This window comes from Sciurus vulgaris, assembly GCF_902686455.1.
Source record: "Sciurus vulgaris genome assembly, chromosome: 6".
Taxonomy (NCBI): Eukaryota; Metazoa; Chordata; class Mammalia; order Rodentia; family Sciuridae; genus Sciurus; species Sciurus vulgaris.
In genome coordinates, this window is record NC_136466.1 from 103,529,223 (window position 1) to 104,105,938 (window position 576,716).

The window sequence follows — 576,716 nt, forward strand, 5'->3', positions numbered from 1 at the left end:
AATTGCAACAAATAAGCTATAGGAAAATTAGACTTTAAACACTACATGCCTCAGTTTCCACATTTATCAAAAGTGAAATAAGAAGTTGGACATGGTGGTGCACACCTATAATTCCAGCAACTCAAGAGGCTGAGGCAGAAGAATTGCAAGTTCAAGGTCAGTCTGGACAAACTAGCAATTATTATCTTAAAATAAAAAGGGCTAGGGATGTTTTTCAGTGGTAGAGCACCACTAAGTTTACCCCAGTATCACCAAAAAAAAAAAAAAAAAAAAAAAGTGAAATAATATATTCAGTATAAAACAGTACTGTATTTGTCACAGAAGAACCACAGAGTTATTTTATAGAATAATGATTATGATGCTGATGATAATAATGATAAATTGATGAATCTCAGCCTCAATAACATAGCCCTTTCCAGCTACTCAGGTCTGAGTGGAATTCTTTAGTCCTTCCCTAGCTGGGAACCAAGCCTTCTGTCTACACTGTCCTTCTATATCTCCCAAGCTAAGTGCTTTAGATCAAGTCAGTTCCTCCTGGTACTCTCGCGACCTTTGTTTTCCACTGAGCTCTCTGCCACTGACTGATGACAAAATTGTCACATTATGATCCATGAATGTACTGTGTTGCTGCACCATGGCTTATGCTACTGTGCTGCCCCATTGCCAACAGCAGTACCTGAAACTCCACCTGCCTCCACCACCACATTTAGGCCATCCAGAAGGAAGGAGAAAATGTTCTTCTTTCCTTTTGCAGGAAGAACTAGAGAGAATCAACTATCTTCAGGACATGCTCCTGGCTCTGACCAGCTTTCCCTGTTTCTGTCTCTTGTCAGCAGAGCAAAAAGAGGCATCTGGAGTCACAACTGCATGGTCATCAACTCTCACTCTGTCTGTCATTAACCCAGACAATGGGCTGATGTTTTGCAGAGACTCTTTGAGATCTAAATGCCTTGCCACTCCCAGTTCTTACTCCAACAAGAATCTTCCAGTAAAGATGGAGGGAAACAGTTTCTCCATAAAATCTCAGTGCCTACTCTCCATGATCTGCAGCTAACAGACCAAGTCTTCCCCAAGCCTGCATAGCCTCCAACTCGAATGCCCTCTGAAGAGGTTTGCAGATCAGGGAAGTGAAGGGAAAAGACAAGGACTAACTTTTCCTTAAAGAGCAAAGAACTCATAAATTTCTTGTACAGAATTTCATTCAAATGGATTGAAAAGGAATACTCATGATATAAGGAAAATTAAATCTGTCTAGTGTATCCTTGTCCCTTTCTGGGTTTGCAATAAGCCTGTGAATTTTCAGTGCCTGGTTCCAGCCTTTCTTTTCCATCATTTTTAGTTTGTTTGGTGTTTTGTTTTGTTTTGCTTTCAACATTTATTATTCAAGGTATTTACATGGTTGACTAGAAAGGAAATCATACTAGAAACAAAATGAACCACAGGCAATTGATTGTTCTCCTGTAAACACTACTCATTCTGGCTGTACCTCTTGAAAGCACAGAAGCCAATTCAATCTCAATCCCTCTGTTATTTTTTATTCCCATCTTCAGCAATATATGAAAATAAGAGAACCTGATTTCATTTCTCTCCTGCTTGAAACCACATAAATATATTCAATATCTATCTATCTTTGGGAAGTGCCTACTTCTGTTCATATATATCTGATTTCTCATATTGGAATATGGCCCATGAATTTATTAACAAGGTCATTATTTATTAACAGTTATTTTGAGGCCCTGCAATGAAAATATCTTTCCTGAAATGCTGGTGTTTCTCATATTTTAACATGTAGACAGTGGTGGTTTGATTATTTTGCCCCACTGTCTGCAGTTCCCCTCTGTAGGACTGTGGGGCTAAACAGACAGATAGATGGAACAGTCAAATTTCTTATAGAAATTTGCCTCCTGAATCAGAAATCAGGGTCATCCATTCACAACTCTAACAATCTGAAACTGAACTTCACAATTTAAAACCCAAGGCAGCAAAGCCAAATGAAAAAGGATACCGCAGGAACAGCCATCCCAAGCACTGGGGATACCAACAGAGGGGCCTCTGAAGAGCCACAGCAGAAAAGGCAAGGACGGAGGAAGCAGGGACAACCTGAGTGCTGAGCCTCACCCAGCGGTGCCTGTCCCAGGCACCCATAGAAATCCAAAGTCCTCCCACGAGGTGGAAGGAAAGTATGACTCTTTCTCACCTAGAAGCAACCTGAGATTTGTCCAGACATTTTTTTAAACTTTTTCCCTGTTTTGTGTCCAGCCAGACAGCAAGCAAGTCCCAGAAGGCTGTGGTTGATTTCTCTGGAAGAAGCTCCTCAACTCAGGTCATCGACACCAAACATCACCCCTTCTGAGTGTACCTACGTCCTCCTCTCAGAGTTCACCTCAAACTCCAGGTGCACAAGCTGCTGAGGGAGGCAGTGTCGGGAAGCTGCCAACGTCTCCAGGGAGCAGCCCAGGGGCTCGGCAGGCAGAGAGGGCTTCTAGGAACACCTATCCTTTCTCCTCTTACCAGAGTGGATGGGAAAATGCTAATGTCAAGTCTTATGAATCTAATGCCTAATAAAACTGAGATTTATGGGGACAATAGCAACCAAAACTTTTAATTAAAAAAAACAAAGCCAAAATACCAGCTTAAGGATAGCAAGGCACCTAATTCATTGCTATATTTATTAACTAACATTTGTGTTACACAGCATAGATGAGAAGGTCCTTCTCACATACAGTATCTCATTTAACCTTTGCAACACTTCTGAAGTGTAATTAGTATGCATACTTGAGGCCTGAGCGCCCCAGTTAGATTCAAATGGCAGGACTGGGGTTGTGGCTCAGTGGTAGCACCCTTGCCTAGCACGTGTGAGGCACTGGGTTGGATCCTCAGCACCACATAAAAATAAGTAAAAGATTCATACCATTCGTGTAATCATACATGTACATAGGGTAATGATGTCTGTCTCCTCAGACAGATGTATGAATCCTCATTGGGTACAACATAGAAATGAAATGATGTACCCCATTTGTGTACAATGAATCAAAATGCAGTCTGTAAAAAATTAAGTTAAATAAAAAAATTTTAAAAAGAAGTAAATGACATAAATGTATTATGTCCATCTACAACTAAAAAAAATTAATTAAATGGCAAAGCTCAAATTAGAATCCTAGATTTTAAGCTCTTCACTCATTATTTTTCCACTGGATCCCAGTTCCTTCAAGTAGCAAGTGGCTGTTTTCAAAGTTCCTGATGCATATCATCACATTTTATTTCCACACTACTCTATAAGAGACACAGCATATTAATGTGCTCACTTTTATAGATGAGAAATTTATACATAGACATATCAAGGGATTTGCCCAAAGTCTTTCAACTAACTAATGGCCATAGTCCAGGTCTCCTGAAATCCCAATCCAATGTTCTCTGGGCATTATGACAACATCCATCAAACTGTGACCTTCTAACAGGGATAGGCAATAAAATCAGGCCCTGTCCAGAGCAAAGCCATCCAGAGGGATCACAATACATCTTTGGCATCACATGCTGGACTGGGAGTGATGATGTTGACACAGTTCCAGACAAATTTTTTCATTTGTAATGGTTCTTGTGCTTCAGATTAAGCTTATTTGCCTCCAGACTCCCTTGCTAGAAACTGCCATCCTCCAGGCCTGGCCTGTGGATCCTATTTCACACCTTGCATCCACCAGCCTGAGGATTCAACTCTCCAAAGCACTTGAGAGTTACAGTGGTAGGAAGAAGGGACCTTGAGCATCTACTTCCTCAGTAAGGGAACTGTTTAGAAAAATGTTCATTAGGCCCTGATTTACATGCTCTGTACATCTAACAACATCAGCCATAGACCTAAAGAATGGTAGAAAAATTTATTATTTCTCTTTGGAAAACTTCTCCAGTGACACATTTAGAATGAACCCCTCCATGATCAAAAGGGAAAATGCCTTACTGGCTTCAGGCAAAGTCCAACCCACTGAAAGGAAACCAAGCAAAAGAGCAATCAGTTGCTCCAAATCCTAGACAACTCTGGCAGTCTGACTCTGGGTGGACTCTGGGTGGACAGGAGACACAGGAGCAGGCTGGAAAAGGAGTCTACTCACTGGGAACTGGCTCAGAAATCATCTCACTTTTCTCTCTAGCCTGAGTTACTTCCCTTTGAACAGAACACCTGCCTTACCCCAGACCAGATAGAAAGTGCTCCAAGTCAACATTGTCCCGTAGTAAGTACGAGTGGTCTAAGCACCAGAGATTTTGGCCTTGGAAAGGAAAAGCATTTCCTTCTCATTGGCCTTTAGTGTGTGTGTGTGTGTGTGTGTGTGTGTGTGTGTGTGTGTGTGTAGTTATGTATGTGTATATATGTGTATAGTATGTACACATATATATACATACACACATATATAGACACATATTTTTTTCTCCCTGGTGAATGATATACCAGCTCTTAACTGAAGTTGGACAAAACTGACTGCTGGAGAGTGACAGGATAATACAAAAGAGATTTCAGAGAGGAGCGTTTAGAGTAGGCACAGGGAGTTAGGTTTTATTTTAAGACCTTCATGGAGCCCAAAAACTCTCAGTGTTGGAAGCCACATCTACTTCACATAACAATAAATGTTTCAGATTGCAGCCACCATGAAATAGGAATGAAAGAAGACTTATGGACTTCCAATTCAAAGTTTTTGTTTTGTTTTCTCTTTGAAGGTTTGAAGTTTGGTTCATTCTTTGTGTTTTATATTTTGGAGGCAATGATTTTTTTCATGATTTCACCCTAATCATAAATTTATGAAAATCCATCATGTTTAGCCCTATGTCCTTTGTGCCCCCTGGTGTAGAGCCCTAACTGAGAGAAGATTGAATGAGGGAAGCCATACACACAGAAGTAGGTGAGGGGCCTGAGGGGCAGACAGCAGCAAAGAGAATTGGGTGGCCATGATCACAAAGTCTGACAATAGCCACCTTATGCCATTCATGGAGAAACAGCTATGAAGTGGATCTAAGACTCAACTGAGTCCTCAATCTATCACAGCTGAGGAGGGTGAGAAACGGAAGTCTTCATTTGGGAGGAAAATCAGGCCTTAAAAATGTTCTCCTTTCATACACTGTGTATTGCCTCCCTTTTAAAATCTCTTTCCTTTCCTCCTTTCTGTGCAGATGGAACAAGCAGAAGAGCCTGGATCTTCTCCCAGAGGAGAGCCCCTCACCTTGGGAAGAACTAAGACATTCGGGAGGGGACTCCAAACCGAGAGGTAAATGTAACCTTTTTGGTCCTTTGCCAGCCTGTGACTAGGAAATGAGGTTGCACTTGCTTCTTATTCCCAAATCACTATGACATAAGTTCCCATTATCCCAATTCCAGGAATCCAGACCTAGGTCTGCTTAATGGTTTCCAGGAATGCTCATTAATTTCCTCCCTAGCAAAAGTCCCCAGTTTCTCCACTAGAGCCTCCTTGCCATCTTGACATGCTGCTGCCCTTCTTACCACACCTAACATTAATAAGCTCCTCTGTGAACTCAGCTGTCTTCACAGGAACCCCCTGCCAGTTGTTCCATTCCCTTCAGAGAGCGATGCTGTCCCTTTTGTTAGTCCTTCTGAAACATAGACCAGACTCCCCCAGTCCCCAGAGATTAGCTGGTGACTTCCTATAAGACCTTATTGATGGTTTGGGATGACAGAAGTATGAGAAGGCAATTTAACAATTCATGCTAGAATTAACTATCCAAGTCCATATTCCCAAATAGGAGCTCAGAGTTCACTGGGCCAACTTGCTGTCTGGCTTCTGCCCTGTACCATGGTCACCAATCTCCACATGTCAGAGCTAGGGCCCAACTCTTCACTGACCCTAGAAGGCAAAGAGCACCCTTTATCACCACCTCCCAAACTAAGGCTGTCTTATTTTTATTTAGAAATAACCTCTTCCTGTGGTGTTCAACTTCAGAAGTAGGCATTCCCTTGGGGTTATATATCAACTCAAGCATTTGATCTGACACCAAAGTCTGTACCACAAACTCTACAGGAATCCTTAAGATTGGAGAACACATTTTTAATGCCTTAGTCAGACTGAAATAACACCATGTGTGAGACACCATGTCATGTCCTTAGCCAAGATCTTGATCTTACCTTCAACGTTAGGTAAGAAGATCAAGCAATGCTATAATCAGGCTTCTTCTTCTTACTTCCTGCAATAAGTGATTGAATAACACACATGTAGGATGAAACACACACACACACACACACACACACATACACACCCTAAGACAAATTATAATTTCAAGAATATTGTAGTCCAATCACAACCTTAGGGAGAAAACTTATCCAATTTTACAGAGGCAAAATTTTGCTAGTTACTAAATGAAACACTTAACAGTTGAAGCATCTACTTTAGGACTACATAAAAGCATTAATGATTTTTCCCTCGAAATCAGAAAAAAATAGTATTTGCCTTACATATGCCTAAGTATAAAGGCTAGTTGAAGTAATTTACTACCCAAATCATAAAGATCAGCCTTCCTTAACAGTAAAATATAATATCTACTCTAAAAGGAATGCACGGTAAATATATAGATGGGATTTTTCTCTTTATAAGGGAAGAAAAAATCTTGATGTCAACATTCCACTGAAAACTTTATTATTAAAGAGAAGGTCTCTGAATCCAGCTCCATTTTAGGCCTTAATGGGAAATTCTCTTATGAACTTGTTTTTCTACATCTTCTATTTAGTGAGAATGGCAGTATCCAGAGGGCTAAGATAAGGACGTGATCCAGAAGAGAAGGATCAAGCAGACACTTCAGTCAAGAAGAACAGAAGGAATCCACTCGACCCACAATGGTCCTGCCTAGGACCCGAATAAGCAGATCATAGGGTTTTCTTAGGACAAATCTCTAACTCTAGATAGAAGCTGCATCTGGTGCTGGTGTGCATGCCTACTGGAAACATGAAGCAGTTACTGGTGAATGGGTTGGCAATTGATGATCCTAGCCAAATGTCTTCCTTCAGAGACTCAGCTAGTGGGCAGGTGACTTTAAAATAGACAAGAATTAGACATTCAGTAGTCAATCCTTTTATGGAGGTAAAGACTGCATCCAACTTTAAATCAGTTTTGGCACACACTGCAGAAGTTCACACGACGTGATTTTTTTTTTCATTGCAAACAGATGGGATACATGTTGTTTCTCTGTACATGGTGTAAAGGTATACCATTTGTGTAATCATAAATTTACTATAGGGTTAATGTTGTTTGATTCATTCTGTTATTTTTCCCTTCCCCCACCCCTCCCACCCCTCTTTTTCCCTCTAAACAGTCCTTCCTTCCTCCATTCTTGCCACCCTCCCTAACCATAACTCTAACCCTAACACTAACCCCTCCCACCCCCCATTATGTGTCATCATCCACTTATTAGCAATATCATTCATCCTTTGGTTTTTGAGATTGGCTTATCTCACTTAGCATTGATATCTCCAATTCATCCATTTGCCGCAAATGCCCATAATTTTATCATTCTTTATGGCTGAATAATATTCCATTGTGTGTGTGTGTATATATATATATATATATATATATATATAGTGTGGTATATATATATATATATATATATATATATATATATACCACAGTTTCGTTATCCATTCATCAATTGAAGGACATCTAGGTTGGTTCCACAATCTGGCTATGGTGGATTGAGCAGCAATGAACATTGATGTGGCTGTATCTCTGTAGTATGCTGATTTTAAGTCCTTTGGGTATAGGCCAAGGAGTGGGATAGCTGGGTCAAATGGTGGTTCCATTCCAAGTTTTCAAGGAATCTCCACACTACTTTCCAGAGTGGCTGCACTGATTTGCAGCCCCACCAGCAATGTATGAGTGTACCTTTCTCCCCACATCCTTGCCAACACCTGTTGTTGCTTGTATTCTTGATAATCGCCATTCTAATTGGGGTGAGATGGAATCTTGGGTGCTTTGATTGCATTTCTCTTATTACTAGAGATGTTGAACATTTTTCCATATGTTTGTTGATTGCTTGTAGATCTTCTTCTGTGAAGTGTCTATTCATTTCTTAGCCCATTGTCAATTGGCTTATTTGCATTCTTGGTGTAGAGTTTTTTGAGTTCTTTATACATTCTGGAAATTAGTGCTCTATCTGAAGTATGATAGGCAAAGATTTTCTCCCACTCTGTAGGCTCTTTCTTCGCATGCTGATAGTTTCCTTTGCTGAGAGAAAGCTTTTTAGTTTGAATATATCCCAGTTATTGATTCTTGCTTTTATTTCTTGTACTATGGGAGTCCTGTTGAGGAAGTCTGGTCCTAAGTCGACATGTTGAAGATCTGGACCTACTTTTTCTTCTGTAATCTGCAGGGTCTCTGGTCTGATTCCGAGGTCCCTAATCCATTTTGAATTTAGTTTCGTGCATGGTGATAGAAATGTTTAGTTTCATTCTGTGCATATGGATTTCCAATTCTCCCAGCACCATTTGTTGAAGAGGCTATCTTTTCTCCATTGCTATTTTTGACCCCTTTGTCTAGTATGAGAAAATTGTATTTATTTGGCTTGTGTCCATGTCCTCTATTCTGTACCATTGATCTACCTGTCTATTTTGGGTACCAATACCATGTTGTTTCTTGTTACTATTGCTTTGTAGTAGAGTTGAAATCTGGTAATGCGATACCCTGCTTTCCTCTTTCTGCTAAGGATTGCTTTAGCTATTCTGGGTTTCTTATTCTTCCAGATAAATTTCATGATTGCTTGCTCTATTTCTGTGAGGTATGTCATTGGGATTTTAATTGGAATTGCATTGAATCTGTATAGCACTTTAGGTAGTATGGCCATTTTGACAATATTAATTCTGCCTATCCAAGAACATGGAAGCTCTTTCCATCTTCTAAGGTGTTCTTTAATTTCTTTCTTTAGTGTTGTATACTTTCATTGTAGAGGTCTCTTCACCTCTTTTGTGAGATTGATTCCCAAGTATTTTATTTTTTTCGAGGGCTATTGTGAATGGGGTAGTTTTCCTAATTATTCTTTCCAAAGATTCATCACTTATGTATAAAAATGCATTAGATTTATGTGCATTGATCTTATATCCTGCTACATTGCTGAATTCACTTATGAGTTCTAAAAGTTTTTCTGGTTGGAATTTCCAGGTTCCTTTAAGTATATAATCTATCATCAGCAAATAGGGATAGTTTGAGTCTTTTTTTCCTATTCATATCCCTTTAATTTCTTTGGTCTGTCTAATTGCTCTGGCTAGAGTTTCAAGGACAATATTGAATAGAAGTGGTGAAAGAGGGCATCCCTGCCTTGTTCCAGTTTTTAGGGGAATGCTTTCAGTTTTTCACCATTAGAATGGTATTGGCCTGGGCTTAGCGTAGATGGCCTTTCCAATGTAAGGAATGTTCCAACTATCCCTATTTTTTTCTAGGTGTTTTGAGCATGAAGGGGTGCTGTATTTATCGAATACTTTTCTGCATCTATTGAAATAATCATGTGGATTCTTAAATTTTAGTCTGTGATATGGTGAATGACATTTATGATTCTGTATGTTTTAACAACCTTGCATCCCCGGGATGAAACCCACTTGATCGTGGTTGCCACTATCTTTTAAATATATTTTTTTATGCAATTGCTAAAATTTTGTTGAGAATTTATGCGTCGATGTTCATTAAGGATATTGGTCTGAAATTTCTTTCCTGCATGTGTCTCTGTCTGGTGTAGGTATCAGGGTTAATATGGCTTCATAGAATGAGTTTGGGAGGGTTCCCTCCTCTTCTATTTTATGGAATACTTTGAGAAGTATTGGAATGAGCTCTTCTTTAAGGTTTTGTAGAACTTGGATGAGAACCATCTGGTCCCGGACTTTTCTTTGTGGTAGGCTTTTGATGACTTCTTCTATTTCAGTACTTGAAATTGGTCTATTTAAATTGTTTATGTCCTCCCGTTCAGTTTAGGCAATTCATATATCTCTAGAAACCTGTTGATGTCTTCGAAATTTTTCTATTTTGTTGGAGTATAGATTTTCAAAATAGCTTCTAATTATGTTTTGTATTTCACTCGTGTCTGTTGTGATATTTCCTTGTTCATTCCGAATTAGTGATTTTGATTTTTCTCTCCTCTTTGTTAGTGTGGCTAAAGGTTTATCAATTTTGTTTATTTTTCGAAGAACCAACTATTTATTTTGGTCAATTTGCTGTATTGTTTCTTTGTTTCAATTTCGTTGATTTCAGCTCTGAGTTTAACTATTTCCTGTCTTCTACTACTTTTGGTGTTGGTCTGTTCTTCTTTTTCTAGGGCTTTGAGCTGTAGTGGTAGGTCGTTTACTTGTTGAGTTTTACTTCTTTTATTAAATGTGCTCCATAAAATAAATTTCCCTGTAAGTACTGCTTTCATAGTGTCCCAGAGATTTTGATATGATGTTTCTTTGTTCTCATTTACCTCTAGGAATTTTTTAATTTCCTTCCAATATCTTCTGTTATCCATTCATCATATAACAGCATATTGTTTAATCTCCAGGTGTTGGAGTAGTTTCTGTTTTTTACTCTTTCATTTATTTCTACCTTCAATCCATTATGATCTGATAGAATACAAGGCAGTGTCTCTATCTTCTTGTGTTTGCTAACATTAGCTTTGTGGCATAATATATGATCTATTTTAGAGAAGGATCCGTGTGCTGCTGAGAAGAAAGTGTATTCACTCTTGGTTGGATGGTATATTCCATAAATTTCTGTTAAGTAAATTATTGATTGTGTTATTGAGATCTATGGCTTCTTTGTTAAATTTTTGTTTGGAAGATCTATCCAGTGGTGAGAGAGCCGTATTAAAATCACCTAGTATTATTGTGTTATGGTCTATTTGGTTTCTGAAATTGAAAAGGATTTGTTTGACATACATGGATGTGCCACTGTTTGGGGCATAGATGTTTATGTTTGTTATATCTTGCTGATTTATGTTCCCTTAAGCAGTATGAAATGTCCTTCTTTATTCCTTCTGACTAACTTTGGCTTGAAGTCCACATTATCTGAAATGAGAATGGATACTCCAGGTTTTTTGCTGAGTCCATGTGCATGGTATGTTTTTTCCCATCCTTTCACCTTTAGTCTATGGGTATCTTTTTCTATGAAGTGAGTCTCTTGTAGCCAACATATTGTTGGATCTTTCTTTTTAATCCAATCTGCCAGTCTATGTCTTTTGATTGATGAATTCAGGCCATTAACATTCAGGGTTATTATTGAATATGATTTGTATTCCCAGTCATTTGGTTTATTTTATTTATTTTATTTATTTATTTTTTTTTTGACATGACTTGGTTCCTTTTTTATTTGACAATTCCTTTAGGATAATTCCTCCCTTTGCTGATTTGCTTCTTTCTTTTTCATCTCTTCCTCATGGAATATTTTGCTGAGAATGTTCCGTAATGCTGGCTTTCTTTTTGTAACTTCTTTTAGCTTTTGTTTATCATGGAAGGATTTATTTCACTGTCAAATTTGAAGGTAAGTTTTACTGGGTATAAGATTCTTGGTTGGCATCCGTTTTCTTTCAGGGCTTGAAAAATGTTGTTCTATCCCTTCTAGCTTTTAGGGTCTGGATTGAAAAATCTGCTGATATCCGTATTGTTTTCCCCCTGAATGTAATTTGATTCTTTTCTCTCACAGCCTTTAAAATTCTGTCTTATTTTGTATGTTAGGTATTTTCATTATAATGTGCCTTCTTGTGGGTCTGTTGTATTTTTGTGTATTTGGAGTCCTATAAGCCTCTTGAACTTGATTTCATTCTTCAGATTTGGGAAAAATTTTCTGACATTATTTCATTGAATAGATTGTTTATTCCTTTGCTTTGTTTCTCTAAGCCTTCCTCAATCCCAATAATTCTTAAATTTGGCCTTTTCATGATATCCACAGTTCTTGTCGATTCTGTTCATGATTTCTTACCATCTTCTCTGTTTGGTCAACTTTGTTTTTCAAGGTTAAATATTTTGTCTTCAATATCTGAGGTTCTGTCTTCCAGGTGTTCTATCCTATTGGTTTTGCTTTCTACGGAGTTCTTAATTTGGTTTATTGTTTCCTTCATTTCAAGGATTTCTGTTTGTATTTTTTTCAATATCTGTAACTCTTTATTGAAATGATCTTTTCCTTCCTGTATTTGCTTCTTTTAACTGTCAATTGGTGTGATCATTCAATGCCTGCATTTGCTCTTTCATCTCATCTTTTGCTTCCCTGATCATTTTAATATGTACATTCTGAACTCCTTTCTGTCATTTCTTCTGCCATGCTGTCATTGATTTTATTGATGTAACATCTAGATTTGTTTGGGGCATTTTCTTCCCTTGTTTTCTCATATTGTTTAGGTATTAGTAGGACCGCTAAGATATTGCAGATTTCCTCTATTGACTTATAATGTCCCTGAAGATTTCTAGTACATCCCCTCTTAGCTTCAGTATCCTGAAGTCTTGGAGGAAGTTGATAATGCGTTGTTCCACAAGGAAGCTGCCTCTCTAGGGGTGGTGGCTTCAGGTGGGGTATATTCCCTGCTAGTGGGCAGAGGTGCCTCCACTTGTTGGTCAATGGTCATCCAAATGCGAACTAGGCTGCGGGCTGAGGCAAGGCCTGTTTGGGCCTGTGTCTCTGGTTTTACCGTCCTTGTGGGAAAACCTCACCCAGCAGGGAAGACTCTCCCTGGTGGGAGGTCCTCGCTGGTCAGTTCCCCCTCCTAGAGGTTCCCCTCAATCTACAACTACTGCCTGGGCTGGGTTGCCTTCCTCTGCAACATTCCCAGGGGCCCGGACCTACCTCTTGGGCCTGGGAGCCTCACCCTTCGCAGATGAGTCTCCTTAGGCTGCCTCTCCTCAGAGAATCTGCCCTCAGTCCTGGAACCTTCGCTCCACCCTAAGCGTGTCTCTGTGCAGCTCCTCCACAAGAAGCCTCCGGGTCTGGGACCCTGCTCTGCACCTAATTGCCTGGCTATGTGGCCCCTCCTCTGAGCAGCCATCTGGAGCCCCGTACAATCACTCCGAGTCCCAGCGACCTGCTGCACGCCTCTTCCTCCGAACAGCCGCCCAGTGTTCCAGTGCGGTCACTAGGAGTCCAAGCAACTCACTGCGTGCCTCCTCTCCCACCAACCACCCGTAGCCCTGAGCAAGTCACTCCGAGTCCAAGGACCGCCTCGTTCCTCCCTCTCCTCCAGGCAGCCCCCCGGGTGTTCAGGATGTGGTCGCTCTGGTCCAAGCGACCTGCCACACACCTCCTCTGGGGCAGCTGCCTGGAGCTCTGGTGCGGCCACTCCGAGACCAAGCGACCCACCGCGTCCTCCTCCCAGGCAGCCCTGGTGTCAGGAGTTGGTTGCTTTGAGTCCAAAACAACTCACAACTCGCCTCCTCCTTGAGCAGCCACCGGAGCTCTGATGCAGTCACTCTGAGTCCACACGACCCACCCACTCTCCTCCTCCTCCTCCTCCGGGCAGCCCCCCTGGTGTTCGGAAGCAGTCACTCTGAGTCTAAACAGCTTGCTGCGCAGGCTCCTCCTCTGGCAACCGCCTGTAGCTCTGGTGCAGTCACTCCGAGTCCAAGTGACCCGCCACTTTCCTCCTCTCCTCCTCCGGGCAGACCCTGGTGTTCAGGAGTGGTTGCTCTGAGTCCAAACAGCTCTCCACGCAGCCTCTGGGCCTCCTGCCCAGAGCCCCAGTGGTTGCTTCAAGTCTGTGCTGAGCAGCCTCCTCTACGATGCTCCCAGTTGTCCGAGTTCACTGCTCCAGCGCGGGGGGGGGTGTCTCTCCGGGCAGCTCTACTTCACAAAGTTCCCTGCGTTCCGGGACTACCGCCCCATCCGGGATGCCTCCCCCACAGGAGAGACTCACGCGGCTGCTTTGAGTTGGTCCCAAGTCTCTCAATATCTCCTCTTTTGAATCCTGAGTACTGGAGCAACATGAAGTCAGGCCACCCTCAAGTCCGACCACGTGGAAACCCCCAAGACGTGATTTTTGAATCCAGTAGCATCTGGACCACTCCTGCGGACCACCACCTTTAACCCAACCAATACATAGGAGCCATAAGAGGCCATGTGGTTTTCCCTACACCACTTGGTCAGGAGGAAACTTTTCTACACAGTTACAGCATTTCCAGTCATGCGGTGAGGTGTATTTCTATAATCTCATACATTCGATTACCACTCACAGGCAAATATGAACCAACAAAACAAAATCAATGTTAGAAGATTTCTCTTGTCAAGTCTCACATGCACGGATATGACTCTTGGGTGTCAACCCTCTAACATGTGAAATCTTGCTACTAGGAGTCGTTTTAATAAGGTCCTTTGCTGAATACTGCTGTCCTCTGCAAGGAAAGGGCAAGTCGCTGGCTTATGGAGATGCTGTAAGCAGCCTCCTTCAGATCGCACCTTTCCATCTGACTACCAAGCTGAGAATGTTAATGGAAGACTGTCGTGCAAGAATCCCACCATGAGGAAGTAAAGCACCTAAGAGATTCCTTTCTAAGACTTGCATAGATCAGCAGCTCAGGGGTTAGTTTCCTTTTCATGCTCTGAAATTTCAGTTGGCAGATACCTGAGTGAGTGGTTCTCTGTTCTCTGACTCCCTCCCTCCCTTGCACTGTACAGCACTTCCATAGTTGCCTCCACCTGATTCCTCAAACCTCCTACACCAGGCCTAGGAGACCTGGGGACTTGAGTCTTTGATTCTTGTCCTTTGATGACATTGGAGTTATCACAGATCTAATTAGAGCTTGTTGGTTCACGAGCTAATCACAAGGCAGGTCTGTGTCCTTCCATCTCCATTCACTAGATGCACTGGAGTAGCATAACATAGCACTGTGGCTGGTCACAGCTTTTGTCAACAGCTTCTATTCACAGGCAGGTGAATCACTTAGCCCCTGACCTTAGGCAGTGAGCTTGGCTCTGCTCCCTCTGGACAAGTTGGAAAGGGCATTTTTATCCCCAGTTACTCTCTCTACAGTCAGATTCACGATCATCCTCTTTGCTTACTATCTGACACCCAGCAGACACATGGCTTTAGCCACTTGGACGACTTGAAAATCTCATTGGTGGCTATTTATTTTCAGTTTGCTCCTGCTCTATTTATCATTTTATGTGTTTGCAGCAATTACGGGGAGTGGTATTTTAGTTTGCTAGGCATGCCACAAAAACCTACCACAGACTTGACAGCATAATCTATTTTCTCAAAGTTCTGGAAGCTAGAAGTCTAGGATCAAGATGTCAACAGGATTGATTTCTTTTGAGCCCTCTTTCCTTGGCTTAAAGATGGGCATCTTCTCCCTCTGTCTTTCACATGGTCTTCCCTCTGCACTACTGTCAGTGTCTTCTTCTGAGGATTAAGAACCATCCTAATAGCCCCACTTAAACTTAATAACCTCTTTAAAGACCTATCTCCAGTCACAATCCCCATTTCAGTCACACTCTGAGGTACTAGGGGTTAGGACTTCAACATATGAATTTTGCAGGGACACAATTCAGCTTAGAGCAAGAGTTTGGGGGAAGGATTAAGTTGGGAAATAAGAATACCTTCTCTACCAGCCTTCCTGGAAGGAGGTGTTATACCACCTACCAGCTCTGGAGACCTCTCAGTGAAGCAGCATCCCTCTGCCTTGTAGCCCAGCTACCCTACTTCAGTAGTCACATATGTCCTTGGAGATGCACAGTTGCTTCAGTGACACCAGCATAATACTTATGAGAAAAACATAGCTGACAGTCTCTCTGCTTGTTCAGGTTCCATCACAACCTTCGACCTGGAGGTGCTACACAGCTTGGACTGAGATGGCTACAGATGCTGTGCTCACCCAACACTCAAAAGAAAGCACCTTGACTGGGTGCTGCTACTACTCACATACCACAGAATGAGACCTACCATGACAGCTTCTGAGTTTTAGTCTTATTGTTTTTAAAACACATTTTCTAAAATGATTCAGAATCTGATCTCCACATCTTTGAATCTAAGCTAAGGCTTCTATTTCTAAGTAATCTGTAAATATTCTGGAGCAAGCATTTCTTGTGATGAACTGACCTTGTCTAAAGTATTCTGCCTGAGTGATAGGAATAGCATTTACATTAGCAACTACTGTTTTCATTTCTGCATGATATGGGGATGTCAGAGTTATACAGCAGATCAGCCCTTGAGATATTAGTTGTCCTTGTGCACGTCCCTCCTCTTCTTCCACAGATTCTCAGAAGACTATGTTCCTCCTTCCCAGACAACAACAACAAAAAAAAATTTTTTAATTCAAAGAAACTGCTGACCTAAGTTCAATGTGAAACCAATCTTCCTGTCCCCAAAATTAGATAAAACTGGAGAAGGGTGGAGGTGAGGCAGAGTGCTGACGTGAAAGAGAGACAAGCGGACAGGAGGGGCGAGGTCTCCTGAAAGTCAAGAGGGAGGTGAGAGGCTCCAATAGCAGGGAATGAAGTAGAGTAGAAGCTGTTCTCCCATGAACCCCATCACAACATGTGTGACCCCTGAAGATAAAAAGAAAGCCCTTATAGTGAAAAACACCTTGTATAGGGATGGGGGAGTGAGGGACACATTTCACCCCAACAAGAAGGAAATTCTATACCCCAAGGTTCATGGGGGTGACCTTGAAGGTAGTGAGTTATACTTAGAAAGGAGTGTTATTAGGGACTAAATTGTTTCCCCTCCCAAATTAATATGCTGAAGTCCTAATAATCCCCAGACCTCATAATTTGATTATATTTGGAGAGAGGGTATTTGAAGTGGTGATTAATTTAAAATGAGATCAGTAGAGTGAGCACTAATCCAGTTTGACTGATGTCCTTATAAGAAGAGGATATTTGGACACAGACAGGTACAAAAGAAGACTAGATAAAGACACAGGGAGAAGATGGCCATCTACAAGCCCAAGGAGGAGGCATCAGAAGAAACCAGTCCTGCTGGCATCTAGCTCTTGGACTTCAAGCCTCGCGGTCTTTTCTGTTGTTTAATCTTTGGGGTACCTTTATATGGCATCCCTAGTAAACTAATACCAACACCAAACTTAGGGAATCTGTTCCTTTTCTAGCAGCCTGCTCTATCTCCAAAAAAGGTGGCATTACCCCAATTCTGAAGGTTGCTGTCTGAAAACACAATGGCCCAGAAAACATGGCCCAGAGAGAGTATAATCAGGGTCTTGTCCTCTTGGCATACCCAGTCAGGTAGGAGTGTAGAGGCCCATAAATGGCTGACTCTCCTACAAGGTGCTCAGCCTGTGCATCCCATCTAAGAAATCTCCAACACTGAATTGTTGAGATGAAAGATTCAATCAGATAAATTCCTCATCAACCTGTGGAAATCCATGGCAAAATTTAAATTTCTCAATTTGAAAGGAGGGGCCCAGGTGAGTACTAGTATGCCTTCAGGCTTGGCCCAGGGGCAACGTGGTCAGGAGACACTCAAGGCAATGCTATAATGCAGTATGTGTCTCTGTCTGACAGACCATCAGAAAATAAGCAGTCTGTGTCCATACCCCTCTCCTTAGTGGTTTTCATACATAATGATAGTCCTTTGGAAATAAAGTGCCCCAAGTAGGTAAGGTGATGTGTAACACCTTTGTGATACATCAGCTTAGCTAGGCTGGACTGCCTTTCTCAGAGTTCCCTTCCCATATGCCAGGTTGGCTTTATGGGCATGAAAACATGAAACTACAGAGGGACCTGTTCTCACATAGAGACCTTATGCTTGGGGTTTAATGCTCAATGTCAAAATGCTTTTTGTTTTATCTTCAAATTCGTGTTTTGTAAGTGAAGATGTCCAGTAAGGAGCATGTTCTGGAGGCTTGAGTCTTGGCGCATGTGTAATTCCACCTCTTGCTGACTCCTGCACTTCCCTAGGACCAGTTCTCAGCCACCCCCTGTCCTTCAACCCATACTGACAATGATTACCCTCTCTCCTGTGAGGTTCTGAGCACAGGGCAGTGAGAGTTAGAAACAGGCACATGCGCTCTACATGTTGAGTGAAGGAACAAGACCCAGGGTGCCTTTGAGAGTTCTGTGAGGGTCCACCTTTACCCTAGGAGTATCCCATGCATTAGAAAGTGTGGCATTAAATGGCAAATAGTAAGCACCATGAGAGGACCAGAGAGAGATCACAGAAGAGCAGTTCTGCTTTCTAAATAAAGGGATCCACATGTTCATTTTGTATGGCCTCACAAATGATGTAGACACCCTGCCTGTATGCTTCATGTGTCAGGGCATACAATTTTCAGCATAGAGGTGACACAGCAGCCACTACTTTTTGGCTTAACACATTGGAACAGGGCGACCAGGGCTGCAGATGTTCCTTGATGTCCACCTTCTGCTAGATGCTCCACCTTCCCCTGGGTCATCAAAGAGCTTGTCCAGTTTCTGGGCAAGCTATGCACTTAGCTCCATGGTGAGGGGTACCAGCTTTTCACCTATCTCACACACACACACCTTGCTGGGAGACAGCAAGGTTCATGTGTGTTCCAGTATGTACGTAAGGCTTGTTCCTGCCCTCTATGCTTTACATTCACCCTTCTAGACTATCTACTATCTGGATTTCATGCTCCAGGTTCAAATACAAAGAATACAACACCCTAACCACTTCTGTAATTGTGTAAGTGTAATGCCTGGGACAGCGAATTTCCTATTTTATATCTCCTCAGTGGTTCTACCTCTCTTAATTGAACCATGACTAATACATATGACCAACTTTTTGAATGACTGAATGATTATTACTTGCTTGAGGAAATAGGACCATGTATATAAAAATAAAACAGAAATTTACATGATGTGGTGAAATAATGTATTTGCACAAGCCTTTGTAGTTTTCTTGCTTTGCCTTATTTGGTCATCACCACAAATCCCATGAGGTAGATTGGAACAGCTATAACAATTTCCATTTTGCAGATGGAAGTTAAGATGTCTCAGCCAAGGTCACATAATTAGAAAGTGGTAGAGTTGGAACTGTTCTTCTAGTATCTTTCCCAGTGTACTCCCACTGACCTAGAGAGCTCTCATATATGAAATGGTAGAATAGACTATGAATCTCAATTCTTTAGTGAAACGAGATGCATTTAAACCAGTAGCTAAGGTCTCCGCTCCTCAGTTATGTAATTATATTTTTGCTCCTTGAATGCTAAGTCTGCATACCATGAATTATTCAGCTGATATCCATCTTGACTTCTTATACCCTCACTCTAAAGCACAAAGAGCTGTAAACTCTTGATTAGCACTCAACATTCACACTGTCAGAAAAGAAAAGGACACCCCAAATACTACAATGTCTCCACAACTCAAGTTTCTCACTGGTACATTTTAATGCCCATAGACACTAGGTAATAGACATGTAAGCAGTTTTCATCATTGCAACTCATGTGTCTGGTACATTGAAGTGAAGTTTAGCAGTTGTTTCACAGTTGTAAAAAAAAATCAGCTCCATTTAAAACAAATCATCAAAATTCCACAATAGATTATAAAAGTAAGTGAGACTTTGCTCTTCTATTTCTACTAACCACAGGAATGAGAAATAAAACACTCTATTAAAACCTTTGAGTTATATCCATATAAAGTCATGAGTACACTAGCACTGTGCAAAATTCAGAGAAAACACAAACTTGCATCATTTGTCCACAATGGTAAAATCAGCCCAAATAAGGCTTTCAGTTATTGTAGTCTTTCCTTATGGGAGAAAGCAACAGCTGAAACCAAAAAGGAAATGAGAAAAGTGGCTTCCAATGAATTTTTGCTCCTCTGAACAGGTCTTATAAACACATAAATCACAATTGTGCTCTCCAGAACCATCAGAGAGCATGTCCCATGGAGAACCAAGCCCACTGTTTCTTGCCTCCTGCGGTCCATCCATTCATATTGAATGCTCCCAAAATTCTTGCAGACAGAAGTCACCCAGGCCACTCAGAAACCACCTGGTTTGCTCCTCTTGATTACCCTTGTTCACACTCACATGCCCACCTCCTTAAAAGATAAGGTTAACCTCATTCTCAAACACAGCATGCTTAGAGAAATCCTCATTTATTCTTCAGAACAAAGATTTGTGAAGAATTTACTTCGCCATAGACATTGTGCTTGGCCTGGAGACCCAATGGTGAAAAAGAAAGATGTGTCCTCCCCTATGGAGTTTATGGTCTAGGGTAGAAAATAGATAGATGTTAACCACCAATTGATAAGTAAATGTGTCATTGCCAAATGAGCTAGGTACTAGGAAGTTCAGGATTATGCTGCTAGGAGACATATGACAGAGGAACCCAACTTCATTCAGGAGGCCCAGACAAGGCATCCTTCAGGAAGTACCATTTGTTCACATCCCAAAGGGGGATGGGCCCAGTACACACAGAGGAGGGAACACAAGTCTGCATGTGGCAACCCAGGGAGCGCTGATCCTGGCCAAACAGGTTGACCAGTGGGTTCTGGGTGAAAGAGAATAGGCCAAGCTACAGTAAGTTGAGGGCCTGAAAGAGACATGGGAAAGGCAGGTTAAAATGGAGAAAGAAGAAAGAAAGGAAGTTGAAAGGGTAAGTTTCATCTATAACAGCATTTTACCTCAGGAAAGCCCTGTCCTCATAAATAAATTATGGAGGAGGGTGTATTGAAACCCTGTCTCCTGTTAAGGAACAACCAAGCTCCACAGGATTCTAAACAACTTGCAGTATTTTCCTTTCCTGTAGCCCATGTGCTCTTTGACAGTCTCCTGTTCCACAGCCTGCCCTTCTTGCCTCATTGCCTTCAAGCATATCAAGTCTCCCCCAACCAGGTATCTGGGGGAACAATGTGATCATCTGATTTAAGTAATGAACTCTGAGGTGCAAATGGCTAATAGGCATGCTCCCCAGAAATTGTGTACTCCTCAAAGAGCCTATCAACTCTAAGGGACTCCCTGAAGGAAGGCTACATTTCTCAGCCAAAGCAGCTTCCACATGTGTCTGAAGAACTGGGTTGAGTAAATTTTTACTAACCTTTGGAAAAATGACCTCCCTTGATTTCCCATTAATAATCTGGAGACCTCAGGAAACAAAGGTCAGCAGGGAGAGACAGAGGATCAAAAGCCAGTCCCCAGGAGTGTTCTCCTGTCTCTTCCTTCAGTGATGGAGTCCAGATGTAGAGGCTGCAGGTCTCTATGAAGAGTTGGAAGCTCTCTGCTGAAGGTAAGCAACTCAAGAGTGCTAAAAAGGAACAGGAAATGTCCCACTGCTTCTCAGAGTACATACTCCAATCTTGAAAGCTTTTCCCTGTTCTGGGATTAAATCTACACAGAGTATAGTTTTTAAAAATTGTGTGCATGTGCAGATTTATTCCTGAGCTGCTAAATCTTTAGAAAATCAATGATTCCAAAGCATTTACTCTAATAAATATCATGTGCAATTCTAAGTAAAAATCTTATTTGCACATACGAAAATTCCACAAGGCGGGCATTATTTTTATACTGTATTTAAGAGGGGAAATTGAGGCCAAAAAGAATTGTTAAGTAAATTTTTTTTAAAAAATATTTTTGCTTCTTTCTCTAACAGTTCAAAAATATATCTGATAATTCTTACATGACTACCTACTTTGTAGAAAATCAGGAAGAACTCAAGTGACACAAATCCAAACTTGAATGGCATTTTAAAACTATCAATGAAGCTATGATTATGGAAATTTAAAAAAAAAAAAAAAAAAAAAAAACACTACCTGGACTTTTTTCTTGAATCAAACATGGGCTGCCATTTAATTCATTGCCAGCATTAAGGTAGGAGAGTTCGTGACACAGCGATGGAGTCTTTTCCAATAGTCTTTTCCTAGGCTGCATGAATTTGTTAGGGCTACCACAGAAAAGTACCTTAGAAAGGTGTTTAAACATCAACAACTTATTTTCTCACAGCCCTAGAAGCTGGAAGTCCCAGATCAAACCAAGAAGGGCTGGTTTCTACCGAAGGTCCCTCTCCTTGGCTTGCAGATGGCCATATTCTTCCTGTGCCTTATGTGGTTTTCTGTCTATACATGAACATACCTGTGTGCAGAAGACCTCTAATAAGACCAGTCATTGAATCCACCCTAATGACTTCATTTTAACTCAGTTACCCCTTTAAAAACCCTATTTCCAAATATAGTGATATTCTGAGTAATGGGGAAAAGGATTTCAACATACAAATTTGGAGGGAGACAATTTACCCCATAACAGAGGCAAAGGCCCATGAATTAAGAAAAAGTTACTCATCTGAATAGGGTACACATCAAAGAAACTAGGAAAGCAACCTGGGCTGGAAAGCTGCCACTTATTATGACCTGTCCCCGAAAGAAATGAGCCAGATGGTCAAAGAGGATTCTCAGAATGGTCTCCCTACTTCACTACTCCAAATAGGAAAAACACTTACTAGCTACAGCTAGTATGTGCTTACGAGGATAAGGTTTGACTGGAATTCATGCTTCCTAAGGACACTATTAAGTATCCTTAGATCATTATTTGATCCTCCTGAGTTAGGTGAGAGTTCAAACAGAAACATAAATAAAGCGGATTTGATGTTGAAAACTAATAAGCCCAATTCTCTCTCTCTACCTTTGAAGGATATCACTTGATTATATGGACAAGAGCCAATTCTAGTGATAGATCATGAATTGTTAATACAGTTCCCTTCAGAAAGAAATACAGCATGCTTCATTTAGCAAAGGTAAAATAGGAATTAATTCTGAGAGTCAGAAATCTGTGTTGTTATATTTGCTTTTTAAATCGACTAGTCATTTTAACTTTCAGTGCTGTTTTCCTTTCTTTACAAATATTTGCCAGTTTACATTATATAAATGTGTTTTACCTTTATAATTAAGAAAACTTTTAAAAATTACTACAAATTTCTAAAGATTCCTTTTATGGAAATAAAACAGTTTTTAGTTTTTGTTTTCTTAATTGGTGCAGTAATTTTTACTCCACCTAATTAAATAAATATGATCCTAAACAGGGTAAAATGAAGTTTGAGGGAGTGAATCACATATTCTCATTACAACTTCAGAGGGGTGTCTAAAAGTGAATACTTTGGGGCATGAACAATGTGAACTTCTTTGTGCAAATGTCCTTCTTGTCAAATCAAAAGACACTTGTTGGAAAGAGGAAGTTACCCAACAAACCCTGTAACGGAATGAGACAGGGACAAAAACCCTAGGGCCATCTCACCAAGTAAATTGAACCAATAAAAATGAACAAATGCTTTGAGCAGTCACTTCACAGAAGAAAATATAAAAACGACCAATAAGCACATAAAAATGTACTTAACTGTTTTTCATCTCTATGACCCAAAGACCTAACAAGAACAACTGAAGGGAGGAAAAGTTTATTTCAGCTCATCATTTCATAGGTTCAGTCCATGGTTGGCCAACTCCTTTGCTCTAGGCCCAAGATGAGGCAGAACATCAAGACAGAAGTGTGTGCAGAGGAAAGCAGCTCAGACGGCATGACAGCCAGAGAGCAGAGAGAGAATTCTGCTCACCTGGGACAAAATATAAACCCCAAAAGACACATCCCCAGCTACCCACTTCCTCCAGCCACACCCTACTCCCTACAGTGACCACCCAGTTAAAGCTCATCAGTAGATTCATCCACTGATTAGGTTACAGCTTCCATAATCGAATTATTTCACCTCTGAATAGTCTTGCATTGTCCCACACATGAGTTTTGGGGGATACTTCATATCTTAAACCATGAGATTAATTAACATCATTAGTAATCAAGTCAATGCAAACAAAAACCACAATGATTTGTCAATTCACACCCATGAATAGCTAAAATTAAAAAGACTAACAACGCTTAATTGTGAAGGATGTGCAATAAATAGAAGGGTGAGATACAGGTCATGTGAAATGGGTAGAGTTTCCACTTTGGAAAACTGGCAATTTTTATATACCAAATATATACCTACCTTATGATCCAGCAATTCCACTCCTGGTGTTATGGCTTGGATGTGAGTTGTCCACCAAAAGCTCACATGTGATACCATGTAAGAAGGTTCAGAGGAAAAATGATTGGGTTGTGACAGTCTTAACCTAATCAGTGAATTAAACCCTGATGGGATTAACTTAGTGGTAACTGGAAACAGATAGGGTGTGGCTGGAGGGAATGGTTCATTTGGGGTATGGCTATAGGGTATGTATTTTGTATCTGGATAGTAGAATCTCTCTCTTTGCTTCCTGATCACCATGATGTAAGCTGCTTTCCTCTTCCACACTCTCCCTCCATGATGTTCAGCCTCACCTTGAGCCCGGAGGAATGGAGCTTGCCTCCTATGGACTGAGACCTCTGAAACTGTAAGCCCTCAAATAAACCTTTCCTCCTCTATAATGGTGCTAGTCAGATCATTTAGTCACAGCAGCAAAAGAGCTGTCTAAAACACCTGGATATTCCCCCGCAAGAAAGTAAAAAACTCTATCCATAGAAGAATTGTATAATAGTATTTGTAGCAGCTTTATTTCAAAAGTGCCAAATTGGAAGCAACTCAGCTATTCAACAACAGATAGAAAAATAAACTGTGATGTTTCCAGACAATGTGATACTACACAGAATAATAAAGAATGAACTAATGATACACAGAACAATTTGGATGTACCTTAAAAACAGTGTACTGGTCCAAAGAAGCCAAACATAGAATAGAATATCCTATTTGATACCATCTATATGAAGCTCAAGAATTGGCAAAGCTTGAGCTGGGATTGTAGCTCAGGTGGAGTGAGTGATTGCTTCACATGCGTGAGGCACTGGGTTCAGTCATCAGCACCACATAAAAATAAATAAATAAAATAAAGGTATTGTATCCATCTACAACTAAAAATATTATTTAAAAAGAATTGGTAAAGCTAAATTACAGAACAAGAAACAAAAATAGTGGTGCCCAACAGGGTAAGGTTTGACTGGAAGAGCCCAAGGATACTTTCTGGGGTAGTGGGTATACAGTGTGTAATTCTTACCAAAATTCATTGAATGGGACACTTAGGTTTTCATGGTATGTAAGTTTTACTTCCATAAAAATATTACAAGTGATTGTTGGACAACCACTTTGAAGTTCTATTATTTCACCTACAACCCATTTCATAGTTTTTGTTTGGGACTTACTTGCATGACTTACCCACCGGCTGCTCCTATGCTTGGGAACTCAGCCCTTCCAGGGAGGCCAAGCACACCAATGAGCCTTTCTTGTTTGTCAGGTCCTACAACCATGGCAGACTCAAGGTTAAAGTCTACCATTCCCCTTCACGAGTCATTTGTTCTGACTGCTCTTAGCAAGAGGTAACAACATGGTAAAGTGGAAATAACACAGGCCATGGAGCCACTCAGACTAAAGTTTAGGTTTTATGTCAGCCTTTTACAAGCTTTGTACAGGCTATTTAATATCTCTGAGCAACTGTTTGTATGTAGAGCTGATTATTGTTAGGATCAGAGATCACATTAACAGCCTACCTAGAGCAAGGCCTTGCACAAAGTAGGCCCTCAATAATGTATAGCTACCATTGGCCAATCAGCTCTCTGGAAGTACAGGACTATGACTGTTTAGCACACGTTATAGGTTCAACCAACTCTTCACACAAGGGAATAGCCTTAGAAATTTCTGTTTTCCATCAATTTCTGTGAGAAAATACCAAGGGACACAACCAAGAAGAAGCAGGGTGGTTAACAAATAGCAATTATTTTTGCCAATATATTGCTTTATCTCAGGATATATCCAGTCTTTTATCTGAACCCCTTGAAGTCAGATGTATTTCTGAACTCAGAATTGTTTCTGATTTTGGAAATATGAGATGGTACATGCGCCATTCATACATAACCTACCTAGTAGATTGGGGCAGTACCCCACATCAAAGGCATTCACATTTCCATAGCAAAACATAAATATACACACTAAATAGGATAAACAAGGACAAAAAACTCTCATCAGTACAGGTCAGTTTCAATTGTCAAGTGATAGTTTTTTTTTTTTTAAATAACGAAAGCACCATTTGATTTCAAAGCTGTTGGAATTGCAGAACAGTTGGAGAACTGTCCATAGCTAACTTTAGTGTCACATCTGCTGCCTCTAGGCTTTCTGACCTAAGCACTTAGTTTATTAATCCCATGTTTTTCTAAAAACAACCCCGTAAGGTAAGTGCTATTATTATTTTTCATTTTACAGGTAAAGAAACTGAAACACAGACAGGATAAGTAATTTGCCTATGATTACACACTTGTGCCCCAGAGTCTGTTTCCCATAATCACTCTTCCATAGTGCCTCAATCTCCCCTTCTGTCAATGTCTGCAATGGTGGCTTTGAGAAAGCATCCATCTCCACACTCACATCCCAAATTAAAAATTACTAAACAAAATGTTGCTGGCCTTTTTGCATTCTTTATGGTGTTTCTTCTACTTTGAAAAGTCCAAAGCTTGTTGAAAGCAGGAGTCTTGAGAGATCTGCTTTCCTTAACAGACTCAAAGAAGATAGTATCATTTGCTTGAGAAAATCAGATTAAAACACCACCCTGGGCAGGTGGTGGGGGCATTTCAAACAGATTACTAGTAGAAGCCATATTCAGAAAAGGTTGAGCCACTAATGTGAGTTGCCAAGAAAAGCCAGAAGCCCACAGAAGCAGAATAACACTCTTTCAGCAACCAACAGGTCATTAAAAAGTACATTCAATTTATGGGTAACCCAGCCACCTTATCAAAGGAAAACAATATAAAAAGCTCATAGCTCCAAGGGGGAAAGAGTAAAAGCTACTCCACAGAAAAGAGGAAAGCACGTGCATCAATCATGTCACAGGCCCAGTGTTAACAACTCCTAAACAGCAAAGGTGAAAGAACATTTGTTCACCAAAAGGTCACTGCCCATTCAAGAGGGAAGGTTTGGGAGCATATGTTGGAAAGTTTGCCTCAGTGTGTGTTACGTGACCCTTGGGCCCAGTTTGCCTATGAACAAGGCTGGTGGTGGTGAGCAATTAGTCTGGCAGCTAATCAGTGTCATTGATTGCTGAAAACCTTTCATGGAAACATCCACGCTCAAAGGAACGATGCCTCATGTCCAGGTCTGCTTCTCACAGAAAACACGCAGTGCTGAGCAAGGAGCTTTGGAATATGCCACTTCCTCAGCCAGTCAGTGTTACCAAGAGTCTATAAGGTACTTAACCCTACAATATGTGTTTGGAGGCTTAGTTCGAAGAAACCCAGTTTCTTCCCAAAAAATAGTTGAAAATCTAATTGGGAAAATAATTGTATCAGAGATGGGAAAATATATACAAATGTAAGAGTTGGCGAAATGTTTTGACTTGCATATTCTCGGTTTCTCTTTTTCTGTTTATGCACAACTCAAGTTACAATCTTCATTCCAACCTCACTGAACTCTCAGAAAATAATATGAACCCACTCCGGTCAGTATTTGCAAATGGTAATACTTCTTAAAAAAATTTCTATGGCTTCTCACACTGGCTTTCAGCAGAATTAAAGTCAATCTTATATGAGGGACAGAGCACAGAGAAACCCAGGTCTCACTCAACAAGTGTTTACAGAATTAAAATGAAATCTGCCCTATTCTACCTAACTAGAGGATTTTGCCCATGAATCTGACAGAATCAGTCACTAACCACCAGTGACTTGTGCTTATATATTTAGAGAGGCAATCTACTCAACACAAACTGCATTCATTCCTGGTGAAAGCTTTTGATTGCACTACCATACTTTCTAAAGTAAGCCTTTTACATTCAATGAAATGATAATTTGCTACCGTTTAAGTTAACATGCTTCTAGTAGTAACCTACCCTAAAGTATAATGCTAGCCCAAGATTCTTTTGTCTCTGCATGTTTTGAGGTGGAAAGTGGAAAGCAATGAGACATGAAAAGAAGTAAACTGAATAAGAATTTAAACTTGACTTGAGTGGGCTGGGGATGTAGCTCAGTGGTAAAGCACTTGCCTTGGCATGTACAAAGCCCCAGGTTCTACCCCCCGTATTGCACACACACATGCACACATATAGACACACATACACACATATATACACACATACACACATATATACACACATACACACACACAAAGAAAGAAAGAGAAAGAGAAAGAGAGAGAGAGGAGGTAGAAGAAGGTGCTGGCGTGACTTCTACCATAAGGGTCCAGACTGACAGGAATGAAGTTTCCCTTATCTTATTCTGATATAATCTACAAACCTTAACTGTTTTAGGAGCAAAATCAACTATGTATGAATAAATTGATAGAGAACATCAGGACATAAATTTCACCTTCCTTAAAATGTGGTAAAATACTTGTTCAAGAAAAATAAACAATTCAGAGATAGTGTTTTTTTAACCTTCATAAACTATAACCAGATTCTTATCACATCTGTTATCTAACCCAGATATAAGCTGAAGTCAGTCAGGCCTTTAAGGGGTGAGTAAAAAGGGCCCAAGACTCCATCTTGTGTCTAGTTTAAAAAAAAAAAAATTCTAACTCCTCTCTTAGTCAGCTTTTTCGCTGCTATGATTAAAAGACCAAACCAGACCAACTTTGGAGGAGGAAAAGTTCATTTGGGGGCTCACAGTTTTAGGGGTCTCAATACACAGACAGCCAGTTTCATTCCTCTGGGCCCAAGGTGAGACAGAACATCATGGAGGAAGAGTGTAGTGGAAGGAAGCAGCTCACATGATGATAAGAAGGCAGAGAGAGACTCCACTCTCCAGATGCAAAATATATTCCCATAGCCATGCCCCCAATGAACCAGCTGCACCCCACCTGCCTCCAGTTACCACTCAATTAATTCCATCAGGGATTAATTCACCAATTAGGTTAAGGCTATAACCCAATTACTTCTCCTCCAAACCTTTTGCGTTGTCTCACACGTGAGCTTTTGGAGGACACCACATTTAAACCATAACACTCCTACCTCCCTGCTCATCCATTTTAGAGTCCTCTTCTCTTGGAGCTTCTACTTCCCCAAGTCAATTACCACTGAATTATAATTTGACAAATTTTACTTGAAGCCTATTATATGCTGGTTGGATGGTGGAGGTCCTATGTAAACAAATAGACTTGCTGCTCCATCTAGAAGTCTAGAGCCTGGTGAGGAAAATAGACATTAGACAGGGAAGCTCACTCACTCTGGAATTCATTACAGCCAAGAAAAAAAATTGCAGAGGCTCAAAATCCATCTTTCAAGAAAAGGAAAGTTGGGCCTGATATTGTGGCTCAGTGATAGAGCATTTGCCTATCATGTGTGGGGCACTGGGTTTGATCCTCGGTACCACATAAAAGCAAATAAATAAAATAAAGGTATTGTGTCCATCTACAACTAAAAATACTAAAAAAGAAAAAAAGAAAAGGAAAGTTATAGGGGATGGGTTATTTTTCCACTGAAAGAAGTTATGCCATTCACATAGTGTTAAAGTGGTTTCCAATAAACAAATAGCAGTGGGCCACATCAAAGAGAGGATGCCAAAATCAGTGCCCTGGCAATAACAGCAAATAATATGAATAACCATGTATAAGTAGACCTGCTAAATTATGGCTCTATAAAGCAAAACCTTTTAAAAATGAAAGAAACCACTCATTCATAACTGATTCAACTCTTTTAAACAGTGTACTAGAAGTGTGGTTATCCAGCATCGCTCTCTAACTTGGTTCACTATGTGGACCTCAGAGATAATGCTCATATTTGTGCGGCACCCTGGAGTAAGCTGGCAAAGCTGCAAAGGAAGACAGTGGCCTGAGGGCTCTGGCTACCCAGGACCCATTGCGATGGCTTAGGGATGGGTACCAACTCCCAGATGCAGTTTATAGGCTTCCCAGGATACCCTGTTTTCTCTTTCATTTCCTTTAGCATAGACAGAAAGTCTTGGAGACTTAGCTGTTTTCCTCATTCCACAGCACTGACAAGCTGTCTTATTGTGTTAAAATTTTCCAGTTATTCCACTGGCAAATCCATGGTGGAGGCCAAACATCCTGCATTATAGAACAGCCCCGCTTCTTGCTATGACCTTTGGATGAGGTCCTTCCCCCCACAAAGAGTTTTCCCAGCTTATCACTATGCTTTTATTTCAATTTGAGTAACTCAAAGACAGCCTGGTTTATTAAGAGAAGATCACAATCCAGCTGCATAGGAAGCTGCTACAAAGAAATCTACCTGCATAGTCAATGAGTGGATTCAAATGACCTGGCATGCTTCTTGCCACTTAATTGCCAGTGTGGTCTTTACAAAACCTGTGAGGGAGAAATAAGGACGGAGTGAAAAAGAGAAGGAGTAGGAAAATAATGGCAGAGACTAAATATAAATGTAAGATTAGAAAATGAAACTATTTAAGGTAAAGCAGACTACAGTGACTATAGTCACTAGACGAGACTACAAACCTTTCCAACATCACAACTATCTGTCATCCACTAGCATTCTTCCAGTTCCTCCAAAATGCCTGCCTTCCTCCTCTCGTTTTAGGGTTCTTAACAAAAGTTACAGGAGGTCATTGTTTAGGTCTATGCTCCTACAGTGGGGTCCAGCTAGACCAATATTAAAAAATCAAAAATAGAGTCCCTTGTGCCGAGGTTCCGGTCACACAGCAAACCTAAGTTGTTATGACCTCCCAAGACGCAGGATAGAGAGAGTAATAGCCAAATTCCTAAACAGGCCCATGTCAATCAGCATGTTATAATGAGTTCCCTCTGCTTTACCCCCTACATCCTTTTACCCTGACAAAATGTAGTCCGGAAGTAACCGGATATGACCAACCAGTTCTTTTCTATTGTTCTGTCTCCTACCTTACCAGGAAATAACTTCAAAATAATCAATCCACTTTTTGTTCGTTTTTCTGCTTCCTCGCTTTTCTCATCTATACAGGCAACCTCTTTGGTTCAGCTAACTGGAACTCTTTTCTATTTATGGAATGAAGTGTTGCCAATTCTCAGATCACAAAAAGGTCAATTAAGTCTTTAAATTGTACAGTTCTGTCCTTTGGCAGGTCCTTGCACGTGCTGTTCACTCTGCATGAAAACATTCTCCTTCACTTGTTCACCTCACCCTGTACTTCTCTTTCTGCAGTGATGTCAACCCCCAGAAACACTTAGCAATGTTTAGAGACCTTTGACAATTTTTGCAGCTAGAGGGTGTTGCTACAGGCATTTAGTGTGTAGAGATCAGAGATGATGCATGATATCTGTAATGCACAGAAGCATCCCCATAACAGACTATTCCAGGTCTTTTATTAATTTATTTGCAGTACCAGGACTGAAAATAGGGGCGTTCTACCAATGAACTGTTGCCGCCCGCAGCAACAATCCCGCGGTAATTTATCGGAGGTGGACTGGAACTGAACTATTTCTATTTTCTTTATCTGGGCTACTTCCCTTGCTTACTGCTTTATTCGCTAGTTTATAGAGGAGAGAGGCTTTTGCTTACTTTTAGTTTTAGAGGAAGAGAGACTTTGCTTAATTTTAGAGATGCTACTCTTTCAGAGAGGCTATGCTTATCAAAGGTCTACTGCTTCTTCTTAGAGGTGTGTCCTGCATCCTGCGTCCTAAAGGAGCATGCTATCAGAGGTGCTTCCTATCAGAGGTGCTTCTTAGTGGTGCGTCCTGTGACCTGCAACCCGCGATCTAGAGGTGTGTTCTTAGTTCTGTGTTCTGCGTTCTGCGACCTAGAGTTGTCTACTTAGTCCTGCATTCTGTGATCTCCTCCTAGGCGAAGAGAATGTCTTATATACCCTAAGGCAGCCAATCAGCTTAGGATTAAGTAGCACGATTGGAGCACGCACCACGGTACCAATCAAGAAAGAATGAGGAACATCTGTTGATCACTAGCGCAGAGGCGACGTTAACTAATCAGGCAAAAGTAGATCACATCGTGTTAACACTAATTATGCGCCACCTCTTGGCCCAACGCCAGCCGCCATCCTAGGGCTCTCTGCACTGAACTACATTCACAGCCCTCTTTACTTTTTATTTTGAGACAGGGTCTTGCTAAGTTGCAAACACTGATTTCAAACCTGAAATCCTCTTGCCTCAGTCTCCCAAGTTGCTGGGATTAGAGGCATGCACCACTGTGCCCAGCCAGAATTAAATATCAATAGCCAGTTCAAATATCAATAGTGTGATGGCTGAGACCTCCTCACGGCTATTCACCTACCACTTGGCTTACATGGCAATTACTCCAAGCAGCCTTGCCTGACTCTACTGAGGTGGGTCCCGGTCATATCCTGGGCTCCTCCTTAGAGTATCACGAATACAATGAAAACCCTTAGTCTGTTGTTATATCTGTGTTGACTGTTACAAAGGGGGTTCCACAAGGACTAGAATCATACCTGTCTTGCTCGGCACCATATATTCAATGCTTAACACAAGACCTAATATTTGTTGAACTGAAAAAAAAAAAAAAGAGTTAAAGAATTCCCATAGGAGAGCAACCTTCAAAACAGTTCAGAAGCCACATTCTGTACAGTCTCAATACTTACATCCATACCTCATTTTTCATTAAAAATAATCCTCCCAAGATGACTTCACTAGATTGCCCTCCAAATGCCTTCGACTGTTTTAAAGATCAAATACCTCCTCAAAGAACAAAGAGTTGCCACTTAAGGACTTTCAAGAGAATGGGAGGCAGGCCTATAAATAATAGATTAAGTGATGAGGAATATGAACTCCCAAGATGACACTTTCAAAGGGACAATACTCATTTGTACATGAGTATTTGTTTAGAGAGCCATAATGCCATTCTTTGTATCTATCCTAAGGAAATACACAAAGATAGGATTCCAGACAATTTTGTAAATAAAAAGAACAGGAAAAAAAAGACCATGAAATAAAGGAGTTATTTTTGACCTTTAAATAGTGTCTTGAAAAGCCCACAAACCCTGGAAATCAGGTTGAGCTGAGTCGAAACCCTGGCCCTTCACCTACTAAGTGTGTGACCTGAGGCAATTTTCTTAAATTATCTAAGCATCCATTTAATAAACTAAAATGGAAATGAGAAATTCCAGCCTCTTGCAATCACTGATGATTAGTGTAGCAAGACATTTAAAATACTAGTCCAACACCTACCTCAACCCTCAGAAGTTTCTATAAAAAAAATCTGTTGGCCACAAAAGAATTAGAATATCTTTTTAGTCCCAAGAATGATGTAGCCTGTGCTTGGGTTATGACAAGGAGCATGAGTGGCAATCTTACCACAATAGAAGTTCTCCAAATGTTTTGCTCACTGATGCCAATTGCAGCTCTGATAGTGCAATAGTAAGTCCAAGAAATAAGTTATTTTGGACTCACATCACAGTTTCCTTGCATTAAAAAATTGGTATTAATCACATCCATATAGTTACCATTTGTATCATTTTGCATTCTTTGGTTGCAAGAAACTGAGGCCTAATCTGAGTAATTGAGTAAATAGAAATTTCTTATAAAAATGATGTGTTTCTCAGAAAACCAGAGATCTGAAGAAGCAGTCTAAGAAAGGGTCAGGACTAGAGCTGTCCCTCAACCCTCTCATTTCAACAGAGTTGCCCTGCCATGAACCTGCTCCTGCTATTTTGAGTTTACTTAGTCTCCATCTTTGCATCATCCCTGCTACCCCTCGCAAGAGCACCAAAGTTCCAAAATATCCTAACTTAGGGACCATACCCACCCCTCAGGTGAGGAAGGCCAAGGTCATCTTTAATGACAATCCCATCAAGACCAACCATGGTATTTCCAAAAGGGTGTTGTAATCAAAAGAAAAAGAACAGAAAATGGTGAATGAAATACAACAAACTTCAATAATAATACTAGAAACTAGCTTACCACATATTAGGTACTACATTAGGCACCTTAAACCATCATGGTACTAAACTACTACCACAATCTTTCAAGGTAAAAAGTATTACTACTCTCATTTTAAAGATTAATAAATTGAATAAATTGAGATCAGATATGCTAAATAACATGTCCTGCATCACATAGCTAGAAAACAGAAATTTTATCTGATACTTAATCGGCCTGCTATTTGGCTTCATGTATTAACTTTAGGCAGTAAACAAGCAAAATCTTAATGCTCCAAGTTCAATATTAAAAAGCAAACCCTAAAACATCCTATACTGTGATAAGTATATTTGGTATGGGCCAGAGCAAATGACAATCTAGTTGTAGACTAGCAGGCAGCAGCAACCACCAAGCGAATAAATGAAACATAGAAAGTCAGAATAATGTTTTTCAAAAAGGGAAGGATGGTAACTCATGGACTACAAATGCTTTCTTCATCTTTCTGTGGCTTAAAACCTGTTAACCTTGGCAGTGAACAAATGACTTACTGCAAATTGGATTCCAACCACCATCCCAAGTAGGTTTTCAATCAAATGTCTGTGGATTAGTCAAGTGCAGTGAAAAACTGAGAATATACAAATATCATCTATCATCACGTTTTATCTTTAAAATAAATTCTCTGTTGCTGAATTGATGAGAGAAGCTGGAATTTCCTCTATCTACTCACAAATTTTGGAACAAGCTAACAAATATTTCTAACTATGTTGTACATTTCAAATTTTAAATACCTCATACTAATGTCAATAGTGCTAACAAATAAGTCTATATGTAGAACTACAGAGGCAGCGATCACTCCCCAAGTGCCCATCCATCAAGCAGATTGCCACTCATCCCATCAGCCAGGCACAGACCCAAGCCTGGCTACATGCTGTGTGTGGTACAAAGCACTGGCACTGTCAGACTGCCTCAAGGCGAACCTCAGTTCACCACTGTGTGACTTGACAACTCTGTGCCTGAGTTCTCTTGTCTAGAAATGCTGTCTCTAAGAGATTCCTTGAGAACCAAAGAGATGATACTGTAAGTTGCTTGGAACCATAATATCTTAAGATGGTTCCCTAGGAGCAGTGCCTGAGGAGGGGATGCCTGGGAATGGGACTATTTGAGGGCACAAGAATGGAGCTGGGGAAGCCAGCTGAGGGAGCAAGGATGCTATCTTAGCTGGAGACTACCTTCAGCCTGATCCCACTGGCAGTTCTTAAGCATGAACTTAATACAGGTTGCTCTGATGCAGGGGCTGGAATTATGTATTCCAGTTAGAGATTCAGGGAAGGGAAGGGCCAAAAGATTCCAATGTAAATTTTAGAGAAAAGAGGGTAACTATGAAGTTAACAATCCTCATAGCAAGTGAGGGGATTGGATCAGCACCTCAAGAGCATCTGCTCCATATGCTGTGTGGCATATCATAAGGGCTTGATAAATGTGGGTTCTTTATTTTACTCTCAACTTAGGCAACATTTACTGAGACCAGAACCTTTGCCTGGCAGTGAAGATATAAAAATGAATAATGCATCATTCCTTCCTTGAAAGTTTTCCCAGCCTAGCTGGAAAGATGGATGTGCATTGGACTAATGATGCAATGGGAAATAGGAAACGCTGTGTTTGGTCCCCTCTTCTCACATCACCCTGTCTTGGAACCCCGCTTTCATCCAGTCCAGGACCTAGGGTCTTGTCTTTGCTGATCATCAATCCTGGCAACAATCGACATCCAGGACTGCATTTCAGAATTCTTGTTTTTTCTTCTCATACCTGGCATAGATAGATGTGTGATAATGGCCATAAGTCAATCGCTAAATCAAGCCCATGTTTTTCCAACTGTAGTATGAGACATGAAATCAATAAAGTGGATCCTAACTACCTGTATTTTTGAAAACAGAAATGAATAGAAGAGAACACAGAAGAAAATACCAGAATGTGTCACAGTGGTAAGTAAGGCTAAAGGTAGGGATGAATAAGGTCTGTATGTATATATATACATGTACGTGGTGTGTATATATATATATATATATATATATGCACACACATTATATATATGCTTATATGTATTTTATATATTTTTTCATGGTTTCAGAGTAAATGCCTTTCTTAAAATGAATTACCACCAAAAATGCCGGAGAAATACTGAACCAAAGTAAACCTAATTGTGTTGACTTTTTTTTTTTTTTAACAGATCGCATTTTGATTCATTGTACACAAATGGGGTACAACTTTTCATTTCTATGGTTGTACACAATGTAGATTCACACCATTCATGTAATCATACATATACATAGGGTAATACTGTCTGTCTCAGTCTACTATCTTTCCTTCCCCCACCCCACCTGCCCCATTTTCCTCTACATCATCCAAAGTTCCTCCATTCATGTCTTGCTGCACCCCCACCACAACCTCCCCTCATTATGTATCATCATCCACTTATCAGAGAAAACATTCGGCCTTTGATTTTGGGGGCTTAGCTTATTTCCCTTAGCATGAAATTCTCTAACTCCATTCATTTACCAGCATATACCATAATTTTATTCTTCTTTATGGCTGAGTAATATTCCATTGTGTATATATACCACAGTTTCTTTATCCATTCATCGACTGAAGGGCACCTCAGTTGGTTCCACAATCTAGCTATTGTGAATTGAGCAGATATGAACATTGATGTGGCTACATGACTTTTTTTTGCAATGGCAGCAGGTACTGGGGATTAAACCCAAGGGCCTTCACCACTGAACCACATCCCCCATTTTGAGACTGGTTTTGAACTTGTCATCCTCTGACCTCAGCCTCCTAAACCACTGGGATTACAGGTGTGTGCCTGGCTCTTGTTGACTTTTAGCATAAGATTCCACTCAGGTAACATGTCTTAAAGGGGTCACAACATAATTACAAAATGTAAGTATGAGGTCTGAGGGAGCCAGGTCACATATATTTGCAGAACAAAAGGGTAAATCGTCTGGTTATATGGTTCATTCAACATCCCTTATATTAATACATCTGCTTTCCAATAAGACTTTTAAATGGCTTATAAAGTTCAGTGCGAGGGTATAATGAATAAAAAGAACAGTCAGTTGGGCATTTAGTTTATAATTTCACAAAGTCATAAACACAAGGAGATCATGTTAGTGAATTACAATAAATACTGTAATAGCAGCACACAGATGCTCAGGTAGAAGGTGAAACACCACTCTGCACAAGGTCATGTTTTCTGGTTGGCATGAAGACACCTGGAACCTGCCCTCAGGAACCGTACGATCTCATTTGGGAGGCAAAATGTATGCAAAAAGAATAAGAAAGGATTTTTTTTTTTTTGGGGGGGGGTGTTGTTTGTTTCTAACTCCAGGAAGACAAATGAGAAGTACAAAACCAGACTAGTTTGATTCAGGAGGACAAGTCTAGGCCACGATTTGTGAAGAAGGGCCAGAGAAATGCAAATTAAGTCCACCTCCTGGTGCTTTACCTGGCTCATAACAGGCATTTCATAACCGTTGAATGAACGAAGACAGTCAAATGCAGAATATGATAATTTGACTGGGTTATTCTCGGACATTCCTAGTAATTAGCAAGAGTGATAGTATACAAGGACCTGCCTTGTGTTTTGTTTTGTTTTGTTTTGTTTTAAATCTAATCTCTCCAAGACAAATAAGCACAAATCCAGTAAATCTGTCCCAACCCTGAAAACCAATCACCTGTGGCCAGCATTGCAAGACCCAAGGAGCTCAGGGAAGAAAATAATTTGGGGTCGTTTGGAGGATAACAATGCTAAGACATTGTGGGAAAATCTCAGATGTGGGAAATTTTTTAGTTAGCAGTGTGTTTATTTTTAATCAGCTTTCTTGAGAGAGTAGATAATCAAAATCTACTCATTTTAACTGTATAATCTAATGAGTTTTGACAAATGCATGTAGCACCATCACAATCAAAACAGTCGACATGTAGGACATGTTTGTCACATCAGAAAGTTCCATACGCCCCTTCTACTTAGCATTAGGTTCTAAAGCAAGGTTTGAGTTTGATAAATTTAGACACTCAGGTTAAAACCAAGTACTCAAAGACAACCTCTTACCTACAGTCATTATCAATTAATACCTCAATAAAACTGTCAACAGAAATTATGAAAATCCAAAAATAATAATAATAATAAAAGTATCAACTAGCCCTCCTCCAGAAAAGTAATCTTAACATTTAACTTTTATAAGTCCTACTTTTATTTATATACATTTGATTCGAGTGCCTACACAACTGTATTATCAAAATGTGATGGATATCTGCAGGGAGTGGGACAAGCTCTTTGTTTCCCAAGGTAAATTCTTGACCAAAGAAGGACCTGAACATTCTCAAGGCTAGTAAAGAGTTGCCTAAAACCTGCACTTAATTTCTTCTGTGTTCTCCCTAAGAGGTTAACGTGGACCCCTCTTTCACACAGAGGAGGAACACTGCCCAGCCAAGTGGTCATGAGGATGACTGTATAAGTTTCAGACAGATGTTTTAAAATAAAGAAGAAAGAAAGAAGCCAGATGGGAGTATTAAAGGCAGGAACCAAATTAAGCCCAAGATTACCCAGGAAGATAAAAAGATGACTAGGGAAGTATCAGCCAGTACTGACCAGTCAGAGCACAGTCATCCAGCCTCAAGCAGACGGACGTGACTCAGACTTGGCTAAAACCCAAAACAAGCAGAGTACCTACATCCAGAGAGGCCAGGGGATGAACTGCATGCTAAGCAACTAAATTGTCACATTACAATAGTGTCTATAGTTCATTCGGAGGAAGGATGGTTGAGAATAATAGGAAATCTCATATTGTTGGACAGATGAACCCCACATACTTTTGTGCAGGAATAAGTGTCAAGGCAGTAATGAAGAAAATACAATTTTCACACACACACACACACACACACACACACACACACAGAAATTTGATAGAAGTTTGTTTTCAGTCAAATTTCAAAAGAGGCAAAATATGTAAAGAAAATACAAATACAAATTTTCATGCTGAAAAAAAAAAAACCTAGATCGAAGTATTTTCAGAAGGTTAAATCTTGTAGTTTCAAAAATGTTAGTCCCATGAGACATTTTCCAGCCTGCATGAACCTTTCATTGAGAACCTTGTCCTGGAGGTTGTTCCTGGGATGTTTAGGTGTGAATCAGCCACCCCAAGCTCCCCAGTTATGAACCTGAACAGGAAGTGCTCATAGCATGTTTTTCCCTGGGGCCAGGCCCTAAGAACAAGTGCTAATTTACCTAATCGACTCACTTGCTGTATACAGGGCTCAAAAACATCACAAAATGCCACAGGTCTTTCTCAACACACATGCATCTGACTTTGACCAAGACCTAACGAATTCCCTGGTGTGAACTAGGGAGGACTAGGCTAAGAAGGTTCCTCCAGTCCCTGTCAGCTTGCAGCACACCCATCTCCTCACAAAGTCCTGAGGAATCTTCAGGGCCTCTTCCTGTGGTTCTGACTCAAGTTCAACCTGAAAGAGTTAGGCTCAACATCCTTCTAGTTATCAGTGAAAAATGCAAAAAAAAAAAAAGGAAGGGAGACAAGATGGTGGTAAGAAGCTACAGCTTCCTGAGTGATAGCTTTCAGTAAGACCAGTTAGACGATGTTTTACAGAAAAAATTCCAGAAAAATTATAAGATCGCCTGGGTGAGTACTTCTTGATACATCAAAAGGTCTTATTAAGCCAGGCACAGCAGCACATGCCTGTATTCACCATTTACTCTGGAGGCTGAGGCAGGAGCATCACAAGCTTGAGGTCAGCCTGGGCAACTCAGTGAGACCCTACCTCAAAATAAAAAGGTGACTTGGGAGGTAGCTCAGTGGGGTACAGCGACCCTGGGTTCAATCCCAAGTGCGAGGGGCGGGGTGAGAATATTAAAACATATATTCTGATTCAGTAACTCTAAGAACAAGATTCTGCATTTCTGGCAAACTCCCGGGTGATACCAATATTGCCCATCCACAGACTACAATCAAGTAGCGTGTTCTTAGGTCCTTATTTGAAAAATTCAGACATAAGGCCCACCTCTGAACAAATAAAATATTGGAAATTAGCACTTTTGAGCAGTTCATCAGATGATTCTTACACAGACTAAAGTTTGAAAAGCATTTAAGTCACACTCCGCAGCTGCCCACTGCATCAGGGCTGGGATAGTAACACCTGAGTCTACATTAGCCGGTTACTCCAGCACTACTCATTAACTAAAATCGGAGTAGCAGTAGACAGTGTGGGAGGAGGTGTATTCCACAGTCAGAAGTCCGGAAGGTGGCTCAGGAACACAATGAGCTAAGGTTCTTTGCCTCCTTTCACTGTTGACTTTTGCCCTGCTGCTGGTGAGAAATTTTTTCATCCAGTGGGTGGATGTGGGTGAAGGTGGAACTTTATTTCATTTGGCGCCTTGGGGAAGGAAGCAAAACTATTTGGAATGGTGACACGCCCAATGCTAATTAGGTTGTATCTTCTTTATCCTTTTCTGTATTTTCTAATTGTTCTTTTACAGGAACACCTATTACTTTAATAATCATTTTAAAAGTTTTTAAAAGTCTTTAAACTGGGAACCACAGCACCCGTCAGAATGACCACAGAATGTAATACTTCCTCAAGCAGCCAGCTACCTCAGAATGGCTTTCCCTTGACATTTAGCCTTTATCTGTACTCTAACTCAGTTTTCTCACTCTCAAACTTCACCTCTGGATGTCACCTACCACGATTTTGGTCTGTTGTTTCATCAGTCCCCAACTGTAAACAGGCAGAATCCAGTCTCATAAATATATCTATTTTTCTAAAATAAACTTTTTCAGATCTTCACCATTCAATATGTCTGGTATTTTCTTTCTTTTGGCCTTTGGTTGGTGAGCTTCACTAAACAGCACTATCTAAGAACTAAAACAATGGCCCACACCACCTACTCCCTTGAGGTTAGCACTTCTAATCATTCTGGTTTTATTTCCCCTGTTGTTTACCTCTTTTTTTAACTTATCAAAGAAGAGCTTATGAAAGGTGAACATTTAGTTCACTTAATTCATCCCCCATCCTCCTTGTATGTTGTAGTTGACTACCCTGTCACATACAAAATCTTTACTATTTTAAGACCTCTATCCCTTATTCTGCCAAACCTTTTATGTGATCTAGAGACTTCCTGTTGTGCCAAACGATGCAGGCCTTAGCACCTCTACCAGTTATTTCATTCTTCCTCCTCCTTTCCTCTAAATTCAGTCCTCTAAACCTTTAATCGAATAATATATACTTACTAGGATCATAATTATCTTTGATGATGGGCATATAAATTGATTCTAAATCAACAGACAGCATTTTTGTCATTATGGCCATCTCTGTGTTACTGTAGACAGTACCAAGAAACATGCTGGTTCACCATGACTTCTCAATAGTCCCAGGTCCCCATGCTGCAGGCCAACCCCAAGGATAGCACTTGTCACCCCAGATTCTCTTTTATCATGTGGTTGTGATTGCTTCAACTCCTGTCACATCTTGTTTGTTTTATATCTGGAACATGACTTTCTTGTGCTTTTTGAATTTGGTTTAGTTTGGAGGGCAAAAGAGAGGAGGTGTTTAATTATCTTGTTTTCCCCTTGCAAGTAGAAAAATGTATGTTTTTATCATGTTCAAAAATTCACTCTCAACCATGTAACAAAATCTGCTCTTTCCCAGAGACACTACCATAGTCAGGGCTAGGCCCTCCCCCTCCCACCTGGAAACATGGAAACATCCTGGGCTCTCCTACACTGCACATCTGGCTTAGGCACCATGAATTCTTTCTTGGGTCCCCTGTGCCTCATTTTGCTATCACTGAGAGACATCTTCAAAATAAGTTCATGGCTGGTAATTTCTAGTCCTTTTATGTCTGAAAACATCTCTTTTCTCCTCTAACACTGAATTGATAGATTGGTTCTGGAAATTTTATATCAAAATAACTTTTCCTCAGAACTTGAAAGGCAATTACTTTGCTGTTTTCTAATACCCAGTGTGGCTGTTGAAATGTCTAGTGTCAGTCAGGACTAGCCTTGCTTTCCAGGGAAAATTTTTCTTTGTGAAAATTTCATAGGATCACATCTGTATCTCAGGTGCCCTGAAATTATATTGAGAATGTATCTTTGCATGTGACCATCCTTTAGGTCACTCCATGAGCTCTCCTAAGTTTCAACTCTGGGGAATTTTCTTCTATTATTTTACTAATTTCTTCCCTTCTCTTTTCTCTACTTTCCATTTCCAAGATTCCTATGAATCTGATGTTGGCCTTTCCAGATTTACAATATATCTTGCCTTTCATATTTTTGTGACTTAGTTTTTTCTTGATGGTTTTGCATTTTTACTTCTTTGGTAATCATTTTTAACATACAAAAATAATTTCTCATTTTTCATATTCTTTTTTCATGGGATCCTGCTTTTGTTTTATGGACATGATATTTTCTCAATTATAAATTTCAATATGAATAGAACATTTGAAGTTTTCTTCTGGTACCTAAATTATGAAACATATACATACATACATATACACACATATATGTTATGTATGTATAATTCATGTGTATATCTATGTATATATAGTATGCATATATACTGTTTAAATACACACATAAAACATATATGCTTATCTTGACTTTTTTTCTTACTATCACTCTTTTCTCCAGTGTTTTATATCTTGAATATCCATTTGTTTTCAATGAAGCTCTGGGTATATTCTAGAGATCTGAAAGGGATTTCCTCTTCACTATTTTTAGGTAGACCCTTTCCCTGGGTGGAAAGAATGACCACAAATGATGCGATCATTGGCAGGACTATGGAATGGGAAGGTTTTAAATGTCGAATGGGTATTTCGGCTGCCAGAATAAGGATAGTGGTTCTATAGAAGCTTTGGATTTCTCCAGACAGATAAAGTTCTTCAGCACACTGCTTGCCAAACTCTTTTACACTATGAAATACATCACAAATGATACTTTTATTGGAGCAGTCTGACTGTTCCCCCGCTAGAGAAAATATACCGGTAGCGCTGGGCCCCCAGGTGCTTCTGGCCTCCTAGCGGCTCCTCACGTGGAGGCAGGGGAAGGTGCACCTCTCGTGCTGCATAGACTAACTCCAACCCGTGGCATCAGGGTCCAGCACGCCTCACCTGCCAACTTCAGCCTCGGTCTTCTTTTGTTCCATTTCCCCTGTGCTACCTCCTCCATTCTGTCTCCTTCTTAACACTTCTCCATGTCTATCTTCCAGAATTTGTTCAATTCTCATCTGAGAGGCTGTGTGGCTCAGTGGTAGAAAAAGCACTTGCCTAGCGTGAGTGGGTTTAATCCTCAGCACCACATAAAAAATAAAAATAAAATACAGTTATTTTTTAAAAAAGCAAATATAAGTGTATAAAAAAATTCTCATCTGATTATGACCTCTGCCTCCCTTTCTCCTGGTTGTTTTAATTTCTAGCCTACTCTCTTTCTGTCATTTCAATGAAATTAGAGATAGAGAGAAAGTAAATAAATAAGCTTGGTCTGTCATCTTGAAATGTTGAACCTGAATGAACTGTTTTCTAGGCAACAGGGAGAACTCTTCCATTCTAATTTCTCTGTGTTTTATTTAATTTTGAGACAGATGTTCTTTAGTTAAAGATTAAAATCATGAAATTATCCTTAATTCCTCCTTAACCTTGATTCCCCACATGTAGTTGGGCAGTGAATCCTATCTATTATACCCTGCAAAGGGTTTGAAATATATTTTGTTTAACATTCCCACTACCCATGTGGAAAGTGTAGGCTGATAAGAAACTAATTAAGAACTTAATTCTGATTCTCCCGGACCCAACAACAGTATTATGTCAGCTCCCAAAATTCTTTCTGTGTGGAACTTCCTCCATTTAAATTCATCCTACTATTCTATTTCTCCCCAAAAGCATAGTCCCAATTACCAGGACATGAATCCCTGGAGGTGCTTAAGAGAACTTCAGGGAAGGTCTGAAGTTCTTAGGTTGGCATTAAAGTCCTTCCATGTTCAGGCCTCATTCTCTACCTCTAGCCTTACTCCTTCTCCTCCTCCTTAAACGCTTTGGGTTCTGGCCAAGCTAAACTATTTTCTAAAATTTCCTATCCCTGTGTCCTTGGTTCTCCTATTTTAAAAGCATGCTACTCTCATAGAGAGAAATGTTGTCAAATTTTCCCCCATCTTTCAAGGACCAACATAAACGCCTGTTCACTTCTGAAACACTCCTTGATCCTCCCAGCTGGAATTAATTTCCTTTTTCCCTTTTTTATCTCAATACTTGGTTTACACTTCTCTTATAACTCCTGCCATATTCTAATCTACTCAATAGTTATTTTATACATTTATTTTCTCCAGTATAAACTCCTTGAAAGCAGAGATCATGAATTTTTTATTTCCTTATAACACTTAGCACAGTGCCTCTTAGAACTAGCCAATAATCAATAAATGTACTTTGGAGATCTGTAAGCCATCTGATGAGAAATGACCATTGTAATTTTCAATAACTTTTCATTGTTCAAATTTATTACCCTTCATTCAAAGTTCTCGACTCTGTAGCTCCTAATTACCTTTCTACTCTCCCCCTATAGGAATCTTAATTCATGCCTAAATGTTCCACCAACAGACTGCCAAAGTGACCACCATATGGGTCCACCCCCTTGACCTGATCATATTTATGATTTTCATGAGTCCAAAGTGCTTCTCCAAATAGCCATTGAACAATTTGTAGCCCTTCGATCTACAATGCTCTTTTTACCTGCTAATCTCCTTTGGCAATGTTCACATCACATCAACTACAAATTTTCTTGTTACTTAGACTTTATTATTAAATTCCTTCCATAGATGAATTAGGTTTCTTTTTAATTGACACAGTATTTTGTAAATTGCAAGCCTTAGGAAATATTTAATTTAATGAAAATGTTATTATTCATTCTGATTAATCAGTAGTAATATCATTGCAACATATCCAACTTTTTTTTTTTTTTTTTTTTTTTTTTTTTTTTCGGAAACAGGGTTTGGCTAAGTTGTCCAAGCTGGCCTCAAACTAATGATCCCTCCTAACTAGCTAGGATTACAGGAATGGACCACTAATCCTAGTTTATCCAATAATATTAATTACATGATTTTAAAATAGCTTTAGTATTTTCAACTATAACCTATTAGCATGAACTGTATTAACGAAGAGTAATGCACAAATATACACGCTAATTGATCATCTACTTAAAATTAAGTCTTTTAAATAGGTTAAATTATAAGTCATCATGTTTGTATTACATATGTGCTTTACATTGTGACAAAATTAGTTGATTTCAAATTACCAGATCCTGGTGTAATTAAAGCTTGTTGTAAAATAAATAATAGAGAAGAATCTCTTCTGTTTCCCATACATTTCTCTAGATTTTTCTGGGGATAATTTTAAAACTAGTCTGAACTCATTTTAGCAGAAAGATTTCATACAGAAAAATAAAACTTTACTACAAAATCAAGATATATTGCTAGGTACTTTCATTATACTCAGGAATATTGTCAACAAGCTACATATTCTTGTTTGTTTATTTTCCAGAATTTTATTTCCATCTTACAAATGTATCCTTACCTTGCTTTAATTCTTTCCTCCAACCTATTTTCACAGTTCATTTTCTGCCCATTATAGTTGACAGATTGCTCTGAGTCTACTGTTTTATAGTGAATTTTGATTATGCCTCTATTTAATCTCTATCCTATCATCTTTGTACTCAATCCACTTCTTCAAATGCAGGCACGGTAAGAAACCTAATCCATGGTCATGTCTTTAAGCAGCTTAGATATAGTGGAAAAACAGTGATCATTTAAATTATAATATTTCAAACATGATATTATAAAATACTGAGTGTTATGTTAAATAGAAAGTGTGGTTAAGACCTCTAGGTTGAAGGTAGAGCACTTGCCTCTCTAGGTTGGAATTATCAGAAAAAATTTGTCTATTAAGTGGACATATAAAAATTGACCTTTAGATATAGTAATAAGGCAAGAGGTAGCAAGAATAGTGGAAAATCTATGACTGATGCTAGACAGAATTAGATTCTGGTCTTCCACTAACCGAGTGATCTTAAGCAAATCACATCACCTCTCTAAACCTTAGTTTTCTAAAAAACAGCAATCAATCAAACACAGGTTCTGATTCTTACCTCATAAGATTACTGGAAAAACAGAGAGAGTATATAAGGAACTCAACATAGAATGTAACAAAGAGTGAACACTTGAAAAATCACTCTTTCAAGGACAGGGCAATCTGGATGGAGAATACACCGGAGTCCATGCATGTCCACATCAAGTACTGCCCCAGCAAGACTGAGGGGAACCCATGGCCCACTGGGCTGAAGTAACCACTACCTCCCAACCAAAATCCTCCAACCTCTCTACTTCCCTCTCCACTACCAATCAAGAGAGCTTCCTTCAGCCAATTACAAACCCAGAATCTAATCTACAGGGTCAGATAATATAGTTAAATTTTTCCTTTGGAAAAAAATCATAAAATAAAGAAGCAGAAGGAAACAACTCTGTTGTTGCCCCAGACAATGTTTTCAGGCAAGGAACTGATTTATAACTGGACAATTTCCAGAAAGAAATTTTTCCACAAAAAAGCAATGACACCACAGAATTTTTTTTTTTTTAATGAGAAAAAATTATGACCTGGGGTTCATAAAAAGACAGCTCTGCTGCCTAACATTTCTATAAACCTAATGGCTCATTTCATAGTCAGATCTGGTGTTTTGATCACTTTGTGAAGGAGAACATAAAGGGTACAGCCTTGCCTGAGATAATGACCTCCCAGAGGTAACCAATGTTCTCCAGCCCTTCCCTGCTCCAGTCCCTGCAATGCAAACAGATGGCTTGTCCCCACTGCCCTGGGGTGAGAAGTACAATCTACACAGGGAAAGTTACTGCACTGGATCCTCACGTCCACCACAGAAGCATTTCATCACAGTACACTGAAGTCATATTAGTGTGGACTGTGAAGTAACGAGCCAAAAATGATCCCAAACATTATGACTGATAAATGGAAGAGATAATAAAAAAGTACCCAATGGGCAGGCAAGCTCAATTTAGGCCCCAATTAGGTTGAAAGTCTCCAGCTGGAGAAGTTCAGAGGTTAAGAGCCTTCTATTTATTGAGTACTAGCTGTGTGGGAGCAAAGGGAGTGTCCCCAAGAAGGGAACGGTGCACAGTTTGGCAGACAACAGGAACTATGAGGGAGACGAGAGAGAGAGAGAGAGAGAGAGAGAGAGAGAGAGAGAGAGAGAGAGAGAGAGAGAGAGATACGAGGGAGAGTTTGGGGGAGAAAAGGCTTGGCCTGAGGGTGACCACATACTCACAGACAGACAGGGAGCCTGGGAGAGCCAGGGGATGAGAATGAGACCTGGACAGAAACCCTAAATGAAGCCAAAGTGAGGCAAAGTCTAGGGCACAAAGCCTCATACCAAAAGGACAAGGTGACAGCAGAGCTGCCATTGACCATGGAAAGACTCTGAAAGGTAGATATGGTCAGAGAGGCAGATAACTTTTATAAGAGCATTCCAGAATGAGCTGAAGAGAAGGGCCATTCAAGCAAGAGAGGAAATATCTGTTTATTTTCATGGGCAATTATAGGCTTAAAAGGCAATCTTAGAGATTTTTAGCCTCAAATAGATAAATGGTATACTATTTTCTAGTCAACCACCAAATATAACCTGGTATCTGGACTACAATTCAATATGCAATTCCCAGAATAAATTATATCAACCTCGCTGTATATTTCCTGCCTTGTGAAAGGCCGTGTGTTTTCCTCTCCCAGAAGTGCATCGAGAGTTTCACCAGCTCATGGCCTCCTGCTTCTCACCAGGCTGCCAGGTGTCAGATGACTCCTCCAGCAGTCCCCACACGGATCCTGGAGCCCGCGCACTTGGAACTCCTCATTCTGCTTTCCGGGCAAGTGCTGCTTTCCACAGACAGAATTCTTTCAAGTCTGGCTCTTGTCCTGAGATGGTGCATGGCTAGTTTTCTTAGCACCTAATGCAAACTAAACCATTCCCAAAGGCAAACACAAGAGGATAGGAATCCAAACTGCAGTCTTCACACACTTGACACTGAGCAAACACAACAGAGCTCCTCATTCACAGCCTCTTGGCTTCATGCTATTGTATACCCCAATTCTATCTGAAGAAAACATATTAATAAAAAACTTCCTACTTCAAAAACCAACACATTACTTTGATGCTACTTTAAACTGTTTGTACTTCTCCCACATTTTTGCCTTGATCCCTGATTTTTAAAAAAGCCAATATATCAGAGTCAATACCTTGTTTGTGTTTATCATCGTTATCTTTATGAGATGGCATTAACCCTTGCCCTTTGAGATAACACAATCAGTTCTTCTCAGATCAAACAGACTAAGAAAATCTGAGACCTGGGGAGTTTGTCCCTGTGATGTTGGTATTCAGTGGCCAATCCAGCTTTACAAAACTCACCCTCCACCCCCAACCCCTAAGGCATTCAGAAATAATTTTATTTGCTCTTATTCATCAGCAAAAGAAAAGTAGCAAACCCCAGAGCCAATGGCTATTCATCCTGCCCCATGATAACCCTGACCTTAGTAAAGCCCACATCTGTCTTATATTTGAGGTGGCTGGCAGCCAACTGGGGATCAGAAAACAACAATTTCCCTGGTCAGATGTAAACCTTGCCCAGCATGTTGACTTTATAAACCACCCTGCAAGCTCGGTAAATTTAATTGGTAGATAGGGTTGTCTTTCCTTGGCTCATTTCCCACTGATTAATATTACCGGCATGAGTACCCATATGAGCAGACATACACTAACAAGGCTCTGTCTAGACAGAGAAGGCAGAAAAGTTTTGTTTTTCTTTTTCTTTTTCTTTCTTTTTTTTACAGAATTAAGCATTAATGTGCTATTCATGAATGGAACAAATGTTTACAGAGATTCATACTGGGAAAAGAAACACCGCCTTCAAATACTTCCAGGGGAGACACTTTAAGACAGGATTAGTTAGGCACAGGAGCTACCATATTGGTTCATTTCCCTATGAACTTCAAAGTTGTAGAGCCAACAAGAGGGAGGGCACTGCAGTGTGTAAGAAATGTGAGTAGTAAGATTATAAATTAGCACTTTAGATGGGTTGATTCCAGCTAGCTTTGCTTTAACCAGCATAGGATCTTAATTTATGGTGGTAAGAAGCCATTAAGCATGACTAACAGAGTCAATAATGAAACTGCTCATCCCCAGGATGTGCTATGAGAAATTGGAAAAGTTTCTTTTAAAACTTACTTTGAATAAGTGAGGTATGCATTATAGACATATCTGTTATCCAAAATCTAATATTGTTGTTGTTCTTTAAAGAGAATTTCATAAAAAGCACACTCTCAAAACAAAACAAAAAAATCTTTAAATCCTAAGATGTGACTAAAACTGGCAAACTTTCTCCCTAACTACTCGACTCAGTCACAGACTCCTCCCATCCTTTTTAAATATTGCTTATGCTGACTAAACAAATTATGAACTGAATTTGCTAGAGAAGACTAAAGTCATAAGGTTTGGGGCAAGTAACGCCACCACCATCATCCATCACTACTATTGTTAATCCATCCCTAATCACAAGCAATCCAGCCAAGTCCTACTTAGCACATTTCCAAAACTCTTTTAAGCAATATCAGATAATACAGAACTATTTTAAAATATGGTTCCTGCTCTCAAGGAGCTTATAATCAGATTATCCACACTAGTTTAATTCATCAGTTTATAGCTCTAGAAAACTGATAGCCTACAGATATTTTTCAAGTTGACAGATTTCATCAGTTGAATGGACAATATTAGCATTCCCCTTGTGAAGAGAGGCACTGCTGCCCTTTAAACATGAGGTTATATCGGGGCTGCCAATCATATCATCTGTTTCCTCGAGGCCACAAAGGTAAACTTGTGACCCAAACTGGGTCTATCAAAGTCCTGCCCTTGAATGTTTTTGTTATAGAAATTCTCAGATAGGAGGAGTTTGTGCTTCTGGTAGCTTGTGGAAGGAACAAGCTGAGCAAATAGAGACTGTGTACTAAAAGTAGCAGAGAGGAGAGAGACAGCCTAGTACTACAGGCTCTGGTTCCAGGCCTCCAAGGTTAACCACACCCCTGCCCTTCCCACATTGTGGTTATGTTTGCCAAAACTTCCAACCTTGACAAGCTAGGGGAAATCAGGCTTATCTTGCCTACTACCAAAATGTATTCTCCACCTCCAGAGTACCTGACAAGAGAAGTGGTCTTAGATTTCAGCAAGAATTACAGGATGGATATGACTATTATACTATATATGAATTTTGCTCCATTAAATTTGCTACAATGCTTTATACCCAAAGGACTTAAAATCAACATTACTACAGTGACACAGCCACATCAGTGTTTACAGCAGCTCAATTCACAATAGCTAAACTATGAACTAACCTAGATGCCCTTCAACAAATGAATGGATAAAGAAAATGTGGTATATGCATACACACACACACACACACACACACACACACACACACACACACATATATGATGGAATATTACTCAGCTTTCAAGGTGAATGAAATTCTGGCATTTTCTGGTAAATGGATGGAATTAGAGAGTATCATTCTAAGTGAAAAAAGTCAAACCCAAAAAACCAGAGGCCAAATGTTTTCTCTGATATGCAGAATCTAATTCGCAATAAAGGGTGGGGGTAGCAGGGATAGGGAAGAATAGAGTTACTTTATATCAGGTAGAGGGGAGTGAAGAGAGCGGAAGGGGTCTGGGGGAAGGAATGATAGCAGAGTGAAACAAACATTATTATCTCATGTACATGTATAACTGCGTGACCAATATGACCCTACAATATGTATAATCAGAAAAATAAGAGATTACACTCTATATATGATCTACCAAAATGTATAAATGCGTTCTACTGTCATGTACAACTAATTAGAACAACAAAATATAAATAAATAAATAAATAAATAAATAAGTTTGATACAAAATTGGTACATGGATTCTAACCTTCATCTTCAAATTATCCCAAATGGCTGCCTTGAATAACTTTGCACCAAAAACATTCTCCAGTTATTTGTTCTACAGATTTGGAATCTGTTGAAATGGTCTGGAGACCAGCTATGCCCCGCAGCAGAGCAAGGCCCTACTGCTGCCTTCTAATGAAAAGTGCCTTCCCTGGTTGTCATCTTGCTACTTCGGCACACACAAAACTAGCAGACTGCTCGCACACTTTGACGTGATCGTTCACAAACAGGTTTCTAAGCATCACCCATGTTCTTTGACTGTCACCAAAGCCCCTTCTCCCTCCTGTCCTTCTGGTAGCCACATCAGCTGCACCTCCGGCCCTTCTTTCTTTGGTTTCTCTCAACCCAGAGAGGCTTTGGTGTCCCCATGAGGATCACATTTTGAGAATGGTTAGATAGGAGGACTTTCTAAGATTCCTCTCAACTCTATTACCCCTGCATGAAAGCTCTCACTTTTCTTCCTCTACATGTTCTGTTTCCTTTTTGGCAAAGAAAAGGGCAGATTTTGGAAGTTCTCTCCCCTTCCTTTCTTACAGTTACATTTTTTAAAAAAAGGCAGTACCTGAACTTCAAACCAAAGAACATTGTTTTTCAGCTGCTTTTCTTAACCTTGAGATTCCTGAATTGAAATGGGGGAGGGAAAATAATTAGGTATGATGCTTGAGAAATTGATTCCTAATAGTTTGTGAGGTTTAGGGAATTCGTCATTTCACCAACAATTCAAGTGTTTCTTCATGGTTTGTTCCACAAAGAAAAGGGCTCTTGGGAGGCAAATCTGTTTGAAATTATTTGACTCAAAGACTGACACTGTAAAATTAGAAAGAAAGAGGTCAAATAACCTTATAGCAAAAGGATCCATGGATTTCCAGAGAAATGTTGTTCCAGCATCACATAGAGGTTTTCAGATGGCCACAGACATTGAAGAGACAAAGAAAAGTTTTTTTTAAAAGAATAATTTTCCTTCCAGTAGAAGAAATCCAAGTTCCACCCACACCAATTTTTTTTTTTCTTTTGTTGCTTGACCCTCAGCTGCTAACACAGCATCTAAATTACTGCAGACACAGTGGAGTTTGGAATCACCATTAATATTTACGTAGCTTGCCACCCAGGCTATGACCCACCCTGCTGTTTCAGAATGATAAATTCATCTGTCTCCACTGAGGCCTGAGAAGTCTTATTTCACTGGGGAATAGGCATAATTTCTGCTATACGCATGATGTGATTATCATGTCTGGCTTATTGGTCTGCCTCTCTTCTGAGGTATTTCATGGTAAAAAATGTGTTCAATAAAACTGTGGAATGGCTCGGATAATATCGCCTTCTCCAAAAAAACAAGCTTCCTTCCTTGGAAGCTGTTAATATCACTACAGCACAAGTAGGCAGAGGGCCAAGCAAGAACACAGATCTGCAAATGTGCCATGAAGCATGGGCCCCTTTAAGTGAGCATGCATTCAGTGGCAACTAGAAGTGAAATGCATTTCCTCTTGAGTAGTTCTCATTACTGAAAGGAGTGTGCTTGTTTTTCATCAGAAAAACTTATGAGTTGACAACATTTGTTGTTTTGATCATTTTGTTTAAAAATAAACAATTTGGAATCCACCTTGGTTTTAAGTACCAAAGTCTGCATGGAATTTAGACCACATGACTTACAAGCTGTCCTTCAGATTTGAAATTCAAAACAGCATTCAGTGAAGTGATAAACCTCTGTGCAGTTTAGAAAAAGTGCAGCAAAAATTCAGAAAGGAGAAGAAAACACAAACAGTGTAGGGTTGTCAACTTTTGGTCCATCAGGACCACTGTTGATCTGAAATTCAAATTCAACTGGATGCCTGTATATATATATGTGTGTATATATATATTATCTATATAATATATATATATATATTTTTTTTTTTTTTTTTTTTTTTTTTTTTTTTTTTTTTGCTAATGCTAGCAGTTCATTTAGATGGAAAACTGAAACCCATAAAGTACTAAAAATCAAAAGGGAGCAATGTTGTGGCAAATTTTGCAAAGTGTAGTCTAATGCTGCAGCCCCTGGTGTTTGGATGTCTCCTTCAGGGAACGTGTCTGGGTTCACTTGTTCATTCCCTTGAAGACAGGTGTGGGAAGAAGACCATTTCTGAGCAAATCATCTCAAGTAAATGTGACACGTGCCACTCCTGGAGTAGAGCATGTACCGGTGTTAGATCTCCCGTACTCTCTTCCCTTGACATGAAGCAACCACATTCCAGAGAAAGGAACCACTGCGGCTGGCCGGATCCTCAAGTGAAGCCACCTGAGTGAGCCCCTCCCCTCATGCAGGATGGACACGCAGCGCAAGAAGAAACAAGCCTTTGTTCTTTTTAGTCACTGAGATTTGAGAGTTGATTCTGCAGCCTATCCTGGGTTCTCCTAACGAACCCATCAAGGCTGGCTCTGTAGAAAGGGTGAAACGTAATTGAAGAGTGGGGGAAGGAGGGAGGGAGAAGAAAGAGATTGGAGATTCAAGAAATGCGATCTAGACTGAAGAATATCAATGAAGAACAAATAAATAAAGAATATCCAAGGCTGGGGCTCAGGCATCAGGAATTTTCAAAAGTTTCTCAGGTGACCCTAAAGTACTGTACAATCAGGGCTGAGCACGACTCCATTCCTCTGGCAGGGATGAGAGTAGAATAAGAGGAAACGAGACACGAATAAGGCCCAAAAAGCTTGTGCAATTTCCACAGTTCAGAAGTTCCAAGAAGCTTCCAGGTAATCTCAACAAAAATAGAAAATATTCTTAAGATTTTTACACACAACCTAAAGAAAAAAATATGATCTGTCATGGGATGGCCAGTTAATCATTTGCAACTGTCCCTTTTGTTTTGGATTTTTGAAAATAACTCATTTTCTTTCAAAGGAAAAAGACTTAAAATCCCACATAAATTGCACCACTTAGTGATACAAATGTTAGACTATCGTGTTCACATGTCCATGCATTATCCATGGCACCACGGAATGCATTACTAATTATATAAGTGGCTAGTTCATTGGGTATTTACTCTGACAAGGCGTTTTGCTAAGTAATTTGCAATTAGAACCTCACTTAGTCCTCTCAACAGCCCTGTCAAATAGTTACAGTTATTATCCACATTTTGTAGAGGAGAAAACTGAAACTCATGGAGAAGTAAAATTACCAAGAATAGGCAATATCAAAGGAATAGATTTAGAGAAGAACCCAGGTTTCCCTGAAACAAAACCTACTATTTTGTAACTGCTACTGACTCACTAAAATTTCTTTCCACGCCATCATTTTAGTAAATAACTTTAACAGAACAAAGAAATTGTTTTAATTTGAAGCAGAAGATGTTTGATGGAAAAAATAAATTTATTTATCTAGAAATGCTATTTCTTCATGGGAAGTAAACATCATCTTCAAAGCATCACCATTCTCAGAAAAAAGAATTTGCGGGGAGGGGGGGGAAGGCTTTTCTCTCCATGGTTCCCCATGGTGACAATGTGGCAATTTAAATTAATTCACAAATAGCCCAAATGTAAGTCAACTGTTGTACACACTTGGGGTGGCAGAAGTCAATTTATAAGCAAGATTCACAAGTTCTATAGTGCAAAGGTAAATTCCAAACTGGAGAATGTATTATATTTTGACTTGGGCAATGTACAGATTTAAATAAAATTGGAGAACTCTTGATTCAAGCTGGCTGGTATTTATGGAAAAAATTGTTAAATTGCTCCAATATCAAAAGACCACTTGATAAAACATAGCCTATATATCTAACATGCCTATGGAATTGTACACTTCTGACTAATAGCTAAAGCTTGTGAGTTATTAGGATGTTGTCAATAGTCTTGCTGTGCAGAACTCAGAGATAACTGAAGAGATGTGCCAGTGAAGATCACCTAAACAAAAATGAGTCAAAAGACTGGGAATACAAATCATATCACAATAATAACCCTGAATGGTAATGGCCTGAACTCATCAATCAAAAGACATAGACTGGCAGATTGGATTAAAAAGAAAAATCCAACAACATGCTGTCTGCAAGCGACTCATCTCATAGAAAGAGATACCCATAGTCTAAAGGTGAAAGGATGGGGAAAAACATACCATGCACACGGACACAGCAAAAAAGCTGGAGCATCCATCCTCATTTCAGATAATGTGGACTTCAAGCCAAAACTAGTCAGAAAGGATAAAGAAGGACATTACATACTGCTTAAGGGAAGCATAAATCAGCAAGACATAACAATCATAAATATGCCCGAACATTGGCTCATCCATGTACGTCAAACAAATCCTTCTCAATTCCAGAAATCAAATAGACCACAACCCAATAATACTAGGCGATTTTAACACACCTCTCTCACCACTGGATAGATCTTCCAAACAAAAATTGAATAAAGAAACCATAGATCTCAATAACACAATCAACAATTTAGACTTAACAGACATATATAGAATATACCATCCAACAAAGAACGAATACACTTTCTTCTCAGCAGCACATAGATCCTTCTCTAAAATAGATCATATTTTATGCCACAAAGCTACTGTTAGCAAATACAAGAAGATAGAGATACTATGTTGTACTCTATCAGATCATAATGGGTTTAAATTAGAAATAAATGACAGAATAAAAAACAGAAACTTCTCCAATACCTGGAGATTAAATAATATGCTATTATATGATGAATGGATAACAGAAGAAGACATCAAGAGGGAAATTTAAAAATTCTTAGAAGTAAATGAGAACAAAGACACATCATATCAAAATCTCTGGGACACTATGAAAGCAGTACTTAGTGGAAGATTTATTTCATGGGGTGCATTCAACAAAAGAAGTAGAAATCAACAAATAAACGACTTAACACTAGCTCAAAGCCCTAGAAAGAGCAGACCAACACCAAAAGTAGTAGAAGACAGGAAATAGTTAAAATCAGAGCCAAAATAAATGAAATTGAAACAAAAGAAACGATCAGAAAAATTAACAAAATAAATAGTTGTTCCTTTGAAAAAATAAACAAAATTGATAAACCCTTAGCCACACTAACAAAGAGAAAGAGGGAGAAAGCTCAAATTACTAAAATTCGGAAGGAACAAGGAAATATCACAACAGACACGAGTGAAATACAAAATATAATTAGAAGCTATTTTGAAAATCTATATTCCAACAAAATAGAAAATCTCGAAGACATCAACAAGTTTCTAGAGACATATAAATTACCTAAACTGAACGAGAGGACATATACAACTTAAAGAAATCAATTTCAACAATGAAATACAAGAGGTCATCAAAAGCCTACCAACAAAGAAAAGTCCGGGACCAGATGGGTTCTCAGCCGAGTTCTACAAAACCTTTAAAGAAGAGCTCATTCCAATACTCCTCAAAGTATTCCATGAAATAGAAGAGGAGGGAATCCTCCTAAACTCATTCTATGAAGCCAGTATCACCCTGATACCTAAACCAGACAGAGACACATTGAGGAAAGAAAATTTCAGACCAATATCCTTAATGAAAATCGACGCAAAAATTCTCAACAAAATTTTAGTAAATCACATCCAAAAATATATTAAAAAGATAGTGCACCATGATCAAGTGGGTTTTATCCCAGGGATGCAAGGTTGGTTCAACATCCGGAAATCAATAAATGTCATTCGCCATATCAACACACTTAAAGTTAAGAATCACATGATTATTTCGATAGATGCAGAAAAAGCATTCGATAAAATACAGCATCCTTTCATGCTCAAAACACTAGAAAAAATAGGGATAGTGGGAACATTCCTTAACATTGTAAAAGCCATCTATGCTAAGCCCATGGCCAATAACATTCTAAATGGTGAAAAACTGAAAGCATTCCCCCTAAAAACTGGAACAAGGCAGGGATGCCCTCTTTCACCACTTCTATTCAATATCGTTCTTGAGACTCTAGCCAGAGCAATTAGACAAACTAAAGAAATTAAAGGGATATGAATTGGAAAAGAGGAACTCAAACTATCCCTGTTCGCTGATGACATGATTATATATTTAGAGGAACCTGGAAATTCCACCAGAAAACTCTTAGAACTCATAAGTGAATTCAGTAAAGTAGCAGGTTACAAGATCAATGCTCATAAATCCAATGCATTTTTATACATAAGTAATGAATCTTAAGAAAGAGAAGTTAGGAAAACTACCCCATTCACCATAGCATCGAAAAAAATAAAATACTTGTGAATCAATCTCACAAAAGAGATAAAAGACGTCTACAATGAAAACTACAGAACACTAAAGTAAGAGATTAAAGAAAAAATTAGAAGATGGAAAGATTTCCCATGTTCTTGGATAGGCAGAATTAATATTGTCAAAATGGCCATACTACCTAAAGTGCTATACAGATTCAATGCAATTCCAATTAAAATCCCAATGACGTACCTTACAGAAATAGAGCAAGCAATTATGAAATTCATCTGGAAGAATAAGAAACCCAGAATAGCTAAAGCAATCCTCAGCAGAAAGAGGGAAGCAGGGGGTATTACAATACCAGATCTTCAACTCTACTACAAAGCAATAGTAACAAAAACGGCATGGTATTGGTACCAAAATAGACAGGTAGATCAATGGTACAGAATAGAGGACACGGACACAAACCCAAATAAATACAATTTTCTCATACTAGACAAAGGTGCCAAAAATATGCAATGGAGAAAAGATAGCCTCTTCGACAAATGGTGCTGGAGAAACTGGAAATCCATATGCAACAGAATGAAACTAAACCCCTATCTCTCACCCTGCACAAAACTCAAATCACAATGGATCAAGGACCTTGAAATCAGACCAGAGACCCTGCGATTACAGAAGAAAAAGTAGGTCCAAATCTTCAACATGTCAGCTTAGGATCAGACTTCCTTAACAGGACTCCCATAGCACAAGAAATAAAAGCAAGAATCAACCACTGGAATAGATTCAAACTAAAAAGCTTTCTCTCAGCATAGGAAACTATCAGCAATGTGAAGAGAGAGCCTACAGAGTGGGAGAAAATCTTTGCCACTCATACTACAGATAGAGCGCTAATTTCCATAATATATAAAGAACTCAAAAAACTCTACACCAAGAATACAAATAATCCAATCAACAAATGGGCTAAGGAAATGAATAGACACTTCACAGAAGAAGATGTACAAGCAATCAATAGATACGTGAAAAAATGTTCAACATCTCTAGTAATAAGATAAATGCAAATCAAAACTACCCTAAGATTCCATCTCACCCCAATTAGAATAGCGATTATCAAGAACACAAGCAACAATAGGTGTTGGTGAGGATGTGGGGAAAAAGGTACACTCTTACATTGCTGGTGGGGTTGCAAATTAGTGCAGCCACTCTGGAAAGCAGTATGGAGATTCCTCAGAAAACTTGGAATGGAACCACCATTTGACCCAGCTATCCCACTCCTTGGCCTATACCCAAAGGACTTAAAATCAGCATACTACAGAGATACAGCCACATCAATGTTCATTGCTGCTCAATTCACCATAGCCAGATTGTGGAACCAACCTAGATGCCCTTCAATTGATGAATGGATAACGAAACTGTGGCATATATATACAATGGAATATTACTCTGCCATAAAGAATGATAAAATTATGGCATTGGCAGGCAGATGGATAAAATCGGAGAATATCATGCTAAGTGAGATAAGCCAATCTCAAAAAACTAAAGGATGAATGATCTCACTGATAAGTGGATGATGACATATAATGGGGGGTGGGAGGGGTTAGCGTTAGGGTTAGGGTTAGGGAGGGGGGCAAGAATGGAGGAAGGAAGGACTGTTTAGAGGGAAAAGAGGGGTGAAGGGGTGGGGGGGGAAGGGGGAAAAAATGGCAGAATGAATCAAACAACATTGCCCTGTGTAATTTTATGATTACATGAATGGTATGCCTTTACTCCATGTACAGAGAAGCAAAATGTATCCCATTTGTTTACAATAAAAAAAAAGAATTGAATTGAATCAATTGTGATTATTCCTAAGCATATCACATGGAAGCTCTATCACAACTGGGGTTCTGTTAAAGACTAATAGAAGAAAATGTCATAGAGTACTCAACTACTATGGTATCTGTTTTTCAATAAGATTATGCGTGTCTGTACTTTCATTTTTTTAAATCTGTAATTTGAGGTTAATTATAGTCAGAAACAAATTAGACTTCCAGGATCAATAACCTAATGAACTAATAAATTGTACAGAATTCATTGGGGTTATTAATTACTCAAATATTTTGCATCTTTTGTGTATACAAGAGATCTCTCTTGGAAACAGTTTAAATAGAAGTGGGTATCATGAGACAGACTCCTACAAACTTTAAAAAACTCTGCAGAAAGCCTCATACATTCATTGTTCTGATATATAAATATATTACCAAAAAAAGGATTATTTCAATCATCTCCTTCACTATCTACAGCATGTAGGCTTTGATTCTTACATTAGTCTTTTATTATTATTATTATTATTTGAATGTGTTTCTGTTCACCAAAATGGTCCAAGCCTCTAAATATCTTGAAAAATTTTTATATATCATAGGAATGGACTAAATATAAAATAAGTGGATAATTAATCTTATTCTCCATGAATATTCTCACTTCATTGTTATAGTTTAATAGACCTAGACCCTATCTACTTCTGGATGAGAGGAACCGTGTCAATTGTTTTTTCATCATTTATAAAATATGTCTTCTACATGGAATTATTTCTGAATAGTTTAATTTAGATTAATATTTTATAGTAAATTTTATTTTTCTAATAGTCTTTTATAAAGGTATTTAACTTTTCAGATAAATTTTGACTTTCTAATGTATAGCGCTCAGAATATATACTTTTGTGTCCTTTGCTATGTCTTGAAAACAAATACCAAATAACTAAGATCAGTTAGTTGATTAACTGATTAATTGATTTCTAATCAACTAATTGATTAGATTAGTTGATTAGTTGATTTCTCCAAATGCTTAATAATCTCAAAATTATTTCCAATTCCGGCCGTGGTAAGTCACTGATGAGTAAAATAATCCAACTTATGGCATTGTACCTTTACTGCAATGCATCTTGTTTGTGTGTACTACTGTTTCATGCACATTGCATGGAACGGAACTTTGACTTCATCACATGTTCCTCCCTACTATAAGTAGTGATCAATTTATAACATCAGATCAAGATATAAATGTCCTAGTGTTCTCTTTGTATGTTCTACTTTAATCCTTTCTGATACTAATAAAAGACCATGTGTTCAGAAAGATGCTGAATTTCCCTGAAATTTATGGAGGTATCTGGAAAAAAAAAAGAAAAGATCACCTACCCTTTTCCAAGGAGCAAATTGGCACAATAGTCCACTTTCTCATAGTCTATAAAACCTAGAGGATGAATGAGAATTATTTACAAACAAGTTAACATAAGTAGGAATTCACCTCAAACATACATACACCAATATAAGTATAATCCATAAAATCCAGGAGACCTATGTGTCCAAAACTTAGAAAAACAGTGTATTCAAAAAATAATAATAATAAAATCCAAATACCAAAAGCAATTTTTAAAGTAACTCAAATGATTTTCTTGCATTTTTGGAAAACCTCATTTGCAATCTGCAACAATAAATTTAAATCTTCTTTCCTTTTCCATTTCACTAAAACCCAGAATTTCTCACAGGAACCAAGAATTACTAAATTTTTCAAAACCCTCTATTGAAACACAATCATGAATAGTACATTGTATTACTGATAGACTTTGTCCTTTCCACCACTCCTTTGTGGGAAGAATTTGCTTTGGCCATGTGACTTGCTTTGACAGATGCAATGAGAGCAAATACAGTATATCCCACATGCCACAACCAAGAAGGCACTTTAATGTGCTTCTACAGGTTGACTTGCTCTCTTGCGCAGACTTCTACCTGTCTTCTGCCATAGGAAAGAGACCTTAACAGTCCTGAGACACACATGAGCTTGACCCAAAACCTGGACCAATGTACTAGAGCTGTGCATGAGAATTTAATGTTTGGTTCTCTAAGATTCTGAGACTTGGTGTTGTTTGTCACACGACCTTTCCTTCTACTTCCCCTCTCTCTATCCTCAGCAAGCAAGAACCCTGGCTCTTTACCAGGGGCCAAGAGAGAGAAAATGGAAGAGGCAATACAAAATTAACTCAACTAGGAAAAGGAAAAGGTATTGACTAGGTGATGGTGGGAAAAGTGATTTTATGCTACGTCAAATAAAGCAAACTCTAAGACTGAGATGTGAAATTAACAGGGGCCTCAGTGAAATTCAAGGTGAGGTCAGCAGGGAGAGACAGAAGCAGCAGCATCTAAGGTCCAACCGGAGGGCTGTACTCATCTCATATAAAAATATAAGCCACCTTATCTTACTTGCTTGCAGAGAAGAGGGGTTAGACAGGCATAGAAGCACATGTCTGTAAGGCCAATAATTCAGGAGGCCGAGGCAGGAGAATCACAAGTTCAAAGCCAGCCTCAGTAACTTAGCAAGGCATAAGCAACTTAGCGAGACCTTGCCTCAAAATAAAAAAATAAGAAGAGCTGGGGATGTGACTCAGTGGTTCAGCACCCCTGGGTTCAATCCCCAATACCAAAAGAGAAAAAAGAAGAAGAAGAAGGAGAAGGAGAAGGAGAGGAAGAGGAGGAGGAGGAGAAGGGGACATAAGAAATGACACTGGTAGGAACTATATACCTACTTGATTAGACTCTACCCTATATTGGCCTGTGACTCTGTGGTCACAGTCATGGCCTTAAAAATAAATAACAATATTACCTCTTCTATGAAACTAAATGCATCATTTAGAGCTTGCTTTTTGTGAATTAAGCCAACATGTTTGTCACACCAATTAACTTTATATTCCATTTTACTGTGTGGCAGACCAAGACCGATATTAACAGTCTTTCATAGGCTTTGTCCTATGAGCAGTCTCACTCTTGACATACACCTGATGATGGTAATATATCCCTAACTGGAATTCCAGTTGAAATGTTCTTAGAAATTACCAGAAGCATTTCTGCCTTCAGACAGATTTAGGATCATCAACCTTGAGGATCAAAGTAGCCAACAGAAGACCAACAGCTTCATTCTGATCAGGTGGCCTGACCACTCAGTCAACATGAGTTCTGATAATAGACTGACCCTTTGATCAGATTCAATATTAAACCTGGATTTTTCTCAGCTTCCTGAAAGTCAGAGTCAATATGGACACAGGATAAGGAAGGCTTTGCTGTCTCAGAAAGGCATAAAATCCTGAGAGCCTCCTCTTTGCTACTGTTTACCATGCAAATGCCACTGTAGAACCCAACACAGTAAAAATAAATAAATTAAACCATCTGATATTTTTCAAGCATCATTTCTCCTTGCTGTTGTCTAACAGATCCTTGTGTAAATGCTTTTTCTTTGTTTTTCCTTATACCTTGCTTCTTCTAACAAATTAATATAGTGAGTCATTTTTCACCTACTTACCAAAATAGGCAAACCCATTGCAAAGAGCTGATGAGGCAAATGTAAGGTATGAGGGATGAATGCTAACACCCTGCCTTGCCTACATGACTAAGATTTATGACTGTAAACCTGCAAATCTCTGGCTTATGTATGCAAATGTGGGGCCAATTAGTGATTCACCTGCAACTGCTAATTAAAAAGCCTGGGGTGATGGATTGCCACCAAGCAGGCAGCTAGGGGCCTGACTGTCCAGAACCATCTATTCCTGCACAAAGGACAGCCCAAGGAGAGAATCTCTGAAGATTAGCTCCCTAAAGAACCAACAGAATTTTATATCTACTAATTTGAAAGAAAAAAATAAGTCATGTGGGAAAATGTAATTATAATGCAGTTAGAAAATAAAAACAGGCAAAGCAAACCAAGCATCCTTGCATCATTAACGGAGAAAATAACCCTTCTGGGTAATTTTCCCATGGAATTCAGAACAAAAAAAAAAAAAAAGAATTGGAAAAAGTTTTGGAAGAAACCACATGTGATTCTTTCCCCTCCAATTACAACAAATTTCCACAGTTTTCAGCTCAGCAGAATGCCTGAACCAAAGCTTGGCAAATAGTGGAGAATAAAGTTGTTAATAAAATAAAAAATCCAAGTCCAAATCTTCCAGACTGAGCTAGGTTGAAAACTCTCATATTACTTAAACTAAGTTTTGAGATATTTATTTAATTTCTGACTTTCAGGTTCAACTAAAGTAATCTAATTAAAATTCATAGTTTTAAAAAAATGTCTGCTTCTCCCAGCACATGTCAAAGGCTCCACAGCTCCTCCGTTCTCTCCTGCACCAAGTGCTTCAGGATCTCTCCCTTTGTCAGCCTCTTTGGCTCTGTCTGAGAAACATAAATCACCAAACCATGGCTGTGGCCACCGTGCTTTATGATCTACTGTCCCTCAAACCCACACCTCTTCATGATTCTTATGCCTCAACCAGAAGGAAGACCATGGCCCCTGCCCCTGGAACAAGAGCCAGCCTGTGGCCACACAGACCTCGCCTTCAAGGGCTGCTAAATGCAGGGTCTTGTTCAGTTAGGAGTGTTTTTCCCAGGCAGCCCCAGAATGCTTGGGGAGCACAAGGGCTCCTCCTGAATGGCTTTCTGCACATGGCATCCCTGAGGACCTAATGAGGTGTCATATAAAAAATACTCCTTAATTAAGTGACCTCGGAGGGAAAACAGCAGGTGGGCAATGTCAGTGTGCTACCGGCAGGAATATCTAATAGATGCTCATTAGGTTTACCTCATCAGTAAATATCGCTGCTGTGGAGAAAACAGAAATAAATAAATAAGCTTAGCCAAGGTATGTTGAAACACTGGACATTAAGCTTACACAGCAACACCACCCAGAATCTCCTGTTTGTTCCTCTCTATTTGTAGTGCCTTCTGTTAGGCTTATACACTATCAGTTTTACCTCATCAAGTATTCGTATTTATGGTAAAATATACCACATCTTCCTAAAAGAAATGTATTAAATGTTGTCTAAGTGCCCACTATGTGCCCAGTGTTTCTTGTTGCACTATCCCGGTGAACCTCACTCCAACCAGGAGAGGCTCAGTCTTGCCCTAAGTCATGAAGCTGTCAAGCAGTACAGCAGCCATTCCAGCGCCAAGCTTGACTCTTTCCATTCCAATTGCAGCTGCCAAACACTATTTGGAGGACCCCCTACTCCCTACCCCCACAGTTTATCTTCTACTACTTTTTATTTGAATGTGCTCCTTATTTTACTCATTTATTTTTTGGAATCATCTTTCTGTGGGTTTTACCTGCTCATTCCTGCTTTCCTGATGCATCAACTTTCTACATTTCCCCCAGCTCTTTACAATTCTTTCTTTCTACACCCAATTCTTTACCTTTCCCTTCCAATCACTTTTCCTTTGACATGGAAAAACTCAAATCCTACATCACCGATAACATTAGGTGAAGACACGTGGATTGTCCATGCTATCAATCATCCCTACCGCCATAAGCATGAGAAAAGTTAGGCAAGCTCCAATCAGAATGGCAGCCATCAAGAATACAAATAATAATAAATCCTGGCAAGGATGTGGGGAAAAGAAAAACTTTTACATTCTTGGTGGGATTGTAAATTAATAGCAATTACTGTGGAAATCTGTATGGAGGTTCTGCAAAATACCAGAAATGGAAACACCATATGATCCAGCTATCCACTCCTTGGTATTTATCCTAAAGAATGAAAATTGGCATACATGCAAACCCATGCTATAGTAGCACAATACACAGTAACCGAACTATGGAATCAGTGTAGGTGTCCATCAATGAATGAATTAATAAAGAAAATGTGGTTTATATATACAATGAAGTCTTATTCAACCATAAAGAAGAAAACCATTATGTCATTTGCAGGAAAAGTAGATGGAACTTGATAACATTATGTTAAATGAAATAAACCAAACTGATGAAGTCAAGGGTCTTACATTTTCTCTCATATGGGAAGCTAAAGAGGAAAATGAAGGAAAGGAGAGGAGAGGGGGGGTCTCGTGAAAATAGAAGGGATACCAGCGGTGTAGAAGAAAGGGATTACAGGGACGGAGGAGGAGAGGGAAAGGTACTGGGGAATGAAATTTAACAAATCATATCGTTATATCGTGTGCATGTAAAAATATATAACTACACACTTCACTATTTGAATAATTGTAACGTACTAATAAAAAAGATAAATGCAAATTAAAACTCATGAAAAAGTTAGCCAAAAAATCCAAGGGCCCTCTCCTAAAAGGGAGGTAGATTCTGATAAGATAATTGGGGACCATTAGGCTGAGATGGCTCTGGCACCTTGGGTTCCTGTGCAAACAAACTGAAACCCCACTTCAACATAAACAGTAAAACAAAACTTAAGCTTAACCAATCGGAAACTGCCAACTAAACTCTAACTAGGGACTTTTCACTTTAAGCAATCAAATGTTCTTTTTAACTTGCTTCCATGGACACCTTATAAAAGTTTTCCCTTTGTGCTCCCTTGGTGGAACCCCACCCTTACAGTTTGGCACTGCCCAATTCATGAATCACTATCTGCTTAAGTAAATTCATTAAAATTTTAATGTGCCTAAGTTTATCTTTTAACAACTCAGTCTAGAAACTAAATCTTCTTTTAATGCTTTTTCTGCCTCAGCAACTTTCTTCTCCTTGATTATAATGGCATGGTCATTATCTCACAGCAGAGGCTTCCTGGAGATCCCCCGTCCCCTCTGTGCTGTCCTGTCCAGCACTTTTCAACATGTGCCCTAGACTTGGCTCCTGGAGAATAGAGATCTTGGTTTGTTACCTTTGTATCTTCATCATCAGTGACTGCTGACTGAATGCATGAATTAATTCCGGATCCCTTCACAGGTTCCAGAACACATATTCTCCTTTTCTACCTACTTACCTTACAGTTCTTCCTGCGTGAAACCCTTGACCCTGGTCCCACTGTCCTCATGGTTTATTCCATCCATGCTTCAAAGACAAGCTCAAGTTCTTTCTCTGCCGTGGAGGATTCACTAAGCACTCCACCTTACCTGGATTTTTCTCATCCTAGCCTCTTGTAGCAACTGTCTTCTATATACCCCTCCTAGGATATGATTTTATGCCATTTTGCTTTATTCTTGTTAGTCTTGTCACCAGATCATTGGGTATATGTGCTAATTCTTATATTAAAATAGCAATACCGAGAGCTTTGCACCTAACTAGAGCTTTGTAGCTCACAAAGTACTTTTTTCACAGTTATCTCCCTGAATCCTCTCAACAATCCCGTATAGTAAGTACTGGACACACCTGCTCTGGTCCCAGTTCTGCCTCTTTCTCTCAGAGTCAGAGCTTTTCCTCTGCCATACTGCCACTTTGTCATTTGGGGATCAGCACTAACACGTCATGACTGAAGAATGGGCATATGTATGCCTTCAATAGCAGTTCACATTTTCTTTTTAACCAGGTGTCTTTTGAAATTTGTATCTCACCACTTTCCTGATATCCATTTTTGTCTTTCATTTCATCTTAATCCTCTATTTCTCTTATCCTGTCAAAATTGAGTGCATAATTAGGGGCCTCTATTCCTTAAACTTGGTTTTAGGTCATAAACTCCCTACCGGGTTAAAGTTAGTTTTAGGGACACTAAGGTCATTTGAGCATTTAAGTTACCTGAGACTATCGTAGCTCCACTTGAGTAAAGAAAAAGTACGGATGCTTTGTCCTCCAAAAAGATAAACTAACACAAATCAGATTGCTTGAAGTTCATTCTCAGATGAATATGTTTTCTAATTTTTGAAAGAGCATGAATCACAGAAGTTCAAAAAGAACTCAAAGCAGTTTCTTATGAAAGTTTTGGAAGGCCCATTGTCTGTTGGCCTCTTCTCAGAATCAGGCTTAACAATGATCCAGAGTTTAAGTCGCCCTCCACTTGGGCTTACTAAATACCCACTGACACCTTCATTCTGCCAGTGAACTTCATCGAGGGGGTGATAACTTCACATTTCAAAATCCATTTATCCCTAATCACATGTATTCTCTTACAAAAATTTCTGTTCTAATTACACTCTTTATAGCATTTACTTTTACGTTTATTCAGCAGGCAGTCACCATGAAAACTCCTTGGTTTGGGGGACAGATTAGGGACATTCTAAGAGAACAAAAATTATATAAGAATTAAGTTTCTGCACATACCTGTAATCCCAGCTACTTCAGAGGTTGAGTTAGAAGGATTCCAAGTTCAAGGCAAGTCTTGGCAACTTTGTGAGCCCATGTCCCAAAACTAAAAATTAAAAAGGACTTGGAATCTAGCTCAGAGGTAAAGCATCCTTGGGATCATTCACCAGTACCAATAATAATAATGATGATGATTTTTTTAAATGAAATCCTGAAACTATTCTGTATGATACTATATAGTGGATACATATCATTTTACCTTTTCAAAACCCATGGGTTGTACAATACCAGTGAAACTATGAACACTGGGTGAGAATGATGTGTCAATTTAAGTTCATCAGTTGTAACAGAAGTACCACTCTGGTGAGAGACTTGGATAAGGAGGAAGGCTATGTATGTGCAAGGGCAAAGGGCATATGGGAAATCTCTGTGCTGAGCTCACAATTTTCCTATGAACCTAAGCTACTCTCAAAAATGCCCTTGGAAAACTAAAGTCTATTTTAAAAAATGAAATCCATCTTCTGCTAACATACACACAAATGCACATGTCCTATAAAAATTATTACATTTTCTGTTTGATAAGATGTCACAAATACTCATGCACCTTCATTGCAAATTGTATTTACTCTAACTTCGTGATATTTCAATGAAAATGAAATGATGAAGAGTAGTCTCCAGTAAATAATCCAAGACACTCACTGAAAGAATTAAAGCCTGATTTCCAATAACTGTGGTAAAACCTCAACAGAAATTCAGTCAGCTATGGTCAGTTTTAAACTTAACAAATACATCCTTAAGATTTACTAGCTAGAAGAGATGAGTTGTAAGAATTGAGACTTGCACAGCCTTTTCCAATCTTCAGTCATAACCAACCCTTAGGAAAGAATGCTTTCTTTTATTTTCTGCCTTTGATCCATATGGGCCCAGACTTACAATCTGTCAACAACCTATTCCACGCAACTGGCAAGTGAAAACCCTCTGTCGATAAATAGCTCACACACTTGTCTGCAGCATCCAAGCAACTTCTTTCTCAGGTTCTCCTCATGCACAAAGGACAGGGCTTTATCCTGGGCAGTTCCAATAAAATAGCTGAAGCTGACTTATTAGAAAAAAATCTAGACAGCAATCTAGATGACGCTGTTTCTCTCCTGTTGTATTGGTTCTTCCCTTAGCCCTGGTTTTCTGAAGCTCCCGGTGGTCTAACTTTTCAAGTCGTTTGCCTACTTTTGACTGACCTTGCTAGGAGGATCTAAGGATAAGCAAGTAGTGGTGAACCCAGTTTCCTCTATTCATTCACACTGAATTATTAACTCTTCAAGCACACACTTCCTGGGACGCACTACTTAAGTGTTCACTTTCTGATTGTCGAGAGCTCACAGGCGCATTATCTTTGGAATTACAATCAGTAAGAAGGAAAGAGGGATAGCCAGAAAGCAGAGAGAAGGAAACTTTCTACTCTTAGAAAAAGATCAGAGACCAAAAAGAAAACTGTATATGGGCCATAATCTATCACAGTAAGCACAGTAAACTATCACAAGAAGGCCTCAGCTTGTTTTTCTTTTCTAATGAAATTCTTTGCCCATCAGAGTCAAGATTTTTATTTATTATGGTGGTGGCAAGTCTTTCTTAGAATGGAAGACCATTTAGAATTTGTTCTCAGAAATTGCCTTTTATAGTTTTCTCTTTTATATTGAATCAAGAGAAAACCCAGGGAAAAAGCAGTGCTAGAGTTTGGACCTTAAGTGACTCCAAAGATTCATGTGTTAAAGGCCTGGTCTCCAGTATGACCATTGGAAAGTGGTGGAACATTGAAGAGGTGGGGCCCAGTGAGAGGTCTTCAGGTTCCTGGAGGTGTGCCCTTGCAGGAAATAGGGGGACCCAGTCCCTTCATCCTCCTCTCTGGCTATGAGGCAAACAGTTTTGCTCCACAGTATGCTCCTCACCATTGCCATCCTGCTCCTCACCAGATGCCTAAAAGTTGGGTTTGCCTGATCATGGACTGGAACTTATGAAAACATGAGCCAAAATAAATCTTTTCTCTTTATAAGTTGATTGTGTTGGGTATTTGTTACAGTAATGAAAAATTGTCTACCACAAAGAATATTTGGAAAGCAAAGAAATATTGATATTCTTTTACAAGTACACTGTAATTCCTCTTTCCATCACCAGTTCTTCCTTTTAGGAATAGTCAGCAATATAGGTCCCATGTAATGATGTATTTCACGTAACTGTTAATAATTTCTACTAGATCCCAATAAGCAAGGGAAAGTGGTCCATTTGCTGCTGTGCCTACTTGGTCAAAAGTTTTGTCCCATGCTAGAGGTATTTCCCCACACTGACATTTTCCTAGGCCAAATTCAACCTCTAATTAACTAAGTTTTCAAAAATTCCCCTACCCCCCAGAGGAAGTGAGTAGGAGTATAAACAAAATAAGATGGACCAGAGGTTAATAATTATTGAATCTGAGTGATTAGTATGTGAAGGTTTGTACTAGTCATCAGTTGTAGATATACTTTTGTATATATTTGAAATTCTCCCTAATAAATATTTAATAACAATAAAATATTCAATAAACAACAAAATGTTTGCCCCTCAAAGCTTGTGAAGTAGCACAGGTAAAGTGCCTGATTTGCATGAATGAGGCCCTCAGCTTCATCCCCAGCACTGGGGAAAAAAAAAAAAAAGGTTCCTCTCTCATCATCTAAGTGCTGTTTTAAATGATAAATTCTAAAAAATATCTTCCAAAAGGTTAAAGCTATTCTGAATTCTGTACCAGAGCAATAGAGAAGAGCCCTTCCTCATCTCTTCTTGCAGGTAATTCAGTTTATTTACTTTTCTTCACCTCTCCTAGAGGGTTCTCTTAAGCTTCAAAGCATAATCTGTAATTTTGACTGCAGAACTGAGAATTATTATTTCTATGCATCTCAAATCTGTGCACATTTTGAAAGAGGCAAGGAATGTCCAACCCTCCAGCAATGACCTGCCAATCAACAAATTAGCTGGGGCGATCATTTGCAGGCAAGTCTTCCGCAACTCCTACATAGCAGATGCAGTGGGTGCCCTGCTCAGGTCCCCATCACTGACCAGGACACCATCCCCCAGAAGCTGAGAGGGTTGGGCAGAGGTGCACTGGCAAAAGTTTAACAATCAGCTTTCTGTGGGGGTGTAAAAGCCCAGATCTGTGTAGCTTTTGTTGATTTTCATGCTGCAAATACTTCCGTCATGGCAGGGTGAGGTCATAAATGGGGAGTTGGGAAGGAATGTGCGCAGTCTGCTCTTATAAGCTATTATGAGCCAACTCCAGCACCCCACTGGCTACAGAAAGCTCACAACTGTTCCCTTCTCCGGGGAGTCTCCTTCCTGACTCAAGAGTGTCACCTCTCAGGCTTCACCCAGGGTTAGCCTGCAGATAATGACGAACTGATATGAAGGTACAAAATCTGGGTTGCCTCAAGTTGGGTGAATTCTGTGGTGTGATTTATTCATCAGAGTCCCCCCATGAATCAAGTCACATCATTGCTCCTCTCTTTCACTTTCCTATTCTTCCTCCCTCAATTATTAACAGGTTTTACTCCCTAAAGAGTGCTCCCGCAGCAAATCCCAGGTGGCTGGATGCTTGCCCTCAGGCTCTGCTCAAGAGGATCCAACCTAAGACGCCTACAAAACATATCCCAAGGGTTAAGCTCTCCCGAGCATCCCCTCCAGTGCACCCCAAATAAAATATTTCTAATCCCAGGAGAACTAAACTTTTAAAACACCCAACTACAAATCCTACCTCTTTGAAGTCTTGTATTTCACAATAAAATGTATATAATTTTAAACCATGTTCCATAATATCTCTGCTTAACATAAATAATATCATACTTGTCTCCAGAATTCTTGAGTTTAATCAATGCTCCAAGGTGCTGGACAACTTTGATCCCATGGCCAGTCCACTGTGAAATTACACATGCCTCAATCTGGGAAGCCTGAGCAAAGAGTGCATGTTGGGAAGAATGATTCTCCCCTGAAGCCCTGGGTGCTCAGCTGCCAGCTCTACAACGTGCTGTGTGGTTTGTCAACCCTTTAGAGGCTGGCTCCTCAGCACTGCAAGCTTGTAGCAGATCTACTGCAAACACAGTGCCAGTGTATACCAGTGTCTCCTGTATTTAATCAAGAAGGAAGAGAAGGAGCGGGGAGGGAGGAAGAGAGGAGAAAAGAAGGAATCCAGCCACTGGTTGTTAGACCTCCAAGCGATATTCAAGTATTGTTTATAACCGTCATTTTTCAGATGAGAAAAAATGAGATTTGAAGTTTCTTGTTAAAGATCAAAAGCAGTTAATGCTGAAACCAAAATCCCCAAGTCCAGATCCTCAGACCAGAGGTCTCCCTGCTTGCCCTTTTGCCTGCCCAGCTTTTGAGGACAACATTGGTATCAGCATAGGAGCAGAGGGAGCAGAAAAGTTGAAGTCTGCAGTCACACAGCAGAATGTCTCTGGTGATACCCCAGGGTCGGGCGGTGCTTTATATAGCAGGGCAGCCTTCAGACTCCTAGTGTTCCCAAGGGTGTGCTAGAAACCATGGCTTCATCCAAAACGAGGCCAAACGGAATAGTTTTATACTTCCCAGCTGTGGTCCCTGGATAATAGATGGTCCAAGAATGCCCTCTGGTGACTTCCTCCTGCGTGTTCAAGCACTGTGGGAAAAGGAGAAAGAGAAGCTGGACTCCTGGAGATGGTTTTCTCTTCCCCAAAAAATGTGACATGGGTGTTCTGTCAGCAAACTGTGACAAGATCCAACCAGGAAGTTGAATAAAACATAGTACCTTCTCATAACCCTGTTGTATTTTCCTTTTGTTCTCCAGCAACAACTATAATTATTTTTAATTACACAATTATTTCAATACTTGTACTACTCATATTATATTACTAAAAGGCATACAAACAATAACAAATTGGTAGGCATAAAAATCTCTAACAAAATTTTAATTAGGCATAGTCTTCTCTGGTTTACTACATGATACGGTCACCATTTCCTAAGAAAGTGAGCAAAAGCATACCCCTGGGTTCTCAGAAAGAACCTTCTGAAGGCCACTGTCATTTTACTTTTGGTGGCATGTATCTGAGAGAAAAAAGACTGATCTGTATGCCAAGTTACGCCCTAAAGAAGTCAAAAGGAGCATGGCATAGAAGCAAAGGGAGGGATGCAGTTGAAGGCTTTCTGAGGCTACCACCCAAACGCATTTGTCCTTTTTAATTCTTATATTGAACAGAAACACAAAATGTAAGATTTGGAAGGAGAGTACATGTCAGCCCCACTCACATCAGGGCTAGTAACAACAACAGCCATCATGTATTGGTGTGTACCAGGTGCCAGCAAATGTAAGCATTTCACATGCACTATTTAGTTTAAATCCTCACAGCAACATAAGAGAAAGGAAGGGGTTTTGGGAATTTTTTCCTTTTTATTGTTGCATTATAATTACACATAACAGCAGGATTCATTCCTACAGATTCATACAGTCACACAATATAACAATATAATTTGACCAGTTTCACTAATCTTTTGTATGATGTGAGAAACCTGAGGCACAGAGACATTAAATGGATTGCCTGTGGTCTCACAGCCACAGGTTAAGCCAGAACCCCAGCATCAACGTGTTCAACTCCCAAGCCAATGCTTTTAGTCATCCCAATAAATGGTGTCCACTACATGTCTAAACAGCCTTTCTATTCTCCTCTCCTTACATCCATCCAACAGGGAAGACATCTTTCTATTACCTAACAGTTTCTATGTTTAAAGAACTCCTGTTACCCAGTGTTCTGCACCCTTTGGCCCTAATCTTGTCTACTGGAGTGATGCAGAAATTTAATCCCTGTTCTACTTGACAATCCTTTAAATAACTGAAACCAGATATCAGGTCACCAGCCCCTTTTCCCAGCCTTCTTTTCTCTAAGCAAAACAGTCCTGAGGTCCTTCAATTGTTCCTATTTCCAGGAATTTCACTGCCCAGGTTCACTCCAGCTCATGATATCTCCTCCCCACAGCATCAGAATGCAATATCTGGTACTAAACGACACCCTAAATGTAACTTGACCATAGCAGAGCATAGTGGGACTACTGTCACCTTATTACTAAAACTGCATTTCTGCCGGGTGAGCCGCACACACCTGTTGTCTCCCGTGACTCAGGAGGCTGAGGCAGGAAGATCACCAAGTTCCAGGCCAGCCTCAGCAATTTAGCAAGGAACTGAGCAACTTGGCGAGACCCTGTCTCAAAATAAAAAATTTTAAAAAGGACTGGGGATGTGGCTCAGTGGTAAAGCATCCCTGAGTTCAATCTCCAGTGCAAACAAAGGCAAAAACAAAAACAATCAAAACATCGTTTCCAATATAAAAGCAACTGAAGAAGACCCTAACTCTCACAGCAGCTACACAATGTTGATCATTCATATAAAGCTCACATCCAACGACAAGAAATAAACCCTATCTTCCTCAGCCAGAAAATAAGACCTTGCCCAGCCCACTAGTGCACACTAAAGGTTTTAAACAAAATAAATAATTCATGTATTTCAAAATTCATATTCTTCATTTGTTCTGATCTTAATTGTGTCCCTCTATTGAAATCATCCAAATCTCAGGTTAAACTGTCAAGATGTCAAAAGGTGGGGTTCACAAACAGCCTGTAGCCTCCATCCCTAGAGGCACCAATTGGAATCCAGTGCCCTTTGCATATCAGTGTCCAACTGGCTATGAGTCCTCTTAGTTTAACTATTACCCAATTCATATATCTTCATCTTTCCCATAAGGACGTCATAAGAGACTATCAAATGTCTTCCTGAAATCCAGACACATTTTGTCTGTGGCATTTCCTTTCCCTACTAGTCTCCCTACTCTATCAAAAAAGGAAACGAAGTTATTTGGGCATATCTTGTTTTTAAGGAAACCCACTTTTAGTGAATCCATGTTTATAAGTACCAACTGGCTCAATGGAAGGTTTATTTCAGAAAATAAAAATTTCTGCAAAATCTAATTTCAAACAGACTACATAAATGATATTATAACTATGTTTTTTCACTATAAAAAAGCACTTGAAAAAATATATTTTAGGGCCATCAATACCATCATGAAGCTCAGTCATCATCTATGAGGGTGAAAACATCACTTAAATACTAATTTTCAAAATATAATTAAACCTCTACTATAACTTCATTAACTTGGATTGAAAATTTTTCTGCCCTGTATTTTAGCCAGAGAGATAAATACCACCAAAACAATTTGATGTCTGCATCGAGTTCTATACTAAGTGCACATCAAGTTCCACTTCCTAGAACTTTTAGAGTTGGCATTTTAGACGATAGAAATTCAGTTGGCGTTGAAAGATTCCTATATCACAGACAAGGATTTCACTATGTACAAATACCTTACATAGCAAAGACAGAAAATCAGATGAGGATTTTTTAAAAAGGTATTATTTAACAAAAATAACAGCATATGTTAGAATGTTCTGAGAGTTTTATTGATTTTAATTTATAATCCCCATAATAACCCTTTGTGATAGTTATTCTTATTTTCATTTTTAAACTCCCCCGACCCCGCCACCTCCGCAGTACTAAGGATTGAACCCAGAGCTTCACACATGCTAGGCAAGTGCTCTACCACTGAGCTACATCCCTCCCTCCATCCCCACACACTTTTTTCCTAAGTTGTATAGGCTACAGAATAATATAAATAAATCAAGTGATGTTAAGGGTCACACATGACTAGGTTTAGTTTAACCTTCTTGCATTCTTCAGTTTTAGTTCACAGATTTCATTTCAACTCCTGCTCATTATGATTGTCTCAATATCTACTATTCCCCTAGTCCTTGGTAGGTACTAAATAAATCTTTACTAGAGTTCAATTTAAGTGATTTGTTTTTAAGGCATTTCTAAGTTGCTCCACATAAGTTAAAAATAACAATTCCAATATTTATCTCAAAGTGTTTTCCAAGTTCTATTAGCTTGTCCTCTCACAAAAGATTTAAACTATATTTCTACAAGTAGGATTTAGAATACTCAGCCTAAAGAATTTTATTATTACTTTAAAATTATTGAAGTTGCCAGACATAAATTCAAATAGAATATTCTAGTGTGGTTATATTTTGTGCAAATTTGACATAGTGCAATATAAAAAATTTAAAAAGTCTCTACATGCCCAAAATTTGAAGTAATATAAATCCCTCAAATTTAAGTTCCTTTCAAGGATCTCATAATTTCAAAGCTGGTGGACCAAATTAATTATAAAACTGAATTTGGGCTATTGCCTAAATTATTCAAGTTTTGAATCACACAGGGCCACATCCTTTGCATAAATGCTACCAGTCTCTACATGTCACCAAAGGACAACACAAATTAAGTGCCACCTTACAATCAGATACCTGAAGCCTCAGAAACCAAACGGCCATTGATAGGGCTATAGAGAGAAATGCTGGGACCCACACTGGGAGGGTGAAATTAAACTGAAGGGACCCATGACTGAGTTGCACCCACCCCTCCAAATGTCACTGGCGATGGCTCAGAAAGAGCAGGCTCCTGGGAGCTCAGAGGACTTATAACCCACCTGCCCTCCCCAAGCTCCCAGCCCCCAGGCAGTCAGGGGCTATTGGACTTCATCTGCATGAGAAGCCATAGCACTTTCAGAAGTCACATCTTTTGAGGGTAAGAGATGCTAACAGATAGACAAATGACCATATAACAAAGAAAGATGAGCCCGTTGTGCCCTGGAAGCAATGGCTAGAGGCATTCAGCTCCACACAGATAGGGAAAGGAACATTCACATGGAGAAAGAGATAGAGGAAGGGGCCGGCCGGGCAGGAGGCCAACCTTTCCCTTCCTTCACTGCATGTTCAAGAAAATGGCCCCTGGTGTTTAAGAAAGCCAGCAAGCACAGAATTAGAACCAAAGAGAAGAAAGGACTTGGGGCAACAACTGAGGGTGACAATGAAAGAAAAGGGGCTAGAAATCCCTTATAAGATCCCATGAATCTGAACCAGAAGGTGCTTCTCTTCTTGGGTCTCAAGGCTTCCAGGGCCTTTCTAATAGGGAAAATCTAAAACCAATCACTTTTAGTGCCTGTATCAACCTTGTAAGACACACTAAATTCTTGCTATAATGTATAACTGTCAGCCTCTTTCACTCATCTGGAGTGATTTTTCCAATTAAGCAGGACGGGCGTTTCACTCAAGCCCCGGATTCCAACTCAGAGACCAGGTCCTGAAGAATGAGACTTCAGGCAGCGGCTGACACTTCTTTTGTCACAGGAGCATCTCTAGACAAACAATATTGACTACAAATTTGTCAGGACTTTTTTTGGCTATCAGTCATTCCTGCCTTTGTGTTTCCTGGTGCACACCTGTGTTTCTTCTCACTCCCTTCCTTAAAACAAACAAAATTTTAAAAAAAATTAACATCCTCAAAGTTAAAGTCAGTTTCAGTCCTGATGGATTTTGAATATTGATTTGTTATGATGTACATACCCTTACTAGGAAAATTAAAAGCCATAAAATGAAGTACTAAATCAGAGAAATGAACACTGGAGTTTCATATAAGAATGTCTTAGAGTGTGGGTTTGTTGGGTTTTTTGCTTTTCATTTTTTGTTTGTTTTTTCGCTCTTACCAAGATCTCACAAAGTGCAGGCAAATAAAGCTTTAATCCACAGGTCCCAAGCCTCAATTCCTTCGGTGACCAGATTTAGGAATCATAAAACTCCTAGGTATTAGAAGAAAATAGGGACCATGGAAAACTCTTCTCAAATATTGTGGTCGCCAAACAAAGCACATATGAGGCCCAATCATGGCATGCGCTGCCAGTTTGCAGTCCCTGTTTTAACACACTTGGGGATAAACACACACACACACACACACACACACACACACACACACACACACACTACAATTCCTCCTTTCTCTTCTATGGGCCATGTAAATAAAGATTTTCAGATGAAGTCAGACTGAAGAAAGTAGAAAAAAGAAACACAGACCCTCAGTTTACATGTTGTTTATATAGGCAGGATTTGAGGCTTCAGACTCAGCCAAAAGAAAAGAACCTCCTTCACCCCTACTCCTTGGCAATACATCAGGATTCCTACAGTAGCAAATGCTTTCAACTCTGCTCCTTTCTCAACCCTGTGAACCCTGAAGCAATTCCAGCATTCAGAACTGCCACCCTATCTTATCCTTAAGCAACCAGGAAAGTAATTACTCATGGTCAGCAAAGGCTCCAGCCACCTCCAGGAGCTCCCCAAGGACTTGCATTATGACAAGGACCACCACCCTAATGAACTCCACAGCATGCTGGAGGTATCTTCTGACCGAAATGGCTAACACTAGCCCCAGAACTTCCACCACTGCCGTTTCTGTCTTTCAACTCTCCAATGAGAAGAAGTTGGGATTTTCGATGAAAGTTTAAAAATCTCTTCTCTCCCCCAAGGTCTTTTCCACTGACAGAGATTAGCAGGAATGGGACACAGATGTCCCCATCCTTCCTTGTCTCCTGCACCTCTGCCACTTGTGGGCATACGCTGTCCTCAAATGATGAAATATCAGCTGTTTCCCAGCAACTTTGGGAGGTGTATAAGCAATCACAATGTCGTGTTTGCAAGTTTGGTTTATAATAAAAGCTAAAGTCAAAATGATTCACTATAGAACAGACATTTCAAAGTCCATCTAATTGCCACAGAAACTGATTTATCTTCCCCCCCCCCTCCCAATTTATGAAACTACTGGCTGTAAACTGAGGTTGATTCAAAGCAGGGGACAGGGATGAGGAATGAGTCTCAGGATCAGGGCCTCTTGTGGTGGGGGAGGGGCTGTCTGAATCACAAGGAAAAAGGATCTGGTCTGAAGCCAGTGGTAGAATCATCTAGGAGACAATAGGCTGGTGTGTGTAATGGGAGGGAGCTAGGGGAACTACTAAAAGTCACAGTTTTTGAGTTTTTGAATTTATGATCATGTCTGGAAATTTTGCTTAGTGCTTCTGTGCTCTGTTCTTCCTACTTCAAAGCTCCATGGGCCTCAATCTCTAACCCACATGTACTGTATAGGCAGTGGAACCCAAACCTGCACAAATATCAACATAAACAGGAAGGGAAACTTTCTTTAAAGAAATGAAGACCCCAAACATTTGGCCCAAGTCTCACCGATGGTCTCCTAAATTGGAAAACTGTATTGTGGGAATTTTTACCAAGTTATTCATATGATCAACCAGATTTAGAAATCACTTTCCAGAGCAGAAAAAGCAAGGCAATGGCATATGAACCACTTGTACCCCTTTGCCCACAGCTGACATTAACAATCAATACCAGCACTCTTTCCCACTGTCCCCAGCCCAAGGTCAGAATCCTCCTCCAGGCAGTCCCGCCTGGAGTCCCATTGAAAACTGGCTCACAAACTGAAACCTCAGTTTCATCTCTGAGTGAGAGTCAAGCAGTCCACCAACAGTTTATGTTCAGCGGCACTGTAGCCCAGCATCCAGAATAGATTGTTGTCTCATCCTTTTAGATTTTAAGCATCTTTTCTAATACCCAATCTTCTCTGAGCATCCCAGAGTGGGTGAGGTGGGAAAGGAAGATGTTCTCTTCCTCATTTTACAGGTTAGGAAACTGGAAGTCATAGCAGCTCTTGACCTTTCCTTGGGTCAAAGAAATGGCAAAGGTAAAGATAAAATACCAATCCTGATCTGTCTCCAGACAAGCACTCTTCCTTCTTGCAGAACTGAGTATGGAATATTGAGGGCAAAACTACCCCTGAGTGCATCAAAGAGACAGACTGAGCAAGCACTGCAGAGGAGAGGTAGGCCCTAGACAGTGAGTAAGCTGGCCAAGGTCGCAAAGCCTTAAAACTGGAGATCCAGACCTAACCAGGTCTTTCTGACTCCGAGTCCTGCATTCTTCCTGTTCAGAGCATGCAGTCACCCAGCTTCATACTGACGTTTCCTGGCCCCAACTTCCCCACTTCCCCATCCTCCTGGCCTCCCCTCACTCACCCTCTTTCCCTTCTTCCCAATAGTGTCATCCTTTCAGTCTCACTCACCTCTCCGCAGCCCACCCCACTTCCTGCCCCTGTAACTTCCTCCCAAATGCAGAAGGAAACCGCCCTGCTTACTCAGAGCAGCCCCAGCCAACTGACTTCAGATAAGACAAGCTCCTTGGCAGGAAGACGTGAATATAAAATTGCAAACAGCTTTTGAAGTTGCAGATCCATAATCTTCCAAGCCAAAGAAGAGGGGTTTGCCTCTTCTCCCCCTGGTCTAAATCAACACTCCAAAGATCTGAACTGAGGCCAGCCAGGCTTCGGATGTGATCTCAACAAGCCTGCCTGCCACACACATGCATTTCCAGCCTGTCGCCCCAGCAAAACCCCCATGTGGCTTGTCACCACCTGATACAGGGGATGTGTTTCTACTGAAATCAAAGCAAAGGGGTGTGTTTTGCTGCCCTTTCATGTGCTCAACTACGTCCTGACTGACCTGGCTGTGCCCTTAGCTTTCTAAAAAACTGAGCACTTTCAAGTTTTGAAGGTAGGGTGCTGAGAGTTTCCGCACACAGGGGCTGGCTCACCTCTGCTGCTTAATAGTGTGTAACCTCAGCCAACTCCCATAACCTTCTCATCTCAATTTTCCATCCGCAAAATGGACTCTAACAAGTATCTTCCTTAACACTTTAATACTTGCATACCTCACACTTTCATTAGTACTTCCATTATGTTTGTTGTAGTATGAAAATAGATGGTCCATCTGGAGAATTTACTATAATGCTCATACAAAGTAAGCAAGAAATATTAACCATCACTGTTCATTTTAAGATAGAAAACAGAAGATTCAAGCCATATACCACATAACTTTAGGATTTTAGATGACATCTCAGCAGGTCCCCTTAATATATTAGGGTTACAGTAAGTAGGTTTAGATAGATGGTGATGCACGCAACTCCAACTTTTATGATTCAATGATTTTTATGCATTGAAATTAATAATTAACAAGAATTAATAAACATCCTTTTAGAACTAAGTCAGCTTAAAACAGTGCTGAGATATACACATTTTTTTGAGTACTTATATTGGCATTCATTTCTCTATTTCCTAATTTTCTACAAAAAGCATGCATTAGTTTATAGCTAGAAAAATTAAAACAAAAGTATATACATAATAAAAGTAAGCACAAGATGTCTTGTGTATAAACACAGATATCTAAAGGAAATGGTAATCAAAGTTTAAATAAGCACATGGACATTACATCATGGCTTCCCCTACAACTAGACATCTATTTTGGAAAGGTTTTGAGAGCTCAGTCTCCAAATCTAAATAGAAGTGGGCCCTAGATATTGCTTAGATAGTATAAGGAGTAACTTTCAGCTCAGAGAAAGGCAAAAAAGACTTTTTTTTGCAATTGGAGGCCACTACTTAAGATTGTTCCATTCCTGTGGTCAAAATGATTACACGAATGGTATGAATCTATCATGCACAACCACAGAAACAAAAAGATGTACCCCATTTGTGTACAATGAATCAAAATGCAGTCTGTAAAAAAATTTTTAAAAAATTAAAAATTAAAAAAAAATTTTTAAAGCCTCAGCTTCACAGGCCTGTTTAGGGTTGACTTGCCAAGTACACAAAGATGTGCACACACACATACACACATGTGCACAAACACCCCAAACGCTGAGATTCATTTCCACAGCTTTGTTTCTAAAGAATACTCACAGATATTAGCAGACCCTATTTCACTTTGTCCTTGATGCTGTCTGGGAATTTCAGTGTCCCCCAACCCCATTTAAATAGTTAGAAATGTCCCCAACCAGGTCTGTTTCAACTGATAAAATATTAGTTCTCATAAGTCAAGAAAATGCTAGTGTCCTATGAGCATGCAGAACAAAGTTTAAAAATCAATGTTAAAAATCCCACTTTGAAGTACTCATATATGAAAGATCAGGCGCCATAGAGAATCTAATCTGTTCTTAGGATCTATGAGCAGAGGAACCAGCTGGGTCATTTGGCAGAGAACAAAAGCCCAGGGGACCTCAAAAGTTGGCTGCTATTTGGTGGTAAATTCAGGCCTCTCAGAGGTTGAGAGAGGTCTGAGCCAATTGTATATTTGGAAATTTCTAATATATTAAAAAATTGAATACATGCCAAAATACTGCTACAAAAAATATGGTATCTTACATGTTTACATTTAGCAAATGAATGCTTTTGACCCAAGAATAATTTTGAAAACCATATGCATACCTTCCTTTGGAGCTAACCCAAACTTCAAGGCCCTTCATCCATGTGAAACCCAAGACAAATTAGGCCTCCATCCCCACCCCTACCATGAGCCTGAGTAACTGATCAGAGGGCTGTGTGAGAACAGCATTATTTCCAACGCTGATCTGAACTCCATGCCATCACCCTGGCCAGTTACATCAGAGGGGTAGAATACCAAAAGCCAAGGTGAAAAGCATCAAATCTAGGGCTATGAAGGCTGTATGCAGCCTTGAGCCACTCTTTCCAAAGTGGACAGGCAGACACTGTCAAAAACTAGAATTCCTGTCCTGAAACAGCATTCTCAGCTCTTGGGATATTAAGCAGTCAGTGGCCTCATTCTCTTCCCTTCTAGGTTTTTCACATAGAAGAGATTGGATCTAAGGCTCCCAAATCCAAAGGTATTGAAGAAGGGAATTAGATCCTCAGAGATGATAAGGAATACACTTAACACCTGTGTTTCTAAAGCCCTTTAGGGTGGGAAAAATAAGATAATGATGTAAATATATATCAACAGTTTGCAAATACAATTTCATGCTATGGACCTTGTGATGACTGCCGGGTACCAGGTACCAGAACCAGGTCTCTTGAAGCACAGAAGCAGAAAGACAAAAGGAAAGGTCTCTGGTAATGAACGCAGACAAAGAGAATAATGCAAAGGCCATCAATGAGTGATCTCATGGCAATCCCAACTTCTCGTCCTCTGCTCAGGGACTATGACTATGTTAACTTGGCAATGGTTAATCTCAAACTCCTACATCCTCCATAATCTGGCCTCACAATGCCTAGCACACAGTGCATGTTAAAATGTCAACTGAACTAAATTGATGCTTTGAAAATAAGTTAGATGACATGGGAGCCAGAGGCAGGAGAATCACAAGTTCAAGGCCAGCCTGGGCAAGTTAGCAAGATCTTGTCTTACAATGAAAAAATAAAGAGGGATGTAGTTCAGAGACACCCAGAATAGCCCAAGGAAGCCCTGTGAAGCAGACCACCATGGGAGTCAGGATAGTGGTGGGCGCCTCCCCAGTGCAGCTTAAAGGCTGCTGCTCTGTTGTTTGACTATTCCATGCAAGGAGTTCAGTCATGCAATGGTGACACTTTATCCTCTCTAGAGCAGTGGCACGAGACTGTCCCTGTGACAGTCCTGACTCAGGAATGTGTCCTTCAGCTACCCTGAGTTTCCAAGGAGTGCTGAGAAGTGAACCAGACTTCCAGGGAGTCAAGGGAGGAGGGATGGTCAGACACAGCAGCCTGGAGGAATGGAGGGGTGGCTGGGAGAAGCTGTTTTCCAGAGCAAGTTCCAGGTTCCCAGGACCTGAGGTTTCCATCTTAGGCAGGGAATGTGTGGTTTAAGAAACTCACCGGAGGCTTCCTTCTGGTTCCTGAGGAGCCCAAGGAATGTCTAGGAAAGCTAAGAAATGGTGGGTCTTGCCTGGCTGGCCAGCAGCTGCCTCTTCTGTCCCTCACTATTCCAAATTCAGTTGCAGAGAAAAGTCTCTAGGTTTTGTTCTTGAGGGCAGGGGATCTGCTGGAGGACCCAACCGGGAACCAGGATATCAACCTGAATTGCAGAGATGGTTAAAGGTGCACAGTGGGCTCTGGATTGGAGAGTAAAACCAGCCTCAAGAGGAGGAAGTCCCCAGAGCCACCCCTGAGAGAGGAGATCTATTGCAGACCAGACTGTGAGGAGCAGAGGCCAGGGAGAGGAAGAAGTAGATAGGGAGGGGGAGGAAAGATGGAAGGAGGGAAGGGAGGAGTGAGAGGAAGAGAAAGGATAGAAGCAGCAGGGAGAGGAGGGGCAGGAGAAAGGGAGGGGAGGAAGGAAGGGTCCAGGAGTACAGGGGAGGAGCGGAGTACAGAGGGGATCCATAGAGCAGAGGAGGAGGGGAGAGAAAGGAAGGAGAGGAGAGGGCAGGCGGCATAGGGAGAAGAAGGAAAGGCTAGTCAGGGGAGAGTTGGAGGAGGACTGGGGTGTCAGAGGCAGTGTCTGGAAAACAGCCCCTGCAGGACTTCTAGAGGGCGTGGCTCTCTCAGGAGAGTGGAGGCAGGAAAGCAGAACACATTCTGCATTTGAGACTTGGAAGACTTGGGGACAGCCCTGCTGCTCACTGAGCAGGAGAGGCTGGGAAAAGGCAGCTTTATGTATTTTTAATATCTATGACAAAATCATGCTCCAGAGAAGTGGTACTGTTATATATTTCTCCAAGTAGAGTGTGGAATAGTGCTGGCCTCAAGGTATCTACATCACCTGGACTTTGGTACTTGGTCTGAGTCCTTGCTAGGTAGATATGCAAGAGGTGCTGTTGAATTCCCACATCAGACGCAATGCCCCTGGGGCTCAACTGCTGAGGAATAGAGCAGTTCCCCTTCCTCCCCTGGGCTTCTGTGTGGTCCCTGGACCATGGGTGCATTTTCCCCTACAACTCACCTTGGGGGTGAATATGGGTGTAGAGGCCATGGAGCCGGTACTTGTGTGGACACTGCCATACTGCTCTTGGATACATACATATCCACTGTTCACCACTGTTCACCACTGTGCACCACTGTTCTAGAACATCATTTTAAGATTTTAAGGAACTGTAAAATTTATATAGTCCACTCCCCACCTCTCCTACCATTCTGAATCTTGTCCTTGTTCTTCCTGGTCCCTGACCTGTCATTTCCTCCTACCTGAGAGATTCAGTGTTAGGGATGGATTTCCACCAGCCATTAGCCTGCAAATTGAATGAATGGCACCCTCTGGCCTGTGAATTCCAGCTGCTCCCAGAATGACGGACTACCCAATATGATTCATCTGACGGACAAACATTCATGCATCGTGGACCTGATAGGGAGCGGCTGGGAATGGGAGGGAAGCTTAGGGCTGAGATGTGGGCATCCTATGTCGCATTGTCCTTTCCTCCCCTAGGGTGCTGGGTTAATCAGCCTTCCCTCACTGTGACTGTGACCCTAGAGGATCAGTTTGTAGGGAGTATACAGGTTTATTTTGACTCATGGTTCCAGAGGTTTCAGTCCATGGTGGTTGACCCTGTGGTCTGGGGCCCCTGGTGGTACAGTTACTGTGGCAGGCAGGAGCACATTTGGAGAGAGCGGCTCACCTCATGGTGGCTGGGAAACAAAAAAAAGGGACCCAAAGGGACCAGGGTCCCACATCCCCTTCAGAGGCCTGCCTCCCACAATGTCTTTTCCTTCCTCTACCAAATGTTCCACCTGCCAATAGCAGCATAGACTGAAGACACCTTAACCACATGGGCCTCTGGGGACATTTCAGAGCCAAACTATAACAAGCACTCACCATCTGACTTGTATCTGGGCAGGTGACCGTCCTAGACTAGAGTCCCTCCTACCTCCAGGAAGTCACACTGAGCTTGCAAGATTTGGGGGGATTCCCTCTGGTTTTAGGTCCTTCTCACTTGCATTTTCCTTCGGAGCCCTCCAGGGGCAGCAGGTACAAATTGCTCCATCCCACTTGGACTGGGATATGTGGATGGAAGAGCAGGGGACTTCTGCCTTCTGACTGCAGATCACAACCAGTCCCTACCCATGCACCTTCTGTGATGGGAATGGACTTCTGCACCCCAAAGCCAAGTGCAGGTTACTGTGAACATGCCCTGTGAGTTCATACCCCTAGGATAGCAGAGTGCAGTGTGGAACAGAGACGCTGTTTTCCTCAAAGCCTGTTATATTCTCTCTGGCCCTTTCTAGGAAAAGTGTAGGATCCTGACCAAGAAGTTAGTGATTGTAATAGCAATAATAGCTTGCCCTAAGAAGAATGCCATGTCTTGTCAATCATTTCTAGAACTTTCCTGGTGCTACTTCATTTATTCTAGTTAGTTCCTCCTTAGAAGGAGGTCTCAATATTCCAATTTGGAGATGAGAAAACAGAGGCTCATTTGCTTTTAGTAATTTGCTGCGTGGTTGAGTCAGGTTTGATCCCCACTCCTCTGACTTCATAGGCCATAAGGAGCACTATTGACTGGGTACTGGACCCTGGGGCCCCTCCACTTCAACATCAGGGCTCCCTTAATGCGTTCAAGGCTTCAGGCACCACAGCCCAGACGTGGGTGGACTGATGGACATATCAATTGCCCTGGCACATCCCACTTGACATGTCCCTTGCCCTTGGCTGCAGTTGTCCCTGCACCAGACATTGTAACTGACTGAGCTTCTGTGACTAAACTATTCTTAGACTCCTACCCTGTGAGGGGCCCCCCCCCCCCCCCCCAGAGCCTGGCTGTTCTGTCTTTGGTGCTCAGAACTGCAGTGAAAGAGCCCTGCTCACCTGGTGCCGAGACCCCAGCATCAGGAAGGGGAGATTTTGGATGGGCTCATCCAGTGAGGTTGGTACTTGACGGGATGGCATTGGCATTTAGGCCCACGAGGCGAGTCTTAGCATGCAACACTAAGAACTTGGTCCCAGAGAGAAATGAAAGCTGAGCAGTGGAGGGCTGGAAGGGAGCAGGGAGGATGTGAACTATGGAAATGGATGTGTCATCTATGTGAAATGGATGTGTCATTTAACAAAGCAAGTCAGCCCTGAGATGATTACAGTTGGCCTTTAAAGCCAGAGTTATCCAAACCTGACCCTGGGTACCTCTCAATCCAGGAGGCAATTGTCTGGATCTGAGGGGCCATGGCTGTGGTTGCTGTCTCCCAGATATTTGGTCAGGCCTTGAATGTGAGGGCCTGGCCCATGGCACCCCTGCTCATGCGTTCACTATGGCATGGGATCCTGGTGGCAGTTAGGGTGATACTCTTGCCCCACTGGGGTCATGGTGAGAGAACTTGAGTCTTGCCTCTCTGTGTGGGTGAGCATCACCCTGGGAAGAACCCCTCTCTCCCCCACTCAGGCGGTTGAGCCCCCTCTGTTAGCATACATCCTGCCTGTGGTGTGCAGGGGTGGCCCTCTGAAGTCACAAAGGGCACAGCTAGCTTTTACGCTCCCAGGATGGGTGCTGGCATGCTCATCTGTGCTGTGCTGCACGGAGTGCCACCCTACCCCTGGCCAGAACCTCCCTTCCCACCTCCTGCCCCAGTTTCTCCTCTGCAAACTGGACCACAGGCACCTTCGGTCCTCCTCCCTCATCTGGGGGCGCCCTGTGGGAAGCACAGGTGGTAGGCTGTGTCAGGCATCCAGTGTGAAGTGTGATGATAGGACCCAGGTCAGGGGGACAGGTGAGGCCTCAGCATCACAGAGTGACAGTGGTGGAAAGGGAGGGGGAATAGGAGAAGTAAAAACTGTGGAATGAATCCGACATGATTTTCTCTTGTACATATATGAAAGCAATACAGCGAATCCCACCATCATGGACATCCATAAGAAAGGGATCCTAATCATAATAAGATGAATTTTGTGCTTGTATAATTAATCAAAATGAATTTTGCTGTCATGTATGACTGAAAAGAACCAACAAATAAAAAAAGAAAAAAGAAACAAGTCCATTAGCACGTTGTAGGAAACTCCTCAGCAGAAGAAATGGCTGCTAAGAATACTAGACCCAGGGGTGGAGTTTCCACCTGACATCTCTGCTCACAAGGCAGAGTGTTTTCTCTTTCCTTTGGCAGATTCCCACTTCCAAATTTCTGCTGCTAGCCTAACTGTAAGCAAGTCTTAAAAAAAAAAAAAAAAAAAAGTTGCTGAGAGATTTTATGGTTCCTTTCAATGGGGAATTTTCTGTGTTCTAGTGGTGCTGACTCCAGAAGTCTAGAAAGTTCTAGGACATGCACTGTGAAAACTTGGCAGTCCCAGTGGTCACTGGTCCCCCTTGAAATCCATGAGCTGACCCTCCAGCAGAAGGGCTGCACCAGCAGACTGTAGCCATGTCACCTTTCATAGGCTCTGCCCTGGAGCCCTGTGGCTGGTGCCTTTTAAAACAGCTAGGAGCTATTTAAAAATATATCAGAGGCATTAAAGTGAGTTAACCAGGAGAATGTTATTACTTGATTAAAAAAAACAGCAAAACCAACAATAATAGATGGTGGCTTTCAAACAAACAGAGAAAAATTACTTCACTTTCCTAGATATGTTTCCCCCACTTGGTCCCAAAGCACTTTGCAATTCCCTCTTGGTTGCATATTTTGTGACTGCCTCTGCACATCTGTCTCCTGCCCTGTTCTCAAGCATCTTTATATTCATAGAGCCTTCAGGGTAAGTGGAAATTAATAGACACTCAATAAATATTTGATGGACAAATAAATGTAGGGAAAACATATTCTATACCAGAGTACATCATGAAATACCATCCAACATTTTTGAGATAAAAATGAAAGGTCATCAAAGCAAAAACTTCCAACAGCTAATCACCCAAATATTGAGAGGACTTCATTGTTCCGCAGATTTCATCAGTGATTCATTACTAATAATTACATGAGTATTTGAAATAATGGAATGTTCAAGTTTACACTTGTCATCACTGGCACCAACAAAAATGTTGGACATGCCTAAAATAAGTACAGTTCATGTGACTAGAAAGAGAGTCACACAAAAGCTCCAGAGGTGATAGTGTCAATGTCCCAGGGAAGTCTGGAAGTCATCGTCTGGAACTGAAGGGCTTTAGGAAGCAGAGGGCAGCTTATTCTCTTGACCCCTGTGTTGGGTGACACACCAGCAGCACTTACTGAGTGACAAGAAGTTGGAAGAGGACCCAGGTCAGACCTCCACAGTGGAGTGAAGTGCATGGCACTTGTCTTCACCTCCACTTTTAATGCCCTCCTCCCTGTCACCCCACTAACCCAGATCTGTCCTTAGAAATCACAACAGAGAGGTCCCAACAAAATAACTCATAACAGGGTATTAATGACTTTAAAAGGATTGTGTAAATTTGTCTTCCATGAACATTTGCCTTTTTCATTGCAGCAGGGCTGTTACTCCTTAAAATAGTGGAATTTCTACCATCAATATAGACAAGGACATATTTCAAAGATGATGGTCACTATTAGCTTGACATTGAATAGGTAGCTACTTGCTGAAGTAACTATATAGATTTTTTAATCATTGGAACGTTAAGACAATAATTAAATACACTTTAAATCATGGGAAATTTAAGATCTCCCGTAACTATGTAACTATTCATGCTGGAAAAAGGAACAGTCTCATCTCATGTGAGTGGTAGATTCCAAGAGGTTAACAGGTTCTGACATTGATCAGTGGTTCTCCAGAGACCTCTAGTGGTCAGAATAGGAACTCATTTTGTCATAAGCAGAAAGAGGAGAGGTGAAGGCTGAATGGCTGCCGGGGTGAAATGAAGACCTATGATCTGGTGGTCTCCATTAAAGAAACTTTCAGAATTTGCAATATGAAAGGTTGGAGTCATTTTCTTCTCCTTCTACTTTTTTCTCTTCTTTATCCAAGTTACAATTTCATTCCAAGTGCTTCTGACAGCGTTTGTCCACATTGGGCCCTTCTCATTCATTTTCATTGCTTTATCTTTCACTTAGTAATTTTTATTTTCCTCTCCTAAGTTTTCTTATACATCTGCCAAAATTATATTATATATGACTATATCTCATATTTATATGTATGTGTATATGATGTATATATTAAGATATATACTCACCAATATGCACTAGAAGGACATTCCTCTAAAATTATATTGTAATTCCTCCTGGTTTTGAACAAATTGTAAATCTCAGTAGTAGAAGGACATGGAGTGACACTCCCGGAATCATTATACGTTGGGTGCATGTATTGAAATGTCCCTTTGTACCCGTAATTATGTGCAATTATTTTTCACTTAAAAATAAAGATATTTTTAAAAGAAAAGTGGAACAAACCAATGGTAATGGTGTGTGGCTCTAAGTACATCATCTATATAGCTTATCTGAGCCTCTACTTTATCTTGAAGTTGTATTCCAAAATCATGAATAGGTCTCTTTCATTCATTCATTCATTCATTTTTTAAAAGTCCTACTGCAAATGAAGCCTTTTCTTTCTTTCTTCTGAATGGTCTGAATTTGAGATAGAGAGTAGGTCAGGGCAGTGGTAGAAGTGGCAGGCCAAGAAGAACCTACCTACCTGGGCCCCCATTTGGGCAGGTTCCTTTCATTCATAAAAGCCAAGATTTCCCAGAAGCCCTATCAAATGAATGGTTGGTTCATAACACAGACAGATACTTCGTCATAAATGACTGATCAGTCGGGTGGTTTATGGCATAAGAGATCTTGTAAATTAAAAGGGATAAGGCAAGGGGGAAAGAAGCAGGAAGTCTTTCCTTTGGATTACTTCCTTATTTCAACCCAACTTAGGAAGGGCAGAGACTGCTGAACAACATTTGACAATATTTCTGTCACATTATGGAAGTTCAGGACCAAGATCTTGATGTAAAAGCAAACTAGATTCTCTGACACAAATATTCAATTTACAACAGGATGAGATTCATTATGGAAACCAGTCGTTTGTTAATTCCTAAAATATTTATCAAAGGTCTGATATATGAAGACTATCACACTGAATTTACTAAAATTTTGGTTTTCTGTTCCTTTTATTTTTTAAGATCAGAAGAGTGTGCTTGTGTGTATGAAATATTTTTTAAATAATGCTACCTGGAGATCTGGTACCATAAGTCCTATTAGAGAAGAAACTGCCTTTCTTTTGAAGAGTTTGTTGTAGTAGAAGGTAACACTCTGAAGGTATGAGGGCCATCAAGAACAAGAGGAGTAGAGCGGACAGCTAATCTGTGCTGCTGGTGCGCCACAGGACAAAATGAGAGGCCTACCCAGTGAGAGAAGAGGGAGAAACGAAGAGCCTGACGGGTGACACAGTGAGGATGGGAATCAGGTAAATCCAAGTAGCCAGAGAATTCACTTTGTCGAGCTGACTTTTAAGAACAAGAAGGGTCAAAATTAAGAATTGGCATAAAAACAAGAAGTCAGCCAGACATGTGATGCATAATTGTAATCCTACTGGCTTAGGAGGCTGAGGCAGGAGGATTGCAAATTCAAAACCAGCCTCAGATATTTAGCAAGGCCCTAAGCAACTTAGTGAGATCCTGTCTCAAAATAAAAAATAGAAAGAGCTGGGGATGTGACTCAGGTGGTTAAGCGCCCCTCAGTTCAATCCCTGGTACCGAAAGGAAACACACACACACACACACACACACACACACACACACACACACACACACACACTCTGCAATGAGTCCACTTCTAAATCCCACCAATCCCTCCAGCACTGCACTCAGTCTGGTGAGCAGTGCCCCCTGGAGTCTCCTGAGAGCAGCCCTCAAGGCCTTTCAGGGAGATGGTTGTTTCTGACCTCCCAGAGCCCTTCCAGGTCCTGCCAATGACAATTGCTCAAGTCTTTGTATATGCATAAAAGAAATAAGTAATTTGGTAAATTAGTAAACTTGGTAAATTCAGCAAATTGGTCACTCAATTGTCAGAATGATTTTTGGAAAATTTGACCAATTGTGCTAGAGCTCGGAAAATGGAATTATTTCCAGGTCTCATTCCATTCAGTCTGGTGCTTTATGTTCACTTCCTCCATTCTTCTACCTTCCCCAGCACATGCCAAAGTGTCTGAAAGTCCAGAACCCTCCCTCATTCTCTAAGAGAATCAAGTGTTTAGACTCAAGCCTGGAGAAATCATCTCTGACAAAAGCTCCTATCTACAGATATCCTTCAGGAAAAGTTAAAAGAAAATGACTACTTAGTTACCCATGAGGGAAAATATCCATAGATGAGAGAAGCTGCTATCCCCCAAGATACTGTCAGAAGTAGGGCACATATCACTGGGTAGAATTTATGAAACTTTGAGGTATGGCCCTGCTCAGGCATTTTTCAGTGAAGGGACCCTCTACCCTTCAGAAAGACCACCCTCTACTCTGCCACTGAATGGGAAGCCACCTGGCATCTTTGGATGAAGCTCTTCCTGTATGGTCCAGGGCTTTTCTCTGAAATAGATACTGAACATGCCAGTTCACAAGGCTGGACTGTCCAAGGCAGAGCTAGGTCTTGCCAAAAAAAAAATAGGGCAGAAGATATGTTGGTGGCAAAGGACAAACAGTGAGCAGCATCTGCTCTTCTTGCCCTATTCGGTCCTCTTACAATCATCTTCATCCTTCACCAGGGAAGATAGGATAAAGCTAAAAAATACATTGAAGAGAGTTTATATCAGACTGAGCAGGAAAACTCCAGCTGGGAGCATGAAAATCACACAAAACAAAAGGAAAGCACAGAACACACCCTTCAGCAGCCCTGGACCAGGACCAGCCAACACTCTGCATCTTGAGAGCCAAAGGCATATCTGCATAAATTCACATCATCAGTACCATGAGAATCCCATGCTGGGGGAAGCAGGTAGGTATACCTGTCCCCACCGCCTCATCCACAGGTCCCAAGATCCTACCCAGCACCAAGCAAGGAGAGGGCTCTCAGACTATCCATCCAAGTGGGAGGCAGTGGGATGACAAATGTACCCAACATCAAACCCGGAATTCTTCAACTAGGAGCCATCTGAGCAGTGGGAATAGTTTCCTTAAGGCTGGTCTTTCTTGCAGAGTGGGGATTTATGAGCTCTCTTCTCAGGTCTAAAAAGTGATGTTATCCTGAGGACACACAGGTCCTCTTCAGCCCTCTAATCAGATTTGGGGATGAGGTAGATCTGTACAACAGAACAAATATGGGACTTAAAGCAAAGCCAGAAGACTGGATTGCATGGTCAGCTCTCTCCAGCAATCCTTGGAGAGACACAACCTATTATTAATAATACTCCTTAATTTGCTTGGGAGTGGAGCCAGCACATGGGCTCGGGATCGTATGCTGTGCATAGAGCTGTGATAGATCCCAGAGGCATCCTCTGCAGCTGCATGTGCACTTCTCAGAAACCACCAAATTCAATACCCCAAACAGCCAAGGTTGACTCTTCTGGGAGAGGCCCATTCAGCCTGCGGTTATTCATGTTTGACGCGTTGCTCTGAATTTGAGAAGATGTCTGACATTCCTGACACTGAGTGGGTTGGGGTCAACCTGACAAGGGTCAGCAAAAAAAAGACGTACAGTCCAATGGGAAGCCAGAAAAAGCCTTCCAGAAACAGCTTGCTCCACTGTCTCCCCAGACCTCAGCTCATTCCACTTCCTGGGCTTAGATGAGAACAAGTCAAGGAAATAGAAATGGTTCATATTTCATCCTCCAGCCGCCGAGCTACAAAAGCCCTCAGTCCTGCAGCTTCCTCCTGGAGTTCACAGAGCACAGCAGCTCCCAGATGGGCATGAATTGCCACTCTGTCAACCTGGCTAGCCTCGGTGCGGTGTGCAGTGAGAGTTCACACTATCACCCTTGTGCAAAGACAGTCCCAGAACAGAGTGCTTCTGTCCTGATGGCACATGTAATTCCCAGTCAAAGCCACAAAAGCTGAAAGTGACCTCGTTCCTGGGAAATAAGAAAGTGAGTTTGAGAGGGAATTTGGTTCCCCACTGGGGCCTTGTTTCCCTGCACTGGAAGAGCCTTAAATGTCTCTAAACAATGATGCCAAGGTATTATTCCCTCTCTGGCCACGAAGCTTCACACATCCTTGCTGTTCATCTGAGGAGCCCCAGGTTCCTGTTCCCCAAGCACACCCAGGAGTCATACTTCACGTTTACCAAGGAAAGCAAGGTGACCGTGGCCTACTGAGATCCAGAAGCCCCTAGTCACTCAGCAGGAGGGCATTGACTCCACAGCCAATCTGCCCAGGTTTAAATCCAGATTCTACCACTCATTCACTGGAAGTTGGGGCAGGTTTGTCACCATTTTCTCATTTGCAAAATAAAGACAGCAATATGGATTGTGAGAATTAAGTGAGCCAATGTACATAAAGTGCTAACATACAAATGTCAGCTACTAATAAGAAAAAAGCAACAAAAGCATAAATATAAAGCTAAAAAATTCTGACAGACATGAATCTTAGTCCACAAAGCTAGGTAGATAAGAAGGATCATTTTTTTCATCTTCTTTAAATCAACTCATGCCCAACTCAGGCACCCAAGAGATATAATCATCATCCCATCTGGGGCTCCACGTCCAGCAGGGCTGAGACTTACACAGCTGCCGGTCACTGGGAAGGTCTTCTTCACCCATCACTGGCCATTGCTCTGGTTTCTTCTAAGATGCTGATGTCCCAGACCTCATGATTCCTCAGAGTTAGCAGCTCTGTCACCTCCTTACCTCTCTTTGGGGTCAGGAAACTTTGGAAAGGCTGGAGACCCTGTGAAAAGGCCCAGTCTCCCTGGACATGCCATGTTCCCATCTCTGAGGTCCCTCTGCTGGCCTAAGTCTCTGCTCATCCTCACCAACCTCCATCCTCTCCTCACCTTTGGGGGTCTCTCCTTTCCCTTCTTGCTTGTCCACAAAGCTACTTCCAACAGCCCACAGCTTCCTCTCCATCCCATCCAGAACACCTCACATAGTCAGGGGACTAAAAAGTGGGGAGGTTTCACTCCAAGAACTCTATTTTCCTCCCAGATTCAAAGGGCCTGCCAGCCACTTGCTTAAATGGGAAATGAAAATATGCAGAAAATACAACACAAATTCACAGTCCAAGGTGAAGTTCTGATGCAATAACACATCAGGATAAAAATGCTAAGTTGTGCCAGGCTGAGACAGGGTCACCAGGAACTGGGATTTTCAAGACTTTGTGTTCTATTTATCTCACCTCGTACAAACCTAGGATTAGGTAGTGTCGCTGTCCATCACTCGACAGATGTGGGAGGCTCAGGGAAGCTCAAGTCCCACCCCGGAGCTGGGAGACTTCCCACAGGGGAATGGCTCCTGAAAGGAGCTCCTGCATAAAAAGAGAAATTAGCCTGAAGAAGAAGACAAAGAATACACTACAACCAGACCTAGAACTTAGGGCCAAAGAATGCAGGTAATAGACATGAGGAGCCATCAGGGGTAGATACAAATGGAGCTGGTTATTTCTGGAGCCAGTACCTGACAAGGGATTATCCAGAGTCAGGGACCGGCCACCAAAAGGCAGCATAATCTGTGCCTTGCAGCTTGACCATTAACACTTGGATATGACTTCAGAGACAAAGGAATGAGTGTCCAGGTGCTATGGAAGGAGTATGCAAAGCCTCAGGGTAAAGAGGCAAATTTAAAGATAAGTAAATTTAAAACACTGCATTTGTAATGAGTGCCATCACCCTCATCAGTCCCAAAGTGCCCTTCTGTAGCAAATGTAGAATTCTTTTTGTTGTTGCTCTTTTTAGTTACATGTGACATTAGAATATTTTTGACATAATTATACAAACATGGAGTATATCTTATTCTAATTAGGATCCCAATCTTGTGGATGTACATGACGTTGAGATTCACTGTGGTGTATTCATTTATGAACATAAGAAAGTTATGTCACATGCATTCTGTCTTTCCTATTTCTATTCCCCCTCCCTTCCCTTATTCCCCTTTGTCTAATTCAATGAATTTCCCTTCTTCCCTTCCCTCCCTTGTTGTGTGTTAGCATCCACATATCAGAGAGAATATTCCACCTTTGGTTTGATATGATTGGCTTATTTCACTTAGCATGATATTCTCCAATTCCATCCATTTATCTGTTGAAGGGCATTATTACTTGTATTCTTGATAATTACTATTCTGAATGGAATGAGATGGAATCTCAGTGTGGTTTTAGTTTGCATTTCTCTAATTGCTAGAGATGTTGAACATTTTTTCATGTATTTGTTGACCATTTGTATTTCTTCTTCTGTGAAGTGCCTGTTCCATTCCCTTGCCCATTTATTGATTGGGTTATTTGGTTTTTGGTGTGAATTTTTTTGAGTTCTTTGTATATACTAATGATTTATGCTCTATCTGAGGTTCAGGTGGCAAAGATTTTCTCCCATTCTGTAGGCTCTCTCTTCACATTCTTAATTATTTCCTTTGCTGTGAAGAAGTTTTTAGTTTGATACTATCCCATTTATTGATTTTTGATTTTACTCCTTATGCTTTAGGAGTCTTGTTGAGGATGTTGGTTTGTAAGCCAACAAGATGGAGAGTTGGGTCTACATTTTCTTCTGGTAAACACAGGGTCTCTGGTCTAATGCCTTGGTCCTTGATCCACTTTGAGTTGATTTTTGTGCAGGATGAGAGGGGTTTAATTTCATTTTTCTACAAAAAATAAAATAAAAAATGAAGAAAAATAAAATTATATTGTTTGCTGGTAAATGGCTGGAACTAGAGACTATCATGCTAAGTGAAATAAACCAGTCCTAAAAAACCAAGAGTCAAATATTCTTCTCTCTGATATGTGGATGCTACTATACAATAAGGGCGGGGGAGGAAAGAATAGAAGTTCATTGGATTGGACAAAGGGGAATGAAGGAAAGGGATGGAATTAGGAAAGACAGTAGAATAAATCGGATATAACTTTTCTATGTTCATATATGAATGCAATTGTTTTTAAGTCAGGATTCCTGGTTTTAAAAAAATTATTCATAGAAACCCAATAACACACACACACACACACACACACACCTATAACAAAAGTTTTAAGAACATTACTCTCACTATATAAGAATCATCTGTTTCTAACCCATCCTATAATAATTTATCCCATTTTGCTTTCTTCAAAACCCTGCTCATAAATGACTCATTTCATAACCTCACGTTGGGTCTCTACCCACAGTTGAAAAATTGATGCAGAGCCCTTGAAGGAACATCAACAAGGAAATGCCCTGGTTGGATTGGAGATTACATGAACTGTTCTCTGGGCTACAGGGAGTTTTTCCTTTGAAAGGATAAAAGGAATGAGGTAGATCATGCAGGAGGGTCTTATGGTTCTCTGTGGTAAGGGCCTGCACTACAACAGCAGTAAAGAGGAGGTGATGATCAGGAGTATTTAGGAGTAAAATTAAGTAGGACTCAAAACTGTATTTGATGGGAAATCTGAAAGAGTGGAGAAAGTCTGGGATGAGTTCCAAGTTTCCACCTCAACTCTGCATACATCAACTAACTGAAAAGAGAGGCATGAGGGTCTAAACAGGCACCTTGAGTCACCTTGGATCACCTTGAATTTGAGGTTTCTGAGGGATGTCCCCATGGAGATACTCAGAGGTATTGGTTCTGAAGCTCTAGGGAAAAATCAGAACTGTATTAAATATTTTGGAATCATCAGTATTTGAGGAGCAATTAAAAATTTGAACGTGGTTATAATCCCCTGAGAAAACTTCTATAGTCCTCAGAATATAGGAGAATGTTTTATCCTATCTCTGTGTATGTGATTATATACATATTGCATTTTACATACAGACTTAATTAATTGGTGTAATATTTCACTCACATAGTGTGTGCGCACACATGTAGGCCTTAAAAAAAAAATAACAAGAGAACTCCAGATTTCATAGTGGAACTGAAAGTGGCAGGATATGAGATTGTCATTGGTCCTTTAAATCAACGCACACCTCGCCTTTGCTCTTTATAGCTCCACAAGGCTGGAGACACCTTCGCTACCTTATTGCTGTACCTACACATTCAATCCTTTGCTAAGCAAAGTCCCTGGTACATAGTAGGCACTTATCATATCTACACATCGCTGTACTCTGAGGTCAAGACTTACTGATAGTTGAGAAAGGAGACAAGTTTTTATAATAAAAAAATGCTCAAATTATGACTAAATAATGCAGATTACTTGGAAATGTGGTCAATGTTTTTGGCAAAATATGACAGAAATTAGTTCTGTATCTAAAAATGCAGTATACAATGACAGAATAAAGCAATCTTTTACTATGAGAATACAATTACTATATTCCTAACAAATGTAAGAGTCATGCTTGAGAGAGTTAGAGGAATAGTTCCCCTGCTCTGACAAAAGTGCATTTCCTTATACAAACACATGATTTCACCAAGGTGTCACATTATATAATTTTTAGGACTAATAAAATGACTGATCCAAAAATATTTCATTTTGAGATTTTAAAAATGTCCATGTTCTTTACAAAGCAAATAACCAACTGGCTATATTAAGAAATTATTTGAAAGCAACTCTTCCACTTTTCATTTAAAATAAATATACTAAAACTGTAGATGCATGAGATTTTTATATATCCATGATATTATTAAAAGAATAATGCAAAACCTTCTAAACTGCAATCAAAACTGTTCTAGTTTTGGTTTAATCTTTTAGTCCTTTATGGATGTATAGAAGGAGGCTAATTATATTTTTATTGATAGAAACAGAACATAGCTGTTCTTAATAGTGTGTAATAGAGTCTATCTTATATTCAAGAATACTTCTGAATAATTAAGGCAATTTATTTGTGTATTAATCTTAACCTGGCCTTCCAAAGGGCATTTAAAAAGAATTACTCCAGAATTATAGCAGAGAAGACTTCCGTAAGCAGCTTTAAATACAGTAGTCCCCCTTATTCATCGTTCAACATTCTGAATTTTCAGTTACACATAGTCAACTTTGTCCATAAATATTAAGTGGAAAATTCCAGAAATAAATCATTCATAAATTATAAATTGAACTGTCTCAATAGTGTGATGAAATCTTTCCCCATTCCCCTCCATCCTACCCAGGACATCCCTTTGACCAGTGTATCCACTCTGTATATGCTAACCACCCATTAGTCCCTAAACAGTCATTGTACTTGGGACACTGCAGCAATTGATCTGATAACTCTCATGGTATCAGAAGCACAATAAAAAATTTTGAGAGACTACACTCACATAACTTGTATTACAGCATATTCTTGTAATTGTTATATTTCATTAATATTGTTGCTAGTTTCTTACTATGCCTAATTTATAAACTTTATATAGAGAAACATAATATACGTAGGGTTCAGTATTACCGTGTTTTAGGGCATCCACTGGGAGTCTTGAAGATTCGACATAGGTATAAGGGAGAACTCCTGTATTGTTTTCCAAATTTATACCAGAAGATGTAATTAGCATAAAGAATTCTAGATGAATTTTCACTGGTAAAATAAGGGATGTTCTAGGTATGCATCAGATGAAAACTGTGCAGAGTCATTTTCAACCTTTGCATGAAGAAAGTATAAAAATTTGCAACCCTTACCTTCAGGGTGATACCCTAGGACTGATCTAATTTTCCACTACAAAATAGAGGACTGTATAGCCTGTTCAAACTAGAAGGCTTTAACTTTTTTTTTTTCCAAGAATTCTGTTCTATCTGCTTTGAAATAAACTTTCGTGACAAGATATTTTTCCAAATACCTAAAAGAATAGAGACCTCATGAAGTTGTACAAAAATAGATCACCTGACTTCTTGCTTGTAAATAAAGATTTTATAGCAAATTCTACCCAAGACTTGCTTTCACTGATACCCAACAGCTGGTGACTGAGGTGTGAGGAGACACCCAGTTTCCACTCACTTCTAACAAATGGAGTTTGCCAGTAATTACCAAATGAAGTTGATCACATCAGCTTGTGTGAGTTCTCAATACTGTTGAGAGACCAGCAAGGATACCCAGAAATAGTCTGACTGTCCCTTTCCCAAACAATTGTAAGTCTGGTCCTTCCAAAGTTGGAGAACCCTTGGAAGAAGTGACTTGTAAAGTGAAAGGTGTAGAACATCTGAACAAGTATAACCTTCATGTTGCTGAGGAAAAAATATCAACCCCAAAAGAAAAGACTATAATCTCACAGGAAGCAAGCTGTAGTCCCACCTACCACCTCAATAGAAGGCTGCGCCAATCAACAGAAAAGAGTAGCCTCAGGCTGTCCTATATGACCAACTTTAACTTCCCTGGGGTGATTAGTGTGTAGGAGAAAGAATTCAACTCAAAAGCATTGCCCCATCAGCTGCCATTACTTGGTGTATGTTCTGATGTGGATCCTGGGTTTATATAGGTAAACCCACTAGAAGAAATACAGAAAAACAAAGATGTTGTTGAGATTCAGTCTACAGCTGAAATTTTATGGTTGGGGGCTCAGCTCTTTCATGTAAAAAGATAGCACATTTATTCAGTAAACATTACTTGAGCACCAAGTATATGCCAGGCATTATGCTAGGTATGGGAGACAGAAGTGAAAAAGATGTATCCCCTGCATCTAGCTGTCACCAGACCTGGGGAAGGAGCACACTCCCAGTAACAACTTCACAGGACTTAATTTATCTCCTCTTCCTTGATGTCAGGAAGATTCTGGGATTTTTGCTGAGCAGCAATAACTTAAGGGAAGAAGTTCAGGAAAAGTACCAAAAAGAAATAAATAAGGAAGTGAGATAGTGAAAGAGTTTCCTTCCAGATGCAGCCTTATTGCATGGCCACAGTATCCTAGAACCTGAAGTTATTATTGAGAAGACAGACCAAGGATTGTTGGTGCCAGTGAAAGCAAGTCTCAGGCAAAATTCCACTGTACCACCTGACGTTTATTACCAAGCACTTATGCAATCTACTTGTACCAACAGACTGTTGGAATGTTGCAGTCTATTGGTGAGAACTGGTGCAGGGCAGATCTGTTCTTGGAAAGATTAGAAATGTAATGCTTCTTCTTTGAGATTCATGCTCTTTTAACAAATTTCCCCAAATCTTTTCCATGAAGACAGGCTTCTTCCTTTCCTTTACCATGGACCAGATGAATTCAAAATCTTCTGGTGTTTCACCACACAATGTCTTCAGAGAAGCAAAGGTAGATGAAAGAAAACTACATCCTGTCCCTCCCACCAAGTTGGAAAACAGTCCAGATTGGAGCCAGATGTGTAAATCATGAGGAATCGTGTTTTACCCTTCTAGAGCTCTGCTGCTAGGAGGCATTAAGACAGAGGGGCAGGTAAATGTGTACTTGCCAAGGAACCTTTCCCAGAGATGGATGCAAATTTCAGACTCAAGAAAGAAAACTGAATTTCACTGGTGCTGAGGATTAGGATTGCCCTTGGCCAGTACTGAGAACTGCTTGGAAAATTCAAAAGACTTGTCAGACATCAAAACCCAGAATGATGCTTTAAAGATTTAAGTGTAAATGAATCTTTGGCACATATGGATTAAATTTCCCTTACAGGGCACATGCTAAAACACTGAAGAAAAATGTTCCTGACAAGTCACATGCTTATTTTACCAAGTAAGTACAAACTATGATAGATCGTAAGTGAGGTCCAGTTGTGTTCCACCCCACCAGACAAGTGCATCTCAGGCCTAACACCTGGCTGGCCATCAGGATCTCAGAGTGAGTGAGAGGGAACAGAAGCTTTGGTCACTCGAGGGGCTTCCCTTCATTCTTGCCCCGACACTCCTCCAGTACTGGAATCCAGGACTGCGGCTATTGCCAAATGCATACAATGGAATCAACATGAGACCTCGAATTGGAGATACAAAATGGTTCAAATAAATATAGTAAAATATTAGCTCATCTTTTGGTCTTCAGAGCCTATAAGCAACTCACAGGTGTTACACTTTGGTTGGAGAGGCTGAGTTCTGGGTTTGTGCACTTTTCTAAACATGTTGATGATCAGTGAAGAAGAGCAGCGGTTGAAACTGGCCACTGGGTGTATGCTTCATGACAGACACTTTTGCTGTGTCTGGCACAAGTGCTGTACGCACAAAGCAATGGTGACACCCAACAGGTAATCATGCCACAGGAGGCTGGTCAGATTTCACTGGAAGTGTAGCCATGTTTGCCTGCCACAGTTGAATTTGCTGATCTTTCTGCTCAAGAAAGCCCTGACAATAACACCTTGGGAATCTGCAGGATGCCACCTAGCTCTGCATCTGCTGAGAAAGGATTGGCAGCATCATCTTCTAATGTGGGATTCTCTTCAAGGATGTCAAATTCAGAGACTTCACAGCTTCCCCAGCTCCTGGGGAAATGCTGACAACAGCCGAGGGGGAACTGTGTCCACAAGGTCATGTTGAGGCACGCAGGCCAGACTGACTTGCAGAAGGTTGACTATGCTTTCAGGAAGCCAGTGGCAGGCCCACCCAGATTTCAAGCAGTTCAAAAAAAAATGCAAAAATAATTTTCCTCCTGACACAAACAAGAATGTGAAGAGCTAATGGGACTTGAGCAAACTTGCAGAAAATAAATGAGAATCTTAATGACAATCATTTTTAACATATTGGCAACATTATAAGAGCCTTTGTCTATTTGAAAACATCAAATGGTAAGGATCTAATAGGGTAAAAGATAAAATTAAATAATGGATTATTTAATTATTAAATAATGGAATAAATTTGATTCCATTATTCAATCAAAAGGATTCAGTGGGTCCTATCATGATCCCCTTGGTGGGAGGAAATCCAGCATTTGAAAACCAATCATCGTAGGGTCAGTCTGGGACAAAATCTAAGACTATCTTATTGAAAAAAAAAATACTGGTATACCTTAAGAGCTTCCCTATAAGTTTAAAATCCATGATTTGGTCAGGTAGACTAGAGGTCGAACAAGCATTTGCCATGCACGTGGCCCTGAGTTTGATCACCAGCACCACAAAAAAAAAAAAAAAAAAAAATCTGTAACTTTAGATATCATAATACACACACACAAGAGAGGGCCTACCATAAACACTGAAGTCCAAAGGACTCCAAGAAAAGTTATTTTGAGGCAAAATAACTAACTTGTATCTTTCTATGAATCCACCGTAGACAAGACAGTCATAACATTAAAAAGTAAGACTGCAGTTTCTTTTAGAAAGTAGCAATAAGTCTGACACATTTCAAACCTGGGTGAGTAACTCAATCTATTACTATAAATCCAAATTTGGGCAAGGGTCTGAACTGCTGTTTATAGACTCTTGAAGAGCAAGAACAGCTGCAGAATTGTCCAAATGTTATTCTTTGGATTGAATGTCCATGACACTTCAACAACACATGAAAGCTTTGAAAATGCAAAAAGAAAAAAAGTCAGCAGTCATTACATATTAAATGGGCATATTGTCTCATTTTGGATCCAGTCTGATTTTCATTTTTGCAACTTCCAGAAAAAGTAATTGTAATTATTACTAATCTCTAACAGCCTACTCTAAGAATTTCTATGGTAGTTTGTGTTCACAAAGGAAGGGAGGATGCAGGAAGAGAAGGAAGAAGGCAGGAGGGGAGGGAGGACAGATTAGTTCCACATGAGGTTTGGGGCATTTAAGGAAGTATAAGTGACTGGACTGGATACAGGACTTTACCATTAGACCTGCACTCAAAAATCAGAAGATGAAAAATATAGGGGAAAGCCAAGCTACAATTAATAAAAGGCAAATAAGAATGATTTATTTTAGGATACAATCATTCTTGTGGAATGAACTGGAAGGGAGTTTTTGATGAAAGAAAGGGTGGGGACATCCCAGCTAACTAATCTTGTCTTTAAAAAAAAAAAAAAAATTATAGTTTCCACACTAAATTTCAAACAAAATTTAAACCACCCATGCTATTTCCAAATAATTTGATTTCATGTCTCATCTTTTGGTGAGTCTAATCAGCTCCATAAAGGAAGCAACAAATGACCAAATGAACATATAAACTTTAAGAGCTTTGGAAGCTTTAGTGAGAAGCCCAGCTTCTTCCCAGGAAGCTCAGCTGTGGGCTCTGGATGAACCAAGAATCCTTCTGAACTGACATAAGCTTCAGGCAAGAATCAGACATTGCTAATGGAAGAAAGTCAGATGACTCCTGGGCTGAGGTCTACTGGAAGCAGCACTTTTCCCTAGAACGGGTCCTATTAAACCTTTGTAAAGACACATGGAAAGATTTCTTTCTGGGCATTAACTTAAATCTCTCTTTTTATTCTTATTTTTAGACACCAAGTCCTGTGGTTGGCATTACAGAAGTGTTTCTGGAAAGTGACCATGTTGCTGATGATTTTAAATGGTTGCCAAAGAGGGAAAAACATTCTAATTTGGAAGGAATAATGCAGACCAGAGCAGAAAGCACCAGGCAGTCTAAATGCAAACCATTTATGTTAAACAAACACAGCCATGCCAAAACAATAGGATTGGTGCCTCCGAAAAAGATTATTGTGATAATCTCATGGTAACACAAAAATGCTATTAAAATGATTTTTTTTTAGTACTGGAGAAAATTAGAATATTTGAAAATGATTTTTTTTTTCAGTATTGGAGAAAATTAGAATATTTGTGTTGTAGGTTGAGACCCATTTCTACCCCCGAAGGTATTTTTCCTTGTTAACTAAAACAGACACATGAGAAAGAGCAACTGGGGGGACCAAACCTTGGACAGTCAAGCATGTGGGCAGAGATGGTGTGTAGCAATGGGAATACCACTAAAAGATGTCCAAAGACCTGGCTTGTAGTTCTAGATCTATCATTTATTAAAACTGAACAATGAATAGGTACCCATTTGATCCTCTGTTTCTCATTAATAAAAATGAGATGATAATCCCTGCTGTCCCAAGGTCCTTAGCAGAGGGAAATCAAGTATGATATCTATGGCAAGGTGATAGTAAATTTAGGGACTAATTATAAGTCTTTATAAATTAAACCCATGAAGAAAAAAATGTCTTTCTGTCTTAAAGAAGAATGACAACTTCAGATTTTCAACAAACATTAGTAGAACAAATGGGAGAATTATCAGAGAGTAGTAACTCGCATTTAAGTAGCATAAGATATTAAAAGCGAATTTTAATTTCATTGTTGGGCACAGTCAATGTAAGTCTTTTTTGGTGCCAAGGCACTTTCAGGTAGGCAGTTCAGCATCCAGACATGACCAGGGGTACTTTTGGTCTAATCCAGCACCATGCGATGCTGTCTCACAGATGGTAGGAGTCGAGACTCTCTCATCCTCCTCAGTCTCACGTAGGCAAAGCTCTCAAAAGGTTCTGCTTATCTGACTCCAACAGGGTGTTGAGTTTCTGTGTCAGAGTTCTAGAAATAAGACACTATTCTTAGCTTAGTTTACTTGTGAAATACTTAGCAATGGCTGTTAGCTATTCTAGGAATGACGCTGATTTTGGATGAGATCAGTTTGGCGCCTGCAGTAGAATGTCTGTTCTTGTGAGCAAGGGCACATGGAATTGTATCTTCAATCTGAATGTTTTAAACCACCTTGTGAGTAAAGAGAAATCCTTCAGTTTCTCAGTGTAATTCACCCCTCGCTTGAATTTACTACCAAAAGGACAGGGGTACTTCCAGTCGGCATCAATCTAACCACTGTGTTCCTTGGTTGAATTCATTGCATCTTCCACTGATAAAAGATAAAGCCTTAAATGCAAGAGGAGTCTTTGGATACCGTCTCATAACATTCGCCATACATCTCCTTAAACAACTCACCATAATTCCTGCACCCAACATTGGCATCAGTACTTGGCTTACCTTGGCTTAGGAGTTTTGTGCAGATAAAACCAATCAAAAAGCCAGAGAGAGACAAAAAAAAAAAAAAAAAAAAAAAAAAAAAAAAAAAAAAAAAAAAAAAAAACCAAGAGTGCAGCAGGCATCTGAGGGCAGAATAATATATTGGCAAACTTTGCCTAGTTGACAAGTATATATAGGGTGGGGTCGGGACATGAAAAACGGTATCACAGTCCATTTCTAGGCTTTCATATGTTCACAACTTCTTATATTCTGTCTGTTCAAGAAGACTCATCCATAAAATACCTTCATAAATGCACTTCCAATCATTGGGTCCTTTAATCTAGATGAACTATAGGAGTTAAGACATACAAACATTTAGAAAAATCCTTGCTACTTTGTTATCTCTATGTAATTAATTTTTTGTGGAGTAAAACATTTAAGAATTTGGTGCATTCGTTTTTTGATAACCAATACTTTAATTAATTAATTAATTAATTGTGGTACTGGGGATTGGACCCAGAGCCTCATACAAGCTAGTCAAGCACTCTACCACTGATCTACATCTCCAGCCCTAGTGTATACATTTTTCAAATTAGTTAAAATAATTATATGCTGCTTGGACCATTAGAACTCCTTACAGTTCAATCAGAGTTCTGGGAAGATACTGGTCATGTAATTAAATACTGCTTGCTAACTGATTCATTCCAGCTACTTACTGAACACCTATAGAGTTTTTCAATAATAGTAAAATATTTTAAAATTTATTGTTCGGTACCTAAGCTGTATGTGAACAGGTAGTCAAAGCCCTCACACATGCTCCTTATGTAGCCTGAATGTTACCTGGAAGAACTCAGTCCTGTATCTAACATCCCAGGCTCTGTAGCATCATGGCATCAATGGTGAGAATGGCAGTCTTGCTGTGCCCCCTCATATCTTCAGATCTGAGAGGGTGAGGTGGTCACAATACAAGGTTCTTAGCATATCTCCAAGAGAAAAAAAAATCACATGATGTGCAATACTGAGGTGACAGGGCCACTGCTTCTAGGTAGGGCCAAGGCTCTATACTCAGCCAACACTGGATTCACTGAGCCCTGGGAACTTACGTATTATGAGGTAAAAAATGCCCCTTGTCTTTAAGAAACTTTTCTCCAAGTATTAAATGTTATTTCTCTTTCCCCTTCTCAGAATATTTACCTTATTTCACATATAACCCAGGCCGGGTTGTAGCTCAGTGGTAGAGAGCTTGCCTAGCACATGTGAGACACTGGGTTTGATCCTCAGCACTCCATAAAAATAAATAAATAAAAGTATCGTGTCCATCTATAACAAAAAAATTTCTAAAAATTATAACCCTCACATATACATTTATATATGTACACACATTACAAACTAAGATGGGATGAATCTGATATAACTGTACATATATGAATATACCACAGTGAATCTCACCACCATGTACATCCAGGAGGCTAGGGTCCTAATAGAATAAGATATATTCCATGCTTATATGATTATATCAAAAAGGAATCTACTTTTAGGTATAACTAAAAAGAACCAATAAATTTTTTTAAAAAAAGACAAATGAACTGCAACTTTGCAAACCCTCCCCAGGCTTCAGACTTCACTATTCCCTTGTGCTCACTGGTGTTGGAAAGCTGTCTTGACGTTGTATACTTTTTGCCCCAGTTTCAGTTGCACATTATTGACACCTTTGGCAAAATGTTTTCAAAAGGGTTCAACGAGCCTGAGCATCATGACCTTTTAATGCCTGGGAGCTCTCTCTTCAGTTTGTAGATCTATATAATCACAGCCTTTGATTCTCACAGTCTGCTTCCACCCAGGCAAACAGGATATCCGTGCAGTCCAACAGATCGACAATTATCTTTATAGGTCAAATTTCATCCGACCCTAAAAAGAATGCTGCATTAGAATCTATTGAAATAATCTATCATTATTATTGTTGGTTCTTGTTGTGCCGAGTGGGTGGTCAGCCCGTGCGGGAGAGCTGTTCCTTCAGAGACACAACTGTGAACACGATGGATTATCATTCACTCCTCTGGGGCATGCCCAAGAAATTCCAGAGATAACAAAAGGGCCAGTTCATTAATTCCTTCAGAAAAGGTCCGCTTTACTAATTGGCCTCAAGGCATATTTTTTATGCCTTATTTATGCAGCAAAGGGTCTAGGAGAGACACTTTTTAGTCAAGAGAAGAAATGGAAAGATCTAAACACAAAAGAAGATCCAGAGGCATTTTTCTGATGTTAGTTTTTATTTCTTTCCTGGACTGGTGCTGATTTTCCTCCAATAACTGAAAGCAAAGGAGATCGAGGTTTTGCTTTTCCTTAATCTGTGCCCCTTGCACATAGAGCTTCCCTCACCCTCCAACAGAGATAAGCCCCTTTTCCAGGGGTGGCTGCATCCTCTTTCACAAACAGCCCCACCTTGTCCTCTTTCTCACGCTCTGCTCTCCAGGTTCAAGAACATGAGAGAGAAACAGGAAGAAGCGATCATTTTCATCACCCCAGCTTCCACCAGGACTACAGATCCTGACACATCAATGAATGGTTCACAGATCTGTGGAAATTCAGAATTCTGAAGGTAACTGGAGATGAGATGTTCCATAAGTGAGTTATTATCCCACCAGAGTCTGCATGAGGCCTGTGTCTGAATTTTCTCACCAATGTGTCTTTTTGCACCTGAAAGAATATCTGGCACAGAGTAGGTACTCAATATCTCTTTGTTGAATAAATCAACAGACAAATGAGTGGACAAATGAATGAATTAGATATCACTTACTTCAAAGTTTGATTTTAAGAATGACAAAGGCTATATATAGCATTAATAATAAACACTTCAAACTTGATTTCTGTTTTATAGCATTTATAGTCTTAAATAATGTAAAACTAGTTTTGAAATATTTTAATTAACACAGAATTGTACATCTTTATGGAATACAATGTGATACTTCACCACATGTATACAATATGTAATGATCAGATGATGGTAATTGGTATATTCAACACTTCACTTTTTTCTTTGTTTTGGGAACAATCACATCTTCCCTACCAGCTCTTTTGAAATACTCAAGTAATTGTTGTTGGCCATAGTTATCCTAATGTTATCCTCACGTGCGACAGAACATTAGAGTCATTCCTTCTATGCAATTGTGCCCACCGCCCATCCTTTTTCCAGGTTGGGAAGTCACTCTTCTTACTCTCGGTTTCTATGAGATCAACTCTGTAGCTTCCACAGATGAGTAAAAGCATGATGACTTTCCCAGTGTCTTGAATTCTGTTGTCAACGTTTAATGTCCCTAAAGTCCAGAAAATGTTGAGGTTGAGTGTTATGGTTTGGATGTGAGGCGTCCCCCAAAAACTTACATGAGAGACAATGCAGGAAGGTTCAGAGGAGAAGTGATTGGGTTGTAAGAGTCTTAACCCAATCAGTGATTAATCCTTGTTGGGATTAATTGAAGTGGTAGGGGTGGCTGGAGGAGATTGGAGATTGGAATTGGGGCATGGCTTGGGGTATATATCTTGTATCTGGAGAGTGAGACTCTGCTTCCTGATGATGCAAGCTGCTTCCCTCTGCCACACTCTTCCATCATGATGTCCTGCCCCACCTGGAGCCCTGAGGAATGGAGCTGGCCTTCTATGGACTAAGACCTCTGAAACCATGAGACCTCGAATAAACCTTTCCTTCTCTATAATTGTGCTGGTCAGATTGTTTAGTCATGGCAGTGAAATAGTTGACTAAAATACTGGAAAATCAGTTCTAGCAAGAAGTTACTAAATATAGTAATAATACAAATAGGTCCATGAGAATCCATATGCACTTTAGGCACAAACCCTGAAATATATTAAAATTATTAAAATATATTCTGTTATATTCTATAATTTAATATATATACTAAATTTTAACATACATTTTAATAATACTCTATAATTTATATAAAAACTATTATTTTATTATAGACACTATAATTTTATTATGCTACCATCAGGCATTTGATAATCTCTGATTACATAATCAATATTACTTTGTCATTAATAAGAAAAAGTCAAGCTTATGTTAAAATGCTGATTAGTCAATGCTTGAATATTGATCATCTGTTTAAAGTAAGTAACTAAAACAGATATCCTATGGGGAAAATATAAATTATGAGAAATACAGTAAAATGTATATCTCTATTTCAAATTTGCAGGTTTGAGTTCTATATTTATTAGAGAGAAAAGTAGGAAATTTCAATGGTTATTCAAGTATTTCAGAAGAGGGAAAGATATTCTGCTTATTCCACTAGATATTTCATACAAAACTAAGAACTGCTTTGTTTTATTTGATCTGGAAATACACTGTTCTCTACTATAACATGGTGTTTCATGTAATGATTCATCTCTTTTTTTATGAGAAAACTTAGTTTGTGTGTGATTTGCTAGCAACTATGTATTAGATTTATTATAAAATGGAATATGTTTTATAATGTTACCAATTTAAAATAAAAGAGCATATAAAATGAACATGTTTATCTAGAAAGTGAAAGAAAATAGCATTGTTAATTCATCCAAGTATTAAATATTAAACACATATATTTGACTAAACGTATATGAAACTAACTAGATCAAAAAATGCTTATTCTGCTCCTTGCTGTCATGTGGACTTCTAGAACTCCAACATCTTCATCCCAGGAGGTAAGGCCTGCCTTGTCCTATCCAAATCAAGTACCAGCTTGTGGGAAAGCGATGAATCCCTAGTCTTCTCTGAGTGAGGCAGAAACAGATTGTGTGTGTTAATCTATCTACTTAAACTGGAAATATTTTGGAAGATTTTAAAACAGAACCTTGAATTCCAAAAAACAAATACAGCTTTGGAGGAATGGCTTATAGGAAAACTTGGGTGTGTCTACATTTTCCTTACTGATTACTGTAACCAATTACATATAAATTACATAATTATGGGCAAAACTTGTTAGTGGGATAGAGCTGAAATAAATTTATTTTCTGACAAGTTTCCTATAAGAGATATCAAGGAAAAACGGATGCCTCATGAAAAACCCCATGCAGCACCCTCTTTGACAATCATTTATGTGTTTTCTTTGGTTTGATTTTCTCTGGTGTTCTGTGACATACAGAATTTGCTTGAAGGCAACTGTCCCTGGTCTGCTTGGTTATTCCGCATGGAAATCAGAGTTCCCTATTAGGTGATGAGTCTGGTTTTCCACAAAAAAAGGAGGACCTGAGAACAGTTCTCCAAGGACTTCAAGCATCCTGAGCAGATGAACCACAGAAAGGGAAAATGGACTCCATTTTGAAAAGCAAGCAGAAAACCAGGAGGAAAGAGAAGCCCTTGTTCTGAGGTTGTAGATGTTGGTCTAAGAACATCTTCTGCCTTATGAAGAGTTTATTATGGAGAACACAATCTGCTTTCTTTCAAAGGGCATCTCACAAGACCTACCCAGAAAGACCCCAAAGAAGCTGTGAGTATGAGGAAACAATGCAGGAGTTTAACTCGTTTTCTATTTCCACATTCAAACAAAGAAATGTGGCTGTTTGGGAAAACTCTCCTGACTACAAAGGAACCATCTGGGACTAATTATCACATCCAGCCTTGCTTAAAACCATCATTTCATTTTGTTGTTTGAGTCTCTCTAACTAGTTAATTAAAGTTTCCCCATCCCTACCATAATCTCATATATATTATGGAATATACATATATAACATATATATACTTTAATATATACATAAATATACATTTGGATATACATAAAAATATTTATACATATATACATATATATGTATACATATGTGTGTGAGTGTATATATATATATATATATATATATCTCACCAAAGATTTTGTAGAACTGTGTCAGGATTATCTCTACAAGTGTCAGAGAGTTACAGAATTTTCCAGGATTATTTTGAACTGGAAGTCATCTTCTAAGTCATCTTCAACAGATAGCAGTAATTGTTCCAGAACAAATTAGTGGCTTACCTCATTGGAGCATCACATATGAACACCACAAATGCAGTATGCTCTGGTCCCTTTAAGCGTACAAGCTGTCTGCAATGAGGAAACCTTCCAAATTCAAGGTGAGGCCCTGCCCCTCTGGTCTACTGAAAATCCCGGTGGAGCCATGAGGCCATAAAGAGTTTGTATATCATCTCCTCCCAAAGGGTCAGACACTGAACTATATGAAATGCATCCTTTCTCTTGCAGGCTTCAGGCTAGAGGTAGATGACTCTGTGGTGGTATTCCCATAGCTGTGTTTCTCTTTCAGCTTTATTTCAAATCTTCCCTTTTGGAGAGAAGAGCTTTAAAGAGGTGTCAGAATTCTCTGAAATATTTCTACTATTGTCGTCAGTTACTAATTGAAAACTGAGCTTGGAAAGGAGATAATGTGAGTTTGGGTTGATTCTATCTTAAATCACAAGGAAAGAGAGGAGCCACACTAAAAGAGTAGCAAGACTTTTATGCTCTTTTACTACAGAGTGGTTTCCTTTCCTTACAATTAGTTGTAGTCAACATGTTGAGAAAAATCTAATGACCTTGAGATTTTTTTTTTTTGGCAGTGCTGGGAATTTTTTAATAAGTCTTTTAATGCTACCTTCTTTCCTGCTGGTCATTTTCCTACTCCAGAGACTGGCCAAGCCAGGCAAAAGAGAGAAAACAACAACCTAACTTCTTGTGAATTCTCTGGCAAAAGGTTTAGTGAAGGACAAGGTTCAACTTAATTTCTAAAATAAATTTTTAAAATATTATTGGTACAAGCTCAGTCTGTTCCCCATTACCACAGATACCAGGAATTAACTGTAATTTTGCTTTCATTTGATTCCCCATAGGGACAAAACCACACTTTTAATGCCAACACATGCACATTCTAACATTACAGTAAACGTTTTTCTGACGCATTTACAGATTCACAGAGAGAGAGAGAGAGAGAGAAAGAGAGAGAGAGAGAGAGAGACTGAAACAAATTGGCAAGGGTTTCATTACTTCACTGAGAGTCAGTAATATTTCAGAAAGTGCTACACTGTAGAAATTACTAAATCCATTCTTTAAAGTCCCTCAGGTTAGAATCTGAATTACTAGAAAAAGAAAGAAATGCAAATTGTTTATTATTTTCACATGTACAGTAAATTCAAAAAATTGTACTTCTTTAGAGAACCATATGGGATAGACTTTCTTTTCATCAGGAGTGGTTTTGCTTGTTGTGCCAAGAGCTAAAAAGATGTTTTTAATAACCAAAGCCAGTTTGTTATACAATCTGTCTGGATCTAGCTTGTAAGAGAGATGAAGATCCCTTGGGTAGGAAATAGAGGGTGCTAGAGGGGTTGTCTGAGATGATAGAAAAGTTGTGCAAAAAACAGAAAGATGATGATCAAAGATGAATCCAAAGGGAATCATCTTCAACTCAGGGTTGAAAGGACCCATGTGCTTCATTCATTGAAGAACCACAGGAGGTTACTGGGACTACTTTTGTAAATGTAGCCATGTTCTTTATGAGGGGGAAAGTCCAAATGGATTGGGGTGCTGCAGACATTAAATGCCTAAGTTTGGTGCAAGTGAGAAATTCACCCAACTGCCTGAGAGGACCTAAGAGAGCATGGCAGCTCTTTGAACATGACTTGGAATGAAGGGAGGGCCAGCACACTACCTCAGAGGCTGGGAAAAGGAGTTCTGAGGAATAAGAAGGATCCTGAGAGGATCATTCACATGTGTTTCACTGGACCAGTGTTTTCATAAAAAAGATACATCAAAAACTAGTGCCATAACTTGATGAAGTTTTCATGGTCCATGATGAAATGAGAAAATTAAGGAAAGTATAGTGCACTTTTTCATGAAGTTAAACAAATTCATTTTAAGAGCCAATTCTTTATTGTAAGATTATATCCTTCCTATTTTTCAAGTTAAAATATGTTTTAATATATTAGGTTGAACCACAGGAAATTGCCAATATTTAACTATTTTTGACCTACACAAACAGCAATTTCCTTGAGTTCAACTTAACATTAAATGATGATGATTGGATATGGGAGCTTCTAATAATGGCCCTGTGTGGCCAAAGAAAGAGCTGGTAACCATATGTCAGTGCCTAAATTAGTTTCGAAACTTTTTTAGTTCCTAAAATCAGAAGAATAGACCTATAGCTATAGACTGCCACCAGAGGGCATAAAGCCAGCAGCCTTCTAGATTTTGACTGCTGAAAAATAAAACAAAACAAAGAAAAGAAAAAAGGAAGACAGATCCAGATGCTAAAGAGAATGTCATAGACACTGAGAACCAACTCTGTGAAAAAGAAAGGCTAGAAGTCCTGAGTTTTGGGCTCCAGGAGCAACACAAAGACATATGAAGCAAGTCCTGAGCTCAGAAAGTCTTTCCAACCCTGGCCCAGTCAATCAGTTCAAGGGGAAAGGAATTTGTTCATTTTCTTCCAATGGAAAGGCATAAAAGTTAACTCTCCATTAGACAGCAATGTAAAGCTGATACACTACTGTATCATTAGACAGTAGGTAAACATCTATGGTGACTTGATAAAAAACAGGTCCCAGAAACTCAGACTGTGGATCCTGTCAGCAAGAGACATTTTAAAAAATCGTTTCAAGTCAGGTATGGTGGCACATGCCTATAATCCTGGTGACTCAGAAGACTGAAACAGGAGGATCACAAATTCAGGGCTAACCTCCGCAACTTAACAAGACCTTCAATAACTTAGTGAAACCCTGTCTCAAATAAAAAATAAAAAATAGGGCTGGAGATGTAGCTCAGTGGTAAACCACCCTTGGATTCAGTCCCCAGTGCCAAACAAACAAACAAAAAACAACAATCCAATCTCTAGTTTTTATAAAAGAGGCCTATTCAACAAGAAAAAGGGGTGCCTGGGTGTGGGTGTGTGTTTTGAAGATCAAACCCAGGGCCTTTTTACATGCTAAGCACAAATTCTACCACCTCAGAACCCCCCACCTTAAGAGGATATTTTTACTGACCTTGCTATTCATTGCTGAAGTGCACCTACAGGACTAGAGTGGACCAAGTGAATTCTCTCTGTGGGGAATTCAGGCTTGTACAAAGGGCACTCTAAGGACATGCAGAGACTGAGGCTGCCATGGTGAAATGGGCATGAAGAAACTATGCGTAAGAGAACTGAAGAGGAAAAAAATGAAGCAAGCATGCAGAAGTGATAAAATCTTACACCAAAGAAAGAGATGAAAAGACAACAAGGCAGAGAAAGTAGCTGCCATGATTCCAGATTGTATTTCAATTCAAATCTACTCACTCAAGAATGCCTTGCTTGGTTTTAGGACCCAGACCCTTGGAACCTATGAGATAGAGAAAGTCTAATTTTCTCTTACTTTTGTGAGATGGGGTGTGAGGGGGGAGTGGAAGGGTCTAAGTCTTCTAAGCAAAAGATTTCTGCTGAGTTGTAACTGATCCATTTAGTAGACAAAATGGGATTACAACCAGATCTGGCTACTGATAGTACCAATCTGACTGTATTCCTCCTTTTATAAAGTCTGTTCCCTTCCATATGGTTCACTCTCTGTTCTTCCTTTCCTCTTATGTGGCAGAGGCAATAATTCAGACATGTACCTAACTCCTAATTTGGACATGCCTTTCTTGCCTGGATAGCAAATTAATAAACTTTGTTTCGATAACAAACACTCCAAGACATACCAGTTTAAAACACAAAAACATTTATTTAGCACAAAATTCTGCAGGTGGGAATTTAGGCTGACTTCAACTTGGCACTTCTTTAGGTCTCACATAGTCAGTATGTGCTCAGTTCCTGGGTCAGATCAGTGCTAAACAGTCTAGAACAGCTTCAGCTCCGAAAGTCTATCTCTTCTCCAGTAGGTATTTCATTCATTTGGAGGTTGTCCTTTCATAATTGTTCACTTGGCAGCTGAACAGTTTCCAAGAAAACAAGCAGATGCTTAGTTTTAGAATTAGTCCGGCATTACTTCTGCTGTGTTGTGTTGGCCAAAGCACAGCATAAGGCCATCCCAGAATCAAATGCTTAGGAAATATACTCCACCTCTTGAGGGGAAAAACTACACAGTTAATTCACAACAGATGTGAATACAAGGAGGGGGATAATTGTGGCCATTTTGCAAATGGCTTTCTGAATCTGGCTTTTCACTTAACAGGATGTTCTCCAGTTCCATCCATTTTCCTAAATGACATAATTTCATTCTTTTTTATGACTGGATAAAACTCCATTGTATATATATGCCACATTTCCTTCATCTACTCATCTGTTGACAGACACCTAGACTGGTTTCATGACTTTGCCATTGTAAATTGTGATGCTACATACATGGGTAGGCAAGTTGTCTCTTTGGTATGCTGGCCTTAATTCTTTTGGATAAATACAAAAGAATGGTATAGCTGGAATCACGTGGTGGTTCCATTCCTACTACTTTAAGGAAACTCCATACTGATTTTCATAGCAACCGTACTAATTTACATTCTCATCAACAGTGCACAGGAGTTCCTCTTTTCCCACATTCTTGCCAATATTTACTGTTATTTATATTTTTGATGACTGCAATTCTAACTGGAGTGAGATAAAATCTCAGTGTAGTTTTGAATTGCACTTCCCCAATGACCAGAGAGGCTGAAAACTGTTTAATAAAATTGTTGGACTCTTGGTTCTTCTTTCAAGAAGTGCTTGTTTCTTTCATTTGCCCATTTATTAAATGGTGTGTCAGGTTTTTTTGCCACTGTTACTAAAAAACCTGACAAGAGCAATTAGAGCAGAGAAAATTTAGGGGCTTGCAATTTCAGAGGTCTCAGTTTTTAGAAGGCTGGCTCCATTCCTCAGGGCTCAAGGTGAGGCAGAACATCATGGTGGAGGAGTGTGATGGAGGAAAGCAGCTCAGGACATGATCAGGAAGCAGAGAGACACTCCACTAAACACATAATATATACCACAAACACACACCAACCCCCAAAGCCCACCTTCTCCAGCCACACCTTATCTGCCTTCAGTTACCACTCAGTTAATCCCATTCAGGGTATTATCCACTGATTGAGTTAAGGCTTTCATAACCCAATCATTTTACCTGTGAATGTTCTTGTATTATTGCACACATGAGCTTTTGTGTGACACCTAATATCTAAACCATAACAAATGGGTTATTTGGGGTTTTATGGTGTTGGGTTTTTTGTGTTCTTTTTATTTTCTAGATATGAATCTTCTGTTGGAAGAGTAGCTGGCAAAGAATTTTCTCCAATTCTCATTTCTTTCTTTACATTCTTGTTTCCTTTGCTGGGCAGAAGCTTTTTAGTTTAAGGCCATCCCATTTGTTGATTCTTGGTATTATTTCCTGAGCCTCTAGGGGTCCTATTGAAAAAGTTGATGCCTCTGCCAATATGTCGGAGTTTTTTACCTATGTTTTCTTTATCAGTTGCAAAGTTTCTGATCTTATTCCAAGGTGTTTGATTCATTTTGAGTTGATTTTTGTGCGGTATAAGAGATGTGGATCTAATTTAAATATTTTACATATGAATATCCAGTTTTTCCAGCACCATTTGTTATATAGGCTGTCATATCTACAGCTTAATTTTTTCACTCCTTTGTCAAGAATCAGATAACTGTAGCTGATTGGGTTTGTCTCTGAGTCTTCTACTCTGTTCCATTAGTCTACATGTCTATTTTAATGGCAGTACCAAACTTGTTTTAGTTATTATGGCTCTGTATTATGGTTTAAAGCCAGGAATTGTGATGCCTCCAGTTTTACTCTTTTTTTCTCAGAGTTGCTTTGGATATTGTGTGTTTTGCTTCTTCATATAAATTTTAGTATTGTTTTTTCCAGTTCTGAAAATAATAGCATTGGTATCTTGATGGAAATTGCATTGAATCTGTAGATTGCTTTTGGTAGTATAGCCATTTAAGATTTTTAGTTCTGCCTCTCCATAAACATGAGAAGACTTTCCATCCTCTGGTGTCTTTTTTATTTCTTTTTTCAAGCATTCTGTAATGTTTCCTTATAGAGCTCTTTTTTACTTGTTTAGTTAGATGTATTCCTAAGTACTTTATTTTTTAAGCTATTATGAATGGAATTATTTTTCCTGATTTCTTCCTCAGCAGTTTCATTATTGGTATATAGAAAAGCTATTTGTTTGATATGTTAATTTTGTATCTTACTCTCTGCTAAATGTGTTATCAGCTCCAGAAATCTACAGGTGGCATTTTTAGGATCACATCATTTACAAATGGAGACACTTTGACTTCTTTATATCTGTATACTCTTTATTTCCTTCTTTGGCCTAATTGCTCTGTTTAAAGTTTTAAGGACGATATTGAATAGGAGTGGTGTTGTTCCTTGTGTTGTTCCTGATTTTAGGGGAAATGCTTGTAGATTTTCCTCATTCATTATGATATTGGCTTTGGGTTGGTCATATACGACCTTTCTGATGCTAAAGTAAGTTCCTTTTATCCCCAGTTTCTTCATGAATGAATGCTTAACTTTGTTGAAGGTTTTTGCTGCATTATTAAAATTATTGTTGATTTTGTCATTGATTCCTTTTATACCAGGTATTACATTTATTAATTTGCATGTGTTGAACCATCCTGGTATCCCTGATATAAAACCAACATAATAATGCTGTACATTCTTCTTAAGATGTTATTGAATTTGATTTGCTAAAATTTTATTAAGGATTTTTGTCTCTATGTTCATCAAGGACATTGGCCTATAGTTTTCTCTCCTGGAAATATCCTTATCTCATCTTGGTGTTAAGGTTACACTGACTTCATAGAATGGACGTATTCCCTCCCTTTCTATTTCATGGAATAATTTGAGGATCGTGGGTATTAGTTCTACTTTAAAGATCTTCTAGAATTCAGCTGTGAAACCATCTGGTCCTAGACTTGTCTTTGTTAGCAGGCTTTTTATTACTGCTTCAATCTCATTACCTATCATTTGTCTGTTTAGGTTTTCTATACCTCCTGGTTCAATTTTGGTAGAACATATATATTTAGAAATATATACATTTCTTCTAGATTTTTCAATTTACTGGAGTATAAGTTTTCAAAGTATTCCCTAATGATTCTCTGTATTTCAGTGATGTCTGTTGTAATATCCCTAATTATATTGATTTAAGCCTTCTCTCTCTTTCTTTTGATTAGTTTGGCTGAGGGTTTATCAATCTTGTTAATCTTCTCAAAGAATCAACTGTTTCATTGATCTTTTTATTGTTCTTTTGGTCTCTATTTCATTAATTTCAGCTCTGATCATTATTATTTTTACCTTCTAAAGTTTTTATAATGATTCGTTCTTGTTTTTCTAGGACCTTGAGAATCATCATTTAGTTATTTACTTGAAAATCTTTCTGATTTTTTTACGTAGGAACTCATAACTATAAGCATTATTTTGTGAAATTCCTTCACTGGGTCCCAGAAATTTTGGTATGTTCTATTTCTATTCTCATTTGATCCTAAGAACTTTTAAATTTCTCTTCTGGTTTCTTCAATGACCCCCTCATCATTCAAAAGTGTATTGTTCAATCTCCACATGTATGTATAATTTCTGTAGTTTTTCTTGCTGTTGATTTCTAATTTCGTGGGATGACTTTTTGAAGACTCAGTTTGAGTTCCAACATCTTTCAAGTCTAGAGCAATATCAACCAGGATGTAGCAAATATTCTAAATTAACAACAAATATATGGTCTTGTTTCTCCCTTAACCAGGATTCATGAATACAGGAATTAAGGGACAGAATTGGACTAGATCTTTTCACTAGCCCCTTATGATTCATTAGCAAAGTTTTTGCTTCCCATGCCTGTAACTCTAGGATCAACTGGTTTGAATTTCTTAGTTTCAAAGGGAGAAATGATTCCACCAACACACAAGAAAGTGATTCCATTCAACTGGAGTTAAGACTACCAGGTAGTAACTCTAGGGTACTGATGCCTGTAAGACAACAGGCAAAGAAGGATTTTACTCCAGTATTTCTCGGCTAGGGGTGATTTTGTCCTCCAGCTGACATTCGCAATGTGTGGAGACATTTTTGGTCACATTTTGGGAAAGGGAGCACACTAGATATTTCATAATATCTAGTAAATTAAAAATCAGGGTAACTGCTAAATATTCTATGATACACAAAACAGCTCCCCACACATGAAAAATTATTTAGATCAAAATGTCAATAATGCAAGGAATAAGAAAACCCTGATTGCTCTAGTAGTCCTGGTGATTTTCTCACTGTCTTGGGGAAATTGGATGGTTGCTACACAGTGGGGCAGTGAGGAACCATAGGGCACCTCTTTGTACTCCCATGTTCTGTGATTGAAGTCAATGGAAAACAACAACCACTCAAACAATATGGACTGATAACCTTAAAATTTCAGGAATAAGTGTTTGAGTTGCCCCCATTTGACTAGAAACTCCAAATAGCTGAGGAAGTTAATTATAAATACCAGGTAGACCAGATGACTAGTTGTTGAAATTAGGATTTTAATAGTTGTATTTCTTCCTCATTTTGACATAAATATGTCTGTATATGTATGTGTATATTTCTTTTCTCATCCCTTTCCCTACCATCTACCCCAAGATACTAAGATGTATTGTTAATCTATATCTCAATATTGAAGTTATAAAATATCAAAGAGGGAGATTGAAAACCTAATAGAAGAATGAACATGACCAAAGGCACAAAAGTGAATTAGTAGCCTTTGGAGAAAAAAATTAATATATTTTCATTGTATACAAGGTATTACTTTGTGAATGTCATTTTAAAAACATAAGGTGAGTGTATATGAATACTGAGTTGAAAAGGAATACATGGTGGTTTCATAATGCATCAATATGGTGAGGCTCAACTATGTCAATTAGCTTTTAATTACTATAATGAAATACCTGAGATACACCTTTATAAAGGAAAGATGTTTTTCACCATTTAGAATGATATTAGCCATGGGCTTAGCATAAATGGCCTTTATAATGTTAAGGAATGTTCCCACTATCCCTATTTGTTCTAGTGTTTTGAGCATGAAGGGGTGCTGTATTTTATCAAATGCTTTTTCTGCATCTATTGAAATAATCATGTGATTCTTGACTTTAAGTCTATTAATATGGTGAATTACGTTTATTGATTTCCTGATGTTGAACCAACCTTGCATCCCTGGGATGAAACCCACTTGATCATGGTGCACTATCTTTTTAATATGTTTTTGTATGCGATTTGCTAAAATTTTGTTGAGAATTTTTGCGTCGATGTTCATTAAGGATATTGGTCTGAAATTTTCTTTCCTTGATGAGTCTCTGTCTGGTTTAGGTATCAGGGTGATATTGGCTTTATAGAATGAGTTTGGGAGGGTTCCCTCCTCTTCTATTTTATGGAATACTTTGAGAAGTATTGGAATGAGCTCTTCCTTAAAGGTTTTGTAGAACTCGGCTGAGAACCCATCTGGTCCCGGACTTTTCTTTGTTGGTAGGCTTTTGATGACTTCGTCTATTTCAGTACTTGAAATTGGTCTATTTAAATTGTTTATGTCCTCCTCATTCAGTTTAGGCAATTCATATGTCTCTAGAAACCTGTTGATGTCTTCGAAATTTTCTATTTTGTTGGAGTATAGATTTTCAAAATAGCTTCTAATTATGTTTTGTATTTCCATCCTGTCTGTTGTGATATTTCCTTGTTCATTCCGAATTTTAGTGATTTGGGTTTTCTCTCGTCTTCTCTTTGTTAGTGTGGCTAAAGGTTTATCAATTTTGTTTATTTTTTCGAAGAACCAACTATTTATTTTGTCAATTTTTTGGAACAAGGCAGGGATGCCCTCTTTCACCACTTCTATTCAACATCGTTCTTGAGACTCTGGCCAGAGCAATTAGACAAACCAAAGAAATTAAAGGGATACGAATTGGAAAAGAAGAACTCAAACTATCCCTGTTCGCTGATGACATGATTATATATTTAGAGGAACCTGGAAATTCCACCAGAAAACTCTTAGAACTCATAAGTGATTTCAGTAAAGTAGCAGGTTACAAGATCAATGCCCATAAATCCAACGCATTTTTATTACATAAGTGATGAATCTTCAGAAAGAGAAATTAGGAAAACTACCCCATTCACAATAGCCTCGAAAAAAAATAAAATACTTGGGAATCAATCTCACAAAAGAGGTGAAAGACCTCTACAATGAGAACTATACAACACTAAAGAAAGAAATTAAAGAACACCTTAGAGATGGAAAGATCTTCCATGTTCTTGGATAGGAAGAATTAATATTGTCAAAATGGCCATACTACCTAAAGTGCTATACAAATTCAATGCAATTCCAATTAAAATCCCAATGACGTACCTTACAGAAATAGAGCAGGCAATTATGAAATTCATCTGGAAGAATAAGAAACCCAGAATAGCTAAAGCAATCCTTAGCAGGAAGAGTGAAACAGGGGGTATTGCAATACCAGATCTTCAACTCTACTACAAAGCAATAGTAACAAAAACGGCATGGTATTGGTACCAAAATAGAAAGGTAGATCAATGGTACAGAATAGAGGACACGGACACAAACCCAAATAAATACAATTTTCTCATACTAGACAAAGGGGCCAAAAATATGCAATGGAGAAAAGATAGCCTCTTCAACAAATGGTGCTGGGAGAATTGGAAATCCATATGCAACAGAATGAAACTAAACCCATATCTCTCACCATGCACGAAACTAAACTCAAAATGGATTAAGGACCTCGGAATCAGACCAGAGACCCTGCAGATTATAGAAGAAAAAGTAGGTCCAAATCTTCACCTTGTTGGTCTAGGACCAGACTTCCTTAACAGGACTCCCATAGCACAAGAAATAAAAGCTAGAATCAACCACTGGGATAGATTCAAACTAAAAAGCTTTCTCTCAGCAAAGGAAACTATCAGCAATGCGAAGAAAGAGCCTACAGAGTGGGAGAATATCTTTGCCAATCATACTTCAGATAGAGCACTAATCTCCAGAATCTATAAAGAACTCAAAAAACTCTACTCCAAGAATTCAAACAGTCCAGTCAACAAATGGGCTAAGGAAATGAATAGACACTTCACAGAAGAAGATCTACAAGCAATCAACAAACATATGGAAAAATGTTCAACATCTCTAGTAATAAGAGAAATACAAATCAAAACCACCCTAAGATTCCATCTCACCCCAATTAGAATGGCGATTATCAAGAATACGAGCAACACAGGTGTTGGCGAGGATGTGGGGAGAAAGGTACACTCATACACTGCTGGTGGGGCTGCAAATTAGTGCAGCCACTCTGGAAAGCAGTGTGGAGATTCCTTAGAAAACTTGGAATGGAACCACCATTTGACCCAGCTATCCCACTCCTTGGCCTATACCCAAAGGACTTAAAATCTGCATACTACAGAAATACAGCCACATCAATGTTCATAGCTGCTCAATTCACAATAGCCAGACTGTGGAACCAACCTAGATGCCCTTCAATTGATGAGTGGATAAAGAAACTGTGGTATATATATACTATGGAATATTACTCAGCCATAAAGAATGATAAAATTATGACATTTGCAGGCAAATGGATGAAATTGGAGAATATCATGCTAAGTGAGATAAGCCAATCTCAAAAAGCCAAAGGACGAATGATATCGCTAGTAAGTGGAGGTTGACACATAATGGGGGGGAGGGAAGGGTTAGAGTTAGGGTTAGGGAGGGGGGCAAGTATGGAGGAAGGAACTACTGTATAGAGGGTAAGAGGGGTGGGAGGGGTGGGGGGAAGGGAAAAAATAACAGAATGAATCAAACAACATTGCTCTATGTAAATTTATGATTACACAAATGGTATGCCTTTACGCCATGTACAAACAGAGAAACAACATGTATCCCATTTGTTTACAATAAAAAAAAAAAAAAAGAAAAAAAAGAAAAGATGTTAATTTTGGCTCACTGTTCTGGGTGTGTACGATTAAGAGGCCAGATTTGGTGATAGCCTTCTTGCTGGCAGAGTCCCACAGCAGTCCAGGACATCACACAGCAAGAGATAAGGAGTGTGTGTTCCATGCATGTGTATATATGTCTCCCTCTGCTTATAAAGTCACCAGGATTCACTCATGAGGTTTCCATGTTATTGATCTTATGTAATCCTGATCACTTCCCAAGACCCACCTCTAAACACCATAGTAAGATTAAGTTTCTACCCTCTTAAAATCACACAATAGAGATTAAATTTCAACACATGACATTTTAGCTATATTCAAACCATAGTCACTCTGTTTCCCAGAATTCTCTTCCCTATATATTTTTTGGTTAAGGTGGCCCATATTTGAGATACATATTTGCATGAGATTTGGAAGGTGGAAATGAAGCAGTAGCCATATTGGTTCTTAAACTTCAAAAGGTAGAGGTAGATGCTTTCAAACTCCTATACATCACCATTTTCTTGCTGGCTCACTGTGTTGGCATGGGGCAGTATCCAGGCCTGCAGCTGCTTTGCCTTTCCCTGGATCCTCTTTCACTGTATCCAATTCCTAGGCCAACTGTGTGTTTAGTCCTGTGACAAATGCACCACTTCCTCAATGTTGGACGCAGTAAGAACTGACATGGGTGCCAATTCATCATTGTGGTTCCAGCTTCTCTGCATGGATTCCTGACCTTCTCCCACTTTAAATCCATCTTCCCTTCCTAGATGCCTGCCCTACAGATTTCAAGTTCTACCACCAGGCATGACAATAACAGACTCACAAAGGATATTTAAACAGCTTCTGCAATTGTGCATAATATCAAATCTACAGAAAATATCATACATATACATAAACATACACTTATATAGGTTCTTCCTATGGTCCTAAAATGACTCCCAGTGTTGTGTTCTCATGATTGTATATTTTTGTAAACATTGAAAAAATAAGTTTTTTTAACACCAAAAACTTTTATCAGTTTTTTGTTTGTGATTTATTTTCTCTTTGTTAATAATTATTTTCATGCCTGGTTTATATTTGTAAACATTTTACATTTTTTTTCTTAAAGAGGGCCTTCTAATTGTACATGACTCAAAATCTGTCTCTGTCTTTTTGAAGTTCTGCCTGCACTTAAAATCAGTTCAGAATTGATTTTCCTGGAAAAAAAAAAAAAAATCCGACAAACTTTTGCAATTGGAGGATTAAATAGAAATAAACTACAAATGAGTGGAGATCAGCAAGTCCCAAGTTCTGACCACAAGGCATTTAAACATGAAATGAATTTGGCCAATTGAGTCTCCCTTACAGTTTGCATCAAGGAAATAGCACTGTAAGAAGCAGGGTGTACAGAAAAATCTGACTCAGGCTTGGAATATGCATAGCCTCAACAAAAGGAGGGATAGAACTGATGGCCTTGGAACTGAAGAAAGGAGTTGAAGGCTGACAAAGGTAGACCATTTATCAAAATCTCCATAAATATATTTTCCTAAACCCTGGACAAAGAGCAAAAAACATTAAAACATGAAGAGATTCTTAAGTCTCACTGGAATGATTCAATGAGACAGGAACAGGAATGTGCCTCATTTGAGGAGAAGAATCTGAGAGTATGGAACAGCTATTTAAGCCAAATGCCACACATGAATGTGACAATTAACTTTTAAGATTATATATGAGTTTTTCTCAGACTGATGTCATTGCTGGATAAAGATAAACATTTTGGAAAACACTTTATCACTGCAATATCACTGTAACCATTGATGAAACACTTTTATGATGGATGGAAATTTAGCTCCTTAACCAAAAATTATAATAATTTGCATTCTACAACAAATTAAAACAAAAAAAGAACAAAAAAAGAACAAAAAATTCTCCTTTTTATCTTTCTAAGTTTTTATATGATAACTTTTACATTGAAGAACTAATAGGTATCATTCATAACCTAAAGTTATAGATTTTTAAACTACCCTAGAGAGAGAGAGATAGATAAACCAAGAGTTGTTTTTTTAAATCCGGCTGCAATGTAACCAATTGACTTTTAAAAAAGAATTATTATGAGGAATAAAGGGTTTTTTTTCAATAAGAACATACCCTATGGAGCACCACAGTTATTAAAGATGAGAGTCTTAGGGTCTAAACTTCCCTAAGGGAGTTCTAATAAATAATCAAGTTTCTCTATGTGCTAAAGAAAAATTGGAAGCATCTCATTGTGGGCTGAAAAGAGAAATTTGATACGTTCCTAAGAAAGAAAGGATATATATATAGGATTGGAAGGAAGACAAAGGGAGGTCCCTAAGATGGTGAAATTTAGGGGCCAAAACAGAAATATGGTATATAACAGGAAATGAGCAGAAAATCTGAAATTATGTCCTTCCTTATGCTACACTTACTCTAGTATTCACCAACTTTCCATAAAATCTGTGATGCTCATGCCAGCATCAGGAGGCAGCTCCAGGAAGTGAGAATAATGGGAGAAGGTGAAGGCACCAGAGTGGTGACCGTAACCAGTAAAGGCAGGAAATCTGAACCAGAAAAACAACAAGGGTGCAGGTCACTGCCACTCGTGACATAATTCACCCACTTGTTCATTTTCAGCTGTATTGTAAGCAGACTTATTTCTTTCATAAAGGAACTCAAATTATTTTGTTAGGGAAGTAAATTACAAGTTGATTCCAGAAAACCAGAGGATTCAGGAACAGTGGATTTGGCCAGTTTCAGAGTTACATGCGTTACAAAATAGCAACTGCTATACTGGTTAAATCTGACCACTTGCATTGCCTTATTTTTCCTTAATAAAAATATCAGAAGATCCAAACCACATTTTAAATTCCGTTTATTTGGAGTTAGAGGTTTTGCTCTAGTACCATTTGGTCCTTATAAAGTATTGTTGACCTCAAGAGCTAAAAAACATCATGCAGCAAACATTGCAACTTCTGTCGAACAGAACATCTGAAATACAGTCGGTTGTCTCTAAGAAGCCCACGGGAAAGCTGGATCAAGTGATTTCATTAATTATCTTTCCAATCTGTGAGGTGTGAGAACTTGGAAGGCAAAGCAGGAATAAAGGCAGAAGGGACAGCTTTTTGATATTCTGCCCAGAAGGTGGTGTCCCCTCTGTGTGTCTCCACTTAGTAAAGGTAAGTGACTTCTTCCCTCCCCATTGCTAATCCCAAGAATTGAGTCCTGTAGTGTTAAGGTTTCTTTGAGGACCTATCTCCACCATTTTCTTCCCTCTCTGATAGCTATGTTTTTAACATTTCCTTTTCCTTGGTTCCTTCCTGCTAGTCCAGGGACTCCCAATCACAGATGCAATTAACTTGATGGGGCTCCATGCAGTTTGTGTTAAGTGATTTTTTTTTATGCTGCACATATAAGCTGGAGAATATTCAAGAGCTGCCTATAATCCCACTGCCACCTTCTAATATGCTTTTTCAAGTGAGAAAGCCTGTTTGCTAGCTGGGAATTGTCTATAGCCTGAAGCCTGTCTCAGCTACCCGTGGATCTTTATTCAGCAGGTATCTCAAAGAAAGAGGGGGTGGTCAAGCCCCGAAGATTGAAGATTGGGCTAACAATGTGTGGGTATTTCCATGAGAAAGTACTAAACCTATGGACATCATTCTTTCTAACATTGCAGCAGGCAAGACAAAAATCAAGTAAACAAAAACCTCAGAACCACAGCCTACCTCTACAACATGCTCAGCTTGCTTCCATCTTATTAAAATCTTATCAAAATGGTTGCTGTCAATCCCATCTGAAAAACTGAACAACTGCTAGATATAAAACCAACAAAGCAACAAATAAAATTTAATTTGTCTAAACCTCTGTAAAGGCTCAAGTCTCAATAAGAAACAGATGATACCCTCAAATTAGGATAACTTAAGGAGGGTTTAATTTAAAAAGTACCATTTATAGAGGTCCTAGTAGGGTATAGGATAGCCGCAAGGGACAGTGAATGAACTAGGGATAGTGGCAATGAAGCTGTCACCATCCCTGCACCTAAGAGAAAAGGATGTTACCAAAAACAGGGAGGAGTGAGTCACATGGAGTCACATGGAGGTGTCTTGAGAGAGAGAGGTAATCAAGGTGCTCCCACTGGGAGAAAGCCAGGGGAGTAAACACCCTGAACTCTTTCTACCCCACTTCTCCATGGAGTAAGATGTTCATCGATGACCTCCTGTTGACCAAATCTAAGAAACAAACAATCCTTAGTTCTTTTCTAGCTTGATTTCTCTCCAGCATTTAACATGGTTGACTATTTCCTTCATCTTGAAATCTTTTATTTTTCCTTTGATTTCTAGGACACTGTTCTTTCTTGGTGTGCCTTCTTCCGCTTTGATTGCTCCTACTCTATTCCTTTACAGATCTGTCCATAAATGCCTTAATTTGGATTTCCTGAGCAGATCCTGAGACAGGGATCTAAGTGTAAGAAGTTTATTTTAGAGGTGATGTCAGGAAGTGCCGCTAGGGGAATAGGAGAGTGAGACAGGTAAGAGAGGAGAACCAATAAAGTGAATGTTCTCATGCAAGATTTCACAAGGAGGGAAACAGCTTATTCCTGCTGGGGAGTTCCAAGAAAATAGTCTAGAGTTATCCCAATCAAGGGGCAAATGAGCTGGGATTTTTTTTTTTTTTTTAATTTTTTTTAGTTGTAGATGAACACAATACCTTTATTTTATTTATTCATTTTTATGTGGTGCTGAGGATCGAACCCAGTGCCTCACACATGCCAAGCAAGCACTCGACCACTGAGCCACAGGCCATAGCCCAGCTGGAGTATTTATAAAATTCCTCAGAGTTGTTGGTTGAGGGTCACTCCCAGGGGGCATTGATTTATCAGCGATTCTAGTTTGCCACGAACATAGATAGAGCAGCCCAGGAGGACAGATTGTGGCAATGGAAATGTAGGGGCAAATAGAACATGGGTGGGACCCAGACAACATCTGCTTTGTTCCTAAATCTCTATTTCTGGCCCAGACACTCTATTTTGCTCTAGATCCATACATCCAACTACTTACTTGAAATGCCTCTTGGAACCCTCCACTCTCACCCTCATCTGTTTTCTCCCCTGATCACAAAACTGGCATCACCATCATTGCAATGCCCAAATAAGACACCAACCAGTCGTTTGTGACTTACCAATTGACTGCCAGTCTCTTATTACTTCTAACTCCTACGTCGTATTCCACTGTCCTACCCTGGTCCTATTTTTATTTTGCCTTAAACTATTGCAATAATCTCCTAATTGTCATTTCCATCTCTATTCACACTACACAACATGTAATCATCTTGTGTTAAATCTTCCAAAATCTCCCAAATCTTCATCATGTTGGCTGAGGACCTGACTTCCTTAACAAGATTCCTAAAGCACAAGAAGTAAAATCGAGAATCAAAAAATGGATGGATCAAACTAAAGAACTTCTCAGCAAAGAAAATAATCAATAATGTGAAGAGAATCTACAGAATAGGAGAAAATCTTTGCCACACACACCTCAGATAGAGCACTAATCTCCAGGATTAGTGAAGATTAACACTAAAGAAAACAACAATCAATAAATCGGCAATGGAACTGAACAGACACTTCACAGAAGAATAAATACAATCAAGAAACAAACATATGCAAAAATGTTCATCATCTCTAGCAATTAGAGAAATGCAAATCAAAACTACTCTAAGATTTCATCTTACTCCAGTCAGAATGGCAATTATCAAGAATACAAGCAACAATAAGCATTGTTGAGGATGTAGGGAAAAAGGTACTATCATACATTGCTGGTGAGACTGCAAATTGGTGCAACCACTATGGAAAGCAGTATGGCGATTTCTCAAAAAACTTGGAATGAAACCACCATTTGACTCAGCTGTCCCACTCTTCAGTTGATACCCAAAGGACTTAAAATCAGCATCCTATAGTGACACAGCCACATCAATTTTTTTAGAAGCTCAATTCACAATAGCTAAACTATGCAACCAAACTAGAAGCCCTTCAACAGATGAATGGATAAAGAAAATATGGTATATATACAAAATGGAATATGACTCAGCCTTAAAGAAGAATGAAATTTTGGCATTTGCAGGCAAATGGATGGAACTAGAAAATATCATGCTAATGAAATAAGCCAATCCCAAAAAGACAAAGGCCGAATGTTTTCTGTGATTAGCAGATGGTGATCCATAGTGGGGTGGGGCGGTGGGGGAGAGCAGTAGTAGGGAAGAATGAAGGAACTTTTGAATTGTGCAAAGGGGAGTGAAGGGAGAGGTGGGGCAGTGGGAATGAGACAGACATCATTACCCTAAACACATGTATGATTACACTACTGGTGTGACTCAGCACCATGTAGAGTCAGAGGAATGAGAAGTTATGCTCCATTTGTGTACAGTGTGTCAAAATGCATTCTATTGTCATGTATAACTAATTAGAACAAATTTTTTTAAATCTTCCAAATTCCTCTCAAGGGCCTCTCCATTACCTAAAGTTGATACTCTAAATCTTTATTCGAACCTAATGATCTGATCCCCCTATTAATCTCCAAGTTCTCCTTATTTGCTCCTCTAAATTTACATTCCATATGCCTTCCTACATACGTGTGTTCACAATTCTCCATATATGCTAGAGTTGTGTTTTTGCATATGTGTTTCCTTCTGCCATGATTGGCCTTCTTCACTTTACCTACCCAGCCAACTCCTTCTCATGTCAAATATCACTATCTTTGCATGTTGTTCCATACTTTTCAGGACGACAGATATCTCTTAGGCTATGCTTCTGAAGCACTAATAATTATATAGCAATGGTCACATATCTGGTGGGTTAATAGTAAAGGTATCTGTAGTAATATCATAACTTCTTCATCTGACGGTAAAGAACATACCAGAAGTGATGCTAAAAGACAAACATCTGATGAGGAACAAACATACACTTATTTATGATCATGCTCAACATTAGAAATAAAGACTAAAGCCTTTCTTAAGAGGTCCTTCATTCACAGAATCGACATACTTAGTTCTGAGAATCTACCACAATGGCTTAAGTAAGACTTTTTACACCAGATCTAGATTTTATCACTATTATTATTATTATTATTATTATTTATTATTATTATTATTCAGTTAACGGTGTTTCAGAAAACTCTCTATCCCGGTACATCATAGATCAATTACCATTACAAATATGATCTAATCTGATTAACACTCTTACCCTTTGACCCTTTTATGTTACTCTGATGCTATTTGATCTCTGCCACTCCAGGATCTCAGCATCCCTATTGAGACAAAGAAGTCCATTTCAAGGGTGGCATCTCCTACCTTCATCCATAACCTTCAGAGAACAGCCACTAGAACTCTTTTCAAAAATGCTGGTGCTATATTCCCAAAGCATCTCTTTGTGCTGGAACCAAGGGCATTCCTCTGGGCCTTCAATGAAGAAAGGTGTTATAGGAGAGAAAGCAGTTTGCACATGATAAATCCACTCCTACATCCCAATTCTCTAAGTTATTAAATTTCTTTTCTTCCTTCGTGTAATTCCAAGGCATTTCTAATCTTTACACTTCATTTAGGGTATAATACTGCCGAGTCTAGATTTTAATCAACAAATGGTTAGAAGCACTCCCAGCTGCTCAAGCCAGCACATTTAATCTTCAGTCTCTGGTAAGAGAACCCATATCAGAAAATTCAGTCCAATCTAAAATTATAAACTTCTCTCCCTGGGTTTGCACCTCCAGAATTCATTCCTACATATATTCTCCCAAATCTTTTGTTACATAAGTTAGTAAAACTATTTTTGCAATTCTATTCTCCCTGATTTGATGTTGCAGTTGGCTCCCTTGGATATGCTAGAATGTGACTCTAATTACCTAAAGGAAATAAGGAAAATTGGCACCCTTTAGCTAAGTTAACTATCTCTGGTAAGGCTATCACAGGATCTTTGAGCAATGCATGAACAGCTTCATCTCACAGGGGTTGCTTCTGCTAAAAACAAAAACTGAGTATGGAATTTGAGAATTCAATATTGTTAAAGTTGTCTAAACCTTCCCCCAATTACCATTCGTGTTCTCAAAGTTTCTTTACTGTCAGCAATATTCTCATTTTCAAAAAAGAGACCTGGCATGGGTGTGAATTCCACCTACAAGGCAGGTTAGCATTTTGCAGGATCAGACCTGAGTTCAACTTTTAACTGTGTCAGCCTTTTGACAAGAGGTGAGGGATCCCTTTAGATCAGTCATAGAAACTTGCCATCATCACCCACAGCTTGCTGCCTAAGGTGGGACTAGATCTATCATTACAAACACTGAAGATTTTCTTTTACTATGTCTGAGATGGAACTTCGAATTTTGAGCTATTCTTTCTTTCCATAAGCCATCTAACACAGAAAGAGCCAGCCTATTCTACAGGGTATCACCTGTACTTAGGGCGACTACGTATATCCCAGTTTGCCTGGCACCACCCACATCTACTATCTTGGAATTTTTAATGACATTCCCTTTCACTTTCAAAAGTATCCTAGTTTGAACAATATATTATAATTACTTTTTATGTGACTAAAGCTGGTCAAACAGCAATTTATACCAGCAGTTGACACTCAGAGAAACAGCAATGCTAACAGAGTTTCCACTGGTTTTAGCCAAAATAGAATAAATACTCAATCCTAGATCCCCATTTTCTTGGGATTCTGTTCCCTGCAATCATCTTGGTACTAACAACTTAAATAAATCAGGATTCTTAGTTACAGACCATACAATCTACTCCAGATATCTAAACAGAAAGAAATTATGATCTTACAGATTTCTGAGAGGGCTGGAACCAAACCTACATTCACAGCCAATAATAATGCAGCCAAAAGAAATGTTGAACATGAGACTGTTCTATTAGCAACTTCACTGACATCATCACACACAGCTCACTGCCTAAGGTGGGATTAGATCTATTATTAAAACCACACAGAAGATTCCATTTATCTGTGGGCACCCCCACCCCAGCTTGTTCTCACCTGCATTCTAAGTTTTGTGCAGGGGTATCTTCTTGACAGAACCTAGGTAAGGCATAGAATGCTAGATAGGAAAATGCAATATACTTTTTACATTTATGAGCCCTTTAAGGCAGAAAGCAATTAGAGAGGCTTTGGTGAAATGGAGAGTGAACCAATCTTCAGAATCAGCCAAGAACCCAAAAGGATTGAGAGATTCATGTGGAAGAAAGCAGTGGTCAGAACCTTAGTGGCAGCCCCAGAATTTCCACTGAGGAAGAGTTTAGAGGACACTATCTCATTGGGAAGGGAGATTAGAGGACATGTCTTGAAGCTGTATTTGTACAGCAAGCACACTTGTCTTATTTAGCTATGTCGCTTGTTTCAAGGGTACTCAGGAGAGCTTGTAAAGGTCTAAATCAGACAAATGAGATAAACTTTTGCTCCATGACCAGAAGGGAAAGATAAGATATGCCAAGACCATGACCCTTACTGTACAGATTGAGCTATGCTGCTTCTGAATAGCAAAGTAAGTGGCAAAAAGGTCCTTAAATACATTGCTCAACCACATTGACCAGAGTTTTTCCTAAACAGTTCTATGAAAGAGAGAAAAAGAACATTTTTTTAACAAAATTGGGACATAATTTCTGAAAAAATATAAATTAAGGTAAAAAATAGCTTAAACTCTGAACTTCCAGATTAATTGGGTTTATTATTTCTATTCTTACCATATCCAAACTGGCACAGACAGGGAGGACCCAGGGAACAAGAGTGTTTTTCTTTGTCTATGTCGCACTGTTCTCATCCTCCACACCCCCCACATCCCCACATGTCCCTAACCTGAAACATTCCTTCAATTTCAAGGTAGGTTTGGGGTAACTGCTGTATTTATCTCTATGGGATCCCCGAGATGCTTTTTCATTGTGCCAAGTTTATCTGAGTAACCCGTGGATGTTTCAAAATCAATGCATTATGTATTTTCTTTTTGGTGTTTTTTTTTTTTTTTTTTTTTTTTTTTTTTAATCAAGCTATTCACAAGTCAAACAACACAGAAGAGAAACCACCTCTTTCAGAGCCATTGTGGACGTGGTGAGGAAGAGGGAGGCCCAGGCTGTTAAACATAGATCTTGCAGATCTGTTGGCTCCTCAGTTCGTAGCACTCAACTCCCTGGCTCCTGAGCAGCTCCTTCTCCTCTGCCATGTCTCTCGCTTTCAACGGTGGGAAGTGAGCAGGAGAGGTGATAAACTCATAGTCCCGGTCCAGATAGCGCAAGTAGATGAGCATATGCAGGGCGTAAGCCAGCACCAGCAGGAGGATCAGGGACATGGCCAGGCCAATCAAAACAGCCGGAGAGAAGGAAGAGGTGCAGTCCCGGGCCTTGGCAAACTGCCGCCCTTCAATGGTAAAGCCTTGGATCTGTCAGGAGATAAAAAAAGAATTGAAGTGGCCTCTGCCTTATCTTCCAAGATCTACTTGTCACTTGGGCTCATAGTTCTGGTACCCTAATTAGGCAAATTTAACCCACTATCACCATATTTGCTGCTTAATGTAAGCACGTGATCTGACAAAAATGATTGTGCTTATGGAGACAAGGAAACTTGATTTTACTTCAGGAGTGACCCAGAAACTCTGGAACATATGGCTGTCATATTTAAGGAGCTTGTGAAATTTAAGCCTCTGAAATAAAACCTTCTTTTAATCCTCTTAAGAATATTCTTGGGGCTGGGGATATAGCTCATTTGGTAGAGTACTTGCCTTGCAAGCACAAGGCCCTGGGTTCAAATTCCCAGCACAAAAAAAAAAAAAAAAAAAAAGAATATTCTAGTTCACAAAATTTATTTCCATGCATGAGTTTGTCAGGATGAACCCAACAACTACTATGTATAACTAACTATAAAGCTCTAATAAAAAAAGAAAAAAAATCATTGGGAAAATGGAGGAAAAAAATATTCTACTACTTGTAAAACCACAACTGCTATCATGTCTCTGAAATTCAAAGCATGTTAAACTGTGTGAGTATAAGTTTCCCAAAACTTTCAAGTCTGCTTTTGATTCTCCTGAAAGCAAGTAGACAAGAAGTCTTTAAAGGGAAAATATCATGACTTCTGATGAGGTAAAACAAATAAAAAATAAAGCTAACACTTATAAGGCTTTTGGTGTACCAGACCCTGCCTTAACTTGTCTAGCACTCACAAGAACCTTTGAGCAAGTTACTATTTTACTAGTACTTTATGATGAGGAAACTGAGGACAGGAAAACCAAGTAACGCTCAGAGTTCCACAACGGTGTGTTGTCAAGGTATCCTTCAACCCTGGGCAATCTGGTTTCAGACTCAGATTCAGTTTGTGACTCAGTTGCTCCTGATGTACTCTGTCTCTTCTTCTGCCACCACTTACCTCTCCCACTTTATCAGTTGTGGAGTGGTCCTGTCTTATCCACAAGGCATGTATTTCAAGATCCCCGGTGGATGCCTAAAACCACAGATAGTACCAAACCCATCCCTCCATTTCCATAGGTTCTGCATCTGTGGTTTCAACTAGTACAGATCAAAAATATTTTTTAAAATTGTGTCTTTACTTTTCTTTTTACTTTTCCCTAAATAATATAGTATGACCATTTACATAGCATGTGCATGCATTAGGTATTGTAAGTAATCTACAGGTGGTTTAAAGTATATAGGAGGAGATTATATACAAATACCATGCCATTTTTATATAAGAGACTTGAGCATCCATGAATTTTGGAATCAGTTCAGGGCTCTGGAATTAATCCCCATAGATACTGAAATGATTGTGTATACTATGTTTTTTCTATATACATATGCCTATGATAAAGTTTAATTAATAGACAGTAAGATATTGTCAATAATAGCTAATAAAAACAATGATAATAACATATTCTAATAAAAGGTGTTTAAAACTTATTAATTACATATTTCTAGAATTTTTCATTTAATATTTTCAGACTATAGCTAACCACAGGTAACTGAAACCACAGAAAATAAAACCCTGGACAAGAGGAACTTACAGACTGTACAGCCTTGCTGCCATTTTTGGAAGAGCTGTATACTAGTTCCTTCTTACATCCTGTCCAGAGAATAGAAAAAAAGCAAATAAAGTGGTTTAATTACTTGAAAGTAAGAAAGGTTCAAATTGACTACAGCCATGGCATTTAAATGCTGCTGTCAAAATTAAAGAAACAGGGATAAGGAGCAACTTCTTTATAACAAGAGCAATAACTGGGAAGCAGCCTGTCTGACTGGCTTACAGAGTATAACCCTACACGACATCACCTCATTCAGTCACCTACTCATTTTTTAAAGGGCACATCAAAAAATTGAATGGTCTATGAGTGCTTTACAAAAATTCATTTTTGTGGCTAAATGGGCATTTTAGTATTTCTCTTGCTAAATTGTTATGGCCATTCATCATGCCATAGTATTAGGGGCCTTGCTCAACAATTGTCTGTTCTCTAAATTGAACCCAAAACAGCTTCTGAAGGAGACTCCTGGCCTGGCTTCTGGTATCCCCTGTCTACCCCTCCAACGCATAGTGCCCTTCTTCTCAGAACAGTGCCCGAAGAATGAAGTTCCTCAATGACCAAAGATGACCTCAACTGACTTTGCAACTCCAGTCAAAGAAAATGCAATCAGACTGACTGTCAATTAATTCTTAACAGGATTTGATCAAGAATAGCAAGTATGAGAAATGTTTGAAGTATGTGGTTCATCCATTACCTGGACCAGACATTACAAACGCTGTATGGAACACGAAGGCAAGCTTTGTTTGACCCTGAGTTCATAATACCCTGAAAATTTCCTGTAAGTCCAAATATCTAGTTTCTGTTGAAAAGTCAGATGATCCAGCAACCCTGGTCCTGTATTTACTTAAAGCACAAATCAGAGTTGAATTTTAAATGTTCCTTGTAAAGCTGGCTACATAGACTCGTCCAGCTCACCTCACTCAGTTACCCTCTGAATCTCCAATGTCAGCCACGCCACTCTGTAGAGTCACCCTTATAGTCAGGAGGTCCATGTGGGGATTGAAATATTCTGGAACTGTGGATCAAAAATATTCTGGTGGTATGGTGTTGTGGCTCCATGGTAGAGTGTTTGCCTAGCACATGTGAGGAACTGGGTTCCATCCTCAGCACCACATAAAAATAAACAAGATAAAGTTCAAAGAATATTGTGGGAAAAACAATTGTACTGAACATGTACAGACTTTTTTCTTTTCATTAATATCTAAACAATACAGCTATTTACATGGCATTTTTATTGCATTGGGTACTGTAAGTATTTTACAGATGACCGAAAGCATACAGTATATGCAAATACTACAAAATTTTAAATAAGGGACTTGAGCATGCATGGATTTGGGTATTCATGGGGGTGGGGTGGCAGCTTCAAAATCATCTCCTGTGACTACTAAGGGACAACCACATCTTATTCCTAGGATAGACTAGACCAGCATGCCTGCACCTATGGAAAGCAGCCTTTTTCTTAACACAACGCAACCACCATCACCGCACCACCCTTTCCCTGACCTGAGCTTGCGTTCTGCCATCTGTGTATATCCACAAGGCCCACCTATGATACACGGTGCAGTGTTTACTACAAGGATGTCGTTGAGGACATACACACTGCACGAGAATGTACTTCTCATAAGCAAATTGTCAGCAGTCTTATGGACCCAGTAGACATGTAAAGGAATATTTCTTTCTTATACTGGCTGCTCCAAAGCTTTTAAGTTAAATTACTATGCTACATCCAGCCAATGCAGATAGATGGTCCTATGGTTTTATGACCCAATCTCACCAGTGGCTTCTAACTAATCTTCCTTTTTTTTCTCACCCCATTTTTTTTTTCTATTTTGCTTTTTTGTTGTAATATATAAGTAACATCAAATTCACCATCCTAATTATTTTCTGGTGTACAGTTCAGTGGTGCCGAGTGCATCTATACTGCCGTGCAACCCGCTCTCTCCTGAGCTCTTTTCATCTTGCAACACTGAAATTGTATATACCTATTAAACACTCTCCCCTGTTCTCCTCCTGTCAGCGCCCAGCAACGACTATTCTACTTCCTGCCTCTCAATTTGACCACCCTTATATAACTGGAATTATATAATATTTGTCCCTTTGTTCCTGATTTATTTCATTTAGCACAATGTCTTCAAGGTTCACCCATGCTATGGCATGTATCCAAATTTCCTTCTTTTGTAAGGCTGAATAATATTCCACTGTATGTATATACATACTAGGTTTTATTTACCCACTTATCCATTGGTAGACACCTTTTGGCTTTTGTGACTAATGCTGCTGTGAATATAGGTACACAGTTATCTACTCAATTCCCCGCCTTCCATCCTTTGGGGTATGTACCCAGAAGTAGAATTACTGGATCACTTGGTAATGCTATGTTTAATTTTTTGAGAAACTGCCATACTGTTTTCTATAGTATTTGATTAATTTTACATTCTCCTCATCAATGCACAAGGATTCCCATTTCTCCACATCTTTGCCACTCCTTACTTTTTTTTTTTTTTTTTCTTTTTGGGGGGTGGTGGTTGTTAATAATACCATCTTAATTTGTGTGAAGTGCCTTGCCTATTTTTACATTATTTTTCTTGTAATCTCTCTGCAAGTCACCTTAAGCCATTTCTGAAAAAAAAAAAAGGCACATATATAAATCAATTCTCCTATTGTCTTTAGATAATATTACATATGAATTATTCCTTGGCTTTGTTTGTTTGTTTGTTGGTTATTGGTTTTTGGTTTATGTTTTTTGCTTTTGTTACCAGGAATTGAACCCAGAGGTACTTAACTCCTGAGTCACATTCCCAGTCCTTTCCTTTTTATTTAGAGACAGGGCCTTGCTAAATTGCTGAGGTTGGCTTTGAACTTGGAATCCTCCTGCCTCAGCCTCCCAAACCACTGGGATTATAGGCACCCACCACTGCGCCCGCCTTATTCCATGTTTTTATCATTACCTCCCCAGATTCCTGCACATTTTAAAGAGCAAGATAGAAACATTTATAATATATATAAATATTATTAACGTACAAGTGTCATATGGTGTGTATGCTGCATATATATATATATATATACTTAAATATATATATGAACATCCTTGAATCAGTCTATAATTTGAATTCTGCTTCTACTTACTTACTTGTTATATCACTGAAAAATTATGTAAGCATCAGATCTTTTAATCGCTTCATTTGTAAAACAGGGATAATAAGAGCTATCCTGCAGCATTAATATATATTTTGACAATAAAGTATGTAGATAACTACAACAGTGCCACACACAAGAGAAAAAGTCACAGGTAGCTTTGCCAATCCATGTCTGACATGATCCTGGGTGTTTCACACACATCAAGCCATGTATTCTTTCCTTTCATAAAGATAGGTTAGAAATCGAGAGAGGGTGAATGCCTTATCCAGGTGGCTGAGTAGTATATTAAATCAGGTCTGTCTGACTCTAGAATGCAAGCTCCTTCCCTTCCCCAGCTGCCTGTCATCACACTACACCCTCCACCCAGTCTGGTAGGGTGAGGGGCCTTATACATACATACAAATATCCATATACCTATACAGAAAAAGTTGGAAAGTGCCCTTAAAGGGGTCATGCAAAGGCCTGCCTGCTATTTCAGCAAGTTAGACAAACAAGCTAAGCAATTTTCACAGGTAAACAAGAGAAAGGAACTTGGCAGAATGTCTGTCAGTCTGAGATGATTCTGGTGGTGAAAGGGACTTCTCACACTTCCCTGCCTTTCCCCAAACACTTCCAAGATCTTTGGGATATTTTTGACTCCCTGGCTGGTGATTCCATTCCTACACTAACTGCCAATGTTGTCACTCACACTACAGATGTACTTCTTATCATCCCTGATAGGATCACTGCTACACTCCCTGAAGGAAATAAAATAATTGTCCAACAATGTCTCTCCCCAGAAGGGCCTCAGTCCCGGAAATGTCAGTCACTGGGCTTCACACCACAACTGCACCAGGGTTTATTTAGATTGCTGGCATGCCTCACTGATAATTATTAGTGACCAGATAAACCTTAAAGTAAAAGCAAGTCCTGGGTAGAGACTTGGAGGCCACCCCATTTCATACCTTAGAAGATTTTTCTTTAATTATCTTAATTATTTTAAAGGTATAAACTCCTCTCTTCTTTTTAAATATCTTTTGTTTCAGGAGTTTTCAAATATTGCATTTCTTTGACACCAAAGGTATCCTGAGCATGTTTTAGTTTATTACCTGGAAATCAATGAAGGTGACCTCCCACAGGCTTGACACATCATCTGTGTCACTGGGCAACAAGAGGGCATCATGCTGCTGCAGGCTGCTGACACGTTGGCAGTGGTAGGAATAACTTGTCGGAGCATATATGCCTGTTACATTAAAAGTTGCTTGGACTGAATTGTTGGAAATAATCTCAACTCGGTGCAAACTAAACCAACTCTGGCTGGACCATTTGTTGTAATTGGTAAGGAAGAATCTGAAAATGATTATACATTAGTATTACCCACTGTAGTCTCATATTTACCCAAGCAGGACACAGTGTATGACAGTACAATGGTGCCCTCTTTCGTCAGATGGTGGAACTGACTTGGGGAGAGGCTTCGCCTTGGTACCAAACAAGTTTCCTCCAGGTAGGTGAGAAAGAAAACAAAGGACAGATCAGCCAAAAGTGAGCAATATAAAGACCTACAAAAGAACACAAAGGTTTTCTTCCCAGAATCGGTGCTTGAGTATGTGTTTATTATTCCAAGAAATTGAGAAAAAAGCATAAGTGGACATCAACATGGAATTAAATTGTGACTTAAAAGAACAGTAATAGCTCTCTTACTGTATGTTAGCCACCCTTCTGTGTATTAATGTGCATGTTGTTTAATTTTGGACTATAACACTATGAGATAGTATCATTATCCTCATTTCACAAATGAAAAGTCTAAGACTGAGAGGGGTGAAATTACTTGTGTGAGATCACTCAGAGAACATGTCTTGGAGCTGGGCTTCAAGTCCTATCTTAACCTTTCTGGAATGGAATATTCTCTAGCTGTGAAAAAGTTATATTGTTCATATGTTATGATCTTTTTTATCTAAAAATGGGTGACTGCATAGAAAAAAAAGAAATCTGGAAGTATAGGAATCCAAACACTAGTAGTGATTAAAAATGGTACTTCTATTATTAGTTATCATTTTCTTTCATTACATAGCTGAATGTTTTCTGGTTCTTCTATTTTCCATGGTTTTTTTAATTTAGTTTGTGGGCTTCTTCAGAAACAGACTGTGAGATAAGATGTGAATATATTAAAAGTATCTGGAAAAATCAGTCATCCAAGTATGTAAAGTGGAGGAAAGAGAAATTACAGAGAAACTAAAGACCTCAAGTGTACTAGCAAGTAAGTTTCCACTGTGGACAAGAAGGGCTTAATGCAAAGGGGGAAACTCGAATCTAGGGTAAAAACATGCCTCTAAGTGATCTCACCCAAGGGAGAGAAAGATGGGGTATTTATATACTTCCTAGACTTGGGATGGTAGACAGTGGACTGCTTTGGCCAGAGAAAACTGGTACTTGAAAGTTGAGGGACTGGGGTTATAGCTCAGTTGGTAGAGTGCTTGCCTTGCAAGCACAGGGCCCTGCACAGTACTGCAAAAAAGCAAAACAAAAAGTTGAGCAGGTGAGGGTGTGCTCTAAAGTGGAAAGACCCAGATAGATGTAAATAGAATTTTGACAGCATATACTACATAACTTTATCATAAATAATAATAAAACCATTTTCCTTTTGGAAAAATTTGCTATTACTGATCAAAAATGTCCCCCATTCTATATCAGATAGATAAAGTGTTGATCACCTTATAGTGTTCTATTTTCTTACAAAGTTTTTCTGAAAGGTGATGGCATGTATTTTCTAAATTATGATCACTGAAACACTAGTGTCCCATGATATGTAGGCAAGTGCTCTGTGGAAGAAAGCTTTCTAAGGTTAAGCATAGGAAACACTAGGTTAATCAAAGTTACAAAATGCGACAGTCTTCCTTAAAAGTATGTCTTCTCAGAAGTTTGAATATTTAAATTTACACTGACTTTCCAAGAAGAAGGCATGGTATGTAGTAATTCCCAAGCAGGTTTAACTATAAAACCTTTGTTCTGTAGAGTCACAAATATTTTCACAAAATGGAAGCAATCTATAGGGCTCAGCTTTGGAAAGATTACCCTAGCACAGCCTACTGATTTCCAAGTAATGTTGAAGACACATCTGCTGTTCTCCACTGAAAGATTCATCCTATAGGAAGGGAAGCTCTATGTTTTTATAAAGATGAAATATAATGCCTTCAATTTCTCCCTACCCTCCAGCAGCAGTTTCTAACTGCTTGGATAAACTACTGTGGGTAGATGCATCCTTCTATACAAAAAAAAAGAAAAATGTAGGTATTTGTTGATTGTATACTGGGGAATTCAGAGACTTGTTCATTGTAGTTTAAGAAGTATGATTCATTAGAAGGAACTATACAGATTAACTTCAAATCAGAGCCTCAGCCTTGGAGAGTGTGTGTGTGTGTGTGTGTGTGTGTGTGTGTGTGTGTGTGTACACGCATTGTTTATGACATCACATTCCAGCATTCCAGGTTTGTGAATTCTTAAGTCCCTCTCTGATGATTAGAGAAGTATAGGTGTTTCAATAGGAACTGAAGAAAACACTCTCACAAGATGACATCACATATAGCCACTGACTTTTCGGTGTAGTTAGCTAGCTAGCTATGGCATTTGAAGTGTCACAGTGTTTGGCACATAAAAAGACTTTGAAATCCACATATGGAATGACTAAGTTTAATAAAGCTAATCTGAAGTTCTGAAAGTATAATATTCCAAAGTGGAAATCTACCTACCTTATATCAAGACTTTGGGGATTTTCGTCATCACCAAACTTCAAAGACAACCTTAAAAAAGAGAAGCAACACAGGCCATTAAAATAGAATGACCCTTATTTCACAATATACTTAAAAATTACCTCAGAATGGATCTAGACCTAAATGTAACACATAAAACTACAAAATATAGAAGAAATAAAGAAAAGCATTTATACAATCTTAGGGGTAGATGGTTTATTGAAAATATATAAAAACATGAGCCATAAAGAAAAATTAATAATTGAGACTTCATTAAATTGAAAAACTTGGGGGGCTGGGGATGTAGTTCAATGGTACAGTGCTTTCCTAGCATGTGTGAGGCCCTGTGTTCAGTCCCCCACACTACTTAAGTAAACAAATAAGTAATAAGAAAAACTTTTGATCTTCAAATGACACTGTTAAGAAAACAAAATAGGCAAGACAGGAGAAAATATTCCCAACATATGCACACAAAGGACCTTATACAGAATATAATAAACTCAACAACTCAATAAGAACATAGCACCACTTAAAAATGGTCAGAAGGCTTGGACAGGTACTTTATAAACAAAGATACAAAATTAGTCAATGAGTACACAAAAAGATGCTCTTTGCACAATTTGACATTAGGAAAATATAAAACAAAATCACAGTAGGATACCACAGTATAACAAACAAAATGACTACAAGTTTTTGTAAATGGACTCCTCCTAAGCTTTTAAGACCTGTATTTATTCATATTTTCCTGAAAGTAAACACAAAATTTCCTGGAGAAGAGACAGATGATTACTTACTCATGGGAATAACAATATTGATTCCCCTTTTAACCCAATTCTTCCCCCTGGGCCACATGGTGAGAACCAAATATCATTTTTTACATAATTGAGATTTGTAGCAGAAGTGAAGAAAACCAAAATTATGAACCTGGGTGTTACACAAAAGAGACACAGACTTTGTGAGAGAAGGGAGAAACATTTGTTCCCTTGGTGTCAATAATTCTCTTTGGGAAAAGAAGGGGGAAGATCCTGATACCTGGCCTGGAATGTAAGTGGAAGAATTTAAATTAGGGAGCATCCTAACAGCTCAACATAAAGGAGATAAATTACTACAGGCCTAATATGCATGATTCATAAATAAACGTCTCCAACTGGTAGATAAGACATGTTTCTTGGGGTTTCCAAATCCTGAAATGATTCTGTTGTTCTGAGTTTCATAAGCCCTTAACATGTAAACACATTACTCTAAAGAGGTAAATCTCTTTTGATTTCAAGTCTTATCTTTTAACTGAGGTCCCAGTGAAATTCGTTCAGTAACATAAAAATGCAGAAACATGAAATTTTTCTCTATAGTCTAACACTGACCATACAAAACAATTGGAACACTCATACATTGCTAATGGAAAGGTAAAGGGGGCAATCACTTTAGAAAACAGTTTGGCAATTTCTGAAAAAGTTAAATACTCATATCAGTTAGCTTATCTATTCTCACATGCAATGACACCTAAAAAATGAAAATATATGTTGCCACAAATACTTGTACATGGACATTCACGGAAACTTCATTTGGCAAGCTATGTAAAAACTATGGGGTGGGCACAAATGGGGTGAATGAAAATAAGTTGCAGTGCATCCATACAGGGGAGTGCTACTCAGTGTGGAAAGGAACCTGCCATTGATACAGGCACAACATAAGATGATCCAAATCAATATGTAAGTGAAAGAAACCAGGTTAAAAAGGAGAGATATATGACTATCTCTATATAGAATTCTAGAAAATGCAACTAATCTTTAATGATAGAGAATAGATCAATGCTATATACAGAGGTGGGAGTGGTCAGAGAGATGGAACAGGGAACAAGGAAACTTTAGGCCCTGATGAAAACATTTGTTGTCTTGATTGTGGTGGTAGTTTTATGGGTGTACACATATGCCTTGACCAGTGTAACCAAATTCTTGAGTCTGGCGAGAGGTGAAGGGAGATTGGAAAATAAAGATTCACAGATACAGATTTTGAAGATTAAGCTGGGATCAGGTGGAGCTCTGTGCTCTGATGGAGATGCAGATCTAAAGAGTTACACCAGCAATCTTTATTTATACATGTCTCATTATCAGGTTAAAGACTATGCAGTCATTATTTTTTGTATTCAGGAAAGTTACAGAAACTAGGACATTTATGTAGCTTTTCCATAGTTGCAAAGTGCAATGTTAGGAGCTTTGTGTAGCCCTCAATAAAGTTCATTGTTTAAGGTTACTGTAAAGCGGGCAAGAACCAGAGAAGCAGAGCTGCTGAAACATTGTGATAGTCTAGCATAAGAATTCCTTCCTTCCCAGGAGCTGTGTGCCTGAGATCAAGGTCAGAGCTGATTGGACTCTTGCACAGAGCCTCCTCATGTAGGGCATTGCCACAGCAGCACAGAAACATTCCCAGGCACTGGCATGCCACAGCCCAGAGGCTCCTAATCTCAGTCACTGCTCTCCCATCCTCTGTCACCGCTGTCCACACACAGGTGAAAAACTAACTAAATGGTATGCTTTAAAGTATATGTAGTTTATTTTCTGTCATTCATATCTCAAAAAGGTTGAAAAAGTAAGAATTATTAAGAAAATAAATAATTATACTGGAAAAATGTAAGGAATTTAAACATACAAAGGATATTGCTGCTATGTCATTATAATCTAGAAGTTATAATATCTCAATATACATTATAAACCAAAAAAGCCAAAATAGATAGCTATAAAAGATACAACTGCAACCAGCCAGGCACAGTGGCGCATGCTGTAATCCCAGCAGCTCAGGAAGTTGAAGCAGAAGGATCAAGAGTGCAAAGCCAGCATCAGCAACAACAAGGTATTAAGCAACTTGATGAGACCCTGTCTCTAAATAAAATACAAAATGGGGCTGGGGATGTGACTCAGTGGTTGAGTGCCCCTGAGTTCAATCCCCAGTAGCAAAAAAAGAAAAAAGAAAAAGATGTAACTGCAAACTTGAAAAATATCACACATATATAATCTCAGTAATTTGGTCCCTCTAATCAAAAACTAGAAATATCAGTGACCAGACTGAAGTTCACCTTAATCCTATTTATGGGGAAGGGTAGGGATAAAACAACATAAACCTATGTGTAGGATTGATAATATTTCCCATTTTCTAACATCAAAACTCAGACACCTTAGATGTACTCATTTATAAACACTTTATAAGCTTATTTATTTGGTAAAGCAAATATTCAACAGGCCCTTTCCCTTACAGTATTTTGATAGTCTGCTACTACAAATTACTGAAAACACTTTAAAGAAAAAAAATGCATTTCTTGAATAGTATTTCATAAATCTGACTAGTCATTTATTCTAATAGAAATTTTTCTAGCTCTTCCATGGGACCAGAATGACTGGGTTCCCATCAATTGACGCTATAGCAAATGCACTAAACCTCAGAGAAAAGCCATCTCCAGCTCACCTAATCTCTGTCCCTGATTCCTAATGAAGCAGCCTGTTAGTCTCCAAGCTTCTGATCCTCCAAGGGCTCTTCTCCAGCAGTCCTGGTTTCAGCCGAAGCTATTAACAATGTTCTGCTTTGAGTAAAGAACATGAGGCCTGAGTTCAACAAAGCAAATTCAGTGTTCATTAAGCGAAGATCTTTTAAGTGCTAGGTACTGTGGCATCAATGAGGAACACAAAAGGGATTTACGAACTAAAGCAGAAGTTGGAGAAAGGATCACTTTTTACTCTTTCAAGTGCCCTACTCTTACACATTTAAAGCAGATTCTGAATTCAGCAGACTATAACTGTCTAAATTCAAAATATACACAAATGCTGGGATTATGTTCTATTCTCAGGGCTTTCACTATTTATACAGACTTCCGTAGCAAATCTGTCTGCCAAATTTGCTTCTCCCTGAACATTTTGTTTCCAAGAGCTAGAACATGGTCTTCATTTTTTTTTTAAATCCATGTTTTTGACCTTACATGGTTATGTCTTTGCATGGGTTTATTCTCCAAGCACTCCTATTCTGGTTCTTTCAAATATAAAATTTCCTCATCAGCACACAAAGGCATCTCACTCATCTAAGCAATTTACAGGAATCGACCACACTGTCTCAGTGTCTGGTTCTTGATTGCCTCACTTTCTGGTAAACCTCCCTCACCCGCAGGTGAGCACATGCACCTGAGGAGGACTACCCCAAAGTTAATTTAAGCTCTCAAGGCCTCTCCAACAGTTAGATACCAACTCACTCTATTGAAGTTAGAATACTACTCATTTAAATAACATTTGACAAGTTCTCAAAGTACTTACTTATGCATACATCTCCTCATTTGACTTTCAAAAGGTCCAAGGGGAAGGAAGGAAAATGTCACTAAGCAGTCCCCCCCAGTTCTGTTAAATACAAATTATGAGGCTGAATTAAATTTTTAACTTCTTTGAGATTTGATTTCCTCACCTGGAACAGGAGTAGTGACCTGTGACTTAAAGAGTTATTATGAGGAATAAAAGATAAGGGGCTTGTGAAGATCTCATGTACATGTTAGGCCTCTTGGTCACAATGAGTAGATAGCATCATGTCCATCTGTTAGGTAGGAAGAGTTCAGGGACATCAAAATGGCAGCAGAAGGGTATAAGAAAGATGCTGCTGGAGGATAAGACAGGGAGATAAGTCATGTCTCTGTTTTTGATAAACCCCATGACCATGATAACTCTGGCCACTGAGGACTTATCACCATGATAATTCCTGCCACAGGTTCAGTATTTTAAAATGACCAATGGGGGTAAACTGTGCAGTATTCTAATTAGGTTTTCTAAAGTAATCAATGGGAGAAAATTGGGCAATATTCTAATCAGGTATCATAAGATAACCAATGGGAGCAATGGGGTAAAGTCTTCAATCTGATCTGTAGAGGAAAGAGAACTCCTCCCAGTTCAGCATAGAAGACACTAATTTCCAGATGATAACACATCTGACAGATGATGATCCTACGGGTCCTATTTGCAAAGTAACAAAGTTCACTGGAAGAACTAGGTCCAGAAGCCAAATTTTTATTTTTCCCATCTGTTTAGGCTCCCCATGATCACTAAGATCCCCAAAGCCCAGTGAAAAGCTGTGGTGCCATGATTTTCCCCACAAATACCCTAGCATCAGAATAAATGCAATTAAGATGGGCTAGCCACAGTTATCTCTAGGCAATCAGCCTCTCTCCATGCAGCTGACCACAAATAAAGAGCCCTGTAGAGCATAAATTAGACCCTGAGGAAGAAGGTCCTGAGCTCTCAGCAGTGCCGACATCTCTTGATAGTCTATATAGTCATGCTATAACAGGGTAAACAAATCTGGAAGGATTTTGGATGTTTACACTTTCAATTCCCTAAGTCTCTATTAAGAGATAGTCATTCTCAATAGCAAAATACTAATAATGATGTGACTTTGAAGTGCATATCAATATAATTCATTTTTATCCATCATCAGGAATTTTTAGATGAGAAATAAAGTTGAGGAACAAAAAGTTGTTTTCAAAGTATATAAAGTGTAAAAAGAACACACACACACGCACACACATACAATAGGTCATGGTTTATACAAAGCATCTTATCCATCTGAACGAGGCCATAACAAATGCAGAGAATCTTCCAAAAGCATCCATTTTTACCAGCAAATATTGAAAAGGAGGTTTATAGAACACTAGTGGAACATGTCAAATTTTTCTCCCCCTGGACCAAAGCAAGTAATAGCAAAATTGTTTTGCTTAGATGACTGAAAAGCAGAGAAAGACATTGGAAATTGATTTGTTCTTCAAAAGGGACATCTGTTTAATCAGCTTATCTCTTATCAAAACTAATCGTTCTCATCAGGTGGAAATGTCCTAAAGAATTCTCTGAAGCTTAGCCACTTAGAAGTTCCTTGCACATTTGCAAATAGGCAGTGTTCCACAATTTCAGAAAGCCCCTCTTAGAGTCAGACATTTGTCCTGGCTAAAGCGAGTCTTCTCTCTTTCACTCACATGTATAACTCAGCTATGACATGCAATTTCTTCCATGGAGAGACAAAAGAGTTTGAAACCTAACATTCAGAGTTGAGACAGCCTGAAGTCTTTCTTTCCTTCTTTCCTTTCTTTTCTTTTTTTTTTTTTTTTTTTTCAGAAAGGGTTTGGAAATCCTCATTTCCAAAACTCTTATTTTCCATAAAGTAATTATGATAATTGGTTAAAAGGTCCAGAAGGAAATTGCCAGGAAAAAATTTTAAATCTTTAATTTCTGACTTGTTCTTTCATTTAGATATCAAATACTTGCTCCCTTCCTCAAAGAATATCAGGGTCATATTCAAAGGAACCCCCTTTTCTCTTCTGAATGACAAAAACTGGATCTTCACAGTGAACAGACAATAGCCCTCAGGGATTCCTCAAGCAAACAGATCCACTTACATGGCACTTTCTTCACTGCAATTTGAGTTGGTGGAGTCCACTATTGCCTTTTGACCAAATGCTTCATCTGTAAGGTCCAGCCAGGTACGATTCTTAAATTTAATTATTATTCTTTTGGCCCAGAAGAGAATGCAGGAAATTCCATCAGCAGAGACATTAACAGGGTTATGATGGCTGAAGGCATTCCAGTGTTCTTTTTCTAAATGTCCTTCTTTGCTCAGATTGTTAAAGGCCTAATTAATCAAATAAAATAAAATTAAAAAATAAACTTGTGTCCATGGTACAAAAGTTTTCCTAGAAGTAAAAGGGCTAATTCATATCTTGTAATGATGGACATGTCAGACATTCATTAAAATCTGTAAAACATACAACACAAAAAGTGAACCAAGGGCTGGAGATATGGCTCAGCTGGTAGAGCACAAGGCCCTGGGTTCAATCCCCAGCTCCACCAAAAAAAAAAAAAAAAAAAAAAAAAGGTAAACCAATTACTCCAGTGCAAATACTGATGAAAAAAAAATTAATTAAGAGGCAACAGCAATGCAAGCTCAAGGATAAACAAAGACAAAATGCTAGAAGGGACCCAATAGAGTACAGCAAGGGGATCAGCAGGTAGGAAGCAGGGAGGGAAAGGAAGGTACTGGGGAAGGAGATTGAGCAAATTATGTTCATGTATAAATATGATATGATGAATCTCACTATTATGTACAACTACAATGTACCAATAAAAAGAAAGTACAAACCAACAAAAAATAAAAATAATATAGAAGGATAAAATGCTACTATAGTGATGGAATCTGGAAAGCAATAAAAGTAAAACTGAATATTGTAATGAAAAAATAAAAGTAAAACTGAATATTGTAATGAAAATATAAGACAAGAAAATCAAATACTTTAGGTTTTTCTCAATTTTAAGAACACTATAATATACTTCCCTACCGAAAGTTCAAGCAAGAATATGTTAATTGTTAACAAAATTATTATTTATATTTTCTCAGTACCTCCGACGAAAGAGAAAATGTTTTAATTTTTTAAAAGATAGATTGCAATCTAATTCTCAGGCAGACCCATACCTTTGTGGTTGGTATTGTTGTGAAATTCTGGGTTGGTTTCATCTCTCTGTTACTCTGTTGACCTGTCAAATAAAGATATAAGTACCAAGCTGAATGTCATCAATTTTTTAATGTAATTGAATGACAATAAAATGCTAAGCACTGTGAAATATATCAGACTTGAGTCTCTTTTGCCTAATAATTTAGAATATACTAGTTTAAGAAATTTGTCACATGGGGGAACCCAGGTATAAACACCACTAGTAAGGGAAGCCTATCACAGAAAAAGGCTGTTCTTTAACACCCTCCACCAAGGAATCACAGAGTCTTACCATTCTTTTTAAGCATTTCTTTATTTGAAGATGTTTGAGAACTGAAATTGGAAGAAAAAAAAATTAAAATGCTGATTAAGTACCTACAATTCAGATTACATGAAGCTTTAAGAGGTATATTTCCTTCAACTCTACTACAAAGCAATAGTAACAAAAACGGCATGGTATTGGCACCAAAATAGACAGGTAGATCAATGGTACAGAATAGAGGACACGAACACAAACCCAAATAAACACAATTTTCTCATACTAGACAAAGGTGCCAAAAATATGCAATGGAGAAAAGATAGCCTCTTCAACAAATGGTGCTGGGAAAACTGGAAATCCATATGCAACAGAATGAAACTAAACCACTATCTCTCACCCTGCACAAAAATCAACTCACTATGGATCAAGGACCTTGAAATCAGACCAGAGACCCTGCATCTTAAAGAAGAAAAAGTAGGTCCAAATCTTCAACTTGTTGGCTTAGGATTAGACTTCCTTAACAGGACTCCCATAGCACAAGAAATAAAAGCAAGAATCAATAACTGGGATAGATTCAAACTAAATAGCTTTCTCTCAGCAAAGGAAACTATCAGCAATGCGAAGAGAGAGCCTACAGAGTGGGAGAATATCTTTGCCACTCATACTTCAGATAGAGCACTAATTTCCAGAATATATAAAGAACTCAAAAAACTCTACACCAAGAATACAAATAACCCAATCAACAAATGGGCTAAGGATATGAACAGACACTTCACAGAAGATCTACAAGCAATCAACAAACATATGAAAAAATGTTCACCATCTTTAGTAATAAGAGAAATGCAAATCAAAACTACACTAAGATTCCATCCAATTAGATGGAATAAGATTCCATTCCAATTAGAATGGCAATTATCAAGAATACAAGCAACAATAGGTGTAAGGAATCCCACGAAAACCACGCCGAACACAGGAAATCACATAAGGGAGTTTACTAAGCAAACAGAGTGTCTCTCTGCAGGGTAAGAGAGAAAATGAGGGGAAAAGAGAAAGGGTGTGCACTAGAGAGAGTGGAAAACAAGGAGGAGAAAGAAAGTGAGTCAGGGGAAGAGAAAGGCAAGAGAGAAAAGATGGCGGTGAAGCTATCTTTAAGAATCTCACTGGGCTAATGGGACCAATAATGGAGAAGGATACTTGCAAGCTGACTGATGAACCAATAGCTATCTAGGATGTTCACAGACTGACAGTAGTTGGGAGGCGGGGAAATGGCTGCATCGGAAAGGGAGGGGGAACAGCTTTGTACATTACATGCCCACATTTCTGTTTTTATAAGAAAATCTTTTGCTCTCCAGTTCTTTCCCGCCTTATCTCTCCTTCCTGTCTAAGTGACTGGGGATGGTTTTGCAGGTGAGATGTAAAAAGTCCATTCTCCCAGGGGCAGTCTTCCAGACTTCCAGAGGCAGATGGTTTTCGTGGACTTCATTTCCTCGATTTGACTGATCCCCTATTTCTACACTAACTGCCTGTCCCCAATTCTGGCTTCATTCACCCTCTAATTTTAGGAACTCTTTTACTGCTGTAGGGAAAGGGGGTCGATGACCACTCTGGCTTCTTTGAGATGGAAGGGGGCAGTGTGGGTCAAGCAGTTTGGAGTTCCCTTTTTAGAAATCGGGTTAATCAAGGGGTCCATGGTTGAAGTCTGGTTGGGGAAGAGCAGGTTGTAAAGGCATCTGGGGGTGGGTGCTTCATTACAGTCAAGTTTAATTTGGAGAATAGCAGCTTGATAAATTTTCTGCTTTTAGGCTTGTATACCTGGAAAATATGAACACATTTAATATACAAAGAATAATGTTTTTAAGTATGTTACTCCATGGAATAACTTTATAAATTAATCAAATGTTTCTAACAAGCACATTTGAGTAATCCCATACATGTCAACTCTAATTCACTCATCTCATTGTAAAAAAAAAGATATCAGACAAGTGTACCAACAGTATTTGCCGTCTCTTTCCTGTGGAAGAAAAGTCCTAGAAAAATTGATGTTAGACATTTTATAAACATCAACATTTTATTAGTTTGACCACCTAGAGACTTGTGAGTTAATTTTAAAGACATTTTACTTCTATTAGTTTACCCAATTTAAATTGAACCTTTTTAAATCATGTGAATTAAAAGTATTTGGATCCATTTCTTAAATTTTAATTTTTATGCATGCTTATATTTAACACAAAAGTAAAGGCCTTGTAATGTTTATCTCCATTGCAATGTAACAGATGTTCAAAAAAACTCGAGTTGGATAAAAAGAACTGATCAAAAATCATTAATCTAGGTATGTAGGATCAAAATTGTGAGCTCAAAAATATAGCATTTAAGAAAAACAAGAGTCCTAGAAGAAAAATGATAATGGCCTTTAATTATAGCATGAGAAAATGGGAAAGAGAAGGGCAGAGAGAAGAGGAAAAGGGAGAGATAAAGTGTTGTGTTGCAGCCCAGGAGAAATTTAAAATGGACATTTTTTTTCCCCTTGGGTTTCAGACTGGTCTCCCACTGGGCCTTCCTCCATTTTCATTTCAGTGTAAGCCTTGACTGAGATCTGAAAGGGGCTAACTGGTTCTAGCAGAAACTTGATGCCTAGGGCATTTTAACCCTTTTCCCTGGTTAGTAATCAATTAGGTTTGGATGCAGAAAATTGTGAAACATTATCTCCCACTACTTGTGGGGAATGGGGCTGCTATATCATACTCCTTACTGGGACATGCCACTGATGGTTGGGCTGGTTACTCCCTCCACAGCGGCCTATACAGGACCTTGTGGCAGGAGGACTAGGTAGGCTGGGCCAGGGAATGGAAGCAGAAACAGCTGAGTCAAAGTTGGAGGAGGAGGAAGGATTAAGAGGGGGAGAAGGAGGTGACGTTTGAGTTTGCAGGAAGAGCCAAGAAGGAAGAAGGAAGAGACTTGAAGATAAGGAATCCCTTTCCATCTGCCCGCTCACTCGTGGAAGCTGTGCGCCATTACACAAAGGAATTTTAATGGCTTTAAGCCAGGGGTCAGGCGAAGGGTTGAATCTGCCAGAATGGAGGACCCAGATCCCATGGTGGAGACTGATATAGCCAAGTCTGTGGCTAGGGCATCCTGAGGCCAGAGTAGTTGACTGGAGATAAGAAGGTAGCACATAGATGGTGTCGTCACACAAACATCAATGTGGGGCCAGGCAAAAGCCAAGAAGAATTGAGGACCTGATATCAGGGTTTTTGAGTACGAGTGTGAGCGCAAGATGAGCCTCAACCCTGAGAGAGAATCTCCACCATAAAATCAGGAATCCACCTAGCAGAGAAGACCGACTATAGGGGCCAGCCATAACTATAAAAGTTGTGGCTAGGGTACCCCCACCCCTCAGCCACCTCAAGAGCCCCAGACACTCGATGGTCGCTTCTCAGGTCAGCAGAGGTATGTTTAAATGATCTAGAGTGGGGACCTGTCTAAGGGAACTCACCAATCTGAAGTCCAGTGTTGCATGCAAAAAGCTGAGTGTCTGGGCGAATGGAAGGTGGGGCTGTGTCCGGGGGCCACTGGGGCATCAGATGGGTTTCCACTTGCTTAAGAGGCAGTGGAAGGACCCATCCAAGTCACGGCACCAATGTGAGGAATCCCACAAAAACCACGCCGGACACGGGAAATCACATATGGGAGTTTATTAAGCAAACAGAGTGTCTCCCTGCAGGGTAAGAGAGAAAATGAAAGGAAAAGAGAAAGGGTGTGCACTAGAGAGAGTGGAAAACAAGGAGGAGAAAGTGAGTCGGGGGAGAGAAAGGCAAGAGAGAAAACATGGCGGTGAAGCTATCTTTAAGAATCCCGCTGGGCTAACGGAACCAATAACGGAGAAGGACACTAGCAAGCTGACTGATGAACCAATAGCTAGCTAGGATGTTCACAGACTGACAGTAGTTGGGAGGCGGGGAAATGGCTGCATCGGAAAGGGTGTTAGAGCAGCTTTGTACATTACAATAGGTGTTGGAGAGAATGTGGGGAAAAAGGTACACTCATACATTGCTGGTGGGGATGCAAATTAGTGCAGCCACTCTGGAAAGCAGTATGGAGACTCCTTAGAAAACTTGGAATGGACTCACCATTTGACCAAGCTATCCCACTCCTCAGCCTATACCCAAAGGACTTAAAATCAGCATACTACAGAGATACAGCCACATCAATGTTCATAGCTGCTCAATTCACAATAGCCAGACTGTGGAACCAACCTAGATGTTCTTCAATTGATGAATGGATAAAGAAACTGTGGTATATGTATACAATGGAATATTACTCCACCATAAAGAATGATAAAATTATGGCATTTGCAGGCAAATGGATGAAATTGGAGAATATCATGCTAAGTGAGATAAGCCAATCTCAAAAGACCAAAGGACGAATGATATCGCTAATAAGTGGATGATGACGACACATAATGTGGGGAGAAAGGGGTCAGTGTTAGGGTTAGGGAGGGCGGCAAGAATGAAGGAAGGAAGGACTATATAGAGGGAAAAGAGGGGTGGGAGAGGTGGGGGGAAGGGGAAAAAAACAGAATGAATCAAACAACATTACCCTATGTAAATTTATGATTACACAAATGGTACGCCTTTACGCCATGTACAAACAGAGAAACAACATGTATCCCATTTGTTTACAATAAAAAAAAATCAGCATACTACAGAGATACAGCCACATCAATGTTCGTAGCTGCTCAATTCACAATAGCCAGACTCTGGAACCAACCTAGATGTCCTTCAGTTGATGAATGGATAAAGAAACTGTGATATATATATATAATGGAATATTACTCAGCTATAAAGAATAATAAAATTATGGCATTTGCAGGCAAATGGACGAAACTGGAGAATATCATGCTAAGTGAGATAAGCCAATCTCAAAAGACCGAAGGATGAATGATCTCGCTGATAAGTGGATGATGACACCTAATGGGGGGTTGGAGGGGAGCAAGAATGGAGGAAGGAGGGACTGTTTAGAGAGAAAAGAGGGGTGGGGGAAGGAAAAAATAACAGAATGAATCAAACATCATTATTAACCTATGTAAATGTATGATTACGTAAACTGGTATGCTGTTACTCCATGTACAAACAGAAACAACATGTATCCCATTTGTTTACAATAAAAATAAATTAAAATTAAAAAAAATTAAAAAAGGTGCAAAAAAAAAAGAGGTATATTTCAGGAATTATATCTCAGAGCAGAGGAGCAGAAACTTAGACTGAAAGAACTATTCATTTTTTAATGGTGAATTTCTGATATAAAAAGTAATACATGCTCTTCAAAGAAAATATAGACAATTCAGAAAAGTTTAAAGAAAAAATTTTAAAAATCAACCCTGATCCTTATTCATTGAATATTGTAGAGAGCCCTCCATATGTCAAGCAGTGTGCTAGGCACAGAGGTTTAACCAAAAACAAATAATAACAAAAGAATAAAGCATAATAAAATATTTTATAGTAAAGTTATGTACTATATTGTATTGTTAGTATACTAAAGCCAAAATAAGCAATTCTTGTCATTTAAAAAAATCCAGGTACCAAAAAGGTATTTTAGAAAATGATGAGAATAGAAATTATGAGATATATACTTCCAGTCTCTTAATACACACATAAACATACATCGATATACCACATGCATATACAATTTACTTTTTATAAAACTTAAAAACAGATTTTTATGAACATACTATTTTGGAGTCTGCAATTTTTTTGTTTTGGTACTGGGAATTGAACTCAGGAGTGTTGGAAGAAATCCTAAGTCTTGGCTAGCAGCTGTGGATGTCTCAAGTGTGTAAGGAAAGCCTTCACACATTCATGCCCATCAGGAATACTTATGGAGAGGAGCATTCCACTCTGGTCACCTAGGAAAGTAAACTGTCCCCAAATTTACCTCGTGTTACCATGAGAACCTGTATAGGGGCCTGGTGGTCTGATCCCCCGTGGCACATTGTGATTGGGTTAAAAGTCTATAAAATGTGTGGTTTCTCCTGCAATAAATGAGTTTGCAGGTTGCTCATCACAAGCCTGCATTTACCCAACTCCCGGAGTCTGGGTTATGACTCCGTCAGCTCTTACCTGCGCCTGAGCTAGCCTGGCACACACCCCTACACAGGGGCACTCAACCACTGAGCCACATCCCCAGCCCTTTTTTGTACTTTATTTAGAGACAGAGTCTCACTGAGTTGCTTAGTGCCTCACTTTTGCTGAGGCTGGCTTTGAGCTCTCAATCCTCCAGCCTTGGCCTCCTGAGCTGCTGAGATCACAGGTGTATGCCATGGCACCCAGACGGGAGTCTGCAATTTTTTTTAACATAAAAATATATCACAAATTGTTACTGATGCTATATATTTTTCTGATACGATTTTGAATTCAATGTGATATTACATCATGAAAACGTTATCATAATATCTTTAACCAAATTCCTATTTTATTTATTTATTTATTTATTTATTCATTTATTTATGTATTATCAGGTATTGAACCCAGGGGCATTTTTAACCACTGAGTCATATCCCCAGTCATTTTTATTTTTTATTTTGTGAAAGGGTCTCACTAAGTTGCTGAGGCTGGCTTTGAACTTGTGATCCTCCTGCCTCAGCCTCCCGAGTTGCTGCCAAACTCCTATCTTGTGATGGGCTGACAGATCTGACTCCATGAGAATGTTATAGGCCAGACTCTAAGGGAAATGACTAAACAGACTCCATTTTGCTCTGAGACTCCATGTTATGTAGGAAATAAGCTTCTCCCATGGGAACACCCGCCTCTGTGTCCATCATCAGTTACTTAGTGTGACATAACAATACAGAATGATAATTCCTGTAAAGAAAAATTGCTCTCTTTTGATCCCTATTGCTCCTAAACAATGTACCATGTGAACAGTGATTGTGTGAATGTTAGTAACCATTCTTTAGTTTGTACCTAGGTAAGTGGGTCATTTTGACCCACTTCCCCCTCTGTCGATGATCTCATGATGTTAATGTGTAATTTCGAATCATAGCAACAGACACTTATGATTAATGTGATTTTTGGTATAAGAACCCCTACAACCCTGTGGTCGGGGCTGTTCTCCCAAATAGCCATTTTTTGGGGGCATTGTGTGAGACAGTCAGCCGGTCGGTTTAATAAAGACCCTCAAATTTGGACTTCTCAGTGGTGATCAGTCTGTTCTGAAGTTGTACCTCATAACATTCTTAAGTATTTAAGTTATACTATGAATTGAGGGTCCCCCAAAATTTCATTCTGATTAATGGCTTGGTACCCAGGATGTCAGTATTGGGAGGTCAGGTATAGTGAGAGATCTTTAGGTTATTGAGCATTTGCAGTAGTTTTCATGTGAACCATTAATAGCTCTTGTGAAAAAGTTGTTATAAAAGGCGCAAACCTGCCCCTTCTGCTCTCCCTGATTCCTGGCTCAAGGTGTGATCACTTGCTCCTGACACCTGTTCCAGCATTCCCACTCGCCACCCATCGGGGAGCTCTCGCCAAAACTGAGTCAGTACAGGGGCCATGCTTCTGAACTTCTAAAGTTGTGAGCTACATGGACCTCTTTTTTTTTTTTTTTTTTTTTTTTTTTTTCTTTTCATAAGTAGCCTGTGTCAGATATTCCATCATAGTAATTAAAAGCTAATTGATACAAGTTGTTTCCAATTTAGGGGCAGTGTAAAAATGCTGCTTTGTTATTGTGGATTGTTTGTTCATACCCATATGAAGTTCTTTAAGATAAATTCCTGAAGTGAAGTCATGAGGTTAGAATATATGTATATGTTTCATCATGAAATGTTTTATAAACAAAAATATTTTAGAACCTCCCTACGTGCCTGTTTCTATCATTTAGCTTTATTAATTAGCAAGTCATAACCCACTTCTCCCCTATAATGTTTTGAAGAAAATATCAGAAATTATATCATTTTGATATCTACCCTAAAAGATAAGGACTTCAAAAACTAACAGCATGATGACAGCTATAACATATTGATAATTCTTTAAATATTTTTAGTGTTTAAATCTCCAAATGGGTCATAAATGTTCTAAAAATTTTGTTTATTATACATTTGAAGTTTTTCATAAGTTTTACCTGTAGTATATGAGAAGGCACATCAAACTCTATGCTTAACATATCACTATTATGTAACCTTAACATTTTAATTATTAAAAATATATATTATATGTCATGATATGTATGCAAAAAATAATTATAGCCAGAGTTACTAAAGTCATATCATAGTAAAGTGCTTTAGAATTAATCATATGGAATCAATTACAAATTAAATGTACTATTCTCTTTATAATATGATCTGTTATCTACAGAGAATTTCTGAAGATAACAAATTGGGGACAATGATGTCTACTAGGTGCCCTAAATAAATTCATGTATGCATGCAATTATTCACTCTTTCTTATTCACTCATTTTATAGAGGTATAGTTTGTGTACAGTGAACTATGTACAAAGTATACAAATCTATCAATTTTGGCACATACGCACAATATCACTGCTACAATAAAGATACAGAATATTTACATCACTCATGTTATGGTTTGGATGTGAGGTGTTCCCCAAAAACTCACATGTGAAACAATGCAGGAAGTTTCAGAGGAGAAATGCTTGGGTTGTAAGAGTCTTAACCCAATCAGTGATTTAATCTCTGATAGGATTCATTGAAGTGGTAGGGTGTGGCTGGAGGTGGTGGGAATTAGGGCGTGGCTGTGAGGTATTTATTTTGTATCTGGAGAGTGGAGTCTCTCTCTCTTTGCTCCCTGATGATGTTAGCTGCTTGCCTCTGCCACACTCTTCCACCATGATGTCTTGCCTCACCTCCAGCCCCAAGGAATGGAGATTACTGTCTATGGATTGAGACCTCTGAAACTGTGAGCACTCAAGTAAACTCTTCCTCCTCTATAATTGTGCTGGTTGGGTCCTTTTAGTCACAGCAGCAAAAAAACAAACTAAGACAACTCATAAAAATATCCCCAAGCATTTCTGCAGTGGAGAGAGATGTTCCCTCCACCCTCAGGCCCAGGAATGTAGACTGGCTTTCTCTGCCTTTAGATTAGTTTGCATATTCTAGAATTTTATATTAATAGAAGCATATATATTCTTCAGTGTCTTTTTTTTCAGTTTTAATGACTTTAAAATCAATGTATATTGTTGCATATATCAAGAGTTCATTCTTTTATTGCTAAGAATACTGTCGATATACCACATTTTATTTGTCTTTGCATACATTGATGGGTATCTAGGGTATTTCTAATTTGGGGCTACTTCAAATAAAGATTTAAGAACTCCCTCAATATAACAGTTTGTGTGGAAGATGTTATTATTTATAGTAAGACTCTTGTGAGAGGAGTTAGCATGAATCAGTCCTCTGAGCCCATTCTAGGAGCACTAAGAAATTTAATTTCCTGAGTTAAACTCCAAATTCTATAATGCAAATTAAAATGTCACTAAATATATACAAGAAAATCTAATATCCAGTCACTACTTCTTGAAGAGCTTCAAGCTTTCTAATAATATAACTACACAAATAGATTTTTAAATTTTCCTTAATTTGAATTTTATTCAAAAATCATATTTCATGATGCCAGGTTACATACTCAATTTTTAAATATCTTAGTGAACGAAAACAGAAAATTGTGAGATATATTTTACCTAGGTAACATTAAATTGATCAGATCAATTGAAAATATTTAGTTAGTAGGGGAGTTTAATAAATGTTTATTGAATAAAAGTACAAAGTGAATGAATGAGCAACAGTATCATTAGTAGTACTGGCTCTTTTGAGGCTTTGTTCTGCTAATTAAATTTTTCCATGTGTTCACTAATGAAAGATTTCTAGTAGACAACACAAGTTCATTGTCTTTTCAATGTCTCTGGTCTGAACATCTAATAACCATGGATATAACAATGCAGCTGTACTTTCTAAAACAAGCTGTAATCCAGATAGGCTCTGCACACACCTCTAAATCTGAATTAATGAGGTTTTACTGGAAAGGGTAATCTCAAGCCAGACAAAATACATGTACATTTTCCCATTACTATACAATCTCTGAATGACAGTAGGAACTATTCAAACCCTTTTCCAGTAAAAAGGGTCTCTGGAATACTTGAAAAGTAATCAAGAATCTTAGATTTGTAGCAGTGAGTGCCATATGCCTTCATGCAGGTGAACGTGACAATGAGGCGGCTCTGTCATGGTCCTTCTGAGGACAAAAGCCATACTCCCACCATGACCTACTCACCCTGAAGTCCTCAGTCTGCCGACTGTGCTTGCCTCAGTTCACCTCTTCCCTTTTCTCTCTGCTCCAGCTACACTTGCTTTCTTCATTCCCCGGGTTTCCTTCTTCCCTCATAAAAGCCTTAACACAAGCTGTTCCCTCTGTCTGGAATGTTCTGCATCATCCTAGTTATTTTCTACATATTCTCCCAATCACAACTCAAATATCTCTTCCTCAGGAGCACGGTCTTATTACACTAGTTCAGATACCATTTTATGTGCTCAGTCTCCCATAGTTTTTCCTCATATTTCCATGTTGCTTAATAATTATATTTATTACTTGATTAATAATCATCTCTTCACTAGTCTTAGTCTATGAGGGCAGGGACTCCACCTATTTTGGTCTTCACTAAAGACCCAGAGCCTTGCATAGTGCCCAGCTGTTGAAAAGTACAAAGTATTTTTAAAATGTGTTACATGCAGGAACAAACAAGCAAATTAATAAACTCCAAAATCAAAGTGGAAAATGGGAGATCACAGATTTCCTTTTGGTTCCAGAATAAATCCAACATGAGGAAGGAATGTGAAAAGGAAGAATTCTTCCTAAGCTTAAGGATACCTGCATCAAGCTCAAACTGCAGTTGTCCTTCCTAAAGACTTTTGAATATGAATAGTCCTATGAAGTTGAAAGGTATTTTTAATTTCAGATCCATGATTTGAAAGAACATTCATGAAACAGCAATCAAGAGGTATCTGAGCTTTATAATGAATGAACGTGCCATATTATTAGACTTGAATGATAATTGATTTATACAATTTTTAAGCTCTAAAGCTTCTGTAGTTAAGATTATTTAAATTTGTTAACCTTGTCTTAAAAACAGAATTTGGGTTTTTATAATTCTTGGTATACGTTTTCCAGTGTAATACACATATCAGTCATTTCTGTATCAACTTAATGGGGAAACATTATTAAACTTTAACCACTTAGGAAAATAAGTCAGTTACTATTTAAAAGCAAACCTGAAGGAAAGTACCAACTGATTTGGGAAAAAATGGGGAGAAAAAATTTAAGATGCCTACCCTTACAGCTTTTATCTGCTGCTGACTTAATAATTCTTCAAGACAAGTTTTTCTAGATCACTCTGCTTGCTGCTATGCTTTGTGTTCACACTAAATTCCCTGGTGCATTTGTTGAAATAGCACATAATGAGTAATTGGGAGACATAACATAAATTAACTGCTATTCAGATTCTGAATATTCTTTTTTTTGTAGATAAACTTCTATATGCTCCCTTATACGGTGCAGAAAGAAACCAAAGGGACAATAAGAGTACAAATAGAAATTGTGCTTGTTAATTACAAATACATGTATCATACACAATTACTATCTCATACCTGTTAAAATTATTTAACAACTTTTCTTTAAGGGACATGTTATATATTTCTGAGATTTTAAATTTTCTTTTTACTTCTCACATGAGAACAGGAGAAACTGTGAAATTAACATTAACTTGTAAGTATAAAAGAAACCTGATGGAGGAACTTTAGATTATGTAGAAGGAAATGAAAGGGGGAGGGTGCAGGAGTTTGAAAGATGGTGGAATGAGACAGACATCATTACCCCATGCACATGTATGATTACACGAATGGTGTGAATCTACATCGTGTACAACCACCATAGAAATGAAAGTTGTACTCCACTTGTGTACAGTGAATCAAAATGCAGTAGGTAAAAATAAAAAAAAAAGAAACTTGAACACTGATTTAAGGAGACATTTTTTGATAGACATACACTTGCATACATAATACAATGTTTCTTGGGTATTTTGAACAAATAATCCTTGCCTCTTACAATAAAGATTATTTTTAATGTCTTAATTATAAACTCGTTTGATAATTTTAGTAGCTAACTATATTCATTTTGAACCATTTAGTAGCTAGTTTATCAATTTGGAGCCATAAACAAATGTAGATATTTGACAATTTAAAGAAATAACAGAACCATCCAATGTCAGATTTGCATTGAAGTTCACAAATGCACTGCATTAAAAGATATACAATTACTCACCTTACATTCTTCCTGGTAAATATCTGGTCCAAAGTTAGTGAAAATCCCATACATAAAAAAAGAAGTGAAAAACTAAACAAGATTTTTCTTCCCATTAAGGAATGAATCAGTTTCTTCAAACCAAGCACATCTGCTAATTCATAATGCAAACAGAGCAGAAGCAGTACTTTTCATGCCATGTAACTGACAGCATATTCAACCAATAAAGGGACAGTTTTCCCCAGGATGTGTTATGTGGAGGAGGGCAGAGGGAGGGACCTAATATTGCTTAATTTAGAGTATAGAATGAAACCAATATTTAGGTTTTTAATTACTCATCTCATTGAATGACTATAGGGAGCAACTTTTTTAGAGAAAATCTATTTATCAAATAAGATCTTTTGAGAAATTTGCATTGCTTTGATACTGTCACAAAATATATGAAGTATATATTTTTTATATGCATCTTTCAGGTGAATAAACCAGTAAAATAAATTTCTGGAACTTACCTAAATTTACATATGTCCCAGCTCAAGGTTTCCTGTTGAATTCATCCCTCTCCACCTGCTCAGAGGCATTGAAGGGAACGGTGAAGAGCACTGGCTTTGGAGTCAGACACCAGGCAATTGCACACCCAGCTGGTGCCAGGCAAGTGATTTTCGCCCGCAAAGCCTTGTTTCCTCATCTGTGGAATGGGAACAAGAATAGTTAAAGAGTTGTTGTGAACCTTTAATACGATGATCATAGATGAAAGCCTCTTCTTCAGTGCTTAGCTAAAGAAAGAACACCTGTTGTTACTGGCTGAGGGGGTCCCACCAGACCCCCTTAAAAAGCTTTCACCCAAAAAACAGGACCCAATAGAACCGAACAACTAAATCTATAAGGGTTATATTACATTTTAGAAAAATGTAATTAAAATGCCACAATAAAGAAAATCTTCCAAAGTGAAGCGGCAGCATTTTTGTCAATGATAAAGTACTGGTAATTGAAAGGGGTACTTTTTCCCCTAAGATTTTTTTTCATTAGTGCATTTTAATTATACAAAATAATGGTTTTAATTGTGGCATACTTGTACACGCAAATACCATACTTTGACCCTAACCACCTCCCTGTTACCCTCTCTTGCTCTTCTCTCTCCTGTTCTCCCTGACCCTTTTCTTCCCTTTGTCCTCCCATCTCCCAACTTCCACTTTCCACTTATCCTTTTGTCTATTTGGTCCTTTCCTAAGTCTGAGAAATTTCAAGTACTAAAACAAGGTCTGGATAGGAGAAATTTAGTCTTAACTACGGCTGTCAGATAAAGAGTGGAATATCCAGTTAAATCTAAACTTCGGAGAAACAAATAATTTTAATATCAGTGGTCTGCTACCAGAATTACAGGTTCTACTGCTTGCCACCCAACTGCAAAACTCAGAAGACAGAGGTTGATGGAAGAAAACAAGTTTACTAAAAGCCAGGGAAAACAGAGGACACTTTTTCTGTCTCAAATCTCCATCTTTAGAGGGTTCAGGGGTGCAAACAGCTTTTATAAGAGGAGAGGGTGGAAAATGCATACAATAGGACAAAAAGCAGGAAAAACATACATATATAGATCTAGCTAGACAGTATTAGCCAGAGAATATATCATAGTTCTAGTTTAACCCTTGCTGGCACCTGCCCAGGCTTTGGGGCCAGTTCCTCAGTTTCCATTGTTAGCATGAGGAAGTTTAATTGCAGAAAAATAATTTATACAGAAATTGGGGAAATTGGGGCTTTTAAGTTTAAGGGGACTCTCTTTCGTGTCTCATGCAATATTTGAGGCATACTATATTTAAACTGCATTGTTTATCTGAAAAGTAAATTTAACTGAATGCCTTATATTTTTATTGGCTAAATCTGGCACTCCTAGTCTTAGGAAACTCTCTCCAACTCGAACTGTAACATGCATACAAATCACATGGGTTTTACTGGAATACACATTCTAATGCAGTAAATGTGGGTAGGGTGTGGGATTCTAAGTTTCTGATGAGCTGCATGCTGCTGATGTTGGCCCAAGGACTGCCTTTTAAGTAGCAAAAGTCTAGAACCGCACTACATATGTAATTTAAAACTTTCTGGGAGACACATTGAAAGTAAAAATAAACATGAAATTAATTTTAGTCCTATTTTTATTTAATCTATCTAAAATATTACTTCAACCATTCTCAATTTTAAGTGTTGTTAATGATATTTTACATTGCTTTTCTTCCCCAAGTCTGAGATCTGGTACATAATTTAAACTTACAACAGTTCTCAATTTGAACTAGTCAAATCTCAAATGTTGAGTGGCTAGCCACACGTGTGGCCCATGGTCACTATTTTGAAAAGTGTAAATATAGAACATTTCCAGCTGCTAGAGCAGTACCATGCAGTCTCCCCAGGTAGCAGAGCCGGTGCCTGCTCTTCACATCCCTGGTGAGGAGGAGGCAAAAAGCCAAGGCCATCTTGCAGTGTGATAATGGTGGTTCTAGGAAGGCTAAAAAACCATTGTGTTAATCCCTTAGAGATTATCATGTAAGATCTTTCATGGAAATATGCTTGGGTAATGTTTTCAAACACATACAAAATTTTTAATTTTAAATCAAGTATCATATGTTTTGATGATCCTAAAATTTTAGTGTAGCATTCATTTTATTGTCAAAAAATTCTCCCACTTGGCTAAGAATACTTAAAGCAGAATAATTAATAGATAGCAGGTTTCACACATGTATTTTAGAATAGAAGTCACACCTAAGATGTGATTGTCTGAGAATAACTCATCTTGTGACTTTAGAGGAGAAAGGCAGTGACAAAAAAAAAGTGTTAAGTGAATATCTTGAAGACTGCAAAAAAAAAAAAAAAAAAAAAAACACTAGGGTATAAACTGCCCTAGATTACTGAGGAATTTACAGAGAACTGTGAAGAGTTTGAGACCTTACCCACTTGTAAGCTAACAAGTTAACCTGCCAGTTATATGGATACTGGAAGAAGACAAAGGACTCCTGGGTCAGAGACAAAGGACTTTATTACTCACCACACAGGGAGCTGCATGAGCATCATCAGCTCTCCTTGCCCAAGGAGCAACGGGTAGGCCCTGGTGGATGCCTCTATACAAAGCGAGTTCATTTCAGGAGGGAAATAAGAGCTTGAAGAACCCATCTTTGATAATGTTTAGTAAGACTACCTGCCCTTTGCTCCGTCAGGAAACACTATTTGTTTTTCAAGGTTATAAATAGATCTATTTGCTACAGAAAGAGGCACTATTTTTACCTTTCAAGGCTGTTATATAAACAAAAGATATTTCAGAACAAAGAACAGTAAATAGCTCACTTACAACATATGCAGAAAATGTAGAGGTATAAGGAAAACTTTTCCTCAACAATCTCCATGAAAGAACAGGAAGTTGCATATTCATGCTGCCTTCTTTTCCACTTAAAAGAACTCAGGTTTTCTTCATTTTCTGATTTACCACTTATTACTAATGTTTCCTGAAAATCTGAATTATCAAAAATTTATCTCTCCATAATTCACAGAAAAAGATTAACCTAATTTAAGAAACTAATATATTCTTGAAGAAGCATCTTGTAAGAGCACAGTCTCTATCCAATGTTCTCAACCAAAAATTACAACTTTTTGCAAACTGTCAAATGTTTAAGTCGTTGATAATGACCTTTGCACGGTGACTCAAAATCCAAATTAACCTACCTCCTACAAAGCCCTGCATGACATGGCCCCTTCTGATCTCTCTCACCTCCTTTCATGCCAGATCTGCCTCCTGACCCATATTTCCAGGACACACTGACTTGCACTCTGACTCTCAGCACCCTCAACAAATCAAGTCTTTCGCATCTCAAAGACTGCGCACATACGGTTTCCTCTGTGGGGATCACCTCAATCCTGATTCTTCTTGTAGTCTCTTCACTTTCAGCGTAATTTCCATCATAATGACATATCAAAATGTGCACTTAGACATTTATTTTCTTGTTTACTTATTTTTACTGTTTCCTCATCAGAAGGCTTACTTCATGCAGGCAGGGACTGTATCTAATATCCATCTAGAGCTCAAGTTAGTACTCAATAAAATACACAGGGTAAATGAATGAACATATCAAAAATGCCACATAATTAATTCCCACTTCATGCCAATGACTGTGACTCCCAGATCCTAAATTTTTAGGTAATTGTAACTGAAAAATCAATTACTATGAGGATCTCATAGAATTTGGTTGGTTAAAGATAGAAATGAACAAAATCCAGATTATAACAGTTCACTAGCAAAATATCATAAGCATGTACTTCTTGCTCCCTGTGGGTGGGAGGGACATACAACTACCAAGTTCAGAGCCTAACTGCTGCCATGATTCCAAACAATTGCCACTCAATCAACATTTTAGTTGATTAGAATCAAAATTGAAAATCAAATAGCTAAAAGTCCTTTTAATCTGTTAATGTGTTGCCCTTTAGTTTTCTCTTCAACTTCATGGAACGTGGATAATGTGCCAGATTAGTGACACATTCATTGCTCAAGCTAAACTGAGACAGAAGCTCCGCTTTTGAATAAATGCGAAATTGACGGGCACTGTGCTACATTCTTTACCACGAATACATAGTAAAAACAACAACAACAAAACATATCCTCATCCAACAGAAGCTCCCAGTGCAGTAATGCAGAGAAATGTAAACACATAATTACTGTGATAACACCTTTGGGATGTTTACCAGTGAAGTTCCTTGAGGTCAGTCCCTTTGAAATTCCAGGCAATGAATGATTAAATAAAGGGGACAAAGAGGCAGGTAGAAAGAGACTCTGATTGTGTTTGTGCTATCTGCAGTGCAAAAGAGCCTTCATTGGAAGAATTTACTAAATAATATATTTAATGTGGTGACAGAGGGAAGTAGGAAGGGAAGCTCAAAGGTCTAGAATAGCCTCAGAGATCTGGGTCCCAGAAAGGAAAAGGTTTCCATCACCCTAAAAAAATGTTCTCACAGGAAACCTGCAGGGTCCCCAACTCAACTGCAATAGTAACTAGAGTTTTAATTCACTGAAATAAAACTCAGTTTGAGAATATATGCTGTGATGCTACCCTGTATTTAAGGCCTTCTTTAAATTTTTTTTTCCCTCCAATACTAGAGATCAAAATCCAGGGCCTCCGGCATGACAGGCAAGCACTCTACCTAAAACTTAGCTACATCCTCAGCCCTGAGGCCTCCATTTCTAACATGAGCATAATGGTTTCCTTGGACATAAATTAACTAGTAGACTTCATTTCAAGGAGAATTGTATACAATTACATGGTAACTAGTTCAAGATGGTATTTTCTAAATGACTAACAATTAAAATTGGAATTTTAACTTAAAAGCCATCCAAGGAAATTTTAAAATTCATGTGCATATGAGCACATTCTATCATAGTATGTGAAATGACCATGCATTTGAACTGGTTACAGATTCATTCGTTGTAGCTACTTCAGAATTAGTAATTGCTGCTAGAACCAGCATGATCAAAAAGCGATTGTTTTAAATCAGTAGAAAAATTACTACTTCATTTTGTGTAACTGTATAATCCCAGAATACCCTCACTTCTCATTTTCTGGCTTTCTCTATTTTCTTCCTAGTCCCTCTTACTCTTTTCTTTTAAGACAAGAAAAATCTTGTGTTATATAAATCTTGTCTTATGTTACTTTAAGTAACATAATCTTAATGATATAAAATGCCCAAATTCGTGAATATTTATTGGTAGTTTTATATGTATATAATAACTTAAATATTTTAAAATAATCCAGAAATAATCTTGGTAAATCTTCATCTTACTGTGGCATGCAAAGGCTGAAACAGTCACCTCCTCTGCCATTCCCCATCACCAAAGATCAACAGGGTCTCACTGAACTCAGCACAGATTTGGTTCATCTACTCAATGTAAAATCACTCCAAGGAAGGAGATACTAAAATTTAATATTCCATTGCAGTAAGGAAAATTATCCTTTTTTTCTTATAATTTAAAGGTCTCTACTGAAATAGAAGCCTATTTTCCTTTGTTTGGTTCTTTGTCAAGCTAGGGAACACCTAGAGAATAACTTTTAATATGCATATTAAAATTATAGCTCCCTTCCAGGAATTTCACAAAGGGCATCAAAGAACAGTTTTATCAATCCCCCCTCGATCCTACGCAGAGGTTTAATTATAAAAACAGGATTTTTAAATATCAGGCCTGAATATTATTAAGATTATATGGCAACACACATTTATTTCTTTAGTTCCACCTTGGAGTAGATTTGAGAAGAAATAATCACTGTATCAAACAGTGACTTGATTGACAGAATAAGAAATCCCATTCATTTTGGATAAAGGAAAAATTGTGTTTAATAATTTAATCAGGTAAAATGAAGCACTCAACATTCATCACTAGTAGTTATACAGAGCATGTAATGATAGGTCTTACTCTCACTGCTTCTTTATTCTCACTTAAAGTGTTATTTTAACTTGTCAAATCTCCATAGCAACTACTGCCTCAATTTTTATAGCTAAAGCACTAGGAATCATTTCTAACCATACTAAATGATCCAACATTGTCAACATTGTTAAAAATCTTTGGTTCTTCTTCCCCAAAAAAGCAGACTTCCCCCCAGTATAACATAAAGAATCAGCAACACCCTTGACCTAATCTCATACCTGGTCTAATTTATGAATGTCATTCTTTCTCCTTAGTTGTGGGGCAAGGGTGTCTCTGAGAGAAATGAAATAAAAATGCCCCTCTATCTTCCCTGAGTGCTACTCAGCTAAGAAATAAGACTGGGGTAGGACAAACAGAGGCTGAAATACTCCCTATATTACTATTAAAGGTCAGAATGTCTGAAAAGTTTAGTGTAGAAGCAAAATGAATTGTAACTGAGCTTCTCCTCCTAGAAGGCAGACATGGCAGCCTACAGGCGAATGCTGGTGAAGAAAGAAGAGAGGAGCGTGCTCATGAAGTGAGCAGCCTCGATCCCAAAAAGGAAAAAGCTGAACATGTCCAGACTATTATTCCTAAATTTACCACAGATGTCACCCCTCCTCACCTGGCATGGAATAAGTGACAGACAGAAACCAGGAGTTTTACTAATTGAGCTCCTTCTAGTCGGAAGAAAACTTATATAAAAGAGGGTAAACTATTCTTTCTGCTCCCATTCCCAAACACTGCAAGAGCTACCAAATAGGATTCATTTGTAACAAAGCATCTCTTCCTTTCCATACAACTTTAGTAATCCAAAGATATCAGATTGTAATTTACAATAAAAATATCTTTATCTTAACAACTATAAACTCCTCATTTTCCTGGTATTTAATTTTCTGGAAAACAGTCTTCCATCTAATTTGTGTCACATTTACTTATTTTTTCTAAACCTAAATATCAAAAGTCTGCCTTAAGCTAATGTGAATATCAACAAATGAATTCTGGTTAAATAAGCTAACTTCTTTAAGTTTCAGTTTCCTCTTTGTAAAATGGGGCTATCTACCACAGAAAGATTATTTTGAGGATTCAAAGAAAGTATGCATGTAAGACATTTAGTATCCCCATGCCTGGCACCAAAACAGCACTAAGAGCATATTAGAGATGGTGATGGTAGTGATGATGATGATGATGATGATGATGATGATGATTTTGCTATCCCTCATGATAAAACTCTAAAATATATTCTGAACCTGTGGCATGTTTTCATCTCCAGTGCTACCTACAATCTCTCACCTGGACTACTAAACAGCCCTTCTTGAATAACCTGAGCCCTCTCTTGCCTTGTACAGGTGCTCTTCCACAGCAGGTACAGTGATCTTTTAAAAAATGTAGATTAGATCTCGTCATTCTCTTACCTGAAGCCCTCAACTGCCCTCTCAAATTATGAATCAAATCTAAACCCCTTATCCTGGCCCACAGGTTGAACGTGAATTGTCCCTGCTCACCTCTTTAGCTTCACCTTCCTCTATTTTCCTACCAGTTTAGTACCCATTACCCATGGAACCTTCTTTCTTTCCCTTTGACTCTTCAATCTGACTCTTGTCTGAGGGCTCTTTTGGGGAAATTTAAGGCCAATTATCAAAGGATAATCCCTCCTACTTTCACTTCCCAATTTGAGTAATAAATTCATTCTTTTTTGGTACCGGAGATTGAACTCAGAGGCACTTTACCACTGAGTTACATCCCCAGGCCTTTACTATTATTATTATTATTATTGTTGTTGTTGTTGTTATTATTAATGCATTTGTTTGTTTATTTTGAGACAGAGTTTTACTAAGTTGCTGATGCTGGCCTCAAACTTGCAATCTTCTGCCTCAGTTCCTGAGTCACCGGGATTACATTCATGTGCCAAGACCAGAAGTAATAAACTCTTCATCAGGTAATAAGAAGTTCAAAATTCAAAGTTTCAAGAAACAAAAATAAAATCCTTTTTTTCTTTTCTTAGTTATAGTAATAATTATCCATGGTTCGTAACACAAAATGACCACTGGTTCATGCCTTATGTGTGGGACTTGTTTTGTATTTATAATAATGTAATAATTAAACCCACTACTGAAAATAAACCATAACCCAATATTCAGCTATGATCAAATCTTTCCACCTGATGTCACTATCATTCTGAATATGTGATACAGAAGACCAGAATAGCACTTATAAACTGCCTTCAGTAAATTAATATTTATAGAACATTCCACCACACATCAGCAGACTATACTTTCAACTTTACATGGAAAATTCACCAAGAGTGACTATATTTTGGGTCACAAAGCAAATGTCAAAAAAGTTTTAAATCAAAAAATGTTTGACACACCACGGGGTCCTGTGCCAGGGTGAATATCAGGCTGGATGGGGGCAACTTTGGAGCAGCACTTGGATGATATAGTAAAGAATCAGTTCATTGTTGGAGTCCTGTGCACAGATTCACAAGGATTTTATCTGGGCTATTGTGGGACCCTGTTAGATGAATATGCTGGGGTGATACCTATTTAGCCCAGCAAGCAAAGTTAACCTCTGACCCCACTGATATTCCTGTGTTGTGCCTAGAATGAGATAATGGGAACACTAGGACCCATAAACAAGACGGCATTATGATGGCAGTGCACAAAACTGTCTCTTGATGTCTCTCATCAGTTCTCCAGCAGCCTGTAATGGGGACTCAATCCTACCTATGTTAATTATCTTATAAAACTACTTAAGTTCCAAAGAGTAGGCCATTCCTTTAATGTGGATTGGGGACTTGTCCATTTATTTTAGAGTAAAGTGCATTTTAACCTACCTATCAGGATTTTAGTAAGAAAGAATCCTGTTTTGAAGCAGCAGGTCCAGGTCACTTTGTATATAAGATTTTGTTATGTTAAATAAGTCAGCTTGGAGAAAAGTTAAAAGTAACATTCTTAGATCAAAATAAAATTAAGCCAGAAAACCGTAACATATCGAAAAAATCCCAGATATTTAAAAACTAATATATGTCTAAATGATCCTTGGTCAAAAGGGAAATTGAAAGGAAGTTAGTAAATATTTTGAACTGAATTAAAAGTAAAACCTAAAGAAACTTGTGGCATACAATTCAAGAAGTGTTTCAGGGTTATTTACACAGATATATATTAGATAACAGAAAAGGTATCCAATGAATGACTGTAGTGAATTCCAATAATTTTATGTTGCTCAGCATTCATTTTGAATATGGTTAAGTTGGACTTGCTCATACCACAAGCAGGGCTTCTTGTCCATTTCTCTACGTATTCCAAATTTCCCACTGTAATTAATCCAGGTATCTACCTTATAAGACTACCTTCTAGGGATGACATCCTTATGGGACAGCTACATACAATCTAACTCGTCTCACTGATCCAACACTCTGCATGAACACACCCAAATGTAATTTCTTTTCCCCTCAGGGATGTCCTACAGAGTGGCTCTCTTGGTAGGAATATATTGGACATAGGTCAAACGAGTCACAGTGTCTCCCAGTAACACCTGTAAAAGGGGGCATTTGGTCACAAGTTAGACGCTGAAGCACAGGATAAAAAAAATATCCTGTGAAAGGCACACTGTTAACATCCATGACCACATCCTCTGGATCTCCAACAAGGGAGGGTTAGAGTTTATAGTTACTCTCCTGGGGAGAGACCTCAAAACCAAAATCTTGACTTTCCTTTTGATTAGTTTTAAATGTACTTAGATATATCACCTGTGCCCTCACACAGAGTATTAACTTTACACGATTAGAAACAGTTACTCAACTGCCATACCCCTGGTGTATAGAAAAAAATTGTTTTAAAATTTTGTTGAGTGAACCAACATTCCAGATAACGCTAATATTTACTTCAATTTAAAGGAGAAACATGAGGTTTAAAGAGTTAAAAAATAGCCCAAGGTCGCACAACCAATGAATGGCAGCTTTCAGTTTTAAGGCCCAGCCTAACTCCAAAACTTGAATTTAATCACTACACCACGTTGCCCCACTAAATTCTACAATTTACTATGCTGCTTTTGAGTGTGAATTAGGCTCAGAATTCTAATGTTCTAAGCTGTGTTCTGAGGGGCTCCACTCCACCATACAAAAACCCAGCCCAGCAGCCCATCCCGCCCCCGACCCTGAGATGCCAAGGTCAAGCCTGCGGGTTTGCCCAGAGCGCCTGCGCGGCTAGCGGACGTCGCGCAAGGATTTCTGGGATTGGTAGTTCGCGTTCGCCCTTGTCCCCGGCATTTACCTGAAAAAGAAATAACGATACAAATTACATATCTATGAATTTCAGGCAAACTAAACCATACGCAGGTTCTGGCTTAGGAAAGTGATGCAAATGCGTCGTTTTCAAACGAGGCACCGACCTCTGGACAGGCATTTCACAGACACCTGCGTAGGGTCCTTGGTTGGGCGGGGCTTGCTTGCGGTGGTTTGTGGGTTCTTCCTGCGTTCCTTCTCTCTTTCGCTGGGCCCTGTGGCACCGACAGGATGGGTGAGCTGTGCGGGTCCGGGCTGAAGGGGCCGCAAGCGAGATCTGTGGCCCCGGAACGGGCAGGCGCAGGCGAATAGAGCGAGGAGTAGGATTCCGATGGGCAGGCCTAACCGGGAGGGCCGGGAAGCGCAGCTCGCTCGAGCACATGGTCCGGCGCGGAAGAGGCCCATGCGGCGAAGCGAGACCGAGCTCGCGTTATCCACGGAGGCTGGCGCCAGTTTCTGAGCATTACCGCGGGGCCTCACTTTTTGAAAAACGCACTCACTGTTGTTCTTTTGTCCGCTCCCAACGTTTATTGGTTGGTTCGTGGGAAGTTTGAGGTTCAATGGCCCGTTGTATCGAGATATATGCTACAAGGGTTAAGGGTTTAGTCCAGGTGAAGCTAATGTCCTAGAAGGTGTGCAAAATGATGTCGTAGTTTTACGGAGTAATTACAATGATTTTAATTTTTAGGCAAGTGTCGCGGTCTTCGTACTGCCAGGAAGCTCCGTAGTCACCGACGGGACCAGAAGTGGCATGATAAACAGTACAAGAAAGCCCATTTGGGCACAGCCCTGAAGGCCAACCCTTTTGGTGGTGCTTCCCATGCAAAGGGAATTGTGCTGGAAAAAGTGTATGTGTAGTCTCCTTCTTTAAGCTTTGTTTTACTATGGCCCTAAAAGGAGTATGTTTATTGAGTTGTTTTAAAAAACTGCAATAAGATTTCTAGATTTTAGGGTAGCCGTGTTTGTTTGGACATTTAGGGGGCAGGATTGCAAAGCACTGTTGAATTTTGAAGTTTGTAATGTTAGTGCTTTGGTGTTACATACAAAGGATTTTGATTCCATCGTTGTCCTGGGAGGAGTTAAGAAGATACAGATGGGAGAACATAAGTGAACACTTGTGTGTAGAATCGGGTAAAGAAAATGATACCTATCAACGGGGCAATCATTGTAATCAAATAATTTTTCTACTTGAGAAAATAAGGTAAACAGAAATGACTTGTGTAAGGAGATACAGCCAAGATTGAGACATCTGAATTTGCCAGTATTTGATTGGTTTTCACTTTTAAAAAATATTGATTTCACATTGTGTCACATTTGTTATAATTTGAAGCCAGGCTTTCTAGCTCTTAATTCTTTAATTATCTTTACAACTCCAGGGACTATAAATATTTCTCCATTATGCTATGAAACTCAGATTGAGGAAAAACTGGTTTGAAATCACAGGTTTTGAGGGATTTAGACTGGATTGAAACGATGAAACAATCTGATTAATTCTGTACTTACAGTATGTATCCCTTTTCAAAAAGCCAGTTCTCTCAGAGGGGCATGATGGCACACACCTGTAATCTTGTGATGCTGAAGGCTGAGGCAGGAGTATTACAAACTGGAGGCCAGTTTGGGCAACGTGGGGAGATGCCTGCCTCAAAAAAAAACAATTGGGGATGTAACTCAAGTGTAGAACACCCCTGGGTTCAATCCCCAGTACTGCCAGAGGAAACAAAGAGTTCACTCTATGATGCCATTTATTTCAGAGGGGTTGAAGCCAAACAGCCAAATTCTGCCATTAGGAAGTGTGTCAGGGTCCAGCTGATAAAGAATGGCAAGAAAATCACAGCTTTTGTACCCAATGATGGTTGCCTGAACTTTATTGAGGTGAGTTTTTCAAATAAGTTCAATTTCTTGTTGTTTCTTTGGGGGATGGGCTCCCCCAGTTTTTATCTGATGAGTGGGAATTTTCTTATATTTGTGATTGTCATTGACACCAGAAGTAAAATTATTCATTTATTTTCAGGAAAATGATGAAGTTCTGGTTGCTGGATTTGGTCGAAAAGGTCATGCTGTTGGTGACATTCCTGGAGTCCGCTTTAAGGTTGTTAAAGTAGCCAATGTCTCTCTTTTGGCCCTATACAAAGGCAAGAAGGAAAGACCAAGATCATAAATTTTGCTGATGAAAATAATAGTAATAAATTTTCATATTCCAGAAATGTTTTGTAATTTATTTTCTCCCTCTTGCTCCCACAAGTTACATTGTGTGTTTTGCCAGTTTTAGGAAATGGAAAGAATAGTTATTTGAACATTTGTTAGAATAAGTGGGATTAGTTAACCAAGAACAAAGTTCCTTTAGTCCATGGAGTAAAGGAAATGACTTCTAAGCTTGTAATAAATGTACAGTGTTCTACTCTAGAGTACTTTTAAAACTGATTGAATTTCTACTTAGATGTTTTAGCAGTTTTCGAGTTTCATCGAATAGAGATCCATGGGTATCCTTGGAAACACATTCTTGCCACCATCTCCCTGGGGCTCCAAGATGATAAAGAACCCTCATAAATTCCCTAATCTGGGTGGGGGTTTTGTTTTTCATGTTTTTTTTGTTTGTTCGTTTGTTTTAGTTTCTAAAGGTGTCAGGATGTATGTTGTAATTGTGTTTAAAGCAGGAATGATTTAGTTGATGGAAGTACAAGCCAGGCAAATTGAGGCATAGAGGGAAAGGTCATCAAAGTGCAAGGAAGACCCATAAGCCACATAATTGGTCTTTTGAGTGCCCTTTCTCATGAGTATCAGTAAGTGATATATTTTGTCCTTAAGCTTTACTTGTATGTTTGTGTTTTGATAACTGTTAAAGATAGGTGTTGATGGAACTCAACACTATCCAAAATTTTGTTTTGGAATTTCTGTAAAGTGGCATGACTGTTAGCCTTCTGAATTCTATTAGTGATCTAAGGAACTCCTATTGACTGCATTAATAAATGTGGTTAATTTGTTTGATCAATGCTTAAGCCTTAGGATGTCTGGATAAATTTGCTTTTTCATAGTAGCAAGATCCAGGTAGCTTATGGAGGCATAGGAAATCCTGTAACAAGTGTTTCTGTCCATGCTCCCAGCAGCACTGACTTCTTAGTTACTGAAACGTGCATTCCCCAGCTACCTCTTGATCTCCTCTAACATTAGGGGAGGTCATTGTCACCTCCCATTTTGAACCTAACTGACAAGGTGCCCCAGCATATTTGTGCTTTTTCTGATCAAAAATTCTGTATTTGCACAAGGACAGAAAATCTGGCTGTCTTTTGGCAGGTGTAGTGGCAGTATTGGCTAAAAGATTACCAATGGCTGACCTTGTGTGTGACCCTTTCACATAGGCCTTAACTAACCCATCTCCTCCAATTGGAGATTACTGAGGTCAGTCACTGGCTGCAACCCAGAAGAGAGGTCAGGTGGTCCAAACTCTAGGTGTCTGGTAGCAGAGCAGGGCCACAAAAGTGAGGTGAGGCAGGTCTGGAGTTTGGCTGTTGCAGTGTTCCTCCGAGGTCCCTGTGACTGGAACTCTAAAGAGCACACCTAGGCACTCAAGACAGTTCCCACAGTGGCTTGCTGGAGCAGTCTCTAGGATTCCCAGGACACCCCTACAGCTTGCTACGCCATCTATTGGTCCCCAAGTCTAGTCTGTGGGGTACCTCAAACCCAAAAGCATCTGAACTTTAATTACTTCTGCCTCCTCAGGCCCGACTAGCACCTCCACTACCTGGTGATGAGGCCCTTCTTCAACAGGAAGCTTGCACCTAGGCCCATGTTGTGCCCCACTGAGCAAAGATGGTAGAGTAAGGGATGAGGCACTTACCCAGGGCACAGAATTTAAGCAAAATCCAAGCAACTTTCTTTGTAGGCACAGGAAAACATTCTAAAATTTATTTGGAAAAGTGAAGGGACTGGAATTGCTAAAGCAAAACTGAAAATGAATAAAAGTTGAAGCAATCATAAAACTTTATTTTAGAATTTTATTTATAGCTCTAGTAATAAAGATTGTTAACTGGAAAAGGGACAGAGATCAGATCAATGAAAGGATAGAAAATCCAAAATAATACACAAAAGTATGCTCCACTGATTTTTAAACAAAAATAACCAATGGAGGAAGGACAGTCTTTTCAGTAAATAATGTGAATTTTTCTTGCAAACAAAAAGAATCTTCGACTTAAACTTCACACATCATAGAAAAATTAACTCAATGAATAATATATCTGAATGTAAATCATAAAGCTATGAAACTTGGAATCAGAACCTCGACAACTTAGGTAGTATTCTTGGACATTACACTAAAAGCACCATCAAAAAAAAATACATGTGTTGAACTTAGTCAAAATTAAAAATTTTCACTAAAGATCCTGTTAAGAGACCCCAAACTGGTTTCTTTTTAAAAGTATTTTAAAGGACTCGTATCCAAAATATAAGAACTTTGTCAATTCAAAAGTAATGAAACAATTCCATTACAAAAGGAAGAAATAAACATCTCTTCACCAAAGATAAACACAGGGAAAGAAAGTTAATCTAGAAAATGCAAATTAAAACCCCAATGAAATATCACTGTACACCTATCAAAAGGGCTAAAATTAAAAATACAGAACCAAGTAGTAGAATGTGGAGCAACTGGATCTCATATTTTTGATGGAAATATAAAATAGTACAGTCACATTGGATAAAATTGGGCAGTTTCACATGAAGTTAAACATATTCTCCATGACCCAGTCTTTGGCCATTGTACTCCTGGTTAGTTATAACACGCAAGTTAAAACGTATGCACATATGGTGACCTATGCACAAATGTTTGTGGCAGCTTTATTTGTGATAGCCAAGAATTGGGAACAACTTAAACATCCATTAGTGGTACATCCATAAGTGAAATACTATTTAGTATTAGAAACAAACTTGTTACATGTAACAACTATGAATCTGAAGAGTATTCATAGAAGACCAATTTCAAAATAATTGTGTATGATTTTATTTATATAATACCCTTGAACTGACAATTGCAAAGAGATCCGTGGTCAACAGGGATTAAGAGATAGGAGCAGTGGCATGTGTCTGTAATCCCAGCAGTTTGGGAGGCTGTGACAAGAGGATTGCAAGATGAAAGCAAGCCAGCCTCAGTAATTGAGCAAGACTGTCTCAAAACAAAAAAAGGGTGGGGGATGTTGCTCAGTGATTGAACACCCCTGGGTTCAATCCCTGGTACCCAAGGGGAGAAACAAAAGGTTCACACAAGGGAATTTCTTTGGGGTTTACAGAAATTAATACTTGTGATAGAATTTCATAGTACTACTCATCAAAATAAAAGTATATTTAAAAATTGATGAACTGCAAGTAAAGTCTGTAGTTCACAGTGTTGTACTGCTGTTACTTTTCTGATTGTGAAATATTCTCTGGTTCTGAAAGATGTTATTTGGGAAAGGTGAGTGGACATAATTTCTTCAACTTCTAGTGTATCCTCTGTGGGTGTGTGTGTATCAGAATTTCCTAAGCCACTTGTTAGATTTCATTTATCAATCTTATGGGGAAACTAGGGAGAATCTGTCTTCCTGATAAACTCTCAGGTATCTCTAAGATAGCAACCCCCTGGTTTTCCCCACTTATAGGAATCATTGATCTTATCCAGCCACCTCATCCTACAAATTAGAAGCCCAAAAAAGGTAGCTCTTAAGATTTTAAAATTAATTTGCCCAAGTACTCAGGATAGTTGAGATCAGAACACTAGTTTGTCCTCTTAACTGAAATTGTTTCAGTTAGAATGTTATCCATTGCAAAACAATAAACACTGTCTTAACAGTAGCTACTTAATCAGTTCAGGCATAAATCTAAGTTTCGGTTTTGTGTCTTGTGAAGGGAAGAAGGGTGGTATAATGTGATTAGTAAAATTTTTTTGTGTGTGTTTAGTAATATTCTGGAAAAATATTGATACACCATTAACAGTGTTTCCGACATGCAACTTACTTTCTTTTTTGATAAAGCTGAGAGACACATTTCTAATTTGACATACAAATATGAATGTGTATCTTTGTGTATATTAAATTCTTGTATTTCATTCTAGGAAAATGTCTAGGATTTTGTCACACTGGTATAATATTCCTGGATTCTGTTTGAAGTTGTCAAAGTAGGTAACATTTCTTTATTGGCTTTGTACAAAGTCAAGAAAAGAAACCACGGTCATAAATTCCCATATTACCCATATATAACATATAATATAATAATATAACATATTAACAACTACATATATAATCTATTTTGACTCATAAAATTTGTTTAAATAGACCCGTCAAGTATTAATTTGCATAATTCTGAAATAATAGTTGGGAGGATTGTCTTCCAGGTTGTTACTGAACATTTCTGGTTTCTAGCACAATCTGTGTCCTTATTTGGTGAAGTGATGCTTTGTGAGTTTAGCAAGAAAAATGGATTTTTAAGCTCATTAATTTCCATGGTAATGTCACCATAGGAACTCTAGAACAAAGTGTGAAAACATTTGACAGTTAAATGTTTGTAATCATAAATAGGTTGTCTGATAGGAGAAAATCATTTTCTAGAGTGGATACATTTGAAGGAAACAACAGATAACCAAAATTTCCAAACCTGCACACCATTATCACCTCATTCAGAAAGTCACTATAGCCTTTAATATGTGATATGTATTTTTAGAAACAAGGGGGCCCTTAATATGTAATTGAATTTGTATCTTAAAAACCCACAGCCCTCATTCAGCCAGGCATAAACACTATCTCAAATCCTCAGTGCATTCTGCCTCCCAGACAAGGTGATGCCAACGAGAACCACACCCTTGGAATCATCTAGTCAGGAAGTACCAGCTCCATCTGCAGGTCCTTTGCCAGTGATCTCCTTAATCATTTGTGGCAATAAGATAAGGACAGACATGATTCTGTTTTCTAATCTACTCACAGTAAAGGAGGCTTTGCCATTGTTGCTTAAATCTACCTTTCCAAAACTCACTGTGGTTAATCAGAAACATTAAGGGGAGAGGGGAATATGTGATATTTGGCTGAGTTAAAAGTGTAGGACAGATAAAGTATGCCCAAATTTTCAAAATTCATATGCTAATAGTGCGTCCTTACCTCTTTTAGCAACCAGCTAATGTTTTAAGTCTGTTCAGTAGTGAGCTGAGCAAGCCATGTTTTAAATGCTTCATTTCGGTCACAATTGAGGATAGTTACAACTGTCACTTGTTGAAATATGTTTTGTCCATTAACGCTTGGTTTGGAAACAGACATGAAGCAGACTGTTGTATCATCTTTTTTCTCCAACAGTTTTATGAATTAATTTATAATAAAGATTTTTTCCTATATAGTTTGACAACTTTGGGTTGTTTGTTCTGTGTGTGTGTGTGTGTGTGTGTGTGTGCGCGCGCACGCGCGCGCGCATGTGCACACCCGTGATACACACACTTTCTCTCTCCTCAGGTTCCTAGCAGGTTATAAATATCTTTACGCTCTTATATCCAGTACCTAATAGTTGATTTTGTTCATTCTGCATTTTACACATTGTCTTATGTTTATAATTAGGTACATTTTCCCCTGTCACTAAACCCTCTTCCTCTTGCCCATGTTGTTTGTGTCTATGTAAGTTAAATACTGAAAGAAAGCTACTGTGAACTAGAATTCATTTGCCAGTATTCTTGATCTATGTTTTGTTCCATAGATGGATTTTAAAGGGTCTAGGAACCTCCTGAAACTGTATGCAGAATTTTTTTGATTACTTGGGTGTTGTAATTTTTTTATAACCTATTTTTTTTCCTTTGAAAATGGGTTCTATTCATTTTCCAGATTTTTCACCAGAGGGGATCCTACCCAAGAAACCAGTATTGTTTTAAATCTGTACAAGAGTGAGCAGATTTATAATGTTCCATTTTAATTACAGCTGAGAACAATCAAGAGAAGTTATCTATGGTTTGACATTGTTTATGCAATGTCCCCAATATGGTGAGGGTCTGGATTGTATTAGTCTTGATTGCACTGCTATGACAAAATACCTGAGGTTGGGTAATTTACAAAGAAAAGTGATTTATTTAGCACACAGTTTTGGAGGTTCAAGAACATGACACTGGTATCTGCTGAGCTCTAGTGATGGCCTCATAGTGGATAGGAGTGGATGCAGGAGACAGATTCAGGGAGGTGCAAGGCTCACTTATAGCAACACATTCTGCAGGGAACTAATGTAATCTCAAGTCCTGAACCGCTCTATGAGATGGCATTAATCCATTCATGAGGGCGGAAACCCCATAAGTAACAGGTGAGCAGTGGGAACACGAGGTTAAGGGGCTAGGACTGGACCTAGTTACTGACCCCCACAGGCTTTCTTTTAAAAAACAGTTTACATGGGGCCCTGTCCTGACCTAGGTCAATAGGATGTGCCACGTTTTCAGCAAACATGTTATGTACAGGAGAAATGAAGGCCCAAAGATTCCTCCCTGCTAATAAGAACACAAGTTGCTCCGAAGTGGGGTACTTTTATGACTTATACTGATCAAAGATTCCAGGACTCAGCGAAAGGATTTCACAGGGTTTGGCTCCCTAGTGGATAGAGCCTTCCTTACTATACTAAAAGGGAATGAGACTTTGAAGTTTTCCCCCATTTCAGAGGAGATTGGACTTCTAAATTCAGCTAGTTTCAAAACCCTTAAGCAACCCTCCTGCCCCACCTCTAGCCCCACCTGCAACCCTACCCTCATGGAAAATATACTGTTCCTTATGGAGACCGTCTGGGCCACTCTGGCCTGTACTGTATACTTTTTTCTCTTTTATTTCATTTTCCCAGATATACTTATGTGTGGCATGCTTGAAATCCTGCGAGTTTGTAAAGAATCCGCAGACTTTAGAATTCCACACTTGCCTTGAGGCCTTGGAGCTGCTTTTGGAACTGCAGTTCTGGTGGTGGTTGGGTCTTTTGACATAATCACTTTCCACTAGATCTCATGGCTTAAAGCTTCCACCACCTCATTACTGCTACAATGGGAACCAACTATCCAGCATGTGAACCTTTGGGGGACAAACCATATCCAAACCATAGCAATGATAACAGTCTACAGAGTCTGCAAAATGCATATTTCCATTCTACTTTGATTGTACTAGCTGACCTAATTATGGTTACCTTAAGGTTCCCCAAAGACACTGGTAAATGTAACATAAGAAAGGGTATAAAGCTCACCCTCAGGAATAAAAGTAGAGGACAAAAACCCAAAGTTGCTTTCAACATCTAAAAATGGAGTAAAAATTGATGAATAGAGCAAATAAAAATGTTCAGTCTGCATCTATGAAAGTAAATGACATAATGCCTGCAGAGACCTGCACAGCAACAGCACAAGATCTTGAGAAGCAATGGGAGATTAAGAAAAACAGCGACATTTTTAAGTGAAGCTGGGGCCAGGTGTAACACTGTCCTCTGATGGAGGAACGTGTACCCAGAACTAACTCCACACATTTATTATATAGAATCTCATGATCAGGAAGTTTACAGAAGTTCTGCAAATTGCCCAAGGCCTGGGAGTTAATCAAGAGGCTTCTTTGTGCACTAGAAAGTTACAGTGTTAGGAACATCCTGTGGCTATCCTGCTGTACCCAGAAAACCCATTGTACTGGAATGACTGAAAACTTGGCATCAGAGCCAAGTGTCAAAGCTGTCCTCGCGTTTGCAAGGAATGTTTACTAGGCTTGGCTTTTGCTGACACCGCAAGATCAGTGGATAACCATGGCTCCTTCACTCCCCACAGATGCCTGTGATTTGCTTTAAAGTATTTGAGCAAATAAAGCAAAAAGAAAAATATTAAATGAAACAAATGAGGTAAAATCTTGCCATTGACTCCAATTTATAGGTATGTAAGGGTTCACTATACTATTTTTCCTATTTTTATGAGTGAAATATTCATAATAATATTGAAAAATTACACATTCTAATTAAGTGCCACAACTCTGGTTGTACTGGAACCAGTGACATGAACCATTAGATCTGATAGGAGTAAAATGGAGATGTGGGGACATTCAAGTGATAACAAAGAAACAGAGAACTGAACCTAGCACACTGAGAAATACAAGGTGTTGAGAAGGAACAGTCAAGAATTCATGCAAATTTCAGCAAGATGAGAAAAATGTTCAATTCAGTAATAAAAGCAAAGCAAAATCAATTTTTCCACTATTTAAGGATATGGTAAAAGACTGCTGTTGGGAAAGTAAATTGAATAGCCTTACTGGTGAACAATATAGCAACATGATTCCATATCCTTTGCCATTAATTCCCTTAATCGTGTAACTTAAACAAAAATGTGAGTACTTGATTCTGCACACATTTTTCAGTGAGTTACATTCTCACATCTCTGGGGAAAGGGGTTCTGTGTGTCCCAGTGACCACCATATCCCTAGAATGCCTTCTGACCATGCAGAAAGTGCTGAATGAATGTTAAGTGAACAGTGAGAATTAAGAACAAACAAAGGTCAAATAGGAGAGTATTTTGTACTTTCTAATATAGAAGGAATATTTATCATTTTAAATTAGATTTTCAAACAACATCGAATGACATCAGAAATGTTCCAGACATTATGTTAAATGGAAAAAATCAGGATATAAAACCATATATAGAATGATCCTAATTTAATAGTGCAAAGAAATACATTAAAATTTTAACTGCAGTTATCTCTAGATAATAATATATAAATAAGCACAGTATTACAAAGAGAGCCAAAGTTGTCTCTCTTTTTTTTTTTTTTTTTTTGGAACTGGGGAATGAACCCAGGGGTACTTTGTCACTGGGCTATATCTCCAGTCCTTTTTGGGTCTTGCCAAATTGCTTAGGGCCTCACTAAGTGGCTGAGGTTGGCCTAGAACTGCAATACTCCTGTCTGACTCCTGAGTTGCTGGGATTACAGGCTTGTACCATGACATCCAACCCAAAGTTGTCTTTGATCACTTCCAATCCAAATTCCCTCTCCAGAGGTAATCACTCTTACAAGTGTGGAGTGCTTTCTTCTAGACACTTTTTATATTTTTCACACAACTAAGGTGTGTGTACCTATAAAAAACATGCAGTATTAATACATTTTTTATATAACTAAAGTTGCACACATAGTGTATTAATGGGTTTGTGCTGCTATAACAGAATATCACACACTGGGTAATTCATAATGAATAGAAATTTAGAGGTTTATTGTCTGGAAGCTGGGAAGTTCAATGTCAAGAGATAATCATATGGTGATGGCCTTCTTGCTGCATCAAAACAGAATGGCGCAAGGGAGCAAAAACAGTGTTTTTATAAGAAACCCCCTCTCCCAAAATGACAGCACTGACCCATGAATGAGGACAGAGCTCTCAAGGTCTCACCTCTTAAAGGTCTTACTTCTTAAGACTGGAGATTAAGCTTCCAATGTATATATTTTTGTGGGGAGACACATTCAAAACATAGCATGTAGCTGGCATCTAATTTTTATTTTTTGTTTCAATTTATCTGCCCATTTTGATACATGGAAATTGGAATTCCTTCCCCCTTAATTGCTATGAAGTACATTTCCTTTAGCCATCTTCCCCATGGGTACTTAAGTAGGAAAGCCTAGTTATTCTTTATCTGAACCTATTGGAGGAGGAGACTGAGGAGACTACATCTCACTCTGCTTCTGGTGTTGGAAGAAAGAAATCATCTCAGAGGATAGGGCAGATGGCACTTCCCAAAAGAAGAAAGCCAGTTCAGTCCCTGGTATCTGCAGTATGGGGACTGTGAAGCCAGTCTAAGCCTGAGCAGGTACTACCAGTTTAGATTCTAAGAAATAAAAAGGGTCTTTCCATTCTCTCCACATTTGAGGGCCAGAACTTGGTCCTCCACACCTTTGAGTGTCAAGTTCTGTCTTCAAAATGTCTCTTATATTTGTTTCTTTCCTCTGTCACCATTCTACGATAGGAACTAACCACCTTGCCATGACATGAGCTTCCTGACCTTTATCCAGTTTCTCTTTCTTCTAATCTATCTAGTATTCCAGTTCCAAGTTAGTTCTCTAAAAACAGTTCCATCTAGTTGCCTTTATAGGTTAAAATACTTCAAGAGTGTCCTATTTTGATCCTACTCATAATTCCCTTCTCAGTGTGCCATGACCCCCAACTTAAATATTCCTGGCCTTCTAGTCTCTTACCAAATTCCTCTCATTCCTTTAAGTCCAACATCCCTGGAATTCTTCCCCTGGGCTCAGTGGTCATCTACATATTCAAACATTCAACAAAGATTTATTGAGCGCTATTAAGTACCAGGCACCATGAAAATGCCTGTACACCCTTAAAAACTTACACACCAAAAACTGTAGATGTACTGAACTAGGATCTCCTGTTAACTTATCTGCCTCATAAAATAATATTGAGTTCCAGGTATTTGAAATGTTTCTGAGGAATCCAAGAAAGAACCACAAAGATGTAGGTTTTGTTTATCATTATGTATAACTAATTTTAATGGAGGAATATATGTGAGTTATTTGTTCATTTTTAATAATTTAGAAAATGGAACTTAGTGATCTCTAAAATCCCTTTCAGCAATAAAGGTCTGGAACACAATATACTTGCAACAAGGCCACTAGATGTCGCCACGGACAACACAAATGTTAAAGCGAAGGCTTTCCATCATGGTTGCTTTTGGCAGCTTTAAAGAACACGACCAAAGGTAAAAATAAAAATGTAAAAACACTTTTATAGATAATCTATACAGAAGCACAGAGTACCTCAGATACCTCTATGACCGTGAAAGTAGCCCAGTGCCATGAGCACAAAGGTAGTTAAGCACTTCCTATAATCTTCTAGAAAAGCCTTAGTAACTTGCTGGTGAGCAGCTTTAAGAGGGAATCATAGAACATTTGAATTGGAAGGGAGCTTATTTATCCATTAGTTTTTAGATCTTTTTTACTTGGAGCTAGAAATCCAGTCTATATCACAACTTAGCACCCCTCCACCACACACACACTCACATGAAAGCACACCCACAGAGATGCAGACGATTTCACGTATATATGTGTATGTACATATATATGGATATAGATATATATTATATAGTCTGTTACTAGACATACACACACATATAAGCACACACGCATATACAATTAAGCTTCATAATGACATTTTCATCTACAATAGATGAATATATGACAGTAGTACCATAATGTACCATACAGCCTAGAGGTATAGTGGGCTACACTATCTAGGTTTGTGTTTCTCAGAACACATTCCCATTGAGCTATGAATGACTGGTTGAAATCAAGTTTCAAAAAAAAAACTTTATTTTGTGCAATAAATTTTGATATTTTCTTTTTTATGTGTTCTTCATTAAAAAGTACTAGTCATAAACTAACAAATTGAGTTTCCTTGATCTAATACACCTCCTTACATTTAACACATAAGAAGACTCAGAGAGGCTTAGAAAGGTGAAGTGACTTCAGGTAACAAAGGGAGCCAGGACTCAAGGCTTTCAGGGCACCCACTGGTTTTCTTTTGGAAGGAACTGGATAAAAACTGAAAAGTGTCCTTGACACGCACCCAACCCCTTCTGCACTTCTTTGTCTTCTAAATCATGTGGCCAGTATAGTGTTGCAAAAAACACTGATAAATCTATGTGTGCTTAGTTAGTTACATGCAGCAGTATTTTTAAAATACAGGTTTTTCTAAAATACAAATGTGATAACTTTAACTTGTCTGTTCAAACTCCCTAAATGGCTCTTTGTGGCCTTCAGACCACGTATAAATTCTCAGAGTGGCATGAAGGCCCTTCCAGAGCTGACCCCGGTCCTGCCAGCCAGCCTCATTCTTCACTCCCCATATTCACCTTTGAGGTTTTGCCTCTAGTCTCAACCTGGCTACTTCCTAAGTGTTTCCAGAGCCCACTCCTTTTTCTGCAAAACTTTTCTTGGCACAGTTTCCCACACCTTGGTCAAAGCAGGAATCCTGTCCCTGAATCTCTTTCTTGTCATCTTCCCCACTGGGCAGGGCACTCTTTATTTATTTATTTATTTTTTAATGTATCTATTTTTATGTGGTGCTGAAGATGGAACCTAGTGCCTCACACTTGCTGGGCAAGTGCTCTACCACTGAGCCACAGAGCAGGCCTTAGACTGCGCAGGCTTATGAGCCAGCGTTATGTACCTCATCTGTTGTCCCTGGCACCCAGCTTAAGACTCAGGACATAACAGGAGCTTGATAAATATCCCTAAGAGATTCCATGTGATATAGGTGCAAAACATATCTATAAGAATATTTTCATATTCTTACTGTCAAACTTTATTGCTAAATTTAAAATTTCATAGGGATCAGCTCTGTGATTAACACGAGGAATGGTTTTGACAATGCAGAGCTCCATTTCCAGGAATATGACTAAAAACAAACCTATCAGGAGAGGAATGTATGAAAAACACAGATTTGTTCTTTTTTCTCTTGATTTTAGTCACTTTTTTATTGGGAGGAGGAGGTAATTTTGCTTTGTAACCACCTAGTACTCGCTGGTCAATGAAGCCTGTGTGCTCCTTCCACTGGTCAAAGTGCTCTCCCTCTCCTTCCCAGGACCTAGACTTTCCGAATTCACTCAGAAGGCAAGGAGCAACTCTTTTGCACATGCACAGAGCATACCAAACAGTGGTCATCTTAAATTGCTTACTATCCACCACAAGCCAGGGGAGAAATCAGAAAGGAGGAGAAACAATTAACAGCTCATAATGACTAAGCGCAGTGAGCAATGAAGGGAGCAATCAGTGGAGGCTGCTGGGTGGAAAAGGGGACAGCTTTGTGGAAAAAGGGATCACATCAACCAGGCTGGGAACTGAGGGGAGAGGTGTGGAGAAGGAAGCATTTCCAGTCAGGAACCAAGATGAGCAAGGCTGTTATCCATTATCAACCCTTATTCCCTGCAGCATTGTGTTGGGTGTGAAACACATTCAGATTTATGTATTATTTTGATTTTCTCTATGCCCTTGTCAGGTAAGCATGATAGATATTGTGGTCTTTATTTTAGAGAAATAGTAAACAATAACAACAAAGGAGATGAAGAAAACTGGATCAAGTCACACAGCTAGCAGCTAATGAGACTCGGTCTAGTCCTCAGAACTTCTATTTCACAGACCCAACAGTTCAAGTAGGCCACGGAGGACAGAGGAAACTGAGGACTCGAGAGGTAAAGCAAATTTTCTGATGTTACACAAAAGCAGCCTTATTTTCCACTGAAGGTGCTTTACATTATATTAGCTAGAGAGGAAATGGAGGAGAAAAATTCTTTTATCACAGGGAAAGAATTGTCTCTTTGAGGAAACAAAAGATTTTATAAAGTTTAATTATTATTGGGGTAACAGTAGATTAGTAAAACTGCATTTTTAAAAATGGAAGTTTTTATCAACCAAGAACTTTTTAAAAATAATTTCTGAAAATGCAGTTGCCTAAGGATCTATTTGGGGAAGGAGGTCTCCAAAATCTACATGCACTTGTCAGAACTTTTCATGCCCCTGATGAAGTTTGAGGTCTTCATCAATCAAAAAATTAATTTTTTTTTAATTAAAGAAAAACCACATTGACCCCAAACTGACAGACTATCAACTCAGAATCTGTTAGCAAGGGATAACTAGTATTTCCAGACAAGTACATCATCTGGCTGGCATGTTATTATATATGTATTTTACACCAGAAATGACATGGCTTGGGAAATGACTGCTGAGAAATCTGTGTTTACATTAGGGAGAGTGAGGGAAAAAATCCCTTGCAGAAGTTGAAAAGATGTTAAATGGTAAATACTAAAATGCCCAGCAAGCATATAAACAGGCTCCTATCCTAGCACGAATATGTGCAGCTCAGCATTTTAAAATTTACTTTTAGCTTTTCTAGCAGTTTGAATTAACCCTTTCTCTCCTCTGCTCTCTTTCTGAAAGTTCAGCCCTTAACCTGCAGATGGGGACTGGGGATTCTGTCATGGTCTTCCATGATTCACCAGCAGATGATCCCTTCACACTAATAGTTATTCCCTAGTTCACAAAGCCCCATCTCTGACCCCTACAAGTGGGCTACTATCTTAGTCCATTTTATGTTGCTATAACAAAACACTTGAGACTGGGTAATTTATAAGGAAAGAAATTCACTTGACTCATGGTTCTGGAGGCTGGGAAGTCTAAGGTCAGGCTGTTGCATCTGGAAAGACTGTGCTGCCTCAACTCATGGCAGTAAGTGGAAGGTAAGTGGGCATGAGGAGAAGAGCAAAGGGGACAAAGGTGGCTGACCTGTTTATAGCAACCTGCTCCTATGAGAATGAATCCAGTTCTGCAAAAAAATGCATCAGACCTTCTTGATAACCTAGTCACTACTTAAAGGTCTCACCATTTCTCAATACCACTATATTGAGAGTCAAATTTCAACATGAGTTTTAGAGGGGACAGACTATGTTTAAACTATTGCAGTTACCTAGTGAATAAATGTCCCCTGAATTTTCTTACTATTCATGTAAGACAGCCCCCTGATTTATAGGTTTTTTTTTTTTTTAACTTTAGATAGTGTGAAAGGGATACACATTTAGTAAACCATAATTTAAATTTTGAATCAATATTTTTCTGGGCTAGTGATATGCATTCCAATACTCTCTCATGATGCTCACCAGCAGCAGTGAGCTGTATTTTCCAGTCAACCTTGAGATCATGAGGCTAAACAACCAAAATTCTACAGTATACTGTGTTGCCAGGGTTGTGTGTTTGTGAGATATTCAACACTTTTTTATACAACAGACTTTGTGTTAAATCTTTCATATTCAGTAGGTTAGGTGTATTAAATGCATTGCAGACTTATGGTATTTTCAACTGAAGATGAGTTTATCTTCAGTTACCTGTATGGTAAGTTGAGGAGCATCTGTGATGCCCAGATGAACCTTTGGAAGCAAGTTCACCTTGCATAAAATCAGAAAGGGCTTACGGGTAAAGCAAAACAATACAAATCAATGCCACAATAAAAAAAAAAAAATAGTACCAGGGGTTCTCCAGGTTTGCATCAGAATCACCCACACAGACTGTTTCAGAAGGTGGTCCTAGCATTTGCAGCTGTAAAACATCCTCAGGTGATTCTTAAGTACATCCTATGTTGGAAAGAAACTAGATTATCTGAGGGCTGGCTACATTTTTCTCCTAATTTCAGTGCATAAAAAGTTAAAATGGAAAACAAAACAAGCAACCAAAACAGACAATGATGTGGTACCTTTGTGTTTGTGTGTGTGTGTGTGTGTGTGTGTGTGTGTGTGTGTGTGTTGCTGGGGATGCAACCCAGGGCCTCATTCATGCATGCTAGGTAAGCACTTTACCACTGAGACCCATCCCCAACCCCGAAGTTTATCTTAATATCTTACTGGTTGTTAAACTTATTTATAGACTGAGTGAATAACAATCAATTATAAGAAAGGTGAACACTCAATGAATACTTGTACCATACTTTCCAGTGTTTTCTCATGCATTAATGATCTTGCATGGTTCACACAGCAACCTTCCAGGTAGCTTATTCTTATTAAAGATGAAGAAAGTAAGTCTTACAGATAGGAAGACTTGCACAAAATCCCCCGACTGCAGTAGAGCATTTATGGGTTTGAGAATTTGAGGGACAAAATTATCATTGTTTATTACCATATGTAAAAAAAATTAATGTTTAAATATTTCCTATAGCCTTTAAAAAACTTCTAATCTGTGCCATACTTTGCTTGTAAAAACACATTAATTCACTTATAATAAAATATTGTACTTTTTCTTTAATCTGTACTCTTTCTATCTGTACACACATGCACTCTCTTTTTCTCTCTCAGAGTAAAACAGAAATAATCGATTTTTCCTGAATTTATTATGGGAGAATAATTTAAGAAACATTATGTTTATAACATTAGTTTTCAGGAACATGTATGTTCTATACTTTAATTTTCATACATATTATATTAAAATGAATGCATAGATACATTTCTCCATCAATCTCCATATCAGAAAAAGGATATGAAGTGCTTAGCCCAGAAAAGAATGATCTGTAAGTGCCCCAAAGATGTCAGTATTTATAGTATTACTGAACTAGATTCATTTTTTTTATAGATTCACTATTTATAGTGATTTATATCTTTAACATGTTTCTTCTAAACATTCAGTTTCTGATTCAAATATCAGTTACCACAGACATTTTTTTCCTAGGGAAAATCCATGTCAGATCTTGGCAAAGTGGAATATTGCACAGTATTGGTCTCTTTAAAACCAGGACTGGTCAGGCACTCTTGATGCTCTTCATGCCACAATCTATAAAATCAATAGAAGAATTTGAAAATAAGAACAAAACAAAAACCAAGAGAATAAAAACAATAAAAAAAAACATTGTGTTAACTGAGCAGTAAATAATTATTTCAAGAATATCAGTGCTATTATAAAATCGTGTATACCTGTAGCTTGGTGAGTGCTACTTACAAGAAAATAAAATGCTTCCTAAACAACTGGGTAGGGCACTTTGGAAAACTAAAGAACAAACCAGTGTTCACCATAGTAAAGATGAAAACAAACTTTCCAGATATCAGGGATATATCTAAGTGCAAGAGAGGCACCAGAATCTTCCTAACAGCAAAACATGAAATCTAGGCTTGTCTTTTTACCTTGACAATGGACTTTCACTCATCTTGAGAGGTTGCTTTGCCATAACTGAGAGGAAGATTCAGTCCAACTACCGGCCCTACAATGCTCAGCCATGATGTAATATAGTTGATGTTCCTAGGAAACAAGTGAAATATGGAAAATATTAATGTTTTCACTGTAGTTTTTGGATGAAGGGTGGAAAAGCAGTTAGTTACTGTCAAGAACAAAAATAGGGCTCTCTTCAAGGAGGTGTGCCTACCTGGAATTCCAGCATTTCTGAATGCCAGCCCCATTACCTGACAAGAATTAGAAGTTCATAGAGGATGTTTGTTAGAATCTCTCACTAAGGTAGTGGAAAGACAAGGTAATCAATGGGGTTCCTGGCTCCCCTTGATGACTCAAAGTTTACACTTGAAATTCACAGCATTTATTAGGGGAACAGACTTCAGTGGTTAGGAGCATGGTTCTGAAGCAAAAATGTTTGGATTCAAATTCCAGTTCCACTACTTAACTAACTTGTGACCTTGGCAGAGTCCCTAAACTCCTGTATGCTTTAGCTTCTTTCTTTGTAAACTGAGTAAAATAATGGTACTTAGTTCATAGGGATGTTATAAAAGTCCAATGTGTTAATATATTTAAAGCTCTTAGAACAGCACCTAGCACATAGTAAAAATCAATGTTTTAGTCATTATTACCATATTTCTTTCTTAGCTTAGCTTTTAGAGTTACATTAAAAGATTTACACTTTTAAAATCAGGGTAGAGGCCAATGTATCTTAAAGGTATTTCTTACCTATTGATTTTCTGAGCATTCTTTAATATGGGAGTCATGAATTCATTAGTCTTGCAGGGATGAAGTACAAAAAAGGGTTGCCCAAGTATTGGATGTTCCTGTAAGAATCAGAGTTGGTCCAGGATTGTCAGTGAGGGTTACTTTGAAAAAGTTCCAATAGATAATCTGGTTTACTCCTTTAAAAATGAAGGTTTGTCTTAAATTTCAAGTTCCCAAATTAGCATACAGGTTGATTTCCTATTTTGAAATATAACTTATAATACAAATATGACAAGAGGTGTGAGAAGGAGAATTCATTGATAAAACAGTATTGTCAAGAACAGTGAGATACATGGATTTACAAAATACAGATAAATTCTATCAGTTTGCTCTGTTGGCTAATGCATCTCTTTGGACTACAAACCCAGTAACTTGACCATTCATTTCATTCATTTCTGTCAATAGTAAAGGAATCAAAATAATCTCCTACTCTCAGTTTCTCTTTTCTGCTTGTTTCCTTGGTCTTTCCCAAGCTTATAGGGCTGTTTCTATAAGCTAAAATTTCATGGTATAACTCTGCTTCCTTTATAAAAGAATAATTGGATATAAGATATAGGTCAGACTGCTACTGGTTTTGAGATGGCCATCATTTAAATAAGCAATTGGGTTCCCTAGAAGGCTTCTACGTGGTAAGTAAACTTATACACAGATTATCACCAAAAAACAATTATCGATGATAAAATTTATCAGTTGTTTACATTGTGGATTAAATAGTGTGACACACACCACAAATTCAAATAGCTATGATGTCTAGCCGAATGACCTAAAGGGGGAATGCCAGTTGAATATGTCAATAGCAATGAGGACTACTACCAACAATCTGGACCAACTGGAGAGGGCTGCCCTCTAAGGTCATGCTTGCTACTCTGTTCCAGTCGACAGTGCCATGTGGGAAATTGGGCCCGCATTCCAGACCTCATTTGTCAAAATATGCTAGAAGGCCAAAAGTTCATGTAAAACCTCATAAATTTAAATATTCATACTTTTTTTAAAACATAGGTGGGACTGTTTGTCAGGAACAGTTCTGGATATAGTTATAGAGATCACTGTATCTCTAAGATAAGCAAAGTCTCCGGTCTCATGGAACTGATTCCAGTGTAGGAGACAGCCAACAAACACAGATAAATACACAAGATAATCCAGATAATAGTAAGTGTATGAAGGAACCTAAGAGGGTAATGCAATTCTGGAGGGATCAGGTGATGTTAGATTTGGAGAAAAGGAAGAACTTACTGAAGAGATGTGCAATGGTCTGAACATTTATAATATTAAAACAAAAATCAGAATGACAAGAAAAAGCAATCACGCAGAGGTCTGGGGACACAGTGTTGAGACCAGAAGAACCTAAAGGAAAGTGAGTGTAATAAATGTGCAAAGGAAAGACAAAAGAACTTCAGAATTATTATGAACTAAAATAAATACTGTTTAGAGTGTTGAGATTTAAAAAATTAAATGTAGTCTAAATTCATTTTGAATGACTTACACAGTTTTCAGTGGAAGGATTAATGACCCATAACCTAATTGTATTGATGTGAAGATATATTGCCGTTTTGAATAAAGTAAAACCTAGATCTCCATGGTTGCCTTGGATGGGAGCACTTCTAATGGGGAGAGCCGACTTAGTCACACAGCCTCTACTCTCTCCACTTTCTCTCACTTCCCTTGAAGATTAGCAAAGGCCACTATTACACTGATCTCATGGGGAAACTCTTCCAGCTTTGAATATTCTTATCTGGCTTCCCACAGCTGAGGCACAATGGACTGTTCAAACAAGATTCTACTAAAAATTTGGGAATGGGTAATAAAAACAAAAAGAGGTAATAAAAACAATAAGTGACAGTGTTTTAAAGATCCCAGACGGGGGCTCTCAGGCCCATTTGAGTCATGTGGAACATTGGCTGGACCTTCCCTTCCTGGCATATATATGATGGAAGCACTCACAACTCCCACCTAAGAGGGTCTTCAAGAATCTTCACCCCTCACAATTGAGTTTCCTTGAGGACTTGGTGACTCTCAAAGGAATGGCTGCATGTATAGTTAAGACCTCACTTGCCTCTTGTTTACAGGTGTAGGACCCACCTTTTATAAGACCTCAAAAGAATAACACACACCCAAGAAACACAGACATTTACAGTTCAGAAGACCATTTTCTCAGAACAGACTTAGGATCAGGTAACACTAGCCGTGCTCTCTTAATGCTGCTTAGTGAAGACCTGAACTTTACTTCTATAACTTACCATTTGCTCATTCCATATAACAAGTAGATAACTGTATGCATGAGTTCTGTAAGTTTAGACTCTTTGGGGTCAAGTCCTGTTCCACCACATAGTAGCTGTGAGTCTGTGGGAAAATTTGTTAAGTATTTTATGTCTCTATTTCCTCATCTGATAAATAATGCTAATGACAACATCTGCCTCACAGATTGATTGTGACTCTTCAATGAGATAATACCAGAAAGTACATTGAATAGTGTCTGACACAGAGCAAAAACTTAACTATTATTATCCAACCCATTCATGTCCAAACAGATGAAGATGAAAGTGATTCAGAAGATGGCCTATGGTAAAATCAGCCCTAAAAACCTTACAGTAGATCTATCCTTTACTTCATTGAAATGATGTCTATGTAATTAAATAGACTATATTAAAATAACTGCCTTTAAATATTGAAAGTTTAAACTTCAGTTGGACTTTAAAAATATAAAAATATATCATTTTGGCAAAATGCTTTTGGTTAAACAAGATCAAGCTATAAAATGTTGATCAGTTTAAAATAGGAATTGTATTAAGATATATATATATATATATATATGTACATATATACACACATACACACACATAGTCTTTTAAGAAAAATTCATAAAGAAATAAATAATAACAGGAGAGAACTACCCACTGGGGCAGAAGAAAGAATTTAGCACATGCTCTCTGACCAAAATAAAGAGAAAACTGAAGGAAATTGTCAAAAACAAACCATTTCCAGACTTTGGAAATCAACCAGGGGCACATAAAAATTTTGAAAAGTGTTTGCAGAACTTCAAGTTAGAATTAGAGGGAATCTTCAGCTTTCTTAGCTAGAAATACTATTTTCATATCCTCCCACACTGCACCCCACACTGGTTCCATTGACAGGGAAGTTTGGCCAGAGCAGGGCTGGCCCTAAGTACTAGTAGCTGTGCTGCCTTGACCTCTAACAGACAGTGAAAACTGCTTGTCAGCAATATCATCAATAAAAATCACAAAGTAGGTGCTACATGAAAAGTAGATACCACAGCTCTACTGACCAGTGGTTGCAGTCCCAGTAGGGGTAGGCAATAGACAAGCCAGATATTTAATGGAAAGATCCTGGAATTGAGACAGTTGCAAAAGGGCAAGAGAGATTCTCTAGGCATCACTGGCTGATGAGAACTATACACATGTGCAAGGAAGACACAGATCTGATGGGAAGCAAAAGCCAAGGTCAATTTGAATGTTTCCTGAATTTGGAATGTACTCCTAACCCATACACATATCCATCAGCTAAAGAGGGAGGCCTTATGGACTTGAAGTATTTGAGGACAATCTTTCTCCAATCATTGGCTAACCAGCAAGCTATATAGATATTACTGGGTGAGACAGAGGAAGGAAGGCTAAAAATCTAAAAATTTAGCAGAGACATCAGTAGCCATACTTACAGGGGAGACAAATTCTGCAGATAAAACCTAGGAAAGTTACTAAAACAAACAAAACAACGATTAAAGAATTAAAGACAATGTTTGGTGGAAACTATTAGAACCCAGAATTGCTGGAATATATTATCTAAAATGTCTAGTTTTCAAAGAAATTTTTGAAACCAACTGTAATGCATTCTAGGGGAAAAGGAAGTCATTAAAAAAAAAAAAAAACTGACTCTGAGCTGGGTTCAGTGGTGCATGACTATAATCTTAGCACTTTGGAAGACTGAGGCAGGAGGATTGTAAGGTCAAGGCCAGCCTCAGAAACTTAGGGAGACTCTGTCTCAAAATATAAAGTGTTGGGGAGATAGCTCCATGATGAAATACTCCTGAGTTCAATCTCCAGCACCAAAACAAAATGAAACAAACAAACAATAAAAACCAAAAAAAACCTGACTCTGAGTGGGTCCAGATGTTAGATTTACAAAGAATCCAAAGCAGCTATTACAAATATGTTTAATGTATTAAAACTATGCTTATAGAATTAAAAGAGGAAAGTTATGACAATGACTCTTCAAATAGATTAATCTTAATAAAAATATACCAACTACAGAAAGAACCAAATGGCAAGTTTGCAATTGAAAACTACAGTACCAGAAATTTTTAAAAATTCACTAGGCCAGGTACAGGGGCACACACATGCAATCCCAGAGGCTCTGAAGTGTTAGGCAGGAGGATTGCAGGTTCGAAGCCAGCCTCAGCAACTTAGCAAGACCCTGTTTCAAAATTAAAAATAAAAGGGAGGGGCTGGGGATATAGCTCAGTTGGTAGAGTGCTTGCCTTGAAAACACAAGGCCCTGGGTTCAATACCCAGCACTGCCAAAAAAAAAAAAAAAAGGAAAAGGGGATGTGCTGGGGTGTGACTCAGTGGTTAAGTGCCCCTGGATTCAATCCCTGGTTCAAAAATAAAATCACTAGGTAGGATCAACAGTAGATATAAGAGAGCAGGATAAAGGAGAGTGACATTAAGTTTTATTAATAGAATGTATTCAATCTGAAGAATAAAGGAGAAAAAAGTGCAGAAAAATATGCCTCAGAGATCTGTAGAACAACACTGATCCTATTAGCATACATGTAATAGGAATCTGAGAAGAAAAAGAGAAATGGGCTGGTAAAATATTCAAAGAAACACTGGTTGAAAACTTCCAAACTTTGATAAAAACATTAATCTGTAGATCCAAAAAGCTCAATATACTCTAAGTAGAAACAGAGATCCACACCCAGGCTCAGCATATTCAAATGACTGATGGCCAAAGACAAAGTCTTAAAAGAATCATAAGACAAAGCACTCCTCACATGAAAAGGAATAACAACACAACAGTGGCTGACTTCACCTCAGTCCAGAAGGCAGCAGAGCAACACATTTGAGGTGCTGGAATAAAACTTTAAACGATCAACTGAGAATTCTATATCTAACAAAATTACCCTTCAAAAATGAAGCTAATATGAATATATTCCCAGGGAAATAGACTTACTTGCTGGTGGATCTGCCTTACAAAATTTACTAAAGGAAGTCCTTTAGTAAATATCAGAAGATAACTAAAATCCACATTAAAAAAAAAAAAGAAAGCCTTATGAATGGTGGATAAGAATTGTTTTCTTCCCTTAGTTTCTTTTAAAGAGACACAATTATACAAGTAAAAATTATAACTCTGTAGTGCTGTATTTATAATGTATATGGATATAATATACACAACAGTACAAAGGAATGAGGAAGAAAAGAAAGAGTACTGAGCAAAGCTGCCATACATGTTAGTTGTGCTTTCATTGCTAGAATACTTGATTAAAAAAAAAAAAAAAAACACCAGCAATCAATCAAGAGTGTTGATTTTGAGAATCCAAAAACTTCTGCTTGTTGTGAAATAAAACCTTTAAGTATGCTGTTAATCATGACCACTATTCTAGCAATGTGTCAAAAGCATCAATAATTAATTACATGCTTAAATGGTACATGGTTCAATACCCAATGCTTCTAAAATGCATTTGTTTCTCTTAGTTGTCACAATTAACCAAATCATTGATTAATTTTCAAACACAAGACAGAGAATTAAAATTATTTTTAAGATGGAGTTTCACTATGTTGCCCAGGCTGCTCTAGAATTTCTGGGCTCAAGTGATCCTCTAATCACAGCCTCCTGGATAGCAGGGACTACAGGCATGTGCCACCACACTCAGTTCAAGAATTAATTTTTTCAAATACTCAAATCCTTGTCTCTATATACAGGTATATCCTTTATTCAAAATGCTCGAGACCAGAAGTCTTTCAGATTTTGGAGTTCCGGGATTTGACAGTATTTTCATAGACTTTATCAGCTGAACATCCCTTATTCGAAAATTCTAACTCCAAAATGCTCCAAAATCCAGAACTTTTGTTGGTGTTCAAAACGTTTTGAATTTTGGAGCATTCTCAATTCCATATTTTTGGATTAGGGATTCTCAACCTGTATACAGGATTCTGAATATAAGTCTTGTGTTATGAAGAATGTTATATAATAATGCCCATCTCATATAGAAAAACATCAAGTTTCCTTTATGTTATTAGAATTCATATATTCTCTATTCACTCATTTAGCAAACATTGAATCTTCTTGCCTGATAATTTTATATTGACTTAAGCCCAACTCAAGGCAATGCTGCAGAAGTCACAGAATTCACAGTAAGCGTTATGACCTGAGCCAATACTTAATTTTCAGTCCCATTCATTCAACTGATCTTGAAAGCTCAGCAATTTGTATTCAGATCAACTGGGGTAGAGAATCTGCAAATAATTTGAGGAATTTGATCAAGTGTAGATAATCAATCTGGATAATATTCTCCCAAAGCCATTTTTCTGCAATGGAGGTTATTTTAAACGTTTACGCTATCAGAAAAAATGATTCGTATTTTGTTTTTCCTTCAGCCAGAATCAGAGATGAAAGTAGTCTTTACTTCGTTTAGAAATTATGTGGTGGAGTTAAAGAAAAATCTAAACTTTCACACCTGATTTAACATACCTTTTTTAGAAATGGAAGAACATCAAAACTGTCAGGATCTTTTTAGTGACATTTCTTAGATCAATTCAGGAGGTAAATTCATGTGAAAGTGCTACCATCTGCTGTCAGTACTAATGAACTGAGCAAATCTGCACTGAAAAAAGTTGTCTGTGTGGAAATACACACAGCCAATGAACTGTGTTAGGCTTACAACTCAATAAACACTTCCAGTGGAACAAAGTTCTGCTAAATGGTTTTCCATGAAAACAGAAATGACGGGTCAGATTTCCATCTCTGTAACTTCAGAGGAGTTAAATAGGCACATTCCTTTATGAAATTTAATTTAGCAATGGTTAAATGTCTCATAAAATAAGTCTGACATGAATACTGTGAATTGGTTTTAGAACTATTAGATGTGACTATCACAAGGAAATGATAATACTGCATCTTCATCTTACATGTAATAAATATGATGAGTTACTTGGTTCATTTCTTAATTTTCTTGGTTCTCTAGGAGGACACAAATATAATTTCACATACTAAGTTTATACCCAGTTTCATGTTCTAGTCTGATTAAATTTGGCTTCTACTCTGGGCACATTCCTTAGAAATGGAGAGACATGTGTCCTTCATGCTGCCCCCCTTGAAATGGGGAAGGAAAATGACAGAGCATCTTACAGGATCAGGTAAGGTCCTAAGTGCTTTATATGGGTGCCTACCAAAGCAAATCTTTGAGGAACACCTTGTCATCACCACCATGGAGATTATGCTTGAGATCATGCACGTAGTGAGAGGCAAATCCCCACCACCCCTCCCGGGTCTGCATATTATTACACTGTACTCCTCCCATCTCTGACTGGAGTTGGTGTCTCGAATAGTCCCTGGGTCCCATCCTCTCTAGGAGGATAGAAAAAATCCTGCCTATCTATCTTAAAATAATATGCTTTCATAAAATTCTAAGAGCAATACATATAGAGAGTTCAGAAAATACAGAGAACAAAGAATAAAAGCAGGATAATCCAAAACTGCCCCACTCAGATTTAATCATTGTTTTGTGAATTTTCTTTCAAATTTCAAATAGTTTCTGTTGTTTCTTATTCACTGAATAGGTATTTATTAAGTGCCTACTAGGTGCCAGTCCTTGCTTTAGGTGTATTTTGTTTATTCTCTTTAGGTATCTTTGTTTTCTATTTTGCTGATTTCTACATTTTATTATTTGCCTCCAAATATTTTGTTTGGATCTTGTTCCTCATTTTTAATGTTCCATGGGTGCATAAAAGAATGTGCATAAATAATATGTAATTTTCAGTTGGCTACAGTGTTCTACATGCTTCAGTACATCGAGACCGTTATTTGTGCTGTTTACATCTATATCCTTGTCTACTTGATCTATCAATTTCTAAGAAAAGTTTAAATCTCTCCTATGAGAGTTGATTTGTCCATTTCTACTTGTAGTTTGTCACTTTTTGCTTTATGTATACTGAAGCTGTGTTACTTAAGTGTATAGAAGTATGCCTTCCTAGAGGACGAAAGTTTTAATATGAAGTGATCATCTTTAGCTCTCATCCTTTCTGCAGAAAAAAAGGATTTTAAACTGATATTAAAATAGCCATACCAGCTTTCTATTTGTATTATACATAAAATGATCTGACTTTCAATCTTTCTGTATCTTTATGTTTAATGTAAAAAGAACATATATGGATTTTTTTAAATCTACATCACAATGTCTCTTAAATGGAGGTTTATTCACTTACGGGCTTTGTGATTACTAATATAATTTGATTTTTTCTGTTTTCTTGTGAACTTTTTATTCATTCTATTTTATGTTTCTCCTTTTGCTTATTTTTTCCTCCTTAATTGCTTTTTATTTGGAACTACTTTAAAAGTAAACTTTTTTTCTCATTGCTTTTTCTCAGTTTGAAAATCGCATTTATTTCTAAACATCTATTAATTATCCCCAAATTTTTAATTAACTAATTTACTTAATAAAATCTACAATTATTCAATATCTTTACCTTTTCTCAAACAATTCAAGTATCTTAGGATGATTAATTCCAATTATTCCCTTCTTGATTTATATACTATTGCTTTCCAGTATTTTAGTTTTATCTTTTTTGGTGGTGGTAGTTGAGTTTGAACATAGGGCCTTGCACATACTAGGCAAGTGCTCTACCACTGAGCTACATCCCCAGTCCTTTTTATTTTATTCTGAGACAAGGCCTCATTAAGTTGCCAAGGCTGGCCTCAAATTTGTGATCCTCCAGCCTCAGTCTCCAGAGTAATTGGGATTACTGATATACTTTACCACACCCAGTTTACCTTTTGTTTTAAAGTCCCTTATTATTATAACTCAATGTTTGCTAAAATTTACTCACATTTTTACTATTCTTTTTGCTTATTATTTTCCCTGTATCTTTGTATTCATTCGGGGATCATTTTCTTTATTGTCAAAATATGTCCTTCAGAATACTACTAGTGAATATCTGTAGCTAATTAATAGTTCCATCCTATGAATGCTTTATCTTGTACTCATTTATGAAAAGTAGATTTCTGTAGGTTTAAAAAAAATCTAGTTTACAAATATATTCTTTTAGCACCTGTATTATATCATTCCATTTTCTTCTAGCTTCCATTAGAAGTAAATTATCCACGTAATTGTCATTTATTTTATGATCTTTTTCTGATGTTTCACGATACTCTGTCTGGATGTGGATTTCTTTTCATTTATCCTTATTTATTTATTCATTTTTTATGGAACTGGATATTGAACCTAGTGTTACTCGACCACTGAATGACATCCCAGTCCTTAATATTTTTGGAGACGGTGTCTTGATAAGCTGCCAAGGCTGCCTCTGACTTGAGATCCTCATGCCTCAGCCTACTGAGTCACTGAGATTTGAGCTTCCTGAATATAAGTATCAGTATCCTCTCAACGATTCTGGGAAATTCTGTTAGAGCTCTTTGTACATTGCCTCTTCTGCTTTCTCTCTAGTGTCTCCTTCTGAAACTCCTATTAGATATGTCAATCTTCCTCTGTCCTTTATATCTCTTAACCTGTTAGCATATTTACCCTTTCTTCCTTTATTTACTGCCTTTTCCTTTTTCTACAATATGGGCAGTTCTTCAAATTCGTCTTCTGTTATATTAATGCCCCTTTATATTCATCAACTTTTTAACCTAGGATTCCTATTTACTTTCATTTACTAATCTAATGTTCTATTTGATTAATTCTTAAATTTGTCCATTTTTATATCACATTTCTTTCAACTTGTAAAGAAAGAGTTGAAACAGCATTCCATTATGTCAGCTTCTGGGATTTTACAGGCCAGTTGCAACCCCAGTACTAAAAGTCCTGGATTGCACCTATAGAGGAAAGAGCGCTAAAGTGAAATAAGTTTGTTATTACTCACTCTCCCTTCCTCCTTTAGGATTTCTAAAGGGAACAGAAAAGCACATCCCATGAAGAATAGCAATTTCATCTGGTTTGATATGGGGACAGAGTAACATGACTTCTGACCAGGAACAAGAAAAGCTGGTAAGAAAGAGGCCTTTTGTGGGAGGGATTTTTCCCCCCATCAGTTGGAGGGAAGGCATAGAAATGATTTATGCTTCCAGAGATGACTGCATAGGAATCACAGTGGTGTTAGCAAAGAAAGATTCTTCCCACTGTGAGATGAAAGGTATCTGGAGGAAAGCCTGAGATGCCGGGTGGACAATAACCTAAAGGAGATGCAAATGGCTCAGGCCTGAGGCCCTGTGGATGGAAAGACCCCTGCCTTGTTCCCTGGAATGATGAGTACCATGGTGAGATCCTACAAACCAGGAACTACTATTTTTACACTGCAGATCTAAGGCTGGTTGTGTGGTTTCAATTGCGTGGTTTCTGTAATGCTGTTTGAGTGCTCTACAGTTGGAAACATCAGACTATACACAGGGTGTATATTTTCAGAAGCGGAGAGGGAACTTAAGTGAAATGAAATAGGATACCTCCTCTCTTCTCCCCATGCTTCACTAGAGCATCTACAATTTAAGGATTACAGAAGTCACATAATACACAACAGATTATGATCCTGGACACTCAAAAGGTACATATTCAGGGGAATGAGAGTTCAAAGAAAGGAGTGTTTACATCTGACTAAGGGCAGAGGAGGCAACGAAGCATCCCTGAAGATTTGGCATTTAACCTGATCTAGGCCTTAAAGGACAGACAGGATTTGACAGAAGACTGTGGTAGAAGAATTTGAGCCAAAATGAGTCTACTTCAAGTTTAATGGGAAAGGAGTTAAGTGAGAAGCATACTGACTGTTATCTTTCACATAAGATTGAGAAACTCGGTAAATTTGGAAAAGAAAAAAAAAAAAAAACTATCTACTTTTATTTGTTTTGTTTCACTGATGATACTATTAAATGATTGAGGTAATCCCTGATCCAAGAATTCCTTGGAGGTAACTACCACCTACATATGCAGCATTCCTATTTTTATAGTTTCAGGGGGTAAAAAAGGAAAGAAGAAATACCTCAGGCTAGATTTATACCCCTTAAAATTGAACGAGGATACTGACAGAAAGACAGACTATTTAAGAAAAAGAAAAAAAGTGAGATAGAAATTAGTCTTGCCAAGTATCTAGAAAGGTCAGCAGGGTTCTCCTCATTTCTGGGATGGGGAGAGGGAGCCAAGTGACCCGTGATTTGCTCCAGCTCCAGCTGTAGACATTTTGTGACCAGAAAAAGTCTAACAGTGTTTGGGAAGATGGTTCCACAAAAACACCATAAAACAGTTTTTCAAATTCATGTGCTACACGGAAACCACCAGGCTTCCTGACATTTTTTACTTAAAATTACAGCCATCACAGCAATAATTCTCAGACACTACCTCCTCTACTAATATAGATCCTCAAAGAGTCCAGAAAATAATTCTTCAACTCCTACATAAATCTACAAAGAGTTCCCTCATTGGGTTTCTGACAGTCCCAACTCCAACTCCTGGGTTATAGAACAGAGTCTGAATATATTTACAGAGTCTATATGGGTTGTTGCTTTAAGCAACCTGATTAATATGCCAGAACTCTGAGTTCCCAAACGTATTCAGTTATCAATTTGTTGTATATAATTTAATCTCTCTGTATTTTGATATGCAAAATGGAAATAGCACAGCTGATACTTCACAGGGTGAAAAAGAGATAACCACCAAGACCATTATAAAGCTTGCTGGGGGAAAAAGGAGCTTATGTAAATGTCTATTAATTAAAGAGTCACGGCTGCACAACTGGGTCAGGCATGATGATAAGACTGAACCACCACCCCAGCCATCAGCATCAAGAAGAAGAAATGAACATTTAATCCTAATAGCACTTGTTGAATTTTATAAAGATTATTAAATTGTAATATTCCATAACATAATACTGAGGAGCATTTTTCAGATCATCTTCAAAGAATTCTTTGATAGAACATACTTATTAGAGACAACAGCTAAAGACAAAAACAAAAAAGCAAGCCTATTACTAATGAAGAACTTGTAAAAAGCTAATCAAAGCTCTCATCCAGAGAAAATGAGAAAATCCAAGCTCAGAATGATTTTGTATATTGATGAGATTTTTATATAGTATCACAGAAAGAAAAATAAAACAGATTTAAATTAAGAAAAAAAGAACTCTAAGTCTCTGTTTAAAAGACTTGTTATGTTCCATATCAATGTTTTTACTAAAATGTTCTGTTATGGTGGAAACATTCAGTTTTTAAAAATACCTCATAGGAGGTGCTGTCAGTAGAGGACACTCCCATTTTCTCGGTTTCTCTACTCAAGCCCCTGAGTGAGAATGCCAAGACAGAAGAACCTTTATTCAGCCTTCACCTGAGAGTGGACAGCACAGGGTGTAGTCAAGAACGGAGGATGTCACTGTTTTTCTGTGTCAAAGGAAAAAGAATTTTGGCAGCGTGTGGGGGGGAATAATCTATTCTGAAGATGTTAACAGAAAAATCCCAAGGAGAATGTCAGATCAAAGATGATGAGACAGAGAAGAAAACAGCAGGAGTAAAGTCTCAGGAGACATTGGTAATACAAACATGTGGTCTCAGGACCATCAGATATTTGTTGCTTTTTGACTTGTGCAGATTCCTGGCACCCACTCCAAACCCACAATCAACTCCTGGGGAGATGTGTTAGCTAGATTGAGATCCACTTGCTTCCCTGGGGGAAAAGGTCAGCTTTCTCCATCATGAAGAGAGAAAAGGCAAGGAGATGGTGCCATTTCAGAATGGAAACAAGGGTACATGGTTTCTGACCCCTCAGTAAAACAGGAGGAATGCCCCTCCCCTAGAAGTCCATGCAGATAAGTTAATGCATTGTATGTGTTACATAATCCAGGTGGTGTCAGAGAAGCAGACTTGTAGAACACATTTAAGTGCAATAGTACAAACACATAATGGATTTCTATTGAAAGATGCTGTACTTTTATCCAGCAATATTTTCTTGTTTGAAAGGAATAGGGGGAAGATTTAGGCAGCAGGACACCCAAAGTGTGGGTGGTAAGTTTATCAGGGGAGGTAGATCTGAGAAATGTGGGTCTGGACACAGTCATCTTTTAAAGGGAATAATACAAACAACTGAATGTATTGAACATTGATGAGGATTCTCAATTCTAATAAGAATACTAGGAGTTTGATATATAATTATTGTAAAGATGAGGTTTAGAGATGCCAACTTTCCCAAGGTCATGTAACTGAGGTTTGATTTCAAAGTTCCTCCTTACTTTCTAATTTTTTTTTTTCAGAGCTAGCTTGTCCTATTCATGTACATAAATGTCTCCCAGTTTCTATCATGTCTTCCACCTTTCCCCTGTTCAAGGTAGTCTAGAATATGGGGTGCACACACAGGCAATGGAGCAAGCTATATCCATGAAGGTCAAGGTTCAAATATAGGACAGGGTTTCTACAGATGAATTTAATGATGGCCCTGCAGACCAGATACTCTAAGTACCACCTCTATAAAGTAGGCCCTGACCTCTGCTTAATGCTGAGGGCATGTAAGAGATGGTAAAAGAAGGGTATCAGAATATACCCCTTGCCCAAATATGCCACTTTAGCATGAGGATTATTTGAGCAAAAGATAGTTAAGGAGCAGCAAATGCAGGAATAACTCTTTATTCTCTCCCACCTCCTAAAAGTAGAACAAAAATTATCTGTTGTGAAGTTGTTTCCCTTTCCCTTTCTCAAACCATTATCACTGGAGACGGAAAGGTTGACACCGAGGTGGGTTTACATAAAAAAACCTTACTAAAATAGCCTTTATCTTCCATTGGTTTCCCATTATATTTACCCTCCTACAATTTATGGACATGCAAGTCCCTTTTCCTTTTTTTTGTCACTTCTCCATAAATGTATCACCCTTTGTTAAAATGGCGTGTATACATACATACTTACATATACACATGTATACACATACATACACACACAAGTGCACACACACATAAACACACACACACACATAATCCCCCATGTCTACTGCCTCCTGGGTCTTCACTTCTTTCCTATAAGGACCTCTCTACATGTAAAAACTAAAATAGTAACATCAAGTAAAATGTATATAAAATTTAAAAATGTTCTCTTGTTAATCTATCTTTTGTGAGTGTAATTTGTTATCCCTGGCCAGTAAACATAAGGGGTAGGAAGGATTTTTATTCCTCCTCTACAAAAGTAAGTAAGTTGGGGGCAAAGGGTCCTCTTCTATCTCTGGAGGTGTTCTTTGTAACCACATCTGCACTGGGAATTTAGACACAGCTCTACTTGATGCAGTTCAGAAGGTACACACAGGAGAGTCCCAGGGATTAGATATGCCATCATATAAATTTCTGCTCAAATTCTGATATAAAGCAATGGTGATTAAGAATGATATAACAACAAGAACCCACAGGCATATTTTAAAATTTAAATGACACAACTTTATGACCAAAGAAGGAGCTATCCCAGGGATAATTATAGAGACTAAAAATTTTTTTTCAGTATAAATTAAGGATGATAGGCTGTATGTTCACATATGAATACATGACCCATGTAACTCTACATAATGTATGGCCACAAGAATGGAAAGTTATACTCCATGTAAAAAGAACAAATTAAAAAAAATTTAAAGGATGATAGGCTGCTGTTTCTAGGCTGCTAAAGCAAAAAATTATGTCAAAGAGGACAGTTTCTTAGTCATTTTAGGCTCACATCAGATTAAGTAGCTTGCTGGTGGTGTTAGAAATAGGTGTAGGCTCAGTCAGATATACTGTGGGTATCTAATTTAATAGGCAAAAATATCACCTACCTAGATTTTGCTCAAGTGACTGATGAATAGAAAGTAAACAAATAAAATTTTAAAAAAACATACCTGGAATATATTACCAAAGCAACTGGTATGTTTCCTAATTAGTTTTATGTAAAGACATCAGGACCATTTATTTCTGTATATTTTTACTATTTTCAGAGCCATATTTTAAACTTGGCCAACTTTCCAGAAAGAAAGAGCTGTGAGAGTCTAGACCCTTAGAAGGAAGTCAACTAGGTATATACAGAAAGCAGAATATAGGTTGTGTGACTGTAACAGTGGGAGGGAGAAAGACGGAGTAAACGCTGAAGCTGAAAAGGAAGGCAGGGTCTGAGGGCTTCAGAGCCTAGAGAAGGAAACGATCTCCTGCACTCGTTTTAAATATAATGGGAGGCTTTTAAGTTGTTAATGATACGATCTGTTTTTCACTTTAAAAAATATCACCCTGGCTGCTGGTGAAAAACAGATTATAGGAGAAATAGAAAGAAAACCAATGTGAAAGCTCTTGTGTCAAGAAAAAGGGTGGCTTGATTAGGGCAGTGACAGTAAAGGTGGCGTCAAATAAATGGATCTATTTCGGACCAAAAATAGCAGGTGTTATTAGATTGGGATTAAGGGGAAAAAAACAAAGCTATCCATTAATATGTATTATCCAGTTTAATTTTCACAGTGTTACAAATATTGTTCTTCTCATTTTGTGGAAATTTGCTCAGAGGAGTGGTTTATGCAGGATCATGGAACTCATACATGATAAGAGTCAAGACTCATGTCCAGATTTCAGAACAGAACTTAGTCTTTCCAATGCCAACTCTGCTAATACTAAATACAGAACTTAAGCATAAAACAACTCACAGGGGGTACATTTATTCTATTTTTTACCTTAAACAATTTGGACCCTGTACTTTTCAAGCATTAATTCTTTACTTTTTTTTCTCCTATTACATTACAGAATGGTGACAATTTGGAGCTGATTAAGTCTGAGATATATACAAAAACAATGACAACATTTTGAACTAGGTATGTTGGGGAACATAGTGGTGAATAAGCAATCAGAAAATTCAAGGATTTTTCAAGAACAAATTCACAAAACATACTAGTTTATGAATAACCAGGTATTAGTGTCTGCAGTGTCTGGGAACTATTGCACAGAAAAATGTTTTATGAGCAACATAAAATAAAATAGTGACCTATTAGTATCATACTTTTTAGAATGGAGCTAAATAGAATTTTAAAGCAACAGAAAATCATACTGATGAATCTTTGAGATCATTTAAAATAAACTACAATGGTTCTCTCTAGATAGATACAATCAGTGTAAATTTCTAATAAAAGCACTCCAGTTTACAGCTATAGCTCCTAACAGTTATGCTTTCCTTCCTGCTTCTTACCTAATTTTGATAATAAAAAGATTCCTTTTATTCCCTGGAGCAGATTTCCTGGTGATTTTGTTAAGCTAAAATTGGTTTTTCTCTTTAGAAGGTCTCTCAAAAGAGGCCCCATGAAGAAAATTCCTAGTGATGTGATGAATATATTGCAAAACCTATGGTTACCTTCCTAATAATGAAAAACATTAGGTGAAGAGCGGCCCTGTAAAAACCTAGCTACTGTGAAATATCTTTCCCACCTTCTAGAATATTAATAATTTGAAACTAGGTAACAAAAAACAATGCTACTAACAGGCTACAGTATAAAGAAATCATACTTCTCTACGTAGAGTTTTCCAGATAATAATGATATTCTGGTATTTTGGGAGCAAGTATTAGAGAAAGGATTAAATTGTTGCATATGGGCAAGAATGGTAATTTCTTATTTCTAAAACATTTCATTAAAACTTAAGCAACTTCTTAACATCAAGATAAAAAATATACAATCTAATTCTATTTCCTGATCATATAATTTTCTTACATTTCTCCAAAATAACTTTGCTGAAATGTAAGAGTTGTTTATTTTTTATAGTTTCAATCTAGTTTAGTATTTTCTAGACAAGAAAGCCTAGGACATCCCCTGCCCCCAAGAAAGAGTCTAAGACCCCCAAAGAAAACTACTACCATGAAAGACATAGGCTCTTTATATGAACTCATGAGATGAGCCTTGATTTAAAGGTTGAGCTCTCAGTTCACCATTATGTTCTCCCCAGATGTCCTTCGGACCAGCAATGTTCAATAAAGCATCAGACTCAGTGATCCCTTAGCTATTTTATATTTCCTCGTAGGCTGATTTCCTCTCAAGGCTTATTAACATCTGTCTATCAATCCACCTATCTACCTGTTATGGCTATGTACATACACAATGAACATATCATTTCTATGGTTCAATTTTCCCTCCAATTTCTTAACATTGTTTCCATTAGTCTTATAACTTTCTCTTTAGCTATATAATATTACATTTGGTTAGTGTAATGCATTGTAACATTAGTCCATTTAATATTTAGATCACTTTTCAGTATTATACTATTATAAATTGTGTATATATTATACTTTGTTCCTTATCAATTATTTCCTTACAATAAAATTTCAGAAATGAGTATAAATAGTGGTAATATTTCTCTGCGAAAAGATTAAATTCAACTATATTGCTACCAATATAAACTGCTTTTCTAGTCCCGCACTGTTTCAAACAGAGCTATCTTAATATTAAAACTAAATATCTCACAAAAACATCACATAGACTCTGTTGTAAAAACTCTAGGCCACTAACTTAGGCTTTATGCCACTTTTGATTTGGCCACAGGAAGCAACCCTGGGGAATTACTAACTTGATTCAGAAGAACATAAGGAGAAGCGTTAATGCTCGGGTTGGGATTGCATGGCTGTTTTGAATGCTTGTGAAAATATTATGTCCCTTGATGATGCTTTTCCAGATTGGCCAAAGCAAGGGTCAGTAACTTCAAACTAGTGTATGCCAAGACTTGATCCCCAAGAGCAGATCTGCATTATCTGATATGAATCTCCAACAAGTTGGTGGTTAGGTCTCAAGGGAGTATGAAAATAAGCCATAGCAAACCACATTAACTAAATTCATGCTTGCCTCAGATCCTGTGTGGGTTGGTGTAAATATGTCTACAGAATTAACATACAGTATTAATATACCACCCCTATGAAAAAAATTCTATTTTTCTTGGCAAGGGTCTGAAAAATCATATTAATTCTAAAAGCCATCACACAAAATTGTATATTCATTATAGTAACAACCAGAGATATGCTGACATGAAATCTGCCTAGTAACAAAGTGGCATCCAAATTTTCAACATAAAGCATGGCATGAAATAAAAATGAAGACAAAATTGTGCATGTCAAACATAAATAAAATCATCAGCAGCAAACACACAGCATGTACCTTCTTCTACACATAGTTTTCTAAATAGAAAATAGTGCATTTCTAGCATGTTCCTCATAAAAGGCTATTTATTCTTTCTTGTACTTGCTGGTACTGCTCTAGTAGTCATGAAATCAAACTGGGAGCACCATCCAAGCAGTCCAACCTCTCTATTTCTGTTTTAGTACAGGGATCCACTCAGAGAGGGCCTCTTGCACAATCAAGAGCAAAGGATGAATCCAGTATTGCCTTCCAAGTCAACGGCTTCTTCCCAGGCATTACTAATCAGCTTGAGAGTACATTTTTTTTAATGCACTGAAACACAGTGAAGCACTGGAAATATTTCAGTCAAATTTATCTATGCTGAATCAAACCAACTTTCTGCCAGGGGAAATTCAGACATCTACAGTTTATTTAGTTTCTCAATTTGACAAGGAAAGAATCATTCTTAAACATAGTTGATACTTAGAAAAACAAATTACAAAAGCAATTTTATACCTTAATTATAACTTACATCCTTATGTCCTTACTTTTATAGACCAGAGTTTATTTATTCATTTACCTCAGTGTCTTTGAACATTTTTGCTTGTATATGCACACACACACACACACACACACACACACACACACACCTCACACACATCTATCTATAAACACACACACACACACACACACACACACACACACACACACACACATACACACCAGGCACATAAATCGACCTTTAAAGTTTTTCATTTAATTGTTGGAAATGATGTAATTTCCAGTGCACCATACATATTGACAATTTTAAATACAACTATTACCTCACTTTTTTAAATGCATTCAAGTGAAATAAATACCCACTACCATTCATTTGAAAAATATATGAACAACTGGGCATTTTATATTTTTCTCCTTGAATCATATTTCTATTCTGCTTCTTTCATAGAACTTCATCCTAATGTATATTTTATGCTTAAAAGCTTTTCATTGATCATCTTGTAACCAAAAATATATACAGAAAGGACTTAATATCTTAATACTTCCTGTGACCATTTTGTTCTAAGTGTTAACTTAGATGTCTGAATTGTCATTATAATTGTACTCAGTTGATCAAAATAACAAAAATATATTATAAAATTTGATAAATAATCATATAAAGTAATTTATGAGTTAATAGCATCATATAGTACTTTTAGTAGTACATACTTTTCATAGAAAACATACTTTTCATATAGTACATGCTATTTTCATATGTGTATAAATCAACGGGTGCTCTCAATCTTACTATTATTAGCCCCATTTTTTAGATGCAGAAACTAAGGTGATGAAAGTTTAAATGACTCATCAAGGTCACATAGCTAGTAAGTTGCTGAGCCTGGATCTACATACAGACTCTCTGGCTCCACAGCCCAGACCTTTAATCATTACCCTCTACCTCCTGACTCTTATAAACATGGGTTAGGGCTGGGGGGTTCCTTAAGTAAAGGGGCTGTCAAATTGTTCCCTTTTTCAGTTGCCTGGTTTAAGTAATACATCATGGCAAGAGATGGATGCAAGATGTGACTTTCTTTTGCACACTGGGAGAAAGGCAAAAAGAGGAAGCAGAAAGGAAATCTCAACCACAGGTGCCTTCTCAGGTGGATGGATTTTACAAGCAAGTGTATATGGAAGTAGAAAACTTAGAAATTAATCCCTTTAAAACTTGCATGTCAACATATCCTTTGTGACATCTTCATGAACACTCAAGGGAACATATGTAGTTCTCTAGTTTGAATGCCATTGGTTCACTCAATCTCTGATCTGATAAAAATTAGAATAGGTTTTGTGAAATATTTTTAATGCTTTAGAAACAAAATTTAATTAAAATTTAAATTATTTTAACCCTTGATTTTGTTTTAAAATGGCAGTTAATTTCAATAATTTGGAAGGACACAAATGCTAAAATGTAACAGGATGGTAATAAGCATAACTATAATCTACATGGTAGGTTTATAATGATTAGATGTAATGCATGAAAAGATAGCAGGTCAGTAATAGAGCCATGCATAAAATGCTCCTTTCAAAATCTTTATTTGCATTTCTATTACTGAAATCATTTTCTAATAATGAAGTTGCCATGAGAGAAGCTCCATTACTAAGGAATCACTGTTACAGAAACAGCATTATTAAAGCATGGCTATGTACAGGAACTTTTATTAGGATGAAACAAGTTATATATCATTGTAATAAAGCTTCCATTATAATCCTAATTGCATAAAGCTGTGTTTGAGTATAGCAATGGTAAACCTATAGGACTTTTAATAAAGTATCAAAATAATGCTTTGGTAATAGGATTGTTTAGAAAACTAATACTTCAGGGAAGACTGAACTGATTAATGGATGATGTTTATTTCACTGATTATACATGGTCTACCAAGAATTAAAATGAAAAAAAAAAAAAAGAGAGAGAGACCTCATACATCTAGTGCATGCAGTGTGGAAAGTATATACATCAGGTCTTTTTAATATAACAAATCAGTATCTCCAATTCACTTACTGGTGCAAGACTGCAAGTGCTAACATGGACATTTATTAAGAGGGTTAATATTCAGAATTATGGAAATGTAGCAATCAAAATGTTATAACAATTATAAATGCCCACAGATATACACAGACACATTTTGGGAACTGCCTGCTAGAAAAACCAGTAAAGAAATGTGAGTTTGGAGGAATTAAACACACACACACACACACACACACACACGGAATATGGATTGATTTTTAGGGGATTAATTCCTCCCCTTCTTCCACCAAAGGATGGGAGTTTAAATACTATATGGGCAAGTCTGTCTAAGATGCTACTGTACATTATACATAAACATTGTGGGAATTCTTCTGAGTAATAGCTAGAAATTAATATGGAACTTAGTTCATGCTACAGAATTTTAGCATATTTGTTCAAATGTTTGTTTTTGCATTTTCTCTAATGGAGTCAAGCATTCCACTATTTCTTCAATGAACATATATAATGTTTACCACCAGAGACCGCCAGAGAGCCATCCATCACCCCATGGGAGCAGAGACTCCTTTATATACCTGCTGTTGTGGAAAAAGGCAAAGAAGGCACCAGACTCGGACTGTCTGTGGGTAAAGGGCTTTGGCATAAGCTAAGGTAGCAGAGGCCACAGCCTGTGTCTCTGCTACAGCCTTCTCCTCTGTGGGATGATGGGGCCAAGGCCATTTTGGTTTAGAGACCATTTATGGCATGCCTAAAAAGGAACTGCTGAATAACTTGGAATCTGCTTGGAAAACAAAGTGCTTTTGCCTTTTAAGACTGCATCTCCTTTCCACAGTGCCCTCTTGACTTCTGCCTTCCAGATGTGATAATCTGTAAACAGCTGGGTGGAGTTAACTTAAAACCCTGGAGGTTCATTTTCCCTGCTGACTCACATGATGAAGGGCAAATGTGAACATTCCTATAATGTTACAGTCCCCAAGTCTTTGCCTTTCCTGGGGGTGCATTATAATTTTTTTTTTTTTAAACTACAGAGTCAACTGGCATATTGTTTTTCAAGATTCTAATATTTTCTTTCATTAAATATAATCAAATCAAATTAATTTGCATTGACATAGTGAAGAACTCTAACCATTTCTGGAATACCAACAAAGTTTGACATCTCTTCACTTGGGAGTTTGCGACACTAAGAAAGAACAAGGCTTAATTACCCTATTGGTTGACTAAATGCCTGCTAAACAGGAGGATCCAAAATTCGTAAATAAATTTATGCTCCCATGAATAGAACTAGAAAATTGAAATCTGATAATTTTGAAAGAAACTAATTTAATGTTAGCATTCATGTAAGTTTGCAGTTCACAATGCATAACTGCCCTTATTTTAATACGTGGGGGGTTAGGTACCCCAATCTGTCTAATCACACCTTCCAAGGAAGGCCTAACTTCTCACCGGGACAGGGACAGGAATACAGGTCTTACATGAAAGTCTTAAACCAAAGTAGTGAAGACTTACGAGGCTTGAGTAAATACATGGTCACTGATGGATTTCCTTGGGAACTACTTCTACCTTCACTGCCTCCGCTCCCCCAACTCTCCACAGGCTTTTCTTCAAATGTTCCTTTACCTCCTCCAAGACAACAGTCCTGCAACTGGGGTTCTCACAAGCATCTTTCTCTTCTGCTTCCTACATGGGTTCCTCTGCTCCCACTCTCCATCACCACCGCCCTCACACAGAGACCTGTTTCATAGCTCCAATCACCAATCTGATGTCATTCCCTCCTTCAAATTTGTCCCTAAGTACTTCATTTTTATTAGGTAAAGCTTCAATTTGGCGGGGATCAGGGCATGGAAACTTCAATAGCCGATGAGGGCTAAGCACCTCAGAATAATGCCTAATTCACATGGGCTTTGGAGTTCAAGGGCTTCACATATACTTTAGGGGATCTGTCACCCTAGATTAAAAAAATATATATCCAAACCTATATAATGAAATTTAAATTGCATGGCCCTCTATTAGGTTTCCCTGCCAACTGGCACAAACTTCCAGCCTTGTCATCAGAGTACCCCTAATCAAAGAATTAAGGCTTCATTGAGCACCTACCAAATGCCAAAGGATATTTCAAACCTTAAATACATAGTATCACACACAATAACAAACGTTCTTGTATTGTTCATATTCTACCAACCCACAGTCATCCCTCAAAGGGTATGCAGTAGTCCAAAGTTACAGAAACCTGGCTCTATATGCATTTTATACTCTTGTTATTCATATTTACTTTCTCTTCCCAGCATACCTAGCATTTCCTCTTTTCTGTGCTGGCCTCCCTACCTCCAAGACTATATCAAGCCTTTCTTTTTTCCTCCTCCTCTTCCTCCTCCTCCTCCTGCTCCTAGTCAGTTTCAAGCTGTACTTCAAGAATCTTTCTAGAATCATTTCAGCTCACAGTAAACAAACGCTCTCCTTATAATCTCTATCAATGGCTTGACACTCTATCATACTCTGCCTGAAGCACCTATAAGACTACACAGGTTGTCTTATTATTGATTACTTCTTCCATGTAATCTGTGCATAATCACCCTTCTTTGGAGAAAGAAGACCATGCTATAGATTTGTTTCCTGAACAATGCTACTTCTCACAGTGCCTTTTATACACAATACCACTAAATCTCTATTTGTTAGTTATTGCTGATTGATTGCAAGAGTTGATGCTACCAAGATGATGAAACTTATCTCTAACGTTCAGGATGATCCATAGAAATTTCAGAGAATTTTTCTCTGCTTAGGGATTGATAATATGACCAAAGTGATGCACAACTTGGCAAACCAACCTAACCACTGTTATTCATCATTCTGACTATGAGCCACAAGTGTGCAGACATTGGCATGCAGACAATATGTAATAAGATTGTTTATATTCCAAATAATAATTTGCTTTTCCCATCTATATACAGTAGAGATTGAATGCATTCTTATCTGACCTAACCCTCAAGCTAATACCTGAATTTCAATCTTTGAAGGCAACAAAGGGCATCTTAAAACAAACAAACAAACAAAAAGCCAGATAGCAAATGATAATCGTATATGAATGCTGCCTTGTTTGGTGCTATTAGTCACAGTAAATGCATTTGCTATCTCTCGTCTGCATCTATAACTCTCACCAGCATTTCTCTGCACAGTAAACAAATGTTGCTTATAAACTTCACCACATAGCCTGTCTTTGCAGGATTTTCTAACCTATCAACTTGCTTAACAGAATTAAATGCCTTGTTAAAACCAAGTATATGGCATACAAATTGTAAAACTATTCTTAGGACTCTACCAGAGATGGTGTGGCTAAATTTCTTAGGCATGATACTTACTTTCCTTGAAACCTGAAAGAACAATACGCCCTGATTGTTATCCTGGCAAGTATGGTTCCACTCATGCCTATACAACTGCATAGTTGATATGCCTTTGAAATCCTGAAGAATGTCTCCTACCTTCCAGAGCCTGGGGCAGTATCCATGTGGGCAACTATTTACCTCAGTAGCAGATTTCCATACAGCTAGAATCACTACCAGATGGTTCACCAAATGATAATTGTTTGAAAGCAAAAACAAACAAACAAATAACAAAACTATGAATCTATCTCTATATGAATATAATATTGTTTGTTATTTGAGCTTAAGTCCTCTACTAGCCACATAGTAATGTTACTTTTAAATCTGGCAAATGACTTAATGGAGATTATTATCAACTTTAGCTAGAATCATTAATAACAATAATAACTAATATTTACTGTATGACTATATACTGTGTGCTATTCTAAAAAGTTTATATTTATTATTATATTTAGTCCACGGAACAACTTCATGAAGTATGTGTTCCTAGTATCACCATATTTGGATAAGGAAACTGAGGCACAGAAAAGCTCAGTATCTTCTTCAAGGTTTCACAACTCAATTGGAAAACCCAGAATTGGATCTGGGCAGTTTATGTCTACATCAAACATTCTTAACCATTATGTTATACTACTTCTCATTTAATTTAATTCTTTAAATTTTTTTTCTTTTATTTGTTCTTATTAGATATACATGACAGTAGAATGTATTTTGACATATCATACATACATAGAGTGTAATTTCACATTAGTTTCATTCTCAAATTGGGAAGTTGAGGTATAATTAACTATACCCTGTCTTGCCAGGTCAGAAGAAAGATGGTGTCAGGCATTTATCATAACTTCAAATCTATAGTATTAAGTGGGTTGGCTACAGATAGTTATCCAATACTAATACTCTGAGTTTTCCTCTATATATACATAGAACCTTCACCTTCACAGTGCAACATGTTTCATGCCATTGTTTTGTATTATGGACTATGATGACCAACAATTTGTCTTCATCTAGATGGCAGCTAATCCTAGCACAAAATCACCAAGCATGCTGCTGTTCTTTCTATAGCACTGGGAAGAGGATACTAGTTAAACCATCAGGCATTTTCTCTGATAGCTTCTATTTCTCTAACATAGGAAGAAATGCACTAATCAATATCACATTTTGGCCTATTTCAATCTTGACCCTTAATGTACCTCTAATACAAGCTTACCTGTTAACAGAGTCACTAAAGACTGGCAGAATGTTTATTTCGCTAATATTCTAACTGGAGTATATAGTCAGGGTTTCAGACTTGAAATTAATGCAACTTTGCTAATGATATATTCAAGAGTGAAGGACTTCTGTATCTCCTCTATATCTGTCCATCACATAACAGCCCAGATCATTCAATTGGTACTTAGAATTTGCTTGCTGCTATCATCATTTTTATTTACTTTGAATATATATATTTTCATGTCTACATGTTATGTTACCAGCATCAGGTCCTTGAACCACCTCTACATTGTGGATTCTGAATCTAGTCAAATGGTCTGATGCTACTTGGGCTGTTGACTTTCCTGGGTGTCGAAAAAGCATTAGAGTGAACAGACAATACCAACATTAAGATTCATTACCAAGATTGTCCTGTCCCTGTGATTATCTGACATCTGGGTGTCTTCTAAATTATCAGTGTTCTTGACACCTGATCTGTAACCTGAAGGCTAAAAAAATGTATTTACATAGTTTTATTCAAGAACTCCTATCAGCTCAGTTCACATCAATGATTTATCAGCCCTTACTTATGCAGAAGTGGCATGGTGGTTATGCATGTTATAAAAAACAAAATAAAAAATAGCTCCTAACATAGAGGAGGTGGCACTTCAGTATGAAAGAGATATCCTGGAGAAGTTTCTAATTGGGTATGCTAAACAGAAAAATGCAGAGGCATGACAAGGGCCCAGGAGAGAGCCATGTTGACTTGGAAGGAAAACCAGACCAGGTGGGAAGAGTGAACCAGACAGAGATTCACACAGAAGCAAAGCCCGAGAGTTGTAAAACAACACAGTGTACATAGGGCCATGAAGAGATGGAGAAAATGAGGAGGAAACTAAGTGTGTTGGGGAAGGGATCATGCATTTCCTCAACCTATACACCCCCCCCCCCAGTCTCTTTATAAGGTTTTATACATTTAATCTCTTAATATTTCCCTATGATATTATTTTCCCCTTAAAACTGTTCCTTCTTCTCTCTCCCTATTATTATTGTCCTGCTGCCACAGTCTTCTAATCAAAACCAAACCAAACAAAATAAAGATGGGGGGCATATGTCTAAAAGAGAAGCTGGAAAATCACTGCATACTGCACGTGTGATAAAAGAACAAGCCTTCAGTGATGTGGCCACTGCCTACCAGTCCTGCTCCGTGTCTGCCCCTTTCCTGTGGTCCCAGGCACCAGCATTAGAACTGATTAGAGTATGTTCCCTGGTCTTGCTCGTGGGGCCCTGCGCACACTGCTCACTCCTTCTTATCCCATTTCCTGTGTGTATGACCATCAAACTCCATTTAGAGGCTTTTGCTTATCTCCCAGGCAGAAAACTGCCCTTGTTCCTTCCCTAGATCCTCATATAATCACCTTTATGGTTTATCCTACTGCGCGGCCACTGCCTGTTCGCAGAGCTATCTCCCTAACAGACTGTAAGTACTTTGAGGGCAAGGACCATGTGTTGACCATGTTTATCCACAGCACTAATCATAGCAACTTGTTTTTACTAGGTGCTCACTTAATGTTTGTGAATGAGAAAGACATAAAACATCAACAATCTCTACTTCCTCTTTGGATACTAGTAAGTCCAAAAGTAATAAAATGTGTAGAGCAAACAGTATAGTTAAAATTGGCTTTTTTGAAAGTAATGTGCTCATGTGAAGCAACCTTCTGTGGCCAGACAGACAAATAATGGGCCTGAAGGTGTTGCCAGTCATTGAACAGTCCTCATAATGGAACTGAGCGGGACTGCTAGTCTGACTCCTCCGCAACATAAGACTCAGGAAAACTAGCTTGTGAGTCTCTTCACGATTTGCAAAGCCACAAGTAATAAGAAAGGACTATTTAGGTTATAATACCATTACATGCCAAGACTATGTCTCTTAGGATCTAGTAAACAGTCAGTGTCTATTAAATGTTTACTATTAATATAGCTTTCCACTAAAAGATAAGGGAATCAGTGAAACCACCATTCTAGTATGCTAATTAATTCTCTGTGTGAAAAGAAGTGCTAATCTCCATTTTAAAGCATCAATCATGGAAAATAAACTGAAATGTGACCAGATTTTAAAATGCTACTTGTTCTAAAATCAGATGTAAATGAAAGCTTCCAGGATTCTGTAAAAGGAGATTATACGGTGCTAGGAAGCCCCATTTAAACTCAATCTTCTAGGAAACTTGAAAATACTTTTTCCAGTTTGAAACTGTTCCCTAATATCATTCTTCATATGCTTTCCTTGTGTAAGAAGCTTTGCTCTATAAAAATTTCTCCCAATTTCTGAGTGAAATATTACAGAATTTCCCAGAAGCTTTAGCGACGGTTCCTTAGCAACTGTTGATATGTCTCAAAACAACCTGAAACAATCTTCTCTGAGACATGTAGTCTCTCCCTCTCTCTGCTAACAGAATTCCACAATATGGCACAAAAGATTCGTGAAGCTAAAAATAGCTTCCCACACACAGACGGAGTCTTAATGATTTAAGTCTTCCATATCACAGCTTTGGTTAGGTGCACCTCAACAACAGTATATCAAAGGGCTCTGTGCAGAGAGATTTTAGAATCTTTTTCTTTTTTAATCACACCATTAACACTCTTGACATTTCAGAAATAATGTTTATCGATTTTGGTGTTAGCACTCCCATAAATTAAGTGATGTAATGGACGGAATTATTGTGGTACTATAAAGAATGTGTCATTCAGATTGTTAACTACATATGAGGAAAAAAACAGAGACTCTGGATTCATGTAAAAATAGCCCTTTATCTGGATGGTAAATGGGAGATGAAGGAAACTGACATAGTCCCGTCATGATAGGTCTACCTCCACAATTCCCTCCTGACTATTGTACCCAAAACAACTATTTTTGAACCTGTTCAATAAAAGCAGGCTACATAACAATGATCTGTACAAGAAACAAATAAAAAACCTGAAGATGAAAATAAGATCTATGAATTAAGTTATTTGCCCCAAAGAAATTAATAGAGATAAAAAGTATTAGGAATAGAGAAAAAAGTATTCAGAAACCATAGCAGGAAAGAACCACATGGCTCAGGAAGCAAAAATAACCCCTAAAAATTTGTGGGGCTATAAACTTTCACAAGGGACTTGCCTTTATCACTAGTTGAAGTGAGTCAGAGTCTAACTAAAATCTGTGATTTTGGTTCTTGGGTAAAGGTAGGTGAAGGTGAAGGTGATAACAATGGTGATAACAAAGATTGAAAAAATTCCTGAGTGTGTGTGTGTGTGTATGTGTGTGTGTGTTTGGAAAGAGAGAGAGGTTTTCTGTTATAACCTTTCTTATGGAGTTATTTTGAAGATTAAATGAGATAATGAATGGAAAGATTTTTCCTGGCATAAAATACTGCCAACAAATATTATGACCTATATGTGCATATGAATATGAGTGTGTGTATGAATATATTTATGTGTGTGTATGTGTGCCACGGTATGTAACAGAAGAGCTATATGACTAAAAATATTTTCTGGCACACACACACATATAGGAGATAAGATGTGTGGGATAAGAATTGTATTTACACCTCACGGGTTTACTAATAATAAATGTAATATTTCTGTGTAATAAACACAATAAATGAACTAATGTACATAAATAACACTGAGACATAACGAGTGCTTAACAAATGTTAGCTGTGATCATCACCACCATCATTTCTCCCATTTTATACAGAAGGATACTGAGTTTCCACAGAAGTTAGGTCATTTACCCAAGGTCACACACAGCTAGTAATGGTTGGGCAGAGATTGATGTCTGTTTAATTGCAAAGCTGGTGACCTTCCCAATTTTACTATAGGTCTAAGCATTCTTACAGAGTGGTTAAGCATCCTGCTTTATGAATTAGTTTTCGTATAAAAAGACAAGTTCAAGTTGTTGCTACCATCCTCATTCTTACAGTTGTAACTCAAATAAATCTAATGAAAACACCTAACAGCATGAGTTTTATTGGCTAGGCACATTACAATAATCTATTACTAGACTAAGACATTTCCTGGTCATAGGGCAAGTATCTAGAAGTGGCTCTGTTGAAATGTTGCCAGTCTGTCATTGATCTCCAGTTCTACACATACCCAATTAGCAGTCTTAAAGTCACATAAGTTGCTGAGGTGACTAACATGATTATGTTATTTTGAAATAATACTACTACTGTGGATATAATGAATAATTTTATCATATGAGAACATCAAAAAACATTCATTAAAGAAATCATCAAGTAAGTCTGGATGCAAATTAATAATATATATCTGTGCCCTGGTTTGGATAAGAAGAAGGAAAGTTACTTGAAAATAAGAGGTAGAAAATTTATTTTTGGTCCAGGTTATACTTTCTTAATAGTCTAAAGATCGTGTGGCTCAGGGCCAGAGAGAAATTCACTAATCTGAGTCTGTTTGTTGCCCTTCCTCTTTATTCTCAAAAGACAAGGTAATGAGCAGTGGGGACATATCTAGGATCTACATAATATTTCTGCAGTTTCTATTTTCTAAATCATCAAGCTGTTCTTTAGTTTTATAGAGCAGTTTTTCAATTGTTGAGGTTCTTTCTGCAGAAAGGCAATTTGATTTCTATCCTTGGCTCTTCGATTTTACATTCTATCATCACTAAACATTGATTAAGCCTGCTGCAATACACTCCCTTGTATTTGGGTCTTTCAGTCCTCAGAAGGTCATTATTTATTACAATGTAACAATATGGAAATATTTTAAAAATAAGGTCAATGCAGGTATTGTATTTATCAGTGTTAGTTCTTATTTTTGTTTCAGAATAAAATGAACTGTCTCTTATCAAATATGATGTTTAATTCAAATGATATTTTTAAAGATACATAAAGGTTAAAATTCTTTTTCTTAAAATATCATCATTAAAAAACCTCAAGCTCTGATAGGCAACTTTCTAAAATGGCTCAACAATCCTCATTTCCTTGTATTCACTCTCTCATATAATCCTGTCTCCTTGTGAGTGAGCCAGATGTAGTGACTCACTTCTAACAAATAGAATATGGCCAATGTGTTGGGAGTCACTCCCACTATTAGGTTACAAAATGCTGTGATGTCTGCCTTACTAGTGTTCTCTCTCTTACTGGCATTCTCTCTGACTCTCTCACTTCCTGGCTCTGATGGAGCAGCTACCTGGTTATGAGATGTATGGAGAAGCCCACATGGTGAGGAATCAAGGGAAGCTTCAGTACAATAGTCTGTGAGAAACTAAGTCCCACCAATAACCATATGAGTGATCCTTGCCAGTGAAGCCTAGAAATGGGACTCAGTGAGAGACCCAGAACCAGAAGACACAGCAAAGTCATGCCTGATTTCCGGACCTTCAGACGCTGCCAGATAATAAATGTTTTAAACCATTAAATTTCAGGTAATTGGTTACATAGACACAAATAAAAATAAAAGCTCTAAAATACATTGCATCATCCATGATATCTAGTAAGTATATTACAAGACTCTCTTATGCATAAGGAACATGGCTAAGTACTGGGAATACAGTAAAGAATGGTCCTTGTTTTCTGGCCCCACAAGAAGACTGTCCTATGGCTGCCACTTGGCACTTATTTCCCCCAGAGGAATCTTGATGAGAGTTAGCTGCCATCTGACAAGAGAACCCCTCTACTTTGAGAGTCTCATTCTCCTACAGAAGGCCTTTGCTCAGCTGTAGCTTGGTCTGAACAGTAATTCCCTGCCACCAGGGGCACAACAAGATCCCTGGCATATGAAGTGGTGATGCATTACTGAAGGTAAGGATGAGACTTGAATAAATTTTTCTTATATTAAAAGAACTCATCCCATTAGCCTAATCATAATAGTAATTATAACTAGAAACCAATTATAATTGTTGTAACAATGCCACTGCAAATCTTCTATAAATGAGTAGTCTTCATAAGCTTCTAATTATTTCCATCAAGCTTACAAAATATACATTTAGATCAATATAATGCCAATTTTTCATAGTTTTGCCTATGATAAAAGTTAACTACATTCGTATTGCTTTCAGAGTTTGTGGCACATTATTTTAGTGGTAAATTTGTATTCTGAAAGATCAGCTATATATTTTTAAATATCTTGTCATTCACATTTTTTTCCCCAGTCCTTTTTATATTTTATTTTATTTTTTTTATTTTATTTTTTTTATTGTAAACAAATGGGATACATGTTGTTTCTCTGTACATGGCGTAAAGGCATACCATTTGTGTAATCATAAATTTACATAGAGTAATGTTGTTTGATTCATTCTGTTATTTTTTCCCTTCCCCCCACCCCTCCCACCCCTCTTTACCCTCTATACAGTACTTCCTTCCTCCATACTTGCCCCCCTCCCTAACCCTAACTCTAACCCTAACACTAACCCTTCCCCCCCCCATTATGTGTCATCCTCCACTTATTAGCGATATCATTCGTCCTTTGGCTTTTTGAGATTGGCTTATCTCACTTAGCATGATATTCTCCAATTTCATCCATTTGCCTGCAAATGCCATAATTTTATCATTCTTTATGGCTGAGTAATATTCCATTGTATATATATACCACAGTTTCTTTATCCACTCATCAATTGAAGGGCATCTAGGTTGGTTCCACAGTCTGGCTATTGTGAATTGAGCAGCTATGAACATTGATGTGGCTGTATCTCTGTAGTATGCTGATTTTAAGTCCTTTGGGTATAGGCCAAGGAGTGGGATAGCTGGGTCAAATGGAGGGTCCATTCCAAGTTTTCTAAGGAATCTCCACACTGCTTTCCAGAGTGGCTGCACTAATTTGCAGCCCCACCAGCAATGTATGAGAGTACCTTTCTCCCCACATCCTCGCCAACACCTGTTGTTGCTCGTATTCTTGATAATCACCATTCTAATTGGGGTGAGATGGAATCTTAGGGTGGTTTTGATTTGCATTTCTCTTATTACTAGAGATGTTGAACATTTTTTCATATATCTGTTGATTGCTTGTACATCTTCCTGGTCTTTCTGACTCCTATTTCCCCCTGATCTCTACTAATTATAATCCACAACGTGGGAGAGTTACCAAGATATTAAGATGTCTGAAATAGAATGATAATTGGCCTGGACCATGGAATATACACTAGGAATGAAAAGACTTGAGAAAGCTGGGAGGTAGAAATGGTAAGGGTGAAAAACAGAGGGTTAATGAACTGAAAGATTCAGTGAAATTGGGGATCCACTACATGGGAATAGAGGTATGTGAGTGAGCAAATACCCAAGGGCAATCAAGAGGGGAAGAGGCAGATTAGCTGTGGCCTCAAAGGAGCTGCTGATTTTACACAAGGCTAAAGGAGTCAGGCTTCTGAAATGGCAGTTGGAGATGTGGGAAGCAGGATTCTTTTGAGAAAGCCAGGGTTCAACTGAGGATAATAGCTGAAAGAAATATTCCCTGAAAAGGCAGAGAATGCAGGAAACTCCCCACACCCTGCCCCCATAAAGAAGGAATTCTACAAAGCACAGTGAAATTTGTGGCAGGGAAGGGAAAAGTAGAAAACAGGGTCAGGGAAGGGAAAGGACAGGTATGTGTGCAAGGGCCCAGAAGCATAGGGCTAGATAAATGGAGTCATTTACATCATTACCAAAGAATAATCCAGAACTTGTAGATTACATATAAGAAATAATAAAATTCTAATATAGTATAAGATAGGAAGAAATAAGACAGTTCTCATAAAAGTATACTATATGCAATCCACAGAATAGTAAATTTTTAGCAGATAATATTGCAACTTGTTCCCTTTGGATGTAGATTTTCAATTCCATTGTGCACTATGGGAAGAAGTTGGTTTAGTGTTTTACAACTGGGAGCTATTGTGATGAAATTAAAATCCAGAAGTTTTCTTTATGATGATAAGTCTGCTTAGCTCTACAGAAGAAATTTTAAAGTTCTAATTAAACTGCTAAATAACCTAACTGGAAGCCCAGATCATTTCATAGAATCCTAGAATTTCAAATTTTATGGAAACTTACATGTCACCTAGTTCTACTAAGAAAGAGAGAGAGAGGGAGGAAGGAAGGGAAGATTAGCTTCTCTACCTCCAAACTCTCCAGCTTCCTGGGTCTTTCCTCAGCATATTTATATTCTTGACTCTTGTCCTGACTAAAACTGACAGCCCTAGAGACTCTATTTCCCTTGCAGTTGTCTAAAGTAGAAACTTAGTGCCTAGAGGTAGGGCAGATGTTAACACTTTCTACTGCCAATTTCAAAGTATCCCTTTGACCTCATTCAAGAGACACAACCATACAAGCCTATAATCCCAGAGAATGGGTCAGGGGATGCTGAGGTAGGAGAATCACAAGTTTGAGGGGAGACTCAGTAATTTAACAAGACCCTGTCTCAAAATTTTAAAATGGGGAAAAATGGGTTGGGGATATAGCTCAGTGGTAGAGAGCCTCTGGGTTCAAAAACATCCCCAGTACTCAAAAAACAAAAACAAAACAATGACTCAGTTTCACATCTAGCATCATTCCCACTAAGAACTAGGAAAGCTGGGGAAAAAAATTTAATATCTGTTTGAAGGCATCAGAAAGTTATAAAAACACTGTAGTAATTGTAGATCAAAGAATCAGGAGCAGAAGGAAGCTCTGAGAAGTGAGGCTGGCATTTCATGATTACTAATTCTGAAAATTCAGAGTTGATTAAGGAAGAGGACACTATTTGGTAAGTATATTAGAATTTTTGGTGGAGACTGGAAGGACTTTACCTCAAAAGTAAGGGTACTAGAAACATATCTGTCCTTACAGAGACTGGGGCCAGCTTTAACATATCTCAATCTTGGCTGAATTAATGTGATTAAAAATTACTAGTGCCCCTAAATTAGTGCCTGACTGAAGCAGATGTAAATCCTTTCTGGAAAAAATATTTCTGATAGAGCCTTAAATTATCCCTATATAGTTTTCTATGTTCAACATCTGGTGCTAAACAAAAACCAAGAGAAAAAATAGACAATATAAACAAACCCACATATTTACAGATAAAGGAGTTATCAGACATGAACTACAATCTAATATGCTCAAGCTTGAGAATTTTGGTAGACAATTAGAATTTCAAAATAAATTAAATGAAAATTTTAGACCTGAAAAACTATCTCAACTTTAGACCTTAGTGAAAAACTTCGGAGAGGATTAACAATGATAAAACTGCAAGATTGGTCAGAAAAATAAAAAGCCAGAATGAAGTACAGAGAAACAAAAATGCAGATGGGAGGAAAGAGCATAAGAGACATATGAGATGTAATAAAGAAGTCTAAATAACTGTAATTTGACTCACAGAAAGAAAGACTAGGATAGAAACAATATATTTAAAAAGAAAATGGCCAAGAATTTTTTTTAAACCAATGAAAATTATTAAGTCACAGGTTCAAGTAAAACCATAAGTCTCTAAGAGGTTACATACAGAGATTATTATATATATATATATATCTTAGTTCATTCAGGCTGCTGTAAGAGAAATACCAGAGTGGCTTATAAACAACAGAAACTTATTTCTGACAGTTCTAGGGGCTGGGAAGTCTAAGGTCAAAGCACCTGAAGATTGGAAGAAGGGATAAGACAGGTCTCTGTGATCCCTTTTATAAGAGCAATAATCTGATATATCCCATTTGATCTACCTCATAATATAATCGCCTCCTAAAAATACCCCACTTTCAAATCAAATATTGGAGCATCATAAATTTCAACATAAAAATTTAGCAGGGGATGATCACACTGATAAGTGGATAATGATACATAATGCGGGGTGGGAGGGAGGCAAGAATGGAGGAAGGAGGGACTGTATAGAGGGAAAAGAGGGGTGGGAGGGTGAGGGGAAGGAAAAAAAAAACAGAATGAATCAAACAACATTACCCTATGTAAATGTATGATTACACAAATGGTATGCCTCTACTTCATGTACAGAGAAACAAGTTGTACCCCATTTGCTTACAATAAAAAAATTTTTTAAAAATGAAAAAATATAGATTAGATGTTACTTTGTTAATATTTGGTTATGTATATTTGGTTAAAAATTTGTCAGCAAAATTAATTTCCTCTGTTATTTTCAGTTTTTAATATGATTAATTAAAATTTTAAAATTACACACAAAAAAATTTAGAAGGGGAGAAGAAGAGGAACATTCAATTTATAGCCACCTATGATAGAGGAAAAACACAGAGAAGTTGATATTAAAGGCAGACAAATTTAAAAGAAATAAGATCATCTTTAAAAAAATCCGTAATTGAACTGATAGTTGTACCATATCTATCAAAGAAAGCAATTTTCTTATTAAAAACCTTCCCAGACCCAGACCCAGATGGCTTCACTGATTAATTCCCCCAAATAGTTAAAGAAGTAACACCAACAAAACATAACTCCTCCAGAAAAAAGAGAAAATCCCTTCTTAACTTATTTTATGGAGGTAACATATGCTTCATATCTAAAAGTGAAAAAGATATAATAAGGAATATTAAAAGCCAATTTCTTTTATGAATATGGATGAAAATGTCCTAAGAAAAATACTAGCAAATAAAAATGTAATAATACATAAAATTAGCCTTGCATTCCCAGAGAAAACTTGCATTTCTTGTTCATACTATATTATAACCAAGTTGAATTTTTCCCCAGGACTGCAAGACCAATTTAACATTGGAAAAGTCAGTGTAACTTACTACATTAAAGGAGCAGAAAAGAAAAATCATTTGATCATCTTAAAGAATACTGACAAAGCATTTGATTTTTAAAAACTCAATATCTCAAAACACTGAGTAAACTAAGAACAGGAGAAAATTTTCTCAAATGGATAAAGACTATATACAAGAAAGCCTACCACAAACCTTATACTAAGATTAAGAGTTTTCTCTCTGAAATTTTGAAGGAGACAAGAATGTCCATATCATCACTTCCATTCAATAATATACTATTGGAGCCGGCACAGTGGCACATGCCTGTAATCCCAGAAGCTCAGGAGGCTGAGGCAGGACAATCTCAAGTTCAAAGCCTGCCTCAGCAAACTTAGTGAGGCCCTAAGCAACTTAGCAAGACTCTTATGCTAATAAAATAAAAAAAGGGCTGAGGATGTGACTCAGTGGCTAAAGGCCTTGGGTTCAATTCCTGGTACCAAAAAAACCATCATCATCATCATCATCATCATCATCATCATCATCATCATCATCATACTACACTGGTGGCCCTAGACAAAACAAGAGGTTAAGAAGATGCAACAAAACATATATCAAAAGATAAAGTATTATGTAGAATACTATAAAATAAAATTAAGAGAAAAATTTAAAAATAAATATTTAAAAATATTTAAATAAAATATTTTTAAAAATCTTTAAAAATAAATTAGTGGAGGGATATATCATATTCATGATTGGAAGAATCAATATTATAAAAATTTCCACTCCCCTCAAATTCATCTTGTGATTTAATTTAGCACCAAAGTTCCAGCATGATATTATAGAAATTGTCAAACTGCTCATAAAGTTTAAATGAAAATTAGAAGTCAAGGATAGATAGGAAAAAGAACAAAGTTAAAAAAACTTTCTTTGCTAGATATCACAACTTATTATAAAAACTCATAGTAGTTAGATAGTGTGGTATTGACAGAACACAGGCAATCGAATGGAACAGAGCTCAGGAGCTAGAAACTTAATGTATTACTAAGGTGATAGAGCAGTGTGCGAAGAACAATATTTTTAATAAATACTGCTGTGTCATTTGGATATCCATATGAAAAAAAATGAAATATGACCCATATCTCATATCATAAACAAAAACCAGTTCCCAGTGGCTCAATTCAATAGTGCAATTAACAGACACATGTGATGATCTTAATTTATTACAATTGAATAAAATTTAACATCCAGTTCCTCCATCATACTAGCCACATTTCCAGGACTCAATGTTATATATGGACCAGCGACCACTAAATCAGACAATGCAGATATAAATATTTCCCTCCTTGCAGAAATTGGACAGCACTAAGTGAAGACTATCTTCCTGACCTTGGAGTAAACAATTGTCTCAAATACCTTAAAAAGCACAAACCGTAGAGAAAAAAATTAATAAATTAGACTACATTAAAACTAAAGACTTCTGGCTATCAAAAGACATCATTAAGGAAATCAGAAGTCAGGCTACCTAGAGTAGAAGCTTTTCGCTATACATACATCCTCCAAAAAACTCATACTCACATTATATGAAAAATTTCTACAAATCATTAAGGAAAAGGCAGGAGATCAAATAGAAAAACTAACAGATATGAACAGGTACTCTGTGAAAGAGTTCATCAATTTTATTAATCAATATTGAATATCAAATTTAAAATACCATAATGCCATTCTACTTGAATGGTAAAACTTAAAAAGACTGACAATATCAAAAAGTGCTTAGAATATGAAGCAAATGAAACTCCTATAATGGGGATGGGAGATTATATTAATACTACAGTTTTGGATAACTGTTTTGTATCAGTTGGTAAAACTGAATATATGCATACCTTATGACCCAGAAATTATATTTTTGTTTATACCCAACAGAAATGTATACATACATGCATCAAAATACATAATCATAGAATTATCATAGCTAAAACCTGGGGTAAGGGAACCCCGATACCTATTGACAGTAGAAAGATAAATTGTGTAGTCATAAAATGAAATTCTGTACTATACAGCAATAAAAATTAATGAATTCTTCTATGCAACGACATGCACGATCCTCAAAGACATAATACTATGTTTTAGTAACAAGAAGTAAAGGAATATAATACGTAATTTATGATTCTACCCATATAAAGTTCAAAGGGCAGGTAAAATCAATAAGGTACAAAGTTTTAGAAGTCAGGACAATAGTAATAGTTGGAGAAGTAAACAAAGTAATTGGGAGTAGGTATGATTTTAGAAATGTTCTATTTCTTGTCTGGTCAGTGGCTGTGTATGTACAATTACCATGTGATAACTGACAATCAGCATATTTCTCATCTGTATTCTTTTCTGAATGTATGTTATACTTCAATAGAAAATACTTTTTAAAAATCAGTTTCTTTGTTTGGAGGAGGAGGATAGGGACATGTTGGTCAAAGGGTAGAAAATTACAGTTAGGAGGAATAATTTCAAGAGATCCATTGCTCACTATGGTGACTAATGATCGGATTCTTGAAAAATGAGAGTAGATATTAAATGTTCTTACCACAAAATGATTACTACATGTTAGTGTATATGTTAAGTAGTTAGTTTTAGCCATTTTACAACACACACACACAACTTCAAAACATTGTGTTGTACACAATAAGCAGATACAATTTTATCTGTCAATTTAAATAAATTTGAATAATACAGTTCCTTCGATGTATATGCCATCTGGCTATAATGCCTTTGAATCCCTCCTCAAGTTTGTTACTTACTATTTTTGCCCTTCTCCATTTGATTCACACCTAATTTTCTAGATTAAATTCCACTATCATCCTAGGTGACTTGGCACTTACATGGATGATTCTCTTTCACTTCTACTTTACCTTGGCACTCCTCGCCACACTGAGAAATTAATTTATTGACACTGAGAATCACTCCCTCTCTAAAGCCACTCTCAGACTAACTTATCCTAACTTTTCAGAGATCTTGGTTATTCTCAAGATTTGACCTATGGGGACCTCTAGTCCACATTTTCTATGAACTCAGCATCTTTCCTATTAAACTTAGACTCTAGACTTTGTCATTTCAACCACGTGCTTCCCAGTAATCCTAACTTTCTGGTCTACTGTCTCCCCATTTTAACACCTAGCAAAATCCCAGTTCTGGCTCATGCTACCTGTTTTGCACTTGTATGCAGGTCACTGAGCAACACTTGAGACAATCACATAACTTGGCATATCTGAAGTGGACCCTCCCTGCTTCTTGCATGTCCTGCCATATTTCTTTTATCTATTCTTCTACTTCTACTTGAAAAGAAGTCAGATCTTCTCCTTTTGTTTTTTTAATTTTTTAAATTAATTAATTAATTAATTTCAACAGTGGGAATTAAGCTCGGGGCTCTTTACGACTGAGTTACATCCCCAGCCCTTTAAAATTTTTTTTTTTTTATTTTGAGACAGGATCTTGCTAAGTTGCCAAGGGTGGCCCTGAACTTGAGATCCTTCTGCCTCAGCCTCCCCAGCTGCTGGGACTATGACCCCAGCAATTTTAAAAAATATATTCAAGTTTTTTTTTTTTTCATTTCAAAAACAAACTAACAAATTACAATGAAAAATGGAATAAGTCCCTCCTTCCCCTCTGTTTCCCTTTCTAATAACCACCCTATATTCTCTCAATTCATAAAAAGATTATTCTGTTTCTGTTTCCTCATCTCCCCATACAGATAAGATCGGACACATTCAGGGTGGTATGATAGACCATCTCCTCACTCAGTCATCCAATGGTGACATTTTGCTTACTCACAACTACATAGTCGACCTTGCTGTTGCTCAACATAGTGTACACATTTGTCTTTTCTTATCTGACTTCTCTGAAGCCATCTCCTCCCCAGGCTCTAGGGCTCCAGGACCTTCTGCGTTCTCTTCTACAGTGAAGGTCACCCTTTCCACTATTTTTCATAGATAGTCATCCTCTGCTCATCTTTGAAATTATGGCAAGCTTCAGAATTATCCTTTTTCTAAAAATTTTGATGCAGTGTATACAAACGGTACAATTTTTCATTTCTCTGGTTGTACATGAAGTAGAGTCACATCGTTTGTGTAATCATACATGTACACAGGGTAATGATGTTTGTCTCATTCTATTATTATTCATTCCCCCACCCCTCCCCACCCTTCATTTTCCTCTATACAATCCATCCTTCCTCCATTCTTGCCTTCCCCCCACCCCCTGTTATGTATCATCATCCAATTTTCAGAGAAATCATTCGACCTTTGGTTTTTTTGGGATTGACTTATTTCACTTAGCATGATATTCTCCAACTCCATCCATTTACCTGAAAATGCCATAATTTTATTCTTCTTCGTGGCTGAATAATATTCTGTTGTGCATATGTACCATAGTCTCTTTATCCATTCATCTATTGAAGGGCATCTCGGTTGGTTCCACAATCTAGCTACTGTGAATTGAGCTATTATAAACATTGAAAGAGCTGCGTCACTGTACTATGCTGATTTTAAGGCCTATACCTTTGGGCCAAGGAGTGGGATAGCTGGGTCAAATGGTGGTTCCATTCCAAGTTTTCTAAGGAATCTCCATACTGCTTTCCAGAGTGGCTGCACCAATTTGAAACCCAACCACCAATGTATGCATGTACCTTTTCCCCCACATTCTCGCCAACACCTATTGTTGCTTGTATTCTTGATAACCGCCATTCTAATTGGGGTGAGATGGAATCTTGGAGTAGTTTTGATTTGCATTTCTCTTATTACTAGATAAGTTGAACATTTTTTCACATATCTGTTGATTGCTTATAGATCTTCTGTGTAGTGTCTGCTCATTTCCTTAGCCCATTTGCTGACTGGGTTATTTGTATTCTTGGTGTAAAGTTTTTTCATTTTTTTATAGATTCTGGAGATTATTGCTCAATCCGAAGTATGAGTGGCAAAGATTTTCTCCCACTCTGTAGGCTTCTCTTCAAATTCTTCATTTTTTCCTTTGTTGAGAAAAAGCTTTTTAGTTTGAATCTATCCCAATTATTGATTCCTGCTTTTATTCCTTGTGCTTTGGGAGTCATGTTAAGGAAGTCTTGTCCTAAGCCAACATGAAGATTTGGACCTACTTTTTCTTCTCTTAGGTGCAAGGTCTCTGGTCTAATTCCAAGGTCCTTTATCCATTTTGAGTTGAGTTTTGTACAGGGTGAGATACGGGTTTAGTTTCATTTTGCTGCATATGGATTTCCAGTTTTCCCAGCACCATTTGTTGAAAAGTCTATCTTTTCTCCGTTGTATGTTTTTGGCACCTCTGTCTAGTATGAGAAAACTGTATTTATTTGGGTTTGTCTCTGTTTCCTCCATTCTGTACCATTGGTCCACCTGTCTATTTTGGTCCCAATACCACGCCATTTTTGTTACTATTGATCCGTAGTATTGTTGAAGGTCTGGTATTATGATACCATTTGCTTCACTCCTCTGCTCAAGATTGCTTTAGATATTCTGGATCTCTTATTTTTCCAAATGAATTTCATGATTGCTTTCTCTATTTCTATGAGGTACATCATTGGAATTTTAATTGGAATTGCATTGAATTTGTATAGCACTTTTGGTAGTATGGCCATTTTGACAATATTAATTCTGCTTACCCAAGAACATGGGAGATCTTTCCATCTTCTAAGGTTTTCTTTAATTTCTTTTTTTAGTGTTCTGTAGCTTTCATTGTAGAGATCTTTCACCCCTTTTGTTAGATTGATGCCCAAGTATTTTTTTTTTTTTTGAGGCTATTATGAATGGGATAGTTTTCCTAATTTCTTTTTCAGAGGATTCATCACTTACGAATAAAAATGCATTAGATTTATGAGTGTTGATTTTATATCCTTACTACTTTACTGAATTCATTTATGAGTTCTAGAAGTTTTCTGATGGAATTTTTCAGCTCCTCTAAATATAGAATCATGTCATTGGCAAATAGTGATAGTTTGAGTTCTTCTTTTCCTATTCGTATCCGTTTAATTTCTTTGGTCTGTCTAATTGCTGTGGCTAGAGTTTCGAGGACAATGTTGAATAGAAGTGGTGAAAGAGGGAATCCCTGCCTTGTAACAGTTTTTAGGGGGAATGCTTTCAATTTTTCTCCATTTAGAATGATGTTGGCCATGGGCTTAGCATAGATAACCCTTACAATGTTGAGGTTTGTTACTACTATCCCTATTTTTTCTAGTGTTTTCAGCATGAAGGGGTGCTATATTTTATCAAATGCTTTTTCTTCATCTATTGAAATAATCATATGATTCTTAACTTTAAGTTTTTTGATGTGGTTTTGATGTGGTTATTGATTTCCAGATGTTGAACCAACCTTGTATCCCTGGGACGAAACCCACTTGATCATGGTACACTATCTTTTTAATATTTTTTATGTGATTTGCTAAAATTTCATTAAGAATTTTTGCATCTATATTCATTAGGGATATTGGTCTGAAGTTTTCTTTCCTTGATGTGTCTCTGTCTGGTTTTGGTATCAGGGTGATATTGGCTTCATAGAAGGGAGGATTCCCTCCATTTCTATTTCATGGAATATTTTGAGGAGTATTGGAATCAGTTCTTCTTAGAAGGTCCTGTAGAACTCAGCTGAGAACCCATCTGGTCCCATACTTTTCTTGGTTGGTAGGCTTTTGGTGACTTCTATTTCATTGCTTGAAATTGATCTATTTAAATTGTGTAAGTCCTCCAGATTCAGTTTGGGTGGATCAAATGTCTCTAGAAACCTGTGGATATCTTTGAGATTTTGTATTTTGCTGAACTCTATGTTTTCAAAATAGCTTCTAATTATGTTTTGTATTTCAATATTGTCTGTTGTGGTATTTCCTTTATCATCACTAATTTTAGTAATTTGAGTTTTCTCTCTCTCCTTCTCTTCATTAGTGTGGCTAAGGGTTTATCAATTTGGTTTATTTTTTCAAAGAACCAACTTTTTGTTTTGTCAATATTTTGAATTGTGTCTTTTGTTTCAATTTCATTGATTTCAGCTCTAATTTTAATTATTTCCTGTCTTCTACTACTTTTAGTGTTGATCTGTTCTTTTTCTTCTAGGGTTTTGAGATTTAATGTTAGGTCATTTAGTGGTTGACTTTTTATTTTTTTAATGAGCTCAATGCCATGAACTTTCCTCTTAGTACTGCTTTCAGAGTGTCCTAGAGATTTTGAAATGTTATGTCACTGTTCTCATTTGCCTCTAAGAATTTTTTTATTTCTTCCCTGATGTCTTCTGTTATCATTGCATCATTCAATAGTGTATTATTTAGTCTCCAGGTGTTAGAGTAGTTTCTGCTTTTTATTTTATCATTGATTTCTAATTTCATTCCACTGTGATCTCATAGAATACAAAGAAGTATCTCTATTTTTTTGTATGTGATAAGAGTAGCTTTGTGGCATAACATATGGTCTATTTTAGAGCAGGATCCATGTGCTGCTGAGAAGAAAGTGTATTCACTCATTGGTGGATGGAGTATTCTATATATGTCTATTAAGTCTAAATTATTGATTGTGCTATTGAGTTCTATGGTTTCTTTGTTCAAGTTTTGTTTGGAAGGACTGTCCAATGGTGAGAGGGGTGTGCTAAAGTACCTAGTATTATTGTGTTGTGGTCTGTTTGGTTCCTGGAGTTGAGAAGGATTTGTTTAATGTACATGAATGTGCCATTGTTTAGGACATAAATACTTATGACTGTTATGTCTTGCTGATTTATGCTTCCCTTAAGCAGTATGAAATGTCCTTTATCCCTTCTAACTTTGGTTTGAAGTTTGCTTTATCTGATATGAGGATGGAAATCCCCGCTTTTTTACTGAGTCCGAGTGTGGTATGTTTCTTCCCATCCTTTCACCTTTAGTCTGTGGGTATCTTTTTCTATGAGATGAGTCTCTTGAAGGCAGAATATTGTTGGGTCATTCTTTATAATCCGATATGCCAGTCTATGTCTTTTGATTAATGACTTTAGGTCATTAACATTCAGGGTTGTTGCTGAGATATGACTTGTATTCCCTGTCATTTTGGCTTATTTTTGGTTTTTAACGTGACTTGGTTTCTCCTTTATTGGCTATTCCTTTAGGGTAGTTCCTTCTTTTGCTAACTTACATTGTTGTTTTTCATTTCTTCCTCATGAAATACTTTGCGGAGAATGTTCTGTAGTGCAGGCTTTCTATTTCTAAATTCTTTTAGCTTTTGTTTATCATGGGAGGATTTTATTTTGTCATCAAAACTGAAGGTAAGTTTTGCTAGGTATAAGATTTTTATTTAGCATCCATTTTTTTTCAGAGCTTGAAATATGTTCTTCCAAGTCCTTCTAGCTTTTAGGGTCTGGCTAAGAAATTTGCTGATAATGGTATTGGTTTTGTTTCCCCCCTATATGTAATCTGATGCTTTTCTCTTGCAGCTTTTAAACTTCTGTCTTTATTTTGTATGTTAGGTATTTTCATTATACTGTTCCTTGGTGCGGATCTGTTGTAATTTTGTACATTTGGTGTTCTATAAGCCCCTTGTATTTGATTTTCCATTTCGTTCCTCAGATTTGGGAAATTTTCTTATATTTTTAATTGAATAGGTTATTCATTCCTTTGGTTTGTATCTCTGTGCCTTCCTTGATTCCAAAAATTGTTAAATTTGGTCTTTTCATGATATCCCATAATTCTTGAATGTTCTGTTCATGATTTATTGCCATCTTCTCTGTTTGGTCAACTTTGTTTTCAAGATTAAATACTTTGTCTTCCTTGTCTGAGGTTCCATCTTCCAAGTGATCTAGTCTATTGGTTATGCTTTCTATTGAGTTTTTAATTTGGTTTATTGCTTCCTTCATTTCAAGGATTTCTGTTTGTTTTTTTCAGAATCTCTATCTCTTTATTGAAATGATCTTTTGTTTCCTGCATTTGTTCTCTTAACTGTTTACTGGTGAGATCATTCATTGCCTGCATTTGCTCTTTTAGCTCATTGTTTGCTTCTCAGATCATTTTAATTATGTACATTCTGAACTCCCTTTCTGAGATTTCTTCTACCATGCTGTCATTGGATTCTATTGATATAGCATCTAGATTTGTTTGGGATACTTTCTTCCCTTGTTTTCTCATTTTGTTTGCGTATCTTCCATTCTAGCAATGCAAATCCAAGGTATTCAAGTTTCCCCCCTACAGACTTACAGTGTCCCTGCAGGTTTCCAATAGCTCACCATGAAGTGAGAGATCAATATTAGCAGCACGCAATACTAACAATATGCATCCTTAACCCAAATATTCCCTATTAAGATACTAATCATAATGTCTTAATAAACAGAGATGATGAGTTCAATTATTATCTACAGGATAACCAATAGGTTTGCAATAGGGATCACAATTTCTAATGATGGACAAAGAGGACGGGGAGGAGTGTAGGATATAACGTTAATGAGATAAGAAGTGAGTCTACAGAGGTACTATGTCATAGGAATAGTGAAAGTGGAATTAAAAGAAATTGGTTGATAGCATGAGAAAAGGGAGAAAGAGTCTCTAAGGAAACAGACAAGAGGAAAGTAGAGTGAGAAAAATATTAATAAAAAAAGAAAACTAGGAATAATAGTAGGTATAATAGAAATAATCATAATACTACTACTAAAAACAATTTTACAATAAAACTATACTGTACTATTCAAACCTCCTAGTCTTCAGTAGCCCGATGCCTGAGAGGAACTTGATAATGTGGTATCCCAAGAAGGGTGCTGCCCCACTAGGGATGGTGGCCTCCAGGTCAGGAATAATTCATGCTAGTGGGCAGAGCCTACCCCACGTGTTGATAGATGTTCAGCCACAGCATAGGCGCTAGACTGGGAGGGGCACAGGCGCTAGACCGTGGGCTGGGGTTTGGGTGCTGGAAACCATGAGCACTGGGCAGGTCTTGGTGTGGGAAAGAATTATCTTTTTAGGCTATTTTTTTTTTCTTTCCCTATTACATATGCCTGAGAGACCTCCTCTATTCCCATGACTTCAATTATCATTTACTGCTGATTAGGTCCATCTCCACATTTCTATACCTGCATTGTCTCACAAGGTTCAGAACATGCCACTGGGATATTTTGCATGCTGTCTAAACTTAGGATCCTCATTCCATTGCTCATCTGTGAATGGCATCATTCATCAACCAATTTCCCAGTGGTCTTGATTTCCTCTCCTAAATGTCACATTTTTAAAAATCCCTAGTATTATTCTTGGTTTCCATATGCTTCTACCCCTACCTAGGCCACCATCATGTTTCACTTGGGTTACTTCTCTCTCTTAAGTAGTCTCCCTGACCCAGTCCTATTCCCTTCTAATCTTTTTCACACTATAGCCAGAGTAAGCTGCAATTGTTTGCTTGAACATTTATTTATTTATTTATTACTAGATCATAAGATTTAACAGACCAGAGACCATGTCTGTTTTGCTAACCTAGCAATTACTATATAATTACGATAATGTCTGGTACACAGTAAAACTCAAGAAGTATTTATCAAAGAGATGAATAAATTGTCATTCTTGACCTTATCTAATATGGGAGTAATACAGAACTATCCCTAAAGACTTCATGGGGGTGCCAGGTCTCTTTTGTTCATCATGGTACCCCATAGTATAGTATAAATCTAGCTCATACTTATTGAATAAATGAGAGTAAAAAACAAAATCTGAGATATCAAAGTGCTCTAGGAAATGAAACATAAAATGCTATACAAATGAAACAAAGAAAAAAGTGGTACTACTTCTTATGTACAGTGGGGAATAAATTGCCAATCTACAATTGTCACCTCTATCTTACCAGTGTTCTTCCTATCCTTTTCCCCGATTCATTTTTTCTATGGCTCTTTTCATTTTCTATCATACCATATCATTTACTTATTTACTTTGTTTATTGTTGCCTCCCCACTTCATAATAGCAGTAATTCTGATCTATTCTGTTATTGAACCTATTATTGGTACTCAATGAACACTATTAAATTAAATAGATGGCACCTGGGACTTTGCTAGATATGTTAATATTTATCTTATTTACTCTTTAAAATAATATACTAGTTAGATCCTTTTATCTCTATTTTAGAGATTTAAAAAGGAGCTCTTAAATGTTACGTCATTTTTTTAGGATGTAGCCAAATATTACAGAAGGAAAGGACAAATAGAAACAGAAATAAGATGGAGGAAAACATTGAAATATATCAGTCATCATAATAAAGGTAAGCAGATTAAACTCCCTGGTTAAAGATAAAATTATAGAATGGAATTTTTAAGTACAGCAATATGAAAATACACACACACACACACACACACACACACACACACAGAGCACACAGGACTTCTGGTGCCAGCTAAGATGTGGCAAGCCCACCAAAGCCTCTCTCTTTCCCATTTAGTACTCTAAATAAATTAACAACAGATTAGAGAAAAAAACAAACTTTCCAAGGAAGTTGATAACTTCTTTTTTTTTCTTTTTTCTTTTTTCTTTTTTTTTTTTTTTTTTTTTGCGGTGCTGGGGATTAAACCCAGGGCCTTGTGCTTGCAAGGCAAGCACTCTACCAACTGAGCTATCTCCCCAGCCCAGAAGTTGATAACTTCTAATCCCACATTTCCCTCTTTGCAGGTAAATTCTCTGGTTTTTCTTCTGTTATCTTCTGGCTTTGTCCCACTGTGGAACTGTGCAGGGACTGTAGACAACAAAAACATGAGAGAAATCCCACCTGTGATGAGAGGAGCAGGAGAAAGGGTCCCTGTGGGTTGAAGTGGATGGAGAAAAAAACTCATACATTTTTAAAATTTTCCCTTTCCCCCCTTCTCTAACAATTATTACAGTGTCTGGGATGCTCTTCTCTCACAGCCTTGTTTCAAGAGTAACCTCAGTCATGAACCTGCACTGAAATGGCAACCTAAAACCTTGAGGGAAAACTAACAAAACAAAAATAAAACAACAGCAAAGAAAATTGTTTCTGGCCAGAGGAAATGGAAAACACAACAGTGTGGTCAGAAGACTATTGGAAATACCTGTTTTTTGTTCTCTCTAGTCTCTTGCTGCTCTGTTTCTAGTGTAGTTTCAGTCACATGAAATCACAAGCAGAGCAGGAAGCTAAAACTCTAAGAGAAGTTCTTCTTTCTTTCTTTTCCTTCTTTTTTGTGGTACCAGGGACTGAACACAGGGGCACTTAATCACTGAGTCACATTCTCAGCCTTTTTTTATATTTTATTTAGAGACAGGGTGTCACCGAGTTGCTTATGGCCTTGCTAAATTGCTGAAGCTGGTTTTGAACTCACAAACCTCCTGTCTCAGCCTCCCAAGTCACTGAGATTAAAAGCATGCACCACAACGCCAGGTCAAGTCCTGGTCTTTCTAGACAGGAAAAGGGGCTTCTGGAACACACAGCATGGGAGAAATCCTACAGAGGAGATAGTTGGGGTCAAAGAGTCCCTAATTCTACATACAGATACAAATCCTGGACTTACCTCCAAGCTATGCACATGCAGGACTGATTCAGATCAGACTAGCAAAGGCCTTGAGAGCTGAGCTGCAGTTTAAGCTACTACCCAGGTCACAACCCCCAAGAAATGCATGAGTTATGCAAAGCAGTTTAGCAAATGCTTTGAAAATTAAACTGACTTTGGAAACACCACTTGCAGAAGCTGAGACAGAACTTATACTCTGAACCTAATTGTTTTGGTTGCCTGTTAAATAAATAAGCAAAATGAACATTCTTTTCAGGACCAAGAGCCTCACACCCCAGTAGTCAAAAAGACCAAGATATAATCCAAAATTACTTGAGAGGAACCAAGAAAATCTGACAACTTGTCAAAGGAAAAGATAATCAGATGTCAATCTCCGAATGTCCTCAATCTGGAATCATTAAACAAAGACATTAAAACAGCTATTATAACCATGCCGCATGAGGTAAAGCTAAGCACTTTTAAAATGAATTGAAAAAATAAAAGTTTTCCACGGATAAATAAAACTAGAAAAAAGAACCACAAAAAAACGTTTGAAAAATATATCTAAAATTTAAAAAATGTACTAGATGGACTTAATAGCAGAATGAAGATGACAAAGGAAACAGCCAGAAACATGAATACGAATCAATAGAAGTTATGCAACACAAAGAAAAAGAAACATTGAAAAAACAAAATAAATAGAACCAGTGAGAATACATAAAAAGATCCAGATCTATTTATGTCTCCAGAAAAAGATCAAGAAAAACAATACAAACCATACAGGATCAATATCTCTCTTAAAAATAAGTGTAAAATACCTCAACAAAACATTAGCATATCAGAGACAACAATATAGTGAATGGATAATATATCATGAAGAATTGGAATTTATACCCAGAACACAAGCCTGGTCCAATATTAAAAATTTAATCAATGTAATATACATATTGATGAACTAAAGAAGGTGGCCCATACAGTCATTTCAATAGGTGCGTCAAAAGCATTTGACAAAGTTCTACATCTATTCATGATATTTTAAAAATTCTAGCAACTCAGGAAAGGAGGGAATTTCCTTATAGGGCAACTATAAAAGGTCATCTATTACTAACATTGTATTCAATTTTAAAAAAAGAATGAATGCTTTTCTTTTTAGGATCAGGGAAAGAGATAAAAGAAAATCTCTGTATATATGCCTATCTTCTTATTGATATCTCTCTTTTGAGCTCTCTCTATTGATATTTCTCCATATTCACAGAGATATATCCACAGAGAGATATAAAGATTACATATAATTATATATATGGATATTTCTCTATGGATAGAGAAAAAGACATAGAAAGAGAGAGAAACAGATTTATTTAAAGGAAATGACTCACATGATTGTAGAAGCTTAGCAAGTTCAAAAGCTGCAGGATAGGCCAGCAGTCTGGAGACCAGGGAAGACTTGCATTTAAAGTCTCAAGACAGTCTGCTGGCAGAATTCTTTCCCTGGGGGAAGGTCAGTGTTTTTCTATATATCCTTCAACTGATTGGATGAGGCCCACCTACATTATGAAGGATAAAGTTAATGACATCTAAAAAATAACCTTCACAGAAACAATTAGAATAATGTTTGACCAAATATCTGGATACTGTGGCCTAGCCAAGTTGGCATATAAAATTAACCATCACAACTATTGTTGCTGTTCAACATCACTCTGAGAGTCCTAGTCAGTGATAAGAAAAATATAGGTTAAAAAGAATGAAATAAAATTGTCTTTTTTTCATAGAAAACTTAATTGTCAAAATATAAAATCCTCCCAAAACTACAACAAGGCTACTAGAACTAATAAATGAGTTTAGCAGATCTTAGAACACATGGACAATCTACCAAAATTAATTGTATTTCTATGTACTAGCAATGAACCACTTGAATGAGATAGTCTAAAAAATTCTAATTATGAGAGCACCAAAGAAATGGAAATAGTTAAGTAAAAATTTAAGGAAACATATATAGAATTTGCATGTTTAAAGCTATGAAACATGGATGAAATAAAGCCAAAAAAAGCATACAAAAATGAAGAGCTAGATTTATTAACACATCGAAAGTATAAGATGTAAGTTCTTTCCCAAAGTGACCTATAGATCCAAGACAATCTCAATTAAAATCCCAGCAGGTTTTCCAGTGCCATCCACATTGCTGCAAATGGCAGTCTTTCTTTTTTCTTCTCCTTTTTTTTTTAAATGGCTGGGGAGTATTCCATTGTGTTTATGTACCACATTCTCTTTATCAATTCATCAGTTGATGGAAATTTAGGTTGTTTCCATTTCTTGTCTATTAAAAATGGTTCTGCAATGAACATGGAAGTGCAGATGTCTCTTCAACATACTGATTTCATTTTCTCTGAACATATACCCAGTAGTAGGATTGATGGATCATTTCGTGGTTCTATTTTTAATTTTTTGAGGAACCTCCCTACTGTTTTCCATAATGACTGTATAATTACATTCCCAACAACAGTGTGTGAGGGTGCCTTTTCCTCAACTTCCTTGCCAGCAGTAGTTATTTTTATTCTTTTTAATAATAGCCATTCTTACTGGAGATCATTATGTTAAGTGAAACAAGGCAAACACGGAAAGACACGTACCATGTGATCTCACTCATATGTGGAATTTAAAATAGTTGCTCTAAGATGAAAGTAGAATGGTGGCTTCCAGGGAGAGTAGGGGGAAGGAAGGAATGGGGAAAAGTTGATCTATAGTGTTTTAGTCAACTTTTTCACTGCTGTGACTGAAAGACCCAACAAGAACAATTGTAGCGGAGGACGTTTTTGGGAGGGTTCATGGTTTCAGAGGTCTCAATCCACAGACAGCAGACTCCATTCCTCAGGGATCCAGATGAGGCAGAACATCAGGGCAGCAGTGTGTGGCAGAGGGAAAGCAGCTCACATGATCAGGAAGCAGAGAGAGAGATCTCCATTTGCTAGATACAAATATATACCCCAATGCCATGGACCCAAAGCCCCACGTCCTCCTACTTGCCTTCAGTCACCACCCAATTAATCCCATCAGGTGATTAATTTACTGATTTGTGTTAAGGCTCTCATAACTGAATCATTTTTTTTCTCTGAACCTTCTTGCATTATATCACAAGTGAGCTTTTGGGGGACACCACATCCAAACCACAGCAGATTGTACTGCTGTAGTTTGGATCTAAAATGTACCCTAAAGGCTATGTGTTGAAAGCTTGGTTTCCAGCTGGTAGTGCTATTGGAAGGTGATGAAATTTTAGGAGGTGGGGCCTAGTTGGAGGAAGTAGGTCATTGTGGGCATGGTTTTGAATGGTGTATTTTGTCCCCAGCTCCTCTCCCCTTAACCTCCTGTCTCTCTCCTTTCTAGCTGCCATGAGGCAAGCAGCTTTGATCTACCATGTAGGTTTACTGGGATGTTCTGCAGACCACAGGCCCAAAACAGTGGAGCCAAGTAACTATGGCCTGAAACCTCTGAAAAAGTGAGCCAAAATAAATCTTTCCTCCTTTAAGTTGATTATGTCAGGTATTTTGTCACAGCAACAGAAAGCTGATGAACACAGGTACTGAGTTAAAGTTAGATAGGTACAAGGAGTTCTAGTATTAATTGTACTGTGACTATAAATAACAGCAATGTTATCATTTTGGATGGGGTGTCCTGCAAAAGCTCCTGTGTGAGACAATATAAGAAGATTTAGAGGAGAAATGATTGGGTTATGAGAGCCTTAACTCCATCTGTGAATTAATCTTCTGATGGGATTAACTGAGTGGTAACTGAAGGTGGTAGGATAGGGCTGGAGGAGGAGATCATTGGGGGGGTATGCATTTGGAGTATATACTTTGTATCTGGTGAATGGAGTCTTTTTCTCTGCTTCCTAATCATCACGCAAGCTGCTTCCTTCTTCCACTATGATGTTGTGCCTCACCTCGAGCCACAAGGAATGGAGCCGGTTGTCTATGGATTAAGACTTCTGAAACTGTAAGCCCTCAAATAAACTTTCCTCCTCTAAAGTTGTTTTTGCAGGTCTTTTAGTCACAATAGTGAAAAAGCTAACTAAAACATGTACTGTACATTTCAAAAAGCTACAAAAAAGAATTTTGAAAGCTTTTATCATAAAGATATGATAAATGAGGAAATAAATACATTTCATGCAATTTAAACATTATAAAAATGGATACATGTATCAAAACATTATGTGGCAGTCTATTAATATGTATAATTTTATGTTTTTATGTATCAGTTAAAAATAAATTTAAATTATAAAATATCCTAACAGGTTTTTTTGTGGCTATTGACAAGCTAATTCTAAAATTCAAATAGAAAGGCAGAGGAAATAGTTAAGAAATAGCTGATATAATTTTGAAAAAGAATAACAAAGTTGGAAAACTTGTACTCTGAAATCAAGATTTAATATGAAGCTAAAATAAGCAAGACAGTGTGTTACTGGTAAAAGAAAAAATAAGTAGATCAATGAAACAGAGCAAAGTCCAAAAATAAGCCCACTCAAATATGGTCAATTGATTTTTGGCAAAGGTGCAAAGGCAACTCAATCAAGAAGGAATAGTCTTTTCAATAAATGGTGCTGGGCCAACTGAACATCTATGTGCAAAACTAGAAAACAAAACAAACCTGAAAATAGACTTTGCACCTTACAGAAAAATTAACTCAAAATGGATCACAGATAAGCTTAAAAAATAAAACCATATGAAATATCTAGGAAAAAGTCTTTGTGATCTTGAGTTAAACAAAGATTTCTTAGGTATGATACCAAAAGTGCAGTACATAAAATTTTGTTTTATAAATGGGCCTACATGAAAAATTAAAGTATTTTCTCTGTGAAAAATATTATTAAGAGAATAAACAGAAGTCACATGCTGGGAGAGAGTGTATGAATATCACATATTTGGCAAAGAACTTGTATCTAGAATATGTGAAGAACTGTCAAACTCAATAATAAGAATATTTAAAAATCCAACTGGAGTGGACAAATACCTGAAAAGACCTTAAAACAAAAAAAATTATATAAATGACAAACAAGTATATGAAAAAATACTCAATATTACTAGACATTAAGTCAATAAAAAATAAAACCACATGATGATGCTACTATATGCCTTTTGGTATGACTAAAATAAATAAACAAACTAGCAATACCAAGTGCTGGTGAGGATGTAGCATAACTAGAATTCTCTGAAATTGTTGGTGAAAGTACAAAAATGGTTGAGATACTCTGGAAAACAGTCTGGTGTTTTCTTTAAAATAGTTATCATATGGACCAGTAATCTCATTCCTAAGTATTTACTCAAGAGAAGTGAAAACATATGTCAACAAAAAAACCTGTAAACAAATGTTTATAGTAGTTTCATTCTTAATCATCAAAAACTGGAGTCAGCTCAAAGTTCCTTTAGCTGATAAATACTCTACATCCATACAATGGAATACTAGTCAGCAATAAAAATACTACACTATCAATGTATACAGCAACATAATGAATCTCAAATGCATTGTACTAAGTGGAAGAAGCCAGCCTCAGGAGCCTATATACCATATAAATCCATATGACATTCTAGAAAAATAAAACATAAAGACATAGAACAGGGTTTGGGATGAGAGGCAACATTGACACAAGAGCTGTACAAGGGAATCTGAGTGGAAAGGTGATAGAAATCTCTGTATATTGATTTTGGTAGGAGCTATGAATTTTTCAAAACCAAGAACTGTACACCAAAAAGGTAAAATTTACTGTAGTAAATTAAAAATAATGTTCTCTTTACCAGGAAAAATAAATCAGAGAAAGATTAATAGTTAAAGGATAGCAGGATGTGGTGACACATGCCTATAATTTCAGCAACTCAGAGGCTGAGGCAAGAGGATTATAAGTTCCAGGCCAGCCTCAGTAATTTAGTGGAACCCAAAGCAACTTAGCGATACTTTATCTCAAAATAAAAAATAAAATGAGCTGAGAATATAGTTTAGTGATAAAGTGTCCCTGGGTTCAATCCTTAGTATCAAAATAAAATAAAATAAATGGTAGAAAAAGACGTATAAGCAAATAACAATGCAAAGCAAGCTTGTCTAGCTATATTAATATCAGGCAAAATAATTTTTAGGAGGTATGCCCCAAGGCATACTTGTGATGGGAGAGCTAACCTTTAATAGTACCTCTTTTATGCCCCTTTAACACTTCTTTTTTTGTTGTCATTGTTCTTTTCCATTACACATGACAGTAGAATGTATTTAGCAAATTATACATACATAGAGTATAACTTATTCTATTTAGGATCCCACTCTTGTGGTTGCACATGATGTGGAGTTACCCTGGTTGCATATACAAATACGAGGCTAGGAAAGTTATGACTGATTAATTCTACAGTCTTTCCTATTCCCCTTTCCCCTCCCTTCCCTTAGTTTCCCTTTGTCTAATCTAATAGATTTCTATTATTCCCCTCCCAAACCTCCCTTGTTTTGGGTTAGCATCCACAAATTAGAGAGAACATTCCACATTTGTTTTTTTGGGGATTGGCTTATTTCACTTAGCATGATATTCTTCAGTTCCTTTCATTTACCAGCAAATGTCATAATTTCAATCTTCTCTATGGCTGAGTAATATTCTATTATGTATATGTACCACATTTGTTTTATCCATTCATCCACTGAAGGACACCTTGGTTGTTTCCATAGCTTGGCGGTTGTGAGTTTTTTTTTTTTTTTTTTTTTTTTTTTGCGGTACTGGGGATTGAACTCCGGGCCTTGTGCTTTCAAGGCAAGCACTCTACCAGCTGAGCTATCTCCCCAGCCTTTGTTGTGAGTTCTTTGAACACATCTAAATGATTTCCATTCTAGTTATCAAGATTTGAAAAACTTATTTTTTAAAAATTTGAGACAATTCCTCATAAGCACATGAATTTCATCATAAAAAATATAGTTTTCATATTTTGAGAAATATCAAACAAAGCTCCATAAATATTCATCCAGGAAAATATTTACAAAATTGAAACCATTGATAGTATTTTGTGTAACTTATAGATTCCTCACCTTATATTCTTTTAATAGCAAACATTATAATAAAATAAAATAAAATAGTAACAGTACTAAAAATCACCAATATTTCCACTAAAAATTTCAAAATTTTATTAGTAGTTTTTCTAAAAAGAAATAAGTATTAGCATTTAGCATTGAAGAATTCCTGTGGTTGGGATAGATGACCAAAGGAATCTGGCTGCTTTTAACTGAAATATTAGCAGGAAAAATGGGAAAATACGCTCCATAAGGAATTTGTGTGTGAATTGAATGTACAGTTGCATATGAAAATTTTTACTGCCCATTATGCCCCTTACAGGAATCTAAAGGTAAATGATCATATTAAACATTAAGAATACTTCCACTGATAAAATTAGGAAGTTTGGTCTTCCAATAAGTTAATGTGAAAAGGTAAGCAAAAGAGCAATTAAGCAAAGTTTCAAGCAAGTCCCCAAATCCCAAGAAACAGTTCTAATATTGTTCTCGTCTGGAACTTCTTCAATTAAAATACAACAGTTTCTTGTCATCAAAATGTGGCAAAATAAGAGTAATAATCTCTTAGACCATGGAGTCAGGTTGTAGAATCTCTGTTTTGGAGGAATAGGTTTAAAGGCAAGGCCCAAACTACAGAAATTATAGAAAGCATGTAGGAAAAATACATCCGTATCCTGGCATCCTACTTTGTTTAATAAATGAAAATCTGGTTTCTTTCATTCACTTTCTACTTTACTTGAAACTAAAGGTGAATTTTATATACCCTCTCTATTAAATGTGATCTAATGTTAGTAAGGATGTCTGAGAAGTAAATTTCCATAGAAAAATAGAAACCAGCAGGTAAATTAAAGGTGAAATCTCAATGAAACCCCCATAAGTCAACTTTTGCAAGACCTAGCCCCTTGATATTTCTCCCTTTTCCTCAGATTTTCACTCTAAAATATGTGAAGACTTCTCTTTTCATTTTCAGATTTTCTTCTCGTCTCTATGGTCAGTGCATGTTAACAGTTTGAATGAACCAGGACCCGAGGAAAAAGTTTGGAGATCAAAAAAGGACTTTAGTTCTAAGTTCTAGCCTTTGGCAGAGTTCCCAGGGCTCTGGAGCTCAGATTGAGATAAGTCAACTGAATGACTGAAGATGGCAGAGTAAAAAGAAGTTGGTATACATGTATCTACAGAGAGAGAGAGAGAGAGAGAGAGAGAGAGAGAGAGAGAGAGAGAGAGAGAGAGAGAGAGAGAGAGAGAGAAAAGGAAGAAAACAAGGGGGACACAGAGCCAAGGTATAATCAGAGTAAGATGCAATTAATCAGAGGAGAAGACGGATGGACAGAAAATCCTTGAAAGGTTGAAGGAAAATAATTTAATTAGGATAGGACACATCTAAATACCAAAGGATGGACATAGGCACAGGACATGTGCCCAGGTAAAAAATAAACTGAATAGAAAGAAGCAGAGAATTATGATCCTTGAACAATTTATTTTTCACATAACATGCTCCTACCTGAATTTTTTTGACAATTAGGAATTAAGACATGCCACAATTGCATGATTTTGTGTATACAAAATCCTAAGAAGTCAATAAAAAATATCATTAGAGTTAATAAATGAGTTCATAAAGGCTGTGGAATACAATATCAATTCACAAAAATCAATTGTATTTCTATACACTGTTAGTGAACAATCTGAAAATGAAACTAGAAAAACAATTCCATTAATAATAGCATCAAAAAGAATAAGATATATAGTAGTAAACTGAAAGAAATGTGATACTTGTAACCTGAAATATTAAAAAATATTATTGAAAGCAATTTAAGGACTAAATAAATTGAAAGATATTCCATGTTCATGAGTTGGAAGACTTAATGGTATTAAGATGGTAATACTCCCCAAACTGATCTATTTATGTACTACAACTCATAGCTAAATTCCAACTACTTTTCTGACAGAAATTGAGAAGCCTAACTTATGATTCATATGGAAATACGAGGTACCAAACTAGAAGAAAATAATCTTCGAAAAGAACAAAATTGGAGGATTCACACTTCTTGATTTCAACAAATGACTATGGTTATCAAGCCTGACTGATACAAAGCCTCAGTAATCAAGACTGATGCTGAGCAATAAGAACAAACTTATAACTCATTAGAATAGATTTGAAAGTCCAGAAATAAATACATACATTTCCAGTCACATGACTTTTGACAAGGCTGCCGATACAATTAAATAGGAAAATGAACTGGTTAACAATAATGGTTCTCCTGGGTATCCACATGCAAATGAATGGACCCCTTCCTCACACCACATATGAAATCAGTCAAAATAGATTAAAAGTCTAAATTCAGAAGGTAATACCATAAAAATGCTAAGAGACTGCATAGAATTTAATTTTCATGCCCTTAGTTACCTAACAGTTTTATAAATATGACACTACAAGCATGAGAAACCAGAGGAAAAAAATAGATATATTAGACTTCTTCAACATTAAAAACTTTTGTGAACCAATGGACACTATCGAGAAAGTGAAAACACAACTCATGGAAGAAAATATGTAAATATGCCTGATAAGGATATAATATTCAGACTATATATTTAAAGACTCTTACCATTCAAAAATAAAAAGACAAAAGGCAATTTTAAAATGTACAAAGGATTTGAATACACATTTCTCCAAAGAAGATATATAAGTGGCCGATAAGCACATGAAAAGATAAACAACATTATTAGACATTAGGCAAATGTAAATCAAAACTACAGCTAGATACAACTTCATACCCAACAGGACAGCTCTAATAAAAATGATAGACAATAGCAAATGTTGGCAAGGTTGGGGAGAAATTGGAACCTTCATACACTGCCAGTGGGATTATAAAATGGAAAAGCCTCTGTTAAAAAAAAAGAGAGAGCTTGTCAGTAACTCCAAGTTGAACATAAAATTACCATATGACCCAGAAATTCTTCTGCTAGCTATCTACACAAGAAAACTGAAAATATATTCATGCAAAAACTCAAATGTCCATAGTAGCATTATCCATAATAGTCAAAAATACAAATAACTAAAATGTTCATCAACTGATGGATGTGTTCATCTACTGATGGACAGATTTAAAAAATGTGCTATATCTATATGGAATGTTATGCAGGTATATTCAAAGGTCACATGTTGTATGATTTCATTCATATAAAATCTCCAGAATAGCTAAATCTATAGAGACATAAGAAAAGTTAGTGAATATCAAAGGCTGAGAGGAGAAACAAATGGGGAATAACTATTCACAGGGCTTCTTTAAGGGATAATGAAAATTTCCTAAAATTATATAGTGGTGAAAGATGCACAACCTTGTGAATATACTAAAAACTACTGAATTGTATACTTCAAAATGAGTTTATGGAATGTGAATTATAGCTCAACCAAAAATGTCAAGATGTGCCATTGGTTTTCCTGATGGAATTTCTTTTCCCAGCAATGCGCAACATGAGATTAAATCATTCATGCAGTATATTTAAAAATATTTAGAATTAAGCTAGTTGTGATACAAAAACAACCAGAACTAAAACAAAATTAGATTTGACTCTTATCTCCACTACTTATCAGCTTGGGAGCAGGTTATATACTTATCTTCTTTTAGCCTCAGTTTCTTCTTATGTAAAATAAGAATAATGTTATCTACTACTTTCAGGGTCATTATGAAGATTGATGAATCTATCTAAATGCCCTTAGCAGAGTTTGTGATATGGTAGGTAGTCAGGAAATGGCAACTATAAATTATTAATAGACTTTCAAATTGTATGGTCAATATATGGAATTCAGGTCTTAGTATTAAATTAACCAATCTAGTAGCTTTTTCTCTACCAAAGATCCTGATTTCTCCTATCCATGAATTACTAAGAGGCTGACTGAAAACATCCAAATTCCTGATAATATAATCTTTGTCTTCCAGTATGATTTTATCTTAGATTATCTTTTGGATAACTTCATTCCCTTAAGCTTTGTGGACCACCACCCAGAAAGTCACAGCTGTCCTCAGACAGATGGATTTAGAAAACCTCCCATCTCAGTCATAATTGATGATTATGCTAAACTTCAGGTATCTGTGGTCTCTGTCCAATTCTGCCTGAAAAGAATTTGGATTGTTAGATAGGTTCTGCCAAGTTTGGGGACTGAGGGCTGTTTGTAGGCTAGGACAAGAGAGGAGAAATACATTTCAAGTAACACAGGGAACCAAGACCAAAGCCAGTGTTGGCAGGAGAGAGCTGAGGGTTGCACATAAAGAAGACCACTCCTGAGTTCCAAGGTCACAGGACCAGAGGGGTCAACACTAAGGTTACAAAGCAAAATGCTTGAAGCCCAGCAGGGATGAGACAGGAGTAAAAGCAGATTGTGAACAAGCAGGGAAGAAGAGGTGCTCTGGGCGCTTTCCTGAGCTACACTGGTGTGCGTGCAGATTGGCCATCGTTACCTAAGGTAAAAGTAGGCGGTGCTAGCTTACAGATCCAGAGGCATGGGTGTCACTAGAGGCAGCTGTAGACACTTATCTTAGTTTCCAAAGTTCATTGGCTACATTTTCTGATTATAAAGGAACTCCAGAGCATACTATAAGAGCCAAAAATCTGTCTCCTATAAAGTCCCAAGATGAAGAGCTAAATTGAAATATCCTGACCACCTTTCTTCTAGACTCTACTGTTAGCTATTAGAAATCTCAGTCTGAAAGAATAAACTCTGTTATATCCAATATCCATGTCTGTGGAATCTAAGAACTATTTTTATTCACTCATTCAACAAAATAACTTTAGCAGATGGTAGGTCTGGTCACATTGATCTCTGTTAAGACCAAAAGTATATTTTCCTGAGCAGTCTGTTAGAAACAACATGGGCTTATATAGTCCTGATTTAGCACTCTCAAATATAGACCTGACATGTCTCAATACCAAAATTCCTCTTATCCAAGTTCAAATCAATATTAGCTGCCAGGCTTTAACCTGACAGTCTTTTGAATTATATCTAGAGGATGTGTCCTCTATCTCAGCTACTTACAAACATTTTAAAGTAGCAAAACATGTTTTGCAAATAAAACCTTACATGTAACTGTTACCAAGGAAAAGGCTCACTCTGCTGGCTTCACCACAGCAGCCAATCAGTGGAAGAAAGAAGGGAATAGGGAAATGATAAGCTAGTTGGCTGGAAGACAGCAGGGATTCTCCCCATAAAGAAACATCTTGCCAGGAAGATGATTTATATAGGAGACGGGTGATGCCAGACTGGTAGGCACCTTCTCACAGGAGAAGACCTGTAACCAAATGACACACATCTGATCCTAATTTCCTAGTAAGAGATGTTGCAAATCTCAAGCACAAATACTGTTATTTTCTTGGGTTATTCTTGTCACTGATTAGTTTGCCCATATGCAGTTCCTGACATATTACCCAATGGACATGTTAGAGGGGGTAGCTATCTGAGGGCATTCTAACTGATCACCCAACTCAAGATAATGAAAGAAAACACAATCTGATTATTATAGAAGAAAAAGCATCAAGTAGGTTAAATAGGGAGTCAGGCACAAGATCTGGTCTCAATGTTCAACTTCAGAACCACAAAATGGAATAAAGGTATTCTTACTGATGCAAAGTGGAGGGCTCCAAACATCCATCTACTTGACCTCTTCTTTTGTTTGTTTGTTTATTTTTGGTACTGGGGATTGAACCTAGGGGTGCTTTACCACTGAGCAATATCTCCAGACCTTTTTTATTTAGAGACAGGGTCTCACTGAGATGCTAAGGGCCTCACTAAGTTGCTGAGACTGGCTTTGAACTTGCAATCCTTCTGCTTCAGCTTCCCAGCCTCTGAGATTATAGGCATAGGCCACTAGGTCCAGCTACTTGGCCTCTTTCAAATGTGCCCCCTCTTCTCCCACATGTCCTAACATACCCTCTAACAAAGAACAGTTCTGAGATAGATTCATTAAGATTTGGGCTTGATTAACAAATAAATGAAAAAGTGTTCAACATCTCTAGTAATTAGAGAAATGCAAAAGTAAAACTGCCCTAACATTTCATCTTACTCCAATTAGAATGGCTATTATCAAGAACACAAGCAATAATAGGTGTGGTCATGGATGCAGGGAAAAAAGATACACTTGTACATTTCTGGTGGAGTTGCAAATTGGTGCAGCCACTCTGAAAAGCAGTATGGAGAGTCCTCAGAAAACTCGAAATAGACCCACCTTTTGATCTAGTTATCCCACTCCTTGGTTAATACTCAAAGGACTTAAAATAAGCATACTACAGTAACACAGCCACATCAATGTTTATAGCAGCTCAATTCACAATAGCTAGATTGTAGAACCAACTGAGATGCCCTTCAGTAGATGAATGGATAAAGAGATGGTGGTATATATACACAATGGAATATTCTTCAGCCATAAAGAAGAATAAAATCATGGCATTTTCAGGTAAATGAATAGAATTGGAGAATATCGTGCTAAGTGAAATAAGCCAAGCCCCAAAACCAAAGGCCAAATGTTTTCTCTGATAAGTGGATGATGATTCATATGGGAGTGGAGGGGGTGGGGAGGTAAGAGAAGAATGGAGGAATTTTGGATTATGTAAAGGGAAATGAGAGGTAGGAGGAGGCGGGGGAATGAAAGATGGTGGAATGAGACAGGCATCATTACCCTATGTACATGTATGATTATGCAATTGGTATGAATTTACATCATGTACAACCATTGAAACAAAAAGTTGTACCCCATTTGTGTACAATGAATCAAAATGCAGTCTGTAAAAATAAAGGGAAAAAAAAGAAAAAGAAAGAAAAAGATTTGGGCCTTTTCCAAACCTAGAATGAAACTCAAATTACCCAACCCAATAATTTCACAACATAGAAGTACATGAAATGATAATAATTCATTAAAGCTTCATCAATAGAAAAAAATGCCTAATCTGAGGAGATTGTCTCCCTGTGGTCCACACCTGTAAGGTAGACTCTTGATTGATGGGGAAAATATTTGGCCAAATTCTTGTAAAGTTACAACTCAATTCTCCTAAATTAAAGTCCAAGGGGAAACATCATTCAAATACTTAGGAGACCATAACTGTTGATCATTTAGCCTTTCCTCTGGTGATAAAGGCACTGATCAAACATTCATGTAAAATGGAATAAAATGTTTAAAAAGTGAGTAATAATTGCATTTAATTGATTATTTCTGCCAATGAATGATCTTTGGGGAATTAAAAGTTTTCATTTTTCAGGACTCATCAAACTTATTTTCTTCCTTAACAGTTGCCTGCAATTAATTTGAATGCATGAAGAGGGGAAGTAGAGGTGAGGGAGGAAAGTTTCAAACATTTGAATGGAGTATCTGAAGCAGCCTTTCAAGGTCCAACTGTTGACTGTTGTGACTTCTGGTGGAATGCTACATTAGATGAACAGGTCTAAATTTGAAAAATCTGAACTTCCCTGTAAGCATGTGAGGAAAACAAGCCACTTCAATCTTGATTAGTAAAGACCATTTGGATAACGGTGGTGGTGGAGATAAGAGAAGAGTCCTGGAAGAAAAAGAGCATATTGATAAGAGGAAACTACTCAGACATACATTTAACTCCTTTCACCAGCAAGTGGTTTAAAAAAAAATGGACTACAATATATACACTACTCTATTCTAGATGTAAGATATGTTAAGATATATCTGTACCTCAATGGAGAGCTGTAAGTTTAGCCACAGGCCCAATAACAATTCTGGATTATAGAATGCAATTGTTAATGGCAGGGTTGAGGAAGAACCTCTCTGGAGACAGATTCTCACAAAGGCCTAGAGAGGCCATTTCTCCTGTCCATTTCAGCCCTAGGACATTCTTCCTGATATCTACTGAGCCCATCTGATGATAAGCAGCATGTTCAACTAGTAATTTAAAGTGGAAGCCTTCACCTGCAAGACAACTGAATTTTGAGTTCTCCTTTGAATGAGAAACTCTTAACAGTTAATTTAGTAAATGTACTAAGCACTCAAACTTCAGCTTCCTCCTCAATAAATTGTCATCCTGGTTCTCTGAACGTACACTGTAGGAAACTTGAAGTGCACCAATCCTATTGACCACTGCAGTGCTATATTTTAAACAGAATAGAAATTATGTCCACTGTCTTTCATTCACATTTAGGGATTAATAATAATGATACTTGATATTCATATCACCAAGTATGTGCCAAGCGAATGCTAAGCATTACTTCACATAATTCTCACACTAATCTTATAGGGTAGTTCTTACAATATTCCTGATATGGAATATTAGAAATTTTGCACATGAGGAAGGTGAAACATCAAATTACTTATGCTTGGTAGAAGAAGCTTATGGGGCAGGCCCAAGATGGCTATAGTTAAGCTCACCAAGACTTTTGGCTAGTCATGTTTTAGTATGTTTAGTATGTTTTAGTATGTTTAGCTTATAAATAACCTGATTCAATATATATAATCAAGATCATAAATATTCATAAAGTGCTCACTTATGTAACCTGTTGGCATTGGGCATTCTTTGTCTGGCCTGCATATAAAAATGGCTGATGGAAATACTTAGAGGGTTGCTGCTGCCTCCAAATAAAGCATGTCAAATATCCTAATGGCATCTTGCATCTTTTTTCATGTGCCAGGATCCTGAATCTGTTTTCCAGGATCTGAGCCCCTGCAGGACATACCTGAAATAGAAGTTAAGTGTTTCTGAGTTCAGACCCAGACTCCCAAACTGCTTCAGAAACTCCCCTTGGGTCAAGCTGTATATCATAGTATTAGTTAAAACTCATTCAGTTGCAAAAAACAAAAACTACTGTTTAGTCAAAGCCCTTATTTGGAGAGTTGAAAAATAAATTCTAGATGACTTTCCAGGAATAATTCTTAAAACAACACTGAAGAACTAGAAACCATGGAAGCTATTGTTTCTTTTCAGGTTAGGAATCTGCTATTCTGGAATCACACCCCAATTCCATAATCAGGAATCTGACAGTGCTGCCAATCCACAACCCTAGTGACTGGACCCTAGAGTTCCTGCAGAGGTCACAAAGACAGCCTCTGTGTTACCAGTGCTGCTGACAAAGTACAACCTCTGCACACTTCTGCCTTCCAAATTTTGTACACTATATCTAATAGTCTAGAACTAAATAAATTCAGATCTCTGAGAGGAGGGTATGAGACCTGTGGTTTAGCTTTCTAGTATCTGCAGTATATAAAGGGCATAAGAAAAGGAGGATGGGAAGGAGACTGAGTTCTAGTCACTATAGCTTTTACAGCTTCTTAGGATTTGGATGTCATGATTTGAAGGAATCCTGATTAGGGTTGCAAAATTTTGTATGTCTGGGAAAAGATTTCAGAGTTTTCATCAGATTCTACAGATCCAATATAATCTAATATGATATGATATCATCTTGAGAGCAAGATTAGCATTGTGGGAGGAGGTAAAACAATGCTCAAAAAAATAACAAAAAAGAAAAAAAAAAAAAAACAGTGGTTAAGGACATGAACTCCCAAGTATAGCTATCTGAGTTCCAATTCTGGTTTTGTTACTCAGATGTTTGACCTTTGGCAAGTTATTTATCCCTTTGTATCTCAGTTTTCCCTTCTCTAAAATGTGGAGAACAGTATAAGGATGTTCAAAGACTCAGTGAAATATTATGTATATAGTACTTAGAAGAATGCCTGGTACTTGGGGACTTCTCCCTAAGTGTTAACTATTGTTACTGGAATAACTTTTAGACAGGATAAATTCTCCTTGTAAGAGGTTATAAAATAGAGTTGTATTTGAGCCCTATGCTTTTACATTTATTTCCAAACAATGTCATAGAACTTTTAGAAGAAACAAGTATTGATTCCCTGTGACAGCAAAGCACCCATCTTATGGTGATAACTTCATTCTCTTTAGTGGCCAATTAATGCCAGGAGGAACAGCTGAAATACAACTAACCAAAACCAACTTGTTATGTTTGGAAGATGTGCTTCAGGACCCAAAAGAATATTTTTAAAGTACTTAAAATGCTAACTCTTCAATTGTTTGAAGGGAGTACATTCATAGTTGCTTCATCCTAGCAGGTACATTCAGATACAATTTTACTTAATAAAATATTCACACCAGTCTTATTATCCAGGGGAGGTAGATGACTAACTCCAGCTCACAAAAATCTTGCAATGCAAAAGCAGATTCTCCATGCTTAAAGAAGAGCTTAAAGGTTTTTGTGATGTTCTGCTCAATCATTTGCACAACTCCCATGAAATGTACAAAGAAAAGTTCCAATCCTGCCAGCAGGTACTCCCACAGGCTGCCACTCCCACAGGCTGCCTCTAAACAACAGAAACACTCAGTCTTGGAAAGAATGAAAATCAGACCCTTTAATTCTGATTGTAAGTCGACTTCCTCAGTATTTAAAAATGTTATGTGCAATATACTGCAAGAAAAACCTACATTCCAGTTATTTATAAGTAACTTCAGTGTTAAATTGTTTGATTTGTGACTCTGGTCAAAATTCTGTCTAACATCAAATTGTTAACACATTAAGAAGAATGATTACAAGCAGTGTCAGTAAGCAGTTAGGGAAATGAGTACTTCAGTATGCTACTGGGAGGAGGAATTAGCATATCTTTTCTGAGACTGATATGGGATTATCTAACAAAAATTTTTAATAGTAAATATTCATTGACTCACCAATTCCATTTTTAAGAATTTATCACAAAGAAATAATTTGACAATTGATAAATTATATGTAGAAGGATGTTCACTTAGGAACCATTTATAATACAAACAATTGAAAGAAACCCAGTGTTTACAACATAAAATTGGTTAAAGCAATTATGGCATGGTCTTAATAAAATTCTATGCAGTCCTTAAAAATATTTAAATACTGGAATAAAAGACGTCTGTAATTCAAAACACGAGGTGCAGATTATATTCATTTGTGTGTATTTATTCATAATATATATGAATATTATGTGTGTGTGCATATACACACATGCATAAATTCTGGAAAGCTATGTATTAAAAGTTAACAGTGGTAAATTAAAAACAATTATTTGCTCTCTTTAGTTATACATGACGGTAGAATGTATTCTGACATATCATACATACCTGGAGTATAACTTCCCATTTTTGAGTTGTACATGATGTGGAATTACACTGGTCATGTATTCATACATGAACATAGGAAAGTTATGCCTGATTCATTCTACTGTGGGACTATGAGTAATTTTATTTTCTTCTTCATGGTATTTTGAATTTTATTAAGAGTATTCCACATATATTACTTTTTTAACCAAAAAAAAAAAAAAAATGGTTGTAAAGAAAAACTTTTAGCCTGGACAATGCCACTTTTTGAGGATAGTTCAAGATATGTACTGGCATTCATGCTTTCAGATTCATATAGAGTACCTAAGCTCCTTCTTTGTATTTTGTATCAATAGGAGAACAGGCAAATTTAAATGCCTTATGAAAACAGACAGGGAAATTAATTAAGTAAAATAGAATATGATGAAATAGGAAGGGAAGGTGACCATGATTAACTATAGAAAGTGTAACCAATCCAAATGTATTCAAGTTCAGAAACATTTCAAAACACTAAAATATACCTATAGATTGACATAGAACAGTAATCTGGCAGTATTTCCAGTTTAAATCTACACACACAGAGCACATTACTGTAGCTCTCTCCTACAACTGCAACTGAACATCATCCCTCCCATATCCTAGATTGGTTTAAGTGGTATCTATAAATGAGGCCATTTTAATATTTGAAAAGTGATCTACCTAGAATTTAATATAAGAAAAAGTCTTTTTGATAGACTTGTTTTCTCCCTGGCATAACGGAATAAAGCAATATAATTAACGGGCTTTCCCTTTTTATTTGTTGTTTTGTTTTGTACAGCTCAGAAACTTCCCTTAGCCTAGGTTTTCTGTTAAAACTGTCTTTTCCTCTCCATTGCTTAGTTCTTACTTTCTCTAATTGTTTGTTGTGTACCTATGCATTATTAGAGAGCGGTTGGGGAGAGAACAACTTGAAATATTTTTAAAATTCAGATTGGAAAGAAGGAAGAAAACTTGAATTCATATACTGAAAAAAATAATATCAGCATACAGCAAAGTAATTGCAATGACTTGTATAAATACTTGGTATGTTTTGGTATTATCATTATTTATTGGCCAATGTTTTAACTACGATATATAGACAGCAAATGTAGTGAGGAATTTAGTAGCTGACATGGAAAAGAATCAGGGAAATGGTGAAAATAGAAGCTCAAGGGGGTAAGAAGTAGAATTTCAAAAAGTGTTTAATAAATGCATGATAGAATATGTGTGTACAGCAACAATTCTACTCAAAATAAAACAAATGTGATCTTTCCTAGGAAGCATACACTCCTTATAAAACTTACCCAAGTAAATGTATCAGCAGAGCCTGTGTTCCTTTTCCCTCCAGGTCCTGTCCCTGCCTCCCCACACCCCCAGCCTTCCCCGCCTGCCTCCAGCTCATGCTTTACCACCTAGCCACCATTAACCTCTTTCTCAAAATCTGGAAATTGGAATATAAATATTCCTCAAACGTGAAGTTTGGGAACTAGGATGTTTATTAAAAATTAAAAATTGATGGTAGGTAATTATAAAAATGAAATGTGCAAAGATGAGTAATATTAAAATTAATTATTAAATATTTTAAATGGTATTTTATTTTTTATATTTATAAGCTGGTTCTTTTTTAGGAAGAGAAACTCTAAGGATCAATGAAATGCTATTAAATTCTCTCAATAAGGCTTTTGCACAAATTCGAAGCATGTGCTGAGTCAAAAGTGTAACTTTGATGGTAAAATGCTAATATTCTATTCAACCAGATATAAATACAACAAAGAATATTAACCAGTCTCTTGTTTTTACTGTCTACTCTCATCAGAATGAACTAAAGCAAAATATCTTAGAAATTATTTTAATAAAACAAGAGTCAATGAATCATCTCCATTTTTATTTGGATTAATTTGAATATTTAATTAGTGTTTAGTGGTCAAAAACTTTAGAAAATAAAAGTTAGGTAAGAAAATAATGTCACACCAATGCCTAAATAGCACTAGTATGTAGTTAAGACTTTTCATAAACATGCTAGGATACAGAGCAACCCAACCCCCTGCCAAAAAAAAAAAATTTTAAAAAAAATTACTTAAAGAAAAGAAGGAAGAAGTTTTCATATGCATTCCTCTCCCCCTCCCCAAGTACTGAGGATTGAACCCAGGGGCACTCTACCACCGAACTACATCCCACCCTTTTATTTTGAGATAGGATCTTGCTACCTTGCCAGGCTGGCCTTCAACTTAACCATCCCCCTGCCTCTCAGCCTCCTGAGTAGCTGGGATTATGGGTGTGTGCCATGATGCCTGGCTCATATACTTCTTAATGTAAGGAAAGTCTAAGGCACAAACGAAATTCATAACAATGTGTTTTCCCCCCCAAACAGGAAAAGAATCCATATCCTGTGTGAATGACAGTGGTCATTTGTGAAATGATAAAAGAATGAATATGGAAGTGACATACTCTGATGATGTATGGTACCCACAGCATCAGCACTCAATAAATATTAAAAGTCACAATACACATAAGACTGACAATCTAAAAATAATTACTAGTAGAGACAGAAAAATATACTATCATCATTACTCTAAGATACAAAAGTAAGTGAGAATACATTGATGGAAGTATATTTCACCTACTAAAATAAGAACGTGTGGAGAATCACTGAAAACTGTGGGAACATTGGGAGGTTTCCACAAAAGCCCTGCAAGATGGCTACATTACTGTGGTGCCATAAACTTGCCTACTAAAGTGATCAGGCTAATACCTAGAAACTCAGATTTATCACAAATTCCAAAGAAAACAATTCAGGATGTCCACAGTCCCATTTAAATAAAACTTCACCATGAAAGAAGGCAGTAATGGAGCTGGCAGTGATTCTGAAGAAGCAGCAGCAATCCATAAAGACTTCTTAATTTCTTGTCATTTAAGAATTAAACCACTTCCAGTTCACACAGATCCTACCAGGTGCACTAAATTGATGTCATTATAAGCCATCAGGAAATACCCACCGAGACCTATACCAACACTGAGAAGTTTTGTTAAACAGCTGTGTGTTTTAATTGATTTGTATTATTTAAAATCGGAGCAGTTAAAAGTCAGTTATCGGATGTTGTGTAAAAGATGCCTAAAGACTCCAGGGAGACTGAGTTCAGAAGAAAGCCAATCACTGGAACTTCACTCAAGCACTTAAGATTATTACTAGAGGAAGCACAATTAAATCATCAGTTTATCAGGCATCATTATAAATCACCAGGCAACATATCAAGCTTCATTATTTAAGAATCCTTAACCAGTGACTTCCTGCATCACTGAGAGGCAAAAGCAATCTATTCACCAAAAGGTACCTAAAGAGCTTGTGTGTGTGTGTGTGTGTGTGTGTGTGTGTGTGTGTGTGTGTTGTGTTTTGTTCAAGAGTACATATTTTTATGTTTGATTTTTTTTACCCTGAGAAATTTATCATGGAAAGAAAGTGAAACTCACTGAAATTATCATATTTTTGCATGTTTTAGGCATGACAAGGTCTTCAAAATGAAATCAGTTGTATTTGAGAATGCAAAATGCAACTCCCTACAAATATTTAATTTGATTCCTGCGTACTACCTGAATGGTGGGATCAAATGAAGAAAGTAATCAGTGAGTTTCTTCTCACTTTTATTCCCCCAGTCCCATTCATTTACTTGTACTCACTTTCCCTAAAATGTGGAATTAGAAAACAAGTATCTTAAAATTTAAAGCAAGTCATTCAGGTGTTAGAAGGAAATAAAGCACAGATTGAGTTTCATACACAACTTTCACCTCTTAGACCTGGGAAGTAAAGCAGGGGCTTGGAAAGAAGGCAATTTTGAAAGGATTATTCCCTAAGAGGGATGAGTGTGTGCATATGTATACATATATTCATGAGTTGGCATACATGTGTGTGTAGAATGATGTAACACCGTGAATCTCTTCTGATTTGGGAATTAGAGAATAGAGAGGATATGGGTCTGGTTCATGAGGTTCTGAGTTGGCAAGTCACATTATTATGTGTAGTCAGTTTATGCATAGTAGAAATGGCACCAAGACTTGTCTGGACATGAGAGAACTAAAGAAAACCACCAAGGTTCCTGCAGTCCTGTCCTGTAGCAGAAAAGGGTGGGATGTAGCAGGGCCGACTTATTCATTAGAGTAGGCATAGTGCCCAGTGTTTACCATACCTTTAGAAATTCATGTGAATGTTTTAATTGCTTTTAAAAATAAACTTGTAAGTCATAAAATATTTTAGTAACACGAACACAATCATCTTATTACAATGTAGTTATAAATATAATATAAATTTCATATTTTTGTGGAGAAAAGAGCTCGCTATGATATGGGTATCATTTGAGTGTATCCCCCAAGTTCACATGCTGGAAGCTTGGTCGCCAGTATAGCAGTGTTGAAGTGCCACCTTTAAGAGGTGGGACCTAATGGAAGGTGATTAGGTCACTGGAGGTGATGTCCTCAGGAGGGATTAATGTAGTTCTCAAGGGACCCCAGTTAGTTCCCTTGAGAGTAAACTAAAAATAACAAAGCTGCTCCTTGAATCCTTCTGGCTTCCAGTCTGGCCATATGATCTATTATGCATGCGGACATTACCCTTCCTGTATACAACCAGAGGTCCCCTAACCAGAGGCTGAACAGATGGAACTGCACAATCTTGGACTTTTGGCCTCTAAAACTGTGACTCAAATAAGCTTCTTTAAATAAATAAAGTACCCAGGTTCATATATTTACTTCTGGCAACACAAAATAGACAAATACAGAGTTCATGAAGGCAAATATGTCCAAGACCAAAAAAAGTCTGGATAAGGTTCTGGTAAATACAAAACTGATGAAAGGGGAAGGTAAGACAGGGGAAGAGAGAGAAGCAGCACAGAGCTGAAATAGAGACCTTGAGGTAGATGCACTGGCTAAAGATCAAGGGGTTAAGGTCAATTCAAGAGTAAAAGGCAAGAATGGGTCAAATCCTAAATTTGTCCTAGTTTAATCATAAATGGTTGAAAAAATACCACTGAAATAACTGGGAATAACTGGGAAATAATGATAATAATATCACTGAAATAACTGGGAAATAATAATTCTGATTATGAAAATTATATAATATATTGATTGCTTATTATGTCCGAGATTATGTTCAAATTGTTTTTTTATCTATTGAGTCATTTATTCTTTCCTCCAACTCTGCAGACGCCACCATCATCTCTAATGGAAAATTCTTCATAATTTACCAAAGGTCATGCAACCTAAGTGCTGATCCTCAGGGTCAAATCCATTCTGTCTGTCTCCAGCAAACACAGAAAGTCTCTACCATTTCTCAAAGTCATCAAAGATAAATATGGGATTTTTTTTTTGTTGTTGTTGTTGTTGTTGTTTTTTTGCGGTGCTGGGGATCGAGCCCAGGGCTTTGTGCTTGCAAGGCAAGCACTCTACCTACCGAGCTATCTCCCCAGCCGAATAAATATGTTTTCAACATGACTCAAGAGCCAGCTTAAAAGAGACTATCACTTATCAAATGAGGCAAACTGAACATCAGTAAAGATAATCACTACAATGATCTGAAATGTGTAAAACATTAATATCAATGAGTTCATAAAGATTTATATTTTAAAAATTCTCAGTCACCTCCGGAGGTGGCTAGAGAACCAATTCATTATCTGGAAAGCTAGAGCATAAAGTGAAAGAATCAAGCATTCATGTTTCCTTTCTTCTACAAAGCATACCTCAGGTAACAAAGCTGATGGGAGAAACTTTGTCATTACAGAAGTGGTCCAACTAATACATAATGAATGAGAGGATTAAAACATTCTTTCATTAATGAGTGTAGACAATAATCATCAATGACTGCTAACATCACCAAAATAAAGAGCAATAAGAGATTATGTGCTTCCTTATTGGCATAGCCAGAAATACCTACAAAGTATTCTTGTCAAAACAACAACAAACAACAAAAACCGAACCTGAAATTTGATCCAGTTTTAAGATTTGACTACCAGTTTATAGTACATGTAGAGAGGACCATACTAAACATCACACAGACATAATTAGAAAACAAAATCCAGTCTGCAAAACACAAAAGGGTAAGCAACCTTCAAAAAAAAAAAAAAAAAAATTATCAGGAAGAGATGGAGAAATAAGAATTTACAAAGATTTGAAAAGTCACAAGAGATATTAACCATTTAAATGTGTAGACCTTATTTGGATCTAAATTCAAACAAACTGTAAAAAATATATAAACTAGGGAAATTTAAACAATAATTACTTAATGATATTAAGAAATTATCTACAATTTTAATATTGATTGTGATGATAGAACTTCACTTGGATCTTTTCAGATTTCTTTTTATAAATTAAAAATTTTTTTGAGTTAACTGAAAATTCATATTCAATTGAAAGAAATGACAAAGAGATCCCTTATAACCGCCAATGATAACAACTTGCATAATTATAGTACCTTACAACAACCAAGATACTGACAGTGATTCAGTGAATACATTTCCATTACCATAGAATCCCTATTTATCTTTTTTTTGTGGGGGGTGGAGGCCCTGGGGATTGAACTCAGGGCCACTTGACCACTGACCCACATCCCCAGCCCTATGTTGTATTTTATTTAGACAGGGTCTCACTGAGTTGCTCAGCGCCTCTTTTGTTGAGGCTGGCTTTTAACTTGTTATCCTCCTGCTCAGCCTACCCAGCCTCTGGGATTAGCGGTTTACACCACCTCGCATGGCCCATTACATCTTTTAAAGCCACACCCCTCTCTAGAAACCACGAATTTGTTCTCAGGTCTTTGATTTTGTCATTTTGATTTTGTCATGTAGAAATGGAATAATACACTATGTAACCTCTTAGGATTCCCTTTTTGCACTCAGCATAATTCTCTGGAGATTCATATAGGTTGTTGAGTGTATCAATAATTGTTTTCTTTGAATTGCTGAGTAGTACTCTATGATAAGGATGTACTATAGTTTGTTCAAACATCCATTCACTGAAAGACACCTGGGTTGTTTCCATTTGGGGCTACTGTAAATTGAACTGTTATAAACATTCATGTAAAGCCCTTACCTTACTTAAATGTTTATGAATGAACTAAAATTTTATGTCTAGAATTTCCTTAAAAAAATAATTCCAGACTGGGGGAGACATCAAAAGAATGTAGTTCAGTGGTAGAGTGGGCTCAGCATGTGTGAGGCCCTGGATTCAACCCCTAGCTGCAAGGTAAATAAATAAATAAGATCATCATGAACTTCTTATCTCTATGTTTGTATGTTAAAATTTTTCCAAAATTAATGTTTTCAAAAAGAAGAATAAATTACTTATTTGACTACTACACACTCACATAAACACACACTTTTGTTGAAACAAAATTGAAGGCATGCCCTTTTTTTATCTTGAGACTTAGCCCATTTTAAGATCACAGGAATTCTTTGCCTAAACCATGGAATTCACACCTTCCAGTAATCATTACTGTAACAGTCCCTCTCTCTCGAGGCAAATCCAATCTGTTAGCTTTCTTTTGAAAGTTCTTCATAGGACTACAGGGTTGAGATAATAGGTAGTCCATAAGGTTGGACAAAGGCAGGTGAGTAATCATCATAATCAAATGTATGAGATTCATGAGTGGCTTGTCTTCAAAAGAGAGGGTTCATGTCTGACATGAGCAGGCCCTTATCATCAAGACAAATGCCGAGAGAACAGAAGTGTGATTACTAAGGATGAAGAGCAACAAACTATATGAGCACAATCAGGCCTGAAAATGAAGTAAAATGCATTTTACATTGTACAAAGGCTGCTTTTGTTTTTAAGTCATTTTAGAGGACAGGATATCATTATCATGTTCAGTCTGCAAGCTAATGCTTCTTTAGTATAATTCTGCAAACGATAATATTCAGCACCACCAATATTCTATCAGCTTATTTCCCCCTAGGGCTATACCATACCCTCCCTTTCAGTCCCACTGAGGACACCTTGTTTTTCTTCACATGAGGTCTTAAACAAATGAAGTCCCAGTATCCCAAAGAACTCAGGCAAAGAAAAAGACATAATACTATCCTATTAACCAACAGGTATTAAAAACCAAGACCTTCAAAGGAAATATATAGGATGACTTTCAAATGCCAAATAGTGCAACCAAAAAGCTACCAATAAGTTCCCTGGACATGTACTATGTTGAGCAACTCCAGAACTTAAAGTTTTTGTTTTTTTTTTTTTAATTACAAGTGGTATACCTGTCCACACATCAAACTCCAATAAGACAAATTCTAAATGTTCATCTAAATTTTAGAATTGGGTTGTAATTTGGTTATATTGACTATTCCTCCTATTAAGTGAGACCCAGCCTTGACAGAAATAGTAATGCCTGGGGAATTATATTGGCCAAATTATATCGTTATGCTGCGTGCATGTACAGATATGAAACAACAAATTCCACGATCATGTACAAATATAATGCATCAATAAAAAAAATGTGGGGAAAAAGAAATAGTAATGCTAACTTGCATACACATATACACATCTTCAAAACTGAAGGTATTCCGTTTTTACTTGTACTACAAATAGGAAAAAAATTATCCATTCAAATGTTTATAAACTAAATTACATTAGTCAATTCTATTGTTTTATTTGGTTAGTTTAACATCTCAAGGATTCTATCAATTTAGAGAAATCTACTAGCAACATCAGATGAGGAAACTAAGGAAATAGAGTTGAATTCAAAATCTTGTTCCTGTGTCATGATTCAGAACAGAGGCATGTAGAATTAAAATGCAAAAGTACATAGGCCACCAGGAATTGCACTGTAGACTGGCATTGAGGAGATTAATAATAGGGCTGCTAGTGAGAGGAAAAAGAAAAGGAAATTGGTCTCAGGAGCACACTGAAAACAGAAATTGGGAAGGAGCTGAGAAAAAGGTGCTAAAGTTAAATTACATATGTATTTTGGATATTCTCTTCCTCTATTTTTTGTCATCTTCCTTGACTCTTACATCCAAATATTTCCTGGGTCCTGTGGATTCTGACTCTACAGTATAGATTTTTGGACAGTACGTGGTCACTGAAAAAAAAACAGGAAGTTGAAACTCTCAGCACTCACCTTGACATACTTCAAGGTTAATGTAAAATCGTTTGCATAAAGTGAGATGTCCTTGCCAAAAATCTTTAGGGCTGCTTTGCTCATATATCACATTATCATTCTTCATAGCAACCACATATGCCTGTTCTACAGAACTTGGATTTCAGAGGGAATCATTTTTGTGAGCTTCAGTAGTTCCAGAGAGAGAGAAGCATATGAGAGAATAGGTAGGAAATAGAGCATAGAGGGAAAGGATTAAACCTGTAAGAATTCCAAGAACAAACTGCACAAAATGGGTACAGAGAAATGAATAGCCATGTTTGGCAGAAGCTGTGTAGAGTGGAGGAAGAGAAAAAAAACTTAAAGGGCAGGAGAGAACCAGTGAGTGACAGCCACTGAAGCCCAGGCAAGGCATTTAAACTACATCCCCCAAAGGCCCCTGAAATGCTGCTGCAGGTTTGAGTATGGGTGAGACATTAACAAGAATAGTTAAGAAGATGTGACAAATGGTAAGAACTAGAGAGAAAAGGAGCAGAAAATCAGAGTAAAAGCCTTTACTAATCAGTCCAGGTGAGGTCACAGGGCTTAATCTATGAGGGTGATAGTGGGAGGGAAAGGAAAAGATTTAACCTAATGGGCAGTGAGAAAGATACTTAAAGCTAGTTTTGTCCTCAATTAAAACCTGGAGAATGGCCACTTGCAGCCATTACTGAAAACTACTCATGAGATGCTAAGGATTCTTAACATTGATTGGGAGGTAAACTGCCATTACTATGATCAAATACATAAGAGGGCATGAAATTCTAATGGCTCATAAAGTCACTTTTAAAGGAAGCTTTCATTAAGTTTAACAGAGTCTTAGAAAAAATAGATGTTTGATTTAAGTAAAAATAATTTTTAAGAAGACCATGATTGGTTGCAAGGTGATGAGTATTTTTAAATTTCTAAAATAATTACTGCTGATTTTATCAAGGCAGTAATAATGACTTACATGATTGACAGATCTATTTTCTCTACTCTTGCAAATCTACTTTATATATCTCCTTTTGCAGATCTATTTGTCTACTTTTGCAAATCACTATTGTCAATCTATTATTAATCAAAAGTTCACTTTCTTCGCAAATGCACCTATGAGTAAAATTGTGAAAGATGGACAACTCAAGTTAAAGCACCTATTTCTCAGTGTATGTGTCAACTTAGTTTCTATTTTTGTACACTGTTGTTGGGCACTTACTATATGATAAGTACCTTGCTTATGGTGAATGTACAATGAAAAATTAAACATAAAAACAAATATAGCTTGGACATAAATGAGCTCACAAAATAGTAGAAAAGACATCTAAAGACTTCTAAATATGTAATTCAAAACTGTGATAAGAAGTATGAAGGAAAATTGTAGGGTGTTATGAAATCTTATAATAGGGAGTCTAAACCAAGTCTGGGGAGGTGCTTTTAAGGAAACTGTTCTTGAACTGAAGTCAGTTTGGATATGGAAGAGTAAAATAGGGAAAGGAGTGGGTGAGAGAACTAAATGAAAAGATGAATAGAGGGAAACAATTACATACAATAAAATGAAAATATTCTCTAACCTGTTGGGTAATAGTGTCCCATGGTCCCTGTAGCAGTCTCGTCTGATAGCACTCGTGGACTCCTTCCCATATGTCCTTCAGTGCTAAGGGTCTCCCATCTGTGAAGGTGAATGGTAAGACTGTTAGTGATCCACATGACACAGTGGTGTTTGGTGTTGATCTAAAAGTACTAGAAGTATACCAAGACTTTTTAAAAAATCTTTACTAGGGTTCACCTTACTTGCATATCAAAAACATCCTGTATGAATTACTATTTTCTGCCTGAGGAACATTATAATATTCAAACTTATATCCTTTGTATCTGCCTAGCAGTTAAATTTTCTGCCCATTCATTGCCTCTAGGAATTTTATGAAAAAAAAAAAAAAAAAAAAAAAAGCCAAATGTGTTTTAGAGAGAAATGATAGGTACAAGCATAGGCAAAGGACCAGGTAAACAGGCTCCCATATTCACAAGGGCTCACTAAGAATCTCTGAAACCTTGATACTTCCTCTATTCATGAAAACAAAGACACAGTACTAATTCTTTCACTCTCCTGTTGATGACGTGCAATATCCATGCCACTCAGCTGGATATCATGGAGAACAGGGAGAAAGAAAACACATACTTTCTCCAAGTAAGGAACCTACCATCTACCAGGGAAACTACAGCAAACATATTGATAATTTAAAATACTAGGGAGAAGAGAGGTAGCTGCCAGAGGAAAACTTTAGTTCTTGGAGCGTCCAGAAGATGGAGACATTAGCACCTAGTGCTTGTGGGTGGAAATAAAGTCTGTCGGGGAATGAGAAGGGGGTTGGCCTGAAGAGATTGGTAAAAAGCTCTAGTGAACAATAATCCTCCTTTTAGTTCTTTAAGTGGTTTCACTTATCCATCTATATTCAGTAACAACCCAAATAATATATTTTTATGAAGACCACTATAACACTTTTATTATATGGAAGATAAGTAAAGAGGAAAAATAGATACTGTTATGGTTTAGGTATTAGGTGTTCCCCAAAAGCTCATGTGTGAAACAATGCAAGAGGAGGTTGAGAGCCTTAATCCAATCAGTGAATTAATCCCCTGATAGAGATTGACTGTGGAAACAATGCAGGCAGGGTGTGACTGGTGGAGGTGGGTCACGGGGGGGGGGGGGGGGGGGGGGGGGGGGTGCCTTTGGAGTATGTGTTTTGTATCTGGTGAGTGGAGTCTCTTTCTCTCTGCTGTCTCATCATTATGTGAGCTGCTTCCCTCAGCCACACTCTTCTGCCATGATGTTTAGCCTCAACTTGAGCCCCGAGGAATGGAACCAGCAGCCTATGGACTGAGATCTCTGAAACTATGAGCCCCCAAATAAACTTTTCCTCCTCTAAAATTGTTTTTGTCAGGTCTTTTAGTCACAGCAGTGAAAAAGCTGAATAAAACATATACCTAAGTTCAAAAATGGAGAAAGAAGGAGTTATGTAGAAACTTTCAAAACACATACTGCTAAAAGAAGGGATCTAGATGCTAGAACTTAGTACTACTTGGCCCATTCAGAGCTATCAAGTTCTTGAGGCTTGCAGAAGTGCACATTATTACTTAAAAAGAATTCCTTACATACTGAATCATTAGATCCAAAGTAGTGCTTGGTCATCAAGTCGTACAAAACATGGGGAAATAATCTATCCCAAATATCCAAAAAACTAAAAAGCTTCATGGTATTCAGATTTAGAGAGTATAAATAAAATGGTAGGGTGTCAGAGAAATTCACTACATTTGGAGTTCAGGCTAAGTTTAAACACTCATATTTGTATTACTCCCTGTGAGACCGCATGTTAGTTTTTAAATTTACCTGTAAAATGAAGATAATTTTTTTTCAAATTTTTACATTACATTAGTGAGTGTACCCAGGACTATGTTGGATGCACAATAAATATTAGGTATCTCCTCCTAGCCCCAACTCCACTGTGCCAGCAATTCTCAAAGCTCAGAGATTCATTTCTGGACTGTTATTTCTTAGAATGTTCCTAAGTTCCTATGCCTTGCACATTGTCTTTGATATAGTAATATACTAATACCATAAGTAAGGCATTTCTCATGTTTGACCTGAAAAGTTGAACTTTTCCTCAACCTTTATTTTCAATAAATAGCAATAGAATATTTTGATACATTTTCAATAAGTATCTTCATCTTGGCATTTATCTGACGGCAGGAGACCATTATCTTGTGATAAATAGTTTTATTCCATTGACATTTCCATGTCTGTAAAATGAACAAGATTTATTCATCCAATTAACATTTGAATGTCATGTTTAGCTACAAGTTAAAAACAAGCTGCCTTCAGTATCTGTGTTATATTGTTTTCTGAACACATTTACAGAGTAGGGCCAAATTCTGCTCTTAAGATAAGCAGTACACATCTTCAAATTATGCACATGTACGTGTGTGTGTGTGTGTGTGTGTGTGTGTGTATGTGTGTGTGAGCTGATGATGGAAGAGGAAAATATGATCTTAGATACTACAGTGTCAAATAGTTAACTAAATAATCTAATAACAAAAAGATGACACGCTTTTTAAAATAATTTTTACATGTCAAAGTTAGAGGAACTCAAATAGTGGAATAATAAAAGGTCAGAGCTGGTATAACTACTAATTTTATAAACAAGGCAACCAAGGCCTTGGGAAACACAAATCTGCAGAATTATGCTATCAGTTCATGACTGAGCCAAAGTCAGCATCCAGGTTTCAGGACTCTCAATCTAGTGCTCTTCCTGCTATGCCATGCTGCCTCTCAGGGCAGAGATATGCTTTTTAAATATTTATTGAAAAACAACAAATGAAAGAATGCCTTTCTTAATGTTATTTCCTCTAAGAAAAAGCTTTGCAGACCTAGAGAAGAACGTTTGGTTTAATATCTGGTAATCGGTAATGATTTTACTTCTATTCCTTAGAATATTTCAGTCAGTATATGAAGTACAAGATTTGGATGTTACCACTGTCAAAACACTGCGTACTCTGCTAGAAACATTTGTATGAAATACAGTAATAAGTGCAGAGACCCAGAACAAATGTGATAGACTTTTCATCATATTTGATACTAGAATTGAGAGTATGTGCCCTAAGTTTTCAGACAACACCAAATCTAGAGGGGGAAAAAACGAACTCCTTAGAATACAGGAACTAACAAATGATCTAGTCATCCTAGAGTAACAAAAAGTTAAAAATAAGTTCAAAACATAAAAACAATGTATTTTACTTATATCACAAAAATGCATATCATTAAAATGATTAAGAATTTCTATGGTTTTAACTTTGCTAGTTTTCTAAAAGGCAATACCACATTAATAGTATTTCAACTCTTTCAATATCATTTGATAAAAACACAATGACTAATAGAAATGTATTTCTCTTGTCCTTGATTTTAACTTAATTCCAAAAATTACAGTATGGGGGCTTGGGGGTACCCCTGAATGGTACAGCATGTGCTTAGCATGCACAAAACCCTGGGGTTAATCCCCACCATTCCCAAAAATTATATGAAGAAAAATATTATTTTAATAATGAAAAAATAACCACGACCTACCCCTACCTTGATACCTGATCATGCCTTTTCTTATTCTCCACACAGTGCTGCTAAACCAGAAAATCAGGAGCCACTCTACATTCCTCTTTCTCAACCTCATGTCGTATAATGAAAAATAGGGTCTGTTACTATATTCTAAATTTCTCTGGAATCTGCTCTCCATTGCATTCCCGCTGCACCAGAGTTCTAGTTCAAGACTCCAACAATAGCCTTTGTCACTCCAACAGTCTCCAGAGCTTGGTTCCTGCCCTCTTGGTTTCAAACATAAATACCATGTGACTGCTCTGGTGAACACCATTCCTTAGTTTCACTTTTCCCATGGTATAAACTCCAAGCATTTAGGTAACCTGGCCTCTGTTGCTGTCTCTGCCATTTTTAGGCAAGGTGGAGATTCCATTCCACCACTTGCTCACACAAACCAGTCAATCCTATTGCTTTTCTCACAGCAAGTATCACTCTCCGAAATCACCTTTCTTGTTTATTCCCTTATCTTCCCCTGACTTTCCCAAATAGCATGCAAGTTCTATGAAGGCAGATCTTGATTATTGTAGTTCCTGCATATATCCACCACTTGAATCAGGGTCTGGCACAGAGTAAGTGGGCAATAAAGATTGACTAAATTGATTAAATCAGTGGTATAGATGCAGGTTTGTGTACATTTTCATATACAGTACTGTGGCATAAACATTTCCCACAAAAAGTAATAATTATGATTTTTATGGGCAATGTGATATTGAACTAAGATAATACACCGTAATTCACTTACGTATTTCTCTGCTCTTGATCACTTATTACCAGCTTTGAAATGGTACCTGGCACAAAGAAGTCACGAAGTAAGCCAAAGCAATTTTTCTTCTTTTCAATTATTTTCTTTTGATAAATTCGCTAGAATGGAATTACTAAGTCAAAGTGAAAAATAACTTTTAATTCAAGACAGAAGAACTAGTATCTCGCCACATCAAGATTCTCCCTGGTGTAATGAGATAAGGAGTTAATTTTAGAAACAGATATTTATATAATTTGGCACCTAATATATGCCAAGCATTTATTCTGACTAATCCTTTGAGATACATTGATACATTGGGAAGCAAAACAATGTTTTTTGTGCATTCTTGCTGGGGGTATAGTGTGACAATAAACAATGACTATTAAGTGAGTGAACTGTGAAGCATGTTAAGAGTGTGGTGTGGACTATGGTAAAAAGAAAAAGGAGAGTAGAGCAGGGAGTGCTGGCCAGGGGTGGGTTTGTGATTTTAGATCTTACTGAGAAGGTGACTTTGCACAAACACTGGGATGCATTAGCTCTGCAGATTCCTGACAGAGAAGGAAGAGTGAAAAGGGGAGAGCAAGGCTACCACAAAATAGGGTCAGGGAATCCCTTGCAGGGCACTTAAAGACATCAATTTTTTTTTTTTTTTTTTTTTTAAGAAATGGCTGTATGTAATTCACATACGTACAATTCACCAATTTAAAGTGTACAACTCAATGGTAAGTCTCAGAGTTATGTAACCATCACCTCAATCAATTTTAGGACATTTCATCATCTGAAAAGAGAACCCAAACTCATTTGCAGTCATCCTCATAATGCCTCCACCTGTCTGGTTCTAGGAAACCACTAATTTACTTTCTGTTGGAATAGAATTGATGGGTCCTAAGGCAACTCTGTTTAGCCTTTTGAGGAACTGCCAGACTGCTTCATAAAATGGTTTCACTCTTTAACATTCATCAGCAGTACATGTGGGTTCTTACTTTGCTACATTCTTTCCAAAAATTGATATTGCTTTGTTTTTTCATTACAGTCAGCCTATTAGGTGTTAAATGGTAACTCATTGTGATTTTTGATTTGCATTTTCCCTTACAATATGTAAACACTGAGCATACTTTCATGGCACTATGTTCTTTGGATATATTTCCATTCATATTCATTGCTGTTTTTAAATTGGGTTATTTGTCTTACTATTAAGGCATAAGAGTTTTTTATGTATTCTACATAAAAGTCCCTTATCAGATATATTTACTCACAAGTATTTTCTCCATTTCTGTGGGATTTCATTTCACTTTGTTAGTGTCTTTTGAGGCACAAAAATTTTAATTTTGATGAAATTCAACTTGTCTATTTTTAATTTTTGTTTGCTTGTGCATTTGATGCTATTTCTAATACATATCTCGACAATACAAGATTGAGAAGATTTACTCCTGTATTTTGTTCTAAAAGGATGCTGGCTTTTGAAACAAGGAGACATTGCAGGGTTTTCAGCAGAGGTGAGGCATCACCTGACTTAAATTTGATAAGGTCCTTCAAGCATTTGTATTGAATGAAACAGAAAGGTTCATTCATCTTTCTTGAATACATCATTGTATGATATTATTTGATTGCTCTTTATACATTATTTGGAAGTCTCCTCCACCTACAACTCAGACATCATGTGGGCAGGAACCTTGACATTTGGTTCCCTGCTCTATTCCTAGCACCCAGATCAGCGTGTGCAATGCTGGAACTGTAAGATAATACAAAATGAGTAAGAGGACTGGTACCACAGCAAGCCACAGAAATGAACATGCCCAAGTTATGAGGATACAGAAGTCAGGAGTAAACAGTGGAAACTGGCTTGCAGAGAGGAGTGTGGCTATAGAGAGAAAAGCAGCCACAAGTGTCCAAGAAAGCATCTGCCTCTGCAGAGTCCCTGGATGCACTCCCAAAGAAGCCTTTTTCTTCATGTTAACCCAGTTTTCAGAACCAACTAGAAAAAAGTTGGTAACACAATGGAGTATGAGATATGAAGGCTGTTCTGACTGGGACAATTCTGACAGTTATGACTTCCTTGACTAGACTCTCCAGGTTGTGGTAACCAATTTCCCAAATCCAACTCTCTTAGGAAAAATAAGGAAGGTCAATAAGCGATTATAATGCCTTGTCAAATACATGCTCCTTTTAGGCCTATAACTTGAATAGTTCTCAAGGGCTGCTGCAAAGTCTCTTCAGTGCCTCCTGAGACTCTTCTGTTTGGCACACCTGCCAGAGCATGGTGGGACTGAAAGGAACAGAATTTAAATGCTTAAAACAAACATATCAGGACTTAAATATTTATAAGACTACTGTTCTTCAAAATAGTCACCTAGGGAGGTTAACTGACTATTCAACAAATATTTATTCCAACAATGCTGTAAAGCTGTCAGTGGAACTGTTCCTTTGGAAGTGACTTCAGAGCCAGGCACAGAACTAATTATTTTGTAGTCACAAATAGGTTTCAATAATAATTTTTAAAAGTATACCCATTGTATTCCCAATATTTGCTCCAAGTGATTTTTCTATCTCAAAACAAATTCCCCTTTAATGGATAACTATCTGCTGACTTTTAGTCATAAGGATTAGAAATTTCAAAATCTATAATTTCCAGAATGTGTTGAGTTGTAGCCCTGTGATTTGGGAAAAGTCTGTAATTTTCTTTTCCTCTGCTTTATGAATCTCTCCAGTTTCCAATGACCATTTACACTATAAAAAAAATCTGGGTAAATACAGTTTTTTTCTCTTTGACAATAATGACTTAAAGGAGTATAATGTGGGTTCTCTTCTCCTCAGCCTTCATCATTGGTTTGTCTAGTCATAATTCACACCTTCATGATCAAAGGTAGATAAAAGTTAGCACAAAGATTATTTTTACCTAATCAGCAATATTTTCAAGACCCTGACATATACTACTGACTCCTTAAACATATTCAAATGATTGTAATTCTAATTATTTCAAAAACAAAATGAAAACTTCAGAAATCCCATTAAAACACTTTGCCAAATATGCAATGAACCACATCACAGAAAATAAATTTAAATGGAATAGAAACTTGAAGTATTTTATATATACTTATCTAGTGATGAAAACTGAAGAACAAAAAAAATAACCAAAAATTAAAATATGGCCATTAAAATACTTGGTTAAGTGCATAAAACACATTATTATGTACCTACATGGTCAGTTCAAAGTATCTCCAATTAGAAGCCATAATCCATCTTAAGAAGGACTATTTTTTCTATCTGCCCTCAGTCAGAGAAAACACAAATATACTTAATCAACAACCACCCAGTTTCAAACACAAGATACTCAGTAGCACCAATTTTAACATGTTTAATTAATGAGAAGTCTCATTAATTATCACATCGAGGCTGAGAAGCTCAGTAAAATCCCTCAACTACTTGAAAAATTGAAGTATAAAACAAAATAATTTCAGTGGAAATCCACAAAGTGAATATAGTAAATTGAGGTCATATATTTAACAAGTGTTTGTTGAATGCCTACTATATGCTGTTTACCTGGAACAATAATACATATTTAAGCTAAAGCAATGCTCTTTCAGCAAGTTAAAATGTCAATGACAAAGAGGAAGAGACATCGAGCAAAAAATGGAATCGAATAATTAAAAAGCACAATCTTTAGCAACTGCCAGTAGCATTTAATTTAACATTTTCATATAAAATCTCTCAATTGAATAATAACCTACATGTCAAGTAATCTATATATTACTCAAAATGTGCAGCTTCCTAAATTAAATTTCTCAGGGCTATTAGTTTTCATGAATCCAATAATAGCATGAGATATTTCACTAACACTACCTAACTTTAGTGCAAGCACACTGAAGTTACCTTTATCCTTCTTGTGCCTGGTTTCACTAAAAATTTTTAACTCCTAAAATGAAGCTTAGAATGAATATAAATTATTCATAGTAAGTTTAAGAATAATGTCCTGGATGTGGTCACTGGAAATAAAAAGGAAAGAGTGTATTTTTCATAATGAAATATGCCATTATTCAACAGATTGTCTTCAACAGAGCCTTGAAGGATATAAAAATTCATGTCATACTCCACAATGAGGCAGAGAGGATGCTCCACCAAAGGAGAAAATTTATTTTTGCTTCAGTGAGAAAATTATATTGTGATATGAAATGAGTGTAATTGTTCATGTACATTCATATCAGCTACTATACTGGCTAATTCTGTAATTTTTATTTATCTCTACAAGTATTTTAATACTTTGTATATTTATTCATCTCAGGAAATCTAAGTCAAAATTCCAAAAGTACACATTATGGCAACTTCTTTTTACTTATGTACTATATCAATTACTTAACTTATGTGTTTCTTAAATTTCACTTAATTACTTGAATGAGTGTCATGCAGTGAAAAATAGGCTAAAGATTTTGAGTCCCAACTCCATAGTTTTCTATAACAAATCATTTAACCTCTCTGAGCACTCGGTTTTTGTGTTAGGCATGAAGACAAAAACAGTTCCTGACCTTCAATGTTATTATAAGGATCAAGATACAAAATGCAGCTGACAGGACTGAAAGCTGGCAGTGCTAGCTATCATAATATTAGTGACAATCCTAGAATTCTATGAAATAGGTATTATTGTTGTCTCAAATTTGTTTTCACTTGATAAAAGGCAGTAAACAGAAAATTTCAATACCTTATGCAAGGTCATATAAATGGTAAGTAGCAGAGTTAGAGATCAAAACCATGCCTTTCTAGCTCCAAACCCTGCATTTTTCACCACTACACCTATGTGTCTGTACACAGGAACACTTCGTAAACTGTAAAGTGATGCACACATTAGTTGTGCCTTTTCTGTTACTACTAATAATGGTCTCCATCAATCTGGCTAACTTAGGAGTATCTAGAATTTTGCCTTCCTGATTTTCTTCCTAGACCTGTACTGCCTTCCTCCTCCCCCATCATTGCATAGACAAATCCCAAGGCCTTTCTTGGTTTGTTGTTTGTTTGGTTGGTTTTTGTTGTCATTGTTGTTTTATACCTGGGATGAGCCACATCCCCAGTCCTTTATATATATGTATATATAGTGGTGGGAAAATATATATATATATATATATATATATTTTTTTTTTTTTTTTAATTTAGACACAGGGTCTCACTGAGTTGCTTAGGGCCTCACTAAGTGGCTAAGGCTGAACTCATGATCCTCCTGCCCCAGCCTCCCAAACTGCTGAGATTACAGACATGCTCCATGGCACCTGGCTTAGCCAAGGCCTTTCTTGATCACTCCAGTTCAAGGTCATCTCAGCCCTCTGAGTCTTGGTGTCACTTTTTACCACTCTTATGGCCCCTAATATACTGTACTTATTACAGCAAATTTCAGACCTGTCTTACTTCCTTCAGTACACCGTTAGCTCTTTGAGGGCATCAACCATCTCTGACAGCTTTTATTCATCTTTGCATTCCAGAAACATCTTCATGCCTTGTGTGTAAATATTTTCAAATATATGGAGAGATATGAAAGTACATTATTTCTAGAACAAGTAGTACAATTCTTATTAGGAATAAAGAATGAATAAACATGATTTCAAAATTCATTGATTCGATGTTTTGCATTTACATTAAAAACCTCATACTTAATGTAAATCCATAGCATTAAGCAGATGCAGATAAGATATAGTGGATATCTGATTTCTCACTATCCAAATGTAATTCCAAACTGAGAGAGAAATTCCAAAATGAGGTAAATCAGAGTTCCATTTCCCACCACTAAAGCCAAGGGGAGGTAGATATTCTCTCACTTTACCATTCTACTATCTTCACTTGTCTCTGTGATCTATCTCCAAGTTCTTTTCTGCTTTTCATGATCAGGTTCAATTATTTGCAACCAAGTGTACTTAGCTAATACAGCATAAATAGATGGTTTAAAAGTCTTGCTTGGTAATTATTTTAAAAATTATCAACCCAAATGTTTTAATATATTTGTGTAGTAATTTTGAGCGGAAAAATAAATGTAAGATGGTTTCTAATTGCATAAGAAATTTTTACATTTTACTTTTTATGTATGTCTTATTTTTTATGAGGCACATTCAACAGCACATAAAGAAGCAATTAATATAGGTCATTTTAAACTGTCTCTATACTATGTTAAGGAATTCATAATAATGCAAGTGATGCTATAATCTCTCATTTAAATTAAGTTAACTACTTAACCTAGTAGAGGTACATATAAGACCTTCTTGAGGAATTGCTGAATCAGAAAATGTCCTAAGGGAAACAACATTGAGTCCACAAGATAACTCAGACATCAACCCTGAGATGCCACTATTGATCAGGGGCTCTGAGGACTCAAAGATCCAACGCTTATCTACAACATTAGGTCTGTTGGTTCTAAAACACAGGATCCTCATTTTCCATCCTGTCCAAAGTATTCCAAGGTTTTTATCTCAATCTCTCAGTTTGGTATCTCAGTTCTCAGCAGTTTGGACTCTTGGCTTCCCTCAAACCTTGGTATCCCAGAACCAATAACTGGACCTATTACTCCTATACCAGTACTCAGACTGTCTTTATTTCACACCAAACTTGGTTGACCCCTTGCCATGAAGAATGCAAATGCAACCTCTACCTTTTCAACATGGTACCTAATGTAGAGACTCTAACTGCTCTGAAGACTTAAAGCATGGAGAAAAGCAATAAGCTAGAAAAAAGTGGGGCTGTGGTTTTTTTCAGCTTATTTTAAAGACAGATAAATTTTGTGTTGTGTACACAGTAGGCACTCATGCATGTTTCAATGGATGTTTCAAATAGGGTTCATTTTGCCAAGAGTAAAAGCAAAGAGATGTCCCTTCCATATGGAAGCACAAACAATCACCTATATAGGAAAGCTAAAATATATTCTCTTACAGGCAAGAAAATAAGTTTACTTACCTTTTATTTCCTTTTTCAGGCATTTGGGTCCATTTAAAATCTGTTCCTTTTTGTATACATGGTGTTTTGTACTAACATGGGTTAGAATAAACCTTTGGTTAATTTTGTCTCCACCGTTTTTAACATTTCTTTTGCACTTTAGTACATTATTAAACCAAGGTTTGATTTTTTTCAGTGTGATTCTATTCCTATCATGTTCTAACTCAGTATCCTACTCTACTCTAATTCCCAATAATGTTTCCAACATGTACAAGGTTCAACAAATTATCCTCATTAAATTTTCTCTATTATTTGGACATTTCAGTTTGAATTTATTTATATTAGTTAAATAATTTTTCATTATTTTTCTTAATAACTTTCAATGTTTGCTCTTCAAATCTCATTTAAATCCCCAGAATCTCTTTTTAATCCACCAAAATTCATATTCTAGGTCATTATTATGACTTTGGCTACATTTATTAACTGTTTACATAAATATAAATGTAAAATAAATATATGAACTAGCTTTCTTTCTTTCTTTTCCTTCTTTTTTTTTTCTTTTTGCAGTACTGAAGCTTAAACCCAGAGTCTCACATTATGATAAGCAAACACTTCACCACTGAGCTGTAGCCCCAGCCCAAATATGAACTTTCTTAAAGATCCTTTAAAACCAAATGAGATTCTAAATTAAATTATCTGTCAAATTCTTTTCTGCTCTTTGTAATTAATAAACTGAACCACAGTCCTTACCTCTCCAATCTACTTTTTTCTTCTTATTCAATAACCTGTCTTAATTCCCACTATATTGTGAAATTTTCCCTGAAAATATGAAATATGTTCTTTCCAGTTAATTTTCTTTAAGAGGCTATTATTTTAAAATTTAATAATGCTTACACTGGTTGCAGTGGCACACATGTGTAATCTCAGAGACTGGGAAGACTAAAGCGGGAGAATTGCGAATTCAAGGTCTGCTTCAGCAACTTATCGAGACTATAAGCAACTTAATGAGACCCTGTCTCAAAATAAAAAATAAAAAGGGCTGGGGGGTGTATTTCAGTGGTTAAGCACCTCTGGGCTAAATCCCCAGTACAAAAAAAATTAATAATGCTAATGATAATAAGAAAGCACAAATTCATTTTCCTCAAATTTTATTCTTCTCTTTCATTTATTCCTTACTCATAATTTCTAAGAATTTCCCTCATTTAGTCCAATTCATTTCTGCTCATTATCTTTCACATTTTTTCATATGCTCCAACCCTTCAATTATCTCTAATCCACAATTTGACCTCTACATATATTTTCAACCATTTCTTCCACAATTCATCTTAAGGGAACTCCTAGTCCAAACAGCTCTCTCAGTGTTCCCAAAATATGTCATGTTCTCTCCAGGTCCAACAATTCAGCACTCACCCTTCTCCCCTTCTACAATACTTTCTCATCCTCTTCAGCAAAGCTAACCTGTTATCAGCACTTTAAAGCTGTTGGACAGAGCTATGGATGCTTTACTTTTATTCTTCAACTTCTCCTAATCCCCAAGTTTCTAGTCTTCCTATCAATCTCTGTGCATTTCATGATTCAAAGTACAAACAACTAACTCTCTTTCTCTATGGGATGGCTTCCACACCATTTGAATTCCAAACTTTGCACTATTCTCTCTTTTTCCTATTCTTTAAATTGGTTTGGTTCATACTGCCTTTAAGAAGGAATTATTCTTTAGCTATTTCTTTCACCCTGTTTCTCCATGAGCATCCTAAAACAAGCAAACAGATCTTCCACATGAAGTACCTGGTAACATTTTTAATTCTATACCCTGACTTCCTGGGCCTATAGTAAACAGGCATTCAGTTGCTGAATGTAAGAAGTGTTTCCTTCTCTATTCACAAGCAGCTTTTCTGACTAATTAAAGAAATGTGTCAAAACAGCTCCCAAGAAGAACCCATATGTCAGCCAAAGAATTAAATATTTTGAAAATCAGAAGAACCACTTAGTCCATTTCTCAATAGAGATTGAGAACAAAGAAATGGAGACAGGGAAGAAATAAACCAGAATTGAAATGGAAATAAATTTAGAATTCTCTCATTATAATGTAAAGAAAAAATATTTAAGCCTAGGACTCTCATTAAGACATTATGTATATACCTATTATTTTATTTTTATGTGGTGCTAAGGATCGAACGCAGTGTCCCATATGTGCTAGGCAAGTGCTCTACCACTGTGCTACAACCCTAGCCCCTGCCATCAACTTCTGATAGAATCCAAGCTCCAAAGGGAAAATGGGACTTAAAAGGTCAAAGATTGATAAGAATGATGAGGAATGGATAGAGGCTTTGGCAAAATACTAATAATTCCTTCATACATTGTGTTTCAAAAACAGTTGAGTGCTGCAGCATACACCTGTTATCCCAGCAACTCAGCAGGCTGAGGCAGGATTGCAAATTTGAGCACAGCCTCAGAAACTTAAGAAGGCCCTAAGCACTTAGTAAGAACTCATCTCAAAATAGCAAATAAAAAGGAATGGGGATATACTTCAGTGGTAGAACACCCCTGGGTTCAATCCTTAGTCCTAAAACAAAAAACAGAAGGGCAGTTAGCTCTCACTCATTGCTGGATAGAAAATTAAATTAATTGTGTTCCACCATTTCTTCCAAACCTACAAAGACAAAAGTTGTTAGAGAAAAACAATACTGGGAAGGGCTTCTATCTTCTCTTAAATACATGCTATTATCTTGGGAACTGAGCTCCTATGGGCCCATGTAGTAGAAATGAGAGGCATACAGAAGAATGCCATTTGAACTTGACTGTATACCTTCAAGATTCAAATGAAAATATGTGTTTAAAGAGCAGAATGGCCTCTTAGCTGGGTCGTATGTCCACATTTGAATCCTTAGAATGTTCCATTTTACTTAGTCCACTACTGGTATAGTATCTGAGAAGTACCAAACTAAACAGTAAGGATATATAGAAGTTTTGAGTCCTGGGTCTCCTTGGAAAATAGTGTTCCTTCCTCCTTCATAGCAGCTGAAGAAGGCACCATCACAACATTTTAACTCTTTGGCTATACACAGATATGGTTAGAAATTCCTCATTATTGGTTCACTCAACAAATATTTATTGATGCTATACCATATTTGATATTGCAGGTATCAAAATGGTTAAGGCAGTGTTTATAAAACATTAAGTATCGAACACATGGACAGCCATAAACACAGCTTCTCATTTTGTAGGTACTCAATATCAATTTCCTTCAGTACTCTTTTTTACCTTAAAGTCTCACCTTGTAGCTCACCATCTTATAGGGTTCAAAGAAGTAAATAATTCAGTTATAGTGCAACTTGCAATATGATAGAATATACAGTATGAAATGATAAGCCAAGACATGGAAGTGACAAGGGTAGGTGGCATGTTAGTTGAGTCTGGGCAGTAACTGGCCTGGTAGATAGTGGATTATATATAAGAATAAGAAGAACTCACAATTCAATAAGTTCACATTTCAAGAAGCAGAATAAAGATTTCTTCTGAAACCTAAGTCAGTTAATAAAAGAAAGAATAATGCCAGTTCAAATGGAAACTACTACTTGGTTTGCTTCTCCTATAGAAAGAAAAGATAAAGGAAGAAAATTCAGAGCAAAGAAGATAAATTAATTTTTACTAATAAAGACAAACAAAATTCTAAGTATCAAAATCAAGGCTAAGTGAACTATTTTTGAAGCAACAACAACGACAAAAAAAAGACCTCTGGGCAAGAAATTTTACAATAATCCCTTTTCTAGGTCGGAACTCTCTTAGAATGAGACAAAGAAAAATCTGGACCTGGAATAAGAGGAAGACATTAGGAATCCATTCACCACACTGTCAGAGATTTGTTTAACAAACAAATGAGGAACCAGGGTAATCAGATATCAAAGGAAAAGGAAATGGACTGAGAATAAATGAAAAATTATGACTCCAGAGTAAAGGGTGATACATTTTTAGAATACCCATGAGTTTTAGTTAGGAGGAAAAGAAAAAATAAATTATTAGGATATGCTAAAGAAAAGAACCATTTTCATGTTTCTCTATAAGACAGCACTTCAGTATGCTTTGCAAAAATTAAATTTGATATTTTAATGTATCTAAGCAAGTAAGAATGCATTCTGGACCAAAATGGAATTTTAAAATTCTTACCACTCATTCTGTACAAAACAGAATTAGAGGTGGGAGAAATATATCCATGCAAAATATATGACTTGTTTTGGTTTTCTCTTATTAAATATAAATGAAGGGCATCTTTAAAGTATATAAACAGAATCCAAGAATGCTAGTTGTACATGCTTGTATGTTTTAAGAAACAGAAAACCATAATGAAGAAAGGATTTGAGGAAATACACTAATGTCATTAAAATATAATTGGACTTGCAGGAACAATTACTGTGCTGTACTGTAAGGGGAGCTGTTGGCACATAAGAGCAAAGCACACATATGAGCTCATCCACCAGCCTCAGCAAGACCCACTTCCAGCTAGAAGCAGTCATGTTTCAACACCTCCGATTCCCTAATGCTGACAAGCTAAACAACTTGTTTTGTCTCTGGGAGCTCTTCTCTGGTGATTAACTACTTATGGTGAATACTAATTATAAGAAAGTACAGTATCGAAAAAGTAGTGCCCTATTTCCTCTACCTGCAGCCTCAACTTGTCTTTGAATCTAAAAGGTGCAAGGTAGGGCCACTGCAAACCAGATCCAAGAAAGACATTCCCCTTCACTCCCACCCAAGTAATAAATATATCTTCTGCTTTGGGTAAAGCACAGTTCACTGACAAGAAATCTCTTTAACCTCTGGGCTACAAACCAAATATAATTACAATAAAGTGAGTGTTTTAAAGGCTGCTAATAATCATACAGATAAATCTGCAACAAGAGTTTGTGAATTAGTGAACTATCAGTGTCCTCAATTCCCCATGTCCCATGTTGAAAATTTACCCCAAATTGTCAGTTCTTAGGAACTGCACCTCAGATTAAAATCTTCTCACCAGGGAGTCTATAAGAATTTGTTCTTGTGTTTTAAATCCTAAGTGCTTGTTAAACCGCCAGCACTGCAAAATTAGAGACCATTAAACAATATAAGGCAGCAAGTGATTAAATCTACCAAATACACATTCAAAGCAGCTTAAGCTACTTTTTAATTAAAAATAAAATATCATTGGCTAAATTCAGATGTCTTTGCTACCCAGAAAAAGTTAGAAGGCTGTTCAAAATGCAAAATGCTACTGATAAGTCCATACATAAAAGGAGAAATAGGGTAGCGGGCGGGCTGGACAGGGAGCTTTGTGTGATCCCGGAGTCACATGGCAGGATGTCCCAGTGTTGACCTGGTTCAGGCAGTGGACATTAAGAGGGAGTCTCAGTTGTACTGCAGGGTAAGGACTCCATGTGACTGCTGATTAAGTAAGCTTTATTAGCAAAGGCCCCCAAGGAGACAGTGTGTTCTACCTTCTTGGCAGGGGAATAGGTTGAGTAACAGCATCACAGGAAGCTAAGGCATTGGAGATGTATAGATGGCCAAAGGAAATGTTCATGCTATTTTTAAATATGGCTTAAGCTAATTGATAAACATTTCTTGAAATAACCACTAGCTTTTGGGGAAGGATAGGGGCTTTTGAGTTAATGGGATCACTTGAGATTGAAAGACAATCTTACTGTAAAGTTAGAAGTAAATAAACCTTGTAGCTTTAAGTTGTTCCTACTTGTTTAAAGTAAAGAAAAAGGGCCAGGGGGCTTAGTCAACTTCAGGCAGGAGGCCAAGAATCTGAAGATCAGACTTACGGCTGGGATGATATCATTCACTCTGAAGTCTTGATTCTCTTTCTAAAGCATGAGAAATTTTACTGGTAAAACCTTACCTCACCCACAGTTTTCTTATTTTTAACTCTATTTTTTTCTCTCAAGAATGATTTTCCACAAATATGCATTCTGCCTTATATGTAAATGTTATGAGTTTACATTTAGATTCAGAAATGGTCTTACCTAAAAAGCTTGCCCTAAAGTAAAGTACAGGCACTTGGTAGCTACTGGAATATAAGACATGATATTCATATTTAATCACTTCGGATGCCATTGCAGTCTGGGTCACTTCAAAATCATCCAAGGGTACCTCTAAAACCTCCTGAAAAAAAGCAAAAACAAAACAAAATGAGTTGGTCAGAAAATAAAAAGTTCTAACATGGAAAGGGTAAGATGGGATTTTATTCTTAATAAATATAGGACTATGAGGTAAGGAAAAGGGAGTTACCCATATTAATGTTTAACATTTGAGTCCTGGATAAATAGTAAAACCAGAAAACATTAGCAGTAAGTAATTCCAGATTGTTTTGGGGAGACAAAGCAGCTCTGGGTAAAGAAACAGGAAGGGGAAAAAAGATCTTTTGCAACAGCAACTCTAAAAATCTTTACTGTACAATTTTAGAAACAAGATGATAGCTATACAAGCTACCTTTTTCCCTACCTGTGAAAGTTAAAAACATCCTAACAATTGAATGAGAGGCTGTGAAATGTCCCTAAAGATTCTATTGTACTTGCCAAAAGATGATTCATTGTGTGCTGAACAATTCCCAGTTCCATTTTGAATAAGAAAGTTATTTTGCAAGAGGTTGAGTTTGTTAGGTATATTTCAAATCCTGAGATGATTCTGTTTTCTTCATTATTGTGCTATATTTGGTATAGTTCCACAATAAATCTTGATTTATAATAGAGTAAATGGCAAACATTAATGTCAAGTTAAGCAGGGTTTTATAAGTAGAATAGTCATTTCACTTCTCACCTAATTATTCTTATTGGTTGGTTTTTAAAAAATGCATGCTGGTTTCTTATGAATGTATCCTGAGCCAGGCACTCTGGGGCCAGTAGTCCCAGCTACTCTGAAGATGAGGCAGGAGGATCACTTGAGCCCAGGAGTTTGAGACTAGTCTGGGCAACATAACTAGACTCCATCTGAAAACAACAGCAACAACAAAAGGTATCTAAATGTTTAGAAGCAATTAATTGGGCTCTTTGAATCAGAGTCTGATTCTATCCACAGGCACTTATTTATATGGGCTAAAGAATTTCCTTCGAAATTACTTTAGAAGAAGGAATGAAACAGGTGAGTTTGGCTCATTTCTACTTCTCATTAAAGCAGTAACAGCAACAGTGAACAATCACAAAGAACTATAGGAAAGATTTCAAACTTTATCAGTATAAAATAAGGCTGCCTGTGAAGATAAGTCCACCCAGGACTGCTTTCCAGATCTGTGTCTCCTTTACTAATTCCCCACTCATAGTCAGTTCAATGTGGAGATATTACAATGGATTAATCACAACAGGAGATATTTACAAAATATTTTTCACTAAACCCCAGTAAACACTATCAATTAAATACAATGATTTAAATAACCAGAGATATATCACTAAAATAAAATCCCAGACACAGATTAATAAGCGTCAAGAAAGTTTTTGTTTGTTGCTTGTTTTTAATTTTCATTAGATATAAGTATCTAGATCTTCTTTTACAATTCTTTTAATCCAAATTCCTTCTTTTTATTCAACAACTGGGTTATTTAGCACTTATAACTTCTTTTTAAACATTATGAGAGAATTATATCTTCATGTTTTGTTTTGGATCCTGAATGTCCCCTAAAAGCTATGCATTAAAGACTTGTTTACCAGCCTGTAGCTCCATTGTGAGATGGTAGAAACCTTAGGTGGTGGGACCTAGTGGAAGAAAGTTAGGTCAATGGAGGCATACCCTTCAATGGGATATTAGGACACCAGTCCATTCCTTTCCACTACCATCCTTCTAGGTCACTACAACATGAGCATTTTCCTCTGCCACACACTCCTTAACACGATATTCTGCCTTGCCACAAGACCAAAGTCACGGAAACATGGACTGAAACATCTGAAACTATAAGCCAGAATAATTCTTTCCTCCTTACAAGTTGCTTTTCTCAGGCATTTTGTCATAGAATTGGAAAGCTGACTAATACACGTTTCAAACACTGCATTACACAAATATAAAAAATAAAAAGTGACATTCCCTTCATCCCAGCAAGCACCTCTCTACCTCAAGTTTGTAACCATTTCTAATAAGCTCATGTTCGTTCTTCTAGACATTTTTAGTTTGGAACACACAAACACATATGCACATATACACACCTTCTTCACCCTCCACTCTCCAGTTAAACCATGCTATATGGATATTCTGCTTCCATGTCAGTGCTGTAGACTTATGCCTTCTCTATATTCCACTGTGTGACTGTGTCATGATTATTCTTGTTTTTTCTTCACATTTCCATATTGCTAGATATTTTATGTTGACTATGTACTTTTCTTCTATTACAAATAATGCTGCAATGAATATCCTAGTTTATATATCCTCATATACCTTTATTATTCTATGGTACACATGCTTCTAAAGGCAAAATCATTGTATCAAAGAGTATGTGTAGTTTAAATTTCAAGACATACTGCCAATCTGTCCTCAGACAATGGCTGTATTAATTTATATCATTAAAAAATATGTCCAAGAATGCTCTTTTCCCCATTGCAATTAATACTGAATGTTAATATGACACAATGAATCCCACTATTTTGTATCATTATAATGCACTAATAAAAAATTATAAAAATCAAAAATATCAAAATAATATTAGATATTATTTGTTTTTAATTTTTGTTTACTTGATGAATTTTTACATGTCAAGCTTTTGTTTTAATTTCTAATTTTCTGATTATCAGTGAAGGTGAACATCTACTTCTACATTTATTGGTGATTTTTATATTTCATGATTTGCTTATTCTTATCCATTGCCTTTTTATATTTACTTTGCTTATAATTTTCTTATTTAATTATATAATCACTTCGTGTATCAAAAATAAGTTATTATTGGACATAAGTACATATGACTGCACCAGTTTTCTTCCAACTCAGTTTATTATACTTTTATCATCAAGTTTTCAAAATTTTTTATGTAGTAAAGTCTATGTATGTTCTATTTGCACCTTCTGAGTTACATGCCTTCAACAGCAGGCAGGTTGCTATGTCCCACCTCACTCTTAATAATTATAAAAATGTTAAATTGCTTCATTTAAATTAACATTGAGTTTATTAATCCATCTGAATTTTGTTCTTGTATATAGCACAAAGTAGATTTTTCCCAGATGCTTTTCAATAGTCTATCTTTTCCCCCATGGATTTTAAATGTTACCATTATCACAGTTCAGGAATGGGTCTATGTTTATTCTCTTTTCAATCAGGATAGTAGAACTTTTTTAAAAATGACACCCCCAAATATTGATGAAGATACAAAGAAACTAAATCATTCATGTATTGGATGGAATATAATACAGTATAACCTCTCCAGAAAACCATATTTGGTTTCTTGAAACTCTAAACATAATTACCATAACAACCCATCAATTGCACTCTTGGGCAATTTTCCCAGAAAACTGAAAAACCTGTACAAAAATGTTCATTTTTTTTCTTCAGAAGAGCCAAAAACTTGACACAGTTCAGATACCTATCCATAAGCAATGGTTAAACAAACTATGGTACATCCATATCATACATTTAGCAATAAAAAGGAGCAAACCATTGACACACACAAAAACCTGCACAAATCTCCAGGGAATTATGATAAGCAATAAAAGTCAATCTGAAAAGGCTAAATATGGTATGGATCTACTTACAAAACATTTTTGAACTTACAAAACAATTTTGAGAAATTTTCTAAACAAAGACAGTAGATCAGTGTTGGGGGGTAGAATGAGGAATATCTGGTTACAAAAGGGAAAAATGAGAAATATTTGTGATGGAACTGTATACTCATGTGGTAAAATTATATAGACACAAGTACAAGGAAAACTATGGAGATCCAAGTAAGATCACATCTACTATATCAATGTCAATATCTTGGTTGTGTCATTACACCAGTCTTGTAAGAAGTTATCACTGGGAAAAACTGGGCAAAAGGTACATGGGATCTTTCTGATTACTTCTTATTACTACATGCAAATCTATAGTACTTTTACAAAAAAAAAATTAATTACAAAATCAAATACAAAGAAATAGGCAATTTGAGACTTGTAAAAACAATAAAATTTCTAAGACCTCAATGTGCTAACAATATGGACAGTAGAAGGATAATGCTAATAAAGCAAGTCCAATGTCTGGGAGATTACAAGCAACAGTAAATGTTGGCAAGGATGTGGAGGGAAAGGTACATTCATATACTGCTGATGGGATTGCAAATTGGTGCAACCATTATGGAAAGCAGTATGGAAACTTCTCAGAAAACTTGAAATGGAATCACCATTTGATCCAGCTATCCCACTTGTTGGCCTATACCCAAAGGATTTAAAATCCGCATGCAGCCACATCAATGTTCATAGCATTGCAATTCACAATAGCCAAACTATGGAACCAACCCAGATGCCCTTCAACATATGAAAGGATAAAGAAAAAGTGGTAAATATGCACAATGGAATATTACTCAGCCTTAAAGAAGAATAAAATTATGGTATTTGCAGGTAAATGGATGGAGCTGGAGAATATCATGCTAAGTGAAATAAGCCAATCCCAAAAAACCAAAGGCCAAATATTTTATCTGATATGCAAATGCTAAGTTGCAATAAGGGGATCCTAGGGAAAAAGAGAGGTAATCTGAAGGCAGAGGGGAGCGAGAGGAAGGGAGAGGGGTACAGGGGTAGGAAGGATGGTAGAATGGATGGGTATTATTACATAATCAGAGTGATTCTATATCATATACAACCAGAAGAATGAGAAGTTATACTCCATTTATGTATGATGTGTCAAAATGCATTCTACTGTCATGTATAACTAATTAGAACAAATTTTTTTTAAATACTGGAGAGTACTAAGTGGATGGAAGTGGAGAAGGGTTATGATTGGTTGAAGAGGGATGATTGTTGGTGTTGCTCAATGGGCCTGGGTACTCATTGCAGTATTCTATCAATTTTTGTAAATAGTTAAAATCTCTGAAATTTAAAAAACAAAGGTAAAAATATTCTGACACCATGTTATTGTATATAGAATCAGATGCATTTAATGATAAAAGGAATTTGAATGTGAATCTTTTCATCTAGCCCAACACTTTTGTGGGTTTTTTTGTAGGGGAACGTGCTGGGAATGGGGATTTACCACTACCACCTTCAGTTCTTTTTACTTTTTATTTTGAGACAGGTTCTCACGAAGTTGCTTAGGGCCTCACTAGCTGCTTAGGCTGGTCTTGAACTTGTGATCCTCCTGCCTCAGCCTCCAGAGCCTCTAGGATTACAGGCATGCTAAGATTACACCATGCCTGGCCAGCCCAACACTCTTATCTTAGAGGTACAAACAAGGCTCAGAAAAGTTGCTGGTTGGGGGCTGAGGAGATAGCTCAGTCGGTAAAGTGCTTGTGCAAGCACAAGGCTGTGGGTTCAATTCCCAGCACCACAAAAAAAGGAAAAAATAAAAAAGTTGCTGGTTGACCCAGTGCCTCCTAGGTGATCATTTGCACAGGCAGGCCTATAACTCACATATACTAACACAGAAATCATTGCTGTTTGTACTGTACTGTGCCACTTCTTAACTATTGCTATGCTTAATTTGTACTGATATTTCAAAACATAATATCAATATTAACATTTTTAGTTTGTTAATATTTTATTATTTTTCTTATGTGATTTTTAAAAGTTAAGTATATTTAATTTGATAGTAAGAATTATTGGAGGGGCTCAGGCTGTAGCTCAATGGTATAGCACCTGCCTAGCATGTAAGGCTCTGGGTTCAATCCTCAGCACCACATAAAAATAAATAAAATGAAGGTACTATGCCCATTTACAAAAAAAAAAAAAAAAAATTCTATAAAGAGAATTATTGAAAAAAGATGTCACAATACATTCAATTTCTTCAAAATGTTGCTGTTTCATTAAATGAGAGGATACCTGTGTTTAGAAAATTACATTTATTCAAGGAGCTAAAAGATTAAGTGGTTCACATTAATTATAGAAACCTTGATTTTATTGAATTCAATTAACAATAAGTTGACAGTGATCTCTCATTTAGAAAATCTGATATGAATTAAGCTTTACAAGTAAATCCCATTAAATAGGGATCATGCTGAAGACACTTCGTAGATATTTTATTAAAAGCAAACCCAAACAGTGTATTGGGCTTTGGAAAAGAGATCCATATCTCTGTTTGTCCTACAGGGAAAAGTAATTGAAAGAAGAAAACCTTTTTTTTTTTTTTTTTTTCCCACTAACAATCTCTATTACTATTACTCAGCAAACGTAAGTTATAAGCTTTACTCATAATATCCCTTGAGGAAAAGAGAGTCAATTTGTTTATTTTCCACCATCCAGGTCTTTATTTCAAACCTACTATTAGTGGAATAGAATCATAGCCAAGAAGACAATGAGTCTTCTTGAGGCAGCACTTGTTCTGGGCCAGTCTTTAGCTCTATCTGAGTGGACATATAAACATCCTCACCACAGTGGAATTGTGTACTATGTAATAATGCTTCACTTGCTGATCTTCTATGCCAACAGCCATTTAATATTTTCAAAAATAATAAAGATTGATGATGAAGTCTTTTCACAAACCCATTGAAAAATCAATTTTTAAGAAAAAAATTTGCTATAATATTAAGTGAATTATAAAAATAATTTGTGGGACTTAAGTAACTAGTACCTTTATATTCCATGGCTCATTATTTTGCCAAAAGGTGGTCTTTTTCTCCAACTTAATTCCTAGAGTGACTTTTTTCATGATCTCTGTGGCTTTTAAATAAGTAACTATCACAAGACCTTTGCAAGTCCTGCTATTCTCTTAGCAACTGTGAATGTTCTATCTGATACATAAGGAGAAGGCTCCACACAGGGCAGGCATGTGTCTGACAGCATCCAGGGCAACACTGAAAGAGAGTGGTCACAAGATGACCCCCACGATAGCATTTTAGTGAGGTTCCCGCTTTACCAGGAATATTATCACCACTGCTGCTGATTTTTTAAAGAGGAATAAACAAGGTGCCATTCTTTGCTTTGCTCTCTGTGCTACATCAGAAGGGAGTGAATTAGCATCAGCATGGCCGATGTAGGTTCCCACTGAGAGGAAGAATCTGTCTCCTGTGCAGGATTAAATCCTCCTCTACAGACTGGCATGCTCAAGGGCAAGGCAGGAGGGAGGGGACACAGAAACCCACCAGAGCACATCTGGCATTTCTCTGGATGTTTACAGCTAGCTCCATTGTGCTTCTTGGACCCTGTTTCCTTTAAGATCACAAAGGAGTCAGTAAGGCAGCTAGTGCCTGGAGCTGGGCACCTAACAAGCTGAGTGAAGGTGCTACCATGGAGGAGGTTGTCAGATTCAGTGCAAGAGAACACAGTTCGTCTGGCATGCAAAAACAGTAACAATGCTTAATAGCACCTAGTGTATGTTACGTGAAATTAGTCCTTTACACAACAACAATATATAAAAAAGCACTGCTGTCCTAGAAAATAACAGAATAGCTGAGAAGGACTTTTTAAAAGGTAGGTTCTCCTCATCTACTTTTAGGATTTCTACACGTTAAACATGAAAGAATTAACAAGATGAGGGATTTGAAAATCAGAAATTCCTTATATAACTCATGAATGACTAAAGGAAGAGGGACTTTCAGGTACTCTGAGTTTCAGAAATCCAACAACTGTTTTCTCTTCAGTTACCCTTTACATAAGAAAACATCAGTTAGAAGAGCTTTTAGTTTTTCTAAAGCTATGGATTGTGTTATGTCCTTTGTTCCTCACTCTAGGAAAAAGCCCAAGGTCACCCAGCAACTAAGAAACTTAACCAGGACACAAATCTGGCCTTTAGTTTCAAGGTTTAGGAATATTTCAATCTGCCCAAACCATCAGATTTTTTTTTTTAATTTTTATTCTTTTTTTTTATTGTAAACAAATGGGATACATTTTGATTCTCTGTACATGGAGTAAAGGCATACCATTTGTGTAATCATAAATTTACACAGGGCAATGTTGTTTGATTCATTCTGCCAATTTTCCCCCTTCTACCCCACCCCACCCACCCCTCTTTTTCCTCTATACAGTCCTTCCTTCCTCCATTCTTGCCGCCCTCCCTAACCCTAATCCTAAACCTAACCCTAACCCTAACACTAACCCCTCCCACCCCCCATTATATGTCATCATCTGCGTATCAGCGAGATCATTCATCCTTTCGTTTTTTTGAGATTGGCTTATCTCACTTAGCATGATATTCTCCAATTTCATCCATTTGCCTGCAAATGCCATAATTTTATTCTTCTTTATGGCTGAGTAATATTCCATTGTATATATATACCACAGTTTCTTTATCCATTCATCAATTGAAGGGCTTCCAGGTTGGTTCCACAATCTGGCTATGGTGAATTGAGCAGCTATGAACATTGATGTGGCTGTATCTCTGTAGCATGCTGATTTTAAGTCCTTTGGGTATAGGCTAAGGAGTGGGATAGCTGGGTTAAATGGTGGTTCCATTCCAAGCTTTCTGAGGAATCTCCATACTGCTTTCCAGAGTGGTTGCACTAATTTGCAACCTCACCAGCAATGTATGAGTGTACCTTTCTCCCCACATCCTCGCCAACACCTATTGTTGCTTGTGTTCTCGATAATAGCCATTCTAATTGGGGTGAGATGGAATCTTAGGGTAGTTTTGATTTGCATTTCTCTTATTACTAGAGATGTTGAACATTTTTTCATATATCTGTTGATTGCTTGTACATCTTCTGTGAAGTGTCTTCATTTCCTTAGCCCATTTGTTGATTGGATTATTTGTATTCTTGGTGTAGAGTTTTTTGAGTTCTTTATAGATTCTGGAAATTAGCGCTCTATCTGTAGTATGAGTGGCAAAGATTTTCTCCCACTCTGTAGGCTCTCTCTTCACATTACTGATAGTTTTCTCTGCTGAGAGAAAGCTTTTTAGTTTGAATCTATCCCAGTTGTTGATTCTTGCTTTTATTTCTTGTGCTATGGGAGTCCTGTTAAGGAAGTCTGATCCTAAGCCGATATGGTGAAGATTTGGACCTACTTTTTCTTCTATAAGGTGCAGGGTCTCTGGTCTGATTCCAAGGTCCTTGATCCATTTTGAGTTGATTTTTGTGGAGGGTGAGAGAGAGGGGTTCAATTTAATTCTGTTGCATATGGTTTTCCAGTTTTCCCAGCACCATTTGTTGAAGAAGCTATCTTTTCTCCATTGCATATTTTTGGCCCTTTGTCTAGTATGAGAAAATTGTATTTATTTGGGTTTGTGTCCATGTCCTCTATTCTGTACCATTGATCTACCTGTCTATTTTGGTACCAATACCATGCCATTTGTGTTACTATTGCTTTGTAGTAGAGCTGAAGATCTGGTATTGCAATACCCCCTGCTTCAGCAAATCACGTCCAAATATATGATAAAAAGATAGTGCACCACGATCAAGTGGGTTTTATCCCAGGGATGCAAGCTTGGTTCAACATCCGGAAATCAATAAATGTCATTCACCATATCAACACACTTAAAATTAAAAATCACATGATTATTTCGATAGATGCATAAAAAGCATTCGATAAAATACAGCATCCCTTCATGCTCAAAACACTAGAAAAAATAAGGATAGTGGGAACATTCCTTAACATTGGAAAAGCCATCTACACTAAGCCCATGGCCAATATCATTCTAAATGATGAAAAACTGAAAGTATTCCCCCTAAAAACTGGAACAAGGCAGGGTGCCCTCTTTCACCACTTCTATTCAACATCGTCCTTGAAACTCTAGCCAGAGCAATTAGACAAACCAAACAAATTAAAGGGATACGAATAGGAAAAGAAGAACTCAAACTATCCCTGTTCGCTGATGACATGATTATATATTTAGAGGAACCTGGAAATTCCACCAGGAAACTTTTAGAACTCATAAGTGAATTCAGTAAAGTAGCAGGTTACAAGATCAATGCTCATAAATCCAATGCATTTTTATACATAAGTGATGAATCTTCAGAAAGAGAAGTTAGGAAAACTACCCCATTCATAATAGCATCGAAAAAAATAAAATACTTGGGAATGAATCTCACAAAAGAGGTGAAAGACCTCTACAATGAGAACTATACAACACTAAAGAAAGAAATTAAAGAAAACCTTAGAAGATGGAAAGATCTCCCATGTTCTTGGATAGGCAGAATTAATATTGTCAAAATGGCCATACTACCAAAATTGCTATACAGATTCAATGCAATTCCAATTAAAATCCCAATGACGTACCTTACAGAAACAGAGCAAGCAATTATGAAATTCGTCTGGAAGAATAAGAAACCCAGAATAGCCAAACCATCAGATTTTAAAGTGATGTGCTCCTGGGCTCCACCTATAAAATTCTGTTTCAGTAGTTCTGGAGTGGAACTTAAGAACCCACCTACTAACAATGCTACCGATAATGCTAATGCAAGTGGCAAATGGATCATTCCAAGAAGACCTGTCTCACATACATATGGAGGTGTCTCCTCTGGTTCTTTATCTTTGCACTCTATGGAAATACAAAGGGATTCTGCATCTATGGGATTCTCAAGCAGGAAAGTCCAGTCACCAGGATGCCAAATTATACCACAAACCAATTTCCCTTCAGGAGCTATTTAGGAGCACAGTTGGCTGCTTTGGTCTCCTCTTAGTGGGAACATAATGCATACCACCAACTTAGGTCCTCAGTTATCATCTACCTCCCAGTCCACTGCTCCTTTCCTTTGTTTGCTCCTCTCCAAAAACACTCCCTCATTTTGTTCATTTCCTTCTAATTGATTAATTTATTCTTGTTGAAATATTAATGGTCATTAATGGGTTAGTGGGTTATTCCTTTATCAATTATTACATTCAACAGCAAATCTGTCGCTAATAACCCTAATCAACAGGAATCATTAATAATAAAATTTAGGGTGTCAAAGAGGAATGAATTTTGTTATAATGCATGTAACCCCCAATATGTGAGACTTGACTTATAAGGTGTTGTATGTTTTAACTCCAGAGCTAAAAAATTCTTCTTAGTTACCTTGCTACAGGGTAAATCAGTTTCCACTAGATTTATCCTTGCAGAAAATTAAGAAGCAAAAGTCATCATTATTTTCTATAATATCCTCTTAAAATATGAAGAAATATATTATCTTCAGATTTCTCTTTTTCTTATTAAACAATCCTACTTCTAATTTTTTTTAAAATCCCTGGTTCCACAAATCTGCAGACATTTTCTTAAAGAGTCAGATAGTAAATATTTTAGACTGCGGGCTATATAAGGTCTCTGCAGTTGTAGTAAGAAAGCAGCCAGTGGCAACAGGTAAACAATGGACACAGCTATATGCCAATGACATTCCATGCAGAAAAATAAGCCACAGCCTATAGACTTTAGTTTACCTACCCCTGAAACTCCATCTGAAGGCCCTATTTAATTACATTTTATTGCATTTTTATAAGTTATGAGCAGAACCTTATTAAAGGACCTGTCTGCATTTGGTGAACTTTTCCCCCTTTGCATTTTTTCCCATTCCAGGATGTTACATTAAATTTCCTGAGGGGATACGAAATTCTGAGCCCTAGTAAAGAAGATGATAATTAAATGCAATGGGCTGCAGTTTGGTTGAAGCCATTTTGTAAAGAAAGGTCGATCATGCTACCCTAACTTAAACAAGTGAGATTTTTAAATGTCTTGATGAATAAACTGCAAATTCCTCCAGCATATGAATAAACTTCTATATTCAAATCCAGAAATGAGTAAGTCTCATTGCCAAGGAGTAAAAATGATAAGGTCTTGATAAACAGATCCAGAGGCAGGGTTCATAGTCATTTTATAGGGCTGCAACTCCTAAAGCAGGTACATTAAGAAACATGGAATAAGCATAGTGGTACAGCTTACATAATTGCGACGACTTAAGAGGCTGAGGCAGGAGAATAGCAAGTTTAAGGCTAACCTAAAAACTCGGCAGACCTGATCTCAAAATAAAAAAAAAGAAAGGGCGTTGATATAGCTCAGTAGTAGAGTGCCCCTGGGTTCAATACCCATTAATCAGTGCCGCCCCCCTGGCCCCCACAAGCCAAAAACAGAAGAAATAAACATTCATCATAGGTGGGACTCTCCAAAGAACTCTTCTAAAGAACCTTCAGGGAAGCCATTAGTGCCTTCCCTATCCTCAAAACTGTTTCTGGATTATATGGATGTGAATAGGGGTTTATTTGTTCACTTGCTTTTTACCTAGAGAATCCTTTAGATTTCCACAAGTACCTACCAAGTGCCAGACACTATGCTTGTGCTAGGACAAAGATGTGGTTTTTGCCTTTAAATAAAACATCTCAGCAGAAATGGGAGCAAGATTGTCTTCATCTTTCTCTTGGGGTAAAAGGTACCCTCAAAATCTGAGATAAAAGCACCTAGATTTTAAAGAAGTATAGCCTAGACAGAAATGAAAATGGGACTTGGAGTTGAACTTGGGTTGAATTCTTGACTCTGCCACTAATGGAATGGGAGGATCATTTAAACCTTCTGCTCCTCAGTTTCTTCACTTGTTTCTGTACTTTCTTCTCACATTCCCCTTGTTGGATGTGTATTAAACAAGATGTTACCTATTACATAGTAGCAATAGTGATTTATTTATTCATTTACCTGACAAATGGGTACCTGCTGCTTTCTAGATCAAGGGCCCCATATGTTTTCTGAAAGGGCCAAATAGCAAATATTTTGAGCTTTATATACTCTACATCTTTGTCAAAACCACTCAACTTTGCCACTGTAGCATAAAAGCAACCAAGATAATATGTAAATTTGTGAATGTGGCTTTGTTACAACAAAATGCTATTTATGGACACTAAAATTTAAGTTTCATATAATTTTAATGTGTCATGAAATATTATTCTACTTTTGATTCTTCTTTAACCATATAAAGTATGAAATCAATTCTCAGCTTATAGGTTGTACAAAAATAGGCAGCAGGTCATCATCATTAACTGAACTCTGCTCTAGAGGCTGTCCTAGGATCTGGGAAAAGAGGGAGAAAAATACCAATATCATATCCAAATGTGAGGAGACATATTAAACAAATAGTCATACAAATAACTATAAAATTACAATTATAACTAGTTCTATTAGAGAAAATTTACATAGTACTCAGAATATATATATATATGTATGCATTTGTATTGATATATACATATATATATATATAATTTTACCTCACTTTATTTGTGAGATTTTAATCTTCTTTTCTTCCAACTCTTTCAAGTATAAACTAGTTTTACAGATAACTGACCATTAGACTATCCTTATTGCCCTGCCCTAAGAATTCTTTATAGTTCAATGATCATACCATCCACTCAGATTTTTAGGAACTGTTTTTGTCTAAGTTCACCAGATTGCCCAATTCTGATCACCTAAAATTTTTCACGCCTGTCACCTGCAGTCACCTAAGCTTCTACCTAACAAACTTACTGCAGCAGCCCACTAAAAGTCTCTGCTCACTTCATTTCCTTCTGCCACCAGCAAGCTTTTTCTAAGGTTAACACATACTCATAAATACGTGTGTATACATACGTACACCTGCTTGCATGTGTGCAGACTGCACATGTACATTTATCGAACTAATGTAATACTGAACATCTACCATGTGCTAGGCATGGTACTGGCACTAGAGATATGTTGGCAAACAAAATAGTTATGTCTTTGCTCTCAAAGAGCTTACAGTTAGAGAGTGGGAGAAAATACGAATCACTTCATGATCAATTATTTAGAGTGTTGCAAGTGCTATAAGAATGTAAGAATGCATCAGGGGGGCCTTATCTGGTTGGGATCATGAAAGGTTTCTCTTACTAGAGCACACATATATCTCTTGGAATGTGAGTGGGGGTCGAGCTTCTGTCTGTCTTATTCACTCATGAATCCCAAGCATCCTGAACAGATCCTGGCAAACACTAGGAATTCTAAATATTTATTGAATGACATAAATAAATGGAATGAATATAAACTTGCTATTTTGATTCTATAAACAGAGGTCTCTAAATGTTGATTGTGATTCTAGGATTGTAAATATTAAATACTCATCCCTAACATGTATATTTCCCTTTTGAATAATTATGAACTCATGTATGTGTCATATACTATGTTATTATAAAATTTATTAACAGAGACAAGTTTTAAATATAATACCAAAGATGATGGAAAAATATTTTCAAAATAATTAATTAGGTGAAGCTGTGGGTATTGAAAGAAGTAGCAATTCCCCCCAGCTCTTTGTTCTAAGTGCCAAACAACTTTGGTTTGCTCCTCATCCTCATCCCCTCACAGGGCATCTTGCCCATTTTGCTCTCATATTTCTGGGCCAGTGGTTATAGTGGAAGAAAGTTGCAGAAATGATGCTTAAAGGTAACCATTGAAAAGTTAGCACCTCAGAATAGTCACACATATAGGTACCTTGTAATTGAGCACACAAATACTTGGCTTTCCTCAGGTACCTGGCTCCAGAATTAGGACTGCTGAGCAGCATGCCAGACCTGATCATAATCCTGAATGGTCAGACACCAGGAAACCAAATGGCTAGATCCAGCGTGCCCAACAGTTCTGCCTCTTACTCCAGCTCTGGGAGCAGTAGCTTTAATTCTAAGCTGACTTTGAAGAGCCAGAGGTCATTTCATTTTTCTGAATAAAATTCCCAGTCTAAACTGTACATAGACAAAGATGCCTGGGTTCCAAATGTGTAAATCCAACAGTAAATGAAGGGTTATATAGACAGAAAGTTATTTTATTTCTTAAGGTTTAAGTAATATTTTGCCAATGCTATTTAAATGAGAGCAATCTGATCAAAAATGAAATTTTTTTGTTTAGTTTTGTTTGAAATCCTGATAATGATATGGCATTTCTCAGGTCTGACTTTAGTTCTTTTCCCACTTTTTGATAGGTGATTTTAATGATTATAATGAATAAAATTACATTGAATAAAATTAAATTATATAGTCACATGGAAGAAGTATATCACTGGTTGTGCTTAGCAAACCATGATTTATATTTCAATCTCCTTCTCCACTTGGAAGAGTTTGGTCTTCATGTTCTGGCTGTTTTTCAAAGGGTTACTAGTCAACAATCACTTCATACTATCATTAGACACAACATACGCAGAGATTGATAGTCATCATTAGTAATAGAAAACAGTTCCATATTTAAAATGTCCTTAATTTCAAATTTGGAGAGTCAAATTTTGAAAAATCTGATTAGACTGCTTTTATATTCTATCATTCTTTTGCTTTTTAGGATATTTTGCAGGAATCTTTAAAAATTATAGTTTGATTATTCCATAAAATATGAAAGTATAGAACACTTTTCAAATTGATTCTATGAAGCTAGTATCACCCTCATACCAAAACCAAATAAGACACATCAAGAAGGCTAAAGACCAATATCCCTGATGAACTTAAATGCAAAAATTCTTAATAAAATAGTAGCAGATCATATTCCACAGTATATTAAGGGGCTTGCACATCAATTTGGTTTTATTCCAGGGTTGCAAGGATGTAATTCATCACATAAATAGAATAAAGGGCGAAAATATCATAGTCATTTCAATAGATGCAGGGAAAACATTTGATAAAATTCAGCACACATTCATAATAAAAAACACTGAAGAAACTAGGGACAGAAGGAACCTACCTCAACATCAGAAAGGCTACCTACAACAAACCCAAAGCCAATATCACAGTGAAGGGAGGAAAACTGAAAGCATTTCCTGGAAAATATGGATCAACACAAGAACATCCACTATTCCTGTTCAATATAGTACTAGAAATTCTAGCCAGAGCAATTTGGCAAGAGAAGGAAATAAAAAAGATAAAAATATAAAAGGAAGAAGTCAAATGACTACTGTTTGCAGCTGATATGATCCTATACTTAGAAGATCCACAAACTCCACCAGAAAACTTCTAGAGCCAATAAACAAATTCAGCAAAGTAGCAGATCACACAATGAACATACAAAAATCAATAGCTTTCCCATACACCAAAAATGAGTCTGCTGAGAAAGAAATCAGGAAAATTACAATGACCTCAAAAAAATAAAATACCTAGGAAATAATAAAATCAAGGAGGAGAAAGACCTCTACAATGAAAACTACAGAACACTGAAGAAAGAAATTGAAGAAGACACAACAGATAGAAAGATTGCTCATATTCACAAATAAGAAGAATATTGTTAAAATGACCATATTACTAAAAGCAATAAACAGATTCAATGTAATCCCCATCAAAATACCAATGACATTCATACAACTAGGAAAAACAGAGCTAAAACTCATTTGGAAGAATAGAAGACCCAGAATAGTCAAAGCAATTCTAAGCCAAAACAGCAGTGCTGGAAGCATCTCAACACTTGACTTCAAATTATACTACAGAGTTATTGTAACAAAAACTTTGGTATTGGCATAAAAATACACACATGAACCAAGGAAACAGAATAGAAGACACAGAAACAAACCAAGACAAACACATTCATGTTATCTTTGACTAAGGTGCCAAAAACACACATTGGAGAAAAGGCAGCCTTTTAAACAAATAGTTTGGGGAAAACTGGCTATCCATATGTAGAAGAATGAAACTAGATCTTTAGCTCCATCAGGCACAAAAATCAATGAAGGACCTAGGAATTAGATCCGAAACTATGCAATTCCTGAAAGAAAATGTAGGGTATACAACATATAGGAACAGGAAACAACTTCCTCACTAGGACCCCTAAAACTTAGGAAATAATACCAACAATTAATAAATTGGATGGCATCAAATTAAAAAGCTTCTTGGTATTTATTCTAAATAATTAAAGATAGTGATACATGCATACCCATGTTTATAGCAGCACAATTCACATAGACTAACTATGGAACCAGCCTATGTGTCTGTCAATGGATGAATGGATAAAGAAAATGTGGTATATATACACAGTGGAGTTTTACTCAGCCATAAAAAAACAAAAATAAAAACTATGTCATTTGCAGGAAAATGGACAGAACTTGAGAACATTACATTAAGTGAAATAAGCTAAACTCAGAAGTCAAGGATCATGTTTTTTCTCACAAGTGGAGGCTAGAGAGGAAAAAGGATGGGTATGTTTTAGTCAGCTTTGCATGGCTGTGACCTAAACACTCAATAAGAACAACTCAGAGGGAAATTTTAATTTGGCTCACAGTTTCAGAGGTTCAGTTTATGGTCAACTGACTCCACAGCTCTGGGCCCAAGGCGAAGCAGAACATTGAAGTTGCCTGGGAAAGTAGTTCAGGACATGGCAAAAAGGAAGCAGAGAGAGAACTCTGCTCATCAGGGACAAAATATAAATCACGAAGGCATGCCCACAGTGCCTGACCTCCTCTAGTCACACCCATAATCAGTGGCTTGATCCACTGATATGGATTACCTAATCAGTGGATTAATACACTGATAAGATTATCTCTCTCATTATCTAACCATTTCACCTCTGAACCTTCTTGCATTTTATCACGTATGAGCTTTGGATGTCTTATATATAAACCATAACAGGGGGGATCTCATGAAAATCACAGGGAGATCAGTAGGGTAGAGAAAAGTAACGGGGGACGGGGAAAGGAGTGGAGGGAAAGGGGAATGAATGACATTGGCCAAATTACATTGTTATATTGTGTGCATGTATGCATATGGAACTATGAATCCCTCCATTATCCCAATGTATAATTGTAATGTACCGATAAAAATATGGAAAAACAATAAAATAAAACAAAACTCCTAGTCTGACAAGTAGGAGTTGTATGAAATGAAAATGGATGAGATCATCTGAGTAAACTCCAGGGCATAAAATAAAGTACAGTACACAGCAAATACTGAATGGATTGAGGGCATCCTTATTAGCTTTTTTCTAACTTCTGAATCCTAGTTTCTTTATAGATGCCAGGAGTAACAATATAACACTTGAACTTTTGACAAATAAATAGAAACATCTACATGAATCCATATTTAAATATTAGTAAAGTTTAATTTTTAAAAAATCAAAGTAAATATAAATACCAATTCTTATGCTATTTTCCATATCTAAATGGATTATTTTGCAAATCCTCTGGTTGCATGGATCCATCTTAAAGACTAGGCTGGTGAACCAAACCATTGTTAAACAAAGTTATGAAGAAGGCAAAATTGATCTTTGCCTTCCTCTACATTTTGCAAGATCTGGCTCTTCTCCTATAGCACAAAGCTCTTAAATTCAGCCTTCAGTCCTCAGATTTGATCTTCACAAGAAAAGGGCCTGATAGATTTACCAATATTAAATATCACAGACAGGACAGATTAATCCTACCAACAGTGCGCATCTTAAGAAAAAGTTCCTTGAGCAGAGAACACCTAATGAATCACCAACCAGTTTATTTAACAAGAGAATGCAGTATGGGGGTAGGTGGGGTACGGACAGTGGTTTCCCTGACACCCTTTGGAACACGCCCTGAGGGTTACTGCCTCCTGTACTGGGGAGAGGTCGGTCCTGCCAATGACAGTGCAAAGAGTAATGTAGATATCACCAGTACCTCCTGATCACTCTGAGGTGGCAGAATATACTCCTAGAAGGAGCTACATTTAACATCCAAATGCTGGACCCCATGTCTCCCTGTTACCAAACCTGGGCATTCTACTACTTTTTATATTTACAATGCTAATGATAAATCAACATTCAACAGAAGTTTCCAAAGAAGAAAATTTTAAAAGCTTAAGCTGGCAATAATGAATTAATGTATTTTCCTGGTTACTTATAATGGCAAAGAATTATCTGCATAGTAAAAAAATGCTAATTTTATTAAAGTGCCATTAGATGAGGCTTTTAGACTAACTTCCAGCACCCTAAAAAATTATACCAGTGACTTGATTTGTCAGTTCTAACCTCTTTGGAATCATTTGCCTGCATAGTTGCCACACTTGGAGAGAAAAAAGCAAATCCAGAACTGACTTGTTTCCTAAATGAATTGGAAAGTTGTCATTAAGAAGCATCTGCTACTTTATTGCACTCATGTAAAAGCATTCTTGTGCCTCTATAACGGACTATTGAGCAGATGTTTTAGAGCACTATACCCACAGCAATACGTGTATCATAAAAAAGATAAGGACCTACAACATAATTAATGATTTCAGATCCTCTATAAATGAATTTCACTTTTTTAATGGATTAAAAGTTGTATCAAGAACTTCAACTTCTAACTCAAGCAATTTACTTGCAAGAAAGTGAAAACAAAATTGTATGCAGCTATAAATAACAAAGGGTCAGACTCAGTCTTAAACCCAACATGAAAACATATGAGTTCAGACCAAATCACTCTACCACCTTCCCATATAGCAGCCAGAGAATTTGCCATTGCAAATCAATTTCCTTGTGTTTTAAAGGTCCTCAAGTCAGAAAAATGTTTTTTCTCTGAGAATAGGACATTAAAAATATTATCAGCTAAAATTTCTTAAAACATAGCTGAGATTTTTAAGCTAACAGTGGGCTCGTAGCATGGGAGACAAGAACAGGGTCCTGGGCAGCATCAGAAGCAGCAGGGAGCAAGAAGTATATGTAATCATGCACAATGGTGGTTATAAACTAGTAACGTGTTCCTGTTACTTTAACAGAGTGCACTACCTTTAACAGAAGAAATTTTAAAACATGAAAAAAGTGGTTAACAACCCCATGAAAATTTTCAAGAAGACTGTTCTTTAAGAACCAGATTCCATGGACGTGGGTCCACGTCTTAACATGAGAGCTACTCCCAGAAGCAAACATTGAGACCAATAATCTGGAAGTGATCAGGAGCATCAGTGTGGGAGTAGAGAAGGGAAACGAGGAGTCAAGACAGGGCATAGAGGGTTATAAGTTGGGCAACAGGGACCCATTACCACTGGGAACTTCTAGACCACAGAACATACTTCCTAACCACCAGGGAGGTTAGGAAGTTGGGAATGTATATTCATAACTCCCACATGTCACTGGTTGAGGACTATTTTGGGGTATTAACTTCCGGAATCACTAGGCTATTTTACTCTGGAGCAAGGCATGTCCGTGCTATCACAGAACACCCTGAGGCAGAGTCCCAGGCATGTGCCATTGACACTGGTGTTCATGGATGGAAACAGGGACTATCAGGGGATATGGGCAGGGCTAGAGACCATGGCCACTGATCTGGGTAACAGCCTAACAATAGTTCCTAATCCCCTATCTACAACTATGAAATTCAAAGTACTCTGAAATTGATCTGGGTAACAGCCTAACAATAGTTCCTAATCCCCTATCTACAACTATGAAATTCAAAGTACTCTGAAATTGATCTGGGTAACAGCCTAACAATAGTTCCTAATCCCCTATCTACAACTATGAAATTCAAAGTACTCTGAAATTGGGGGGGGGGGGGGGGACAACTTTTTTCCCCCATAAGTTTGGTTCAAAACTCATTTGGAAGCAAATTCTTACCTGAGGCCTTTTGTAGTGTTTATTGATTCCAATTTGTATGAATATTATTTATCTAAAGAAATATTAATATGTTTGAGTGTAGGGTGCTTCCCAGGTACCACCAGGAATGCAATCTGATATAAAATTTACTTTTATAAAATCATTTTGCTTTTCTAAAATCTCCCAAATTCTGAATTATTATATTGATTTCCAAGTATTATATTTTATTTTTTTGAAGGTATTGTGATTGGGATAGTTTTCCTAATTTCTCTTTCAGCTGACCCACCATTGGTGTATAGGAATGCAATTGATTTATGGGTGTTAATTTTATATCCTGCTACTTTGCTGAATTCATTTATGAGTTCTAGAGATTTTCTGGTGGAGTTTTTTGAGTCTTCTAAATATAGAATCATGTCATCAGCAAATAAGGATAATTTGAGCTCTTCTTTTCCTATTCATATCCCTTTAATATCTCTTTTGCCTAATTGCTCTGGCTAGATTTTAAGGACTATGTTGAATAGAAGTGGTGAAAGAGGGCATCCTTGTCCTGTTCCAGTTTTTAGAGGGAATTCTTCCAATTTTTCCACATTTAGAATGATGTTGGCCTTGGGTTTAACGTATATAGCTTTTACTATGTTGAGGTAATTCCTACTATCCCTAATTTTTTGTAGTGTTTTGAACATGAATAGATGCTAAATTTTGTTAAATGCTTTTTCTGCATCTATTGAGATAATCATGTGATTTTTGCCTTTAAGTCTACTGATGTGATGAATTACATTTATTGAGTTCTGTATGTTAAACAAACATTGCATCCCTGGAATGAACTCCACTTGATCATAGTGCTCTACCCTTTTTTTTCCTTTTATTTAAATTTTTTTTTTTTTATTTTTACAGACTGCATTTTGATTCATTGTACACAAATGGGGTACAACTTTTTGTTTCTATAGTTGTACATGATGTAAATTCATACCAATTGCATAATCATACATGTACATAGGGTAATGATGTCTGTCTCATTCCACCATTTTTCATACCCCTGCCCCCTCCCCCCTCTTATTTCCCTCTATGTAATCTAAAGTTCCTCCATTCTTCTCTTACCCGCCACCTTCCCACCCCCATTATGTATCATCATCCACTTATTAGGGAAAACATTTGGCCTTTGGTGTTTTGGGATTGGCTTATTTCACTTAGCACGATATTCTTCAATTTCGTTCATTTATCTGCAAATGCCATAATATTATTCTTCTTTATGGCTGAATAATATTCCATTGTGTATATATACCAAAGACTCTTTATCCATTCTTCAGTCATAGGGCATCTAGGTTGGTTCCACAATCTAGCTATTATGAATTGAGTTGCTATGAACATTGATGTGGTTGCATCACTATAGTATGCTAATTTTAAGTCCTATAGGTATAAAATGAGGAGTGGGATAACCAGGTCAAAAGGTGGGTCCATTCCAAGTTTTCTGAGGAATCTCCATACTGCTTTCCAGAGTGGCTGCACCAATTTGCATGAAATTCATCTGGAAGAATAAGAGACCTCGAATACCCAAAGCAATCTTAAGCAGAAAGAGTGAAGCAGAAGGTATCACAATACCAGACCCTAAACTATACTACAGAGCTACAGTAACAAAAACAGCATGGTATTGGCACCAAAATAGACAGACCAATGGTACAGAACAGAAGGCACAGAGACAAACCCATATAAATACAGTTACTTCATATTAGACAAAGGAGCCAAGAACATACAATAGAGAAAAGATAGCCTGTCAATAAATTGTGCTGGGAAAACTGGAAATCCATATGTAGTAAAATGAAATTAAACCTCTATCTCTCACCCTGCACAAAACTCAACTCAAAATGGATCAAGGACCCCTAAGAATTAGACCAGAGGCCCTACACCAAATAGAAAATAGGCCTGAATCTTCATTATGTTGGCTTAGGACCAGACTTTCTTAACAAGAGCCCCAAAGCACAAGAAATCAAACAAGATTCAATAAATGGGATGGATTCAAACTAAAAAGCTTTTTCTCGGCAAAGGATACAATCAATAATGTGAAAAGAGAACCTACAGAGTGGGAGAAAATCTTTTCCATGTGCATGTCAGATAGAGCACTACCCTTTTACTATGCTTTTCTATGTGATTTGTCAGTATTTTATTAAGAATTTTTGCATCTATGTTCACCAGAGATAGTGAACTGAAGTTTTCTTTCCTTGATGTGTCTCTGGTTTTGGTATCAGGGTGATGCTAGCTTCATAAAATGAGTTTGCAAGGGTTCCCTCCTATTCTATTTTATGGAATAATTTGAGGACGATTGGTGTTAGTTCTTTGAAGGTCTGATAGAACTTGGCTGAGAATCCATCTGGTCCTGGGCTTTTCTTTGTTGGTAGGCTTTTGATGGAGTTTTCTATTTCATTGCTTGAAACTGATCTGTTTAAATTTTCTATGTTCTTCTGATTCAATCTGGAATCAATTGAATGTTTCTAGAAATTTGTCAATGTCTTTGAGAATTTCTATTTTATTGGAGTATAAATTTTCAAAAGTTTCTGATTATTATCTATATTTCAATAGTGTCCATGGTGATATTTCCTTTTTCATCATGAATTTTAGTAATTTGAGTTTTTTTCTCTCTCTTCATCAGCTTGGCTAAAGGCTTAACAATTTTATTTATTTTTAAAGAATCAACGTTTTGCTTAATTGATTTTTAAAAATTTTTTTGTTTCAATTTTATTGATTTCAGCTCTGATTTTAATTATTTCCTGTCTTCTACTGTTTTTGGTGTTGATTTGTTCTCCTTTTTCTAGGGTTTTGAGGTGTAACATTAGGTTATTTGTTTGGTGACTTTCTATTCTTTTAAAGGTCATTTGTTCCAGGACTTTCTATTCTTTTAATGAATGAGCTCAGTGCAATGAACTTTCCTCTTAGAACTGCTTTCATGTTGTCCCAGAAATTTTGATATGTTGTGTCGCTGTTCTCATTTACCTCTAAGTATTTTTTAAATTCATTCCTGATTTTGTCAGCTATTCATTGGTCATTCAATAGCATATTATTTAGTCTCTAGGTGTTAGAGTAGCTTCTATTTTTTTATTTTATCATTGATTTACAATTTATTACATTATGATCTGATGGAATGCTAAGTATTATCTCTCTCTCTTTTTTGGGGGGGGTATTTGCTAAGAGTTGCTTTTTGGCTTAAGGTATGGTCTGTTTTAGAGAAGAATCCATGTGCTGCTGAGAAAAAAGTATATTCAGTCACTGATGGATGAAGTATTCTGTTATGTGTCTGTTAAGTCTAAAGTATTATACAATGGTTTCTTTACCTCGCTTGCTTTGACAACCATCTCTGTTGAGTCTCATTCATCCCCATTACTCTGATTACTCCCAAGGTCCCAATGATCACTTCTGTACAGATGTTCAGACTCATTCTCTTGGCTCTACCACAAATGTGTAAATGATCTCATGTTCTACAACTACCTCCAGTGTATTCACCATGCTGCCATAACAGTAATCTTCCTGAGACATTATGACACAGTTATACAGTTCAAAATTCTATCCCATTTCCAAGCATGGCATCTGAGGCTCTTCGCTAGCAAGAGCATGCCTATCAACCCCCTATTAGCATCCCCTTGCCCCCACTCCACACAGACCTGTAGTTTTCCTACCTTCTCATGATTCCTGTGCCTTTTTATATATGGAACACCCTAATCAGGTAGAGCTCACTTCAACTCCACCTAGCAAATGCCTACTTATCTTCCCTATCCACTCTAATCCCACCTTTACAATGAAACCTTGCAGACATTTTTGGGCAAACTTAGATACTGCTTTCCCACACACTTATTGTAGTAGTACATATCTTTCTGACAGCAATTATTTTATTGAATTTTCATTGTTTGAGAGTAACTATCTGCTGTACTGTTGGCTTGAGAAAAGAAATTGTGTGTTTTAGTCTTTGTGACCCCACATCTCACACACAGATGCTTCAACAGATAACTGACTACATGAAGTCATCCAGGAGTTTATTTTAACATTCATTTTTCTCACTGCATCATCCATTTCTTCTCCTTCTCCTTCTTTTTGTACTAGGGAATGAACCTAGGGCAAGCACTCTACCACTGAACTACATGCACAACACTTTTTCAATTTTAATTTTATTTTGAAACAGGGTCTTGCTAAGTTGACGAGGCTGGCCTCAAACTTGCTGTTCTACTGTATCAACCTCTCAAGTCACTGGGGTTATTGACATATCCACAGCACCCAGCTCATCATCTGTTTCTTTCTTTTTTTATTAGTGCACATGACTATACACAATAGTGGGATTCATTGTGACATATTTGTATATGCACATATTTCATCATCCATTTCTAAGCTTTTTTAATCACAGAATATGCATAGTAACACTACATTCACTAGATAGAAAATTATTTTGTAAGTCAAGGTATTAAAACTAAGATAACACATTTTAGAAAATTTCAGGTTATAAAAATAGTCTAAAGTGACAAGGAAAGAAGGTAGAAATCAGTGTTATACATAAGTTGTGAAGTTAACATGAGGCTATCCTCTGAACAACAGAGCTTTCTTGGTGTAAGTTTAGTGGATTTAAAAGGTTTATGTACATGTGCAAGTGCATCTCTTAGTTCAAGTTTGGATTATGAAAATATATAAGAATGAACCTTAAGACAAAAGAGGAGTCTACAATGAACAAAGCAAAAGATGAAAATTCCTGAATGCTATGCATAAATTTTATACACTCATTACTATTTTCCTTTTTTTTCCCCCTCATCTAAAGTAAGCTATATTTGTTGGCAACTCTGGGCATTTTGCCCAGTTTAGCTTAATTTTTTTTTTTCATCTGTTCTGTCTTTTCTGGGTATATTGTGACTGATGCTTTAAAATTATAGTTTAGCATTTCCTATTTATTTTTATGCCCCCTCCAAACTAGGATTATGACTGAGACTAAAAGAGGGTGTTAGGCAGGAAACACATTTTCTGCATAGTCCACAGATATTTTAAGTAAAGGACACATCAAAGTTGAACCCAAAAACGCAATCTCCTTAATTAGTCTAATTAGCAATGATTGTGATCAAATCAAGTGTATTAGTTCAAGAAACTCTTTGAAACATGATAGGTTTCAATAACAAAAAAATTAAAGTAACAGGTTATTAATTCCTATATCCTATGCTACTTTTGATCTTTATAAGATGATGTCAAATTAAATTCCTTAAATTAAATAGTAATATTGTTATTGATACTACTTTCTACAAACATGCCAAAAGTATTCTTTAACTACTAAAGAGAATGCACAGAATATAGGGGAAATAAAGCAATAAGTAGTTAACCTATTTTTAACTCAGCCATTTCCTTTTGTTTTAATCATGGTTTAGGGTTGAACTTGGCTCTGTAGGCTCCATCTCCAACTTCTAGTTGTGACCATCTTCGTGACTCCTGTGGGCAAGAACACAGGACTGAAGTTGTGACTACCTCAGGAGTCCCCATTATGCCTCCAGTTATAATTTCTGTTACAGAAAGCTGAGGACTTAACTATAAAGGAACGAGTGACAAGACCTCTTAAAGAAAAAAACACTCGAATGTTACAACCATTCCTTCTGGGGTCATTATAGGATTACTGAATCCCATTTTGCTGAACGTAATTCTTTCATTCCACTCACTTAATAAATATTTTGACTATTTGATATAGATAAACAGAGTTCATAAGATTTTTCAAATAAATGCAGGGTAATACATACGAATATTCCTTTCAGAAATATTTGAACCTTTTAAACCTAGATGGTAAAACACTTCCATTCCCCACCTTGGCTCAGTTCACTTGTCCTCTAAACCACCTTACGGTCTCCTGTCCTAATTCTTGGCTGAGCTACAACCATTCCTTTAAGGCCAAGCACTCAGTCTTCTGCTCAGTGAAGGGAGACTGAAATGTTGCCTGGAAAAAAAGTGGTATAATATCAAGAAAGGCAATAAGATTCATTAGAAAAAGTGGCTGAGGCTAATAAAAACAAAACAAACAGAAAACGTAAATACAAGGATTCTTTTTTCTTCTCCTCCTGTATCCATCACCAAAATAAATTTCCAATGAGAAATCAGGAAAAAAAGTTATTAGATCATTTCCCCTTCATCAAGTGACTACCATCCTATTTCAGGTTAAGACTTGCCTGAATCAAAAACCAGAATATTCTTTCCAGAGGTTTTTCCAGACTGACTAGTCTTACTACATATTGAGTACATTTACTTTGTGACCTTTTTGTTTATTTATTTATTTATTTTCATGTGTATCCCAAGGGCTTTGGGCTTTGAAATTTTGCTTTGGGCTAATGGAACCTGGTCAGACTATGGCAATGTTGAAGGCTTTGTACCTGGATGAAAAACATCAGTAGTTCTAACCTGAACACCAATGGGTCAGAGAAGTTTCTACTACATGAACATCTGCTGAGTAATTGAAGACTGGAATTTTTGTGTGTAATTTTAATGAATCATACATTTTTGAAATATTAGATAATTTCTAAATTTTGTCAATAAATCAATCTTTCAACTTAAATATACCGATTACTTAAAGAGAACAAAAGACATTAATGGAATTTATTTCAAAATAGATCCTGTCATACTTATAAATCTGTTGTACTTATAAATGATTAGCAGTCTGACCAATTTGTAAATTCAGAGCTATAAAATCGATCATGGAGAGAGAGAGAGAGAGAGAGAGAGAGAGAGAGAGAGAGAGAGAGAGAGAGAGATGAAATAAGTAGTGCTTTCCTGCAGCTAAATAATTCTTCAGGTATTTTTATTTCCAAAGAGAGTTTTATTTTTGTTTGTTTATTTGTTTGTTTGGTCTTTTAGTTCTCTCTGGCTAGTTGAATGTTAAGGAACCTATTCTATTGCTAAAATAATTTGCTTTCCAAAAAAAAAAAAAAAAAAAATCAGAAGAATAAAACCAAGACTATGATCTTTGTTATTGTTTTTAATATTTTGTGGTAAATTTAAAGGCCTTATAAATCAAAGAATTACAGCTTTCTCATTCTATCACACATACTAGTATTTGCACAAATGTTATAATAATACCCTTATGCATTAGCAATCATTTATAATGGCTAGAAATTCATTTGTCTTTTAATTGCTTTAAAAATGTTATTGTAATTGAAAAGCAAAATTATTCAGGTAAAAGGAGGCAATAGACCATGAAAATTTAAATAGAAAGTAGTTTAGGACATATACTTCATCTAAAAGTAGAAACTTCTTTCTAATCTGTGGTCTTCTCCTCTTATAATTCATGTCAGGTGACAAGCTTCAGAATTCAAGTTGAACTATACTTGTAAGGAAATACACCTTGGAACTATACTTGTTTAGGAAGTCACCAATGGATTTCATAGGTTGAAAGTAGTAGAAAATCTCTACGTTTAAGTAACTTGACCATCAATTAAAAAGTTTAAACATAAATTCTGTGGCAAAATACTAGAGTGGAATATTCCAGGGGGCCTTCTAGAACTCTCTAGGGATTCAAATGTTTTTCAATAATCTATCCTAATACATATCCCTTCTTGAACTCTCTCCTTCTTTCCCTTTAATGACAATACTAGCCCCTGGTTTTTCTCCTAAAATCTTGGACATCCTTCTCAGATGCTTTTAATTACCTCTCCTTTCTTTTCGTATGTCTTAAATATTCATATTTCCCAGAATTCTGACTTTAGTCATTATCACTTTTGTTAATCTCAAACATTTCTATGGCTTCAACATCCTTTTATATTTTCCAAATCTGAATCTTCAAAAAAGTTCACTCTTCTGAACTTTATATCCAACTGGATGTCCTATAGCATCTCCATTCAAAATGTCCAAATAGAATTTATCTTTTCACTAAACCTGCACATCCTCATGTATTTCATGTCTCAGTTAAAATTATTAAAATTCATCTAGAATAGAGTCTGGTAGTTAATCAAAAATTAACAAATGAATGAAACTAGTCACTGGGCCAGGGCATAGAGATAAAAGCAAGAAAAACAAAGTCCTTGCCATCATGAAGTTCAGTCTACTGGAGAAGATATTCAATAAATGAATAATTACAAGTAACCGATAATTTTTGTATTAATTACAAGTGTAATTACAAAGGAAATAGAACCTGTCCAATCACCCAAACAAGAAAAGTTGAAAATATCTTCAATATTTTTCATTCCTCACCTCAGTTTTCAATTAGCTCTCAAATCTTATAGGTTCCATTTCTGAAATTTATCTGACTTATTTCTTCTTCCCTATCATTACTGTGTTGCCCAATTCACAGCTTTATTCCATTTTTCCTTTAACTGGTCTCTCTGACTGCGATTCTCTATTTTATAGTCCAGTCATGACACTTATCTTTCCATAGTTTAGAGGTGATAGTGTCACAGTTCTGAAAAACATTTACAGGTCCCACTGTGCATGAAGACGAAAGCCCCAAATCCATGGTTCTCATGGTTATCACAGTCTAACCTTCACTTGTCTTTTTAAGTTTAATATTCCCTCTTAATCTCAAGCATGCTGGTTTTTAGCCATAATACACTTGCAATTCTCCCACAACTTTCTTTCAAATTCCTGGTATCAGAAAAAAAAAAAAATTGGCTGGAAGATACTGGAGTCCTGATTGTAGTGAGTTTCCAGAAGCCTGGCCAGATTATGTAAGTGAAGTTCCTCTTTCTTAAAGTTGCAATGGGTAAAGGACAGGAGTAGTTACAAAAAACAGGGTACCCTGAGAGTTTCGGTAGACTGCTCCAAGTTGGTCAATAATCTAAAATGAACCAGATATCAACCAGGACTCAAAGAATAAAATCAGATAGGAAAAAAGATCAAAGTTTTCAGAACAAAATAATATCCAAAGCAGACACTGGAGAAATGGAATCAGAAGTAACTTCAAACGTAAGGACAGATGACTTGTGTGGATTTTTTTAAACTCTGGTTCTCACTGGGCATTTTGGTACATGCCTGTAGGGTCTATAACTCTGAAGGCTGAGATAGGAGGGTCACAAATTTGAGGCCAGCCTCAGCAACTTAGCAAGGCCCTGTCTCAAAATAAAAAAATGAAAAAGGGCTGGGGATGTGGCTCAGTGGTAAAATACCCCTGGGTTCAATCCCCAGTACTAAAGCGGGGGAGAAAAATGGTTCTCACAGTTGCTAATTTTAATATATTAGGCAATCTAATCAGCTCCAATTTCAGGTTCTTCCCAGTGAAAACTATCCATACCCAAACTCCATTTGATCTCCTGATAGGAGAAATTCTTGTTTAAAAATAGCCCTGACAGTAGAAACATAAATGTAAATACAAGTCATAAATTGTATCACATAAATCTCATTTTTAATTTTTTTGATTTTTTTTTTTTTTACAGTGCTGGGGATTAAACCCACAGCCTTGCATATGTGAGACAAACACTCTACTACTGAGCTCTATCTTCAGCTCTTATTATTTAAATAAATAAAAGTTATTCTTCTCTATTTTAACCAATAATCAATTTAACCAGTTGTATTAATTGAAAATCATAACTATTATCTATTCATTATCTCAATATCTTCTTGAAAACACACAAACCCAAAATTCCGTAATTCTTATGGCAAACAACCTAATGCCCACTGCCCTTTGGAAATGTAATATGAATTTGATAAGTCTTAGAAATAAATGGTTTGAATTAGATGAACTTACCATTCCCTTCCACACAAAATTCTATATTATTACTATTACTTTAGGTTAAATAGAGATAATCAGGCATAGTAGAAAATGCATTTCACAATGAGAAAAATCAATCTGGATATATGTCAATTCCATTTAATTGCTTTTGAAATATGTAGCCATCTCCCAGTAAGAAATTAGTAGCCAACATTCTTAACTAACTATACAATCTTAGCCTTCTTACCAGCTTGTATCCACTGCAAATATTTTGAGAATTTGACCTGGCTTCTTCCACTTCTCTTGAATCTGCTACTGCTACCTGTCTTCTGGTTTCCTTTCCAAGCTGCTCTTGTATTCAGTCCTCAAATCTGGATCCAGTAACATCCCAAACTGATTCAATTTGACACAAAAGACACTATCCTCTGCTGATCTATGTGGCTAGCTCTGTTACCAAATCCCGCCTTAACACATAGGAGGGAAATGTTCAGATAACTTGTCAAAGGTCATGAATCAGGGCAATAGAATTGTATGTCTAAAATATGATACAGTGTGATGTCATAGAAAATCAACGGAATTAAAAGCTGAATGACTTAGATTTGAATCTTAATGGCCATTTAATAGCTAACTAAATGAACTTGGACAGAGGCTGGTCTATACAACCTACAAGGAGCTCTCTCAACTCAATACTGTTGTTATAAGAACTTTCCATCACAAATAAAAACATAAAACTAGTGTAATGAATTCCATATGCCCGTTAGCCAACTTAGACTGTGAACACTGGCCAATCCTGTCTCATCCATTCCCTTGCCAATACTTTTTTCCTACAGCAAACACTAGGCATCATATTTTACCTGAAAACTTCCCTCGTATATTTTATTAATATAAACCTATTGCTATCATCACACCTAAAAAAAAGAAGAAACACTAATTTCATAAAAGCACCTAACACCCAATCCATGTTCAAATTTCAAAGACTGTGTCAACACTATATTTTAAACTTTACATAATTAGCTTCTTTTAAACAGGATCGAGATATATCAATGACATTTTATTATATTTTTTACCAGATAAAAAGCGTAAAAATTAATTCTGTTGTTTACCACATCAACTCAAATCTCTAAAACTAAGCTTTTTGAGATAATAGGTACTAGCTATATATGACTATCTAAATTGAAACTGAAGTATTTAAAAGACTAGGAATAGAACCGTCATATGACCCAGCTATCCCACTCCTCAGTATTTATCCAAAAGAACTAAAATCAGCATACTACAGTGATACAGCCACATCAATGTTTGTAGCAGTGCAGTTCACAGTAGTCAAGTTATGGAATCAGCCCAGGTACCTGTCAACAGTTGAATGGATAAAGAAAATATGGTATACATATACAATGGAATTTTACTCAGCCCTAAAGAAGAATGAAATTAATGCATCTACTTGTAAAGGATAGAACTAGATAACATCATACTAAGTGAAATAAGCCAGACTCAGAAAGCCAAAAGTTGAATGTTTTCTTACACATGTAAGAGGATTAAAAAAAAGGTAGGTAAATCCCATGGAAACAGAAGGGAGATCAGTGGAGCAGAGGAAGGGGATTGAGAGGGAGGGAGGAGAGACAGGAAAAGGGAGGAACTACAGAATAAAAAGAATAAAATAAAACTGCAGAATAAAATAAAATTGGCCAAATTATACTATGTACATATATGAATATACCACAGTGAATTTCACCTTTACGTATATCTATAAAGCACTAGTTTTAAAAAAGTAAATAAATAGAATGAAGGCCAGTAGAGGAAAGGGAACAGGGAGAAGGAGGAGAGGGAAACAGGCAGTATTAGGGACTAATGTGGAGGAAAAGATATCCCATGTTTATATGATTGTGTCAAAATGAACCCCAATATTATGTATAACTATAATCTAATAATAAAAACATTGAAAATTAAAAACATTAAAATTTCAGAGTCTCAGTTATACTAGTCACATTTCAAGTATTCACTGGCCACATGTAACGAGATGCTACATATGAAATTGTCAAGATACAGACAGTTCTTCCATCAATAAATAGTCATATAATAAACATGTTATGTAAAAATAGAAAATTCTATTGATGAATGCTCTTCTGGATCCTACAGACTTAACACCCAGACTGCATCTGACTTCATAAAACTTAGAAAGATGTCTCACAGTAAAGAGGCAGAATCACCGAGGAGTCTGTAGTCATCCAAAACCAACTAGAACATTCCTAGCACTTAGTTCCCTCAAGAAGGCTGAGAGGCCTTAAATGAGTTATACTTCCATTGTTCATTTAAATTTTTTTTTTTTTTTTTTTTTTTTTTTGGTGCTGGCGATTGAAATTAGGGTCTTATGCATGCAAGGCATGCACTCTATGAACTGAGCTATATCCCCAGCCCCATTTAAACTTTTTTTGATTTTGAAATAATTTTATCAGGTTCCCAGGCTACCTACTCTTAAAACCAAATTAACTCAAAATATAGATGAAATTCTATACAATGAAAAGTAGGAAAAATTCATTCTTGCTATTGTGATCTAACCTGGAAGTCAAATAATGATGTATAGTATAATTCTTCTGTATATAAAAATATTCCTCCGGATAGAGAAGAAGAGAGGAGAGTGTCATTGAAAACGTTTCGTTTCTCTTGCCCTTTTCTCTATCTCTACCTCTACTACAGTGGAGAATAGGTAAACAGAAAAAAAGGAAAACAGAAAGTTGGAAGATACTTCATATGTCCCATGAGGTAAAATAGCTGATCATACATAAGGGATATTTGTGAATCATTCTAAATAAAAATCACTCAGCCCAACAAAGGAAATTCCTCATAACATATATAAGTTAAGCAATATAAAGTCTCTGCCTGATTATTCACTCCTAAATCCCAGTCTCCAAAAGAAAAAAACAAATTATGCAATATAAGGTTGATATAGGTCTTTTAAATCTTAACAAAGAAAGAATAAACTAAAAGATTATTATTTGACTATAATTATTTTGAAAATTACATATGCCCAAAACACTATAAATAAAATTAAAATACAAAAAACTAGGCAAAATATTTGTAATATATGAAATGGTGCTAGCATCTTTAATAAATAATCTCATAAAGCAGCAAGTGGTCTCAAAGAAAAATAGACAAAGAACAAAGATAAGCAATTTGTAAAAGAAGAAATACAAATGTCTAAAAAAATAGGAAAGTTTTCTAGCTTTACTGATAATCCAGGAAACTCAAATCAAAACAAAGGGATAATTTTTTCCTATTAAACATGAAAAAAGAAAAATATAATAATTTCAAATGGTAATTCCTAGCTCATTTTTAGAGGGAGGCTTGCTAGAGGAGCAGGTCTATTGCTACCTCTGAGGTAGAACTAACATTTCTGAGAATGAGCACAAGACACTTGAAATAAGCATTCACCTCACTGCAAATGTGAACTGAATCACATAAATATAAAATATTGTTCTCAATAGTTATGGTGGAGAATTTTATTGTGGGGATGGGCATGAAAGACTGAAAAGTTTGACTTTTTTACATGATACTGCTTTATCTCTATTATATTTCATGTTAAGCCATTTTAAAGCCTTTTTAGTCTGCTAGCCTGCATCTTCTCTGCATTGCTTCTTAGCATTGACTCATTAAGTATTCCTCATCTGATTCAAGGCAAAATATGCTTCTGATCAAATATGCACTCACATGCTCTTTGGCAAGCTACAAACCAAATTAGAAAAATCATAAATCTGGTACTAAATGTTCTGGAGGAATGGTATATGCTATACCTTCCTTATCAGAAAAGCACACATATGGATTGCAATATGTCAACAAACTGCGTCTGTGACTTTTCTCACTCCTAATTTAAAAAAATCATAGAAAGATCAATAAAATAAGCTATATTACTATATTTGAATTAATAACCAAGAAACCTAGCTCCCTACCTCTCAAATGGAAATCATTCAAAAATACTTTGAAAGACACTAAAAATGTACTTGAAATGTACATTTTAATAACTATATCTGCATAAAATTTTAAGATAAACATGTTTGATATTCCAAGGCTAGTAACAATTTTAATATCACTAACCACTTGCACAATATGCTTCTCCAAAGTTTGCTATTAACTAGAGTATAAAATCATTCTATCACTTTGAATATGTACCTTGATTTAAGAAAATCTTCAGTTTTCCTATTTAAATCAACACCAAAAAAGATCAATTATCACTAACTTTTAACCATATATGCAAAGTGCACTTTCATGCCAGTCTTGTTATTTAGAGTACAATAATTTTAAAGGTTCTTCCTAAATACAGGGTTAGTATCTAATAAATCACATATGTAGTAAACATTCTTTCCAATCATGGGAATCAGGGTCTAAAACTGCAATTCTATGTATGATCATTTAGTAAAATAAACAAAAATAGAACTTTGCAAAATGAGATTTAGGCATACAATTACCCTTATAAAAACAAAAATCTTTCTATTTAAATAATGAAGTACGTTAATCAAAATTCTAACTATAAGACCAAATAACATACATAATAAATTACTAAAAATATCTTTTAAAAAATCCACTGTTTTCATTAAAGTATCTAAACACCCTCAAAATTTTTATAAAACAATATCTAACAAACAATAACTTTAAAAATTCATTATAACTGTTATTTCATAAATATTTATTTCAGGACCACCACATGTAAAAATTCTGGGCTATGCACCATAAAAAACAAAGATGCATAATACAAACAGAAAGATGCATAAGTCATCTTTCTTGGACTTAGAAAGAGAATACAATCTAATAGCAAGGATAAGACATACACATTCCAAAACCATGGAATTTCAAAACTTTAAGGGATGTTCAAATTTATTTAATCTAGTATTTGTAACTATCCATGAGAAATCCTGTGCTCAAAACAGGAATATTTCTTCCTGATTTCTCAAAAGTTCATCTTTAAGCCTATTATGAGTTAGTAGATTTCTCTTTTGAATTATTCCACTTGTGAAATATTTCTCTATACCCTTTAACAACCTTTCTATTGTAATGTTGGCTTTACCATGAATAAAACACAAATATGTCCACAAATATCTGTCATCTATCATGTGCTATAATTATTTTTATTGTTGCAATTTGTCCTTTTGTATTCATATTTTGTTGTTTTCTGTTTCTTTTTTTCTGTTTGGTGCAGAAAATTCATGGATCAATCTTTCATAGTCCCTAGAAACCTTTTGTAAAAAGATTAGTGGGTCACCAGTGTTTTCATCTAAACTACCATACATAACTGTATGATTTCATTTTGAAATTTTAATTATTCAGTCCACCTAGGATTTTATTCTGGAAACACGGTAAAATAAAGATTCAATGTAATTCATCTTCCACATGCTTATGACATCAAAGTTGAATAGTGATAACCAAAACATACAAATAAAAAGAATGAAAAAAAGGAAAAGGAATAAAAAGAAACCACGCACGAAACTGTGAACAACTGGTCCAGTCACCACTACTCCAGGGACCAACATCTGAAGAGTTCTAAAGGAAAGAAGTCACGACTCAAGAGCAGTGTGCCAGACCAATATGTCTACTTAGGATAAAGGAAACAGTCTCAGCAGAAAACTGACACCTGAGAGACCTGAAGAATTCTACTTAATGATGGACAATAAACAATTAAAATATGAATCGAAATTTTAATTCTGGGATGAAAAATCAAGTAAAAATCATGGTGATACAGGACTAACCTATATAACGAAATGTAAATGTTATAAACCTTCATAAAGTAAAAATACTGTTGTAACAAACAAAAGTAGGAAAGGGGCAGGAAGGTAGAGTATTAAGTGAGCATCTTTCAAAGCAGATCAATGTGCATTGTCTAAACAGAATCATGTTTTAAAACCATAATTCTAACCTTGTTATTTTATCACAATCTCCTTTCTTAACTTTAGACAAATAGATCTTCCAAAATATTTCTTGTAGTGAAGAAGCACTTAGTTTGAAGTTCTATAATTCTTTTAAATACCTTTAGTTTCTTTTCCCTTTTATAAATTTAAAATACTTTTTATTTAAAATAATAATCATAGTATGATCACCATATCAATAGGAAGGAAAGACAGAAAGTAGAGCAGGAGGAATTAGAAAGGGATGGAAATTGTATTTCTAAATTATAATATTTAGTCAAGGTGTGACATTTTAATTTCTTTCTTGTATTTGAATTTTTAGTGACTTTTTGCTGTCACAAAAAATCAAATAAAATTTAGTAATAAAGATAAATAATCAAGGTTTTAGGTCATTACACATCTTTCAAAAACAACAAAAGTGAGTTTGATAAGCAAGCAACTCACCTGGGTATAATTCATAGATTATAGTTCAAAGTTATAGTTCATAGATTTCAGGCCAAGATCTGGGTCCTCTGGGATCTCCTCTCATAAGCAGAACTGAGGTTTCAAGTCTGCTTTGTATTTTAGTGCTCAAAGTTCTGTGCATATTTAGGCAGTCTTATTTCCCAAGTAAACAAATTCAATGACCTTGCCTCAGTTCAGCATTCCTAAGTTTCCCCCTCAACAGTTGACTCTGCTAAAGTGCCCTCAGTTACACCCTGGGCAGAGGCTTCAGGGTCTTGCATGCAGCAGGAATGCAAATATCTATTGATTGATGAAGGGGCATTCTCCTGACCAGTCTCATCTGTCAGTGTCTGTGCATGCTCCCTCTGACTCTTCTCCTTTTCCTTAGCCTCCTACATGTAGGTGCCCCCCAAAGTTTGGTTCTCACTTCATTCCTCTTCTTAGACTATACAATTTCTCTGAATTATCTTAACCACTCCCAAGCCTGGCTCTGGCATCTCTTCTGAGCTCCAAACCTAAAATTTGAAGTATGTGCTAGACATTTCTACAAGAATGTCCTCCAGCATTTCAAATTGACATGCCAAAATTGAATCACATTCTATCTCTCTGCCTGTCACCAATCCAACTCCCTGACCTGTTTCTCTTCTTACATCTTCCATAGGTACAATGGCAACACCATTCTGCTTCCTGGTCACATGGACTGAAAACTACATATTTCTTGCGCCCACATATTTCTATAGCTCCATAATGTCTCTCTCGTACATTCCATCCTTCCCACCAATACTGACATCAGTTAATGCAAAAACAGCAAATATGATGAAAAAATAACAAGTTTGAACTCAAAAACCCCAGAATTTGAGTACCAGCTTTGCTTTGAATTTGCTATACCTTATATACTATTACCTAACATTTTAAGTATAAATCCTCAAAATCATAAAATAACTCAGAAGGATATATATATAATATGCACATATATATGAGATGTACACATATATACTCATAAATACATACCTGATATATATCACTCGTATAAATATATAAAATAATATTATTTGTAGTATACTGTGTGCATATATGTACATATATGGGTGTCTGGGTATCTCCATACACATATACACAAATATGTATGTATGCATGCATATATAAATATATATAGTGATATTTATATATAGAAATAACTGAAAGACATTATTATTTTTTTTTATTTTATTGTAAACAAATGGGATACATGTTGCCTCTCTGTTTGTACATGGCGCAAAGGCATACCATTTGTGTAATCATAAATCCACATACAATAATGTTGTTTGATTCATTCTGTTATTAAGACATTATTATTATCCAGGGTATTACAATGTCTGACTTCATCCAGTATAAACCGGTCAAACTTTTTTTTTTTTTTCCTCAGAGTAACAGGAATGTGTTTATTAGAAGGGATAAGAAGGGAAAAGGAGACACTCTCAAGGAACAAGAGCGGGTCCTCTGAGAGAGAAGGATGGTGCACCCTTCTGGGTCCCAGTAAATGTCTTATCTTTAATCTCTCAGTTTTCCATGCAACATTTCACCTTGAAACAGGATTATTTTATTAATATATCATCTATATCCCCCTAATGGTTTGTAATTTGCTCTCCTTTGCCAACAGAATAAAATCCAAAGTCCTTTAAAAAAAAATGTGGGAAAAAAAATCAAAAGTCCTTAGCATAAATTTCAAGGTGCTCCATTATCTAACTCCACCTTAGCTTTTTGATCTCACCTCTTAGTATATCCCCTTCAATTCTCAGCTTTTATCTAGCCTTAGCCCTCTAATTGCCATTCCCCCAAATTGCCCTTCATTTGTACTGTTCTGTCCAGCCTAGAATTTCCATTTTTGGAGACCTCTCCTTCAAGGTCCAGTTCAAAAGTCAACTTCTCTCTAATGCCCCTACTGATTCTTGATCAAGAATTGGCCCATATTCTATCTTTATTTTCATTCTGTCTTGTAAATGACCTTTACGTTTCTTTCTCTCTAACTAAATTATAAATTCTTGAAGGATAGAGACTGTGGAGTATTCACATTTGACTCTCCATCACATATCAATTCTTATGTACATTAAACACTTAATGAACATTTGTGGAATTAAATTGCAAAAACAGGGCCCCTTTCAAATCTTTTAATTTTAAAGAAACATTTTAAGGTTAAACTATATAGTGAAAGTGTAATATCAATAAATGATTAGTTAGAGACATTTTATATGCAAGTGAAGAAAAAAATTTAAATACATTATTAAGCATTTTAAGCATTTTTACATGCAAGTGAAGGGAAAAATTAAAAATACATTATTAAGCTTTAAGCAAAACAAAAATATTGTTTGGTGCTCCCTCTACTGGCTTTGCCACAGCAACTTAAATATGTTGAACAATAACAGCACAAAGAAGTCAACAGATTCAGCTTATCTGCTCCCTTTACCAATTGCAAATAACCACAGTAGAAATGTTCCATTGATCTCATTTAGAAATAATCCCATCTGTGAAAACAATTTGACTTTGAAAAATTTTTATAAAGAGACATAACTCATCTTATAATTTTGATAATGATTCCTGTCTGATTCCTGTTTACATTTTTGTTTTCTAACTAAACCACCTACTTTACGCATAAACAATTTTAAATTTTAGCTTAAATTCTTAGGATGAGATCTTTTTGCTTTCTAATTAATCTATATATATTTTAAAAACTGATTAGGAACATAAGAGGTTAAATTCTTCTTGTGTTTCTAAACAGAGTTATTCTGAGTACCCTGAAGGCATTTAATTCCAAAACAGGAAGCCACAGAGAGGAACACTTGGTTACACTAATGTTATGCAGATCTTTTGGAACATATTTTCCTAAACACTTGCTGAAAGAACCTTTTCTATACTGCATGCCATCACATGAAGTTGGAGAAGGGTCCCATGGATATGATAGCGCACTCACTGCTAAAATTGCCCTTTGTTACTTCTCTATTTTCCTCCAGTTTTTTTTTTTTTTTTTTTTTTTTTTTACTTTGAAATGGTTTTCTGCTTGCTCCTGAGAAGAGGGTTCGGAAAATCAGGTTAGGGTCAGGAAATATTTATTCACACACTATAGTCAAGTTGTTTCACATATATGTGTACAAGTGCTACAATACGTTTGTAAGAGTCAATTTTTTAAAAAAAGGATACCATGGTTAAGATCAGTGTTCTTTCTAATAAATCCTTGTGTTATATACTTCTAACTCCACTAAAAATTTCTCTAAAGCATGTTACATGAGATTTTATCCTTGCAGTTGAAACAAAGAACAACAGAAAACCACAGGCAAGAGGAAAAAGTAGAGGATTCACGTAGTTCAGAGGTGTGGAGGCCGAAGCTACCTCTGTTACTGGGCAGATCACATAACACTTTTAAATACTAAAACACCTACTTTATGCTAAAACAATTTTAAATTTTACCTTAAATTCTTAGGATGAGATCTTTTTGCTTTCTAATTAATCTATATTTAAAAAAAAAAAAAAAAACTGATTAGGAACGAATCAGAGGCTGTTTCCCAACCTCTCAAATAGAGTTCAGACTCTAGTGATTAGGAAGCTGCTATTATTTCATGACCGAACAAGAGAACTGCATAGTCCATTTTAAGGTACTAAAATATAAGGCAGTCTAAAACACCAAGGTGAATATGTTTTTCATGTGCCATTGATTTCATACACCATTTCAATGCCATTTTTAAAAATAGCTCTATTTTCTAGTTTCTGTCTTAGTTTATATTCAGTTATGTTTTGAAGAAAGTAAATGATCACAGAGCAATTATCCTTCTGTGCTAGAAATTAAGGTTTCATGCACATTCTTGATTATCCATAAAGACAAAGTGCAGCGATATTAAAAGCACTAGTCAAGTCAGAAGAAACCAAATAGGAAAACAGTCCATATACTGGGATCTGCTTATAATCACCATCAAAGAATTTATGAAAATATTTATTCCATTCTTCATTTTTAGGCACAAAAAATTATTGAAATCAGATATGAGAAATTCAAAATAGTATTTTTAACCCATCCTGCATAGCTTGGAAATTAATTTTCCTTAAACTCCATGTGAACAAGAGCAAGGGTTTAGCCATTACAGTGGCTGCTATAGCCCTTCCTCTGTCAGGATTCTTGACTGTTACTCTCTGCAACTGCTGAGACCAAAGCCTGGTTGGGGAGTGGGTGCCTCTGTGTTAGTTGGGTGCCACAGGACAATGACAGCCAGACACAGAGGAATGGACAAAAGAGGGTCAGAGTACAGAAGGATATTCCCAGACTTACTCTGACTGTCATCCAGTACATGGCAACCTCTCAAATGCCGAGCTGCTGTCTTTTGAGCAGAGCTGTCAAATCATTAGATTTGTTTTGGGAACTTCAGCTCACGAATATGTCCTCTACTATTCAGAGGGCATCTTCACTGAAATGTACAATTACATATGTGACTATAGAAAAGAAATTCTTCCATCCCAGAAGATTTAATAGCAATTCTTCATTATGCAATGATTCATTTCACTTTAAGTTATCCAATGCTCTATTCCAAATGATACAACAAGGTTTCAGAGCTGTAAATTAGCTGGCAGTTAGACACTATCTAAAAAGACATTTTGAAATGTGGCAGAAAAATATTCTGAAAATGTGATTTGTTTTCATTTAACATAATATAAAACCAAGGGGGAATGAGTGCAGGAGACTTATGATGTGGTTTGTTGTAAACAGAAACAGTAGTATCCAATAAAAGTTTTGCTTTTGCATTCTTATGGTTATCCATTTATCCAATTAGCCAATACCAATTATAGCCAAACTACTGACCAAACTCTCTAGAGAAGATGTCAAGGAAAATCATTCACCAGGCTCCAGCTGTGTTGATGTCATTATGTGTAGGTGTGTGGGGACATCTAACACTGACATTATTAGGTGTTCATCATAATAATTCAGTTCTTTCTAGACTTATGCAGCAAAACTAATCACAAAACCAACTCAATTAGGTCATTTATTTCAACACAATACTAATAAATACTAGACATTTTGAAACAAAATACACATGGATATAACTTTAGATTCAGATGTTTTCCCCTAGAAGGTCTATAATCACAATAGATCTTCTTCATGATAATTCAATCATAATCTCATATAACTTCAACAATAAAGCTTAACTTCTTTAACCCCTTAAGATCAGCAGATCTGTAAAGGAGTTATTTCCCAGAACCTTGCTGAAAAGTTCATTTAATAAAATAATGATATTTAGGAAAAAAAACTATTAGTTTTAAATTGTAAGTCTATTTTCTCTAGTGCCTTCAACAATTCCAATATGACTGCCAATACCAGCATAGAACCTGGTTGGTTAACATTACTACTTACTGTTAGTAGTAACATTAGCAGTAATGTAAAATGTTAAATAAGTTGTTTGAAAAATATACAATAGATTTCCTGTATTATCTTTTTATGATGATATTTAGCAATTATTCAAAGTTTGATCCAAAACTGACAAAATATTTATAAATTGATTGTTAGTTTTGTAAAGAAAAGATGAAAAAATTTCAATATAGAGTTGACTTTGTTTACCCTATGGTAATTTATACTCTGGTAGGCAAGCCAGAGTGTAAATTACCATTACCTTAGAGAACAGTTTATAAAATCTACTAAAGATGGACATACACAAACACATACACAAAAATATATACACAATGATCCATAATGGAACAGAAATATGTATAGATAGATGTTGACCAAAAGAGACTTAAAAGAATATCCATAGCAGTTCTCTTTGTAACAGGAAAAAAAAAAAATAGAAAGAACATAAAACGTCTATCATTTTGTAAAATATATAAACAAAATGTGGCATATTCACATAATGAAACTGTATACAGCAAGCAGAATAGACAAATAATTACATACAACTTGGATGAGTTTTACTAACTAAAGAAGATAGATTTTTAAAAAAAGAATTTGTAGTCTATGACTTACTTATATAAGGAAAAATTAATCTAAGTATTAGAAATTAATCAGTAGTCCATTGGAGATCAGGCAGTGCTTGAAAGTGTCAAGGGGTGCTAGGGTTCTGGTAGTGTTGTTTCTTGATCTGGATATTGGATGCATGAGTATGATCACTTTGTAAAGACTCACAGAGCCTTAAAGAAAGGAGTTATAGGCAGAGCAAAAGGGAAAGCCACTGAAACTCCTGCTAAGCATACATATACATGCTACAATTTAGTATAAATGTCTAAAAGAAAGGTAAATCTTGGGTGTTGGTTGGAGGACAAATGGAAAGCAAGATGAGGGACAAAAACTGAGAAATTTACCTATTAATAAGTCAAAGATATGTGGTAGAAAAAGAATAGCTAGAGGGACAGGCACATTTATGTAAAACTGAATGACAATACCACAAGCACAGCAAGGCACAACTAAACATGAAATAAGGTCTCACACTACAGGCTCAATTGGGTCCTTGCTATATTACTGTTTCATTTTAGAATACAAAGGAAATCAGCAATTGTTAATCTCTGTGTTAGACACTGTGCTAAAAGCTATAAAAATCATTTTACATTTTACTAGATCTAGAATACAGAAAGTTCAAAACACATTTATGAAACAACTTAATTATCACTATTCTTACTTGACAGCTATTATTATCCTCATGCACAGATAAACAACCTGAGATCTAGATTACTTATTTGCACAAAGCTATAGAAATAGAAAGTGGCAGAAGGTTGGCCTTTATCCCCCCTTGGGGAAGAGCTAGGAAAAAAGAAAAAAGAATGAAGGAAAGTAATCCCTCCTTTCTAACTTAATCTCTCCCCCCCTTAGAAAGCATGGTTCAATTCAGTTCAACAGTATACAATACATTGGCTAAAGATTTCATCTAAAAATCAAGTTAGGATTTCTTAAACTAAAAGTATTCAAACTGGATAAAAACCAAGGACCAGATGCCAAGGAAAGGAAGACTAACTTGCTAGGATCCTACAGCTGTTTCCACACAGCACAGCTGAGCTGGACATGGTCTGATGTGTATTAGGTGCAGGCATTAACCCCATATGGGTAGGAAAGATGGTCTCCCCAATGCCTCCTCCCAAATCCTGTTCTTGTATGCCTTGCACCATTAGAAACTTTAGACTGAAGCAAAGTGTTTTCTTGAATTGTTCTCTGTGAACAATTAAAACAAAGATATGTAAGTAGTCATATCTATGTCTTAAAAATGTGTATGGGCCAAGTTATGTGTGGCTTGTATTTTTATGTATTGGAAAACTCATTTAAGTCTTCAAAAGAGCACAATTTAACAGTGTTTGCCATTGCATTCTTACTGATATTTGGTTTACCTACTTGAAATCTTAAAAACAAAGTTTTTTATATGACATTTTTCTGATTTGACAAGCAATAGATTTTCTGTTTCTAACGGAGTAGGTATTGCATAACTATTATGTTTAACTACTTAATATGATTTGTGTTAGCAAAAATGAGAACAGGCCTAGAAGTACAGGAGTGTACATTCCTTCAAATGTATGGTGTAAGGAAATACTATTGTCTAAAATTACAAAAATCATTATTCTCATAGGTCTCTTACTTGTAGAACTATGAATACAAATCCATACCATACCAACATAATAATATCTTCTAAGAAAGAGCTGGGCATGGTGACACATGTCTGCAAATCCTAGCTACTCTACTTGGGAGGCTGAGGCAGTAGGATTGAAAGCTTGAGGTCAGACTGGGCAACTTAGTAAGACCCTGTCTCAAAGTAAAATAAAAAGGGCTGGGGGTATAGCTCAGTGGTAGAGTGCTTGCCTAGAATATGTGAGGCCCAGGGTTCAAAACCTAGAACTGCAAACAAAATAATTCTGGGGGGTGCTCCCTTCGGCAGTACATACACTAAAATTGTAACAATACAGAGAAGATTATCACGGCCCATGGACAAGGATGACACAAAAATTCGTGAAGCATTCCATATTTTTTGATAAAGAAACTGTGGTACATATATACAATGGAATATTACTCAGCCATAAAGAATAATAAAATTATGGCATTTGCAGGCAAATGGATGAAATTGGAGAATATCATACTAAATGAGATAAGCCAATCTCAAAAAACCAAAGGACAAATGATCTTGCTGATAAGCGGATGATGACACATAATGGGGGGTGGAAGGGGGGCAAGAACGGAGGAAGGAGGGACTGTCTAGAGGGAAAAGAGGGGTGGGAGGGGTGGGGGGAAGGAAAAAATAACAGAATGAATCAAACAACATTACCCTATGTAAATGTATGATTGCGCAAATGGTATGCCTCTACTTCATGTACAAACAGAGAAACAAGATGTATCACATTTGTTTACAATAAAAATAAATTTTTAAAAAAAGAAAAAAGATTAAAAAACCAAACAAGCAAGTATTTGTTGAAGGTCAGTACTCTTTTAGGCTTTGGAGATACCCTTATTAAAAAAAAATTCTGGGGGAAAAAACATATCATGTAATTTGAACATCACAGGAAAATAAAAACCACTACCGCTCACAGAAAAAAAAAAAAAAAAAAGTTGTCACAAATCTTAAAAGGTATCTGTTTTACAGCTATTATTAAGTAAAATTTGGGTCAATTGATCAAATCTCCCCTGTAGCAAATTATTGAATGATGAAAAGTGATTAGGTACAGAACTTTATATATCAGAAAAAATTATTAAGTGTGTGAAATCAGTATGTGTTCATGGAATCCTATTTCACCAGTGTCTTCTATTTAAAAATATGCTGAATATAACATGAAAACAAGACTTGCATACAAATTGTTTGCTTTACAGAACACTTGTCATCTTTGATTATAATAAATAGAAATCTTACTTTATTGGAATCTCCTGTAGGAAAAGTTAATCAAACTAAAACTCAGCATGGCTTCTACACAGGTATATTGAAATAGTCTTGGCATATAGTATTGGAAGGAATTATGTAAACCAGGTTTTCCCCTAAAACTTTCCCAATACAAAATATCCCAGTTCATGTTTAATATCCAGCAACAGTGACATCAGTACCTCTAAAAAAAGCCCAATTTGGGGCCAATAAAGCTATTAGGAAATTTCTATCTATATATATTTAGTAAATTGACCTTTTTAACTCTGACCAAGTAGTTCCACACTGTCTTCTCAGTTCATACCTACTACACAAAGTAATCTGCCTCTCAACATCCATTTTCCTTTCTTCCATTATAGTAAAGTCCTAGGAAAAACGCCTAGCCAGAAAATGACATTTCCAGTTCCTATAGTGACCATATTTGACCACAAGACTAAATCATAGCCAAAAAAGATATTGTAGGTGAAAATTGAAACTCTGGGAAGACTTTTTAAATGGGAGAAAGAATTATTTTTCCTTATACCAAATCTACCCTTCTTCCTACTGTCTGGAATATGCATGTGATTGCAGGAGTTTCAGCATTTACATTGAAGTGATCTTAATGATGGAAGCAGTCATACATTAAAGATATCAGAGTTGGGCAGGAAAATGAATAGAACTTAAGAACATTATGTTAAGGGGAATAAGTCACACTCAGAGACTCAAGGGTCAAATGTTTTCTTTCATATGTGGAGGTTAGAGAGAAAAAGGAAAAAGACATGTATGGTAATGGGGATTTCAAGAAAACCAAAGGGAGGTCAGTGAAGTAGAGGAAGGGGTTCAGGGGGAGGGAGAGGGAATGGAAAGGGGAAATCCTGGGGCATGATATGATAGGAGTGTTATATTGTGTGCATGTATGAACACATATAATGAATCCCACCATTGTGTACAACTATAACCAATTAAAAAAAAAAGTATGGGGAAAAAGAGGACATCGGAGTTGGGGTCTTCAATGATTTCATGGATCTATTTGGTCAACCCCAGATCAGCAGTTTCCAGAATTTGTTTACACGAGAACAACTCACATATTCTTATAACCCTTGACTTAATTAGGAACATAATTCCTAACTCACACACTGATAAGTTTCATTATCTATCACAATATCACATCTAGTCAGGCATGATGGAGCATTCCTGTAATCCCAGCAGTTTGGGAGGCTGAGGCAGAAGATCTCAAGGTCAAAGCCAGTCTTAGCAACTTAGCAAGGCACTTAGCAACTAGCAAGACCCTGTCTCTAATAAAATATCTTTAAAAAGGGCTGGGGATGTGGCTCAGTGGTTAAGAACCCCTGAGTTCAATCCCCAATAACAAACAAACAAAAAAAAGTCACATTCCACCTACATTCTCTATAGTTTGAACACAGCATTTTCACCATAAGTCATCCTTCTCTATACATCTTTAAGCTTTCCAGAACCTTCTTAAAAGTATCAGAATAGAACTCAATGCAATTCATCAGATGTGATCTGACAGAGAATAGGGGGATTATTAACTTTTTCCCTCCTCCCCCAAGAATTAGCATCCTCCCTTCCTCTCTACAAATTGGCTTTCTTGGCTATCCTCAAGACTACAGCTTCACACTGTAGTTTTAGGCAGCCAAAAATATCCAGCTTTTATTTTATTTACCGTAAGTGCTGTTAAACCAGACTTCCCTTGCAATATATATAATATATATATATAATATATATATGTTCAGTCACCTCTTTTTTCCTCTATAACATAAGTATAGAACTTAAGATTTTCCCCTATTATATTTCTTATTTGTTATAGTCTATTTATTACTTCATACAGTGGAAATTAACTTTGAAGCCCAATTGTGGTATCAAATCTACTTAAATATCTATCCTTCCTTATATCTTCACTTATTTGGTTAGCAAGTGTTCTGTGTCCCCACTCAGTCCTTCTTAAGGACAATGATGTGAGCAAGGCAAAAGAAAGGGCCCTTTAGTAAACCACCGAAAACCTCTCTCCCATTAGGCGAAGAGCATAAGATTAATACTCTGTGGTTGCTGGTTCAATCAGTTCTGAGTTCCCAAAACGCTGTTCCTCCTTTCAAGAATACAGGTCCAAAGACAGGAACAGGGGAGGGCCAGGATTTGGAGCTCAAGGGGCCCTCCCAACCCATAACTGCTATCACCTGGAAAGAGACAACAATATGAGCTGACAATTAAGGGATAAATATATAGAGAAAGGGGGGGAGTAAGGAGGAAGTCAAAGCAATAGCTTTCATTTATATAACAAACACTTAGGAAAAAAAGAAATCACTGTCCCTTTAAAAAGAAAAATATCTATTAGGACATTGAGCACAGGGTGGGGACTGGACTGATTGATTGACAAAGCAGTGTAAGTTCCATAACTACTCCATTTGCATAGATATTGATCACAGTGGGCTTCAAAAGACTGATTTTGTTGCTATTCAGATTTGAAATGAGTGTCTTTTACCTCAGTCCTCAAAAAACTGCAAATGTTAAAGCCTTTAAATATACACCTGTGAAAATATTTTTGGTTAATGATAATTTATTAAGTGCAATACTGTGCTAAATATATGCAGAGTAAGACTGATACATGCTGATGGGATTACCTTGTTTATGATTATTGTTATTGACTTTTAAAAAGTTACATAACTATTTTCTGAACAAAAGGCAAGCCTAACATACACAATGCAAAACATTAGAATATTAATTTCATTGTCACCTACATCTTAACTGAAATTATTAAATACCTAAATAATAATTGCTTTAAAATTATTAATTAAAATTATAAATATTTATCAGTTTTTCATATAATCTATGTATTTTTTAAATTTACCAAGATATCATGAAATAAGGAACAAACTGCATCCATTCTCCTCTTTTTGGAGCTAAAGTTTTGGGTTTTTTTTTTTTTTTCCCCAATTAAGTAATATATTCAGGTTTGGCTGGAAATATTTAGATTTTTAATTTAAAGATTATTTTCCTCCTGGGGCTTGGAGGTGCATGCCTATAATCCCTGTGGTTTGGGAAGCAGAGACAGGGAATTGTGAGTTAAAAAGTTGAGTCTAAAAAATTAAGTTCATGATTACCAGATAGCCTATCACTTTAGATATTAAAATACTAAACTTGAGAGACTTAAATGTTTCATTCTTGTATCTCAAAACTGATTAATTAATCTAACTTAAAAGATTCCAAACCCTTAACTGACTTCAGCTTTTGAGAAGCTGAAGAGAACTGTCTGCCCATTGTTGAATGAGACAAGCAAGACAGCAGCAGAATCCTGACTCAATGTCACAATGGGAAATAGCAGTTTCCATGTAGTATCTTTGTTTTTGTTGTTGTGAAATCAGTTTAAAGATATTCATTCTCTTCTCTCTAGTTCTTCAGTTCCTCACTCCAATTCCTCCCTAGCCCACACCACTATAAACTGTTTCTTTTTGACACATTGTTTTTGAGGTATGGTAAATGACACCTCAGTTTTACAAGATCGCTTTGGTTTTCTGAGCAACATGAACAATAGCTTTCTAAATGCTGTAAGAGTAGAAATGTGACAATTATTTTGCATTCTACAAGTATAGTATCTTCAATTATTAAAATTAAACTAATATAATAGAAAATGACTTCACATATTTAAAAATGAAATGAAGAAAATGATTCATGTTTTGAGTTTGGTTTTAGGTTTCAAACATGGCTTCCCTCTTGTTGAGATTAAGATCCTTGCAGCATCAATCAACTGTGTGTTCTCCTGAGACTACTTGGAGTAAATACCATGTTGTAATTTAAGATGCTCCTAGATGTTTTGATAAACCTTTTTGCATAATTGTGAAAGGAATTTTCTAAATAGTTTCTCTGGGTATGCATGGGGGTGTTGGTTCCAGCACACACACACACACATGCACACATGCACGCACCATGGACATCATGGACACTAAAATAACAAGGATGCTCAAGTTTCTTAAATGCTGCAGTATTTGCATATAACCTATGCATATCCTCCTGTATACAATACTTTGATATTTAATTCTTTAACCATTATAACTCTGTGACCTTTGCTCTTTATTGAAGAATGTTTGGGTATGGCAAAAAGAGTGTGATTTTAAATTTTCATACTAATATTTGTAGGGATAAAGGTTATTAATATTCATAATGAAAATAATACTTTATATTTACATAGCATTCTTCAAGAAAGAAAATTTCTTCTCCAACCAAAAACTTAAGATTGACAAAAAAATTCTGTTTTACAAACCACATAACAAAATATATTTTAGGGCTGAGGGTATAGCTAAGTGGCAAAGCACTTGTCCAGCATGTGTGTGGGGGTGGGGGTGGGACAGTAGTACAGCCTAGCATGCACAAGGCCCAAGGTTCAATTCTCAAATCCACAAAAAATAAAAATAAAAAGTTAAAATAGGAAGCATTAAATTAATTCAAAAAGCACATACAAACCTCAAAGTAAATAGAGGTAATTTACCTTAACCTTGAGGTAACTCAGAAGATATTTTTGTAGGTAAATCATAGGTATAATAGGTATATCTTTATATTTCTCTATAAATAGTTGAAGAAAAGTAAATAGTATATATGACGGACAGCAATTAAAATATTATACTTGATCAGATGATGTTACAAAACAACAACAACAACAAACTGGGGCCGTGGAGAAATTGCAGAGCAGAGTATGAAAGTATATGTAATTACTAATTAAGGGCATTAGTGTACATAATGTATTTTTAGATACCTTTACCTTACCAAGAAATATTAAATTACTAGACTAGCTCACATTTCTCACCAGGATGCTCACAACAATAAATAAGCTCTGACCATTCCAAATAGATTAGGCCCATTACAAACTCTCAAGACTTCAGTAGCAAAGTTGGCCTAGCTTGCTCACAGTCTATGGACCCCTCCTTTCAATGCCTCAGAGCCTGGCACAGGTTCTCATCAAGGAAATACAATAATAAAAGGTGAAGTCAAAGGGCTACAGGGCAGCAAAAGAAATTGCAAAGCAGTCGGACTGAAAAAAAGATTGCAAGGCACTGAAACAGCAATATTCCAACAGAGAGAGGGGGTTCCATTTTGAGCTAACTTTGAATTTAAGACATTCTGTAGGAAATATATATCTATGAGACTTATAAGAGCTAACTTTTAAACTGTTCTACTAATAGCAAAAATGGCTTAAATTGACATCTGCAGAAATTTTAAACCCAAATCATCTGACAAAATAGATAAAATCTTAGAAATAGATGTGTGAGAGCACCTGCTTTTCTCACAGCAGTGCATAAAAATATTCCAAACCCAGACAGACTGTAGCACTGATGCTTTGAGTCTTTATTTGACTATAAAATGACGTCCATGTAAAAACTGATGTTCCAGTGTTTTCATTTGAAAGAATGGTAATGTCTTTGATAATAAATACTAGTTTCTATTCTATAATATTAATGACAAGAAACTATATTAAATGCAAAGGAAGGAAGCCAATAGACTTCCCATCTTGTGAAGTCTCCAGAGTTGAACCGTCATAAGGGTGCAAAAATGTAAAGAAAAGCTTTCATTTGAATAGTTCAAGATCATTAATGTCTATTAATTTTCCTACTAATCACAACTTGGGTTAAGAAAAACACAGTTCCTCTTGTAATCAAAGCCAGCTCATCCCTATGAGTGAAGGGGAGGTTAGAAATTGAGAAGAGTCTGAGAAGTCCCCATGAGGAATGGTACAAGTCACTGCCTGACATCTGCAGCAGTAATGTAAGCATAGTAACCCCCTACCTAAAGCCAGCCCCAGTCAGAAGGGTCATCAGCAGGAGCCACAGTGGGCTGGAACACAGAGGGAAGAGAGGCCAGAGAACTAGCAAGTAGATCTACCACTCCCAGGTAAAATAAAATGAAACAAAATGCTCTGTGATTCTCTAATTATTTAAGGTCAGATTTTAGGGGGAAAAAATGAACTTAATTGAAATTAAAGATGGTAACTTTCATACAGAGATAATTAGTATCTGTAACTGCACCCTGATAATAATAAATTCATCCTATGATCCAAGTAGATTTTATGTCTGGTACAAACTATGCTCATTCTTTTATTTTCTGAAAAATAATTTTATAAAATAATCTTTGCTCAGTTTTTATATTACCTATGACATATATAAAATAATTGTCATTTGAAAAGTATTAGTATTAAAGTCAAAGATAGTAACCTTCCTAATATCACTCTATCTATAATAAAAAGAAGTAGAGTTGACACTTAGGTCTAACTTTTTCTACCACCCAGATGTCCTGATAAATCACAGGTTTCATCTCTGTTTTACAACCTCATTTCTATAAACATTGTAAGGTTTCTGTGTGGGTTTCTTTACTGTTAACTTCCTTTTTAAAATATACTAAGAGCTTTCTTCTTTACTTCTTTTCTCCATTTCTTCCTTTCTTTGCTTACTATAAAAGCTGTACATCTCATTATTTTGAAAGATCAAATTATGTAAGAACAGAAACTAGAAAATTAAAGTCACTGTAATCCTACCTCCCAGAAGAATATTAGATATGTATATGCATATGTGTGTGTTTGTATGTGTACATTTCCCATCTATACACACTAGTTTATAATTCACCATTTCACTTAATACATTGAAGATATCTTTTCACATTAGTAATATATCTACTTCATTACTCTTAAATTTTTTATTCGTTTTTATTAGTTATACATGACAGTAGAATGTATTTTGATATATTATAGCTATATGAAGTATAACTTCTCATTCTCCTGGTTGTACATGATGTAGAATTACATTGGTCATATAATCATACATGTAATTGGACAGAAATGTCTGGTTCTTTCTACTATATTTCCTATTCCCATTCCTCCTCCCTTCCCTTCATTTCCCTTTGTCTAATCCAAAGTACTTCTAATCTTCTCTACGCTTGCCCTTATTGTGAGTTAGCATCCACATATCAGAGAAAACATTAGGCCTTTGGTTTTGGGGGGATTGGCTTACTTCACTTAGCATGATATTCTCCAGTTCCACTCATTTACCAGCAAATGCCATAATTTTATTCTTCTTATAGCTGAGTAATATTTAATTGTGCATATATGAAGAAATGTTCAACATCTCTAGCAGTTAGAGAAATGCAAATTGAAACTGCACTGAGATTTAATTTCACTCCAGTAAGAATGGCAATTATCAAGAATACATGTAACAATAAATGTTGGTGAGGATGTGGGGAAAAAGGTACACTCATACATTGCTGGTGGGACTGCAAATCGGTGCAACCACTCTGGAAAGCAGTGTGGAGATTCCTCAGACAACTTGGAATGGAACCACCATTTGACCCAGCTATCCCACTCCTTGGTATAAACCCAAAAGACTTAAAATCAGCATACCTCAGTGATGCAGCCACATCAATGTTTATAGCATTTCCCTTCACAATATCTAAAGTATGAACCTAGATGCTCTTCAACAGATGAATGGAATGAAGAGATTAGTGGTATCCTGAATGTACAGACAAATGTATTTAAGGGTTGAGGAAATAATTGCAAAAAATTGCAAAGATAATTATCACAGGATTTTAAAATAATAAATATTTGCATATACAATGATACACTATTTGACTAATACTTGACGTAAAATTATTTCCAGGTTTTATTAATAATTCCATAATTATTTTTTACACACCTGTGAGATCATTTGCTTAGGATAAATTTCTAAATATGGAAATCATAAAGTACCACACTGCCTTCCTGAAAGACTGTAACAATTTATATTCTCACCAAAACATATTACTACTCATTTTTTTCACCTACATTTATCATCATTTGTTTTCTTTCTTGAAAACATGATAAATTTAAAAAATGGTATTTCTTGGCCATCTAAGTATATTTTTTAGTATCACTGGGGCATAAAAACTTTTAATTTGTTTATAGGTCATTTTCATGTCTTCTTTTGCCAACTGCCAATTTAAAAAATCAAAAAAATAAAAATACATTTTCTCTATTGGGATTGTTCATCTTTTTCTTAATGATTTACAAGACTTGCTTTACATACTGCAGTTTTTAATCCTTAGATACAATAATTGAAAATATTTCCCAGTTTGTCATTTGTCTTTCATCTTTGTTTACAGCATCTTCTATAGTATTATTTATTTTTAATATGGTAAAACACAAATGCCACATGTCATCCAAAGTTATTAGGGGTCTGAAGACTTCTAGTCAAGATGAAGTAACAGGAATGAGATTTATCTTAACACCTGGAACAACTAAAATCCTGGAAAAAATACACTGAGAATGATTTTTCAAGATATTGAACATTAGGCAACAAAGGACAACGATTCTTGAGATATGGGAAACAAAGTAAACCTTAAGATCATCTGTACTATTGTCTAGAGGGGGAGTTTTCAGGCCACAGTACAGGAAAGCACACCTGGGCAGAGTCCATAAGGCTTCTTGAGGAAATGGAACTGAGAATCCAGGGAGATCAAGATAGATAAGGTTTAACTGGGGGTTCAGAGGTGGGTGGAAGAAAGATGTCCGGATATGATAAATGCACATTATATGCAAGAAGGGCAATATCACACAGCACCCAATTACTTTTTCAATTAATATATGTTAATTAAAAATTAATTAATGAATAATAAATTTTTTAAAAAGTGTTAGCTGGGTAAAGAAATGGACATAACAGAGCTACACAGATAAAGAAGTCCCTCAAATCTTAAATATAGGATAACTTACAAGTATGAAGAAATAAATCAGGTCAAGAAAGAACCATTCCAAAGAGTTAGAGGACCTCAGTACTACTGGAAAATATAAAAAGAATTAAGAGAAAACAATAACTGACACACAGAACTGAGACTAGTTTGGGTTCCCACCAGTTATAATTTAAAGAGCATTGAGTAAAATCCTTAGAGGACTTTGCTTTGGTAATGAAGCAGAATTACTCCTAGACTAAATGTTGTTCTGGTACCTCTTAAAGCTTAATAGAAAAGCTTGAGAATACCAAATTATTTCCAATTAACCTAACTGTATCCAAGATCAAACCTCACAAATGTTTATAGGAATACAAAATTATCTAGCATCCAACAAGGTAAAATATACAGTATCTAACATACCATCTAATCAAAATTACCATGCATGTAAAGCAGAAAAACACAGAACCATAATGAAGAGAAAAATCAATTAATTGAAATCAACCCAGAAACACATCAACAAATGGGCATGGTTGTTGCTATGATTTGGATGAGTGTCAAAGACTTGCTTGCCAGTCTGTGGCAGTTTTGGGAGGTGGTAAAACCTTTAAGAGGTGAAGTCTAATGAGAAGAAGTTAAGACACTGGAGAAGTGCCCTTGAAGGAGATATTGGGACCTCAACCCCTTTTTTTTCTGTCCCTCTTTTTGCTTCCTGATTTCCATGAGGTGAGCAGCTTCCTTGTCTATGTGGTCCCCACATGACATACTTCTTTTTAACAAGGCCCAAAGGTAATGGAGTCAAGAGACCACTGACTGAAGCCTCTAAAACTATGAGCCAAAATAAAGCTTTCCTCCTTATAAATTGATTACCTCAAGTATTTTTGTCACAGTGACAGAAAGCTGACTAACACAGATGTTTTCCAATAAAACTTACAAAATGAAGGTTTGGATGAGTGTCTGTTATTTCATTGCTGAGTTAAGGGAAAGGTTGAATATGTTAAGAAGAGATATTGAAGATTTAAAAATAAAAAAGACCCAAATGAAAATTCTAGAGATAAAATCTTTGTAAAAGAATTAAATAAAAATTAGACATTGCAGAAGAAAAGTTTGGTAAACCTGAAGACGTGATAATAAAAAACAACAGAAATTATAAAAAATAAAACATAAGAGAAAAATACTAAAGAAATGAACAGAACATCTGTGAGGCATAGGAGAATTTCAAGCAGCCTCATATACCTATAGCTGGAGTCCTCAAAGGGGAGTAATGGGGAAGGTAAATATTTTTTAAACTATAAACCCATAAATGTAAGAAGCTCAACGAACCCCAAGAACAAGAAACATGAAGAAAACTACACCAAGGCACATCCATAATCAAATTGCTTAAGATCAGTGATAAAAGCTATTACATTTCTGAGTTAGGATGATGCAAATATTGTTGATAAATTCAAATAGTGAAGTTAACACATAATCCAAATCTATTTGGATCATAGGTTTCAGATAGCATGTAGCAAAAGTTCACATAATAACAGACTTAACTAAAAATTTATCCAAATTTATCTAGTTCTTGTTTTCATACAGAGTGTTTAGATAGGAAGAGATACTGAAGGATATTATTATGATAATGGTTTCCAATAAACTATGCCTTACAACATTTGCATCCCTTCACAATATGATATTGCTGCTCAGGAGGTAGTATCTACTAATTTGCTTCCTTATATTTGGCTAACCTTGGACTGTGTAACTTGTTTAGACCAAGGAAATATGGTAAAAGTGAGTGTAAATTCTTAGACCACGCCTCAGAAGCCTCACAGATCTGTCTTCAGTCTCTCAGAACCCAGCCACATGTAAATAAGCCTCGACTAGACAACTAATGATAAGATATCACTGGAAAGGAGAAGTCACAGGCTTGTAGGCCCCTTCAGCTCTGGCTAACTCACCAGATAAAAGCATCCTCAAAAGTGAGTTTCGATGAAACCCTTAGAACTGCTTAACCAATCTATCAACTTTTGAGAAATAATAAATCAGTTTTTAATAAGTCTTGGGATGGTTTGTTATATACCAATATACCAGAAAGTATATACCAATATACGAGAAACATACTTTTTTTTAACTCTGATGTCTAAAACATGTCATGTTTTAGAGAGCTCTTGTCACTTCATATTATAAAATCATAAACCTATATTTTCCTCTAGTGTATATATTTTGTACATACACTAAATGTTTTGTATATTTAGCAATTTCATTTGTTCTGCCATATTATATGAATGTAGTATCCAATCTAATATTTTCTAAATTATTGTCCTATTAAAATTTAATAACTAATCTTTTTCTTACCTATTTGAATGTTACTTTTACCATATACTAAATTTTGAGGACATCTTAATGGGATAAGTCCAAAAGAAAAATGTTCAAATTCACCTTCATATGTAGAAGCTATTAAACCAAATTAGTAACATTTCTATTAAAAATTCCATATTTTCATTTTAAGTATGCTTATATACCCTTTATTATAAATAGTCTTCTTTTACATTTAAAGAAGAAAATCAGAAACTTGTGTTTTCTAACATTTTGACATGGAACTAGTAGTATTATTCAGAAAGCTTTTTAGTATTGTATTTGCTGTAATATGATTTTACTGGTACTAATTAACCTCGGTCTTGTAATGTGGTTTCTACAGTTCCCTGACTATTATTAACCAAATGACCTTAAATCAGCACTTATCCAACTGAAAATGCTTCTTAAGAAGCTTTCACTGATATCTACAAATATGAGATAAAATTCATTTTTCCCCTTTGAAAAAAATATGTGGAAAATAGATCATATTACATTCTAGGTAGGACTTTGTCAACATGCAGAACTTCTGGGAGTTTCTCTAAAACAAAACCCATAAGCAAACATTTTATGGAAATTATTATAATAGCAAGATTAAATCCTATGTCCCTACCAAGAAAGCAAACCCAGCGTCTGATATTTCTATGAAAGAAGAAATCCAATTTCTAACTTCCAAATAACATACACTCAAATGAATACTATTGATTTGTCAGTTTCTCACATAAGCATCATGGAAGCCATAGAATTGGTAGAGGGAAATAAGCTTAAAATGGAAAACATAGCAGAGAGGAGATGACTTCTAGATGAGTTCCCTAGAAAGGACCATCTGCACTTACATTATTCCCTTTCCCAAATATCTCCTACATTGCTAGTATTGATCCACTGATTTGGTCATGTTGACAGAAATCACATTAGAGATTCATTTCAGTCAATAAGCTTTCTCTTTCTAAAATATACAACTATTTCTAAGATGGTTGGCAGCTTATCAGATAGCATCACACTTGTGTGAATTTGTTCTTTTATTGGGTATTTCTAACAGACTGCTGAAATCACCTATATTGAAGGAGTGGACTTTTTCTAACTATATTTAAAACACCCTCATTATCCCAGTTATTAGCCTTGAAATACCAAACCTTTGGGGGTTGGTTTGTTTGTTCATCTGTCTGTGGTACTGGGGACTGAACCCAAGGCTAGTACATGGTAGGCAAGTGCTCTGACACTTGGGCTACACCCCAATCCTTCAAATAATTTTTATTTAAACTTTTAATCTTAAGATAATTATAGATGCACATGTAAGATACAAACATATCTTTTAAGAAATAATAAATAAATCTAGTATATTCTTTACTCAGTTACTCCAATGGTAATATCTTGCAAAACTACAATGTGAAATTATAAGGATGTTGACAGTAATACAGTCAAGATACAGAGCATTTCCACCACCACAAGGATCCTTTGTTACTGTAGTCACACTTCCCTCCTATCCTCACCACCTCCTTTGCCCTTGCAACCACTAAACTATTCTCTTTTATCATTTTAAGAATGTTACATAAATGAAATCATTCACTGTGTACCTTTTAATATTGACTTTATTCAGTCAGCATAGTACCCTGGTGATTCACTTAGGATGTTATATATATCAATACTTCATTCTTTTTTATAGCTGAAAAGTTTTCCATAGGAAAGATGTACCATACTGTTTAATAATTCACATATTAAAGAATACCTGGATTGTTTCCACTTTCTGGTTATTATAAATAAATCTGCCATAAAAGTTGTGTGCAGCTTTTTGTATGAACATAAGTTTTCATTTCTCTGGGATAAATGCCCAGGAATATAACTGTTGTTTGTACAGTAATTGCATGTTTAGGTTTTTAAGAAACTCCTAAACTGTTTTTCAGAATAGGTATATACCATTTTACATTCCATTTTACATTTACATTTCAGTTTCTCTTTATCCTTGACAGCATTTGGTGTAGAATCTGGTTTGGCTGCTCTTATTCTTTTGATTTGGTTTGGTGTAATTTTTGGAAGTGTTTTTTGCTTGTTTCTTTGGGGTGGCCATTTCAATAAATGTACAAGGATATTGTGATTTTGATTTGCATTTCTCTAAAGCATAACATTAAGCATCTTTTCATGTGCTTATCATCTATATCTTCTTTTCAGTGACTCTTCCTGACTTTTGCTCATGTACTATTGGACTGTTGTTTTCATTTTGTTAAGTTTTGAGACTTCTTTACATATTATCAGTACTAGTCCTTTGTTGGATATGTGGTTTTAAAATATGTTCACTCAGGCTATGGCTTTTCTTTTCATTCTCTCTCCCTCTCTCTCTCTCTCTCTCTCTCTCTCTCTCTCTCTCTCTCTCTCTCTCTCTCTCTCGTATTCTCTTAATAGTATTTTTCTGAGGAGTATTTTTTGAGTTTCATGATATTAAATTTATCAATTTTTCTTTTATTGAGTATGTTTTTTGTCTTAAATATAATATTTTTGCCTAGCCATAAGTCTTAAACAAGAGAGAACCAAGAGAACTATTTCTTAAAGTTTTATAATTTTATATTTTACCTGTAAGTCCATGATCTATTTTGAGTTAATTCAGGGTTCATTTTCTTTATTCTTTCTTTCTTTTTATTTTTTTGTTTCTTTTCATCTATGGATTTCTAACCAATTATTAAAACATATTAAAGCAGCTCATGGCTCTCTAATCCACTGCTGAATTTTTTTTACACTTTTGTCAAAAGTCTGTTGGACAGAATAACCGAAGCAATCCTTAGTGAGAAAAGTGAAGTTGGAGGCATCACAATATGAATTATACAACAAAGCTATACTAACAAAAACACCATGGTATTGGTACCAAGACAGACATGAAGATTAATGAAATAGAATAGAATAAACAGAGACAGACAGACATAAAAACAGTTATCTCATACTAGACACAGAAGCCATAAACATACATTGGAGAAAAGACAGCCTCTTCAACAAATGGTGCTGGGAAAACTGGAAATCCATTGCTGCAGAATGAAATTGAACCCCTATCTCTCATCCTGCACAAAACTCAACTCAAAGTAGATCATTACACCAGAAACCTTACACCTGCTAGAAGAAAATGTAGGCCAAACACTCCATCATGTCAGCTTAAGAGCTGACTTCCTCAACAAAACTCCTAAAGCACAACAAGTAAAATCAAGACTCAATAAATGGGATGGATTCTCAGTTTAAAGCTTCTTCACAGCAAAGGAAACAATTGAGAGTGTGAAGAGGAAGCATACAGAATGGGAGAAAATCTTTGCCACCTGCACCTCAGATAGAGCATTAATCTCCAGGATATACAAAGAACTCAAAAAACTAGACACCAAAAAACCCACAAATAACCCAATCAATAAATGGGCTAAGGAACTGAACAGACGATTCACAGAAGAAGGATTACAAATGGTCAACAAATATATGAAATTATGCTCCACATCTCTAGCAATTAGAGAAGTGATCTATTAAAACCACACTGAGATTCCATTTCACTGTAGTCAGAATGGTAACAATCAAGAATACAAGTAGCAATAAATTCTGGTGAGGATGTGGGGAAAATGGTACGTTCATATATTGCTAGTGTGACTGCAAATTGGTGCAACCACTATGGAAAGCAGTATGGAGATTCTTCAGAAAACTTGGAATAGAACCACTGTTTGACCCAGGTATCCCACTCCTCAGTCCATACCAAAAGGACTTAAAATCAGCATATTACAGTGACACAGCTACATCAATGTTTATAGCAGCATGATTTACAATAGCTAAACTATGGAACTAACCTAGGTGCCCTTCACAGATGGGTGGATAAAAATAATGTGACATGTATACATAATGGAATATTACTCATTCATAAAATAGAATGACTTTAGGACGTTTGCCAGAAAATGGATGGATCTGAAGACTATTATGCTAAGCAAAAAAAGCCAATCCCAAAAAAACTGAACATTGAATGTTCCCTCTGACAGGTAGATGCTAACACACAATAAGAGCAGGGGGAGAAGTACAATAGATTAGACAAAGGGGAATGAAGGGAAGGGAGTGGGAACAGGAACAGGAAAGACAGTGGAATGGATCTGACTTAACTTTCCTATGTACTTAAATAAATATGCCACAGAATCTCCACATCATATACAACCACAAGACTAGGATCCTAATTGGAATAAGATGTACTCCATGTTTATATAAATAGGTCAAAATATACTCTACAGCCATATATAACTAAAAAGAACAAATTTTTTAAAAACATAAAAAAAAAAAATCAGTTGGAAACTGGATGTACTGGCATGTACCTGTAGTCCCAGCTACTCAGAAGGCTCTGTCCGAGGATTATTTGAACCTGGGGGATAAGGTAAGATTATTTGAGCCCAGGAGTTATAGAGTTAGAGGGAATCTTGGGTCATACATCAAGGTCCTGTCTCAAAATAAAAATCAATGGAACACATTCTTCTGGGTCTATTCATGGATTCTCTATATTCTTATTCTTTTTTTTTGGGGGGGGGGGGGTGCTGGGGATTGAACCCAGGGCCTTGTGCTTGCGAGGCAAGCACTCTACCAACTGAGCTATCTCCCCAGCCTGGATTCTCTATATTCTATTCCACTGTACTATGTTTATATATATCCCCACTAATACCATGCAACCTTGATTATTGTGCACACATATTAAGTCTTGAAATTAAGTTGACTGATTTCTTCCACTTGGGAAAATGGTTATTATTAATCTAGTTCCTTTGTCTGTTCATATAAATTTCAGGAGAATATTGTCTCTCTCTATAGTACATCTTGTTTGAATTTTGATGGGAATTATGTTAAATCTACATATTAATTTAGGAAAAATTAATCTCATTCTTACATCAAATCTTCAATCCATGAACACAGCATGTATCTCTGTTAATTGAGATTGTCTGATTTTTTTTTTAATCAGCATTTTGTAGTTTTCAGCATACAAATTCTAGGCATGTTTTGTTAGATTTATATGTACATATATTTTCAGTTTCATTGGAGTAACTGAAAGTGGTATTTTTAAGTTCATTGTCCACATGTTTATACTAGTATACAGAAATGCAATCGATTTTTGCTTGTCTTGCATCCTGTGATCCTATTAAACTTATTAGTTATAGGAGCATGTTTGTAGATTTTCTACACATAAAAAAATTATTTCATGTCATCTATAACTAGGAACAGTTTCACTTTTTTCTTTCCATCCGAATGTCTTTAATGTGTTTTTCTTTACCTTATTACACTGACCAGAACTTCTATCACTACTTGAATAAAAAAGGTATAAGTAGACATATTTGACTTATTCCCCAATGTAGGGGAAAAGATTTCAGCCTTTCACTACTAAGAATCATGTTAACATGCTGGGGGGATATTTCAGTAGTAGACCATGTATTTAGCACATAAAAGGTCCTGGGTTCAATCCTCAGCAAAGGAGAAGGAAGAAGAGAAGATAAAAGAGAAAGAGAATGAGGAGGAGGAAAAGAAGAAAAAGTTTTCTTCATCAACATGAGAAATTTCCCCTCTATTTCTGTTTTTCTGAGATTATGTCATGATTATGTCATGAATGGGTATTAAATTTGATAAACAGTTTGCATTAATTAATATAATCATTAGATTTTTCTCTTTTAGCCTGTTAAAATTGTGGGCTACATTGATTAAGGAATGAACAACCAGTTTGATGAAATAATATCAGAAAATTTCCCAAATCTGAAGAATGAAATAAAAATCAAGTACAAGAGGCATATAGGACACCAAGTGTACAAAAATTACAACAGATCCACACCAATGCATATTATTATGAAAATACCTAACATACAAAATAAAGATAGAATTTTAAAGGTTGTGAGAGAAATAAAAAATCAAATTACATTCAAGGGGAAACCAATACAGATATCAGCAGATTTTTCAACCCAGACCCTAAAAGCTAGAAGGGCCTAGAACAGCATTTTTCAAGTTCTGAAAGAAAATGGATGCCAACCAAGATTCTTATAACCAGCAAAACTTACCTTCAGATTTGAAGATGAAATAAAATCCTTCCATGATAAACAAAAGCTAAAAGAATTTACAAATAGAAAGCCTGTGCTACAGAACATTCTCAGCAAAATATTCCATGAGGAAGAGATGAAAAACAACAATGCAACTCAGCAAAGGGAGGAACAATCCTAAAGGAATAGCCAAATAAAGGAGAAACCAAGTCATGTTAAAAAACAAAAATAACCCTAATGACCAGGAATAGAAATCATATCTCAATAACCCTGAATGTTAATGGCCTGAACTCATCAATCAAAAGACATAGAGGGGGAGTTTCAAGATGGCAGCCTAGAGGGTGGCTGCATTTCATGTTGCTCCAGGACTCAGGATTCAAAAGAGGAGAAATTGAGAGACTTGCGACCAACTCAAAGCAGCCGGGTGAGTCTCTCCCATTGGGGAGGCGTCCCAGATGGGACGGTAGTCCCGGAACACAGGGAACTTGTGAAGTAGCGCTGCCGGGGAGACGCCCCTCCCCCCGCTGGAGCAGTGAACTCGGACAACTGGGAGCGTCGTAGAGGAGGCCGCTCAGCACAGCGCTGGGACTCGGAGAAACCACTGGGGCTCTGGTGGCTGCCCAGGGGAGGAGCGGCGAGGAGAGCTGTGTGGACTCAGGACACTGGGGCCTGCCCTGAGGAGGAGGAGGAGGAGCGTGGCCGCTTGGATTCGGAGTGACTTCACCAGAGCTACAGGCGGTTGCCAGAGGAGAAGCCGCGCGGCGAGCTGTTTGGACTTAGAGCGACGCTTCGGAACCCCGGGGCCTGCCCTGAGGACGAAGAGGAGGAAGAGCACGGCCGCTTGGATTCAGAGTGGCTATAACAGAGCTGCAGGCGGTTGCCAGAGGAGGGGCTGCGTGGCGAGCTGTTTGGACTCAGACCACTTCTGAACACCAGGGCCTGCCCTGAGGAGTAGGAGGAAGAGGAGGAGGAGCGCGGGAGGTCGTGTGGACTCGCAGTGACTGCATTAGCGCTCCAGGCGGCTGCTCAGAGGAGAAGGCGAGTGGTGAGTTGTTTGGACTTAAAGCCACCGCTCCTGAACACAGGGGGGCTGCCTGGAGGAGGAGCGTGGTGGGTCGCTTGGTCTCGAGTGGCCGCACCAGAGCTCCGGGCGGTTGCCCAGAGGACGCGTGCAGAGGGTGACGTGGATTCAGAGCCACTCAGAGTGACCGCTCCTGAACACCCGGGGGGTTACATGGAGGAGGAGGAGGAACAGGGAGGGTCATTTCGACTCGGAGTGATTGATTGCCCCAAGCTACGGGTGTTTGGTAGGAGGAGGCACGCAGTGAGTTCCTTGGACTCCCAGTGACCACACCAGAATACTGGGAGGCTGTCTGGAGGAAGAGGTGTGTGGCGGGTCTCTGGGACTCAGAGAGATTGTACGGGGCCCCAGGTGGCTGCTCAAGGAGGGGCCCCATAGCCAAGCGATTAGGTGCAGAGCAGGGTCCCAGGACTTAGGAGGCTTCTTGGTGGAAGAGCCGCACAGAGACAGGCTTAGGGGCGGAGCGAAGGTTCCAGGACTGCGGGCAGATTCTCTGAGGAGGGACAGACTAAGGAGATTCATCTGCGAAGGGGGAGGCTCCCAGGGCCAGGAGGTAGGGCCGGGCCCCTGGGAACTTTGCAGAGGAAGGCAGCCTAGCCCAGGCGGTAGCTGTAAATTGAGGCGAACCTCTAGGAGGGAACTGACCGGCGAGACCTCCCCACCGGGTGAGTCTTCCCTTCCGGGTGAGGTTTCCCCACAAGGACGGTAAAACCAGAGACACAGGCCCAAACAGGCCTTGCCTCAGCCCGCAGCCTAGGTCCCCTTTGGATGACCATTGGTCAACAAGTGGAGGCACCTCTGCCCACTAGCAGGGAATATACCCCACCTGAAGGCCACCACTCCTAGAGAGGCAGATTCCTTGTGGAGCACCGCATTATCAACTTCCTCCAAGACCTCAGCCTACTGAAGGCTAAGGGGGGATATATATAGAAATCTTCAAGGACATTGTAAGTCAACAGAGGAAATCTGCAATATCTCAGCGGTCCACTGATACCTGAACAATATGAGAAAACAAGGGAAAAAAATGCTGCAAACAAATCTAGATGTTACATCAATAAAACCCAATGACAGCATGGCAGAAGAAATGAAAGAAAAGGAGTTCAGATTGTACATAATTAAAATGATCAGAGAAGCAAACGATGAGATGAAAGAGCAAATGCAGGCATTGAATGATCGCACCAATCGACAGTTAAAAGAGCAAATACAGGAAGCAAAAGATCATTTCAATAAAGAGTTAGAGATATTGAAAAAAAACCAAACAGAAATCCTTGACATGAAGGAAACAATAAACCAAATTAAGAACTCCATAGAAAGCATATCCAGTAGGATAGAACACCTGGAAGACAGAACCTCAGACATTGAAGACAAAATATTTAACCTTGAAAACAAAGTTGAACAAACAGAGAAGATGGTAAGAAATCATGAACAGAATCTACAAGAACTATGGGATATCATGAAAAGGCCAAATTTAACAATTATTGGGATTGAGGAAGGCTTAGAGAAACAAAACAAAGGGATGAACAATCTATTCAATGAAATAATATCAGAAAATTTCCCAAATCTGCAGAATGAAATGGAAAATCAAGTTCAAGAGGACTCCAAATACACAAAATTACAACAGACCCACACCAAGGCACATTATAATGAAAATACCTAACATACAAAATAAAGACAGAATTTTAAAGGCTGTGAGAGAAAAGAACCAAATTACATTTAGGGGGAAACCAATACGGATAGCAGCAGATTTTTCAATCCAGACCCTAAAAGCTAGAAGGGCCTGGAACAACATTTTTCAAGCCCTGAAAGAAAATGGATGCCAACCAAGAATCTTATACCCAGCAAAACTTACCTTCAAATTTGACGATGAAATAAAATCCTTCCATGATAAACAAAAGCTAAAAGAATTTACAAAAAGAAAGCCAGCATTACAGAACATTCCCAGCAAAATATTCCATGAGGAAGAGATGAAAAACAAAGAAGCAAATCAGCAAAGGGAGGAATTATCCTAAAGGAATTGTCAAATAAAGGAGGAGCCAAGTTGTGTCAAACAAATAAGCAAAATTTAAAAAATGAACCAAATGACTGGGAAACCAAATCATATCTCAATAATAACCCTGAATGTTAATGGCCTGAATTCATCAATCAAAAGACATAGACTGGCAGATTGGATTAAAAAGAAAGATCCAACAATATGTTGCCTGCAAGAGACTCACCTCATAGAAAAAGATACCCATAGACTAAAGGTGAAAGGATGGGGAAAAACATACCATGCACATGGACTCAGCAAAAAAGCTGGAGTATCCATCCTCATTTCCGATAATGTGGACTTCAAGCCAAAGTTAGTCAGAAGGGATAAAGAAGGTCATTTCATACTGCTTAAGGGAAGCATAAATCAGCAAGATATAACAATCATAAACATCTATGCCCCAAAGAGTGGCTCATCCATGTATGTCAAACAAATCCTTCTCAATTTCAGAAACCAAATAGACCATAATAACACAATAATACTAGGTGATTTTAACATGCCTCTCTTACCACTGGACAGATCTTCCAGACAAAAATTGAACAAAGAAACCATAGATCTCAATAACACAATCAATAATTTAGACTTAATGGACATTTATAGAATATACCATCCAACCAAGAGCGAATACACTTTCTTCTCAGCAGCACATGGATCCTTCTCTAAAATAGACCATATATTATGCCACAAAGCTAATGTGAGCAAATACAAGAAGATAGAGACACTACCATGTATTCTATCAGATCATAATGGATTGAAGTTAGAAATAAATGAAAGAGTAAAACACAGAAACTATTCCAACATCTGGAGATTAAATAATATGCTATTATATGATGAATGGATAACAGAAGATATTAGGAAGGAAATTAAAAAATTCTTAGAGGTAAATGAGAACAAAGAAACATCATATCAAAATCTCTGGGACACTATGAAAGCAGTACTTAGAGGGAAATTTATTTCATGGAGCGCATTTAATAAAAGAAATAAAACTCAACAAATAAACGACCTAACACTACAGCTCAAAGCCCTAGAAAAAGAAGAACAGAACAGCACCAAAAGTAGTAGAAGACAGGAAACAGTTAAACTCAGAGCTGAAATCAATGAAATTGAAACAAAAGAAACAATACAAAAAATTGACAAAATAAATAGTTGGTTCTTCGAAAAAATAAACAAAATTGATAAAGCTTTAGTCACACTAACAAAGAGAAGACGAGAGAAAACCCAAATCACTAAAATTCGGAATGAACAAGGAAATATCACAACAGACAGGATTGAAATAGAAAACATAATTAGAAGCTATTTTGAAAATCTATACTCCAACAAAATAGAAAATTTCGAAGACATCAACAGGTTTCTAGAGACATATGAATTGCCTAAACTGAACGAGCAGGACATACACAATTTAAATAGACCAATTTCAAGTACTGAAATAGAAGAAGTCATCAAAAGCCTACCAACAAAGAAAAGTCCGGGACCAGATGGGTTCTCAGCCAAGTTCTACAAAACCTTTAAAGAAGAGCTCATTCCAATACTTCTCAAAGTATTCCATAAAATAGAAGAGGAGGGAACCCTCCCAAACTCATTCTAGGAAGCCAATATCACACTGATACCTAAACCAGACAGAGACTCATCAAGGAAAGAAAATTTCAGACCAATATCCTTAATGAACATCGACGCAAAAATTCTCAACAAAATTTTAGCAAATCGCATACAAAAACATATTAAAAAGATAGTGCACCATGATCAAGTGGGTTTCATCCCAGGGATGCAAGGTTGGTTCAACATCAGGAAATCAATCAATGTCATTCACCATATCAATAGACTTAAAGTCAAGAATCACATGATTATTTCAATAGATGCAGAAAAAGCATTTGATAAAATACAACACCCTTTCATGCTCAAAACACTAGAAAAAATAGGGATAGTGGGAACATTCCTTAACATTGTAAAGGCCATTTATGCTAAGCCCATGGCTAATATTATTCTAAAAGGTGAAAAACTGAAAGCATTCCCCCTAAAAACTGGAACAAGGCAGGGATGCTCTCGTTCACCACTTCTATTCAACATCGTTCTTGAGACTCTAGCCAGAGCAATTAGACAAACCAAAGAAATTAAAGGGATACGAATTGGAAAAGAAGAACTCAAACTATACCTGTTCGCTGATGACATGATAACATATTTAGAGGAACCTGGAAATTCCACCAGAAAACTCTTAGAACTCATAAGTGAATTCAGTAAAGTAGCAGGTTACAAGATCAATGCTCATAAATCCAACGCATTTTTATACATAAGTGATGAATCTTCAGAAAGAGAAATTAGGAAAACTACCCCATTCTCAATAGCCTCGAAAAAAATAAAATACTTGGGAATCAATCTCACAAAAGAGGTGAAAGACCTCTACAATGAGAACTATACAACACTAAAGAAAGAAATTAAAGAACACCTTAGAAGATGGAAAGATCTTCCATGTTCTTGGATAGGAAGAATCAATATTGTCAAAATGGCCATACTACCTAAAGTGCTATACAAATTCAATGCAATTCCAATTAAAATCCCAATGATGTACCTTACAGAAATAGAGCAAGCAATTATGAAATTCATCTGGAAGAATAAGAAACCCAGAATAGCTAAAGCAATCCTTAGCAGGAAGAGTGAAACAGGGGGTATTGCAATACCAGATCTTCAACTCTACTACAAAGCAATAGTAACCAAAACAGCATGGTATTGGTACCAAAATAGAAAGGTAGATCAATGGTACAGAATAGAGGACACGGACACAAACCCAAATAAATACAATTTTCTCATACTAGACAAAGGGGCCAAAAATATGCAATGGAGAAAAGATAGCCTCTTCAACACGTGGTGCTGGGATAATTGGAAATCCATATGCAACAGAATGAAACTAAACCCATATCTCTCACCATGCACGAAACTAAACTCAAAATGGATGAAAGACCTTGAAATCAGACCAGAGACCCTGCATCTTATAGAAGAAAAAGTGGGTCCAAATCTCCACCTTGTTGGCTTAGGATAAGACTTCCTTAACAGGACTCCCATAGCACAAGAAATAAAAGCAAGAATCAACAATTGGGATAGATTCAAACTAAATAGCTTTCTCTCAGCAAAGGAAACTATCAGCAATGCGAAGAGAGAGCCTACAGAGTGGGAGAATATCTTTGCCACTCATACTTCAGATAGAGCACTAATTTCCAGAATCTATAAAGAACTCAAAAAACTCTACACCAAGAATACAAATAACCCAATCAACAAATGGGCTAAGGAAATGAACAGACACTTCACAGAAGAAGATGTACAAGCAATCAATAGATATATGAAAAAATGTTCACCATCTTTAGTAATAAGAGAAATGCAAATCAAAACTACACTAAGATTCCATCTCACCCCAATTAGAATGGCGATTATAAAGAATACAAGCAACAATAGGTGTTGGAGAGGATGTGGGGAAAAAGGTACACTCATACATTGCTGGTGGGGTTGTGAATTAGTGCAGCCACTCTGGAAAGCAGTGTAGAGATTCCTTGGAAAACTTGGAATGGAACCACCTTTTGACCCAGCTATCCCACTCCTTGACCTATACCCAAAGGACTTAAAATCAGCATACCACAGTGATGCAGCCACATCAATGTTCATAGCTGCTCAATTCACCATAGCCAAATTGTGGAACCAACCTAGATATCCTTCAATAGATGAATGGATAAAGAAACTGTGGTATATATACACAATGGAATATTACTCAGCCATAAAGAAGAATAAAATTATGGCATTTGCAGGCAAATGAATGAAGTTGGAGAATATCATGCTAAGTGAGATAAGCCAATCCCAAAAAACCAAAGGACGAATGATCTCGCTGACAAGTGGATGATGATACATAATGGGGGGTGGGAGGAAGGCAAGAACTGAGGAAGGATGGATTATATAGAGGAAAAAGAGGGATAGGAGGGGTGGGAGGGAGAAAAAATAACAGATTGAGTCAAACATCATTGCCCTATGTAAATGTATGATTACACAAATGGTATGCCTCTAGTTCATGTACAACCCTAGAAACAAATTGTACCCCATTTATTTACAATAAATAAAAAGGAATACAAATAATAAATGCTGTAGGGGATGTGGAGAAAAAGGAACCCTTTTACACTACTGATGGAATTATAAATTAGTACAACCACTATGGAAATCAATTTGGAGTTTCCTCAAAAGACTAGGCATGGAACCACCATATGATCTGGCTATACCACTCCTTGATATTATCCTAAAGAATTATAAAGTCATCATAACTGCAGTGATGCATGCATACCCATGAACAATTCACAATAGTCCAACTATGGAATCAGCCTACGTGTCTAGTAACAGATAAATGGATAAAGAAAATGTGGAATATATATATACACAATGGAATTTTATTCAGCCATTTATAAAAAGAAAAGAAATTGTGTCATTTTCAGGAAAATAGATGGAATTGGAGACCTTTATGTTAAGCAGAATAATCCAAACTCAGGAGGTCAAGAGTCATATTTTCTTCCATATGTGGATGCTAGAGAGGAAAAAGGAAAAGAAAGTGATAGGGGGAGATCTCAAAGGGAGATCAGTAAAGGGACCTGGGAGCAGGAGGTGGGGAGAGAGGAGAAAGTGCTAGGGAGTGATGTTGGTCAAATTATATCATGTGCATATATACATATGTAAAGAACAAATGTCATCATTATGCACAACTATAATGTAACAATAAAATGTAGAAAAAGGTTTCTTTTTGACACTAAAACTCTTAATAATATACAGATGAAAGCTCCGCCTCTCCTTCTTCTCTCCCTCCTTCTCTCCCCCATAAACCATGTTCCCTGGTATATATGCACTTGTATAGTTTCCTGCTTTTGAATCTGGGCTGACATTAAGAGCCATTTTAAAAAATTTTTTTGATTAAAAATTATTTTTCATATATAGATATAGGGTAATAATGTCTGTCTCATTCTACCATCCTTCCCATCCCTGCCACCCCATCCCACCCTTCCCCTCACTCCTGTCTGCATAATCCAAAGTTCCTTCATTCTTCCCTATCAACCCCCTACTATGGATCAGCATCGCTTATCAGAGAAAACAACTGGCCTTTGTATTTTAGGGATTGGCTTATTTCACTTAGCATGATAATCTCTAGTTCCATCCATTTACCTGTAAATGCCATAATTTCATTCTTCTTTAAGGCTGAGTAATATTCCATTGTGCATATGTACCACATTTTCTTTATCCCATTTTAATCAAGAGAATGTGGTACAAGTGATGCTGCATGATATTCAAGGCTAGGTCATAAGAATCCCGTTAGCTGCCACCTGGGATCTCTTGAAATACATGCTCAAGAAGATAAAAGTCATTAAATAAGAAGTCCAAATATGCTAAAATGGCCAGGCTGGAAGAAGCCTAGGATTGCTATGTAAAGTGGCCATATATTGAGGTAGAGAGAGATGCTCTACCAGTCCCAACCATTCCTGTTATCCAAATGGAGATGTCAAATGCCTAAATTTAAAAGCCATCTTGGATATTCAGCCAATGGAGCTTTATAATGGTCTCTAGCCCAGATTATTCTTTAAAGTCACTAAATTTTGTTTTGTTTTAGGCAACAATCACGTACTTCAAACATAATTTTTATGTATTCAGATACATAAAAATAGGACTACAATAAACATATGCTTTTTAGTCCAGTCATATTCTTAAAGCTATTAGTATTTTGTCTATTGTTACTGATTTTCATGGGTTTTTTTGTTAATTTTATTGCCATTTTTATTTTATTAAATTATTTCATATTATAAATTATAATTAAGTTATTTATAACAGTAACCAGAAAACATTTTTCCTTTGTAGAATCCACTCAACTACTTATTCAAAGATGTGACTTTTAAAACATTTTTTTAAGTAAGGATAATGACTTGATTATTTTTCTCCCTGCTAAATAGTACATACTAGTTATTCAATAAAGTTTGAGAATTGAATTGATAAGTGATGGGAAATAATAATTTGGTGAAAAATTCAAACAACTTACAGAACATACTGACCAGTTTAAGTTTTTTTTTTAATACAGACTTTGACATCAATTGTCACCTAAGCTTTTAATATTATCCATTCCAATCAATTATATCTCAAAAATGCATATTGTAACTAAACAACCAATTCACAAATAAAAATTTGACATTTTAAATGCAATTGGGGGGCCTACTAAGGAATAATTAGAAATAAATAAAATGGCCCTTTAATACAGATTTAGGAAAAACATTTCTAAAAGTCTTGTTCAAGCTTTTACCAAGGTTTTATAAATAACCATACTTTTTACTAGCTTAAGAGATAATTATTTCTTAAAAATTTTGTGGGTACTTACTGCAATTCTATATTTTATCTGTATCATTAATAATTTTTAATTGCTGCTATAATTTTTTATCTATCTTGTTTAAAAACCCAGTGTCTAAGAGAACTTTGGTTGTGATTATCTGGAAAAATTATACCTTTATTTGCTACTGGAAAAATTATATCTTTATATGCTAAAACTATGGTTTTCCATTATTTCCTGATTTGCTTTCTATTTCACAAAAGTAAATGGATTCCTACCCATTTTATTTAATTTGGTTAAAAAAATGAAATATTACTAACAGTTAAATAAATGAACGAGACTTTATTTTAGTCTCAAGGGATTCATAGTAGGCTTTTAAAAGAGAAAATTCTAGAAGTTCATCAGCCAGAAAATAAAAAAGGAATTTAGAATAAATTAAGCATGTTCAAAGACTCACAAGAAGGTCTTCAAAATGAAGTTTCCCATGGGACATGATATTAATCAAGTAATTGAATTGAACATTCAGTGTCACATCAGCATGGGTATATCAAGGCTGCCAACTTTGGATCCCCAAAGGAGAAGGTGGAGCAATGGAGTGGCTGGAGTGACTCCTTGGTGGAAAGGAAACTCTAAGTGATCTCTGATTCACCAGGTTGTAACTGATAGGAGTTCTATCTAACTATAATGCCTGTGTCACTCCTAAAAACCTAGCCCCAAGTGTCATGTACAGCACTTACATATGTTCTAGAGCTAAAATGTTGAAAAGGTTTCCCCTGATTTTCCATACAATAGTGTCAGAGCAGACAAGTAATTGTGCCTTCATAAAATAACTTCTTATGTAGGAAATCACCAACTAACTCCCAAGAGGTAAAAATAATTATTTTATCTTTTAAGATTTCTGGTATCTATTTCTTTGGATGTAAAATTGCATACTAAGAGCCTCTGCTGCATATTAAAGTGAAAAACTAAAAGGAGGGGAACACGAATGTAAGAAAGCACAGTGGACAGTGGCTAGAGAGGAACATACATCCTCTGTATAACCTAAATCATAGAATCTCAGTATTAAAAAACCTTTGACCAACTCAGTCATTTAAAGATTATGATGGAAGAAATATGAGTGGATTACACTTGTTAGAAAGTCAGTATTGTCCTTTTGTTAAGAACTATGATCCCAATGCACTAAGACCTTACTCCCTAATAATAATTGATCAAAGCTGAGTGATTTCATCACATATTTGTACTGCAGTCAGTGAAAGATCAGAATCTATAATGACCTACCAACAAAATACTCCAGACAAGTGCAAAATCTATGAAGTATGAAGAGTATATACCCCACACTATAAAGAAAAGAAAATCTTACAGCTTTTTCTAAAGCATCAATCAAATCAGAACGAAGTGCCACAGAGAGGATTTTGCTTTATGAAGTGCTGGTTTCCTTCAAGGTCATTCATGACGGTGATGCAAAGATCTCTGCACTACTGTGCTTTCAGACTCGGCACTAGAGAACTGCCTAGGGTCCTTACTTAATGAGTTTACTAGCTGTGCTTCATCTTAATAGAAGCAGTTGAATTCTGAAAAAAAAAATTTTTTTTAAAGTTCAGCCCATTACAGTCTCTTTCACAGCTACAAAAAATATATAAATAAATAAACACTTATTGTAAAGTAATGGATATCAATTAAAATAAATGTGACAGCCAAAAAAGTCACTAGATATTATCATTACGAATATCTGTTTCTCTAATTTATTCATCATTCTACTCAAAATCTATATGAAATGTTACCTTTTAACCTGGATCTTTTATTTGTTGTTCTCCTTTCTCCCTGCAGACAACTTTCATCTACTATACCTCAAATCCTTGAAAGATAATCCAAACTACAAAATTCTAAACCAATGGATTATGAAGCAAGATTAGGATTAGGCAATCTGAAAACAGGGACTTAGAATACAATTTTTAACAAAACCATCAGAATGAATTTGAACCTCAGGATTAAAAACTTAAGAAAACTAATGAATATTCTTCATACATTTAGTTATTATTCTATTACTAAACTAGTGATAGAGTCCAAGTTAATCAATTCTTCTGTGTATGTTTTTCACATTTTGTCTGGCTTTCCAGTGTAAGACTCATCACTGATGACTACCCATATAGTTACTAAGCTCTCTGGTTCTATCTAAGAAATCCCACGATAAACTAGCTTCTCTCAGAATACTACCATAATCAGAGGTCCTTAAAAGGATCCCTACAATGTGTCTTTTTGGAGATCTTCCTCCTAAACTGACAGGAACTGTGTGCCCATGAAAACCAAAGGCAAATTCAGAAGAAGCTATAAAGGAGGACTTGAGTACCCTCCTAGGACACTCCAGGATTTTGAATGAGCCAAGAAAGTCTGGTCCTCTCTTAAAATATATGTCCATAAGATGATCCCAATAACACTGTTGGAAAAAATTTTATAATTTAAGAGTTCCAGCTAAGCACATTAGTGCATGCCTGTAATTCTAGCTACTTGGTAAGCTAAGGCAGGACAACTACAAGTTTGGGGTCAGTCTCTACAACTTGGCAACACCCTGTGTCCACATAAAAAAATTAAAAGTGCCGAAGATGTAGCTCAATAGTAGAGGACTCCTACTTGGGTTCTATCCCCAAGTACTAAAAATAATAAACAAAATAAAAGTGGTTTAGAAATAATAATACTCAAAAACTAATACTCAAAATACATAATACTAATTAATTATATACAGTATATATTAATACTAATAATGAAGAAAACCTAGAAAATCTAACACAGATTAGAAAATTCCAGCAAAAATACTTTCACTTTCTAAACTTTCCTGAGAAGTATGTCACTACTTCCTAGGAGATTGTTATGCCTGTGGTATCCTTCAGCACAGTACCTGATGCTCAATGAGTACTTAAAAATATCTGTTAAATGAAGATGTAAGAGGAAGGAATGAAATTAAGCAAAATGCAGGCACTAACTTCCTGAGGTTAATGGAATATCATTCAGTATGTAGAAATAATACTTTATAAATTACCTCAGTATAATAAAAAAGCAGAACATATACAAAAAGTCAATATGCAAAGATATTTTCCTTTGAAAAAATATTTCAGGGAAAAATTAATTTATTTACTCCAATTACTTTTATTACTACTAGGTGATAAAGTACATACAAACATAAAGAAATACTTAAAACTAAACCGTCTTTATTAAAACAATTAGATTAAATATAATACACAATATAGTACATAAGTTTCAAAATACAAGCAACTAAATACAAGCAAAATAGCTATTCTTAATAAGCTCAATCATATTGAAAACATTTAACTCCATGATTTAACATGGATGTTGGATGCCTGTTCAAAATGGTTTAATTTCTCGTGCTATATATATCCAGACACTGAAAAAACCCTGCTCTAACCTCTGTATGTCCTCCCAGCAAGCTCTTTATATCTTGCCCTCATGGTATTTTCTAACTGTCTCCCTTAAACAAAAGAGTCCTTCCTGGCATTGGCTTGTTTCTAGTCAGTATTTAGCTCTCTCTTTCTGTAGCAAAGACAGAGCAACCATCTGCTGCACACAGCTTTTCATTCCTATGATGGCTTTCTGCTCTGTCCTCTTCCAACTCAGAAACAGAAAGCAAGAGATAAAACAAAGCATCTTAGGTCCACAAGAAGTTGCAGTACACCCAGGAGAGTTTCCTCCCAATCAGAAAAATGCTTCCTTAGCAACCAAGTAACTAAGGCAAATTAACCTCTCTTCTCTATCAATATTCAATTTACATTGAAGTCCTTTATGGTTAAACCCTTCACTTTTACAATGAGTATTCTGACCAAAAAAAAAAAAAAAAAAAAATCAGCCATAAAGGAGCCAGGCTCTTTCTCCTGAATGCCTCTTAAGGTGCAATTTGAAGTTAATATACAGTGTCAGGTGATTTCCTAACATAATATAAAGCACTGGAAATTTAGAAGTGAGTGTAATCAACCAACATATACCTACAGTGAGACAAGTGAGAGTGAAACATTTCAAAGCAACCAGAGATTGTGGAGAATAAGAGATATGGAAAAGATGCTTTGTAGCTGTCATTGCTTCATACTTGCCTTGGCTGATTTATGTCCCTTCCATACAACCAACAGAGCTCAGGTTAGCACTAAATAATCACAATCTCAGTAGAATTCCAGAGAAAAGATGAATGGAAGAGAAGAACACTGACAGTAACAAAACCAAGGAATATATTGTAGGCAAGAAAGTCCAAAATTAAAACTACTGAGGAATTCATATTTCAAAGTCATAAATTATTTCAGAAGTAGTAAAAACTATAGGTATTTAAAGAAAAGAAGGTGATTTTATAAAAACATACAAATGTACAATGAAGTCTCTATCCTCCCAAACTTTCAACCTGTGAGATTGGGGTGGGGAGAGCTTAAATTATTCTAAGTATCACAATTAAGTTATTGTGCTGTATTCCAGTTAAGGTAAAGAAAATATGGCAGAAATATTATATGACAGGTAATTCATGTTATCTTTTGATGATCATTTTCCAGGTCTTGATGAAGCAAGGTCATTTATGCAGCAACTTTAAAGTTTCTTTAAATTCTACTCACAATGTAATATGGAACAATGTACCAAATGTATATTGTACCTTTAATAGGCACTATAAATAATCCACCAGCAGTTTTGGTAGCAACATTCTTTATCAACATGTAACACTGTTGTATCTCAAAATAATTCTTGCCATAGCAGTTAGGATACATGATTTCAAAGCCTGTTTTGTTTTCTAGTTTTATAACTTAACATTTTCAGGACTTGCCATCCTACTATTTTGCCACAGTAAGGCTGACTTAAGGTTGCACTAATAAAAATGATCAATTATTAACCTTTTGCTTCCATATTTTCATTTGAGCCTTATAAGCATCCTATGAGGCAAAGATTATAACTGCATCCTTCTGCATTGTGGTGTCTGAGGTTATGAGAGTTATGAGAAGAAACTAAACTTGATGAATCACCTATTGCAACTTGTGTTTTGGTCAATGTGCATTGACCAGATATTTTCTTTATGATATCATTTAATGCACACAGCCACACACACTTCCCTCACATATAGGCCCCCCAATTCCCACCTCCTGACTCCTGTGACTACTGGAGACCCTGTTCTTTAGATGAGAGATCTGAGGCTCAAAGAGATTCAGTAACATGTTCAAAATCACACAGCTAAAATAAGGAAAAGTCGAGATTTAAAACCAAATTTTCCCATTCCAAGCCCTTGCTCTTTCAACCATGCCACACCACTTGCTACACAAAGCCACCAGCAGCCCCATTATGCCACTCTCTGAACGCCTTCCACTGATGTTAGCAATCACTACAGGTCCAAGATTATATTTTTCAAACATGAATCATGAGTCATTAATAGGTCTAAAATCAATCGTCTGGCCTCAACCAGCATTTTTTAAAAATAAAATAAAGCAGTACAGTTTAATAGAATAGAACAGAAAGAGTAAGAATTGTTTTACAAACCTTGGTTTCAGCTATGCCTGTGTGGCAGGTACTGGGTCCTGATGTAAAATGTATTATTACTGTGGGTATATATTAAAAAATTTTTGGAAGCCACTGGTATCAGAGAATGCTCTTACACAAACCCATGTCATGAAGAAACTTATCAAAGGATGAATACAGGAAACACAAGACAGGAAGCCCCTTCTCAGACAAGACAAAAAAGGATTACCTAGAATCAGCATAGGAGGAGGTTGCTGATTGTATAATTACACACCTCCTCCACAGCAGCTCCAGTCCATCAAGCAGATAGTATGATTTATTTTTTACAGCACTAATTATGTAATTATCCACAACATTAAATCAGTTCCACCTGATTCAGACTATCATAGGTTTCCTGAAACATTCATTTGTTTATTATTTTTAAAAAGAACATTAAACTACCAATCATCTTTTATGTAAAAGTTCCGGTGTGGAAACCAGATAAACTTTTCTTGAAAAAATCTATGTCAAATAGATACATTTGATCCCTTGGGTTAAATGGCAATTGTAATTTCATTTTAATATACCTTGGAGCTGATACAAACAATGGATTGAGACAAGTATATTCTCACTTTTTTCTTCATCCTTTCATAAAATGTCTATTGTGGAGCAATAATGCCCCATCGGACATTTTCACTAAAAGCTTTCTTATAGAGTAAAACATGGTTATTTTTTACAGTATTCCTTTTGGAATAGCATTCATTCAAAATTTTATCCTGTGAAAGTGCTAGGAAGATAAATAAGCTATGGGTTCTACACTAAGAGACAAAGCAGCTGACTTGGGGAGTCATAACCCTAGACACTATGGCTTCCATTCAGCTGCTTCCCAGAGTCTGAGCAAAGTTATAACCCCCAGCTACTGGCAATACCTGTAACAGCAGTAGACTGTCCAGAAAGATTCATAAGATAGCCCCCAAAAGCAAGAATACATAGATAAGGACAAGGGCCAGGAGAAAGCAAGCAAGTTACAGATTCCACCTGGTTCTGCTATCTACATATTCAGACCAATTCTTGACTGCCTAACTCCTCAAACCTGTCTTGCACAAATACCATCCATCTGTGAACTGCAAAGATCCAGCACACTCCAAGCTGATGAGGGACTCAGGATCCTTCTCACTTGTTCCCTACATAACCACACTGGAGTCTCATCTTTGTTGAACTTCAAACCCTTGACACTATCACTCCTTCCAATTCTTTGGTCACTTCCTGGCATTTAAATCTGAACTTTCCTTAATGGATTCTGACTTGGTTCTTCCCTCTGATGGTCAGTGATCCCTATTAACCTTAATAGGAATCCCAGATTCAAGAATACACCTTCAACCTGGCTCATGCCCTAGCTCAACCAACCTATAGAAAAGAGATTCAGACAATCCCTGCTATAAATTCTAACCACTTCTCAGACCAATCTAAATTCATAATTCAATGCCCTTCATGTCCCACTCACAATGACATTAATTCAGAGCCCCTCTTGCTTCCCACCACTACCTTCTATACTCAACACCTCCTATAGCCATTTCCAAGAACTCAAGATGTAATAGGTGGTGCAAAAGGTACTAAACTCCAAAGTTAATTCCAACACTCTTTGTCCCCAGAAGAGTTTGGGAAACATTTTTAGAAGCTGACATTCACATTAGGAATGACCAGGACAAGCGTCAGCCTCTCTCCCAGGTACTTAAAGAAGCTAGGATTGGTTATAGGTTCACGGACAAAGGGACAGATGGAATCCATCTTCAGTCCCTAAGTTTCTTGTTGCCAGATTCCAACAATGTTTTTTTAAGTCAATCTGATTTATCAGGATGCCAGCTGTCAAACTGGAAAGCTATAGGCCTTTATTTGTGGTAAATGCTCAAGATCCTCCATGACTAGATCTGTATTCATGACTCCTGACTTGGATTTTTATTTTCAGTCCTATATCTGCCCCTCTGGCTTCATCTTGATTTGCATGATTGACTTTCAACACTTCCAAAGGACAATAACTTAGAGAAGATGTTGAAACTATTGCCATAAAATAAAAGTTAAAATCACCTGTTAAAAATGGGAATAAAAACAATTCATCATTTCAAATGTCTTACAAACCAAAAAAAAGAAAATTTCAATAAGAGGGCTTGTTAAATATGGTCAAATGTTGCAAAGTGGTCAAGGAGGATAAATATTAGATGTGGTAAGTCCAAGGAAACTAGTATCTTAGAATGAAGCAATTTCCATAGCTTGATTTTGATAGAAGTCAAAAGAGTTCTACCATTATGTACAACTATAACACACCAATAAAATATGTGGGGAAAAAAAGAAAAAGCACTGAACTTGAAATGGGTGATAAAAAATGAAAATACTGTAGATTTTTTTTTTTATCCATAATATCTGATAGTGAAGGAAGAGAAAGAGGATTGCACTGGAGGATGAGGCAGTGGTAGTATAGGTATGGCATAAGGGTAGGGCAATTATTAGACATTATTGAAATAGTCCTAGGGAGACTAAGTAAAAAAGCAACAGAAATAAAATGGGGTCTGATGTTATTGAGGACCTCAAGACAGAAAGAGTGTACAAAGAATGTTCAGAGGGAGAAAAGCATAAATACAGTTGAAAATAAGAAGGTTGTGAACAAAGAGGAGGATTTCAGAATTTGAGATCCCATTTCTCCCCTTCATTTTCCATATAACACTTAAAGGAATGCTGAGGGTAAATTACTCCATAAATAATTTTGGGAAAGATTACTTTTATTTTACTACTCTTTTTATTCTTCAAAATAAGCCAGGATGAAGCAACTAAAGCAGATTTAGTCTCCACACTGCTGTACCCACTGACCAGAAAAAGGCATTCCCAGGCATCGTTCAGATGATCTTCAGGAAACATTGCCAGTTTGTCAGTTGTTTTTTTTTTTTTTCGATTCTAAACTGTAGCTGAGACAAACATATAATCTCCATCCTAAGGCTCCTTTGAGGTCAGCTAGAACTACATGTAGGTCCTCTCAATGCTTAACACAAATACCTAGCACTATCAGTTTTCTAAGAACAAAGAATATCTCTAAAGAAAAAATAATTTTCAAGAACCATATGGAAGAACATTATTAAAGTTCTCATATCCCATTTATGTAATCAAAAACAATACTCTATAGAATATTTTTAAATTAACCTTTTCAATTTAAAGAAGAAAAAGAATTTCAAACATAACTAAAAGTAATTTTTTAAACTCAAATATTTCAGATTTTATTTACTCTTTTGTGAGGTCAAATCTTATTGTAATATATTCTAAGGATTTAACTCCACATATGCAGTTTCCATTATTTCAAAAAAAATCAAAAAGGGAGAAAAGAGTCCTAAGAAGTAGCTTCACTTTCATTTACTTTAGATTTTATAATAAAATCAAAATATCCTATTCAGAAATTATCTATGAATAAAAATTCATAAAGTTTGAAACTCACAATGAATCCATTATATATTCTTTAAAAATATGTATCATGAGAAGCATCCAATTTTAATAAAGAAATGGAAGAAATAATTAGGGCAATTAAAATAAGGATTCCTACATAAAGACAACTGGTTCTTATTTAGACTTTACAACTGGACATAAGTAGGCCATATTAAAAGCATGTCTGATTTGTGTGTGTGATTGTGTGTGGTAGGGACTGTACCCAGGGCCTGATACATGATAAGCACATGCTATACCACTGAGCCACACTCCTAGTCCCTTGTCAGATGTTAGCACAGATGTATTTGCTCAATATTCTCTTAAGCATACATCTGCTGCTAAAAAAAAAAAAAAAAGATTTTACTTTTGATTTAAGAAACCTCAAAGTTAGAAATACACATAATAGGAACTTTCTGATATACCTCACTGCTGAGTTAAAATGCAATGGGAATGGCAGGTGTCTTCACAAAGGTTTTTCTATTACTTGATAAATAAAAAGAGGATTAGTTAGCTATCTGGATTTATGCTATTAGGTTTTCTCAAAATACAGATTTTCCCTTAGCTTTTTGAAGGAGAATAGAACACAGGGAATTTCAAAGGTAAAAGTAACATTCAGAAGCCACTTAGAGTATAGGGGCTCCCTGAACCTAATACACTCTCTGATTTTTATAAAGAGACATTACTGAGTTACCAAGTACCTAGAGAAGAAAGAAGACAGTAGAATGTGGAGCCTCTTGATAAGACTTCCTAGCTTCACAGCAGAACATTAAACTGCATTAAGACCCCTAAATCACAGATTTCATTATATAATTCAATAGTTTCAGAGCCACATCTCTCTATATACTTCCTGATGAGTTATAATAATAGAACTTAAACACTTAAAGCATATAATAATGTAAGAAATAGTTTGTGTAGTAAATATTATATCTAGTATAATAATGTCCAGTTTTAGTAGAATTCAAAATCCTAATTAGACATGATTGGATTTCAGAATATTATTTTATAGTGTCCCCTCCAAACACTACCACCACTCTGAAGCACATATTTATACTTTAAATTAAATAGAATTAAAATTTACCTCATCTTTGATTATTTTATAACACCTTAAGAAAAACAAAAGTGGGACAGGGTTCTTCTACATTGTTATTTCCTTAAAAAATGCATTTATCTATCAGCATTAGATTCATCATATCAATCAATAAATACCTACTGACTACAACACATGCTTCCATTTGCATCTACATATATTAAACATAACAGACTTTTTGGTATTTTAACATGGTTTTAATAATTACATTTCCAAATATGAGGGGAAATCATTCTTATTACTAATCATTTACATTTATCACCATGTCTATATTTCAGCCTAAAAATAGCATTTGCTTTACAGAGAAATTATTAACACTTACTAAGAAATGTGACTTGTCATTTGTTCTATTATAAAAAAATATTCTGACATATGAATCTATTTTAGACATACAAAATAGAACTCATCCTAGAAGCCACTTAATAAAATCCTGAGGGCAAATGAGCATATCTGAAGCCCTGGTTACCTCAGAAGATCATCATTCTCTGAATATGTTCTGTGGCAATTGAGATCATCTAGTATTACTGATTCTCAGTTTTATGCTTCAGGGAATTTATGATAGGTTGGTTTTTGTCAAGGGCCTCACTCTTTATAATATTCTACCTGTCCTGGTCGAAGAAAAGTCTCAGTAAACTATGAGGCCCTAGGACAAAATCTTTTTTTTTTTTTTCCAGTAGCATACTATTGCTATTTTTATGACTCTATCATTTTCATAGTTTTAAAAAATGTAATCTGAAGGTGCAACCTCAGGCTCTAAAGTAATGAGGATAGTAAATGAATAAATAAAATAAGCCCAGTACCCATCTCTGATACCTCTACAAAAGGAAGAAATGGAACTTTAGTAATCAAACTTCAGAAAGAAGAATTCAAACTCTAATTTAAATATTATTGACCAGCTTAAAGTAAATACATATGGATACCTAAACAGTCCTTAGTCAAAGGATAAAATCTGAGGCAACTTTATTTTATGAATATGATTCAAAATTTCATTAATGAAGAAGTTACAAAAAACAGAAAATGCAAAACAATGTCACCCAGGAGAGCCTATGGAAAAGACTTTAAGATATCTCGCTCTTCTAAGTGTAAACTTAATTATCAATCCTGATTATTATCAACATCCATGTTCCACATTGATCTTGCTATATTTTATTGAATGGATTGGTGCTAAACATGATAGGACACTTATGCCTTGTTTCTCCTCTCTAGTAACTTAATTTAGAATCCTACAGAATATTTTCAAAGTTTAGTAGTCATCAGTTGAATTCTATCAGACTTTTAAAGAAGAAATAATGCCAATGCTCCTCACACTATTTCAAAAAATAGAAAGGTATAGAACATTTCCAAATTCATTCTCTGAAGCCGGTATCACCCTCATACCAAAACCAGATAAGGACACATCAGGGAAAGAAAACTACAGACCAATATCCCTGATGAACTTAGAGGCAAAAATCCTTAGTACAATAATAGCAACTTGTATTCAAAAACATATTAAGAAGATTGTACAACAAGTTGGTTGCAAAGGATGGTTTAACATACACAAATCAATAAATGTAATTCACCATCTAAATAGAACTAAGGACAAAAATTACAGTCATCTTAATAGATGCAGAGAAAGCACTTAACAAAACTCAGCACACATTCATGACAAAAAAAAAAAAAACTAGGGATAGAAGGAGCTTATATCAAAATCATAAAGGTTATATACAACAAACCAAAGCCACCATCACAGTGAATGGGAGAAAACTGAAAGCATTTCCTTCAAAGAACAAGAACAAGGAATAGGAACAAGACAAGGATGACCACTATTGCCACTCCAACTCAGTGTAGTACTAGAAATTCTAACCAGAGCAATTAGGCAAGGAAAGGAAATAAAGAAATAAAAATAGGAAAGAAAGAGGTCAAATTATCACTGTTTGTAGATGATATTATCTTGTACTTAGAAGACCCAAAAAAGATGCAACAGAAGACTACTAGCACATATACGCAAATGCAGCAAAGTAGCAGGTTACAAAAATCAACATACAAAAATCACTAGCTTTCCCATATACTAATAATGAATATGCTGAGAAAGATATCAGGAAAACTATCCCACTCATAATAGCCTAAAAAATAATACCTAGGAAAAAATCTAATCAAGGAGGAGACTATAATGAACACTACAGAACACTGAAGGAAGAAATTGAAGACACAAGAAGATGAAAAGACACCCCCGCCCCGAGCCATTTTCATGAATAGGCAAAATTAGTACTGTTAAAATGGCCACACTACCTAAAGCAAAGAAATTATAGGTCAAAAAAAGTAATGCCATAGGCATCACAATTCTTGACTTCAAACTGTATGTACTAGAGAGCTATAATAATAAAAACTTCATAGTACTAACATAAAAACAGACACATAGAACAATGCAACAGAATAGAGGACATAGAGATAAACCCACACAGATACACAGATATACTCAAGTACACACAGATACACAAAGGTGCCAAAAACATACATTGGAGAAAAGACAGCCTTTTTAAACAAAATGGTGCTGGAAAAACTGACTATTCATATGTAGAAGAATGAGACTAGCTCCTTATCGAAAGCATGATTCGAAATGAATCCAAGACCCAGGAATCTGAAACTATGCAGCTCCTCTTTAGCAGTTAGGGAAATGCAAACATTGAGATTTCATCTCACTTCAGTTAGAATGGCAGCCTTTCACAATACAAAGAAAAACAAATGCTAGAGAGGACGTGGAGAAAAAGGAACACTTTCACACTATTGGTGAGATTGTAAATTAGTATGGCGACTGTGAAAATCAGTATAGAAGTTCCTCAAAAGATCAGGCATGGAACCACCATACGACCAAGCTATACTACTCCTCAGTAAGCAGTTGATGATACATAATGGGGGGTGGGAGGGAGGCAAGAATGGAGGAAGAATGGACTATATAGAGGAAAAAGAGGAGTGGGAGGGGTGAGGGAAGGAAAAATAACAGAATGAATCAAACATTATTACCCTATGTAAGTGGATGATTACACAAATGGTACACCTCTATTTCATGTACAACCAGAGAAACAAGTTGTACCCCATTTGTTTACAATAAAAAGAAATTCATCCTAAAGAATTAAAGTAAGCATGCAATAGTGATACATGCATACCCATGTTATAGCAGCACAATTCACAATAGCCAAACTATGAAATCAGCCAAGGTGTCCATCAATAGAAGAATGAATAAAGCAAATGTGCTGTTATATACACAATGGAGTTTTATTTAGCCATAAGGAAGAATGAAATTATGTCATTTGCAGGAGAACTGATGGAACTTGAGAACATTATGTTCAGAAAAATAAGCCAAACTCAGAAAGTGAAGAGTCATGTTTTCTCTCATATGTAAAAGTTGGAGAGGAAAAAATTAAGAAAGATGATGGTGGGGATCTCATGAAAATCAAAGGTAGATCAGTTTAGGAAAGGGGAAATACTGGGGAATGATATTGGCCAAATTATCTTGTTATATCATGTGCACATATAAATATGTAACAAAGCCCAGCATTATGTAAAATTGTAATGCACCAATAAAAATATGGAAAAAGTTTAACAATTATTTTGCACCAATACATACAAATGAATTTTTTAAATTAATGACTAATTTTCATCAAAAAATTATCTAAATGGGATATAGAGATTGTGTTCCCACTCACATTCTCCAACCATTATTCATTTATATAAATAAGGCTTCAATAAGAACTTTCCACAATAAGCTCATAGTCGATAAAGCAGAACAGTTACTAATCACTTTCCACTACTGTTAAATGATCATATCCAAGAAAATCTTCAGTTCAAAAACTTCATAAATTAATCAAGTGACATTTTAGCAACATTAATTTATAGAAATATGTGTCACGTAAAATAAGATATCACAAGAACCAATGTTGATTATGTTGACTTCTGTTGAAAATATTCATTTATACTTAGGGGATCTTAAATCGATGTAATGGATTTCTTTTGGTCAATGGTAAAGAAAAGATCTTGATAAAAAACGGCCAGTCTTGACTGTTATTTCATAAATTCAAAAATGCCACAAGCAAAATGTATTAACTTTTCTCCCCTACCACTCTGTTTTCTTTTTCATGGTGCTAAGGATCAAACCCAGAGCCTTGCACTTGCAAAGCAGGTGATCTACCCCTGAGTCACATCCCAGTACACTAACTACTCTCAATCAATGTCTTATCTCTAAAAATAACAAAAGATAAATAAATAAATAAATAAATAAATAAATGTCTTATTTAATATAACTAACCTACAAGAACCTTATTTTCCAAAGCCAGGACTAAAAGACATCTCAATATATTTAGAAGATTTTTGATGGTCATCCCATTTTTAACTATCATTTTAAATTATATTTTAAAAATTCTAAGAAATTATAATTTTCAAAGACTTCAATTTCCATTATATTTTGTTTTGATTTTTAAAATCCTATGATTCTCTACATAACCTTGTAGATAATCTTGCAGTTATAAAAATCATAAATCCAGCTATTTTTTTACAATCAAGAATGCTAACTCGGGATAGACCAGGGAAGTAGCGTGGTTTCTTACAAGAAAGAAGGCCAAAATTTTTTAAATTAATGACTACTAATAGAAGCATTCCTTTTGAACATCTTCAAATAGGAAATATGATGAATACATATGGAAATAATTACTGGTTATTCAATTCTAAAGAGAATTTAGAGGTCACCTAATTCAATCTTCTATACAATGCAAGAATCCTTTCTGAAATATTTGAAGCTGGAGATCATAAACTGATGGCCTGAGGACCATTTGCAGTTCATAGATAATGTCTATTTGGAAGACACAGGATTTTTTTGTAACCCTCTCATACACACAAAGCTCCAGATCTCTGCCTTCTCTTGAAAATGCAACTGCAGTTTCATGTCTGCTGGCCCTTGAAGGAGGCATGCCTCATGCCCCCTGTACTTCTCTACCAATTCTGGCTGACCCACTTTGGTCCCTCATCGCCCAGCTTCTTTAAGGATCTGGGCATTTCAGTCTGTAACCACTGTTAGAGAGAGAGGGTTATCCACCCTTTAGCTGAACATCTCTTCTAAAGGGGAAGAAGCTCACAGCTTTCTAAGTTGACCAATTTCACTGCAGGCAACACTAAACTTAGAGAGATTTGTCTAGAATAATTTTCAGACACTGGAACTAATCCTCAAGCAAAGTTAATCTACTCTCTCTCACAGAACTGCCTTCTAGATATCTGAAGACAACTAATCTTGCTAGGTTTTCCATTTTAATTTAACAACTGCAAAGCCCCCATTTGTGTCATTTTCTAAATTTTTGTCAATATTGTACTTAGGCAAAGCATCTTAACCTTTGTGTCTGTTTCCTTAAAAGTAAAATGAAGATAATAAAGGCACACACAGCACAAGATAAAATTAAATAATTCATGTGAATCACAGCAGTGTCAGGAGTTAATGCTCAATAAAGTTAGACTGCTGTCTTAATTATTATATTATTATTATTACCAACTATGTTTTCATCCACTTAACCAATATTATTCATAAAACTGGTCATATTAATAGCCACTGCCTCAGAGTTTTGTGAATTAATGTAGAACTAATATAAGAAATTGGCACAGTATAGGGAATCAATAAATGGTCATTACCATTACAAGTATTATTTTGTGGGAATTAAAATGCTAGTACACTAAGGCATTAATATTGACACAAATGTTTGTTAAAAGAGAATACAATAAACTGATTGATAAAAATATTGATGTATTCTCTCCCATAGAAACTCTTCCCTCAAGGTTGAAAATAACTTATTCATATAATTACATTCCTTGGTATGGTTACTCAACTACCTACAGATAAGTTAGCTATTAACTTAGAAGAAAAATATAAAAAAATAATTTTAGCCCTTTGATCATTATATTTTTAGGATTAAGAGAACTCTATTTCCTAACACCACAGATAGTATTCACTATGAATTTATAAATCTTTAGTACAGAGTTGAGGCATCTTTTGATAAGTGATGGTTGAAAATAAAAACTAATGTTTTTTATAAAATTACTTAAAAGGCCATGAAGTTCATGAATACCAGTAATTTTTCATGACTGACAGATTTTATTATATAAACACACTTATTGGAAAGTCTGATAATTTTCACAAATTAGCATAATATATCCTTTGAGTTCTTCTATTCTGAGTACAATCAATCCTCTTTATGAAACTTAAATATTGAATTTTTAAAATATCAACAGTCCCTTGCATTTCTAAGACAATAGATTCCTCATCTAATTACATTCCACCTAAATATGTATCTAAATTACCTTACTATTTTCTATTAATGTCAAATAGGACCATCTATTAAGACAAAAAATACAAAAAATTAATACCAAGATATTTAAAAATGAAAAACTTGAAAATTTCTCTTATCATACTACTGAATAAATAAAAATATGATTAAATCTATGATGAAGACAGAAAGGAGACTATAGTTCTGTCCAGTATTGATCTAGGAAAGTTAGACATTATATATGCAGTTCAAATACAATTCATTAGATGTCCTAATTAGTCTACCATTATTTTTTAGTGAGAGTCATTCTCAATTATCTCTACAACACTATGAGATACTGCTGGTTGCAACTGAAGGAAACTTAACTTCCAACTTGGAGGTTACTCCCAGCCTCTAGAAGGCAAGAACAGAACATGATAAAGGAACCTAGTATTACAGTCTCTGCTTCTTGTCTCAATTCACATCCTGATCATAATGGCATGACTGTGAGATACTTTATTATTATTAATAGCACTTTATGCTTATTACATCCAAACAAGAAAAAGTAAGCATTTGGGAAGAGAAAAAAGTTTACCCAAGGTTACACAACCTCTAACTCCAAGTCTAGCACTCTTTCTTCTAATTGTGCTGTTATAATCCAAGTTGGGCAATCAAATTTTACTGAGTTACCAAACAATTACAAATGAACAGTAGAGTTTACTGGAAGCAAAGGGTTTATCACCTGATTCCATTCCTATGACAACTCTGACATAAACTACATAAACTACAAAAAACTTACTGCAAATCTCTGTTTTTAAACATTTTAAGTTTTTCCTGTGTAAATTACTTGAAAAATAACTATATTATTGTAATAAAAATGAAAATCTTTAGAATTTAATCAATTCCAAGTAACTCACTTGATAACTCAGCTTACATCAACACATTCCGATCCTATAAGTGAGTATATTCTGAGGGGGGCCAAATCAGGAAGGTTTAGTCAGATAGAGGATATTTATTTTTCAGTTCTTTGAGTTCTTTAGTGTTAAGATTTTGAGTTCTTTGGAGTAGAACCACCATTTAACCCAGCTCTTCCACTCCTCAGTATGTATACAAAAGAGCTGAAATCAGCTTGCTATAGCACAATGTGCATCCCAATGTTTTTAGTAGCTCAATTCACAATAGTTAAGTTATGGAATTACCCATCAAAAGATGAATAAATAAAGAATATATGGATAATATATATTATATATATAATATATTTATATATAAAATGAAGTTCTATTAGCCATAAAGAAAAATGAACTTATGTCATTTGCTGGAATGGAATGGACTGAACTGGAAAACATCATGCTAAGTGAAATAAGTCAGTAAGTCAAGGGTCAAATGTTTTCTATCATATGTGGAAGCTGAGAGAAAAAAGGAATAAAAAAATGGGGGGGTTGTGAAAATAGAAAGGAGGTCAGTAGAGTAGAGGTAAGTGATCAAGGGGGAAACAGGAAAAGGGGAAGAAATGGAAAATAAAACTGACTAAATTATGCATATGATTGTATAAATCCACCACAATGAATCTCACTTTTATGTGTAATTATAATGCATTAAGGAAAAAATATGTAAATAAATAGAAAGAACACCAGAAGTGTAGAAGAAAGAGAAGGAGGAAAAGAAGAGGAAGTACTGGGGAATGAATTAGAAAAAATTATGTTATGTGCATACATGAATAAGTGACAATGAACCCAATTATTGAAAAACCCAAATGTTGGAAAAATTTATATTTTATGAGACTAAATTCCTAGAATTGGAATAGATCATTCATAGCATGTGCACAACTTTAAACTTTGTAAAGTTAAAACATCAACCAGAAAGTGTCAGTTTCCTCACACTGTCAACACCACTTTTCAGTGCTTTTAAAATCTCTGCCAACTTGTTAGACAAAAACTGGTAATTCATCTTTTAAATCATCATTTCTATGTTAATTTTTAACATTTTTAAGTGAATACATAATGAATTGAGAAGTCTTCTAACAAGCTTGGCTTCAGATTTTGATGCTGGTTATCTGAACCATGAAGCAGTTATCAAGGTTCAAGCATTCACCCTGGGAGTACTTAGCTTACCACCAAGCACAATACCCTCAAGAGTAACTTGCAGGGCAGAGGGGTAAGAAAAGAATGGAGGAACTCTGGATTGTATAGAGGGAAATGAGGGCGGGAGGGCAGGGGGAAAGGAAAGATAGTGGACTGAGTGGACCGAGACAGACATCATTATCCCCTGTACATGTATGATTACACGAATGGTGTGAATCTACATCATGTACAACCATAGAAATGAAAAGTTGTACCTCATTTGTGTACAATGAATCAAAATGCAGTCTGTAAAAATAAAAATAATTTTTTAAAAAGAATAGCTTGCAAATCAAATTATACTGGGTAAAGATACTTCCAGGCCAGCATCAGACATAGGTAGAAGGGTCTAATGCCTGATTGCCACATGGACTTGATTTAACAGATCTTGAGAAAGACCACTTCCTACACACAAAAAAAATCTCCCCCTCCCACTTTACTAGGATACTCAGAATTCAAATATTAGTGATTTCTTCCCTTGTGCTCAAACAATTAGGGCCCCACCAATTCTTTTAAAATTTAAGTACTTTTCTTCAGTATGAGTTCAACATAATTATGGTGAATCCATAGAATGGAGTGCCATGGAACCATTACAAAGAACTATGGAATTCTGCATTGATTGACAGAAGGACATACATGATATCCTTATCATGGCAAAAAACAACACGTATGATATAAATGTATGGAACAATATTTACTAAAATATTAGTAGTTGCTATTTTTCAAAGTATACTTGACAGATTTTCAAGTGTGTGTGTGCACATGCATGCATATGTATGTATGTGTGTTACTGAGGATTGAACCCAGGGACACACCACCTCCAAGTTATAGCCCCAGTCCTTCTTTTCATTGTTTATTTTGAGACAGCACCTCACTAAATTGCCAAGGCTGTCCTTGAAATTACAATCCTGCAGCCTCAGCCTTCCAAGTCACTGGGATTACAGGTGCATGCCTTCATGCCCAGAATGGCAGATTATTTTTACCCTTTTGCTATATCCATATATTCTCTATTGTTTATTATTTACAATAAATAAATACAGTTTCTATTAACAATAAAAAACTGATCCTCAGCACCACATAATTAAATAAAATAAAGGTATTGTGTCCATTGACAATTAAAAAATTAAATAAAAATAATTAAAAAAAAAAGAAAAGAGTGGGCTGGGGATATAACTCAGGCCTGGGTTCAACAGGAAGGAAGGAAGGAAGGAAGGAAGGAAGGAAGGAAGGAAGGAAGGAAGGAAGGAAGGAAGGAGGGAGGGAGGGAGGGAGGGAGGGAGGGAGGGAGGAAGGAAGGAAGGAAGGAAGGAAGGAAGGAAGGAAGGAAGGAAGGAAGGAAGGAAGGAAGGAAGGAAGGAAGGAAGGAAGGAAGGAAAACTGAAGATATCCCAGAAAACCACCAAGCTATTAGAATCTTAATAAAATTCAGTTTAGTCAGTTTCTTAAGTTCCCTAAAGAATGAGACCCAGATCCTGCATATTTTCAAGTGGCTAAGGAAAAGAGCAAAAGGTAAACCAAGTCAAGAAGGGAGATTTGGTCAAGTATCAAGCCACCTAGGAACAAGTCTGTATAATATTGAGGGAATTTCACTAAAGAATAATCAGTAGGCAACAGAACATACTTCTGGTCTTCAGATTGAAGAGAAACCTGAAATGTGAAGGCTCATTACAATCAAATAAACTCAGTGGATCTTAACTTTACCTTTCTGTTTTTAATATTATAGAATAAAATACCTCCTTATAAATGGTGCTCACTCTTCCCCCTACAACAGACCTAAAACCCAAAGGCAATTAATTTTTTAATTATTACATAAAACAGATTTAAATTTTTAAATTTATGCTTCACAAAGACTGAAAAGGAGAACATGATGCATTGAACTACTCACCTCCACAGGAAGACATGTCTGTACACCATTATATATTCCTGGATTTGACACCACAGTCCCACTTTTTATTTGAAAATGTGTTTTGCACATGTAGCCATCAGAACAGTCCTGTGCTCCATCACCATAGAATACAAAAGAAATTACAATTAATTTAAGAATTCATCACTCGAAGAGTTACAACTTCTCATAAGTTCGAAGCCAAGCAAAGAGAACTATGTATATTGAATAAGATGAGATAAAACAGATAAAGAGTCAAATATACCCTGCAGAGAGTAGACACTCAATAAATACAACTTCTATTCCTTTACCTTTCTCATGTATTAATGTTCTCCCTTTTCCTAACTTAAGCTGCTCCTCCCTCCACTCCCCCACATACTTGTTCATAGCACTGAGGTCAGACAGCAAAACTTTAGCTTAGCAAATGTTAAAAAGCATTTAAACTTACAGAAATATCTTGTCACATAATTAATATTAGGTCCACAGCCTTTATAACAAGAGATTTTCAGAGGATTTGCATCAGATCTGGAAACTGGAAGAGACCTTCTAATAGCTATCTCTTTTTCAAGGCAAGATCTCTATTAACTGTCCCAGGGAGGTAATTATGCAGCATCTACCTAAGCTCTTCAGGGAACCTGTACTTCTTACTCCCTGACATATAACAGTTGCTTCCATTTCAGTACACTGAACATGGAGAAAGTTTTATCTCATACTGTATTGAGTTACTAGATCTAGTTCTGCTCTCTGGAATCTAAACCCTTTTCCCAGAACTTGTCTTCAAAGAGTTAAAGACAATTACCACCATTTTCATATATGCTTTGCAAGATATGGTTTCCAAGCCCCTCATAAGTTGTATTTCTCTCCTGCTTTTCTTATACTTGCTATTAAATAGACTAGTGGATAATATATGTCTAACTTAGTCTGTTTCGTTTTTTTAAGGCAAAACTTGCTTGAATTCAATAAAGTCATGTATAAGAATATAATACCTCTCCAGGCATAAACATACTCACATGCCAAGAAATATTAATTCTCTACAAAATTTTCACACCAACACTCACATTTTAACATAATGAAAATAATAAGTTAAACCAGAAGTGGTTACTTAATTTAAAAAAAAAAAAAAGAAGAAGAAGAAGAGGGAAATTTGGACACAGAGACACAAACACACAGAGTTCAAAGAAAGCCACAGGAAAATTGAGATTGGAGTGGTGTAGCTACAAGCCAAGGAATGCCAAAGATTTCTGGCAACCACCAGAAGCTAGGAAGGGGCAAGGAAGGATTCTTCCCCAGAACCTGCAGAGGGAGCATGATCCTGCTAACACCTTGATTTTTGACCTCCAGCCTCCAGACAAATACATATCTGTTATCTTAATTCATTCAGTGTGTGGTATTATTTTTTTATGGCATCCCTAGGAAACTCATACTGTCACCATATTTTTAAGAGATTTGATGACACCTTGATAATCCCTCCTAGTAGACGAGGCTGACAACCTGCCAGCACTCACTTAGGGGCTGTGCCGCTAGTGATCAGCACCAGTTATGACTGACTGAATCCAACTCAAATTGGTTGATGCCTATGTTACAAGTTAAATATCTTAACTATCACTTCTGACCATGAGGTAAACTATCAGACATCCAATATTAACACTTTTAATTATCTTATTAAAGTTGTGCATTTTGTAGGTTTGCATTACTGTTTTATGCTGCAGTTCTGTAGTATCCACCCTCAAAGCAAACCCTCTGATGGCCCTCTACCACTGAAACCCTTATATTTAGATGATGCAAATTTAATATTGGCTAAAGTGGAGAAAGATATGTGTAGTGACGATTTTATTTTTTTGAGGTAAATTCCATTGAAAGCTAGTATGTTCATCATTGCTACTACTGTTTTATATCAAACATCTATTTCCCCCTTCATTTGGAAACCAATTTCTCTCTAAGAACTCATTCTCTTCTCCATTGTTAGTGTAGACATGACCTCCAGCTCCAGGATGGGCACAGAACTCTGATCTGGCCAATCAAAGCCTTAGACTTTTTTACCTCAGAGATTCAGGAGAGCAACTGATTTGAGCCAATAAGGCATAATTCAGATTTGATTTGGGAATGTAGAGGGAAAGTCTGTTCTCTTTTACAATAGATCTCAACAAGAACATTTTTTGGTTTTTATACCAGGGCTTGAACCCCAGGGGTACTTAACCACTGGCCACATTCCAGTCCTTTTTATATTTTTTTATTTAGATACAGGGTCTCACTAAGTTGCTTAGGTCCTCACTAATTTGCTAAGGCTGACTTTGAACTCACAATCCTTCTACCTCAACCTCCTGAGTCACTGGGAATACAGGTATGTGCTACTGTGTCCAGCAAGAAAAATGTTTAAAACCTTAGCAGCCATGATGTAATTAAATGGAACCTGAAAATAAAGTCAGCATTGATGAAGAAAAGGCCATGAGATGTTGAGAGACAAGAGTCTAATTACACTGTTTCTACCACCATATCCAAAGCTAGTTCTACCTTCAAATTTTCCAATTAAAAGACCCTTCTTTCTTCACCCAACGAGTTCAGTTTTCTGTCATTTGAAACCAAAGTAATCTTGCTTGTAAATGACATATTATGTTTACAATAGTTTAAAGATAGAAAATTTCTCCTGTATTGTATTATCACCCTCATTATGATGAACAATCAATAGCCGATTATATGAAGGATTTGTCAAATACAATAAAACTAACGGTAGTGTGGCAGTCTGCAATTTTAAAATGATGTAGGGGAGAGGAAAAAAACACTACTTAGAGAACAGAGCTAAACCATGTACTAAATATAATTTATGAAATGAGAAAAAAACAGCCCTATTTTGCATTGTTCTATATCTGCACATTGGTCATACAACCTCTTCTTAAGGGAACATGCTTTTAGTAAAACTAATTATAATGCAAAACACATTTCCTTTAATCAAAGAGGGGAGACAAAATTCCTCTGTACCTGTTATAAAATATAAATAAATTATCTTTTCTCTTTTCCAATGAAGTAAGATAAAGAGATATGTGATTTTCAATATTACTTATACTTATTTCCATTTTAGGTGATTTCTATATCTATTGATTATTTTCTATAGGGAGACACACAAAGGTTTTTGACTCAGCCTGTATTTATTTGGTAGTGAAGACTTTTTCAGTATCAATCTCTTAACAGGAAAAGCCTTGAAAAATCAAACACAAAAAGGAGAGGGTTGGGGGTATAGCTCAGTGACAGAATGCCTAGCCCTGCTCAGGGCCCCGAGTCCTGGCCCAGCACTGAAAAACAAAAAAGGAAAATATTACTAGAAAAAGGAAAGTGTTAGCATTTTTATTCCCTTCAAATACTGACTTCCACGTAAGAAGGTCTTTTTCCCATATTATTTTCATTTAAGGCAGAATAATGGGTTTTGTTCTTCACTGTCAAAGGATGTTTTTGTAGAGAAAACAAGCAAATTTAAAAGCATGAGAACCATCACCCAAGTCACCTCTTCAGTCCATCTAGCCCAGTAAACAATGTTTAACTAAAATCTCATCACACTTAAGTTTTCCCTGTCAGAATCAACACTCCTCTCCAGCTTCCCCATATTCTTATTTACCATGGCTTACAATTTAACATTTAATTCTTCTTTAATTTTTTAACATTTGTTAGTTTTATTTACCCCAATAGATCATAAACTCAGGACGTAGGTCCCTAAGGGAATCCAGGATCTTAACTACAGAATCCAGACTGCCACTCCACATAAAACCTGATCCAGACAGAGTCTAAAAACATCCTGGATCAGCATGGGAGGATGTAAGAACAAAGGAAACCTTATGGTTTACCCAGTTCAACACTCTCCTTTTAGAGATAAGAGGGTGAAGGATTGAAGCACTTTTAAGAAACTTGTTTTTCAGCTAATTAGGGGCAGAGCTGGAAGTGGAAAGCAGGTCACTTGACCTGAGCATTCTTTCTAGTACACTAAGCAAATTCTGCCAGAGAGTAGGACCTTGGCAGGAGCATGCTTATTGACTCTGGACTGGTGTAGGTCAGTGCTTTGCACTTCTAACAAGCTCGAGCCACTGAAGTGTGGTCTAGGGACCAGCAACTTCAACATCACCTGAGAGCTTATTAAACATGCAGAACCTCCAGCCCCACCCCAGACCTCCTGAACCTGTGTTTAACAGGATCCCCAGGTGTTCCTGTGCACACTGGAAGCACTGAGGCAGTATACACTGAAATCCCTGACTGAAAGGGATTGCACATTGATTGTATTAGCGGTGGTTCTCAACACGAGCTACTACACATTAGAATCCAACCTGGGGAGTTTTCAAAACGCTGTTGCTGGGGTCTCACCTCAGACCAATTAAGTCGAAATCTCCCCAGCAGACTCCATTGCAGCAGCCAGGGCTGAGAACCACTGTGCTAAATTCACTGGAGCCTGCCTTTTTCATTCAGAGAAGAACAGAGTCAATGAAGTAATCTCCAGCTGCCTCAGGAGAAAAGGCAACAACTCAAGATCTTCATGAACACCACTGCCCAGTTGGAGCTCTCCAAATGCTAAAACTCACCTCTGCTCATGCTCACTGTGGAGCTTAGACTATGCTAAAATTGACTTTTAAGTGATTTTTTTTCCCCACATTTTTTATTGGTGCAGTATAGATAGTCATCCGTACTTCTGGGATTTGTTGTTACATATTCATACATGCACACAATACACAATATAACAACATGATTCGGCCAATATCACTCCTCAGCACTTACCCTGTCCCTCCCCATTAAGTGGTCTTTACTACTACCTCAAGCCCCATTTTCTGGCAATTTGTCCAGCCTTGACCTACTCCTCTGCAACTGCTATTAATCTTGCAACTTTAAATTGTTCCATGTCCAAATACACTTCTTCATCTATCAGGATTTCTTACTGCCCATCTGCCAAAAAGCAGTTTGCTTTACTCTGTCATGTGAAGAAGAGAAATTAATAGGAAATATCCAGGTGCTTTAACCACTAATAAAAAACAGAACGTTTCCTCACAGCCAAAATTCTTCCAGTTATCTAAGTAGAATGCTCTTCATCTCATTCCAAAATAAGGAGTAAATACACACACACACACACACACACACACACACACATATATATATAGCAAACCTTTTAAAACCAGAAAAAATAAAAGATCAATACATTTTACAGCAAAAAATGAATAAAAATTCTTAACACCCATGAAGCCAAAAGACAAATGCCAAAATGTGAAAAAAAAAAAGTTTTTAATTTATATCATAGAAAGGAACTAATTTTCTCAAGATATCTATATCTTTAAGATCCTCAAAATATAAATAGTTCCAAAAAGTCAAGAAGAAAAAGACTAACAATCTAATTGGAAAATGAGCAAAGGATACACGGATAGTTCACTAAAAAGTAAATACACATGAATAAAATATGTTCAAAGGTACCTATAAGAAAAATGCAAATTAAAAACTATTAGTAACATTTTTGCCTATCTGATTGGCAAAGATCAAAAAGTATAAAATTCACTGTGTAGACAAACATGTGAATAAAATAGGAACTCTCATACATTGCCAGGGGCAGGGGAGTTCAAACTAGGATAACATCCCTAAAGAGCAAGTTGGCAGTAACTATTAAAATTTAAAATGCACATACCTTGGACTCAGAAATGTTATTTCCAGGAATTTATCTAATAGAGTCAGTTACATCCATAAAAAATAAAATCCATGCAATAATATGTATGATAGTATTATTTTAATGGCATAAGAGTGGAAACAACCTAAATGTTCAACAATAATAATTGTTTACATAAATTATATCTAAATAATATAATGTTATACCATCACAAAAAATAAGTTACATGTACAAATATGCAGCAACAATCCTACCATTATACAACTATAATGCACCAATAAAAAAATTTAAAAAAAGAAAAAAATGAGTAAGTTCTATAAGTATTGTATTTGAATATGCTACCACTTATTTAAATATAAGTATGTATGTTGTGTGTGCCCTGCATGTATCTGAAAAGACACCCAAGACCCTCCTGTTGATGATAACCTCTGAGGATTTGGGTGGGAGGCTTAAAAAGAGATTTCTTAATTTTTTTAAAGTGCACACGATTTTGTGTATATAAATAAATAACACTTCTTTTTAAACAAATAATGTACTGCCCTTTGCACATATGCCTCCAGGTTATCACATTGCTCCAGTAGATTCCAATCTTAAATTTTTAGGGACAAATATCCTATGGGCCAGAACACCAGAGAGACAAGCAAGTTTTATAGTATAGTACTGACTGCATTTTGCATGGAGATCTAAGGATTTCCTAACAGAATATGTTTGGGTCTGCTTTCTTCCAAGCTGTCATAGGACTTGCCACCCCAGTGAGAGTTATGTTATGCCTGCTAGAATACAGCTACCCAAATAATAATGGGGCTGCTCTTGCTGAATTTTAATAGGCTTTTAAAGAAATTCTATAGAAAAATGCTGTTATCTTTAAAAAAAAAAAAAAAAAAAGTGCTTATCTAAAAACGTCAGCTTTACTTTAGAATAAAGCATTGTGTTAGGATTTAAACCCAAGTTAACTGCCCAGAATGACTAGCTACAGAAAGGGCATGGCAAGGCCATCAGGGAGGAAGCCAACTGAAGGTTCTAGGTTACTGAAAGCACTGATCAAAGAAGACCTTGGAAGTCAGAGGAGCCCTAAGAAACAGGTTAAACCTAGACCACAGATTTCAAGTGACAGTTATTTCCTGTTGTGGGAGAGCAAACCAAAACTACCAGTAGCTGCCCAAAGCTGATTAATGTTGATAATTTAAAAAGAAAGAAAAGAAAAGAAAGTAAAAACTGCTGCTGAAAAGCAAAGCTTATACTGGATAGGTCAGATATTAAACTAATATCTGGGAACTGGGCACAGTGGCACACAACTGTAATCTCAGCTACTCAGGAGGCTGAGGCAGAAGGATTGCAAATTTGAGGCTAGTAAGGCAGCTTAGCAAACATTAAAAGGGCTGGAGATATAGCTCAAAGATAGAATGTTATCTATAAATAGCATTCTTTCAGATAAAAGATATCTATCCATTTTTTAAAGCCAAAGTTAAATGATGGAAAAATAATTATTATGACTTGGAGGATCCTTCAAAACACAATTCTGAATATAGTAATATGTCTTATCCCTACACCTAACCCGATACCCACCCAATCACAGCAGCATTGGTTTCATTTTCTGATAGTGTCACACCTTTCAGATGCGCATGTGGGTCCATTCATGATGCACTGATGCCTCTGATAAGATATAAAGGCAAGTTAATATAGAGTGGCCAGATCCAGTTGAAGTAATTCATGGGTGCTGTGGTTTGGATTTGAAATGTCCCCCAAAGGCCATGAGCTGAAGGCTTAGTTGCCAGTCTGTGGTGCTTTTGGGAGGTGGTGGAAATTTTAGAAGGTGAGGCCTAGTTGGAGGAAGTAGGTCATTGTGGGGGCATGCTGTAAAAGAGTATTTCAGAACTGGTTGCTTTCTCTGTCACTCCTTTTGTTTCCCGGCTGCTAACATATGAGCAGCTTTGTTCTACCATGCCTTCCTCACCAGGATGTTTGCTCTTGCCTCAGATCCAGAGGAACAATGGACTGAAACCTCTAAAACCATGAGTCAAAATAAATCTTTCCCTCCTTTAAGTTGATTTTCCAGGCATTTTGTCACAGTGACAGGAGGTTGACTAACAATGGGAGTTAAACACAGTGATGCACAACTGTAACCCCAGCTAATCTGGAGGCTGAGGCAGGAGGAACCATAACATAAGTTTAAGGCCAGCCTCAACAATTTAGCGAGATCCTGACTCCAAGTTAAAAATTAAAGGGCTACCATAGCCAGATTGTGGAACCAACCTATATGCCCTTCAGTTGATGAATGGATAAAGAAACTGGCATATATATATATATACATGTATATATATATACACACAATGGAATATTACTCCGCCATAAAGAAGAATAAAATTATGGCATTTGCAGGCAAATGGATGAAATTGGAGAATATCATGCTAAGTGAGATAAGCCAATCTCAAAAAACCAAAGGATGAATGATCTCGCTGATAAGCGGATGATGACATATAATGGGGGGTGGGAGGGGTTAGCGTTAAGGTTAGGGTTAGGTTTAGGGTTAGGGTTAGAGAGGGGGGCAAGAATGGAGGAAGGAAGGACTGTATAGAGGGAAAAGAGGGGTGGGAGGGGTGGGGGAAAAGGAAAAAAAATAACAGAATGAATCAAACAACATTACCCTATGTAAATTTGTGATTACACAAATGGTATGCCTTGGCTCCACGTACAAACAGAGAAACAACATGTATCCCATTTGTTTACAATAAAAAATAAATAAATAAAATATTTCATATCATAATATAAAAAAAAAAAATTAAAGGGCTAGGTATGTAGCTCAGTAGTATGATATTCCTGGATTCAACCCCCAATACCAAAACACATATATATACCCATACAACTGCTGGCCCTCAGTGAAAGAAGTAGATCTTGTGGATATGTTCAGTTTAATAGAGGCAGATGCTCCCTTGCTTCACTAGCTGTATAAAATAATCCCTGATTATTGCTTTTATTTGTGTAATCTAACTTTTTGAATTCCTATTGAACTCATTTGTTCTCTAACTGCAAATTAAACTGTGGCGGGCGGAACCGGGGCCCAGGGTTATGCCACGTGCATCCAAAGATGGCGACTGGCAGAGAGCAAACGGTTCTGATTATGCACGGAGAAAGGTAGAACGCATTTACAATTGGCTGTATTATAATCAGTTCAGCTGCCTAGCACGTGGACAGATATACTTTACATGTATGCTCCAGCAAGTGATTGCTTGACCTTTAACAGGATTGAATGGACATATCTGGTTACAATAGCTTGTGCATGAGACTGCTTATAAATTAGGGTGTTATTTGAATAAAGGGGAAGCTGCTTGATGAACTTTTGAAGTACATGTCTTCTGTCCCACTGGTTGGGCCGTTAGCGGGAGAAGCGGCAGTTTTAGGTAAGCGAAAAGGGAAAAAAGCTGCAGTTTTCCTCCATAACCGGAGCCGCTTGAAGCAGCCCATCGGCAAACAGCAGCGGCTCCCTGTATTAAACCACACCAAAAAAAAAAAAAAAAAAAAAAAAAATCATGACTATTGAAACTTGATTAGAAGAGGTTCTCTGCCTCTGCCCAGTTTAAAAGAGCTATCTGCATGGTCATGGTATGAAACTAAGAGAATCTGTAGAATTTTGACCTGAAGTATTCTCTGTCCAGTGTGACAAAAGATCAACCTGCTTCTACCCCAATTTGTAGTGCTGCCATGAATCATATTTATATAAGCTGACTCATTACATATTTTCATTAGGTTTAAATTTCTAATCAACCTATAAACAAAGCACTAAGGACTTAGAGTCACTGAGCAGAATCTGAATATCATAAATCTTGATACTATAAAAATAATAATATAATCAAAAAGTCGGAAAGAAGAACAAGAAGGAAGCAGGGGTAGCATAAGTACACTAACACCTCAATTTTGTAGCAGCAATCAATAGTTATTGTCTATAGATGGGAAAGCAAAAAGTAGAAGTATATTGTTTAAAGTTATAGATGTAACTATGAAAATAAGGAATTATTTATCATCAATACAGTTTCCATTAAACAAATTAAAACAATTCATACAATGAAATATTATGCAGCTATTAGAAATAATAAGATAATTGTGTATATACTCACAAAGAAAGATGTCAATGATGTACTGTTAGATGGGAAAAGTAGGTTATACATCATATGACCCAGCTATCCCACTCCTCAGTATTTATCCAAAAGAACTAAAACCAACATACTGGAGTGATACAGCCACATCAACATTTACAGCAGCACAATTCCCAACAGACAAGTTATGGAACCAGCCCAGGTTCCTTTCAACAGATGAATGGATTAAGAAAATGAGGTATATACACACAATAGAGTTTTACTCAGTCCCAAAGAAGGATGAAATTATGGCATTTACTGATAAATGGATAGAACTGGATAACATTATGCTAAGTGAAATAAACCAGATTCAGAAAATCAAGGGTCTAATGTTTTCTCTCATATGTAGAGCAAAGTTAGAAGAAACAAGGGGGAGGGATCAGATATCATGAAGATAAAGTGAAGATCAGTGGAGTAGAGGAAAAAGGAGACTGAGGGGGAAAAAAGAGGGACAGGAAAGCGAAAGAAATGTGAAATGAATTTGACAAAACTTCACTATGTCCATGTATAAATATACCACAGTGGATTCCACTTTTATGTGTATGTGTGTGTATATATATATATATATATATATGTGTGTGTGTGTGTGTGTGTGTGTGTGTGTGTAGATATACACATAACATATATCACCAATTTTAAAAATTATTGAAAAAAGGAAAAGCAAGTTATAGAACAATTATCACATTTATTGAAATGTATATATGAATTTATATACATATATTTGCATATAATTGGGTCGGCGGGGAGAGTAGGAAAAAGCTTCACATTTATTTTACACATCCAAAGACTATTAGAATTTTTACAATGATGGTGTACTGTCCTTGCTTGTAATAATTAAATAAAGTAAAGTAAAATAAAGACTCAACCCAAGAAATAAAAAGTAATAGTGCACTAGGGAGACTGAGATCCAGGTCAGGAATAAGAAAAATTCATTAAAACTTTTCTTCCACTCTGTGATCAATATGATTCTAAGAACCATGAAACGTTCTGGCAGACAAAGCTAATTTTGTTTTTATTTTCTTTCCTTTCTGAACTAACCCTCTAGGTGCTAAACCTAAATGAGGCCAATACTTCTTTCTTAGGTTAGTACCTAATTATAGCATACCTTCACTTTGTTTTTCAAGTAGACATTGTTTGATGCCACTTAGGGCTTTCAATTTTCAATTCCACTCAATAAAGCCATGCTGAGAACCCTGGTACTGTGCTCATTTGTATAAGAAGTTAGTTTTCTTACAATATTCCTGATTCCCTTTTCCTGGCAGGACCCTCAGACCTCCTGAGTCTCTCTTCCTTTCACCTCCAGCCCCTTCCTGACTTCCTGGATGAGCAGTAGAACACAGCCCTCTCTAGTCCCCTGATGCAGGTCAGAGCACAGCAAGGTCAATGGCCCAAGGGAATAAGTAGCAGAAGAAAATGAGCCCCTTGTTGGGGCAGAAAAGGTCACTGAAGGCAATTTGGTGGCCTTATTTGGGGGGACATACACATGCATGTGTGTTTGCATATACTGTACTATCATAGCCTGCTTATCTCACACAAGTTTTTAAACAGTGATAATGGTTTAAATGATGCTAAATCCCTTCCTCTTCATGGAGCCAAAGCATTAAAAGTAAGTTTAATATAAATGAGGTCCCAACTTCTTACACTTTCATCAGATAGCTCTACAATGTTAAGGTTTCACTATTAAGCAGTTTCTTTTCTTCTTTCATTTTTTAATAATGTCTTGTTTTCAGGTTTTCCAACTTGTCCATTTTGAGTTTTCAATTTTCAGTTCATAGATGTGGGACCTCCATGTGTGCCCTCATACTTTTTATTATATTAAACAATTTGGTTTTGGCTCCCAGAGCATTCTTGCTTATTTGTGCCAGAGGAATGGCCGATGGATGTTATAACTGATTGGAGAGGATGTGGGGGCCTGCTGTAGAAAACCAATTTTTTTCTCTCTTTGTTCCTTCTTCCAATTTAAGTTTGTAGAGATTTTACCATATTTCATCTGTTTACTCTCATTGAAATGTTCTCAAGGATTTAGTTTTGCTTTTCCAATATCTTAGATTAAAAAAAGGAAAAAAACATGCAGACAACCCAAGTTCTGGCCTTCCCCATCTCTCTGGATTTTAAAGTTATTCCAAATTGTATTTCCTTCACAAACAAATTATTGTTTTTTAAAGTATTGGCTATGATGAGAGGATTGAGAAATTAGTGTAATTTTATAATTCGTTAAATTGAAACAAATTTGATAGTACTAATGGTAGAAAAATAATCAGGATAACGAGTTGTCATTTTAATCTCAAAGCACTCTCCTTGCAAAGCAGTATAAATAATTTTTAAATCTTCCCTTTTAACGAAATGAAAGGTATCTGAGCTTAAACAGTTTAACTCCTAAGAGAAGGATCCTGCTACAGGGTTAGAAGGGCAGAGGAGGAAAGAAAGGGCTCTCTGGGATGGGCACCATAAAAGCTACAAACTCAGCGACTGAAAACAACATAAACACATCCTCTCCCAATTCTGAAGGCTAAGTCTGATATCTATGTGTTGGCAGGCACATGCTCTCTCTTTAGGCTCTAGTGGGGAATCCTTCCTTGACCCTTCCTAGATTCTTATTGCTGCAAACCTGCAAACACATCACTCCATTCTCTCCCTCTGGGTTCACATGGCTTTCTTCCCTGTACGTCTGTGTCTCTGTGCCCAAATTTCCCACCTTCTTATGAAGACACCAGTCATAGTAAATTTAGGACCAGTCCTAATCCACTGTGACCTCATAATTTGATCCTATCTACAAAAGCCCCATTTCCAAATAAGGTCACATGCACAAGGTTCCAGGAATTTGGGGGACACTATTTAACTTGGTAGAGGAGGAGAGGCAAGAAGAAATAGGAGAAAGGCAGTCTCACAATTCTTGCTCCTAACATAAACAGCTTGCCCAAGAGAAGAGCCCAAGTTGGATAGTCAATGACCAGAGCTTCAGCAGTCGCTCCACTCTGAAGATTCAGGCCAAAGTCTCAGGCCCATTGCTGGAAACCAAAATGGCTTTGATCAAGAATGAGGCAGAGCTGGTCGCAGTGGCACACATCTGTAATCCCAGCAGCTTAAAAGGCTGAGGAAGGAGGATCATGAGTTCAAAGCCAGCCTCAGCAAAAGTAGGTGCTAAGCAATTCAGTGAGACCCTGTCTCTAAATAAAATACAAAAATAGGGGCAGGAAATGTGGCTCAGTGGTTGAGTGCCCCTGAGTTCAATCCCCAGTTCCAACCCCCAAACAACAACAACAACAAAAGAATGGGGCATAAGGTACTGACAGCTTTCAGAGAAAGCCACTCGGTAGCACAAGCATTGTTTTTGAACATGGAGCTTGAATAATGTGAGATTAAAGACTTTACTGAGGTCATTCTGTTTGCCAGAAAGAGCGCTCGATATTCACTACTTGGATCAATACCAGACACGTGGCAGAGAGGAGGGACAAGAAGGGCAGACAAGGAAGGAGAGAAGAAGGATATAATCCACTCAGCCTTTTTTATTAATGTAACAAAAGTTTCTTGACATATTTCCCAGAATGAGTCACAATCTCTGCCCTCCCAGTCATTTGCATTCCAAGCCTGTGCATGTTGAAAGCTCTTACACTAAATTTCCTTTCCTTCTGCATCATCTATCAGAATTCCTGCTTCCCACAGCATGGCATTAATATGTCTCAGAAGAAGGAGGAAACCTCTGCATCCAGGCAGGAGGCGGTGTGAAAGTGGGGCCAAACCCCACTTAACAGCAGAAGCAGAAACATACCACCTCCCCTGTGACCATGCTATAATCCTTAGACAGTCCTTCTCCAGTACTTATCTCCCTCATCTTCATGAATCAGTCATGTTATCATATTGCTGTGCTACTAATTTTAGGGTTGGAAAAAGACCAATTGAACTAATGATCATATACCTAATAATGTATTAGCATAAAATTCATATTTATTAAACTTAAATTTCATATTAAAGGGGGGATGATTAGGTATCCTACAAAAATTTTTGTATTCTAAGTGCTTCTTTGGCCACCTAGTCATGATCAAATAACAGATAATAGATTTACTCTCCACCTTAAACAACCAGAAAACCAAACCAAAAAAAAAAAAGATATGAACTAGGCACTTTCAGACACTGGACACAGTCATTACAGGACAGTGATCTTTGAAGAAGGGAACTAACTAAACAAGGTGATTCCAATAAGTATCCCAGCTCAATACCTATAAAACGTTTCTACACTAGAGTAGAGGAAGAGAAATCCAAATAGAGTCCCAGTATCACTAAGTTGAAGAGGCAGTTCAGAGTCTGGAAAAACAGTGACTAGAATTTATGGGGCAGAGCAGAAGACTGGAACAAAGACAAAGCATTCTGGAGACTCTGAGAGGAGTACCCTTGATTCTTTGATTGAGTAGTGATGTATACATATATGTGTAAAAGAAAACCACTGAAGCCTGGGAAAAAATAGTAAAATTCAGTAGGCAGAATAATCCTCAGAACTCACACAGGCCAAGAATAGTTCATATTCCCATCAGACAAAATAGAAAGATGTCCTAACATGCACAGCAATAAGTAGCATCCTCAGAAAGAAAATGCTTAAGAGGTGATCCAATTGGACCTATTCTAAAGGCTGCTCAGGACCTTCCCTAACATATCTTAAAAGCAGTCCTTAAAACATCCAAACTGATTCAGAAGGAGGGGGAGTGAACCAGGAAAGAGCAGAAGATGGTCAACATGCACACAATTTCAGTTAAGACAGGAGGAATCAATTCTGGTGGTCTATTGAACAGCATAATGACTGTAGTTAATAACAACTATATATTTCAAAATATCTAAAAGAGAGGATTTTAAAAGTTCTCACCCCAAAAAAATGATAAAAGACTTGAGGTGATAGATATGCTAATTATTCTGGTTTAGTCACTACATAAGGTATATGTGGTGAAACATCACAGTGTACACTGTAAATATAATCATTATCAATTTAAAATAATCTTTAAAAATAAAAAATAAACTTAATCAAAAAAGAAACTGATTCCAAGGATGTTAACTGTGTTCCAGAAAAAGAAAAAAAAGAAAAAAAACAGCATGTAAAATGTTTGACATCCAGTGAAAAATTACTAGGCATGCAAAAAAAAAAAAAAAAAAAAACTCCAGAAAAATATGATTCAAACAAGAGGAAAAATCAGTCAAATAGAAAGAGACTCAGAAATATGCAGGTTTGAAAATGAGAGACAAGGAAATGGAAGTAGCTATCATGAATATATTCTATGTTCCATAAAGTAGAGGAAAATATTAGAATCATGAGCACAGAAATAGAAGATATAAAACCAACTAAGTCAAATTCCTAGAGATGAAAACTATAATATATGAACTTAAAAATACACCAGATAGAAGTAATAGCAAATTAGAACCTACAGAAGAAAAGCTTAATGAATTTGAAGTTCACAAAGAATGTCGGAAGACAGCAATAGAAACTATGTGAAATGAAACATGCAGAGAAAAATTACTGAATGAATAAATAGAACATAAAAACTCTATGTGGAGTCCTGTGTATCAGAACTCTACTATAATCCAAGTTCAAAGATTTTTGGAGTTAATTAATCTAAGAGCAATTCAAATTCATTTCCTTATTTCTAATGTGTTTCACTCACCATATAATTAGATGCATTTTTGTACTTTTCTTTCTTTATTTGCTAATTTTGTGCATCTTATGCACTTATTACTCAGATACTTGCTTATGTTTTAAATACTAAATGTTTGTTACCAATTTTGAGGTACCTCTGTTTTGACAATAAGAGCTAAATATGTGACAAATATCTCAAAAAATAGTTTCTTTATATGACATCTAAACTCATTCATATATCCAAAAATACTTACTGAATGTTTATTATGTTCTGTGTACTACTGAAACCACAGTGAATAAGACATACAGTTTCTACCCTGGCCAGAAATATTTGTTATGGGGGAATAGAAAATCAACACATAAAAAGCAAAATATATAATTTTAGACATTAACAACTTACAATGAAAACAACAGAATCTCTGCCTTCATAGAACATGAGCTAAATTAAAGAAAACACACTAGAAATTTAAAAAATGTATATAATATTATATCAAAGTGATAAGGTCACTAAAGATTAAAATAAAATAGATATTGGAAAGTTATAAGAAGAAATCTTTTCAGGCAAAGAGTCATAGAAAATCTCTCAGAAATGTTAAAATTTGAGTAAAACAGATATCTCCATGAAGTAAACATATAAACCACGCAGTGATTTAAAGGAAAGGAATTCCAAACAGAGGAAACAACTAGAACAGAATCTTGCAGCTGGAATGAATTTGGTACACCTGAGGGAGAGCAAAAAGGTTGAGTCAGACCATACACGGATTTATTAGCCATGACAAGAAGTTTATATTATTACCCATTTTATTCCATGTGCTATGGTGAAATTATTCTAAAATAGAATACTGGTTCACAAAATGTTGCCTTTTTTTCTCTCACTCTTTTATTTTTTTTAGACAGTATTCCACCATGTTGCCCAGGTTGGTCTCGAATTTGCAATCCTTCTGCCTAGACCTCCTGAGTCACTGGGATTACCAGTAGGTACCACTGTACCCAGATCATTATAGTTTGATTATAAATATTTTAAGATATTACTTTTCTGTAGAAGAAACTCAAGCTAAGATTCTCCATATCCTGGAAATAAATTCCTGTTTCAGCTTAGGTTAACCAGAGTTCATTACTTTAGCAACCAAAAAGTAATTTACTACATAAAGACTAAAAATAAATAAATGAAAACTGTATTTAAGAATACAAGATGAGTGGCAAAGCAATATTAAGTGAGTTAATATCAAACTGAACTAAGAAGCATGTAAGTGCATAATGCATCATGACCAAGTAAGATTGAAAATTAAAATACAAGGATGGTCCAACATAGGAAATCTATCTGTATAATCTCTATAAATAGTAAATTGATGGGGAAACCCATATCATTATCTTGGTAGATACTAGAAAAAACACAACAGAACTCTATAATCCCACTGCTTTGCTTTTAAAAAAAAAAGCTCTTAAAACTACAAATAGATTTCTCTTAATTTGGTGAAGAAAAGCTAATAAAAAAATTACAACAAATGTACTTAATGATGAAGTACAAACATTTCAACTGAAGCAAAGGATGTTCACTGACATGATGCAATTTTATATTTTACTAGAATATAATAAAGCTTTAGAAGAGAAGTAAAAGAGATCCAAATAGTTGAAGATAAAATTGTAGATGATTTATTTGCTTAATCTGAGAGAATATTCTGAAAAATTAATAGGATATAGAGTTTCAGAGATCGACCAGGAAAAATGTCAACATATATAAACCAATAACTTTTACAATTATAGCAATAACCATTTAAAATTACAAGTGTAAAATACATCCTTCCCAATATGAACAAAAAATTACCAAATATTCAGCAAAATGCCTGTCATTATATCAAGAAAACGCTATAGCTGGGCATGAGAGTCATACCTATAATTCCATCTATTCAGGAGGCTGAGGCAGGAGAACTTGCAAGTTTAATATCAACCTGAAAGCAAAATAAAATAAAAAGGGCTGGGGATATAGCTCAGTGGTGAAATACTTGCCTGCATTTAATCCTAGCATGGGGGAGAGGCAGAGGGAGAAAACTATAATTTTTTGGACATGAAAAAAATTTTAAGTTTTTTATGAAACTTATGAAGTCAAATTCTTCTAGCTAGGAATTTGGCTTAGTGGAATACTTGCCTAGCATGTGGAAGACCCTGGGTTCAATTGCCAGCACTATAAATGAAAAAAATTATAAGATTTATCTGAAAAGGAAAATGTATATGACTTAAAAAAAAAAAAAAACAATGGTATCAAATCAACTAAATAGGGCTGATGTTGTAGCTCAGTGGTACAGCATTTGCCTAGCATATGTGAGATACTGGGTTCGATCCTCAGCGCCACATAAAAATAAGTAAATAAAGGTATTGTGTCCATCTACAATTTTAAAAAATCAACTAAATAGCATTGGTAACAGTGAAAATTTACCTTATTATGACAGATAAGAAAAGCAGGTCAAGGATAGAAAACAAGTCTAGAAGTACACCCAATAAGCCAGAATTTAATATATGACAAAGATAGAATTTTGGATCAGAGATAGAAGAATGGATGAGTCAAATAATCAATATGAAGTCAATGTGCTCACCATTAAATAAATTAGCTATATAACCACAACACATAATCTTTGAAAATAAAATCCAGATGAGTTTAAGCCCTAAATATAAAAATATAAAGTAAAAAATATCTGGAGGAAAATATAAGAGAATGTTTCCATAGTCTAGAAGTTAGGGAAAAAATAAAAATAAAAAATAATAGTAGAATAGAAGTTAGGAAGGATTTCCTGAGCAAAACACTCAACTCAGAGTCATAAAGCAAAAGACTGGCAGATTCATTAAAAATTAGAAACTTCTGTATGACAAGTGGTTCTATTAACATAGTTAAGAGAAAAGTGATGGACTGGGGAAAATATTTGCAATACACACAGGAAATGAAGGACTTTAATCATAATATGTTACTCTTACGTATCAATATCAAAACTATAAATGACCCACAGTTAAACAGATAAAGGACATGTACAAGATGTTCCTAGAAAAACTACTAATCACCAATAACAGTATGAAAATATGCTCAGCAGTAATGAGAAAAATACAGAAAAATGCATCAAAAATGTCATTTTTCTTTGACACTAAAAACAACAATAATATCCAATTTTTTTTTTAAGTCCTAGGATTGAACCTAGATGAACCTAGGGACTACTTTACCACCAGTCCTTTATTTATTTATTTATTTATTTATTTATTTATTTATTTATTTATTTATTTATTTATTTATTTTTATTTTAAGACAAAGTCTTGCTAAATTGCTAAGGGTCTCAATAAATTGCTAAAAGTAGCCTTAAACATATGATCCTCCTGCCTCAGTTTCTTGAGTCACTGGGATCAAAGGTATGCACCACCATTTCCAGCTTCCTATACTTTTGGATAGGAGTGTAAATTGAAAGAGTGTCTGGAACTAAATATCCATTTTCTAATTTATTCATTAATCCAACAAATATTGAGCATCTACTTCACGCAATGAGCTGTACTAAGCTTTAAGACTACAACAATGAACAAAATAGAAATTCTTGCCCTCATGGACCCTATATTCTGGAGGGCAATGTGCAGAACACAGAAGATAAGCCACAAATAACTTCATATGTAGAGCATGTGGTTTTAAGTATAATAACAATAAATAAATCCAGTTAGTGAGATTTATTAATGGGTGAAACATGGAATATAGGAGAAAGGGGTCAAGGACAATTTCAGGTTCTTGTTCCTGAACAACTGGAAGGGCAAGACAGCAAGACAAGAACTAAAAATATAAATTCAAATATTCAAAGAACTGGGTAAGCTCTTCTGCAAAGTGTTTAATTGGAAAATTACAGAAAAGAAGACCAAAGATTGAGCCATGGGACATTTCAATATTTAACAGCTGGGAGATATGGAGGAACCAGCAGAGGAAGCCAAGAAGGAGCAGTCATTGAGGTAGGAGGAAATAGAAAGGGCAGTATACCAGAAGCCAAGCAAAAACTGTTTAGGAAGGAAGTGATAATTGTGCTAATTTTGCATTACTTATTAAAATATAAAAATGAGCACATTCTCTCATTCAGCAATTTCACTTTGAACTATCTATTCTTCATAAAAATATATGTATGCATTATTTATATTACTTGGATATTTATTAAAGTATCATTTGCAATAGTAAATTAAATGCCTGTCAATAGGGAAATGTTTAAATTATGGCATATCTAAACAAGAGACTAAAACGTGACTTTAAAAAGGTAGCAGAGAAAAGTTGCTGATATAGAATGACTTCTAAAATATTAACTGCTTGAAGAATAATGACATAGAATCATTGATACCAAATATACAGAAAAACATGCATGCATATGTTACCCCTGAGCAGACAGAATAATGAAGTGAGAGAAAGCACAAGCTCTAAAGCAGACTTCTGGCATATAAATTTGGCATGCCACTTGGACTTCCTTTACCCTTACCTCAAAGGAAGATTTGAAGGATTACATGGATTAATACACCCAAAAAAGGTGTGAACAGTGTCTGGCATATAGCAATATACTCAATAAGTGTTAGCCATTACTAATGTCTTAATACTGTATATTATCATCTACAATAATACAGAACTACACAGGAAGAGCTTTGAAGTTCACTCCTCAAATTGTTAACACTAGTTATCTCTGAAAAGTTTGGGTTTGGGAGTTGGCAAGCAGGGTGAAAGGACATAAAATATTTTACCATATATGGGGTCAAGGTACAGCTCAGTGGCAGAGTATGTGCTTAGCATGCATGAGGCCCTTGGGTTCAACCCCAAGAACAAAACAAAACTTTTTTTTTTTTACAGTGCTGGGGATAAAACCCAGGGCTTCATGCTCGTTTGTCAAGTGCCCTCCCATTGAGCTATATCTCCAATCCTTAACCTTCACTTCTAAGTTACTTCAGTTTTTTTATAGTGTGCTAATACAAACTTATTCCAAATGTATATGTGGTTTCCTTGTGATAATTTTAGCTATTGTTTTGAGAGATGAAAAAGAATAGTAAAATGGTTATTCCTGGCAATTTTTATTCAAAGACCTATGGTTTAACTGATGCCAAAAAGATTAATCAAGGTATTGGGATAATGTGAAACAGGCAATATAACTTGTTCTAGTCACTTCCAAGAAAAACAAACAGACATGCCAATAAAAATAGAAGAGCCTAAACAAAATGAAACAAAGAGAATGAAACTAAGCAAAGATTTGTAGACTGTAAACAGTGAGGCAACTCAAAGACCCTGTCTATCATACCTGAGAGAGGCAGGACCTTACACATTTCCAGTGACATAATAACATGTCACTTATACCTTATATTAACTAATAGAGTCACTCACTGGTCCTATTTGTCTTGTCTAAAGCAACATGGAATTAAGTCTCTCTCTTCATGAAGACTGACTTTTGGCTACATACTCTGGCCCAACAGCCTTGTCTGGGCAGGCCCAGCCCTGCCCATTATGGGCAGAGAGAGCATTTCAAACAGCTGGCTGCTGCAGTTGCTCCAAACCTAAGCCAAAGTTCAGCTAAGATTCTTTCCACACAGTGATACCAACAGGTAGAATATTTAAGACAATGTGCACATACAACTATATGATTTCTTACTGACTAAATTCTGCTGGAGAAACACAGGTAAGTATTTGTAGGAAACAAATCCTAGAGTATGTGTTGTGCAGGCTCCACTTAGCCCTTTTTACATAACTCAATGTCCTTCTCTTAACACCTCTTTCTTTGTTTTTAGCACAAACCTTTCCCCAGCTCCTCCCAGATCTTCCCAAGGTGGAGCTCACTACTCCATGTATGGCTCTGCCTCTAATTACTACTTACTGCATTTGCATGGTTTTTTTGGTTTTTTTTCCTCATTACAATGTCATTAGCATTCAAGGGAGCCCCGTTGCCAGGACAACCAGGAGTGGTAAATGCACAGCACAGCCTTTAATGAAAACTTAACCCTGGTTGGTTTAATTCCCACTGTGTTTTTTGGCTCACTTCACTTTTGTGGTCACAAGAATAGAAATATCCTACAGTTACCTCTTATTTGGTGTTGCTCCAAGGTGTTCATAACCTATGTGTGTTACCCTGAATACACTAACAACACACTATATTTTTTATAACTAACCTTAATAACTTTTCCTCCAATACAATAAATTCTTCTGATCTGCACTGCTCACAAAACATAGTCCTTGGGTATTTAAAATAGTCTCTTTCTCCAGGTTAAATATTGTCAGGTTCTTCAAATTTGATAAGATCTCCACAGTACTTAGTTGTGCATTTCTGAAAACATTTTTAGTTATTTGTTTCAGATCAAACTCACTACTTCTAAAGCATCCTGCTAATCTGGTAACCCTTTCAAATAAAGGAAAGAAGAAAGGAAGAGAGGGAAGAGGGGGTAAATGAGGAAAAAAGGAAAGGAAGAAAGAAAAAAGGAAAAGAGGTTAGTAGGATGTGATCTTTCTAGTCAACCCACAAAGCCATGTTTATCAAAACTGGATATAATAATGGTTTGTCAGGTGATCCAATTATGATTTAATATTTTAAGAGTCACAACAGGCAAAAATGAGATGATACTTGGCATGAATAAAATAAAATGCTAAATTTAGGTTAAAGAATCCAACTAAACCAATACAGGAGCTCCTTCTTATGACTAAAGCACCATTTTAAGAAACAAGAGCTAAATGCCTTCAAGTTCCCTAATAGCCCAACTGTGCTAGGCTCTCATGTAGGTAATTTTATAGAACTCAGTTTGTAATTGTATTATTTGCAGGATAAGATAAAGAGAGTAAGGTCAACAGTAAAACAAGCAACTAATGGCCACAAAAAAAAAAAAAAAAAAATATATATATATTATTTTCTAGTATCACTGTCTTTTGCAATATGAGGAAAGACAGAATCCACGGGGCCAATTGGAAGCAAGGCAAAAGGAGAAGTTAGAAACCAAGAGGAAATAAGCTCTTACTTCTGATATGGCCAGTTTGGGGAGAAGAACAAATGAGAATGCTATTGTCCAATAAAACCATATTTGATAATGGAAATGTTATTTGGGCTGTCCAAAACTAGATAATTTCCAATGAAATGCAGCTAGTACAATTAGGAAACCGATATTTTCATTTTATTGCATTTTACTTAATTTAAATTTCAATTTGAATAGACACATGTGGCTAGTTGCTATCCTACTCTAAAGCACAGCTACATAAACCATGGGCTGTTGCAGAGTGAATGTTCTAATAATATTTTGAAGTGAGACTATATTCTTCAGCTTTCCCACAAATAAGCAAGTAAGGTGATACCCAGAAACATCCAAGTCATAGTCTCGAAGAAGGCCTTACAATGTAGCATCCATTGTAGGCCACATCTACGGAAGTGAAGACTATAGGAATAGTCTGTCTTAAGACCAGCGGTGAAAGCTGAGAAGGAAAGTGGGGGTTATTGTATAACTACAGACCTGAAAAGCAATGGAGCAGATGATCAAGCCAACCAACTCCAAAGCCAAACTACCTGAGTTCATATCCCAGTTCTTTCATAAATAAATGTGACTAGGTCACATTTATAATAATGTCTACTATTAACATTCACTATGAAGATAAACTGAGTTAATACATGCAAAACACTTAGAATAGAACTTGATAAAAGGTAATCATTAATGAGTGGGTTTTTTTAAAAATAGGTCTCAAGAGTTGACTTATTTCCCTCTGGCCCTCAGTTGACGGTGGGCTTGTCGAGAAGAGTTGACTTATTTCGATCAATCCCTATGAGTGAGTTAGAAAGGACTGGGATAAACTATTTCTGCTCCAAGTCTTTATTCTGAGTCATTCAGAGGCCATTAGCACAGCTATTTGGCTTAATCCCACTCAATCTGGTTCATAGTCCACCTCCACCTCCCATCCCACTATTACTAATCCTAACCATTACATCACTAAGACATAAGACACAGCAGACCCTGACCCATCACACCTGCCCAGTTTGCAAGTTTATTTCCTGAAACTTTGCCCTCTCCCTATCCTGGCTCTATACTCCATTCCTGAAATCTCTCAGCTGCAGAATATGGGAGCAGACACAGTTGACATTATTGCCTCTACATTCTAGATTGTGATAAGATTCAGCCCAGTGCTTCCTAACTCTTTTCACATCATGACATACATAAAAATTCATATTTGAACAGTATAATCAGGTAAGCTAGAAGGTATCTGGTAGTATTTATATGAAACATGGTGAAAAAAAAATCTTAAATACCTTTTCCTTATATTGTATAATTACTAGAGTCAACCCCATTCCTACTCCAGACCCAGGCAATGATTAATCTATTTTCTGTCTCTATAGAGGTGAATAGTTATCATGTTTCTCCAAATGATGGAAACACCTTTCTCATCATTAATCAGAATTTGGATAATTCAAATCTGAATTGTACATCAAATATACCATCATTCAATAAATCAAATAAATATTCCTTTACTTTCATTGACAAAAGTAATATGAAATTTTATGTAAATTATGAATGCAACTGAAATCATCTGTTTCAAAACAATGATGCAGGTTTTCTTAAGTATACAAGATACTGCTTTACTTAATATTTCTTACTATTCAAACTGTAACACAGACTAAATGCCAGGACTGAATCATTTTTAACCTCAAATTTCTAAGACCAAATTTTTGCCTTTAATCCATCGTGGTATCAGTTCACATAAAATATCATGAGGTCCTGATATTTTATTACATTCATTCATTTAGCTAATTACACTATTTTTTTCAAGTCTATAACTGTCTTTTAACAAATTTTCAAAGTAAGAATTGACCAAAGAGCTCCAATTTTCCTTTATGTTCATAAACTTTGGACAAAACTTCCTTGGATATCCACTGCACTTTAGTATGAAACAGTAGAAAGGTGTATTCCCAATTCTTCACATACAGCTTCAAGCAGATGTGAGCTGTCTTAGATTCTCCATTAGATACATGAGACCGTGGAACTCACAGGCAAACTACCATACAACAGATTCTTTGTGAAACACATTATTATGTGAATCTCCCTCCATGTTTTCACACTAAGGCTTGTTGTGAAGTCATTATGCCTTCCTGTCACTGCAATCAGTATACAAATTCAAGTAGGTTTCCATAATACCTTATTTATTTCGAAGTATGAGTTTACCACCTTCAATATTTCATCCCCAGTAATTTGTGTTCTTTACAGGGAATTGATATTCTTCCTAGCATTTCTCTTTAGAAATTCTAACTTGTGCTGTTATTTAGCCGTTACTAAGGTGTGTAGATTCATCTACTTAAAATGAAAAGCTGCTCCACCTAATAGCAATCTGGATTAATGTTGGCTTTCTGTCATCAGATATATCATCAATACATTTGCTAGTATTATTTTAGAGTGCCATCTTCTCCATTTCTTTTAGCTTATTGACTTCAACAATTTCCATATAATAGGAAGGTAAAATGAGGGCTTCCATTTGTTTGGAGCAGTTTGGCTTCAGTTTTTTAAAAGTATGAGCTTGTAATTGTTTTATTTCACTTAACCTAACATGGCTGGAATCATTAAAAAAAAAAAAAAAAAAAGCTTTTTTTTTTTTTTTTGGTCTTGCTTTTGCAGAAAGTTAAAATATTCAGATTCTTTTCCTGATGAGTTTTTGTGGTGAGGTGCCAGTGCATTTTCCTTGACACCTTGTCCTCTGATAACTTTCCCCTGCCTATATGTCATCTAGGCTAAGAGAAAAAGAAACAGCACACATATCCAAATTTGAGATGACTGTCATTTCATTTCCTAACTAATGACTTTAAATTTTTAGATAATTATAATCTGATTGCTTGCAAGCTTGCTTGCTTTTTTTTTTTTTTTTTTTTTTTGGTATTAGGGTTTGAATCCTGGGGTACTTTACTACTGAGCTACATCTTGGTGCTTAAGTGCTTAGGCATCACTGAGTTACAGAGGCTGGACTCAAACTTGTGATTCTCCTGCCTCAGCCTCCCAAGGATTACGGGTGTGTGCCACTGCACCCAGCAGTTTGATTGCTTTTTAGTATTAATTAAAAGTTATCTAGTAATTTTGAAAAGTAAATATAATATCTTTAAAAATTAAATCTTTTGAAATATAAAGAAATAATGGAGCCTATAAGCTTTTATAACTACATAAAATCTATTTACAGGGATAAGAAATCTTTTGCCTTCATTAAAATGTTTTTAAAATGAATTTCATTAAAATTCAAACAATCATCAGTTTCTGTTTACTTCACAAATTAATACTTTGAATATTCACAAAATTATATAATCAGCTCTCTGTTTTCATGGGTTCCACATCTGTAGATTTGACCAATCTTGGATTGAAAATATTGGAAAGAAACGAATTGTCTTACTGAACATGTACAGGCAGGTTTTTGTGGGTTTTTTGTTTGTTTGTTTGTTTATTGTTTTTCTGGCCACTATTTCCTAAACAATACAGTATACCAAATATTCACAGAGCATTTACATTGTCTTAGGTATTATAAATAATCTAGAGATATTTTAAAGTATACAGGAGGATATACATGGGTTATTTGCAAATAGTATGCCATTTTATATATAAAAGACTGGGTATCTATAAATCTGGGTATCCATAAGGGTCCTGGAACCAATCCTCCACAGATACCAAGGGATGATGGCACAATAATTCCCCCTTATCTGCAGTTTCACTTTCTACAGATTCAGTTACCCATAGTCAATGACAGTCCCTAAACAGTAAAATTGGAGAATTTCAAAAGAAACATAATCAGTCAGACATGGTGGCACACATCTGTAATCCCAGCAGCTTGGGAGGCTGAGGCAGGAGAATTGCAAGTTCAAAGCCAGCCTCAGCAATTTAGTGAGGCCCTAAACAACTTAGCAAGACCCTGTCTCAAAATAAAAAGACATAAAAAGGGCTGGGGATGTGTCTCAGTGGTTAAACACCCCTGGGTTCAATCCTCAGTACCAAAAAAAAAAAAAAAAAAAAAGTAAAAAAAAATCACCTAGGCATGGTAGTACATGCCTATAATCCCTGTGGCTTGGGAGGCTGAGTCAGGAGGATCACAAGTTCAAAACCAGCCTCAGCAACTCATTGAGGCCATAAAAAATGAGTCAAGACCCTGTTTCTAAATAAAATACAAAAATGGGCTGGGGATATGGCTCAGTGGTTAAGTGCCCCTAGGTTCAATCCCCAGTACCAAAAAAAAGGAAGTAACAAAATCAACACTTAGTATCAGAAAATGGTAATAAAATTGCTGGGTGCAGTGGCACACACCTGTAATCCTAGCAAGGGAAGCTGAGGCATCAGGAGGATGGCAAGTTTGAGGCTAGCATCAACAATTTATAGAGGCCCTCAGCAACTTAGCACGACTGTGTCTCAAAATAAAAAATAAAAAGGGCTGTGAAGGTAGTTTCATGGTAGCATAGCCCTTCAGTTCCCAGTACAAAAAGAAAGAAAGAAAGGGAGGGAAGGAAGGAAGAAAATGTTAATGAAAGTAATAAAAATAATAATAAACATTATTTCAGCAAAATTATTAAATTATATTAATAGGAAACTAAATTAAAATAAAATATAAGCATCTTATATATATTAAAAAGTAAAATTTTTAAAGATGGAAGCAACCCAAATATCCATCAGCAGATGAATGTATAAATAAAATGTGGGATATGTATATACATATATAAAATGGAATGTTACTCAGTCTAAAAATAGAAGGAATTCTGATACAATACAAATGAAACTAGAGGACATAATAACAAGTAAAACAAACCAGTCTAAAAGACAAATAAATGATTCCACTTATGTATGGTACCAAAGACAGTCAAAGTCATTCAAATAGAAAGTGTAATGGTGGCTTCCAGGGACTGGGGAGGGGAATGGGGAGTAGCTGTTGGTTTGCAGAGTTCTGTGGTGATTGAGAAGGTTCTGGAGGAGAATGGTGATGATGTTGCACAATGATGTGAATGTGCTAATGCCAATGAACTGTATACTAAAAAATGGTTAAGATGATAAATTTTATCATGTTTTTTATCATAGTTTTTTAAATGCTATGTGGTTTGACTACTACAGAAACTTCCTGGCCACAACTACTAAACTAAAATTTTCAGTCCAAAATAATCAGAGAATTTTGAGAGTTCACATAGGGAGTCCTTCAAATTGTACTCAAATATCATTTCAACTACTATAAATTTCTGAATAGTTGTAGAAAACACTATTAATGAATTAAAATCATTAGTATTTTGAGCCCACCTATAGCCTGTTTATCACACAGCAATGTAACAAAATTTAGAATTCAGAAAGCTCTAATCTAATCCCCAATTTTTTTCATTTTATCCCTGATAAGTCTCTCATCTGTCTCTCAGACTCTGTATGTCCTTAGATAATCCTTTAGGTAAATCGCATTCTAGCTCAACCAGGGCTTTGGACTACTGCTTCTTATGCTATACCCAAGGACATTTCCCTTCCATCATAACCAACCCTCATGGGCAGAACCCACAGTCACTTCAAAAAAACTAATGCATCATAAGCAGCCTTAATAGAAGCAATGTCTGGAACAAGGTGAATTATATGACCTTCTAACTCTGTGCCTCTATTTCTATGACTTATGAACATTTTTATGACCCAAGGTTATATAACACAGTAATCTCAGTTTTATATTCTGATTGCTTGTGCAGGTATCAGCAATGAATAAAATACATATCAAAGAGGCACGCCTTGTGATTTTAAGTAGCACTAAGATATCTTAGGTGAAGCTGACAAGTAAATGAAACTTGTCACTGATGCTCTCCCATTTCTAGCTCCACTTTGTTGTCAAGACCTACACAATGTCCTTCAGTGTCCCAAACCAAAGTTCCCAACTTCCCCTTCTAAAGGACCACAAAGTAGATAATTCAGTTTTCTCTGTTTTTCCCTTTCCTCCACCTGAAAGACTGGCCCATTTTTAAAATCTCATTTTGGCAACAGCCCACCTCCATGGAGATACAAATCCTACCCAGACTTCTTAATATTTGTATTTGTAATGTCAACACCAACACCCACTCAGAGCTCACTGGAATATATGGACTTGCCCTTCACAGAAACACAGAATATCACTCTTCAGGTTCTACTATCAACCCTTAGCTTATTAAACATTCAATGTCATCAAGCTATTTTCTTAGGACACTGGAATTATAAATGATGATCTTTTCTCTTTGTTCATAGTTTAATACATAATGTCATATTATGGGGCAAGAGGACATGAATCAACATTTGAAAATCTTATCCTACAGCAAATGCTTTTCAAACCATCTGTGGTGAAAGATCAAGATTTTTATTTCCAATCTGTTGTAGACATACTTTTGTGAAAAACACTAAAACTGAATTACTAGAAAAAAAATGAAATAAAAAATCCAAAATGTACAAACTGCAAGACTTTTATTAGATTTTTATTAGACTTGATAGATGTTAAATTACTCCAAGAAATTGCTTAGAAGTTTCTAGTCACTCACTATCAGTTTCTGTACTTATCTGTAGCATTGGTACCAATTGAGGACCATACTTTGAGTAATACTGCCCTAGAATGTAATCTCATACTCACCCAAATATCCACCTCACCTTGTTACCAGATTCAAACAACCCTCTCCAGAAAGAAGCCAGAAGACACAGAATGGTACATGTTCTGTTTAGTGAAAGAGCCACATGGAATTTATAGACATCTGCCTTCTACAGACTTCTAATTGATAGAAGTTGATCCTTTTTAATAAACTACTCACCAATCTAACATACTTTCAAATTTGTAAGAGTAACAGGGTTGTAGTCTCAAACATGGCTTTCACTTTGAAACCTCTGTCTCTCTCTGTCTCTGTCTCTCTCTCTCTGTTTTTTTATTTTTTATTTTTATTTTTTTTAGGTTAGTTAAAGTCCCTATTATGGTTCTTTGGTTATTTACATAATAAAGATCCATTTAAATGCACATGCTCCATACCCCTGTGAAGCCAGCAGGAGGTGAACATGAAGATCTGAGACAAAACTTCTCTGTATGTGTGCAAAGCATGTCTCCATTGTGCAATCACTCCACAAATAAGAAATAAACACTGGGTTTATAAGACTTGGAAGAAAAGGTTTATGGCTTTGACTGTTTTCCATTACTGGAAAATTTACATGCTGAAAAGTAGCAAAAACCAGTGCAAAAGAATAAACAGCGGGTGCACTTCAAGGGCTTGTTTCTTTCAAGAATCAGGAGCAAAATTGGGTTTTATTAGCTGTTTCATTAAGTTTTACTTTGAAGAAAAACAAACAGTGAAAGCATATGTGCAACATCTGATGAAAAGGTTTTTATTCTAAACAGTCTCTGTACAAAACTCATTAATATAACATTAAATGTGAAGACTTGTCTAGCAATTTAGGGATAATTTTACTCATTTTAGTTTATTTATAATTTTTGACACAGTTTATTTAACATATTCGAATCTTTAAATCACTATGTGTACTAAACTAATATATTAAATCTGTCTTTTCAATGACATTTTGCAATAAATATCTATGGCATCTGTTAAAGGCAATTAGTATATGAAGTTTGTGTCAAAATTAATACCTAAAGTAGGATAATACAGCTGGAAATTGGTAACTTGGAAAAGTTGTGAAAACAGATCATTTCTTCTTAGTCAATTTTATTAGTAAATGTTTTTCTAATACTACAAATATACTTTTAAAAAATAAACTAAATATATGTATTACTACACTCCCATGCCTGAAATCTGAGTATCTAATATAATATTTACAGGATTAAATAAAAGTAATTTTCCTTAGGGAAACTGAATCATGCTGAATATTCATCATATTCTCACTGGAAGAATTTGCCCAACTGCTACTTTTCCATTTCAAGACTAAATGTGATTTGAAGCAACTACATTTTGATTGTAAATATATTTCTTTATGCATATATTTATATGTATATATTTCTTCTATTTATAACACATGAAATTTTATATATACATATGTGTATATATACATATATATTTCAATCCCACTATTTGTGTTGGCTACATAATAGCTTTATGGAGCAGATTAAACTCCAGTTTCTAACTCTGTCAATGAATATCGGAATACCAAATTAAAAGTTAGGAGTTAAAATGATAGTCTTCAGAATCATACAGGCCTTCATTCTAATCTCGACCCTGCCATGAACATAAAGATTATGAAATTTTGAACAAGTCTTTTAACTTCTTTAAGCCTATAAGCCTCATCTAAAATAGAAATAATAATGGCTAACTCATGGAGATATTGTGAAGGTTAAAGCAAATGAAATATCATATGTAAACAACAGCATAATGCTTTGAAACCAGATTTTGTCCTTTAAAATTTACTCTCACTTTAATCAAAGTAATGCATCACAGTTTACAAAATTAATATACACAAAAATGTACCTAAATAACAAAAGTCAACAGCCCCTTTCTCATCCCTCCACATACTGTGATCAGCCTCTCTAGAGGCAATCACTTGCCATTCCCTTGTTATTTCTCTTGGTATTCAATTACAAATGCCATGAATTTTATGTCTACGGCTTTCTCTGGATAAAACAAATTTAGGTATTACCTCTTAAATATTAAGTAGAGTGTATTTTCAAATTTAGTGCGAATTCCTAAATTTAAAAACTAGGATGGTTCAAAAATCAGCCACTGTTACACTTACATCTTGAGAAAGAATATAAAAAATAAATGATCTCTATCTTAGGAACCTGTGTAGTCCAAATCAGTTGCAACCTATATATTAAAGGGACTCTACTCCTCAGAATATAAACATGAAATGATTTTATTTTTTTCTAACAATTCTCCTTAACTTTCCTGAATGGAATGTCCTTTCCCACCTGGTAAGTGTTGCAGATTGAGTTATTGATCCTAACTCTCATGCCTTTCTATGAAAGGACTCACACCTTTTGGCAATGCCTTCCTGGTACTAACTCAGAGAGTGGCCCCTGTGAAAAAGCTCAAGTAGAGGTCTAAGAGGGTACTTGCGTGTTTCTACTTCCTCCTTTTGAACCCTTACCACCATCATGACAGCAAGTTCAGGCTAGCAGGCCAGAAGGTAGAACCAAGCTGAACCATCCCAAATGAGGCTATCCCAGACCATCTACCCCACTGCCAATCTTCAGTTCACTGCAAATACATAGACAATCCCAGCAGAGATCAACTCAGCCTGCTACAGGTCAGCAAAACCATCCAGCCAATGTGTACATTTCCACCAGGCATGGTGGCACATGTCTATAATCTCATCAACTTAGAAGGCTGAGGCAGAAGGTCTGCAAATTTGATGCAAGCCTGGGCAACTTAACAAGATCCTCAGCAACACTGCGAGACCCTATCTCAAGATAAAAGAAAAGGGACCAGGGATGTAGCACAATGGTAATGTGGTAAACCCCTAGGTTTAATCCCCAGTACCATAAATAAATAAATAAATAAATAAATAAATAAATAAATAATTGATTGATTGATTGATTGATAGGCTTCTAAGAAATAATAAATATTTCTTGTTTCAAGTCACTAAGTTTGTAATGGTTTATTATTCAGCAAAACCTAACTAATATATAGGGAATCTTTAAATAACATAGTCCTATTAATAATTTTTTAGAGGTTTCCAGTTATTAGAACTCTGTCCTTCAAGACCCAATTGTATTATTATTTTCAATACTTTAAAGACTTCAGTCTCAAATTCAACACTTTTCTCCCTATAGTTCTACCCACATACTTAGCTAGGAATGAAGAAATGCAACATAGTCTTATTCAGAAAAACTGCCTTACTCTTCACTAATTTTGGGAGCCCATGACTCGAGAATTGGAAGAAGCGAGGGTCTTCTCTGGCCTTAGCTGGATGAAATCATTGTTCTCTCCTTGTTAGATGCTGCTTCTCTGGCTAACACCAATGGGTATCTAAATCCTTTCATGGGGCAAACACATGGCTGCTAGCTTCCTCAGGGTGATTCCTGCAAGGAGATCTACTCTGGTACATTTACCTGATCCAGACAGTGAGCATTCCCTCTCTATCACTGCTGAGGTTCCTTTATCTGGCTGCCAGCCTTCTTGAGCAAGACGCAGAAGGAAAAAAAAAAAAAAAAAAAAACAGGTCAAGCCTAGCTCTTCTATGAAGTAACCAGTAAAACAGATTAAACAGTATCCTTTCCCCTCACCTTTAGCCCCACTGTTGCTCTCAACTCCCTTAACCTCTGCTCAGGCAGAAAAGAGCAGATCAATAAATCCATAGCTAAGCAAATGTCCGTGGAAGCAGTGAAATGGCTACTCAAACTCCACACCTGCAGGCACCCCATACTTTTCACAAGTGGTGCTTTTAAGAAGAAAAGTAGGCTTTAGAAAGGAGGAGATAGTCAATGAGAACACTGAATCCCCCTCTAGTGAGACCTATGCTCATATTGGGATAGGATGGGGGATCCCAGTTCTTCAGGAATGGTTCCTAGGGGCAGTTTCTACAGGCAAGTTTCTGGCCCCAGTGACTTGTAGATTATCCATAGCAATCCAAACATAGAAAATTAGTTACTTAGAGACTTTTGTCTTCAGCTTAGGGTTTAGCTGTAATTCTGGAACAAGATAAAAAGGCCCCACTCAACACACTGTTACATGGTTATTTTTAAATCTAAAGTATGCACTAAATTCTACTATACTGAATATCATTATAGAAAAATTCCATTTCTACAGAAATGCCAGTTTTATTAAAAAAAGACTGCCCTGGAGAGGTTATTTGAATGATACTTATTAAATTTTTATGTAAATGCTATGATGTTTTCATGGATCCTAATTCATCAATTAAATAATATAAAGAAACACTGACATTTTTTGATTTCTCAAAAACTTTCAAATAAAATAAAATCTTTGTCTAATAAAATGCTTCAGAAAATCTGTGAATTTTAAATTTTTCTGGACAATCAGATATACAACCATTCATTTAGCAAATATTTATTTACACACTTTATATCCATGATATTCTGTTTGTTTTGGGCACATCAACAAACAAAAAAAAGATCCCTTTTCTAACAGACTGAGCAAGGAAAAATAGGCACTAAACAATGAATATAATAGATAAGTAAATTACACAGAACATGTTATAATGTGAACAGTAGTAAGAGAAAAAGTAGAATACAGCTGAGCACGGTGGCTTGCACCTGTAATCACAGTGAGGCAAGTATTGAGAGTTCAAGGCCAACCTCAGCAACTTAGTGAGACCCTAAACAATTCAATAAGATCCTGTCTCAAAATCAAAAAATAGAACGGGTTGGGAATGTGGCTCAGTGGTTAAGCACCCTGGGTTCAATTCCCAGTAACACACACACACACACACACACACACACACACACACACACACACACGAAATAAAAAAGAAAGAAAGAAAAAGAAAAAGAAAAAAACAGTAGACTAGAACAAGAGGAATCAGTAGTGTCCGGGAGTTAAAAAGACTGCCAGATAAAAGCCAGGTGGTTTGAAACACTGAATAAGGTGGTCAAGAAGCCTTCATTAAGATGATATGTGAGCATTGACATGAAGGACCTAGGGGAGATAGTCACATGTGGAATAAGAATGTTCTAGATGGAAGGCCAGTCAGTTCAGAGGCCCCAACACAAGGGTGTTTGTCTGGCATGTTTGGGGAACAGCAAGGAGGATAATGTGCCTGAATGGTTAAGATAAAGGAAGAGAAATAGGAGGTGAAGTCAGGAGAGTAAAAAGGGTAGGGAAGAGAGTTGACTGAATAGTTTATAGGGCACTGTAACACTTTGGCTTTTATTTTGAATTAAGAAATAACACAGTATGACTTGTATTTTTAAAGGGCTTATGCCCTTTAAAGAAGAAGGTAGGAGTAGAAGTGGACAGATCTTTATAAAAGTGATTCTAGTAAACATTGGTGGTAGCTTATCCCAGGGTGATAGCAGAAGAGTTAAAGAAGGGTCTAATTCTGGATATTAGGAAGGGAAGATAAAACAAGATATCCCAATGCATTGGATTCGGGGTGTGAGAGAAATAAAGTTAAGGATAATTCCAATAGCTTGAGCAACTGAATAAATGGAGTTGTCGCAAACTGAGAGAAGGCTAGTTTGGGTGATGGTAGATGAGAAATTGGGAGGAGGTATGGAAATAAAGGCTTTAATTTGGACATGTTGACTTTGGGATCTAAGTGGAGACATCAAAGCAGAAATGTCAAGTGGGGACAAAGGGACATTTCCCCTCTGCCCTCTGAAGTTTCACTGAAATGAACTGACATTGAACGGGCAGATTAATGAGAGGGAAAAAAAAGACATAACAAATTGATTGAAGTTCATGTAGGGAAAATCACAGCATGGAACTCCTAAACACAACGTATAAGATTCCTTTGAGGTCCAGATGGCTAATGCTTAAATAACTTCTGGAGCTATAGAGAAGAAAGACTTGGATAGGGAAGGGCTTGGAGTATCCTGGAGATTTGTAAGAACAAGCTACAGGAGAGACAAGGGGAAGAATGCAAAGCATAGCTTGTCTTTTATTAAGTATATGAAGTTTCCCAGGTAGTCACTCAGAAGTTTCTCAGGTAGTCATGTGTTAGGGTGTCCTGGAAATGGAGAAGTTGAATCTCTACTTTCTTCAGTGGTTAATCTTTCCTGGTTAATGAAATGCTATCTAATTGCACTCCTTCTGGGAAGGAAGCTCCAGAGGAAGTCCCTCCCTGTGCTTGTAAGAGAAAGGAGTAAGATTCCGAGTAGATGGGTGGTAAAGAGAGGTACACTGCTTCTTTTAATTCAAAGTTGTCATACTTTGGAGTTCAGGGTATCATTTTGTAAGCCCCAATAAAAGTAAGAAGTTACAAATCTTACAAATCTGAAATTTAGGACAGAAATCTGGGCAGTGGATATACATTTGAGATTAATTGGTATTTAGATAGAATTTAAATGATGATATCCATAGGGGTCATGAGAATAAGACACAGAACTGAGTCAGGCCCTAATACTATGAAATTATGGAGAAAAGAAACAGCAAAGGAGACTGAAAAGATATTAAGCATAAAATAGGAGGTAAACAAAGACAATGCAGACACCAAATGAGGGAACTATATCAAGGAGTAAAAATGATAAATCCTGTCAAGCACTGCTATAAGATCAAGGAATTTACCAATTTAGAAGCCTAGAGGTCATGATGACACCATATAGTAATATTAACCTGAAGCTTCATTCCACTAAAAAGGAGTTTTACTACTTAATAAATTCTTCTAAAATAAATAGGTTTTTAACAGTCAGTCAATAATCCACTTGTTTGAAACAACATATTATAAAATAGAATGTACTTACAGAAATTTTTTTAAAAACTTGACTGAACTCCTTGCAGTTTATAATATTTTAATATTATATATATATTTTAATAGTTTATATATATTTTAATTCAATTCAACAAACATATAAAGTACTTACTATGCTAAGCACCAAGGATGTACAAAAGAGAATATAGTCCTTACTGTCAAGGAGCTCTTAGACTACATGAGCAATTAGGCAGGTATATAGATAATCACCATAATAGGACTATATGTAAATTCCATGAAAAAACAGAGGAGTATCTAAGACAAATTTGAAAGGTCACAGTTGCCTACTGAAGTAGATGATGCTTAAATTTAATCTCAAAAAAATACCTAATGATTATAGGCAAAACATTGACCCTTATAAATTACAAAAGGAAGTGTTGAATAATAAACAGATAAAAGATATTCAAATGAACAAGTTTTTAGGAAAAGTGCAAAGAACAATCACTATGTAGCAGGGCTTCAAATTCTTTTCTCCACCAAATAAATATAAAGCTAGATAAAATCATCAAAAATAACAATTTCAGAGATCTAGAAATAAACCAAAGCAAAAAACACATTAAGAAGTACTTCTTTTAGAATCACAGCTTCTGGGAAGGGAGTCCCCTATGTTTCTCCTTTGCTAGCAAAGCAATAAACCTTCTTATTCCTTTTTCTCAAAACCATGTCCTCATTATTGGATTGGCATCAGGGACAAGGACCGAGCTTTTGGTAACAAATTCGATATCCCAGGTGGGACCCTCTCCCTTTACCTCCTGTCTACCTACCTCCCCACTTCTCCTTCCTTTACTCTACTTGACTTCCTTTCCCTCAGTTATTAATTTGTATTTAATTGGTTGGGGTTTTTTGTTTGTTTGTTTGTTATTAGGAATTGAACCCAGGGGTGCTTAACCACTGAACCACATCCCCAGCCCTTTTTTGTATTTTATTTAGAGATGGGGTCTCACTGAGTTGCTAAGTACCTTGCTAAGTTGCTGAGGCTGGCTTTGAACTCAAGATCCTCCTACCTCAACCTCCTGAATGGCTGGAATTGCAGGCATATGCCACCTTGCCTGGCCTTGATTGGTTCTTTATGTAATCTTATCATTCCCTTCCTCTTTCCTTATTTTACTCTAGCTTCCACATATGAGAGAAAATATTCAACATTTTTGAGTTTATGAGTTTGGCTAATTGCACCTAGCATGATATTCTCCATTTCCATCCATTTACAACCTAATGCCATAATTTCATTCTTTTTAATGGCTGAGGAGAACTCCATTGTGTGTGTGTGTGTGTGTGTGTGTGTGTGTGTGTATGTAAATCACAATTTCTTAATCCATTCATCTATTGATGATCATCTAGGTTGATTCCATAATTTAGTTGTTGTGAATTGTGCTGCTATAAACACAGGAACATGGGAGAAACTAGAAGGTAGGGCAGTGCAAACTGTCTGAGCTTGTATGTGTTCTTCAACCTACCGACAGATCCATCAAGAATGGTGGTAGCCTTATTGGCTCAGGTTATTTGGCATAACCTCTGACCAATCATTAACATGGCAACTAAGTTATACACAAATGTAAAACTGAGAGAAATAAATCAGACTCAAAAAAGTACATCTTTTTAAGGCAAGAGCATTGTGTGGTCAGATACGGTGGCTCATACCAGTAATCCCAACAATGTGGGAGGCTAAAACAGGAGGAGCATAAGTTCAAGGCCAGACTCAGCAATTTAGTAAAACCCTAAGCAATTTAGTGAGACCATGTCTCAAAATAAAAACATTAAAAGGTATTGAGCATGTAGCTCAGTGGTAAAATGACCCTAGGATCAATCAATCCTATATGTGTGTGTGTGTGTGTGTGTGTGTGTGTGTATGGTTAAGCATGTGTGCTTAACTTAGTAGCCTCATGAATTATATCCTGGAGAATCATTAAAGGACCTAACCAGGAACAAATGGATGTGAATTGCATTATATAAGACCACTTTGGCAGGGTGGAAGGTAAGTTGGCAGAGGGCAAGATCAGAGACAAAGGCAGGAATTGTATTAGCTTAAACAAAGATGGTGGTAATGGGCAAGAAGGGCAGAGGATGCAGAGGTAAGCCAATTGGATTTTCAAAGGTAGAAAATAAACTGATGTAATGATCCATTAGATATAAGTATTGAGGAATCAGAGGAATGTAAAAGCCTTTAGGTTTATGTCCTGAGCCAAAAAGATGGTGAAGCCATCTACTAAAACAAAACATTCAGATAGAGCAACTGATATGGAGGGTAAAAAATCATGAGCTCAATTTTGATTATGTTGAGTTTGAGATATATGGAACTATGATCCATGAGATTACTTACATAAATTTCATGTAAAATTTACATTTTTGCCACTATAATCCCAGCGGCTCAGGAGGCTAAGGCAGGAGGATCACAAGTTCAAAGCCAGCCTCAGCAATAGCAAGGTGCTAAGCAACTCAGTGAGACCCTGTCTCTAAATAAAATACAAAATAGGGCTGGGGATGTGGCTCAGTGGTCAAGTGGCCTTGAGTTCAATACCCAGTGCCCTTGTAAAAAAATTATTTTCAGAGAAATATATCACCTGAAAATATGGACAATAGTGGTTCAAAGACCTGGGTTCTCACCATTTGACCCAGCTATCCCACTCCTTGGCCTATACCCAAAGGACTTAAAATCAGTATACTACAGAGATACAGCCACATCAATGTTCATAGCTGCTCAATTCACTATAGCCAGATTGTGAAACCAACCTAGATGCCCTTCAGTTGATGAATGGATAAAGAAACTGTGGCATATATATACAATGGAATATTACTCCACCATGAAGAATGATAAAATTATGGCATTTGCAGGCAAATGGATGAAATTGGAGGATATCATGCTAAGTGAGATAAGCCAATCTCAAAAAACTAAAGGACGAATGATCTCGCTGATAAGGATGAGGACATATAAGGGGGGGGTAGGAGGGGTCAGCGTTAGGGTTAGGGTTAGGTTTAGGGTTAGGGATAAGGAGGGTGGTAGGAATTGAGGAAGGAAGGACTATATAGAGGGAAAAGAGGGGTGGGAGGGGTGGGGGGGAAGGGAAAAAATAACAATGAATCAAACAACATTGCCCTATGTAAATTTATGATTTTTAATTAAAATAAATAAATAAATAAAAAGACCTGGGTTCTTGTTCTAGGTTTACCTCAAATTTGGACACATCAAATCTTATCTGAGGCTAAGTTTATTCATTTATGTTACTTATCTTTATGCAAAAATGAAGAAAATAAGACTGTCCTATGTACTTACAGAACATTGTGAGCATAAAAAGGATGCTGGAAAACGAGATTAAATGTAATTTCTGCTGCAGTGTACAATTTGTTCTGGAAGTATAAGTAACACAATATGACCAAAATGAAGCCATAAGCATTGGAAAAGAAACTATATTTTCATTGTCAGATGACACATAAGTCACTGAAGAATTATTTTTAAAACTATTAAAACCAGTAAGAAATCAGTATCTTCACTACATATTATCACCAATAACCTGATAGCATTTAAAATGGGGAAAATCCTAGTCTCTCTCTGAATAACAATTCAGAGGTAAGCTATCCTATCTTACCCAGATCAAGTTAAAGAAATTAATAAAGCCTACATGAAGAAAATTTTAAACTTCCTAGAAGACTTAAAAAAGTAAATATCATATTCCTAAAACGAAATACAATGCTACAGATATGCAATTTCGCTTCAAATTTGTAAAGTGAAAGGGACACCCATTAAAATCTCAACTGGGAAGCCAGGCAGGGTGTCTCATGGCTCAGGAGGCTGAGGTAGTATGATTACAAGTTCAAGGCCAGGCTCAGCAACTTAGCAAGGCCCTAAGCAATTTGTACTCAGTGAGACCCTGACTCAAAATAAAAAGGACTGGGGATATAGCTCAATGGCAGAACTCCCCAGGTGCAATTCCCAGTACCAAAAATCCAAACTAACAAAAACTCAATGGGGAAATATAGCAGCACTTATTTATCTAATTAAGAGTATAGATATCTAATATGAAGGCCTACATATGAGGAAATTAATCATAACAGCCACAATTATATTAGGGAAATAAGATAATTGGTGATTTGGGGGCTGGGGTTGTGGCTCAGTGGCAGAGTGCTTGCCTCCCATGTGTGAGGCACTGAGTTCCATTCTCAGCACCATATACCCATAAAAATAAGTAAATAAATGTCCATCAACACTAAATAAATATTTTTTAAAAATTTGGTGACTTTTCTGTTCCATTTTACAAATATTAATGACTAGAATTTTCTCTTCTTGGAAATATTCTCTCAGACCTTGGTAATAGGGAATTCAAGAGAATTTTTTAATCAGACAAGCAAATCACTTTAAAGATAGAAAATGGTTGCCTAGTACAAAAGATTTAACTGAAACCCAATGGCACCAGGAGAAAGACTGAGCAGTCATTAACACTTAAAAAAAAAAAAAAAAAGAAAGAAAGAACCAAACAATAGTACCATCCACTATACTGTTCAAAAAAGGGAATCTTAACCTTGCACACTTTAAATAATTTGGCCTCAGTGATAAGACAACCTTATTGCAGGACAAGATATAGGATACCTCTTTTAGTTTATACCACTAAATATTTCTTTTGCCAGGTATGGTGGTGCACACCTGAAATTGCAGTACCATGGGAGACTGAGATAGGAGAATCCCAAGTTCAAAGCCAGCCTAGACAACTTAGTGAAATCCTATCTCAAAAACAACAACAACAAAAACAAAGCTAAAAGGGGCTGAGGATGCTGTTCAGTGGTAGTGCTACAAAGGTCTGAGATAATGTTTCCAAATATAGGCAAAATTCTCATCATTAATATTTGCAAAAATGAACAGGAAAATCACCAATATTTTAAAAAATATTTATTTAGTTGTTGATGAGTTCAATCCCTAGTACCACACATGGACAAAAATTAACTAAATATTTCATTCATGCAAGTATGCATGAAAATGTATACTCATTTGTGTTCATATGATTGTGATTTGGTCACCTAAAAACATAAAATAATTATCATATTGAAAGAAGCATTATAGTTCATCTGACAGAAAACCTCTGGGTCAGATCCTAGACTTGGTAAACTCACCAGTGTAAAGATAACTTCCTATAAGCCTTTTTTGGAAGGCAGCCTGCCCAGGGAACCAAAATATCTTTATTTTGGGGGGAGGTGTGGGGTTCCGCGGACTGAACTCAGGGGCACTCAAACACTGAGTAACATCCCCAACCCTATTTTGTATTTTATTTAGAGACAGAGTCTCACTGAGTTGTTCAGTGCCTCACTTTTGCTGAGGCTGGCTCTGAACTCTAGATCCTCCTATCTCAGCCTCCTGAGCCACTCAGATTACAGACATGCGCCACCACACCCGGCCCCAAACATCATTTTAACCAAGCTTGGTTAAAAAAATTGTGCCTGCACAATTACTATCATTATTTTCATTTTAATTTATAATTTTCAAAATAATATAGCTTTCCTTTCTCACGGATTTATGATACTCTTTTTAAAATGGTGTTCATGGCGATCCAAGATGGCGGACTGCATCTCCAGTCTCTCCAGAACCCAGGATTCAAGAAGGGGAGGCATTGAGAGACTCGGACTAAAATAGAGCCACGGGGTGAGTCTCCCCCACCCGGTGAAGCTCGGCCCGGGTGGCAGGCCCAGATTTGGGTGGCTTATTAGAGTAGGGCACGGCAGCTAGAGTCTCCCCCAGGCAGCCCTGAACACTCCAGCAGTGGGCTCCTCCCACAGGGCCACATTCTCCAGCTTCTCGGAGCAGGCCCCCCAGTGAGAGCCTTTCTGCACAGAACCAGCTCCAAGTCCCTGAGTCAGCGCACAGCGAGCTCCAGCCCGCAGGTTGCTTCAGAGACCAGGACAGGGCAGCCAGGGACTTCCCCAATCAGCCCGGCTCCCTCCAGTGGAAAGCGCCTTTCCAGGCTAGCTTATTGGAGCAGACCGCCCAGTGAGAGCCTTTCTACACAGAGCCAGCCACAAGTCCCCAAGCCAGTGGAGAGCTCCGACCAGCAAGCAGCCTCTGGGACCAGGGCAGGGCAGCCAGAGACCTCTCCAGGTGGCCCTGCCCCCTTTGGCCACAGGCTTTTTCCACAGGGCGATCCAAGATGGCGGACTAGGGGGTGACTACATCTCCAGTCGCTCCAGAACCCAGGATTCAAGAAGGGGAGGCATTGAGAGACTTGAACTAAAATAGAGATACAGGGTGAGTCTCCCCCACCTGGTGAAGCTCGGCCTGGGTGGCAGGCCCGGATTCAAGTGGCTTATTAGAGTAGGGCAGGGCAGCTAGAGTCTTCCCAAGGGAGCCCTACTCACTCCGGTGGTGGGCTCCTCCCACACAGCCAGTTTCTCGGAGCAGACCCCCCAGTGAGAGCCTTTCCACACAGAGCCAGCTCCAAGCCCTGGAACCAGTAGTGGACTACGGGCAGCTTTCTTCGGAAGCACTGCATTATGAAGTTACTCCAAGACTTCAGGCTACTGAAGGCTGGGAGGGGATACACTGGAAATCTACAGGGACACTATAAGCCAATAGAGGAAATCTGCAATATCACAGAGTCCCACTAACATCTGACCAATATGAGAAAACAAGGGAAGAAAATGTCCCAAACAAACCTAGATACTATATCAATAAAACTCAATGACAGCACAGCACAAGAAATGTCAGAAAGGGAGTTCGGAATATACATAATTAAAACAATCAGAGAAGAAAACAAGGAGATGAAAAAGCAAATGCAGGCACTGAAGGAGGAGATAAAAGAGCAAATGCAGGCATTAAATGATCGCACCAATCAACAGTTAAAAGAGCAAATACGGGAAGCAAGAGATCATTTCAATAAAGAGTTAGAGATATTGAAAAAAAAAAACCAAACAGAAATCCTTGAAATGAAGGAAACGATAAACCAAGTTAAAAACTCCATAGAAAGCATAACCAATAGGACAGAACACCTGGAAGACAGAACCTCAGATATTGAAGAAAAAATATTTAATCTAGAAAAGAAAGTTGACCAAACAGAAAAGATGGTAAGAAATCATGAACAGAATCTACAAGAACTATGGGATATCATGAAAAGGCCAAATTTAAGAATTATTGGAATTGAGGAAGGCTTAGAGAAACAAACCAAAGGAATGAACAATCTATTCAATGAAATAATATCAGAAAATTTTCCAAATCTGAAGAATGAAATGGAAAACCAAGTACAAGAGGCTTATAGGACTCCAAATATACAAAATTACAACAGACCCACACCAAGGCACATTATTATGAAAATATCTAACATACAAAATAAAGACAGAATTTTAAAGGCCGCAAGGGTAAAGAATCAAATTACATTCAGGGGGAAACCAATAAGAATATCAGCAGATTTTTCAATCCAGACCCTAAAAGCTAGAAAGGCCTGGAACAACATTTACCAAGCCCCTGAAAGAAAATGGATGCCAACCAAGAATCTTATACCAGCAAAACTTACTTTCAGATTTGACGATGAAATACGATCCTTCCATGATAAACAAAAGCTAAAGGAATTTACAAAAAGAAAGCCAGCATTATAGAACATTCTCAGCAAAATATTCCATGAGGAAGAGATGAAAAACAATGATGCAAATCAGCAATGGGAGGAACTAGCCTAAAGAAATAGCCAAATAAAGGAGAAACCAAATCATGTCAAAAAACAAAAATGAGTCAAATGACTGGGAATACAAATCATATCACAATAATAACCCTGAATGTTAATGGCCTGAACTCATCAATCAAAAGACATAGACTGGCAGATTGGATTAAAAAGAAAAATCCAACAATTTGCTGCCTGCAAGAGACTCATCTCATAGAAAGAGATACCCATAGACTAAAGGTGAAAGGATGGGAAAAACATACCATGCACATGGACACAGCAAAAAAGCTGGAGTATCCATCCTCATTTCAGATAATGTGGACTTCAAGCCAAAACTAGTCAGAAAGGATAAAGAAGGACATTATATACTGCTTAAGGAAAGCATAAATTAGCAAGACATAACAATCATAAATATCTATGCCCCAAACATTGGCTCATCCATGTATGTCAAACAAATCTTTCTCAATTCCAGAAATCAAATAGACCACAACGCAATAATACTAGGTGATTTTAACACACCTCTCTCACCACTGGATAGATCCTCCAAACAAAAATTGAATAAAGAAACCATAGATCTCAATAACACAATCAACAAGTTAGACTTAACCGACTTATATAGAATATACCATCCAACAAAGAACGAGTACACTTTCTTCTCAGCACCACATGGATCCTTCTCTAAAATAGACCATGTCTTATGCCACAAAGCTACTGTCAGCAAATACAAGAAGATAGAGATACTACCTTGTACTCTATCAGATCATAATGGATTGAAATTAGAAATAAATGACAGAATAAAAAACAGAAACATCTCCAATACCTGGAGATTAAATAATACACTATTATATGATGAATGGATAACAGAAGACATCAGGAGGGAAATAAAAAAATTCTTAGAAGTAAACGAGAACAAAGACACATCATATCAAAATCTCTGGGACACTATGAAAGCAGAACTTAGAGGAAGATTTATTTCATGGGGCGCATTCAACAAAAGAAGTAGAAATCAACAAATAAACGACTTAACACTACAGCTCAAAGCCCTAGAAAAAGAAGAGCAGACCAACACCAAAAGTAGTAGAAGACAGGAAATAGTTAAAATCAGAACCAAAATCAACGAAATTGAAACAAAAGAAACAATACAAGAAATTGACAAAATAAATACTTGGTTCTTTGAACAAATAAACAAAATTGATAAACCCTTAGTCACACTAACAAAGAGAAAGAGGGAGAAAACTCAAATTACTAAAATTCGGAATGAACAAGGAAATATCAAAACAGACACAAGTGAAATACAAAACATAATTAGAAGCTATTTTGAAAATCTATACTCCAACAAAACAGAAAACCTCGAAGACATCAACAAGTTTCTAGAGACATATGAATTACCTAAACTGAATGAGAAGGACATACACAACTTAAATAAATCAATTTCAAGCAATGAAATAGAAGAGGTCATCAAAAGCCTACCAACAAAGAAAAGTCCGGGACTAGATGGGTTCTCAGCCAAGTTCTACAAAACCTTTAAAGAAGAGCTCATTCCAATACTTCTCAAAGTATTCCATGAAACAGAAGAGGAGGAAACCCTCCCAAACTCATTCTATGAAGCCAATATCACCCTGATACCTAAACCAGACAGAGACACATCAAGGAAAGAAAATTTCAGACCAATATCCTTAATGAACATCGATGCAAAAATTCTCAACAAAATTTTAGCAAATAGCATACAAAAATATATTAAAAAGATAGTGCGCCACGATCAAGTGGGTTTTATCCCAGGGATGCAAGGTTGGTTCAACATCAGGAAATCAATAAATGTCATTCACCATATCAACAGACTAAAAGTTAAGAATCACATGATTATTTCAATAGATGCAGAAAAAGCATTTGATAAAATACAGCACCCCTTCATGCTCAAAACACTAGAAAAAATTGGGGTAGTGGGAACATTCCTTAACATTGTAAAGGCCATCTATACTAAGCCTATGGCCAATATCATTCTAAATGCTGAAAAACTGAAAGCATTCCCCCTAAAAACTGGAACAAGGCAGGGATGCCCTCTTTCACCACTTCTATTCAACATCGTCCTTGAAACTCTAGCCAGAGCAATTAGACAAACCAAAGAAATTAAAGGGATACGAATTGGAAAAGAACTCAAACTATCCCTGTTCGCTGATGACATGATTATATATTTAGAGAAACCTGGAAATTCCACCAGAAAACTCTTAGAACTCATAAGTGAATTCAGTAAAGTAGCAGGTTACAAGATCAATGCTCATAAATCCAACGCATTTTTATACATAAGTGATGAATCTTCAGAAAGAGAAATTAGGAAAACTACCCCATTCACCATAGCATCGAAAAAAATAAAATACTTGGGAATCAATCTCACAAAAGAGGTGAAAGACCTCTACAATGAGAACTACAGAACACTAAAGAAAGAAATTAAAGAACACCTTAGAAGATGGAAAGATCTCTCATGTTCTTGGATAGGAAGAATTAATATTGTCAAAATGGCCATACTACCAAAAGTGCTATACAGATTCAATGCAATTCCAATTAAAATCCCAATGATGTACCTTACAGAAATAGAGCAAGCAATTATGAAATTCATCTGGAAGAATAAGAAACCCAGAATAGCTAAAGCAATCCTTAGCAGAAAGAGCGAAGCAGGGGGTATCGCAATACCAGATCATCAACTCTATTACAAAGCAATAGTAACAAAAATGGCATGGTATTGGTACCAAAATAGACAGGTAGATCAATGGTACAGAATAGAGGACACGGACACAAACCCAAATAAATACAATTTTCTAATACTAGACAAAGGGGCCAAAAATATGCAATGGAGAAAAGATAGCTTCTTCAACAAATGGTGCTGGGAAAACTGGAAATCCATATGCAACAGAATGAAATTAAACCCCTTTCTCTCACCCTGCACAAAACCCAACTCAAAATGGATCAAGGACCTTGGAATCAGACCAGAGACCCTGCATCTTATAGAAGAAAAAGTAGGTCCAAATCTTCAACATGTCAGCTTAGGATCAGACTTCCTTAACAGGACTCCCATAGCACAAGAAATAAAAGCAAGAATCAACAACTGGGATAGATTCAAACTAAAAAGCTTTCTCTCAGCAAAGGAAACTATCAGTAATGTGAAGAGAGAGCCTACAGAGTGGGAGAATATCTTTGCCACTCATACTTCAGATAGAACGCTAATTTCCAGAATCTATAAAGAACTCAAAAAACTCTACACCAAGAATACAAATAACCCAATCAACAAATGGGCTAAGGAAATGAACAGACACTTCACAGAAGAAGATGTACAAGCAATCAACAGATATATGAAAAAATGTTCAACATCTCTATTAATAAGAGAAATGCAAATCAAAACTACACTAAGATTTCATCTCACCCCAATTAGAATGGCTATTATCAAGAACACAAGCAACAATAGGTGTTGGAGAGGATGTGGGGAAAAAGGTACACTCATACATTGCTGGTGGTTGCAAATTAGTGCAGCCACTCTGGAAAGCAGTATGGAGATTCCTCAGAAAGCTTGGAATGGAACCACCATTTGACCCAACTATCCCACTCCTTGGCCTATACCCAAAGGACTTAAAATCAGCATACTACAGAGATACAGCCACATCAATGTTCATAGCTGCTCAATTCACCATAGCCAGAGTTTGGAACCAACCTAGATGCCCTTCAGTTGATGAATGGATAAAGAAACTGTGGCATATATATACAATGGAATATTACTCTGCCACGAAGAATGATAAAATTATGGCATTTGCAGGCAAATGGATGAAATTGGAGAATATCATGCTAAGTGAGATAAGCCAATCTCAAAAAACTAAAGGACGAATGATCTCGCTGATAAGTGGATGAGGACATATAATGGGGGTAGGAGGGGTTAGCGTTAGGGTTTGGGTTAGGTTTAGGGTTAGGGATAAGGAGGGTCGTAAGAATGGAGGAAGGAAGGACTGTATAGAGGGAAAAGAGGGGTGGGAGGGTGGGGGGAAGGTAAAAAAAATAACAGAATGAATCAAGCAACATTGCCCTTTGTAAATTTATGATTTTTAATTAAAATAAAATAAAATAAAATAAAAAGGTGTTCAAGCTGAGCGTCATTGTGCATGCCTGTAATCTCAGCAGTCTGGGAGTCTGAGACAGGAGGATTTCAAGTACAAAGCCAGTCTCAGCAATTTAGCAAGGCCCTAAGCAACTCAGTGTGACCCTGACTCAAAACTTTTTAAAATTTTTTTAAAGGGCTGGGGATGTGGCTAAGTGGTTAAGCACCCCTGGGTTCAATTCCTGGTAAAAACAAACAAATAAACAAACAAAAATGGTGTCCCATTTTCTGGCAGTGACACTCCCCACAAGATCATGGCTCCCATAAAGGATTTCCTTCATCTCTCCAGAAGAGAAGAGGAGGAAGCATAAGAAAAAGCACCTGGTACAGAGCCTCAATCCCTATTTCATGGATGTGAAGATCCCAGGATGCTATAAAATCACCCACAGTTTTTAGTCATGCACAAACAGATTTGTGTGTTGGTTGTCCTCTGCCAATTCACAGGAGGAAAAAGCAAGGATTACAGGAAAATGTTCCTTCAGGAGAAAGCAGCACGAAAAGAATCTGAATCAAGATGAATGAGAAACTATCCCAATGAACACATTTTGGATAAAATTTTTTTTTTTAATTTTAAAAAGGTATTCAAAAGTATTTAACTCACAAGTGATACAACCTTTTCTTCTCGAAATGATTGCTTAAGATTTGCATATGCTTAAGGGACAAATCATAGCACTCAATAAATTATGAATGAAAAAAAAATCCAGAGTAACTGAGTAGGATTCAACGTTTATTATAAAAATGTAACACAGAGCTCTAAGTGCATTTTTCTCCTAATCTCCAAAGATGAGCTTTAAAAAATAAACTACTTTAATCTCATCAAGAGATGATATGAATGCAGAATATTTAATCTTTATCCAGTGATGTTTGGAGCCACAAATGATACTTCATTAACTCACAGTAGATGATTTAAACAAATACAGCATTACCCAATAGCAGTAACATGTTCATAATCCCCGTGAAAAGGATCATTAATAAAAGGATATATTAAAAAAATCTACAAATAAATTAGAAGAATAGAAGTAAGGTCAGGTGCGGTGGTACATGCCTGTAATCTTAACTCAGGAGGCTGAGGTGGGAGGATTACAAATTCAAGGCCAACTGGGCAACTTCGCAAGATGGCTGTCTCAAAATAAAAAACAAATGGTCTGGGGATATAGCTCAGGGGTAGAATGCCTCTGAATTCAGTCTCTAGTGGAAGGAAGAGGAGGAGGAGGAAGAAAGAAAAATAAGAATTAAGCAAAAGTAAGTATTGCAAACCAACACATGCATTTGTTACTCACATAAAGTAACCCTGTTCCTAAGGAACCTGTGGGAAATGTCTATTTCTTTCAGTGAACCTTGAAAGTGTCACGAAATTTCAGGAAAGAATCTAAGCAGAGTGTACACAGAAATTAAACTTTTAAATGGGTACTTAATATTTCACCCTTGAAATAAAAATAATTACTTATAACAGTTTAATGTATAAAAGTATAGTATAACACAACGTGAATGAGTTGCCTGCATGCGTGTGGGCCTGTGGTCTCAGCTATGTGCAAGGTTGGCGTAGGAGGATTAATGAAACCAAAACTTTGAGAACTGCCTGAACAACATAATAAGACTCCATCTCACAAATAAATAAATAAATAAAAGAAGTAAATAATAAAAAGTGAATGGGTAAAGTAACTAACACATGAATTCCGTTGTTCACGCTCTAATTTGATTGTTCCTGTTAGAAATGTCCAGTTGGGTTTACATATTATCAGCAAATGTGAGACCTAGTGAAGAGCTAATCTCATCAGATACACACATGGAATTTATTTCTAGTGTTTATTAATAATGTTGTGCCTCAGGTCGGGTGTGGTGGCACACACCTGTAATCCCAGAGGCTTCAGAAGCTAAGGTAGGAGGATCGCAAGTTCAAAGCCAGCCTCAGCAACTTATCAAGAACCTAAGCAACTCAATCAGACCTGCCTCTAAATAAAAATTTAAAAGGGCTGGGATTGTGGCTCAGTGGTAAAGAGCCCTGAGTTCAATCCCTGGCACCAAAAAATAAAAATAAAATAATAATGCTGCACTTCAGAAATCAAATGCAATCTCTTAAAAGAACCAAACTATGAAATTCCAAATGTCATCATCTAATAAAAATGCACTCTAAATTTTCACTTTAGCTCCCTACTTCATAAAATCCCTAAATGAGAATTTGTACAAATAAGCTGGAAACAGTGGCACATGCCAATAATCCCACTGGCTCAGGAAGCTGAGGCAGGAAGATCACAAGTTCAAAGTCAGCCTCAGCAAAATCAAGGCCCTAAGCAAACCAGTAGACCCTGTCTCAAAAAAAAAAAAATAAAAACTAAAAAGGACCGAGGATGTGGCTCAGTGGTAATGTGACCCTGTGTTCAATTCTCAGCACCCACCCACCTCCAAAATTTTTCACTCTGTATAGCAGGGTAGGTGACACCCACCTACCATCCCAGCAACTCAGGAGGCTAAGGCAGGAGGATCTCAAGTTTGAAGCCAACCTCAGAAATGTAACTAGACCCTGTTTGGAAAAAAAAAAAAAAAAAAAAAAACTGGGGGTGATGTAGTTCAGTGGTAAGGTACCTCTGAGTTTAATCCCCAGTATAAAAAAATTTTTTTTACTTTGTATGAGTTAGGAAACAAGCCCTTTCAATAACCAGTTCCTAAACTATAGTAAAAGTAATCAAAATATGTCTCATGGGTTGCTATGTATATTTCAAAATGTAAACAAGTAGGCTTAACTGAAGAGACAAGGAATTAATGGAATAAAGAGGATCTTTAATTCTTCTTTAAGGATATCATACAAGCCGGGTGCAGTGGCTCATGCCTGTAATCCCAGAGGCTCTGGAGGCTGAGGCAGGAGGATCAAGAGTTGAAAGCCAGCCTCAGCAACTTAGAGAGGCTCTAAGAAATTTAGTAAGACCCTGTCTCTAAATAAAATACAAAAAAGGCTAGGGATATGATTCAGTGGTTAAGTGCCCTTGGGTTCAATCCTCTGTAAAAAAAAAAAAAAAAAAAAAAAAAAAAAAGAATATCATACAAAAGCCAGGCATGATAGTGCACACTTGTAATCACAGCAACTCAGGAGGCTGAAACAGGAAGATAGTAAATTCAAGGCCAGTCTCAACAATTTAGCAAGGACCTACGCAACTTAACAAGACCCTGTCTCAAAATTCAAAAAATGGCCTGGGGATGTGGCTCAGTTAAGTGTCCCTGAATAATCCCCAGTACCAAAATAAAAAAAGAGAGAGAGAATAATATGCAAAATGATCTTGTATTAATTGTATAAAATCTAATCTCAAAAAAGTAAGATATTTTTGTTTTCAGAGTCCAAATGTTCTCTTTCTGTGTCTGCTATACAAAAATGAGACAATGACATTGAAAAACCTATGGGAAATGATTTTATCAATAATCTTTGAAAGGTAGAATCTTAGAACTGAGCTCCCAAACTAAAAAACAGATACAAAACACAAGAAAAATTCTAGAAGGCAAAGCCACTTAGCAAGACTCTATCTCAAAATAAAAAAATAAAATACAAACTGGGGATGTGGCTCTGTGGTTAATTATCCCTGGGTTAATTCCCCAATACAAAAGAAAAACCAGAAGAACTATCTGAAATTCTTGAAACTATCTGAAAACCTCTCTCCAGAGAATGTTTGTAACTTATTTATGATATGTCAGGCTTCATGAACTAAAAAGTCTAACATCTTTGCAGCACTAGGGATTAACCCAGGGGTACTCTACCACTAAGATATAGCTTCAGCCCTTTTTAAATTATCATTGTTATTTCTTTTATTTTTCTTGAGGCAGTTGCCCAGGATGGCCTTGAACTTGTAATCCTCTGCCTCAGCCTCCACAGTAGCTGGGATTACAGGTGTGTGCCACCACACTCAACTAAAAGTCTTAACAACTTTGCATGAAGGTGCTTATAGAAATATTTTTATGACTCACCATAATATAAATACATTGGCCACATGATGTTAGGGTGACCCTAAGGAAAATATTAGTGATTCGTATATTTCCTCCTACCATTTTCCCTAATACATGAAAGTACCAAATCTACAAACTGCAGAAGTTAAATTAAGAGTGATACTTGACAAACAGAGAAACAACATGTATCCCATTTGTTTACAATAAAAAAATAAAAATAAAAAAAAATTAAAAAAAAAGAGTGATACTTGAACACTACTGCAAAAGAAAGAAAAAACAATATTTAAGGGTAAAACTGAGTATCCAAAATAAGTGGAAAAAGGCTTTAATTAAAGTGTGTTAACAATGTTTTTTAGTTCAAAACCATTTATAAAATCAGAGAGAAAGGAACTCAGAATTGTATTTGGGTCCATAGCCTCTGAACTTGGAGCGCTCCTTTCTGCTCTACAACCATTTTCCCCTTTCACCACAAGTCCTCTCTAAACCCTGCTTCAGGATCTAGTTTCTTCCTTCAATCCTATCTGGTTTTTACCTTTCAGAAAATCATCAAGATCATCCCTTGATGATACCCCCTGACACACACCTTCAGTAATGATGATAAAAATTTACTCATTTTTCAAAATACCTTTTCCTTCATTTCTGGGAATTTGGAGAAAAAGTGAAAGGAAATGAGTTTTAGAGTGGTAAAGAGTTGGAATGTTAGCAGGAAGCCACAATATAGAACCTTGAACACTGTTATGGAGTTTCTATATTATTCTGTGATAGGATAGATAGAGCTCTGACTGAATACAAAGGGAAAAAATCATGTAGAAAATGGAACTCCATCAAAGACATTTTGAAAGGTTAACCATGGCTGCAGTTTGTCCAGTGAATTGGAGAAGAGTTGGTAAGCTGTTGAAATGGTACAAATGAGGAGGTATAGAGTCCTAAACTAGGGTAGATAGAGACAGCCTGAAGGTCCTGTCACTAATTCCCACCAAAAGCATGCAGTGAAGCAGGGGTGGGTGAGAAACCAGTCACACTATGCAGCCACCTAATGCCAGAAGTCATAAACTGACCACCCACAACTCATACAACATGCCTCACTGAGATGTCCAGTTTGATCTTCACTGGGTTCAAAAAATATCTTCTTAAATTAGTTGCCAACATTTAAAAATTCAGAGATTTCTCCTCCCAAATCTGAACTTTTTTACTTTTCTTGAAATAAATATATTCCAGTAACCTCTGAACTTGGAGAACTCCCTTTTGCTCCAAGATTTGGTAACATTTTGGGCCCACATTTCCAAAATAGCAATGTACAGGGCTGGGGAAATAGCTCAGTCAGTAGAGTGCTTGCCTTGCAAGCACAAAGCCCTGGGTTCGATCCCCAGCACTGAAAAAAAAAAAAAAATTGTACACAAAATGGCAATGTACAGAACGGAGGCAGTCTGGGCAGTCACAAACCTTAGGCCTGGGTCTCCCCATATTGTTTTGTCCCCGGCAGCTTGACTCATTACCACCTTGGTCTCCAAAGACATTTGAGTTTGTAATTCTAGCCCTAGGGTTATAGAGCTATCTTCTGAACAGTATTTTGTTTTGTTTTGATACTATCCTTGCACTCAACCCCACTCGAAAGAGAATAGTCCTTAATTAGAGGTGTAACTCTTACTCTAAAGGGAAGAGAATTTTCCTCATGCAGCAGCCAATATCGACAAATAAGAAACTAAATTGGCTAGGGTTGTGGCTCAGTGGTAGAGTGCTTGCCTAGCATGTGTGAGGCACTGGGTTTGATTCTCAGAACCACATATAAATAAATGAATAAAATAAAGGTCCATCAACAACTTAAAAAAAAAAAAAAAAGAAAGAAACTAGATTTAGCCGTAGCATTTTAGAGACAGACAACTAACAAAGAAGAATCCTGAAAAGTGGTTCTTAGGGCATTGGTTTAGAATTTAAGTGAAGAAACTTCTGACGGATATAATTTCTCTTCTGAAGATTCTCTCCAGCCCCCACCCCACCTCACCCACACACAGAAGTGCAGCTCCATACCTCACCTTCCCCTTCCTCTGAAACAGTAATATAAGTTTTTATCATGTTGCCGCTGGCTTTAAAAAAAAAAACCTGGTGATGTCAGGAACAGTTACTCATGCTTTTAATTCCAGTGACTAAGGCAGGAAGATCATAAGTTCAAGGCCAGTCTTGATAATTTAGTGAAACATTGTCTCAAATTTTAAAAATTAAAAAAGAAAAAAAAGGACTGGGGTTGTAGCCTTAGGGGTGGAGTGCTTGCCTAGCACCTGTGAGGCACTGGGTTCGATCCTCAGCATCTCATAAAATAAATAAATAAAACAAAGGTATTTTTTCCATCTATAACCAAAAAAAATTTTTTTTTAAATAAAGAAAAGGGAGAGGCTGGAGATGTGGCTGAAGGTAGAGTGCTCCTGGATTCAATCCCCAGTACTACCTATCCCCAAAACTGGTGAAAAGGGAAAGTTTCCAAGGTATAATCACAAAAATTATTACAGATCAAAAGGAATCAGAGAACTATACTTGAGTTGGGGGTATAGCTTGGTGGTGGAACTTGTGCTTAGCATGTATGAGACCCTGGATTCAATCCCCTCAAAAAGAAAAAGAAATAGAGAGGGAAACCTATACTCTTTCAATGAACAAAAAAACAACCTTCTATTTAATCATCATATATCAGAAGCATTAATATCAAAATCAGACACAAGACAAAGAGATCTGTTATCACTATTAATAACTTTGTAGTGAATATATAAAAAAATTAAGAGCAATAGGGGTTGGGCTTGTAGTTCAGTGAGAGAGCGCTTGCCTAGCATGTGTGAGGCCATGAGTTCGATTCTCAGCAGCACATATAAATAAATGAATAAAATAAAGGCATATCAACATCTAAAAAAAAATTTTTTTAAAAAAGAAAACAACAACAAAAAAGACCTTTAATTTGCAAAAGAGCTCACCCTACTTAAAAGAATCAAGAGAAATGACTGAAAAACTATTAAAACTAGTAAGAAAATTCAGTAAAGTAACTGGATACAAAATTAACACAAAAAAGTATTCATTCTTTTATATATCAGCAATAATCACAAAAGGAAATGAACAAAAATTCAAGGGTTGGGGTTATAACTCAGTGACAAAGCACTTGCCTAGCATGTAAGAGGCCCTTGGTTTGATTCCTAACATCACAAACAAAACAAAAAAGACAAGTGAAAATTCAAACACAGTAGTAAACAAAACTATAAAATACCCAGAATGAAATTAATAAAAGGTGCAAACAAGCAGGGCACAGTGGCACACACCTGTAATCCTAGCACACACCTGTAATCCTAGCAACTCAGGAGGCTGAGGCAGAAGGATTGCAAGTTCAAGGTCAACCTCAACAATTTAGTGAGACCCTGTCCCAAAATTTTAAAAAAAAAGACCTGGGGATGTAGCTTAGTGGTAAGGTGCCCCTGAGTTCTACCTCTGGTACCAAAAAAGAATAATAAAAGGTGAAAACTAGGTCACATTATCCTGGACAGGGAGATTCCCTAAGGGCTTAAGGCCTGTCTAATCATTAACAGAGAGTGGGGCTGGAACCTACTATAAGAGACTGACCTCTAAAGGTCCATGAACCAACCACTCTGTCAAAGCTTAGTGCAGGCCTGTGACCCAAAAGGATATCATAGCTTTTCTCCCCAGTGATGCTCTGGACCTGATCAACTCCTGCATCTCCTAGGATCAGTTCTGTATCATGGGATCAGTTCAAAACTGTTCTCAAGTTTCTCTGAGCACACAGATAAAGCAGAACCAACCCACAGAGAACCAGGATTCATCACTTTTCCAGAATCAGATAAACTGTGAAGAAGAGAAAACTTCTCTAAGAAACAGATTTCTGGCAGCAGGGCATAGTGGAACATGCCTGTAATCCCAGGGACTCGGAGGCTGAGGCCGGAAAAATCACAAGATCAAGGCCAGCCTCAGCAATTTAGAGAGAATTTATCTCAAAATAAAAAATAAAAAAGAACTGGGGATGTGACTCAGTGGTTAAGCACCCCTGGGTTTAATCCCCAGTACCAAAAAAAAAGTAGTTAAAATTTCTGGTATAGCTTAGTGGTAGAATGCTTGCCTAACATGTCTGAGCACTTGGGTTCAATCCTCACCACTGCAGAGGAAGAAAAAAAAATTTACAGAGAATTCGACTCATTGTGTATGTGGAAATAAATGCTTTAATAATATATCTAAATAGAATTTTTAAAAATGTTTTGGAATATGTTTACATTATTAAGATATCCCCAATTACTAGAGTCCCTAGTATTTTAGAATTTGTGCCTATTTGACTATGGTTTGGTTTCAGGATTATCTTTTCACTTACTGCACAATTGTTTTCTATGACAATTTATAATGTAAACAAAAGGTGTGAAGCCCCAGAAAAGCATTAGATAGTTAAGCTAAACATTTTTATCTATTAAATTAAAGCAGGTCACCTGAGGACTTCTCTAGATAATACTTCATTCGTCCAATAATAATGAGTAAATAGAGTTGAAATAATAAAATAGACATCTATTTCAAATCATCCTTCAATCAAAGCCTTTTATTTAATAAACCCAGCTCTTAATTGCTGAGGTTTGTTGTTGTTGTTGTTGTTGTTATTGTTGGTTGTTCTTGTATGTGTGTTACTAAGGATTGAACTCTGGGCACTCTACCACTGAGCAACAAGCCCAGTCAGCCCCTTTTTATTCTTTATTTTGAGACAGTGTGTCACTAAATTGTCAGGCATGCCATGAACTTTTTTTTTTTTTTGTATTGGGAATTGAACCCACGTGTGTGCTACCATTCAGCTGTATCCCCAGCCCTTTTTATTTTTTTTATTTTAAGATAGGGTCTTGCTAAGTCTTAGGGACTTGCAAAATTGCTGAGACTGGCCTCGAACTTGCAATCCTCCTGCTTCAGTCTCCAGAGTAACTGGGATTATTGGGCATGTGTCATCCTGTCCTGCTGCCTTGAATTTACAATCCTTTTCCTTGAGCCTGGGAGTAGATGGAATTATAGGCCTGCACCATCAGGCCTGGCCAATTACTAAGGTTTCATATAGCAAAAATAAATAACCCTAAACTGAATAGGAAATAAAAATTTTCTATTTTTACCTTTGATGATTTCCATTCCCAACCATCACCTATCTGTTGTGAATGTTTAATGAATTCTGAACAATGATGCTGGAATGTTTTTTCTCCAAAAAACTCATCTTCTTCCATTTCAAATAACTGCAATAAAAAAACTCAGTATTAACAACAGCTTTAGAACAGATATTGAAAGGAATTCTCCTAATCATTTACTTCTTTAAACAAAGTTTGAGCTACACAATGGAAAATAACCTCAGGGTCATTCCAAAACATGTTGTTCCCATCTTTCACACCCTGTCCTCATTTCCTTTATCAGTCAACATGAAAACTCAAAACTTATATTTGTAACAAATATATATCTATAGAGGTCTTTTCTTTCTGTTTGCTTTTTGTTTTGTTTGGTTTGGTTTTTAGTGTTTTGCTTTTGTTTTTGTTTTGAGTTCTGGGATTGAGTCCAGGGCCTCATGCATGCTAAAAAATGCACACTACCACTGAACTACCCTCAGCCCATCATCTATGTTTTTAATAATGGCAAGGGTATTGATGAGTATAGCATAAGTCCTCCTGTTATATTTTATTAGAACCTATACTTAGTAAAAAGTTTATTTTGGCCCAATGTGGGAGAACATCCCTATAATCCCAGTCACTGAGGGAACGGAGGTGCTGACATAGAAGAGTCACAAGTTTAAGGCCAGCCTGGGCAACTAAGAGAGACCCTATCTAAAATTTAAAAATAAAAAGGCTGGGGATGTAGCTCAGTGGTTGAGTACTTCTAGGTTCAATCCCCAATACTGGGGGGAAAAAAAACTATTTGGCCCCAGGGTCAATGATCTGTCTATAGTAGCTGATTCCCAAATCAGTATTCTGATTATTCAGACTTGGTATAACCTATATAAGAATGTGTTCATTCATCCAACAAATATACATAGAATATCTATTAAATAGTAGGCACTGTGCTTAGATGAAGGTTAAATATTTTTTAAAATGAAAAAATATATATTCCTTGCCTTTGAAGAGCTCATACTCTAACAAAGGGAGATAACTAACAAAAAACAATTATAGTAGAAACTTTCTCTGTGTCTGTGTGTCTGTCTGTCTCTGTCTGTCTCTCTCTGTCTCTGTCTCTCCCTCTCTCTCTCTCTCTCTTTCTCTCTTGGTATTGAGGATTGAACTCAGGAGCCCTTGACCACTGATCCACATCCCCAGCTCTATTTTGTATTAGAGACAGGGTCTCACTGAGTTGCTTAGTGCCTTGCCATTGCTGAGGCTAGCTATGAACTCGCAGTCTTCCTGTCTCAGCCTCCCTGGCCTCTGGGATTACACCACGCCCGGCTTACTTTTCTTTTTGAGACAGGCCTTGGTATGTTGCTTAGGGCTTCACTAAGTTATTGAGGCTGGCTTTGAACTTATACTCCTCCTACCTCAGTCTTCTGAGTTGCTGAGATTATAGGCACGAGTCACCATGCCCAGCTACAACAGAAACTCTCTTAACCAATCTCCATTCAACAACATACTAGATTAACTGTCACAATGTCCAGTCTCTTTCTGTAACACTGATGACTGACGCATGCTGAGCATGAAGCACCCCTGCTCCCATCATGAGAGAGGGACATAATCACTCACAGAAGGATGGACTTCAACAATACAGTAGACATACTGCCCCTTGCAAATGGAGAAAAGGTATTTGAGGATGAATATAAAACTCTGAGACATCCTTAAAAGAAGACTGAAAATTAAGGAAGAAGTCACAAGACATTTTGATGCAGGGGCAGATAATGTGCTATAGAGAGTAAGAGTTCAGTGGTGAAAGGGGAGCATCTGAGAAAACAGTGTAGATTTGAAATTGCTGGTGTGGAAAATGGAAGGACAACATTTAGTTGCTGAGGCTGGCTTCAAACCTGTGATCCTGTTGCCTCAGCCTCCCAAGTCACTAGGCTTATAGGTGTGCCCACTGCATGTAGCCAGAGGTCAGTATTAGGATGAGCAGAAAGAAGTGAAGACCTAACAAGGCCAGAGATCATGTTTATAGTGCCACACTCTGTGACTTGCTAAGATTGTCTTTAGAGTGTTCCGCCTCCCTATCTCCAAGTATGGGAATAAGCAGAGAAGGTACATGAATAATGCAAAGTTGGAGGCTAGGGGTATAGCTGTATTCTAAAGCACTTGCCTACTATGTGGGAAGCTCTAGTTTAATCCACAGCACCATTAAAAAAAAAAAAAAGTTGGGTTTTTTGCTGGGTTGATTCAATAGAAGGACAAGAGTATAAGAGGGGAAAGGAAATGCTTGTGAGAATAGCTCAAAAATCCAGGTTAGGTAGGAAAGAGGTTGAAGGGACTGAGAAAATATAGAGGAATTGAAGAATATGAGATACCAAAAAGGCCCAAGCAGAGTGGCATACACCGACCTGTAATCTCAGTGACTCAGGAGGATCTCAAATTTGAGGCAAGCCTCAGCAATTTAGCAAGGCCCTCGACAACTTAGTGAGACCCTATCTCGCAATCAAAAAATAAATAATAAAAAGAGTTGGGGATGTAGCTCAATGGTAGAGTACACCTGGGTTCAAAGAAAAAGACAGCAAGAACATTTAAGAGCTGTAGTAAGAGGTGAGAAATAGAAAAATGGGAAGACTATATAAATATTAGAATCTGCTGGTCTCAGGTGTGGCCATGGGAGTCAGTACAATAGTAGCTTAGAGATGAACATCATGGGAGATCAGGAAGTTTAAAGAAACATGACATTTGGATCCTTCTCAAGAGGACACTAAAGGCTACTACCACTGAACAGAGATAGCAGATAAGAAGAAAAACTGACCTTGCCATAACTTATAGAACCGAATTACATGAGCCTCAAAAGAGGAGGATCTCTTACATGAGGTAAAAGGAAGCAGTCACCTAAAATTGGTATCAGGAAAGTGGGGACTATCAGCAATCTCCACACCCAGAGTCATGTGAGATGGAGAAAAAAGTAGCTTCCACTTAAAGGGCTTTGGAGTTTTTTTTAAAAAGCCCACTTTTTTTTAAAGCTGGGGATGAAACTCAGTGGTAGAGCACTTACCTGGTCCTGGATTCAGTCACAAGCACTATGAAACACACACACACACACACACACACACACAAATGTAATTTGTAGAAGCCTAACGAAGATATTACTATTATTTGAGATTTATATATGAAAACCAACCCACATTGTATGGACCACCCCTCAAGCTAGAGATACACAAGGCATATTATGGTATAGGAACCATTAGCTAAAGTTTTCTCAACTCTTTTGACCACAGAATTCGTTTTCCTAGAAACACTTTTTAACATAAGTCACAGAATATAGTAAAGCGTGTAGCGGGTTGAGTTAAGGTAAGTTTCTTTACGATGGATATGTGCTTCTGAGATCACAGTGGATAGTCTGGGAGGGTGGGAGAGCAGTGGAAGACAGGCTGGGAAGAAAGCACCAATGCAGGAGGGTGGTGCAGAAGACACAACTGCAGGGACTCCCACTGAGGCATTCATCAAAATTCCTGGATGTAAGTGAATTCTCCAGGTTACACACAGAATTCTGGTTTAAAAGATGTTGGAATTCAATACATACACAAGTTGGAAAAGTGACAGAAAAGAAATGCTAAAAGAAAAAAAAGGAGTTAACCAAGCAAAAGGAGGGAGGCAATGGGAACAGAATGTGTGAAAGGTTGCATAAAGAGTAAGTTTGGTAACTGAGGAACTCTCGTTTGAAATCTAGAGGTGGAGAGAGTGTATTGGGAGAACTGGTGCTAATAAAGACCAGGCCCCTAGCCTGAGGGATCAAAGGGGTTTTGAAAGTGGGAATACACTAATTAGATTTGCATTCTGACTTCCAGTGGATTCTGCAGTCTTGCCTGAATGAATGAAATCAGTAAAAGTCTTTTATGGAAATCCAAGAGACATAGTCATGCTAAATAGAGTCTAAGATTAGTGGTAGAGCAGAAGAAGAGGGAGGAATTCAGAAGACATTGGTACCAGAAAAAAACTAAATATATCCTCTATCTTCACTTGTTTTTTTGTTTGTTTGTTTTTTGTACTAGGGAATTGAACCCAGAAGCACTATACCACTGTCCACATCCCCAGCCCTTTTTATTTTTTATCTTGAATCATCGTCTCACTAAGTGTTTAGACCCTTGCTCAGTTACTGAAACTGGCCTAGAACTTGTGATTCTCCTGCCTTGGCCTCTGGAATTGCTGGGATTATGGGCATGTATCACCACACCCAGCTTCACTTGTTCTTAATTGACTTAAAAATCACTAATTTGGGGAGATCACACAGTTGGGCAACACATTATTACTCCCCCACTGGTTTTGCTGTAGATCACACTTCTGCCATGTGAGCTATGATGATAACCCTTGACTCGGTTATTTTGGGGAGACCTGAAGTCAGTACTGAGAACACTGACTCTTCATTTGGACCTATAGATACCTGATGGGTGACTGGAAAGGAATGAAAAGGCTTAGCATATCTGTCTTCATAATGCGTCTGTCTCCTTTGTTGCCTTAATCTTTGGGTCAGATTCTACTCAGCTCTGCATGTAGACATGTTAATCATTTGAGAAATGTTTGTCCCAAACAGTAATATAGGGCTATCTTGACCTAGACTTACCTAGTCTCCCCCCCACCCCGCCCACAACTCTTCCTTGAAGGCTAAAGGCACCTACCAGCCACCATAACTGGAAACACCAGACCATAAAAGGAATGACAAAATGTGGCACACAAGTTCCTGGAACATCATCTCTTCCCAGAAAAGATATGAATATTTCTCCCCTTTATTAGCTCATCCCTCCCCCTCGTTATTCCTATCCTGTATCTGTAGCCTCTCCATCCAATGAAGTTGAAAAGTTGATTTGTGAGCAAAGCTCCTTCTTCTCCATTCTCTAGTCACTGAATAAATCCTTTCTTCCTAACACTCCTCTCTGACATTGTTTTCTCAGTGAGATGAGCCTCTAAACCTGGGTTTGGTAACTTTTTTTTTCTTTTTGGTACGGGGGATTTCACCCTGAGGTCTCTTACCACTCAGCTATATCCCCAGTCTTATTTTTTGATACATGTTACTAAGGCCAGTCTCAAATTTGCTATCCTCCTGCCTCAGACTCCCAAATTGCTAGGATTACAGATATGTCCCACTGTGCCTGGCATCAGTAACATTTTGATAGTATACTCATTACAGCTGACAGGCCTTGGTATGTGAGGGAGAGGGAAGACAAAAGATTGAAAAATGGTTCCAAGTTTCCTGCTGTAGGTGGTGGTGTACTGACTTCATCAGAAATCCCTGGAAGAGGAACAGGTTTGGGAGAGGTAGGATTTGCTTAGCCAGAAATGAATTACAGTTTGAAATGTCTGTGGGATGTGCAAGCAAAGGAGTCTAGCAGGCATTATGAGATGAGTCTTCAACTCAGAAGAAAAGAAAATAGTGATTCTGTAACAGCATCACATAGATGGTAAAAGAACCATTCCATCCTCAGAGCTAGGATGCAGAGCTAAATGGGAAGCTGGGTTTGATGGTGCATACCTGTAATCCCAGGAGGCTTAAGCAGCAGAAGCACAAATTCAAAACCAGCATGGGCAACATAATGAGACCATGTCACCAAAAACCAAAACAGGGCTGGGGATGTAGTTCAGCACCCTTGGGTTCAATCCCCAATACTGGGGGAAAAAAAAATAGAAGACTGACATGGAAGGTCACAAAGATAGTTTTTCCAACTATATGATGATGATCCTGAGATCTACAAACAGATACTAAATCAAAGAAAATTTGACTTTTTGGTTTTTGTTGCTTTTTGACCAGGGGTTGAACCCAGAGGCACTGAACCACTAAACCACATCCCCAGCCCTTTTTACTTTTTTGTTTTGAGACAGGATCTCACTAAGTTGCTTAGGACCTTGGTAAATTCTGAGGCTGGTTGCAAACTTTATATCTTCCTACCAAAGCCTCCCAAGTCACTGGGACTACAGGAATGCACCACCAAGCAAGCTCTTAATAACAAAAGAGAACAAGTAAACACTTCATTCCTTAAGCCCTCCAGTTACTTGAGATTTACTGAAATATTGAAAATGTTAGTTGAAATAAAATTTCACTCAATAGCCACAGTTTATCTAATTAACAGCTCTGTGCTACAAGCAAGATGACTGAATATCAAAATACTAATTAATATTTGGTTGAAGACTTTTTAGATCATCTACAGACTAGGCTTTGCTGAAGGATGTTACAATAATACAAACACAGCTTGATTACAAAATCAGAAACTATAATATATATTTAAGATATATATCTCAACTTGAATCATCATAATGTACAATAATGAAATACCATTGAATAATTCTTTGCTTAAGAATACTCAAGTCATTAAAGATGAAAATATAATTCAATCAACATTTTCATGCATACTTTTCAAGTTTTTATTCTCTGATCCTCTACCAAACTCACAGACTAGTTAAGGCAGAAATTATAATCTTAGAGCTTCCTATCATAGATAGTTGAAAATTGGGTAAAAAAATAGTAATAACTACAACTGCAGTTTATTAAACAATGATAATCATTATTTGCTAAATGAAAAACCTGAGACATAAATTCAGAGTAGAGGTAACAGCAGAACACATGAACTGTTGATAAAAAGACAAATTTCAATACTGATCTCATCTTCGACAATAAACCTCTCATTTCAAATTTTAAGTAAGAGTTGGAAATGATTCAGAGCTCCTTCTGTCATAAAGTATGAATTGTTATTACATCTATTTTGCTTGAGTCTTACTCTAAATGAAAAGGTTTGGTTTTGGAGGGCGTGTTTTGTTTTGTTTTGTTTTGTTTTGTTTCAAAACATATTTTCAACTACTTCAGAAGAGTCTAAAGATTAGAAAAAAATAACTTTTCCCTACCAAGTGAGAGTAGTCTTTCCAAACTGTAGGTTAACCCTCAGACAAGACAAAACTTATTCTGCTGCTATCCAAAAATGTCTTTTCAGAAAAGAAGCCCTGGTGAATAATACTGTGTATAATTATTGTCCAAATGATCCTTTCAATTAAAAACCTTTTTTCTGTTCCACACTCTCCATATTTTGTGTAGTTTGTTTTTTTTGTTGTTGTTGTTTTTTTTTTTTTGGTACTGGAGATTGAAACCCCATGGGACACTTAACCACTGAGACACATCTCCAACATACCCAGCTCCTTTTTATCTTTTATTTTGAGACAGGGTCCTGCTAAGTTGCTTAGGGCCTTGCTAAGTTGCTGAGGTTGGTCTTAAATTGGGATCTTCCTGCCTCAGCCATCTGAGTCACTGGGATTACAGGCCTGCGCTCCCATGCCTGATTTACATGTGATTTTTAATCTAATGTGGGGGGGGTTGTTTGTTTTGCTTTTGCAGCACTGGGGATTAAAACCAGGGCCACTTTACACTGAGTTCTTTATTATACTTTTAATTTTAAGACAGATTCTCACTTGGTTGCTGAGGTTAATCTAGAACTTGCAATCCTTCTGCCTTAGCCTCCAGAGTTTGTTGGAAATTACAGGCATGAACTACCACAGTGGCTAATTTTTTGGCTTTGTGTTGTTGTTGTTGTCTACTTGGTCAAAGACGTTTCTCTTTTCTCTCTTTTTTTTTTTTTTTTTGGTGGCACTAGGCATTAAACCCTGAGCCTCACACATGCTAAGTAAGAACTCTACCACTGAGTCATATTCGCAGCCCAAGACATTTATTTTGATAAATCTATAAATTAGTGTGAATCAGAATCAAAACTGAGACGAAATTACTATAAGAAATATAACTAAATTTCTCAGAACATAAGATCATTTACAAAACTATGAATATCACAGAACATGCTATGTTCTGTGTATACATGTAAACCTTAAAGATCACTTCTGACTGATAATCCCAGCAACTCTGGAGGCTGAGGCAGGAGAATCACAAGTTCACGGCCAGCTTCAGCAATTTAGCAATGCCCTAAGCAACTAAGTGAGACCCTGTCTTAAAACTCTAAAAAATAAAATGAAAAATCCTGGGATTTAGCTTGGTAGTAAAGTGCTTCTGGGTTCAATCCAAAAAAAGACCAAATCAATGAATCATTTTGAGAGTCAATGAAAGACCTGGATTTTAAGGTATTTGGCAGCCTGAGTGAGGCACAGAAGGCATAGCCCTGGGCAATCCAGAGCTCAGAGAAGCCTCCAAAGAGAGACATTACAGTATTTGTTTTTGTTTTTCTGTTTTTTGGTTCTGAGGATAAAACTCAGGGGGGCTTTACCACTGAACTACATCCCCAGTCCTTTTTATTTTGAAACAGGGCCTCACTAAATTACTGAGGCTGGCCTCAAACTTTCAATCCTCCTGCCTCAGCCTCCAAATCAGAGATTACAGGCATGCACCACCACACCCAGTTCATTCAGTCTTGATAGCAGGGATCAGTTCTACCTCTTTCCTTTTCCATCACATCCCAAATCAAAGCTAAATATGAGGCAATATGGTACCTGGACTAGAAGTGAAGGATCTCTATTGGTAGCTGATGTTTGCTCTGACTTCTATAGCAGGACATCCCATTAGGAAGAAGGTAAGAAGTAATTTCACTTATTTCTCATGAAAACTGAAGGGAGATCAGTTGAGAAGAAGAAAGGGACCAGGGGGAGGGAGGAGGGAAGGGAAAAGGGAAATACTGGGCGAATGATATTGGTCAAAGTATATTGTTATATTATGTGCATCTATGAATATGTATCAATGAATCCCACTATTATGTATAATTATAATGCACCAATTTTTAAAATTTAGAAAAAAATAAATAAAAGGGCTGGGGACATAGCTCTATGGTAGAGTACCTAATAAAGCAAGTGATAGGTAGCTATGGGAACAGGATTAATTTTTAAAGAGTATAATCTCACTGCCAACATCCCCTTAAAACCAACAAAACTATAAACATTCAAATGACAGAATAGTCCCCACATTATAGTCATAGGAGGAAAGGTTAAAACAAGTGGGAAAGGCTGAGCACAGTAGCAACATACATGCCCACAATCATAGCAACTAGGGAAGTGAGGCGGGACAACCACGGATCACAAGTTTGAGGCCAGCCTTAGTAACCGCATGAGACCCTCAGTAACGTAGGGAGTCCATGTCTCAAAATTAAAAAAAAATAAAAAAGAGGCCAGATGCTGCAGCACACGCCAGTAACCCAGTGACATGAGAGGCTGAGGCAGGACTGCAAGTTCAAAACCAGCCTCAGTGATTTAGCAAAGCTCTGGGCAACTTAATAAGACCCTGCTGCAAAATATTTTAAAAAGGGCTGGGGATGTGACTCAGAGGTCAAGTGCCCCTGGGTGCAATTCCTGGGACCAAACAAATAAATAATCAATTGGAAAGGCAAGTTTCTTCTGAGTACAGGGAAAAATTCCATTCTTCATAAATTTGGTTGAAGGCATCCTCTTGCTCTCCAACCTAACATCTAGAGGAAGAATCTAAGTGTAGTGAGGGAGTTGAAGAAGCACTTGCTCATTCTAACCAATCAACCCCATCTCCAAACAAGTCCCTTATCAAGGTGAGTAAGCCAAAACTATCAATATCAACATGGGATCAAAAGGAAGCCCTTGTATATGAAAAAAGGGGCACTTCCATAAAGTATAAGAGGGAAAACTTGCTTCAGTTATAGGATTAAATTCAGTATTAGGAAATTTTAGGAATTATCTATAAAAAGAACCTGGCCCCGTGGCACATGTATAATCCCAGCTACTCAAGAGGGTAGGCATAAGGATAGAAAGTTCAAGGCCAGTTGGGGCAATTTAGGGAGATCCAGTCTCTAACTAAAATTAAAAGGACCAGGGATATAACTCAATGGTTAGAGCACCCATGGGTTCAATTCCCAGTACTGGAAAAAAAAAAAGAAAAGGAATTATCTAAAATATAAAACAAGGAAAGAGATTAGGGAGCTGTGGATGTAGCTTTGTGGTAGAGTGCCTCTGGGTTAAATCCCCAAAACCACAGAAAAATAGAAAGGTGGGAGGGAAGGAAAGAGAGAAAGAGGGGTCACAGTTTACTATTGCCATTTAGTGTTCAGGGAGCTGGTATAATAAGCATCCTACAAAATGCAGGGCAATCCCACACAATGAAGAACTGTTCATAAAACTGCCACTACAGCCTATAATCCAAGCAATTTGGGAGGCTGAGGCAGAAGGATTGTAAATTCAAGGTCAGTCTCAGCAACTTAGTGACAAACTCAATAACTTAGCCAGACCCTGTCTCAAAATTTTAAAAAAGTAAAAATGAACTGGGGATACAGCTTAGTGGTAAAGTGCCTCTGGGTTCAATTCCCAGTCCAAACAAACCAAAACACACACACACATACACACACACACACACACACTTTTAGCCTCCTTTGAGAAACACTGGAAAGTTGGTTATGGTTCCAAGTCTGGAGAACTTAACTCTAGGGCTTCTCAGAGTATCCTTTCAAAAAAAATTTTTTTTAATCACAAACTGCATTTCACTCAGTAAACATTTGCTTCCAAGTAAATGAAGATAAACTAAGGCACACTAAATTTTTAAAGAATTTATTTGCGTAGACAGCAATTCATGAATCAGGCAGCTCCATAATGCAAATAGCTTGGGGTTCCATCAAAAACAGGGAAAGGTTTTTATGAAGTGAATACAGACCAAGGCAAAGGAAATATCTGACTGGCTAAAATGGAGCAGAAGCCTTATTTATATTATTCCAGTGGAAAGCCCTTAGAGGTTAGTTGGTGGTTCATCTTAAGTTTCATTTTGTTAGAATATGACAGTTTACAGAGTTCACTGAGGTTTGTATAAGAGGAAATCTGTGGCACTAGAGCCTCCTCAGGCAATGGCTTCACGATGATTTTAACACAGGAAATGGTTTTTATAAAGCAAGTGGTGTTTCCTTTTTAAATTTCACCACCATGAAATTCCTAACAGTCTGTGGCCTACCTTTAACAATTGTACCCAAAAAAACCCTGTAACTTTTCACAAAAAAATTTCAAAGTAATTCATTCTAATCTCACCTTTCTATTCAGGATTCATATTTTCATGATCCTGTTATCTTTCTTTTCTCCCCATGGTACTGGGAATTGAACCCTGGGGTGCTCTACCATTAAGGTATATCTCCAGCACCACTTTTCAAAAAGTGTTTTATTTTGAGACAAAGTCTCCCTAAATTGCCAAGATTCACCATGAACTTGTGATCCTCCTGCCTCAGTCTCCAGAGTAGCTGGGATTACATGCAAGCACCATGGCACCCAGTTTATTTTGCAAGCTATTACATGTTTATAAACTACATCAAATACAAAATAGGATATAAATTTAAAACTATAAGCAACAGAAAAAAATGGTTAAATGGTTAATAGAAAGCCACACAGTCAGATAGGAACAATGAATATATATACATATATATGGTAGTAAGACAGGAAGACCCTGAGAGTTTTAAGAGACTTTAAAAAAGAAATATAGCCAATCTGCTTGGGAGGTTGAGGCAAGAGAATTTCAACTTCAAGGTTAGCATGCACAACTTAGTGAGACCCTGTCTCAAAAAATAAAACAAGCCAAGGATGTAGCTTACTGGTAAAGAGCCCCTGGATTCAAACTCCAGTACTGCAAAAAATAGTACATGCTTTTTGCATTCAACAGATTGTAATCAAATTTTTAAGAAAAGATTCAAACTGAAAAGAACATTAGAGAGTAAGACAGTAAAAATTGGTAACAAATTTAGATAATCATCGATTAAAGAATTAGTATGACTTAAAACAATAATTTTAAAAAGTATCTATTAAGCTTTTACTATGTATCAAGAACTGTGATAATTCAAATCCTCACAGTACTTAGGTAAATTGTCATGATTTGCTCTATTTGCGGGGGGGGGGGGGGGGGGGGGGGGGGGGGTTTACCAGAAATTGAATCCAGGGGCACTCAACCACTGAGCCACATCCGCAGTCCGCTTTTATTTTTTGAGACAGGGTTTCACTAATTTGCTGAGGCTAGCCTCAAACTTTCAGTCCTCCTGCCTCCTTAGTCACAGGTTTTGCAGACATGTGCCACTGCACTTGGCCTAATATTTTAGCTTTCTTATTTGTGGTACTGGGGTCAAACTCAGGGCCTTTTGTATGTCTGGGAAGAATTTTATAAGTAAGCCACACTCCCAGTCCCAAGATAATAGCTATTAAGGGTGGCCAAGAGTAGTATGTATCCAGAGTCAATGCCCTAGAGGAGTTAAGAGTTCAACTAATCCCTGATTTATAAGAGGCAATCAAAGGAAAGCAATAAGGTAGAAACAGGGGTGGGGGTGGCAGTGAGCATAGGAACAGTTTGAAATGACATTAAATAAGCAAGTAAAGAGCCTAACTAGAGAGAAGATTGAGGATTACAGGAAAATCTGGGAGGCAGGGAGCAAGCAGTTTATAAATGGCCTTAAAACTTTAAATGGAGATTCCATTTAAAACAGTGGACAGACAATAAGAAACCACTGTAGGTTATTGAGCTCAGAAGGGATATTAAAAAGGTTTTCTTGAAAAGATATTACATGACAGTAATATAAAATAATCCTAACTTCAAAGCTAAACTCCTATTAGTAATTACTCTTCTTGGATCCTATAAACTAATGCATTCAGACGCTTCAAGGCCTAGGATGGCAGGAACATTAGAGAAGCCTCTGCTGCTGCCTAGTTTCTAGCAATCTCTCTGTAAGCCAGATACCTTCAGGTAGTTTATTTTCCATTCCCCTATTTTCCAATTGTTTTATACCCAGCCTGCTTGACCCCTAAATACATTTGTTTTTAACAGATAATCTCTATTTTTTTTATATATCTTTTTTTTTTATATATTTATGATTCAAATACAACCTCTAAGATCCTAAACATATCCATAGGTTTCAAAGATATAGATAATAAAAGCAAACCTAGTCTAAAGGAATCTACTTATTAAGCTTCATTCTACTTGTTTTTTCCTAAGAGGATGCTTTCCCAGAAACTTACTAAGCATTAGGAACTGCTATCATGATAAAATTTCACAAAACATTATGCCTAGTCAAGTGAGGTGGTGCATGCCTACAATTCTAGCAACCCAGGAGACTGAGCAGGAAGCTCTCAAGCTGCACAGCCTGGGCAGCTAGTGAGACCCTAAAAATAAAATATACACAGGCTGGGAGTGTAGCTCAGTGATAGAGCACCCCTGGGTTAAATCCCCAATACCCACCACCACAAATATGTGTGTGTGTGTATGCCTAATTCAATTGCCCCATCATGCAGCAAGATCTGTTTAATATTATGGTTAAATAAAAAAGGAGACGGTAGTTGGAAAGCAGGGGAAGGGAAATAATCTTGTAACATTTTCCATATCCAAATGAATCCAGTTTAGAACTATTCTACTAGTTTCCTTAACGAAATACAAATTAACAATTTTAAAACTGTGTACTTTAAAGACTTTAAATTTCTCAGTTACTCAAGTTCCAAGTTTTGGTTAAGGTTTTCATTTTGTAATGTTCCTCTTGTCAAATTTGATTTTTTTGGAAGCAAGGAGGGAATGATTCTTCTACCTAGAACCCCATGATAAATTGAGTAGTGCATGGGGCCTATGTTTTCCAACCCTGAAAAGCATAAATTTAAACTTTTGCCACTAAAGATTGGAGGCTGTTGTCAAATTATAAGTTATAAACATGACTCAAACCAAATGCACCTTTAGCAAAGATATGCTGAACTGATAATGAAGGAGCATGCTAAATGGTAAACTGAAGAAAATGATGGACCAGTTACTAAGGATCGCTTGAGTCCAGGAATTGGAGACCCAGAGGGGAACATAGCAAGACCAAGGCTCAAATAAAAAGCTTAAGATTGCTATCCTAAAAAAACCACAACCTTCAGGAGTTATTTTCTCCCAATCAGAAATAATTTGTATCTCAATTAGTTGAAAATACGTAATTGGAGATGTTTTAAACCCCTAAACCCTAACCAATACTATGTTAAAGTACGGTCCTCTAGGTTCTTTTTTTTATATAACTGAACCATCTTCGGGTGGGCCTGATGGACAAGGTTCCCTTTTGATATTTAAAGGACATGTAGCCATCCTTTGGCTGTATTTCCCATGTTTAAATATACATATATTTTAAACCACAACTAAAAATGTTTCTACAAATCAGATAAGTATTCCTCATCACCTTCCCCCACCTTGTGATTTTAAAAGTTCTAGGGAGGGTGCTGGCTACAAATAGCAGGTTATTCCTCCAGCACTTAATCTGAAACCCCTTCAAGTGGGACTCGCCAGTAATTTAATATCCTTTGTTTCAATGCTACACACACAAAGGCTTGCTATTTGTGAGATTTTTTAAAGAATGCAAACTATCCGCGTTAAGGGTGAGCACACAGAGTGGGGCCCCTGGAGTGCTGAAGACACCGGCTGCGCGTACGGGGGCAGAGAGGCGCTGGGTCGCGCGCGCTTCCCGGGAGCCTGAGCAGCGGCTCCAGGGTTACAGCCGCGCGGGCCCCTAGTTCTGGGGCGCGAGTCCCGCTTCCCAGGCCTTTTGTTCCGGGCTGGGCTGCTTCCCCGCCCACCCGCTCCCGCCCTTCCTCCCTGTGCTAGGAGTGGGGTGAGAAACGGTGGCGGGGAAGCAGAGCCGGGAGTAGGACGGCGGCATTGGCTGTGGGAATACTCACCCGCTCCGCTCGGCCCCTGACCCCGCAGCCCCAGCCTGGCGGGGGCGGGGCGACGGGGCTGGGGGAGGGGAGGCGGGGATCTGCACCTAGCGCCCGTGAGGCTATCGCCGCGCCTGCGGCCCCACGGGAGGAAGGAGGTAGCCCGCGGGGGCCTTGAGGGCGGCCGGCGGTGGCGGAGCGAAACCAGCACGCCGCGAGGGAGACCAGCCAGAAGGGCGCGTCCCCTCCCTCAGCGGCTACCACCACCAACAACGGAGTCTGGGCATGCGCAGTGGGCTTTGCCGCGCACCGGGGGAGCGCTCCGCGCAGGCCTGTGACGTCGTCTGCGGCGCGCTCAGGGCCCGCTGGGGCTTGGACGCGGTTTGTGGTGGGGTGAGACCCCTCTGCTGCCCGCCTGTGGGAACCAAGGCCCCGCCCCGTGCTCGGTCTGCCTTCCATCCCTCCCCAGCCCGGTTGGCCAAAATTTGTGCCCTCCGCGGAGGACAAAGGCGGCTCATTGCGGAGTAGGAGCAGAGGGCAAGGAGAAACTTGGCGGAAGGGGCACCAGCGGTTTCAAGGGTCCCTGCACACTGTCCTCCAACAAATTTTCTAATATCGGAAATATAAGAGTGACCAATGAGGAGCAAGAATAGAGCAACAGAAAGAATGTAGTGTCACTACCTTACCCCCAAGAGGTTAGAAACCACACTTAAAACGCAGACGTGTCCACCACTTGAACACTTAAAGAATGAGGGAGAAGTTAGGAATTCGAATATCGAAAATATTACTGTGGCACAAATCTTAGGAAAAAAAAATTGTGTGTGTGTGTAAGTTGGAGGAAAATAAGAATAGGGAAAAGACTAGAAAATGACTAAGAGTTATGGGGAGATGAAACTGAAATAATAAACATCTGAGGGGAAAACGCATCTGCTCCTGTAAACAATAGAATTGTATTTGTTGTAAAAGAAAGGAGTAAACACAGGTAAATTGATGAAAAAATCTACCTTCAAAATTTCAGGGGATGGAGCCGGAGAGGTGGGGCATGCCTATAAACCCTGCTACAGGGGAGGCTTAGACAGGAGGATGGCTAGTTCAAGGCCAGCTTGGGCAACTTAGACTTTGTCTCAAAATAAAAAAGTTTTGGGGTTGCAGCTCAGTGGTAGAGCCTCCTGGCTTCAACCTCCAGTACCCAGTGAGGGGAGGGGGGTAATTTCAGGGCATGGTTTTGATTCCTATAAACAGTCATATAGAGATCACCATTGAAGTAAACTAGGTCATGACCCAGGACTGTAAGTCCATAACCACTTCAAAATTAAAGTTTGTTTGTTTTGATTTTTTAAACTTTTTTTTTTAGTTGTAGATGAGCACAATACCTTATTTATTTCTTTCTTATTTATTTATTTATTTTACATAGTGATGAGGATGGAAACCCAGTCCCTCACACATGGTAGGTGAGTGCTCTATCACTGAGCCACAATCCCAGCCCAGTTTATTTTTTAAAGGAACAATACTGATCAGTGGTAACCAGGAGTAAGGAATGGGAAGAAATTAACTAAAAGTGACTTAAGAGATTTGAAGGGATTATGGAACTGCTCTATATCTTGATTGTACTGATGATTAAATCACTTTTGTTTCTCAAATCCCATTAAAAAGTATAATTTGTGCATGTAACATTTTAAATTCATTTTTTAAAAATATTGCTAGTAAAAATAAACTTCAACTAACATTTTAGCAACTACAAATTGATAAGTGCAAGTTTAAATTATACATTTGATCTTTTTAAGTACAAGACAGTGAATTTTTATTTGTTTTGGGAATTGAACCCAGGGGTATTTTATTTTGAGGCAGTCTCACTAAATTGCCCATGCTGGTCTTGAACTTGCCATCCCCTCACTCAGCCTCCAGAGTTGCTGGTATTACAGGCTTGCCCAGTTTATAGGATTTATGTAAAATGATAATCCATAATATCCTCTAGATACTATGATCCTACAATGGGACACAAGTTTAAAATTACAGTCAGTGTCTTATTTTTCAGTCTGTTCAGTCCCTATCACTTGTACTTTCTGTTCATATCTCACAGGTTACACAGGGATACAAAGAAGGTAGAAAATGTAGCCATTTGCTCAGGCAAACCTTGAAAGGGTGAGATGTTTTATTACTTAAATGAAGAAGAGGAGAATGGATACTGAGAAAAAAATGCTATCTAGACTGCAGCTTATACAGCAAATCTCTTCTACCATTCTCCAGGAGAACCTCAAGGAAATGTAAATTACATAAGTTAGAGGAGGTAATCTGATTGGATGGCAGACATAAGAAACTTGTCTTGAAACTGTGTATGCATAATACTTACCCAAATATATGAGAGAAAAAAGCAATAGTTGGCAAACCTATAGAGACAGTAAAAAGATCAGTGGTTGCCTGCCAGAGTTTGCCAAGAGGGAAGCAAAGAGGGGCAGGATGAACATGTGGAACATAGGACATTTATTAGGGCAGTGAAACTATAGTATGTGATAGTATAATGGTGAATATATGACATTTGCATCTATCAAAACCCATAAAACTATCCAACACAAAGAATGAACCCTAATATAAATTACACACTTTTGTTAATAATGTATCAATATTGGCTCATCAATTCTAACAAAATGTACCACACTAATGCAGTATTAATAAAAGGGGAAACTAGTAGACAGGATGCAGTGCAGTAGACAGGATGCAGTATGCAATCCAGTAGACAGGAATTCTCAATGCAATCTGCTGAATCTTCTGTAAGCCAATGTTTTCCTTAAAAAAATGAAAATGTCTATTAATTTAAGAGAATGATACTGCCAAAAAGAAAAAAAGGTCCATATCAGAGAAAGACAGAATTGGAGCGCTAAAAACAACCAGAGAGAGATGATTCAATCTATCATACCACTTCTACACATGAACTTTACATGAAGTACAAACTATTTGGGGAGTTTGCATTATTATTACATTTTAATAATTTTTCCCCAGGGACACTTAACCACTGAGCTACATCCCCAGCACTTTTTTTTGAGACAGGATCTTGTTCAGTTGCTTAGGGCCTCACCAAATTGCCCAGACTAGCCTCAGACCTGTAACCACATTGCTGATGCTGACTTTGAATTGGAATCATCCTGCCTCAGGCTCCTGACTTGCTGGAATTACAGACATAAGCCACTGCCCAACAGTTTTTATGAATTTTGATTAAGGTATGCACCTTTGTGCTATGATCTGATTTTTTGGGGGGAAGTTGTACTGGGGATTGAACCCAGGGGTGCTTAACCACTGATTTACCTCCCCAGACCTTTCATTTTTTTGTTTGAGACAGCATCTTGCTAAGTTGCTTGGGCTTCACTAAATTGCTAAGGCTGGCTTCAAATTTGCAATCCTCCTACCTCATCCTCCCAAGTTGTTGGGATGACAGATGTGCACCACCATGCCTGACTGGTCTAAATGCTTTTATTTCTCCAAAATTCATATGCCAATTTCTTAACTCCCAAGGTGATGATATGAAGAGATGGGGGCTTTTCAATGAACTCAGAACCAGGTCTTTACAAGACATGAAATCTACTGGTAACCTCGTCTTGAACTTTCCAGCATCTGAATCTGTAAGAAAAGATTTTTGCTCTTTATAAGACATTCAGTTTATGGTATTTTGTTATAGTAACACAATAGACTGAGACATTATGCAACCATATCATAACCAAAATGTAGAATACTTCCATCATCCAAAAGTATTACCCCATATTTATTTATTAAAATTTTTTTTTATTTTACAGACACATTTTGGTTCATTGTACACAAATGGGATACAACTTTTCATTTCTATGGTTGTACACAATGTAGCTACATATCATTCATGTAATCATACATATATATAGGGTAATACTGTCTGTTTCAATCTACTGTTTTCCATCTCCAACCCCTCCCACCTCCTTTTCCTCTACACCATCCAAAGTTCCTTCATTCTTCCCCTCCCCGATCACCCCCCATCATTATATATTGTTATGCACTTATCAGAGAAAACATTCGACCTTTGGTTTTTTTGGGCTTGGTCTATTTCACTTTGCATGCTATTTTCCAGCTTTATCCATTTACCAGCAAATGCCATAATTTTTTTTTAATGTAAACAAATGGGTTACATGTTGTTTCTGTTTGTACATGGAGTAAAGGCATACCATTTGTGTAATCATAAATTTAAATGGGGTAATGTTGTTTGATTCATTCTGTTACTTTTTCCCTTCCCCCACCCCTCCCACCCCTCTTTTCCCTCTATACAGTCCTTCCTTCCTCCATTCTTGCCACCTTCCCTAACCCTAACCCTAAACCTAACCCTAACCCTAACACTAACCCCTCCCACCCCCCATTATGTGTCATCATCCGATTATCAGCGAGATCATTCATCCTTTGGCTTTTTGAGATTGGCTTATCTCACTTAGCATGATATTCTCCAATTTCATCCATTTGCCTGCAAATGCCATAATTTTATCATTCTTTATGGTGGAGTAATATTCCATTGTATATATATACCACAGTTTCTTTATCCATTCATCAATTGAAGAACATCTAGGTTGGTTCCACACTCTGGCTATTGTGAATTGAGCAGCTATGAACATTGATGTGGCTGTATCTCTGTAGAATGCTGATTTTAAGTCCTTTGGGTATAGGCCGAGGAGTGGGATCACTGGGTCTAATGGTGGTTCCATTTCAAGTTTTCTAAGAAATCTCCACACTGCTTTCCAGAGTGGCTGCACTAAATTTGCACCAGCAATGTATGAGTGTACCTTTTTCCCCACATCCTCTCCAACACCTATTGTTGCTTGTATTCTTGATAATCGCTATTCTAATTGGGGTGAGATGGAATCTTAGTGGAGTTTTGATTTGCGTTTCTCTTATTACTAAAGATGGTGAACATTTTTCATATGTTTGTTGATTGCTTGTAGATCTTCTTCTGTGAAGCTTCTGTTCATATCCTTAGCCCATTTGTTGACTGGATTATTTGTATTCTTGGAGGAGAGTTTTTTTTGGGTTCTTTATAGATTCTGGAAATTAGAGCTCTATCTGAAGTATGAGTGGCAAAGATATTCTCCCACTCTGTAGGCTCTCTCTTCACATTACTGATAGTTTCCTTTGCTGAGAGAAAGCTTTTTAGTTTGACTCTATCCCAGTAGTTGATTCTTGCTTTTATTTCCTGTGCTATGGGAGTCCTGTTAAGGAAGTCTGATCCCAAGCCGACATGTTGAAGATTTGGACCTATTTTTTCTTCTATAAGATGCAGGGTCTCTGGTCTGATTCTGAGGTCCTTGATCCATTGTGAGTTGAGTTTTGTGCAGGGTGAGAGATAGGGGTTTAATTTCATTCTGTTGCATATGGATTTCCAGTTTTCCCAGCACCATTTGTTGAAGAGGCTATCTTTTCTCCATTGCATATTTTTGGCACCTTTATCTAGTATGCGAAAGTTGTATTTATTTGGGTTTGTGTCCATGTCCTCTATTCTGTACCATTGATCTACCTGTCTATTTTGGTACCAATACCATGCCGTTTTTGTTACTATTGCTTTGTAGTAGAGTTGAAGATCTGGTATTGCGATACCCCCTGCTTCGCTCTTTCTGCTAAGGATTGCTTTAGCTATTCTGGGTTTCTTATTCTTCCAGATGAATTTCATGATTGCTTGCTCTATTTCTGTAAGGTACATCATTGGGATTTTAATTGGAATTGCATTGAATCTGTATAGCACTTTAGGTAGTATGGCCATTTTGACAATATTAATTCTTCCTATCCAAGAACATGGGAGATCTTTCCATCTTCTAAGGTCTTCCTTAATTTCTTTCTTCCATGTTTTGTAGTTTTCATTGTAGAGATCTTTCACCTGTTTGGTTAGATGATTCCCAAGTATTTTTTTTTTTCAGGCTATTGCAAATGGAGTTGTTTTCCTCATTTCCCTTTCAGCTGTTTTGTCGCTTGAATAAAAATGCTTTAGATTTATGCATGTTGATTTATAACCTGATACTTTGCTGAAATCATTGATGAGGTCTAGACGTTTTCTGGAGGAGGTGTCTGGATCCTCTAAATATAGAATCATGTCATCCGCAAATAGGGACGATTAAGTTCCTCTTTTCCTATTCGTATCCCTTTAATTTCTTTAGTCTGCCTAATTGCTCTGGCTAGAGTTTTGAGGACAATGTTGAATAGAAGTGGTGAAAGAGGACATCCCTGTCTTGTTCCCATTTTTAAAGGGAATGGTTTCAGTTTTCTCCATTAAGAATGATGTTGGCCATGGGCTTAGCATAAATAGGCTTTACAGTGTTCAGGTATGTTCCTACTATCCCTATTTTTTCTCGTGTTTTGAGCATGAAGGGGTGTTGTATTTTGTTGAATGCTTTTTCCGCATCAGTTGAAATAACATATGATTCTTATCCTTAAGTCTATTGACATGATGGATTACATTTACTGATTTATGGATGTTGAACCATCCTTACATTCCTGGGTGAACCCCACTTGATCATGGTGCACTGTCTTCTAATATGTTTCTGGATAGAGTTGCCAGAATTTTGTTAAGGTTCTTTGTGTCTGTATTCAAAAAGATATTGGTCTAAAGTTTTCTTTCCTCAATGTGTCTTTTCCTGGTTTGGGTATGAGGGTGATATTAGCTTCATAGAATGAGTTCGGTAGGGTACCCTCCTTTCTATTTCCTGGAACACTTTTAGAAGTATTGGAATGAGTTCTTCTTTGAAGGTCTTGTAGAACTTGGCTGAGAATCCGTCTGGTCCTGGGCTTTCTTGGATGGTATGATTTTGATGGCTTCTTTTATTTCATTGCTGATATTGATCTGTTTAAATTGTCTGTGTCACCCTGGTTCAGTTTGGGAGGAGCATATGTTTCTAGAAATTTGTCAATGTCTGTCTTCAGAATTTTCTATTTGTTGGAATATAGATTTTCAAAGGGGCTTCTCATTATGTTATGTATTTCGGTGGTGTCTGTTGATATTTCCTTTTTCATCACAAATTTTAGTAATTTGAGTTTTCTCTCTTAGTGTGGCTAAGGGTTTGTCTATTTGTTACTTTTCAAAGAACCAACTTTTTTTTTCTCAATTTTTTGAGTTTTTTCTTTTTTCAATTTCATTGATTTCAGCTCTGATTTTAATTATTTCCTGTCTTCTACTATTTTGGTGTTGTTTGTTCTTCTTTTCCTAGGACTTTGAGCTGTGATGTTAGGTCATTTAGTGTTGACTTTTCATTCTTTTCTGGAATGCACTCCATGCAATGAATTTTCCTCTTAGTACTGCTTTCATATTGTCCCAGAGATTTGATAGTTGTATCGTTATTCTCATTGACCTCTAAGAATTTTTTTATCTCCTCCCTGATGTTTTCCATTATCCATGTTTCATTCAATAGCATATTATTTGTCTCCAGGTGTTGGAGTAATTTCTGTTTTTTATTTGTCATTGATATCTACTCTCAGTCCATTATGATCTGATAGAACACAAGGCAGTCTCTCTATTTTTTTGCATTTCTTAAGGGCTGCTTTGTGGCATAACATATGGTCTATTTTCGAGAAGGTTCCATGTGCTGCTGAGAAGAAAGTGAATTGCTTGTTGATGGATGGAATATTCTATATATGTGTGTTTAGTCTAGGTAATTAATTGTGTTATTGAGTTCTGTAGTCTCTTTGTTTAGTTTTTGTTTGGAAGATCTGTCCAGTAGTGACAGCAGTGTGTTAAAGTCACCCAGAATTATGTGTTGTGGTCTATGTGATTCCTGGAATTGAGAAGGATTTGCTTGATGTACAGGGATGCACCATTGTTGGGGCATAAATATTTACTATTGTTATGTCTTCCTGATTTATGGTTCCCTTAAGCAGTATGAAATGTCCTTATCTCTTCTGACTAACTTCGGCTTGAAGTCCACTTTATCTGAAATAAGGATGGAAACCCTTGTTTTTTACTGAGTCCATGTGCATGGTAGGTTTTTTTCATCCTATCACCTTTAGTCTCTGGATGTCTTTTTCTATGAGATGAGTCCCTTGCAGGCAGCATATTGTTGGGTCTTTCTTTTAATCCATTCTGCCAGTCTATGTCTTTTGATTGATGAGTTTAGGCCATTAACATTCAGGGTTTTATTGAGATATGATTTGTATTACCAGTCATTTGGCCTTATTTTGGTTTTTTGGCTTGGTTTCTCCTTTGAGTGGTTTTTCTCTAAGGTAGTTCCTCCCTTTGCTGACCTACTTTGTTGTTTTTCATTTCCTCCTCATGGAATATTTTGTTGAGAACATTCTGTAGTGCAGGCTTTCTATTTGTAAATTCTTTTAACTTCTGTATATCATGGAAGGTTTTTTTTTCATCTTCAAATCTGAAGGTTAGTTTTGCTGCGGTATAGGATTCTTGGTTGGCAACCATGTTCTTTCAGAACTTAAAATATGTTGTTCCAGACCCTTCTAACTTTTAGAGTTCAGGGTGAGAAATCTGCTGATAACTCTATTGGTTTCCCCCATATGTAATCTGATGTTTTTCTCTTGCAGCCTTCAAAATCCTATCTTATTTTGTATGTTAGGCATTTTCATTATAATGTGCCTGGTGTGGTCTGTTGTGATTTGTGCATTTGGTGTTCTGTAAGCCTCTTATTTTGATTTTCTATTTCATTCTTCATTTTCATTCCTCTTATATTTGATTTTCCATTTCAATTTTCTGATATTATTTCATTGAATAGGTTGTTCATTCCTTTGGTTTGTATGTCTGTGCCTTCCTCAATCCCAATAATTCTTAAATTTGGTCTTTTCATGATGTCCCATAGTTCTTGGAGGTTCTGTTCATGATTTCTTACCATCTTCTCTGTTTGGTCAACTTTATTTTCAAGGTTAAATATTTTGTCTTTATTGTCTGAGGTTCTGTCTTCCAAGTGGTCTAGTCTGTTGGTGATGCTTTCCATTGAGTTTTTTATTTGTTTTATTGTTTCCTTCATTTCAAGGATTTCCATTTGTTTTTGTTTGTTTGTTCATTTGTTTGTTTGCTTTTGAGAGTCTGTCTTTGTTGAAATGATCTTTTGCTTCCTGCAGTTGCTCTTTCTTCTGCTTATTGGTATTATCATCTATTGCCTGCATTTGCTCTCTTATCTCATCCTTTGCTTCACAAATCATTTTAAGCGTGTATAATCTGAAGTCCTTTTCTGACATTTCTTCTATCATACTGTCACTGGATTCTATTACTATAGAATCTAGATTTGTTTGGATCATTTTCTTCCCTTGTTTTTTCATGTTGTTCATGTATCTTTCCTCTAGCAGTGCAGATCTGGGGTATTGCAGTTTCCCCCCTATATATAGGCTATAGTGATCCTATAGGTTTCCAAAACCTTTTCTTTAAGGGGAGGTCAATGTTAGCAGCGCCCAGTTCAGACAGTATGCAACCCGAAACCAAATAGCCCCTATGAGGACGTTAACAATATTATCATAATAAACAGAAGGAGTTCAATTATTATCTTCAGTATAACAAATGGATTTGCAATAAGTCTACAGTTTCTAATGGAGGACAGAGAGGTGTGGAGGGGTGAAGGATGTAGCTGTTAATGGGATAAGAAAAGAATATATAAAGTTCTAGATCATAGAAGGAGTGAGAGTGTAATCAAAGAAGTCAGTTGTTAGCACGGGAAAAGGGGAAAGAGACTCTGAGGTAACAGGTACAAAAGGAAAAGAAAGAATTAAGCAAAAGTAAGTATTGCAAACCAACACATGCATTTGTTACTCACATAAAGTAACCCTGTTCCTAAGGAACCTGTGGAAATGTCTATTTCTTTCAGTGAACCTTGAAAGTGTCACGAAATTTCAGGAAAGAATCTAAGCAGAGTGTACACAGAAATTAAACTTTTAAATGGGTACTTAATATTTCACCCTTGAAATAAAAATAATTACTTATAACAGTTTAATGTATAAAAGTATAGTATACACAACGTGAATGAGTTGCCTGCATGCGTGTGGGCCTGTGGTCTCAGCTATGTGCAAGGTTGGCGTAGGAGGATTAATGAAACCAAAACTTTGAGAACTGCCTGAACAACATAATAATCCATCTCACAAATAAATAAATAAATAAAAGAAGTAAATAATAAAAAGTGAATGGGTAAAGTAACTAACACATGAATTCCGTTGTTCACGCTCTAATTTGATTGTTCCTGTTAGAAATGTCCAGTTGGGTTTACATATTATCAGCAAATGTGAGACCTAGTGAAGAGCTAATCTCATCAGATACACACATGGAATTTATTTCTAGTGTTTATTAATAATGTTGTGCCTCAGGTCGGGTGTGGTGGCACACACCTGTAATCCCAGAGGCTTCAGAAGCTAAGGTAGGAGGATCGCAAGTTCAAAGCCAGCCTCAGCAACTTATCAAGAACCTAAGCAACTCAATCAGACCTGCCTCTAAATAAAAATTTAAAAGGGCTGGGATTGTGGCTCAGTGGTAAAGAGCCCTGAGTTCAATCCCTGGCACCAAAAAATAAAAATAAAATAATAATGCTGCACTTCAGAAATCAAATGCAATCTCTTAAAAGAACCAAACTATGAAATTCCAAATGTCATCATCTAATAAAAATGCACTCTAAATTTTCACTTTAGCTCCCTACTTCATAAAATCCCTAAATGAGAATTTGTACAAATAAGCTGGAAACAGTGGCACATGCCAATAATCCCACTGGCTCAGGAAGCTGAGGCAGGAAGATCACAAGTTCAAAGTCAGCCTCAGCAAAATCAAGGCCCTAAGCAAACCAGTAGACCCTGTCTCAAAAAAAAAAAATAAAAACTAAAAAGGACCGAGGATGTGGCTCAGTGGTAATGTGACCCTGTGTTCAATTCTCAGCACCCCCACCCACCTCCAAAATTTTTCACTCTGTATAGCAGGGTAGGTGACACCCACCTACCATCCCAGCAACTCAGGAGGCTAAGGCAGGAGGATCTCAAGTTTGAAGCCAACCTCAGAAATGTAACTAGACCCTGTTTGGAAAAAAAAAAAAAAAAAAAAACTGGGGGTGATGTAGTTCAGTGGTAAGGTACCTCTGAGTTTAATCCCCAGTATAAAAAAATTTTTTTTACTTTGTATGAGTTAGGAAACAAGCCCTTTCAATAACCAGTTCCTAAACTATAGTAAAAGTAATCAAAATATGTCTCATGGGTTGCTATGTATATTTCAAAATGTAAACAAGTAGGCTTAACTGAAGAGACAAGGAATTAATGGAATAAAGAGGATCTTTAATTCTTCTTTAAGGATATCATACAAGCCGGGTGCAGTGGCTCATGCCTGTAATCCCAGAGGCTCTGGAGGCTGAGGCAGGAGGATCAAGAGTTGAAAGCCAGCCTCAGCAACTTAGAGAGGCTCTAAGAAATTTAGTAAGACCCTGTCTCTAAATAAAATACAAAAAAGGCTAGGGATATGATTCAGTGGTTAAGTGCCCTTGGGTTCAATCCTCTGTAAAAAAAAAAAAAAAAAAAAAAAAAAAGAATATCATACAAAAGCCAGGCATGATAGTGCACACTTGTAATCACAGCAACTCAGGAGGCTGAAACAGGAAGATAGTAAATTCAAGGCCAGTCTCAACAATTTAGCAAGGACCTACGCAACTTAACAAGACCCTGTCTCAAAATTCAAAAATGGCCTGGGGATGTGGCTCAGTTAAGTGTCCCTGAATAATCCCCAGTACCAAAATAAAAAAAGAGAGAGAATAATATGCAAAATGATCTTGTATTAATTGTATAAAATCTAATCTCAAAAAAGTAAGATATTTTTGTTTTCAGAGTCCAAATGTTCTCTTTCTGTGTCTGCTATACAAAAATGAGACAATGACATTGAAAAACCTATGGGAAATGATTTTATCAATAATCTTTGAAAGGTAGAATCTTAGAACTGAGCTCCCAAACTAAAAAACAGATACAAAACACAAGAAAAATTCTAGAAGGCAAAGCCACTTAGCAAGACTCTATCTCAAAATAAAAAAATAAAATACAAACTGGGGATGTGGCTCTGTGGTTAATTATCCCTGGGTTAATTCCCCAATACAAAAGAAAAACCAGAAGAACTATCTGAAATTCTTGAAACTATCTGAAAACCTCTCTCCAGAGAATGTTTGTAACTTATTTATGATATGTCAGGCTTCATGAACTAAAAAGTCTAACATCTTTGCAGCACTAGGGATTAACCCAGGGGTACTCTACCACTAAGATATAGCTTCAGCCCTTTTTAAATTATCATTGTTATTTCTTTTATTTTTCTTGAGGCAGTTGCCCAGGATGGCCTTGAACTTGTAATCCTCTGCCTCAGCCTCCACAGTAGCTGGGATTACAGGTGTGTGCCACCACACTCAACTAAAAGTCTTAACAACTTTGCATGAAGGTGCTTATAGAAATATTTTTATGACTCACCATAATATAAATACATTGGCCACATGATGTTAGGGTGACCCTAAGGAAAATATTAGTGATTCGTATATTTCCTCCTACCATTTTCCCTAATACATGAAAGTACCAAATCTACAAACTGCAGAAGTTAAATTAAGAGTGATACTTGACAAACAGAGAAACAACATGTATCCCATTTGTTTACAATAAAAAAATAAAAATAAAAAAAAATTAAAAAAAAGAGTGATACTTGAACACTACTGCAAAAGAAAGAAAAAACAATATTTAAGGGTAAAACTGAGTATCCAAAATAAGTGGAAAAAGGCTTTAATTAAAGTGTGTTAACAATGTTTTTTAGTTCAAAACCATTTATAAAATCAGAGAGAAAGGAACTCAGAATTGTATTTGGGTCCATAGCCTCTGAACTTGGAGCGCTCCTTTCTGCTCTACAACCATTTTCCCCTTTCACCACAAGTCCTCTCTAAACCCTGCTTCAGGATCTAGTTTCTTCCTTCAATCCTATCTGGTTTTTACCTTTCAGAAAATCATCAAGATCATCCCTTGATGATACCCCCTGACACACACCTTCAGTAATGATGATAAAAATTTACTCATTTTTCAAAATACCTTTTCCTTCATTTCTGGGAATTTGGAGAAAAAGTGAAAGGAAATGAGTTTTAGAGTGGTAAAGAGTTGGAATGTTAGCAGGAAGCCACAATATAGAACCTTGAACACTGTTATGGAGTTTCTATATTATTCTGTGATAGGATAGATAGAGCTCTGACTGAATACAAAGGGAAAAAATCATGTAGAAAATGGAACTCCATCAAAGACATTTTGAAAGGTTAACCATGGCTGCAGTTTGTCCAGTGAATTGGAGAAGAGTTGGTAAGCTGTTGAAATGGTACAAATGAGGAGGTATAGAGTCCTAAACTAGGGTAGATAGAGACAGCCTGAAGGTCCTGTCACTAATTCCCACCAAAAGCATGCAGTGAAGCAGGGGTGGGTGAGAAACCAGTCACACTATGCAGCCACCTAATGCCAGAAGTCATAAACTGACCACCCACAACTCATACAACATGCCTCACTGAGATGTCCAGTTTGATCTTCACTGGGTTCAAAAAATATCTTCTTAAATTAGTTGCCAACATTTAAAAATTCAGAGATTTCTCCTCCCAAATCTGAACTTTTTTACTTTTCTTGAAATAAATATATTCCAGTAACCTCTGAACTTGGAGAACTCCCTTTTGCTCCAAGATTTGGTAACATTTTGGGCCCACATTTCCAAAATAGCAATGTACAGGGCTGGGGAAATAGCTCAGTCAGTAGAGTGCTTGCCTTGCAAGCACAAAGCCCTGGGTTCGATCCCCAGCACTGAAAAAAAAAAAAAATTGTACACAAAATGGCAATGTACAGAACGGAGGCAGTCTGGGCAGTCACAAACCTTAGGCCTGGGTCTCCCCATATTGTTTTGTCCCCGGCAGCTTGACTCATTACCACCTTGGTCTCCAAAGACATTTGAGTTTGTAATTCTAGCCCTAGGGTTATAGAGCTATCTTCTGAACAGTATTTTGTTTTGTTTTGATACTATCCTTGCACTCAACCCCACTCGAAAGAGAATAGTCCTTAATTAGAGGTGTAACTCTTACTCTAAAGGGAAGAGAATTTTCCTCATGCAGCAGCCAATATCGACAAATAAGAAACTAAATTGGCTAGGGTTGTGGCTCAGTGGTAGAGTGCTTGCCTAGCATGTGTGAGGCACTGGGTTTGATTCTCAGAACCACATATAAATAAATGAATAAAATAAAGGTCCATCAACAACTTAAAAAAAAAAAAAAGAAAGAAACTAGATTTAGCCGTAGCATTTTAGAGACAGACAACTAACAAAGAAGAATCCTGAAAAGTGGTTCTTAGGGCATTGGTTTAGAATTTAAGTGAAGAAACTTCTGACGGATATAATTTCTCTTCTGAAGATTCTCTCCAGCCCCCACCCCACCTCACCCACACAGAAGTGCAGCTCCATACCTCACCTTCCCCTTCCTCTGAAACAGTAATATAAGTTTTTATCATGTTGCCGCTGGCTTTAAAAAAAAAACCTGGTGATGTCAGGAGAACAGTTACTCATGCTTTAATTCCAGTGACTAGGCAGGAAGATCATAAGTTCAAGGGCCAGTCTTGATAATTTAGTGAAACATTGTCTCAATTTTAAAAATTAAAAAAGAAAAAAAAGGACTGGGTTGTAGCCTTAGGGGTGGAGTGCTTGCCTAGCCCACCTGTGAGGCACTGGGTTCGATCCTCAGGCATCTCATAAAATAATAAATAAAACAAAGGTATTTTTTCATCTATACCAAAAAAAAATTTTTTTTTAAATAAAGAAAAGGGAGAGGCTGGAGATGTGGCTGAAGGTAGAGTGCTCCTGGATTCAATCCCCAGTACTACCTATCCCCAAAACTGGTGAAAGGGAAAGTTTCCAAGGTATAATCACAAAAAATTATTACAGATCAAAAGGAATCAGAGAACTATACTTGGTTGGGGGTATAGCTTGGTGGTGGAACTTGTGCTTAGCATGTATGAGACACCTGGATTCAATCCCCTCAAAAAGAAAAGAAATAGAGAGGGAAACCTATACTCTTTCAATGAACAAAAAAACAACCTTCTTATTTAATCATCATATATCAGAAGCATTAATATCAAAATCAGACACAAGACAAAGAGATCTGTTATCACTATTAATAACTTTGTAGTGAATATATAAAAAAATTAAGAGCAATAGGGGTTGGGCTTGTAGTTCAGTGAGAGGAGCGCTTGCCTAGCATGTGTGAGGCCATGAGTTCGATTCTCAGCAGCACATATAAATAAATGAATAAAATAAAGGCATATCAACATCTAAAAAAAAATTTTTTTAAAAAAGAAAACAACAACAAAAAAGACCTTTAATTTGCAAAAGAGCTCACCCTACTTAAAAGAATCAAGAGAAATGACTGAAAAACTATTAAAACTAGTAAGAAAATTCAGTAAAGTAACTGGATACAAAATTAACACAAAAAAGTATCATTCTTTTATATATCAGCAATAATACAAAAGGAAATGAACAAAAATTCAAGGGTTGGGGTTATAACTCAGTGACAAAGCACTTGCCTAGCATGTAAGAGGCCCTTGGTTTGATTCCTAACATCACAAACAAAACAAAAAAGACAAGTGAAAATTCAAACACAGTAGTAAACAAAACTATAAATACCCAGAATGAAATTAATAAAAGGTGCAAACAAGCAGGGCACAGTGGCACACACCTGTAATCCTAGCACACACCTGTAATCCTAGCAACTCAGGAGGCTGAGGCAGAAGGATTGCAAGTTCAAGGTCAACCTCAACAATTTAGTGAGACCCTGTCCCAAAATTTTAAAAAAAAAGACCTGGGGATGTAGCTTAGTGGTAAGGTGCCCCTGAGTTCTACCTCTGGTACCAAAAAAGAATAATAAAAGGTGAAAACTAGGTCACATTATCCTGGACAGGGAGATTCCCTAAGGGCTTAAGGCCTGTCTAATCATTAACAGAGAGTGGGGCTGGAACCTACTATAAGAGACTGACCTCTAAAGGTCCATGAACCAACCACTCTGTCAAAGCTTAGTGCAGGCCTGTGACCAAAAGGATATCATAGCTTTTCTCCCCAGTGATGCTCTGGACCTGATCAACTCCTGCATCTCCTAGGATCAGTTCTGTATCATGGGATCAGTTCAAAACTGTTCTCAAGTTTCTCTGAGCACCAGATAAAGCAGAACCAACCCACAGAGAACCAGGATTCATCACTTTTCCAGAATCAGATAAAACTGTGAAGAAGAGAAAACTTCTCTAAGAACAGATTTCTGGCAGCAGGGCATAGTGGAACATGCCTGTAATCCCAGGGACTCGGAGGCTGAGGCCGGAAAAATCACAAGATCAAGGCCAGCCTCAGCAATTTAGAGAGAATTTATCTCAAAATAAAAAATAAAAAAGAACTGGGGATGTGACCTCAGTGGTTAAGCACCCCTGGGTTTAATCCCCAGTACCAAAAAAAAAGTAGTTAAAATTTCTGGTATAGCTTAGTGGTAGAATGCTTGCCTACATGTCTGAGCACTTGGGTTCAATCCTCACCACTGCAGAGGAAGAAAAAAACAATTTACAGAGAATTCGACTCATTGTGTATGTGGAAATAAATGCTTTAATAATATATCTAAATAGAATTTTTAAAAATGTTTTGGAATATGTTTACATTATTAAGATATCCCCAATTACTAGAGTCCCTAGTATTTTAGAATTTTGTGCCTATTTGACTATGGTTTGGTTTCAGGATTATCTTTTCACTCTACTGCACATTGTTTTCCTATGACAATTTATAATGTAAACAAAGGTGTGAAGCCCCAGAAAAGCATTAGATAGTTAAGCTAAACATTTTTATCTATTAAATTAAAGCAGGTCACCTGAGGACTTCTCTAGATAATACTTCATTCGTCCAATAATAATGAGTAAATAGAGTGAAATAATAAAATAGACATCTATTTCAAATCATCCTTCAATCAAAGCCTTTTATTTAATAAACCCAGCTCTTAATTGCTGAGGTTTGTTGTTGTTGTTGTTGTTGTTATTGTTGGTTGTTCTTGTATGTGTGTTACTAAGGATTGAACTCTGGGCACTCTACCACTGAGCAACAAGCCCAGTCAGCCCCTTTTTATTCTTTATTTTGAGACAGTGTGTCACTAAATTGTCAGGCATGCCATGAACTTTTTTTTTTTTTTGTATTGGGAATTGAACCCACGTGTGTGCTACCATTCAGCTGTATCCCCAGCCCTTTTTATTTTTTTTCTTTTAAGATAGGGTCTTGCTAAGTCTTAGGGACTTGCAAATTGCTGAGACTGGCCTCGAACTTGCAATCCTCCTGCTTCAGTCTCCAGAGTAACTGGGATTATTGGGCATGTGTCATCCTGTCCTGCTGCCTTGAATTTACAATCCTTTTCCTTGAGCCTGGGAGTAGATGGAATTATAGGCCTGCACCATCAGGCCTGGCCAATTACTAAGGTTTCATATAGCAAAAATAAATAACCCTAAACTGAATAGGAAATAAAAATTTTCTATTTTTACCTTTGATGATTTCCATTCCCAACCATCACCTATCTGTTGTGAATGTTTAATGAATTCTGAACAATGATGCTGGAATGTTTTTTCTCCAAAAAACTCATCTTCTTCCATTTCAAATAACTGCAATAAAAAACTCAGTATTAACAACAGCTTTAGAACAGATATTGAAAGGAATTCTCCTAATCATTTACTTCTTTAAACAAGTTTGAGCTACACAATGGAAAATAACCTCAGGGTCATTCCAAAACATGTTGTTTCCCATCTTTCACACCCTGTCCCATTTCCTTTATCAGTCAACATGAAACTCAAAACTTATATTTGTAACAAATATATATCTATAGAGGTCTTTTCTTTCTGTTTGCTTTTTGTTTTGTTTGGTTGGTTTTAGTGTTTGCTTTTGTTTTTGTTTTGAGTTCTGGGATTGAGTCCATGGGCCTCATGCATGCTAAAAAATGCACACTACCACTGAACTACCCTCAGCCCATCATCTATGTTTTTAATAATGGCAAGGGTATTGATGAGTATAGCATAAGTCCTCCTGTTATATTTTATTAGAACCTATACTTAGTAAAAAGTTTATTTTGGCCCAATGTGGGAGAACTCCCTATAATCCCAGTCACTGAGGGAACGGAGGTGCTGACATAGAAGAGTCACAAGTTTTAAGGCCAGCCTGGGCAACTAAGAGAGACCCTATCTAAAATTTAAAAATAAAAAGGCTGGGGATGTAGCTCAGTGGTTGAGTACTTCTAGGTTCAATCCCCAATACTGGGGGAAAAAAAACTATTTGGCCCCAGGGTCAATGATCTGTCTATAGTAGCTGATTCCCAAATCAGTATTCTGATTATTCAGACTTGGTATAACCTATATAGAATGTGTTCATTCATCCAACAAATATACATAGAATATCTATTAAATAGTAGGCACTGTGCTTAGATGAAGGTTAAATATTTTTTAAAATGAAAAAATATATATTCCTTGCCTTTGAAGAGCTCATACTCTAACAAAGGGAGATAACTAACAAAAAACAATTATAGTAGAAACTTTCTCTGTGTCTGTGTGTCTGTCTGTCTCTGTCTGTCTCTCTCTGTCTCTGTCTCTCCCTCTCTCTCTCTCTCTCTTTCTCTCTTGGTATTGAGGATTGAACTCAGGAGCCCTTGACCACTGATCCACATCCCCAGCTCTATTTTGTATTAGAGACAGGGTCTCACTGAGTTGCTTAGTGCCTTGCCATTGCTGAGGCTAGCTATGAACTCGCAGTCTTCCTGTCTCAGCCTCCCTGGCCTCTGGGATTACACCACGCCCGGCTTACTTTTCTTTTTGAGACAGGCCTTGGTATGTTGCTTAGGGCTTCACTAAGTTATTGAGGCTGGCTTTGAACTTATACTCCTCCTACCTCAGTCTTCTGAGTTGCTGAGATTATAGGCACGAGTCACCATGCCCAGCTACAACAGAAACTCTCTTAACCAATCTCCATTCAACAACATACTAGATTAACTGTCACAATGTCCAGTCTCTTTCTGTAACACTGATGACTGACGCATGCTGAGCATGAAGCACCCCTGCTCCCATCATGAGAGAGGGACATAATCACTCACAGAAGGATGGACTTCAACAATACAGTAGACATACTGCCCCTTGCAAATGGAGAAAAGGTATTTGAGGATGAATATAAAACTCTGAGACATCCTTAAAAGAAGACTGAAAATTAAGGAAGAAGTCACAAGACATTTTGATGCAGGGGCAGATAATGTGCTTATAGAGAGTAAGAGTTCAGTGGTGAAAGGGGAGCATCTGAGAAAACAGTGTAGATTTGAAATTGCTGGTGTGGAAAATGGAAGGACAACATTTAGTTGCTGAGGCTGGCTTCAAACCTGTGATCCTGTTGCCTCAGCCTCCCAAGTCACTAGGCTTATAGGTGTGCCCACTGCATGTAGCCAGAGGTCAGTATTAGGATGAGCAGAAAGAAGTGAAGACCTAACAAGGCCAGAGATCATGTTTATAGTGCCACACTCTGTGACTTGCTAAGATTGTCTTTAGAGTGTTCCGCCTCCCTATCTCCAAGTATGGGAATAAGCAGAGAAGGTACATGAATAATGCAAAGTTGGAGGCTAGGGGTATAGCTGTATTCTAAAGCACTTGCCTACTATGTGGGAAGCTCTAGTTTAATCCACAGCACCATTAAAAAAAAAAAAAGTTGGGTTTTTTGCTGGGTTGATTCAATAGAAGGACAAGAGTATAAGAGGGGAAAGGAAATGCTTGTGAGAATAGCTCAAAAATCCAGGTTAGGTAGGAAAGAGGTTGAAGGGACTGAGAAAATATAGAGGAATTGAAGAATATGAGATACCAAAAAGGCCCAAGCAGAGTGGCATACACCGACCTGTAATCTCAGTGACTCAGGAGGATCTCAAATTTGAGGCAAGCCTCAGCAATTTAGCAAGGCCCTCGACAACTTAGTGAGACCCTATCTCGCAATCAAAAAATAAATAATAAAAAGAGTTGGGGATGTAGCTCAATGGTAGAGTACACCTGGGTTCAAAGAAAAAGACAGCAAGAACATTTAAGAGCTGTAGTAAGAGGTGAGAAATAGAAAAATGGGAAGACTATATAAATATTAGAATCTGCTGGTCTCAGGTGTGGCCATGGGAGTCAGTACAATAGTAGCTTAGAGATGAAACATCATGGGAGATCAGGAAGTTTAAAGAAACATGACATTTGGATCCTTCTCAAGAGGACACTAAAGGCTACTACCACTGAACAGAGATAGCAGATAAGAAGAAAAACTGACCTTGCCATAACTTATAGAACCGAATTACATGAGCCTCAAAAGAGGAGGATCTCTTACATGAGGTAAAAGGAAGCAGTCACCTAAAATTGGTATCAGGAAAGTGGGGACTATCAGCAATCTCCACACCCAGAGTCATGTGAGATGGAGAAAAAAGTAGCTTCCACTTAAAGGGCTTTGGAGTTTTTTTTAAAAGCCCACTTTTTTTTAAAGCTGGGGATGAAACTCAGTGGTAGAGCACTTACCTGGTCCTGGATTCAGTCACAAGCACTATGAAACACACACACACACACACACACACACACAAATGTAATTTGTAGAAGCCTAACGAAGATATTACTATTATTTGAGATTTATATATGAAACCAACCACATTGTATGGACCACCCCTCAAGCTAGAGATACACAAGGCATATTATGGTATAGGAACCATTAGCTAAAGTTTTCTCAACTCTTTTGACCACAGAATTCGTTTTCCTAGAAACACTTTTTAACATAAGTCACAGAATATAGTAAAGCGTTGTAGCGGGTTGAGTTAAGGTAGTTTCTTTACGATGGATATGTGCTTCTGAGATCACAGTGGATAGTCTGGGAGGGTGGGAGAGCAGTGGAAGACAGGCTGGGAAGAAAGCACCAATGCAGGAGGGTGGTGCAGAAGACACAACTGCAGGGACTCCCACTGAGGCATTCATCAAAATTCCTGGATGTAAGTGAATTCTCCAGGTTACACACAGAATTCTGGTTAAAAGATGTTGGAATTCAATACATACACAGTTGGAAAAGTGACAGAAAAGAAATGCTAAAAGAAAAAAAGGAGGTTAACCAAGCAAAAGGAGGGAGGCAATGGGAACAGAATGTGTGAAAGGTTGCCTAAAGAGTAAGTTTGGTAACTGAGGAACTCTCGTTTGAAATCTAGAGGTGGAGAGAGTGTATTGGGAGAACTGGTGCTAATAAAGACCAGGCCCCTAGCCTGAGGGATCAAAGGGGTTTTGAAAGTGGGAATACACTAATTAGATTTGCATTCTGACTTCCAGTGGATTCTGCAGTCTTGCCTGAATGAATGAAATCAGTAAAAGTCTTTTATGGAAATCCAAGAGACATAGTCATGCTAAATAGAGTCTAAGATTAGTGGTAGAGCAGAAGAAGAGGGAGGAATTCAGAAGACATTGGTACCAGAAAAAACTAATATATCCTCTATCTTCACTTGTTTTTTTGTTTGTTTGTTTTTTGTACTAGGGAATTGAACCCAGAAGCACTATACCACTGTCCACATCCCCAGCCCTTTTTATTTTTTATCTTGAATCATCGTCTCACTAAGTGTTTAGACCCTTGCTCAGTTACTGAAACTGGCCTAGAACTTGTGATTCTCCTGCCTTGGCCTCTGGAATTGCTGGGATTATGGGCATGTCTCACCACACCCAGCTTCACTTGTTCTTAATTGACTTAAAAATCACTAATTTGGGGAGATCACACAGTTGGGCAACACATTATTACTCCCCCACTGGTTTTGCTGTAGATCACACTTCTGCCATGTGAGCTATGATGATAACCCTTGACTCGGTTATTTTGGGGAGACCTGAAGTCAGTACTGAGAACACTGACTCTTCATTTGGACCTATAGATACCTGATGGGTGACTGGAAAGGAATGAAAAGGCTTAGCATATCTGTCTTCATAATGCGTCTGTCTCCTTTGTTGCCTTAATCTTTGGGTCAGATTCTACTCAGCTCTGCATGTAGACATGTTAATCATTTGAGAAATGTTTGTCCCAAACAGTAATATAGGGCTATCTTGACCTAGACTTACCTAGTCTCCCCCCCACCCCGCCCAACAACTCTTCCTTGAAGGCTAAAGGCACCTACCAGCCACCATAACTGGAAACACCAGACCATAAAAGGAATGACAAATGTGGCCACACAAGTTCCTGGAACATCATCTCTTCCCAGAAAAGATATGAATATTTCTCCCCTTTATTAGCTCATCCCTCCCCCTCGTTATCCTATCCTGTATCTGTAGCCTCTCCATCCAATGAAGTTGAAAAGTTGATTTGTGAGCAAAGCTCCTTCTTCTCCATTCTCTAGTCACTGAATAAATCCTTTCTTCCTAACACTCCTCTCTGACATTGTTTCTCAGTGAGATGAGCCTCTAAACCTGGGTTTGGTAACTTTTTTTTCTTTTTGGTACGGGGGATTTCACCCTGAGGTCTCTTACCACTCAGCTATATCCCCAGTCTTATTTTTTGATACATGTACTAAGGCCAGTCTCAAATTTGCTATCCTCCTGCCTCAGACTCCCAAATTGCTAGGATTACAGATATGTCCCACTGTGCCTGGCATCAGTAACATTTTGATAGTATACTCATTACAGCTGACAGGCCTTGGTATGTGAGGGAGAGGGAAGACAAAAGATTGAAAAATGGTTCCAAGTTTCCTGCTGTAGGTGTGGTGTACTGACTTCATCAGAAATCCCTGGAAGAGGAACAGGTTTGGGAGAGGTAGGATTTGCTTAGCCAGAAATGAATTACAGTTTGAAATGTCTGTGGGATGTGCAAGCAAAGGAGTCTAGCAGGCATTATGAGATGAGTCTTCAACTCAGAGAAAAGAAAATAGTGATTCTGTAACAGCATCACATAGATGGTAAAGAACCATTCCATCCTCAGAGCTAGGATGCAGAGCTAAATGGGAAGCTGGTTTGATGGTGCATACCTGTAATCCCAGGAGGCTTAAGCAGCAGAAGCACAAATTCAAAACCAGCATGGGCAACATAATGAGACCATGTCACCAAAAACCAAAACAGGGCTGGGGATGTAGTTCAGCACCCTTGGGTTCAATCCCCAATACTGGGGGAAAAAAAAATAGAAGACTGACATGAAGGTCACAAAGATAGTTTTTCCAACTATATGATGATGATCCTGAGATCTACAAACCGATACTAAATCAAAGAAAATTTGACTTTTTGGTTTTGTTGCTTTTTGACCAGGGGTTGAACCCAGAGGCACTGAACCACTAAACCACATCCCCAGCCCTTTTTACTTTTTTGTTTTGAGACAGGATCTCACTAAGTTGCTTAGGACCTTGGTAAATTCTGAGGCTGGTTGCAAACTTTATATCTTCCTACCAAAGCCTCCCAAGTCACTGGGACTACAGGAATGCACCACCAAGCAAGCTCTTAATAACAAAAGAGAACAAGTAAACACTTCATTCCTTAAGCCCTCCAGTTACTGAGATTTACTGAAATATTGAAAATGTTAGTTGAAATAAAATTTCACTCAATAGCCACAGTTTATCTAATTAACAGCTCTGTGCTACAAGCAAGATGACTGAATATCAAAATACTAATTAATATTTGGTGAAGACTTTTTAGATATCTACAGACTAGGCTTTGCTGAAGGATGTTACAATAATACAAACACAGCTTGATTACAAAATCAGAAACTATAATATATATTTAAGATATATATCTCAACTTGAATCATCATAATGTACAATAATGAAATACCATTGAATAATCTTGCTTAAGAATACTCAAGTCATTAAAGATGAAAATATAATTCAATCAACATTTTCATGCATACTTTTCAAGTTTTTATTCTTGATCCTCTACCAAACTCACAGACTAGTTAAGGCAGAAATATAATCTTAGAGCTTCCTATCATAGATAGTTGAAAATTGGGTAAAAAATAGTAATAACTCCAACTGCAGTTTATTAAACAATGATAATCATTATTTGCTAAATGAAAAAACCTGAGACATAAATTCAGAGTAGAGGTAACAGCAGAACACATGAACTGTTGATAAAAAGACAAATTTCAATACTGATCTCATCTTCGACAATAAACCTCTCATTTCAAATTTTTAAGTAAGAGTTGGAAATGATTTCAGAGCTCCTTCTGTCATAAAGTATGAATTGTTATTACATCTATTTTGCTTGAGTCTTACTCTAAATGAAAAGGTTTGGTTTTGGAGGGCGTGTTTTGTTTTGTTTTGTTTTGTTTTGTTTCAAAACATATTTTCAACTACTTCAGAAGAGTCTAAAGATTAGAAAAAATAACTTTTCCCTACCAAGTGAGAGTAGTCTTTCCAAACTGTAGGTTAACCCTCAGACAAGACAAAACTATTCTGCTGCTATCCAAAAATGTCTTTTCAGAAAAGAAGCCCTGGTGAATAATACTGTGTATAATTATTGTCCAATGATCCTTTCAATTTAAAAACCTTTTTTCTGTTCCACACTCTCCATATTTTGTGTAGTTTGTTTTTTTTGTTGTTGTTGTTTTTTTTTTTTTGGTACTGGAGATTGAAACCCCATGGGACACTTAACCACTGAGACACATCTCCAACATACCCAGCTCCTTTTTATCTTTTATTTTGAGACAGGGTCCTGCTAAGTTGCTTAGGGCCTTGCTAAGTTGCTGAGGTTGGTCTTAAATTGGGATCTTCCTGCCTCAGCCATCTGAGTCACTGGGATTACAGGCTGCGCTCCCATGCCTGATTTACATGTGATTTTTAATCTAATGTGGTGGGGGTTGTTTGTTTTGCTTTTGCAGCACTGGGGATTAAAACCAGGGCCACTTTACACTGAGTTCTTTATTATACTTTAATTTTAAGACAGATTCTCACTTGGTTGCTGAGGTTAATCTAGAACTTGCAATCCTTCTGCCTTAGCCTCCAGAGTTGTTGGAAATACAGGCATGAAACTACCACAGTGGCTAATTTTTTGGCTTTGTGTTGTTGTTGTTGTCTACTTGGTCAAAGACGTTTCTCTTTTCTCTCTTTTTTTTTTTTTTTTTTGGTGGCACTAGGCATTAACCCTGAGCCTCACACATGCTAAGTAAGAACTCTACCACTGAGTCATATTCGCAGCCCAAGACATTTATTTTGATAAATCTATAAATTAGTGTGAATCAGAATCAAAACTGAGACGAAATTACTATAAGAAATATAACTAAATTTCTCAGAACATAAGATCATTTACAAAACTATGAATATCACAGACATGCTATGTTCTGTGTATACATGTAAACCTTAAAGATCACTTCTGACTGATAATCCAGCAACTCTGGAGGCTGAGGCAGGAGAATCACAAGTTCACGGCCAGCTTCAGCAATTTAGCAATGCCCTAAGCAACTAAGTGAGACCCTGTCTTAAAACTCTAAAAATAAAATGAAAAATCCTGGGATTTAGCTTGGTAGTAAAGTGCTTCTGGGTTCAATCCAAAAAAAGACCAAATCACTGAATCATTTGAGAGTCAATGAAAGACCTGGATTTTTAAGGTATTTGGCAGCCTGAGTGAGGCACAGAAGGCATAGCCCTGGGCAATCCAGAGCTCAGAGAAGCCTCCAAAGAGAGACATTACAGTATTTGTTTTTGTTTTTTCTGTTTTTTGGTTCTGAGGATAAAACTCAGGGGGGCTTTACCACTGAACTACATCCCCAGTCCTTTTTATTTTGAAACAGGGCCTCACTAAATTACTGAGGCTGGCCTCAAACTTTCAATCCTCCTGCCTCAGCCTCCAAATCAGAGATTACAGGCATGCACCACCACACCCAGTTCATTCAGTCTTGATAGCAGGGATCAGTTCTACCTCTTTCCTTTTCCATCACATCCCAAATCAAAGCTAAATATGAGGCAATATGGTACCTGGACTAGAAGTGAAGGATCTCTATTGGTAGCTGATGTTTGCTCTGACTTCTATAGCAGGACATCCCATTAGGAAGAAGGTAAGAAGTAATTTCACTTATTTCTCATGAAAACTGAAGGGAGATCAGTGAGAAGAAGAAAGGGACCAGGGGGAGGGAGGAGGGAAGGGAAAAGGGAAATACTGGGCGAATGATATTGGTCAAAGTATATTGTTATATTATGTGCATCTATGAATATGTATCAATGAATCCCACTATTATGTATAATTATAATGCACCCAATTTTTAAAATTTAGAAAAAAATAAATAAAAGGGCTGGGGACATAGCTCTATGGTAGAGTACCTAATAAAGCAAGTGATAGGTAGCTATGGGAACAGGATTAATTTTTAAAGAGTATAATCTCACTGCCAACATCCCCTTAAACCAACAAACTATAAACATTCAAATGACAGAATAGTCCCCACATATAGTCATAGGAGGAAAGGTTAAAACAAGTGGGAAAGGCTGAGCACAGTAGCAACATACATGCCCACAATCATAGCAACTAGGGAAGTGAGGCGGGACAACCACGGATCACAAGTTTGAGGCCAGCCTTAGTAACCGCATGAGACCCTCAGTAACGTAGGGAGTCCATGTCTCAAAATTAAAAAAAATAAAAAAGAGGCCAGATGCTGCAGCACACGCCAGTAACCCAGTGACATGAGAGGCTGAGGCAGGACTGCAAGTTCAAAACCAGCCTCAGTGATTAGCAAAGCTCTGGGCAACTTAATAAGACCCTGCTGCAAAATATTTTAAAAAGGGCTGGGGATGTGACTCAGAGGTCAAGTGCCCCTGGGTGCAATTCCTGGGACCAAACAAATAAATAATCAATTGGAAAGGCAAGTTTCTTCTGAGTACAGGGAAAAATTCCATTCTTCATAAATTTGGTTGAAGGCATCCTCTTGCTCTCCAACCTAACATCTAGAGGAAGAATCTAAGTGTAGTGAGGGAGTTGAAGAAGCACTTGCTCATTCAACCAATCAACCCCATCTCCAAACAAGTCCCTTATCAAGGTGAGTAAGCCAAAACTATCAATATCAACATGGGATCAAAGGAAGCCCTTGTATATGAAAAAAGGGGCACTTCCATAAAGTATAAGAGGGAAAACTTGCTTCAGTTATAGGATTAAATTCAGTATTAGGAAATTTTAGGAATTATCTATAAAAAGAACCTGGCCCCGTGGCACATGTATAATCCCAGCTACTCAAGAGGGTAGGCATAAGGATAGAAAGTTCAAGGCCAGTTGGGGCAATTTAGGGAGATCCAGTCTCTAACTAAAATTAAAAGGACCAGGGATATAACTCAATGGTTAGAGCACCCATGGGTTCAATTCCCAGTACTGGAAAAAAAAAAGAAAAGGAATTATCTAAAATATAAACAAGGAAAGAGATTAGGGAGCTGTGGATGTAGCTTTGTGGTAGAGTGCCTCTGGGTTAAATCCCCAAAACCACAGAAAATAGAAAGGTGGGAGGGAAGGAAAGAGAGAAAGATGGGGTCACCGTTTACTATTGCCATTTAGTGTTCAGGGAGCTGGTATAATAAGCATCCTACAAATGCAGGGCAATCCCACACAATGAAGAACTGTTCATAAAACTGCCACTACAGCCTATAATCCAAGCAATTTGGGAGGCTGAGGCAGAAGGATTGTAAATTCAAGGTCAGTCTCAGCAACTTAGTGACAAACTCAATAACTTAGCCAGACCCTGTCTCAAATTTTAAAAAAGTAAAATGAACTGGGGATACAGCTTAGTGGTAAAGTGCCTCTGGGTTCAATTCCCAGTCCAAACAAACCAAAACACACACCACCATACACACACACACACACACACTTTTAGCCTCCTTTGAGAAACACTGGAAAGTTGGTTATGGTTTCCAAGTCTGGAGAACTTAACTCTAGGGCTTCTCAGAGTATCCTTTCAAAAAAATTTTTTTTAATCACAAACTGCATTTCACTCAGTAAACATTTGCTTCCAAGTAAATGAAGATAAACTAAGGCACACTAAATTTTTAAAGAATTATTTGCGTAGACAGCAATTCATGAATCAGGCAGCTCCATAATGCAAATAGCTTGGGGTTCCATCAAAACAGGGAAAGGTTTTTATGAAGTGAATACAGACCAAGGCAAAGGAAATATCTGACTGGCTAAAATGGAGCAGAAGCCTTATTTATATTATTCCAGTGGAAAGCCCTTAGAGGTTAGTTGGTGGTTCATCTTAAGTTTCATTTTGTTAGAATATGACAGTTTACAGAGTTCACTGAGGTTTGTATAAGAGGAAATCTGTGGCACTAGAGCCTCCTCAGGCAATGGCTTCACGATGATTTTAACCAGGAAATGGTTTTTATAAAGCAAGTGGTGTTTCCTTTTTAAATTTCACCACCATGAAATTCCTAACAGTCTGTGGCCTACCTTTAACAATTGTACCCAAAAAAACCCTGTAACTTTTCACAAAAAATTTCAAGTAATTCATTCTAATCTCACCTTTCTATTCAGGATTCATATTTTCATGATCCTGTTATCTTTCTTTTCTCCCCATGGTACTGGGAATTGAACCCTGGGGTGCTCTACCATTAAGGTATATCTCCAGCACCACTTTTCAAAAAGTGTTTTATTTTGAGACAAAGTCTCCCTAAATGCCAAGATTCACCATGAACTTGTGATCCTCCTGCCTCAGTCTCCAGAGTAGCTGGGATTACATGCAAGCACCATGGCACCCAGTTTATTTTGCAAGCTATTACATGTTTATAAACTACATCAAATACAAAATAGGATATAAATTTAAACTATAAGCAACAGAAAAAAATGGTTTAAATGGTTAATAGAAAGCCACACAGTCAGATAGGAACAATGCATATATATACATATATATGGTAGTAAGACAGGAAGACCCTGAGAGTTTTAGAGACTTTAAAAAGAAATATAGCCAATCTGCTTGGGAGGTTGAGGCCAAGAGAATTTCAACTTCAAGGTTAGCATGCACAACTTAGTGAGACCCTGTCTCAAAAATAAAACAAGCCAAGGATGTAGCTTACTGGTAAAGAGCCCCTGGATTCAAACTCCAGTACTGCAAAAAATAGTACATGCTTTTTGCATTCAACAGATTGTAATCAAATTTTTAAGAAAAGATTCAAACTGAAAAGAACATTAGAGAGTAAGACAGTAAAAATTGGTAACAAATTTAGATAATCATCGATTAAAGAATTAGTATGACTTAAACAATAATTTTAAAAAGTATCTATTAAGCTTTTACTATGTATCAAGAACTGTGATAATTCAAATCCTCACAGTACTTAGGTAAATTGTCATGATTTGCTCTATTTGCGGGGGGGGGGGGGGGGGGGGGGGGGGGGGGTTTTACCAGAAATTGAATCCAGGGGCACTCAACCACTGAGCCACATCCGCAGTCCGCTTTTATTTTTTGAGACAGGGTTTCACTAATTTGCTGAGGCTAGCCTCAAACTTTCAGTCCTCCTGCCTCCTTAGTCACAGGTTTTGCAGACATGTGCCACTGCACTTGGCCTAATATTTTAGCTTTCTTATTTGTGGTACTGGGGTCAAACTCAGGGCCTTTGTATGTCTGGGAAGAATTTTATAAGTAAGCCACACTCCCAGTCCAAGATAATAGCTATTAAGGGTGGCCAAGAGTAGTATGTATCCAGAGTCAATGCCCTAGAGGAGTTAAGAGTTCAACTAATCCCTGATTTATAAGAGGCAATCAAAGGAAAGCAATAAGGTAGAAACAGGGGTGGGGGTGGCAGTGAGCATAGGAACAGTTTGAAATGACATTAAATAAGCAAGTAAAGAGCCTAACTAGAGAGAAGATTGAGGATTACAGGAAATCTGGGAGGCAGGGAGCAAGCAGTTTATAAATGGCCTTAAAACTTTAAATGGAGATTCCATTTAAAACAGTGGACAGACAATAAGAAACCACTGTAGGTTATTGAGCTCAGAAGGGATATTAAAAAGGTTTTCTTGAAAAGATATTACATGACAGTAATATAAAATAATCCTAACTTCAAAGCTAAACTCCTATTAGTAATTACTCTTCTTGGATCCTATAAACTAATGCATTCAGACGCTTCAAGGCCTAGGATGGCAGGAACATTAGAGAAGCCTCTGCTGCTGCCTAGTTTCTAGCAATCTCTCTGTAAGCCAGATACCTTCAGGTAGTTTATTTTCCATTCCCCTATTTTCCAATTGTTTTATACCCAGCCTGCTTGACCCCTAAATACATTTGTTTTTAACAGATAATCTCTATTTTTTTATATATCTTTTTTTTTATATATTTATGATTCAAATACAACCTCTAAGATCCTAAACATATCCATAGGTTTCAAAGATATAGATAATAAAAGCAAACCTAGTCTAAAGGAATCTACTTATATAAGCTTCATTCTACTTGTTTTTCCTAAGAGGATGCTTTCCCAGAAACTTACTAAGCATTAGGAACTGCTATCATGATAAAATTTCACAAAACATTATGCCTAGTCAAGTGAGGTGGTGCATGCCTACAATTCTAGCAACCCAGGAGACTGAGGCAGGAAGCTCTCAAGCTGCACAGCCTGGGCAGCTTAGTGAGACCCTAAAAAATAAAATATACACAGGCTGGGAGTGTAGCTCAGTGATAGAGCACCCCTGGGTTAAATCCCCAATACCCACCACCACAAATATGTGTGTGTGTGTATGCCTAATTCAATTGCCCCATCATGCAGCAAGATCTGTTAATATTATGGTAAATAAAACAGGAGACGGTAGTTGGAAAGCAGGGGAAGGGAAATAATCTTGTAACATTTCCATATCCAAATGAATCCAGTTTAGAACTATTTCTACTAGTTTCCTTAACGAAAATACAAATTAACAATTTTAAACTGTGTACTTTAAAGACTTTAAATTTCTCAGTACTCAAGTTCCAAGTTTTGGTTAAGGTTTTCATTTTGTAATGTTCCTCTTGTCAATATTTGATTTTTTGGAAGCAAGGAGGGAATGATTCTTCTACCTAGAACCCCATGATAAATTTGAGTAGTGCATGGGGCCTATGTTTTCCAACCCTGAAAAGCATAAATTTAAACTTTTGCCACTAAAGATTGGAGGCTGTTGTCAAATTATAAGTTATAAACATGACTCAAACCAAATGCACCTTTAGCAAGATATGCTGAACTGATAATGAAGGAGCATGCTAAATGGTAAACTGAAGAAAATGATGGACCAGTTACTAAGGATCGCTTGAGTCCAGGAATTGGAGACCCAGAGGGGAACATAGCAAGACCAAGGCTCAAATAAAAAGCTTAAGATTGCTATCCTAAAAAAACCACAACCTTCAGGAGTTATTTTCTCCCAATCAGAAATAATTTGTATCTCAATTAGTTGAAAATACGTAATTGGAGATGTTTAAACCCCTAAACCCTAACCAATACTATGTTAAAGTACGGTCCTCTAGGTTCTTTTTTTATATAACTGAACCATCTTCGGGTGGGCCTGATGGACAAGGTTCCCTTTTGATATTTAAAGGACATGTAGCCATCCTTTGGCTGTATTTCCCATGTTTAAATATACATATATTTTAAACCACAACTAAAAATGTTTCTACAAATCAGATAAGTATTCCTCATCACCTTCCCCCACCTTGTGATTTTAAAAGTTCTAGGGAGGGTGCTGGCTACAAATAGCAGGTTATTCCTCCAGCACTTAATCTGAAACCCCTTCAAGTGGGACTCGCCAGTAATTTAATATCCTTTGTTTCAATGCTACACACACAAAGGCTTGCTATTTGTGAGATTTTTAAGAATGCAACTATCCGCGTTAAGGGTGAGCACACAGAGTGGGGCCCCTGGAGTGCTGAAGACACCGGCTGCGCGTCGGGGGCAGAGAGGCGCTGGGTCGCGCGCGCTTCCCGGGAGCCTGAGCAGCGGCTCCAGGGTTACAGCCGCGCGGGCCCCTAGTTCTGGGGCGCGAGTCCCGCTTCCCAGGCCTTTTGTTCCGGGCTGGGCTGCTTCCCGCCCACCCGCTCCCGCCCTTCCTCCCTGTGCTAGGAGTGGGGTGAGAACGGTGCGGGAAGCAGAGCCGGGAGTAGGACGGCGGCATTGGCTGTGGGAATACTCACCCCGCTCCGCTCGGCCCCTGACCCCGCAGCCCAGCCTGGCGGGGCGGGGCGACGGGGCTGGGGGAGGGGAGGCGGGGATCTGCACCTAGCGCCCGTGAGGCTATCGCCGCGCCTGCGGCCCCAGGGAGGAAGGAGGTAGCCCGCGGGGGCCTTGAGGGCGGCGGCGGTGGCGGAGCGAAACCAGCACGCCGCGAGGGAGACCAGCCAGAAGGGCGCGTCCCCTCCCTCAGCGGCTACCACCACCAACAACGGAGTCTGGGCATGCGCAGTGGGCTTTGCCGCGCACCGGGGGAGCGCTCCGCGCAGGCCTGTGACGTCGTCTGCGGCGCGCTCAGGGCCCGCTGGGGCTTGGACGCGGTGTGGTGGGGTGAGACCCCTCTGCTGCCCGCCTGTGGGAACCAAGGCCCCGCCCCGTGCTCGGTCTGCCTTCCATCCCTCCCCAGCCCGGTTGGCCAAAATTTGTGCCCTCCGCGGAGGACAAAGGCGGCTCATTGCGGAGTAGGAGCAGAGGGCAAGGAGAAACTTGGCGGAAGGGGCACCAGCGGTTTCAAGGGTCCCTGCACACTGTCCTCCAACAAATTTTCTAATATCGGAAATATAAGAGTGACCAATGAGGAGCAAGAATAGAGCAACAGAAAGAATGTAGTGTCACTACCTTACCCCCAAGAGGTTAGAAAACCACACTTAAACGCAGACGTGTCCACCACTTGAACACTTAAAGAATGAGGGAGAAGTTAGGAATTCGAATATCGAAAATATTACTGTGGCACAAATCTTAGGAAAAAAAAAAATTGTGTGTGTGTGTAAGTTGGAGGAAAATAAGAATAGGGAAAAGACTAGAAAATGACTAAGAGTTATGGGGAGATGAAACTGAAATAATAAACATCTGAGGGGAAAACGCATCTGCTCCTGTAAACAATAGAATTGTATTTGTTGTAAAAGAAAGGAGTAAACACAGGTAAATTGATGAAAAAAATCTACCTTCAAAATTTCAGGGGATGGAGCCGGAGAGGTGGGGCATGCCTATAAACCCTGCTACAGGGGAGGCTTAGACAGGAGGATGGCTAGTTCAAGGCCAGCTTGGGCAACTTAGACTTTGTCTCAAAATAAAAAGTTTTGGGGTTGCAGCTCAGTGGTAGAGCCTCCTGGCTTCAACCTCCAGTACCCAGGTGAGGGGAGGGGGGTAATTTCAGGGCATGGTTTTGATCCTATAAACAGTCATATAAGAGATCACCATTGAAGTAAACTAGGTCATGACCCAGGACTGTAAGTCCATAACCACTTCAAAATTAAAGTTTGTTTGTTTTGATTTTTTAAACTTTTTTTTTTAGTTGTAGATGAGCACAATACCTTATTTATTTCTTTCTTTATTTATTTATTTATTTTTACATAGTGCTGAGGATGGAACCCAGTCCCTCACACATGGTAGGTGAGTGCTCTATCACTGAGCCACAATCCCAGCCCAGTTTATTTTTTAAAGGAACAATACTGATCAGTGGTAACCAGGAGTAAGGAATTGGGAAGAAATTAACTAAAAAGTGACTTAAGAGATTTGAAGGGATTATGGAACTGCTCTATATCTTGATTGTACTGATGATTAAATCACTTTTGTTTCTCAAATCCCATAAAAAGTATAATTTGTGCATGTAACATTTTTAAATTCATTTTTTTAAAAATATTGCTAGTAAAAATAAACTTCAACTAACATTTTAGCAACTACAAATTGATAAGTGCAAGTTTAAATTATACATTTGATCTTTTTAAGTACAAGACAGTGAATTTTTTATTTGTTTTGGGAATTGAACCCAGGGGTGTATTTTTATTTTGAGGCAGTCTCACTAAATTGCCCATGCTGGTCTTGAACTTGCCATCCCCTCACTCAGCCTCCAGAGTTGCTGGTATTACAGGCTTGCCCAGTTTATAGGATTTATGTAAAAATGATAATCCATAATATCCTCTAGATACTATGATCCTACAATGGGACACAAGTTTAAAATTACAGTCAGTGTCTTATTTTTCAGTCTGTTCAGTCCCTATCACTTGTACTTTCTGTTCATATCTCACAGGTTACACAGGGATACAAAGAAGGTAGAAAATGTAGCCATTTGCTCAGGCAAACCTTGAAAGGGTGAGATTGTTTTATTACTTAAATGAAGAAGAGGAGAATGGATACTGAGAAAAAAATGCTATCTAGACTGCAGCTTATAGCAGCAAATCTCTTCTACCATTCTCCAGGAGAACCTCAAGGAAATGTAAATTACATAAGTTAGAGGAGGTAATCTGATTGGATGGCAGACATAAGAAACTTGTCTTGAAACTGTGTATGCATAATACTTACCCAAATATATGAGAGAAAAAAGCAATAGTTGGCAAACCTATAGAGACAGTAAAAAGATCAGTGGTTGCCTGCCAGAGTTTGCCAAGAGGGAAGCAAAGAGGGGCAGGATGAACATGTGGAACATAGGACATTTATTAGGGCAGTGAAACTATAGTATGTGATAGTATAATGGTGAATATATGACATTTTGCATCTATCAAAACCCATAAAACTATCCAACACAAAGAATGAACCCTAATGTAGATTACACACTTTTGTTAATAATGTATCAATATTGGCTCATCAATTCTAACAAAATGTACCACACTAATGCAGTATAATAATAAAAGGGGAAACTGCAGTAGACAGGATGCAGTGCAGTAGACAGGATGCAGTATGCAATGCAGTAGACAGGAATTCTCAATGCAATCTGCTGAATCTTCTGTAAGCCAATGTTTTCCTTAAAAAAATGAAAATGTCTATTAATTTAAGAGAATGATACTGCCAAAAAGAAAAAAAAGGTCCATATCAGAGAAAGACAGAATTGGAGCGCTAAAAACAACCAGAGAGAGATGATTCAATCTATCATACCACTTCTACACATGAACTTTACATGAAGTACAAACATATTTGGGGAGTTTGCATTATTATTACATTTTAATAATTTTTCCCCAGGGACACTTAACCACTGAGCTACATCCCCAGCACTTTTTGTTTTGAGACAGGATCTTGTTCAGTTGCTTAGGGCCTCACCAAATTGCCCAGACTAGCCTCAGACCTGTAACCACATTGCTGATGCTGACTTTGAATTTGGAATCATCCTGCCTCAGGCTCCTGACTTGCTGGAATTACAGACATAAGCCACTGCCCAACAGTTTTTATGAATTTTGATTAAGGTATGCACCTTTGTGCTATGATCTGATTTTTTGGGGGGAAGTTGTACTGGGGATTGAACCCAGGGGTGCTTAACCACTGATTTACCTCCCCAGACCTTTTCATTTTTTTGTTTTGAGACAGCATCTTGCTAAGTTGCTTGGGCTTCACTAAATTGCTAAGGCTGGCTTCAAATTTGCAATCCTCCTACCTCATCCTCCCAAGTTGTTGGGATGACAGATGTGCACCACCATGCCTGACTGGTCTAAATGCTTTTATTTCTCCAAAATTCATATGCCAATTTCTTAACTCCCAAGGTGATGATATGAAGAGATGGGGGCTTTTCAATGAACTCAGAACCAGGTCTTTACAAGACATGAAATCTACTGGTAACCTCGTCTTGAACTTTCCAGCATCTGAATCTGTAAGAAAAGATTTTTTGCTCTTTATAAGACATTCAGTTTATGGTATTTTGTTATAGTAACACAAATAGACTGAGACATTATGCAACCATATCATAACCAAAATGTAGAATACTTCCATCATCCAAAAGTATTACCCCATATTTTATTTATTAAAAATTTTTTTTTATTTTTACAGACACATTTTGGTTCATTGTACACAAATGGGATACAACTTTTCATTTCTATGGTTGTACACAATGTAGCTACATATCATTCATGTAATCATACATATATATAGGGTAATACTGTCTGTTTCAATCTACTGTTTTTCCATCTCCAACCCCTCCCACCTCCTTTTCCTCTACACCATCCAAAGTTCCTTCATTCTTCCCCTCCCCGATCACCCCCCATCATTATATATTGTTATGCACTTATCAGAGAAAACATTCGACCTTTGGTTTTTTTGGGCTTGGTCTATTTCACTTTGCATGCTATTTTCCAGCTTTATCCATTTACCAGCAAATGCCATAATTTTTTTTTAATGTAAACAAATGGGTTACATGTTGTTTCTCTGTTTGTACATGGAGTAAAGGCATACCATTTGTGTAATCATAAATTTAAATGGGGTAATGTTGTTTGATTCATTCTGTTACTTTTTCCCTTCCCCCCACCCCTCCCACCCCTCTTTTCCCTCTATACAGTCCTTCCTTCCTCCATTCTTGCCACCTTCCCTAACCCTAACCCTAAACCTAACCCTAACCCTAACACTAACCCCTCCCACCCCCCATTATGTGTCATCATCCGATTATCAGCGAGATCATTCATCCTTTGGCTTTTTGAGATTGGCTTATCTCACTTAGCATGATATTCTCCAATTTCATCCATTTGCCTGCAAATGCCATAATATTATCATTCTTTATGGTGGAGTAATATTCCATTGTATATATATACCACAGTTTCTTTATCCATTCATCAATTGAAGAACATCTAGGTTGGTTCCACAGTCTGGCTATTGTGAATTGAGCAGCTATGAACATTGATGTGACTGTATCTCTGTAGAATGCTGATTTTAAGTCCTTTGGGTATAGGCCGAGGAGTGGGATCACTGGGTCTAATGGTGGTTCCATTTCAAGTTTTCTAAGAAATCTCCACACTGCTTTCCAGAGTGGCTGCACTAAATTTGCACCAGCAATGTATGAGTGTACCTTTTTCCCCACATCCTCTCCAACACCTATTGTTGCTTGTATTCTTGATAATCGCTATTCTAATTGGGGTGAGATGGAATCTTAGTGGAGTTTTGATTTGCGTTTCTCTTATTACTAAAGATGGTGAACATTTTTTCATATGTTTGTTGATTGCTTGTAGATCTTCTGTGAAGCTTCTGTTCATATCCTTAGCCCATTTGTTGACTGGATTATTTGTATTCTTGGAGGAGAGTTTTTTGAGTTCTTTATAGATTCTGGAAATTAGAGCTCTATCTGAAGTATGAGTGGCAAAGATATTCTCCCACTCTGTAGGCTCTCTCTTCACATTACTGATAGTTTCCTTTGCTGAGAGAAAGCTTTTTAGTTTGACTCTATCCCAGTAGTTGATTCTTGCTTTTATTTCCTGTGCTATGGGAGTCCTGTTAAGGAAGTCTGATCCCAAGCCGACATGTTGAAGATTTGGACCTATTTTTTCTTCTATAAGATGCAGGGTCTCTGGTCTGATTCTGAGGTCCTTGATCCATTGTGAGTTGAGTTTTGTGCAGGGTGAGAGATAGGGGTTTAATTTCATTCTGTTGCATATGGATTTCCAGTTTTCCCAGCATCATTTGTTGAAGAGGCTATCTTTTCTCCATTGCATATTTTTGGCACCTTTGTCTAGTATGAGAAAGTTGTATTTATTTGGGTTTGTGTCCATGTCCTCTATTCTGTACCATTGATCTACCTGTCTATTTTGGTACCAATACCATGCCGTTTTTGTTACTATTGCTTTGTAGTAGAGTTGAAGATCTGGTATTGCGATACCCCCTGCTTCGCTCTTTCTGCTAAGGATTGCTTTAGCTATTCTGGGTTTCTTATTCTTCCAGATGAATTTCATGATTGCTTGCTCTATTTCTGTAAGGTACATCATTGGGATTTTAATTGGAATTGCATTGAATCTGTATAGCACTTTAGGTAGTATGGCCATTTTGACAATATTAATTCTTCCTATCCAAGAACATGGGAGATCTTTCCATCTTCTAAGGTCTTCCTTAATTTCTTTCTTCCATGTTTTGTAGTTTTCATTGTAGAGATCTTTCACCTGTTTGGTTAGATTGATTCCCAAGTATTTTTTTTTTTTCAGGCTATTGCAAATGGAGTTGTTTTCCTCATTTCCCTTTCAGCTGTTTTGTCGCTTGAGTATAAAAATGCTTTAGATTTATGCATGTTGATTTTATAACCTGATACTTTGCTGAAATCATTGATGAGGTCTAGACGTTTTCTGGAGGAGGTGTCTGGATCCTCTAAATATAGAATCATGTCATCCGCAAATAGGGACAGATTAAGTTCCTCTTTTCCTATTCGTATCCCTTTAATTTCTTTAGTCTGCCTAATTGCTCTGGCTAGAGTTTTGAGGACAATGTTGAATAGAAGTGGTGAAAGAGGACATCCCTGTCTTGTTCCCATTTTTAAAGGGAATGGTTTCAGTTTTCTCCATTAAGAATGATGTTGGCCATGGGCTTAGCATAAATAGGCTTTACAGTGTTCAGGTATGTTCCTACTATCCCTATTTTTTCTCGTGTTTTGAGCATGAAGGGGTGTTGTATTTTGTTGAATGCTTTTTCCGCATCAGTTGAAATAACCATATGATTCTTATCCTTAAGTCTATTGACATGATGGATTACATTTACTGATTTATGGATGTTGAACCATCCTTACATTCCTGGGGTGAACCCCACTTGATCATGGTGCACTGTCTTCTTAATATGTTTCTGGATAGAGTTGCCAGAATTTTGTTAAGGTTCTTTGTGTCTGTATTCAAAAAGATATTGGTCTAAAGTTTTCTTTCCTCAATGTGTCTTTTCCTGGTTTGGGTATGAGGGTGATATTAGCTTCATAGAATGAGTTCGGTAGGGTACCCTCCTTTTCTATTTCCTGGAACACTTTTAGAAGTATTGGAATGAGTTCTTCTTTGAAGGTCTTGTAGAACTTGGCTGAGAATCCGTCTGGTCCTGGGCTTTCTTGGATGGTATGATTTTGATGGCTTCTTTTATTTCATTGCTTGATATTGATCTGTTTAAATTGTCTGTGTCACCCTGGTTCAGTTTGGGAGGAGCATATGTTTCTAGAAATTTGTCAATGTCTGTCTTCAGAATTTTCTATTTTGTTGGAATATAGATTTTCAAAGGGGCTTCTCATTATGTTATGTATTTCGGTGGTGTCTGTCGTGATATTTCCTTTTTCATCACAAATTTTAGTAATTTGAGTTTTCTCTCTCTTAGTGTGGCTAAGGGTTTGTCTATTTTGTTTACTTTTTCAAAGAACCAACTTTTTTTTTTTCTCAATTTTTTGAGTTTTTTCTTTTGTTTCAATTTCATTGATTTCAGCTCTGATTTTAATTATTTCCTGTCTTCTACTATTTTGGTGTTGTTTGTTCTTCTTTTCCTAGGACTTTGAGCTGTGATGTTAGGTCATTTAGATGTTGACTTTTCATTCTTTTCTGGAATGCACTCCATGCAATGAATTTTCCTCTTAGTACTGCTTTCATATTGTCCCAGAGATTTTGATATGTTGTATCGTTATTCTCATTGACCTCTAAGAATTTTTTTTATCTCCTCCCTGATGTTTTCCATTATCCATGTTTCATTCAATAGCATATTATTTTGTCTCCAGGTGTTGGAGTAATTTCTGTTTTTTATTTTGTCATTGATATCTACTCTCAGTCCATTATGATCTGATAGAACACAAGGCAGTCTCTCTATTTTTTTGCATTTCTTAAGGGCTGCTTTGTGGCATAACATATGGTCTATTTTCGAGAAGGTTCCATGTGCTGCTGAGAAGAAAGTGAATTTGCTTGTTGATGGATGGAATATTCTATATATGTGTGTTTAGTCTAGGTAATTAATTGTGTTATTGAGTTCTGTAGTCTCTTTGTTTAGTTTTTGTTTGGAAGATCTGTCCAGTAGTGACAGCAGTGTGTTAAAGTCACCCAGAATTATTGTGTTGTGGTCTATGTGATTCCTGGAATTGAGAAGGATTTGCTTGATGTACAGGGATGCACCATTGTTTGGGGCATAAATATTTACTATTGTTATGTCTTCCTGATTTATGGTTCCCTTAAGCAGTATGAAATGTCCTTATCTCTTCTGACTAACTTCGGCTTGAAGTCCACTTTATCTGAAATAAGGATGGAAACCCTTGTTTTTTTACTGAGTCCATGTGCATGGTAGGTTTTTTTCATCCTATCACCTTTAGTCTCTGGATGTCTTTTTCTATGAGATGAGTCCCTTGCAGGCAGCATATTGTTGGGTCTTTCTTTTTAATCCATTCTGCCAGTCTATGTCTTTTGATTGATGAGTTTAGGCCATTAACATTCAGGGTTATTATTGAGATATGATTTGTATTACCAGTCATTTGGCCTTATTTTTGGTTTTTATGTTGGCTTGGTTTCTCCTTTGAGTGGTTTTTCTCTAAGGTAGTTCCTCCCTTTGCTGACCTACTTTGTTGTTTTTCATTTCCTCCTCATGGAATATTTTGTTGAGAACATTCTGTAGTGCAGGCTTTCTATTTGTAAATTCTTTTAACTTCTGTATATCATGGAAGGTTTTTTTTTCATCTTCAAATCTGAAGGTTAGTTTTGCTGCGTATAGGATTCTTGGTTGGCAACCATGTTCTTTCAGAACTTAAAATATGTTGTTCCAGACCCTTCTAACTTTTAGAGTTCAGGGTGAGAAATCTGCTGATAACTCTATTGGTTTCCCCCATATGTAATCTGATGTTTTTCTCTTGCAGCCTTCAAAATCCTATCTTTATTTTGTATGTTAGGCATTTTCATTATAATGTGCCTTGGTGTGGATCTGTTGTGATTTTGTGCATTTGGTGTTCTGTAAGCCTCTTATTTTTGATTTTCTATTTCATTCTTCATTTTCATTCCTCTTATATTTGATTTTCCATTTCAATTTTCTGATATTATTTCATTGAATAGGTTGTTCATTCCTTTGGTTTGTATGTCTGTGCCTTCCTCAATCCCAATAATTCTTAAATTTGGTCTTTTCATGATGTCCCATAGTTCTTGGAGGTTCTGTTCATGATTTCTTACCATCTTCTCTGTTTGGTCAACTTTATTTTCAAGGTTAAATATTTTGTCTTTATTGTCTGAGGTTCTGTCTTCCAAGTGGTCTAGTCTGTTGGTGATGCTTTCCATTGAGTTTTTTATTTGTTTTATTGTTTCCTTCATTTCAAGGATTTCCATTTGTTTTTGTTTGTTTGTTTGTTCATTTGTTTGCTTTTGAGAGTCTCTCTTTGTTGAAATGATCTTTTGCTTCCTGCAGTTGCTCTTTCTTCTGCTTATTGGTATTATCATCTATTGCCTGCATTTGCTCTCTTATCTCATCCTTTGCTTCACAAATCATTTTAAGCGTGTATAATCTGAAGTCCTTTTCTGACATTTCTTCTATCATACTGTCACTGGATTCTATTACTATAGAATCTAGATTTGTTTGGATCATTTTCTTCCCTTGTTTTTTCATGTTGTTCATGTATCTTTCCCTCTAGCAGTGCAGATCTGGGGTATTGCAGTTTCCCCCCTATATATAGGCTTATAGTGATCCTATAGGTTTCCAAAACCTTTTCTTTAAGGGGGAGGTCAATGTTAGCAGCGCCCAGTTCAGACAGTATGCAACCCGAAACCAAATAGCCCCTATGGGGACGTTAACAATATTATCATAATAAACAGAAGGAGTTCAATTATTATCTTCAGTATAACAAATGGATTTGCAATAAGGTCTACAGTTTCTAATGGAGGACAGAGAGGATGTGGAGGGGTGAAGGATGTAGCTGTTAATGGGATAAGAAAAGAATATATAAAAGTTCTAGATCATAGAAGGAGTGAGAGTGTAATCAAAAGAAGTCAGTTGTTAGCACGGGAAAAGGGAGAAAGAGACTCTGAGGTAACAGGTAACAAAAGGAAAAGAAAGCGAGAAAAGTAAAGAAATAAAAACTTAAAATTTTTCAATTAGAAGAAAAAAGAGAATCTACACTATAACAGTCACATAGTATTCAAACCTCCTAGTGTTCAATAGTCTGATGTATGAGAGCTGCCTTTCAATGAGCTTCCAGTCTCCAGCCAGCATCTCAGGATGGGATTTGCCCCACCTAAAGATGGGAGCTACTGCTTTGAGGACTATACAAGATGGCCACTCTGACTTCCAAATGTGTTGGCAAATGGGGTGCTGCAGCTTGGGGTGTGGGCATGTTCATGTCCTGGAGGTGTGGTGCTGTTGGTAGGGCAGGGGTCCTGGAGGCGAGGTGCAATCAGTCAGTCTGGGGGTCCTGGTGGCGGGGAGCAGTCAATGTGAGAGCTCTGGAGGCAGGGAGTGATCAGTAGGGCTAAGGGATCCTGGAGACAGGGCTCAGTCGGTCCTTCCAGGTGTCCTACAAGTCTTGGCTGTTGTCTCAAAATGGCGGCAGCAACGTGTAACCAAACCTGCAGGTATTGTGACAGTGGACTTCCAGGCAACAGCAGACAGCTGGTGCTCCACTGGCAGTGTGTGGTCAGTCTGCTGACTGCTGTCAGATGATTGGGAGGTGAACCTCGGGCGGTGGGTAGGTGATGAGTAGGTGATGGGTAGGTGATGGGTAGGTGAAAGCCAGGCAATGGACAGGCAAGCAGCAGGCAAATGGCGGATGGTAGGCACCAGACAGTGAGCAATCTGCACTCAAAAAGTAGTTGAGATGCTGGCTGACTGCAGGTGATTGCAGTAGACAAATGGGGTAAATAGCAGGGGATTGATAAATTGCAAAAACTGCCTCACCAAGAAACAGATACCCTCTGCTTGAAACCCAAGTTATGGAGCGACAAGGAACGCAGCCTCCCTCTAGTCTGCTATCTTGGATCCCTATATTTACCTCATACTTTTTGTAGTTAATCCCTCCCCACACCTACAGACCCTTAGCAACCACTCATTTACTCAGATTAATCATCCTAGATTTGTTTTGCCAATACTAGAAAATGGTATCATACAATATGTGTATGTCTGGCTTCTTTTGCTTAGCATAATGTTCATGAGATTTATTTGTGTTGTTGCATTTATTGCTAATTAATTCCTTTTATTGCTGAGTAGTATTCCATTGCACAAAAATACCACAATTTTCTAAAACACTCATCTGGGAAGGGAATTTAGGTTGTTTCCAGCTTTGGGCTATCATGAAGAAAGCTTTTATTAATAGTTACATACAAGTATTTTTGTGTATACGTATTTTGATTTTTCTTGAGTAAACACCTAGGGGTAGACATACATTCTGTGATCAATATAGAAATAAAAGTTGTATTTTACTCTTCTATATTGATCACATTCCTTAGCTTGGAGCTTGTCTTATTTGATGATTCTAATTTAGAGATATTTTTGTTGCTGAATTTAGCTATCTTTATGAAATTGAACATGTTTGAAAGTTACTGTCCCCCACACACTAAAACCCAGGGGCATTTTACCACTGAGCTACATCCCCTGCCTATCTATCTATCTATCTATCTATCTATCTATCTATCTATCTATCTATCTATCTATAACAGAGATTGAACTCAGAAGTGCTGTACCACTGAGCCACATTCTCAACCCTTTTTATTTTTTATTTTGAGACCGGGTCTCACTAAGTTGCTTAGGGTCTCACTAAATTGCTGAGGCTGACTTGGAACTTGTAATCCTCCTGCCTCAGACTCCCAAATAGCTGGGATTGCAGACATGTACCACTACATCCAGATTATATTTTAATTTTTAGTTGTAGGTATATGTTATGGTTTAGATGTGATTTCCCCCAAAAGCTCATGTGTAGGACAATGCAAGAAGGTTCAGAGGAGAAATGATTGGGTTGTAAGAGTCTTAACCCAGTCAGTGAATTAATCCCTGATAGGGATTAACTGAATGGTAACTGAAGTAGTAGGGTGTAGCTGGAGGAAGTGGTTCATTGCGGGCAGGGTGATGGGGTATATATTTTGTATCTGGGTAGTGGAGTCTCTCTCTGCTTCTGATCACCCACCATGTGAGCCACTTCTCTCTGGCCACACTTTTCTGCCATGATGTTCTGCCTCATCTCATGCCCCAAGGAATGGAGGCAGCTTTCTATGAACTAAGACCTCTGAAACCTTGAGCCCTTAAATAAACTTTTCCTCCTTTACAGTTGTTCTGGTTGGGTCCTTTAGTCATAGCAGCAAGAAAAAGCTGACTAAGATAGCATATGTAATACAGTATATAAAATTTGGGGACTGTGATATGACACTTAAGGATTCAAATATGCATATCAAAATAGTAAAGCAGGGGCTGGGGATATATCTCAGTTGGTAGAGTGCTTGCATTAAAAGCACAAGGCCCTGGGTTCAATCCCCAGCACTGCGAAAGAGAAAGGAAGGAAGGAAGGAAGGAAGGAAGGAAGGAAGGAAGGAAGGAAGGAAGGAAGGAAGGAAGGAAGGAAGGAAGGAAGGAAGGAAGGAAGGAAGGAAGGAAGGAAGGAAGGAAGGAAGGAAGGAAGGAAGGAAGGAAGGAAGGAAGGAAGGAAGGAAGGAAGGAAGGAAGGAAGGAAGGGCAAAGAAATAGCAAGGCAGTGAGTTTTCTTTTATATTTTTTATTTGTTCTTTTTTGTTATAAATGATAGTGGAAAGTATTTTGATATATCAAGCACATAGAGTATCATTTCACATTTTTGTGGTTGTATGTGATGGGATTTCACTGTTTGTGTATTCATATATGAACATAGGAAAGTCATGTCCAATTCATTCTACTGTCTTTTCTATTCCCATTCCCCAGTCCTTCCCTTCATTCCCCTTTGTCTAATCCAGTGAACTTCTATTAAGGCAGTGAGTTTTTAATGACAATCTATAATTTTATAATTATCTTTGTTTCATTATAAAGTTGTTAGAAATTTTCTGAAGTTTACCTAAGAATTAATTGTAAAGACCATTGTTGAACAGGTGTGGAGGCACACACCTGTAATCTCAGCAATTGGAGAGGCTGAGGCAGGAGGATCACAAGTTTCAGGCCAAACTCAACAACTTAGCAAGACTGTGTCTCAAAATAAAAATATAAAAAGGACTTAGGATGTAGCTCAGTGGTAAGGTGACCTTGGTTCAATCCCCAGTACCAAATAATAAGATTTTAATAATAAAAAGAAAAATAAGAAGAGAATAATAATAAGAAGATTTTATTAGTAACAAAGGATAAATGTAATATAGAATTGTAGCAGCAATGAGCTACAACTAAGAGTGCATAGCAATGAGATTCTAGCTCTACTTGTGGTTTGAGAATCTTTCTTGCAAGTCTAGTTTATACTATGAAGGGCATGGTACATTTCAGGAACTTATGCAGTTTGAACAATTTACATAAGGATTGGAATATTTTACTTAATGAATTTTGATATTTGCTTTGTCTATGTTTTCTAAGATCCTTGTTTGAACATTTTGATCTTTCAAGCATTTGAGGACATTTGTCTTTTACATTTATCAGGGGAACTTATGTTCTGAAAGGACCTGTATCAATGGTCTGGAGTTACCCTGGATGTTTTTTTCCCATTGGAATTGGTTCAGAGTGCACTACGTTCTTTTAGTTTTATGACCCTAGAAAAACCATGCATGTGTATAGCTTTTTCTTGGTTATCAAATTCCAGCCTTGTTTATTGCCCTTAGGCTATTTTGCAGTTCTTTGTAAATTGTAAGTAATTGGTAGATATGTAAATTCTATCCTGGTATGATTTTAATTGACTCCCCCATCCATCCAGAGGAAATCCAGTTCCATTGCATTACTCTTGGCTCTCTCATATCAAATGAGTAAGAAGACTTCTTAACACATGTTCATTTTAATATCTGCATGCAAGTCATGACTTAGCCTTTTTCTGAAAATTATATTTTAATAGGCACATGACAATTTCACCCAAGAATATATAGGGATATATTCTTTTTTTCTTCTTTTAAAATTTTTTCTAATTAGCTCTACATAACAGTAGAATGTATTTTGACACATTGTACACAAATAGAGCGCAACTTCTTCCTCTGGCTGAACGTGGTGCAGAGTCACACCGTTAGCGAAATCATACATGTATATAGAGTCATAATGTCCTTCTCATTCCACTGTCCTTCCCATTCCCACACCTCCTGCCCTCCCCTCACTCTCCTCTGTACAAACCAAAGTTCCTTCATTCTTCCTTTCCCTTCCCTCCCCATTATGGATTAGAGAAAATATTTGACCTTTGGTTTTTTGGTTTTTTGGATTGGCTTATTTCACTTAGCATGATATTCTCCAGCTCCATCCATTTACCATAATATCCATACCATAATGCCATAATATCATTCTTCTTAAGGCTGAGTAATATTCCATTGTGTATATGTACCATGTTTTCTTTATCCATTCATCTGTTGAAGGCACCTAGGTTGGTTCTATAGCTTTGCCATTGATGTGGCTGTGTCACTGTAGTATGCTGATTTTAAGTCCGAGGACTGGGATAACTGAGTCAAATGGAAATTCCAAGTTTTTTGAGAAATCTCCATACTGCTTTCCACAGTAGTTACACCAATTTGCAGTCCCACCAGCAATATATGAGTGTACCTTTATCTCCATATCCTTGCCAACACTTATTATTGCTTGTATTCTTAATCATTGCTATTCTGATTGGAGTGAGATGAAATCTTAGAGTAGTTTTGATTTGTATTTCTCTAATCACTAGAGATGATGAACATTTTTTTCATGTTTGTTGATTGATTGTATTTCTTCTTCTGTGAACTGTCTGTTCATTTCCTTAGCTCAATTATCGATTAGGTTATTTTTTTGGTGTTGAGTTTTTTGAGTTCTTTATATAGCTCTATCTGAGGTGCATGTGGTGAAGATTTTCTCCCATTCTGTAGGCTCTCTCTTCATGTTATTGATTGTTTCTTTTGCTGAGAAGAAGCTTTTTGGTTTGAAATCATCCCATTTAACAATTGATGGACAGATATCAACTTCTAAAGAAGAAAAGCCAAAATGTGATGGCCAGCAAAAGATGAAAACAGGATATCCCAAATGTGCATACTTTACCTTTTGCAACCCAGAGGTAGCCATGGAGAATGTCCTTGCTTGATTCAGCCTTTATCAGATGAAGGATAGAAAGAGATATCCTCTACATATGCACACAAGGCAGGCGTGCCCCAAAAGCTCATGTCTGAGATAATGCAAGAATGTTCAGAAGACTAAAACAGCAGGCATGTTATGGAACATGAATAAGGACAAGGGAAAAAGAGGATACCCTGAAAGTTGTCCAGTCCCATTATAGTTACATGCTGTTAGAGTGTCCAAAGTAAAGTTGCCCACAGTTAAGTAGTGTTGCTACATTTTTTATGTAATGTTTGTTCTCTACTGTGAGGCATTTAATTATTTATGCTGTTTTGTATATGTGATAAAGAGGAGGTAAAGTGTATTGTCATATAAACTTGTGTCTGGTGTTGGCTCAATACACACAATACACCCTGTTTGTCATGGTCAGATGTTCAATCTGGTCAATAAGGCAATGCTGAGATTTCACTTGGCTGATTGGTCAGGATGTCCTCATGAAAATAGTCTGTGGGGGGATGTAACAGCCAATGGATGAAGTATGGCATTGAAAGGACCAATAAAGATTTGTAGTGCCTTCCAAGATGCATATGAATTCCACTAGTCTCAATAAAGCTATTCAGCCTGAGGTTCTGGCTTGTGTGATGCTTGGACTAGAGATTACACTATTCTGAGACTGCCTTGGCTCCAACCAGGCAGCCAGCTGCACAGTGTTAGAGGACATCTGCCTGGAATAAGGACATCAGTCAAGATATGAAACACTTCTCATGTGAGCTATACCCTTGTCACATCACTATATCCTTTTGATAAATGCCTTTCCTAAGTAGAATATACAATTTCTTCAGCTTTCACAAATACAATTAAAATAATCTGTATTGGAAGATCCAAAAGAAAATATTGAGTAGGCAGTTTGGTATATAAGTCCAGAGATCATGAAAGATGTCAAGCTATATATATATGACTTATATATATATATATGACTTATTTCCTATGCTTACTTAACTTATATTAACTATATTATACATGCTTGGCAAAAAACAAAAACATATTTTTCTTATAACATGGCCCCTAAATCCAAGCCAACAACTTCATCTGGCATTCAACTAAAGAAAAAAAACCGTCTGTTCCAATAGCAGAAGAAAACTGGCTATGCAGGCTTTCTTGATTGATAGTATATATGTTCAAAATGGTACACAGTACTTTGCAGAAAATTTGAAGGGTTTTCAAAGATAATTTTAACTCTGTTCTATTTTTGCCTTTCACACTAACTTTTTTTTTTCTTTTTCTTTTTTTTTTTTTGGTACTGGGGATCAAACCCAGTGGGGGCTATACCAATGAGCTACATTCCCAGTCCTTTTTATTTTATATTTTGAGACAGGAGTTTACTAAGTTGCTCAGGGCCTCACTAAGTTGCTGAGTCTGTCCTCAAACTTGTGATCCTCCTGCCTCGACCTTCTGATTTGCTGGGATTACAGGTGTGTACCACCATATTCAGCTTAAAGTATATAGGTCTTTTTAAAAATTAGTAAAATTAGCTGGGCATGGTGGCTGTTGCCTTTAACCACAGCTGCTTAGGAGGGCACAGGAGGATGGCAAGTTCAAGGCCAACCTGGGCAACTTAGTGAGACCCTGTTTCAAAATAAAATAAAAAGGGTTGGGAATGTAGCTCAGTGGAGAGTATATGCCTAGCATGTCTGAGGCCCTGGGTTTGATTCTCAGGACCATATACAAATAAACAAATAAGTGAAAATTATAAAAACACAAGGGAGTGGTAAGGAAGTAGAGATTTCAAGCTTGCCTATAAAGAGAAGGAAGAAGATAGGGTGGCAGGGAGGGAGGAATCGGAGGCAGAGAGGGCACTTTGGTATTTCACATTTTAATTGTGTGTGATTTGATCCAGTTTATAGGCCAGGCACAAGAAGCAAATGAGAAGAGGAGGTAATTGAGACAATATAACCCCTGAAGAGACAAGTTGAGTTGCATGTACTAATTTGCATTAACTGGAAGGAGGGCAAAGGAGAAAGACATACTGACAGGAGTGGAAACAGATGCCTTTGTATTTGGGAGGGAAGAAGTGCCAGGAAGGAGTGGTTGAGGTAAGTTCATTTCTGATAGCTTCCACTTTATCTGTGAAACAGATAGTAAATACCAGTTTCCAAAAAGGGGTAAGGAGAGGGGCTCAAATAACAATTAAAATTTTATAAAAGTCTTTAAAAGAAGCAAGAGACTATGGGATTTGAGCGTATTGATAATACTGTATTCCTGTATTTGCAGAGGCATAAGTTCACATGTTTTATCATATTTATTAATATCTATTTTATCATGTATATTTTTATCACACAGTATAAAAGTATAAAAGGCAGATGAATGGAGGTAAGAACTGCATGCTTGCAAGGGTACTGAAGAGACCTGAAAAGGAAGGTAAATTGAGGTTGCTCATAGGAGAGTAACAGAAGTGAAATCAGCACTCCTATAATCTCAGCAATTTGGGAGACTGAGGCAGGAGGATCACAAGTTTGAGGCCAGACTCAGCAACTTAGTAAGATCCTGCCTCAAAATTTAAAAGAAGTAAAAAGGGTTGGAGATAAAGCTCAGTGGTAAAGCACCCCTGGGTTCAATTTCCAGTACCAAAAATTAAAAAAGGAAGAGAGATTCATGGGGTCTGAACTGGATGACAAAGAAATGATGCTAAGAGGGAACCAACATACTTAAAAGAGAGAGAACTCAAGGGACTACACATGATCATGGTGTCAATCAGAGAGCAGGCCTATAAACTTAGGAGTAGGAGAACTAGCAGAATAGGAGATTGTGTTTGGAGAAAAAGTGATTGATATATGAAACTTAGTTCCCTGGGCACAAAGCTCAAAAGGTCAATTCAAGTTTGAGTTGCAGATGTAGAGTGGGTATGAAGGCCCTAAGCATTGAACAGACACAGAAATATGAAACTGAAGTAGTTGGTGGGACATTCATGAAGGCTTGGAAATTTCTGCTGGAGGTGAGATAAGAAGATAGTGAGGAAGACAAGAAGAGGTAGTGATGAGGGGGATAGAAGTGGTACAGATGGGTTGGTAAAAAATGCAATAGAAGTAAGCCCTTCCTTGCTGGCAAATAAAACAGTCTGGAATTGGCACAATGGAGCAAGGAGAATGCTAACAATACCTCTAGGCTATGAGGAACGAAGTCAGGCTAAAATAAAGTAAAAACTTCAAGGAGATCTGTGTTTCAATTTGGCGCATCTATGTCATGCTGACTTTCTCTGTGGAAAATATTAAGCTGATTAATATTCATCCAATATTTTTTCTTTTTCAGAAGCACATCAAGAACCTGATGTGCCACGCTCTGTGCTACATGTTAGATATGGCAAGAACAAGACAAACACTATTCCTGATTTAATGGGGTTAAGAATCTTTAGCCAACAAGACCCAGACAACAATTAGAACCTTTTTTGGGTTTTTGTTTTTGTGTTTGTTTCAGTACTAGGGACTGAACCTCGGAGCACTCTACCAGGGAATTACATTCTCATTCCCTCTACCAGTGAGTTACATTCCCAGTCCTTTTTAAAATGTTTTGAGACAGGGTCTCACTAAGTTGCTTAGGGCCTCACTAAGTTGCTGAAGCTGACCTTGAACTTGTGATTCTCCTGCCTAAGCCTCTGAAGTCTCTGGGATTATAGATATGTGCCACCATGACCAACTTCCATAAAATATTTTTGAGACTGATCCTGTTATGAGCTGTGCAGACCTGGTTGTTGGAAGAATGTTAAAGGCTAAACCCAACCAAAGCTTTTCCAAGAATAAAGATATGCACACAATCTGGCAGGCACTGATATTGATAATGTTGATCAGTTTTCCCATGTCTGTTAAAAATCACTGATAGAGCTGTTTACTAAAAAGCAAATGTGGTTTTATTATATCTTTAGAGATTATTTACATTACAACAAGGCACAGCAACTATTGATATGGAAATCAGTTAAGAATACTTTAACAACAAAACAACCAGAGAACTGTATAATGTTGCTCTAAAACATAATACCTAAGATCCACATGAAAGTTAAATTTAAATGTTATATGCATGCAAGATGGAAAATTTCCTAGATCCTTTTAGAAACACTTATAGATTGCTATTCTAAGTACCAAATGATAAGCACAGTAAAAAGAATTATAGATAAATTATAGATAGATAATATGTGACAACCACATGTAAATTACATGTAAGGTCTTCATTCCTTTGGCACTTCAAAAGCTTTATCCAATAATAGGAATTTCAATTGCAATCAGAAATTTGCAGAAGAAAACACTCAACCATTTAGGTTCACTCTGAAAAATCTTTCTTACTTTAACATATTGACAAATATAATTACTCTATTAATAAATTTCTATTAAAAACCAATACTGTCAGGAAGATAAAATTTAAACTAATGGTATCAAGTTATCAGAGATAAACTGTATATAAATGAATGATATAATTAGGTATAAAACTGAAAACAGAAATAAATCATCAAAACCTTTTAAAATAGATAATTTTAAAATTACTTATTAATTAATTAATTTATTTATTTAGAGACAGGGCCTCACTGACCTCACCATCCTAAACTCATGATCCTCCTGCCTCAGCCTCCAGAGTAGCTGGGACTACATTTCCAGCACTGAAAACTGACTCCAATGTGCTATGAAAGAGGGAAGAGAATAAAAAAGAAGAGAAATACCATCCCCTAAAAAAGGAAAAAAAAAAAAAAAAGAACATGAAGCAACAAACTGTTCACAATATACCATTTTCCCAGAGTACAAGAATGTTCAAGCCTCAAATCCTGAAGCCAACAGTCCTTTTTAGCCTTCTTAGCACATCCGTGCAACCTGAGGCTTGAACATAAGCTTTTATGGCCTTGTAAAGCCTCTGGGAGGCTTGCCACCTCCAGTCTCACCGTGGATAAGGCTCAGTGAACAAATACCAGGCTGAAACACAAGCTGACCTTCCCTTAGGAGGAGGGATTTGACTTAGAATAGGTTTAGGGATTTCAATCCTGTGTTTGCTTCTCCAACCTCTACCTGATCCTCCTACCAGTGGCCCCTTACCTTTTGCTGCTTTGCAGATTTAGTATTTGAAACATTTGTTTTATAGAATATATGCATTCCATAAAATGTTAGTATTTCATAAAATTTCTTCAGTCTTATATAAATAAAATCAGAGATATGGTTCCACAGAAAACATATTTGAACAAGGTGCAAAAAATGATAGCCACGGTCATTGAATGATTGCTTACTTAATAAACTACCAAGTGCAGAGCATTTTGATCAAAGCAGCATAAAGATGTTCTTGGTCACAAGGAATAGAAACTAGTTAATTTTATTATTTATTTATCTATTTATTTGGAACTGGGGACTGAACCTAGGGTACTTTACCATTGAGCAATATCCCCACCCCATTTTATTTTTTTATTTTGAGGCAGGGTCTCACTAAGTTGCTGGGGGTCTTGATAAATTGTCAAGGATGACCTTGAACTCCTAATCCTCCTGCCTCAGTTTCCTGAATAGTTGGGATTACAGGCCTATGCCACTGCACCCAGCCATATTTTGAAATTTTTAAAGCCTCCTACCCTATCCATTCCAGGTTTCCCTGGTCTTCAGTTGATTGAAGTTATGTAACTAGTGGGGTCATCCTGCCCATATAAGATTATAGGCAGCCATTGGACCTGGTTAAATAAGGAGATATCCCCAAAAATCTCCTAGTTGATACCCTTCTCTGACTCCATTTTATTTTCTTATTTTCTCTTAATCTGTTTGATAGACTTGAAAGAGAACATAATTTCTTTTCAGTTCATTTACCTAGGATGAGAAAAGCCTAAGTTGGCCTGTTAGGAGCCCTAACTTCTCATTCCAAAAGAACTATTTTTGTGTCTTCTGAAAGCTTTACTCATCTTCTAAACCACAAATATTCAGAGTTGGGAGAACAGAAGCCAATTTTATATAAATGGTCATTAGGAATAATTGTGAGGATCTTCATGCCCATTTTCAACCCTTGTTCTTGACTCATTTATGGGAAAAATGTCATCCTATATGACTACTGATTCAGACCAGACTGCAGAATCATAAGTCAACCTTACAATTTTTTTTTCTCCCAGCTACTGTCATATATGAAAATAGGCTATTGGTGTTCTATAAGTAAACTCATTGTTTCTATGGACAGGAAATAGCATAAGACGAAGAAATTCTGTGGTATTAGCACCTTTTTTTTTTCTACAATGTGAGTTCCTTTGTCAGTAGCAAACAAGAAACTATGACAATAGCCAGGCATGGTGGCACACTCCTGTGATCCCAGAGGCTCAGGAGACTGAGGCAGAGAATGGCAAGTTCAAAGTCAGCCTCAGCAACTTAGTAAGACCCTGTCTCCCAAAAAAAAAAAAAAGGAGCTGAGGATGTGGCTCAGTAGTTAGGTGCCTCTGGGTTCAATTCCTGGTACCAAAAAACAAGCAGGGGGTTGGGATCTGTGACAATTTATAACCCACTCAATAAGTCCACAGTGATGCTAGCAGAGCCATGATAAGTAAGAAAGGCAAATTCAGGATAAGTGTCCATTTTAATGAGGAAGTCAGTGATTCCTTCATAATAGAGGTCTAATGTAGTTAAATTGCTACCAGGTGGCTTGCTGGCTCCTGCTCCCATCACCACCACCATAGTTATGGTGCCATATCAGGGGATTCGGATTGGTAGCTATTGCTGACAAAATGGGACACTCAGATGACCATAATTAGGTCAGCCTTGATGAGACAAATTCCGTTGTTGAGCCAAATCAGCACATCTATCCCTGCCACCAAGAGACCATATAGCTAGTGCTGAGGTGATTTGGGAAGGAGGTTGTCCTTTATCCTTAAAATAAGTTCTCTTGTCCATCTTCTGCAATAGGAATTTCTTGATGACCACTCACATGGGATACAAAAATTAACATAATCCAAGCCCATTCCAAGAGATAAACCATTCAGAAACCTTTCTCAACCCTTCTTTCTAATCAAACAAGTCCCTGACCAAACAGGATAAATCAATCAGTGGAGATCATTACCTCAATTCTTTAGTCCATATAGGTAGGCTGAAGGTGGATCAGCAGTTCCATACTTAGTATCACTGTGGGAATTTAAGTGGCCTAGTCAAGAATTTTGCTCTGACTTCATCACTGAATTCTGGAGGGCTATTTGACATTTTTTGGCTTGGCATATCAGATAAACCTAGTCTGCAACTAGGCAACTAAAGTCACATGATCACTCAGTTTCCTTATGATCTGGCTTTCTGCTTCTATCAGGGCAATTAAAAGGTCTTTTTTTTTTTTTTTTTTTTTTACTCTGAATTGAACCCAGTGAATTTACCACTGAGTCACATCCCTGGACCTTTTTATTTTTTATTTTGAGACCAGGTCTTATTAAGTTTAGAGCCTCGCTAACTTGTTGAATCTGGCCTCAAACTTGCCTTCTTTGTGTCAAAGTTTCCCAAATTGCCGGGATTACAGGTGTGGTGACACCATGCCTGGCTCTAAGAAATCATTTTTCAAAAGATGTAGTAATATTAATTTGCCAAAGAGCACATGACTGTACTTCAAATCTTATGTGTTTCTGCTGTGATTCCTGTTGAGATTTTCCTACAATTTCTTTTTGTTGTTGTTGTTGTTATACATATCAGTATTGGTTCTTTTTTTTATTGCTGGGCAGAACTGACATATTTCTGTAAAATACATGTTTTTTTTTTATTGTAAACAAATGGGATACATGTTGTTTCTCTGTTTGTACATGGCGTAAAGGCATACCATTTGTGTAATCACAAATTTACATAGAACAATGTTGTTTGATTCATTCTGTTATTTTTTCCCTTCCCCCCACCCCTCCCACCCCTCTTTTCCCTCTATACAGTACTTCCTTCCTCCATACTTGCCCCCCTCCCTAACCCTAACTCTAACCCTAACACTAACCCTTCCCTCCCCCCCCATTATGTGTCATCTTCCACTTATTAGCGATATTGTTCGTCCTTTGGCTTTTTGAGATTGGCTTATCTCACTTAGCATGATATTCTCCAATTTCATCCATTTGCCTGCAAATGCCATAATTTTATCATTCTTTATGGCTGAGTAATATTCCATTGTATATATATACCACAGTTTCTTTATCCACTCATCAATTGAAGGGCATCTAGTTTGGTTCCACAGTCTGGCTCTTGTGAATTGAGCAGCTATGAACATTGATGTGGCTGTATCTCTGTAGTATGCTGATTTTAAGTCCTTTGGGTATAGGCCAAGGAGTGGGATAGCTGGGTCAAATGGAGGGTCCATTCCAAGTTTTCTAAGGAATCTCCACACTGCTTTCCAGAGTGGCTGCACTAATTTCCAGCCCCACCAGCAATGTATGAGTGTACCTTTCTCCCCACATCCTCGCCAACACCTGTTGTTGCTCGTATTCTTGATAATCGCCATTCTAATAGGAGTGAGATGGAATCTTAGGGTGGTTTTGATTTGCATTTCTCTTATTACTAGAGATGTTGAACATTTTTCCATATGTTTGTTGATTGCTTGTAGATCTTCTTCTGTGAAGTGTCTATTCATTTCCTTAGCCCATTTGTCGACTGGATTATTTGAATTCTTGGAGTAGAGTTTTTTGAGTTCTTTATAGATTCTGGAGATTAGTGCTGTATCTGAAGTATGATTGGCAAAGATATTCTCCCACTCTGTAGGCTCTTTCTTCACATTGCTGATAGTTTCCTTTGCTGAGAGAAAGCTTTTTAGTTTGAATCTATCCCAGTAGTTGATACTTGCTTTTATTTCTTGTGATATGGGAGTCATGTTAAGGAAGTCTGGTCCTAAGCCGACATGTTGAAGATCTGGACCTACTTTTTCTTCTATAATCTGCAGGGTCTCTGGTCTGATTCCGAGGTCCTTAATCCATTTTGAGTTTAGTTTCGTGCATGGTGAGAGATATGGGTTTAGTTTCATTCTGTTGCATATGGATTTCCAATTCTCCCAGCACCATTTGTTGAAGAGGCTATCTTTTCTCCATTGCATATTTTTGGCACCTTTGTCTAGTATGAGAAAATTGTATTTATTTGGGTTTGTGTCCGTGTCCTCTATTCTGTACCATTGATCTACCTATCTATTTTGGTACCAATACCATGCCGTTTTTGTTACTATTGCTTTGTAGTAGAGTTGAAGATCTGGTATTGCAATACCCCCTGTTTCACTCTTCCTGCTGAGGATTGCTTTAGCTATTCTGGGTTGCTTATTCTTCCAGATGAATTTCATAATTGCTTGCTCTATTTCTGTGAGGTACGTCACTGGGATTTTAATTGGAATTGCATTGAATTTGTATAGCACTTTTGGTAGTATGGCCATTTTGACAATATTAATTCTTCCTATCCAAGAACATGGAAGATCTTTCCATCTTCTAAGGTGTTCTTTAATTTCTTTCTTTAGTGTTGTATAGTTCTCATTGTAGAGGTCTTTCACTTCTTTTGTGAGATTGATTCTCAAGTATTTTATTTTTTTTGAGGCTATTGTGAATGGGGTAGTTTTCCTAATTTCTCTTTCTGAAGATTCATCACTTATGTATAAAAATGCGTTGGATTTATGGGCATTGATCTTGTAACCTGCTACTTTACTGAATTCACTTATGAGTTCTAAGAGTTTTCTGGTGGAATTTCCAGGTTCCTCTAAATATATAATCATGTCATCAGCGAACAGGGATAGTTTGAGTTCTTCTTTTCCAATTCGTATCCCTTTAATTTCTTTGGTTTGTCTAATTGCTCTGGCCAGAGTCTCAAGAACGATGTTGAATAGAAGTGGTGAAAGAGGGCATCCCTGCCTTGTTCCAGTTTTTAGGGGGAATGCTTTCAGTTTTTCACCATTTAGAATGATATTAGCCATGGGCTTAGCATAAATGGCCTTTACAATGTTAAGGAATGTTCCCACTATCCCCATTTTTTCTAGTGTTTTGAGCATGAAGGGGTGCTGTATTTTATCAAATGCTTTTTCTGCATCTATTGAAATAATCATGTGATTCTTGACTTTAAGTCTATTGATATGGTGAATTACGTTTATTGATTTCCTGATGTTGAACCAACCTTGCATCCCTGGGATGAAACCCACTTGATCATGGTGCACTATCTTTTTAATATGTTTTTGTATGCGATTTGCTAAAATTTTGTTGAGAATTTTTGCTTCGATGTTCATTAAGGATATTGGTCTGAAATTTTCTTTCCTTGATGAGTCTCTGTCTGGTTTAGGTATCAGTGTGATATTGGCTTCATAGAATGAATTTGGGAGGGTTCCCTCCTCTTCTATTTTATGGAATACTTTGAGAAGTATTGGAATGAGCTCTTCTTTAAAGGTTTTGTAGAACTCGGCTGAGAACCCATCTGGTCCTGGACTTTTCTTTGTTGGTAGGCTTTTGATGACTTCTTCTATTTCAGTACTTGAAATTGGTCTATTTAAATTGTGTATGTCCTCCTCATTCAATTTAGGCTATTCATATGTCTCTAGAAACCTGTTGATGTCTTCGAAATTTTCTATTTTGTTGGTGTATAGATTTTCAAAATAGCTTCTAATTATGTTTTCTATTTCAATCCTGTCTGTTGTGATATTTCCTTGTTCATTCCGAATTTTAGTGATTTGGGTTTTCTCTTGTCTTCATTTTGTTAGTGTGGCTAAAGGTTTATCAATTTTGTTTTTTTTTTCGAAGAACCAACTATTTATTTTGTCGATTTTTTGTATTGTTTCTTTTGCTTCAATTTCATTGATTTCAGCTCTGAGTTTAACCATTTCCTGTCTTCTACTACTTTTGGTGCTGTTCTGTTCTTCTTTTTCTAGGGTTTTGAGCTGTAGTGTTAGGTCGTTTATTTGTTGAGTTTTACTTCTTTTATTAAATGCGCTCCATGAAATAAATTTCCCTCTAAGTACTGCTTTCATAGTGTCCCAGAGATTTTGATATGATGTTTCTTTGTTCTCATTTACCTCTAAGAATTTTTTAATTTCCTTCCTAATATCTTCTGTTATCCATTCATCATATAATAGCATATTGTTTAATCTCCAGATGTTGGAATAGTTTCTGTGTTTTACTCTTTCATTTATTTCTAACTTCAATCCATTATGATCTGATAGAATACATGCTAGTGTCTCTATCTTCTTGTATTTGCTAACATTAGCTTTGTGGCATAATATATGGTCTATTTTAGAGAAGGATCCATGTGCTGCTGAGAAGAAAGTATATTCGCTCTTGGTTGGATGGTATGTTCTATAAATGTCCGTTAAGTCTAAATTATTGATTGTGTTATTGAGATCTATGGTTTCTTTGTTCAATTTTTGTCTGGAAGATCTGTCCGAGAGGCGTGTTAAAATCACCTAGTATTATTGTGTTGTGGTCTATTTGGTTTCTGAAATTGAGAAGGATTTGTTTGACATACATGGATGAGCCACTGTTTGGGGCATAGATGTTTATGATTGTTATATCTTGCTGATTTATGCTTCCCTTAAGCAGTATGAAATGACCTTCTTTATCCCTTCTGACGAACTTTGGCTTGAAGTCCACATTATCAGAAATGAGGATGGATACTCCAGCTTTTTTGCTGAGTCCATGTGCATGGTATGTTTTTCCCCATCCTTTCACCTTTAGTCTATGGGTATCTTTTTCTATGAGGTGAGTCTCTTGCAGGCAACATATTGTTGGATCTTTCTTTTTAATCCAATCTGCCAGTCTATGTCTTTTGATTGATGAATTCAGGCCATTAACATTCAGGGTTATTATTGAGATATGATTTGGTTTCCCGGTCGTTTGGTTCACATTTTAAATTTTATTTATTTATTTGTTTGACACAACTTGGCTCCTCCTTTATTTGACAATTCCTTTAGGATAATTCCTCCCTTTGCTGATTTGCTTCTTTGTTTTTCATCTCTTCCTCATGGAATATTTTGCTGGGAATGTTCTGTAATGCTGGCTTTCTTTTTGTAAATTCTTTTAGGTTTTGTTTATCATGGAAGGATTTTATTTCATCGTCAAATTTGAAGGTAAGTTTTGCTGGGTATAAGATTCTTGGTTGGCATCCATTTTCTTTCAGGGCTTGAAAAATGTTGTTCCAGGCCCTTCTAGCTTTTAGGGTCTGGATTGAAAAATCTGCTGATATCCGTATTGGTTTCCCCCTGAATGTAATTTGGTTCTTTTCTCTCACAGCCTTTAAAATTCTGTCTTTATTTTGTATGTTAGGTATTTTCATTATAATGTGCCTTGGTGTGGGTCTGTTGTAATTTTGTGTATTTGGAGTCCTATAAGCCTCTTGAACTTGATTTTCCATTTCATTCTTCAAATTTGGGAAATTTTCTGATATTATTTCATTGAATAAATTGTTCATTCCTTTGGCTTGTTTCTCTAGGCCTTCCTCAATCCCAATAATTCTTAAATTTGGCCTTTTCATGATATCCCATACTTCTTGTAGATTCTGTTCATGATTTCTTACCATCTTCTCTGTTTCTTCAACTTTGTTTTCAAGGTTAAATATTTTGTCTTCAATGTCTGAGGTTCTGTCTTCCAGGTGTTCTATCCTACTGGATATGCTTTCTATGGAGTTCTTAATTTGGTTTATTGTTTCCTTCATGTCTAGGATTTCTGTTTGTTTTTTTTCAATATCTCTAACTCTTTATTGAAATGATCTTTTGCTTCCTGTATTTGCTCTTCTAATTGTCGATTGGTGCGATCATTCAATGCCTGCATTTGCTCTTTCATCTCATCATTCAGTGTGTGCATTTGCTCTTTCATCTCATCGTTTGCTTCTCTGATCATTTGAATTATGTACATTCTGAACTCCTTTTCTGTCATTTCTTCTGCCATGCTGTCATTGGGTTTTATTGATGTAACATCTAGATTTGTTTGCAGCATTTTCTTTCCTTGTTTTCTCATATTGTTCAGGTATCAGTGGACCGCTGAGATATTGCAGATTTCCTCTATTGACTTACAATGTCCCTGAAGATTTCTATATATATCCCCCCTTAGCCTTCAGTAGGCTGAAGTCTTGGAGGAAGTTGATAATGCGGTGCTCCACAAGGAAGCTGCCTCTCTAGGAGTGGTGGCCTTCAGGTGGGGTATATTCCCTGCTAGTGAGCACAGGTGCCTCCACTTGTTGACCAATGGTCATCCAAAGGGGTCCTAGGCTGCGGGCTGAGGCAAGGCCTGTTTGGGCCTGAGTCTCTGGTTTTACTGTCCTTGTGGGGAAACCTCACCCGGCAGGAAAGACTCACCCGGTGGGGAGGTCTCACTGGTCAGTTCCCTCCTAGAGGTTCGCCTCAATTTACAGCTACCGCCTGGGCTGGGCTGCCTTCCTGTGCAAAGTTCCCAGGGGCCCGGCCCTACCTCCAGGGCCTGGGAGCCTCCCCCTTCGCAGATGAATCTCCTTAGGCTGCCCCTCCTCAGAGAATCTGCCCGCAGTCCTGGAACCTTCGCTCCACCCCTAAGCCTGTCTCTGTGCGGCTCTTCCACCAAGAAGCCTCCTAGGTCCTGGGACCCTGCTCTGCACTTAATCGCCTGGCTATGTGGCCTCTCCTCTGAGCAGCCACCTGGGGCCCCGTACAATCGCTCTGAGTCCCAGAGACCCGCCACACGCCTCTTCCTCCAGACAGCCGCCCAGTATTCTGGTGTGGTCACTAGGAGTCCAAGCAACTCACTGCGTGCCTCCTCCTCCCACCAACCACCCGTAGCTCTGGGCAATCAATCTCTCCGAGTCGACGTGACCCTCCCCATTCCTCCTCCTTCTCCAGATAACCCCCCGGGTGTTCAGAAGCGGTCGCTCTGAGTGGCTCTGAATCCACGTGACCTGCTGCACGGGTCCTCTGGGCAACCGCCCGGAGCTCTGGTGCAGCCATTCGAGACCAAGCGACCCACCGCGCTCCTCCTCCAGGCAGCCCCCCTGTGTTCAGGAGCTGTCACTTTAAGTCCAAACAACTCACCACTTGCCTCCTCCTCTGAGCAGCCGCCTGGAGCTCTAATGCAGTCACTGCGAGTCCCAACGACCCACCGCACTCCTCCTCCTCCTCCTCCTCCTACTCCTCCGGGCAGGCCCCGGTGTTCAGAAGTGGTCTGAGTCCAAACAGCTCACCACGCAGCCCCTCCTCTGGCAACCGCCTGTAGCTCTGGTGTAGTCACTCCGAATCCAAGCGGCCGCGCTCCTCCTCCTCCTCGTCCTCAGGGCAGGCCCCGGTGTTCAGAAGCAGTCGCTCTAAGTCCAAACAGCTCACCACACGGCTTCTTCTCTGGCAACCGCCTGTAGCTCTGGTGCAGTCACTCCGAATCCAAGCGGCCACCCTTCTCCTCCTCCTCCTCAGGGCAGGCCCCGGTGTTCTGATTCCACACAGCTCTCCTCGCCGCTCCTCTCCTGGGCAGCCTCTGGAGCCCCAGTGGTTGCTCCGAGTCCCAGCGCTGTGCTGAGCGGCCTCCTCTACGACGCTCCCAGTTGTCCGAGTTCACTGCTCCAGCGGGGGGAGGGGCGTCTCGCAGGCAGCTCTACTTCACAAAGTTCCCTGCGTTCCAGGACTACCGTCCCATCCAGGACGCCTCCCCAACGGGAGAGAGTCACCTGGCTGCTTTGAGTTGGTCCCAAGTGTCTCAATATCTCCTCTTTTGAATCCTGAGTCCTGGAGCAACATGAAATGCAGCCACCCTCTAGGCCGCCATCTTGAAACCTCCTACAATTTCTTTTTATAGTTTCTCTATCTGCCACAATCAGTGGTTCATCTAGAGAGAACTTGTTCTGAGCTTCAACAAATTTGTCAACTTTTCAGGGTACCTGGTAAATAATTTTCAAACCATTAGGAGAATCATACTAAAATAGACTATAAATTAGCTCCCAAATCTAAAGAGACTCACCAAGTACTATGCCCATTTTTCATAAGCATAAGATAAGGCAACTTTTCTTTTACTTTAAAATGGTGTGACATGTTATATTGTCCAAGATGACCCCAATGAGATGTCCCATCTTACATATTCTTTTTAATGTGTGATATTGAAGCCAGGCACAGTGGCACATACCTGTAATCCCAGTGACTGGGGAAGCTGATGTGGGGGGATCACAAGTTTGAAGCTGGCCTCAGGAACTTTGCAAGAACCTGTCTCAAAATGTAAAAAAGTTTTTGGAAAGGACTTGGAATGTAGCTCAGTGGTAAAGAACCCTTGGGTATAATCCCCAGTATAATAATAAATAAATAAATAAATAAATTTTTAAAAATGTGATGTTGGTTTTTCTACTATTGAGATATAGGGTCAATATTCCTTCCTCTCTTTGAATTTGAATCTGCATGAACCAGGAGAAAGTGAAACTATATGACTTCCAAGGCTAGGCTAGGCCATAGAAGGCAATATGGTTTTCAAATGGTCCTTTAATGATACTATTCTTAGAACCTAGCTGTATGCTTGATAAAACCCAGGCCATATGGGGCGATCAGTTATAAATATTCTGGTCCAAAAATCAAGTCAAAACCTCTAAAATTACTGGAAAAAAAAAAAAAAAAAAGGAGAAAATCTTTACAACCCTGGACTAAGGATCTATTATTTATTTATTTATTTATTTATTTAGGTCCTGGAGATTGAACCCAGTGATGTTTTACTACTGAGCTACATTCCCAGCCTTTTTGTTTTTTGAGGCAGGGTCTTGCTAAGTTGTTGGACTGGCCTCAAACTTGCAAAGCTCTTTACTCAGGCTCCTGAATTGCTGGGATTACAGGAATGCAACACTGTGCTCAGCTAGTCGTTGATTTCTTAAATATAATACCCAAAGTATGATCTGTCCCTAAATAATATTTTAAAAATTATAATCCATCAAAATGAAAGCTTCTTCTTTGCCAAGAACTCTGCTAAGAAAATGCAAAAGCAGGACACACACAGACTTGAAAAAAATATTTATAAAATTGCCAAGAACTCTGCTAAGAAAATGAAAAAGCAGGACACACACAGTCTTGAAAAAATATTTTTAAAATTCATGTATGCAAAAGACTTACATACAGAATAAATAAATAATACAACTTAAAAATAAGGCATATGGACAAAATTTTTAAATGGGCTCTTCACCAAAAAATGGACAAATGACTAATAAGTATCTAAGTGTATGAAAAAATTCTCAGTATCATTTGAATTCTGATTCATAGATTTTTAAAAAATATATAAACACATGTTTATAACACATTCATATATGTGTGTATGTACTATATGTGTACATATATATATACATATAAATATAATGAATATTCAGTTGTTCTAGCACCATTTATTGAAAAGATTATCCTATTACCCATTTAATTATTTTGGCAAAGTGATCATATATGCATAGATCTTTTTCGAATTCTCTATTCTTTTCCACTGATATGTATGTCTATCTTTATACAAATACCAAACTTCATTGGTTGTTGTTGCTTTATAGCAGGTTTTTAAATCAGGTAGGTTAAGTATTCTAACTTTTCACCCTTATTCAAAATTGTTTTGGCTATTCTAGATTCTTTGAATTTCTATCCATATTTTAGAAACAGCCTGTTAATTTTTACTAAAAATAGCCTGCCAGAAATTTAACTGGAAGAGCATCAAATATGTAAATCAATTTGGGGAGGATTTTGACATCTTGCAAATATTGATTTTTAGGGGCTGCAGACATAGGTTAGTGGTAGAGCACTTTCCTAACAATGGAGAGGCCTAGAGTTCAATCTTCAAAACTATGAAAATCAAACAATCAATCAATTAATCAATATTGACAATGGTATACATCTATATTTTTAAAAGTACCTCTTTAGTTTTATCTACATATTCTAGTTTTCAATGAACAAGGAACAAGTCATATACATTTTTTGTTGAATTAGTAGCAAATATTCACTTTTTTCTTTTTAATTTTGACACAGGGTCTTTCTTAATTGCCCAGGCTGTCTTTGAACTTGTGATCCTCCTGCCTTACCAAGTTGATAGGATTAGAGGTATATGCCACTGTACCAGCTATTGAATTCTTTTTAATGATTGAAAAAAAAAAAACTATCACACAACTCTTAGATGTACTATTTTCCCTCTCCCAATATTTTTTAATAAGTCTTTATTCTATACATGAATAATTTCTATTGACATAAGTATCAATGATTCTTTCCTCCTCCTTCATCTGCTGATAATCCCATCTAAGGAATTTTTATCTCCGATATAGGTTTCTCTCTCAGTGTTGACAATCCCTACTGTGATACAGTCATGCCACTCCATCCTTTAACATTCAATCATAATTATTTTAAATATTTCTAACGTCTATGTCATCATTAGATCTTCTTCTGTAGACTGTTCTGTCTTCTGAAGATGTGTTATTTTTTTCTTGCTTTGTGTGTGTATGCCTCATAATTTTTGTTTGAATATGGAAAAAGAACATTAGAAGTTGAAGTAAATCATCTTTGTTTCAAACTGGGCAAGACTTTTTTTTCTGTCAGGTCTCTTGTCCAGAAAGTTGAGTCTATCTAGTCAGGAAGTGGGATGAATTTGGATTTCTTGTTTGCTCCATTTGGTTTCATTGCACAGTGACTGCTGCCACCTTGTGCTCACTGAGATCCAGAGTGCCAGAGGGGTTTCCTCAGGGAGTCTGCTCTGTTCTAATGTTGACTTTCAGCTGGCCCTGTTGCACTGGAAAGGATCTCTCTCTCTCTCTCTCTCTCTCTCTCTCTCTCTCTCTCTCCTTGCTTTCATCCATCACAGATGACTTTTTTGCTCATTTGCTCATTACTCAGTGCTCACAGAGGAGTGGATGGTTTCTTGTGTTTCCTTTTCTAGCCTCGGTCTCAGATGGCTCTTGAGATCTTGAGCTTCAAGGGTGGAACTTTCTCATCATCTCTTGCTCTCCCCCAATGGTGGACAATCTTTCCCCCTTTTCTCAGAGCACTGTAAGAGTTTTCTCTTTTGCTCTGTTTTTTTCTTTTCCCTTTCTGCTCCCATCCCCATCTCTCTCTTTCTCTCTTCTTTTAGTGCTGGGCTTGAACCCAGGATCGCATGCATGTTAAGCAGATGCTCTACCACCCAAGCTACACCACCCAAGCCAAGAATCTCTTTCTTAAAGGACCAGCTAGTAAATATCTCAGGCTTGAAGGTCATCGACTCCATTCATCTCAACCATTCAACTCTTAGGTCAGAGCATGAATGTAACCACAGACAATAAGTAAACATATTGTAAGGCCATAATCCAATAACATTTTATTTTACAAAAACAGGAAAAGTAACCTGAGCTGGCCAGTGGACTCTAGATTGCCAGTTCCTAGTCTGGGACATGGGGGATTTTCCTGTCATCCCTCCCACATACCCTGCCCCCCACCATAGCATTCAAATTCTATTTTATATTGGTTAGAGGTCTTGGGCATGAGAAAGTGTCCTATTCCTTCTCCAGTGACAACAGACCTTTTCTTTCTATCAGTGAAGAATCCTGGGTATGATCAGCTTTCCTTTCAGCAGCTACAGCTTTTGCTTCAGAGAAGAGTCCGGGGCACAGGCAGGTTTTATTCCTATTTAATTAATAAATTAATTTTGACACTAGGGATTTTGTGTGGAGGAGGTACTGGAGGTTCAACCTAGGGGCGCTTCGCCACTAAGTTATATCCTCAGTCCTTTTTATTTTTTATTTTGAGACAGGGTCTTGCTAAGTTGCTGAGGCCAGCCTTGAATTTGCGATCTTCCCACCCCAGCCTCCCCTGTTGCTGGGATCAGAGGTGCGTGCCACCGTGCCCTACCTGATCACCACTTTATACTTAGGCTGGGGCCAGTGAGTGGGCAGACTGCTCCTCGCACTCCCCTGTACCCTCAAACATTGGCAGACTCATAACTGTATTTTATGGGAGACTCTTTCTTATCTCCTGCTTCTCCTGCTCTCTTGTGTTTTTCCTCTGAGCTCTTGGAGTGGGCTCGTGGAACATGACTGGTCAGCAGATGCAGATTCCTGTCATGCCTGGAGCTTCCAGGGATTCTAAACTTGGTTTTTAAGAATTTGTTAAGGGTGTAGCTCAGTGGTAGAGGGGTTGCCTTGCATGCGTGATGTCCCAGGTTCAATCCCTAGTACCCATGCAAAACAATAATATTTACTACAATAAATAAATAGATAAAATAAAATTGCTTAATTTTTGTTAAAATTTCACTTGGTTTTCATTACCCACTATTGTGATTTGCCCCATTTTCCTTTCTTGTTCTACCAAAGATAACACAGTTTGTGCGTTTCATCTCTCAGCAGAGGGTTTGTCACTTAGTAATTCAGTTCAACTCATTATCTAGAATTCTCAGTTTTCTGATGGATTTTTAAAAAATTAATGATTTTGTAGATTACCTGGCACTTTCTTATTGTTAGCTTAGAAGTAATGTTCTATTGTGGCTTTCTCTTCCTAAACCTAAATAGTTTTTTTAAAATATTGAAATAGAAGAAGAATAGAAAATACAAAGGCCTATTATCCATAGTAAGGGTCTGAAGAATGATTATTTTGGAAATTCAAAGGTGTAGGTGCGTGTGTGTATGTGCATGTGCAATGAACCATGATGTAAAATTTATTTCTTGCTATGACTGTCAAGTAAGAAGCTACCAGGACAGCATTAACTTTCTCTCCCTTCTCATTTGTTGGCCAACACTCCCTTACCCTTCACATCTAAAGTCAGTATAGATTTAGGTGCTATGCTGGGTACTCCAGTAACATCTTGTACTTTTCTTATTTTAGACTTTACCATGAATATAGCTTAGGTTAACTTTCCTGCTGTCAGCAGACAGACCTGTGCAGAATGGGAGAGAAATGGAGAGACCCCAATCAGGTCAATAAATCACTAATGGAGGTGGTGATGCTGTGCCAGATAACATTCTCATGATTCCCTCCCCTGACCCTTAGAAATTATTTTATGTTCTCTGATGATCATGATTTTGAATCAATATGAAGGTGCATGTTCCATATAAGCATTGATATTAGGGAGAGGGGGGGTTATAATGAGCTCATGTTCCTAGAGATCAGTTTTTCAAAGGACATTTCTTAAGGTGATAAAACATATAACAATGATCCATAGTGGGGAGGTAAGACAAAATCAAGCAATAAAAGGCTATAAAATGGTACTGATGTTAGCATTGTGTTAGAATTACAAAGACAAATAAAGAGTCCCTGCCCTCCAAGAGCTGAGTATTTCGGCGTAATAGACATTTAAGACCATTGGAATGCAGTGTGAGCAGTGCTGTGATAGAAATATACAGAGTTTGATGGATGCATGTGGAGAAGACCCTAATCTCAAATGTAGGGGCAGGGTGATGGGGTGGAAGGAAAGACTCACTGGAGGATGTGAGGACATGACAACTTGAGCTGTCTTCTGAAGGATGAGTAGGAGTTAGCTTCTATCTTGAAAGCATATTTTATAATCAAGAGCAATAAATCACTCAGACAGCAGTTATGTTGCATTTTTATTGAGAGCAGTTCCAATAGCACCCTTTATTTCACCTATCATAACACTTATCATGGTGTATTGTAATTACCTGTGCTCTTGTCTATCTCCTCACCAACCTCTAAGCTCAGTGATGACAGGGACTGTGTCAGTCTCAACCATAGTTGTATTTTCAGCATCTAGCACAGGGCTTGGCACAGTGTGATAAATATATGTTTGCTAAAGGAAAAAACAACATCAAAACAGTTTACACATAGATATTAGAAATTACTCATAGAGAAGTAATCTCAATCATTAGAATATTGTTAAACTTTTTTTTTTCTTTTTGTACTGGGATCTCAACCAAAGGGGTGTTTAACCACTGCACCACATTTCCAGCCTTTTTTAGTTTTTATGTTGAGTCAGGGTCTCTTTAAGTTGCTTAGGGCCTTGTTTAGTTGTTGAGACTAGCCTTGAACTTGTGATCCTCCTGCCTCAGCCTCCCAAGTCACTGGGGAGAATACTGGTTTGTTTGTTTGTTAATAGTTTTAGTTGTAGATGGACATGATACCTTCATTGCATTTATTTATATGTGATGCCAAGGATCCAACCCAGTGCTTCACACATGCTAGGCAAGTGTTCTACCACTGAGCCACAACCCGAGTCCTGGGGAGAATACTATTAAACTTTATAGGCAGCTGGTATGTCTCTTACTTTTAGTCAATACTTATGATAGCAAAGTCATAAAACTTCTGTTGTATCTTTGATCTACTGTAAAAGATCCAGAGACCCAACTACTGCTTACTACAAGAAAATGCTAAAGAGATTAAGAGAAATGTTGCTCTTATCTTTTTTGCATGAAAAGAAGGGTAATGTCTAAATTCTTCACTTTCCAATTAAGTTTAATGACAAGAACTTATTTTGCTAAAAAGAAAAAAATGCAGATGTTCAAAGGGAACTATTACATGCTGTAACCTAATAGGACGAAGTTGAAAAGGAATCTAATATCCCTGTTTCCACTGGAGAGGCAATAAATATCAGCTTGAGGGGTAATGAGGGCAATAAATATCAGCTTGGGGACTTAGTATGGCCACAAGAAAACATTCTACTCTATAAAGGACACTGGTATTTGTAATAAATTAAATCCTAAATAGATGATACTAATGGTTCTAAAATATTAGGGAGCATCAGAATTACCTGAAGGGATTGTAAAAATATAACAGGTTTCTGGGCTCCACCCCCAGTGTTTCTGATTTAATAGATCTGAGGGGAGGCCAAGATTAGTATCTCCAACAAGTTCCCAAGTATACTGAGGTTGCCTTTTGGGGACTGTTCACTAAGAATAACTAGACCACAACAATTCCTTGCCTTTTTACCAAATCTTTAATAGCTCACTTATTGTTCTATCATTGTGCTCCTCATTGAAGTGTAAACTTCTCTCTTCATCTTAAAAATATCAAGATTTTCTTTTATAAACTTTTATATATTTATGAATTTGTTGCAACAAACATACATTTTTATTGCATTCCTTAAATAATGGAGGAGAAGGTGAATGGTCAGAAATATTAGAGTGTGATGAAATGGTATAATCAGGACGTGGGATAACATTTTATGGCAGTTAGACAGTTGAAGTAACCTGAAAACTCTACTTCAACAATGTAAGAAATACTAGAAAAAATATTTCTTTAAATCTGTATTTTAAAGCAGTATGCTTTTAATTATGAAAACACAGAATTTGAAGTCATAGTGTCTGGATTTGAATATCAGGTCTGCCACTTAATAGCTGCATGATTTTGTGCAATTTAGTTAATCTGTGGCTCAGTTTCCCTACTGGTAAAAGTGGGTAATGTTAGACGCCATACTTTTTTATGTGTGATGGGGATTGAACTCAGGGCTTTCTGTGTGCTAGGCAAGCACTCTATCACTGAGCGGTATCCCCAGCAAGTTGGATAATATTATATATCGTATAGAGAATTATATGAGGGTGAACTGTAAAATGCTAAGAACAATATCCGGCCCATTGTGTATACTCTAAGCATTAATTGTTATATTTCTTATTATCACTGTACAGTAGACACACCCTATTTCCAGGTCCTGCATCTGTGGATTCGATCAACCTCAGATTGTATATGCTACAATTGTTGCATCTATACTGAACATCTACAGCCTTTTTTCTTCTTGGCATTATCCCATAAACAATGCAGAATACCCACTATTACAAAGCAGTTATGTTAAACTAGGTATTACAAGTAACCTAGAGTGATTTAAATCATATCTGAGGATGAATAAGGATTATATGCAAATACTATGCCATTTTAATAAAGGACTTGAGCAAGCATGGATTTTGGCAACCATGTGTATGTGCATATGTTTTTATGGAGGTATATTCTGAAACCGATCCTCCATGGATATTGAGAGATGACTGTATTGTTATCTGTCAAGAAAAAAAATAGGAAATATGCACGTGTTCAAACCAAAATAGAACAGAAAACCAGACCAAATTCTGGCTTACTGGTCTCAGCAATCTAAAGACTTGTGTTTTTTATTCCTATGCAGAGAGATCTGCCTAAAACTATAACCTTCATAAGAGTGAACAAGTTTTCCCATACTAGGTAAGAAAGTTAGTTTACTTTGGACAGAGCTCTAGTTAGAAAAGGACTCCCTCAAAAATACGTGACCACAGATTTTTGACATCCATGACTGTGGAGTTCAAATTTATACTACTACCTGCTCCTGAGACCTTCACATTGAGAGATTACCCTAAAAATTAATCCTGGGCTATTGATATCTCTTGGTCACATCAAGAATAAAATACAAAACCTCTCTGAAGTGATTACTCTAAACAAAACTGTTTAGGGTTCTATAAATCAACCTCCTCTTAGAAAATGTACCTAAAAATAAAATACTACAAACAGAAATGAACATAATCTACTGTGAGTTAGAGTAAACAGATACAATAAATAGTAATACTTAGCCCCAATAATTTTATAAGTAGAATAATTGTGATACAATCTTTTCTAGATAAAGAGCCAATAATTTTAGTTAGATCACATAAAATATGATCATTAAAGATATTTAAAAATCTACATTCTATTTTAAAATAAGAAATAAGGGGACCAATGCCACCTGCTCTCCCACACCAAGATCTGATGCCAGTGCTGAGCCTGCCTCCCACCTTGGGCAGACGGGCACTGAGCTCCCAAGCCCACCCTCACACCCAGGCTGAGGACTGAGGCTGGTAGCTGAGCCTGCTCGCCTGTCCCCCTACTGCTGAGGGACACTGCATTTGCCTCTGTGCTCACTCAGCGCACGCTTGCTGGGGCTCCCCAGCTTCTTTGGAGGCTGATACAGGCATTTTGAATTATTCCTGAGAGTGTGGCCGTCATCATTGGAAGGGCGGCTCCCTTCCTGAGACACCTTCAGGAGAGTGGAGGCCCTTTGACAAGTACCTTCATTTACTCACTTAATCCTATACCCTTCCCCATCCTTTTGTTCACAACTAGAAATACTGCAAATAGTAATTGAACTCATCCTGTTCATTACCATAATGTTAAAGTCTTTATAGTGGCTATCCGGTTCAGGGCTGCATTTTCTCTGTATTGGGTGCTACTGGTATTGATCTCCCCTTCAAAGAAGAGGTAGTGGAAAACTGCAGGGTCATAATAAGCCTGCAGGAGGGGAACTTCGGTATCTCTGATCTTCACTGCTAGAGGGGAATATACAGAAACAATATGAAAAAACAGGGGGAAGAAGGTGTCCCTAACAAACCAAGATGCTATTTTGATAGAATCCAATGACAGCATGGCAGTAGAAATGACAGAAAAAGAGTTTAGAACCTGCATAATTAAAATGATCCATGAGGCAAAAGATGAGATAAGAGAGCAAATGCAGGCAATGCATGACCATTCCATTTAAAAGAGCAAATGCAGGAAGCAAAAGAACACTTCAGTAAAGAGATAGTCTGAAAACAAACAAACAGAAATACTTGAAATGAAAGAAATGATAAGCCAAATTAAAAACTCAATAGAAATCAATACTAACGGAATAGATCTCACGGAAGACAGAATCTCAGACAATGAAGACAAAATATTTAATCTTGAAAATAAAGTTGAGGGGGTTTTCAAGATGGCGGCCTAGAGGGTGGCTGCATTTCATGTTGCTCCAGGACTCAGGATTCAAAAGAGGAGATATTGGGACGCTTGGGACCAACTCAAAGCAGCCGGGTGACTCTCACCCCCTGGGGAGGCATCCCGGATGGGACGGTGGTCCCGGAACGCAGGAAACTTTGTGAAGTAGAGCTGCCGGCGAGATGCCCCTCCCCCCGCTGGAGCAGTGAACTCGGACAGCTGGGAGCGCCATAAAGGAGGCCGCTCGGCACAGCGCTGGGACTCGGAGCAACCACTGGGGCTCCAGAGGCTGCCCAGGAGAGGAGCGGCGAGGAGAGCTGTGTGGAATCAGAACACCGGGGCCTGCCCTGAGGAGGAGGAGGAGAAGGGTGGCCGCTTGGATTCGGAGTGACTGCACCAGAGCTACAGGCGGTTGCCAGAGAAGGGGCGACGTGGCGAGCTGTTTGGACTCAGACCACTTCTGAACCCCGGGGCCTGCCCGGAGGAGTACGAGGAGGAGGAGGGGGAGCGCGGCGGGTTGTGTGGACTGGCAGTGACTGCATTAGCGCTCCAGGCGGCTGCTCAGAGGAGAAGGCGAGTGGTGAGTTGTTTGGACTTAAAGTGACAGCTCCTGAACTCAGGGGGGCTGCCTGGAGGAGAAGCGTGGTGGGATGCTTGGTCTTGAGTGGCCGCACCAGAGCTCCGGGCGGTTGCCCAGAGGACCCGTGCAGCGGGTCACGTGGATTCAGAGCCACTCAGAGGGACTGCTCCTGAACACCCGGAGGGTTATCTGGAGAAGGAGGAGGAACGGGGAGGGTCACTTCGACTCGGAGTGATTGATTGCCCCGGGCTACGGGTGGTTGGTGGGAGGAGGAGGCACGAAGTGAGTTTCTTGGACTCCTAGTGACCGCACCGGAATACTGGGCGGCTGTCTGGAGGAAGAGGCCTGTGGCGGGTCTCTGGGACTCAGAGCGATTGTTCGGGGCCCCAGGTGGCGGCTCAGAGGAGGGGCCACACAGCCAGGTGATTAGGTACAGAGCAGGGTCCCAGGATCTAGGAGGCTTCTGGGTGGAAGAGCCACACAGAGACAGGCTTAGGGCGGAGCGAAGGTTCCAGGCCTGCGGGCAAATTCTCTGAGGAGGGGCAGCCTAAGGAGATTCATCTGCGAAGGGTGAGGCTCCCAGGCCCAGGAGGTAGGGCCCGGCCCCTGGGAACTTTGCACAGGAAGGCAGCCCAGCCCAGGCGGTAGCTGTAAATTGAGGCGAACCTCTAGGAGGGAACTGACCAGCGAGACCTCCCCACCGGGTGAGTCTTCCCTGCCGGGTGAGGTTTCCCCACAAGGACGGTAAAACCAGAGACTCAGGGCCAAACAGGCCTTGCCTCAGCCGGCAGCCTAGGTCCCCTTTGGACGACCATTGGTTAACAAGTGGAGGCACCTCTGCCCACTAGCAGGGATTTACCCCACCTGAAGGCCACCACTCCTAGAGAGGCAGCTTCCTTGTGGAGCACCGCATTATCAACTTCCTCCATGACTTCAGCCTACTGAAGGCGAAGGGGGGATATATATAGAAATCTTCAGGGACATTGTAAGTCAATAGAGGAAATCTGCAATATCACAGCGGTCCACTGATACCTGAACAATATGAGAAAACAAGGAAAGAAAATGCTGCAAACAAATCTAGATGTTACATCAATAAAACCCAATGACAGCATGGCAGAAGAAATGACAGAAAAGGAGTTCAGAATGTACATAATTAAAATAAAGAGAAGCAAACGATGAGATGAAAGAGCAAATGCAAGCATTGAATGATCGCACCAATCGACAGTTAAAAGAGCAAATACAGGAAGCAAAAGATCATTTCAATAAAGAGTTAGAGATATTGAAAAAAAACAAACAGAAATCCTAGACATGAAGGAAACAATAAGCCAAATTAAGAACTCCATAGAAAGCATATCCAGTAGGATAGAACACCTGGAAGACAGAACCTCAGACATTGAAGACAAAATATTTAACCTTGAAAACAAAGTTGAACAAACAGAGAAGATGGTAAGAAATCATGAACAGAATCTACAAGAACTATGGGATATCATGAAAAGGCCAAATTTAAGAATTATTGGGATTGAGGAAGGCCTAGAGAAACAAGCCAAAGGAATGAACAATTTATTCAATGAAATAATATCAGAAAATTTCCCAAATCTGAAGAATGAAATGGAAAATCAAGTTCAAGAGGCTTATAGGACTCCAAATACACAAAATTACAACAGACCCACACCAAGGCACATTATAATGAAAATACCTAACATACAAAATAAAGACAGAATTTTAAAGGCTGTGAGAGAAAAGAACCAAATTACATTCAGGGGGAAACCAATACGGATATCAGCAGATTTTTCAATCCAGACCCTAAAAGCTAGAAGGGCCTGGAACAACATTTTTCAAGCCCTGAAAGAAAATGGATGCCAACCAAGAATCTTATACCCAGCAAAACTTACCTTCAAATTTGACGATGAAATAAAATCCTTCCATGATAAACAAAAGCTAAAAGAATTTACAAAAAGAAACCCAGCATTACAGAACATTCTCAACAAAATATTCCATGAGGAAGAGATGAAAAACAAAGAAGCAAATTGGCAAAGGGAGGAATTATCCTAAAGGAATTGTCAAATAAAGGAGGAGCCAAGTTGTGTCAAACAAATAAATAAACAAAATTTTAAAAATGAACCAAATGACCGGGAAACCAAATCATTTCTCTATAATAACCCTGAATGTTAATGGCCTTAATTCATCAATCAAAAGACATAGACTGGCAGATTGGATTAAAAAGAAAGATCCAACAATATGTTGCCTGCAAGAGACTCACCTCATAGAAAAAGATACCCATAGAATAAAGGTGAAAGGATGGGGAAAAACATACCATGCACATGGACTCAGCAAAAAAGCTGGAGTATCCATCCTCATTTCTGATAATGTGGACTTCAAGCCAAAGTTAGTCAGAAGGGATAAAGAAGGTCATTTCATACTGCTTAAGGGAAGCATAAATCAGCAAGATATAACAATCATAAACATCTATGCCCCAAACAGTGGCTCATCTATGTATGTCAAACAAATCCTTCTCAATTTCAGAAACCAAATAGACCACAACACAATAATACTAGGTGATTTTAACACGCCTCTCTCACCACTGGACAGATCTTCCAGACAAAAATTGAACAAAGAAACCATAGATCTCAATAACACAATCAATAATTTAGACTTAACGGACATTTATAGAATATACCATCCAACCAAGAGTGAATACACTTTCTTCTCAGCAGCACATGGATCCTTCTCTAAAATAGACCATATATTATGCCACAAAGCTAATGTTAGCAAATACAAGAAGATAGAGACACTAGCATGTATTCTATCAGATCATAATGGATTGAAGTTAGAAATAAATGAAAGAGTAAAACACAGAAACTATTCCAACATCTGGAGATTAAACAATATGCTATTATATGATGAATGGATAACAGAAGATATTAGGAAGGAAATTAAAAAATTCTTAGAGGTAAATGAGAACAAAGAAACATCATATCAAAATCTCTGGGACACTATGAAAGCAGTACTTAGAGGGAAATTTATTTCATGGAGCGCATTTAATAAAAGAAGTAAAACTCAACAAATAAACAACCTAACACTACAGCTCAAAGCCCTAGAAAAAGAAGAACAGAACAGCACCAAAAGTAGTAGAAGACAGGAAACAGTTAAACTCAGAGTTGAAATCAATGAAATTGAAACAAAAGAAACAATACAAAAAATTGACAAAATAAATAGTTGGTTCTTCGAAAAAATAAACAAAATTGATAAACCTTTAGCCACACTAACAAAGAGAAGACGAGAGAAAACCCAAATCACTAAAATTCGGAATGAACAAGGAAATATCACAACAGACAGGATTGAAATACAAACATAATTAGAAGTTATTTTGAAAATCTATACTCCAACAAAATAGAAAATTTCGAAGACATCAACAGGTTTCTAGAGACATATGAATTGCCTAAACTGAACGAGGAGGACATAAACAATTTAAATAGACCAATTTCAAGTACTGAAATAGAAGAAGTCATCAAAAGCCTGCAAGCAAAGAAAAGTTCGGGACCAGATGGGTTCTCAGCCGAGTTCTACAAAACCTTTAAAGAAGAGCTCATTCCAATACTTCTCAAAGTATTCCATAAAATAGAAGAGGAGGGAACACTCCCAAACTCATTCTATGAAGCCAATATCACACTGATAACTATACCAGACAGAGACTCATCAAGGAAAGAAAATTTCAGACCAATATCCTTAATGAACATCGACGCAAAAATTCTCAACAAAATTTTAGCAAATCGCATACAAAAACATATTAAAAAGATAGTGCACCATGATCAAGTGGGTTTCATCCCAGGGATGCAAGGTTGGTTCAACATCAGGAAATCAATAAACGTAATTCACCATATTAATAGACTTAAAGTCAAGAATCACATGATTATTTCAATAGATGCAGAAAAAGCATTTGATAAAATACAGCACCCCTTCATGCTCAAAACACTAGAAAAAATAGGGATAGTGGGAACATTCCTTAACATTGTAAAGGCCATTTATGCTAAGCCCATGGCTAATATCATTCTAAATGGTGAAAAACTGAAAGCATTCCCCCTAAAAACTGGAACAAGGCAGGGATGCCCTCTTTCACCACTTCTATTCAACATCGTTCTTGAGACTCTGGCCAGAGCAATTAGACAAACCAAAGAAATTAAAGGGATACGAATTGGAAAAGAAGAACTCAAACTATCCCTGTTCGCTGATGACATGATTATATATTTAGAGGAACCTGGAAATTCCACCAGAAAACTCTTAGAACTCATAAGTGAATTCAGTAAAGTAGCAGGTTACAAGATCAATGCCCATAAATCCAACACATTTTTATACATAAGTGATGAATCTTCAGAAAGAGAAATTAGGAAAACTACCCCATTCACAATAGCCTCGAAAAAAATAAAATACTTGGGAATCAATCTCACAAAAGAGGTGAAAGACCTCTACAATGAGAACTATACATCACTAAAGAAAGAAATTAAAGAACACCTTAGAAGATGGAAAGATCTTCCATGTTCTTGGATAGGAAGAATTAATATTGTCAAAATGGCCATACTACCTAAAGTGCTATACAAATGCAATGCAATTCCAATTAAAATCCCAATGACGTACCTTACAGAAATAGAGCAAGCAATTTTGAAATTCATCTGGAAGAATAAGAAACCCAGAATAGCTAAAGCAATCCTTAGCAGGAAGAGTGAAACTGGGGGTATTGCAATACCAGATCTTCAACTCTACTACAAAGCAATAGTAACAAAAACGGCATGGTATTGGTACCAAAATAGAAAGGTAGATCAATGGTACAGAATAGAGGACACGGACACAAACCCAAATAAATACAATTTTCTCATACTAGACAAAGGGACCAAAAATATGCAATGGAGAAAAGATAGCCTCTTCAACAAATGGTGCTGGGAGAATTGGAAATCCATATGCAACAGAATGAAACTAAACCCATATCTCTCACCATGCACGAAACTAAACTCAAAATGGATTAAGGACCTCGGAATCAGACCAGAGACCCTGCAGATTATAGAAGAAAAAGTAGGTCCAAATCTTCACCTTGTTGGTCTAGGATCAGACTTCCTTAACAGGACTCCCATAGCAGAAGAAATAAAAGCTAGAATCAACCACTGGGATAGATTCAAACTAAAAAGCTTTCTCTCAGCAAAGGAAACTATCAGCAATGCGAAGAAAGAGCCTACAGAGTGGGAGAATATCTTTGCCAATCATACTTCAGATAGAGCGCTAATCTCCAGAATCTATAAAGAACTCAAAAAACTCTACTCCAAGAATTCAAATAATCCAGTCAACAAATGGGCTAAGGAAATGAATAGACACTTCACAGAAGAAGATCTACAAGCAATCAACAAACATATGGAAAAATGCTCAACATCTCTAGTAATAAGAGAAATGCAAATCAAAACCACCCTAAGATTCCATCTCACCCCAATTAGAATGGCGATTATCAAGAATACGAGTAACAACAGGTGTTGGCGAGGATGTGGGGAGAAAGGTACACTCATACACTGCTGGTGGGGCTGGAAATTAGTGCAGCCACTCTGGAAAGCAGTGTGGAGATTCCTTAGAAAACTTGGAATCGACCCTCCATTTGACCCAGCTATCCCACTCCTTGGCCTATACCCAAAGGACTTAAAATCTGCATACTACAGAGATACAGCCACATCAATGTTCATAGCTGCTCAATTCACAATAGCCAGACTGTGGAACCAACCTAGATGCCCTTCAATTGATGAGTGGATAAAGAAACTGTGGTATATATATACAATGGAATATTACTCAGCCATAAAGAATGATAAAATTATGGCATTTGCAGGCAAATGGATGAAATTGGAGAATATCATGCTAAGTGAGATAAGCCAATCTCCAAAAGCCAAAGGACGAATGATATCACTAATAAGTGGAGGATGACACATAATGGGGGGGAGGGAAGGGTTAGCGTTAGGGTTAGAGTTAGGGTTAGGGAGGGGGGCAAGTATGGAGGAAGGAAGTACTGTATAGAGGGTAAAGAGGGGTGGGAGGGGTGGGGGGAAGGGAAAAAATAACAGAATGAATCAAACAACATTACTCTATGTAAATTTATGATTACACAAATGGTATGCCTTTACGCCATGTACAAACAGGGAAACAACATGTATCCCATTTGTTTACAATAAAAAAAAAAAAAGAAAAGAAAATAAAGTTGAACAAACTGAGAAGATGTTAAGAAGTCATGAATGGAACCTCCAAGAATTATGGAATATCATGAAAAGACCAAATTTAAGAATTATTGGGATTGAAGAAGGCACAGAGATACAAACCAAAGGCATGAACAACCTGTTTGATGAAATAATATCAGAAAATTTTCCAAACCTGAAAAATGAAATGGAAAATCAAATATAAGAGCATTACAGAACACCAAATGTACAAAATTACAACAGATTCACACCAAGGCACATTATAATGAAAATTCCTCACATTCAAAATAAAGATAGGATTTTAAAGGATGCAAGAGAAAAGTGTCAGATTACATATAAGGGGAAACCAATACGGATATCAGCAGATTTCTCAGCCCAGATTCTAAAAGCAAGAAGGGCCTGGAACAATATATTTCAAGCTCTGAAAGAACGTGGATGCCAACCAAGAATCGTATACCCAGCAAAACAAACTTTCAGATTTGACAACAAAATAAAATCTTTCCATGATAAACAAAAGTTAAAAGAATTTATAAATAGAAAGCCTGCCCTACAGAACATTCTCAGCAAAATATTTCATGAGGAAGAAGTGAAAAGCAACAATACAAGTCAGCATAGGGAGGAACTACCCTAAAGGAAAAGTCAATCAAAGGAGAAACCAAGCCAAGTTAAAAACCAAAAATAAGCCAAAATGACCAGGAATACAAATCATATCACAATAATAATCCTGAATGTCAGTGGCCTAAACTCAATAATCAAGACATAGACTGGCAGATTGGATTAAAAAGAAAGACCCAACAATATGCTGCTTTCAAGAGACTCATCTCATAGAAAAAGACAACCATAGACTAAAGGTGAAAGGATGGGGAAAAACATACCATGCACATGGACCCAGTAAAAAAGCAGGGGTCTCCATCCTCATATCAGATAAAGTGGACTTCAAACCTAAGTTAGTCAGAAGGGATAAAGAAGGACATTTCATACTGCTTAAGGGAAGCATAAAACATCTAGATATAACAATTTTAAATATTTATGCCTCAAACAATGGAGCATCTATGTATATCACCAAACCCTTCTCAATTTTAAGAATCAAATAGACCAAAACACATTAATAGTGGGGGACTTTAACACACCGCTCTCACTGCTGGATAGATCCTCCAAACAAAAACTGAACAAAGAAACTATAGAACTAAATAATACAATCAATGATATAGACTTAATGAATGTTTACATAGTATTTCATCTCTCATTGAGCGAACATACTTTCTTCTCAGCAGTTCATGGATCCTTCTCCAAAATAGACCATATGTTATGCCACAAAGAGGCCATTAGTAAATACAAAAAAAAAAAAAAGAGATCCTACCCTGTATCCTATTAGACCATAATGGAATGCAATTAGAAATGAATGATAAAATAACAACAACAACAAAAATAAAACTACTCATACACCTGGAGACTAAATAATATGCTATTGAATGATGCAATGATAACAGAAGACATAAGGGAAGAAATAAAAAAATTCTTAGAGGTAAATGAGAACAATGACACAACATTTCAAAATCTCTGGGACACTCTGAAAGCACTACTAAGAGGAAAGTTCATTGCATTGAACTCATACATTAAAAAAATTAAAAGTCAACAACTAAATGACCTGACATCACATCTCAAAGCCCTAGAAAAAGAACAGATCAACACCAAAAATAATAGAAGACAGGAAATAACTAAAATCAGAGCTGAAATCAATGAAATTGAAACAAGAGAAACAATTCAAAAAATTTACAAAACAAAAAGTTGGTTGTTTGAAAAAATAAACAAAATTGATAAACCTCTAGCCACACTAATGAAGAGGAGAGAGGAAACTCAAATTACTAGAATTCATGATGAAAAAGGAAAGATCACAACAGACACCATTGAAATACATAACATAATTAGAAGCTACTTTGAAAATCTATACTCCAACAAAATAGAAAATATTGAAGACATTGACAGATTTTTAGAGTCATATGATCCTCCCAAACGTACACAATCTAAACAGATCACTTTCAAGCACCGAAATAGAAGAAGCCATCAAAAGCCTACCAACCAAGAAAAGCCCAGGACCAGATGGATTCTCAGTCAAATTCTATAAGGCCTTTAATGAAGAACTGATACCAATACTCCTCAAAGTATTTCAGGAAATAGAAAAGATGGGAACCCTTCCAAATTCATTCTATGAGGCTAGTATCACTCTGATACCAAAACTAGACAAAGACACATTAAGGAAAGAAAACTTTAGACCAATATCCCTGATGACCAATATCCCACTAGAAAACTTCTAGAACTAATAAATAAATTCAGCAAAGTAGCAGGATATAAAATCAATACATGTAAATCTAATGCTTTTCTATTCATTAAGTGGTGAATCCTCTGAAAGAGAAATTAGGAAAACCACTCCATTCACAGTAGCCTCAAAAAAAAAAAAAAAAAAAAACTTGGGACTTAGTCTTACAAAAGAGGTGAAAGACCTCTACAATGAAAACTACAGAACATTAAAGAAAGAAATTGAAGAAAACCTTCGAAGATGGAAAGATGTCCCATATTCTTGGATAGGCAGAATTAACATTGTCAAAATGGCCATTCTTCCAAAGGCACTATACAGATTCAATGCAATTCCAATTAAAATCCCAATGACATTCCTCATAGGAATAGAGAAGGCAATCATGAACTTCAACTAGAAGAACAAGAGACCTCAAATAGCCAAAACAATCCTGAGTAGAAAAAGTGAAACAGGAAGTATCACAATACCAGACATTAAACTATACTATAGAGCAATAGTAACAAAAACAGCATGGTATTGGCACCAAAACAGACAGTCAGACCAATGGTACAGAACAGAAGACACAGAGACAAAACCACATAAATACAGTCACCTCATACTAGACAAAGGAGCCAAAAACATACAATGGAGAAAGGATAGCCTGTTCAAAAAATGGTGCTGGCAAAACTGGAAATCCATATGCAGTAAAATGAAATTAAACCTTTATCTCTCACCCTGCACAAAACTCAACTCAAAATGGATCAAGGACATAGCAATTAGACCAGAGACCCTGCACCTAATAGAAGACAAAGTAGGCCTGAATCTTCATCATGTTGGCTTAAAATTAGATTTCCTCAACAAGACTCTGAAAGCACAAGAAATCAAAGCAAGAATCAATAAATGAGATGGACTCAAAGTAAAAAGCTTTTTATCAGCAAAGGATACAATAAAAAAAAATGTGAAGAGAGAGCCTACAGAGGAGGAGAAAATCTTTTCCACATGCACTTCAGATAGAGCACTTATCTCCAAAATTTTTAAAGAACTTACAAAACTTCACACCAAAAATACAAAGAACCCAATCAATAAATGGGCCAAGGAACTGGACACTTTACAGAAGAAGACATACAGGCAATTAATAAATATATGAAAAAGTGTTCCACATCTCTAGTAATTAGAGAAATGCAAATTAAAACAACTCTAAGATTTCATCTTACTCCAATAGAATGGCTATTATGAAGAACACAAACAATAATAGATGTTGGCGTGAATGGGGGGAAAAAGGCACACTTTTACATGGCTGGTGGAGTTGCAAATTGGTGCAGCCACTCTGGAAAGCAGTATGGAGAATCCTCAGAAAACTTGGAATGGACCCACATTTTGACCCAGTTATCTCACTCGGTTTATACCCAAAGGACTTAAAACCAGCATACTACAGTAACACAGCCACATCAATGTTTATAGCAGCTCAGTTCACAATAGCTAGATTGTGGAACCAACCTAGGTGCCCTTCAACAGATGAATGGATAAAGAAACTGTGGTATATATACATAATGGAATATTATTCAGCCATAAAGAAGAATAATATTATGGCATTTACAAATAAATGGATGGAATTGGAGAATATCATCCCAAAAAACCAAAGGCCAAATGTTTTCCCTGATAAGTTGAGAATAATATATAATGGGGGTGGGAGGTGTGGGGAGTGAGAGAAGAATGGGGGAACTTTAGATTATGTAGAAAGAAATGAGAGGGAGAGGGGTATGAAAAATGGTGGAATGAGACAGACATCATTACCCTATGTACATGTATGATTACACGAATGGTAGGAATCTACGTCATGTACAACCATAGAAACAAAATGATATACCCCGTTTGTGTACAATGAATCAAAATGCAGTCTGTAAAAAATTAAAAGATAAATTTTAAAAATTCAAAAAAAGAAGAAAATCTTAACTAAAAATTAGAATTTAAAAAATAAATACAAAATACAAAAAAAAAGAAAAAACAAAAATAAAGAAAAATAGAATTTAAAAAAATATACTCACTAATATTTTTAATAATCATAGCCAAAGAGACAACTAGTGAACTGGACGACAGATCTGAAACAATTACAGAATATGCAGCAACTACAGAATAGAAAGTAAAAGTAGTAAAGAGTAGGGTGACCAACCTTCCTTGTTTAACTGCGACTTTCCTGGTTTTAGTACTAAAAGCCCCAAATCCTGTGAAACCACTCAGTCCTGGGAAAATGTGAATGACTGGTCACGTGTTAAAAGATATGATTAAAACAGAGCTGGGCTTAGTGACACATGTGTGTAATCACAGCAGCTCAGGAGGCTGAGGTAGGAAGTTTAAAGCCAGCCTCAGCAACTTAGCAAGACTCTAAGCAACTTAGAAAGACCTTGTCTCAAAATAAAATGTAAAAGAGGGCTGGGATGTGGCTCAGTGGTTAAGTACCCTTGTGTTAAATCCCTGGTACCAAATAATAATAATAATTATTATTATAATAATAATAATAAATAAAAGATATGATTAAAACAACAGGATAGAATGAGAAGGTCCGAATGGGAATTCCATTAAGAAAGAGTATTAAGAATCGGAGGGAATATAACTCGGTTGGAATAGTGCTTGTCTCTGAAGCACAAGGCCTTGGGTTCAATCCCCAGCATGACCAAAAAAAAAAAAAAAAAAAAAAAGAATTGGAAAGAGGAATTAGGAAACTCCCATTCACCATATCCTCAAAAAAATAAAATACTTGGGAATGAAACCACCATTTGCAGTTATCCCACTCCTCAGCATATACCCAAAGAACTTAAAAGCAACAGACTGCAGTGATGAAACCACATCAATGTTTATAGCAGCTCAATTCACAATAACTAAACTAAGGAACCAACCTAAATTCCCTTCAGCAGATGAATGGATAAAGAAAATGTGGTATATATACCCAATGGAATATTATTGAGCCATAAAAAAGAATGACTGTGACATTTGCCAGTAAATGAATGGAACTGGAGATGATCATGCCAATCAGTGAAATAAGCCAATCTCAGAAAAACAAAGGCCAGATTCTCTCTCTGATATGCAGATGCTAACACACAATAAGGGGGTGGGGAAGAATAAAAGTTCATTGAATTAGACAAAAGGAAATGAAGGGAAGGGAGCGAGGTGGGACTAGGAAAGACAGTAGAATGAATTGGACATAACTTCTCTGTTTATATATGAATACATCACCTGTGAAACTCCACATCATGTGCAACCCCAAGAGTGGGGTCCTAATTAGAACAAATTATACTCCATTATGTATAATATGTCAAAATGCATCCTACTTGTCATATGGATCTAAAAAGAACAAATTTTTTAAAAGAAATTGGAAATAGGAAATATTTGAAGAGATAATGATTGAATTTTCTAGAATTGGTGAATATGAGTTCAAAGAATAACAGAACAACCTTAAGATTCAGGAATCATAGATACCAAGAAAGATAAATAAGAAGAAATACACCCAGAGATATCACAATGAGATTGCAACATCGAAGACAAAGGGAAACTGTTCAGAGTTACCATAAAGAGAACACAGATTACCTGCAAAGAAATAAAATGCAGACTGGCCAAACATAATACAAATATTGTACAAAGGCAATATAAAAATAATTTTAAAGATCTGAGAGAAATAACTTGCCACATAGATTCTATACCCAGCTAAAAAGTATTCCCAAGTTAAGGCAACATCTCCACTCCTACTCTATGAAAGCCTTGTCTCACACTCATTTCTGTAAAGGGACATAGCATCCAGTCTGTGGTCCTGTGGTGTCCCAGACCAAGCTTGCCGATTCACCAGGTACTGAGAGACAGGGGGCCTGTGGACCTGCTGATCACCTTTGCTAAGGGCTGTTACTGGCATTCACCCTGAGTCCCTGTGCAACAAAGGGAAATCAAGAGTAGACAAATTGAAAAGAGAGCTTGACCCACAGTGGTAAGGAACCACCACAGATCACTCTGAGTGATCTGCCAGTAAAAGAAAGTTAGAACTTCATGATTAATGGCAATGTTAGGAGACAAGAGAAGAAACGAATGAAGAAAAAGGAGAGCTAGAACTCAGGCCTTTCCAGATACTAGAAAAGTTACAGTGGGAGGATGAGAGAAAGAAAGGGGAAAAAAACCTCTGCTGGAAAAAAAGAACCATTTAAGGAAAACTGACTCTCACAGACCTTGGCACGGAGTAGGGGAGAAAAAAATTTTAGCCAGTGAATTCATAAGTGCAAACCTGCCTACACATGGGTTGGTATTCACATTGATTTGCATGGTTTAGGAAAGTTCTTGCCAAATGTTTCTGGCTCAATAATGCCCCAGGACATCTGCAGAAGAAAAGCAAATCCTCTTTAGAAAAATGAACCTTCAATTCAGGCTTTACTATATTCAGGTCTACCATTAAAAAAAAAAAAAAAAAAATTGTGTGTGTGTGTGTGTGAGTGTGTGCAATTGATATAAATTAATAGCTCTTCTGATGAGTGCTATGGAACTTTTTATTTTAACCAGCTCAATATATCATTAGTGCAAAAATTGAATTCTTTAAATTTAGTAGTTGCCAGCCTACTTGTTTGGGTACACATGCCTCACATTACTTATAAAGGCATTATATGATATTCAATGCACTCCTTCATTTGTGACAACTGAATTTTTGACATTCTAAAAGTTTAAGTCATTTGGTCTACAGTTAGAATTTAATAAAATTATACAACTCCCTGGATCTTTAATGACATACTTACCAAGCCATGTATAGTCAAACCTTCTAAAAGCTTATTTTACTCAAAATAACAACCTTCTTTTTTGGTGTTTCCCCAACCACTATTAGTCTTTAATAAAAGTTGTCATGATTGTTGGGGTTTACTAAAAAATTACATTTGGATACTCTCTTTAACACACAGTATGAATTATGTGGTGGATTACTTAATGTCTCCAGGATTAAAAAAAAAAGTGAGGAGGAATTAAGGTTTAAGATGGCAGTAGAGAGAGATTGGTGTTCTGGGAGTTAAGCATTAGCTTAAACCCTAAAATGTTTTAGAACTGTAAATCAAATGTTCCCAGGCCTTACCTATGTGGTTTGAGGCTGCTATCGACTTTCAGACCAACATGTCCTGTCAATATCTCCCTCTACATCAAGTCCTTCTGGGCCACCCAGGGGTTATTTCAAGGACATGCAAGATGCCATGCTTCCTGGGTACAGTGGTGTACACATATAATCTCAACAATTCAGGAGTCTGAGGCAGGAGAAGCTCAAGTTCAAGGCCAGTCTCAACGTAAAAAAACAGAAAGGCTGGGAATATACCTCAGTGATAAAGCACCCCTGGGTTTAATACCTAGTAACAGAAAGAAAACAAGCCAACAAACAAAAAACCCACCCATGCTCTGCTTCTTTTACATTAAATCTCTTTTCTACATCCACTGAATCAGCAAACTTCCTGTAAATCCCACAGCCTCCACTGGACTATTTCTATGGTTCCTCAGGAAAAAAAGTTGCCCTGCCCAGGGCGCAGTCCCAGAACAGACCTTTGAGGTATCACAGTGACACCTTCAATCCTCCCTACTTTGGAGCCATGCTCTTTGGACGCAGTTACGGGGACAATGACCTCTCCCTGGGATAAATCCTGGCACCTGCACAAGCCTGGATTACCAGATGTCATTGTGTCCTCTACATTTCATTGCTGCTTCTATCTCTGGCCCCAGATACAAAAAGGACTCCCCTTTTCTTGACTCATCTCACTCAGGAAATTGATGCCTGCATTCCATCTTTGGCCCAACTGGGATATTCAGCAACAAAACATATTCCTTCAGAAAACATCCATGGACTCTCCTATTTGCAGGATGCTCTGCTCAAAGCCATAACAGACACTGGAGAATTGGAGCTGTTATTCATGAGATTTGACATGTTTGCACCTGAAACAGATGGCCAAGGAGTCCAGTTGTAGTATCTTCCTCAAAGAATCTCATTAACCCTGCTACATTTTGAAATTTGACATTTAAAAATATGATTTAGGACCATGGGAGGCTAAGCAAGATAAAGAAAAGGCTAAATTGTTCCCAAAGGTTATAGAATGATGGTGAGCTTATTATTCAGAAAGATGAATAAAATTTCAAAGCAGCTTAAATCAAGTACACCCTTGTCAGTGAGACACCGTCATCTCCCAGGGCCAAAACTACGAACCAAGTTGTCAGATACCTTTGGAAGCTATATTAAAGTCTTTCAATAAGTTCCTGCCTTGGGTCAGAAAATGGCTGGGACTGAGAGAATATGCTCCTCTAATGACTACACCTTCCCATCTTTCCTGTGACAGAAGAAAACAAGTAGACACAATGTAGACAAACGAATGATTCATCTCAGAACTGACATGGGCCAGCTGATTGTCAGGAGAGGCTTAAGTCATAACACTGACACCTGACAGAAATACATGTGTGTCCACAAGGGACACAAAATGAAATCTTCTACATTCTGGACTTTCCTTCCAGCTCTGAAACTATGGGATCTGTATCCAGAGTGGATATTTTAAATCTAGCTATTATAGTGGCCTCTGGTCGCATATTTATTGAGAACTTGAAATGTGCCTAGTTGAAATTGTAATGTTCTGTAAATGTAAAATATACACTATACTTCAAGACTTTAAAAATAAAGGCAGCAAAAGTTTTCGTCAGTATTTTTAAATGTTGATTGTGTGTTGAAATCAGAATATTTTGAGTTAAATAAAATAAATTTTAAAAATGATTTCAAGGGTGGGGTGGTAGGGATGGGAAGTAGAATGAGACAGACATTTTTACCCTATAAAATGTATGAAAAAAATTTAAAAATATTTATCACTGTCAAAAAGAGGTAATAAAAAAGATTTTCAATATCACATATTACCTAAGATTATTCTGAAATGTTCACATTTTTCCTGTTCCCCAATGAAATTGTGTGTACTTACTAAGAATTAAAAAAAAAAAAAAAATGATTTCAAGCCAGGCATGATGGTGCACATCTGTAATCCCAGACACTCAGGGGGCTGAGGCAGGAAAAAATAAAAGGGGCTAAGGATATGGCTCAGTGGTAAAGTGACCCTGGGTTTGATCCAGTACCAATTTTTTTTTTTTTTTACCTGTTCATAAGTTTTTAAATGTGGCTAGGAGAAAATGTAAAATTACACTAAAAAGTTGTATTATAATTCTATTGAATAGTGCTGTTTCAGATATAACCATATTTACTGTGTCTTTATAGATAACAACCTGAATTCTTTTGCGTTAGGTAAAAGGTCCACTAATACCACTTCCAACAGGGTTATTCTAGTAAGAGAATGTCACTGTGTTCAGTGTTTATGAGGCATATAAATAATAATTTGCAATATAGATAAAAAACCAACTTTCTTTCACTGCACTGGAATTCAAAAGAAGCCACATCACGAAGAAACCTACAAAACAAGGCCACTTAGAGCTTTGCAGTCACTGACAACAGACCTTTTCATGGCTTCTGCGGCATGAGCTGGCACAGATGCCACTCACATCAGCAGTGGAGGTGCTCCCAACAAGAAAGGTGGCCACTAGGAAAGGACATTGTTTAGCTCCATTTGAAAGAATAATTTCCCTGGAAATGAATAGAACATGTTTGTGAACTTCAGAATCAGAAGACTGCAAAAAAGGGTCAAGGGCTTTGTAAATACCCTTATTATGGACTGGATTGTGTACCTCTTCCAATTCATATGTCGAATCCTTAACCCCCAATGCGACTCCATTCAGAAATAGGGGTATTCAAGAGGTGATTAAGGTTAAAAGAAGTCATAAGGATAGGTAGGGCTCTAATCCCATATGATTGGTGTTATAACAAGAGGAAGGGATACAAGCCTCTCTTTCTCACTACACAAGTTTAAAGGAAAAACCGTGTAATAATTCAGCCAAATCTATAAGCCAGGAAGAGTCCTCCCCAGAAACTGAATTTGCCAGCAACTTGATCATGGAATTCTAGTTGCCAAACTGTAAGAAAACAAATGAAACAAATGTCTTTGTTTAAATCACCCCAATGTATAATATTTTGTTATAGCATACCAGAGCAGACTAGCAGACTAATATAATCTAATATAATCTTACAATTTATTTATTTATTTTTGAGCTGGGATCTTGCCATGTTGTTCTCCAATTCCTAGGTACAAACAATCCTCCTGCTTCAGCCTCCCAAGTAGTTAGGACTATAGTACAGATGCCACTGTGCTCAGCTAATACAATTCTTATAGGGAATTCTGCATAAAGAGTTTATAAGACCACTTTAATGGGTCTTTAACCACCACCTTCCTTTGTTATTGATGTGACACCACAAAATGGAGGATGTGTTCCAATGTCTTAACAGTGACATAAAACTGCTCAAGGAATCAGTAACCCAGTTAACATCCTGAGAAAGGCAAATTTCCCATCCTAGAATGAACATATCTTGAGAATTTCTAACTTCTATGAAAAGATTGCTGAGATCTGTTCATGGAACTTTCCAAAATGCTTCTTACTGAGAAAGTGCCTCAGAAATTTCAAGAGAAGTATAAACTTTAACTGTAGATGTCGTTCTAATGTATACCAAAGAGATTTTTATCTTGTTCTTCTACCTTACACTAAAGCTGGTCCTTAATTTAAATCATCTTCATCTGCATATCTCATTAAGAAAATGCCCTAAAATCAGACCATTATCTATACTAAATTAATGCAATGGAGCATTTAGTTTAATTCTAGACAGGTATCAGACTTCACTGGCATTAAGAATCATGTGTGAAGATTGTTAAAAATACAGATTCTGGGATTCCTACCCTAGGTGTTTTAACTGGGGAGTTGTCTAGTTGAGACCCAGACTTTCCTGATGTCAATCCCTAGACCACAATTTGAGAAGCAGTATTCTAGGTTTCAAGTAAATTCAAAGAACAATTTGTTTTCAATTCAAATGGAAACATACTTAATGTTGACTATATGCTTACTATGGATACAATTGTATTATGAAGTGTATGTGGTTCCCCCATTTTTCCATTCTCAGTTATATCTTTAACAATGACAATCTGAATGAAAAATTTGGGTTAGCTTCGTTCTCTGTTTTACACATGAAGTATGGGCTATAAAGCATGTCGACATTCCATCTGCAGGGTCATTTTTTAAAAATATATAAAGAACATTTGCATTCCACAATAAGGGTTGATCTAAAATGAACAACAAAAGGAAAGGGGAAATGTATCCATTCATCTGACAAGTATGTACTGGTGACATCAGTGAATGTATTCATTTAGGCAACAAATATATACATATAGGATAGTATACTAGTGCCATGGGAGGACAAAGATTCAGAGAACAAGAGCTGTCCTCAAGAGGCTCAGAGTTTAGTTCAGATAAAAGGTATGGACGTGGACAACTGATGCAGAAGAGAAAAGTGACCTGTCACAGACAGTAGAAAGCAAACACTGGGGATTTAGGGAAGGGAATGTTGGCGTGATCACAGCAGATGCTGAATGTGAGCAACTGGTAGATGAAGCAAGAGAGGCAGGCAAAGGCCAGATCACGAAGAGTGCTTTGTGTTAAGAGGTTGTCCCCTAAGAGCAAGGGGGAGCAACTGACAGATTTTCAGGAAGGAAGTGACATACCTCATTCTCCTGGGAGTTACTGAACACCTGCTGCATAGTGGGTGGAACTGCCCACCAGAATCACCTGGGAGCTAAACAGACTCTGAACCCTGATCCTACCCAGACCTACCCAAACAGAATCCCTAGGGCTGATGAACCATACTGTGTTGTATAAAATCTCTACCAGCATTTCCAATCCACAGCCAAGTTAGGTAGGTAACCACCAATGAAGGGTGTGTTTAAAATATGTTAGTATGAAAACACTTTGCCCTAAGTTTCTTCATGGGAAGAGTCATTTGAGCAAAGGAACTGAGCTAGCAATAAAATCTGTTACGTGGTGAATGATGCTTAACGGTAAAAGAACAGGAGCAGTACAAGAAAGGTTGGATAGGTAAAGTGCTGCCAACTGATTGTGGATTTTTTTTTTTTCTTTTTGGTACCAGGGATTGAACCCAGGAACACTCTACCTCTGAGCTACATCCTCAGCCTTTTTTAAAACTTTATTTTGCAACAGAGTCTTCCTAAATTTCCCAGTTTAGCTTTGAACTTATGGTTCTTCGGTCTCAGCCTCCTAAGTAGCTGGGATTACAGGCATGCACCACTGCACCCAACTTGATTTTTTTCTCTTTCTTTCTTTTCTTTTTCTTCCTTCCTTCCTTCCTTCCTTCCTCCCTCCCTCCCTCCCTCCCTCCCTCTCTCCCTCCCTTCTTTCCTTCCTTCCTTCCTTCCTTCCTTCCTTTTGATTATTTCTTGAACAAGAAAGGATACTCTGAAAAATTTATTATAGAAAATTATTTCATGTGTGATGTCTGGAGTAACCTAGTAACAAGCTATAGAAGTGATCCCTGAAAGTACAGTCCTCTAGAATGTAGCCTAGAATTAAAAACTGAACATATCAGGAAGAGCTGAACACAGAGATCCAAGTAGAGGACCAAGGCAGATGTCTGAGGTGACAACTAAAGGGACAAAGAAAAGTGGATAAAACTGAGTGACAGTGTTTTGAACTGCCACATGGCTTATGACAGGTGTCACTAGTGAGAAAAGAGAAAACCGCAAAGAGAGTGGGAGAAAGAAATAAAGCAGGTTAGAGAGAAAGGGGCTATGACTGTAATGACGGAATGCACACCCCCAAATGTAAACTTCCAGATGCTCATGCTGAACCTAGAGTACAAGGTATCTAAAATTGCACTGAAAGTTGCCATTGTATGGATGGAAAACTCAAGAAGAAAATGAAAATATTACAAAATGTCAAGTTTTAGCAGTAATTTTAGAAACTCGGTAATGAGATTTATAACTGTTATTATTTTTCAAATAAATACTATTTATATTTAATTTTTTAAAATTGTAGTTGGACACAATACCTTTATTTTATTTATTTTTACATGGTGCTGAGGATCAAACCCAGGGCCTCATGTGTGTCAGGCAAGCACTACCACTGAGCCACAACCTCAGCCTACCATTTATTTTTAATTTACCAGTATAAACTATTACTATGTATACATATATGTACATGTACATACATATGTATGTGTGTATATGTATATGTGTGTGTGTGTGTGTGTGTCTGTGTGTGTGTGTGTCTGTGTGTGTGTGACTTTTTTCCCATTTAAAAAAATTGAAACTTCCTCTCTATTCTCCTACCCCTTCCTTGGACTAGGCGTCTCTCCTCATGTCCAGTCCAGGCTTTGGCCAGGAGTCAGTTATGATAACCAGGGTGAAAAGAGAATAAGAAACCTCTTGCCAGGGCCTCCTACCAGGACAGATGTGCTCTTTCTCTCTGTGGCACAGAGGGCGCCTAAGCTTTAAGTAGAAAACTTGAAAGAAAACAAGGTTGCATACACGTGAGCAGGCTGTTTCCTGTGAAGCTCTGAAGTACTGTCCACCTCCATCCATTGGTGTATTTCATTTTTGGTCAATGGAAATCAAGTTTCTTCTTTCTTTTTGGAGGTACTGGGGATTGACCCCAGAGGTGCTTTACCACTGAGCTACATCCCAGTCCTTTTTATTTTTTATTTTGAGACAGGTCTTGCTAAGTTTCAGAGGCTGACCTCAAACTTGTGATCCTCCTGTCTCAGCCTTCCTGAGTCACTGGGATTACAGTGTGCTTCACCATGCCCCGCTGAAATCTAGTTTCTTGAGGAAGATGCTCTATGGGCTAGCAACAATGCTGAAGGAAATTCTCTTCTTCCAGTGTTTCTTAAACCATAGTTTGGGAATTAACTGCATTAGAGTTTCATGGAAGGGCATTGACTCAAAAACATAGATTTCTGGATCTCACATCAGACTACTCAATCGGGCGTTGAAATCTGCATTTTATAGAAAGTTCATTCAGGCAATTCTCACATTCTATTTCAGCATAAATTTTCAATTACTTGGCAGATGACATCATTTCCCTCAATAAAGCATAATGTCAAAAAGAAGTATATAAATTTTAAACTACTTTACTATAAAACAAAATAGCATTCTAATACCTAAATAATTTGTTTCAGCATAAAAGTGCAGGAATAAAAATACAGGCATCAAAAGTGAGAAATGAAGTCACAACTTCAATGTCAGAGATACAAAGAGGTGCCTTGGAGTAATATAGGAAATCTTTTACTAGATCACATATTTGGTCTGCCCAACTCAGAATATCACATTTCTATCTCTTTGTGACCTCAAAAATCTACATTAGGAATATTTTTCAAATATTCTAAACATATTTACCATGGATCATTCATCAATGTTTACAAACTTTAATCAAGTGTATTTATATTTTCAGCCTGCACAACCCATGAAATAATGTAGTTCTTGTTTATTACCTCATGTGTAAATTGTCATTTACCTTTCTGGGTCCTCATAGGAGTTTTGTTGAGCTTTAGGTGGCACTGTAAGCAGCTGCACCATAGGGTCCGATGGACAACGTGGTGTTTACCCTGGACTTCCCATTGCTCCTTGATTTATAAACTGCAGTCTGAGCCCCTTCACAGTGAAGAGCCCTAATCTTTTTGGTTTGTTCTTATAAAGAAAACTGCCATAGCAGTTAGTTACCTTTGTTGTTCTTGCAAATATGTTTGATCCATGTTAATAAGGTTTGGAGACCTGAAATACACAGGTGTCTGTCTATAGACATAGACACCGAAATTTTCTCATGGTGTAAGAGCGTGCATATGTTGTTTCTACTATTATTCCTTATCATGGTATCCCTTTTTTTTTTTTTTTTTTTTTTCCTTTTTGTTTTTTGGGGTATCACTTGAGACCTCAAAAACAATCTCAGACATGGGAGTGTCAGACATGGGAATTTGATAAAAGTGAAAAATGACTAGTCTTTCCACCCAGGTAAAGGAGCCAAGCTGAACTGAGAAACAGTAGCCAGTTGTTTCCCCTGGAGCAGCAGCACCTTCCTTCTTATCTAGACTCACCACAGCTGCTTTGCTTCCCTCCAAGTCCCTAGTCTGCCCCGGAACTGGCCAAGTCAGGAAACTGCACAGTAAGGATCTGGTGAAGAGGAAATGTGTAACAAAGAGTCACCTGTACCATCATCATGCTGCGCCTTCCACACGCCTCAGGATTACTTAGAAGTCAGACTTGACCTCCACAAGCATAACCTGTGGCCCATGGGTAGTGATAAGTCCTGTTGGGGGATGGGGGGTGGAATCAGGGGAGAATGGCCTAAGGACCATCATGAAATGCCCCAATCCAGGCATTCTTGAGTCTTGCTTTACAGTGAGACTGAGTGAGGTACAGACCTAGGTGCTCTATTAGTCAGTGTTCTCTAGAGAACCAATAGGAGAGACAGGGAGGAGAAAAAGAGAAAGGGAGGGAGGGGAGAGAGAGAATGCTTTACTGTATTACTATGGGAATTGGCTCCCATGATTATGGAGGTCAAGAAGTCCCACAATCTGCCATCTGCCAATTGGAGAACCAGGAAAGCTAGTGATGCAATTCAGTCTGAGTCCCAAAGCTTAAGAACCAGGATCATCAATGTCTCGGGGCAGAAGATGATATGGATGTCCCAGTTCCAACAGAGAAAGCAAATTCACCCCTCCTCTGCTTTTTGTTATACGTGAGTTCTCCACAGAGTTTTTGACCACCCACATTAGCAAGGATGAAATTTCTTTACTCAGTCTATTGGTTCAAATGCTAATGTCTTCTAGACGCATCCTCACAGACACATTAGAAAAAAATGTTCTATCAGGTATCTGAATACCCATTAGCCCAGTCAAGATAATACATGGAATGAACATTGTAAGTGCCAGGTTGCTGTGTGCCTTCCTGTGACCAAAAGCAGCAATGAGGAAAAACCAAGAGAGGAGCATCTGGCTAGGAATGTGCCCTGGGGCAAATATGTGGGAGGTGGAAGAGAAACTCTGCTGTCAAAGAATAGGAAGAATGATACAGCAGCATGAACCAAGCAGGCAATAATCAGTAATCTTAAATGCCACAGAAAAGTTGAAGAGGAAGGAAACTTGAAAGGTCTTGAAAGGAATATGATACAAGCCTGGTGCAGTAGTGCAGCCTGTTATCCCAGCACCTCAGGAGGCTGAGACAGGAGGATGACAAGTTCAAGGCCAGCCTCAGCAACTTAGCAAGACCCTGTCTGAAATAAAATAGAAAGCGTTGGGGGTGAAAATATAAAGGGGTGGTAGCCCCTGGGTTCAACCTCCAGTACCAGAAAAACAAGAAGCAGAAACACCAACAGTGGGGGAGGTGAAATGTAGCATAAAGAGGACTCACCTGGAAGAGAAGAATCAGACCTTTGTCATGGTGTCGTCACTTCTTAGGCAAGGCACCACACTTCAGTGAAAATGATTCTCATCTGTGGCAGTAACAAGTGTTATGGATAAAAGAATCATCTTTTATTGATTGTTTCTGTATGCTGGGCACTGCTATAAGCACTGCCTGCACTAACTGATCTATTCCTCCAATAACTTCATTGCAGAGTTCCGATATTATCTCCATTTTGCAGGTAAAGAAGCTGAAGCACAGAGATCCCTGAAGGACAGCCTCAAGCAACAGAGCCAATGGTGGCAGTGCCAGAATCTGTGCAGAGAGGTGGCATGCCTGGTGTAGGAGACCTTGTAACTCTGAGCTAGAAGGTTGCTAATGACTTTCCAGGGTGTGTGGTTTTGTCTTGTCTTTTTCTTTTTCTTTTTTATGGCGCTGAGAATCAAACCCAGGGCCTCCTGCACATTAAGCTAGTGCTCTATCCCTGAGCCTCAACCCCGGGGCCCCAGGATGTGTTTTGAATGGAGGGTTTGGCAGTGGTGGTGGGGAAATAACAAAATATGATGATAGTGAAAAAGAGAAAGCTTGGCAGTAAAAAGGAGAGAAAAAGGACCATGAGTATTAAAAACAACAGGGTCAAATAACGATTGTTGGAAGAAAGATGAGACCTGTGGATATTGCTGCTTGAGGGGAAGGAGCCAATGAAGACCAAGAGATTGAAGACGCTGGAGACTGGAGGAAATTAACTGAGCAGGATTCCAGAGAAGACAGGCAAGGCTTGAAAAGGGAAAAAGCACTGGAGGTGGCACAGAGAAGCCAACATTTAGAGGCCGAGAGTAGAAAAGTTGGGAAATTCATGGCTGAGGTCCTTCCCTTTAGGAAACAAGAATTTAAAAAGCAATAAGTTCAAAGTAGACAAAGGCCCTGTTGGAATTTTTTTTTTCATATTTTTATTATATTATAGAAGAAACATGTACTCACTATAGAAATTTTGGAAAAACTGCAAAAAAGTAGAAAGAAACATTATCTAAGTTTCAGGAAATACAGAGAATGTATTTTCTTTTGCAGACAGTTCCCTCAACATATTAACATTAGCAATTGTAGTTATCCTTTGGCTTTCATAAGACTCACATCTAAATGGTGTTTAATATTCAACCAAGCAGATGTGATGCAACATACTTAACCATATCCAGCTTTGGAGTTTATTCCATTTTCTAAATAAAGCTGCACTGAACATCTTTGCCCATAAAATTTATTCTGCATTTTGAATCACTTTCAAAAGATAGAACCACTAAAAGTATAACCACTTGTCAATTACTGAGTATAATTATTGGACATCTTTAAGGCTTTGGACTTTTCTTATATAATTTTATATCTTATCAGCAATGAATAAGAATATCATTTTCATACACAGCTACCAGAACAGATCATTTTCAAACAAACAAAAACCTTTTAATTTGACAAAGAAAAACCTAGTCTTACGTGTGACATTTTTTTTCTTACTAGTGAGGCTTAAAAAGTTTCCCTATAAGCCAGGCACAGTAGTGCATATCTGTAATCCCAGCAATTTGAGAGACTTAGGCAGGAGGATCATAAGCCAGCTCAGCAACTAACTGAGACACTGTCTTGAAACAAAAAATTGAAAGGGTTGGGGATGTAGGTCAGTGGTAAGGTGCTCCAGTTCCCATTCACCCAAAAAGTTTTAATATATGTGTTAATTATTTTTTCTACTTTGCAGAATATTTTTTCCTTCCAATATTTATCTTTTGGGATCAGAATATTTTATAATTTTATTCATTTTAGAAGTTATTTATGTAATAAAAATTTTAGCATGTTTCCATTTTAAATCTCCTAACTACTACCTTTTAATTTTTATTATTAGCTTTATAAGATTTACTAATGAAAATAGCTTTTCCTATTATTATAAAAGTACTGCATATTCTGAGCCTGGTTCTTCAATTCCTCTTCAATCATACAGTTCCATACAGTTCCCTTTTGGCTAATGTTAGTTAGAGTTAGTATCTATGGGTTACTAACAAAGAACTCTGATAAACCCAGCATGATTAATTAAGGAGTGCAATAAAGAGAAGCTGATACATGTTAGCAACCAGAACCATAAAGTATCTAGGAATAAACTTACGAGCAAGCATGCTAGACCTCCAGGAAGAAAACTATAGATCATTGCTGAGCACACACAAAAAAATCTGAACGGAAGAGGAACATATACTTTTTCTAGACAGGACCAAATGTTAGAAAGATGTCAGTATTCTCCAAGGCGATTGTGTAAATTCAATGACGTTCCAGTGGGATGATTTGAAATATGACAGGTTGGTGCAGATCTAGAAGAAATAATGTGGGAGTATTTGGAAATCTTTTGAAAATCACAGTCTACAAGAAAGCAATGATTGGCACAGCATCTTGTTTATGTTTAGGGAAGATAAAGTAGAAGAGTCTGGAGACAAACATGGGTAAATAGGGAAAAACATGCATGATAATGATGGCGTTTCAGATTAGTGGGAAAAGGGATTAGTGGGAAAAGGATCAGATGTTCAAAAAATTGCATTTTAGAATAGTGTCTTCATGACTTCTAAGATACCACGCTCAACGAGCTTTACCCCAACATGGTTGACTCTCTTTTTCTGTGTTTTATTGGTGTCTACTTCAATTAACGACCCTAGAACTTGAACATAGACCTCATTCTTCTTTTCTGGATCTGCCTCATTTAAAACCCTGGCTTTAAATGCCAACCCTACCAATGAGTCCTAAATCACTCTCCCTAGTCCTTACCTAGCTCCTAAACCCTAGCTCCATACACTCAAATGTCTACTTGATGTTCTACCTGAGACATTTTCAAAACAGTAATTCCCTTCTACTACCACCCCTTCAACAAATACACATCCCATCCCTAGATTAATAACTTCCTTAATATTTCCTATCTTAGTAAATCATTATCTACCACAGTGCTCAAACTAAAATCCTGAGTCATCTCAGATTTCTCCCTTTCCTTCAACTGCCAACATTTGTTCTATGTCCTTGGGTTGCCCTTGAGAGAGAGAAAATAAATGGGTAGTTAAGAACATGAGCTCTGGAACCAAACTGTTGGGTTCATATCCTGACTGTACCATTTACCAACTCCAAAATCTTCGGCAAGTTACTTCTCCTCGATCAAGTCATGTCACCTGTAAAACAAGGGTAATGAGACTCTCTAGTTCCTAGGTGCTTTGGTTTGATTGTGGTTTGTTCCTCAAGGGTTCATGTGTTGGAGCCTTGGTCTCCAGTGTGGCGATGTTAAAAGGGGGTGGAAGCTTTAAGAGTTAGGCCCTTGTGGAAAATTGTTCGGTCAACCAGGACATTGACCTCAGAAGAAATTGATGTAGCTCTCTTGGGGCCCTGGTTAGTTCTCAGGAGATGATTGTTACTCTCACCACCTGTGAGGCCATCTACCATGAGATCCTCACCAGAGTCAAGTCACTGTTCGTGCCATGCCATAAGTCTCCAAAACTGTGAGCTATGTAAACCTCTTTTTTTTTTCTTCCCCCCCACCCCTCCCACCTCTCTTTTCCCTTTATACAGTCCCTCCTTCCTCCATTCTTGCCCCCCTCCCACTCCCCATTAAGTGTCATCATCCGCTTATCAGTGAGATCATTCCTCTTTTGGATTTTTGAGATTGGCTTATCTCACTTAACATGATATTCTCCAATTTCATCCATTTGCCTGCAAATGCCATAATTTTATTATTCTTTATAGCTGAGTAATATTCCATTGTATATATATACCACAGTTTCTTTATCCATTCATCAATTGAAGGGCATCTAGGTTGGTTCCATAGTCTGGCTATTGTGAATTGAGCCGCTGTGAACATTGATGTGGCTGTATCTCTGTAGTATGCTGATTTTAAGTCCTTTGGGTATAGGCTGAGGAGTGGGATAGCTGGATCAAATGGTGGTTCCATTCCAAGTTTTCTAAGGGATCTCCACACTGCTTTCCAGAGTGACTGCACTAATTTGCAGTCCCACCAGCAATGTATGAGTCTACCTTTTTCCCCAAATCCTCTTCAACACCTATTGTTGCTTGTATTCTTGATAATCGCCATTCTAATTGGGGTGAGATGGAATCTTAGTGTAGTTTTGATTTGCATTTCTCTTATTACTAAAGATGGTGAACATTTTTTCATATATCTGTTGATTGCTTGTACATCTTCTTCTGTGAAGTGTCTGCTCATTTCCTTAGCCCATTTGTTGATTGGATTATTTGTATTCTTGGTGTAGAGTTTTTTGAGTTCTTTGTATATTCTGGAAATTAGTGCTCTATGTGAAGGATGAGTGACAAAGATATTCTCCCACTCTGTAGGCTCTTTCTTCACATTACTGATAGTTTCCTTTGCTGAGAGAAAGCTTTTTAGTTTGAATCTATCCCAGTTATTGATTCTTGCTTTTATTTCTTGTGATATGGGAGTCCTGTTAAGGAAGTCTGATCCTAAGCCAACAAGTTGAAGGTTTGGACCTACTTTTTCTTCTATAAGATGCAGGGTCTCTGGTCTGATTTCAAGGTCCTTGATCCATTGTGAATTGAGTTTCGTGCATGGTGAGAGATAGGGGTTTAGTTTCATTCTGTTGCATATGGATTTCCAGTTTTCCCAGCACCATTTGTTGAAGAGGCTATCTTTTCTCCATTGCATATTTTTGGCACCTTTGTCTAGTATTAGAAAATTGTATTTATTTGGGTTTGTGTCCATGTCCTCTATTCTGTACCATTGATCTACCTGTCTATTTTGGTGCCAATACCATGCTGTTTTTGTTACTATTGCTTTGTAGTATAGTTGAAGTTCTGGTATTGCGATACCCCCTGTTTCATTCTTCCTGCTAAGGATTGCTTTAGCTATTATTATTATTCCAGATGAATTTCATGATTGCTTGCTCTATTTCTTTGAGGTATGTCATTGGGATTTTAATTGGAATTGCATTGAATCTGTATAGCACTTTAGGTAGTATGGTCATTTTGACAATATTAATTCTGCCTATCCAAGAACATGGGAGATCTTTCCATCTTCTAAGGTCTTCCTTAATTTCTTTCTTCAATGTTTTGTAGTTTTCATTGTAGAGATCTTTTACCTCTTTGGTTAGATGGATGCCCAAGTATTTTTTTTTTTTTTTTTTGAGGCTATTGCAAATGGAGTTGTTTTCCTCATTTCCCTTTCAGCTGTTTCGTCACTTGCATCTAAAAATGCTGTAGATTTATGCGTGTTGATTTTATAGCCTGCTATTTTGCTGAATTCATTGATGAGGTCAAGAAGTTTTCTGGAGAAGATTTCTGGATCCTCTAAATATAGAATCATGTCATCCGCAAATAGGGACAGCTTAAGTTCCTCTTTTCCTATTCGTATCCCTTTAATTTCTTTAGTCTGCCTAATTGCTCTGGCTAGAGTTTCGAGGACAATGTTGAATAGAAGTGGTGAAAGAGGACATCCCTGTCTTGTTCCCATTTTTAAAGGGAATGCTTTCAGTTTTTCTCCATTAAGAATGATGTTGGCCATGGGCTTAGCATAAATAGGCTTTACAGTGTTCAGGTATGTTCCTACTATCCCTATTTTTTCTAGTGTTTTTAGCATTAAGGGGTGTTGTATTTTGTCAAACGCTTTTTCTGTGTCAGTTGAAATAACCATATGATTCTTATCCTTAAGTCTATTGACATGATGGATTATGTTTATTGATTTACAAATGTTGAACCATCCTTGTATTCCAGGAATGAACCCCACGTGATTGTGGTGCACAATTTTCTTAATATGTTTTTGGATACGGTTTGCCAATATTTTGTTAAGGATCTTTGCATCTATATTCATCAAGGATATTGGTCTAAAATTTTCTTTCCTTGATGTGTCTTTTCCTGGTTTGGGTATGAGGGTGATATTAGCTTCATAGAATGAGTTCGGTAGGGTACCCTCCTTTTCTATTTCCTGGAATACTTTGAGAAGTTTTGGAATGAGTTCTTCTTTGAAGGTCTTGTAGAACTCGGCTGAGAATCCGTCTGGTCCTGCGCTTTTCTTGGATGGTAGATATTTAATGGCTTCTTCTATTTCATTGCTTGATATTGATCTTTTTAAATCGTGTATGTCCTCCTGGTTCAGTTTGGGAGGAGCATATGTCTCTAGAAATTTGTCAATGTCTTCAGTACTTTCTATTTTGTTGGAATATAGATTTTCAAAGTAGCTTCTCATTATGTTCTGTATCTCAATGGTGTCTGTCGTGATATTTCTTTTTGCATCATGTATTTTAGTAATTGGAGTCTTCTCTCTCCTTCTCTTTGTTAGTGTGGCTAAGGGTTTATCTATTTTGTTTACTTTCTCAAAGAACCAACTTTTTGTTATGTCAATTTTTTGAATAGTTTCTTTTGTTTCAATTTCATTGATTTCAGCTTTGATTTTAATTATTTCCTGTGTTCTACTACTTTTGCTGTTATTCTGTTCTTCTTTTTCTAGGGCTTTGAGCTATAATGTTAGGTCATTTAATTGTTGACTTTTCATTCTTTTCTGGAATGCACTCCATGCAATGAATTTTCCTCTTAGTACTGCTTTCATAGTGTCCCAGATATTTTGATATGTTGTATCATCGTTCTCATTGACCTCTTTCTGTAATTTATGTGTATTTTCTAGTTCAACCCCTTATCATTCCTTCCAACTGATCTCTCCACTTTGTCTATTGCCCCACAAAGACAAATGGATCCTTTAAAGTATAACTTTGATCAGATGCTCTCTTGCATAATAACTTTCATTGACTTCTTTAACATGGTCGGAAAGTCTGTTCATGAACTGGCCCCAACCCAGCTTTCTGACCTCATCTGATAATACTTTCCTTTTCCCTCACTTCACGCCATCCATAGCGACTTTGTCTTGTTGCTTGAACGTATCAAAAGCCTCATAGCCTTTGCTTGTGCTTGCCCCTGTGTTTAGAACACTCTTTTCTTATCTCTTCACATGACTGGATCCTCATCATTATGGTCGCAACATAAACATACCACCTTAGAGGTACTCGCCCTGATCATTGCACTGAAAAAAGATCTGTTATTCTCCATCATTCTATATTATTTTCTTTAAAACACTTCTAGCAATCTGAAATTACCTTGATTGTTTGTTTATTTATTTGTATATTTGTTTTCTGGTCCTGGGATCAAACCCAGGGCCTTGTGCATGCCAAGCATGCACTCTGTCACTGAGCTATACTCTCAGCCTGTTTAATTTTTTGTCTTATGTCTCCTGCATATAAGTTATATTAAAACAAGGACCTTGTCTATTTTTTACAGTTACATTAAAATGCTTTAAAACATGCCAAATACTTAAAAGGTTTAATAGTTTTCTTAAATGAATTTTAATAAATTGCTTAATTACTGAATGAATTTAGAAAAACAGGCCACTGGGTCTTTACCTTATAGCTAGATAAAAGTAAGTTTCCAATTAACTTCTAAACATAAAAAACAAAATAAAACAATGATCATATTAAAGAAAAATGTGGGCAAATAGTTTAGTGGTCTCAGGGAAGAAATTACTTTGCTCAGCAAGAAAAAAATTACTTTGAAACCTGTTTTTTACATGAAACCTGGAAAAACTTGTAGAGTGAAAAATAAAATGGGCAAGTTAAATGGACAAGCAGACCAAGAGAAAGTACCTAAAAGATAAAGGCCTTAAAATACAAAAGCAAAAATCTGTAAGCAAAATACTAGCAAACCAAATCCAGCAATATACGAAAAGGATTATATACCATGACCAAGTGGAATTTACCCCAGGAATGAAAGGTTGGTTTAACATATGATAATCATTTAACCTAATACACCATATTAATAGAACAAAGAACAAAAACCATATAATCAACTTAATAGACATAGAAAAAACACTTGACAAAACCCCACATCCATTCATGATTAAAAAAAAAAAACACAAAAACACCCAACCCTTAACAAATTTGTAATAGAAGAAAATTTCCTCAATCTGACAAATGGCATTTGGGGAAAAAACCACAGAAAAACATCATACTGTATGGTGAAAAATGAAACACTTTTCCCCTAACAGGAAACAAGGCAAGAGTATCCCCTACTGCCTCCATTTAACATAGATCTGGAGGTTCTAGGCAGTGAAGAAAGGCAAGCAAAAGAAAAAAGATATTCAGGTTGAAGCAGAAAAAGTAAAACTGTATCTACAGATGAGATGATCTTAAATACAGAAAATCCCAAGGAATGCACTAAAAGACTAATATACAAGTTCAATAAGGTTCCATTACACAAGATCAATATACAAAAATCAATTGAATGTTTATACAGTAGCAATGAACAATCCAAAGATAAAGTTTCCCTACATAATCAATTATCTACTTTCTGTCTCTACAGAGTTGCCTGTTCTAGACATTTCAAATAAATGGAACAATTCTGTAGTCTTTTGTGGCTAACTTCTTTGGTGGCATAATGTTTTCAAGGTTCTTCCATGTAGAAGCATAAATCAGTACTTCACTTCTTTTTATTGCCAAATACTATTCCATTGTATGGAAATACTTATTTTGTTTATCAATCAATCAACTGATAACTATTCAGTTTGTTTCCCCTTTTGGGCTGTTATAAATAATGCTGCTGTGAACATTTGTATACAAAGTTTTGTGTGACATATAATATCAGTCTATTGTGAATTTATCCCTAGGAATGGAATTTCCATGTCATAGGGTGACTCTGTTTCACTTTGTTAACAACTGCCAGAACAGGCTCTAAAGTGGATGCACTGTATCACATTTCCATCCACAATACATGTGGATTTCCAATTTCTCCACATTCCCATTAGCATTTATTGTCTGTGTTTTTTATTATAGCTATTCTGGTGGATGTGAAGTGGTGTCTCATCATGGTTTTGACTCCATTTCCTGATGACTAATGATGTTAAACATCTTTTCATGAGTTCATTGGTCATGGGCATATCTTCTTTTTTGTTTTTGCTAGAATCCAGGAGTGCTCCATCACTGGGCTACCCAACCAGCCCTTTTCATTTTTTAGTGGTCTGGCTAAGTTACCTAGGCTGATCCTAAACTTGCAGTTCTCTTGTCTCAGTCTCCAGAGTTGCTGGAATTACATGGGAGCATCACCAGTGTTGACGTATTTCTTCCTCCTCCTGCTCCTCCTCCTCCTCCTCCTCCTCTTCTAAACATTTTTATTAGTACATTAAAGTTAGGCACATATCTTCTTTAGAGAAACATCTATTCAGATATTTTAGCCTATTTTTAGCTTTTTGTCTTTTGTTGTTGTTAGAGTTCTTTATATATCCTTACCAGACAAATGATTTGTTTTCTCCCATACTGAAGCTCATCTTTTCAGTTTCTTGTTTGCAATCTTTGAAGCATAAAAATTTTTAATTTTTATGGAGTTCAATGCACCTATTTTTCTCTTCAGTTATTTCTGATTTTGGTTACTATTACTATGATTTGGTTATGAGGTGTTCTCCACATGTTCCTGTTAATCAAGGAATGTTCAGAGGTTAAAAAAACTATTGGGTTATGAGAGCTATAACCTAATCGGTCCATCCTAGTTTGAATGGACTGAGTGGGTGATAACTATAGGCAGATGAAGCATGGCTAGAGAAGGTGGGTGACTGGGGATGGGGCCTGGAAGGATTATTCTGCGACCCCTTCCCCCCCACCCTCTCCTTCCTGATCTTTGCTTGAACTGAGCCGATTTTCTCCACTTGACCCTTCCACTATGATGTGCTCCCTCATCTTGGGCCCAGAACAATGGAGTCAGCAGTCTATGGACTGAGACCCCTGACACGAGGAGCCTCAAATAAACTTTTCCTCCTCTAAGTTGATCTTGTTGGGTATTTTGGTCAGAGTAATGCGAAAGCTGACTATAACATGTTTGTTATGGTTTAGATATGAGGTGTTAGGATTAATAGAAGAATTTGATTAACTGGGTGGTAATTGTAAACAGGCAGGATGTAACTACAATAAGGTCACTGGAGATGTGCTTTTGGGGTATGTATTTTGTCCCTGGTGATCTTTCTCTCTCTCTCTCTCTCTCTCCCTCTCTCCTTCCATGTCCTGAACTGCCAGGCCCAAAGCTATGGAGTTGGCTAATCATGGACTGAACCTTTGAAATCACAAGCCAACATGAACTTTTCCTCCTTTAAGTCGCTATTGTTAGGTCTTTTGGTCACAGTAATGCAAAAACTGACTAAAGCAATCTCAGAAATACATAAACATGCCTAATCTCAAGCCATAGTGTTGCTCCTTATTTTTTTTTTTCCCTTCTCCTAAAAATTTTATAGTCTTAGTCTTAACTCCTGTAGTTCAGTCTATAATCCACTTTGAATCAATTTTTGTACTTGGTGAGAGGTAGGGTTTTTGTTTGTTCGTTTTTGCATGTGCATATCCAATTGTCTAAACACCTTTTGCTGAAGTGACTATTTGTTCCCCATTGAACTATTGGCACCCTTATTGGAAAAAAAAAAAATATATATATATATATAACCTGTTATATATATATATAACCTGTTATTTTATTCTAATAAAGAGTGATATGATACCAATGGGTGTTCTTTCTTTTTTTTTTTTTTGGCAATTTTCTGACATACTATTGAATAGTTGTCATGGTGTTGTGATATGTGTAGATGGCTTTAATGTAGAGAAACTATGAGCCCTACAACTCATCTAACTGAAATCGTACTCTGTCTCAGTTTCAACCAGGATTCCCTTGTACAAACTTAAAAAAAGCATCATTACTGGGCAAATAAATAGCAATAAAGTGTCCTTTCTGACACCTGTGTTGCTGGGAGAGCAAGGCTGGAAGTCGGCCTTCATGGCTCTCCTAGCCTGACATCTTTGTGTTGTATAGGGTACAAACTGCATCATCATTGGAAGTGTCCATCTCAGCAACATTCCAAAGGGAGGCCATCTAAGTAGGACTTAAGAAACACTTGCTAAAAACAACTTTACCCTAAAAAAAGAGGTTAGAGAGGCTGAGAGAGGACCTTTATACAGAGTTGTTCTCAGAGGCTAACCCCCTGAAAGGTGGTAGGGTAGTGGCGAGTGTGTTCTCTACACTGTAGGGACTGCACATCTGTCATGGGCCCGAAGACATATACAACTCAAGCTACCTTTAGCATAGAGGTCATACTGAGGTCAGTGTCTTGTGGACCAGATTAAACCATGAACAGGCAAGTCAGAATGGAGTTGTGTAAGGTGCTACCTTACCTAGAAGGGGTAGGAGATCTCAGCATAGGGAGGTAAGTTTTCTGCTAGGTACTCAGGTATTAATGAAGGAAATGGAACAAACCAACTGGAGAAGATATGCTCCCATTTTCAAAGGACCTTTCATGTGAGAGATCCCAATGATGCAGACGTCTCAAAAAAAAAAAAAAAAAAAAATCAAATGCTGATGAGAGAAAAGGTCAAGCTTAAACTTTTTCACATCTGAAGAGTGCAACACCAGCTCTGGAGTATGCCAGTCAAGTAAAACCTTTGTTGGTTTCCTTATTTCCTGTTTTCTCCTTCACTCATGTTCCAACTTATAAAGGTGTAGAAGCCACAGTTAGAGTGGCAGCAAAGAGAGGCCAGAGTAAGGAGAGATTCTGCCAACTTCTTACTTCTTGTCATTTTCCACTGCAGGCCCAGAGTAGAAGATTCTTCAATTTCTTCTCTCTCTCTCTCTCTCTCTCTCTCTCTCTCTCTCTCTCTCTCTCTCTCTCTGTGTGTGTGTGTTTGAACCCAGGGCCTCATGCATGCTAGGAAAAGTTTCTACCACTGAGCTACATCCCCACTCCTAAGACATTTTAATTTCAAGCTAATATTTCAAATTTGTTAAAAACTTATTTACTTGTAATATATTATGCAAAACTAGACACTTTAATTACTAACCTGTTTCTTTTAATGATTTAAGAGCCCAAAGATTTTTTTAATCCAAGAATACATATCTATATACCTATATAAATAAATGGTAGCCTGCAAACCAGTGGAAAAACTAGTTGCACAGAGTGGGTTTGAATAGGTAGTGTATAGGGTCTGTGGTGTGTGTTGTAAGTGGTGAGAGGAGTTGGGAGGAAAGTAAAATTGTATTTGTTTGTGCTTTAACAGTGCCACTTATTCAATGTATCCATTCATGAGCTAATAAGATTAATAAAATAAAATATGATAGGTAGCCTTATCTCTCTAAATAAGATAATGCCATTTCAAGAACCTTTGTAAGAGTAGCTTTGACATAATTCAAATAATACATTGAGTTGCTCATGGTGGTGCACGCCTGTAATCTCAGCGACTTGGGAGACAAGGCAGCAGGATCGTAAGTTCAAGGTGAGCCTTAACAACTTAGCCAGACCCTAAGCAACTTAATGAGAACTTCTTTCAAAATTTAAAAAAGTAGAAAGGGCTAGGGATGTAGCTCAGTGGCTAAAGTGCGCCAGTATTCAATCACTGGTAGCAAAATAATAATAGTAATAATAATAATAATAATTAACAACAACAATACATTGAGTAGTTCTCTAAAGAGATAACTGCACTGCAATTTGGCTACTGACAACTATACCACAATTTAAACATGACTTCACTCTTTCTATCTCACTATTTTCCCATCCCGCTGCCTTCTTCTGTGCAGTTCTGATGGTCCTGTCACTGAAGTTTCTTTTTGAGTTCAGTTTCAAGGAATCAAAACAATGATGTGAACTCAGCACTGGGATATGTTTTTATAGAATTCTCCATATAGTTTAAAGCCATCCCATCTGATTCCATCCTACTGATTAAAACACAAAGAGAAACAAACGAAAAATCTAATCATGACATAGAAGCAACTTCATGTCAAATAATGTCCATGAATGAGGCAAATCAGCAAACTGTGAATTTGCTTAGCTTATTCATTCGAACATCCATAAAGGGGACTTAGCAACAACAGTATTTCCATATGCCAGGTGAAACCCTCAGAGGGAATAGGCCTCAGTTTAATAATGAAAGAGAAGGGAAAGGGCTGATAATTATTCTGTCTAAACAGTGTTTTGCGGCCTAACATTGATTGTGTCTTGAAATCTCCTTTGGGAATGGAGCAGGCAGCCTTTCCTTTGCTTTCACAAACCTCATGCAAATTATTTAAACATTTTTGCAATTATTTCCCCGAAACTGAGTTTTGGCCCAATGCCTAGAAACACTGAAAAGTGACATCACACTGCACCCAGAGATGCAGGTTCCAAAAAATTCTCTGGGGATCCTCACAACTATCTATCTTGGAGGCCAATTTCCATATCACCATGTAAACATGTGAGTCTATTGGTACTTGTGCCTTTAGAGAGAGCCTGATAAGGACACCAGAAGTAAGCAAATGTTTAGGCAATTTAATTCTAGTTATCTTGCTATAACTTGACTGTATGTGCAGTTTTTTTTTTTTTTTTTTTTTTTTTTTTTTTTTTTTTAGAAATGTCCTTTCTAACTATCTGTGTAAAAAATGTTTCTGTTGGCACTTTCTTAAATCCTTGATGTGTCTATGACCCCCCTTCTTAATGTTAATCACAGAAAGAAACCTGTTCTTCTTTTTCTGTATCCCAGACCTTATATCTGGTTATTCATAAGGATAATTTTATAATTGATGCAGATGGCTGGCCTAAAAATGATGACCCTCTTTTGTACTATTACTTCATGCTGAGGACAAAGAGGATACAGGAAAATTACTCCTTGGCCCAGGAAGTTTATTAAAATGCTAAATGAAGGTCTGGCGGGAGCTCAAAGAACTTTAAATAACCTTGTGGTGGAAAACCTCCGAAACCTCTTTTTACCATGAGCTCAAACTAGGCTGGCTGTGACAAAGAGTAAGAAAATCAGTAGCTTCAAGAGTGCAAAAACACATCTATTTTTAAAAGGTAGGTCCATCCAATGGTTGCGGGCATATGTGACACATCTCCTTAAGAATGATGACGACAGTTCATCGTAAGGCAGTTTTGTCAGGGTCACAGCCATTCCTCTGCAGATTCAGGCACAGATGTAGTTGTGCCCAAAGAAGTGTAATTTCACTGCGGTCCATGCGGTTTCTCTTTCCTTAGTCCATCAAGGCAAAACACACCACCAACACATTCTGTGAATAACACTGTTGCTGCTAAAATTCCACAGAATTAAAACACAAAGTTACAGGAAGTAGAAAGACAGTTTCTACTCCAATGAATTCCCTTCCCGTGCTCTAACTCCACATGTGGTTTTGGTTCTTGGTTGACTTGCTGGATCCCTCAACATTCAACAAGTGGCAGAGTCTCAAAAGTTAAGAATCTCTAGGGCAAAGGAGTTGAGCCATGATACAGCTGAAACCCTTATTTTTAGGAAAGCCATGGAGATCAGAACACCACATAGGAACTGAACCAGAAAAGAAGCTAACTTTTTAATGGCATCCCAGGGAGAACCAAAGAGGTGGATCTCCACAGTCTCGGAAGGAAAGTTGTCCTCAGAGCCCTCCTGTGGAGCCCTGGAGCGCCTTGTATCTGTGCCCTTTCTTTCAGGTCTAACTTCCAGAAACATACATGGTCTCAGCGAACAGAGCTTGTCTTCCATGGTCTTGATTTCAGCTCCAGAAGTGGCCCTTCCTGGGGATCTCTGGGCTCCACCTGAAGCTGTTCTGTTCAATCCCTTTCTGACAACAAGCTCCCTAGGCCCAACCTTAGGAAGTACTCAAGGACATTGAGTCTGAAATCTAGTACCATGCTGCCAGCCAGCCAGCTGAAGTGGCATGTTAATGCTGACACCTGGGCTGGCAAAACCTGCTCCCACTGTCCTCACTAGTCATTTACCTGCAGACCTGCTATCCTTTGTATCCTTGTCTTGGCATTTCAATTATTACAAGTCACTCTAAAACTAAAGTTGGTCTTGATCTTTTTTCAGCCCCCAGGCTGCTCCTGAACCTCAGGCCAAATACTGGGACTTTGAATGCCTGAATGTCAGCAGCTTCTGGGTTCTTCCTTGGGCAGCGTGCCCCCACACTGACAGACTCCTGACTGGACACAACCAGGTCAGGTATGGAGTTCCTTCACTGTTGATGGAACTCCCTCTAGCTGCTGCAGCAGGGCCTGAGCCCCCACTGTCTGCCCAGCCTTGCAGGCAGAGACGCTCCTGCGCCTGCCTTTTCCATGCCATTCTGCCTCGCTTGGGTTAATGAGGCCATCTCCAGCAGCACCCCAAGACATGAGGGCCTGAGTCAAGAGGCTGCTTTCTCCCTGCTGAGTGCCGACAAGCTACAAAAAGAATTCAGATACCTCTGTAGAAGATCGATGCTGCTACCTTTGTAACGTCTATGCTTCTCCTGCCTTATTTAGGACAATTAATATAGCATGCGGTTTTTACTGTTTAAACTGAGACTGTTATTACACAGTTATTGAAAATCTTAATTTTAAAAAATAGTTCATGTTTTAGGAAAATAGACATGATTTAATGTAGGAGGGAAAAGCAGGATGCAGAGCTATATAAAGCTGCATGAGCTCATTGTGGCAAACATCATGTGGGACTTGGCTGCTCAGCATCTAAACTCCCTTCCAAGTTTGGGAGAATTTCCCACCATGTGATTCTTCATGTGTAATAAAGGCCTCCAAACTTTACAAAGACCAGAAATTAAGAGCCTTTCTGTCACAGCTCTCTCATAGCTGGGGCAGGCATGTGGCCTGGGGCTGACTCAGGGACCCAGACCCACTGATACCTGGAATCAGAATCCTGTGACACACAGAGGCAAGAATGATGGAAACTCCATCTCTGATGGTTTATTTTAGGTGTTGACTTAACTGGACTAAGGGATACCTAAATAGTTGGTAGAGCATTATCTCTGGGTGTGTCCATAAAGGCGTTTCTGTAGGGAATTGGCCCATCAATCAGTGGAATGAGTGGGCTGGAAACACCTAACTGCCTGGGGGCAGAGATAGTACAAAAAGGCAGGAAACGTGAACTGGTTCTCTTTCTCCAGGGGATGGGACGCCCTCTTCTCCTCCTCCCTGTCATGAATACTCCAGACTCTCCGGCCTTTAGACTCTGGAACCTGCACCCCTGACCCCTGGGGTTTCCAGGTCTTTGGCCTTAGACTGAGTCATATCATTGGCTTCTCTGATTCCGAGGCTTTTGTACTTGACCGAAGTCACACAACTAATATTCCTGGGTCTCTAGCTTGCAAATTATTGTGGAACTTCTTCTCAGCCTACATAATCGCATGAGCCAACTCCATAACAAATCCCCTCTCCTCTCCCTCTCTCTCTCTCTTTCTCTCTCTCTCTCTCTCCTTTCTCTCTCCCTCTCTCTCTCATTCTTTCTCTCTCTCTCTCTCTCTCTCATTCTCTCTCTTTCTCCATTCTATTGTTTCTGTCAGAATTTAATATACCATCCCACCAGTGAGAGCAATGTTTCCAGGGCTAGCTGGGTTGGCAGGGGCAGAAGTAGAAGTTTCTGGGGAAGGTCTTTATCATGGCAGCATGAGAGCCTCATCAGAATAATTTCTTGGCACTCTCTGGCCTCTGGTTCTGGCTTATCAACTTCCCTTTGTCACTTTTACTCCTACTCATTTGCCAAGACTGATTCTCCAGGGTTTTTTGTGTGAATTTCTGAGCTACTAAATATGTTTTAAATAAATTCCTTTCTACTTGAGTGACAGCTCGTTCCATTATTTGTAACCAAAACTCCTGACTAGTACGCCAATATTATTTAAAATGCTAACAGTAAAGATTTGGTACATCAAAGATTAATAATGGTCATCCTTAGAACGGAGGATCACAGATAATTTTTATTTTCTTCTCATGTGTGCATTTTTTAGAAATTTTAGTTAAATGATATTACTTAGTAGAAAAAATTAAGTTCTAAAATTTGAGATTACTTTGGATCCCTGATGTCCTTAATTGTTGGGAAACAACTAATGACTCAGGTGGAATCCACTTTGTTTCTATAAAACTAAGGTACCTGGTGACTTCAACTTTAGCCTGATCAAGTCACAGGGATTGGAGTAAGAGAAATGCCATTATTATATTTTTTAAATCTCTGAGAATACTAATTCTTACCTCTCAATCCTAATACACTTACATTTTGTTTGTTTGTTTGTTTTAGAGTTTGATATCCTTTGAAAATTGACCTGAGAAAATTAGACTATGTTTAGGGAACTGTAACATAATTTAAAGAAATAAGGAATTTTTCTTACCATTGTTGTTCATAAAAGTGTGTACAGCACAGGAATACCCCTTAGGATTCCTTATTGGTTTCTTTTTTTTTTTTTTTTTTTTATTGGTGTGTATTAATTATACAGAATAGTGGGTACATTGTGGCATATTTTACATGGATATAACATAGTTTGATCAATTTCATTAACCAGACACTCCAACAGTTTTGTGAATACTAAGAATAATAGTCTGTGACACTAGGGTATTAAAACTATTAGTAATTCTTGCAATTGGCCTGAGTGGTTATGAATAATGGTGTGGGCAGCAAAAGGCAAATGTATGACAGAGTATTCCTTAGAACAGAAGACCAACTGCCAAGAAAAAACAAAGCCCACCATTATTATGAAGCAGTGACAGTTTTTATCTCCCTGCTAAAGCACCGGCAGAATTTTGGCATCCCAGACTCACATTAAGAGACTGCTTACTCTTGATCATGACTGAGAGACCTAGCTTACATGGGGTAACCGTCTCCAGCCAGTACATTAGCACTGTAAGGAAGAAGTCAAGGGAACTCTAGATCTGAAGCAGCTGGGTTACTGCAATCCTCAGATTGTAGAGACCTATTGATCATGACAATGGGAACTGCAAAGCATAGTGGAGTGGAAAGAAAATGGAAGTTAGTACAACAGAATTCATGTTAGATCCCAGGTTAAACATCCATCAACTGCTTGCATAAGTTACTTGGCCTCTGTAAGCATCAGTTCACCACCTACAGAATGCAGGTTAAAGACCCATCTCACAATGTGAAAGTAGATAATGTATGTAAAACTCCCAGCATAGTTTCTAGTTTATCAGGGGTACTCACTAAGTTTATGTTTTTGTTTTTTCATCCATGTGACTGTTTCCTCCTTAATTTTTCTGGGAAAATCTTGATCTTTTACAAAGAATGACTTGAAAATTTTACAATAAGATAGTTAATTTCCTTAAATCCCTCAAATCTGGTAAGATGCTGTAGTTATCGTCTAATTATTTCCTGGAAAGAGATGCCTTGCTCAAACCATGAAAAATTATTGATAAAGGGAAACATTCTCATCTAGCCGAGCAAATGTTTTATGTCAATATTGCATGTGACAAATGGGTCATCATTTAACATGTAGCAATCAGAATGAAAATTCAGGAAAAATGTATTAGAGCTCCTGGGGTTGAATAGTTCAGCATAAAAAGGATTGACATTTGCCTTGTGAGCATGCCAAACTTCAATAGATAATCAACACTTTCTTCTGCTCGTTGAATAAGTGAAACACTCCATATTGAGCAAAATGCCTTCATAAATTGTTTGGGTGTGGGTAATTAGCTTGAGCATTAAGATACAGCTTCCCATATCCTTCCAAATAGCATTTTTCTTGCTAGCATATAAATGGGATTCCAGTCTCTGTTAGAGAAGGTGACACAAGAACAGAAGTACAGAAAAGAAGGAAAATCAAACTGGAGAAGCTCTGTCAAAAAAAAATCAATAATTTTGCTACTGAGAAATTGCTACCATCCTTATCCTAGAAGGGGTGGAAAGGTCAGACCAAGCTAACTTGTGTGATAAATGAGTTTATAAAGTAGCCTGTGTCAGGAGACTAATTTAATTGGCTTTTTAAGTGTGATAATGCTCCACACTTACTAAAGATTTTTTCCTTTATTAAAATCTTAAAATTAAGCTGAGTGTAAGACACACCAATGTCTACCTATCTTAATGACGCAAGCAGCATCAATGGCTGCCAGGGCACGAAAGCTTTCATTATTACTATTATTACCAATATTTACCCAGAATATTTTTTAAATGAGACTTTTTTCCGCCCTTTTGGACACTTTAGACAATTTCAAGTCATACAACAACCAGGAAATTTTTGTTGTTGTTGTTCTACTACTTCCCCATCCCCACCAGGATATTTGTGCTACAAAATACCCACTGTTATTACTCCCAGATTACAAATTAAATAGACAACCTGAGATTTAAATTAAAGAGTTTTAATTGTACACATCTGTCAACACTAAGATGTGCATTTTGGGGCTTAAAATTCAGTTTCCCTCATCTCTGATAGTTATACTTTTTTTTAAAGTTTATATTGCAGGGGTGGTCACTCTCTAACACAAAGATAAGGTATTTGGGGGACAAAGCCCATTTAACAAAATTTCACCTTAATTCCCCAACTCTTTTATAAAAATAAAAATAACTGGTAGACAGAATAACTCTAGACTATAATTTATTTAAAAAAAATAGCAAACTCTGTAGAACAATGTAATCCAGACTACATTTGCCTCTTAGAATATTAAGAGAAAGGATAAAATCCAGTACAAGGTTAAGCGCTCAAGGAACTCTCGTGAAGAACTAAGTGTGTTGGTGCACCAAGTGAGCAAGCCTGAGCTTACCATGCACATAGCTGACTTCTGAAAGGAAGGGGAATACCAGGAAAAAGTGGGGAAAGATCCAGGGCTGTTCAGACCATGTTTGCTGGTGGTAACCTTTAGAGATGGCGATAGATGTCATACACAATAATCATCATTAAAAAAAAAAAAATTCTCAGGTCAAGTAAGTTCAGGGAACTGTCCTAGACAGGGAGAAGCAGGCTATTCTCTTCTGGTTTTGTTTCTTTAACTTCAAAAATCCTTCAAGCCTATGTAGGTTTAGGTGCGCTGAAATCTTCAAAAGGGTAGCATGAACAATAGAGTTCTTCCTGTTGAAGGAAAAGCTAGGTTTACATATTAACACTGGTAGCCTGATGACACTTTCCTGAATTTTTCAGGTTTTCTATATTGAGCCTGTATGAAAATGTTTAATGGAAAAACAAAATGCTCCCCTTTTGTCACTCTCACATTCAAACCTACAGCGTATCCTCGTCCTGTCTTCTCTAACTCCAAAGGCCATCCTTCAGACAGCTCCTTCTCAGTGGCATCCAAGACCACAAGCCCGCTCCAAGTGCCACCTTCACTTTCCCAGATTGATGTAATGCCCCCATAAGTGACCACTCTGCCACCACTCTTTGGCTCCCCTCAGTCTACCTAAATAACTCTTCTACAGCATAAATCAAATCACATATTTCCCTTGCTTGAAATCTCTGAAGACCTCTCTTCAACCAGAATAGACTCACACCTTGACCAGACCTGCCCCTAGCTCACCCAGGCTGCCTTTCAGCTTGCCCAGCCCACCCCTCTCCCTGGCTCCACGTGCCCCCTGCTAAGAATACTCTCACCTATAATCCTTACCCAACTTTCTCATCTTCCTCACTAAGATTGCAATGTACAGTTATCCTCACAGAGCTTTTATCTGATCACATATTTAACTAAAGAAGCTCCCACACATTGAATCATCTTCATTAATGTTTATTACATCCAAAAATGATCACATTTATCTCTCGACATGCTTATCATCTCTTTCTTTACTAGAATGTAATCTCCTTGATAATAAGGAGTCTTAGCTGTGTCCATAGTGCTTAGAGTAAAGCTTAGCACAGAGTAGGTGCTTATAATAGTATATTTATGGGGTAGAAAATGATGTTATGACTTATGAACACAATGTGAAATAATTAAATCAAGCTAATTAAAATACCCATAACTTCATATATTAACCATTTTTTTATAGTGAGATCATTTGACATTTACTTTCCTAGCAAATTCAAAATGTACAATGTACGATTAATTATATCCCACATGCTGTGTGCTTTAGACATAAAAAAGAAAAAAATTTCTTTCTCCTGAAACTTTGTGTCCTTTGACCATCATTTTCCTACCTTTAGCCTCTGTAACTAGCGTTCTGTAGCATTCTCTGCTTCTGTGAATTCAGTTGCTTTAGATTTCACGTTAAGTGAGAACACTCAGTATTTGTCTTTATATGCCAGATTTATTCATGCTGTTGCAAATGACAGAATTTTCTTTTTTTTTTTTAAGGCTGAATAATATTCCCTCGTGTATCTGTACCACATTTTTCTCATCCATTCATCTCCTGAGAAGACACTTGGTTGGTTCCATAACTTGGCTCTCAAGTTAATAGTGCTGTAATGAACATGAAAGTACAGGTATCCCTTCAACAAACTAATTTCAAACCTTTTGGTAAATACCCATAAGTGGAATTGCTGGATCATATGGTAATTATATTTTTAGTTTTCTGAGGAACATGCATATGTTTTTTCATAATGGCTATACTAATTTCTATTCCCATCAAGAAAGGGACATTTACTGAGTGCTTCATATGACACAATACTGAAAATCTGATCTTCCAGGTGGACCCATGAGCTATGCATTATTTTCATTTTACAGAAAGGGAAATTAAAAATAAGGAAAGTTAAGCAACTTGTTCCAAGTTCTCATGGCTACTTTCTTCCTGAATGTAACATGGATAATAAGCTAGGGAAAGATATCTACTTTACAAGTTTTATTTCATAATCCCCCCAAACTTCAGCAATGTAAACTCCCAAACTTTTAATAACTGCCACTACTACAAAGCCTGCAGTTTCTCTCTTTCTTGTTATTACAAAATATATTGACATTTCTTTTATCAGGCACTTGACTGTTCTAAATAAGTGAATTTTTCAGATAACTAAACCTTAGTTGTTAAATGTCAAAATTTCATTTATTTATATCATGTTTAGTAAGATGTTTTTTAAATGTAGTAAGTATTCCTTAGTCATCTTAAACCATGCTTATTCAGTAGAATTTAATGTTTTTTTAATAACACATGGTAAAGTTTAGGAATATCAGCTATTATTCTGAACAAAAAGAATTTCCCATCCTTCATAATAGAATTGGCTACATAATGGACAGGGTGAAAAGGCAGAACCTCTTGTTCAAACCTTGTTAAGAATTACACGATGACAACAGTGGGGACTTACACCAGGCCAGAGCCCTGTTTGACTGCACAGGCTGCATACCATGCTGCTGACCCTACACTGTGTCCCACATAGGACCTTGTGCATAACAGGAATCCATAAGCACTTACTGAATGGTATCTCTAAAGGCCTAGAGAGTGCTATAGACCTCATTTCCCTAAATGAATTCAAATGTGGTGCAAATAAAAATAATGACATTAATTGAATTATGTATGAAGCTTTCCATGCATTTTCTTATCTGATCCTCAGAAAGCTCTGAGTTTCATTTATGATTTTATGGCTGCATGTAACAACGACTGAAGTGCCTTAGCCAAATGTGGATTTTATTTCCTGTATTTGATAAGGGTCTAGTATCCAGAATATACAAGTATTTAAGGGAATTTTACAACTTGTATCAGTCAGGGATCTCCAGAGAAAAGAACCAAAATAGTGTGTGTATATGCACGCATATATATATATGTGTGTGTGTGTATATGCACATATATATATATGTGTGTGTGTGTGTGTGTGTGTGTGTGTGTGTATATATATATATATATATGAGAGAGATTTATTTTAAGATTTGAAAGAATTGGTTCACATGGTGGAGGCAAGCTTGCAGGCTGAAAACAGGCAGGATTTCTATATTATAGTCTTGAGGCAGAATTCTTTTTTCTCCAGGAAATCTCACCTTTTGATTTTTAGGTCTTCAACTGATGAGATGACCCATCAAGCATAATTGAGCTAATGATCACTAAGCATAATTTCTTTTAGTTAAGTGAATGATAATCACATTTACAAAATACCCTCTTAGCAACATGTATACTAGTGTTTCACCAAACGTTGGGCATCATAGACTAACCAGGTTGACACATAAAATTCACCATCACACAATTCAACAACAAAATTCAATTTCAAACAATTCAATTTAAAAATGGGCAAATGGCTTGAACAGACATTTCTCCAAAGGAGATCCACAAGTGGCCAATATGCATATGAAAAATGTTTGACATTGTTAGTCATTAGGGGATTGCAAATCAAAACCACAGTCCAGGGGGCTGGGGAAAAACTCAGTGGTGGAGTGCTTACCTAGCATGCTCAAGAGGCCCTGGGTTCAACCCCTAACCAGGCAAACAAACACACAGATGAATAAACAAGCAAACAAACAATAAAACACAATAAGGCTGGGGCTGGGGCTCAGTGGTAGAGCACTTGTCTGGAATGTGCAATGCCCTGGGTTCGATCCTCAGCACCACATATAAACAAATAAATAAATAAAATATTTATCCACAAATAAAAAATATAAAAAAAAAAAAAACACAATATGATACAGCTTCATTATCTGCTATGATGGCCATAATAGCTTTTTAAAAAAAAAAGTAAAAGAAAATAACAAGTGTCAGAAAGGATGCACAGAAATTGGAACCCTTATGTATTAGTCACCTTGAGCTATCATAACACATTATTGTAGACTGGGGATTTAAACAACAGATATTTGTTTCTCACAGTTCCAGAGACAGGAAGTATGAGATTAAGATGTCAGCTTGACTAGGTTCTGGTGGGGGTCCTCCTCCTGACTTTCAGGTGGTCCTCTTCTTGCTGTGACCTCACATAATAAAGAAATTCTGATATTTCTTACTCTTTGCATAAGTGTACGAGTCATGGAGTCTCTATACTTGTGACTTCATCTGAACCTAATTACTTCCCAAAGACCCCATCTCATTATCATCAGATAAGGGGTTAGAACTTCAACATATGACTTTTGGAGTGACACAAACATTCAGTGCCTAACTTTCCTACAATGCCAGTAGAAATGTAAAATGGTATCGCCATTGTGGTAACAGTTGGCTATTTTCCAATAAGTAATGCACAGAATCACCATAAGACTGAGGTATATACAAAAATAAATAGGAAATAGATATTCAAGCAAAAACTGGTCCACAAGTATTTATAGTATCTCTGTTCACCATAACTAAAAGGTGGACACAACCAAAATGTCAATCAACAAATAGACAAACAAAATGTGGTATATCTATACAATGGAATACTTTTCAACTATAAAAAGAAATGATAAACTGATAATGCTATAACATGGGTCAATCTTGAAAGCATACTAGGTGAAATAAACCAAACAAAAGATCACATACTACATGATTCCATTTGTGTGAAATATCCAGAATAGGGAAACCCATATGGATAGAAATCAAATTAGCTGTTGCCTAAGAATGAGCAAAGGGGTTTATGGGGACTGACCAGTAATGAGTTTGAAGTTTCTTTTTAGGATAATAAAAATGTTCTAGAACTATATAGTGGTGATGGTTAGTTAACACAACCATCATGATGATGTAGTGGATATACTAAAGCCCCACTGACTTAAACTTTAAAAGATGAAAGTTTAGGCTATGTGATTCATATTTAAGTAACATTATAACAGAGTAAAGAATCCAAACAACATGCCTGACATTTTGACAAGTTTAGGAGTTATAGAAGTCTTTCATTGCTCAACTTTTTCATACCACAATAAGCAAGTTGATTGATGAAACCACATAAGGGGAGCTGGGCATGGTGGCACATGCCTGTAATCCCAGTGACTCAGGAGACTAAGGCAGGAGGATCACAAACTCAAGGCCAGCCTCAGCAACTTAGTGAGGTCCTTAGCAACTTAGTCTCAAAATAAGAAGTCAAAAGTGCTGGGATGTGGCTCAGTGGTGAAGAACCCTGGGTTTAATTTCCAGAACCAAACAAACAAAAAACTGCACAAGGAGACTCCAGATAAATTAACTATTTCTGAATAAAAGAATGAAATTTATACAGAAGGTGTAAAGGAAGACGTGAACAGTTCTTTAATTGGAGTCTTTGTCTCTGCTTCTGTGTGTCTATAATGCTCTCAGAACTCTCTCTTGCCCTTTCCAAGTCAGAATTCACTGGCCAAAGACATCTGTTAGAGTCAAGATAATGTGTATCAGTGTCTCATATTTAATACCAAAGACTCTAACAGGTCATTTCAAAGTATTAGAAAATGTCTAGAGGTGTTTGACACTTCTGTCAGAGACTTAGTGATGGTGAGAGACATATTGAAGAAATCTACTTGCCTAGAGATGTTAAATGAATGCTTTTGGAGGTAAATATTTTGCTTCTATACTTTAAAAACACAAAACCCAGGAACTTGAATGAGCTGAAGTCTATCAATACTGATAGAGATCTATAGAATATGAGGAAAGAAAGAGGCTCAAAGAAGTGACTCATTCCAGGAAAAAGCTCAGAAAGGTCACTGCTTAGAATAAGCACATGCTTTTATAACAAAACCAGGCTAAGAGGGAGAAGCCCGCACCATCAAGCCAATAGGCATTGTGGGAGCAGAGTTTCCTGCAGGAGGCTGGATTTTCCATTGCTGTGACAGGAAAAGGGTTGCTTCTGATATGGGTAATTCTGGTTTTTGCAAATGAGAATTAAGGCAATTTGAGATTATGTAGTATAAAATAATTAAGAGTCTTCATGCACAAAATGGAAAGAAATGAAAAATTCTGACTTTCTTCTGAATTTATCATGAATCTCACTTTCAAAACTGGTATGCAATGCATTTGTAAACTGGTTTTATGCTAGTGCTATAATGATGCAGTTGCAGCCAAGTAGAAATACCTGTCCTATTTTCTTTTGGTCATGATTAGGTTGGAATTAAAGGAGTTTTGAATTTCAAAATGTCCTTTGAATTACACAATGTCTTTTGAAGTTCCTTCTTCATGAAATGCTACTGCCCTATACCTCCAAGAAGAGACTGAGCATAGGAATCCCTAATTCCATGATAGGTATAGTTCCACAGAAGGCCTCTTATCCAGTGAAATCATTACAGAGAATTGATTGGTTAATGGAAGAAGTCAATTAATGAGGCATACACACATAGATACACAATCATAGATAAAAATGTCAAATTTTTATTTTAAATTAAAATCACTCTGCACTCTTATGCCAAGCTTTTGCTATAAGGTCCAAACTTGTTTTTGGAGTGTTGATAAACTGATTGAAGACCTGCTTCATCTTTCTTGCATTGATCACACCCTTTACGTATCCCATACTCTAATTTCTTTAAAGGGAAGCAAAAACTTAAGACACCTGTTGGACAAACTGAGGGCAGAATCCTTCTAGATTTTTACAACTGCCTTTTGATTTTAACCATTGCTTAGCATTTTACTTTTCCTGGAGCTTTTCAAAATATTCAACCAAGTTTTCATAGAAACAAGTTTTTTTTTTTTGTTTGTTTGTTTGGTTTTTTTTCAGTACTGAGGATTGAACCCAGGGATGCTCAACTACTGAGCCATATCCCCAACCCTGTTTTACTTTTTAATTTGAGACAGGGTTTAACTAAGTTGTTTAGGGCCTCACTAAAGTACTGAGGGTATGCTCCTCCTGCCTCAACCTCCTGAATCACTAGAATTACAGTCATGCACCACCATGCCCAGCTCCCAGTTCCTTTTAATTTTTTTATTTTTGAGATAGGGTCTCCTTAGTTGCCTGGCTGACCTCAAACTTGCCATCCTCCTGCCTCAGATTCCTGAGTAACTGAGATTTACAGACATGTTCCACAGAGCTCAGCAACAACTTTTGCTTTTTACACTCATATTTCATATTTTTACATAATATGTAACTTAAATTGCTAATAATAGTGACAAACTTAACAAGCATGGAACAAGCTGGGGAATAAATAACCTGAGTCTGGGTGAACACAATGCTCAATTGGTGGTTAGCAGGAGTGCCCGGGGTGGAGAGTGGCCTGCTAGTTGTGAGTGCTGCGTGTGTGGTGGCCATCAGCCTCATGTTCCAGCACTATCAAGGACATTCTCAGCCATGTGTCTCATGGTCAGTTGGCGCTCTCCATACAACCAAATCTGCCCTCCTTTCTTCCCTCTCTCTTCCTCATTACTGAATGTTCTCTCACCAGCCCTCCAGCATCAAACAACTGAGTTACTGGGATGTCCCAGCCTGCACAGTGCCTCTTAGGCCTCTGTTATGGTTTGAATGTGAGATGTCCCCCCAAAACTCACGTGTGAGACAATGCAGGAAGGTTCAGAGGAGAAATGATTGGGTAGTAAGAGTCTTAATCCAATCAGTAATTAATCCCTGATGGGATTAATTGATGTGAAAGGGTGTGGCTGGAGGAGGCGGGAATTGGGGCGTGACTCTCGGGTATATATATTTTGTGTCTGGAGAGTGGAGTCTCTTTCTGTTTCTTGATGATGCCAGCTGCTTCCCTCTGCCACACTCTTCTGCCACGATGTGTAGCCTCACCTCAAATCCTGAGAAATGAAACCAGCCTTCTATGGTCTAAGACCTCTGAAACTGTAAGCCCTCAAATAAACTTTTCCTTCTCTATAATTGTTCTGGTCAGATCATTTAGTCACAGCAGTGAAGAAGCTGACTAAAACCGCCTCATGGCACACTGGGTATATGACAGCATGTGATCAGACCAGTGATCATCACAGTGGTGCTATGTGACTATTCACTCTCTGATGCCAGGTGTTCTGCAATCTGCAGCTGATTTGGCAATGTGGGTCTACATTGAAACTTCCTATAACCCAAATGCTAGATCCACATGACACAGCTATCCCAGAGCAGTTTTTGCTACCAGAGAAAGTTATTTTGTTGGAGTCTTAGGATGGCATAGTATAGAGCACAGAAGGCAACAAAAGTCCACTTCTGGTGATTCCTCGGCCTGATTTCGCGTCCTAGGTAGCTGACCATCATCCCTACCTTGATGCATTTCCGACAGAGGCTCTTGGGAAGAACTCAGATAACTACTCATTGAATCCTAACGAACTTGATATCATCTCATAGTTTCATGGACACCTTCTTTATCATTTAAACTGGGTAAAGCCAGTTTTTATAGTGTTATCTGCCAGAGTATGTAGTCTCAGCCATCCTGAAACTTGATGCACACGGAACACTAGCCTTCCTTCTCTTCCTTTTCAAGTCACCTTGCTAGTCACCTACCCTGAGTTTGGGAGGGGACGTTGGAGAGTTGGTGGTAAAATTTTTGAAAGGTTTAATGGAAAACTAAGTGAAATGAGGATCCAAAGGACATATTGGGTTGGAAAATTCTTGAGAACTGTCAATACTAAGAATAAAATAAAAATTCAAATGGATGTGTGTATAGCAGAAAAAATGTTAGAGATACATAGAAGGTATGTATTTCAGAATTTCAGAGAAGTAACAAATTTTGAGAATATAAAGTCACTTGGAAAAATGAATGTGTATGAAATAACCTGAAAAACTAGAGGCTGTCAAGAAGGTAGTAACTAATGGGTCCTGAAGGCCCCATGTTACACTGTGGCAGGAAGAAAACAGCTATCAGGCCACAAGTTAGGGTGTGCTTATCTTGGGGTTTCAGGTCATCTCTTCATCTTTTCCCTTTTCCAGCTTTATCAACCATTTTCAAATTAAAGCATGACTTCCGTATTTTCCCAAGAGATGTACTCATACAGACATCCTATGTTCCCAGAGAAGGCCCAGACATTTGTCCCACATGGGGGAAGTTTCTTCCTTTGAATCATTTTGATACTAAGCAATTACAAATTTGCTAGCCCATTTGCTCCTGGCAGTAATCCAGGGAAGACTACCATTGTTCCTGAGTAAAATCCTTCCAAATTTGTTTCCTCAAAAGGTACATCTCTCCTAGCCCACCTCTAACTGCATACATTTCCTTGGGTCTTATTTGGTGTCCTCAAGGAATTTTCATAAACTTGAAATGCTCCACATACCTCTGTGACATGTTTGAACAAAGTCATCTACATTCTCTATCCACGTCTATTAGTGGAAGCCACAAAGCCCCACTAGTTACATAACCCAACTAGCAGATGTCCCTGTGTCTACAGGGGTTAACTTAGCACATATTACTCTGATGGAGCTCTCCACCCCTCCATTACTAGCTTCTCATTAGCTGCATGCTTCTTGATATGCGTGGTTTTATCAGTAATTTGTGGAGAAGAGTCACAACATGCAAGACCTGAATCTCACCAGAGACATCCATGTACATAACTCTTCCAAGGTCAAAAGTGATGACTTAATCCCAAACCTTTTTCCAGTTCCATCTGCTTATTGGGCAGAGGAACTTCTTCTCCAGCTTGAAATCAGGTCCTGAGTCTTCCCTCCCTTCTGGTTTACTGAAACATCTTCCCAACAACAGCCCAGTCTCTCTCTAGCTGGAAATTCTCTCCTAGTGGGGGATAAAATTGACAGCCGTCTTCATTCAGTTCCTCTCAAACCTCTAGTTCCCAGTAGCTGGCTGACTCATCACTGCTCCAGTGTCTAATTAATTAACTGGCTCCCTCCTCTCAGAGTCTTCTGTTCCCTCTTCTGCTGCCACTGGCCTTCTTTGTGGAATTCTGAGTTTTGGCAGCTTTTGCCTCTACTTTTATAGGCAAACCTTCTCCTCCACTCCAGCTGTCATATACTACTACCATAGTACATTCTCTGATAAGATTTATATCACCAGTAAAAATTGTCACTCAAGCAAGAGAGCAAAGGAATGATTCCTAGGGAGTCATTCTTGGCACAAAAAGAATTCACCTCCTTCAGATTACCTGTAGGGCTCGCCATAGCTACCTCTTGGGGTGGGCTGGTACGGTTCTGCATTTCACCCTGGTGATCTTGCTAAGTTCTGTAATTACCTCAGATTCAATATGGAATTTTTGACCATTATACAATCTCTTAGGGAATATATTGTGATTATTCTTAAACATTAGGTGGCATAAGATTGTCTTGGAGAGCCCCTTATCTCCACTTCTTATTCAGTAGATCTGTGGTGGGACTGAGCAATCTGCCCTTTTCCTCTGATAAATATAAGTGATTCTAAGGTAGAAATAGGAGGACCTTAATCTTTCCTAAAATGGGACATTCTTTCTGTGGTAACCCAAGAGATTTTAATAGTTATGTGTTTGTTTTAATGTACGTTAAAAAAAAAAAAAAAAAAAAACCTCTATACAATAGCAAAAGCATGATTTCGTAGATATCACTTTAGGAGGCTAAGGAAAAACAGTGAGTTAAAGAATTATTAAGTAAATAATGGTGCTGGTAGAATTATCTGGCAAAAATGGTGAAGGTGGTAGTACATGCTAAAGTTTGAGGAACAACACGACAAGGACCAGAATGACATCTGTGAATATTTGACATTTTTTTTTTTAAACTTCCATATTGTTTCTTTTATATGTGACATTTGTCATTTTTCTTTTTAGTGGTGCTGGGGATGGAACCAAGGGCCTTGCACATACTAAGCAAATGCTCTACCACTGAGGTAGCTTTATTATTGAGTCTGAGCCCAGTCTTGATTATTTTTTATAAAAGTTACATTTCCATTATAGCAAATTTGAAATTTTCATAAAAATAGGAAGAAGAAAATAAAAATCCTGTGAAACCATCTTTGAGAAGTTGTCAGTGACATCCTGTACGTGCCTTCCCAGTCACCTGCTCCTGGACTTCCTCCAATTAATCCCTCCCCCTCGGTCTCTTCCCTCGTTTCCCATGTGGGTACGCTCTCTCACTCTCCTTTTACTTTGAACTTTTAAATTGTAAATACACTTCCCATACAGATTTGAAACAGTAAATTTTTGAATTTTTAAAAACACTTTATCATGTCATTAAACAGTCTCCAAAATGACAATTCTTAAAGTTTTTAAACCATATGTTTAGAGCAACAGTTAAGAAAATGTGTGCCACACACACACATATATATATACACACATACATATATATATGTACACATATATATATAGAGAGAGAGTAATATATTTTTGGTAATTCTTATGTCAGATTTTTGACTATATATATATATATATATACATGCATACATACATATATGTGTGTGTGTGTGTGTGTGTGTGTTTTGTTTTGTTTATTTTGTTTATTTGCTAAATTGCTGAGACTAGCCTCAAACTTGCAATCTTCCTGCTTCAGCCTCCCAAATTGCTGGAATTACAGGTGTGTGCCACTATGTCTGGCTGGATTATTCTTATTTATTTTTCAGTACTGAGGATTGAACCCAAGGTTGCTCTACCTCTGATTTACATTCCCAGCCATTTTTATTTATTTCTTTTTATGAGACAGGGTCTCACTAAGTTTCCCAGTCTGACCTCAAACTTGTGATCCTTCTGCCTCAGCCTCCTGAGTTGCTGGGACTATGTGCATGTACCACCATATCTGGTGAAGATTATTCTTTTAAATAGGATTTGCTATCTGTATCTTTTAGTTTTTACTACCATCAAAGGAAGTTTATGCCCTAGGTTTGATAAAGAAAAGAATTACAAAATATGAATCTTACAAGCTCTAAGACAGTAACTCAATTATTCTGTTTGATTGAAAGTGTCTTAATCAACTCTAAAGCAGAAAGTCAGCCTCCACATTCTGTCACACCTCTTACCTGTGTGAGCTTTCTGATCTTGTGATTTGACTTCACCTGAGCCCTGAAGGAAATGAACAGACACTTCACAGAAGAAGATCTACAAGCAATCAACAGATATATGAAAAAATGTTCAACATCTCTAGTAATAAGAGAAATGCAAATCAAAACTACCCTAAGATTCCATCTCACCCTAATTAGAATGGCGATTATCAAGAATACAAGCAACAATAGGTGTTGGCGAGGATGTGGGGAAAAAGGTACACTCATACATTGCTGGTGGGGTTGCAAATTAGTGCAGCCACTCTGGAAAGCAGTGTGGAGATTCCTTAGAAAACTTGGGATGGACCCACCATTTGACCCAGTGATCCCACTCCTTGGCCTATACCCAAAGGACTTAAAATCAGCATACTACAGAGATACAGCCACATCAATGTTCATAGCTGCTCAATTCACAATAGCCAGATTGTGGAACCAACCTAGATGCCCTTCAATTGATGGATGGATAAAGAAACTGTGATATATATGATATGATATATATATATATATATATATATACACACACACACACACACACAATGGAATATTACTCAGCCATAAAGAATAATAAAATGATGGCATTTGCAGGCAAATGGATGAAATTGGAGAATATCATGCTAAGTGAGATAAGCCAATCTCAAACAAAACCAAAGGATGAATGATCTCGCTGATAAGCGGATGATGACACATAATGGGGGGTGAGAGGGGGGTAAGACTGGAGGAAGGAGGGACTGTATAGAAGGAAAAGAGGAGTGGGAGGGGTGGGGGAAGGAAAAAAGTAACAGAATGACTTAAAAACTATTACCCTATGTAAATGTATGATTACACAAATGGTATGCCTCTACTTCATGTACAGAGAAACAAGATGTATCCCATTTGTTTACAATAAAAATAAGCTTAAAAATAAAAAGATCCCTTTCTTATATTTGGATCTTGCTGGCAGGACTGTTTCTAAGATGAGTGCTTTTCTAATGGTGACTACATTTCATCAGTGGCAACATATACCTTTATTCTAAAGGTGGGTCACAGGGTTAACCCTCCTGTTCTTGCTCACTAGAGTCTCTACTGGGAAACCTCCATTTAAGCAAGCTCTTTCTCCACTTTTCCTTCTTTTCTGTTTTGTCAGACATCTTCTCCTGAACTTTGGAGTCTAAATTGGCCCATGGTGACATATATCTTATGATTACCATCTTCCCTTATTTTTTGGTAATTCTCATGTCAGCTTTTTGACCTGTTTATTTCTCAATAATGTATACTTCAGGTTGAAATATTGCAGAGGGGACCATGGTGACTAGCTTAATATTCCATGCAGCTAGTGGGATTCTGGCAAGCACCCCTGAGACTCTGTCAGAATGCCAGATCTTCACTACATCTTCTGCCATTACCACGTTTCATTAAAATCTACATTTAATCTACTTAAAGATGTCAGGCTTGCTTTTGCTTTATTCTGCAAGAGGGAATCCTCCGTTTCGCAAGTTATTCTATGAGTAGTAGCTATGGAAAAAACTGCACATCACAAAGCAAACCTATTTCTGGATGATAGGCAGAGGACAATTTTGCAGATTCTGTGCTTGAGAGCCAACATTGCACAGATCTGTGTAATCACAACTTAGGAAGAGCAGCACTTACAACTATATGTGTGTGTGTGTGTGTGTGTGTGTGTGTGTGTGTGTGTGTAGTAT

General features: G+C 37.3%; 3 protein-coding genes and 1 pseudogene across 8 annotated transcripts; 2 read left to right on the forward strand and 2 right to left on the reverse strand.

The window, feature by feature from the left end:
- Positions 1 to 132,070: 132,070 nt before the first annotated feature.
- On the reverse strand, positions 132,071 to 172,035 carry LOC306664588 (V-type proton ATPase subunit S1-like protein; the record flags this gene model as incomplete). 4 transcript variants are annotated; one of them, XM_079145566.1, is made up of 9 exons in its annotated part: positions 132,071 to 132,600; positions 138,453 to 138,693; positions 141,090 to 141,140; positions 147,499 to 147,731; positions 148,569 to 148,630; positions 148,880 to 148,920; positions 161,168 to 161,190; positions 161,656 to 161,826; positions 164,181 to 164,456. In XM_079145566.1, the coding sequence occupies 6 exons, from the start codon at positions 148,893 to 148,895 to the stop codon at positions 132,298 to 132,300; spliced, it is 906 nt and encodes a 301-aa protein (XP_079001692.1). In that variant the 3' UTR covers positions 132,071 to 132,297. The 4 variants fall into 4 exon arrangements, with proteins under 4 accessions (XP_079001692.1, XP_079001691.1, XP_079001690.1 ...); XM_079145565.1 differs by lacking the exons at positions 161,168 to 161,190; positions 164,181 to 164,456 and adding an exon at positions 171,974 to 172,035 and having other exon boundaries at positions 161,656 to 161,831; XM_079145564.1 differs by lacking the exon at positions 161,168 to 161,190 and having other exon boundaries at positions 164,181 to 164,455.
- On the forward strand, positions 171,996 to 174,062 carry RPS23 (ribosomal protein S23). Its single transcript, XM_079145574.1, has 4 exons — positions 171,996 to 172,093; positions 172,547 to 172,706; positions 173,610 to 173,730; positions 173,870 to 174,062. Exons 1-4 carry the CDS (start codon positions 172,090 to 172,092, stop codon positions 174,014 to 174,016), a joined length of 432 nt encoding a protein of 143 aa, XP_079001700.1. The 5' UTR covers positions 171,996 to 172,089; the 3' UTR covers positions 174,017 to 174,062.
- A 15,893-nt stretch (positions 174,063 to 189,955) lies between these two features.
- ATG10 (autophagy related 10) lies at positions 189,956 to 481,649 on the reverse strand. 2 transcript variants are annotated; one of them, XM_079145562.1, is made up of 8 exons: positions 442,696 to 442,798; positions 434,248 to 434,364; positions 377,758 to 377,865; positions 285,767 to 285,905; positions 268,551 to 268,648; positions 191,268 to 191,365; positions 190,496 to 190,610; positions 189,956 to 190,148 (listed from the first exon to the last, which is right to left on the reverse strand). In XM_079145562.1, the coding sequence occupies exons 2-7, from the start codon at positions 434,353 to 434,355 to the stop codon at positions 190,511 to 190,513; spliced, it is 651 nt and encodes a 216-aa protein (XP_079001688.1). In that variant the 5' UTR covers positions 434,356 to 434,364; positions 442,696 to 442,798; the 3' UTR covers positions 189,956 to 190,148; positions 190,496 to 190,510. The 2 variants fall into 2 exon arrangements, with proteins under 2 accessions (XP_079001688.1, XP_079001687.1); XM_079145561.1 differs by lacking the exons at positions 434,248 to 434,364; positions 442,696 to 442,798 and adding an exon at positions 480,893 to 481,649.
- Positions 417,915 to 427,707, forward strand: LOC306664594 (small ribosomal subunit protein eS27-like; annotated as a pseudogene). The gene is made up of 2 exons (XR_013766684.1): positions 417,915 to 418,948; positions 425,174 to 427,707. The product of XR_013766684.1 is annotated as a small ribosomal subunit protein eS27-like (transcript).
- Positions 481,650 to 576,716: the final 95,067 nt, after the last annotated feature.

What these genes read in the sequence shown, in the direction of transcription:
- RPS23 (XM_079145574.1), top strand. An exon ending in GGAATTGTGCTGGAAAAAGT is followed by an intron (nt 172,707 to 173,609) that starts GTATGTGTAGTC and finishes CATTTATTTCAG; the next exon opens with AGGGGTTGAAGCCAAACAGC. An exon ending in GTTGCCTGAACTTTATTGAG is followed by an intron (nt 173,731 to 173,869) that starts GTGAGTTTTTCA and finishes ATTTATTTTCAG; the next exon opens with GAAAATGATGAAGTTCTGGT.
- ATG10 (XM_079145561.1), bottom strand. Translation starts at nt 481,384, where the DNA reads ATGAGCCGCCTTTGTCCTCCGCGGAGGGCACAAATTTTGGCCAACCGG. An exon ending in CTTTAGGGCAAGCTTTTTAG is followed by an intron (nt 268,649 to 285,766) that starts GTAAGACCATTT and finishes TCACCTTCACAG; the next exon opens with ATGGGAGACCCTTAGCACTG. An exon ending in AATGCTCAGAAAATCAATAG is followed by an intron (nt 190,611 to 191,267) that starts GTAAGAAATACC and finishes CTTGTTTCCTAG; the next exon opens with GAACATCAACTATATTACAT.